Here is a 576,716-nt window from a genome sequence, read left to right as displayed (position 1 = left end):
AGCGCACTTGTACATTTTGAAAATTAAACATTGATAAAAAATGGTGATTAAGCAGCAATGTGCATTTTGGATTATGGTTTGAGTTGTAGAATTTAGATATGTTTGAGTTTTGGTGATTTCTTAGGACGGAAATTAAAATGGAAGTTATCGGTAATTATATTAATGGAGTTCCGATGTTGAAAAATTGTTCGAATACTATGGGACAGAAAATTTGTACACATTGGTATTTTGTGCTAAAAATGAAGATTTGTTTAAAAAAAAAATGACCCGACTTGTTTATTTGAAAAAGTTTTTAGAAAAAAACATTGTATACCAATTGTAATTTGAAAAATATTAAATTTTGAAGCAAAGCAGGAAAGTAAGTTAAAAAATTATTTTAGAAAGAAAGAATGTTAGAAAGATTTTCCAGGTAGTCTATAGCCACACACAACGAAAATTGTTGTAGAATTGCCAATAGTCTCTCAGACATTTCCCTTGTTTTGACTGTTACTCGTGGGTTTAGACTACCTGCGAGTGTTTGTGCTATTCTCATTTCTTGGAAACTTTGCTCCTTCTTCAAAGTTTCCAAAAAAGAGTAGAAGTTTGGATGTGGTTTTCCAATTGTGTGGTTGAAGGAGTTATGCCATCCCTCAATGGCATTGTTTGTTTTTGCTTCTCCCTCTAAACAACTCGTGTAGCAGTTCCACCACTCCACATGGAATCGTGGCTTCCTCCTGCGACCCGATCTGCTTAGGTGTCCAATCCATGTGTCCTCAAAATAATTTAGAATGGGTGCCAATTTTTCTTCGTTACTCGTATAATAAACAGATTCTATAATTGCAGTGTAGTACTCGTCCACACTATCGGGAGGAACAAAACAAAGTGCAGTTAATTTTTTTAGTTCAAATTGTAGTTTGCTATCCCGAGAATATTCTGCAACTAGGGATGTTTTCTGTAATTTACGCCAAAATGCCTGCGAAAAATGAAAAAAACATCCCTGAATTTGGGTATCCGTGTACGTTTTAGTGATCACATTGATCATGCTCAATTCAAAATCAATAATTATTTTTCGAGGACTTGCAGATGTTTTACTTTTAATCACTGATAAAAGTTCAGTGTATGTTGCAGAAGTCTTATCAGGTAGCAAACTATAAACTAAGGGAATTACACTATTGTTAATTTTAGCATGTATAGTGTAAATTTGAGTGAAAGGATGGGGTGTACTTTTAAACGTCCCATCCATCATCCAAATTTCACTACTTTCTAACTTAGCAAGGTTACGTGGGGTACTAAAAATGAGAATTCGTTTCTGAGGGTTTTCGTTGTCATGCAGAAGGAAAGGTTCATCAGAAAAAGAAATAGAAAGATCATGTGGAATTCTAATGTCAGAGAAAGAATGTGGTGTAGATAATTGAATGTTACTTGCCTGCTTTTGTCTCTGAATAATTCTTCTCAAATTAGGAATTATAGGCATGTTACTAGCAACATGACTGGGGACATGCTGTGCAACCTCTCTTAAAATGGATCCTCTAGAATCATTGGAGGTGCTTGCAATAGCTTTCATTTCGTTTATTGTTTCTCTAATCTCTACCTCCATTGCAGAGGCAGAGTGGTTATGTTCTGTGGTTTTCACAACTAAATTATCAACAGTAACCGCTCTGCCACTGCAATGGGTAGTGTAGTATTGCACACACCTCCCATGATTTCTATTTAAACTTATTCTTTCCTTACTATATATGTATCCACCATGGTTTAATAAATTTTTGCCCTTCCTGGATTTAATAAACTTTGCAGCTTCCAGACTAGACATTATCTGAAAAGAGAAGAGAAGAAAAAAAAATTAGCCTGAAAAATTAAATGAAATACCTAAAACATAACATTAACACTATCCTAAACTTTCCCTACTGCTGCACCTTCCTGGAGTTAGAATAGTAAATTGCACCCCAACACCATCCAACACTTTCCCTACTGCTGCACCTTCCTGGAGTTAGAATAGTAAATTATACCCCTACACCATCCAACACTTTCCCTACTGCTGCACCTTCCTGGAGTTAGAATAGTAAATTATACCCCTACACCATCCAACACTTTCCCTACTGCTGCACCTTCCTGGAGTTAGAATAGTAAATTATACCCCTACACCATCCAACACTTTCCCTACTGCTGCACCTTCCTGGAGTTAGAATAGTAAATTGTACCCCTACACCATCCAACACTTTCCCTACTGCTGCATCTTCCTGGAGTTAGAATAGTAAATTGTACCCCTACACCATCCAACACTTTCCCTACTGCTGCATCTTCCTGGAGTTAGAATAGTAAATTATACCCCTACACCATCCAACACTTTCCCTACTGCTGCACCTTCCTGGAGTTAGAATAGTAAATTATACCCCTACACCATCCAACACTTTCCCTACTGCTGCACCTTCCTGGAGTTAGAATAGTAAATTATACCCCTACACCATCCAACACTTTCCCTACTGCTGCATCAACCTGGAGTTAGAATAGTAAATTGCACCCCTACACCATCCAACACTTTCCCTACTGCTGCACCTTCCTGGAGTTGGAATAGTAAATTGCACCCCTACACCATCCAACACTTTCCCTACTGCTGCACCTTCCTGGAGTTAGAATAGTAAATTGTACCCCTACACCATCCAACACTTTCCCTACTGCTACACCTTCCTGGAGTTAGAATAGTAAATTATACCCCTACACCATCCAACACTTTCCCTACTGCTGCACCTTCCTGGAGTTAGAATAGTAAATTATACCCCTACACCATCCAACACTTTCCCTACTGCTGCACCTTCCTGGAGTTGGAATAGTAAATTGCACCCCTACACCATCCAACACTTTCCCTACTGCTGCACCTTCCTGGAGTTAGAATAGTAAATTATACCCCTACACCATCCAACACTTTCCCTACTGCTGCACCTTCCTGGAGTTAGAATAGTAAATTATACCCCTACACCATCCAACACTTTCCCTACTGCTGCATCTTCCTGGAGTTAGAATAGTAAATTATACCCCTACACCATCCAACACTTTCCCTACTGCTGCACCTTCCTGGAGTTAGAATAGTAAATTATACCCCTACACCATCCAACACTTTCCCTACTGCTGCACCAACCTGGAGTTAGAATAGTAAATTGCACCCCTACACCATCCAACACTTTCCCTACTGCTGCACCTTCCTGGAGTTGGAATAGTAAATTGTACCCCTACACCATCCAACACTTTTCCTACTGCTGCACCTTCCTGGAGTTAGAATAGTAAATTATACCCCTACACCATCCAACACTTTCCCTACTGCTGCAGCTTCCTGGAGTTGGAATAGTAAATTGCACCCCTACACCATGCTACATTTTTCCTACTGCTGCACCTTTTAATGTTGCTTAAAAATACCTTGTTTTTTCGAAATTGGTTTTCTTGATGACTCTTCTTAAGTGGGAATGGCGTGTAGGCTGGAGTAGACACTTATTTGTTGATTGGATTTGAAAAAGAAAAACAAATGTCTGGAAAAGTGAAAAAAGGAAAAAAAGAGAAAACTGAACGTTGTAGAGAAATGCGAATTTACAGTAATTTAAAAAAAAAAAAATCATTTGAACTTATAGTACATAACACTTTCCCTACTGCTGCACCTTCCTGGAGTTAGAATAGTAATTGTTACCCCTACACCATCCAACACTTTCCCTACTGCTGCACCTTCCTAGAGTTAGAATAGTAAATTGCACCCCTACACCATCCAACACTTTCCCTACTGCTGCACCTTCTTGGAGTTAGAATAGTAATTGTTACCCCTACACCATCCAACACTTTCCCTACTGCTGCACCTTCCTGGAGTTAGAATAGTAAATTGCACCCCTACACCATCCAACACTTTCCCTACTGCTGCACCTTCCTGGAGTTGGAATAGTAAATTGCACCCCTACACCATCCAACACTTTCCCTACTGCTGCACCTTCCTGGAGTTAGAATAGTAAATTATACCCCTACACCATCCAACACTTTCCCTACTGCTGCACCTTCCTGGAGTTAGAATAGTAAATTATACCCCTACACCATCCAACACTTTCCCTACTGCTGCACCTTCCTGGAGTTAGAATAGTAAATTATACCCCTACACCATCCAACACTTTCCCTACTGCTGCACATTTCTGGAGTTGGAATAGTAAATTGCACCCCTACACCATGCTACATTTTTCCTACTGCTGCACCTTTTAATGTTGGTTAAAAATACCTTGTTTTTTCGAAATTGGTTTTCTTGATGACTCTTCTTAAGTGGGAATGGCGTGTAGGCTGGAGTAGACACTTATTTGTTGATTGGATTTGAAATAGGAAAACAAATGTCTGGAAAAGTGAAAAAAGGAAAAAAAGAAACAAAATTAAAAATAAATTACATTTACCTTCACAATAGTAAAGGTGAGTCGATTACGTGGTGGTGATGCTAAATTAGGTACACCAATTGTTGACCAACTTTAGAGGAGTAATAAGTGCAAAAGGAATGATTAAGAATTTGAACAAAAAATAACACTGATAATGTAAAATACCTTTTTCAGTTGTGGTTTGTTCTCGTGCCTTTTAGGTAATGTTTGCAGCAGGATAAAGTTTTTTTTTGGGTTACAGATGAACTCTGGAAATAAATAAATGTTTAATAAATTAATGCTCCTTAGTCAACGTTGGTTAAAAAAAAAAACAATTTAAAAAAAATATGATATTTGACAAATGAGTATGAGTAACAATTGGTTAAGGAAAACATAATACACATTGAAAGCATTTTTGGAAAAAAAAAATTGGTTATACCGATGCTATCACTCAATTACGGTAATGCTGAACACTCTAGGACTTAGAATAGTAATAGGTTTCCCAGTAACAAGAATCGCTTTTTTAGATGTAGTACCCAACTGAAGTCTTATTAGTAATTGATACTCCTGCAGCATGGTATATTTTCGTTTATGATGTAGTGAGAATGAGGTAAAAAAAAAAATCACCTATGCCATACATCACTTTAGTTAATTTTAAAAATATATTTTAAAAGTAACAAAATTAAAAATAAATTACATTTACCTTCACAATAGTAAAGGTGAGTCGATTACGTGGTGGTGATGCTAAATTAGGTACACCAATTGTTGATTCTCAATATAGTGCAAGTTTCTGTTTTTGGAAAAGAAAATACTTGTTTTAAGTTGGTGTATATTTTTAGTGATAAGAAATTAGAAACAGTACATTTTAAAAGTTATTATTAAGAATTTTATAAATTTATTTTTTTTATTAAGTAAACATATTTTACGCAAAACCAGGGTTTAAAAATATTGTAATGACTTACTAGTAGTTGCTGTCTTAAAATGCTTTTCCGAAGGAATTTCGTGCTCTCTCTGAGGAGGTCGCAGTGGAGGTGACAGAGGGTCAGCTTTTGACGTCTGGTCTCTCTGGTAGTTGATAATCAACTGATTGCAAAATGGTGTCTTCCTGGTATTTATAAGTTTTAGTCAGTGTCACTATTAATTTTTTTAAAAACTGTGTTCGTTGTGTTTTTTTAAATACTTTGTTTTACTGTAGAAAATGATAATTTAAAAATGCTTTTAAAAAAGTATTGTTTTCATTCATTTGCTCCGTTTTGGCATCCATTTTGGAACATGTCTTTTGGTATTGTTTTCATAGAAACTGTTGTAGGACAAGTTTTACAAGTAAGATGGCTAAAATGGCGCCTATGTGTATGTGTCTTATGTTTTACTTTGTTTACTTATTTTCCGATCTAATCATGATAAAAATGTGTATGTACTGTTTTTAAAATTTTCGTTCTTTTTGTTAAACTTTGAAATGTGTGAAAACGGAATTTTATGGGGGATTTTGAGTATTAAGTTTAATACTCGAGTATTAATTTTAATACTCGAGTATTAATTTGGTAATGCATTTCAGTAGATTTACGCACAGTTTTTCTCCACGTTTTAATACACTTCCCCACCCTAAAACCCCTAATTTCCCTGCATCCCGTGCCAGATTTTATTGTACTTTTAATTTAAAAAAAAAAAAATCGCGTTGTAATGGTATGCGTTGTAATAGATTTCGTTGTAACTGCACTTTTCAGTATTTTAATAGGTTTTGCGTTGTAAAAGTCTTCGTTGTAAAGTAATGCGTTGTAGTAGTACTTGCGTTGTAAAAAATGCGTTGTAAAGGTATGCGTTGTAATAGCATGCGTTGTAACGTCATACATCCTCTACAGGGTGCATAGAATCCAAAGTTCACAGGGGGAGATGGTATCCTTTGCTTTGGAAGTCATCAGAGTCCAGACCACAGTGTTGGTCATCATTGGTCAGACTGTGACCAGCAAGTCCATGTGGCAGAGAATGTCATTGGATGAGGTGCTGCTGTTGCGCCAGAGGGCCAGGTGCAAGGCCAGGTGACCTGGGAGATGTGGATGGTCCGCTGACTCTCACGGTCTTTTCCGTGGACCACCCACCTTCCTGGGGGGACCCTCAGATGCAGGCCTTGACAATGTCTGTGATGCCTTGTCGGACGAATCCTCCTCCTCCTCCCTCCCTGTGGCTGGTGGTGGTCTTCGCCTGGTGGCACAGGGAGGGTTGCCCATGTTGTCGGCGATCCGACGGAGTGAACGGCTCATGTCCGTTTGCACCGCCAGGAGCTCAGCCAGTCTTACCTCCATCCGTCCTTGGTGTTGTTGTTGACTGGAATGTTGCTCCGCCTGCAGGTTCTTCATCTCGTCGAGGGTCCCCTTCATCTCTGTGAGGCTCGACACAACCTGGCTGATGCCCCTGGTGTCACACCGGTATGTGTCCAGGATGTGGCGTTTGTGTGACATACCGGTTCCCTCAGCTGGCTGGTCAGGTTCTCGCCTCCACCTGCCTTCACTCCCACCACCCCTGCCCACACGAGCCTGGCCTGCCGTTGTGGGCACATCGGGTCTATGGGACCCCTGAGGGATGGCATTTGCAGGGTTGTCTGCCTCCTCCTGGGTGCCCGGAGAACCTTGTCCCTCCTGGTCAGACTGGCTCTGTTGTTCAGTGCGAGCAGGGTTCCTGGGTGTCTCCTGGGATGTGGCAGGAAAAGGGGTGGGGGTTGGTACAGATGTACCTGATGCAGGTGCTGCAGGGGCTTGGGCACCAGAGGGGCCAGGTTGGTCGGGGTCATCCACGGAGTGGTGAGAGTCGTCGCTGCCAGTGGGATCATCTTCAAGCTGAGCCTGGGACTGTGATTGTCCCCCCCCATTGTTGGGGGGAGGTCGATGACGTTGCCCTGTGTGTGAGAGAGAGACAATGTTAATGCTGTTTCATGCCACATCCATGTTTCATACATATTCCAGTTGTCACAGTTCCTCCAGGCAGTTGGATGTGCCTAGCATTCCTCTCAATGTACACTTGGGGACGGGTATGTTGCGGGGGACAGATTGATATGTTCTCCTGAGTGTTTGACCAGTAGAATTTTGGCTAGGATGCTTATTTGGCTATGGATTGGTCTTGTTGTGTCAAATGTCCATTGTGAGTGTGGGTAAATCCGTTGCCTGCCCCGGGAGTGTGTGCTTGTGTGAGGGGGTGGGTGTGACCGGGCCTGCTGTTGGGTGTATTGTGATTTTTCATTGGGTCTCCCAGGTGATGTGTCTGTCCCCTCATGGTGCATGCTGGCATGACAGTGAGTGTGAGTTCCTGTGCTAGATATCTGAGCTTGTGGAGTTGGTGTTTGAGTTTACAGTGGTCACAGGAGGGCGTTGTGCTGCCTACAGCAGGACCAAGTGTCAGCTACCTTGTCAGTACATTGCCAGTCCATGTGCATTGGGCATGGTGCATGGGTATGTACCTAGGCCATATGGGCTGAGGGCATTGGTGTCTGCTTCTGAGTTGCACAATGTGTTGTGTGAGCCCCACCCTCCCAGCATCCCGGACATCCAGTCTTGGCTTTGTGGTTGGTGTGGCCTGGGACATGGCATTGCCTTTATTTGTGAATGGGGCATGGAGACGTTAGTGGCATGAGCGTGGTTTTTGAGTGTGGTTGTGTGCGGTGAGGGCTGGGGGAAGTTGCGTGCATTTGGTGTATTTGTGGTGTGGATGCCATTCCCCCCATGTTACGTGAGTTGTTTGTGTACTCACCAGGCTCTGCGACTCCTTCGACTCCGTGTACTCCCACCGGCGGAAGCATGGCCATCACCTTCTCCTCCCTGGGATGGTAATGTACAGGTCTGCGGGGCAGCCCACCTCCAGTGATGTTACTCTGAGCGTATTCCTCATTCATTTTCCTCTTGACTGCCCTGCACAGATCATACCCCCTGGCTTGGCATTCATGCCTGGTCCTTCGGATGGGCGCAAAAGCATTCACCTTATCGACGATCCTGTGCCACAGGCTAGTTTTTTGGGCTATGCTGGTCTGTCTGACCAATGTTCCAAACAGCTGTGGCTCGACTCTGATGACTTTGTTGACAAGGAGGTCCAGCTCCGCCCTTGTGAACTTTGGATTCTTGTCTGTGGGCATGGTGTAGGGTGTGGGCGTGGATGGTTGTGGGTGTGTGGGTGTGAATGTGATGGTGTGTGTGTGAATGTGAAGAGGGGGTGTTTGTGAAGGAGGTTGTGTGAAGGTGTGTAAGTTAAGGTGTAGTTAAGGTGTAAGTAAGGTGCAGTTGTTTGTCTGTGGGGTCTGTCAGCAGTGGGTCTGTTGCAAAGGCTCATGGGTTGTGTGTGTGGGCCCTTTTTATTGGTCCATTTGTGGGTGTAGCTGTGTTTGAAATTTTGGTGGGTGTGTTATAAGAGGTGGTTGTGATTTAGGGCCTCTGTTTGCCTGTTTGGATGTGCCAGGTCAGTCAATGAGATGTATTTTGTCATGTAGACGTGTTATGTGGTGTTGTGCGAGTCGAATTGACCCTCCTTGTGCTGTTTTATAGTGTCCTGGTTCTGTACGAGTCTTTTTCGCGTAGGTAAGGTCCATACATACGCGGGTGAGGGTGCTGGGGTACGGTGTTGGGGTACGGTGCATACAGGTACGGGGCTGGGGTACGGGCCTGGGGTGCAGCACATACAGGTGGGGGCTGGGGTACGGTGTTCGGGTACGGTGCATACAGGTGCGGGGCTGGGCTACGGTGTTGGGGTATGGTGCGTACAGGTACGGGGCTGGGGTACGGGGCTGGGGTGCGGCGCGTACATGTGGGGGGCTGGAGTACGGTGTTGGGGTACGGTGCGTACAGGTACGGGGCTGGGGTATGGTGTTGGGGTACGGAGCGTACAGGTGCGGGGCTGGGGTATGGTGTTGGTGTACGGTGCGTACAGGGGCGGGGCTGGGGTACAGTGTTGGTGTACGGTGCATACAGGTACGGGGCTGGGGTAAGGGCCTGGGGTGCAGTGCATACAGGTGGGGGGCTGGGGTACGGTGTTGGGGTACGGTGCGTACAGGTGCGGGGCTGGGGTACGGGGCCTGGGGTACGGGCCTGGGGTATGGTGCGTACAGGTACGGGGCTGGGGTACGGGCCTGGGGTGCGGCGCGTACAGGTGGGGGGCTGGGGTACGGTGTTGGGGTACTGTGCGTACAGGTGCGGGGCTGGGGTACGGGCCTGGGGTACGGTGCATACAGGTACGGGGCTGGGAGACGGGCCTGGGGTGCGGCGTGTACAGGTGGGGGGCTGGGGTACGGTTCGTACTGGTGCGGGGCTGGGAGATGGGCCTGGGGTGCGGCACGTACAGGTGGGGGGCTGGGGTACGGTGTTGGGGTACGGTGCATACAGGTGCGGGGCTGGGGTACGGTCCTGGGGTACGGTGCGTACAGGTACGGGGCTGGGGTACACGCCTGGGATGCGGCGTGTACAGGTGGGGGGCTGGGGTACGGTTCGTACAGGTGCGGGGCTGGGAGATGGGCCTGGGGTGCGGCACGTACAGGTGGGGGGCTGGGGTACGGTGTTGGGGTACGGTGCGTACAGGTGCGGGGCTACGGTGTTGGGGTACGGTGCGTACAGGTACAGGGCTGGGAGACGGGCCTGGGGTGTGGCGCATACAGGTGCGGGGCTGGGGTACGGTCCTGGGGTACGGTGCGGAGGGGGGATACGGTGCTGACATACGGGGGTACGGTGCTGACATATGCGGGGGTAGGGGGGGCTGTACGACTCGTATCCGGGCACAAGTTTACCCGTGTACATGTGTGCTACAGCGTTCGCTCCGTACGGGGCCTTTTACATGTGGTTGTGTATTCGGACGGGCGGTACAGATCGTACTTGCGTGCTCGGACTTCTATTTTACGATTTGCACGTAAAAATGTCCGGCTCCCTATCGTACACTTTTCCCGACGCTATTCGGACGTAAAAATTTCCGGCTCCCTCTCGTACCCTTTTCCCGACGCAATTCGTATGTATTTTTCACGGATGAATCGTACTTCGCAGTTTGTACGGTACTTGTACGATTCGTACGTGAAAATATACGGATACGAGTCGTACGCAAATTTATTTTGCCGTATCGGAATCGGCACTTTAATGTTATAATTTTTTTTTTCTTTTCTTTCACAGATCCAAATTTTAAAATAAGCAATTTTTAACAATTTATATTTGAATGAAAAACAGCAAAAAATGAATACCATTTGTTATTCCTATTACTGTGAAGGTAAGTTTAACTAAGTCTCAATATGCAGAATGAAGAGGCCTGCAAGAAGCTACAAAGTTGAAACACGTTTCTAAGAACACTCTGTTTATGTAGTTTTGAAATTTGACCATAATCAGATATCATGTGACCTGCAAAAAAAGAGATTTGAGGGGTTCATAATATTTCACCTTTTTAATCTGTTGAAGGACCGCAAACATTTCAATCATTCTTCTTTGAACATCTTTGCAGACAAAACTCTGTGCTTACCTTCTATCATTCGCAAGGAAATTTAAAAACGGAAATATTTCACTTTTTGTAACATAGTTATTGTGCGAGAGGAAAAGGCACTCTGTGCACTTTTTATACTCCATGTAAATACAACCTCATCATTTAGACCACTTTGTGTTGAAAGGGTGTTCTATAAGTGTTGTTGTGCATGATTGCAGTCTTATTCACCGGTTAATTATGCATAGTCCACATTCCCAACATGTTTCGAGTTTATCTCTTCTTCCTGGGGCACTGCAGACACAGAGCGCATGGCATCTTCATCTCGTAGTTTAGCAGATATGGTTCACCATGAATTGGGACTCTGAATGAGTTACGTTGCACTATGGGAGATGAAGTATGCTAATCAGTCCTCAAATGGATGCGCGCTGGTGCCCCAGGAAGAAGAGGTAAACTCGAAACATGTTGGGAATGTGGACTATGCATAATTAACCGGTGAATAAGACTGCCTGTACCTTTAAAATAAAGCTTTTGGGGATAGAGCTCACCTGTGTCCGAGTGCAATTTAAAACGTTGGATTCTCCCCACGAGCAGCACATCTTTATATATATATATATATATATATATATATATATATATATATATATAGGCAGTTATAGTTAGGACCTATTTTCCATAGGAAATCCGCAACATTCTATTCTAAGTCTGGTGCCAGTTGACGAATCTTTGCAAAATTTTTGAAACTTTTGGCCAGCTCCGGTCCGCTCCTATCCTGAAATTTTCGGGGTGATTTGTCAAGTGGGGGCCGAGAAAAAAGGGGGATCCCAAAACGCGTTTTTCCCATGCAATTTCCCATAGGACATTTTGACGCAGCTACAGCCCGAACTGCTGAACGGAATTACACCAAATTTGGCAAGGAGGTAGTCCTCAGTTCAGACTCGTGCCTTTTGCTTAAATGGTGTAAATCCGTTTAGTAGTTCCTGAGAAAATTAAAGTTAAAAGTACATATATATCTATGGCCTCTGAGGATCCGCGCACCCTATGCGCACCCTGAGCACACCCTCTGTGAACCGTGAGCGCCCCCTCCTGATCACACGCTGAATGCTAAGTGGCTGTCAAGTGTCTGTCAACATTCGAAACCAGGAACTGTTGGCAGCCATTTTATGCCTTGGTAGAAGCGAGGCTGAGGAAGTAAGGGAAATAAGTTTGTGAAAGATGCAAAGGGGGCAGGGTAGAAATACTCTGACCCTCTAGTGTTGCTTTGGGGGTCCCGGAAGGAACCCCCAGGGCTCCCTTTTTTTTTTTAAACGGCAAAATGTGTGCAGGGTGCGCGGATCCAGCCGTAAAATAAAAAAAAAATGAAGCGCGGGCTTTCGCGCTTCCTTAATAATTAGCCCCAAGGGTGCCAAATCCCGTAGGCAGAATGCATAAAAAATTAAAAGGGGGTGCCAGGGGGGCCCCCCAGCACCGGGGACCGCTACCCCCCGGGGCTATAAAATAAATAGGGTAGGGGGGCTGCGTGGCCCTCCTCCTGGAGCCTTCGCGGGTCCTGGGGACTGCCACCCCCAGGGCCGGCTCCTACAGTGTCCTGGGGTGCCCACTCCAGGACACTGTTGTTTGCAATGAGAGGGCGGGAGTTTCCCGCCCTCTCATAGCAAACTTCGTTTGGATTTTGAAAGAGAGAGCAGGGAAACCTGCTCTCTCTTTCAAAATCCAAACCATAATGCTTTTCCACACGGTGAGCTGCATGTCAGCAGCTCCCCATGTGGAAAAGCAATGCCAGCTCCCGAAGGACGTGGGGAGCCAGCTGGGAGCGTGGGGGTGTTGGCCACCCCCCCAACCCCCCCCACGGTCCCCAACGTGTTTTTATAAGCCCCGGGGGATGGGGTCCCCGGGGATAATAAAAATGAGTGATTGCGTAATTTTTTTTTTTATGGTGAAATTAGGAGTCGCGCATCCTATCGCGTTGGGTGCACGATTTCTCTTGCGTAGGGTGCACGGTTCCTAACACGTTGGGTGCGCGACTCCAAGGAAAAAAACCTGACATTTTTGGGAGATAAACATCAAGCCTAAGAGTTTTGTTCTTGAGTGGCTCTAAAAAGAGCTGTTGTGTTCATTGAGAGTTTTTGGTACTTATAAGTAAGTAACTATACAGAGTCTAAAGTTGTTGAGGAAGACTCTGTTTCCTTCATCAGTAAAGTGGACTCCATCTCTCCTAAACATCTCTTGCATAGGAAAGTGCAGATTTTTATTGTAAATGGACCCCATTCTATAGTCTCGGAGAAAAGCAGAAACAGATTTATTCATATGTTTTCTAGCTTTCTCAATCTATGGACAAAAATGATTGGACCAGTTCCATTTCTGCCTTTGGCATATGTTAGAATACACAAAGGCAGTTTTGGGAAAAAGTTAAATCAATTCTGCAAGGGTGTCCTTCATAAGCATTTCCAGACCTACCCCAGTCAAAGTGCCTAGGTCATTGCCACCACAGTGCACTATTATGAGGTCAGGGTGTTGGAGATGCATAACGGATTTTACCAATGGCATCAATTGGTGCCACTTTAACCCTCTCTGTCCAATCCATTTAATGTATCCATTTGGCAAACCTAGGTCTTTGTGAATGCCTTTGTTTTCTGCATACCTTTGGCTCCAGAAAATATAGCTGTGTCCCAAAATCCACACTCTAAGCATCTTGAAGGGAGGTCTGGATGTACTCAGATGGTCTCTGTAAATGAAATGGCAGTTTGAATAGTAAGAGTTTTCTAAAATGGTGGCTAAGATGCAATTTTTAAAAAAGACAAGAAATCATTGGTTGGTTGACAACCTTCTACACTCAAAACTAGGGTGCATGTTTCTGTTTTTTAAACACATGATTCTTATTGGTTAACAAAAACTGATTGAAAGGAACATTATATAGGATAGGCTGATATGTTGAAAATGTCAAGCACACTTGCTGTTTTGATTAGCAATATTGTGTGCTGAACTTGTGACCTGTGTGCTCAGTTAAGTGTTCCATGACCTGTTTCTATGGTAACAGGCAGAAGGCAGATTGGGGATAGGGTTCAAATATATGTCATTTGGAAAGGGTTGAAATAATTAACCAATAGAAATGTGTGTTAGCTTTTGAATTAATGTGGGAAGGAATGTGATTTGATGTTTACATGTATATGTTTGCAAAATGAGAGGGAAACTTTGCCATTCTTTGGTTTTGCTGACAGGTGCACAGTGCAGAGATTCTGTATAAGAAAATCTGGTGTGTGTCTGACATACTTCTTAATCTACAAAACAAATTGAAAGGTGAGTTATTTAATTGTGAGGGGATGTATGTGGTCTATTTTGAATTTAATCAGACTAATGTATTTCTCCTGCTAAAGTGCAGGAAATATTGTTTTTGTCTGCAATCTTATTGTCAGTGTGTGTGCATGTAGAAACCATTCTGTGATAAGCATTTGTGTTTTTCATGTGTTTACAGACAGATAACTGTGCTGTTTTCATGTTTTGGTAGAATTAGAAACCAGTTATTGTTTATATATTTGCAAAATGAGTTATGTTTCTACACTAAAATGTAGTACTCCTTCTAGATTTAGAAATGTGTTTTGGTACAGTGCAAGGGATAGTGTTGTTTGTTAAAATCACCCAGTGAGTCTGTGTGCATTTAGGAATCATTTTGAGAGAAACATTTTGGTACTAATGTGTAGTAGAAAATGCTCTGCAATGTGTGCAGTCACCTTACATCTTGTAGACTAGCAAATGTGTTTTCTACAAGGGATAGTTGGCTGTCTACAATCACACTGTGAGTCTGTGTGCATTTGTGCAATTATTGTGAGAAAAGCATTTGGTAACATCATGTATTTGCTTGCAGATTACTGCTTTAAAATTTGCTTTGTTGTCAAGTTTGAGTAGCATTAGAGGCCAGTCATTGCTTATGGATTTGCAAAATGAGTCAGGCTTTCACAGTAGTGTGCAGTATTAAAATATGTAGCATGTGTGCAGTCACCTTACCCCTTCCAGAGTAGTGAATGACTTTTGGTAAACTCCTAGAGATAGTGTTGCTTGTCTAGAATCACACTGTGAGTCTATGGGCATTTGGGTAAGCATTGTGAGAGAAGCATTTGTTAACATCGTGTATTTGCTGACAAATAACTGTTTTAAAACCTGTCATGTTGTCAAGTTTTAGTAGCATTAGTAGCCAGTCTTTGCTTATGCATTGATAAAATGAGTCAGGCTTTGACACTAAAGTGCAGTACTGAAATATGTAGATTGTGTGCAGTCCCCTTACCCCTTGTACAGTAGTGAATGAGTTTTGGTAAGCTCCTAGGGATAGTGTTGCTTGTCTAGAAGCACACTGTGAGTCTGTATGCATTTGGGTAGCCTTTGTGAGAGAAGCATTTGGTAACATCATGCATTTGCTGACAGATAACTGTGTTAAAACCTGTCATGTTGTCAAGTTTTAGTAGCATTAGAAGCCAGTTATTGCCTATGCATTCATAAAATGAGTCAGGCTTTGACACTAAAGTGCAGTACTAAAATATGTAGATTGTGTGCAGTTCCCTTACCACTTCCACAGTAGTGAATGAGTTTTGGTGAACTCCTAGGGATAGTGTTGCTTGTCTAGAATCACACTGTGAGTCTGTGTGCATTTGAGTAACCATTGTGAGAGAAGCATTTGGTAACATTGTGTATTTGCTGACAGATAACTGTTCTAAAACCTGTCATGTTGTCAAGTTTTAGTAGCATTAGAAGCCAGTCTTTGCTTATGCATTCATAAAATGAGACTGACTTTGACACTAAAGTGCAGTACTGAAATATGTAGATTGTGTGCAGTTCCCTTACTCCTTCCAGAGTAGTGAATGTGTTGTGGTAAAGTCCAGGGATAGTGTTGCTTGTCTAGAATCACAATGTGAGTCTGTGTGCATTTGGCCAACCATTGTGAGAGAAGCATTTGGTTATATAGTGTATTTGCTGACAGATAACTATTTTAAAACCTGTAGTGTTGTCAAGTTTTTGTAGTATTAGAAGCCAGTTATTGCTTATGCATTTAGAAAATGAGTCAGGCTTTGACACTAAATTGCAGTACTGAAATATGTAGATTGTGTGCAGTCCCCTCACCCCTTCCACAGTAGTGAATGAGTTTTGGTAAACTCCTAGGGATAGTGTTGCTTGTCTAGAATCACACTGTGAGTCCGTGTGCATTTGGGTAACCATTGTGAGAGAAGCATTTGGTAACATCGTGTATTTGGTGACAGATAAGTGTTTTAAAATCTGTTATGTTGTCAAGTTTTAGTAGCATTAGAAGCCAGTTATTGCTTATGCATTGATAAAATGAGTCAGGCTTTGACACTAAAGTGCAGTATTGAAATATCTAGATTGTGTGCAGTCCTCTTACCGCTTCCAGAGTAGTGAATGAGTTTTGGTAAAGTCCACGGGATAGTGTTGCTTGTCTAGAATCACACTGTGAGTCTGTGTGCGTTTGGCCAACCATTGTGAGAGAAGCATTTGGTAACATTGTGTATTTGCTGACAGATAGCTGTTCTAAAACCTGTCATGTTGTCAAGTTTTAGTAGCATTAGAAGCCAGTCTTTGCTTATGCATTCATAAAATGAGACAGACTTTGACACTAAAGTGCAGTACTGAAATATGTAGATTGTGTGCAGTCCCCTTACTCCTTCCAGAGTAGTGAATGTGTTTTGGTAAAGTCCAAGGGATAGTGTTGCTTGTCTAGAATCACAATGTGAGTCTGTGTGCATTTTGCCAACCATTGTGAGAGAAGCATTTGGTATATAGTGTATTTGCTGACAGATAACTCTTTTAAAACCTGTCATGTTGTCAAGTTTTTGTAGTATTAGAAGGCAGTTATTGCTTATGCATTTAGAAAATGAGTCAGGCTTTGACACTAAATTGCAGTACTGAAATATGTAGGCCTGGGCGGTAAATTCCGTTCCGCTCGCGGAATTTGCGTAATTTGCGTAATTTCGCGTTCCGCGGAGAACGCGAAATTGCTCAATAGTCTGCTTTCCGCGATTTCGCGAAATTTTTGCTTGTTCGCGTTCTCAAAATGCGTGTTCGCGAGATATTTCTCCCCGAGCACGCAAACAGCAATTGTGAACAGGAAAAAAGCATCGCGAACAAGCAATTCCGCGTGTTCGCGGAATTTCTGCGTGTTCGCGGAGATTTTTTACCGTTTCGCGGCAATTTGCGTAACGCAATTACGCAAATTCCGCCCACCCCTAGAAATATGTAGATTGTGTGCAGTCCCCTTACCCCTTCCACAGGAGTGAATGAGTTTTGGTAAACTCCTAGGGATAGTGTTGCTTGTCTAGAATCACACTGTGAGTCCGTGTGCATTTGGGTAACCATTGTGAGAGAAGCATTTGGTAACATCGTGTATTTGGTGACAGATAGGTGTTTTAAAATCTGTTATGTTGTCAAGTTTTAGTAGCATTAGAAGCCAGTTATTGCTTATGCATTGATAAAATGAGTCAGGCTTTGACTCTAAAGTGCAGTATTGAAATATCTAGATTGTGTGCAGTCCTCTTACCGCTTCCAGAGTAGTGAATGAGTTTTGGTAAAGTCCACGGGATAGTGTTGCTTGTCTAGAATCACACTGTGAGTCTGTGTGCGTTTGGCCAACCATTGTGAGAGAAGCATTTGGTAACATTGTGTATTTGCTGACAGATAACTGTTTTAAAACCTGTCATGTTATCAAGTTTCAGTAGCATTAGAAGCCAGTCGTTGTTTATGCATTCATAAAAAGAGTCAGGCTTTGACACTAAAGTGCAGTACTGAAATATGTAGATTGTGTGCAGTCCCCCTACACCTTCCAGAGTAGTGAATCTGTTTTGGTAATGTCCAAGGGATAGTGTTGCTTGTCTAGAATCACACTGTGAGTCTGTGTGCATTTGGGAACCACTGTGAGAGAAGCATTTGGGTATTTCATATCATTGCATACACATAACTGCTTAAAAACCTTTCCTGTTCTCAAGTTTTGGTAGAATTAGAAGCCAGTCATTGCTTATGTATTCACCCAGGAACTCTCCTCGCAATACTGTAAACATTCAGTTAATATCCAAGTAGTAATGGAGTGAGGCAGGCCTTAGCATATGGATTGATTCAAATGCCTATCCAGTATGCATGCTGTCCTCTAACCATCTACACACCTTCAATTCCCCAGTCAATATCCATACACTTCCAGGAAACACCCTGTCACTGCCCTTGCACTCCTCTACTGATCCATTCAGCACCATGTAATAATCCATTCACTGTGCGAAAACCCAACCACTTATAAATTCATCCAGGCACTCTCCTTGCAGTACTCTAATTATTCAGTCAGTACCCAAGTACTAATGCAGTGACCAGGCCTTAGCACATGGACTGCTTCAAACCCCTATCCACTATGCAGGCAGTCCTCTAACTATCTACACACTTGTCTTTCATACCTGCAGTTCCCCAGTCAGTATCCATACACTTTCAGCAAACATCCTGTCAGTCCCCTTGCACTCCTCTAGTGACCCATTTAGCACCATGTACTAATCAATTCACTGTGCGAAAACCCAACCACCTATAAATTCATCCAGGGACTCTCCTTGCAGTACTCTAGTTATTCAGTCAGTACTTAAGTACTCATTCACTGAGCCAGGCCTTAGAACATGGACTGCTTTAAACCCCTATCCACTATGCAGGCAGTCCTCTAACCACCTACACCCTTGTCTTTCACAGCTTCAATTCCCCAGTCAGTATTCATATAGTTCCAGCAAACACCCTGTCACTCCCCTTATAGTTCTCCAGTGACTCATTCAGCATCATGTAGTAATCCATTTACTGCGCCAAAACCTAAACACTTTTAAATTCACCCAGAAACGCTCCGTGCAATACTGTATACATTTAATTAATATGCAAATAGTAATGGAGTTAGGCAGGCCTTAGCACATGGATTGATTCATATGCGTATGCACTATGCATGGAGTCCTCTAACCACCTTTCAGATCTTCAATTTCCCAGCAGTATCTATAAACTCTAGTAAACACTCTTTCAGTCCACTTGCACACCTTTAGTGACTCATCTGGCACTATCTACTAATCTATTCACTGCACCAAAACACAAAAACTTAAAAAGATTAACCCAGGCACTCTCCTTGCAGTAGTGCAATGATTCAGTCTGTACTCAGGTAATAATGCAGTGTCTGAGGTCTTAGCTCATGGACTATTTAAGCGTCTATCCACTATGCATGCAGGCCTCTAGTCACCTACACACTTGTCTTTCACTTATTCAATTAACTAGTCAGTATCTATATACTTCAATAAACACCCTGTCACTCATCTTGCACTCCTCCAGTGACTGATCCAGTACCATGTACTAATCTATTCACTGCGCCATAACCGAAAAACTTAAAACTTTCACCCTGGCAGTCTCCTAGCAGTAGTTTAATGATTCAGTCAGTACCCAGGTACTCATGCAGTGAACCATGCATTACCACATGGACTGCTTCAAAGGTCTATCCAGTATGCATGCAGGCTTCTATCCTACTATACACTTGTCTTTAACAGCTTGAATTCCCCAGTCAGTATCCATGTACTTCCAGCAAACACCCTGTCACTCCTCTTGCACTCTTCCAGTGACTTATTCAGCACCATGTAGTAATGCATTCCCTGCGCCAAAATTGAAACACTTATAAATTCACCCAGGCACTCTTCTTGCAATAGTCTAATCATTCAGTCAGTACCCAAGTACTAATGGAGTGAGGCACGCCTTAGTACATGGATTGATTCAAACGCATTTCCACTATGCATGGAGGCCTCTAACTACCAACACAATTGTCTTTCAGACCTTCAATTTCCCAGTCAGTATCTATAAACTCCAATAAACACCCTGTCACTCCACTTGCACACCTCCACTGACTCATTTGGCACTATGTACTAATCTATTCACTGCGTCAAAACCCCAAAACTTAAAAAGATTCACCCAGGCACTCTCCTTGCAGTACTCTAATGATTCAGTCAGTACCCAGGTAGTTTTGCAGTGATCCAGGTGTTACTCCATGGACTGCTTTAAACGTCTATCCACTATGCATGCAGGTCTCTAGCCACCTACACACTTGTCTTTCACACCTTCAATTCCCCAGTCAGTATTCATATAGTTCCAGCAAACACCCTGTCACTCCCTTTATACTTTTCCAGTGACTCATTCAGCACCATGTAGTAATGTATTTACTGCACCAAAAAACAAATACTTATAAATTCATCCAGGCACTCTTCTTGCAATAGTCTAATCATTCAGTCAGTACCCAAGTACTAATGACGTGAGGCAGGCCTTAGCACATGGATTGATTTGAACGCCTATCCACTATGCATGTAGGCCTCTAACCACATACACAATTGTCTTTCACACCTTCAATTCACCAGTCAGTATCCATACACTTCCAACAGACACCCTGTCAATCCCCTTACTCTCTTCTAGTGACTCATCCGGCACCATGTAGTAATCTTTACTGCACAAAAACCCAAACCCTTAAAAGATTCATTCAGGTACTATCCTTGCATTATCCTAATGTTTCAGTCAGTATTCAGGTACTCATGCAGTGAAGCATGCCTTTTGAAAAGGACAGTTTGAAGTAACTATCCACTATGTATATAGTGGTCTAACCACTTTAACACTGGTGCATCAGGCCTACTTTTCCACAGTTACTATGCATACACTCCAGCAACCACACTGTGACTGCTGTTGCAAATCCATAGTGAGTCTTTTAGTAGCATGTAGTGATCTATTCAATGAAGTAAAATTCAAACAACTGTGATTTCACTCAGTGTCTCTCCTTATAGTAGTGTAATCATTCAGTCAGTTAGCATGTAGTCTTTCAGTAAGGCAGGCTTTAGGGCATGAAATTCTTCAAAGTAGTATGCACTATGCATGTAGTGTTTTAACCATCGTCACACTTCTGCTTCAGGGTTATATTTTCTTAGTCAGTATTTATATAAAATGTGTTTGTATGGTAATAGAAAAGTATACATTTTAAAGTTATTAATATACATTTATTGGTGATTATTTTTTACAGATAGTGTTTTTCACCATTAAAATAGAGAAATCATGCCAGAAAAAAAAGAAAAAGAAAAGAGCACAGAAAGGAGAGTTACTTGAAGAAAAATCAACCACAAGTATTGAATGAACAACATAATGTGGCTACAAAAGAAACAAAATTCTGGTAAGATCACAAAGCAATTTATTAAAAATGTTTGTAGGACCAGTCAGAATGTACAGAATGCTGAAACCTCTTAGAATGCTTCAACTAGAATAAATATTCAAAATAATAGGAAAAGCAAAAAAGCAAATGGACAGTCAAAGGAGATGAAGTATGGTAAAAGAAGGCAAAATCAGTATAAGGAAATACACACAAAAATATTTTACAAGAGAGTAGTACATAATTTGCTGAAAGATGTGAAGAAATATAAAAAGAGAGCTCTATTTTATAAAAAGAAGAAGCATATTGAAACCATTGTTGAAAAGGCTTTTGAAGTAAAAAGGAAACTATTCATTTTAGTGTTCGATCACTAGATAAACCAATCCATTTAATGAAGGCCAAAAGTAGGACGAAAAGAGTAATTTTTTTGGGAGAATGGAAACACAGTTCAAGTTCAGAGCCTTTCTTTAATGAAGAGAGTTATTTACAGAGCAATAATTTATTGCATGCAATTGACACCAGTGATCGAGGTTATGAGGTTAGAGATGGTTGTCCAATTGACAAAGAGAAAATGGTTGAAAGAAATGCAGAAGAAGTGATAGCTGATGAAGTTCTAGGGAGACGTCCTAAACACCCTGTGTACACTTGGGATTGCAGTAGTATTTGTAGTGTACGACAAGAATCTATTGATAAATTATGTAGTTTCTTACGAGCATATAGTAAAAAAGTGTTAAACAAAAGATTAAGGTGTTGCAAGGACTAGACCCTTGCAGAGTGAGAAAAAATACTGGTTTGCAAGGTCATTCTATGGCTTGTCTTTCTAGGAAAGTATGTCAAAGTGTTTTTCACCATTTCAGGATGTTGGCAGTACATCATACTCAAATGCGGAAGTTAGTGAGAAGATTGTATTATGCAAAAAGTCCAGCACTAAAGTTAAATGAGTTGAACAGTGCTCTTTTGCGTGGGTCAGTATCAGATGTGAAGAAGGTTTGTGATGATATTGAGTTTTGTTACTTTGGTCCTCAGCAAGAGAGTTGAAGACAATGTAGAACCCGTGATTACAAAAAGTTTTGAAGATCAATGTTTAAGGTAATTTCAGGTGAAAGACCAAATGTTTCTTGTATTTGTTGTTGGCGAAGTCACTATAAAAATCAGACTAGGAGTGTCAATCTGTATTTAAAAAGTGAAACAGAAAATAATGATAAGTGGAAGGAATTTGCAACTTATTTGTTGGTAGAGGATTGTTTTGATTTGGGATCTGTGCAGCGTATTTACAAATATTGTTATAACAAAGTAGATGAGAATAGAAATCCTGCTAGAGCTGTTCATAATAATCTAGAGTTGGTTGCCATTCCTCCAGAGCTGATAGATTTAAATACGTATGAGTCTATTCTCATTCAATGTGTGCACCCGTTTCAGGCTATTGTTCGAATGGAGCCTAAAACAGGTAAATTGCCTCCTTCAGAGTTACAAAGAGGATTGAAAGGAATAGTTGTGTGTTTACCGTTAGATTTAAAGAAAAACGTTGAAACTATTGGTGTAGACCATGCAGAAAATGAACCACTAGTTATTCTAGTTAATGGTGTTCCTACTAAAAATACGAAAATCTGGCAAGAGTTTGTGGATGTTAGAAAAGTGCAAATGGCATCATTGTATCAGATAAAAAATAATGAGTACTATAGAAATGTGTTTGTAGGAGAAGAAGAAATAAATTTAGTAGAAGATAATGAAACATTAAGTGGACAAATCGAAAAAGTGGACATGTCCAGATGTGAAGAAATCTATGAACATCACAGTGTACATCCACTTCATTCCCAAGAGGTGATGGGGAATACGATTGAAATGAAAAAAGCAAGAGGAAGTCCCATGAGTGTATGGGAAGAGAGCTCAGAAGCTCTTTGTTTCCCGCAGTTGTTTCCAACAGGAAAAGGTGGACGATATGATGAACGTACTGTGCAGATTTCTGCATCTGAATATCGGACAACAAGATTATATGCAGAAGATCCAAGATTTCGACAATGTATCCCTTATATGTTTCATCTTCTGTTTGAAAGTGACTTTTCTGGACTTTCATATGCAGTAAATCACATTTTAAAAACTGGAATGCATCTGCAAAATGTAACTGTAAAGGATTTTATGAATAAAGTGCATCAGAGAGATGATCATTTAGAATCTCAGTTGATTAATCTGATGGCATGTCAGCGTGGGACTAATGAATATTGGCACCGTCGTCATGGAGAACTGAAATGTATGCTACGGAACTTAGGAACTCCTACATGGTTCGTTACACTAAGCTGTGCTGAGTATGCTTGGGATGATTTACTTGAATTTCTATGAGAGGCAAATTCCAATATAAAAAATATTGAATACAAGACACCTGGAGAATTGTGCTCTGAAGCTATGATGTCTTTCATCTGCAATAAAAAGAATCCTCCTCTTGGAGAAGTTGTGGATTTCTTTTGGAGAAAGGAGTATCAAGCAAGAGGTGCTCCTCATATACATATGTTGTTATTGATCAAGGACGCCCCCAAATTTAGTACAGATTCAGATGATACTGTTTTGTCTTTCATTGAAGATTATGCCACATGTGCTGTACCCAATAGCAGAGAAGATAAAAACTTAAAACAACAAGTCTTAAGATTCCAAAGCCATAGGTGTGGAAAATACTGTCGACGAAAGTACAAGTCAAAGGATAAGTTCTATACCAAATGTCGTTTTGGATTTCCACGTCCTGTATTATCCAAAGGAAGAGTGAACAGTTTTATGTCAGCTATGCGACATACCATCACAAGAAAGTCTCCGAAAAATACCTACAACTTAAGAAGAAGCGAAGAGTCAAAATACATAAATGACTACAATCCAGTTATTTTATCCATGTGGAACGCTAACATGGATATTCAGTATGTTGCGGACAATTCCATTGCTGTTGCTCGATATGTAATGTCCTACATTCCTAAATCAGAAAAGACGGAATTGAAAGAAATGTGGGAAGAGATTTCTCACGAGAAGACTCTGAGTTAGAAATTATACAGTTTCAGTTTGAAGATGTTATCGCATCGTGAAATTGGAGCATATGAATGCTCAGATCGGTTATCATCTGCAAGTCTATACTCCAAAAGTAGAAGAATCATTTGGGTGAGTCTAAGTCTTTCAGCAATGCGAAATCGGGTACTGAAATCTGTTCAAGAAATTGAATATTTAGCAGAAAAAGAACCAGAAAGTACAGATATTTTGAAAACAAATATGTTGGACACATATTACCCAAACAGAAGTCATCATCTTGAGAACATGTGTCGCTATGAAGTGCTGCATAACTACACTTTTAAACGGAATACTACAGAGAACATCAATGATGGAAAATATGCAGTGATTGGTTCCAAAGGATGTTTGTTGAAACAAAGGAAAGGAAATTTAATTAATCACAGGAAACTGAGTTGCGACACTGCTGATAAAAGGGAATTTTACTATTTAGCCCTTTTGCAAATGTTCAAACCGTGGCGTTCAGAACTGGAATTACTTGGAGATTTTCAGAGCTATGAAGATTCATTTAATGCTTGTAAAGATAGCATACATTGCAGTGCTTTTGCAGATTATGTGAAAATGTTGAATGATGAAATTGATCAAGAAGCTACAATTGCAGCTGAGATTGCTAGAGACAGTTCTCAAGACAATCAAAGTTCTGCTGCACTGAGTCAAGATCCACTAGGACAACCAATTGTTGAAAATGAAGCAGCAATTGCCATGGATGAGGTGGAAACAGCAATGCATCAAGCTCAAGAAGATGTAATGCAGTTAGGAAACTTGGAAGAACAACTAAATGTTGAACAGAAACAAATAAATCAACAAGTGAAATAACAGATTGACCATGGATTACTTCGTGAAAAGAAAGGGTGCTCATGTACATCATTTCAACCTATCTGAATGTATGTGAGTGGTCAAGCTGGAACAGGAAAAAGTTTCTTAATTAAAGTAATTACAAGTTATCTACAGAGAACAACTAAGTCACATTTGTTTTGTGTTGTCACTGCTCCAACTGGGTTGGCAGCACATAACATTAAAGGAATTACTTTACATCGTTTACTAATGCTACCAGTAGAGCATGAGAACAAATTGGAATACCACAAGCTATCTGGAGAAGCTTGTTGTGAAGTTTCAACAGTCCTGAAGAAAATGAAACTTCTCATTATTGATGAGGTAAGTATGGTCTCAAACTTGATGCTTGCCTTTGTGCATTTAAGAATGCAGCAAATTCTTAAAACAGAGTATGACGTTTTATTTGGAGGAAAACACGTCATAGTTTTTGGAGATCTACTGCAACTGACTCTGGTAAAAGGACAACCGGTATTTAAAACACTTGCACATGAAGATACCAGAAAGTCTCTCGGTAGTGTTGGTAACGTGAACATTTGGAAATATTTTGAATACAAAGAACTGACAACAAACATGCGACAGGCAAATGATGCTGAATATGGAAGTATTCTTCAAGATATAAGAATTGGACTTCTGACAGAACATGGCAAACAAGCTTTGCAGAGTGGATTACTTTCCAATTTGTTTCTAAATGAAAATGTAGTTCCTGAGAAAGTGTACATGAAAATTGCAGAAAATAAATCAGTGATCTGCTTAATGCCAACACTGCACGAGTGTTCTATATTTAACGAAGAACTATTGAAACTGGAAAATGAAGAAATTATAAAAATGGAAGCCATCGATAATATAGAGCATGTAGGAATCACTATTATTTTGACAGGAAAATTGAAAACAAAACTGGATTCTTTAGAAAAAAGATATCTAAAACGGCTGGTTTAGAAAAGACTCTATATGCATGTGTAAACTGTAGGGTAATTTTAAGGGGTAATTTGGATGTAGAAAAAGGTTTAGTTACTGGAGCAATGGGTATTATGGTGGATTTGGTTAATTATCAGAAAAAAGAAGGAATTGAATTTTTAAAAATTAAATTTGATCAGATTGAAGAAGTTAAAGAAATTTGTCATTGTTTAGTTTGTTTTTTGCTTGTTAAAGATTTATATGTCCGTAGGAAACAATTTCCATTTTCTCTGGCATACGCCGTGACTATTCATAAATCTCAAGGATTAAGTGTAGACAGTGCATTGGTGAACATTGGATCTACTGTGTTTAAAGAGGGTATGGCATATGTTGCTTTGTCACAAGTCAGAACAAAATCTGGTTTGTTTTTGATTGATTTTGATGACACAAAGGTTACTGCAGATGCAAACTGTGTAAAAGAGTATAATAGGTTAAGAAGGGTGTATGCTCCCAATTTAGGTAAATATGTTGTATTTGAAAAGCGTGTGATTGGTCGAAAAAGAAGGTTTGAGAATATCTGTACTGAAGGTGTAGAGAAGGCAAAAGAACAAGATAATGTTGTGACAGCAAGTAAAAAGAAAAAGGACACTATTGAAGAGATTGTTGGTTATCAGTTGGAAAATAGTTCAGGTGTCAACTGCTATGCTAATGTAGTGGTCAATGTTGTTTTTTATCTTGAAGGTTTGCTAGAACAAATTATGCAGAATCGGGAAAAAAGATTTTGTTCCTTGTTGCATTCTGTTTATGAAAAATTGACAACAGATACAAGTAAAATACAAAGTGTTTCAGTTGTTCATAATCTTTTGGATGTGTGTTCTGGTTCTACACAATTTATGCAAAATATCCAACAAGATGCTCAGGAATTTTTAATGTATATGCTTACTATTTTTGAAAATGAAGGTGTAGAAATAGAAAATATTTTTGACCTTTGTTACAAATGGGAACATCATTGTGAAAATTGCATGTATACATCTAACACTAATGTAGACACTGAAAGATTCTATATTTAACATTACCGGACTGTAAATCAGTGTCTTTCAATAAATTAGTTAAAGGTGCAAATCAAAACATGGAGTGTAGCCAATGTAAATCAGAAATGTTATCCACATTACTTTTTTAAAAATATGGACAATATATAATTTTAATGAGGCAACGTTGTACAGCTGATGGAAGAAAATTGGATACTTTAATAAAGCAATTTGTAGCAACACAACTATCAATATCAGGAAGGAATTTTGTAGCAATTGCAACAATTTTCCATGATGGTCCTTCCACAACATCTGGACATTACACTGCCTATCTAAAATGTGACAAAGGCTGGACACTTTGTAATGATGCCCAGTTGGTTTTCAAACAACGTTTGCCTAGTGAATTACCAAATTCCTACCTAATATTTTTAAAGCCAAAGTTTTAGGAAGATAATTCACTCTCTGAGGAATTTATTATTATAATTTATTAGGATTACCATTGGACAATTTACATAAAAAACAGTGCAAAAATACCATTTGGCGTCAAGTAAAGGTATAGGTTTGAATCATGGACTTTTTCGTACTCATTGACTCGGTGAATATTTTAAAGCGACAACATTTACAGTTTTTATAAATTAAACTTATAAAATGCTGTTAGCAATAAGCATTTCATTTATGTGTGATTTGTATTTTCTGGTATTCTACTGAAAATAGCATGTTGTTTTTTTTTAAACAATCGTTTGGACTGTTTTTTTTTGCCCACTGTTATATGATGAGTATGATTGAAATCACTATTTCTAGTGAAATTCAATATATTCTGAGAACATCAAAAAAGGCAAACAAATTACTTTGTTTAAATTATGCTGTGTTGTTAAAAAGTTATTATTACATGTTATAACACATTTTTCTTTTATTTCGCAGATCCTAATTCTAAAATAAGCAATTTACCCCAATTTACATTACAAAAAACATCTGAAAAAAATGTGTAGCATTTTTTATTTCTATTACTGTGAAGGTAAGTTTAATTAAGTATTAATATCCACAATGGGCAGATCTGCAAGAAGCTACAAAGTTTGAATACGTTTTTCAAAACACCCTGTTTATACCTATGTAGCTTTGCAATCTCCCTGTCATAGGATATCATGTGACCTGCAAAAAAACAGATTTGAGTGGTTCATAATATTTCCCAGTGTACCTATTGAAGGATCGCAATGATTTCAATCATTCTTCTTTGAGCATCTTTGCAGACAAAACTCTGTGTTTACCTCCTATCATTTGCAAGCAATTTTCCAAACAGAAATATGTCACTATTTGTAACATAGTTATAGTGCAAGGCACTCTTTCATATTTACAAAGAGAGGAAAAGGCACTCTAAGTACCTTTTCTTCCCCATGTAAATACAACCTTATCATACACACCACTTTGCGTTGAAAGGGCGTTCTATAAGTGTTGCTGTGCGTGATTGCACAGAATACTCATAGAACAAGACACATCTCCAGATTTATCAGAAATCATAAATCTCTACATGTGTGTGAATGCTTCACCATTCTCCAATTGGTGTAGCAAAGCAAAACAAGGAGAATTGTTTTAATTTCTCCTCATGTTTTATCTTTCAATGCATGCTACAATGCTCAGCATACATTGAAGGAGAAAAATGCCTTTACTGATTGTTTTTGTGCAGGAAGGTGTGTCTTCCTGCAAAAAACCAAACTCCACATGACACAGATAACCTTGTAGCATGGTGCAAGGGTGCCTGTGTCACCACATGGCTGCAGTTTAAGCAGCCGTGCAGAGAGAAGCATAGACTTGCAACATATTTATGGACATATGCTGCATCCCTGTGCTTCAGAAGTACTACAACACACTGCAGCTAAAGAGGTTATCATGTGATGATACAGCACTTCCTTATAGTTCTGCACTTATACATTCACCAAACACTACTAATACATTCTTTCAGCCAATTATACATTACGCATACATCCAACCAAACTTTCACACACGATCATAAAAATATAGCTCTTTTTTTAAACAGAGAAATTAGTTCTGAAAAGAACTTTTTTTTCCTTCTTTTTTGTTTTTTATTTTTTTTGTACTTTTTGGAACAATTTTGCTATTTTTTTTGTTTTTTGGAAAGGAAAAAAAGACAACAGAAGGAACAAAACTTCTGCAAAACAAAATAAACACAAGTTTAGCACTTGTGGTTTTGCTGCGCTCGGCAGATAAGTTCAATTGACTGCTCACCATAACAGAGCAGTTTGTTGCATTTAATGCAACTAATTTTCAGTTTTCCAAATTCTGGACGTATGTCCGGGTGAGTGGTCAATGGTGATGCTGCAGAAGTGCTTGCCACTGCTGGCAGAGGCTGCTCTCGGAGTCTTCCGCATTCCTCCTTGGCCAGGTTCACGGGATGCAGAGTCTTCAGGCGTTTTTTCATACTCGCAGTCCCACAAGAGTTGTTCTTTTTATGGAAAGCACTCTTTGACATACTTTGCATGTCACTTTAGTTGAATTTGTTTTATTTTGTCCTTCTGGGAAGGAAAAAAAATTCCACACCACAGAGGTGTATATTTCTGGGCGTGGAGATTCCACAACAAATCCCTCATCGGAAGAATGGTCTAAATCTGATGGTGGCTGCGGTCCAGAAGCCATTGTCTTCAGATAATGAAAAATTGCAACTGTGGAAATCTTCCCCAAAAAGTTTCTTCTAGTTCTAAGGAGTGAGATGTTCCTCCAAAGAAGCATAATGATGGAAATGGGTGGGGTCCTTCAATAGTTACAATGAGAACTGTAATGAACCAATCAAATCTCTTTTTTTCAGGTCACATGGGGTCCGCGCACCATGCGCATCGGCAGCACGCACCCAACGCGACTTCGCAAAATCACATTAAAAAGTAATTTAAGTTTATTAAAACAAAAGGTATAGTATTTTTATGATTAGCTTAGATAATGTCTTGCTCTAAAATGTGCGTTAAATACTTATATATAGAATTTAAAACATTAAGAAATTTTGCGGAATTTGCGCATCCACCGTGTCAAGCACGTATATGACGTCACGCGGAAGCGCGCGAATGTCGCGTAACATACTTCGTACATGTTGCGTATGGGCTTGGAGTCGCGTACCGGTCACATAGCAATCGCGCACGAAAATACGTACCCAACGCATACCGTATGCGGATCCTACACTACAATTGTAAAATGGCGACTATGTTACGCGCAGGGTACGCGAATCCCCAAAAAATTGTAAAAAAATATTAAAAATATAGTTTAACAAATATTTAAATCATTATAAAAAATAGTCTAACAAAATTTACAAATTTAAAAAAAAAATCATTAAAACCAAATATTTTTTTATTTTTAAAAGATATAATTGAAAAGAAACTTTCAAAAATGGTGAAAAACAATATAAAAAAACATAATTAAAGGAATTGACACACTGAAATATAAAGATTTAGAAATCCTATGAAAATCATTAAACATCATAGCTTTAGAGATAATTTATAGATAGGAATTAGCATTTAAAAAACCTTTGAAATTCAATTAAAAAAACATAGGTTTTAGGTATGTTATAGTTAGGAATTAGCATTTAAAAAACCTTTGAAATTCACTGAAAAAACCATAGGTTTCATGCACGTTATTGTTAGGAATTAGCATTTAAAAAACCTTAGAAATTAACTGAAAAAAACATAGGTTAGCTGGACATTTCCCCCATACAAAACCCCAGAAATTCCCCCGTTATAGTTAGTTCAGCTAACTATAACTCGCGCCACAGCAATGCACATCACTCATGAAATGGTCAGTGACATCACTGATGACATCACTGATGACATCTCAAATGACATCATTAATGATGTCATTCATGTGATCATTTGATGCTTCTTGTCACACCCTAATATAACCTTTGATACATCCACTCTAAATTACATACTGCCACTCTCAAAACCATAGACACTCCAACACCAATAACTACATACCCCCTCACAGAGTCTTAGGTCTAAAGACCCATCCACTCACTCACCTGTACAGTCACTCATACTTATGGTCACTCGGTACAGGACTATCATATGCACTCAAACACCTATATAGACACTCCCACACCGCTACTCATCCATAGAGTTACTCACACACATACTCAGTCATGCAAGTAATGAATCCCACTGCCATTTACTCACCTATACAGTTATACACACACAAGCTCAATTACTCATACAAATACTAGCACATTCTTATGGTCTTATACAATCAATGATACAAGCTCACACTCATCCATACAGCCACTCACACTATCACACACTCTCAGTTATAGTCATTTCTGTATTCCAACATACATATATACTGCCGTTCACATATGTAGTAAATTACACATGTACTACTGAAATACATATTCACACACTAACACAACCATACAGATATTCCCCCATCCATACAGTCCATTACAGACCTAGTGTTGAAACCATGCACCCAGTGAACCACTGGCTGACACATCTATGCACAGAGTCACACACATCCCACCCACACAAACACTCAGGTACCCATACAGATACTCAGACACTCAGACAACCAATCAATAACTTATATAGACATTCATGTACCTATTCACAAAACCATGCATCCGCTTACACACCAACAGACACACGCATACAGTCATACACACAGTTTAGTCATTAACTCATGCATTCAGTAAGATACATTTAATTACTCACTTATAGAGTCAGTCACGCACCTACAAAATCATCCATTCACACACTTATACACTCACTCATTCTTCAATATGCCTTTCCCTATATATAATAAACATATTTAAAATTTATAGAAACACACAGACACTGGATGATGTCATCAGTGATGTCATCAGTGATGTCATTTGAGATGTCATCAGTGATGTCATCAGTGATGTCACTGACCATGTCATGAGTGATGTAATATGTGACATCATCAGCAGTGCATTGCTGGGGCGCGTGTTATAGTTAGCTGAACTAACTATAACGGGGGAATTTCTAGGGTTTTGTATGAGGGAAATGTTCAGCTAACTATAACGCCCCTGAAACCTATGTTTTTTTCAGTGAATATATATATATATATATTATATATATATATATATATAAATATATGTGTGTGTGTGTTATATTCAGCAGTTATAATTCACACAGCTAGTCAGACACCCACTAATACACCCATACAGCTCCTCACAAACCTGTGCAGTCACTCAAACACCAACTCACCCATGGCTACACACAGTCACACAACGACTCACATACATTTTGTTTAAAAAAGGAATCACTCATTAGTAGTACACAAATTATACTAATTTCACTTTTTCAGTACCTTCGTATATACTTTTAACACATAAAAACCTTTGGAAAACACTCACAATAACTGGATAATGTCATCAGGGAAGTCATTTGAGATGTGACTAGTGATGTCACTGACTACGTTACGAGTGATGTAATATGTGAGGTCATAACCAAAACACTGCAGGTACGCAAGTTGTAGTTAGCTCAGGTAACTATAACTGTTGAATTTATATATCCCTCTAACCTTTGGATTCTTCAGTGAATTTCTAAGGTTTTTTAAAATTATATTTCTTAACTATAATTCCCTGTAACCTTTGTTTTTTCCAGTGAATCCTGGGACTCTTAGTTTCTTCCACTCCATAATTAATTCCTTCAGTGGATTTTGCTGAAATAAACTTGGCATTCCAACAAGGTGTCCCCACAGGGGGATACCTTGTAGGAATGATTTAATCCGGCCAGTCCCAGCCGGGGGGATTGCACCGCAACTAAAAGAAATGGTAGGCTGCTTTGTACTGACATTCGCTACTGACATTGCAGGGAGAACAATTTTAAATGAAATCGAACCGGAGTCTTTTGCATGCGTCTCACTTGAGAGCAAGAATTGACATTTATTATTTGTTCATTTCAGCAGAATCCACCGAAGGAATTCATTATGGAGTGGAAGAAACTGTGAGTCCCAGGATTCCCTGTTTGTGATTTGCATCATCTGACTCACCGAAGAGAGATAAAATGTTAATTAGGGACTCAATTTTTTCACTCTTTTCTGCTGTTGAACAAAGCATGAAGCCTGTGAACAAGGAGCAGGCTGTTCCGAAGCGCGTAGGACATGGACTGTTTGTTTGGCAAGAGATGTCCGGTTCCTTCAAGAAAGAATGCTGCCACCACTCGCATAATTCGGCTGATCTCTGAGTGCGTCCCCGCAGGGGGACACCTTGTTGGAATGATTTAATCTGGCCAGTCCCGGCCGGGGGGATCACACTACCTCTAAAAGAAATGGTGGGCTGCTTCGTACTGACATTCGGTACTAAAATTGCTGGGACAACAGTTTTAAATGCAACCGGACCGGAGTGTTTTGCCTGCGGCTCACTTGAGAGCAAGAATTGACATTTATTATTTGTTTATTTCAGCAGAATCCACCAAAGGAATTAATTATTGAGTGGAAGAAACTACGAGTCCCGGGATTCCCTGTTTGTGATTTGCATCATCTGACTCACCGGAGAGAGATAAAATGTTAATTAGTGACTCCGTTTTTTCAATCTTTTCTGCTGTTGAACAAAGCATGAAGCCTGTGAACAAGGAGCAGGCTGTTCCGAAGCGCGTAGGACATGGACTGTTTGTTTGGCAAGAGATGTCCGGTTCCTTCAAGAAAGAATGCTGCCACCACTCGCATAATTCGGCTGATCTCTGAGTGCGTCCCCGCAGGGGGACACCTTGTTGGAAATATTTAATCTGGCCAGTCCCGGCCGGGGGGATCACACTACCTCTAAAAGAAATGGTGGGCTGCTTCGTACTGACATTCGGTACTAAAATTGCTGGGACAACAGTTTTAAATGCAACCGGACCGGAGTGTTTTGCCTGCGGCTCACTTGAGAGCAAGAATTGACATTTATTATTTGTTTATTTCAGCAGAATCCACCAAAGGAATTAATTATTGAGTGGAAGAAACTACGAGTCCCGGGATTCCCTGTTTGTGATTTGCATCATCTAACTCACCGGAGAGAGATAAAATGTTAATTAGGGACTCCGTTTTTTCACTCTTTTCTGCTGTTGAACAAAGCATGAAGCCTGAGAACAAGGATCAGGCTGTTCCAAAACACGTAGGGCATGGACTGTTTGTTTGGCAAGAGATGTCCAGTTCCTACAATAAAGAATGCTGCCACCACTCACCTAATTCGGCTGATCTCTGAGTGTGTTCCCGCATGGGGACACCTTGTTGGAGTGATTTAATCCGGCCTGTCCCGGCCAGGGGGATCACACTGCCGCTAAAAGAAATGGTGGGCTGCTTCGTACTGACAGTCGGTTCTAAAATTACAGGGAGAACAGTTTTAAATGAAATCGGACCGGATTCTTTTGCCTGCGGCTCACTTGAGAGCAAGAATTGACATTTATTATTTGTTTATTTCAGCAGAATCCAACAAAGGAATTAATTATTGAGTGGAAGAAACTACGAGTCCCAGGATTCCCTATTTGTGATTTGCATCATCTGACTCACCGGAGAGAGATAAATTGTTAGTTAGTGACTCAGTTTTTTCACTCTTTTCTGCTGTTCAACAAAGCATGAAGCTTGTGAACAAGGAGCAGGCTGCTCTGAAACGCGTAGGGCATGGACTGTTCGTTTGGCAAGAGATGTCCAGTTCTTTCAATAAAGAACGCTGCCCCCACTCGTTGAATTCAGCTGATCTCTGAGTGACTCCCGTAGGGGGACACCTTGTTGGAATGATTGATATATATATATATATATATATATATATATATATATATATTCACAGAAAAAACCATAGGTTTCAGGCACGTTATAGTTAGGAATTAGCATTTAAAAAACCTCAGAAATTCACTGAAAAAACCATAGGTTTCAGGGGTGTTATAGTTAGCTGGACTTTTCACTTGTACAAAACCATTGAAATTCCCCCGTTATAGTTAGTTCAGCTAACTATAACTCGCGCGCCCGCAATGCACTGCTGATGACGTCACATATTACATCACTCATGACATGGTCAGTGACATCACTCATGACATCACTGATGACATCTCAAATGACATCACTGATGACATCACTGATGACATCATCCAGTGAATGTGTGTTTTTCTGAAAATTAAATATGTTTTATATATGTATATCTCAAGGTCGATGGAAGAATAAATGGGTATATAAGTGTCTAAATGGATGATTTGTTTTTGAAAAATTGATTGTGTAACTGACTGATTAAGTATATCATAGTGAATACATGGCTTAGCGAGTAATGTTTAAATATGTAAATATCTGTATCAGTCTCTCACTTTGTGTATAAGTGGCTGCATGGGTTGGTGAGTAGCTACATGGGTGTCTATATAGGTTATTAGTTGGTTTTTTGAGTATCAGTCTGAGTGTCTGCATGGTTCGGTGGGGGGTATTACGTAGTGCATAGGTGCATGAATGAGTGACTCACTGTTTGAATGTGTTGAACACAGCATGTGTGCAGGACTGTATGGGTGGATGAGTGTGTGTATGGGTGTGTTAGTGAGTGAATGACTGTCTCAATAGTGTCTTTATGAGTAACTACATAGGTTTTAAACTAGTATATGTGACTATTGGTGTATATATGTGAGTATATGTGAGAGTGAGAGATTGAAAGAGTTCCTGTATGAATAAGTATGTGTTTCTATAAGTGATTGTTTAAAAGACTAAGTATGTGTAAGTTTCCGTAGAAGTAAGTATGGTGGTGTGTGTGTATAACTGTATATGCAAGTAAATGTATGTTTGATTCTTTATTAGCATGAGTGACTATGTGTGTGAGTAACTCTATGGATGAGTGGCATTGTGTAACAGGATGTATAGGTGTATGAGTACATATGATGAGTGAGTACATGTATGAGTGACTGTATAGGACTGTTGGTGAATGAGTGGATGTGTATGTGGATCTTAGAATTACTGAAGAGGTTGTTGTAACTGGTATTGGTATGTCCATTGTTTTGAACATTTTAGTCTCTATTTTTGAATGTGTGTATCAAAGGTTATATTAGGGTGAGAGGAGGTCTGCCACTCTATCACAAGGATGATGTCATCAGTGATGTCATTTGAGATGTCATCAGTGATGTCATGAGTGATGTCACTGACCATGTCATGAGTGATGTAATATGTGACGTCATCAGCAGTGCATTGCGGGCGCGCGAGTTATAGTTAGCTGAACTAACTATAACGGGGGAATTTCAATGGTTTTGTACAAGTGAAAAGTCCAGCTAACTATAACACCCCTGAAACCTATGTTTTTTTCAGTGAATTTTTGAGGTTTTTTAAATGCTAATTCCTAACTATAACGTGCCTGAAACCTATGGCTTTTCTGTGAATTTCAAAGGTTTTTTAAATGCTAATTTCTAACTATGCCTACAGAGATAGGACATGTGAAGAAAGAAGAAAAAATGCACAGAAAGAAACAAAAGAAGTGCAGAAAGAAGCAACAGAAGTCCTCAAATACGAAGATAAGTGCAGGAAGAAGGATAACGTGCAGAAAGAACAAAAAGAAGAGCAGAAAGAAGCCTTGTTGCAAAATCATCCTGTACCCTCAACTTTTTCAGACGGATACTGGTGGTAACTGAGTCTGACTAACCAGTCCTAGAGCCAGTGCTATGTTAAAAGACACTTAGAATACAGTGAAAACACCTACATACACTAGGGAACATTATGCGTTGGGGTCCCCCTGTGATTAGCATGACCTCCTCTGTAAGCCCCTAGTGTATAATAGGGCATGGGGATTAAAACTACCTCTTAAAACAGGCCACAGGGCGTTTTTGCACACGTTAACTCAGGCCCCGTCCCCTCCCTTCACCACTGTGTAAACACGCCCTGTGTCCATTTTTAGTTGGGAGATTAGGTTCATTTGAATCCTGAGGGTCCCTAGGGTCCAACTAGCCCACTAGGTCCCTCCAGTAAGTGCCACAGAGCTGCGTTGCAGAGAGGTGTAAAAAGTGGCACGGCCTGGACCACCTCTCTGCAATGCAGCTCAGTGGCGCTTACTGGAAGCACTTGGTGGGCTAGTTAGCCCCCAGGGGCCCTCAGTATTGAAGGGAAATTATATCCCCAATTTAAAACGTGCCATAGTGCGTGTTTGCACACGTCACCTCAGGCCCCGTCCCCTCCCTTCACCACTGTGTAAACGCACCCTGTGGCTGTTCTAAGTTGAGAGATTAAGTCCCCCTGAATCCTAAGGGTCCCTAGGGTCAAACTAGACCACTAGGTACCTCCAGTAAGCGCCACAGAGCTGCGTTGCAGAGAGGTGTAAAAAGGGGCTTGGCCTCAGAACACCTGGCTGCAGCGCAGCTCCCTGGCGCATACTGGAGATGCCTGTTGGGGGCGCGTTTGCAGAGTGCTGCACGGAGGGGGCATGGCCTCCGGCACGATGCCAGTCTTTTATTTATTTTAGTTTTTTAAGAAGGGGGGCTGTTTGGTTCCCCTTCTTATTCTAATTTATTGGCCCTGATGACCCCATCCCCCAGGGCCAGTCTCCTAATTATATTTTTTTGACCCCAATCCCCAGGGCCGGCCACTGTTTTTTATTATTTTTTAAAAATATATATTTATAGACACACCTAGGACATGCTGGACAAACCGTACGTACCTATCACCATGACGATTTGCGTGATATTCATTAAAAGGCGACTATGCATGCAATGAATCCACGTGGAATGTATTTACACCACTAGTGAAGCTCTGACATGTCTGATGCCCTACCGTGCCTAATCCTGGTAGACACCCTTGTCGTTTATTTATACAAACATGGGTAGCTATTGACGGGCACATTTAATACACATGCACACCAAGCCATTCAAAGGGGATTCGACAAAAATTCGACCAAAACTATGCAAGAAACCCCCCTCACGGTTAATAAAACACACATCCACTGCCGGATGTGTAATACTTTTTATTTTACTCTCTGGAAAGGGGACGAACATCACTTGAGAGTCACAGCGTGCTCCTGACAGAGCCCAATGCTGTGTTACACCCACCATTGCCTGCCGAGTGCCACACACCTCTGTGTTGTATTCCACTAGCTAGTGCATATGCTATGACACTCTCTAGCCCATGTGCACTGTAACACCACCCCGTGAATATGTCATGCCACACTTGTCTTCGCACGGGTTATATTGCCCCATCTAACGTGCCTTTCTCGATGCCTATGTTATAACGCACAGTGCTATGCCATACATATTACAATCTGGGATCCATATCTTTGTCACAGTGCATATGCAACGTTACACTCCCCAGCACATATTTTATATTACAACTTTAGAGACTAGTTAGGTTACACAACACTGCCCTGTGCATATTACACTCCAAGGCGCATATCGCATAGCACGCGCTAGTGCCTGTGCTATCTCGCGCTCTCCAATGAATCTGTCATTGCGCACAATGTATTGCATATTATATTTCACGCCCGGTTCATCTTATATCACACTTTTTGGTGCATAGTTTATACCATACACTATATCTAGTTTTCATTTTCAATCGTGCTCTCAGGACTATGTTCTATATAACACTGTGTTCACCTACCCTTTTCACGGGCATTACATTTTGCGATAGGGGGTGGAGGGTCAGGGGGTGTTTCTGCCAAGTGAGCCCGGAGTCACAGTCACAAACGTCCTCTTCTTCCTGAATAAAAGTGAGATTATGCTGCATACTTGTTCATATTTTAAGTAGTTCGCACAGACACAATGTTTTAAAAACAATAAAGTTCCTAATACCCGCCTTCTCTGAACAGTTAGCTTGCTGCCCCATCCCCTTCCTCCCTATCCTCTGTTGTGTGAATCCATGGACTAGCCTCCTCCCTCCTGCCATGCATGGTCTGATGTGCTGCCACTGCCCTCAATTTAGTATGATGTACCAGTCCACTCCTCCTGCCCTCCATTGCCCAATTCTATGCCCCATCATTGACCTCCTGCTTAAACTCTGTGCTTAGCTTGCTGCCCCTATTCTCCTTCCCCCTGCCCTCCAATGTCTTTGTGCATGCCCCTGCTCCATCCTTTTTGCCCACCATGTCCCATTGACCTGCCACTCCTATCTACTCTGAGTGTTCTGTTGAGCTGCCACTCCCCTCCCACCTGCCTAGCATTGTCAGATGACTGTAACCTGTCCCTGCCACCTCCACCCTGCCTGTCCACATGCCATGCCCCTATCCTCTTCCTCCTGTCCTACATGGTCCATTGTACTGCCACACCCTTCTGCCCTACCTGGTCTGTTGTGCTGCAACTGCTCCTCCTGCCTGCCCCGTGTGGTCTGTTGTGAGGTCCCTTCCCCTGAACTTTCTTGTCTGTGCACAGGTCCTGACCCTTCCTTCTATCCTCCATCGTACTTTGTGCATGCCCCTCCACCCTCCTTCTTGCCCATCATATCCATTGTGCTGCCACTAACCCTCCCACTTGCCATGCATGGTCTTCTGTGCTGCCATGGCCCCTCCCACCTTCCCTGTGTGGTCAGTTAGCTGCCCCTGACCCCCTCCCACCTTCCCTCCATTGTCTGTGTGTATGCCATCACAGTCTCACTGTTGCTCTTCATGTGTGTCTTGCTTCTAGTGCGCATCCTGCCTGACCTCCATGGCTATCTTGCTGCTCCTGCCCTGCCCCCTTGCCCCCAGCCCTACTCCCTCCCTCCTGGCTTGTCTGTTCCATTGTAATGCCCCTGATCGGTCCCTCCTGCCCTTTATGGTCTGTTATACTGCAGCTTTCTCTCCTGTCTGTCCATTATGGTCAGCTAGCTACCATTGCCTCTTGACCCTCTGTTCTCTGTTGTCCATGTGCATGGTCCTGTCCCCTCCCTCTTGCTTTCTATGGATTGTTGTGCTGCACTCCCGTCCTGCATGCCCTGTGTGGTGTATTGTGCTGCTGCAAACCCTGATGCCTGCCCTGCAGGGTCAGTTTGGTGCACCTCTCCATGTCCCTCCTGTCCTCTGTTATCCAAGTCCATGTCCCTATCCCATTTCCTTCCATGATCCAATGTACCATACTTGCGAACATTTTGAACTTGGTAAGAGGGAGATTTTGAAAAAAAACTGGGGTATTGATTTTCCCCTTTGAGTTACATTGAAAAAGAGGATATTGTAGACAGGAGACAGATCAAATAAAGCCCATTTGAGCTTAAAAACATTGGACGTTTCCTGGCTGAATCGGGTCTGTTGGCATGTATGGTTGTACTACCATTGCCTCTTCCTTCTGCCCACAATGGTCTATTACATTGCCACAGCCTTGAAGGAGGGTAGATTTTGTATCACAGGGGGCCCCTGGCCCGTTCTGTCCACACCTGAAGTATGAGACCCTTGTCCTTGCCCTGCCAGCTGCATTTGTAGGCCGTATTAAATTGACCAGCGGGTCCTGTGTTGCTATATAATTATCCTGAGACATCCTTACCACTCAGCCAGCATAAAACCCCTGTGTAGGCCCTTCTGTTCAATATGTTGGCCTCTTTGTTAAATTGACCATAGCTCTGCAATTTTAGTGTATAGCAGTCTGAAGGCAGGTCTGCGAGGCCTTCTGATCCAAACTAGTAGCCCCCACCCTACCCGAGTGCTCCGTGCTCGGTATCAAAGTTCAACATCCCCCTGAAGCTGTCGACATACAGTAGGCTGCATCCTGGACTGGTACTTGCTTCCTGGGCAGGTTTCCCACTTTTAAGGAAGTGGCAACCGCAGAGCGTCAAGTTAGGAGAACTGAGGAGATTTTATACATGAATATATTGAATTCCCGTACAATACCCATTATTTTCTGCTTGCTCTATGGAACTTACGATAAGCGATTGGCCTGAGAGACTGACCTTTTCACCCAGTCCATTGTCAGCATTAAGTGGGTAAATGACGAAATGTCTGGTAAAATCTGCAGACGAAGCTTTTGGGTAGCATACGTAGGTAGATGTAGCGTGCAAAGGAGCCCACAAAATGATATAAAAAGGGAGCACCCACAGATATCGACGGACTACCTCACCATCTGTATGTAGGTTAACAGGCAGTGCAGGTTTTCCCCAAGAGCTGGGAGCTCTTGTCTTCCTTTGCTTAAAATGTCTTGCTTTGCTTGAAGTAGCTTATTCTATTTTACCTATATGAAATGTCATGTTATGTTTAACCATTGTTCTCTTTACTTTTGCATTTAAAAGATTTTGGATTGTAATTGCAGGAATGCTTGCTCTAAGAGTAAACGTGAGTGTTCCTAGGTAACATTTTCCTTGGTGTAACTTGTTTCTCATGATGCATTTATAGATGTGTTTTCTCTCTCTCTCTCTCAGTACATTAATTGAGATACAGAGAATATTATGACAGCTGTATGATTATCTGGATTCTGTATTTTGTATTTTATGACTCTATTCTGCGGTTTCTTTGAAGTTGCATCTTCTCATTAAACTGCCATTGTATTCTGCCTCCAATTCCATGTCTCATATGTCTGTTTTCTTCATTTTTGGAGCAAGCGTTCCTAGGCACCCCGGCTCAAATTAAGGTGCCCCTTTTGTCCCTGACTCACTCTCCTGCTCAGTTCTGTGGTGGCTCCCGGGGATCTGGGGACCGCCCCTAGCTTCCTTGACCCGACATAGATCTTCCCTCCAACAGCCTCTCTTGCAAGTCCTGTATTGTTGGTTTGTTGCCCCTGCCCCCCTTTCCACTGCCCTCCATAGTCTGTTGTGCTTCCACGGCCCTTCCTGCCTGCTCAGTGTGGTTAAATTGTTGCCTTTGCACCCTCCTACCTGCCTTCAATTTTCAGAGTCCGTGCCCCTGGCCTCTGCCTCTCAACAGTATCCTAATGAACAACTAGATTGCTAACATTCTATATTTATTACAAAAGTGTGGAACGCCTGACATCATCTTGATGTAATCAAAACTGTAATACCTAGAGCATTTCCTTTAGAAATTACATATATGAGAGGGTCTTATTGGCATCAAAATTATGGTTAGTGCTCTAAAAGACTAAAATAAGGACATATTTTCTGAGTTTTCAAATAGCGACAAAGCACTTTTAAATTATTTGTTATCTTTATGTTTTTTTATCCAGTTGACCACTTGATTAAATGTTGCACTTAGGGGAGAGGATGTGGTGTTACTTCCAGAACTGCAGACTTTGCAACTGGGGAACCAGGTTGAAGTTTCTGCTTCAGCTCGACATTCTGCTCGACATTCTGTGATTCTTGTCTACAACCAAAATGAATTTGTTCTTGTGTGATGTAACCAATGCTCATGTAAAGCACTCCAATACCTGACAAGTCTGCACTATATAACACTGCAAAAACACAAAATAATAAGTGTTTTGCACACTTCTGTCATTGGGCTATATTTGGGCTACATCTGGGTGATTTTGGGCTACATTTGGGCTCTTTTGTCTCCGGTGGCCATCTTGGGAGATTTATTTGTTATGAAGTTTCCTAATTTCCTCATGTACTGCAGTCTCCTCAGTAGGAAATGCTTTCAGTTTTTTACTTTGATTCCATCATGAAGGTATTCAGATATGTCACACATTTGCCATAAATTCTGAATGTTAGCACTCTAGTTGCTCATTAGATCACTGTAGTAAAACTACTGCACCATGGAAGTCTGCTCCTGGTATTAAAAGTGCATGTTTCAGTCTGCATGTCAGAAATTTTTTAATGAAATAGAAGAGGATTTGAGAAGTCACTCAAAATGTGCCCTCATTTTCTTTCTTCAGCATTAATCATAATTTCTATGGCAAAATGAACCTCCTCATTGTGTTCCTTTTTAAATTAAATGTTTTAAGTGTTACCAGTTTATTCCAATCAAGATGGCTTCAGGTGTGCCTTACTTTTGTCATAATGAAGACAGTAAGCGCTCTAGCTGTTTTTAAGAACATTCTGGGACATTCTGTCATTGGGCTATACTTGGGCTACATCTGGGTGATATTTGGGCTACATTTGGGCTCTTTTGTCTCTGGTGGCCATCTTGGGAGACTTATTTGTTATGAAGTTTCCTAATTTCCTCATTTACTGCAGTCTCCTCAGTAGGAAATACTTTCAGTTTTTTACTTTGATTCCATCAAGACGGCATTCAGATGTGTCACACATTTGCCATAAATTCAGAATGTTAGCACTCTTTTTGCTCATTAGATCACTGTAGTAAAGCTACTGCTCACCAGGGAAAACTGCTGCTGGTATTGAAAGTGCATGTTTCAGTCTGCATGTCAGAATTTTTTAATGAAATAGAAGAGGATTTGAGAAGTCACACAAAATGTGCCCTAATTTTTCTTTCTGCAGCACTAATCATACTTTTTATGGAAAAATGAACCCCCTCATTTTGTTCCTTTTTAAATTAAATGTTTTAAGAGTTACCACTTTAATCCAAGCAAGATGGCTTCAGGTGTGCCATACGTTTATCATAAGTAGGACTGTTAGCGCTCTAGTAGTTCTTTGGAACACTCTGGGAAGCTGCAGTAGAACACAAAGGAATCAACTGACAGTCTCTGCCCTTGTTGGATGTACATGTTTTACTGAGAATGTCAGACTTCATTCACACATGACTGAGAAAGATAATGTGAATTTACAGAAAATAAGCTCTCAGTTTAGCCTATAGATCACCTTCCAAACCTCTGTGGTAAAAGCATGAGAAAATATTTTTCTCTCAATCATGATATCCCAGCAGAAGGCTTTTTCACATGGTGAAATCACCTTAGAACACAATTCCTAAAATGAGTATGGTACCATCAACAAATGATTTATAATGTAACTAAAGTCTTAAAACCTTCTAATAACTGCAATGCTTTTTAATGAGGTGCTATCATGTATATTGGTCCCAAGATGGCTGCCAACACTTCTTGGATGAAGTGCTGACAGCCAATCAGATCTCAGGATGAGATGTGTGGTTAGGCTCCGCCCACATATATATATGCTTTTAAATGCTATTTTCTCAGGAAATACTGAACAGATTTACACCAGACCTGCAAAAGGCACTTCCTTGACCTTATGGCTACCTCTCTGCCAAATTTCAAGTAATTCTGTTCAGCCGTTCGGGCTGTAGCTGTGTCTAAAGGTCCTATGGAAAAATGCATGGGGAAAACGCGTTTTGGGACCCCCCTTTTTTCTCGGCCCCTGCTTGACGAATCCCCCTGAGACTTTCAGGGGCGCCAAAGTTATTCCAAATAGAATGTTGCGGATTTCCTATGGAAACAGGGTCCTAACTATAACTACCTACTGGCGACCGCCAGAAGGTAATATATATATATATATATATATATATATATATATATATATATATATATATATATATATATATATATATATATATATATATATATATATATATATATATATATATATATATATATATATATATAATCTACTGGCGGTCACCAGTAGATAGTTATAGTTAGGACCTAGTTTCCATAGGAAAAGCGCTTTTTGTTTTCCCAATAACTTTAGTGCCATAGGACGAATCTTTGTGAAAATCTCAAAACTCGTGGGGCGCTCTGGTCAGCTCCTGTCCTGAAAGTTTCAGGGTGATTCTTCAAGCAGGGGCTGAGAAAAAAGGGGGGTCCCAAAACTTGTTTTCTCCATGTTATTTTCCATAGGAAACTTTAGACATGGCTACAGCTCGAACTGCTGAACGGAATTACACCAAATTTGGCAAAAAGCTAGCCCTTGGTTTAGAAAGAGACCTTTCTGTTAAATGGTGTAAATCTGTTCAGTAGTTCCTGAGAAATTAAAAAAAAAAAGGTCGGAAAATCAATTTTACATAGGAAACTTTAGACACGGCTACAGCTCGAACTGCTGAAGGGACTTACAACAAATTTGGCAAAAAGGTAACCCTTGGTTCAGAAAGAGACCTTTTTTTTAAATGGTGTAAATCCCTTCAGTAGTTGCTGAGAAAATCAAAAAATTAAAGTTTTGATATCTAGAGGCGCAGTGGATCGGCGGACCCTCCCAACCATGAGCTTTATTCTAATTGGCTGTCAACAATCCAAACCAGGAAGTGTTGGCAGCCATCTTGTGACTCGATAGAACCGAGTCATAAGAAAAGAGAAAAACAAACGTGAAAAACAAGAAAAGGTGGCAGGGTAGAAACACCCTATTTCCATAGACCTACTCAGGGGGTCCCACACAGCAAAATCCACGGAGGATCCATGAATCCCGCCGCAAAAATAAAAAAAACGAAGCGCAGGCTCCCGCACTACGTTATTATTTAGCCCCCGGGTGAGCCAAGACCCGGTGGCATGATGAAATGTAATTCAGGGGGCCCAGGGAGACCCCCGCAGCCCCAGGGCCTGCCACCCCCTGGGGCTTTTCTTTAAATATTTGCAGGGGGCCGTGTGCCCCCCCACAGCCCCGGGGACTGCCACCCCCGGGCTTGTTTTTTTAATGTTTGGGGGGCCTCCAAGGCCCCCCCAAGCCCCAGGAACCACCACCCCCAGGGCTTTTAGCAAATATTTGCGGGGGGCACACGGTAAAACCACAGCCCCGGGGACCGCCAGCCCCAAGGGCTTGTTTTAAAAAATATATAAATAAACCTGTGTGAGGGGGCTCGAGCCCCCCATACATCCCAGGGACCGACACCTCCCTGGAGCACTAAAATGCAAATTTGGGGGTCCGTTATGGACCCCCGAGACCCAGGGAGCACCACCTCCCAGGGGCTATGCATTGGATGGGAGGGGGGCCGCATGGCCCCCTCCTGGAGCCTGTGAGGGCCCTGGGGACCGCCACCCCCCAGGTCCGGCTTCTGCAGTGTCCTGGAGTGCCCACCCCTGGGACACTGCTGTTTGTTTTGGCAGGGCGGGAGCCTCACGGCTCCTGCCCTGCCATAGCAAACTGTGTTTTGGATTTTGGAAGAGAGAGCCGGAAACCGGTTCTCTCTCCCAAAATCCAAACCAGATTGCTTTTCCAGACGGGGAGCTGCATGTCAGCAGCTCCCCATGTGGAAAAGCAATGTCGGCTCCCGCAGGAGGCAGGGAGCTGGCTGGGACCGTGGGGGCATTGGGGCTCCCCCCACGGTCCCCAACGAGAGGCCAGGCCCCAGGGGAAGTGGTCCCCGGGGCACGGAGTGGCCCGCGAGGGGGGCCACGCGGCCCCCTCCCCAATGATAATACAAAAAAAAACACGCAAAGGCCGGCCCCGGGGGATGGGGTCCCAGGGGCCAAATATGGCCTCAGGAGGGGGGTCACATGGCCCCTTCCATTTTTGAAAAAAATACAAAATTAGGGGTCAGGCCCTGGGGGATGGGGTCCCAAGGGCACATAAAATAGCAAAGGAAGGGGGGCCACACAGCTCCCCTTCTTAAAACATAAAATTAAAAAAAAGACTGGCATCGCCTAGGCCCCGCCCCCTCCCAGCAACACTATGCAAACGCTCCCTGTGGCGCGTTTTAAGTTGGGGAATTAATTCCCCTTCAATACTGGGGGTCCCTGAGGGCCAACTAGCCCACCAGGTACCTCCAGTAAGTGCCACAGAGCTGCGTTGCACAGAGGTGGTCCTGGCCACACCCCTTTTTACACCTCTCTGCAACGCAGCTCTGTGGCGCTTACTGGAGGTACCTGGTTGGCTAGTTGGACCCCAGGGACCCTCAGGATTCAAGGGGACTTTATCCCCTAACTTAAAGCGTGCCACAGGGCGCGTTTGCACAGTGGTGAAGAGAGGGGGTGGGGCCTGAGGTGACATGTATGCAAACACGCCCTGTGGCGCGTTTTAAGTTGGGGAATTAATTCCCCTTCAATCCTGAGGGCAACTGGGGGCCAACTACCCCACCAGGTACCTCCAGTAAGTGCCACAGGCCTCTGTTGCAGAGAGGTGGTCCAGGGCTGCCCCTTTTTACACCTCTCTGCAACACAGGTCTATGGCCCTTACTGGAGGTACCTGGTGGGCTAGTTGGACCCCAGGGACCCTCAGGATTCAAGGAGACTTAATCCCCCAACTTAAAACGTGCCACGGGGCGCTTTTCCACACTGGTGAAGGGAGGGGGTGGGGTCTGAGGTGACATGTGTGCAAACATGCCCTGTGGCGCGTTTAAAGTTGGGGAATTAATTCCTCTTCAATCTTGAGGGTCCCTGGGGGCCAACTAGCCCACCAGGTACCTCAAGTAAGCGCCACAGGGCTGCGTTGCAGAGAGGTGGTCCAGGCCATGCCCCTTATTACACCTCTCTGCAATGCAGCTCTGTGACGCTTACTGGAGGTACCCGGTGGGCTTGTTGGACCCCAGGGACCCTCAGGTTTCAAGGGGACTTTATCGGCCAACATAAAACGTGCCACGGGGCGTGTTTGCACAGTGGTGAAGGGAGGGGCGGTGTCTGAGGTGACATGTATGCAAACACTCCCTGTGGCACCTTTTATGTTGGGTAACTAATTCCCTTTCAATCCTGAGGGCCCCTGGGGTCCAACTAGCCCACCAGGTGCGTCCAGTAAGCACCACGGAACTGCGTTGCAGAGAGGTGGTCCAGGCCATGCCCCTTTTTACACCTCTCTGCAATGCAACTCTGTGGCGCTTACTGGAGGTACTTAGTGGGCTAGTTGGACCCCAGGGATCCTTAGGATTCAAGGGGACTTAATCCCCCAAGTTAAAACGCTCCACGGGGCACGTTTGCACAGTGCTGAAGGAAGGGGGGGCCTGAGGTGACATGTATGCAAACACGCCCTGTGGCACTTTTTAAGTTGGATAATTAATTCCTCTTCAATCCTGAGGGTCACTGGGGTCCAACTAGCCGACCAGGTACCTCCAATAAGCACCACTGCGCTGCGTTGCAGAGAGGTGGTCCAGGCCATGCCCCTTTTTACACCTCTCTGCTACACAGCTCTGTGGCGCATTCTGGAGGTACGTGGTGGGCTAGTTGTACCGCAGGGACCCTCAGGATTCAAGGGGACTTATTACCCCAACTTACAACACGCCAGGGGGCGCGTTTGCAGAGTGGTGGAGAAAGGGGATATGGCCTTTGTCTACCTCTCACCAATCCCACTGTGTGGGGCTTACTGGAGGTAAAAGGTAGGCTAGTTGGCCCCTATAGGACCCACAGCAGTGAAGGTGACTTCAATCCCCATCCAAGAGCGTGCCAGGGAGCACGTTTGTAGAGAGGTGTGCAAAGTGGGCATGGCCTGGTACGAGTACTTACCAGTGCTGCTGTGTGGGACTGACTGGAGGTAATAGTTTGGGAAGTTGGCCCCCAAGGATGTCCTTGGGGGTCCAACTACCCCTCTTGTTACCTCCAGTAAGACCCACATAGTGGGATTGCTAAGATGTCTTCAGAGGCCAAGGCCCCCTTTCTCTACCACTCTGCAAACGTGCCTTGTGGCAGACAACGGGATGGGGGATGAAGTCCATTTTAGTCCTGAGGGAGTTTGGGGGCTGAGAATCCTCGTGGTACCTCCTGTACGCAGCGGAATTCCTGAGCGTTTGTTGGACGCCCTGCACCCTTTCTCCACCACATTGCAAATATGACTACTAGTTAAAGTAGCATATTTCTGCACCTCTGACTTAGAGGTAGTTTAAATCCCCCTGCCCTATTATGTACTAGGGCCTTACAGAGGATGTCATACTAATCACAGGGGTACTCCAACGCATAGTGTTCCCTAGTATGTGTAGGTGTTTTCACTGTATTCTACGTTTCTTTTACCATAGCACTGGCTCTAGGCCTGGTTAGTCAGAGTCAGTTACCACCAGTACCCGTCTGAAAAAGTTGTGGGCACAGGATGATTTTGCAACAAGGCCTCTTTCTGCTACTCTGTTGTTTCTTTCTGCACATGTCTTGCTTCTTCCTGTACTTTTCTTCCTCATTGTGGACTTCTGTTGCTTCTTTCAGCATTTCTTTTGCTTCTTTCAGTGCGTTTTTTCTTCTTTCTTCACATGTCCTACCTCTGTAGGCATAGTTAGAAACTAGCATTTAGAAAACCTTTGAAATTCACTTAAAAAACCATAGGTTTCAGGCATGTTATAGTTAGAAATTAGCATTTAAACAACGTTTGAAATTCACTGAAAAAAACATAGGATTCAGGCACGTTATAGTTAGAAATTAGCATTTAAAAAACCTTAGAAATTCACTGAAAAAAACTTTCATTTTAGGGAAAGTTATAGTTAGTTGGACATTTCACTCGAACAAAACCAGAGAAATTCCCCCGTTATAGTTAGTTCAGCTAACTATAACTCGCGCCCCAGCAATGCACTGCTGATGACGTCACATATTACATCACTCATGACATGATCAGTGACATCACTGATGACATCTCAAATGACATCACTGATGACATCATCCATGTGATAATTTGATACATCTTCTCACTTCCTAATATAACCTTTGATACAACCACTCTAAATTACAGACTGCCATTCTCAAAACCATAGACACTCCAACACCAATAACTACATACCCACTCACTGATTCTTAGGTTTACACACACATCCACTCACTCACCCATACAGTCACTCATACTTATGGTCACTCAGTAAAGGACTATCATATGCACTCATACACCAATATAGACACTCACACACCGTCACTCATCCATAGAGGTACTTACACACCTAGTCAGTCATGCAAATATTTAATCACACTGCCATTTACTCACCTATACAGTTATACACACACCAGCTCACTTACTCATACAACTACTAGCACATTCTTACACTCTTATACAATCACTGATACAAGCACACACTCATCCATACAGCCACTCTCACAATCACACACTCTCACTTATAGCCATTTATATACTCCAACACACATATATACTGCCTTTCACATATGTAGTTACTCACACATGTACCACTGAGATATACATTCACTCACTCACCCACCCATACAGTCCATCACAGATGCACTCTTGAAACCATGCACCCAGTAAATCATCCACTCACACATCTATGCACAGAGTCACACACACCCCACCCACACAAACACTCAGGCATCCATACAGATACTCAGACAACCAATCAATAACCCATATAGACACTCATGCAGCTATTCACAAACCCATGCAGCTGCTTACACACCAACAGACAGACAGATACAGACATTCACAAAGTTTAGTCACTAACCCTTGTATTCAGTAAGATACGTTTAATCACTCACTTATAGAGTCAGTCACACACCTACTAAATCATCCATTCAGACACTTATACACCCACTCATTCTTCAATACACCTTTCCCTATATATATTAATCATATTTAAACTTTACAGAAACACACAGTCACTGGATGATGTCATCAGTTATGTCATCAGTAATGTCACTGACCATGTCATGAGTGATGTAATATGTGACGTCATCAGCAGTGCATTGCGGGGGCGCGAGCTATAGTTAGCTGAACTAACTATAATGGGGGAATTTCTCTTGTTTTGTACGAGTGAAATGTCCAACTAACTATAACTTTCTCTAAAACCTATGGTTTTTTCTGTGAATTTCTAAGGTTTTTTTAAATGCTAATTTCTAACTATAACGTGCCTGAAACCTATGGTTTTTTCAGTGAATATATATATTTATATATATATAAATATAAATATATATATATATACGCACCACAAAATCGCTTCAGCTCGAGCCACTTCTCGACGACGATATACTGAAGGGAAGTCAGTAAGAGATCAAGAAGTTAGCTTCTTTGTGTAGAACCGATAGAGTCAGATACAAATACCCCAGAAAGTAAGATTAGATTCATTACCACATATTCTAATCAAGCACATGAGGTTAGAGAATGTCTTTTGAAATTCTGGAAAGTCCTCAAAACTGATAAAGATTTAGCATCATCTATTGAACACTATCCCCAGGTGACATATCGTAAGGCTAAATCCCTTAAGGACTCGCTATGTCAAAGCCTTATGACATCCACACCTAAAAAACAGAATCAGATTCAGGGTTTTTACACTTGCCAGAAATGTAAGGCATGTAAATACAGCAAAAATTGCAAAACTGTAACTCTGTCTGAAAAAGCAAAATCTTTCTTGATAAAAAAACATGCCCTGAAATGCCCATGCAACAAGTACTATATAGGCAGTACTATCCACCCCGCCAAAAAAAGAGTACTTGAACACCTAAGGGCTATTACTAAGAATGATAAACAATACCCCATAGCTAGACATTTTAAAGCCGTACACCAACAAAATACTAGCCTACTCTCATTCTGTGTCTTAGACACAGTTCCTATGAGAGAGAGGGGCGGTAATAGAGTCCTTGAACTGAGACGATTAGAATCAAGGATGATAATCGAATATCAGACAACACAACCTCTGGGACATAATTTTGACGAGGAACTGGCAGTACATTTGGGATAAGCTGACGAACTGACTGTGTTATTGATTGCTCTAAAAAAACTGCTATTGATGAAACAGCTTTTCCTCTATTACGTTTCTATTTTTGTGATTTTTTTAAAAACTGTACAATTTTTTGTCAATTTATGACAGAATTTCATATGTATTCTTGCAGATCTCTTTCCACTATGTGAATAATGACCAGTTTAATCGGAGGAACTGAAATTGAAGAAAAAGGATTAACACCTATGGTACACCAGTAATACGGACATTATAGATGACAATTCTCCTATCTTCTTTGTTTGGATGACTATTCTAATTTGTGTATAATAAATCGTGTTGATTTAGCAATCAGGCCCACTCGGGCTATATAAAATGCTTATTAACTTGAATAACGCTTGTCACCTAGCCAAATTTAAACACACTGGTGTTGAAATGTACCCTGGTGTTATATATGTACCTTGGATCCTTATACCTAGACAGTCTAGAGCTGCGACTGTTAGATCGTTCTCTATAGAGATCGAGAATAATAAAGTGTCCTCCGTTTAGTTTTTAAAAAACGACTAAAACGAAAAAAATGCAAAAGTTAAAAGTCCAGCTTTGACGATCTGTTGGTTTATTGAAGCTAAAATATACCAGATTAGATCAAGATAACGCTGAATGTTTTAAAATATTTAAAAAAAAATTGATATACACATACCGAGCACTAAGTTATAACGGGAAAGTCTACTTTCACTGTTTGTTGAAAAGCACATGTCATGTGACTTATGTTATTTAATTGTTTTTTCTTTCACGTTGCCTAGATACACGTGAACAAGGAAAAGTTTGTTTCCGAAACACGTAGAGTGGTTTGCCATAATAAATTCCGCCTTGAAGCAATTGGGAGCCGTGAATCGTTGTATTTCTTGCATATTACAACAACGGAGTGTTTGGATATATATATATATATATATATATTAAATATAATCCCCAATCGAGTTAAATTAAGGAGCCAGCACTCTTCGTCATGGGGGTTCCCTCGTTTATTGTGCAAGTTGCATCGGACCCATGGACAGACGCGTTTTGGCAGTCAAGCTGCCTTTCTCAACCTGAAATGCGCCATAATGGTACTTGTTTTTAAAACATTCATTGACATTGAAGATGCACTACATTTCACAATGATTGGGTTAAAGCAAGCACGTGGGCTAACAACCATTCAAAAATCGGCAAAAATCGCCAAATTGCTCCACAAGCCACAACAGTGTAAATCCTTCAGTTCTAAATCACTCTTAAAGCAATTCACATATTGTGCTGTTCTGCGTTAATGCCCTCTAGTTCATTTCATTGGCAGAAGTTCCCATCATGCTACATTTTGCTTTCAATAAAACCCGGACTGGATTTTTTGCTTGTCCTTGACTCTGAAACACAGCATCTGCTTAATGTCATTTAAAATTCACAACAACGCATTATTTCAAGTTCATTGCAATTATACTTCAAGGATTGTTACCAACTTTGTTGAAAAGGTCATTTTTAAAAAAGCACTCGTTTCGAGGGCATTCTGTTCTTTGTTGCAAGATAGATTCCTTAATTCAGTACCATTGTTCCAAAATATAAGGAGACTCACAGTGGTAACTGCTCGAAGTTTCAAATCCTTGGGTTCAATGAAACCAATTCCGATAAGCAGCAGTACGGACCCACGAGATCGCCGCATTCTTGGTCAGTACCATTTGCGGTGCCCAGCTCCATGAAGGGAAAGGTTATACCAGGGGGGGATACGCCAATGAGCAAAGAAGCTCCAGTCCCCGCCAAGGGAGCATAGGCTCCCAGCGTATGAACCCGCTCCTCCACGTCTGCCTTCTCCTCCTCTTGAAGTATAATTGCAATGAACTTGAAATAATGCGTTGTTGTGAATTTTAAATGACATTAAGCAGATGCTGTGTTTCAGAGTCAAGAACAAGCAAAAAATCCAGTCTGGGTTTTATTGAAAGCAAAATGTAGCATGATGGGAACTTCTGCCAATGAAATGAACTAGAGGGCATTAACGCAGAACAGCACAATATGTGAATTGCTTTAAGAGTGATTTAGAACTGAAGGATTTACACTGTTGTGGCTTGTGGAGCAATTTGGCGATTTTTGCCGATTTTTGAATGGTTGTTAGCCCACGTGCTTGCTTTGTGAAATGTAGTGCATCTTCAATGTCAATGAATGTTTTAAAAACAAGTACCATTATGGCGCATTTCAGGTTGAGAAAGGCAGCTTGACTGCCGAAACGCGTCTGTCCATGGGTCCGATGCAACTTGCACAATAAACGAGGGAACCCCCACGACGAAGAGTGCTGGCTCCTTAATTTAACTCGACTGGGGATTATATTTAATGTTTTCTGAGCGCGAGCGGTAGCGCCACTCCAAAAGCACCACCAGCGATCAGGCAGCACACCAGTGTTTACCGCAAACAGGATTTACATATATATATATATATATATATATATATATATATTTCTTCTCTTGTCCCAGCCGTGCAGGCAAATCACAGCACTCTATGCTGACTTGCTGCTTCACAGTAGTGTGTCGCTGCCGGCAGGACCCTACCGGTTGATATTCCTCACAATTGTTGCAGGATGGTGGCAAAAATTACACACACTTCAGGGGGAATTAGAATCTGCTTAATTTATTAATAAAAACATAAGGAATACAACTCCCAATGCGTTTCGGTCCCCCTGGACCTTGATCACAGGAGGCCTTCAACGTTGTTGTGGTGACAACATTGTGAATGAGTATATGTGAAAAAATGCACATCACATTAAAAGAGATGCAAAACACTAGCTGTTTTAACCAGATGTATAAGATTATGCAGCAAAAAATAAGGTTCTTCAGCAAAGACTTTGACAGCTTGCTGACAAATACAAAACACAATGACTGCAGTCAGAAGTGGCCAATTTAGCTGGTTTTCTTACTCTCTCTGTTCTTGTCCAGGCAATATAGGATGGGTGGAGAAGCATTCCAAAAGAAGGACAGTCCAATGCACAGTGCGTTTGAGAAATGCGACATGCTGATAGTAGCCTCAAGGAAAAGGGACACATACACCCATGGGAACAAGTGTCACTATTAGTGGAAGCTACAGTCTAACATAGATGCTAAACTTTTTCCCTGCCAGGTCACGATCTTGGTTGGGTGGGTACTTGGGAGGAGAGGTTATATATGAGCAGTCCAAGGACACTGCGAGTGGTCATTAAGGAATTCTGGGAAGGGTCTGAAAGAGCTGCATGACTGTGCATGGAATGTGCCGTGGGGTGCGTAGGGTTTGCATAGAAGGTGTAACATAGCTGTATATTGAGGGTGGGGTTCTGCTGGGGAGTGAGTGTGCAGGGCCTGCATATGAAGTTAAAAGATGGAGAATTGCTGTAACTACAGGCTGACTGCACAGGAAGCAAGTGTGCATGAACTGCATAAGACTGGCAATTGCTGTACAGAGGAGCTGCCTCAGCATGACAGGAACCGTTCAGGGGCTGTGTAAAGATATTAAGAGGCATAGAGGGCTGCACAAAGATAGCAAGGGCTATGCAGGGCTACACAGGAGATGGGGAACAGATGTCTAGAGGAGTCGTAAACCAATGATAGAAAGCGTGCTGGGCCTGCATATAAATGTAAAAGGGTGTGATGGGCCTGCATGAAGCTGTGAAGGTGCGTCCCTGAAAGGCATACGGATAAGAAGAGGAGAGCACGGCCAGGCTGAGGAAGTTGCATTGAAGATTTGGCAAGGGATTTATAGTGGGTGCCTTCGTCTGGGTGACAAGTGTGCAGACGCTACATAATGATGTGATGGGGTGTACAGGGGCTCCATAGAGGCTGGGGCACAGCTTTATGCAGATGCTATCAGCAGGAGACAAAGTGTGCAAAGGCCTCCACAAAGCTGCAAAGTGGTGCCCAGGGGCAGCATAAAAATATGAAGTGGGCAATCTACCACCGCTGCAAGAAGATGTGACGGGGCTTACAGAAGCAGCATAAAGATCTGGAGTTGGAGGGCAGAAGCTGTATGGAACTGGATAAAAAGGAGGACTTTTCATGTGCTGTAAAAGATGTGAAGGGATAGTGGTATTAAAAACGGAGGGAGGAAGTGTAAAAGATATGTGTACACTGCATGGAGATTGGGAAGAATTTGTACAGGGGATGACTGGGCATTGGAGGAGGACAGATCCACAAGGAGTGGCTGGCATGCAGCAGGATCTGGATAGGGTGTCAGAGTCCATTCTAATAGAAAGGCAACTCTAGTAATAGCATAGCAGGGATTCCACAGCCCAAAGTGCAAGCAAGGAAATCCCCCCATGCCTGCTGTTGGGGTAATAAATACATTAACTATTTGGATTCAATGGGCCACTGAGGGCTTTAGTACCTGTACCATTACACCTCCTGCACTAATGGCAGCTATACCCCCGAACTCGAGATAGGGACGTCACATGAGGAAGACCTGCCTTGCCTGCCCTGCACCTCTCTCTTCTGCATCGGTACACCTTACCAAGCATTGGGTCATTCATTCCAAAAGGACCATGGGTTTGCTGAATGATCTGCACATCCATTCACAGTGATAATTCCTGAACTTGTATTATAAAAGTGTGTCTTGTGGGTGCTCCTAAGGTGTTACAATACCCACCCAGCAGGGTATACATATACCAGGACTCAAAGAGCCTAGAACAATATGAGATCACAAAAAACCAGGGCACACCAAATCACTATATCTATAATCCAAAATATGTCTCACAATGAGATTGGAGTTTTATATCACTCAAGAAGAATATTTGTTCAATTTGCCGTTAGTCAAATGTCCTTTCAGTTGAAGAAATGGAGAGGAGTCTTGAATCAAGTTCTTTTTTGTGCTTTATTTTCAATTTACAAAAGAATGGAAAGCAGCAGCAGCCGACGTACGTTTCGCCCCCCTGGGCTTTTTCAAGGCTCGAGTTTAAAAACAACTTTTTGATCGAATTTCGCGTTAAATCGATAGCTTCTTTATTGGAGAATTCTGAAAATTTCACGGGTAGAGTGCCATCTCACTTAAACTGAAGTCCCCACAAGAGTGGACACCACTGTACTGTGTCACTCTTAAGTTGAAGGCAACCCGGCTCCCTGGACCTTGGTAAGTCTTTTCTCTGTATCTTCACGTGTTTTCTCTGCTATCAACGATCGGCAGATCCGCGCCTTGGGTCATGGAAAGGCTGCGAGGGAGCATATCGAGCTTGGTATGGCCATGAAAGAGTTATAACAAGAAAGTGAGGATTGCACTATGCATGTAATGACAGGGGGTGTGCCTGGCAAGAGGGAAGATAGGGTAATGCCTGGTGCGGTGGTGTTCCTAACAGTTGGTGGGGGCGGTGCTTTAATTTGGAAGAGTCTGTCTGAGATGTGCTATTTATCTAAATATCCGAGGTGCCAGTCGTCTTTTCCTGTGTTATTTGTTTTATCTCTGGGATGGTGAGATTGTTGTGAATCCTCTACAGGGCCACTGTAGTTTTCCCCAATATTAGCCGAACTGAACACATAGCAAGCTGTTTTTGCTTTGCACATGTTACAGAATAACATGCTTGTTTTTGTGACACAATGTTATTATCGAAATATGCTGCACAAGTTTTGTTATTGACCTTTTCTACTGGCATTCAGTCTGCACATTTCGTGAAATAGCGAACAACATTGCCCCTTGTTTTTCCATGTGATCAGACACTAACACGTAGACATAATAGAGAAATCCAGCTGCTGTTTTTCTGGCAAAACAATTATTTATCATATAAGCTGAAACTTGTCATTTTAAAAACAGAGAGGCGTGAGGCTTGCAGCGAAAAGTTCCTGAAACAAAAGAGAGGTACATCTGAGTTGTAGATCAGCTGATTATGACCGTCAGATATGGGGCCTGGCACTTATCCCAGAGATCTCCAATATATCACTGTGTGTCCATAGTTATGGTAGGTTTAGACAGATTTGTCATTTGCTATGACTCGCCTTATTCATGCTAATCACATTGTTGATGTGTACATGCTATCTAATTGCAGAACAGTTGCTTCATGATAGACCACGATAGTTTCAGTTAATATTGTAAGCTTTCTTTGTGACTCTCTTCTGTTTATTGTGGACACATATGGGTGTGAGAACGAAAGATGATGCTTGTTACCACAACTCTTGAGAGGGTTTAGAGTGTTGTGTTCTGGAGTGTTAACTTACCAGTCAGTATGGGAGGTTAGGAGGGCTGCCAAAGAGTATGAGTTAATCTTGGTTTGGGCCCATAGGTACTGAGGAGGCAAGCTAACTAGGGGCTAGGCGTACAACCATTTCATTTTGGGAGTTGGTAATTGCAATTTTTTGCAATTCTCAAGTTAGAGACTCGCAAAATGAAATTTACTAATGTGTCTCAGACAAATTCAGCGACTCCCGATGGGGTCACAAATGACCTGCCTCATCAATATTTATGAGACAGGTAGCATTTTGAGACCCATTGGAAATGGCCTGAATTCACAGGGATGGTGGCCTGCTGGGGTGAGCAGACCACCATGTCTGTGATTGCTTTTTAAATAAAGCATTTTGTTCTGAAATTCAGCCTGTTTTCCTTAAGGGAAAATGAGTTGCATGTAAAAAAGAAAAATGAAAAGTTTCCTTTTCATTTTTTGAGAGTAGGTAGTGGTCCATGGGACCACTGCCTGCTCTTCAAAAATGTTGTCACCCATAATTCATAAAGGGGAAGGTGGTCCCTTGTGGTAACCACCTCCTTCACGGAGTCACTCATTTATGACTGTTTTGCAAACGCATTCTAGTCATAAAACATTCATTCATGCCACTACCACTCACTATTCGGAATGGACCCTCTTGAAACGCCCCTTCCTAATAGCGACTTGCAAACCCTAATTTACGAGTCAGGACTATGTTACCAACTAGCAAAATAGGATTGGTACATGTTGACAGCTGTTTTAGTAGTTGCAAATGGACAGATTCTTCATTTGCAACCGTAAAAAATTGTTGTACATCTGGCTCCTAAGTCCCTACATACTGAAGTTCTGTGATCCTAGGCATAGTTCTGTTTCTAAGCAGAATCCCTGCAACAAGATAGCAGATTGCAGTGTGTAGAGAGATGTGGGGGCTGTCAGAATTCATGGGCTTTAAACCATGCAATGGGTCTAGGGGAGCATGTGAATCTCTTCAGCTGTGTTGCTATTAGTGCAGAAGGTGAAGTGGCAGAGGGGCCGGGGGCTGCAGGACCACAGAGCACCCAATTAATGTTATCTTTTACTACCCATCTGGGTTCAAAGGGACCTTTTTCCCTTGCTTGCTTTAGGGCCCATGGCACCCTTGCCAGGCCACTGATCCCTGTGACTGATTGTGATAGAAGAGGGGGTGCATGCAGGTCCCAGGTGCAGAGCTCATTCACAGCAGTTGGTGCAGGGCGCGGGCGTTCAGGTCATCTAGAGGGAGAACGGTCAGCGTCTGGTGCTGTGAGCCGAAGGGGCATCCAGCAGGACACCTAGCCGGAAGACAGGATCCCAGTAGCTGGTAGGATTGTGGAGCCCCAGACCAAGCATGTTGCAGCTACCAATCACAGGAGGGTCCCTGGTGAGGAGGAGGCACCCTATGCAAGCATGCTTTGCCCCTGCGAGGTGCTCATTGGCCACTGTTCAGTAGACCCTGGCTCAGTGGTGCTCCAGTGTCCCTGCATCCTGCAGTCTGGCGGTGTTCTTTGGCTGCAGTGCTTGCTGTGTCTCCAGACTCTGAGGTGTGTGCTGTGCTCCATAAGCCATGCTGCTCTCAGTGCCCTGTTGCAGCGGCTCCGCTGGGTGGTGGACTCGCTCCTCATTGGACTCTTATGGTAAATGACACATCTCAGACAACCTCTGCCGAGTCTATGTGCGGGGGAGGATCTCACACTAAATACTTTGGGGCCGATTCACAGAACTGATCTGAGACAAAATCCTAAACTTACTACTTTTGCTATTCACAGAAGGCATTTAGTAGTAGTAAAGTTCGGATTTTGTCTTAAGTTCGGATTTTGTCTTAAGTTAAACTTAAGTCAAACTTAAGTTTAATTTAAGTTTAACTTAAGACAAAATCCTAACTTAAGACAAAATCCTAACTTAAGACAGAATCCTAACTTTACTACTACTAAATGCCTTCTCTGAATACCAAAAGTAGTACATTTAGGATTTTTCTCAGATTAGTTCTGTGAATCGGCCCCTTTGTCACTGTCAGAGGAGATGCAAATATTGAAATTATGTCCCCAGGGATGGGCTCCCCAGGGCATAAGGTATTTAAATATGGCCCAGCCTCCCATTTTGTTTTTGTTTTTCGATCTGGCAAGAGTCTTGCGGGTCGTGGCATTTTTTGCCATTTTGTTTTCTTTTTGACGTTTATGTAATAAAAAGTTTGTTTTTTACTTCCAAAGTAGAATGTTGGACACTGTTTTAATTTAAAACCAGCCTGGTAGGCAGGGCTGGCCTTAAAATGACAGCAGACACCACACTTGAGTGCACTAAATCTACTACGGTCTCTAAACCTAGATGCCCTACCGTATACTAGTGACTTACAGGTAGGTCATCTGAACCAATTGTAATTACACAAATTACCATATACCCTTTAAACAGAGTAGTGTCCTGGGGACTGTTTAGCAGGGCCCAGGGAGCATTCAGTGTCAGTAACCATGAGTATCAGTGAAAAAGTGGGAGAGATCCGGGCAAAAAGTATGACTTTCTCACACGCTCCCTCCAAACGAAAGGTGGTGGGCAACTAACCTACACTCTGGCCGTCCTCATCAGCTAAGTGGAAAAAAACTGGAAAATCCATCTGCATTGGCATGAACAGTCCCAATTCTGTGTTCCACTGTGAAGTCCATCCCCTGTTGGGAAATGGACCACCTCATCTGCATAAGCCATCTCAGAGGACTGTCGTCAGTTGAAAATGGAAGTGAGTACCAAACGGGTATGATCTCAGATATTTACGGGACCAGACCAGTGGCGGCTGGTTATAACGGGCGAAAGGGGCGTCGCCCTCCCTAGCATCCGAGAGAAAAGAGAGAATGTACACGAAGCAGCTTTAAATAAAGTGCTCTCTGAGTTTGCTTCATGTTAACTAACTCTGTAACACAGATTCTATTGCTTACTTGCTTATTTGCTTTAAGAATGAAAATGAAAGTACTGAGGAGCGAGCCGAGAGTGACGTCCTCGTCCACATGTGCTGGCTGGGGCGACGGCTTTCGCTCGCCCTTGAGGCACACACGAGGAGAGAGTGATGTAGCATGGTAGGAGTGGCCGGTAGAAGCGGAATGGTTAACCTGTGTATGGGGCGCTTCTGCTGTGGCCCAGGCATTTTCAGCAGAGTGCCATTGAAATAAATGGTTAGGGGCAGGGCTAGCCTACATCGAGGAAGCGAAGTGGGTGGCAACAACTGAAGGAATCCCTTCATGTTTGTACTGCCGTTTAAACATCCTGATTGGATGTTGGAAGCGGGGGGAGTGGGCTGTGGAGGAGTTCGTCTAGGCAGCTCCGATTTCATTTCAGGGTCGGGATAATCAGAATGCAGCAGGTGTGCGTGCGTCATGTATCGTGTTGGCGCCGGCGGTTTATTTAGGAGGGACACCGGCCAGACGAGATGGAACCTAAGGCACAATCTTTCGAGGTAAGTGAACGACTATAATGTGGAACATAATATACTCTTCCGGTCAAGTGTTCATTGGGCTTTTGTTGTGTCAGCTAAGCTTAAATAAAACGGTCTGTTTTTTTCCCTCCTTATCAGTTCAAGCACAGTTAATTGAAAAAAAAAACGAGATATTTATTTGTGGGGCACCTACAACGCGCTAAACAGAATAATCGTTCCCTTGAGACATTTTGAGAATCGCGTCAAAATGGATCCCCTCCGCATGGTGCTCTTAACATACTAGCTAGCTGTTCGTTTAAGGAGGTACTCGTACTACTCCGGCTTTTGTGTCCTGTGGAGACTAAAATTAAACTGCTCTTATGGTCTCGGAGTAAGTGGAGGACAGGTATAGGGCACATTTAAACTGGAAATAAACCGAGGAAGTGCAGAGGTGCGTTTTATGCAAGTTTAAGAGCTGTATCTTCCCAGCAAGGTGGGGAAATGGGCTTTAACAACTTTCGAATGATGGTTCAGCCGATCCATTCTCCACAGCAGGTGCCTTGACCCCCGCCGCCTCCTCCCCGCGCGATTTTAAGAGAACGTGAAGTTCTTCAAACTGACATTAAAGAATGCATCCAGCAAACGGCATTTAAAGAATGTATTGAGAGCCTCGGTGGTGAGATGAGAGCACCTCGAGTCAGGACAGAGGCGCTTTGTCACAGTTCCGTGTTTGTCTCAGCGCTGAGATTCCAAGTCCACACTGGATCAAGCTTGAGGCGCACTGGAAGAGTGCTTTCAATATCTCAGTACTGGGGGAGTTCTACAGGGTGCAGGTCAGATCAGAGGTGCTTTGTGCGAGCCCTGGGCAGCACAGTCCTCAAATACTGATATATTCCCAGAGCTCCTCCTGCACCCCAGCATTGGTTTACCAGTGCACGCTGCAAAAAAGCAGTGCTTAGTTTGTAAAAAAAAAAAAAAGTGCTAGAACCCTTTCACCACCCGTTGTCATGCCTGCGCTGCCAATGACAATATCAACACAACTACGGACAATCACGCTCCTACAAAGTGTGACAATTTTGACTATTCCAGGTGCCCAACACTATAAGAATAGCTTGGGCGGCAGGTTTAAGTCACTATTAATGTATAATGAATTAATGTACTACTGTTGTGCTCATTTCTGAATTGGACTCACAAAGCCGCCACGTGGCAGACTGTCATAAGTGCTGGTGTGGAAAATTTGGTGCCGGTGCTGAGCACCGGAAACCAACGACTCAAATTAAGCATTGCAAACAAGGATAGAGAAGTTTTGTGAAAGTGCTTTGAAGTCTCTGTACTGGGGTAGTGCTACGCGGTGCAGGTCAGGATGGATGTGCATTGTGTGGGAGCTTTGGGCTCTTCGGTACTCAGATAGTTTTCTTTTTGGGAGATCCTCTATGTTAGGCACAGCACTGGATCACATGTCCGTACTGGAAAGAAGGATAGAGTGGTGTTATGAGAGCCCTGTGGATGTCTCAGGGCTAGGACTGAACGGCAAGCTGCAGGCCGGGATACAGGTGCATTGTACATGTAAATGTTTTAGTACTGGGTACCAGAGCATGATGCAAGTCAGGACAGAGGTGCTGGAGTCTTTTTATTTCCGAATGACAGACCAGGGAGTAGGGACTCTTCTTGAAGCACACTCCGGAGTAGCTCTGCCTCCACACAGGTCCTATAGGGATCAGGGCTTCATTTCTGCCGAGATGTCAGGCGCGCGGGAAGATTCTGCATTAGGCCTTAATTTAGTGTTTTACCACGGGCTGCTGTGCTGACCGCATGACACCAGACAAATGTGAGCAAGGATACAGTCAGTAGAAGCCGAGGCCTGGCCATACACCAGCACCAAATGTATCAGTTTTTCATGCACGCACTCTAGTCTACACATCTCGTCAGAGCAGAGGCCGCAGGGGCCTGCTTTACACCTCTGAAGACCCTAACTATCATCACACAGCACAGAAAAGGAAATTCGTCGTCATTATGAGTTTAAATAATGCTTGACATCTTAGCAAAGATGCCCTCTATCTTTCACATGAATGCCAAACAATTTAAAAATTGATAGAGAACGAAGGACTGTGTAATGTGTGTATGACAAAATTAACTGCGGCACATTAACAACTTATGGGCACAGTTTGCGGCTGGAAATGCTTACGGTATATTACATCAGTCAAAGGCTGTTTTAGAATTTCACGCACAGAGCCTGTCTCAAAGCCTCTGAAATTGGTTCGAAACTGCAGTATTGAAGCCCGTGCTTGGATAAATACACAATACTGCGCGGTGTTAGTTGGAAGGTTAGCAGATTAACTCTACTTGCCTAATCCGAGTGGAAGGTATTCACAAGTAATCTTGCTACGTGGCTAACTGAGGGATGAGGTAATCAAAATGATTCCAAAGGGACGATAGATTATGAAGTGTGCCATTGTTGCCAGTCGTGCTTTACTCAGAGTGTGGATGAAAAACAAAGTCATTTGGTGAAGTTTTTCTCCATAATACACCACCAAATGTTGTAGTTTTCATGGAAGATGTCTAGTCTGAACAGCTCGTAGTCTCAACATTAGGTGGTATATTGCAGCAATTGCTTCGATTCAACCCCCCCGAAGTGTGTAATTCAAAAACAGATGACTGTTTTTTTCAAAACCAAACAGACTGAGTTTAATTTCTTCCTCCCCATTTTATACATCATCTTTTTTGTAAAAGTGAGCAAATTTCTCGTCAAAACTCTTCTCTCCCCCCTCCCCCCATATACCCCTATTATGACAGACGGGGACGCACGCTGCGTTCGATCGCAACATGCTGCTCATCCCAAACTTTTACGCCCCACCACTTTCAAATGTCACCAGCCGCCCCTGGACCAGACCACAGCAAAGGCTTAAGTCTCAATGGCACTCCATCTTTGCTCTCTGTGGCATAGTCGGCTACTAATAAAGGCAACTGGCTGATCCTGGCCCTTCTCATTCACTTTTGCCAACACTGCCCCAATCCCTTATTCTGAAGCATCTGTTTTCACCACAAATTCATTTTTTGTAGTCAGGGGCCAGTAACACTGATGCTGAACACATAGCCTCCTTCAGAGTGTCAAAGGCCTTTTTTACACTTTGTGGTCCAAATAAGCTTTTTGGGCTGCTTTATAGAGGTGAGTTCTATCAGGATAGCCACAGCAGTTCCACCGTTATTGGCAAATCTCCTAGGCCCTGCACTGTGTCTGGGGGTTATTGGAGCCTCCCAATCCAGGATGGTCTGGAGAGGTTGTACATGGACTCTACCAACAAGGTGAACCAAGTACCCCACTGAAGTCTGCCCCATCTGGCACTTGCATGACTTGATAATCAGGCCTACCTGCTGCAGAGCCTGAAGCACTTCCTTCAGATGGACCAGGTGCTCCTCCCAGGTGAAACTGAATACAGCTATATCATCAAGATAAGCTGCACTGAAAGTTACCAACCCAAACAGGACTCTGTTCACCAACTTTTGGAAGGTGGCAGCATCCAGGCGCATCCGGAACCGTTTGTTCGTATTCCGGTTAAGATGTTTGAGGGAAGGGCGAGTATTATCCTCAATTAGCAACAGGTGTGTGGGTATCCTCCAAGGAGTATAAATACATCGGGCCTCATTTATGAAAAGTGACGCATCACTGCGTGAAAACAGTGATGCGCCACTTTTCACTGCGCCCTCCCTGCGACTCCAGTGATGCGTCATATTTACAGTATGACGCATCATGTCGCAAGGAGTCACAGATACGTCAGTATTTCTGACGTATCTGTAGGCGCAAAAGTGACGCATCGCTGGAGTGTGTCACAAAAGTGACGCAACTCCAGCAATGTGTCCTTTCACATGGGGCAAGCCCCATGTGAAAGGGCCTGCGTCAGTCTTACGCCTGCTGTGAGGCAGGCGCAAGAAATTGACGCATTTGCACACTAAAAGTGGCGCAGTGAAATCTCGTAGATTTCACTGCGTCACTTCTACGACCCTTTGTTGCGTCAAAACGCCCCCCTTGCATACATTATACCTGGCGCAGGTATAATGTGGCGCAGGGGTTTACAAAGTGACGCATCTACCTAGATGCGTCACTTTGTAAATATGGCGCAACATGGCGCATGTTTTCTGCCACTGGTGCGTCACAAAAAGTGACGCACCGGCGGCGCAAAAGTGACGCAGGGGCTCATAAATGAGCCCCGATCATGTATTATTTAACACTTCTACCATTTTCGACTAAACACACGCGGGTGCGTGCATATATCCAAGAAAGTGACGAAATCTTGACTTCAGAACTTTCACCCCCCGTTTAATCATATTATTAGCCTAGTGAAGACTTTGTATGCAGGAACTATATTTTTCAACAGAGACAAGGGTACAATTAGAAGCGGACAGTTAATCGCGTTATGTCAATTAGGAGTTACAGCGGTCTCTAAGGGTGATACTTAACTTTAGTTAATATCTTATCTTGGGGCTAATGAGTCAGTTTTTTTATTATTATACAGGTTCTTTTTCTCCCCTGTTTTTCTCCATGCGCCTGTTACTACCCTTTATGACGGTGTCAGGTTGGCGTTTTCTTAGACAAGGCAGTTTCTCCACGTTTTGGCCACATTAGGTGGACTTACGCTAACATGTTGGATGTTTAGAAGCAAATATGCCAGATATTAGTTTTTGGCTTCTGTGTCTTTGCCCTCTAGATCGATCCCAATTTATAATGGAGTTCTGTAAGGCTGAGAACATTGAACTAGCCGTTTCTGAACAACCGTGCCAAAGTTCTGTTGATAATTTGCAGATTACACTTAATGCAGGACGGTCTCTGTTTAAGGTAAAACTCGCCTGTTTTTTATCATTTTTGAACAAATAATATACAGCTAACATATTTTGACTTCAACTATTATATTCCACAGAATTAATAGTTGCAACTTTGGACGGAACCATCAATATACATATTTGAGCCCCAGGAATTAAACGAAGGGCAATTACTTCTAAATACTTATCAAGGTGATATCGTTTTTCTCCTTTTGCTGTTGCTAGCAAAGATAGTTTCGTCCTATAGTAACGGGGGTATCTTCTGTGGTTTACGTGAACATGCTCATTTCTCTATTTCCACAGAAATAAAGTGTGATCATCGACCTATTAACATAGAGGCCCTACGTGGGACATGTGAAAAAGTTATTTCCTGATTTGGAGTCTAAACATAGAGGTACATCTAGGAATTATTATATGACCAGATATAGGGATCAAATATTAGGCATTTGGAAATGGAACATATACTATTTGTGGTATCAGTCTGGCGGCTTTGGAAGTATTTTAGCAGGGCTACATTTTATGCCTGATAAGGGGTGTGCTTCTTCTACATACAATTTCTGATGTAATGTGTAAAAGGGAGGAGAAGAATGTTCCATACATACTTGGAGATTACTATTCCTGTGATTTGTGTTTTTTATAACTGTATTATATGCCTTGCCTATACCTGATAAATATGGGACATAGCATGGAAAGTTTCATTCTCATATAGAATGTCCCATTTTCGAATGATGTACGTTCTATGTAGCATGTTTCTGCTCTATGTTCTCCATGTTCAAGTTAGGTCTAGACACTATCATACATCCCATCTGTTGATATAAAATGAATATCAGTGATATTTAGCTAGAGATTGGATACAATGGACTGATGTTTGTGTTTTTTTACTATACAGGTTTTTACTGGTCTTGTTAAAAAGCCTTTTTAATCAACTCAAGAGAGTCCATCATTTTGTCTTGATAAAGATGGAAATATTTTAAACCCATCGAAACGCGTTGATGCCTTTTTAACCACATAATCCGTGAACACAGGCAATAGAATGCATTGAAAATTATAAAAACACCAAGTTCCACGCCAGAAGTAGTGTTATCTCACGGATATGTTAATTCTAATGACATACTGTGTTTGTCTCTTTTACACTCTCTTTCTTTTAGTATTTATTGTCTATGTTTTTGTGAGTCTATTGTAATTATGTATTGTTTATGTGATTGTTGTTAGATATAATTTCAATTATTGTATTGTTTTCATATTTGAGATTTGGTGAATAAATTTAATTTTGTATATTTTGGTATTTTGATAATTTTATTGTTTTTTATTCACCTGTTGATTATATATGGTCCAATCGTCTCTAGTTTGAGTGAGCGACAAGGGTTAGGTCTTAAGTGCAGCAGTTGGTCAAGCATTTAGACTGATGTAGCTTTATCCAGAGGATTATTTTTTTCCACTAGCAGTATCTTTCAAACCAAAGCAGGACTGTGTGTTAGGACGACAGGATGTCAGAGAGTAGGGAGTGAGTTTCTCTATGACATCAGTGTCTGTCGACCCAATCCTGGCTAATTAACAGGGCATAACCTGAACTCCTAACTGCCTCAGGATAGTAGGAGATTTCAGCAACCTCAAACCAGACTTTCTATTTTCCAAGAGAACCTTGGAAATAAATTCTCCCCTTTTGTTTCTCATTCACTCATGCATGCTCGTAGTAATCATAAGAAAGTCATGAAGAAAGTTTACAATATATTTATTGAAACTAATATAGTCTATTATGAAGCAAATGTGCTGTGATCATTAGGCAGATGTAACTAAACAAACTAATTAGCATTACTAACAGACTGTATAGGACAAGCATTCCAACCCTGGAAAATTATATATCTATAAAAGTTTACTCTTACTATGTGAGCATAAATTTGCGATCTCTGGGATTGGTCTAAGACCCCATACCTGGTGTATGTAGCTAGGTTGTCCACATCATGAGTGTAAACCTAGTTTACGCAGGGAGGAATGTAGTTTCAGAACAATCTTCTCTGACAAAATTCTCCTCTCTGCCCCCAAGGGGTTGGAACACCATTTTTATGATAAAACTATTGTGCTGGAGATGCAGCTATGCAAATGTGTTATGTCTAAACATTAGGAGCTGTGTGAACATGCGCTTTACAAATGCACATGCTATGTTAAATGCAGGGTTTAATAACACCCCGTTATTCTAAATGTGAGAGTATTTCTCTTACAGGATCTTTAGCAACCCGTTTAATTGGGTGTTGTGTTTGCACTTGCAGGTTGGACCATATGGGTATTGCATGATAAGAAGAATCCTCATCCCAGCTGACATGATTGCGGTATAACACCTGTGCTTTTGTAAGAGCCCATTCAGATGTGCAAGCTTGTTTGACTTCATCTGAGACAAGCCCAGAAAAGAATGGTATTATTACATCCTCACCTTGTGGTGGTGTGCTTGCAATCTCTGGGGGCCTGACGACCTCTGCCAAGAGAATGTCATATGATAATGTTACATTTTCCCAGAATATTATATGTATGGTGCACTATATGTCACCCTCAATTTGTATATCCAAATGATATAACCGGAGGGCCTACGCGTTAATCTGTGGTTTCAACCTATAATGATCTCGGCAGCACTGTGGAAGAGAGTCACCGGCCACCTCCTGTTCAGGAGGACAGTTCTCAATGTCAGTGAGATATTTTGCAGTTAGAGCTGCAACTTTCTTTTTCTGAAATTGTGTCTTCAAATCAGAGGAGTGTTATGACTCCTTTTATGTTGTCACATACTCCTCCTCTCTGTGCTCGGAACGCCCTCCTCTATTGTATTGTTTATCCATTGAGGAGACCACAGGAAAATCTCCCATCAATTTCATCCCAAAATCGATGGCAGATGCTACCCCATGTTCATTTTGCATTTGTTTCAACACCTCCGTCAACACTGCCATAGATGGAGTACCATGCATGATGGTATAGATTGCAGCAAAGACTGTGCCCCAAGTGGCGCACACACCTATTTGGGAAACCATTATAAAGGGTAAGTGCACAGATAATATTCTATTTTGATTTTGTAGTCTAGTAAGGGAAAATACAGCTTCATCTGAATAATTCACTGAGCTATCCAAAATGGAATTTAGTTCCATTTTGTGAGAACGTAACACATAATTGCATTAATAATCACAGGGCTTATTTCTTGCACAACAGGCAGATGTGGTTGTCCTTCCAGAGGTGCCCTGCTGGGGCAGCCATCAAGGTGTGCGAAAAATATTGAGTTAAGTATCCATATAGTCTTACTGGACCTTTGTATAATGGCAAAAGCTGGTTGCATTTAGTTTTTATACATTAGGGTATGGCGTGTAGCCAGATAACACCAGCCATGCGGTCCCTTTATTAAAAAGGGGTCCTGTGCAGACATGGTCCAGCGTGTGTACTAGGGCACGTCGGAACAAACTTTGATGTTCCCAAACAGATAGTGGTATTTCTAGAGGTTGATATGCTGTGTATTGAGTGGGGGGTGCAACATCAGTGTATGTATGAAATGTCTGTGTGTTAGAATAACCAGCTGGAAAATTGACCCAAGATTAAATTACTTCCAATGTATAGGCATTGTGGGCTTTAACCTCGAAGGTTACATCACTATAAGCATTGCCAAACTAATGTAAAATCAGAGGTACATCGACAGCTGGTCTGCAATTATCAGTTATAGGTATAGACTGTGACACCACCATTAGTAATGAAGGAAACACTAATATGGGTATCCTTGTAAACCTTCAAGCTTAAACAATCAAAATATACAAATTAGGTACTTCCTAAAATTAGGGTGGAGGATTAATCCCTAACACCACAGACGTCTCTGGTATGGGTGTATTGGGTACTAAGGGCGCACATAAGTACTACTCAGGTGACCCATTAAATAAGAACCTGACCTAAGTGGATAGCGCCAGGTTGTATGGATTCTGATGGTAAAGCAGAAATGTGTGTTAGGACGACAGTCCATAAGAGTGCAGGGGCTGAGATTCTCTATGATATTAGTGGCTGTTGGCCCAAACCTGGCTAGTTCACAGTGCCTCACCTAAACTCCTAACCTTCCCAAAGTAAGAGGTGATTTCAGCAACCTCAAACATGACCCTCTAGTCCTCAAGAGAACCGTGGAAACAGAGCCTCGCCTTTCATTACTCACTCATGCATGCCATTGTAAACATATAAAAGACCCAAAGAAAGTTTACAATACATTTATTGAAACTATCGTAGTCTATTAAGAAGAAAATGGGCTGTGATCATTAGGCAGATGCAACTAAACGAATGTGTTATAAGTGGCTATGCAATGCGAGCAGAGGTAGCAAAACTAAAGGAGAACCAAAGTGGTCCCAAAAGGGAAGTCGCTACACACTTTGATCTGAAAGTTGCTCCTTGACTTAGGTCAATCTGCCAGTAACCTTTGGACATATCAAATGTACTTAGGTACTTTGCAGCCCCCAACCTGATAATGTGCTCATTAGTAGGCCTGGGTGGAGTTTGCGGAGTGAAGTGACCCAAAAACTCTGCGCACTACATGTGGTACTGCAAGCAGCGCAGTGCGGTAGGTCACACATTTCGCGCTGATTTTTAACGCTGGGTGTTTGTTCCACGCTGCAGAATCAGTGTGAATGGCACCATGCACAGCGCAAGAGGGCGTTGCTTTTTTCTGCCGCTCGAGTAGATTTTCCACTCAAGTGGCAGCTTTCTCAACGTTAAAAGATCGTTTCTCAACATGAGCGATCGTGACAATCCACGACCACCCATGCTGAGAAATCTCACTGGTAGCTGGTTTGCCACTGGATTTCCTGCATCGCGCTAGCCATCTTAACATTGATGATGAATGTTGCAAGCAAGGAAAAAACTTTTTGGAACTCCATGTACTCTGTGGAGCATAGAGTCTGGTAAATTCCACAAACTCCACGAATGGAACGAAGTTCACCACCCAGGCCTACTCATCAGCTCTAGGTATGGGGTGAACATCAGTCTTGGTGACGCAATTAAAACCTCTGTAGTTCACTCAAAATCTTAATTCTTTCTCTCCCTTCTTGGGGATTAGGTTTAGGCAGCAGAACTACTGGATTGGCACAATGACTGTCAGAGGGCTCAATTACCCCCACCTCCAGCATCTTGGCGACCTCAGCCTTAATGCTGGCTCTGACCTGGTCAGACACCCCGTACAGCTTTTGTTTTACAGGTAGGTTGTCACCAATGTCAACATTATGGACACACCGGGTGGTGATACTCAGGGTCAAGGAGAACAGTCCAGCAAAATGCTTTAACACTCGTCTGCAGTCTTTTTGCTGCTAGTCTGTCAACTTGGGAGAGACTACAACTCTGACCCATCATACACATTGGTGGAGAGGAGGTCTGGCAAAGGCTCACTCCACTCCTCCCCTCCTTCATTTGTGACTATAAGCATATTCATGTCTGCCCTGTCGTGGTGGGGTTTCAGTCTGTTGACATGCAGGACCCTGTCGGGATTCTTGGGGTTGCCAAGGTCCACCAAATAGGTGACCTCTAGGGGTGGGCGAAATTAGCGAAAGTGCCTTTCGCAAAATATCACGAAACGGCCCAAAATCTCCGCGATCACGCGATATTTCGCGTGATTGCGGAGATTAGTGCTTCCGGTTGGGGTTTAAATTTTGTGACAGGAGCATCGTGCCAGAATGAATCCTGCCCTGCATATTTTCCCAAGAAGATGCCACCGTTTTGTGTTATACCTCTACTCAACTCGAGTACTTTCTACTGGCTAATCAGTAAGTGCTACCTCGTTGGGTAAATGTATCGTGCTTTTCCTACAGTACAGCTGCGTAAAGGGCCAGAAGAGTTGTCTCCAGTGGCAATGTGTGTCTGTAACGTTGCCACGGCGCCGACGGTCCTAGGGTCCCTCGAGTCAGCTGTCCATCATAGTGGGGGAAAGGGCGGGAAGACGTTGCACACCGCTGGTGTGTGTGGCGGGGCTTCCATGCAGTTCACATGCCGCTTGTTTATAAAGGGCCAGAGACCGATCAGAGCAGCAGACGATGAGACAGAACCTCCTGGTGTCAGGAACTACAAGGGGATTGCGCTCGAGAAAGTCATGGCTGCACAGAGCTCCATCAAAGATCACAGCTAATTTTTGACGGTAGATATGGGGAGAAAAGCACACCTGCCCAGCCTCGACCTAGCTACCGAATGTTTTGTGCTGATTAATGCGTTACTGAATTTGAGCTTCAACTCGGGCCCCTGCTTTATTTATATCTGTAAGTGCTTCCTGTTGAGGTTTAATTTTTGTGACAGGTAAGGACTCAAGGCGACAATTTCCATTCCCTCGCGGATTGCGGAAATGTCGAAATTTTCGCGTTCCGCGCGGAACGCGAAAATGTCGAATTGTCGCAATTTCCACGAGCAGAACGGAAATTGTCGCCCACCCCTAGTGACCTCACCATTTTTCCCAAAAGTTGGATAGGTCCCAGTCCATTAGTCCTGGAGGACCCACACCAACTGTCCTGAATGGAATGTTGGCATTGTAGCCTTATGGTCTTTCCAGAGATTAATTAGCTTTTGGCTGGCCTCCAGGTTGCTGCTTGCTCTACTTATGTACGCTGCCATGCAAGACCGCAGGCCTAACACATAGTACAGCACATTCTGTTTGGGTTCCTTGAGAGGCTTCTCCCAAGCTTCTCTCACTAAACACAATGTCCCTGTTACAGAGTGCCCAAACAGTAACTCAAAGTGGCTAAAACCAACCTCTTTCGGTGACACCTCCCTGTAAACAAACTGGAGACATTGGTGGTGAACATCCTTTCTCCTCCTGAGCTTGTCAAATAAGCCAATGATCATGCCGGTTTTCTTAAATGATATGGGGTGGTGAACTTGTAGATATCACCACATTCATCCCACATCTCCTTCAGAGAGGTGGACATAAAGTTAGTTCCCCAGTCTGAGACCACCTCCTTTGGAAAACCAACTCTGGTGAAGACACCAGGTAGGGATTTGGCCACTGTGGGAGCAGTGACTACTCTGAGGGGTATTGCTTCTGGATATCTGTTGACATGGTGCACTACCACCAAGATATGTCTATTCCCTGAGATAGTTGGTGGGTCTAGGTGACCAACAATGTCAATCCACTCCCTCTCAAAGGGAGTCCCACCACTGGCAGTGGTATCAATAAAGCCTTTAGCTTGCCCCCTATCTTACCACTGGCTTGACAGGTGGCACAGGAGCTAAGGAACGTCTTTACTTTGTCAGACATGTTGGGCCAATAGAAATGGTGAGCCAGCTTGTTTAAGGTCTTGGTCTGAGCCAACTGTACTGCCGACGGAATGTCATGGCTCATTGTGAGGTGGAATTCTCTCTACCTCTGGGGAAACCACCACTCTCCTGGTTGCCCCTGGTTTAGTGTCCCATGCCTCAGTATAAAGGACTCCATCCTCCCAGTAGACCCTGTGGAATCCACTCACATTACCCTGCTTTTGCATGGAGGCAGTCTGGCACAGATCCTCGCTGGAGGGTCCACTAGCTCCTTGCAATTCTGCCAAGTCAGACAGATTTTGCCGGGGTGGAGTCCCTACCTTGGAAGCCAGATCCTCCCCCTCAGGGTTGGATTCCTCCTGGTCCTCCTGAGCTGTCTGGGCTGGCTCATCAGCCCTGTGTCCTCTCTTTGGTTTCTAAAAGCTTGGCCCATTGTTTCAGGATCCAAGTGTCCAGCACTCCCTTGATGTGCAGTCAATGACTTAGTCACAGCACATAGCCACTCAGGGAGGTCCAGAATCTGTTCGTGAACTTTCCTTTCCATCCCTGATCATTCAAAAGCTTCAAGATAATTTCCCAGTAGAGACTCTACAGGGGGGGAGGAGACATCTACCTTCTTAAGGCCGTCACACCTCTCCATTCCAAACTCACCATTGCCGTGGGTTGGAGCTTGTCTCTGCTCTCTGCATAGTTAACCTGGTGGTATATACCAGGTAGAATCTGGTTTGGGGAAACCAGTTTGTCAACTACTGTGGTAAGACTAGCACCTGTATCCCTCAAAGCCTCTACCTCTGCCCCTTTGATTTTAGGCCTCTGCTTGTAAGTCTCCATGCTTGGAGGTAAGGCTGCTAGGGCTACAACTTCCACCCCACCCACAGAAACCAAGGTCACCTCTGTATACCCTTTTCCCAACGGTGGGCCAAATTCCACCCCCACACCTGGCAATCCCCTGGACTGCCCACCAATAGCGTGCTTTTTGGAGTAGACAGCATCTCCCCTCTTGTGTCCTGGCGGCATGCAGCCAAAACACTTTCCTGCCGTTGTAGGGTCAAAGAAAGTCCCCTGAGACCCCTTTCCCTTGAAAGTGAAGTGGCTCAGGGACCCCCCTCCTAGTGAAGGTTTCTAGGGACCTTTAGAGGACTCTGTTGGACTCTTTTTTTAAAAAAAATCTGAGTTGCCCAGGGCTTTCCTCTGAGAGGGGATCTGTATTCCTTTCTTCTGATCACCTCCCTGGTTCGTTTTGGTCCCCACGGAGCGAAGCTACTCATCTGCTGTCTCACCCAGTTTCCTGGGACTAGACAACTTAGAGTCAACTAGATACTGATATATCTTCTCTGAGGGACAATTACGCAGTATGTGCTCCTTCATGAACTAATTGTAGAGCCCCTCAGAGGTAATTATATGGTTACCCTGTATCCAGCCCTCCAGTGCCTTCCCAGACATGCCTTTAAAGTCAACCCAGGATAGGGCACTGACCTTCTGGATGCCCCGAAATTTCATTCTATACTGCTGAGGGAAGAGACCAAATCTCCTGATCATGGTTTTGTTCATGTGGAAGTAGGATTCAGCCTCCTTACATTCTAGAGCCTATCTCTCCTAGCTTCAGGAATCAACTCCCACAGGAGTGAACTTCAGTATTGAGAGCTAACCCTCCTAATCTCAAGGGCCTTCTCAAAAGTGGCAGTCACTTGTCAATGCCATCACCTTCCTGATATTTAAAGACATTCCCCTTGGGCTTTCTTGGGTCAAACCCACCTCTGCCTCTTCTACACTGCCACAGTCTCTCTATTCCTCCCTTGCCCACTTCTTTTCAGTCAAGGCCAACTTCGTTGCCTCTAAACTATGTAGGTTAACTGGGCCTCAAGCGCTCGGTCCCTGAGGGACAAACCTACTTCTCCTGTGGTGGAATTCTCTCCTCCCACTAGCTCTAGGCAGGGCCCTGGTGATTGTATTAGTTGGCATGTGTTCGGTTTCCTCATCACTGAGTCTTCTGGAGCCTCCTCAGTCACCAGAGTATGTCTTTCCTAACTGGGACTCTGCCCAGGCTGTATGGGACTTTAGCAGCTTTGACTTCTTAGTATGGGAGGAAGCTGGTAATTCCCTAGCCCTACACAACCCCTTAAGCCCTACTGCAGTAAGTGTGGGTAGGTTAGCCAGTTCAAGCTCCATGATATCCCTAAGTTTTGGGTCACACTAAAAAACTGCTGCAAAAATTGAGGTAGAACAATTTAGAAAAATCAAAAATGAATTAAGCAATATTAGTCCAAATTAAAAATCAAAAACAATTTTTGCAACTAGGTCAATGTTAGAGGATTTTTAATGCCATCACTTTAATCCTGAATAGTGCTACTAAACAGAAGTTCTGGATCCCACCACTGCATACTAAATGTTGGAAGGTGATTTATTAGTATGTGCAGGTAGGTACCTACATCTAAAAATAACACCACAATCAGAAATAACGTCTGGTTAATTCTCAATAAATTAATCCTTTTATTATTATTAAGGGAAGCTTATAAAGCGCTTGGTTACGCCAAAGCGTGTCCCCGCGCTGCAACTGAAGAACTCTGAGCGAGGTGGAGACTAGTGATCCGTTATCTGGAGAACAGGTGTGTTTTTAGGTTCTTGTGGAAGCTGGATTCGGATGGATCCAGACGGAGATGGAGAGGGAGGGAATTCCAGCTTTTCGCTGCCAGATAGCGGAAGGAACGTCCGCCCATACGGGCTCTTTTAACCCTAGGAACCCTAAGTAGGCCCTCATATGAGGAGCGCAGCTCGCGTGCAGGTGTATACCTTGTCACTAAGTTCTGGAGTGGAATAGGAGATTTCTTAGCCAGGATGCGGTGGCATGTACAGAGGGCTTTGAATTCCACTCTGCTTTTTACTGGCAACCAGTGGAGGGTTTTGAGAGCGGCTTTAGTATCTGATCGTTTAGGGATTTTTAGGATGAGACGGGCTGCCGCGTTCTGTATTACCTGGAGGCGATTCATGGCTTTGCAGGTGGTACCTAGGTAAAGTAGGTTGCCATAGTCTAGGCGTGAAGTCACAAGGGCGTGTACCAGTGTTTTCCGTGCTGACATAGGAAGGAGGTCAAGAACCTTCCTTATGGTTTTTAGGACACCAAAACAGACGCCTGCAACTCGGTCTATTTGGGGTCCAAAAGATAGGTCAGCATCGAGCCATACGCCTAGGTTTTTTACTCCCTGGCGGGGTATGGGAGCTTCATCCAGACATGGAGGCCACCACGCCGACGACCAGACAGATGGGTTCCTCCCCACAACGAGCACCTCGGTCTTGTTGCCGTTTAACTTGAGGCAGTTGGTGGACATCCAGGCTGCAAGTTCTTGCATGCAGTTCCTGAAACTGTCCATCGCAAGACCGGGTGCACGTGATAGGGAGATAGCCAGCTGCGTGTCGTCGGCGTAAGACACGATGCTCAATCCGTGACTCACGGCAATTGAAGCCACTGGAGAGACATAGAGATTAAATAAGGTTGGGCTCAAGGACGAACCCTGGGGGACGCCCTGACCCAAACCTATGTCTCTCGAGTAGTGGTCGCCCTGGCGAACCTGGAAGCTTCTCCCTGTCAGGAAGGATTGTAACCATCGGAGTGCAGCTTTGGATATACCTCCGTTGTTCAGACACTGTAGCAAGTTGTCGTGCGCCACAGTGTCGAACGCTGCACTCAGGTCCAATAGGATGAGGGCCATGGTGTGTCCCTCATCTACCCCCTGACGTAGGGTCTCAACTGCAGTAAGCAGTGCGGACTCTGTAGAGTGACGGGGGCGGAATCCGAATTGGGTGTCGTGCAATAGGACAGCCTTTTCCATGAAGTCCATTAGTTGTTTATTGACCGTTTTTTCGGCCACCTTGGCTAGATAGGGCAGGAGTGAAATTGGGCGGAGATTGTCAAGTTTCTCAAAACTGATGGTAGGTTTCTTCCTGAGGGGCAGAACCACTGCCTTTTTCCACTCCCTTGGTACTGTCTTGGTGGTAAAAGATACATCGAGTACATGTCTAATGTATGGTTCTAGTACCCTTAGACTATCCGTCAGGCGTTTGGGTGTGGTAGGGTCTCTCGGAGAGCCCGACTTCACCGACCTGCAGATTTTTAGAAGATCTTCCGTGGGAGGGGTAGTAAAGTTGGTAAGTCTAGGTTTTTCTCCCCACTCCCTTGGGCCGTCAGCAAAGTCAGCCCCGGTTTTGGACTGCATAGGGAATGCTGAGTAGATTTTTGTTATTTTATCTGAGAAAAAATCTGCGATTTTGTCACACAGTTCTGGCGAACAGTCAGCGGGGGCAAGAGCTGGGTTTCCGCTTGAAAGAGTTTTGTAAAGTGAAAACAGCTCTTTCGTCGAGTTACCAGCCTCACTGATCCTATTTGTAAAATATGCTGTTTTTGTCTTTCTGATTAGTCCATGGTAGGTTCGTCTTTCGATTAGATAATTCTCTCTGATTTCTTCAGAGAGAGTCTTGCGCCATTCTCTTTCAGTTCTTTTCAGTGCAGTTTTCTGAACTCTTAGTTCAGCGTTGAACCACGGGGCAGTTTTGTTTATGCGTCCCCCAGATTTGGTTTTTAGCAAAGGGGCTGTGCAGTCTAGTGCCTGATTAATGCGTGTGCAGAGGTTAGCATTGGCTGTGTCAGCATCCTTCCCTCCTGGGCTTCCTCCTTTTGTTAATTCTGCACAAAATTTGGACTGAGAGAATGTAGCCCATTTCCGTTTGAGGTGGTACATAACTGGTGGCTGTGGGGGTCTGCTTCCCGGGATTCGTATTGAAAAAGGGACCAAATAGTGGTCCGACCATGGGACGGGAATTGGGGTCATAGCTTCCGCTTCCCCCCAGTTGACAAATATGGGGTCCAGCAGATGACCCTGTTGATGGGTATGGCCTCTAACAATTTGGGTGAGTTGGAGGGCTTTCAGTGCCTGGCCAAAATTCTTACTGGCGTGATCTGAGGGGTTATCAAGATGAAGATTGAGATCCCCGAGTACCATAAACTTGTCAGTGCACAGTGCGGTTTCCATGATTCCTTCAACCAAACTCTCCTCGAACCTGGCTATGGGGCCCGGGGGTCTGTAAATTAGTAAGCCCTTTAGCGTATAGTTATTATTCACTTTGACAGCGAAGCTCCCTGCTTCACTGTCCAGGATGGGAGAGCTATCTAGCTGGCATCGTAGGTTTTCGCGGGCTATAATTGCGATTCCGCCTCCTCTGCCTGTGGGTCTATCCAGTCTATGTATTGTATACCCTCCTGGAATTGCCTCAAGGGCGAAGGGTGTAGACTCATTATCTAGCCATGTCTCTGTTAGAAACACAAGATCCCATTGGTTCTCAGTATTAGTCCTTGCTCAAATTAATCCTTGCTCAACCCTTGATAGCTTGGCTGATGAGCAGTCAGGATAAAATTTAGGAGGCAGGTGTGTAAAGCATTAATATCGCCAAAACAGTAAATAAGTAAAAGGCACAACACAATAAAAATCCAACACCAATTTATAAAAATAGATAATATGTGTATCTTTAAAATGACAAATATCCAATGTATGGAACCAGATATATGAATTTTTATAGTGTAAAAAAAAGAGGTAATGGCAGCTATCTGGTTGCGCTGAACTGAGAACAAGTCAAAGTCTTAGGCCAACCGTGAAGGAGCATGGGTCTGCTATGATGAGCGGTAGGGCCTGGTCAAGTTTTTACCTTTGCACTCTGTAACTGTTTTGGATATTTTTCTATCGACTTCGAGTGACAGGTTCTTCGATCAGATTTTCAGTTTGACGATGGAGGCTTGCTGCAGGGCAATGGCTTAGTGAATCCTGGAGGTCTTTTTCTTCATCGATGAGGTTGAAGAGCTCTGGAGCTTTCAGCGTAGCAAACCTACATGATCAGGCCAAGTCACGGTTCGACATCACCGGCTTGATTCTCATCGTTGATGCCAGTTTTCTTCTGGGGTTTTTACCAAAAGTTGGCAAAAAGTTCCCAAGCTTTCAGATCTTCCTCTGAAATGCTCTTTAAGGGGCTGGAAGGGTCCACAACACTGCTCAAGGGTCCAGAAGCTCTGATTTGCATCTTGGGGTCCGGCTCCCACAATGCATCTGGTCAATCCAAGAAATGTCCAGGTAAAGCTGGTCAACTGGGCTTGTCCTAGTAGTAAATGTTGCAGGTTTCTTCCAACCCTTTTCTTCCTGTTGCTGTTCAAGGATTCTGTTTCATTATAGGTTAAGGCTGGCAAAATCATCTTGTTGTGAAAGCTTGAGTGTGCAGCAGATGCAGTCTGTTTGAGTGCAGTCCTCTCTTCTGAAGTCCAAGGCTCCATCAGGGATGTCTCCAAGCAGGGATCTGAGGTGCATTGCAGCTCTCCCATATTTGCTCTATATTCTGGGCTAGCAAGAGGCGGGGCACCCCCAACCAGTGGGGTTTAAGCTTTCACCCACTGTTATGACCTCTTCCTGGGAAGATCGGGGAAATCAAAATGGAGTAATTCTCTCGCTGGAGTTCAGGACTTGATAACCCAACCCACAGGTGTGGCTAACTGTTCTCTACACTTTCCTTCCAGTTCCTCTCCTAATCTAATTAGAGGGGCTCCCATCTGGTTGGGGATCAAGGAAGTGGGGGTGGGCCAGGTTCCTGTGCTATCTGTGCTTCTCCCTTTGAAGACCATTTTGGCTTCCTGACCCCCTTCCTGTCCTGCTATCCGCAGGCAGCCACTGTCTTCCTAACAGACCGTTGCTTTGTTTCAGCCCCAGGTCTATTCACACCTAATCAGGGAGCAGCTTGACTCAGGCTGTCAAAGGCTGGCCAATCAGAATAGGTTTCTACAGGGCTACTTTAGCTAACTTTTAAAGTTCTAAAACTACTTTCATGCAATAGCTACAATAAGTCCAACCTTGGGAATTTGTTGAATTTATTGTAATTATTATGTTGATAATTTGAAGTATGGTGCTAGCTGTGAGAAGGTGGGTTTGTATATGCTGTCCACTAATTAAAGTGGGCACCTTGTATCAGTCCACACGACCCTTATGATGTATGAGGTCAAAAATAACCTTATTGAAAGCTATCCTAGTGGTAGCTATGGAGAGCAGCCTTCAGGCTTAATCTTGAAGGAATGTAAAGCAGCTTGTTTTACCAGAATATCACCTCCTAAATGACTAAATGAAAGGAGAACCACACAGTGTTTATATAAAAATATGTATTTATTAATATAACACTCTCTACTAGTCTCTATGTGAGACTAGGGCATAAAGCACACAAAACCGAATCAATAGAACATTTGTAAATAGCACAATTCACAACGGGCTCCAGGGGGAGACTGAACAATATACTAAAAAAAGGGTATAACAACAATGACTTGACTAGACGCAGGGCCTAGAGCACGTAGAATCACTACGACCCCAAGGAACAACCAGAGGAGTGACACAGGGAGCCCACGGAGGACAGGTGCAGTGGGGAAACACAGACTCGTGCTCCATACAACTCTATGGGAAAGTCGCAATGGAAAATTACAAGTTAAGGACACTTCTAAGAGGACTTCGAGCAAACCCTTTGGAATATAGGAGGTTCTAAGGCCAACCCACCAGTGAGTACCAAGTTACCCGTGTTACCTATCCCAGAAGAGCAGGGTGCATAGGTGTCGGAAACCTTCGTTGTTTTAAATGGAGAGCTGCAAAGAAGTACTGCTGCCAGGAAGGCGAAGAGCGTCCGGCGGAATCTAAGCCTGGATTCAAGGTGAGAGGAACCAGAAAACAGAGGGGACAGAGTCTGGGTCACTTCTGGTGTCCAGGGGCTCGGCAGTCCCATGCCCACCGATGTCGGGTGCTTCAGGTGAGAAGAAGGGTTGCTTGTCTCTGCAGCCACGGGGACCAGGAGATGTCTAGGATAACCAGAATCCGGAGGTGAGCTGTCCCACAAAGGATGTCGAGATCTGAGGGGTTGCTGTCTGGCTGGAGCACCAACAAGCCTTGACAACTGCAACCTACACGGTCAGAGGAAACAGTTTACGGTGTGGACCAGCAAGGTCCACGAGACTCTCCAAGCAATGGGGAGTCACGGCACGTCTGGAGCAACCAGGTAAGCCCAAGAATTAGCAAGGTGACACTCGCCAGGCCCCACACTCCAATGGATATGGGATCGCGAGGAGACCTCAAGCACGTCAGCAAAGCACCCGCCCACAGGACAATCGGAGAGTGGGGGCCACAAATCTTTGGTGCAAATACTGCTCGGGTTGGGACTACATGGAGTACAAAGCACAGGCTCAGGAATTGTCACTAAGCATATGCAACTGCAAAAGTATGCGGTGCACAGGGGTTCGGGATGCATGGTCCCCACAAGGGCAACTGGTCTCAGAATTGCTGAGAGGGCAGATCAACCTCAGAACTCACCTTCTGTGTTGCTGAAATCTTCGGAGTCCTCATGAGCTTGGGAGAAGCAAACCAGGTAGTTGAGTTTAGGTGCCTGCTTTTGCAGGGGAGTAACTCATTTACTCCAAGGGAGATTCTTCAGTCATCCAGCATCGTGCAGGCAGTCAAAGTACTTGGTTTCTTCTTAGCAGAATCTTGTCCAGGTAAAATCTAAAGTCCTGTGATCAAGTAACCCACTTTATACTCATGGAAGGGGTTGGAAAGATTCTGTGGACCCTCCTAGGGGCAGGGCAGGACAGAGGGGTGGCTATACCCATGTCCTTTGTCCAGTTTCGTGCCAGAGCAGGAGCCAATGGCTCCCAGAACTGGTTTGACCTGAACTATGCACAGGGACACCAAATGTACAGACTTTCTGGCACTCAGAGAGTGCACCCACCCACCCCCAATGGACTAAATCCTGTCTGGGAGGTGGTTACACCTCCCTGTGGCAGGATGCCTATTGTCATGCCTTCCTCTGCACAAGCTTGGCTCAACAGCAGGAGGGCAGACCTGTGTCTGTGGCTGGCAGCATCCATTTTGTGCTGCCCAGGTCGAGAAAGCCTGTACCGGGTAGACCGGTGACCCACATATATCCCTTCAGACGGGTGGAATCATACCTCCCACACCAGTTACTGGTGTGGAGGTATGATTCCAAGGTGTTTGACACCAAACACGACATGTTTCTAAGCAGCCTTTTTAAAGTTCGCCTTTACTGCGAGGGTATAATGCACTTAAACATATATGTCTGGCTGCATCACAGACAACCCCGGATAATGGTCTCTGAAGGCTGCAGAGGGGCTCTGCTCTTGCAGGAGGACCCTCTCACGTAAAACCCAGCACCCTGCCTTCAGGATTGATATGGCCTGCCATAGGCGTATTTCAGTGTAGTGATTTAGAGAGAGATAGTGAACCTATATCTCAGTAAGTGGTGCAAGCACCATCTTACACAGTCTGCAGTAGCAGGCCTGACGTGTCAATTTGGATGGCCTCTCATGGGTGGCATAATACATGCGTCAGCCCATGGGAGGCCTCTGGGGTACCTATGCCCTGGGTACATGGTGTACCATATACTAGGGACTGATAAGGGTACCTCAGAATCCAATCTGGAGTGTACCTAAAGAACATGTATTGCAATTTAAGGGAGAAAGTAGATAGACTCGGGTCCTGGATAGCAGGATCCAAGTCAGACTAGGCCAAAAACAGTGTGACGTCAGCAAAAAGTGGGGGTAACCATACGAAGCAGATACTACTTTCCTACACTAGCTCATCCCTGTGAAAAGTTAGCCTTTATTAAAGTTTAATAACGCCTTCCCATGTTAGCCCATGTGGCTAGTAGCACTACAGTGGGGAAGCCCGACTTTGGCAGTTTTTCCCTACCTCTGGCATATAAAACATATTTTAGAATGTCTCTGAGTTTTATAACAAGGCACCCTACCCTTGGGGTCCTTGAGGTGACTTACATGTAATAAAAAAGTAGTTTAGACTTTGGAAGTTCTTTTAAGTCGAATTTTGGACACGGGTTTTTTTTATAACCAGCCTACAAGGCAGGGCTGGCTTTAAAATGACAGCAGACACTACAGCAGTGCACACATAAGTGCATTGAATCAACTGGGGTCTCAAAGCCTATATATCCTACCATATTTTAGGGACTTACAGGTAGGTTGTCTGAACCAATTGTAATAACACCAATTACCATGTACCGTTTGAACAGAGTATTGGCCCTGCTCCTGGTTAGCAGGGCCCAGGCACATTCAGAGTCAGAAACAACCAGTATCAGTTTTAAAAAATGTGTGTGATCAGGGCAAAAAGAATGACTTTTTTCACATATAGTGAAAATGAACTGGGGAGGGAAGAATGGGAATGTAACCCTTTAGCCCATTCCACCAGCCGGAAGGACACCTGTTTGTTCCATCTCCCACACTCTAACCCATTTGCAAAAAACATTCTCCGATAGCTGCACTGGGCTCCTGGTCAGATCAGCAAATGGTCAACTTTTAGATATCCATGGTAGTTTGATGGTCAAATAATGTTAACGCCGTTTGTCATCCATCACCAGAAATTCAAAATGATTTTTGTGACTGCAACAAACATTCTTCTATTCTGTACCAGAGACCTCAGAATGTCACAGTGAAAGTTGTGACTCAGGAGGGCTCATCTCCAGTGACTTTCATTTATGCCCATATACTGAGATACTGCTTGATTCTATCCATCGCTCTCACTAACACTTCAGTGAACAGCAATGACCACTTAGATTTGCTGTATGCTGGTCATTGGGTCTGGGGTTATTAGTCAAGTTGTAGCATGAGGCCACAGTGCTTTGACGTGCATCAATGACGCATGCATTCAAATGAAGCAGACACACGTTCATGCACAAACAGCATAAATGCACACTCCAGGTCACTATGTCTGAACACTTCCCCTAACCAGCGAAACCTCCTATAAAGTATTCGAGTCTCTTGCTTGGTTTAGACATACATACATGCATACATCTTGTCCCACAATTCTACTTTCTCGATGGGACCTTTTTATTACATACTTGTTGCAGTTTAGCAACAGATTGACAGCTTATTCTGAAGTAACAAGACCGAACTTCAGCGGTTTAATTGTGTTATTATTTTAAAACCCTTTAACTGTCCCAAAATGTCTTTTCAGCTCTTCCTTTCTTTAGTAACCAATGACCTGTTGCTGATAACATTGCGCAGCACAACCATGCAGTGTGAGTGTTGTGGAAACCAGAACGTGTACATTTTTTAAGGTATTTTTACCACCTACCCGTACAAATGTGTTCACTGCAATCCATGTTAATGTCCTGCTTAAATAATAATGAAATAAAAAATGAAGAGTCACGTGATCAAGCTCTTCTAGATGATCATTCCCAGCACAGGCGGCGAAGATCTTCTTCTAATGTATGTCATTGTAATTATGGAGGAAGGAGATTTTGTTCCTAAAGAGCACTTTTGTAATTAGAATGAAGGATCGCTGACATCCTTGGCCATTCCTGCTTCAGCAGAAAATAAAGAAATATCTTACAGTGGCAATAGCCATCTTAACATTTTGAGGTGCCGGCAGAACGTGCTAGCTGGTGCTGCACAGTGAGGCTGCGGCAACAGACAGGGTCGGCTTTGGCGCTGGTGGCACCCGGTGCGACAATCACTTTTGGTGCCCCATGCCATTCTCTCACTACCACCTGGCAAAAGTGCCCCTCAAATCTCCAAACATAAGATATTGCTAAACATAGCCCCCCCCCCAGGTCATTGCCCACCACCACAGGTCAGCAGCCAGTGCGACTGCACCGGTTGCACTGCCCTAAAGCCAGCCCTGACAACAGTGGCTCATTAGCTGTGGTGCTGGAAGAATTTTAAGGGTGGGGGTGTTATCAATGTTACATCACTGAAATCATAGGCACTGTACAAAATGCAAGCATCACACAAGAAATAAGTGAAGTAAATGAGCCACGTCTATTCAGCATGGTAAGGTTGTGGTATGTAACTGGTGGTGCATTTTAGAGCACACCCTCCCAAATGAAGATCTGAGGCATGATGTGGTAGCACACTGACATTTAGAGACATCTCATTTTTCATTAAATTGACCTCTAAGTTTTCACAGATGTACAGTGTTAGTGATAACAAAAACTCTAACTGTAATGTGTGAAAATCGATTGCAGCAAATATTTATCATTTTTGCATTGCCAGGTAAAGTATCTTGTTTTGATCCCATTAAACGCTGTGTTTCTATCACACTTCGGAATTACAGAAGAAACTGCTTCATTTGTTATGCATTAACAGCTGGTATTTTGAAATATCAGTAGCGTTCCTTTATTGGTACTTAAGTGTTGTTGTGTTTTAGAAAAAAAATGAAATCCTACATCCTTTCCTTGGATAACTGTTGTACCCCAGTAAGACTGTCACATAGCTCATTTCCCAAAAACCCTTCTCTCTGCAATCAGAAAAAGATATGCAAACATCACTCTCCGTGTTAAAAGAATGAGCAACAATTTGTCAGAAAAAAAGACTGTCATTTGACCCTCTATGACGAGATTAAATAACAAAATGTTAAGGAAGCTATATTGCTCTTTCACTTTCTTACCTCCAGGATAGTTATTTTAGGGGTGGTACAGCATCCCCCTCGCCCCTATGCTCCATACACATGCATAGTCAAAGCAAAGGCACTCTCTGACAGGGTAATCCTACAAGTAGCACGTCAGAGTGAAGAGAACAAGTATTCTGAGTTAGCCAGTGCAGTGAACTCTGCTCCGTTCGTGGAGTTTGAGGAGTTTATTGCACTCCACGCTCTGCGGAGCTCACAGAGTTCCGAAAAACTCCCCTCCTCTCAGCAAAGCAGAGATTTTTCCTCGCTCGTGCTTGCCTACGATAAGTTGGCAAGCGCAAGTGACAAAAATCCAACGCAAGTCCACTTCCCTGCAAGATTTCTCAACGCGGGTGGTCGCAGATGATCGCTACCGCTCGCGTTGCGAAAACCTCCATTCGCATTGAGGAAGCTCCCACTCGAGTAGAACTGCTACTCGAGCAGCAGAAAGTTGCAGCACCCTCTTGCACTGCGCGAGATGCCGTTCATGCTGTAAAACACCCAGCACTAAAAATCAATGCAAACGGCGTAAGGTAACCTACTCTGCCGGACACAGAACTCCGCATAGCTGGGTGGAGTTTTTTTGTCTCTTCGGAACGCCGCGAACTCCGACCAGGCATAATCCTGGGTTAGTCAAGAGTTTCTTAAGCCCCAGTGGCAGTGGACTAAAATTGCCCACAATACGCTGAATGTCATTCGGTTCTATCTTTAACATGCAAATGACTTTTGAATCTAAATAACCTCAGATAGCAGGGATTCACCTTATCCGATAGGTGATGACAAAAATGCCAACCAGACTCCGCACCATTGGTATTCTACGGACATTCTTTAATGTTTATTTTAGGATATCATTTTTTTTAAATTGGAGAAAAAGCCTTAAGATTTTGAGTAGATAGTAGATCACAAAATCAATTCACGAGCTTCAGAGTAGGACAAGCAAAAACAAAAACAGGTATTTCATCTGCTAATATGTGAAAAAAAGAAAAGAAGTAAATGACTAAATGGAAACTAATGTTTGACATCAAAATAGAAAAGGCCCCAGGAAAGATCACTAAAGAAAGAGCTGCCAACGGTGTGTATTGTGGATGTAGTTCAGCTTGAGTAACCAGAGCAAAAGATCAAGATACAATAAAATAGCAAATTGTTTGCAGAGTTTGAAATAGTAAGTACTGGCGATGTAAAAAGTGCAGTGAAGTTGAAAATGGCGATTGAAAACTGATATTTCCTATTCGTTTGTGAAAAACTATGATTATATTACTTTGAAATGTTGTGTGTAGGGAAAACAGATTTAGCAAGCCAAGGGATGACTTTAGGAGAGTGTTAGACCTGGCACCATTGGCGTGGGTCACCCTTCCATTTTTGTCTGTGCCTCAATGTGTTTTTGTGTTGGTGTTAGCTGCTCAGGGCACTGTGCCACTGCCATCCAGTGCCACAGTGCAAGTGCTCCCTATGGTAAAATGTATTATGTGAATTGACGTCCACGTTTGGTTTATTTGGTTTACTATCAGTCCCTAGTAGAGTGCACCAGGGGTGCCAAGGGCTTGTATATCCAAATGCTGCTAGTGGGCTTGCAGCACTGGTTGTGCCACCCACAGAAGCAGCGGGGTAAAATGTGTCTAGGATCTGCCACTGCAGAACCTGCGCGCGGTCTGGTACCGTCGCGCTGACTGAGCAAGTGTCCCCACTTACCAGTCTCTAAACCTTCCCTTAACTACATGTTAGTCACCCCTCTGGTAGGCCTAAGCGCAGGGTGCATTGTAGGTATAAGGTAGGACATGCCCTGATGTGTGTGGCATGTCTTAGTAGTGAATTACAGCCATTTTCGTTTTTCACTATTGAAGGCTACCTGCTCTCCATAGGCCAGAATGGGCTGCTGGGATCGCTACACGCTGTGACTCCAGTGGACCCAGAGAGCATGGTAGAAAGTCGTGTTTAGTATGCCTGAACTCGGGATAATAAAGTACATCTTTTAGTAAAGGTTATTTTAATGTCCTGGGTTTGCAAATGCTACTTTTAGAAAGTTAGCCTTTGCGTGCCTAACCATCTCAGTCCGCCTCTGCTGTGTGTGTGTTCTGCCTAGCAACAGTACAGGAGCAGGGCTGGGGGATTCCAGGAGACAGGTTGGCTGCCAGGTGGTGGGTAGAAAGATTACACCAGGATGGGTGGGAGGAGTGCACCCTGACTCTTGAATAGACCTGTGCTCTGCCACCACAAAGCCGGCGCCGCCCCCTGCGGAGCGGCTGATGTCTCTGCCCTGCTGCTGAAAGGAACAAGCCGGGTCACCACAACAGAGTGCTCCAAAACTGGACTGAGCCAGGCCCAGGCCCCCTGGCGCTAAAGAACAAAAGAATCCCTGTATAAAAGTAGGAGCCTGGCTCCTAAGAAATTAGATCCAGATTGAACCACAAAGGAACTCTGCCCGACTAGAAGGACCTGGAAGAAGCTGAAGGAGGAGTAACTTTCCCTGACCCAAGGGACTGGCCTGCAGTAGGTGCCTTGCTGAGGAAGGAGAGGAAAAGACTGAAAGAGACTTTGCACTTTGTTTTCAACTATCTCCAAGGGCTTGAAAGAAGAGCTTGCCCCCTGAACTGAACCCCAGGACCAGTGGGTTCACCGTGTCTCCGCTCGTCTGAGAATTCGAGCCGTGTGCTTTCTCCCGCCGGAGTGCCCTGCGCACCTTCGCATCCCTCCTAGGGCCGTGACACCCAGAAGCCTGGCCGCCTCCACTCGCCGAGAGCCCCGCTCTACCTGAGTCGCTCTGGACCCACGAGTCTGGCCGTCCCGCTTCCCTGTCACCTGCCTGCTACTGGAGCGCGCTTGGTGCCCTTTCGCCCTCCCGCCGGATTTCCAGTGGGGAAGTGAAATCCAGCCTCGGACGGCCGCCCGTACGGCGTAACGTACCCGGCCGCCCCGCTTCACCTCCCAGCCTGAGTCTGACCGTGCCGCCCTCCGCAGTGACCTCCCGCACAGTCCGTGTCGGAGGCCCTGGGCCGCACCTGTCTACCAAGAGCCGCCCGCTGAATTCTTGATCCGGAAGACCCACGAGGTGCAGAACCTGCATCTCTCCTGAAGACTCGTCCAAGCACATCGCACGTTCCCAGGTACAGTGAACTCTCTATCGGACTCGGGGTCCGCAACGTTCTGATTTCCCCGTATCATTGTACTCTGGGTGCACTGCGCATCATCGTGACTGGACCGACTCAACCGAGCCCTGTGAAGCGCTCGTGATCGAATAAGTTACCAAAGACAAGAGCAGTGCCTAATTATCATCTTGTGGCTTCCATTTCGCAACCGTTATTGATGGTCTTGTACATGCCTGCGTAACAAAGAATCTTTTATATAAAGCATCCGTATTTTTGATACAACTTACGCCTGGTGTCCGTTTGTGGGGGATCATTGTGGTTTACTGTGTGTGATCATAAATGCTTAACTGACTAGCGCCCTGAAGTTTAGCCCTGACTGCTCGCGCCACACTACCTATAGGGTGAGCAGGGGTTGTTCTGAAGGGGTAACTCTCTCGCCCTGAATAGAAGAAGGGACCACTGCTTGTCACAAGTACCTACCTGTGCCAACCAGAGGTTCCCCATTCTAACATTGGTGGCAGCGGTGTGGGATTTCGAATTTGCATTTATGATTTACATACAGTGAATTATTGATCACCACGTAGAGCAGACCTATAACGCAGCCACAGATTGATTGACAGTTGTTGCTAAAGAAGAATCTCCACCGTAAGAAACCATGCCTAGCTCAGTCAACGGAGGCGGAGCGTCCTCTGTGTTCTCTGGAGTGGAGGACATCGATTGGGAGCCCGAGGCACTGATGACGTGCTCCAGGGAGGTCCTGAAAGGATATCTCTCCAAGTTCAGAATCAAGCAAAGCGGGCTCACAAACAAGGATCAGTACGTAAAGGCGCTGAGGGCCTGGTACGAGTCAAAGTTCCCAGAGAATGCACCGGAGGAGATCCCCCCAGAAGGTGTTTTTGAGCCTAGCAGAGGCCTGTCGCCCGAGGAGATGGCCGACAGGAGTGCTGCCCGAGCACACGAGGTGGAGATGGCAAAACTGCGAATGGAAATGGAAAGGCAAAAACTGGCCATGGAGCACGAGGTAAAAATGAGGGAGTTGGATCTCAAGGCCAGGAGTTTAGACAACTCACCCTCTGGTGGCAGCAATTCAACCGAGTCAAGGGTGCACATTCCTAAAGATGTAGTCAAAGAATATTATAAGCAGGATGATATTGGGCAGTGGTTTAGGGCCTATGAGGTAGCCATGTCCTCCCACCGGGTCCCTGAGAAGGATTGGGGAGCGGGGTTGTGGGGAAGGTTCCTCAGTGAGGGGCGGGACACACTGCTAGACCTCCCCTCTGATGTCCACACATCCTATCCACACATGAAGGAGGCTCTTATGACAAGGTATGGGTTAACTCCTGAATTGTACAGACAGAGATTTAGGGATTGCACCAAGAAACCTGGTACCACTTACGTAGAATATGTGACCTTTTTTTGCAGAGCGCTGGATGGTTGGGTGAAGGGTAGCAAAGTGAATGATTACCAAGGGCTGTTTGATTTAATTGCATGGGAGCACTTGTCGGATAATTGTTTTCCTGAGCTACGCCAACACCTGATCGATAGCAAGCTGTCCAACCCGAGGAAGCTTGCTGAGGAGGCGGACCGCTGGATCAGCACCAGGGTCCACAAGGGTCCCGTGGGAGGCCCCGCCAAAGGTGTTCAGGGTCCCCAGCAGAAGAGTGGGGGGGACAAGGGTAAACAGCGGGAGTTCTACAGAGGGCCCCAAAGTAATTCCCAAGGGAACCAAGGGAAGGGTTCTCAGTCACCCCCGAAGCAGACCGGGGCCCCGACAGGTAACCCTGTTCAAAGAGGGCCCCTCCGATGTTACAAGTGTAACAACCTGGGGCACATTTCCGTGGATCCCAAGTGCCCCCTGTATGGTAAACCAGCACCCTCTGGTGCTCCACCCCCCAAGCAGGTGAATAGTGTAGCCCTGGGGAGGGAGACAGATGTCCAAGGGGCGGGGGATCCCGTACAGATGACCCTAGTCTCATTAGGAGACAGTAAGATGGTCGCTGAGGCCCAGCTGCCCCCCAATACTCAAAAGTACGGGCAGTGGGTGACCATAAATGGCAAGAGGGTGGGGGCTCTTAGAGATACAGGAGCCAGTGTGACTGCTGTCAAGCAACACCTGGTGTCTCAAGAGCAGGTTGTCCCGCACGCATTCTGCCGTGTTGTCAACGCCGACAACACAGAGAGTCAGTGTCCAATGGCTCAGGTTCCCTTTGAGTGGGGGGGGGTCTCTGGTACTCTGCAAGTGGCTGTGAGAGAGGCCATGCCTGTTGATTGTCTCCTAGGTAACGATTTGGAGAGCTCCCCTTGGGAAAAGGTGGAGAAGACAACTCACCTGCGGATGGTGGGCTTGCCTGATTGGGCGTGCGTGACCACCCGGTCAATGGCAGCCAGTAGGGGTGTTGAAGGAACCCTGGAGCCTGAGGGAGAGGCCCAGGAACCGGCCTTAGAGAGAGGGCGAGGGAGGCACGGGAATCCGGCTCCTGAAGTTCCCACGGCCCAGGAGGAAGCAGACCTTGAGGGGGATGCCCTGGAGCCTACCGGGGAACAGATAGCCGAACTGGGGGACCTGCCTGAGCTGACCCATTGGCAGCAAGAAGGAGGCCCCACCAGGGAGGAGTTCTGCAGGGAGCAGAAAGAGTGCCCCTCTCTAGAGGGTATGCGGCAGCAGGCTGCAGCCCAGGCCAATGGTGATCAGTCCGGAACTCACTTGATCTACTGGGAGAACGACCTCCTATACTCCGAGCCTAAGGTTGCTGAACCTGGGTCAGCCCGTGCGCTGGTGGTACCCCAGAAGTTCAGAGCCTTCCTACTGGGGCTGGCTCACGACGTACCGTTAGCAGGACATTTGGGGCAGGACAAGACCTTTGAAAGGCTTGTCACCCACTTTTATTGGCCCCAAATGCGCAGGAGTTCTGACACTCACTGCAGGACATGCCAGACTTGCCAGGCAAGTGGCAAGAGTGGAAGGAAGCTGAGAGCTCCACTCCAACCTTTCCCTGTGGTCAGTACCCCATTCCAACGGGTGGGGATTGACATTGTGGGGCCACTGGACCCCAAGACAGCCATGGGCAACAGGTTTATCCTGGTCTTGGTGGACCATGCCACCCGGTACCCTGAAGCCATCCCTCTGAGGACAGTGACGGCCCCCGTGGTGGGACGAGCACTGATGGGAATTTTCTCACGAGTAGGATTCCCTCTAGAGGTGGTGTCTGACAGGGGGACCAACTTCATATCGAAATATATGAAGTCCCTTTGGCAAGAGTGTGGTGTAACCTACAAGTTCACCACACCTTACCATCCCCAAGGAAACGGGTTGGTTGAGCGCTTCAACCGAACCCTGAAGGGCATGATTATGGGTCTCGAGGAACCCATGAGGCGTAAGTGGGACGTCCTCTTACCATGCCTTCTCTTTGCGTACCGCGAGGTGCCACAAAAGTCTCTAGGGTTCAGTCCCTTTGAGCTGTTGTACGGCCACCCAGTACGAGGACCTCTTAGTCTGGTCAAGGAAGGCTGGGAGCAATCTCCCAGGAAACCTCCCCAGAATGTATACAGTTACATGCTGGCCTTCCGGAACCAGACTAGGCGATTCAGGCAACTTGCTGAGGCAAACCTGGAAGCCAGCCAGGAGGAAATGAAGCGGTGGTACGACCAGAATGCCACTCTGGTTGAGCTTCAACCTGGCCAAAAAGTGTGGGTCCTGGCCCCTGTGGAGCCTTGTGCACTCCAGGACAGGTGGACAGGACCCTTTGAGATTGTGGAGCGCAAGAGTTCTGTCACCTACTTGGTAAACTTGCGGTCTCCTAGGAACCCCTTAAGGGTCCTACATGTCAATCGACTGAAGCCCCACTTGGAGAGGTCCGAAGTGGGCATGCTCTTGGCCACCGATGATGGGACGGAAGAGGAGTCCGAGCCTCTTCCTGACCTCTTGGTAGCCTCAGAGCGAGACGGGTCAGTGGATGGAGTAAACCTCTCACCCACCCTGACCCCTGAGCAACAGGGTGACTGCCGCCAGCTGCTGGGGCAGTTTCCTGACCTGTTCTCCCTGGTTCCCGGTATCACAAATTGGTGCGTCCATGATGTGGATACGGGAGACAGCTTACCTGTGAAGCACAAGGCCTACCGGGTAACTGACAGGGTCAGAGCCTGCATCAAAGAGGAGGTCTCGAAGATGCTTGCTCTAGGGGTGGTTGAGTCCTCCAGCAGTCCTTGGGCCAGCCCAGTGGTCTTGGTCCCAAAGGCTGCAGCGCCGGGTGCCACGCCCGAACTCCGGTTCTGTGTGGACTACCGAGGACTCAACTCAGTCACGAAGACTGACGCGCACCCCATCCCCAGAGCTGATGAGCTCATCGATCGGTTAGGGGCTGCACGGTACCTCAGCACGTTTGACTTAACGTCTGGGTACTGGCAGATCGCCTTGACTGATGGGGCCAAAGAGAGGTCCGCATTCTCTACGCCAGATGGGCATTACCAGTTCCGGGTGATGCCCTTTGGGATGAAGAATGCCCCTGCCACCTTCCAGAGGTTGGTCAACCAGGTGTTGGCTGGGCTGACCGAGTTCAGCGCCGCCTACCTGGATGACATCGCAGTGTTCAGCGGCACATGGGAAGAACACCTGCAACATCTCTGGGAAGTGTTGATGGCGCTGCGCAAGGCAGGCCTCACGATCAAGGCAAGCAAGTGTCAGATCGGGCAGGGTTCAGTGGTGTACTTGGGACACCCAGTGGGGAGCGGCCAGGTGGCGCCCCTCCAACCCAAAGTTGAAACCATCCTGGCTTGGGAGCCCCCAAAGACCCAGACGGAGGTGAGGGCCTTTTTAGGACTCACCGGGTACTACAGGAGGTTTGTCAAGGGGTATGGCAGCATCGTTGCCCCCTTGACCGAGCTGACTTCGAAGAAGCAGCCCAGAAAAGTGATATGGACTGACACCTGTCAGAAAGCCTTCGACACCCTGAAAACTGCCATGTGCACGGCGCCCGTGCTCTTGGCTCCTGACTTCTCCAAAGAGTTCCTGGTGCAGACGGATGCATCAGAGCATGGTGTAGGGGCTGTTCTCTCACAGATCACTGAGGAGGGATTTGACCAACCCGTAGCCTTTATTAGCAGGAGGCTACTTCCCCGGGAACAAAGGTGGAGTGCGATAGAACGAGAAGCATTTGCTGTGGTCTGGGCGCTGAAGAAGCTAAGACCCTACTTGTTTGGGTCTCACTTCCGGGTTCAGACCGACCACAGGCCCCTCAGATGGTTGATGCAAATGAGGGGTGAGAACCCAAAACTGTTGAGGTGGTCCATCTCCCTACAGGGTATGGACTTTACGGTGGAGCATCGCCCTGGCACAGATCACGCCAATGCTGACGGTCTGTCCAGGTTTTTCCGCCTTAGTGATGCAGAACTCCCTGGGGTAGGGTAGTTCTCCCCACTTTTCAGCTGGAGGGGACACGTGTTAGACCTGGCACCATTGGCGTGGGTCACCCTTCCATTTTTGTCTGTGCCTCAATGTGTTTTTGTGTTGGTGTTAGCTGCTCAGGGCACTGTGCCACTGCCATCCAGTGCCACAGTGCAAGTGCTCCCTATGGTAAAATGTATTATGTGAATTGACGTCCACGTTTGGTTTATTTGGTTTACTATCAGTCCCTAGTAGAGTGCACCAGGGGTGCCAAGGGCTTGTATATCCAAATGCTGCTAGTGGGCTTGCAGCACTGGTTGTGCCACCCACAGAAGCAGCGGGGTAAAATGTGTCTAGGATCTGCCACTGCAGAACCTGCGCGCGGTCTGGTACCGTCGCGCTGACTGAGCAAGTGTCCCCACTTACCAGTCTCTAAACCTTCCCTTAACTACATGTTAGTCACCCCTCTGGTAGGCCTAAGCGCAGGGTGCATTGTAGGTATAAGGTAGGACATGCCCTGATGTGTGTGGCATGTCTTAGTAGTGAATTACAGCCATTTTCGTTTTTCACTATTGAAGGCTACCTGCTCTCCATAGGCCAGAATGGGCTGCTGGGATCGCTACACGCTGTGACTCCAGTGGACCCAGAGAGCATGGTAGAAAGTCGTGTTTAGTATGCCTGAACTCGGGATAATAAAGTACATCTTTTAGTAAAGGTTATTTTAATGTCCTGGGTTTGCAAATGCTACTTTTAGAAAGTTAGCCTTTGCGTGCCTAACCATCTCAGTCCGCCTCTGCTGTGTGTGTGTTCTGCCTAGCAACAGTACAGGAGCAGGGCTGGGGGATTCCAGGAGACAGGTTGGCTGCCAGGTGGTGGGTAGAAAGATTACACCAGGATGGGTGGGAGGAGTGCACCCTGACTCTTGAATAGACCTGTGCTCTGCCACCACAAAGCCGGCGCCGCCCCCTGCGGAGCGGCTGATGTCTCTGCCCTGCTGCTGAAAGGAACAAGCCGGGTCACCACAACAGAGTGCTCCAAAACTGGACTGAGCCAGGCCCAGGCCCCCTGGCGCTAAAGAACAAAAGAATCCCTGTATAAAAGTAGGAGCCTGGCTCCTAAGAAATTAGATCCAGATTGAACCACAAAGGAACTCTGCCCGACTAGAAGGACCTGGAAGAAGCTGAAGGAGGAGTAACTTTCCCTGACCCAAGGGACTGGCCTGCAGTAGGTGCCTTGCTGAGGAAGGAGAGGAAAAGACTGAAAGAGACTTTGCACTTTGTTTTCAACTATCTCCAAGGGCTTGAAAGAAGAGCTTGCCCCCTGAACTGAACCCCAGGACCAGTGGGTTCACCGTGTCTCCGCTCGTCTGAGAATTCGAGCCGTGTGCTTTCTCCCGCCGGAGTGCCCTGCGCACCTTCGCATCCCTCCTAGGGCCGTGACACCCAGAAGCCTGGCCGCCTCCACTCGCCGAGAGCCCCGCTCTACCTGAGTCGCTCTGGACCCACGAGTCTGGCCGTCCCGCTTCCCTGTCACCTGCCTGCTACTGGAGCGCGCTTGGTGCCCTTTCGCCCTCCCGCCGGATTTCCAGTGGGGAAGTGAAATCCAGCCTCGGACGGCCGCCCGTACGGCGTAACGTACCCGGCCGCCCCGCTTCACCTCCCAGCCTGAGTCTGACCGTGCCGCCCTCCGCAGTGACCTCCCGCACAGTCCGTGTCGGAGGCCCTGGGCCGCACCTGTCTACCGAGAGCCGCCCGCTGAATTCTTGATCCGGAAGACCCACGAGGTGCAGAACCTGCATCTCTCCTGAAGACTCGTCCAAGCACATCGCACGTTCCCAGGTACAGTGAACTCTCTATCGGACTCGGGGTCCGCAACGTTCTGATTTCCCCGTATCATTGTACTCTGGGTGCACTGCGCATCATCGTGACTGGACCGACTCAACCGAGCCCTGTGAAGCGCTCGTGATCGAATAAGTTACCAAAGACAAGAGCAGTGCCTAATTATCATCTTGTGGCTTCCATTTCGCAACCGTTATTGATGGTCTTGTACATGCCTGCGTAACAAAGAATCTTTTATATAAAGCATCCGTATTTTTGATACAACTTACGCCTGGTGTCCGTTTGTGGGGGATCATTGTGGTTTACTGTGTGTGATCATAAATGCTTAACTGACTAGCGCCCTGAAGTTTAGCCCTGACTGCTCGCGCCACACTACCTATAGGGTGAGCAGGGGTTGTTCTGAAGGGGTAACTCTCTCGCCCTGAATAGAAGAAGGGACCACTGCTTGTCACAAGTACCTACCTGTGCCAACCAGAGGTTCCCCATTCTAACAGAGAGTAACAGTTTTTTTATTATCCTCAACATTTTAGCAGGATGAGTGAAAACAATTTGAACTGACTTTCAAATGCCCCACAACTTGCCACAATGAGTTTGAAAATATGATTTGCTTTGACTTGACTGCAATGTAATTGTGAAGAGGTTACTCTGGTTGCCCGTCCATATGTTAGCTGATTGCACTTGCGCCTGTATTATGTATGAGGTGCACTACCGAAGTCTGTGCAAAGGCGCCCCACTAACTGGGTGGGCCAGGTGCAGCCTAGGTCAGTGTAACGCCCCTAGAACATCTGCTAATTTGCTTCTGCCCAGAGGGCAGCACATTAGAGAAATGCAGAGTTCTGTTTGAAGCATCCGGTCCGCCTTTCACTTTGCAGTCATACACTGGCCTGCACCAGAGGTTGCTCTGCAGACAGGCACAGAGAGTGACTTAATCTGCCCACAGCGGAGGTGTCTATGGGGTCTGTGGCACCCCCTTTTCCTCTGTCAAGGGTCATCTTAAGGGATGTGCACATACTGTGCGATGCCTTTTTGGGGTGCACAGTCAGCCTGCCTCCAGGCAACTCTATTGCCTCTGCACCAGAAGCTATGATATTTCACGGGCACAGAGGCTAATTGTTTTCTCCAAGCACCAGTGCATAGGAGGGCGCTCCTCCTGTAAGATCAAATTGGTGCAAAATACGGATCAGAGCCATCTGTATTACAGAAGCGACGCACACGCAGCGGTAGTTCTCTCCAGTAATGCAAAGACCCCAGGGTTGCAGAAGGCAGACTCGCATGCAACTTGTGCCCCCAGGACATCTTTTGTAATATGATTTATGAAGTCAATGGCATATTCGTAAAGCAGTGATTTATGAATGCGCGCTGTACCCGTGAATGGAAGCCAAAGGTCCAGTGCTTAGTCCACACATATTACAAAAATGTCCATCAAATTATCCCTGCGACTTTCACCTTTAGCATCACTCCAACACAGTACCCACCTACCCACTGGAGAGGAAGTGTACACCTTCATGAGCTCACACACTTGGCCTCATTTGACCAAATCATTGCTGTTGCACGTGCCCCAGGCAAGACAAATTCCTCTTCCACATCATGACAGTACAGCTCTCGAGGAGTGCCCGCATGTCTTCTTAGTGGCAACATTATTTATACTAAAGACAGCACAGTTTCGAAGTCTAAACCCCTGGGTAGTTAATGCTATTAACATGTTTTAGTCGAATCAGTTATTTCAGCCCTTTCTAGGACTATGTGACTTGTGCTGCAACTTACAGTTTTAAATTATAAATCAGTACTACCGCAGCAATTTAAACGATTTCTCCTCTGATTTTCTGGTAATCATCTTCATACAAGTGCATTTCTTGTGCTCTGTCCTCATTCCCATTGTCTGTTTTCTTGTAGCGTCATTGTTTTTAATTTATGATATTCCTTGATGGGAGGAAATATAAGGGCTCTGCCAGCCTTCTATAGACGGCAAAATCCTATTTGCCCAAGGCTGAGGGCATGTCCCATGGGATTTTCAATATTTTTCATAACAACTTTGTTGTTCACAAAGAATTGTTCAATGGACTAAGTCGAGAACCCCAGGCATTAGATTTTTAGCTCGTTTTGCGAGGCATGCAGTCTTCAGTATAGCGTGAAGCTTCGTAGAAGCTCCGCCCACTCCCCCGCTCATCTTTTTAATTGGCTTAGGTCCTAAACCCTTCCTCCTGATTGGTTTTAAGGCTTGTAAGTCCCTCCTCATGACGACCATGTCGTCATTTGTATCCTTCGATGGCTACTGGCCCCTTTACTCCGAAAACTATTTTGTTCCCGTCCCTCCCCCTCCTCCCGCAGTCCATGACTTCTCGGTCCCCCCTGCCCCCCTCCCACGCACTCCCATTCATGCCTTCTCGCCCACACGCACTCCCCCACCCGCACTCCTATTTCCAATGCAATAGGTCTCGTGTAAATGCGAGTCTTATTGCATTGCAAATGCTTGTCTTTAGTGCTCGGCGCTTGATGATGTTTGCCTCAGTCATTGTAGCGATAAGTGCCTGGGCTGCAACCCTCCCTCCCTTCCTCCCAGCTTAGTGCAATCACAGGGCTTGCTGTGACCCGGCTTCTGGGGAGCCGCACGTAGGCTTCTGAAGCTGCCTCCAGTCCAGGTACGCGCCGGTGGTGTATCCGTCCTGTGGCGTCATCTTGGGGTCCAGGCTTTGGCTGCTGGCAGCCAGGTGATTTCATGCTCTCGGCTTTGCTGTGTGCTCAGGTGACAGTGCTTAGCTTTGGTTTGTTTCTCATTCGTGGTTTAGTTATGAAGACAACAACATGGCCGCCTTCTGCACCCGATGCACGTGCGGGGTGTGAGAAAGAGTTCACTTGGTACTTCTGAGAGTGCACTTGGTACTTCGGAGGAGAACTTTGTGCATGCGTGGGATCTCTTCCATCCTCCATACCTCCCTTCCCCACCACCCTCCTAGAATCTGGAAGCAGACCTGCACTTCCTGCTGTGTCGTATCTGTACGTAGAAGGGGTGGTGAAGCGCTTGCTGTATGGACGCCTGTAAGCCGCTTGCAGTAGCAACGTGTCATCGGTCTACAGTGTAACAACACACTACTAGTAGGGCTGGGCACTTGTAACAGTAACTACGAATATGCACGAGAGTAGAGAGCACTGCTTGACAGACAGCGGACTGCAGCTCTGTCTTGAATCATGCAGGCTTTAACTCAAGGTGCTTTGTAGTCTTACTATGAAGACGGAAAAGAGCTGGCTTAGTGGAGGCCTCCAGCACAAGTGCTTCATGTTGTTTCTTGCTTAGGGCAAGCACCCTGCAGATAGGATGTAGTGTAGCGTCTGCTGTTCACTTGGTGCACCCTTGCTTTGGGTAAGATGTTAATTTCCTGCCGCTCGCTAAGAGCAAGCACCCTCCAGATAGAATGTAGTGTGTGGTGTTAACTTGGTGCATTCTTGCTGTGGTTGATGATTTTCATGTTGAGCTGCTTGCTAAGGTCAAGTACTCTGCATACAGGATGTAGAGTGTGTTGTTCACTTTGTGCGTTCTTGCTGTGGGTGGAGATGTTCATTTTGTGCTGCTCCCTAAGTGCAAGCACCCTGCAGAAAGGGTATAGTTTGTGCTGTTCACTTGGTGCATTCTTACAGAGTGGATATGACCATGTTGAGCTGCTCGCTAAGGTCAAGCACTCTGCAGATAGGGTGTAGAGTGTGTTGTTCACTTGATTAATGGGGTGTAGAGTGTGTTGTTCATATGGTTAATTCCTGCTGTGAGTGGAGATGTTCATTGTGTGCTTCTCACTAAGGTCAAGGACCCTGCAGAAAGGATGTAGTCTGTTCTGTTCACTTGGTGATGGAGGTCTAGGAGATGCGTCACATTGTAAAGCCCTGCGCCACATGTAGGCATGCCTGCGCAGGGGGGGGGCGTTCCGGCGCAGGAACGCCCCCTAAAAGTGGCTGAGTGAAATCTACAAGATTTCACTCAGTCACATTTAGGACGATGCTGCTTCAAAACCCTGCACCTGCCTGAAGGAAGAGTAAGGATTGACGCAGCATTAACAAGATAGGGCTCCCCAGAACATTGCTGGAGCTGCGTCACGCTTGCGACGCAACTCCAGCAATGCACCACTTTTACGGCACAGATGCGTCACGCATCTATGCCGTTTTTGCCCCATGGTGTGCCGCATTGTAAATGCGGCGCATCCATGGTGGTGGAGCTGTGGCGCACAATAACTGGTGCATCCCTGCTGATATGTAGGGATGCGTCAGTTATTGTAAATATGCCCCTTGATGAGCATTTTCTTTTTTTTTTTAAACGTAAGAGAGAAAAGAAGGCCTTAAAGTCGTGACCACAGTAAAAAAGCTGGCAAATAGAACGATGCAATTCAAAGAAATTAAAAAAAAAAAGTCAGCCAGCAGGTTATATGTTAGCTGCTTGGCTTGAATCTATTTTTTCCAGTTCCTTTGCTGCTATTTTCCAGAATATTATGGCGCTACAGGAGAGAGGAATCGAAAGCCCTCCGAGATACCTGATGACCGCAGCTCTACATGTTCTGATCTGTTCATTCCTTAATATCTCCCGAAGAATGGATTTGCGTGTTTTCAGTAAAAAAGGGCATGTACATAAAAGGGCATGTACATGACAACAGAGGCGGCATTCCTTCGATGGCCATGCAAATTTCCCTTTAGGGGTTAAATCCTTTGAGGGGAATGATTCCAGTCGTAGCAACATCAGGTAATGCTTTTTGTGGTAGGAAAGGTGTTCAATCAAATACTGTTGCGGCTTTAGCCTCTGATAGGTCTGTATCACAGCCCAGGCGTGATGTTTTTTTGCAAAAATCATTTTATCAGTTAATAACGAGATCTGCTTGATTGCGGTATTCACCACGTTTTTTAATCCAGAATATGTTACTGGTATTGACCAGACCTCCTCTAGCTGTAATGCCGACAAAGATTCCTGCAGGATTGTCGTGGTCGAGTTAGCTTGTCTTGCTTGACTTTCAAGCTCAACCCAACAACGGTGGGCTAGAGTGTTGTCTTCTGCCTCCCTCATCCTCCAGTAGTACTTCACTAAGGCACCTTGTCTGGCCATGATCTGATTTTTTAGTCCGAATTCTAAACGGATTTGTTCTTGTGAGATGTGTAACAGTATTGAGAACAGTCTTTTGAAGAATGTAGATTGTGCTGTAGTTAAGGTTGTAGCATCTTTAGTATTCAGGATTTCTGAGCCATAGGAGATGGAGGGTAGGAATTTTGAGGTAATCACTTGTAGCAGATGACCGGTGGAGCAACCTATGAGCTTTTTCTTCAGGATTTTGAAGGCGAATAACAATTGTCTTGCTTTTGTGCATCCTTGTTCCACGTGTTGCTTAAAGTTAGGCTTGCAGTCTAGCAAGAAGCCTAGATATTTATAGGAGGCAACGCGGGCCGAGGGTTGTTCGCCCAGTTTCCAGGATAAGGTGTGCCTGTACAATGTTTTATTATGTTTAGAAAAACGCATGACTTTTGTCTTTTGATGGTTAATCGTAAGTTGGTTTAAGGTGGTATAGGCTTCTAGTCCCGTGATCAGTTTCTGCAGGTCAGGTGGTGTTTGTGCTAGCAACACAATGTCATCTGCGTATTGAAGGCACGGTGTCGGTATTTTGCCCAGTTTTGGGGGGTTAGCTGGAATTGACTGAAGGCACTTAACAGACAAGGTGCTAAAACGCAACCTTGTTTTAGCCCATTTGATGTTGGAATCTTACCAGTTATGCTGGACCCGTCTCCTTTCTTGATTTGCATCCACGTGTGAGAATACAGATTGATAATGGCTTCCAGGAGTCTGAGCGGGACCCCCTAGACTGGCATTTTAACCAATAGAGAAGCTCTTGAAACTTTGTTGAAAGCCGCTTTGAGGTCTACAACGCAGGCATACAGAGGCCTTGATTTTGTACAGGCTTGATTGGCTAAAAGAGTGACCGCAGAGATGTTCCTTAGGGTGCCCATTCCCGCCCGAAATCCAGTTTGCGTGGGAGGTATTATGTTTATTTGACTAACCCAAGCCTCTAATTCTACCAGGAGATTAGATGCGTAAATTTACACCTCCACGTTTATCAGCGCAATCAATCTGTAGTTGGAGGGATCCGAACAGGAACCCGACTTATAGATTGGATTAAGGATGCCTCATCTCCAGGACTCAGGGATCAAACTGTCAGCTGTACCTTTGGAAAAAAGAGGAGTCAGAACTTGGGACCAGAATGCGGGGTCATGCCGAAACAAGGCATTTGGTATTCCGTTCGGACCTGGCGCTCCGCCGGATTTTTAATTTTTTATAATTTTTAGCACTTGTGTTTCTGAGAACAACACTAAATCCTTAATGGATTTGTGGTTCTTGATATCAATAACTTTATCTCGACCTCCAGCCTCCTTCCCTGTCGATGATTCGCAGATTGGGGCCGATAGGGGTGCAGTTTCATTATATAGGAGTTCGATGTGAGCTCTCCATGTGGCCTCCAGTATATCCGAATGGTGATGTCGATTCCGGCCATTTTCTAGACTATTTGACTCATTCTCCTGCGTCTTGGTTATCCCCCAAACACTGGGAGTCAATGAAGTTTGCCAAGGGGGCGGGGGGCAGAGGGGCTTCGGGGGTACATGAAAATGTATTTATTGCCTAGTTGTCAAAGGTCGCCCGGTGCTATTAGTTAAAAATGTGCAGATCTCATTAAGATATTAAGCGTACTTTACTCGCATCTATGAGAAAATCGACATTAACTTAAAAAATGCCAGAATACGTGTCAGTTTTCACAGTGTTTTAGACAGTACTGGTTGCTTAGGAATATCCTTGCTGATCAAACAGGTGGGAGTGTGAAGTAGCAGAACAAATCAGTGTGGGAGATCCAAAGATCTTAAAACACTGGCACACATAGTTTAACCCTTAAAAAGACATTTTCAGGAGCTTTCTAAATTGCATTAGACTCGTAGTGAGCTGCAGATTCAGAGGCCAGGTATTTCAATGCACGACGGCCAGATGCGTATATGAGCAGCCTCTAGTCTGGCCTCATAGATCCGCCTAGTAAGAATGATGGCTTGTTTGACTGATCGGAGGAGCCCGAAGGGTTCGTGGAATTAAACTCTACTAAGCACTCACTTACGAACAGTGCAGAGCGTTTAAAAACGCCGATGAAGGTGATCTACTAGATTGTTTGCAGATTAGACGAGCTTCTGTTATTTTGAATAATTTTCAAATGTGTGGATAGATAGTTAATAGTGAATGTCAATAGTCCATAGATAGCTGTCTTTATTTTTTTATATGTTTTTAAATATAGGAGGAGACCTCCAAGTTTCCACACTCTTATGTGGCTTTAAATATCATGCATGAGAGGATATGCCAATTATACAGTAAATGTCTTTACAAAAACATGCTTTTGAACTGCACCTGGGAGTCCAAAGCAGTCTGCCCCGCACGAGGATCACCGCCCCCCCGGAACCTGAGGTAAATACTGAGTGTGCAATAAGTCGATATCCCCATCGATTCAGCGCCGCACAGATATTCCCAACCAGGTGGGATTCCTGAAACAGTAGCATGTCTGGGGTCAGCCTTTTGATATATTGGAGCACTATCGCTCTCGTGAGTTTGTCCCCAAGACCATTGACATTCCAGGACAGTGTGCGGAACAATGTTTCTGCCCCCTCCCCGGCCGCAGGCAATTGAGTACCCAGTGTTTCATTAGAGGTCTGCTGTGTGGTCATTGCGTGAAGTACCTGAGGCGGCCCCACCCGGTGCAAGGGGTTGAGTGGCTTGTGCTGTATGTGCAAATCAATAGTCTTCAGTACCCAGTGAGATCTCTGATATGTTGTGTGTGAATTATAATGTTGCAACAGGAATACTATAATGTAACAAACTATGCTACAACTCGCCCCCTAAGAACAGTAACCCCTCGCCTCCCTGCATGACAGTATTGACATTTTCCGCCTCACCAACTTAGCAGATTGCCTGTCGCCCACTCAACCCTGATTTGGAGGAGTCATGTGCCAGTCTCCTCCTCCGCCCTCCCATTGGTACCAACTGGACAGTCCGTTGCTATAAGGAACTGTATGTGGATTGTGGTATACTTTGTGGTCAGCAGTATTTTCTCTGATGCCATCTCATCCCCTGCCACTGCAGCACTCCCCCATTGCTGACATAGGTTCATTACTATGATGAGGCAGCTACGACGTACCCAGAGTTTGCGAAGCATCATCAGTAGAAGGTCCCTCAGTGGTCCCGGGTGTTTGGGGGGGGGGGGTAACAAGCCCCCCGCCATACCTAAATCACAGCGTCTTGCTTGCTGCTTTTTTCGGTGTCAAGGTTCCCCTCCTCATGATATGGTTTCTGTCTATTCTGGATTTAACCTTGTCACCGTTCTCGCCAGTCTGGGTTGTCTCGGTGTCCCTCTCTTCGTCATCCTTCTAGCCAGTCCCATGCCTCTCCTGGCTCGGTGAAGAACCAGATTTTGCCTTTTGCCTCGACTCTCGCCTCTCCCAAAAGTCCCATGTACCTCACCTGCCCAGATATACAAATGTTTTTGAGACTTATATTCTCAAAAACTACTGATTGGAATTACATCAAATCAGAAAGGGGACGCTTTTATGGGCCAAGATCCAGCTTCCTGCCAAATTTGGTGTAATTAAGTTCAGTAGTTTTTGCAATATGCATTGTTCCATAGACTTGGGCAGCACATGCACTGCTCTGCGTGGCATGCTGTATTTGAGTATGGACTTGAAGCTCCGCCCATATTTTTCATTGGCTTATGTCATTGACCTTTCTAAATGCTGACTTCTGATTTGTTAATAGGCTTGTTGGTCCCTCCTTAATACCACCTTCTCTGCATTTGCAACCTCCCATCAGGACTGGCCCTCTTACTTATGTTGTTACACAGTATGTCTTATTTAGTTGGTACGCAATATTTTGTTTAATGAGTTTCTCCTACTGCAGGCACGACATGCTTTCCTGCAACATTCAGTGCGCAATGCGCGCTTTCCCCTTCAAAGCAGCCTGGGACAATGGCGGCCACTTCTTTGAAATGAAATTTGCCAAGCATTTACAAGAGTTTGAACTGTTGGCACTGTAAGAGACAATGCCTTTTATTTGTCTTAGTTATCAAAACAGATAAATAAAAGGCATTTTCATTTACAAAACCAATAGCTTAAACTCTTGCAAGTGCGAGACCTATTGCATTGCAAATGCTTGTTGCTTATTTGCAGCCACTGCAACTCTCTGGCGCTAAGTAAAATGATGGCCCATCCCTAGTGTGCCTTTGGCCCATTTGACAACATCTCATACTTTGCAACGAGAATCTTATACAATATGCAAAAACAAATGCCCACCTCATCTTTTGCCATCAAGCTGGCTGGCACTCGGCCAAACAAAGCTATCTACTTCCTTGTATATAAAGTAGCGATTAATGGCGCTGCCTACCATTATTTCTCTGACGTCCAAAGCTGAAGCATCCCAGCGCAAAACCTAATTTCTGCTAATCTTAATTTCATATTTTGCCAAAGTTACTCTGTATTAGCTCTAGATGTCCTTGCTTTTTCCTTCTAGGCTACCAACAATAGAAATCTCTGCTGCTACTCATTTGCACATGCCCAGGCTTTCAAAAAAGGTATTGGAACATTGTCTACTTCTACTAAAAGGGCTAGAGTGACTTCTCCCCAAACGTCCCAAATCTCTAAAAATATGTTAAATATTCTGTTGGCACTGCCTCCGTAGATATTGATTTGTAATGTGGGGGCATATTATCAAGGATGGCATTGAAAATTATCGTCGGTTTAGCGACAGAAAACTGCCGCTAAAGCGGCAATAATGGGCTTGATAATATGCCCTGGAGAATTTCCATAGAAGCCCATGTTCTGGTGTGAACATGGGCTTCTATGGGAATTCTCCAGGGCATATTATCAAGCCCATTATTTCCGCTTTAGCGGCAGTTTTCTGCCGCTAAACCAGCGATAATTTTAACGCTGTCCTTGATAATATGCCCTTAAATGTGTGTCTTTACCAATGAAAGTCAATTAACTCTCATATATAATCCTCACTTAAAAGCTTAATATTACTTAACTGTCAACCACACTACCCCTTTTGTTATATGTGTGCTAAAATAGTTAAAAATACCAAACCTTAACGATTTGGATTTGCAAAGATCGGTCCATGAGTTCCCTGGAATGTGTAACACAAGATTATCTGGCACATATGGAAGGGTATTGGGACCCCTATTATTGAGATTTGATATCCTAGTGCAAGAGACCCAATTGAGGGATTCTAAACAGGACGAAAGCCTTTATTTGTAGAAGTCTCTTGTTTCATCATCGTGCCCCTCCTCACTGTGATGACTTGCAAGTTACACACATGGGCTCCTCCTAGAATGCTTCAAGAGGCGAAAAGATGTGTGACCTCATAATGGTGAAATATCTGGAGACCAGGCAAAAGGAGTAAAAAGATGTAGGGAAAAGGTAATTGATTTGTAAGTTTTTATTGACTCCTCCTTCCCAAATGCCTACAATTAGTATACTCATGGAACTGTACAAAGCAGGATCCTAATCAATGTCAAAATGTGACTGCCCCACATTTTTTGACATTTCTAGTCCAGTAAAGGCATCAGGATGTTAAATGTATTTTCCCTCCCTTACACTGTCTCTACTTAGTTATTGTGTATTATGAATCAGTCACGTGGTAAAGGGAGATAGTTTAACCTTGCCTGTCTGACATTGCTCGTACTGGTCATTTGACCTTAAAGAAGATAATTATAAGGCAAATAAATCATTACAGTAGGTACTGGGAAACAGGGCTTGATTCACAAAGGTAAACACATGTGTGTGTAAATTTACCACTTTTAGGTAATGACAAACCTTATGCAGAGTTTTAATACTTACCACTCCCTATACTTATGTGTGCCAAGTCCTTTACACCAAATGCTGAGTCTCCAGCGTCGGAGAACTCTGCACACATAAGTATAAAATAGTTCCCCGAGCAAGGTCCTGATGGGATCCCTTTGGACTTGTATAGTCAAAACATCGATTTATGGACCTCACTTATAACAAACTGTCAGAACCCAGTTCAGAGGGCCACAGGACAAGCAGGGGTTACTGAGCCTAACAGAGGTGGTTGAGGTATTTTACTCCTGATGTCCCAGAACCCACCTTACTATGGGCCTACTTAACTGGGTGGTCAAGCACATCCTTCTACACCTGACTCCCAGTTAGTAATTTTTGCGCACAAAAGTGTGCGATCTCTCCTACCACACTGGGCCCTTCTATGATTAGAGTAAACTCTTCACAATATTCTACTGATTGGTTCTCAGTTTATCTAACCCTGAGGTGAATGTCATCCAATGGATCTTGTTCTGCCTATAGGAGGGGATGAATCCATGGTTTCCTAGACACATCAGTCAGCTGGTCAATGAGGACAAATAATTGGCAGCCACCTTACTAAAAAGGCCCACATTAAATATTTCTAAAATTGCACAGCTTCAAGAGACAACAAATAGGACCTAATAAGAGTCTCAGGCAAGTTAAAGGTTATTAATTATTGTATTAAAGATTCAAAATGCATTGTAAAAAGTAATCTCTTTAGCAAAGCAGTTGCAAATATCACAGCTTTAATTAAAGCATCCAGCATTTGGGAAAGGAAGGTTTAAAATCCACTTACAGAGTAACAAAGTCCTGCAACCAATAAGGCAGAAGGATGGTTCTCCAAGCTAACAGAGTTGATCCTATCTGGCAAGTAGGAATTAACATTTATGAGTCTCTAAGGGTCAGTCTATTTAGCATAAAGCTTAAGAAAAGAGGAAAGTTAAGGTTCAGCAAGAAAGAACTCAGTCCATCAGCTACTGAATGTAGCATCTAACAATAGTCCAAACCCAAAAGATAGTTTAATATCTCAAAATCAGTCAGGGTGAAAGATTGTCAGCATCAGACGAAGTGAGAGCACTAATAAGCAAAATAAATTGAGTGTGTTGCACGGCAAAATGGAACTGAGTGCGCAACGCTCCTTTGAGGTTTCTTCTTTCATAAGTTTATGATACAACGTCCAAGTGATGTGACATCACACCACCATCAAAAGACAATCATGTGTTTAGGATGTGCATTAAGTCACCTAGATAGTTGCAACATCAACATTGCTTGCCATGCTTGTCATAAGAACCGACAAATTCACAAGTCCACACCAGTTATTAATAGGAAAAGGAAACATAATAGCAATACACAGGACAGTAGAAATCATAGTTCTTAGTCTTGCTATTGCAATGGGAACAGTTTTCAGAAAAATATTAGAGCGTGCAATTGTGGTACAGGGAATGCAACAATATACTAAATCACTGAGCGATTGTTAAAATTGGGGAAAAGATCAATACTGAAAACATGTTGCAACAAGAAGCTGTTAAGCTGACTAAACCATTGTCAAATTAAATAAAATCATAATAACCATGAGAAATTACATTTAATATTTACACATTATTATTGCATGACACTACTTATTTTTAGGAATACCTTATTAATGGAAAATGAATTACATTCATATAAGTGCACATTTTCAAAGTTTAGGAGAAAGAAAATTGTTTGGTAATGATTATAAACTATATCATCTCTAGTATTAGTCTGCAAAGTTTCAGGCTCATATCTCATTGTTTACCAGCTATACCACCTATGTTTCTATGCAATGCATTCTCTACAAAATCATTTCAATAACACCAGGCCATTTCATGTATACCATCAAATCTCATCCATTTTTATGTATTAGTGTAAATTTGCATATTTATCTTTATATTAGAACATTGGAACGTTGGGAGCTCCATTGAAGACAATGGAGCGCTCCGGGCTAATACTGGCCGGTATAAGCCCGGAGCTCCAACATTCCAATGATTGTCTTTGTTCACAGCTCTGGCTGTGAACAAAGACTTCAGGGAGCCTGAGGGGATTTCAATCCCCTCGCGCTCCCTGAAGGGCTTTGTTTTGGTAGAACATTCTGCCCTCTAGTGGCAGAATGTTCTAATAGCCTTATAGCCCTTCGTAGCAGGGCTATACCGCTGTTAATGGCCCGCTGCGGTTGTTAAAGTCCCTCGCCTTCGGCTCGGGCCTTTAACGCTGCAGAGGGCCATTAACAGCCGGTATAGCCCGCTACGGCGGGCTATAAGGCTATATTACGTTCAAAAGCACTCTTTTACAGTGCTTCTGCTACTCTTGTCTCTTTCATATGTGTCCCTATCAAATATGTGCAGCGTGAAATTCTCAAATTCATGATCTCAGTTCTGCATCTCTTTATGTGTTATGTTTATACATTTTTGTGCTCTATCAGGCCCCCATCTGATGGCGAATTGCGCCATCTTCTTATCTTATCACATCACATTATGTCACAGATTTATATGTGTCATTTTTAGTCTTTTTCTCCTGCTCTCTTTTAAAGTCTTAACTTCATCATAGAATTTGCATTGTACATCTTCTAACTGAAAATTAGCCCTTTTTCTTTTTACCTCAAAATGTTTAATTCTTTGATATTTGCAAAAATCGATCGATAAAATCAGCAGCATTATGCACAAAACACTCACACTACCAGTCTCAATTTTTACATCACTAATCCACCTTCTAAGTTCCCTAACGATTTGCTAGCATTTGATAACTTTTTACCTATAGTCTCCCAAATACCATCTGCGTTTAAATCTTTCAAATCCCTATTTAAGTAAGTAATATTTTTGATTTACGTTTGTAAGTCTTTGCTTCCGTCTAGTATGTTTGTGCATCAATATTGAATCTTCAGTAAACAGTAGACTCCGCCCTCATTATGCACAAAGCGCTCACTACTACCAGTCTCAATATGTACATTACTAAACGACTCCCTAAGGTCCCTAATGATTTGCTAGCATTTGACAACTTTTTACCTTTAGTATCCCAAATACCATCTGCGTTTAAATCTTTCAAATCCTTATTTAAGTAAGTAATATCTTTGATATACATTTGAAAGTCTTTGCTTCCGTCTAGTATGTATGTGCATCAATGTTGAATCTTCATTAAACAGTGGACTCCACCCTCTTTTGCAAGTATTATCTCAAGAGCAAGTCAATTTTGAATCACAATCAATCTCGGTGATATTATTTCTTCATTTACTACAGACATATCTCCAGACATACTGATAGCTAATTTATCCACTATAGTAGGCAGCTTTCCAATCTTTTGTGAGTTTATCACAACTGATACTGAAGGAATTAGAAATCCAAAAATATCACTTACTATTTCATTTGCACTCACACGTATTTGTATTCTTTTGTCTGTATCTATACATTTTTCTTTAATTCTCTTAACATGATACATTTTTGGGAAAACTATTCCCAAGTTAAAAATCCCATACCATTGTCATGGTGACTTATAATAAGCATTCTTTCCATAAATATAGTACACAACGGGGAAAATATGATCTACACCTTCCTAGTATCTTTCCCAGTTTTCATATATCTCAAATGTCATTCTAAGATTAATTAACCCATTCCCTCCATGACTTTGCTCTCTTCGTGTGACAAACTCCAAGGAACAATTTCAATAAAATCATCATTTTCATTAGTAATTATTTAATTTTGTTGTCTACCTTCTACAGAATTTATGAAATTCAGCTTTCACTAATTTGCATTTTAATTCTTTTCTCAATGCATAAGCCATATAAAAAGATTGAGTTGGTCTGATAATGGAACCCATTGTTTCGATGTTCAAAACTTCAGAATGAGGATTTAAATGTTTCAAAAAAGAAAGTTCAGAAAAGACCCAATCTTGATTAGAATATTAGTATTACAGCTGATCAGTACCATAATATAAACTAGCTGGCATGTTACAAGAAGTTTCATAAGTCAAAGGTAAACTGATATGGTAACCTTTAGCAACTGATGCAGGTATTTGCATACAGACGTAACAATCACCAACATCCATAGTATTCACATATTCACCTAATAATACAGTATACACACAAGAACTAAAATCTATTTCCAAAGTGTTTCATGTAATTAATTGGTGCTAAGATCAGCAATGTTGTTATTTCTTTTCGCAGTGTCAAAGGAATTAACATCTCTATCATTTTTCAAGAAAGCATGGTGTGGCAAATTTAAGAAAATAAACAATAAAACTAATATGAAATGTTGTATATACACATTTGCTTTGGAAAGTGATTTCCCCCTTGGGTCGCATGTTCACTCAAACTTCAGACCTTAAGCCAAGTGAAATTTAAACATGGACAAGCAGCAGTGGTTTGAGCAATTCTCTGCAATCCTCTTGGCCCTAGGCTTCTATGGCTAAGTTTGACATCCAAGCATTTAAGGAAAAACTCTAATATTATGTTCATTGATGAGTAAATTCAGACCTTTGGTTGGTACTTCTAGGTTAAAGTTCAGATTGACAATGCAGTTCATTTCAGGAAGGTGCAGGTGAACTCGTATTGTTGTTACTAGTCCTAAAACCAAAAGTGCCCATGTGCAATTGCATTAATAGCTTACCCAAGCGCAATCTTGCTGTAATATGCTAAAGATCGTCACTCTGAAAATAATCAAAACGGTCACCAGTCATTGCGACCCATGACATCATGAATGCAAAAAGGACCAATAATTATAACAGGGCTTACCCGTCACGGTCAACCAATGGTTCCAAATAAGCCCCATCAGTATTTTAAAAGAAAAGGTCCATCTTTGCTCTAAAACATACAAGAGAACCATCCGTGAGCTGCGGCTACAAACCATAAAACAAAAGAGCAGAATCATGCGTATTGAGCTACACCTCCGAGACTCACCTATGCCGAAAAACTCCAGAAACTTCCGTGTTACACCACGCGTCGGTATCGTACGTGAAGTGCATCCGTCACGTCGTGTGACGGGTCACTGTTTAATCACGCCCGGAGTAGGAAAAATAGAAGAGAGACTCAAAGCGGATGGGTATGGAATCCATCCTCTTATGAAAATATAGGCAGCCAACCGACCATAAGCAACAAATATCTCCTAGTAAACAGAAATCGCGATGCAGTGCACGAGTGTTCAAATGGAAAAAATATTTTTGAGTCTGTGTTGAAATAGATTGGAAACGTATATAAATCAATCGTCAGATAAATGAGACGTGATCTAAAGAGGGTATATTCCTCGTAATAAAAGAATAACAGGTCTGATGATGGGATGTAACCGCGTGATAGATCAAATAAATGTGATAAGGAGTGAGAAAAGCTACGAGTGCAAATCCTGTACAATGAAAATAACTGATAATGAATTATATACTATAACACAGGTGTAAGGTTTAAACAAAACATAATAATTCATAATGATCATTGAGTCCTCCAGGAATCACTGTACCCAAAAACTTAATCCAGTGTGTCTCCCTGCATGCTAAGACAGTGTTCATATCAGTTCCTGGCATCATGTGAATGCGTCCTAAAATTGTAAATCTTAGCTGAGGGATTGTGTGTGCTGCATTTACCCAATGGGCTACTAGGGAAGAAATCATATTTTTGTTGCGAATCCTACTTTTGTGTTCTACTACCCTAGTTTTGATTTTACGACTTGTTCTCCCTACGTACACTAGCCCGCAGGTGCACTTAATGGCATAGATCACCCCCTCGGTGTTGCAATCGGATGTGTGGTGAAGTGTTATCTATTGACCAGTTCGGGGGGTGCGTAAAAAAAATTCCCGGAATTACGTTACCACATTGCCCACAATTATAGCATTTCTTCATGCCTGTATGATTCAAACTTCTGGTGCTGTCACGTTTTTTCAAAAGTTCCCTCAGATTTTTCGGTCTGGTATGTGCAAATAGTGGTGGATCCTGAAATAACCCCACGAAGTCAGCCTCCTGCTCAATGATATCCCACCATTTTCGGATTATGATTTTTATTTGTGATGCTTCAGCAGAATATTTTAACATGAAGACTTCTCGTTTATTGGGATTTTTGCAAGTTGGCAATAACAGATCCTCACGTATTTTTAAGGCAACTTTCTGCTCTGCTTTCAAGAGCATGTCTTCAGGATAACCTCTGTCTTTATATTTCTCCAATTGATCCTTTATGGAAATGTGGCATCTATGACTGTCTGAGGTTATTCTCTTGAGTCTTGTCAATTGGGAAACAGGCAAATGTTTCTTCAAAGAATGTGGTGTGCGTTCGTATAGTGTAGAGCATTGTTGACATCTGTGGTCTTGCTGTAAACTGTTGTTGCTAAACCTGTGATGGATTTATGAATCTCAATATCCAAAAAGTGAATCTTCTCTGATTGAATGTCATGTGTAAATTGTATTCTTGGGTTGCAGAGATTCAATTCTATAATACATTGCTCCAGGAGATTTTTAGAACCTTTCCATACAACCAGTATATCATCAATATACCGTAAGAAAATAGCCGCATTCTTGCGCCATGTAGGATTTTGCAAAATGTATTGGTGTTCAAAGTAAGCCATAAAAGTGTTTGCATATGCTGGGGCTCCAGGAAAGCCCATTGAAGTGCCTGTGATCTGTAAATAATATTCACCGTCCCACGAAAAATAACTGTGATATAATGAAAAATGTAACAATTGCAAAACAAAAATGCTTTTGTCCTTTGTCATAGATGATTGCAATAGTCTCCATTCTGCCGCCTCCAGTCCCTCATCATGGGCTATAGATGTGTAGAGAGCAACTACGTCAATAGTACATGACAGAATGGCTTCCTCAAAATGATGTCTGGCCGCTTCCAATTTCAACAAACAGTCTGTAGTGTCCTTAATGTACGTCTCCCAAGACTGTACTAGAGGTTGTAAATGATAATCCAGATAGTGTCCTACAGCTTCATGGATAGACCCACAACCCGCTACTACGTGCCTAAAAGGTGGGAATAACTTGTCCTTATGCATCTTCGGAAGCATATATATGTGAGGAATCCTTGGTGTCGGATTGAATAAGAATTTTTGGGTGTTCTCATCAATGTTACCATCATCCACTCCTTTTTGTAAGATGCAGCTTAATACTTTCAAGAATTCTTTAGTGGGATCCTGATCCATTTCAATATAGGTATCAGTATTCTTTGCATGTTCATTAACACTGCGTGTGTAATAGTCTGTGTCGAGAACCTCCAGGGCTCTCCCTTTGTCAGCCGGTTGGAATGTAAGTGTTTTGTCCTGCCTTAGTGCCTTCAAAATATGTGATTCCTTATGAGATAGATTAGAACGTTTGGGTTTTTTGTATTGAATGTTTTCCAAATCCTTCTTTACCAGAATCTCAAAAGTATCCAAAGAACTGTTTCTTCTGGCACATTAGAGGTAGACACCGATTTACCATTCAGGATACCTGGGACTTTGCGACTGTGTGCAACATGTATTCAGTTCAGAAGGCCTATGCACTTTACAGTGGTGTTGGTAACCAGGATCTCCTGGTATGTTCTCTTCCAGCGATGTTCCAGGTAAATCTTCTGCACAGGCTTCCCACGATTACTCAGTCACCTGGACAGAGGTCACAGCACTGCTCCTGTTGGGTCAGTACAGCTGCTTCTCCAATCTGCTGAGAAACAGAACGTACCACATCAGAAAGACATTTGAAGAATTCCAGTATAAGGTCATCTGTAATGTTTACCAGAGCATTTGCAGGAACAGGTGGCAACTGCATCACATGTCCCATGATCACTTCATGAGATGACAATCCTGTTCTCATGTCCGGAGTACTCCTTATACTCATCAACACAACAGGCAACTTCAAGATGTCAAAGAACAAACTTTACCCAAGTTGGATTTCAGTGTGCCATCAATCTTTTCCACCAGCCATGAAACTTCAAGTCAATAACTGCAATGAAGCTTCTGCTCAACCTGTAGTGCTGCACAAAACATTTTAAGGACCTCATTGTTGAAATGTTTTCCTCCGTCTGACTCCGGAGTGGTCGAGAATCTGAAAAGTAGAATCAATTTATGCAAAAGCAATTTTGCTGCAGTCAAACTGTCAAATCCGTGAGTAGGATAAACCTTGACCTATTTACAGAAGCTATACACATTAACCAAAACATATCTCAGACTGTTGCAAAGGGGCATCTCAAAGAAGTCCATTTGCATCCTGTTGAAAGGGCCTGCAGACATTTCAATGTGACACATAACAACTTGTGTTTTTCTTCCTGGATTTTGCTGCTAACATTTTATACACCAGTGACACAACGTTTCTGCTGTTACTCTAAATATTGGATTGTACCAAACTTGTTGAAAAAGGAACATCAGTATATCTCTCCCAACAGGTGCAGGACCATGATAGTGGCGTGCTATTGACAATTACAAACTGTCTGGCAACACTGGTCTGCCGTTGACATAAATCCATACATCATAATTTGGGGCAGCCTGCTTGCATCCAACCCTGCTGTTCTGCCTCTGTCACCTCATCCTGCAATTTTCTCACTACTCCCAAGGGTCTAAGGCTAAGAACAGCAAGGAGCAATCTGTGAATTCAGATGTATTTGCCAAGACTTCTTTATTAAATGTGTGTTGCATTCAAGGCACAATAGTGTGCCATTTCGCCAGCGTAGCGATTACCTACTGTGACGTAGTCAGTTCGCTGACAATGTGCAACGAATTTCAAAACTGCAATTTGTGCAGGCAACTGTAGTGACTGCAAAAGGTCTCTTATAAATGGGTGAACCAGAGGATTTCATAAACCCCTGCAAAGACCATGGCTGCCCAAAGTCATGTGTGACTCTAAAGCCATAGGGGCCTATTCACAGAACTAACTTAAGACAAAATCCTAAACTTAGTACCATTCTGGTATTCACAGAATGCACCTAGTACTTCTGGTATTCACAGAATGAACTTACTACTTTTGCTATTCACAGAATGAACTTAGTACTTTTGCTATTCACAGAATGGATTTACGACTCCTAAACTTACGTCCGCACTCGGGCCGGAAATTCCGGCCCGGAGGCGAAGCTTCCGGCCCGGAGGCGGAGCTTCCGGCCCGGAGGCGGGGCTTCCGGGCCGGAGGCGGAGCTTCCGGCCCGGAGGTGGGGATTCCGGCCGATTTAGCTATGGCTGAAATCTCCACCTCTGGGCCGGAAGCTCCGCCTCCGGAAGCTCCGCCTCCGGGCCGGAAGCCCCGCCTCCGGGCCGGAAGCTCCGCCTCCGGGCCGGAATTTCCGGCCCGAGTGCGGACGTAAGTTTAGGAGTCGTAAATCCATTCTGTGAATAGCAACAGTACTAAGTTCATTCTGTGAATAGCAAAAGTAGTAAGTTCATTCTGCATTCTGTGAATACCAGAATGGTACTAAGTTTAGGATTTAGTCTTAAGTTTGTTCTGTGAATCGGGCCCATACTGACTAGCGGTGTAAATTGTAACTCTGAGATGTTCTGAAATGGTGCATCCTCGGGTCAAAGCTATAAGCTATGCCACTCGACAGGAAACACTAATTGCAACCACAATGCTTCTACAATACCTCCAATGGTATATACAGCATAAGCGGCTTTCTTTTGATTTCCATCATTGTCTCTCAAACAGGATCAATCAACAAACAACACATGATCTTATTTAGGCAAAGTTTCATCATAGTTATCAGGACAGGGCTTGATACACAACTCAGTCACATCCAAGCAATCATGCTCAACTTCATCCATCACACTCTCATTTTCTGGCAACGGCATCAAGGTAGCTGGGTTCAATACTATACATCTCTTCAAAGTCACATTCTCTGTTTCTAATAAAATGTGCTCATACTTTGCCAGCTGACTATTGGTCAAATACTGCATTCAGATATGAGTCAACAGTATTTCCACTGAATGGGGTACAAACACTGTCAGGGGATGACCTATAGCAATGTTCTTACACTGCTCAAGACTCACAAATGTAGATGCAACTGCTTTTAGACATCAAGGTCAAGCAGCCAAAACAGGATCAAGAGTTACTGAAAAGTAGGCACCTGGTCTACTGTTGCTTCCATGCATTTGAAACAGCGCAACCTTCTCTCTCACTGGAAGAAAAAGCACTATTTTCAGGCATTTCCAGGGCTAGTGCCTTACAAAGGCATTCCCGCAACTCGGTGAAGGCTGACATACAATTGTCATCCCAGAGTACAGGATCTGACACATCCTTGTGTGTCTACCTCTGTAGAGGCTTGGCTGTTAGAGAACAATTTGGGCTCCATTGGTGGCAATATCCCACCATTCCCAAAAACATTTGCACTTCCTTTTGTGTGAATAAAGGATTCACATTCAAAATTTTTGAGATTATTGACTACAACACTTTCCTCACTACTTTCTCAACATGATGTCCTAAATACAGGAGTTGGTGATACCGTGCATCCATGTTCTGCCAAATAATTAAGTAGGGCAATAGTACCAATCCTGTATTCTTCTTTTGTGGTAGATGCCACTAATAATTCATCGATGTATTAAACCAACACTGAGTGATTCTGCATTACCATAGACTCATGATTCTTTTTAAGGATCTGATGAAAAATTTATGGACTTTCCGTATGCCTTTGTGGGACTCGGCACCATGCCAAAACATAACTGCCGAACTTAAAAGAAAATAAAAACTGATTATTTTCATGCAATGGGATCGAAAAGAATGCTTGGAAAAGATCAATAACTGAATTTTTTTTAGCTTTGCATGGAATTTGAAATAAAATCACAACTGGATTCAGTACAATGGGACAACAAGGAATTGCAGTGGCATTCACCTAGCCCAAATTTTGCACAAAGCGATGCTGGCCATTTGGCTTCTGCAAACCCATAATCGCAGAGTTATATGGACCTCCCATTATTTCTTTCAATAAACCGTGTTCAATCATTGAATCGATTAAGGAGTGATTCCAGCAATTGTTTCTGGAGACAAATTTTAGTGTGGAATTTCTGGAAAATCGGCATTTGGCTTGATCGTAATCTTGACGGGATCAACCCCTCTGATTAATCCAATGTCTTTATCTGTAAAGTCCCAGACTAAGGGTAGTACTGTGCCTCTTAATTCAATGGGCAAATTCTCATTTGTCCAGAGAGGATACATACTGACACCTATCTATGTTGGGCAAGTTTCAAAACTGCCAATATCATTTGTGTGGAACTAGATTCCTGGAGGAGTGCAAAGATTGAACAGTTCAATTTACACAGCAAATCTCATCCAAGTACATTATTTGGACTTTTATCACATAACACAAATCAAAGCCAATCCTCTAAGGATTCTATTTTAACACAGACAGACAGGTTCTGAAATTGAAGTAGACATATTTTTATTTGTCACTCCAACAACTGACAACCCCAAGAGGGGTAGGTTATGGATCTCTACTGTGCTTACCATAGAGAGAGTAGCACCAGTGTCAACAAGGAATGAGATAGTATCCCCATACACATAGGGACCACTCTGTTATACCTCTAGAGCTGCGCCAAGCACACAGTCCACCTTCCCCCTCAGGCACTATTATGCTAACTGGTCCTGATCACTGTCATTCAGATCAAATAAATATTGCTGTGCCATATTTTAGTTCTGGTAAGAATTCTGATTTGCATTGTACCTGTATACTTGAACGTTCAGTTGGGGCATTTGATCTTGCGGCATTTGCATTTGCTGTGAACCATTAGAATTTTGTTTTCTCTGTCCTTGTAACTGCTGAGTCTGGACCATATTGTTCCACTGAGACTGTGCATAATCTATATAGTGCATCTGGCTCCCCTTGTTATTCACAACAGCCTTACACTTGTGTCTCCAATGTCCGAGCTTTCCACAAGCATGACATGGATTTGTATTTTTCAAAAGTCTAACTTTAACACCAGGTTTTGGATTTATAGGACCACCACGTCCTCTACCTTGCTGCACAAAATTCTGCTGCTGGTATCCATTAATGCCCTGCATCATTAGCACCTGATTATAATTTCTGAGTACTTATCCCATGTTCTCAACCCACATCGGGCTGGGGCCAGGCCTGGGCGTAGTTCGCGGAGTTTTGCTATGGAGAACGCCGCGAAGTGACAAAAAAACTCCATGGAGTTCAGCAAGTGGTGGAGTGCAGTGTGAACTGCCATTTGCGCTGATCTTCCTGCCGCGCGGGTGGAAATTCTACCCAAATGGCAGCTCATGCTTGCCAACTTACCATTAGCGAGCAGGGAAAAAAGTCTGTGGCACTACGTGGAGCAGAGTTTTCTGCACTCCGCGAGCTGTGTGGAGTGCAGAAAACTCCGCAAGTTCCAGCAACAAAGCGGAGTTCACCACCCAAACCTAGTTGGCTCCCTTCTGCACCGACTTCATCTGAGAAATCATCAGCTTCTCCTTAAGCTTCTTTCATCTCATGTCTATGTCATCTGAGCAATATTTAGAAAAATACTGAATTTCATCCACTGATTTGCTCTGCCAACAAAGAATCTGTTGCTGAATCCATTTCAGGAATATCTACTCTCAATCCCATAACAAATTTCTCAACAAAATGTCATAAATCTCTTTCTGCATTAGTATCTGTTAGAAATGGGGGCCTCTAGTTGGCAGGTTTGTACCCCGTCCAAGTAGGGACCCTTTCTTCTAGTCAGGATAAGGGAGTTACACTTCTAAAATAAACCCTGCTCATCCTTTGGTAGCTTGGCATGAGCAGCATTGTTTATCTCAGGGGCAATGTGTAAAGTGTTAGCACATAACACACAATTATACATAGAAAACACTACAAAAGGTTACCACACCAGTTTTAGGAAACAATAGCCAATATTTATCCGTGTAAAGCAAAACCAAAATGTAAAAAATCCAACATACTGTAATAAAGATATGGATATTGCAAGAATCAACTTAGACAGCACCTTGAAGTCAGGGGCTATCACTGTGTCGTAAATAGCCCCGGGCGGAGTGTGTGAAGAAATGCCTCCTCCGCGTTCAGCTGAGAACGCGGAGAAGGCACATTTCTGCACACTCCGCAGTGTAGCGGAGTTGGCCAGCCCCAGCCTCCATCCCCCTATAATATTATCAATAAATTATACAACTAATAAGTCAATTTAAACCACTTACCTGAACTGCGGTGTCCCCATGCTGCCCTCCTCCTTTTTGTTGCCCTTTCTGCTAATTCTTGCAAAAACTGCGCATTCACGTATGCGCACGCTTCTCACGAGAAATGCGAACGAGTGGTCGTGCGCGCATGCACAGTTTTTGCAAGAATTAGCAGAAACGGCAACGAAGAGAAGGAGGGCAGCCCAGGGATGCAGCAGTTCAGGTAAGTGGTTTAAATTTGCTTATTAGTAGTATAATCTTTTGTTAATAATAAAGGGGGTGGAGGCGAGTGGCATAGCAGGGTTATGCAGAGTGCCACGAGGGCCACAGAGTTTTATCATACCTCTGTGGCCCTCCGTGTAGCCCCACTATGCCCACTACACCCAGGGTTAGTTGTAAATAACAAATTTAACTATTCAGGCTGACCGCAAGGTTGTGGGCCAGCAACATTGTCTGGGGGACAGTACCTTTGGAAATGCTGAGTGCTGGGGACCTTGCGATGTGCTTTGAAAACGCGCCATCCCCAGCATGAGTAGGATTGGTTCAGGAGGTCGTAAGGCCCTTGAAGTCAGCCACATTGAGGATTCTCTGGGAGGTTGAAGTCAGATGTGCTGGCATTGATTGTGTCGGGGCTGCAATGCGAAGCTGGATGATGCGACATGTGGTGCTCACAGGTCACAGTGCAGGCATATGCTTTGTGACAGCATGCAGCATTGTCAGTGAGGCCAAGGTTCTGGTGTGAAGCGGGGCAATGCGATGTGCAGTGTACACATGTAATGGTGCAGGCAGCGGCATTGTTACTGAGGAGCTGTCGTCGGTAGACCCAATGTTGTGATGTGAAGCAAAGCGATGCTTTTTGTGGTGCCCACGCCTCCTAAAAAAGCCTATTCAATGCACTAACCTATTACTCACCCTATACCTCTATTAATATCTTTAATCTGCATATACCTACTTCCTTTATGCATCTATATACTTTACATGTACTTATGGATCTATATAATTATTACTTTCTTCTAATTCAGCATATCCAATATATCTTCTACCTCAACTATCCGACTCATCTCAAACATCTCTCTACAACTCTTTCCAATGCACTACCCTTTTTACCACCCTATACCTCTATCAATATATCCTTTACATCCACTCTCATTCATCCCAAACCCCATACCACTTTATGATCCCCAAAATAACCCTTTCTAGACTCTCCTCTACTCTACACTTCCTTGCATCATCTGACACCTCTTTTACTATACCGATCCCCCAAAACAAGCCTTTCTAAACTCTACCCTCTGACTCTTCCACTCCACATTCCTTTTCACTCATTCCAAGCCTCCTCCTACTGCTATAACCGTCAAAACAAAACAATTTTTTTTTTCATATTTCACTATGCTAATTTACCAATAATCCTTTATGGGTTCCAGAGTAGCATGCTACTCGCCGAAAAAGCACTTCAACATCTCATGAGGGGTAGCAAGCACTATATAAATGCAAACCTTTTTCCCTCTTCTATCTCTCTGCTACCCTTCTCCATCCAAATAACTGAATAACATATCCACCACTGAAATTACTTTCATATTTCACCATGCTAATTCAACACAAATCCTTTATGGGTTCCGGAGTAGCGTGCTACTCGCCAAAAAAACTCTTCAAGACCCCATCCGGGGTAACAAGCACTATATAAATGCAGACCTTTTCCCTCTTCTATCCCTCCGTTATCCTTCTAAATCCAAATAACTGACTAACCTATCCACCACTCAAATTACTTTAATATTTCCCTTTACTCTTTCAACACTAATCCTATATGGGTTCCGGAGTTGTATGCTACTCGCCAAAGAAGCATTTTAACACCCCATCAGGGGTAACAAGAGCTATATAAATAGAAACCTTTTTCCCTCTTCCATCCCTCCACTATCTTTCTCAATCCAAATAACTGACTAATACCCACCACTTAAATTACTTTCATATTTCACTATGCTAATTCACCACTGATCCTTTATGGATTCCGGAGTAGCGTGCTACTCACCAAAAAAGCACTTCAAGAACCCATCAGGGGTAAAAAGCACTATATAAATGCAAACCTTTTCCCTCTTCTATCCCTCCGCTATCCTTCAGAATCCAAATAACTGACTAACCTATCCACCACTCAAAGTACTTTCATATTTCACTATACTAATTCAACACTAATCCTTTATGGGTTCTGGAGTAGCTTGCTACTCGCTGAAAAAGTGCTTCAACACCCCATCAGGTCTAACAAGCTCTATATAAATGCAAACCTTTTTCCCTCTTCTATACGTTCCCTACCCTTCTCAATCCATATAGCTGACTAAAATATCCATCACTCAAATTACTTTCATATTTCACTATACTAATTCAACAATAATCCTTAATGGGTTCTGGAGTAGCGTGCTACTCACCAAACAAGCACTTCAACTCCCAATCAGGGGTAACAAGCGCTATATAAATGCAAACCTGTTTCCCTCTTCTATCCCTCCTCTGTCCATCTAAATTCCAATAACTGACTAATATCCACCACTCAAATTACTTTTATATTTCACTATACTAATTCACCACTAATCCTTTATGGGTTTCGGAGTAGCATGGTACTCGCCAAAAAAGTGCTTTAAGACCCCTTCAGGGGTGACAAGCGCTATATAATTGCAAACCTTTTTCCCTCATCTATCCCTCCGCTATTCTTCTGAATCCAAATAACTGACTAACCTTTTCACCACTCAAATTATTTTCATATTTCACTATATTAATTCAACACTAATACCTTATGGGTTCCGGAGTAGCATGCTCCTTGCTGGAAAAGGACTTTGATGCCTCATCAGGGGTAATAAGTGCTATATAAATGCAATTACAATACACTGGTTGTGGTGCAAGCTTCGGCTTCCGTTGACGAGCCTGGAGTCGATGGCACTGATGTTAGTGGACCAGGGCAGCGGTGTGGGACAGGGCAATGCTTTGTGTACCTCACAAGTGGTGTCCACAGGTCATGGAGCAGTCAGCGGCATAGAAGTCAGCAGTGTGCATCAGTGAGACCAGGGCTGCGGTGTGAAGTGGGACAATTCTTTGTGTTTGCCATAAGAGGTGTCCACAGGTAACGGTGCATGCAGCGGCATCAGTGATGAAGTCACGTCATCACTGGTGATACCAGGGCGGCGATGTGAAGTGAGACAATATGAAGTGCAGTGCCCACAGGTCACAGTGCAAGCAGCAGCTTGATGATGGCATCCACTGGCAGGGTTGGTGATGCGAGGGTTGAATTGTGAAGCGGGGGGGTGCTCTGGGCAGTGCTTTCAGGTCACAGAGCCAGTTTTTGTTCTTGTGCTGCAGTACAAAACACACAGTTTGTAGTGCTGTTGGCAGATGAACCTGAAGTCTTTGATGTTCCTGAGACATCAAAAAAAGGAGGCAAGCTCTACTTTAAACCCTTGGAGAAACTCACACTATCAGTTGCAGAAAGCTCAGTCCAGTTATTTCACTGCCTAAGATAGAAGCAGCCACTAAAGGCCAACACAGCAAAGTGGTAGTCCCTCCTGACAGCTTCTCCAGCTCTTCTTTTTGGCAGATTCTTTAGTCCATGAGAGTTCTAAAGTTCTGGGGTCAGGGCCCCAATGCTTCTACTAGTTCTGGCCCTTGAAGGAGGCCCATTTCAAAGACAGTCTTTCTCTCCTCACAAGATCCAGTTCTTTCCTGCTCTGTCCTGGACACTCTCCAGGAGGTGGAGACGTCTTTGTGTAGGACAGGTCCAGACCTTTTCATGTGTCAGTGACAACTCCTTCCACTACTCTTAGTCTACAAAGACCCATCAGCCTGGTGATGAGTAGGCCTGGGCAGAGTTCGCGGAGTGGCTAAATAACTATACAGTGTTCCGCTTGTGGACAGAGTTTCCTGGGCTCCCGTCCGTGTTGTCATGTGCAATGTGGCATGTGTCCTTTCATTGCAAATTGTGCGTGAATGGCACTTTGCAGTTCTCATGTACGTCCTCGCTTTGGAACATCATGTGCAAATGGCACCACCCAGTTGTCTCGGGCATCTTGTTTTTCTACTCTCTGTTACAGATCTGGGCCTATTTTCAAAATCCCTCTTCGTTTCTTTAATGCTGCCCATTTAAAACTTTTCAATACCCCTTAATTTTATTTATTATATTATTGTGTGTCTTTGTGTTTGTGTATTTTATGTTTTTGGTAAAATTCTTTTGGTGTATTTTGTGACTTTTTTGGCTTTTATTTATTTTCCCCCTGACTTACTTATTTCTTCTATCCCTTCTATTTCCTTCCTTTCAACCCTACCCAACACTGCTGCGGAGGAGCATCTTCATTGCGGGTGGCATCATCATCTAGGTGTGCAGTCCCAGGGTATCTTTAGCAAGGAGGAGGTTGCAGCACCACCTCCCATTCATGCTAGGAGCTAGGAGGGTGCGCTGGGGCATGTGGCACACCAGCTAGGTTCTACACAGCATCCAATGACTGACCCACCACTGGGCAGATATCTCAGATCATGAACAGGACCTGCTCAACCTGCTAGGTGTCGAGATTCTGGGGCTTGTTGTGTTTGTTTTCTACAATTCTAAAAAATATAAATCAGAATAGTATGCTGCTCACACTCAGAGGTAAGTTGCGTTTAGCTTACGTTGGAATTTTATTGTTATGTCATACAATTTCTAGTTTCTGCTAGGCAAGTGCACAGCGATACCTAATAGTACTCATAATGGGGCTCACTTTCGCTAATTAATTACGAAGCCTTTGCAAACTGTCCTCCTGCCACTATAGTGAGTCAGTGATATCAGTGAGAGAACCTCTGTGACATTCTTTATGTAGCGCGTACAGTTCAAAGCTTTTTCACAGCAATGTTTAGTATGCATCTATGCATTGAAAAAAAGTGAGACTAAGTTGGTCCATCAAGGGGATTGAGAATAGAATCAAAGATCAGACACTGTAATGCATTTGTTTCAAATGTAGTGTTTGTTAAGGAAGTTTGGAATAGAGATTTTCGGATAATTATGAACAACTCAACGATTGTCGATAGGCTCGATACTAGTACTATTGGCCAAGGCGATCTGTTTTATAAAAGTACAATGTGACTGCGTTTGCCTGTCATAATGATTTTATGGCAATTAACTGATTCACTAATCTATTTTTTTTATCTTTGTCAATTCTTACATCAGCACCCAAGAGCAGGAAGAGGGACATTTGAGGAGATGGGCCCAGGAGTAGCTGGTCAGCAGGAGGTCCCAATCACCAGCACTCCTGCTGAGGACTCTGCTCATCCTATTAAGTCTTATTATGTATGATTATTATTTCCCTAATGTTGGGTTTTATGATTGTTGTGGGTTTAGGTTATAATTTTGAAGAATTGGAATGTTTGTGCTGGGTTCCAGAATGGGGGTTGCTGCCTGGAGGTTGGTGAGAAACAAGGTTTCTCTGACACCCTTGCCTGCTTTCTTACTTCCACGTGGGGATGAGGACATGATACAAACCCACTTGTGCAAAGCAAAATTGATTCAATTTTTATTTCATTCTTGTTATCCCTGCATTATCTTTTCTGCCTTATATTACATGGTTTTCTTCTTTGGTTGCTGAATTTGTCTGGTCCATAGTCTCTAGATCACTTATCTTCTGCTTTGCTGGTTATCTTTCCCTCTCTCCTTTCAATCTTGTGGTACTGTGAGAGTAAGACTAAGAATAACACAGTTGGTACTCTACTGTGTACACTGAAGATTCCAGGCCCAAGTAAGCTAGTTTTATAAATAATATTCAGCATGAATGTTTGCAGAGATGGCTTTCTTTTTCCTGTTCATGCTCTCACAGTTTAGTTCACGAGAGAGTGGACATGGTCATGCACCCCACCCCTCCCCAATGTTGTGTACTGTCTTATTCATATGTACAGTATGAATGGGAGAAAGGATAGTTGGAAGAAAGGGTGGGTATTGAATGGATGGATTGGATGGATGGACTGTAAAGTTTGGTGAAAGACTGGATGGGAGAAAGTAAAGCTTAATCATGGTAGCTATGGGTGAAATGAAAATGAAAGGATGAATGAATTGTTGGATTGTTTCGATAAATAATCAAGGCAGCTCTTCTAAATAGGAGCATGCTGCTCACCTACATTGGCTACTTTGTTTATGTAGGGTTATCAAAGCTATGGTTGAAAGTGGAAGGTACTGTTAGTTTTTTATTCTACTTCCTTGACTTGCTCTATTTATTAAGTGAGCCAAATATATGCCACTCATCATTCATCAACCCCCTCCCTGTGCATGGCATTTTGCCACCTAGAACCATAGTGCAGTGTGGTTCAATTTGTGACTGCGGTGTTGGCAATGCGCAATGTGCGTCTGCTTCAGTTAATGAGGAATTTACAATGTTTTCAATGCATTGCAAACTGAACACACTAGGTGCATTGTTACTTTTTTCCCACTCAGTCACCTCTTAGTACTTCACTCCCTTAATTGTTCCTAAGTTCTTCCATACCAGCCTACCAAAAAAAAAGGAACATCCATTATTGGCATGTGCCACATTTAATTTTATAAGCATGTGAAGTGAACTGATTCCAGAATACATTTCATGGCTTCACATAACAGATTTATTTTACACTTATTCAGATTTTTCCATTTCACCTTTCATTGACTAGTACAGTGACAGAATAAGCCAAACATGATGACTCAATGATCAGTGTAGTGTCAGGCCTCCGGAGTATCAAGTAACAACTGTGGGGGCAACACTAACTAAGGCTGGTAGCCCAAAAACGAAAAGACTGACTGAAAAGAATCGTTGGACAGAGTTAATTAGACAACGGAATTCCAAGATGGCCACCGCTGCTGAAGGTGTGACAGCGGTCTAGTCTTTCTCTCCACTGATGTCCAGAGCCCAGGTGAAGCGCGCGCTCCGTGAAGAGAGCGCACTTCACTGAAGTAATTTTCGAGTGCGCAGCAAGAATTAGAGTTCCTGAGTATTTCGTCAGGTGTTCGCCCGGTTACGTTCCGCTTCCCGTCGGGAGTAGGATTGAGTAGAGTTAGATTCTTGAGTATAGTTTTGTGGAGCTACACGGATTAAATTCCGAGAAGACGAACTTCTTGTTTTCAGTCTCCAGTATAGTTTTCAGTATCCAGTCAGCAGCTTGTACGAAGTCATCTCAACTTCACCTATGAACCGAAGAACAGAAGTCCGAAGCTAAGTATAATTAATTATCAAAGGTTGTGAGTAAACCAATGAATTCGAAAGTGTGTATTAGTATTTTATAAGTATACTACCTCAGAAAGTAAGTGAAGTAATAGAAATTAAACATAATATATACCATTCAGACTAATTAGGCAGTGGTAGTGACTAAGATTCATTTTCTAGGTGATGACACAGTGAGGGGGCTTCCCAAAGAAAGAAAGAAGTGATTAAATGCCAAATACATACAGAGGAGAGGCGCAGTACTTGAAAAACTGAGGGTGGGTAAGACAACAGATAATATAGAGAGAGTAGAAAATTAGAGTAGAGTAGGTATTCACGTTGATGTGTTACTTGTTCAAGGTGGTCATAGAAGAAGTCAGCAGAATTGAAGACGAAGTAGACTAGCGAGAGGGAACCCAAGTTTTCAGGACCAGTCTCTTCTTGATTTATTATTTTATCCACTCCCCCTTCCCCCTTGAGGGTAATAGTGGAGTCAAGGTATCAATTCATTGATCTCCGGTTTATCTTTGAGAGGGAGTTGGGAAATAGCGTCTCTGTTCCTGTGCAAGCTCTGAGACAGTTAAGTATTAGATTCTGACAGAGTGAAGTGCCCAAGTGGTATACTTGCACCCGGACAGAGATGACTGAAGGAATTAATTTACAGACCTTGGGACCGGTCTTAGAGACCATTCAGAATGAGTTAGTGGCTGTAAGAGAGGAAAACCAAAACCTTAGACAGGAAGTATTAAACTCAAGAAAGGAGACAGCAGAATTAGCTCTGAGATTGAGACAGCCATTGGTTTCAGGAAGAGACACATTAAATCCATCTGTTGAAGAGCCGAATAGAGTAACCACACAAGTAATCCATTCCTTGTCCCCAGTTATCCCGTTGGCTCCTCCAGAGCGATTTAGTGGGGATCCACAAAAGGCATAGATATTCATTACTCAGTGTTCCTTACACTTCATGTGTCGCCCTTCCATTTTCCCTGATGCGCAATCAAAGGTGGCCTTTATCTTATCGTACTTGAATGGTGATGCGGCGTCCTGGTCCATGCCTTTGGTCTACCGTGAAGATCCTTTATTGCAAAATTATGAAAATTTCAAGCAAGAATTTCTCGGAATATTTGATAGGCGGAGAATCTCCCAAGCAGTTGATAATGAATTACTAGACTTAAGGCAAGGTAACCGAGATCTAGTGGCGTATTTAGCACAGTTTAACAAACTAGTAGTCGAGACTGACTGGCCGGAGAGTAAAAAAGTCACAGTATTCTATAGAGGACTAAGAGATGAACTCAAGGATGTATTGGCACAGATACCAAATCGACCTACGGAAATCTCTTGGTCTTAGAAATAGAATTCTGTCAAGGGGAGAGAAGAGGAGAAAAAAGAAGAGAGTTACGACCAATAATTCCAAGATTTGATCGGGCCCGATCAGACGGAGCTAAAATTGCTGAAGGACCGGTGAGTTCAGAACCCATGCAGATAGGAACTACAAGAGGTCCTTTGATGAAGGAAGAAAAAGAGAAGAGAAGGGCAGGCAATCTATGCATGTACTGCGGTTCCAGTGGACATTTCGTCAGAGGGTGCCCAAAGAAGCCAAAAACTTCTTTAAGACCGAAGGAAAACTCGCAGCACCACCTGTAGCCGGAGTTGGACCGGTGGATGCTAATCAAAAATCAACTCCAGAAGAACATCGGGTGGCAAACACCTTGCAATCATCAGCCCCACATTCAATCTTATCTATGATGCTTAAGTTTCGACAGATAACATTGACAGAGGTATCGGTAATGATAGATTCCGGAGCAACTGGAAATTTTTGCGATTTGAAATTTGCTGCAAAAGTGGGATTACGAGCTATATTGAAATCAAGAAGTGAACCAGTCCGAGCAGTCGACGGAACAAACCTATCCTCCGGGCCTATTGTAAGCCACACAGAACAGGTGCAATTAATTTCCAGTGATGGACACGAAGAAGTCATCCAATTTAACCTAATTGATGCACCCCAATTTCAGCTCATTTTAGGTCTCCCATGGCTCACAGAACACAACCCAACGGTGAATTGGAGTTCTAGAGCGATAGTGATGGATTCCGAGTACTGTAGAAAGAACTGTTATGGAACAAAAGAAAAAACTAGAGCGTGTAATCCAGCTCAAGCCTTGTGTACGACCGGAACATCAGTGAATGTCATAGATTCTCAGGAAATACCCACTGAGTACGAAGATTTTTCTGATGTTTTTAATGAAACGGAAGCAGAGCAATTGCCACCCCATCGGGTGTACGATTGTAAAATAGATCTGGAACCAGGTTCTAATTTAATTTACGTAGTGGGTCGCGACACTGCTCGTCATGCTGCAAATAACCCCAAAGGATTCTGGATAGTGTAGTGGCTACGGTGAGTACGCCTACGCCACGAGTATATAGAAATATAATGCCATCCCTGGACACGTGTTTCGAGGTAATTGCCTCTCGTCAGCAGGGAGCAGGTAGGTATGCGGGGTGCCGATGACTGCCATATATATAGGTAAAGTACCTTCCAAGGCGCGCAGGTGCAGACACCGGGCTCGTCAGCCAAAGTCGCTCGAATGAGCTATTAGTAATTTACGTAGTGGGTCGCGACACTGCTCGTCATGCTGCAAATAACCCCAAAGGATTCTGGATAGTGTAGTGGCTACGGTGAGTACGCCTACGCCACGAGTATATAGAAATATAATGCCATCCCTGGACACGTGTTTCGAGGTAATTGCCTCTCGTCAGCAGGGAGCAGGTAGGTATGCGGGGTGCCGATGACTGCCATATATATAGGTAAAGTACCTTCCAAGGCGCGCAGGTGCAGACACCGGGCTCGTCAGCCAAAGTCGCTCGAATGAGCTATTAGTAATTTACGTAGTGGGTCGCGACACTGCTCGTCATGCTGCAAATAACCCCAAAGGATTCTGGATAGTGTAGTGGCTACGGTGAGTACGCCTACGCCACGAGTATATAGAAATATAATGCCATCCCTGGACACGTGTTTCGAGGTAATTGCCTCTCGTCAGCAGGGAGCAGGTAGGTATGCGGGGTGCCGATGACTGCCATATATATAGGTAAAGTACCTTCCAAGGCGCGCAGGTGCAGACACCGGGCTCGTCAGCCAAAGTCGCTCGAATGAGCTATTAGTAATTTACGTAGTGGGTCGCGACACTGCTCGTCATGCTGCAAATAACCCCAAAGGATTCTGGATAGTGTAGTGGCTACGGTGAGTACGCCTACGCCACGAGTATATAGAAATATAATGCCATCCCTGGACACGTGTTTCGAGGTAATTGCCTCTCGTCAGCAGGGAGCAGGTAGGTATGCGGGGTGCCGATGACTGCCATATATATAGGTAAAGTACCTTCCAAGGCGCGCAGGTGCAGACACCGGGCTCGTCAGCCAAAGTCGCTCGAATGAGCTATTAGTAATTTACGTAGTGGGTCGCGACACTGCTCGTCATGCTGCAAATAACCCCAAAGGATTCTGGATAGTGTAGTGGCTACGGTGAGTACGCCTACGCCACGAGTATATAGAAATATAATGCCATCCCTGGACACGTGTTTCGAGGTAATTGCCTCTCGTCAGCAGGGAGCAGGTAGGTATGCGGGGTGCCGATGACTGCCATATATATAGGTAAAGTACCTTCCAAGGCGCGCAGGTGCAGACACCGGGCTCGTCAGCCAAAGTCGCTCGAATGAGCTATTAGTAATTTACGTAGTGGGTCGCGACACTGCTCGTCATGCTGCAAATAACCCCAAAGGATTCTGGATAGTGTAGTGGCTACGGTGAGTACGCCTACGCCACGAGTATATAGAAATATAATGCCATCCCTGGACACGTGTTTCGAGGTAATTGCCTCTCGTCAGCAGGGAGCAGGTAGGTATGCGGGGTGCCGATGACTGCCATATATATAGGTAAAGTACCTTCCAAGGCGCGCAGGTGCAGACACCGGGCTCGTCAGCCAAAGTCGCTCGAATGAGCTATTAGTAATTTACGTAGTGGGTCGCGACACTGCTCGTCATGCTGCAAATAACCCCAAAGGATTCTGGATAGTGTAGTGGCTACGGTGAGTACGCCTACGCCACGAGTATATAGAAATATAATGCCATCCCTGGACACGTGTTTCGAGGTAATTGCCTCTCATCAGCAGGGAGCAGGTAGGTATGCGGGGTGCCGATGACTGCCATATATATAGGTAAAGTACCTTCCAAGGCGCGCAGGTGCAGACACCGGGCTCGTCAGCCAAAGTCGCTCGAATGAGCTATTAGTAATTTACGTAGTGGGTCGCGACACTGCTCGTCATGCTGCAAATAACCCCAAAGGATTCTGGATAGTGTAGTGGCTACGGTGAGTACGCCTACGCCACGAGTATATAGAAATATAATGCCATCCCTGGACACGTGTTTCGAGGTAATTGCCTCTCGTCAGCAGGGAGCAGGTAGGTATGCGGGGTGCCGATGACTGCCATATATATAGGTAAAGTACCTTCCAAGGCGCGCAGGTGCAGACACCGGGCTCGTCAGCCAAAGTCGCTCGAATGAGCTATTAGTAATTTACGTAGTGGGTCGCGACACTGCTCGTCATGCTGCAAATAACCCCAAAGGATTCTGGATAGTGTAGTGGCTACGGTGAGTACGCCTACGCCACGAGTATATAGAAATATAATGCTATCCCTGGACACGTGTTTCGAGGTAATTGCCTCTCGTCAGCAGGGAGCAGGTAGGTATGCGGGGTGCCGATGACTGCCATATATATAGGTAAAGTACCTTCCAAGGCGCGCAGGTGCAGACACCGGGCTCGTCAGCCAAAGTCGCTCGAATGAGCTATTAGTAATTTACGTAGTGGGTCGCGACACTGCTCGTCATGCTGCAAATAACCCCAAAGGATTCTGGATAGTGTAGTGGCTACGGTGAGTACGCCTACGCCACGAGTATATAGAAATATAATGCCATCCCTGGACACGTGTTTCGAGGTAATTGCCTCTCGTCAGCAGGGAGCAGGTAGGTATGCGGGGTGCCGATGACTGCCATATATATAGGTAAAGTACCTTCCAAGGCGCGCAGGTGCAGACACCGGGCTCGTCAGCCAAAGTCGCTCGAATGAGCTATTAGTAATTTACGTAGTGGGTCGCGACACTGCTCGTCATGCTGCAAATAACCCCAAAGGATTCTGGATAGTGTAGTGGCTACGGTGAGTACGCCTACGCCACGAGTATATAGAAATATAATGCCATCCCTGGACACGTGTTTCGAGGTAATTGCCTCTCGTCAGCAGGGAGCAGGTAGGTATGCGGGGTGCCGATGACTGCCATATATATAGGTAAAGTACCTTCCAAGGCGCGCAGGTGCAGACACCGGGCTCGTCAGCCAAAGTCGCTCGAATGAGCTATTAGTAATTTACGTAGTGGGTCGCGACACTGCTCGTCATGCTGCAAATAACCCCAAAGGATTCTGGATAGTGTAGTGGCTACGGTGAGTACGCCTACGCCACGAGTATATAGAAATATAATGCCATCCCTGGACACGTGTTTCGAGGTAATTGCCTCTCGTCAGCAGGGAGCAGGTAGGTATGCGGGGTGCCGATGACTGCCATATATATAGGTAAAGTACCTTCCAAGGCGCGCAGGTGCAGACACCGGGCTCGTCAGCCAAAGTCGCTCGAATGAGCTATTAGTAATTTACGTAGTGGGTCGCGACACTGCTCGTCATGCTGCAAATAACCCCAAAGGATTCTGGATAGTGTAGTGGCTACGGTGAGTACGCCTACGCCACGAGTATATAGAAATATAATGCCATCCCTGGACACGTGTTTCAAGGTAATTGCCTCTCGTCAGCAGGGAGCAGGTAGGTATGCGGGGTGCCGATGACTGCCATATATATAGGTAAAGTACCTTCCAAGGCGCGCAGGTGCAGACACCGGGCTCGTCAGCCAAAGTCGCTCGAATGAGCTATTAGTAATTTACGTAGTGGGTCGCGACACTGCTCGTCATGCTGCAAATAACCCCAAAGGATTCTGGATAGTGTAGTGGCTACGGTGAGTACGCCTACGCCACGAGTATATAGAAATATAATGCCATCCCTGGACACGTGTTTCGAGGTAATTGCCTCTCGTCAGCAGGGAGCAGGTAGGTATGCGGGGTGCCGATGACTGCCATATATATAGGTAAAGTACCTTCCAAGGCGCGCAGGTGCAGACACCGGGCTCGTCAGCCTAATTTACCTTGCAGTCGAGTCTATGCTCTAACTGAAAAAGAACACCATCATTTGAAGGAATACTTGGACAAATATCTGGCAAATGGTTTTATCCGCCCATCCCAGTCTCCGGTATCTTCTCCCCTCTTCTTTGTGCCTAAGAAGGAAGGAGATCTTAGGACCTGTATCGACTATTGTGCAATAAACAAGATCACCAAGAAAAATCGATACCCGCTTCCTCTTATTTCTGTCCTACTAGATCAGGTGAAAGGAGCGCAGATATATACCAAGTTGGATCTCAGAGGAGCCTATCATCTCGTGAAAATGCGTGAGGGAGATGAGTGTAAGACGGCTTTCAGAACAAGATTTGGACTATTTGAATACCAAGTTATGCCATATGGCTTGTGCAATGCCCCGGCTGCTTTTCAGCACTTCATTAATGATGTTCTCAGTGAATACATCGATCAATGTGTGATAGTATACATTGATGACATATTGATCTATTCGTCTGACACCAGCCAACATCAAGAACAAGTAAGAGGAGTCTTACAAAAGCTCAGGGAAAATAAGTTGTTTGTAAAGCTCGAGAAATGTGTGTTCAATGTTACACAAGTGGAATTTTTGGGTTTCGTCCTATCCCCAACAGGAACAAACATGGATGAGCGAAAAATCAGGGCAATGGCTGATTGAAAATCTCCAGAATGTGTCAAGGAGGTTCAGAGCTTTATCGGATTTGCGAAGTTTTATAGAGAATTCATAAGTGAGTTCTCACGGAAGATACTACCATTGACACGTCTACTTAGAAAGGGGGTTCACTTTGAGTGGACAGAAGAATTGGAAAGAGCCTTTAAATCTTTAAAAAAAGACTTTACCACAGCTCCGATACTCTTGCATGCAGACCCTACAGAGCCTTTCTACGTTGAGACGGATGCCTCCGATTTCGCAGTAGGAGGAGTGTTGTCCCAACGACACAAGATAACTGGCCAATTACACCCAGTTGCCTACAGATCACGAAAATTAACGCCAGCGGAAGTGAATTATGCTATAACGGAAAAAGAGCTACTGGCTATTAAAGATGCATTTAAGGAGTGGCGGCACTATCTCATGGGTGCGCAACATCAAGTAACAGTATTTACAGATCATAGAAGCTTAAAATTTCTGAAGTCAGCCAGGACTCTAACCCCAAGACAACTGCGATGGTCATTGTATTTTGCTGATTACGACTTTGTAATTACTTACCGGCCCGGCGCCCAGAATGGGAAGTCTGACGCTCTATCTAGGATAGGGACGAATGAACAAAAGAATCAAAAAGAAAATCAGACTATAATTCCGAGTACAAAAATAATTGGAGCTACGATCTCTTCAGATCTCAAAGAACAAATAATCAAAATTATGAGCCCCAAAGAAATGCAGAATTGGATAAGAGAAGAACCAGAGAAAGAAATACAACATCAATTACCTTATTATAAAGGAACTTTATACTTGCCTACCAAGGAGTTACAAAATCAAGTAATGGCGGAGTGTCATGATAATCTCTTGGCAGGACATAAAGGAGAAGCAAAAACTGAAGAATTAATTAAAAGACACTATTGGTGGCCACACATGACCAGAGACATTGAAAAGTACGTTAAGATCTGTGAAATTTGTGCTCAGGGAAAATCGGAACGACAAGCACCAAAAGGGCTACTCCAACCCTTACCCACACCACCTTACCCATGGCACACTGTCACACTAGACCTTATAGTAGACTTACCTTTAAGCCAAGGTTACAATACCATCCTAGTAATTGTGGATGCATTTACAAAAATGGCACATTTTCTGGCCTTAAAAAGGGGTTCCCACTGCTAAACAGTTAGCTAACCACTTTAGTACGCAAATAGTAAAGATTCATGGGGTACCCAAGGTGGTTATTTCAGACAGGGGCACACAGTTTGTGTCCAATTTCTGGAAGGCATTTGTGGAAAGTCTAGGAATTGAGGCTAGATACTCGACTAGTTACCATCCTGAAACTGATGGGCAGACAGAGAGGGTGAACCAGGAATTGGAGCAATAATTAAGATTGTTCCTTTTGAAACAAGAAGGTGAATGGTCAGAATATCTATGGGCTGCAGAATTTGCACACAATAATGCCAGAAACGCCTCTACAGGTTATTCCCCGTTTTATATGAATTATGGTAGACATCCAAATTCCACTCTCAGACAGACAGATATTTCAGTTCCAGCAGTAAAGGATTTGGTGACCCATTTAGAACGAGTCCACCAGACTGCTATGCAGAATTTAGAACAAGCCAAAAGAAAATACAAGATTTATGCAGATAAAAAGAGACGAGAGGGCCCTTCCCTAAAGATAGGGGATAGTGTCTGGTTGAGCACAAAGAACCTTAGATTAAAAGGGAACCGAAAGTTCCAGCCCAGGTTTATAGGGCCCTACCAGATAGAGGAAAAAACGACTCCAGTTAACTATAGATTGAGATTACCCACTAAGTTAAAAATTCACCCAGTCTTTCATGTTTCCTTGTTAAAAAAGGCATCACCAGATCTGCAAAGGAATTTAGCACCAAGACCTATGCATTTAGAGTCAGGGGTGGAATTTGAAGTAAAAGAAATCCTAGATTCAAAGTTCGTCAAGAGTAAACTGTACTACTTAGTAGATTGGAAATGTTATGGACCTGAGGAACGATCTTGGGAATTGGAGTCAGATGTTCATGCACCCAGATTAGTGAAATTGTTTCATGAAAGATTCCCTATGAAACCGAGACTGAGAGGACCTCCTTTGTTGAGGGGTACTGTCAGGCCTCCGGAGTATCAAGTAACAACTGTGGGGGCAACACTAACTAAGGCTGGTAGCCCAAAAACGAAAAGACTGACTGAAAAGAATCGTTGGACAGAGTTAATTAGACAACGGAATTCCAGATGGCCGCCGCTGCTGAAGGTGCGACAACGGTCTAGTCTTTCTCTACCCTGATGTCCAGAGCCCAGGTGAAGTGCGCGCTCCGTGAAGAGAGCGCACTTCACTGAAGTAATTTTCGAGTGCGCAGCAAGAATTAGAGTTCCTGAGTATTTCTTCAGGTGTTCGGCCGGTTACGTTCCGCTTCCCGTCGGGAGTAGGATTGAGTAGAGTTAGAATCTTGAGTATAGTTTTGTGGAGCTACACAGATTAAATTCCGAGAAGATGAACTTCTTGTTTTCAGTCTCCAGTATAGTTTTCAGTATCCAGTCAGCAGCTTGTACGAAGTCATCTCAACTTCACCTATGAACCGAAGAACAGAAGTCCGAAGCTAAGTATAATTAATTATCAAAGGTTGTGAGTAAACAAATGAATTTGAAAGTGTGTATTAGTATATTATAAGTATACTTACCAGACTAGAACTAGAAGCAAAACCTAAAGGAAAGGAACAAAAGAGAGTAACTTGACAAGGGCAAGGTGATCATCAAAAAATATACGAAGATAAGGAAAAACTACTTACCGAAGAGCAGGAGCAGGAAGATAACAACACTTACCAGAGAGTAGTAATAGGTACCCAGTAGGAAGATATTAGAATTCTCGAACAATGTATTTGAAGAAAGAAATAATCTCGTAGAACAGTTATGAATTAAAGATTCATGGACAGCCTAGAGTGATGCATCCCCAACACCGAAGCTACCTCAGAAAGTAAGTGAAGTAATAGAAATTAAACATAATATAGACCATTCAGGCTAATTAGGCAGTGGTAGTGACTAAGATTCATTTTCTAGGTGATGACACAGTGAGGGGGCTTCCCAAAGAAAGAAAGAAGTGATTAAATGCCAAATTCATACAGAGGAGAGGCGCAGTACTTGAAAACCTAGGGTGGGTAAGACATTAGATAATATAGAGAGAGTAGAAAATTAGAGTAGAGTAGGTATTCACGTTGATGTGTTACTTGTTCAAGGTTCTCATAGAAAAAGTCTGCAGAATTGAAGACGAAGTAGACGAGCGAGAGGGAACCCAAGTTTTCAGGACCAGTCTCTTCTTGATTTATTATTTTATCCACTCCCCTTTCCCCCTTGAGGGTTACATTGGAGTCAAGGTATCAATTCATTGATCTCCGGTTTATCTTTGAGAGGGAGTTGGGAAATAGCGTCTCTGTTCCTGTGCAAGCTCTGAGACAGTTAAGTATTAGATTCTGACATGTAGTGGCCCCTCTATTCTATTTAAAAACAGCTCCACCTTGCCTGCCTAGTCCCTATACTCTACCCCTGTAGTAGAGTAAGCAAGTTTCCTTCCCATGATTACCGCCTGGTGAATTTAATTTGTTGGAAATAATATGTGGGGATGGATGAGGCCAATGAAGTGCATGATTTGATGTCAAGTTTGGCGTATTGGATACACTGTGACGAACATGCCAAATACACTCTATATAGCCCGTTCCTTTCCCTGTAGTGCAGTCCATCATTTTCCTCATTGTCTACTTACCTCAGACAGTATAATATTTGCATTTCATCTGTTAGGTTTGTGAATTAGTCTCTTATTTATTATTCCTCTGCCTCTTTGGAGTCAGGGTAGAAAGAGAAAGGCATTTAGACCAGAGCAGTGCCAATGGAATTAAAAATAGATAATTGTCAACTACAGCTGCCCTAGCTGCAGACAGTAGCCAAAGAGCCAATACGCTGGCTAGCAATGAGCATGACTCCATTATTTTAGTACAACACACAACTTGTACTCCGTAGTGCATAATGCCATACTAACTAACGAGAGGTAATTTATTTTTCCACTCAAAGTGTCTGTTTATCGTACTTAAAAAGCCTTAAATCAAATCAGTTTTTTTTTATCCAGTGTTTATTCTGCCTTATTATTTTTCTTCCAGACAGTCTGTGCTTTTTATACAAGGCATGTGTGAGCAGAACAAATTTGGCATTGTAGCTCTCCTAACCATAATCACATTACATTCCAAAGGCCCCAGGGGACCAGCAATGTACTGCTACTGTGCCACCCAGCAATTTCTTTGCACACATCATAATTTACAATTTGTCTTTTTGTTTTTCTCAATATAGCTGCTCCTGCTGATTTACCCATAGGACCCACGAGGCAGGAGATAGCGTTCTGTCGGGCCCCAGTGCAGCCAGTCCCCCTCAGCTTCCAGCCTCCCGGCCATCCCATCGCCAGTGCTGCTTCTACTGACATCAACTGCTGCCACCTCCTCCCACACTGACAACCGCCCATTGTCTTCACATCCTGCAGTGGCTGAACAACATCGAGAACCAGCTCACCACGATGGAGCAGAGCCTGGATCAGCTCCGCATCGACATCAGAATGCCCTCTTCTAGCCCTTTAAAAAAATTATATTTTTGGGTGGGAGCGACTTGCGTCTGGGTGGTGAGAGTGGGAAGGAAGTTGGGACTGTGTTTCACTCTCTCTGGACATTTCAAATTTTGGAACATTGGGGTTTGGGTCAGATTGTTTGGGGAGAGAGGTGGGCATATTGTGTGGGTGGAGAGGGTGGGTTTCTTTGTTGAAAAGAATTAAGGGGGATCTACATTTTATAAACGTGTAGGCCTGAAGTACTTTGTTTTACTTTTACTTTGCACTGCTGCCTTCAGTTTTTACACAGCCTGTTTATGTGCCTGTAAGAGAGAGTGTACCACTTAGTTATAGAATTATATCTCTCTGACTATCTTGACTATTAGGGGGAATGCTGCCATGACCTATATTGTCTACATTAACCTGGATAAACGATAGCTGCAGATAGTTATTTACTTACTAAGTTAACTAGTTCCCTTCACTCCATAGATCCCAAATCAATAATTCAATGTCAGGTAATACATCCAAGATAAAAATACAATTGTCCCACAGACCCAAGTTATTCAATTTTTAATATCACAAATATAAATTATTTTTATAAATACATTTTTCCATTAATATACACATATACATCAATTGTAAAAATTACACCACCATGCTTTAAAGAATCAATATTTAGTACATCAAATGTTGAGGACCCCCACCAACATGATGAAAAGCAGATAACATAATATATATAAATCAATTAGTGAAACAAGACAAAAGACATAACACATTTGTCAAAACAGATAAACAATAATAATTATACAAAACAGATGAACAATAAACAATAATAATTATAGCAACAAAAGAAAATACATACAACACCACACCACAATATAATGTATGCTCAGTAAGTTGAATAATCATCACAATTCCATAAGCGAGGTCCCATTTTCAGTTTTACCCAGGTGAGCTCCAACTGTAGGATTAGGCAGAATGATTATCCATCGTAGGACACTAAATGGAAATAAAAAGACTGGTTTAGTGAGTTAAATCAAAGCTTCACAAATAATTGACACTGGAGTACAATATGATGACACAACACAAATTTCTGATAAAATACCAACAAATAGCAATAGTAGTAATTTAGTCAATGGGGAGCTACTAGTAAATCCTTGAGTCCAAAAAAATGGACCCAAAGTCTGGAGTGGACAAGTTTAGGTTAGACGTTTACAGTTACGCATCACAAGGCCTGAATGTTGATGCTGACGACTGATGTTCTTAGTTCTATATCTAAAATATGGATCACTTTTCATGTACAAGTGGGTAAATAGGGCCTGCGTGGGCTATTGTTTAGAATATCCTGTAGTAAGTTGGGTTTTCTTTCACCACATCCGCCCCACCAAGTGCGTGATCCTTTGATAGTTTAAATTAAGCAGCACCTCAATGAATCATTCAGCCCAGGGGAAGAATGTTAGGGATTTTATGAATGGATGGGAAAGGGGAATTGGGGAAAGGTTTGATAAAGACAAACGCTACACAAGGACAACATTCATCTAAGAAATGAGCAGCATGTCATTGGTCATCAATCTGTTGTGGAAGGAAACAAAGGAATGAGAATTAGAGAGTACAGTTAAATGCATTGCAAATAGTCCTTGTACCCCTAATACCCAAGTTATCAGATATCTAAATTGTCTGCCTTCTGGGTTGTGAGTAAACCCACCCTTCCAGTTCTCTAATTATGATTGTTAAATAAAAACAAATATATTTCTTTGCAAAAATAGGCGGCACAGCTGCATTCTCCTCAGGAAGGTTCATCACTCTTGGGTGCCTGTCTGGACTGATCCGGTAGATAAGCAGGAGTGTTGAGTAAGCCTGGGCGTTGAACTAAGCTCCGCTCGCGGAGCTTGCGAAGTTAAGGTAATTTCGCGGTTCGCGTAGAGCGCGAAGTTGCAGAATGCTACGCAATCTACCGCGTAGTGTAGTAGTTTTGCTTCCTCGCGCGCTCAATATTCATTCTTGCGTGCGCGGTAACGTCTTACCGTGATTCTGCGTTCGCCAACTCGCTTTTTTGTCCGTTCGCGTGCGCCACGAGATTTGTAATATGGCCGCCTGAGCCCGCAAGAGTGTGCGAACGCGAACACGTCATTCGGGCGTGCAAGCTGTCTTCCGGCCGCTGTCTTGGTAAGATGGCGATCCCGAACATGCAAAAACTACAATCTGGCAAAGAATATCTCTCGAGCTTCACAAAACCTTCTCTAAAATGATCATTTTGCTCAGAAAAACTCCTCAGATTGTGATTTTGCTGTAGTATTTTGTGTAAGGAATCCTTTAATTTTTTTTTCTCTTTTTTTCAAGAGGAAGGAAGTGCCCCTGAGTCTCCAACTTCCTGTTCCTGTCCAGCAGGCTCCTCCCAGCCACTAACTGAGTCTGAGAGGGAGACACGTCACAAGAGCAGGAATGGGAAAAGGAAGTTTCCAGAAAGCCTTACACTTATGGAGGTTGATGTAGAAGAGCAGGATGATGATGATGATGATGATGAGCCACTCATCACGAACATCACTCCCGGGCCTGAGGAGATGGAGACCAACATACACTATCTAAAATGGCTCGAGGGATGTAGCACGCATACCCCCAACACAGGTAACACCAACACGACCTCCAGCTTCCATATTTACATTAGCAAAGGGCCGGCAGCGTCCTACATCCAGCACAAGCACCACCTCAGCAGAAGTAGGTTGTGGTACTGCACAGAGTCAAATTCAACACACACCCTCCAGTTCATCCGGCATTTGAAGTGGCACCTCCAGCAGGAGACAAAAGTTAAGCTCCCCAGTGTGGGACTTCTTAACGGTTAGCGGAAAGGAGGAGAACATTGCTATATGCTCCATTTGTCATACCTCTGTTAGTCGTGGTAAGCTTGGTGCAAACTATGGTACCGGAGGCCAAATGACCCATCTGAAAAAACACCTCACAATCCAGTGGGAGCAGCACCTTCGTCGCATAAAAACTGGAACCATTGCTGTTGGGGATAAATGAGTAGAAAGTCCGCTCACGGTGAAACAGGAAGAAGAAGAAGAGGGAGACATTATCTGTGGTAGTGGTACACAAAGTAGCCTTGTCCCCAGCACTGCAGTGGCAACCTCTCAGTGGCACAAGAGTAAGAGTCAGCCTGAGACACCAAGGAGTACTGCTTTTAAAAAAAGTGCAACGTTGAGCACCGGAAGGAATACCACGCAGCCTACCATTCTTAGCATATTTACTAGGCCGGAGGGGCAGTACAAACGCAACCACCCAATAGCACGCTTGTAAAAGGCGAAGCTGGCTAAAATGTTATAACTGGGCCTTCTCCCTTTTTCTTTTGTTGAAGGGGTGGGTTTTCTTGAATTTGTGACCACCATCTGCCCAAAATGGAAGGTTCCCAGCCGCTACTATTTCGCAAGAGTTGCTGTTCCAGCTCTACATCACGAAGTGCTGGAATTGCTTGGAAAAGCCTTAAAACAGAGTGCTGTTCCGAGTATCCACCTGACAACAGACATGTGGACCAGTTGCCAAGCCACTGATTACATGTGCATCACTGCACACTGGGTCTCTTTTTCGGGTGTTAAAGATAAGATATCTGAAAGTGTTGTTGACACCACTGAGATTTTTAAAGACACTCGCAAACATGCAACTGTAGCCATGTTTGCTATGGAGAAATCTCATACTGCTGCAAACATTTTGGATGAGTTTAACAGCAAGGTGTTTGAGTGGCTGTGACCAAGAGGGCTTATCATTGGTTTTGTTGCCACGGACAATGGCAGTAATGTAGTTAGGGCCATGCAAGATGGTGGCTATTTCAGGGTCCCGTGTTTGGCACACTGCATTAACATTGTTGTTCAAGACTTTCTGAAAAATGAAAGCAAAGTCAGCAACTTACTGACCACCTGTAGAAGAATATGCACACATTTCAACCATTCTTTTAAAGCCCGGAAGCAGCTGAGGGTCATTCAAAGTGAGCATAAAATGCTAGTCAAAGCACTCATCCAGGAGGTGCCAACACGTTGGAACTCAACTTATTACATGCTTGAGCGTCTTTTTGAGCAGTACATACCACTCAAAGCTTATGTCATGAAAAGGTCAGGAGATCCTACTGTGAAAGGCATGACCATTGAGATGGCCCAATGGGACCTCATTAAATGCCTGACAGAGATGCTACTTCCTTTTGAGGTCTTCACACGTGAAGTCAGCAGGGAGGACTGTATTATGGGCCAAGCTATCCCATTGTTGAACATACTAGAGCAAGAGCTGAAGGAGGTGTTAGAAATGTACGCAGGTGTGGATGACAAAGTCGACTCATATTATTTGGCAGACACCTTATCCGTTCACTTATCTGACAATACACGGATTCAAAATAACATTGTGTCACATCGCCATTACATTACTGCTTCAATTTTGGATCCACGTTACAAATTATTGCTGAGCAGTAATGAAGTAATTCCTTTTTCAGAAGTGGATGTTGCCAAGTACAAAACTTGGATAGCTGAGGAAGCCACTGACTTTGAAAACAAACGGATCTTAATTAGAGGCCCGCCACCCCAGGGCAGAAAAAGTACTACATGGCCCCCAGAGTCAAGTTCCACTTCAGAGGCTGAGAGCAGGGCGTTTGCCTCCCAGCAGTCAACAACACTGCCAGCAATAACATCAACAGCTCCAACAGGATCATCAGCCACATTTTAAAAAACGGCAGGTGATTGGTTTCTATGGAAAGGGTTTTGTACGTCCATTACTGATGCAAAGGCAAAAGAGGCCAAGCAAATCGGAGCACCCCTGAACATTGAGCGTATGGTTCAGGCCTATCTTGATGACACAACAGAGGTCTTCATGGAGAAAAGCCCATTGGTGTATTGGTATGGGAAAAGAAGCCAATGGCCAGTGCACAGCAGGCTGGCGATAAAGTATGTGGCTTGCCCTGTTGCATGTGTCTCTTCAGAGCGTGTTTTCAGTGCTGCTGGTGCCATTGTTACTGTGAAAAGGACCAGTCTCTTGCCCAAAAGCATGGAGAGGTTAACCATGATCAAAATGAATCAGCACTTTATACCACCGGAGTACAAAATACGTGAATCACAGCAGGAAGAGGAGAGCGACTTCGATGACATAAGTAGTGGATTATTACATGACGTACTTCTGTCCAAACCACCAGAGTTTGAGGACGAGCTCCTATTCCCTGACAACTAGGCTTTCAAATTGTTCTTCCTTCCTTTATTTGTGTGTGTATCTGTTTTTCTGGTTCAAATCTAATCACAACAAATCCATCAACAGTCTCCTCTTTTTATTTCCCTATTGGATTTGCACGTCTGTGCATAACTGTCCACTCCACTCCTCAGAGTCCTGCTCCATATTCTTTACTCTCCCTAAATACATTTCAAGCAAGCCAGACATTGGATGGAGATGGAGAATAGTACAATACATTTTGCCTCTAACAGTCCCTCCATAAGAAGTGAAACGTGACTACAGCTATATTCCGTTTTGTTTCCAAGCCGAAAGAAACTCATCACTGACTGTCAGAAGGCTAGGCAGGCATCTGATCTGACAGCCAAAGAGAACAGCAAGACAGGTAATATCCGTTGCAATTTTGTAATATGGAATATATTATAAACTTAATCTGTCACTACAGACTGAGTTGGTGTTGGAGAACACGTACCACACGGTGATGATGCTGAGCATACTACCTTTGCACACAGTCAGTCTGTTGGATCGGAGATAGTTGATAGAAAAACTGTGTTTCATGGACTACCTTAAAAGGTAAACAGTTTCAACAAGAACCACAGCAGACCTAGGCTACTTGTACGTGTAGTGGTGTGGACTGGAGTAGAGTGTAGTGGTATGAGGGACAGTGGCGCATTGATTTAGTCACTTCATTTGGAAAATGCTAGGTTTCTGCAGTGCATATGCCTTTTGTCTGGCTCTGTCAAAAATTTTAAGGTAAATGGGGGTAGGGTGCCTGGCCTGTGCCGTGGTTGGCCTGTTCTGTGGCTGTGCTGGCTCCTGTCCCATTGTTGTTGTAGCTTAATGCTGTAGAGTAGACACTATGTATCCTATCCAAGCCACCTCAGTCTGAAAGTGTTCTCTCAAGAGTCTTGTCTTCTCTTCTTGCACTCCACTGTAATTAAGTTTATTTTTTTTAATTCAGTTATTTTTCAATACCCCTTTTGTTTTTCCATCTACACTTACAGGCCGGCCTTTAACCTGTGCTATAGTGGGAGAAACAACTCACACTTACCTTACCAATCCGCATCAGGCAGGCAGTGGTACCCAAGATTGATGTGCGGAGTGTCCATGGAAGGGAGGACCAAAAGGAATGACGAGAATGATGCAACTCCACATTTGGACCAGGATAATACAGTAACTTTAGTATCATTCATCATTCGTCTTTAAATTTATTTGATTCCTTTTTTCTCTTCAATCATTACGACTGTGTGTTGTGATTTGTTTGGTAATTGATCCCTACAACTATTTTTTCATTTCCTTTGCTCGCTTGAAAAATAAAAGTAAGCCCGGTACAGAATGTAATTTGGTTCGGTCTGAGGGCAGACAGGCAAGGCAAATTTCATATAATAATTTCTGCCCTTGCTGTCTAATTGTGTAGTAGTAGTTAGTAAGTACACCTCATTATCATTAACCATCAAGTTCTCTTCATCAGCATGCATGCATTTCCTTTTTCCCACTTTATAGATTTCTTTGATAATGGATCATGGTCGTCTTCCAAGATTGTGTTTTACTTTTGTTGTGTCCATGCATACTGTCTGTTTTTCTTTGCCAAACCTTTCCCAACCCCCCCCCCCCTTCCCATCCATTCATCAATCCCTAACCCTCTACCCCTGGGCTGTGTGATTTATATTGAGGTGTGATGTGACTACATTAAATGTACACCAACAATTGATCACACGCTTGTTGGGGCAGATGTGGTGAAAGCAACACTAATTGAATTTCAACTAAGGCAGGGCAAGGATCTTCTTCTGCTTGCCCACCGATGCTGTACTTTACTTTGTTCTACTACTCCTCCCAGAGTCTGTCTCAGTCAATTGACTTTCTCTTTCTTTTTCAAATGTTATTGCCAGTGTCTACTACTACCACCACAATAATGGCATCTTCTCCATTCATTTGGGAAACCAACCATGCAGCCATCAGTGTGCCAAACTTTATCATCATCAATCACAGGTAAGATACGTTTGGTGGGAGGTATAATGGACTAGGAGGAGAGACTGACAGTACTAGTATGACAATTAAAAATAACTCAGTGAGGGGTACCGCATCTATCTGTTTGTGTGTTACAAAATCGGCAGATCTTTTAAATCAAACACTGGCTGCGGGCATGCAGCAGCAAGGATACAAAGTAACAAACCATGTGACATAAATTGAATTCGGAAAACAGTAACCCACCACAAAACATTAACATCGTAAATAGGTAAATAATATAAAATGTAATACACCCTATCAAAAATAAACTATCCCACTCTGACCAAACCCACCCCCCTCCCTAACCCCAACCAATGTCCAAAACGAAAGTCAAAGTCCCAAATGTCCGTAAGTGAAACCTCAATGCCCAAAACCCACCCACCAACAAAAGGAATTAAAAAAGGGGCAGATGACAAGGTCCTATAGTCGGCGGGCCTTCAGGTGTTTATTCACCAGGATTTTTACACGCTCCTCTAGGTACTCCTCCAAGCAGGCAATCCGGCGGAGCAGCTGGCGGCGAAATGCCCTGCAGTTTCATGCAGGGTGGGGGGCAGTAGTGGTAGAGATCGAGGCACAGCGGCGGGCAGCTGCCGGACCACGAAGCAGTAAAACTGGAGGCAGGGCCTGACTGGGGCATTGGAGGAGGCTGCAGCTGCAGCCGCCTCCTCCTCCGCTTGAGCCACCAGCCGGCGATATTCATCGCAAATGGCCTCCAGTTTACGGCGCCGGGCCCTGGCTGCCAACTCCTTCATCGTTGGTGTGGAAGGAGTATCTATATCAAGAAAGAAAAAGAACATGTTGTAACCAATACTCTTAGCAAAACAGAAACACTAAATTCACTCAACACATAGTGGCACAGTAAGTATCACTAGCAAGCACAGTACATAACATTTGTGATTTGGTGGTAAGTATCTATACTCCTACTTCCTCGGACTCTAACATTTGTGGGAGTTTCTGACATTATACTCGTACTATGTACTCTGGTACACACCAGTCGTGTTGTTATTATCTCTAGTTTAGTGCAATTACATAACCTTGTTGTAGCCAGCATGCCAGCTCAGTCAGCTAAGCTTGCACCCAAGAGAAACAGATATGAGTCACAAGATGCAGACTCACGTTAGTTTTATTTACTACTACTGTCTGCAGGTGGGGAAGCTCATATTTTTGTATTACGGCCGGTGGCACTGGCCATACTCTGTCTGTTACATGAGGGCAAATGATCAATTTCACTTTCACCCTGCCCTGGGTACTGCAAAAAGGCTGATTATTTATCGGATCCAATTATCATTGCTTATATTATAGATGGAAATACGACATCAGGTCAGTAGCGGTCGGTGGTGGGAGTGCTGCCGGACGGTGACGTGGGAAGGTGTAGGGTGGGGGTAGTAAACTATGGATTACGGACAATCACAGGTAATTAAACAATACATATAAATAAATAAAACAAATTTTGTTGCACGCACTGCATCACATTTGGCGGTGCAGTGCACACAATGAAAATCATTTTATTTATTTTTATGTTTACTTACCTGTATTTGGCCGTAATACATAGTTTACTTGCCACCCACCCTGCCCCTCCCCATGTCACCGCCCGCCAGCACTCCCACCACCGACCGCTACTGCATAGGGTACTTTGCTTTCATTGATTGTGTAACCAACAGATAGGCCACCCTTTGCAGGCTGGCTGACCCAATTGAAAATACATTAACATAGGTAGGGAGTGGTCCTCGGAGTCAGAGGAAGGCGTTTCGGCTTGATGATATATATATATATATATATATATATATATATATATATATATGTAAGATGTGCTTGCAAACTACTGCGAGTCAACTGTATTCTGAAAATACTACTTATATTCCCCTCTGCTTTGCTACTCTGGCGCAGTTTCTTTTACATTTTCTTCAAAGTAAGACTCTCCAGTGACAGTCTCCACCTATGCTGTCTATTGATGATAGTACATCCAGGCATACATCCATTAAAGTAAACGTCTATCCTTCTTTTTTATATATCTCTTAACAAACCTTAGTTGGTTTCACCAACAACCACCCATGCGTCCGCTCCTTCCTTGCTTGCCTTGGCTTTGAGTTTGAACCAAACACCACTGATTCTTGATATCTAGTACTATCCACCCATACTGTGTCGCCCACCCAGGCAGGCATCCTCTTTCACCTTCCACCCATCCTTCAACAACCTATGCATCTGATCTGATTACTATCAGCCAACTATGCATGCTTCCAACATATCCTTCTCTGCCAGTCAGTCATATTATGTATCTTGCCCATCCTTCCACCCTTCTTTCCCTCTTTGTTCAACACATCCATCAAGGTCATCTGATCTGAGTTTGTCTTCTCCATAAAACCTTCACTGCTGATTTGGAGTCAAATAGAAGAGGCCATTGGTTACTCAACTCACGCTGCTAATGCTAAGTAAAGGGTGTCTTCTTCAACCGTTGTACAATGTTCACTACAACTTAATAAGTCGCACAGTACAGTGAAGTAGTGAACACACTTCCATCTAGTAGTAATGTCAATAAGTAATGAATATAACTTACCATCGCCAGCCACTGCTGCTGGCTCCCCCCCTGTCGCTCCTGCAGTTGCCGCCAGTTCTCCCGCCCCCTCCGGAATGGCCGCACCACCATCGCCGCTGGCCCCGCCGGCACTGGTGGTTGTTAGTATGCCTAGAAAAAACATGACACATTTTTAGATGCTTGGAAACCTCCCCCTATTTTATTAGTGTTCACTTGGAACATTGAAAAAAAAGTTAATACAACATACATCAGCACTAGAGTAGTACAGTCAGTAGATAGACACTAGTAGTGATATGGTTCCTAGGGTCATGTAGTCCTACTCTACTCTTTTGAAAGTTAGCCTGAGCCATGTGTATCCCTTTTAGATTCATCATGTCGACTACTACTCTTTTTGCACATATTTAATTATACCGTGCAGCTTATTGACATGTGCAGTAGACGCCTTTGAGGCCACATGACGGTTGCATACAAGTGAAGAGGTCGAAAAACAAGCCACTTTGTTATTGAGTTTGGTTAGTCCGTATTGCTTTGCCATCACATACATGTCACACTTTTTGCTATGACTGAGAAATGCTTGCATTCAGCAGTATACTATCTAACGGCTAACGCACAGCATTTTTCTCATATAATAGGCGGAAGATTCCCTTCTACAAACCAGAGATTTACAGAGCTTATGATGCATGATGTAACCAGTATTTCTACATTCTACGGTGAGGGGTCTTCCAGAATTCAACAGATCTTTTGTCTTGTTCTTGTTGTCATGCACTTGTAAATGTTTACTGTTTTAATCTTATGGTTTTTGCTGGCTTATTGACGATGGCTGTAGTAAATTAAATTTCATATAATGACGTACAGAGCTTGTTACTTGTTTCAAATAAACCTTTTGAACTTACTCATAGACTCTGTGGTATTTGGTGTGGTGGGGTGGACTTACACAAGTGATTGAGCAAAATGGTGTTATGTTCTGGGTTGTCTGTCTCAGTCATCATCATTGTGTATCTTCTTCGTGGGGGGGGGGGTCGGGAGTGGGACCCTAATGTGAGACACTATAGCTAGTCGGTCAGGGGATTGTGGGTTCTTCGGACTGTGGTGTGATCAGTAAGGTCCAACCTCCCATCAACAACATCCTATTTTGTTGTGCATAGTTCTGTATGTGGCTCTGCAGAATCACTACAACAGTAGTAGTATCATGTACTATGCAATCCAAAATACTAGTCAAATATCTGGTTGGGCATTTTGTTTGTGGGAATTGTCAAAGCCTCAACATTGAGAAGAGTAGAAGAGGACAACCCAAAGGACAGGACACAGTGGCTAGAGCTATTGGTCAATCAGAGTTTTATTATTCCAAAGAAAACCTTCAATAAAGAGTGGACAACTGTGCAAGCTTCGCTACAGACAGAATAATAGTAGTAGTAGTAGTACAGAGAGTCAAAGCAGAGGCAGTTGGAAGGAACTTAGTTAGAGGCAGGAATAAACAGAATTTAGAAACAGATAGTCTAGGTCAAAGAAGATTTTGTAAAAAATAGAATTAGAAAGTAGTGGAACCATAATTTAGAGTGCGAAAAAAAAGATGAAGTAAAAGTTAGGGAAATATAACTGTTAATAGAACCACTGGAGGACTTACTGGGGCAGCAGCAGGAGCCTCGGTAGAGGAGCGGTCCTGTGGTTCTCCCGCCGACTCCGACCCCGTCTTCTTGCCCCTGGGTGGTGCTGATGATCATGTAAAATATAATAAAGAAAGAGACAAATATTAAGGAGTGCTGTGAAACAGATAATAATGAATCATTTGGAAAAATAAGTCAAAAAACATTTTAGGAAACAACAATTGCAATAAAATTGACCTATCTAATCAGATGGATCGACTACTGGCTGCTTGCTGGATTCACGGATCGTCTACTTATTTATGAACACTCCAGTGTTCCATAATCATTCTGATTACAAATACTAAGGAAGCCTAGTAAGTACCACCTGACCTACACCACCTATTCCAGACGGGCCAATTGTTCACTAAGTCTGCATTTCCATTGTTTTATAGCCATCAAAAGCATAGATGAGATGGAGGACACATGCATAAATTTGTGCATACATACAACAAATTGTGGGTTGGTTGCATGATTCTGATCTAGTTCTGCTACTGACTGACCATGCTAAGCCTACCACTCACTAAACAGTACAAAAGGTTCTACGGAGGACTGGGGTAAGCAGCACTCAGTGACAGAGGAGGCGTCACGCAGACCGCGTAAAACAATTTTTAACTAATACTAACTAAACCTAGTATCCAATATCCATCCACCACTATTTCACAGTAGGACAATGGAAGGACTAGAGTCTCTCTAGCAAATCGCATTACCTAACTTCAGTTCTCTAAAATAAACAAACAAGTAAGAGTAGCACTGAGTACCTGGGTCCTACAATCACAGAAGATTTTGATTTTTGGAACGTAATTTATCAGCAACGCGTAGCACGCAGCAGTAATCTTGTTATTCGTCAAAAATGTAATTTATACACAATAAGTTACTCACCAAGCCCAACGACCTTGACACCTAGCAGGTCCAACAGGTCCTGCTCCCGGTCCAGGATGTCAGACCACCGGTGGGGCAGCTGATTATGGGTGCGCCGGACCCCTGAGCACCGGAACACTGCCCAGCACACCTTCACCCACTGGCGGAGACACTCCTGGGTAGCGTACCCAGAGCCGGGCCTGCCGCCTGCTGCCAAGGTCAAGGGGAGGTGGCGCTGAATGAAAAAAACAAGGGCGGCCACCTCCACCTCCCCAAAAAGTTGCCAGGCCTGCACCCTCGCAGGACGCATTCTGCCGCAGGACAGGCGGCTCTTGTCCGCAAGTCCCTTGCCCTTTGCGCTAGATGTGCCCTTTGCCATGATTCTGGGGTGGGTGGGAGACGGAAAAGAAAAGTTAGGAGGGGAAAAAAAAAGTTAGGGGGAAGAAGTAAGAAAGAAGTAATAAAAGTAAAAAAACACAGTAAAAGTAGAAATAAAATGCAAAATATAAACTTAGGGAAAGAGAGAGATCGATGATAACTAAAAAAAGTCAGAAAAAATGTTTTAAATACAAAGGATTACAAAGATTAAGGGAGAATAGAAAAGTAGGCCCAGAACCATAGCATAGAGTGAAAAACAAGATGGCCGTGCCCATTCGCGACCGCGTGGGTAAGTTTGCGCAATATTTCTCGCGAACATGCAATAATCGTCGCAAACAAATAAAATGCGCTCCCGAACACGACATGCGCATCGCGAACTCGCTATCTGCTATGGCGACCGCATGGGTAAGTTCGCGAGATATTATCCCCCGAGCATGCAAAGAGCTCCCCGAAAACGCTCACCGCACTCCCGAACAAGAAAAAGGCATCACGAACGGGCGCCCCAAGCAACTAAGCATGCTTGCGAAGCTACGCGTAGCTCACGTAGTGCAAGAACATCTTTGCGTAGCTTCGCGTAGCTTTGCGAAGCGCAACTACGCGAACTACACCCAGGCTTAGTGTTGAGTTCATCTTCTGCCTTTCGTTCATGCAGAAGACTAGAAGGCATGCAGATTACTAAACAGAAACTGTATTTTCGAGTCAAGGAGAAGAACAGTAGGAAAGTAACATTCATGGGACGTATATCAATGAATAGATGGGAAAGGGGAATTTAGGAAAGGTGTGACAAAGACAATCACCACACAAGGACAATATTTATCTGGGCAATGAGAGCACATCATTGTCATCAATCTATTGTGGAAGGAAACAAAGGAATGAGTATGACAGAGTACAGTTAAATGCATTGCGAATAGTCCTTCTTCCCCTGAGACCCAAGTTATCAGATATCTAAATGTTCTGACATGTAGGTTGTAGATAAACCCACCCTTCCAGTTCTCTAAATATGATTGTTAAAAGAAAAATTATACTGTAATGCAAAATTAGGTGGTGCATCTGCATTCTCCTCAATAATGTTCATCACTCTTGGGTGCCTGTCTGGACTGATGCCGGTAGATAAGCAGGAGTGTTGAGTTCATCTTTGGCCTTTCGTGTGTGCAGAAGACTAGAAGGTATGCAGATTGCAAAACAGAAACTGCATTTTTATGTCAAGGGAAAGAACAGAAGGAAGGTAAGCTTCATGAGAAATGTATCAAGAAGACTCAAAGGCCAAGCAAAAAACAAGAAGACTTGGAGTTTTACTTTTGCCACCAGTGCAATACACACACTCTGCAGAATTTCCCAAATCAACGCACCACACGAACAGACAGCAGCATTCCATGAATAAACACACCTCTCTCCAATCTACATAGCTACCTAGAGTACTAGGCCTCAGATTCTTGGTTTACCTTTGAACTGAAGTCAATAACTTCTTGCTTCTAGCTCTAGATGAGGTAATACCACAGCTTCTGCTCTGATTTCTTCCATCCACCTCCTGACTCAAAGTAACTTCATCCGAGACCAGTCATCATGATCCAAGCAAGATAGACATGCAGTGCACTGCTGATCAAGAACAAGTAGAGAAACAGAATTTCAGTATTTTGCATAGATTTTTGTTTGTTAACTGAAGTGATTGTTCCGGTCTCTGAAGAACCAGGAAAAAGGAGAGTACCCTGCAAGTAATTCTGGCTAAGTGAGAAAAGGCCAATCACCTCCAGGGGAAAAAATGATCGCCCATCACTAAGGCCCTAAACATTATCAATCAATCATCTCAAGAAAGTCCCCATATTACAATCACTAAATAGTCAGATGACTCATTGGTTCAATGGTTACTTGTTTCAATCATTTTGGCAGTCTTGTAAATCAAAAGATTGTCTGGGGTGGCCGTACTAGATGATGAGAAAAACGAAGTCTCATAGGAGTGGACCATACAGGTTAATTAATTTTTGCTAAGTAAGTTTGCAAAGGCCAATCACATCCAGGGACAAACTGATCAGGTAGGCCCCAAATTATGCACATTAATCAGTTCAAGAAAGTTCCCGAATTACAGTTCATCGCCCTCTCTCATTGTCAGCCACCACATGATGAACCATCAATCATCATCACTCACACAATCACTCACTCACAATTGCAATAATTGTTGGTACCTCTTTAATATGTAAGGACCGGTACACACATTGGAATTTGGTATTGGTATTCTTGTAATTGTAAATCAGCGATCTTCTGCGACAGACCTGCTAGTGCTAAGTGATGAAGAAAGGGATAGGCACTAGGCATGCGAGGGGAACAGGCGTTGTCTCCAATTTCATGACTGAATTGTGGGGGCCTCTTTAATGCACACTGGTCCAACTGCAATCTGGCAATATATGTGACTAAAAGATTGTAGGCTATATAAATCTGGCTCAAAAATAATAATGTTCCACTAGCTACTCTTTTAATTTTTTTTTCAAAGATAGAAGTTCAATGAGAAATAATTAAAACGTTCTAAGGGGCACTGGCATACTTAGTCTGGAAAGTAGAGTTTGTTCTCAGACTCAGGTGGTTAACCCAAAAGTTGATAAGCTAACACACTTGAATCTGACCAATCAAACTCCTCCTGCGCTGTTTCAGGAGCAGTGTAATTGTGTAGTATGAAATGTTGGTTCATTTTAATGATAGTTAATTTCTCCACATTTTAATGTGAGAGACTGGCCCTTCTCACTGTAACAACCACACTCGCTGCACTGAACACACACTCAGCAGACACACTGGCTACTGGACACGCCAGATCCTTTGAGCCAGCCTGCTGAACTCTGGCCATTGGCACTTCCTCCCATACCAATACATTAATGAATTTGGATTCACATAGACCACTTTTGGATTATCCAGATACTCCAAGAACATCCTGTGAAAGGTCAATAGTGCTGCCACTTACTCATCATGTTTTGCCATCGCTTCTGCACGGGACTTAAGCCCTGCCGATTGAAACCGATACAATGCAGAAGTTGGGTCGAGTCCTTCTGTTGCTGTTGTTGTGGGTGTTCTGGTTGATGGTATTGTTGGCTGCTGTAAGACAAGAGAGTAGAAAAACATTTTTAAAATACCTTCCACTTTGAAAAATAGCTTTGATAACCATCAAAGTAAGCGAAGTAGGTGAGCAGCATGCCCACCTCCAGATGCGCTCTTTTGCGTATTCATCCAAGCAATGCAAATATTCATTCATCCTTTCATTCTTTTATATTCACCCATAGCCATCATGATTTAAGATTTGATTTAAGCTTTACTTTCTCTCATCCCGTCTTTCACGAAAAATTCTAATCCATTTTCCATCCATTCAGTATCTATCCTTTCTTTGAACCATCCTTTCCCATATCCATCCCTTTACCCACTCGCACACCCTATAACCAACCCACGCATCCTTTTACTCCTATACATGTCACCCACCCTTTCATTTAACTTTCTGTTCTTTCCCGTTTCTGTCAAGTGATCATTTTTAGCATTCATTATGTGAACTTTTGCTGATTTGCAGATAAAAGAGGCCATAACTTAACCACTGCTGCAGCTGGATAAATGGAGGTTCATGATCACACATAATGATGATGCCCTTGTAGCTAGTCAGTATAATAGTAACTGCCAATGAGCATGTAATGTGACTTACAACCGCCCGCACCTGCCACCTCTTACCCCTCCAACTGACTCTCGTCCTGCAGCATCACTTGAACCGGTGGCACTGGCAGTCTGTTGGGCTTGGAATTTTTTTTTTTATAGATGCCAGATAGGCCACCCCTTCATTTTTTTAATAAAAAAAAATCAACTGCAATACTTCACTACAGTTCAGTTAGCAACAAATCATTCTGGGCAATTTTTTTGTTGGTTGACAATGTTAAGAAAATTCAGGTAGTGAAGCCAACAAAAACGTTTTGCAATAGATGGGCAGAACTATAGCCTATGATGATCATGATGACTCTGAGTCATTGAAGCACAAGGAAGGCATGGAATAATGCTCAATAAAAGACATTTGGTGATTGTTGGCTAATGCAATGGGACCTCATACCTTCCAGCCATGCTGCACTGTCATGGAAACTGCTGATATACTGTATAAATGAATTACACAGCCCAAATGGGGGGCTCGGGTATAGTCCCAGATCATGGCCACTCTCTTGTTAACTATTAGACTAGGGGCAAGAAAAATAAACACTTCTCAACCCCTTGTGTGCTTATGACGAGCCTAGCTCATCATGAGGCACAGTGGAGCTGTGCTCATGATGAGCTGGGCTCGTCATAACGGTCGTGCTCCGCCCACGCGCGATTGATTCCCCGCCTGTGCAGGAGAATCAATTAGTGGGCGGAGTCGTGACAAGCTCAGCTCGTCATGAGCACAGCTCCACTGTGCCTCATGATGAGCTGGGCTCGTCGTGAGCACAGCACCATCGCCGCTGCCCCCCCTGCGCCGTGGGGGAATTACCCCCACGGCGAAGGGGTTAATAAACATACATGGTGACTATTATTCATAACACTAGCTTTCTTGGAACTGCAATCTTTACAGTAGACAGTAGAGCACTAAAAATCTGCACCACAAGATATATAAGTGTGAGGGAAAGATTACTAATAAAGCAGAAGATGCATGAACGAGGAAATGGTACAGACCGGAAAAAGTCAACTACCACATAAAAACCATGAAATGAGGAGAAAAAAAAAAGATAATGCAGGGCTAACAGGAAGGACACAAAAATTAGATAGGGGAGTAAAACAAAAGGAGATAGTATAAAAAAATAAACAAGACAAAGATTAAAAGTAGCATAGTGGGCAGAGATAAAAGAGCGAATCCACTGTGCTTTGCATGCATGGGTTCATATCCTATCATCATCGCCACATGAAAGGAAGATGGCAGGTAAGGATGTCAGAGCAACTTTATTTCTTACCAGCAACACCAGGCTCCAGGCAGTAACTTCTGTCCTGGAACCCAGCACCAACATTCCCGAGATTCTACCCTACGCCTACAACAATCATAAAACCCAACATTAGGCAAATAATTCTAAATAATAAGACTTACTAGGCTGAGTAGAGCCCTTAGAAGCAGCGCTGGTGGTCGACCACTTCTCCCCAGCTCTTCCCTTATCTGTCTCTACACTGTCCCTCTTCTTGCCCTTGAGTACTGATGTAAGATATGATCAGGATAAAAGAAGTAGATTAGTGGTACAGTTAATCTCCACAAAATAATTATGACAGGCCAACACAGACACATTGTACTTAAGTAAAATGGTTTAACTATAATACCAGTATTGAGTCTATGGACTATCATTGAGTTGGCGATACTAATCCTAAATTCCCTATTACAAATTTGCTTAACAAAAACTACATCTGTAAATAATGCATTGCAGTGAATGATCTTTGATTCTATTCTCATTTCTCAACCTCCTTCATGGACCAACTTATTCTACCTTTGTTGAAATGCATAGATGCATAAAACTACATATCACTGTGAAATAGCTTGGGACTTACAAATATACGTTTGACTGTATGAGCTACATAAAGAAAGTCAAAGAAAAACCAAACTCACTGATATCACTGATTCACTATGGTAACAGATGGTAACAGCAGGACAGAAGAGTCTGCAGCGGTTTCCTAACTAATCAGCCAATGCAAGTTCAGATAAGTACAATTAGGTAGTGCGAAACACCTGACTAGCTGAAACTGGACCACTTAATAATAATATACTTAACTTACAGTAAACGTAACTTACCTCTCAGTGTGAGAAGCATGTCATTTTGATTTTTTGTTTTAGCATTGTAGAACACAAACATAACAAATAATTAATACTCACTGAGCCCCAGAATCTAGACACCAAGCTGATCTTGCGGGTCCTGCTCCCGGTCTAGCATATCCATCCAGCAGTGTGTCAGCAATTAGATGGTGCACTGGACCTGGCAGGTGTGCTGCACACACTGGCACATCCTCTGCCAGTGAAGCCAAAGTTCCAGCAGTAGGTACCAACTGCCAGGCCAGCTGCCAGCATGGAAGGGAGGTGGCGCTGCCTGAAAAAAACTAGTGCTGCCACTGCCTCCTCACTAAAAATAGGCGGGGGCTGCAGACCTTGGTGGTGCCACCGCCAACAGGATAGGGGGCTGCACACATTTTGAGGGGGCATGACAGCACCTATCCCTGGTTTGCCCTGTCTGAAATGGCACTGGGTGTGGGTGGAAACAGAGGAAGGAAGGAAGGAAGGAAGGAAGGAAGGAAGGAAGGAAGGAAGGAAGGAAGGAAGGAAGGAAGGAAGGAAGGAAGGAAGGAAGGAAGGAAGGAAGGAAGGAAGGAAGGAAGGAAGGAAGGAAGGAAGGAAGAAAGGAAGAAAGGAAGGAAATGAAATACAAAAGAAGTAAAGGAAAAATACAAAAGCCACAAAAACAGACAACAACATTGAAAAAAACATAAACTACAAAGACAGAAAAACACACACTAATATAATAAATAAAAATTAAGGGCAGAATAACAAGGAGGGCGGAGGATTGAAAAGATTAACAGCAGATTCAAAAATAGGCCCAGCACCAGTAACAGTGAAAACAAGATGGCCCAGTGGTCCATTCCTGAGTGATTTCCAATGGGGAGATGCACTCTGCATTGCTTTTGACATAAAACACAACAGGATTGGGCATGCCCGGCACCTCTGCTGACTTGCAGCACTCTGCGTAGCACTTTGGACCTCCATGACCATTTTGTAGAGTTCTACCTAGCGCGGCTCCATGAACTCCAACCAGGCCTACTTATGACCTCGCATATTACATCATTCATAACATTATTGATGATATCACAAGTGATGTTGCAAATTACATAATTGTTGACATGCTGATGACATCATTCAAGCTAATGCTCCATAAAAGTCTCTTTAAACCCCTAGTTTGTTTTAGAAAACAAAGTATGTAGTAAGGAGCCCACAAACAAATACAACATCTATTGACTGTATATATTTGTGAGCATGTCTGAAATATATATAGGGCCATATGTAGGAAGCCTAATTGCGATCGCAAATGCTGAAATTCGCAGAATTTCAGCGTTTGCGATTGCATTTTGGGCAGTGTGCTATGTAGCACACAAAAACCCACACGCAAAATAAGGAATAGCAAAATTTGCGATTCCTTATTTTGCGAATGCATTTAAGGAATCCCAAATTGCGATTCCTTAAATGCAATGTAGGAAGCACCCAAGTTGTGCGATTTTGGCTAAAGGAATCGCAAATTATTTGCGATTTCTTTGAAAAATGCACTTTTTTTCATTTTTCAAAGTGCCATGTGGCGCACATACATGCCCTTAGCGCATGTATGTGCACCACATGTGCACACATGTTTATTTCAGGGGTGCAAAAGGGTGTCCTATTGCCACCCTTGCAACCTTGAAACTGCATTCTCAATTTGCGATTCTCTAATTGAGAATCGCAAATTGAGAATGTCTTTCTATTCATTCCTATGGGCCTTCTAGCCCATAGGAATGAATGGCAAGGTATTCCTTACGCCGATGACTCTCAGCTTATAATCTTCATGACTAAACATCCTGAGAACACGGCAGTCAGGTTTCATGCCTGCCTGGAAGAGATTATAGTTTGGATGAATCGTAGCTTCTTAAAAATAAACACCGATAAAACGAAGGTCATCGAATTTGGCCGCGGCCAACCTCGGTGGGATGCTTCATGGTGGCCTACGACAGCCGGGCAATGCCCTACCCCAGCATCTAAGATCGGAAATCTGGGGGTCATCTTTGACTGTAATCTAACCTTCTCGGCTCAAGTGAACAGTCTTACTTCCTCCTGTTTTTTCCTTATTAAAACCTTGAAGAAGATCATTCCTTTTATTAGAAAGGAACAACAGAAACTAGTGTTAGTGGCTCTCCTGCTCTCAAAGCTGGACTACTGTAATGGCTTATTCTTGGGAATTGATAAGACCCAAATGAACAGACTTCAATCATTACAGAATGCTGCTGCGCGGCTGCTTCTGGACATACCCAGAGGTAAACCCACCTCTGAGGCTATCCGTACTTTGCACTGGCTTCCAATGCAGTATCGTGTTGAATTTAAGGCCTTATGCTTGGTCCATAAAGCCTTTTATGGAGGTGGTGCCAGGGCTATGCGGATACTGTTTAGACACTATATCCCGGCTCGACCATTACGATCCGGTACACAGAATCTTCTTTGCCTGGATAGGATCAGGAAGGCAAGATGGGGTGGTAGAGCGTTCTCACACCGGGCGGCTCTATTATGGAATTCGTTGCCTGTAGCCATGCGCCTACAATCCAACAGATTGGTGTTTAGGAGAGCTTTGAAAACTCTGCTATTCTCCAGGACATAGTTGTCATGAGACAGGCTATTGGTCTTACTAGGTTCTTACCTCTCTTAGCGCCAAGACGCCACGGCATACGAGCGCTCTATAAGCATATATCCTAACCTATCCTATCCTAATTTGCGATTCGCAAATAAGGAATAGGTGGGATTCGCAAAATATTTTGCTAATCCTACCTACATTGCATTTTGCGATTCTCTAATTGCGATTCCCTAAAAATCCCAATTTCAGAATCGCAAAAATGTCTTACCTACATATGGCCCCTAGAGTAGTACTAGCTACAAGTCAGATTCACTATGGTCAGAGTTACATTGTGCACAGTTTCACTAACAGTAAGAGCGAGCAGTATTTTATTTAAATATGGTAGACACAGTGCACAAATAGTGTTCATTTAAGATATATGTTACAACTAAATTGTGGCTCATAGCCAAGCCCAGTTGCCAAATTAGGTGAAAAAATTATTAGTTACCCGTACAGTACATTATTCATCTGTAGATTTCTGTGCACATGCTGATGTTAAAATAGGTGTCATGTAGTGTCATCAACAATTTCTATATAAACTAGAGATTGATAATTTGCAGATATTTATTTCCAGAAGTTCAGTAAAAAATCAAAGACATTATACATAGTTGAAGAATGTATAATGACTCACAAATGGTTCAAGTCTTTGTATGACTGTAAGAATCATCTTAATGGTGCACACCATTCTGCTTATTTCAGGAAGTTGTATAATATTGTTTGTAAACTACAGCAGGTTTATGCAGAGATGTTAAGCAGATGGCTTAAAATTCTATGTCAGATGGGGTATTTAACCCCTTCAGCGCTGCGCGGATTCCCCCGCGGTGCTGAAGGGTTCTAGCGCGGGCGGGGCCATGACGGAACGGTTCCGTCATGAGCACAGCTCAACCGATGCTCATGACGGAACCGTTCCATCATGAGCATCGAAGGGGTTAACAGGTACATTGTAATAGGGGTAATAATAGAAATACAATATAGCATGTATTTGTAAAGCGCATGGCTGCATCCAAAAGAGGCGTCCTGGCTCTAGCGTCTTAAAAGTAAAAGAAGGAGATTGATCAAGACCCAATGGAAGAGGTCTAAATATCAAACAGATAGGTCTTCGGAAGTTTCTGGAAGACTGATTTGGAGGGTGCGAAGTGTAGAGTGGAAGGCAAAATGTTCCAGAGTTGGGCATGTAAGAAGTAAAAGGAACGACCATCTCTTCTTGCCTTGCAAACCCTTGGAACATGTAGAAGGTTTTCTCCATTGAAATGAGTACACTAGCCTGATGGTAGGGATGCAATCTTTATCTTAGATAGCAGGGGCATTTTGCTAGCACACTCTGTAGGTGAATATTAGGGCTTTAAATTTGATAATGCAGCTAACAATGGGCAGCCAATGAAAACTGTGCAAGCTAAGATTTACAGAATAGTGAACCAAATCTACGGATTGAGCTGGATACAGCATTCTGAATAATCTGGAGATGGTGAAGCAAATAGGAAAGGCTGTTTGCATAATCAAGATTTGTGGTTCCCAGAGCCTGAATGACTGATTTACGGTGTTCCTCAGGAATAAAGTGAATCATCTTCCTGACCAATTTCAGTGTGAGGAAACAGTTGGAAGACATAGCTATAACCTGAGGTTCAAAGAATAGATTGGAGTAAAAATTGACTCCAAGATTTCTTACCACAGAGGAAGGAGTGGGGGGAACCTAGCTCAGAAGGCCACCAGTTGTAGTCATCTGGGTGACTATCAGTGCCAACAAAAGAGTATCTCTGCTTCGTCAGAGTTCAGTTTGAGGCTGCTCACCTTCATCCGTTGGCTAACAGCCCTCAGACATCCCTTGAACACTGTCAATTCACCCACCTCCTTTGCCTGGAATGAGGGCATCAACTGTGTGTCATCTGCCCAATGCCTCTACCAAATCAGCCAAAGGGGCCAAGTAGGTATTAAAAAGAGTCAGACTTAAAGCGGAACCCTGAGGTACCCCACCCACATGCAAGTAGTTTGGCTGAGGATGTGAGGGGGAGAAAGATCATTTGGGATCTGCCCTTCAGACAGGACTTGAGCCAGGCGTAGGCTGTGCCTTGGATGCCAACATCCAAAAATCTATCTAAGAGAATGGAGTGGAAGACTATAACGAAGGCTGCTGACAAGTCAAGAAGGACCACCATCGCAACCGCACACTGATCGAGATTGACCTCAGCTGCAAGTAAACTGAGAGAAGGGGCATGGAAAACTGGCCAGCCTCTGACAAGAATTGATGTATGAAGTCTGCTCTGTGCTACTGCGAGCCCCAGAGACAGTGCACCATGTGACCTGACCTGATCGTGACCCTAGCTCATACCCCTGCACTCCACTCAGCTCAGCAGCTCCAGTGACGACCATGCATTGGATTTTTGATTATGTATATCTGTGAATGGGTGATAACACCTTAGGTTAGTATAGAATGGCGTAAAATGGTAATAGCCATTCAACAGGCTTGAGGGAAGATTGTGACATGTCAGACAGTGGGAGGAGGATGGCTCAAATAGTATTTTTATGGGTATGATTTTAGATCTTGCACCAATTGCTCCCTGCACCACTTTAATTTGCACAGTTTACTGAAAATGGACCTGTCCAAATTCCTTAGGTAATTTCTGTGAAAATGTTGGCATGCATTTTGCATTAACATGTTGACAAGCCCAGCCCCTTGGACCTTTATACAACCCTTCCAATTGCGACCAAAGTGTCTATACTGGAGTAAAACTTAATTTTCCTGAGTTACATCTCATCACTTAGACAGTGTTTGCCTAACAAATGCAATCTGTGATAAAGTTAGGATTCACTATGTTCATATGAAAGGAGTTTTCCTTCAGCTGTTTTTGGTGCATCATACTGTGTGTGAGGTGCACCCCCAATCTGTATCTCTCCAGACTATCCTTTTTATGTCTCGTATATATAGAAAGGAATATGGCATTATGCACTTGTTAGTGCTATGCAAAGGGGAAAGCAGCGGCACATGCAAATATTAGTGAATAGAGAGGATGGGCAAAGGCTGTATGCAAGCGATAATTTACACAGAGAACACAGAAGAGCTTCTAGTACGTTAATGTCATACAGCGGAGCACAAAAGGCCTTATGTCTTATGCAGTGATTGAAGAAGGGTGTGTTCACATGTTAGTGCACACAATGGATGAGAACATAGCCTAAAGAAATTGTTGGTGCACACAGAGGAAAAGGAAGTGCTCATGTGCATAGTACTACCATACAGAGGAAGTAAAAGGGGTGACACAAACATAACTGCACACCTAAATCCTAATTATGAGATAGACACTGTCTAATGCAATAATTATATCACATCTGCTAAAACCTGAGTTGTTTTATATTCATCTGGTGCCATTATGAGCTTTTGGGCATTAACATTGAGATTGTGGTACATACTGCAACAAAATCCTCATCTTCCATTAGATACTGGACTTTTTTGTCCCAATACATACTGCCCTATTTGGCCTGCTGATATTTATCACAGATCCCATAATTGTGATATGTGCGGTAATATGAGTTACCACAAAGGACCGCTTGTAATGAGGGCCCTAGGAGAAAGATGTGAGGAAGTGAAGTGCCACATAGAGGCACACACTATGTAACACAATCCATCTCTTGGCGCAGTTTGTAAAGATGCATGTCTGGGGAAGAATCGCAAGGAATAGGGACCTTTTGAGACACTCATAAAATACAAAAGGATTTTAGATCAGAAATCTATTTGGAAGGGGCTAGTAAATAGACACATGTGCATAGGCTAGCTAAGCTCCACCAAGTCATGGTTAATAATTGGAAGGTACCACAACACTGGATTGCAAGACAAAATATCAACCACAAATATATTGTGGTTCAAAAATATCATAGCCAGAATATCAACTAACAACAGGGTGATGTTGAATCTGTCTGTTTAACTTGTCACATCTGCAGGTGCTTCAAAGACAGAGGTCAAATGTCTAACTCTGTTTTCTGACAAATTGCTGCAAGATTGGTGTTTACTTTTCTTTCTCTGACTGCACAGTGAGAGGAGTTTTTAAAGTGCCTGCATTTCTGTGGCTGGAGTGTGGCAACCCATACATAGTAGTGACGGAGGCTAGAGACAGGTCTATTCTTAACATTTCAATTGTAAGTGTAATTATAATTGCTCTTATTTAGTGCTTACTTACCCTTACCGGGCGTCAAATCGCTTTTTCGGTTAGTAGCACGCTACTCCGGAATCCAAAAAGGATTAGTGGTGAATTAGTATATTGAAATATGAAAGTAATTTGAGTGGTGGACATGTTAGTCAGTTATTTGGATTCAGAAGGATAGCGAAGGGATAGAAGAGGGAAAAAGGTTTACATTTATATAACACTTCTTATGGGGTGTTGAAGTGCTTTTTTGGCAAGTAGCACGCTACTCCAGAAACCATAAAGATTTAGTGGATAATTAGTCAAGTGAAATATGATAGTAATTAAAGTGGTGGATATTAGTCAGTTATTTTGATTGAGGAGAATAGCAGAGAGATAGAAGAGGGAAAAACGTTTACCCGCTACCATGGCGGTCGGAGTGATTTTCTGACCACCATGCTAATAGACCTCATAGTCTCTCATTAGAAATTCAGGGCCTCATTTATTAAAAGTGACGCATCACTGCGTGAAAACAGTGATGCGTCACTTTTCACTGCGCCCACCCTGCGACTCCAATGATGCGTCATATTTACAGTATGACGCATCATGTCGCAAGGAGTCACAGATACGTCAGTATTTCTGATGTATCTGAAGGCGCAAAAGTGACGCATTGCTGAAGTGTGTCACAAAAGTGACGCAACTCCAGCAATGTGTCCTTTTACATGGGGCAAGCCCCATGTGAAAGGGCCTGCGTCAGTCTTACGCCTGCTGTGAGGCAGGCGTAAGATATTGACGCATTTGCACCCTAGAAGTGGCGCAGTGAAATCTCGTAGATTTCACTGCGTCACTTCTACGATGCTTACTTACGTGGGAACGCCCACCCTGCATACATTATACCTGACGCAGGTATAATGTAGCGCAGGGGTTTACAAAGTGACGCATCTAGGTAGATGCGTCACTTTGTAAATATGGCGCATCATGGCGCATGTTTTACGCCACTGGTGCGTCACAAAAAGTGACGCACCGGTGGCGCAAAAGTGACGCAGGGGCTCATAAATGAGCCCCTCAGTTTTTGGCCCGACTCCTTATTATGTGTTTGTGAACCTTGGTATTTGACTCGCACACACCCCTGCATATACAGAAGCAGATCTGGCAGTCATGCTTTCTCCTCCCTCCTAAAGCCAGAAATGATCTGCCCCTGTGCATCAGAGCCACCGCCTCAGTTCTTGAATTCCACTAGAAAGTGAAGACCTGACTCTTGATCTAGCACCTACTCTGGCCTAAATATTTCCTGCTTCAGCACCAGGATACCCTTCTGGGATAACATAACATAACATGGATATATGATATCGTGCATAGGCCTCTTGCTACATGGCTTGTTTGGTGAACCTCGAGCAAGCATTGGGCTCTTGGTTTCTTGTTGTCAGGGGGATGGTCAGATGAGTTGTTAGTCTAAAAGGCAGGGTCCTGTTCTGTTACTATCTTTTGATCTCAGCTTGGATAAACAATTAGCTTGCAAACAGTGCAGAGTAAATAGAATTGCTCTACTCTGCATAATAAATAGCAGTCTAACTTATCAGAAAAGGATACAGAGAAGCATACTGTGTTGACTGACAAGTGGGTGGATATAAACCAGTGGAAAGTCAGTCATGTTTGATGTGGGGGTGAGAGAGGGTGACCAATGGCTTTTTGGAAGTGATTTAATTGCCCTTGGTTTAGCACTACATGGTTTCACTAATACCAACCGTGTTCTGTATGAGAGTTTTTGATGGGATGCTCTGCCTCTGAAAATGCTACTTAAAATCCAACTCTGCATAGTAAGAGGGTGAGTATCAAATAAATGGATGGGTGTGATTTGGGGATGTGTGACGAGTAGTATTTAATCATTAAATTATGTTTTTTCTTCACATATTGGAAACCGTACTCATGAGAACACTTTGATGGTGTCTGTGATGAAGGTGAAGAAGATGAACAATCACGTCACGCTGGAAAGACTGTTGGATGCTGCCAAAGAAACATCATTCAGGTAAGTCGGTGACTAGAAGGTATACCAAATCTGTGGACCTCCTGGGAAGCATCTTGGTATACGCTCTAGGAATCCGGATCTAATTTTTACTCTTTCAACAAGAGGAGCATAGGGGCAGGTTATAGACATAGTCTTGTTTTCCCTCCTAGGTGGACTAGGAACTTCAACAATATTCAACTACACTTTTAGCTTAGGGACAGCTTGTAGGTGTATGGCAGCTTGCCCTGAGCTAATGCCCTCACTGAGGTGTTTTTGCTGCCAGCAGAGCTTCAGCACCACTTTGTACAGTTGGTTCAAGGCAACCTGCGTTTCATTTTCTATCTCCTCGATCTGCCATGAATGTTTAGTACAGGGACAGATTGTAGGCACACACTCTCTCTTTTTTCCCTCTAGGTGGATCGGGTCTTCAACAACCGTCAAGTACACATGTTTAGCCTAGGGACAGCTTGCAGGTTTGTGGCAGCTTGCCTTGTGCCAATGCCCTCACTGAGGTGCTTTTGGTGGCAGGAGACCCACAGCACCACTTTGTACAGTTGGTTCAAGGCAACCTCCTTCTCCTTTGGATTCTCCTGGCTGTACCAACAATGTTTAGTAAAGGGTCAGATTATAGGCACACTCTCTCTCTTTTTTCCCTCTAGGTGGATCGGGTCTTCAACAACCGTCAAGAACACATGTTTAGCCTAGGGACAGCTTGCAGGTTTATGGCAGCTTGCCTTGTGCCAATGCCCTCACTGAGGTGCTTTTGGTGGCAGGGGACCCACAGCACCACTTTGTACAGTTGGTTCAAGGCAACCTCCTTCTCCTTTGGTTTCTCCTGGCTGTACCAACAATGTTTAGTAAAGGGTCAGATTATAGGCACACTCTCTCTCTTTTTTCCCTCTAGGTGGATCGGGTCTTCAACAACCGTCAAGTACACATGTTTAGCCTAGGGACAGCTTGCAGGTTTATGGAAGCTTGCCATGTGCCAATGCCCTCACTGAGGTGCTTTTGGTGGCAGGAGACCCACAGCACCACTTTGTACAGTTGGTTCAAGGCAATCTGCGTCTCCTTTGGTTTCTCCTGGCTGTACCAACAATGTTTAGTAAAGGGTCAGATTATAGGCACACTCTCTCTCTTTTTTCCCTCTAGGTGGATCGGGTCTTCAACAACCGTCAAGTACACATGTTTAGCCTAGGGACAGCTTGCAGGTTTATGGCAGCTTGCCTTGTGCCAATGCCCTCACTGAGGTGCTTTTGGTGGCAGGAGACCCACAGCACCACTTTGTACAGTTGGTTCAAGGCAAACTCGCTCCTGTTTTGTCACTCCTGGCTTTGCCAAGAATGTTATTTTTTTAACATATTTTTATAGAAATGTTACAACATATATTCCAATCATAGCGGTTGTGCAGCACTCACTCACCCAGACTCAGCAATGCACACACAATGAAGGACACCACACCAAGCTGTTTGGTAAAACAAGATCTTTTATCTATTTCACGTCATGGCAAATCAATTCATTTCAGGAATAATGCAGATAATCTCACGACAGCAGTAAATTCATTCAAGTAACTAAAACAGGTGATCGCAGGGCAACAATTAATTCATTCCAACAACTAAAGTAGTGAATCTCAGGGCAACAGTCTGTTGCAGGGATTCTGCTCATGCGCAGAACAATGCGCAGGAAACCAGGACCTCAGTGAATTGTGGTGTACCAAAAACTCACCTCAGACCCCAGAAACCCTTATCCGACCAGCATCAGTGTCCCATTCGTTATCCGTATTATCACAGCGGTCCCAATGTATAGACAACCCAGAACAAGCGACTTAGAGTACTCTCAGGAATGGTGGGAATCAGAAATACCTGTTCGTTATTATTCTCATATCAGTCCACAACAAGAGTAAACAGAGACACGGTAAAGTTTAAAGAGTTTATTTTATAAACCTCGTGTCCTCAGATGCAGTACTTTGGCTAACATAAGCAGGCAAACGATTAAAATCAAAACCATCAGCATAGTTACAATACCAAGAAAATAAAGGGAGAAATCATAATATAAATGACAGTGGATTACAACCACCTTCCCTTCACTAGTAAACTAGTATTATTAGACTAATAGACGGTCTCTTGGCTTAAATGGGGAACCCCATACCGTAAAGATCAGCTTTGTTGGATCACATCACAGGATCAGGTGTGCTCTTCTCCTGGGAAAGCTCTTCATGCAGCCTGCAATATTAAAAGCACTCGACTTTCAGGTATTCACAGCTGCGTGCATGTTATGGCTAAATAGTGGGCCGATCAACCTGAACTCAAAAACATGCATTGTCTAGCGACCCTGACTGTTTCTTTACACAATGTTCAGACCAAGGTCGCAGCTCACGGCTAGGGATGTGAACAACAGACAGTTCTCATGTGAAGAAAAGGCGAGCAAGCAGTTTTCAAATAATAACAAGTAACTGCAGTGTCTTGTGCAAAAGCAGCAAAAGTGGCAAGATGGCTTTCTAGCATCTAACGTGGTTATGCTAACTTAGCAATGTATGTATGTAAATTGCAGCCCTCACTACAAGTCAGTTCATTCACATCAATGGGTCAGCGAATCTCAAGATGACAGGTAATTCATTTCTGCACAAAACAGGCGTAAATTCCTCTCTAAAACTTCAGGCCCATAACAACAAGGTTCTCGGTAACCAGGGGCATCATAGGTACAACATTTCGGTGTTCACATTAATTAGGATTGCGCTGGGTTGGTAGGGACATTCCAGGCAACATTTCCTGTGTAGGAGCACTCTGCGAAGGGCATAGATCAAGGGCTAATCCATGTGGTAAGACTAGCACAGTCTTAGGCCCAGTCCAGCTCTACCGCTCCACAAGGAAGGTTCAGGTGGGCCCCGTTGCAGCACCCTGAGTCAATCTGTGTCAATCTTAAATCGTTTGGTGTTCATGTTGTTAGTTTGAAAAAAAGCACAGGTGAAAAAATTAGCACCCTCCCTCACAAGCCTTAGTTGTGTAACTTCTGTGAGGTAAAAATCATTAACCAACACTTCCTACACCCAAAAAATTGGTGAGGACTATGGTTAATTTAAAAAACAAACCACACAGATAAACAATCCAAACCCTCCTTCACACTGCCCAATTTTTAGTAATAATAATTAAAAAATTAAACCTAACACACCCTATATATTCACAAAAAAGAATCTGTAGCATTGAAATACAAAACAATTGTAGATCAGTAATTCTCTCACAAGCTCCTAAAAACCCAACCACTCTCCAGCACAACCAAATCCCTGTCAGAGAAATTTCTGTCAGCGAGGGGGCTAATGTATCTTTTTGGCTGCTCATGGCAGAGTATGCTGACAGAGAAGAAGGACAAGCAGACACAGTGCACCTTTCAGTGGAAAGAGTCGGACATTTTGTAATAACTGTTTGAGGTAATTTAGAAAAGCATTGCAGCAATATATATTTTTCACAAACTGAAAAAGATAGCCTAAAACAAATTTGATATTACCGACATGACTTATTTTTCTTCGGCTAATTCTTCTTATAGTGAAATAGGTATTTACATATATTTTCACTGTTAGTTTTGAATAGCTGATACTACTTTTAATACTGGTGACTGAATTAGATTGTAATGTTAACCTCTACTGTAATGATGGCCTTATTTCCATTTCCTGGTAGTTAATCGCTTCGAATCTCTCCATTGTATCCACCTTTGCCCTTGCTGACAAGCACTTGAACATGATTAAAAAGGGCTACAACTACATGTGACACTGCCATTCTCCCATGGCATTCCTTATTTCATGCTGTCTTGTTACTTTCTTGTTTTTAATTGGCCATAAACTAACAATGGTCCGCAGCATTACACTTGCATTCAAGCAGCAGAGCATGATTGAACAAGACTCTGGGCACATTGGTGTTTTTAGGCATAGGTGAATGGCGCATTGAAAAGGTGTCATTCTCAATCACACATTGTGTCCTTTTGTGGGTTTTGAAAGTCCTAGAAAAAAATAAAGATGGCTTTAAGTTCTGTGTTTAACTTTTCACATTTGAAGGTGCTTCACAGACAGAGGTCAAAAATCTGCCTATGTCTTCTGACAAATTGCTGCAGCATTGATGTTTACTTTTCTTTCTCTGACTGCAAAGTGAGAAGAGTTTTTATAGTGAATTATGTGAAAGAGTGTAGGAAGTTGGCTCTGTATATGATATTGCCACTAGGTGGTAATACCGTGCACAGCGTCCAGGGGTTCCCCAAAAGTGTACATGGGTCAATGTAAAACCCAAAACGCTCTATTAGTGGTACTGTGGGCAAGGAGCCTTAGGTCTAACACAGAGGAGTGTTGGACATTTATTGCTCGAAAATGATCAATAATAGGCACATGACTCAAAAAGGAGATCCACAGCAATTTAGAAACATATACTTTGTATTTTATTTTAAGATTTAGATCTTCACAATCAGATGTGTTAAATAAAAATACTTTTCACTTTCAAAAGTCGACAATTATAATATTTTCACAACAGTTCAGTGTTATCCTATGGGGAAAACAATATTGTGGTTAAACAGGTAAGTACCACACTTACAGTTAAAGTTTTTGAGGCCAAATGTCAGCATGGGCAAAGGGTCAGGTGAGTACCAAACCTGCACCTCCAGTACACAGGGGCAGCTGGGTGCAGAGGTCAAAGTTGGAGTTCGGCCCAGTGTGTTTCAATGGAAACTGGGGTGCCTGGAGCCACACTACTTACAGGTAAGTATATCGGTTTCAGGAGGCTAACGTTGGGGGGTAGCAATGGGAAAGGGGACAAAGCAGCACCAAACATACACCCTCAGCAGCACAGGGGAGCAGAGTGCAGGGCACCACTTCAGCGTTAGGCACCTATTGCTTCTCAGTGGAGTTTCTTCTTTTGACAAACCAGCTGCAGGCATCGTTACGGAGATTGCAAGAGGGAGACCAATGACAGTAGAGGTAAGTAGAGGTGTAGGGGGCGTAGGGGCAGGAAAGATCCATCCATAATGGATTAATGACCTTGAAAGACTTCGAATAGTGGAATTAGAGGTCAACAGTCTACAGATATGAGCCCCCAACACCAATTAAACCAATGAAAATGGAAGCATTTTTCAAAACAATTGCAATGCAACACTAGTAACAAATGATCCATGGGTAGTGCAATAACAACCTTCAAACACCTAAACAAGTATAATTAGAGGTCAAAGGTCAAAAAGCAGAACCTCCTGCAACACAGTATCTAAATAGGAATTAGTACTTGTCATGATAATTCCAATAATGACTCACTTGAAACAAATGATCTAACTGTATTGGATTAATGACCATGAAACACTTAGAACAGTGAAAATAGAGGTCAAAGGTCAAACCACATGATCCCCCATACCAATTTAAGCAAATGTATGTCCTTATCATGACAATTCAAACACTGCAATACTTGCCAAAAATAATCTAGTATTAATGGAATAAACAACTTGAAACACTCACAATAGGTGCAAATAGAGGTCAAAGGTCAAATACTATGACCTCTCCAACAATTTGAACAAATATATTTTTGCTGAAATTGATCCAAGGGTAACAGAATAAAAACTAAAAAAAGTTACAAGAAAATGTGTATTTAGGGGTCAAAGGTCACGGTTTTTTAACCTCTTAATAAAATTGACTAGTTGAACCTTGAGATCAGACAATGACTTTTCAAATGATAGCTCACTTTGCATAAACAATATCAGGGTTACAAAGATACATCCTTTGCACACTTCCAGGAGCTACCATTTGGGGTCAAAAGTCAAGGACTGTGACCTTCAAGAGACTATGCATAAAATCATCTGCCACCTATTCACAAAATAGGCATCACTGCTTTGCATAAAAGTCAGAAAATACATTTTGAGATGTTAAACACATGTCCAATAACAAAATTGAGACCATTATATGAAAAACAACAACAGACGAAACAGCATGTCGGCCATTTTGTAGTACGTAAAGTGCTGTCCAAAGCAGGAAAAATATGAATTTTCATGTCTTTACTAACCAACATCTCTGAAACATCAATTTTACTACTGTGCACCAATTTGACTAGGCTTATAACTTTAGATTCTGCACAATAATAGAAACACATGAAAAATGTATGTGCCTTATATGTATGTCATAGTAAGATAGATAGCCCTAAAAAACACAAAAACATAAAATAAATTCAAAACCTGCCGTTTTACCTGGTGAGCTAACAGAATAATAAATATTTATGTGTATCTGCATTTGGAAAACACCATTTTTTTTATTACCCTACCAACGCGGTCATTTACACTTATCATTTTCACTGTCACCTGTCGGCCATCTTGAATTGTGTCATGTGACTTCAGGCTGTTTTATAAATGTATGTTTTAGGTATAAATTTATAGTACTAGAAGTACTGAAACCAAAAATATATAGTTTACCAACATTATAATGGTAATTACAGAAACCACAGAATGTTAGAGCAAAGCATTACAAAAAGTCATAAAATGGCTTGGCACTGAAGGATTTTCAATGGGCACTAATAGGGTTAATGAATACAGTGACCTCAAAGAGAGCGAATTCCGTGTTGTAGCCAGCATGAAAGTTTGACTGAGTGTTATGGAGATTGCTTTTTTTGCAAAAATGAGAGAGTGGTCGGTTGACCCACGTCTCCAACATTTTACAGCAGCAGGGAGACAGACCTGAAGTTGCTATGCACCTTGGGGTCTGCATTAGCTTTCTTCAGCACAGGTAGAAGCATGGCCTGCTTCCAACTCAGTAGCACTATCCCTGTCTCCAGCAATAGGTTCATCATCTTATTAAAGATGGGGGATATCTTTGCTGACAGTTTGAGGATATCTGGGGGCCAAGGATCAATTGGAGACCCAGAATTGCAGCTGGCCAGTAGAGTGGCCGAGTCCTCGAGATAGAGGGGAGCAAAATTGGTTAGCAATGGTCATGGATAGATATCTCTGTCCAAAACAGGGATTGGAGCATATTGTGCGGGAATTGTGGTGAAAGAATCAGGTTGTGTAACGTAATTTTTTTTATTGTTTGATTTATAAAAATTATTACAATGGTGAAAATACAATAATAAGACATATATAAAAAAATTAATACAGCTCTTAGTCCATTATGTGCATCACGTTTGAATAGCAAGTAATTAGAGGTTGTGCTATTTAACGATAAAAAAAATTTGAGACCTAATCGGTACCCATTAAAGGTTTCATAATCTCTCTAAATTCATGCTACATGGGTAAGGACTGCATTTGGGCAAAGCCCATTTAGTTTAATCACTGTTAAAATGGATTTATTTATTTATTTATATAGCGCACTAATGCCCTAAGGTGCCTAGGCGCCATAATAATTCATTTAGTTTTAATATCTTACTAAAAAGAAAAGATAATAAACTAATCTTTACTGGAAACCTACTAACAGTTCCACTAGCAACGCAGTTCAGTGTGTAAATGTCTGAACCACAGTGAAGAGTAATGGAAAATTCTAAAACCACACGGGGCACAGAACCATAAAAGTCTAGTGATATCACAATGCCTGGCTCTGCCGCTATCGGAGGGTGTAGTAAAGTGAGCAGAATATTATCTAAATTGGCTTAGAGCAGCCCTGTCCTAATGGACCATTGTTAACTCACTGGGTCTCACAGTGAATCAGCCTTTTTGCCGCTTTTATAACAAACTTGGTGAACCGGATGTTATCCAGTGAATTATCAGGCTTCATGGATGTAAGAATGGCTTGTTGACAGGAATAGACGCCAAGTTTGTTCCACTCGCCCCATAACAGAGTCTTCTGATCATTAAGAAATGCAAGGCAGAAACATACCATGTGCTCTATTGATTCCTTATTGCTTCTGCACCCCCTACACATTGTGTTGTCATTTGTGAGGCACCAGCCTGGTAAATGGTGCAGAAAAGGCCATTCTCCCATTCTGAGGGCCAGAAATCTTTTTTTCCAAAACACCGCATATGTAAATTACAGGTATGGCGCTGCTCTCCCTGGCTTAAACCATGATATAACTGTCCAGGCGTGCTTGTGTTGTGCCAATTGTGCTCTTTCTGAGTGGAAAGACCAGGTATGGACATTCCTTTTAATATATGGTTGAGAGTCTGCTGGGATGGATTGGTGCTCCAGTTTTCTTCTGCTTCCAGAAGTTGTAAAGAACCTTCTAAATAACGTTGGTGTGGTTGTCCCAGCTGACTGGTTGATATTTCCTGCTACAAAATAGCCGCCAGGCTTGCTTCTTTAGATGTGTGTAGCTTGTTGCACAGCTTGATAAATGCTCCGGCCCCACCTGCTCTATGATCTTTGAGACCAAACTCAAGTCATATCTGGGCAGGGGATGAGGTTTTCGGTAGGCTTAGAACTTGCTTAAAGATTCTTGGGGCATATAACCAAGGGCCTTTTTGCCGCTAAAGCGCAATTTTGTTAATCGCCCTATCAGCAAGCTGTCGCTAACAGCAGTTAGCGACAGCTTTCTGACGAAAGCGACCGGTTTGGGTGCCGCTTTGCATGTCAGCGATATTCATCGCTAATGACATGCAAAGTGAGCGTTCCCAACATCAAAGTGACTGAAAACAGTTGGTAACTCACATTCCCCCTATTACCAAGTCCCACACAGCAACACAATAACTCGCGCTAACCGCGAATATCACCTGAAAGTTACACCTGCTAAAATCCCTACTTAGGCATGCATATAATGGGAAGTGGATTATGGGGTTATGGCCACATGGCCGTATCAGCAAGCATTTCGCCGTATTGCCAGGATGTTCGCTGGTTTTTCAGCGATGTCTGGCTGTTTTTCACGCTATCACTGGAAAATTTAACGCCATAGCGCTATTCGTTGCTAATACAACGTTAGCGTGGCTAAATATTCCAGCGCTAGCCGGCGATAAAACTATTCGCGCTAAGTGCGCTCTGCGAAGTTTATCACAGTTTTTTGGTAATATGGCCCCTTGTTGTTATTATATTCACTAGGCTGTTATTTGTTCCCAGCGTTACCTCCTGGCCATAGGAAAGGTAGTTAAAGATTTTCGCCTTCATAACAGTCATTGAAAGAATCAGGCTCATCTCTGTGTTTTTAGTAAACGTACCCCTTCTGTCCACGTGGACCCCTAAGTATATATATGCGTCTGATCTTTCAATACTTTTACAGTTATGATTCCAACCGCCACTTTGATGTTTTCTTGAACCATAGGTGATAACACTTGCTTTTGATAGAGTTAATTCCAACTCATTTTTAGTGGTATAAAAGAACAACCGGTCAAGTAGTCTCTGTAGGCCGACCCTGGTATGGCTGAGCAGGACATCAAGTTATTTTGTGTGGCACTAGATGACAGAAAAGAGTTCACAACTATAGAGAGTTTGCAGGGTTTATTGTTGGCAATGAAAGATGAAAGAAATTTTTTACCCAACTTGCGTACTGCACTACAGAAATGATTTAGCGCTGGTTGTAAGATTTCCACAACCTGCGTTCAAGATGCTTTCAGTGTAATGTGTCTTTCTTTAAAGCAGCAGTAAATCAAGGTGCTGATGGAGTTGATCTCCTTTGGGATACTGCTTTTAAAAGTTGATCTGGTCCAGAGCCTAGGAAAGCCAGATTTTTACTGTGGTCAGGTCAGGGCATATTGCCCCTGAAAGTTCGAGTTGGGTTGCCTGTAATGCCCCGGAGAACAGCGATTCAGAAACTTGCCTCTAAAAATGTTCTCACAATAGAGCTGCTGTTTCTTAGGAAAGGCCCTGACCATTATAAAAGGCACTGGGAAGTGATCTGACCTGTTGTCTAAGGATTGGATCCATCTGAACATTCAAGGAATGAGAGAAAATTAGGTCAAATATGTGACTGGCCTTATAGGTTTGCCCCACTACATGTTGAGTTAGGTCAAATCCATCTGTGTGTAGGTTAAAGTCACCTAGCAGCAGGAAGTTGGAGCGAAGTGTGGAAAATTTATCAATCAAGTATGTTAGCAGGTTAAGTGATTCAAACAGTTGGGGTATGTAAACCAGTAGCGCTGTGATTTTGAAGGCGGGATTAGGCTAATTTAAAAAGAAAGAACCTCAATGGCACCCATATTTTGAAGTTTGGATTTTCAGCACTGGTAGGAGTTTCTATACACTATTACACACACCCACCTTGTTTAACCATTCTGATTATGTGTTGGATTCAGAAACCAACTGTGATGGAAAGAGTGCTATCCGGAGCAGAAGAATCTGAGAGACAAGTTTGTGTCAGGAAAAGAAGATCACATTTATTTCCTGAAAGTAGTTTGCTAATTCCAAAGCAATGTTTGGAGAGGGACCTGCAACTGGTTAGGATGGCTGTGAGTGGGGTTCCCTTCCTGACCTATGCTGGGAGAGATATTCTCTGCCAGGCTTGATTTATAATCAGGCACAAGTGACTCAGTTGAGAAATTTAAAACAAATCCATTGGACAGACAGACCTTTTGGCAGCAGTGCTCAGTAGAGCACCTCAGTGAAATGTTTTGCTGCTCCTTCTGCAAGTACAATTCCTGCTTTGAATGTGAAGTAACTTTGCCATTTTTAATACTACAAGAAATTGTAAAAGGGAACAGGGATTGGGAGCAACTAAAAACTTTTATTCCTTTCAAATTTTGGCTTTGTGCAATTTTGTGGGCATGCATTTAAGTTGTACTTGATTCCAGCAGAGAGGAGGCATTTTTGACAGGTCGCGCTATAGTGGTTGGAATTGTGGGCTCCTTAACAGATAAAAAGTGGATATGCCATGGACACGTAGTGGCTCCTCCTGCATATAACATCCTATTTTGAATGTCTAGAAACTCTGTCACTTTTGGAAACCCTGCCATTTTTTTAATACTCTCAATCAATCAAAAGTGTGACTGCTCACCTGTAAGGGTCTCAAGTCCCAAGTCGCTGGGGGAAGAGCTGCAGGTCTGTCGCGACTCTGTGGTTCAGCCAAAGGCCAGGTCTTGAGGTCCTTTCTGAGTTGAGTCCTGAGGTGGAGAGGCAGGGTGTTCCAGGTCTTTGCTGCAAGCTAGGAGAAGCATTTTCCTATGGCTGTGATCTTGTGGATATGTGGGATGGTAGCCCTGGCTATTTGTTTGGAGTGGAGGTCTCTGGTGGGTATGTGGAATGCAAGGCGGATGGTTGAGGTACGCAGAGCCTGCATCATGTAGGGCTTTGTAGGAGTGTGTGAGGAGCTTGAAGGTGAATCTTTTGTTGACTGGGAGCCAGTGGAGGTCTCTTAGGTGGATGGTGATGTGGTTGAGGCAGGGGATGTTGAGGATAAGTCTGGTGGAAGGATTCTGGATGTTCTGAAGTTTCTTGAGGAGTTTCTGGGTGATGCCGTAGTACAGTGTGTTGCCACAGTCTATTCTGCAACTGACAAGCATGAGTTCCCGTCTTTCTGCTCTCAATGGGGATGCATTTGAACATCTTTCTGAGCAGGTGTAGCATCTGGAAACACAATGATGAGACAGTGTTGATATGGCAGCTCATGGTGAATGAGGAGTCCAGGATGATACTGAGGATCCTCTTGTAGTCTGTGGGTGTGGTGGAGGTTCCCTGTGCTGCGGGCCACCAGGAGTCATCACAGGCTGAGGGGATGGAGCCCATGATCAGTACTTCGGTCTTTTCTGGGTTGAGCATGAGGCAGCTGTTCTTCATCCAGATGGTGACAGCCTTCATCCCGTTGTGAAAGTTGTTTTTGCCAACTGTTTGTTTGTTGATGAGGGAGAGAACCAGCTGGGTGTTGTTTGCATAGGAGACAATGGAGAGTCTGTGATTCCTGAAAATGGCTGTGAGTGGCACTATGTCGATGTTGTAATGTGTGTGGCTCAGCGAGGAGCTAAGAGGCACTCCACAGCCGATCTCTGTCCGCAGCTGATCTCTGTGGGGTCCTAGAAGAATGGAGGTAGTCTGACTCTAAATGTTCGGCCAGTGAGGAAGGAATTGATTATTCCAGGGCTTTCTCATGGATGCCGGCATTGTGGGGTGTTGTGCATAGGGTGTGGTGAGAGATGGTATCGAAGGGGGCAGAGAGGTCCTTGAAAATGAGGGCTGTCATTTTGCCTTGGTCGAAGAAGGTGTGGACGTCCTCTGTGGTGGCGAGGAGGGCACTCTCGGTGCTGTGGTTGCTTCGGAAGCCAGATTGGGAGAGGTCCAGGATGTGGTTTGCTTCAGTGAATTTGGAAAGTTTGGCATTGATGGCTTACTCGATGACCTGGGCTGGGAAGGGGAGAAAAAGATGGGTCGGAAGTTTTTGAGATCTGTTGGGTTGACAGAGGGTTTCTTCAGTAAGGGGTTGATCTCTGCATGTTTCAAGTCTTCCGAGAATGTTGAGCAGTTGTTGGTGCAGCAGAGTTAGAGGGCGATGATGATGCCTGCTCTGTTGAAGATGTGATGCGGGCAGGGGTCCTAGGGTGTCCCTGAAGAGGATACATGATCTTGAGGGTATCATCCTCTGTGAGGGGGGTTCAGCTGAGTAGGGTCTGTTTGGATCCAGAGTTGTAGGGTGTGGTGATTGCAGGTATGATGGGAGGGTCATGAGTATTGCAGCTGTCAGAGCTGTTATATACCTCCCTGATCTGGTGGTGGAAGTTAATGCAGAGGTTGTTGCAGAGGTCTTGGGAGGGTGAGATCATACACTTTACTGCAGTCTTTGAGGTCTTGGGGGATAGAGTAGTCCAAGATAAACTGCTCCACAAAGCCTGAAAAGTTGGGATTTATGATATTTTTTAAATACCAAGACCTTCGGAGAGTCAACGAGACCTCTCATCAAGGATGTCGGTTTTCAAGAGGCATTCATTGGAAACTGCTTCAGCCTTGCATACTGGAAGAGTTTGCGCTTCATAAAAAAGGTAGAAATCTTGACCAGGTAAAGGCACAAAAACGTTCTACCTTATGAGAGGACATTAATGACGATAAAATTTGCATTTTCCTACTTAGATCTTACTCCTCCAAAACCAAGGGCTGAAGTGCGAGACCTTGTCTGACAGCAATCCAACTTCAAGATGACTTCACCAGATGCAGTTTGCAACCATGCTCCACTAGAGGATTTTGATGTCCATTTCAGAAACATAGTTACAAGATGACAATTTTAATCAATACAACCTGCTTGGGGCACGTCTCCTCTGCTCCATCATGATCAGTCTGAAATCACATCCAAGGCCTGGCCAGCCTGATTGGCGATTTACTTTTTGTTGGTGCTTTTTGCTCTTAAAATACATTCCATGGGATGCTCTGAGGGAGATGATTCTGATTTATTAAAAATGTGTTTCTAATGTTATGAACTTTTTCACATTTAAAGAAAAACATTTCTCCTTGCAAAACTGCATACTTTTGTTCTTGAATGAACTAGGCCCTATCTAGGCCTAACATCCATCTTTAATCTAAATGCAGCCAGAATGTGAATGTGCATTCATTTCACTTCCCTTTGCATGTAACAAAATGTGCACCATGCAATACTCTGTGTTGACATGCTGTTATTGAAGAACTGTGGGAAAAACATTCTAAATAGACCTTTTATAGCACGGGCTGTCTGTACCACCGTAGACCTATTTAGAATGTGTAATTGTCATTGGTTAGATTTGTTCTTGTATTTCCAATGGCATTAGGTCAGAAGAAGTTGTATTATTGTTCATTTAGGGGGCAGATGACGCTTTATTACACTTTGTTTTCAGATTTGTCAAACTGTATAATGATTTGATCACCTTATGCTGATAATGCGATTTTCAAGATGTCGGGGCATATTAACATGAAACGGCGTTATAATTATCGCTGCTTTAGCGGCAGAAAACTGCAGCTAAAGCAGCGATAAGGGGCTTGATAATATGCCCTTTTGAATTCCCAAAGAAGCCCATGTTCTGGTGTCAACATGGGCTTCTATGGGAATTCTCTGCGGTATATTATCAAGCCCATTATTGCTGCTTTAGAGGCAGTTTTCTGCCGCTAAAGCGGCGATAATTTTAACGCAGTGCTTGATAATATGCCCCGTAGTTTGTTATATAAGACCCATAATTTAGAGTTGAGCCAAGGTTCTGATTTGTCCTGACTTAGTGAATGACCCAGTCTATCTCATGCTTAGGACTTAGAAAATATTCCGAATCGTGACTTCATGTCAGACTCTTTGCTGCATCTGATTGAGCCTTATGCTAATTCCCCATTTTGGATTTGCATGCATTTTGAATTACTATTGTATTTGCCTTCTGTATCGCACCTGGGTTTATTTAAAAAATCCTTTGTGTTTTTTCACTTAAATGTTCTTCCGTATCCTTGAGAATTAAAGCATATTCAATTTAATACGCAGATTTTACTTACTGGCAATCTGTTATCTATTGGGACACTTTGTCTCGAGTGTTCTTGAGGCTAACACTGTCTCCCATCCTGTGTAGGCACTTTATCTTGGATTAGTTTACAAGATATTATCAATAGTTTTGGTGGAGAATATGTTAATCATAGGTATTGATTATCTAACAGCTAGAGTTGGCATCCTTCCTCTCTTGAAAGCCTGTCCACACTTTTGGTTTATATGGTCTACTGCAATTGGATTACCTGTAGTGTTCCAATTTTCCTGTATGCACTGGTTCAAAGCAGGGGAATGTGAGTATCAATAGGGCTGATTCATTTTGATCATTTGTGGTTTGTCCCTGTGCATTATGGTACTTATAGTTTGGTATTTTGAAGCTAGATGGGTGAAGTACATTTTTGGCTGTTGTTGTTAATAGTGTTTATAATTTCAGTAATTAAACATGTTTTAAAATATTGAATTGGTATGATTTGTGTTGAGTTTTCTTTGATTTGGTAAACAGCTTTGCTGAAATCCAACTCAAGACATATACATTATTATTATTATTGAAGTTGTCTGTAAATTGGTTGTGCGTTGTGAAGCTCCATATACACACCAAGGTAGGCACTTTCCTGAATTACTAAACCCCTGGTAAATGTTTAGTTGAATGTGTTTTAACCTTGATTGGTGTTTGCTCTTCCTTAAGTGAACAGGTGTAAACACCCTGATCAAAGGGTAAATTGCCTCTGCATTGTGTGATTATTAGTGCCGAGTGGTGCTATTCTCTTCTTAAAAGGAATTGTTTTGTTCTTTAATTTGTGTATGGTTGTGCAGTATCGCCAGAATTTTGTCATAGTGAGTCACGGTCATTGGCTGTCATCACATTGATCAGTGCTGTAATTAGCTAATTATTGCTGATGACTGCACTGTGATAGGTTGACTATTGTGATCTATAGTGGCATTACCTAGTAGTGTCAAACTGTGATTGGTCAGCTTTTGTAGTGACCTCACTGTAAGTGGTTGATTATCTTTCATTATTCCACATGTTTTTAATAATTCAGATTGAACAAAAATGAGTACTGCCCTGAAAAAGTTTAAGGTCTCTGTTATGGAAGGAAAAGATTCCTCCAGAGAACTATCCTGCATGTGAAATGATGTTCAATTCAGGTCTTTATACATGCATGTGGTAAAAAGAATGGGATAGGATCACCTCTGATGACAAAAACATGCAATTTCCTATAGAGGGTACTTTTAATGTGAGAAAGCTTGATTATTTGAGGTGAATGATTAAGAGTGAAAACCACAACCCAGACTCATACAGTTTGAGACATTACATTAATTGAATCGTCTTCCAATTGAGAAAAAAACAAAAGAAAATGAATAGGCAGGTTAAAAATGTTGTGAGCCTTTGGTTAGACTCAGACCAGGGGGCTCAGAGAATAGGCTATGATAATGGGTGTAGGTGTGTTTCAAGCAATTCTCAAAGATCCAGACAGGAAACAAAATTGATGATAACAAGACTGAAATTAAAAAGGAAAAAAGAAGAAAGATGTACAGAGCAATTTTGAAAAGTAGGATAACTTTTTAGAAGCTTTATTAGATTCAAGACCTTCTCCATATATTTTGCAAACACCCCGACCACCTCAATATATGGGAGCAGGAGAATAAAGTATGGGTACACTCACACTGACAATGTGTACTGCACTGCCCAAAAATGAAGCTGGCACTAGTAGGAATATTACTGATCAAACTGAAAATTAAGCAGCTGTATCTGCTCCTATAATTGGTACTATTATGACTACACTACAACAAAACGTATTGGTAGGGAAAGCAATAAATGATCTTCAATTAAAGAAGGAATTTGTGGAATTCTTATAGGAATTTTGAGTGGGGAAACAGCTAGGTGTGCTTGTGATGCCCATTCCATGAAGATTTGGCAGAAGGTTATGATATCAAACTATATATGCAAAGGAATGGCACATAAAATATAGAATGGATCTGGTTGATGAAGAAGTGAAAGAAATGGATTTAGCAACAATACATGCGTATATTAGACAATTAATAAACAGCATTAAAATTGGCCAAATTTAAAAACCTATAGGGAGAAATAGAGTAAGAAAGGAGATTGAACAATAAAGAAGAAATAGACAGAAAAAGAAGCAATAGTGTTGTAGTGAGATGGAATTGTTTGTGATGGATTACCTTTGTGAGAAGTGCATATAAGTGATTATGTGAATGTGCCTTGGCAAGGATCTGATCTCCTTGCATTTATGACAAACTGTTGAAGCTCAGGGAAGATCCAGATACATGATATCCAGTTTACTAACATAATATCAAAACCATAAATATTTTGCTACAAATATATTGTTTCAATTATATCGATCACAAAAATAGGGTTTTTGCTATATATGTATATATATATATATATATATATATATATATACCACCAATCCCGCCTTATGGATAAAAACGGGTCTGACACATGCTTGGGTTGCACTACAGAGATTTAATGCCACCATACAGCACTGTTTTAATATAGCGATGTCCTCTCTCACAGCTCATGGCAGACACGTTTCGGCGGATGCCTTTATCAATGCCGGTTGTGTGCTGGAAAGTTAAAAATAAAAGACTTTTGCGGGCAGTTCGTTTAAAAAGCCAGGTGAGTAATCCCATTGGACCATAGATGTAACCACAGAAAGAGGACTAGGAAAGTTCCATAAGTAAGTACTTTTCCCCTCTCTGAGTCTAAGGTTCCTCGAGTGCGCCGATCACGCTTAGGGAGCAGTAGACACTAGAACCGCGAGCCAGGTACAGTAAGCCGCTCGTGCATAAATTTGTGCACTGACTTAGTCAGCCCTCAAGTGCCCTGCTCCTTTTACGTTTCGCGATCTATGGCGGGTTTCATCGCCGAAGTGCAACTCATCAACAGTCCATCTGTTGCTCTTTCCCCAGTGTCTACACCAATATCCAGGCTGGGGCGGCGCCACATTGTGCAGTTCATACACAGAGTCCACTGGGTTGCCGGCGATATGCGGAGCACCAAACCAAGAGGCGTGTCAGTATGCGGAGCCGACCTCCGCCACAGATACACCACCAATCCCGCTTTATGGATAAAAACGGGTCTGACACATGCTTGGGTTGCACTCCAGAGATTTAATGCCACCATACAGCACTGTTTTAATATTGCAATGTCCTCTCTCACAGCTCCTGGCAGATGTGTTTCGGCAGATGCCTTTATCAATGCCGGTTGTGTGCTGGAAAGTTAAAAATAAAAGACTTTCGCGGGCAGTTCGTTTAAAAAGCCAGGTGAGTAATCCCATTGGACCATAGATGTAACCACAGAAAGAGGACTAGGAAAGTTCCATAAGTAAGTACTTTTCCCCTCTCTGAGTCCAAGGTTCCTCCAGTGCGCCGATCACGCTTAGGGAGCAGTAGACGCTAGAACCGCGAGCCAGGTACAGTAACCCGCTCGTGCATACATTTGTGCACTGACTTAGTCAGCCCTCAAGCGCCCTGCTTCTTTTACGTTGCGCGATCTATGGCGGGTTTCATCGCCGAAGTGCAACTCATCAACAGTCCATTTGTTGCTCTTTCCCCAGTGCCTACACCAATATCCAGGCTGGGGGGGCGCCGCATTGTGCAGTTCATACACAGAGTCCACTGGGTTGCCGGCGATATGCGGAGCACCAAACCAATAGGCGTGTCAGTATGCGGAGCCGACCTCCGCCACAGATACACCACCAATCCCGCTTTATGGATAAAAACGGGTCTGACACATGCTTGGGTTGCACTCCAGAGATTTAATGCCACCAGACAGCACTGTTTTAATATCGCGATGTCCTCTCTCACAGCTCCTGGCAGACGTGTTTCGGCGGATGCCTTTATCAATGCCGGTTGTGTGCTGGAAAGTTAAAAATAAAAGACTTTCGCGGGCAGTTCGTTTCAAAAGCCAGGTGAGTAATCCCTTTGGACCATAGATGTAAGCATAGAAAGAGGACTAGGAAAGTTCCATAAGTAAGTACTTTTCCCCTCTCTGAGTCCAAGGTTCCTCCAGTGCGCCGATCACGCTTAGGGAGCAGTAGACACTAGAACCGCGAGCCAGGTACAGTAACCCGCTCGTGCATTCATTTGTGCACTGACTTAGTCAGCCCTCAAGCGCCCTGCTCCTTTTACGTTGCGCAATCTATGGCGGGTTTCATCGCCGAAGTGCAACTCATCAACAGTCCATATATATATATATATATATATATATATATATATATATATATATATATATATATATATATATATATATATATATATATATATATATATATATATATATATATATATATATTACCTACTGGCAGTCGCCAGTAGGTAGTTATAGTTAGGACCTATTAGCCATAGGAAATTTGCAACATGATATTTGGAATAACTTTGGCACCGGTTGACAAATCTTCGTGAAATTTTCAAAACTGGTGGGGTGCTCCGGTCCGCTCCTATCCTGAAAGTCTAGGGGTGATTCGTCAAGCAGGTGCCGAGAAAAAAGGGGGGTCCCAAAACATGTTTTCTCCATTAAATTTTACATAGGAACCTTTAATCGCAGCTACAGCCCAAACTGCTGAACGGAATTACATCAAACTTGGCAAAAAGGTAGCCCTTGGCTCACACTCGTGCCTTTTGGTTAAATGGTGTAAATCCGTTCAGTAGTTCCTGAGAAAATCAAAAGTAAAATCATATATATATCTGGGCGGAGCCTAACCACACATCTCATTGTGAGATCTGATTGGCTTTCAGGACTTCATCTAAGAAGTGTTGGCAGCCATCTTGGGACCAATATACATGATAGCACCTCATTAAAAAGCATTGCAGTTAATAGAAGGTTTTAAGACTTTATTTACATTATTAATCATTTGTTGATCGTACCATACTCATTTTAGGAATTGTGGTGTGTTCTAAGGTGATTTTACCATGTGAAAAAAGCCTTCTGCTGGGATATCATGAATCATGTTTGAGAGAAATCTATTTTCTCATGTTTTTCCCACAGAGGTTTGAAAGGTGATCTATAAGCTAAACTGAGAGCATATTTTCTGTAAATTCACATCATCTTTCTCAGTCATGTGGGAATCAAGTCTGACATTCTCAGTAAAACATGTACATCCAACAAGGGCAGAGACTGTCAGCTGATTACTTTGTGTTCTACTGTAGCTTCCCAGAGTGTTCTAAAGAACAACTAGAGAGCTAACAGTCCTACTTATGACAAACGTATGGCACACCTGAAGCCATCTTGATTGGAATAAAGTGGTAACTCTTAAAACATTTAATTTAAAAAGGAACAAAATGAGGGGGTTCATTTTGCCATAGAAAGAATGATTTGTGCTGCAGAAAGAAAAATTAGAGCACATTTTCAGTGACTTTTCAAATCTTCTTCTATTTCATTAAACAATTCTGACATGCAGACTGAAACATGCTACCAGCAGCAGACTTCCCTGGTGAGCAGTAGCTTTACTACAGTGATCTAATGAGCAACTAGAGTGCTAACATTCTGAATTTATGGCAAATGTGTGACACATCTGAATGACTTCTTGATGGAATCAAAGTAAAAAACTGAAAGTATTCCTACTGAGGAGACTGTAGTAAATGAGGAAATTAGGAAACTTCATAACAAATAAGTCTCCCAAGATGGCCACCAGAGACAAAAGAGCCCAAATGTAGCACAAATATCCCCCATATATAGCCCAAGTATAGCCCAATGACAGAATGTCCCAGAGTGTTCTAAATACCAACTAGAGCGCTAACAGTATTACTTATGACAAAAGTATGGCACACCTAAAGCCATCTTGATTGGAATAAAGTGATGATAACACTTAAAACAGTTATTTTGCAAAGGAATAAAATGAGGGGGTTCATTTTGCCATAGAAATTATGATTAGAGCTGTATCAAGAAAAATTAAGGCACATTTTGACTCCTCAAATCCTCTTCTATTTCATTAAACAAATCTGACATGCAGACAGGAACAAGCACTTTGAATACCAGCAGCAGACTTCCCTGGTGAGCAGTAGCGCTACTACAGTGATCTAATGAGCAACTAGAGGGCTAACATTCTGAATTTATGGCAAATGTGTGACACATCTGAATGCCTTCTTGATGGAATCAAAGTAAAAAACTGAAAGTATTCCTACTGAGGAGACTGTAGTAAATGAGGAAATTAGGAAACTTCATAACAAATAAGTCTCCCAAGATGGCCACCAGAGACAAAAGAGCCCAAATGTAGCACAAATATCCCCCATATGTAGCCCAAGTATAGCCCAATGACAGAATGTCCCAGAGTGTTCTAAAGAACAACTAGAGCGCTAACAGTCTTACTGATGACAAAAGTATGGCACACATGAACCATCTTGATTGGAATAAAGTGATAACACTTAAAACATTTAATTTGCAAAGGAATGAAATGAGGGGGTTCATTTTGCCATAGGAATTATGATTAGAGCTGTATCAAGAAAAATTAGGGCACATTTTGACTTCTCAAATCCTCTTCTATTTCATTAAAAAATTCTGACATGCAGACTGAAACAAGCACTTTGAATACCAGCAGCAGACTTCCCTGGTGAGCAGTAGCTTTACTACAGTGATCTAATGAGCAACTAGAGTGCTAACATTCAGAATTTATGGCAAATGTGTGACACATCTGAATGCCTTCTTGATGGAACCAAAGTAAACAAGCATTGAAAATGCAATAGGTCTCGCCCTCATTTAAGTTAAAACAATTCTGTTTGTAATTAGGTGGCTTTTAGCTTTGCTTTTATTAATGTTTTTCAAACTTTCATGTACATAACATGCATATGTATGCATATATGTATATGTATATATGCATTTATATTTGTATTTATATAGATATTCAGACTATATATATGTTTATATATGTATGTATATATACACATAAATATATATATATATACAGAGAGTAGAGAGTGAGTAGCAGAGAGTAGTAGAGAGTAGTAGAGAGTAGCAGAGAGTGAGTAGTAGAGAGTAGTAGAGTGAGTAGTAGAGAATGAGTAGTAGAGAGTGAGTAGTTGTTGGAGGGATGACCACCGGGGAGTCGGGGAGACTACTCCGGGGCACCTTCCTACCGCAAAGTTATAGCCGAGCGCCGCTGAGAAGCCCCCTAGGGGAGGTCCTTCTCCTATGATCGCACTAGGCCCAGTAATACCACCACACAGGACTCTGTATCAGTTGCTTAGCTAGGTTCTTTATCAATAGTAGTACGTTCAATATTTACAGTGGGATCGAGGGATCCAGTAAGAGTCTCACTGTCTTTGGCGGGATAGGGTAGCGGGACAGTCTTGGTACCAGCCAGGTACGGGAAGGCTCTGCGCCAGACCTTGAGTGCTGGTCTCAGAGCGGCTCGGACGGGGAGAGCCGCGACGGCGTCTGCAGGGCTCGGGTGGTAGTTCCGCTTGGGTCGAGCCGCGACACAGTCAGCAGGGCTCCAGTGGTAGGTCCGCTTCGGTCGAGCCGCGACGAGGTCAGCTGGGCTCGGGTGGTAAGTTTCAACAAGGTCGGGCCGCGACAGCGTCAGCAGGGCCCCAACGGTTCATGAAGGTCTTTAAGCACGGTGGAGCCGCGACGTCATCAGCAGGGCTCAGAGTGTGGGTTGTGGGATGAGTCTTCTTCCGTAGGGTCAGCCGCGATCCGATCAGCAGGGCTCTTGACTCCAGGATACAACTGTTGTCTTGTTGCCGGGTCGCCCCAGATATAGGACGGGAGCCCTTTGATGTCCGGACCCTTGCGCCCGGGGGGGGCGGAGAGGCCGGGTAGGGAGCGGCCAGACGCCCAGCAGGAGAGGCGCCAGACCCCAGAGAGCTGTGGGGCGATCGCACCTAGGTGTGGAAGGACGGTTGGGGGTCCCATCGATACTGCCCTCCGCCGGGAGTGGGAAGGGTTCACGTGGTATTCCCCGGGCCAGGGGTTGGCGCCTCGGTGTCGGGCCTCGCTGGGACCGAGGCCGGGTGGAGCGGGGTCATGTAGGTGGTCACGTGGAGTGACGTATAATCCAAAATGGAGGAGCCCCGAGGTGCATGGGACCTCGTGCGGCTTAGCGAGGGGGAACAGGACCACGCCACAAGGCCGGCTCCAACACGCGTCCCCCCCAGCTGAAGGCAGGGAGAGTCACCCATCTCCTTGGGGGTTCTCCTCGCCGAGGCGGAAGAATCTGGACAGGCCGTCAGCATTGGCGTGGTCGTTGCCGGGCCGGTGCTCCACGGTGAAGTCCATCCCTTGCAGCGAGATGGACCATCGCAACAGCTTGGGGTTCTCGCCCCGCATTTGCATTAGCCACCGCAAGGGCCGGTGTTCAGTTTGGACTCTGAAGTGGGTGCCGAAAAGGAAGGGCCGGAGCTTCTTGAGAGCCCATACCACAGCGAAGGCTTCCCGCTCGATGGTGCTCCACCTCTGTTCTCGTGGCAGCAGTCGGCGGCTGATAAAGGCCACAGGTCGGTCGAGGCCCTCGGCGTCCATCTGGGAGAGGACCGCCCCGACCCCGTACTCTGATGCATCGGTCTGCACCGCAAATTCCTCGCTGTAGTCAGGGGCCTGTAGCACAGGGGCAGCACACATGGCCGCCTTGAGGGCTTCAAAAGCGGTCTGACAGCGGGGCGTCCAGTGCACCTCCTTGGGCTGTTTCTTGGAAGTGAGCTCCGTAAGGGGGCCCACAATGCTGCCATAATCCTTGATGAATCATCGGTAGTAGCCTGTGAGGCCTAAGAAGGCCCGGACAGCGGTTTGGGTTGCTGGGAGCTCCCACGCCTGGATGGCATCGACCTTTAACCGGAGGGGCGCCACCTGGCCACCCCCCACCTGGTGGCCCAGATAGGTCACAGATCCTTGACCGATCTGGCATTTGCTGGCCTTAATGGTGAGCCCGGCTCTTTGGAGAGCGGCCCGGACTTCTCCGAGGTGTCCGAGGTGCGCGGCCCAGTGGTCGCTGAAGACTGCAATGTCGTCGAGGTAGGCCGCGCTGAAGGCTTCTAGCCCGGCCAGGACCTTGTTCACCAGCCTCTGAAAGGTCGCTGGGGCATTCTTCATACCGAAGGGCATTACCCGAAAGTGGTAGTGCCCATCGGGGGTGGAAAAGGCGGATCGTTCCTGCGCGCTGGGAGTGAGCTTGATCTGCCAGTACCCAGCGGTGAGGTCAAAGGTGCTTAGGTAGCGGGCGGCCCCTAAGCGATCGATCAGCTCGTCTGCCCGGGGCAAGGGGTGGGCATCAGTCTTGGTGACTGCGTTCAAGCCCTGGTAATCTACACAAAATCTGAGTTCCGGGGCAGTGCCGGGGGCGGCGGCCTTCGGCACCAAGACCACCGGGCTGGCCCACGGGCTGTCTGAGGGCTCGATGACTCCGAGGGCGAGCATCTTGGAGACCTCGGTCTGTATGCAGGCTCGGACTCGGTCAGGTACTCTGTAGGCGCGGTGTCGCACAGGGGGGCTGTCCCCAGTATCCACGTCGTGGACGAACCAGGGGGTCACCCCGGGCGTGGGAGAGAAGAGGGCAGCGAAGGGTTGCAGCAGCTTCTGGCAGTCATGGCGCTGTTCTGGTGTCAGGGTGGCGGAGAGGCGGACGCCCTCCAAGGAGCCGTCTTGGCCCGAGGACCCCAGGAGGTCTGGTAGGGGCTCGGAGTCGCTTTCGCCCCCCTCGTCGGTAGCCAGCAGCAGGCTTAGTTCAGTTCGGGCAAAGTGGGGCTTGAGCCTGTTGGCGTGCAGGACCCGGAGGGGGTTCCTCGGGGACTCCATGTCGACCAGGTACGTGATGGGGCTCTTCCTCTCAACTACCTTGAAGGGCCCGGTCCACTTGTCCTGCAGGGCGCAGGGGTCCACGGGTGACATGACCCAGACTTGCTGGCCCGGCTCGAACTCGATGGTGGAGGCATTTTCGTCATACCAGCGTTTCATGTCTTCTTGGCTGGCTTCGAGGTTGGCTTCTGCCATGGCCCGGAACTTCTGAGTCTAGTTCCGCAGGGTCAGGAGGTACCGGTAGACGTCGGGGGGGGGCATCTTGGACGTGCGCCTCCCAGCCCTCCTTGACCAGGCTGAGGGGCCCTCGGACGGGGTGCCCATACAATAGTTCGAAGAGGCTGAAGCCCAGGGATTTCTGTGGTACCTCTCGATAGGCGAACAGGAGGCAGGGCAGCAGGACATCCCATCTCCTCCTCAGGGGCTCTTCCAGGCCCTTGATCATCCCCTTCAGGGTTCTGTTGAACCGCTCGACCAGTCTGTTCCCCTGGGGGTGGTAAGGGGTGGTGAATTTGTAGGTGACCCCACATTGTTGCCAGAGGGATCTCATGTACTTTGAAATAAAGTTTGTACCCCTGTCGCTCACCACTTCTCGGGGGAACCCCACCCTGGAGAAGATGCCCATCAGGGCCCGGCCCACCACTGGAGCTGTCACGGTGCGGAGTGGGATGGCCTCGGGTATCGGGTGGCGTGGACGACCAGTACCAGGATGAAGCGGTGTCCCAGGGCGGTTCGGGGGTCGAGGGGCCCCACGATGTCGATCCTCACTCGTTCGAACGGGGTGTGGATGGCTGGAAATGGTTGGAGGGGGGCTTTAACTCGACCCCCAGTCTTCCCGCTAGCCTGGCAGGTCAGGCAGGACCGGCAGTGATGGTCCACGTCTCTCTTCATTCGGGGCCAATAGAAATGGGTCACTAGGCGGCTGTAAGTTTTGTCCCGCCCGAGGTGTCCGGCGAGGGGCACGTCATGCGCCAGGTTCAGGAGGAACTCTCGGAATCGGAGGGGGACCACCAACACCCGGCCGGCCCCCAGTTCAGCGACTTTCTGCTCGCTATACAATAAGTCATTGTCCCAATAGATCCAGTGGGTTGCCGTGGGGTCCCCCGCGGCCTGGGCGGCCGCTTGCTATCGGGCCCCCTCGAGGGACGGGCAGGCCTTCTGCTCTTGCTGGAATTGTTCGCGGGTGGGGCCCCCGTTGTGGCGCCACTGGGCCATCTCGGGGATCTCGCTGAGGGAGGCGGCCTCGTCGGAAGAAAGTTCAGATGGCCCGGCCTCATCGTCAGGTTCCTCTGTGCCGGAGGAGGGTGGTAGTTCAGATTCCGTCGGCTTGGACGGGAGCCCTTTGATGTCCGGACCCTTGCACCCGGGGGGGCGGAGAGGCTGGGTAGGGAGCGGCCAGACGCCCAGCAGGAGAGGCGCCAGGCCCCAGAGAGCTGTGGGGCGATCGCACCTAGGTGTGGAAGGACGGTTGGGGGTTCCATCGATACTGCCCTCCGCCGGGAGTGGGAAGGGTTCACGTGGTATCCCCCGGGCCAGGGGTTGGCGCCTCGGTGTCGGGCCTCGCTGGGACCGAGGCCGGGTGGAGCGGGGTCACGTAGGTGGTCACGTGGAGTGACGTATAATCCAAAATGGAGGAGCCCCGAGGTGCATGGGACCTCGTGCGGCTTAGCGAGGGGGAACAGGACCACGCCACGAGGCCGGCTCCAACAGTAGTAGAGAGTGAGTAGTAGAGAGTAGTAGAAAGTAGTAGAGAGTGAGTAGCAGACAGTAGTAGAGAGTGAGTAGTAGAGAGTAGAGAGTGAGTAGTAGAGAGTGAGTAGCAGAGAGAGAGTAGTAGAGAGTAGTATAGAGTGAGAAGTAGAGTTAATAGAGTAGTAGAGTGAGAGTAGTAGAGAGTGAGTAGTAGAGAGTGAGTAGTAGAGTGAGTAGTAGCATGAGTAGTAGAGAGTAGTAGAGAGTAGTAGAGAGAGAGTAGTAGAGAGTTAGTAGTAGAGAATAGTAGAGAGTGAGTAGTAAAGAGTGAGTAGTAGAGAGAGAGAGTAGCAGGAAGTAGTAGAGTAGTAGAGAGTAGTGGAGTAATAGAGAGTGAGTAGCAGAGAGTAGTGGAGTAGTAGAGAGTGAGTAGTAGAGAGTAGTAGAGAGTGAGTAGTAGAGTGAGTAGTAGGGAGTAGTAGAGAGTGAGTAGTAGAGTGAGTAGTATTGAGTAGTAGAGAGCGAGTAGTAGAGAGCAAGTAGTAGAGAGCAAGTAGTAGAGAGTGAGTAGTAGAGAGTAGTAGAGAGAGTAGTAGAGAGTAGTAGAGTAGTAGAGAGTAAGTAGCATAGTGAGTAGTAGAGAGTAGTAGAGAGTGAGTAGTAGAGAGTGAGTAGTGGTGAGTCAGTAGTAGAGAGTAGTAGAGAGTGAGTAGTAGAGAGTAGTAGAGTCAGTAGTAGTGAGTGAGTAGTAGAGAGAGAGAGACTCGTAGAGAGTGAGTAGTAGAGAGTGAGTAGTGGAGAGTGAGCAGTAGAGAGTAGAAGAGAGTGAGTAGAAGAGAGAGAGTAGTAGAGAGAGAGAGAGAGTAGTAGAGAGTGAGTAGTAGAGAGTGAGTGGTAGAGAGTAGTAGAGAGTAGTAGAGTGAGTAGTAGAGAGTAGTAGAGAGTGAGTAGTAGAGAGAGTAGTAGAGAGTAGTAGAGTAGTAGAGAGTGAGTAGTAGAGAGTGAGTAGTAGAGAGAGTAGTAGAGCAGAGTAAAGAAGTAGAGACTGAGTAGTAGAGAGAGAGAGTAGTAGAGAGCGAGTAGTAGAGAGTAGTAGAGAGTGAGTAGTAGAGAGTGAGTAGTAGAGAGTAGTAGAGTGTGGGTAATAGAGAGTGAGTAGTAGAGAGTAGTAGAAAGTAATAAAGAGTGAGTAGTAGAGAGTAGTAGAGAGGGAGTAGTAGAGAGTAATTAGTAGAGAGTGAGTAGCAGAGAGAGAGTAGTAGAGAGTAGTAGAGAGTGAGAAGGAGAGTAGTAGAGGGTGAGTAGTAGAGAGTGCGCAGTAGAGAGTAGTAGAGAGTGAGTAGAAGAGAGAGAGTAGTAGAGAGTGAGTAGTAGAGAGAAGTAGAGTCAGTAGTAGTGAGTGAGTAGTAGAGAGAGAGAGACTCGTAGAGAGTGAGTAGTAGAGAGTGAGTAGTGGAGAGTGAGCAGTAGAGAGTAGTAGAGAGTGAGTAGAAGAGAGAGAGTAGTAGAGAGAGAGAGAGAGTAGTAGAGAGTGAGTAGTGGAGAGTGAGCAGTAGAGAGTAGTAGAGAGTGAGTAGAAGAGAGAGAGTAGTAGAGAGTGAGTAGTAGAGAGTAGTAGAGTGAGTAGTAGAGAGTAGTAGAGAGGGAGTAGTAGAGAGAGTAGTAGAGAGAAGTAGAGTAGTAGAGAGTGAGCAATAGAGAGTGAGTAGTAGAGAGAGTAGTAGAGCTGAGTAAAGTAGTAGAGACTGAGTAGTAGAGAGAGAGCAGTAGAGAGCGAGTAGTAGAGAGTGAGTAGTGGAGAGCAGTAGAGAGTGAGTAGTAGAGAGTGAGTAGTAGAGAGTGGGTAATAGAGAATGAGTAGTAGAGAGTAGTAGAAAGTAGTAAAGAGTGAGTAGTAGAGAGTTATAGAGAGCGAGTAGTAGAGAGTGAGTAGCAGAGAGAGAGTAGTAGAGACTAGTAGAGAGTGAGAAGGAGAGTTAGTAGAGAGTAGTAGAGAGAGAGTAGTAGAGAGTGAGTAGTAGAGAGTGAGTAGTAGAGAGTGAGTAGTAGAGTGAGTAGTAGCATGAGTAGTAGAGAGTAGTAGAGAGTAGTAGAGAGAGAGTAGTAGAGAGTGAGTAGTAGAGAGTAGTAGAGAGTGAGTAGTAGAGAGAGAGTAGTAGAGAGTTAGTAGTAGAGAGTAGTAGAGAGTGAGTAGTAAAGAGTGAGTAGTAGAGAGAGAGTAGCAGGAAGTAGTAGAGTAGTAGAGAGTGAGTAGTAGAGAGTAGTGGAGTAGTAGAGAGTGAGTAGTAGAGAGTAGTAGAAAGTGAGTAGTAGAGTGAGTAGTAGAGAGTAGTAGAGAGTGAGTAGTAGAGTGAGTAGTAGGGAGTAGTAGAGAGTGAGTAGTAGAGTGAGTAGTATTGAGTAGTAGAGAGCGAGTAGTAGAGAGAAAGTAGTAGAGAGTGTGTAGTAGAGAGTGAGTAGTAGAGAGTAATAGAGAGTGAGTAGTAAAGAGAGTAGTAGAGAGTAGTAGAGAAGTAGAGAGTGAGTAGCATAGTGAGTAGTAGAGAGTAGTAGAGAGTGAGTAGTAGAGAGTGAGTAGTGGCGAGTCAGTAGTAGAGAGTAGTAGAGAGTGAGTAGTAGAGAGTAGTAGAGTGAGTAGTAGAGAGTGAGTAGTAGAGAGAAAGAGTAGTAGAGAGTGAGTTGTAGAGAGTGAGTGGTAGAGAGTAGTAGAGAGTAGTAGAGTGAGTAGTAGAGAGTAGTAGAGAGTGAGTAGTAGAGCGTAGTAGAGAGTGAGTAGTAGAGAGTGAGTAGTAGAGAGTGAGTAGTAGAGAGAGTAGTAGAGCGGAGTAAAGTAGTAGAGACTGAGTAGAAGAGAGACAGTAGTAGAGAGCGAGTAGCAGAGAGTAGTAGAGAGTGAGTAGTAGAGAGTGAGTAGTAGAGAGTAGTAGGGTGTGGGTAATAGAGAGTGAGTAGTAGAGAGTAGTAGAAAGTAGTAAAGAGTGAATAGTAGAGAGTATTAGAGAGTGAGTAGTAGAGAGTAGTAGAGAGTGATTAGTAGAGAGTGAGTAGCAGAGAGAGAGTAGTAGAGAGTAGTAGAGAGAGAGAAGGAGAGTAGTAGAGAGAGAGAGTAGTAGAGAGAGTAGTAGAGAGTAGTAGAGTAGTAGAGAGTGAGTAGCATAGTGAGTTGTAGAGAGTAGTAGAGAGTGCACAGTAGAGAGTAGTAGAGAGTGAGTAGAAGAGAGAGAATAGTAGAGAGTGAGTAGTAGAGAGAAGTAGAGTGAGTAGTAGAGAGTGAGTAGTAGAGAGAGAGAGTCGTAGAGAGTGAGTAGTAGAGAGTGAGTAGTAGAGAGTGAGCAGTAGAGAGTAGAAGAGAGTGAGTAGAAGAGAGAGAGTAGTAGAGAGTGAGCAGTAGAGAGTAGTAGAGTGAGTAGTAGAGAGTGAGTAGTAGAGAGGGAGAGAGTCGTAGAGAGTGAGTAGTAGAGAGTGAGTGGTAGAGAGTAGTAGAGTGAGTAGTAGGGAGTAGTAGAGAGGGAGTAGTAGAGAGAGTAGTAGAGAGAAGTAGAGTAGTAGAGAGTGAGCAATAGAGAGTGAGTAGTAGAGAGAGTAGTAGAGCTGAGTAAAGTAGTAGAGACTGAGTAGTAGAGAGAGAGTAGTAGAGAGCAAGTAGTAGAGAGTGGGTAGTGGAGAGTAGTAGAAAGTAAGTAGTAGAGAGTGAGTAGTAGAGAGTGGGTAATAGAGAATGAGTAGTAGAGAGTAGTAGAAAGTAGTAAAGAGTGAGTAGTAGAGAGTTATAGAGAGTGAGTAGTAGAGAGTGAGTAGCAGAGAGAGAGTAGTAGAGAGTAGTAGAGAGAGAGAAGGAGAGTTAGTAGAGAGTAGTAGAGAGAGAGTAGTAGAGAGTGAGTAGTAGAGAATGAGTATAGAGTGAGTAGTAGCATGAGTAGTAGAGAGTAGTAGAGAGTAGTAGGGAGAGAGTAGTAGAGAGTGAGTAGCAGAGAGTAGTAGAGAGTGAATAGTAGAGAGAGAGTAACAGAGAGTTAGTAGTAGAGAGTAGTAGAGAGTGAGTAGTAAAGAGTGAGTAGTAGAGAGAGAGTAGCAGGAAGTAGTAGAGTAGTAGAGAGTGAGTAGTAGAGAGAAGTGGAGTAGTAGAGAGTGAGTAGTAGAGAGTAGTAGAGAGTGAGTAGTAGAGTGAGTAGTAGGGAGTAGTAGAGAGTGAGTAGTAGAGTGAGTAGTAGAGAGTAGTAGAGAGCGAGTAGTAGAGAACAAGGAGTATAGAGTGTGTAGTAGAGAGTGAGTAGTAGAGAGTAATAGAGAGTGAGTAGTAGAGAGAGTACTAGAGAGTAGTATAGTAGTAGAGAGTGAGTAGCAGAGTGAGTAGTAGAGAGTAGTAGAGAGTGAGTAGTAGAGAGTGAGTAGTGGAGAGTGAGTAGTAGAGAGTGAGTAGTAGAGAGTAGGAGAGTGAGTAGTAGAGAGTGAGTAGAAGAGAGAGAGAGAAGTAGAGAGTGAGTAGTAGAGTAGTAGAGAGTTGTAGAGAGTGAGTAGTAGAGAGAGTAGTAGAGAGTAGTAGAGTAGTAGAGAGTGAGTAGTAGAGAGTGAGTAGTAGAGAGAGTAGTAGAGAGTAGTAGAGTAGTAGTGACTGAGTAGTAGAGAGAGAGTAGTAGAGAGCGAGTAGTAGAGAGTGAGTAGTGGAGAGTGATTAGTAGAGAGTAGCAGAGAGCGAGTAGTAGAGAGCGAGTAGTAGAGAGTGAGTAGTAGAGAGTGAATAGTAAAGAGTGAGTAGTAGAGAGAGAGTAGTAGAGAATGAGTAGTAGAGAGTAGTAGAGTGAGTAGTAGAGAGAGAGTAGTAGAGAGTAGTAGAGAGTGAGTAGTAGAGTAGTAGAGAGTGAGTAGTAGAGAGTAGAACAGTGAGTAGTAGAGAGTGAGTAGTAGAGAGTGAGTAGTAGAGAGTAGTAGAGAGTAGTAGAGAGTAGTTGAGTGTGAGTAGTAGAGAGTAGTAGAGAGTGAGTAGTAGAGAGTGAGTAGTAGAGAGTAGTAGAGTGTGGGTAATAGAGAGTGAGTAGTAGAGAGTAGTAGAAAGTAGTAAAGAGTGAATAGTAGAGAGTAGTAGAGAGTGAGTAGTAGAGAGTAGTAGAGAGTGATTAGTAGAGAGTGAGTAGCAGAGAGAGAGTAGTAGAGTGTAGTAGAGAGAGAGAAGGAGAGTAGTAGAGAGAGAGTAGTAGAGAGAGTAGTAGAGAGTAGTAGAGTAGTAGAGAGTGAGTAGCATAGTGAGTTGTAGAGAGTAGTAGAGAGTGAGTAGTAGAGAGTGCGCAGTAGAGAGTAGTAGAGAGTGAGTAGAAGAGAGAGAATAGTAGAGAGTGTGTAGTAGAGAGACGTAGAGTGAGTAGTAGAGAGTGAGTAGTAGAGAGAGAGAGAGTCGTAGAGAGTGAGTAGTAGAGAGTGAGTAGTAGAGAGTGAGCAGTAGAGAGTAGAAGAGAGTGAGTAGAAGAGAGAGAGTAGTAGAGAGTGATTAGTAGAGAGTAGTAGAGTAAGTAGTAGAGAGTGAGTAGTAGAGAGGGAGAGAGTCGTAGAGAGTGAGTAGTAGAGAATGAGTGGTAGAGAGTAGTAGAGTGAGTAGTAGAGATTAGTAGAGAGTGAGTAGTAGAGAGAGTAGTAGAGAGAAGTAGAGTAGTAGAGAGTGAGCAATAGAGAGTGAGTAGTAGAGAGTAGTAGAGCTGAGTAAAGTAGTAGAGACTGAGTAGTAGAGAGAGTAGTAGAGAGCGAGTAGTAGAGAGTGGGTAGTGGAGAGTAGTAGAGAGTGAGTAGTAGAGAGTGAGTAGTAGAGAGTGGGTAATAGAGAATGAGTAGTAGAGAGTAGTAGAAAGTAGAAAAGAGTGAGTAGTAGAGAGTTATAGAGAGTGAGTAGTAGAGAGTGAGTAGCAGAGAGAGAGAGTAGTAGAGAGTAGTAGAGAGTGAGAAGGAGAGTTAGTAGAGAGTAGTAGAGAGAGAGTAGTAGAAAGTGAGTAGTAGAGAGTAGTAGAGTGAGTAGTAGAGAGTGAGTAGTAGAGAGGGAGAGAGTCGTAGAGAGTGAGTAGTAGAGAGTGAGTGGTAGAGAGTAGTAGAGTGAGTAGTACAGAGTAGTAGAGAGTGAGTAGTAGAGAGAGTAGTAGAGAGAAGTAGAGTAGTAGAGAGTGAGCAATAGAGAGTGAGTAGTAGAGAGAGTAGTAGAGCTGAGTAAAGTAGTAGAGACTGAGTAGTAGAGAGAGTAGTAGAGAGCGAGTAGTAGAGAGTGGGTAGTGGAGAGTAGTAGAGAGTGATTAGTAGAGAGTGAGTAGTAGAGAGTGGGTAATAGAGAATGAGTAGTAGAGAGTAGTAGAAAGTAGTAAAGAGTGAGTAGTAGAGAGTTATAGAGAGTGAGTAGTAGAGAGTGAGTAGCAGAGAGAGAGTAGTAGAGAGAAGTAGAGAGTGAGAGTTAGTAGAGAGTAGTAGAGAGAGAGTAGTAGAAAGTGAGTAGTAGAGAGTAGTAGAGTGAGTAGTAGAGAGTGAGTAGTAGAGAGGGAGAGAGTCGTAGAGAGTGAGTAGTAGAGAGTGAGTGGTAGAGAGTAGTAGAGTGAGTAGTAGAGAGTAGTAGAGAGTGAGTAGTAGAGAGAGTAGTAGAGAGAAGTCGAGTAGTAGAGAGTGAGCAATAGAGAGTGAGTAGTAGAGAGTGAGTAGTAGAGAGTGAGCAGTAGAGAGTAGAAGAGAGCGAGTAGAAGAGAGAGAGTAGTAGAGAGTGAGTAGTAGAGAGTAGTAGATTAAGTAGTAGAGAGTGAGTAGTAGAGAGGGAGAGAGTCGTAGAGAGTGAGTAGTAGAGAGTGAGTGGTAGAGAGTAGTAGAGTGAGTAGTAGAGATTAGTAGAGAGTGAGTAGTAGAGAGAGTAGTAGAGAGAAGTAGAGTAGTAGAGAGTGAGCAATAGAGAGTGAGTAGTAGAGAGAGTAGTAGAGCTGAGTAAAGTAGTAGAGACCGAGTAGTAGAGAGAGTAGTAGAGAGCGAGTAGTAGAGAGTGGGTAGTGGAGAGTAGTAGAGAGTGAGTAGCAGAGAGTGAGTAGTAGAGAGTGGGTAATAGAGAATGAGTAGTAGAGAGTTGTAGAAAGTAGTAAAGAGTGAGTAGTAGAGAGTTATAGAGAGTGAGTAGTAGAGAGTGAGTAGCAGAGAGAGAGTAGTAGAGAGTGAGAAGGAGAGTTAGTAGAGAGTAGTAGAGAGAGAGTAGTAGAAAGTGAGTAGTAGAGAGTAGTAGAGTGAGTAGTAGAGAGTGAGTAGTAGAGAGGGAGAGAGTCGTAGAGAGTGAGTAGTAGAGAGTGAGTGGTAGAGAGTAGTAGAGTGAGTAGTAGAGATTAGTAGAGAGTGAGTAGTAGAGAGAGTAGTAGAGAGAAGTAGAGTAGTAGAGAGTGAGCAATAGAGAGTGAGTAGTAGAGAGAGTAGTAGAGCTGAGTAAAGTAGTAGAGACTGAGTAGTAGAGAGAGAGTAGTAGAGAGCAAGTAGTAGAGAGTGGGTAGTGGAGAGTAGTAGAGAGTGAGTAGTAGAGAGTGAGTAGTAGAGAGTGGGTAATAGAGAATGAGTAGTAGAGAGTAGTAGAAAGTAGTAAAGAGTGAGTAGTAGAGAGTTATAGAGAGTGAGTAGTAGAGAGTGAGTAGCAGAGAGAGAGTAGTAGAGAGTAGTAGAGAGTGAGAAGGAGAGTTAGTAGAGAGTAGTAGAGAGAGAGTAGTAGAGAGTGAGTAGTAGAGAGTGAGTAGTAGAGTGAGTAGTAGCATGAGTAGTAGAGAGTAGTAGAGAGTCGTAGAGAGAGAGTAGTAGAGAGTGAGTAGTAGAGAGAGAGTAGTAGAGAGTTAGTAGTAGAGAGTAGCAGAGAGTGAGTAGTAAAGAGTGAGTAGTAGAGAGAGAGTAGCAGGAAGTAGTAGAGTAGTAGAGAGTGAGTAGTAGAGAGAAGTGGAGTAGTAGAGAGTGAGTAGTAGAGAGTAGTAGAGAGTGAGTAGTAGAGTGAGTAGTAGGGAGTAGTAGAGAGTGAGTAGTAGAGTGAGTAGTAGAGAGTAGTAGAACACGAGTAGTAGAGAACAAGTAGTAGAGAGTGTGTAGTAGAGAGTGAGTAGTAGAGAGTAGTAGAGAGTGAGTAGTAGAGAGAGTAGTAGAGAGTAGTATAGTAGTAGAGAGCGAGTAGCAGAGTGAGTAGTAGAGAGTAGTAGAGAGTGAGTAGTAGAGAGTGAGTAGTGGAGAGTGAGTAGTAGAGAGTGAGTAGTAGAGAGTAGTAGAGTGACTAGTAGAGAGTGAGTAGAAGAGAGAGAGAAGTAGAGAGTGAGTAGTAGAGTAGTAGAGAGTGAGTGGTAGAGAGTAGTAGAGAGTGGTAGAGTGAGTAGTAGAGAGTTATAGAGAGTGAGTAGTATAGAGAGTAGTAGAGAGTAGTAGAGTAGTAGAGCGTGAGTAGTAGAGAGTGAGTAGTAGAGAGAGTAGTAGAGAGTAGTAGAGTAGTAGTGACTGAGTAGTAGAGAGAGAGTAGTAGAGAGCGAGTAGTAGAGAGTGAGTAGTGGAGAGTGATTAGTAGAGAGTAGCAGAGAGCGAGTAGTAGAGAGCGAGTAGTAGAGAGTGAGTAGTAGAGAGTGAATAGTAAAGAGTGAGTAGTAGAGAGAGAGTAGTGGAGAATGAGTAGTAGAGAGTAGTAGAGTGAGTAGTAGAGAGAGAGTAGTAGAGAGTAGTAGAGAGTGAGTAGTAGAGTAGTAGAGAGTGAGTAGTAGAGAGTAGTAGAGAGTAGAACAGTGAGTAGTGGAGAGTGAGTAGTAGAGAGTGAGTAGTAGAGAGTAGTAGAGAGTAGTAGAGAGTAGTTGAGTGTGAGTAGTAGAGAGTAGTAGAGAGTGAGTAGTGGAGAGTGAGTAGTAGAGTGTAGTAGAGTGTGGGTAATAGAGAGTGAGTAGTAGAGAGTAGTAGAAAGTAGTAAAGAGTGAATAGTAGAGAGTAGTAGAGAGTGAGTAGTAGAGAGTAGTAGAGAGTGATTAGTAGAGAGTGAGTAGCAGAGAGAGAGTAGTAGAGAGTAGTAGAGAGTAGTAGAGAGAGAGAAGGAGAGTAGTAGAGAGAGAGTAGTAGAGAGAGTAGTAGAGAGTAGTAGAGTAGTAGAGAGTGAGTAGCATAATGAGTTGTAGAGAGTAGTAGAGAGTGAGTAGTAGAGAGTGCGCAGTAGAGAGTAGTAGAGAGTGAGTAGAAGGGAGAGAATAGTAGAGAGTGAGTAGTAGAGAGAAGTAGAGTGAGTAGTAGAGAGTGAGTAGTAGAGAGAGAGAGAGTCGTAGAGAGCGAGTAGTAGAGAGTGAGTAGTAGATAGTGAGCAGTAGAGAGTAGAAGAGAGTGAGTAGAAGAGAGAGAGTAGTAGAGAGTGAGTAGTAGAGAGTAGTAGAGTGAGTAGTAGAGAGTGAGTAGTAGAGAGGGAGAGAGTCGTAGAGAGTGAGTAGTAGAGAGTGAGTGGTAGAGAGTAGTAGAGTGAGTAGTAGAGAGTAGTAGAGAGTGAGTAGTAGAGAGAGTAGTAGAGAGAAGTAGAGTAGTAGAGAGTGAGCAATAGAGAGTGAGTAGTAGAGAGAGTAGTAGAGCTGAGTAAAGTAGTAGAGACTGAGTAGTAGAGAGAGAGTAGTAGAGAGCGAGTAGTAGAGAGTTGGTAGTGGTGCGTAGTAGAGAGTGAGTAGTAGAGAGTGGGTAATAGAGAATGAGTAGTAGAGAGTAGTAGAAAGTAGTAAAGAGTGAGTAGTAGAGAGTTATAGAGAGTGAGTGGTAGAGAGTGAGTAGCAGAGAGAGAGTAGTAGAGAGTAGTAGAGAGTGAGAAGGAGAGTTAGTAGAGAGTAGTAGAGAGAGAGTAGTAGAGAGTGAGTAGTAGAGAGTAGTAGAGAGTGAATAGTAGAGAGAGAGTAGTAGGGACTTAGTAGTAGAGAGTAGTAGAGAGTGAGTAGTAAAGAGTGAGTAGTAGAGAGAGAGTAGCAGGAAGTAGTAGAGTAGTAGAGAGTGAGTAGTAGAGAGAAGTGGAGTAGTAGAGAGTGAGTAGTAGAGAGTAGTAGAGATTGAGTAGTAGAGTGAGTAGTAGGGAGTAGTAGAGAGTGAGTAGTAGAGTGAGTAGTAGAGAGTAGTAGAGAGCGAGTTGTAGAGAACAAGGAGTAGAGAGTGTGTAGTAGAGAGTGAGTAGTAGAGAGTAGTAGAGAGTGAGTAGTAGAGAGAGTAGTAGAGAGTAGAGAGTGAGTAGCAGAGTGAGTAGTAGAGAGTAGTAGAGAGTGAGTAGTAGAGAGTGAGTAGTGGAGAGTGAGTAGTAGAGAGTGAGTAGTAGAGAGTAGTAGAGTGAGTAGTAGAGAGTGAGTAGAAGAGAGAGAGAGAGTAGTAGAGAGTGAGTAGTAGAGTAGTAGAGAGTTGTAGAGAGTGAGTAGTAGAGAGAGTAGTAGAGAGTAGTAGAGTAGTAGAGAGTGAGTAGTAGAGAGTGAGTAGTAGAGAGAATAGTAGAGAGTAGTAGAGTAGTAGTGACTGAGTAGTAGAGAGAGAGTAGTAGAGAGCGAGTAGTAGAGAGTGAGTAGTGGAGAGTGATTAGTAGAGAGTAGCAGAGAGCGAGTAGTAGAGAGCGAGTAGTAGAGAGTGAGTAGTAGAGAGTGAATAGTAAAGAGTGAGTAGTAGAGAGAGAGTAATAGAGAATGAGTAGTAGAGAGTAGTAGAGTGAGTAGTAGAGAGAGAGTAGTAGAGAGAAGTAGAGAGTGAGTAGTAGAGTAGTAGAGAGTGAGTAGTAGAGAGTAGTAGAGAGTAGAACAGTGAGTAGTAGAGAGTGAGTAGTAGAGAGTGAGTATTAGAGAGTAGTAGAGAGTAGTAGAGAGTAGTCGAGTGTGAGTAGTAGAGAATAGTAGAGAGTGAGTAGTAGAGAGTGAGTAGTAGAGAGTAGTAGAGTGTGGGTAATAGAGAGTGAGTAGTAGAGAGTAGTAGAAAGTAGTAAAGAGTGAATAGTAGAGAGTAGTAGAGAGTGAGTAGTAGAGAGTAGTAGAGAGTGATTAGTAGAGAGTGAGTAGCAGAGAGAGAGTACTAGAGAGTAGTAGAGAGTAGTAGAGAGAGAGAAGGAGAGTAGTAGAGAGAGTAGTAGAGAGAGTAGTACAGAGTAGTAGAGTAGTAGAGAGTGAGTAGCATAGTGAGTTGTAGAGAGTAGTAGAGAGTGAGTAGTAGAGAGTGCGCAGTAGAGAGTAGTAGAGAGTGAGTAGAAGAGAGAGAATAGTAGAGAGTGAGTAGTAGAGAGACGTAGAGTGAGTAGTAGAGAGTGAGTAGTAGAGAGAGAGAGAGTCGTAGGGAGTGAGTAGTAGAGAGTGAGTAGTAGAGAGTGAGCAGTAGAGAGTAGAAGAGAGTGAGTAGAAGAGAGAGAGTAGTAGAGAGTGAGTAGTAGAGAGTAGTAGAGTGAGTAGTAGAGAGTGAGTAGTAGAGAGGGAGAGAGTCGTAGAGAGTGAGTAGTAGAGAGTGAGTGGTAGAGAGTAGTAGAGTGAGTAGTAGAGAGTAGTAGAGAGTGAGTAGTAGAGAGAGTAGTAGAGAGAAGTAGAGTAGTAGAGAGTGAGCAATAGAGAGTGAGTAGTAGAGAGAGTAGTAGAGCTGAGTAAAGTAGTAGAGACTGAGTAGTAGAGAGAGAGTAGTAGAGAGCGAGTAGTAGAGAGTGGGTAGTGGTGAGTAGTAGAGAGTGAGTAGTAGAGTGAGTAGTAGAGAGTAGTAGAACGCGAGTAGTAGAGAACAAGTAGTAGAGAGTGTGTAGTAGAGAGTGAGTAGTAGAGAGTAGTAGAGAGTGAGTAGTAGAGAGAGTAGTAGAGAGTAGTATAGTAGTAGAGAGCGAGTAGCAGAGTGAGTAGTAGAGAGTAGTAGAGAGTGAGTAGTAGAGAGTGAGTAGTGGAGAGTGAGTAGTAGAGAGTGAGTAGTAGAGAGTAGTTGAGTGACTAGTAGAGAGTGAGTAGAAGAGAGAGAGAGAAGTAGAGAGTGAGTAGTAGAGTAGTAGAGAGTGAGTGGTAGAGAGTAGTAGAGAGTGGTAGAGTGAGTAGTAGAGAGTTATAGAGAGTGAGTAGTAGAGAGAGTAGTAGAGAGTAGTAGAGTAGTAGAGCGTGAGTAGTAGAGAGTGAGTAGTAGAGAGAGTAGTAGAGAGTAGTAGAGTAGTAGTGACTGAGTAGTAGAGAGAGAGTAGTAGAGAGCGAGTAGTAGAGAGTGAGTAGTGGAGAGTGATTAGTAGAGAGTAGCAGAGAGCGAGTAGTAGAGAGCGAGTAGTAGAGAGTGAGTAGTAGAGAGTGAATAGTAAAGAGTGAGTAGTAGAGAGAGAGTAGTGGAGAATGAGTAGTAGAGAGTAGTAGAGTGAGTAGTAGAGAGAGAGTAGTAGAGAGTAGTAGAGAGTGAGTAGTAGAGTAGTAGAGAGTGAGTAGTAGAGAGTAGTAGAGAGTAGAACAGTGAGTAGTGGAGAGTGAGTAGTAGAGAGTGAGTAGTAGAGAGTAGTAGAGAGTAGTAGAGAGTAGTTGAGTGTGAGTAGTAGAGAGTAGTAGAGAGTGAGTAGTGGAGAGTGAGTAGTAGAGTGTAGTAGAGTGTGGGTAATAGAGAGTGAGTAGTAGAGAGTAGTAGAAAGTAGTAAAGAGTGAATAGTAGAGAGTAGTAGAGAGTGAGTAGTAGAGAGTAGTAGAGAGTGATTAGTAGAGAGTGAGTAGCAGAGAGAGAGTAGTAGAGAGTAGTAGAGAGTAGTAGAGAGAGAGAAGGAGAGTAGTAGAGAGAGAGTAGTAGAGAGAGTAGTATAGAGTAGTAGAGAGTGAGTAGCATAGTGAGTTGTAGAGAGTAGTAGAGAGTGAGTAGTAGAGAGTGCGCAGTAGAGAGTAGTAGAGAGTGAGTAGAAGGGAGAGAATAGTAGAGAGTGAGTAGTAGAGAGAAGTAGAGTGAGTAGTAGAGAGTGAGAAGTAGAGAGAGAGAGAGTCGTAGAGAGTGAGTAGTAGAGAGTGAGTAGTAGATAGTGAGCAGTAGAGAGTAGAAGAGAGTGAGTAGAAGAGAGAGAGTAGTAGAGAGTGAGTAGTAGAGAGTAGTAGAGTGAGTAGTAGAGAGTGAGTAGTAGAGAGGGAGAGAGTCGTAGAGAGTGAGTAGTAGAGAGTGAGTGGTAGAGAGTAGTAGAGTGAGTAGTAGAGAGTAGTAGAGAGTGAGTAGTAGAGAGAGTAGTAGAGAGAAGTAGAGTAGTAGAGAGTGAGCAATAGAGAGTGAGTAGTAGAGAGAGTAGTAGAGCTGAGTAAAGTAGTAGAGACTGAGTAGTAGAGAGAGAGTAGTAGAGAGCGAGTAGTAGAGAGTGGGTAGTGGTGAGTAGTAGAGAGTGAGTAGTAGAGAGTGGGTAATAGAGAATGAGTAGTAGAGAGTAGTAGAAAGTAGTAAAGAGTGAGTAGTAGAGAGTTATAGAGAGTGAGTGGTAGAGAGTGAGTAGCAGAGAGAGAGTAGTAGAGAGTAGTAGAGAGTGAGAAGGAGAGTTAGTAGAGAGTAGTAGAGAGAGAGTAGTAGAGAGTGAGTAGTAGAGAGTAGTAGAGAGTGAATAGTAGAGAGAGAGTAGTAGGGACTTAGTAGTAGAGAGTAGTAGAGAGTGAGTAGTAAAGAGTGAGTAGTAGAGAGAGAGTAGCAGGAAGTAGTAGAGTAGTAGAGAGTGAGTAGTAGAGAGAAGTGGAGTAGTAGAGAGTGAGTAGTAGAGAGTAGTAGAGATTGAGTAGTAGAGTGAGTAGTAGGGAGTAGTAGAGAGTGAGTAGTAGAGTGAGTAGTAGAGAGTAGTAGAGAGCGAGTTGTAGAGAACAAGGAGTAGAGAGTGTGTAGTAGAGAGTGAGTAGTAGAGAGTAGTAGAGAGTGAGTAGTAGAGAGAGTAGTAGAGAGTAATATAGTAGTAGAGAGTGAGTAGCAGAGTGAGTAGTAGAGAGTAGTAGAGAGTGAGTAGTAGAGAGTGAGTAGTGGAGAGTGAGTAGTAGAGAGTGAGTAGTAGAGAGTAGTAGAGTGAGTAGTAGAGAGTGAGTAGAAGAGAGAGAGAGAGTAGTAGAGAGTGAGTAGTAGAGTAGTAGAGAGTTGTAGAGAGTGAGTAGTAGAGAGAGTAGTAGAGAGTAGTAGAGTAGTAGAGAGTGAGTAGTAGAGAGTGAGTAGTAGAGAGAATAGTAGAGAGTAGTAGAGTAGTAGTGACTGAGTAGTAGAGAGAGAGTAGTAGAGAGCGAGTAGTAGAGAGTGAGTAGTGGAGAGTGATTAGTAGAGAGTAGCAGAGAGCGAGTAGTAGAGAGCGAGTAGTAGAGAGTGAGTAGTAGAGAGTGAATAGTAAAGAGTGAGTAGTAGAGAGAGAGTAATAGAGAATGAGTAGTAGAGAGTAGTAGAGTGAGTAGTAGAGAGAGAGTAGTAGAGAGAAGTAGAGAGTGAGTAGTAGAGTAGTAGAGAGTGAGTAGTAGAGAGTAGTAGAGAGTAGAACAGTGAGTAGTAGAGAGTGAGTAGTAGAGAGTGAGTATTAGAGAGTAGTAGAGAGTAGTAGAGAGTAGTCGAGTGTGAGTAGTAGAGAATAGTAGAGAGTGAGTAGTAGAGAGTGAGTAGTAGAGAGTAGTAGAGTGTGGGTAATAGAGAGTGAGTAGTAGAGAGTAGTAGAAAGTAGTAAAGAGTGAATAGTAGAGAGTAGTAGAGAGTGAGTAGTAGAGAGTAGTAGAGAGTGATTAGTAGAGAGTGAGTAGCAGAGAGAGAGTAGTAGAGAGTAGTAGAGAGTAGTAGAGAGAGAGAAGGAGAGTAGTAGAGAGAGAGTAGTAGAGAGAGTAGTAGAGAGTAGTAGAGTAGTAGAGAGTGAGTAGCATAATGAGTTGTAGAGAGTAGTAGAGAGTGAGTAGTAGAGAGTGCGCAGTAGAGAGTAGTAGAGAGTGAGTAGAAGAGAGAGAATAGTAGAGAGTGAGTAGTAGAGAGACGTAGAGTGAGTAGTAGAGAGTGAGTAGTAGAGAGAGAGAGAGTCGTAGGGAGTGAGTAGTAGAGAGTGAGTAGTAGAGAGTGAGCAGTAGAGAGTAGAAGAGAGTGAGTAGAAGAGAGAGAGTAGTAGAGAGTGAGTAGTAGAGAGTAGTAGAGTGAGTAGTAGAGAGTGAGTAGTAGAGAGGGAGAGAGTCGTAGAGAGTGAGTAGTAGAGAGTGAGTGGTAGAGAGTAGTAGAGTGAGTGTTAGAGATTAGTAGAGAGTGAGTAGTAGAGAGAGTAGTAGAGAGAAGTAGAGTAGTAGAAAGTGAGCAATAGAGAGTGAGTAGTAGAGAGAGTAGTAGAGCTGAGTAAAGTAGTAGAGACTGAGTAGTAGAGAGAGTAGTAGAGAGCGAGTAGTAGAGAGTGGGTAGTGGAGAGTAGTAGAGAGTGAGTAGTAGAGAGTGAGTAGTAGAGAGTGGCTAATAGAGAATGAGTAGTAGAGAGTAGTAGAAAGTAGTAAAGAGTGAGTAGTAGAGAGTTATAGAGAGTGAGTAGTAGAGAGTGAGTAGTAGAGAGAATAGTAGAGAGTAGTAGAGTAGTAGTGACTGAGTAGTAGAGAGAGAGTAGTAGAGAGCGAGTAGTAGAGAGTGAGTAGTGGAGAGTGATTAGTAGAGAGTAGCAGAGAGCGAGTAGTAGAGAGCGAGTAGTAGAGAGTGAGTAGTAGAGAGTGAATAGTAAAGAGTGAGTAGTAGAGAGAGAGTAATAGAGAATGAGTAGTAGAGAGTAGTAGAGTGAGTAGTAGAGAGAGAGTAGTAGAGAGAAGTAGAGAGTGAGTAGTAGAGTAGTAGAGAGTGAGTAGTAGAGAGTAGTAGAGAGTAGAACAGTGAGTAGTAGAGAGTGAGTAGTAGAGAGTGAGTATTAGAGAGTAGTAGAGAGTAGTAGAGAGTAGTCGAGTGTGAGTAGTAGAGAATAGTAGAGAGTGAGTAGTAGAGAGTGAGTAGTAGAGAGTAGTAGAGTGTGGGTAATAGAGAGTGTGTAGTAGAGAGTAGTAGAAAGTAGTAAAGAGTGAATAGTAGAGAGTAGTAGAGAGTGAGTAGTAGAGAGTAGTAGAGAGTGATTAGTAGAGAGTGAGTAGCAGAGAGAGAGTACTAGAGAGTAGTAGAGAGTAGTAGAGAGAGAGAAGGAGAGTAGTAGAGAGAGAGTAGTAGAGAGAGTAGTACAGAGTAGTAGAGTAGTAGAGAGTGAGTAGCATAGTGAGTTGTAGAGAGTAGTAGAGAGTGAGTAGTAGAGAGTGCGCAGTAGAGAGTAGTAGAGAGTGAGTAGAAGAGAGAGAATAGTAGAGAGTGAGTAGTAGAGAGACGTAGAGTGAGTAGTAGAGAGTGAGTAGTAGAGAGAGAGAGAGTCGTAGGGAGTGAGTAGTAGAGAGTGAGTAGTAGAGAGTGAGCAGTAGAGAGTAGAAGAGAGTGAGTAGAAGAGAGAGAGTAGTAGAGAGTGAGTAGTAGAGAGTAGTAGAGTGAGTAGTAGAGAGTGAGTAGTAGAGAGGGAGAGAGTCGTAGAGAGTGAGTAGTAGAGAGTGAGTGGTAGAGAGTAGTAGAGTGAGTGTTAGAGATTAGTAGAGAGTGAGTAGTAGAGAGAGTAGTAGAGAGAAGTAGAGTAGTAGAGAGTGAGCAATAGAGAGTGAGTAGTAGAGAGAGTAGTAGAGCTGAGTAAAGTAGTAGAGACTGAGTAGTAGAGAGAGTAGTAGAGAGCGAGTAGTAGAGAGTGGGTAGTGGAGAGTAGTAGAGAGTGAGTAGTAGAGAGTGAGTAGTAGAGAGTGGCTAATAGAGAATGAGTAGTAGAGAGTAGTAGAAAGTAGTAAAGAGTGAGTAGTAGAGAGTTATAGAGAGTGAGTAGTATAGAGTGAGTAGCAGAGAGAGAGTAGTAGAGAGTAGTAGAGATTGAGAAGGAGAGTTAGTATATAGTAGTAGAGAGAGAGTAGTAGAAAGTGAGTAGTAGAGAGTAGTAGAGTGAGTAGTAGAGAGTGAGTAGTAGAGAGGGAGAGAGTCGTAGAGAGTGAGTAGTAGAGAGTGAGTGGTAGAGAGTAGTAGAGTGAGTAGTAGAGAGTAGTAGAGAGTGAGTAGTAGGGAGAGTAGTAGAGAGAAGTAGAGTAGTAGAGAGTGAGCAATAGAGAGTGAGTAGTAGAGAGAGTAGTAGAGAGCGAGTAGTAGAGAGTGGGTAGTGGAGAGTAGTAGAGAGTGAGTAGTAGAGAGTGAGTAGTAGAGAGTGGGTAATAGAGAATGAGTAGTAGAGAGTAGTAGAAAGTAGTAAAGAGTGAGTAGTAGAGAGTTATAGAGAGTGAGTAGTAGAGAGTGAGTAGCAGAGAGAGAGTAGTAGAGAGTAGTAGAGAGTGAGAAGGAGAGTTAGTAGAGAGTAGTAGAGAGAGAGTAGTAGAGAGTGAGTAGTAGAGAGTGAGTAGTAGAGTGAGTAGTAGCATGAGTAGTAGAGAGTAGTAGAGAGAGAGTAGTAGAGAGTGAGTAGTAGAGAGTAGTAGAGAGTGAGTAGTAGAGAGAGAGTAGTAGAGAGTTAGTAGTAGAGAGTAGTAGAGAGTGAGTAGTAAAGAGTGAGTAGTAGAGAGAGAGTAGCAGGAAGTAGTAAGTAGTAGAGAGTGAGTAGTAGAGAGAAGTGGAGTAGTAGAGAGTGAGTAGTAGAGAGTAGTAGAGAGTGAGTAGTAGAGTGAGTAGTAGGGAGTAGTAGAGAGTGAGTAGCGGAGTGAGTAGTAGAGAGTAGTAGAGAGCGAGTAGTAGAGAACAAGGAGTAGAGAGTGTGTAGTAGAGAGTGAGTAGTAGAGAGTAGTAGAGAGTGAGTAGTAGAGAGAGTAGTAGAGAGTAGTATAGTAGTAGAGAGTGAGTAGCAGAGTGAGTAGTAGAGAGTAGTAGAGAGTGAGTAGTAGAGAGTGAGTAGTGGAGAGTGAGTAGTAGAGAGTGAGTAGTAGAGAGTAGTAGAGTGAGTAGTAGAGAGTGAGTAGAAGAGAGAGAGAGAAGTAGAGAGTGAGTAGTAGAGTAGTAGAGAGTGAGTGGTAGAGAGTAGTAGAGAGTGGTAGAGTGAGTAGTAGAGAGTTGTAGAGAGTGAGTAGTAGAGAGAGTAGTAGAGAGTAGTAGAGTAGTAGAGCGTGAGTAGTAGAGAGTGAGTAGTAGAGAGAGTAGTAGAGAGTAGTAGAGTAGTAGTGACTGAGTAGTAGAGAGAGAGTAGTAGAGAGCGAGTAGTAGAGAGTGAGTAGTGGAGAGTGATTAGTAGAGAGTAGCAGAGAGTGAGTAGTAGAGAGCGAGTAGTAGAGAGTGAGTAGTAGAGAGTGAATAGTAAAGAGTGAGTAGTAGAGAGAGAGTAGTGGAGAATGAGTAGTAGAGAGTAGTAGAGTGAGTAGTAGAGAGAGAGTAGTAGAGAGTAGTAGAGAGTGAGTAGTAGAGTAGTAGAGAGTGAGTAGTAGAGAGTAGTAGAGAGTAGAACAGTGAGTAGTAGAGAGTAGTAGAGAGTGAGTAGTAGAGAGTAGTAGAAAGTAGTAGAGAGTAGTTGAGTGTGAGTAGTAGAGAGTAGTAGAGAGTGAGTAGTGGAGAGTGAGTAGTAGAGAGTAGTAGAGTGTGGGTAATAGAGAGTGAGTAGTAGAGAGTAGTAGAAAGTAGTAAAGAGTGAATAGTAGAGAGTAGTAGAGAGTGAGTAGTAGAGAGTGATAGTAGAGAGTGAGTAGCAGAGAGAGAGTAGTAGAGAGTAGTAGAGAGTAGTAGAGAGAGAGAAGGAGAGTAGTAGAGAGAGAGATATAGAGAGAGTAGTAGAGAGTAGTAGAGTAGTAGAGAGTGAGTAGCATAGTGAGTTGAGAGAGTAGTAGAGAGTGAGTAGTAGAGAGTGCGCAGTAGAGAGTAGTAGAGAGTGAGTAGAAGAGAGAGAATAGTAGAGAGTGAGTAGTAGAGAGAAGTAGAGTGAGTAGTAGAGAGTGAGTAGTAGAGAGAGAGAGAGTCATAGAGAGTGAGTAGTAGAGAGGTGAGTTGTAGAGAGTGAGCAGTAGAGAGTAGAAGAGAGTGAGTAGAAGAGAGAGAGTAGTAGAGAGTGAGTGGTAGAGAGTGAGTAGTAGAGAGGGAGAGAGTCGTAGAGAGTGAGTAGTAGAGAGTGAGTGGTAGAGAGTAGTAGAGTGAGTAGTAGAGAGTACTAGAGAGTGAGTATTAGAGAGAGTAGTGGAGAGAAGTAGAGTAGTAGAGAGTGAGCAATAGAGAGTGAGTAGTAGAGAGAGTAGTAGAGCTGAGTAAAGTAGTAGAGACTGAGTAGTAGAGAGAGAGTAGTAGAGAGCGAGTAGTAGAGAGTGGGTAGTGGAGAGTAGTAGAGAGTGAGTAGTAGAGAGTCGGTAATAGAGAATGAGTAGTAGAGAGTAGTAGAAAGTAGTAAAGAGTGAGTAGTAGAGAGTTATAGAGAGTGAGTAGTAGAGAGTGAGTAGCAGAGAGAGAGTAGTAGAGAGTAGTAGAGAGTGAGAAGGAGAGTTAGTAGGAGTTGTAGAGAGAGAGTAGTAGAGAGTGAGTAGTAGAGAGTGAGTAGTAGAGTGAGTAGTAGCATGAGTAGTAGAGAGTAGTAGAGAGTAGTAGAGAGAGAGTAGTAGAGAGTGAGTAGTAGAGAGTAGTAGAGAGAGAGTAGTAGAGAGAGAGTAGTAGAGAGTTAGTAGGAGATAGTAAGTGAGTAGTAAAGAGTGAGTAGTAGAGAGAGAGTAGCAGGAAGTAGTAGAGTAGTAGAGAGTGAGTAGTAGAGAGAAGTGGAGTAGTAGAGAGTGAGTAGTAGAGAGTAGGAGAGAATGAGTAGTAGAATGAGTAGTAGGGAGTAGTAGAGAGTGAGTAGTAGAGTGAGTAGTAGAGAGTAGTAGAGAACGAGTAGTAAAGAACAAGGAGTAGAGAGTGTGTAGTAGAGAGTGAGTAGTAGAGAGTAGTAGAGAGTGAGTAGTAGAGAGAGTAGTAGAGAGAGTATAGTAGTAGAGAGTGAGTAGCAGAGTGAGTAGTAGAGAGTAGTAGAGAGTGAGTAGTAGAGAGTGAGTAGTGGAGAGTGAGTAGTAGAGAGTGAGTAGTAGAGACTAGTAGAGTGAGTAGTAGAGAGTGAGTAGAAGAGAGAGAGAGTAGTAGAGAGTGGTAGAGTGAGTAGTAGAGAGTTGTAGAGAGTGAGTAGTAGTAGAGAGTAGTAGAGTAGTAGAGAGTGAGTAGTGGAGAGTGAGTAGTAGAGAGAGTAGTAGAGAGTAGTAGAGTAGTAGTGACTGAGTAGTAGAGAGAGAGTAGTAGAGAGCGAGTAGTAGAGAGTGAGTAGTGGAGAGTAGTAGAAAGTAGTAAAGAGTGAATAGTAGAGAGTATTAGAGAGTGAGTAGTAGAGAGTAGTAGAGAGTGATTAGTAGAGAGTGAGTAGCAGAGAGAGAGTAGTAGAGAGTAGTAGAGAGAGAGAAGGAGAGTAGTAGAGAGAGAGAGTAGTAGAGAGAGTAGTAGAGAGTAGTAGAGTAGTAGAGAGTGAGTAGCATAGTGAGTTGTAGAGAGTAGTAGAGAGTGCACAGTAGAGAGTAGTAGAGAGTGAGTAGAAGAGAGAGAATAGTAGAGAGTGAGTAGTAGAGAGAAGTAGAGTGAGTAGTAGAGAGTGAGTAGTAGAGAGAGAGAGTCGTAGAGAGTGAGTAGTAGAGAGTGAGTAGTAGAGAGTGAGCAGTAGAGAGTAGAAGAGAGTGAGTAGAAGAGAGAGAGTAGTAGAGAGTGAGCAGTAGAGAGTAGTAGAGTGAGTAGTAGAGAGTGAGTAGTAGAGAGGGAGAGAGTCGTAGAGAGTGAGTAGTAGAGAGTGAGTGGTAGAGAGTAGTAGAGTGAGTAGTAGGGAGTAGTAGAGAGGGAGTAGTAGAGAGAGTAGTAGAGAGAAGTAGAGTAGTAGAGAGTGAGCAATAGAGAGTGAGTAGTAGAGAGAGTAGTAGAGCTGAGTAAAGTAGTAGAGACTGAGTAGTAGAGAGAGAGTAGTAGAGAGCAAGTAGTAGAGAGTGGGTAGTGGAGAGTAGTAGAAAGTAAGTAGTAGAGAGTGAGTAGTAGAGAGTGGGTAATAGAGAATGAGTAGTAGAGAGTAGTAGAAAGTAGTAAAGAGTGAGTAGTAGAGAGTTATAGAGAGTGAGTAGTAGAGAGTGAGTAGCAGAGAGAGAGTAGTAGAGAGTAGTAGAGAGAGAGAAGGAGAGTTAGTAGAGAGTAGTAGAGAGAGAGTAGTAGAGAGTGAGTAGTAGAGAATGAGTATAGAGTGAGTAGTAGCATGAGTAGTAGAGAGTAGTAGAGAGTAGTAGGGAGAGAGTAGTAGAGAGTGAGTAGCAGAGAGTAGTAGAGAGTGAATAGTAGAGAGAGAGTAACAGAGAGTTAGTAGTAGAGAGTAGTAGAGAGTGAGTAGTAAAGAGTGAGTAGTAGAGAGAGAGTAGCAGGAAGTAGTAGAGTAGTAGAGAGTGAGTAGTAGAGAGAAGTGGAGTAGTAGAGAGTGAGTAGTAGAGAGTAGTAGAGAGTGAGTAGTAGAGTGAGTAGTAGGGAGTAGTAGAGAGTGAGTAGTAGAGTGAGTAGTAGAGAGTAGTAGAGAGCGAGTAGTAGAGAACAAGGAGTATAGAGTGTGTAGTAGAGAGTGAGTAGTAGAGAGTAATAGAGAGTGAGTAGTAGAGAGAGTACTAGAGAGTAGTATAGTAGTAGAGAGTGAGTAGCAGAGTGAGTAGTAGAGAGTAGTAGAGAGTGAGTAGTAGAGAGTGAGTAGTGGAGAGTGAGTAGTAGAGAGTGAGTAGTAGAGAGTAGGAGAGTGAGTAGTAGAGAGTGAGTAGAAGAGAGAGAGAGAAGTAGAGAGTGAGTAGTAGAGTAGTAGAGAGTTGTAGAGAGTGAGTAGTAGAGAGAGTAGTAGAGAGTAGTAGAGTAGTAGAGAGTGAGTAGTAGAGAGTGAGTAGTAGAGAGAGTAGTAGAGAGTAGTAGAGTAGTAGTGACTGAGTAGTAGAGAGAGAGTAGTAGAGAGCGAGTAGTAGAGAGTGAGTAGTGGAGAGTGATTAGTAGAGAGTAGCAGAGAGCGAGTAGTAGAGAGCGAGTAGTAGAGAGTGAGTAGTAGAGAGTGAATAGTAAAGAGTGAGTAGTAGAGAGAGAGTAGTAGAGAATGAGTAGTAGAGAGTAGTAGAGTGAGTAGTAGAGAGAGAGTAGTAGAGAGTAGTAGAGAGTGAGTAGTAGAGTAGTAGAGAGTGAGTAGTAGAGAGTAGAACAGTGAGTAGTAGAGAGTGAGTAGTAGAGAGTGAGTAGTAGAGAGTAGTAGAGAGTAGTAGAGAGTAGTTGAGTGTGAGTAGTAGAGAGTAGTAGAGAGTGAGTAGTAGAGAGTGAGTAGTAGAGAGTAGTAGAGTGTGGGTAATAGAGAGTGAGTAGTAGAGAGTAGTAGAAAGTAGTAAAGAGTGAATAGTAGAGAGTAGTAGAGAGTGAGTAGTAGAGAGTAGTAGAGAGTGATTAGTAGAGAGTGAGAAGCAGAGAGAGAGTAGTAGAGTGTAGTAGAGAGAGAGAAGGAGAGTAGTAGAGAGAGAGTAGTAGAGAGAGTAGTAGAGAGTAGTAGAGTAGTAGAGAGTGAGTAGCATAGTGAGTTGTAGAGAGTAGTAGAGAGTGAGTAGTAGAGAGTGCGCAGTAGAGAGTAGTAGAGAGTGAGTAGAAGAGAGAGAATAGTAGAGAGTGTGTAGTAGAGAGACGTAGAGTGAGTAGTAGAGAGTGAGTAGTAGAGAGAGAGAGAGTCGTAGAGAGTGAGTAGTAGAGAGTGAGTAGTAGAGAGTGAGCAGTAGAGAGTAGAAGAGAGTGAGTAGAAGAGAGAGAGTAGTAGAGAGTGATTAGTAGAGAGTAGTAGAGTAAGTAGTAGAGAGTGAGTAGTAGAGAGGGAGAGAGTCGTAGAGAGTGAGTAGTAGAGAATGAGTGGTAGAGAGTAGTAGAGTGAGTAGTAGAGATTAGTAGAGAGTGAGTAGTAGAGAGAGTAGTAGAGAGAAGTAGAGTAGTAGAGAGTGAGCAATAGAGAGTGAGTAGTAGAGAGTAGTAGAGCTGAGTAAAGTAGTAGAGACTGAGTAGTAGAGAGAGTAGTAGAGAGCGAGTAGTAGAGAGTGGGTAGTGGAGAGTAGTAGAGAGTGAGTAGTAGAGAGTGAGTAGTAGAGAGTGGGTAATAGAGAATGAGTAGTAGAGAGTAGTAGAAAGTAGAAAAGAGTGAGTAGTAGAGAGTTATAGAGAGTGAGTAGTAGAGAGTGAGTAGCAGAGAGAGAGAGTAGTAGAGAGTAGTAGAGAGTGAGAAGGAGAGTTAGTAGAGAGTAGTAGAGAGAGAGTAGTAGAAAGTGAGTAGTAGAGAGTAGTAGAGTGAGTAGTAGAGAGTGAGTAGTAGAGAGGGAGAGAGTCGTAGAGAGTGAGTAGTAGAGAGTGAGTGGTAGAGAGTAGTAGAGTGAGTAGTACAGAGTAGTAGAGAGTGAGTAGTAGAGAGAGTAGTAGAGAGAAGTAGAGTAGTAGAGAGTGAGCAATAGAGAGTGAGTAGTAGAGAGAGTAGTAGAGCTGAGTAAAGTAGTAGAGACTGAGTAGTAGAGAGAGTAGTAGAGAGCGAGTAGTAGAGAGTGGGTAGTGGAGAGTAGTAGAGAGTGAGTAGTAGAGAGTGAGTAGTAGAGAGTGGGTAATAGAGAATGAGTAGTAGAGAGTAGTAGAAAGTAGTAAAGAGTGAGTAGTAGAGAGTTATAGAGAGTGAGTAGTAGAGAGTGAGTAGCAGAGAGAGAGTAGTAGAGAGAAGTAGAGAGTGAGAGTTAGTAGAGAGTAGTAGAGAGAGAGTAGTAGAAAGTGAGTAGTAGAGAGTAGTAGAGTGAGTAGTAGAGAGTGAGTAGTAGAGAGGGAGAGAGTCGTAGAGAGTGAGTAGTAGAGAGTGAGTGGTAGAGAGTAGTAGAGTGAGTAGTAGAGAGTAGTAGAGAGTGAGTAGTAGAGAGAGTAGTAGAGAGAAGTCGAGTAGTAGAGAGTGAGCAATAGAGAGTGAGTAGTAGAGAGTGAGTAGTAGAGAGTGAGCAGTAGAGAGTAGAAGAGAGCGAGTAGAAGAGAGAGAGTAGTAGAGAGTGAGTAGTAGAGAGTAGTAGATTAAGTAGTAGAGAGTGAGTAGTAGAGAGGGAGAGAGTCGTAGAGAGTGAGTAGTAGAGAGTGAGTGGTAGAGAGTAGTAGAGTGAGTAGTAGAGATTAGTAGAGAGTGAGTAGTAGAGAGAGTAGTAGAGAGAAGTAGAGTAGTAGAGAGTGAGCAATAGAGAGTGAGTAGTAGAGAGAGTAGTAGAGCTGAGTAAAGTAGTAGAGACCGAGTAGTAGAGAGAGTAGTAGAGAGCGAGTAGTAGAGAGTGGGTAGTGGAGAGTAGTAGAGAGTGAGTAGCAGAGAGTGAGTAGTAGAGAGTGGGTAATAGAGAATGAGTAGTAGAGAGTTGTAGAAAGTAGTAAAGAGTGAGTAGTAGAGAGTTATAGAGAGTGAGTAGTAGAGAGTGAGTAGCAGAGAGAGAGTAGTAGAGAGTGAGAAGGAGAGTTAGCAGAGAGTAGTAGAGAGAGAGTAGTAGAAAGTGAGTAGTAGAGAGTAGTAGAGTGAGTAGTAGAGAGTGAGTAGTAGAGAGGGAGAGAGTCGTAGAGAGTGAGTAGTAGAGAGTGAGTGGTAGAGAGTAGTAGAGTGAGTAGTAGAGATTAGTAGAGAGTGAGTAGTAGAGAGAGTAGTAGAGAGAAGTAGAGTAGTAGAGAGTGAGCAATAGAGAGTGAGTAGTAGAGAGAGTAGTAGAGCTGAGTAAAGTAGTAGAGACTGAGTAGTAGAGAGAGAGTAGTAGAGAGCAAGTAGTAGAGAGTGGGTAGTGGAGAGTAGTAGAGAGTGAGTAGTAGAGAGTGAGTAGTAGAGAGTGGGTAATAGAGAATGAGTAGTAGAGAGTAGTAGAAAGTAGTAAAGAGTGAGTAGTAGAGAGTTATAGAGAGTGAGTAGTAGAGAGTGAGTAGCAGAGAGAGAGTAGTAGAGAGTAGTAGAGAGTGAGAAGGAGAGTTAGTAGAGAGTAGTAGAGAGAGAGTAGTAGAGAGTGAGTAGTAGAGAGTGAGTAGTAGAGTGAGTAGTAGCATGAGTAGTAGAGAGTAGTAGAGAGTCGTAGAGAGAGAGTAGTAGAGAGTGAGTAGTAGAGAGAGAGTAGTAGAGAGTTAGTAGTAGAGAGTAGCAGAGAGTGAGTAGTAAAGAGTGAGTAGTAGAGAGAGAGTAGCAGGAAGTAGTAGAGTAGTAGAGAGTGAGTAGTAGAGAGAAGTGGAGTAGTAGAGAGTGAGTAGTAGAGAGTAGTAGAGAGTGAGTAGTAAAGTGAGTAGTAGGGAGTAGTAGAGAGTGAGTAGTAGAGTGAGTAGTAGAGAGTAGTAGAACACGAGTAGTAGAGAACAAGTAGTAGAGAGTGTGTAGTAGAGAGTGAGTAGTAGAGAGTAGTAGAGAGTGAGTAGTAGAGAGAGTAGTAGAGAGTAGTATAGTAGTAGAGAGCGAGTAGCAGAGTGAGTAGTAGAGAGTAGTAGAGAGTGAGTAGTAGAGAGTGAGTAGTGGAGAGTGAGTAGTAGAGAGTGAGTAGTAGAGAGTAGTAGAGTGACTAGTAGAGAGTGAGTAGAAGAGAGAGAGAAGTAGAGAGTGAGTAGTAGAGTAGTAGAGAGTGAGTGGTAGAGAGTAGTAGAGAGTGGTAGAGTGAGTAGTAGAGAGTTATAGAGAGTGAGTAGTATAGAGAGTAGTAGAGAGTAGTAGAGTAGTAGAGCGTGAGTAGTAGAGAGTGAGTAGTAGAGAGAGTAGTAGAGAGTAGTAGAGTAGTAGTGACTGAGTAGTAGAGAGAGAGTAGTAGAGAGCGAGTAGTAGAGAGTGAGTAGTGGAGAGTGATTAGTAGAGAGTAGCAGAGAGCGAGTAGTAGAGAGCGAGTAGTAGAGAGTGAGTAGTAGAGAGTGAATAGTAAAGAGTGAGTAGTAGAGAGAGAGTAGTGGAGAATGAGTAGTAGAGAGTAGTAGAGTGAGTAGTAGAGAGAGAGTAGTAGAGAGTAGTAGAGAGTGAGTAGTAGAGTAGTAGAGAGTGAGTAGTAGAGAGTAGTAGAGAGTAGAACAGTGAGTAGTGGAGAGTGAGTAGTAGAGAGTGAGTAGTAGAGAGTAGTAGAGAGTAGTAGAGAGTAGTTGAGTGTGAGTAGTAGAGAGTAGTAGAGAGTGAGTAGTGGAGAGTGAGTAGTAGAGTGTAGTAGAGTGTGGGTAATAGAGAGTGAGTAGTAGAGAGTAGTAGAAAGTAGTAAAGAGTGAATAGTAGAGAGTAGTAGAGAGTGAGTAGTAGAGAGTAGTAGAGAGTGATTAGTAGAGAGTGAGTAGCAGAGAGAGAGTAGTAGAGAGTAGTAGAGAGTAGTAGAGAGAGAGAAGGAGAGTAGTAGAGAGAGAGTAGTAGAGAGAGTAGTAGAGAGTAGTAGAGTAGTAGAGAGTGAGTAGCATAATGAGTTGTAGAGAGTAGTAGAGAGTGAGTAGTAGAGAGTGCGCAGTAGAGAGTAGTAGAGAGTGAGTAGAAGGGAGAGAATAGTAGAGAGTGAGTAGTAGAGAGAAGTAGAGTGAGTAGTAGAGAGTGAGTAGTAGAGAGAGAGAGAGTCGTAGAGAGCGAGTAGTAGAGAGTGAGTAGTAGATAGTGAGCAGTAGAGAGTAGAAGAGAGTGAGTAGAAGAGAGAGAGTAGTAGAGAGTGAGTAGTAGAGAGTAGTAGAGTGAGTAGTAGAGAGTGAGTAGTAGAGAGGGAGAGAGTCGTAGAGAGTGAGTAGTAGAGAGTGAGTGGTAGAGAGTAGTAGAGTGAGTAGTAGAGAGTAGTAGAGAGTGAGTAGTAGAGAGAGTAGTAGAGAGAAGTAGAGTAGTAGAGAGTGAGCAATAGAGAGTGAGTAGTAGAGAGAGTAGTAGAGCTGAGTAAAGTAGTAGAGACTGAGTAGTAGAGAGAGAGTAGTAGAGAGCGAGTAGTAGAGAGTTGGTAGTGGTGCGTAGTAGAGAGTGAGTAGTAGAGAGTGGGTAATAGAGAATGAGTAGTAGAGAGTAGTAGAAAGTAGTAAAGAGTGAGTAGTAGAGAGTTATAGAGAGTGAGTGGTAGAGAGTGAGTAGCAGAGAGAGAGTAGTAGAGAGTAGTAGAGAGTGAGAAGGAGAGTTAGTAGAGAGTAGTAGAGAGAGAGTAGTAGAGAGTGAGTAGTAGAGAGTAGTAGAGAGTGAATAGTAGAGAGAGAGTAGTAGGGACTTAGTAGTAGAGAGTAGTAGAGAGTGAGTAGTAAAGAGTGAGTAGTAGAGAGAGAGTAGCAGGAAGTAGTAGAGTAGTAGAGAGTGAGTAGTAGAGAGAAGTGGAGTAGTAGAGAGTGAGTAGTAGAGAGTAGTAGAGATTGAGTAGTAGAGTGAGTAGTAGGGAGTAGGAGAGAGTGAGTAGTAGAGTGAGTAGTAGAGAGTAGTAGAGAGCGAGTTGTAGAGAACAAGGAGTAGAGAGTGTGTAGTAGAGAGTGAGTAGTAGAGAGTAGTAGAGAGTGAGTAGTAGAGAGAGTAGTAGAGAGTAGAGAGTGAGTAGCAGAGTGAGTAGTAGAGAGTAGTAGAGAGTGAGTAGTAGAGAGTGAGTAGTGGAGAGTGAGTAGTAGAGAGTGAGTAGTAGAGAGTAGTAGAGTGAGTAGTAGAGAGTGAGTAGAAGAGAGAGAGAGAGTAGTAGAGAGTGAGTAGTAGAGTAGTAGAGAGTTGTAGAGAGTGAGTAGTAGAGAGAGTAGTAGAGAGTAGTAGAGTAGTAGAGAGTGAGTAGTAGAGAGTGAGTAGTAGAGAGAATAGTAGAGAGTAGTAGAGTAGTAGTGACTGAGTAGTAGAGAGAGAGTAGTAGAGAGCGAGTAGTAGAGAGTGAGTAGTGGAGAGTGATTAGTAGAGAGTAGCAGAGAGCGAGTAGTAGAGAGCGAGTAGTAGAGAGTGAGTAGTAGAGAGTGAATAGTAAAGAGTGAGTAGTAGAGAGAGAGTAATAGAGAATGAGTAGTAGAGAGTAGTAGAGTGAGTAGTAGAGAGAGAGTAGTAGAGAGAAGTAGAGAGTGAGTAGTAGAGTAGTAGAGAGTGAGTAGTAGAGAGTAGTAGAGAGTAGAACAGTGAGTAGTAGAGAGTGAGTAGTAGAGAGTGAGTATTAGAGAGTAGTAGAGAGTAGTAGAGAGTAGTCGAGTGTGAGTAGTAGAGAATAGTAGAGAGTGAGTAGTAGAGAGTGAGTAGTAGAGAGTAGTAGAGTGTGGGTAATAGAGAGTGAGTAGTAGAGAGTAGTAGAAAGTAGTAAAGAGTGAATAGTAGAGAGTAGTAGAGAGTGAGTAGTAGAGAGTAGTAGAGAGTGATTAGTAGAGAGTGAGTAGCAGAGAGAGAGTACTAGAGAGTAGTAGAGAGTAGTAGAGAGAGAGAAGGAGAGTAGTAGAGAGAGTAGTAGAGAGAGTAGTACAGAGTAGTAGAGTAGTAGAGAGTGAGTAGCATAGTGAGTTGTAGAGAGTAGTAGAGAGTGAGTAGTAGAGAGTGCGCAGTAGAGAGTAGTAGAGAGTGAGTAGAAGAGAGAGAATAGTAGAGAGTGAGTAGTAGAGAGACGTAGAGTGAGTAGTAGAGAGTGAGTAGTAGAGAGAGAGAGAGTCGTAGGGAGTGAGTAGTAGAGAGTGAGTAGTAGAGAGTGAGCAGTAGAGAGTAGAAGAGAGTGAGTAGAAGAGAGAGAGTAGTAGAGAGTGAGTAGTAGAGAGTAGTAGAGTGAGTAGTAGAGAGTGAGTAGTAGAGAGGGAGAGAGTCGTAGAGAGTGAGTAGTAGAGAGTGAGTGGTAGAGAGTAGTAGAGTGAGTAGTAGAGAGTAGTAGAGAGTGAGTAGTAGAGAGAGTAGTAGAGAGAAGTAGAGTAGTAGAGAGTGAGCAATAGAGAGTGAGTAGTAGAGAGAGTAGTAGAGCTGAGTAAAGTAGTAGAGACTGAGTAGTAGAGAGAGAGTAGTAGAGAGCGAGTAGTAGAGAGTGGGTAGTGGTGAGTAGTAGAGAGTGAGTAGTAGAGTGAGTAGTAGAGAGTAGTAGAACGCGAGTAGTAGAGAACAAGTAGTAGAGAGTGTGTAGTAGAGAGTGAGTAGTAGAGAGTAGTAGAGAGTGAGTAGTAGAGAGAGTAGTAGAGAGTAGTATAGTAGTAGAGAGCGAGTAGCAGAGTGAGTAGTAGAGAGTAGTAGAGAGTGAGTAGTAGAGAGTGAGTAGTGGAGAGTGAGTAGTAGAGAGTGAGTAGTAGAGAGTAGTAGAGTGACTAGTAGAGAGTGAGTAGAAGAGAGAGAGAGAAGTAGAGAGTGAGTAGTAGAGTAGTAGAGAGTGAGTGGTAGAGAGTAGTAGAGAGTGGTAGAGTGAGTAGTAGAGAGTTATAGAGAGTGAGTAGTTGAGAGAGTAGTAGAGAGTAGTAGAGTAGTAGAGCGTGAGTAGTAGAGAGTGAGTAGTAGAGAGAGTAGTAGAGAGTAGTAGAGTAGTAGTGACTGAGTAGTAGAGAGAGAGTAGTAGAGAGCGAGTAGTAGAGAGTGAGTAGTGGAGAGTGATTAGTAGAGAGTAGCAGAGAGCGAGTAGTAGAGAGCGAGTAGTAGAGAGTGAGTAGTAGAGAGTGAATAGTAAAGAGTGAGTAGTAGAGAGAGAGTAGTGGAGAATGAGTAGTAGAGAGTAGTAGAGTGAGTAGTAGAGAGAGAGTAGTAGAGAGTAGTAGAGAGTGAGTAGTAGAGTAGTAGAGAGTGAGTAGTAGAGAGTAGTAGAGAGTAGAACAGTGAGTAGTGGAGAGTGAGTAGTAGAGAGTGAGTAGTAGAGAGTAGTAGAGAGTAGTAGAGAGTAGTTGAGTGTGAGTAGTAGAGAGTAGTAGAGAGTGAGTAGTGGAGAGTGAGTAGTAGAGTGTAGTAGAGTGTGGGTAATAGAGAGTGAGTAGTAGAGAGTAGTAGAAAGTAGTAAAGAGTGAATAGTAGAGAGTAGTAGAGAGTGAGTAGTAGAGAGTAGTAGAGAGTGATTAGTAGAGAGTGAGTAGCAGAGAGAGAGTAGTAGAGAGTAGTAGAGAGTAGTAGAGAGAGAGAAGGAGAGTAGTAGAGAGAGAGTAGTAGAGAGAGTAGTATAGAGTAGTAGAGAGTGAGTAGCATAGTGAGTTGTAGAGAGTAGTAGAGAGTGAGTAGTAGAGAGTGCGCAGTAGAGAGTAGTAGAGAGTGAGTAGAAGGGAGAGAATAGTAGAGAGTGAGTAGTAGAGAGAAGTAGAGTGAGTAGTAGAGAGTGAGAAGTAGAGAGAGAGAGAGTCGTAGAGAGTGAGTAGTAGAGAGTGAGTAGTAGATAGTGAGCAGTAGAGAGTAGAAGAGAGTGAGTAGAAGAGAGAGAGTAGTAGAGAGTGAGTAGTAGAGAGTAGTAGAGTGAGTAGTAGAGAGTGAGTAGTAGAGAGGGAGAGAGTCGTAGAGAGTGAGTAGTAGAGAGTGAGTGGTAGAGAGTAGTAGAGTGAGTAGTAGAGAGTAGTAGAGAGTGAGTAGTAGAGAGAGTAGTAGAGAGAAGTAGAGTAGTAGAGAGTGAGCAATAGAGAGTGAGTAGTAGAGAGAGTAGTAGAGCTGAGTAAAGTAGTAGAGACTGAGTAGTAGAGAGAGAGTAGTAGAGAGCGAGTAGTAGAGAGTGGGTAGTGGTGAGTAGTAGAGAGTGAGTAGTAGAGAGTGGGTAATAGAGAATGAGTAGTAGAGAGTAGTAGAAAGTAGTAAAGAGTGAGTAGTAGAGAGTTATAGAGAGTGAGTGGTAGAGAGTGAGTAGCAGAGAGAGAGTAGTAGAGAGTAGTAGAGAGTGAGAAGGAGAGTTAGTAGAGAGTAGTAGAGAGAGAGTAGTAGAGAGTGAGTAGTAGAGAGTAGTAGAGAGTGAATAGTAGAGAGAGAGTAGTAGGGACTTAGTAGTAGAGAGTAGTAGAGAGTGAGTAGTAAAGAGTGAGTAGTAGAGAGAGAGTAGCAGGAAGTAGTAGAGTAGTAGAGAGTGAGTAGTAGAGAGAAGTGGAGTAGTAGAGAGTGAGTAGTAGAGAGTAGTAGAGATTGAGTAGTAGAGTGAGTAGTAGGGAGTAGTAGAGAGTGAGTAGTAGAGTGAGTAGTAGAGAGTAGTAGAGAGCGAGTTGTAGAGAACAAGGAGTAGAGAGTGTGTAGTAGAGAGTGAGTAGTAGAGAGTAGTAGAGAGTGAGTAGTAGAGAGAGTAGTAGAGAGTAATATAGTAGTAGAGAGTGAGTAGCAGAGTGAGTAGTAGAGAGTAGTAGAGAGTGAGTAGTAGAGAGTGAGTAGTGGAGAGTGAGTAGTAGAGAGTGAGTAGTAGAGAGTAGTAGAGTGAGTAGTAGAGAGTGAGTAGAAGAGAGAGAGAGAGTAGTAGAGAGTGAGTAGTAGAGTAGTAGAGAGTTGTAGAGAGTGAGTAGTAGAGAGAGTAGTAGAGAGTAGTAGAGTAGTAGAGAGTGAGTAGTAGAGAGTGAGTAGTAGAGAGAATAGTAGAGAGTAGTAGAGTAGTAGTGACTGAGTAGTAGAGAGAGAGTAGTAGAGAGCGAGTAGTAGAGAGTGAGTAGTGGAGAGTGATTAGTAGAGAGTAGCAGAGAGCGAGTAGTAGAGAGCGAGTAGTAGAGAGTGAGTAGTAGAGAGTGAATAGTAAAGAGTGAGTAGTAGAGAGAGAGTAATAGAGAATGAGTAGTAGAGAGTAGTAGAGTGAGTAGTAGAGAGAGAGTAGTAGAGAGAAGTAGAGAGTGAGTAGTAGAGTAGTAGAGAGTGAGTAGTAGAGAGTAGTAGAGAGTAGAACAGTGAGTAGTAGAGAGTGAGTAGTAGAGAGTGAGTATTAGAGAGTAGTAGAGAGTAGTAGAGAGTAGTCGAGTGTGAGTAGTAGAGAATAGTAGAGAGTGAGTAGTAGAGAGTGAGTAGTAGAGAGTAGTAGAGTGTGGGTAATAGAGAGTGAGTAGTAGAGAGTAGTAGAAAGTAGTAAAGAGTGAATAGTAGAGAGTAGTAGAGAGTGAGTAGTAGAGAGTAGTAGAGAGTGATTAGTAGAGAGTGAGTAGCAGAGAGAGAGTAGTAGAGAGTAGTAGAGAGTAGTAGAGAGAGAGAAGGAGAGTAGTAGAGAGAGAGTAGTAGAGAGAGTAGTAGAGAGTAGTAGAGTAGTAGAGAGTGAGTAGCATAATGAGTTGTAGAGAGTAGTAGAGAGTGAGTAGTAGAGAGTGCGCAGTAGAGAGTAGTAGAGAGTGAGTAGAAGAGAGAGAATAGTAGAGAGTGAGTAGTAGAGAGACGTAGAGTGAGTAGTAGAGAGTGAGTAGTAGAGAGAGAGAGAGTCGTAGGGAGTGAGTAGTAGAGAGTGAGTAGTAGAGAGTGAGCAGTAGAGAGTAGAAGAGAGTGAGTAGAAGAGAGAGAGTAGTAGAGAGTGAGTAGTAGAGAGTAGTAGAGTGAGTAGTAGAGAGTGAGTAGTAGAGAGGGAGAGAGTCGTAGAGAGTGAGTAGTAGAGAGTGAGTGGTAGAGAGTAGTAGAGTGAGTGTTAGAGATTAGTAGAGAGTGAGTAGTAGAGAGAGTAGTAGAGAGAAGTAGAGTAGTAGAAAGTGAGCAATAGAGAGTGAGTAGTAGAGAGAGTAGTAGAGCTGAGTAAAGTAGTAGAGACTGAGTAGTAGAGAGAGTAGTAGAGAGCGAGTAGTAGAGAGTGGGTAGTGGAGAGTAGTAGAGAGTGAGTAGTAGAGAGTGAGTAGTAGAGAGTGGCTAATAGAGAATGAGTAGTAGAGAGTAGTAGAAAGTAGTAAAGAGTGAGTAGTAGAGAGTTATAGAGAGTGAGTAGTAGAGAGTGAGTAGTAGAGAGAATAGTAGAGAGTAGTAGAGTAGTAGTGACTGAGTAGTAGAGAGAGAGTAGTAGAGAGCGAGTAGTAGAGAGTGAGTAGTGGAGAGTGATTAGTAGAGAGTAGCAGAGAGCGAGTAGTAGAGAGCGAGTAGTAGAGAGTGAGTAGTAGAGAGTGAATAGTAAAGAGTGAGTAGTAGAGAGAGAGTAATAGAGAATGAGTAGTAGAGAGTAGTAGAGTGAGTAGTAGAGAGAGAGTAGTAGAGAGAAGTAGAGAGTGAGTAGTAGAGTAGTAGAGAGTGAGTAGTAGAGAGTAGTAGAGAGTAGAACAGTGAGTAGTAGAGAGTGAGTAGTAGAGAGTGAGTATTAGAGAGTAGTAGAGAGTAGTAGAGAGTAGTCGAGTGTGAGTAGTAGAGAATAGTAGAGAGTGAGTAGTAGAGAGTGAGTAGTAGAGAGTAGTAGAGTGTGGGTAATAGAGAGTGTGTAGTAGAGAGTAGTAGAAAGTAGTAAAGAGTGAATAGTAGAGAGTAGTAGAGAGTGAGTAGTAGAGAGTAGTAGAGAGTGATTAGTAGAGAGTGAGTAGCAGAGAGAGAGTACTAGAGAGTAGTAGAGAGTAGTAGAGAGAGAGAAGGAGAGTAGTAGAGAGAGAGTAGTAGAGAGAGTAGTACAGAGTAGTAGAGTAGTAGAGAGTGAGTAGCATAGTGAGTTGTAGAGAGTAGTAGAGAGTGAGTAGTAGAGAGTGCGCAGTAGAGAGTAGTAGAGAGTGAGTAGAAGAGAGAGAATAGTAGAGAGTGAGTAGTAGAGAGACGTAGAGTGAGTAGTAGAGAGTGAGTAGTAGAGAGAGAGAGAGTCGTAGGGAGTGAGTAGTAGAGAGTGAGTAGTAGAGAGTGAGCAGTAGAGAGTAGAAGAGAGTGAGTAGAAGAGAGAGAGTAGTAGAGAGTGAGTAGTAGAGAGTAGTAGAGTGAGTAGTAGAGAGTGAGTAGTAGAGAGGGAGAGAGTCGTAGAGAGTGAGTAGTAGAGAGTGAGTGGTAGAGAGTAGTAGAGTGAGTGTTAGAGATTAGTAGAGAGTGAGTAGTAGAGAGAGTAGTAGAGAGAAGTAGAGTAGTAGAGAGTGAGCAATAGAGAGTGAGTAGTAGAGAGAGTAGTAGAGCTGAGTAAAATAGTAGAGACTGAGTAGTAGAGAGAGTAGTAGAGAGCGAGTAGTAGAGAGTGGGTAGTGGAGAGTAGTAGAGAGTGAGTAGTAGAGAGTGAGTAGTAGAGAGTGGCTAATAGAGAATGAGTAGTAGAGAGTAGTAGAAAGTAGTAAAGAGTGAGTAGTAGAGAGTTATAGAGAGTGAGTAGTATAGAGTGAGTAGCAGAGAGAGAGTAGTAGAGAGTAGTAGAGATTGAGAAGGAGAGTTAGTATATAGTAGTAGAGAGAGAGTAGTAGAAAGTGAGTAGTAGAGAGTAGTAGAGTGAGTAGTAGAGAGTGAGTAGTAGAGAGGGAGAGAGTCGTAGAGAGTGAGTAGTAGAGAGTGAGTGGTAGAGAGTAGTAGAGTGAGTAGTAGAGAGTAGTAGAGAGTGAGTAGTAGGGAGAGTAGTAGAGAGAAGTAGAGTAGTAGAGAGTGAGCAATAGAGAGTGAGTAGTAGAGAGAGTAGTAGAGAGCGAGTAGTAGAGAGTGGGTAGTGGAGAGTAGTAGAGAGTGAGTAGTAGAGAGTGAGTAGTAGAGAGTGGGTAATAGAGAATGAGTAGTAGAGAGTAGTAGAAAGTAGTAAAGAGTGAGTAGTAGAGAGTTATAGAGAGTGAGTAGTAGAGAGTGAGTAGCAGAGAGAGAGTAGTAGAGAGTAGTAGAGAGTGAGAAGGAGAGTTAGTAGAGAGTAGTAGAGAGAGAGTAGTAGAGAGTGAGTAGTAGAGAGTGAGTAGTAGAGTGAGTAGTAGCATGAGTAGTAGAGAGTAGTAGAGAGAGAGTAGTAGAGAGTGAGTAGTAGAGAGTAGTAGAGAGTGAGTAGTAGAGAGAGAGTAGTAGAGAGTTAGTAGTAGAGAGTAGTAGAGAGTGAGTAGTAAAGAGTGAGTAGTAGAGAGAGAGTAGCAGGAAGTAGTAAGTAGTAGAGAGTGAGTAGTAGAGAGAAGTGGAGTAGTAGAGAGTGAGTAGTAGAGAGTAGTAGAGAGTGAGTAGTAGAGTGAGTAGTAGGGAGTAGTAGAGAGTGAGTAGCGGAGTGAGTAGTAGAGAGTAGTAGAGAGCGAGTAGTAGAGAACAAGGAGTAGAGAGTGTGTAGTAGAGAGTGAGTAGTAGAGAGTAGTAGAGAGTGAGTAGTAGAGAGAGTAGTAGAGAGTAGTATAGTAGTAGAGAGTGAGTAGCAGAGTGAGTAGTAGAGAGTAGTAGAGAGTGAGTAGTAGAGAGTGAGTAGTGGAGAGTGAGTAGTAGAGAGTGAGTAGTAGAGAGTAGTAGAGTGAGTAGTAGAGAGTGAGTAGAAGAGAGAGAGAGAAGTAGAGAGTGAGTAGTAGAGTAGTAGAGAGTGAGTGGTAGAGAGTAGTAGAGAGTGGTAGAGTGAGTAGTAGAGAGTTGTAGAGAGTGAGTAGTAGAGAGAGTAGTAGAGAGTAGTAGAGTAGTAGAGCGTGAGTAGTAGAGAGTGAGTAGTAGAGAGAGTAGTAGAGAGTAGTAGAGTAGTAGTGACTGAGTAGTAGAGAGAGAGTAGTAGAGAGCGAGTAGTAGAGAGTGAGTAGTGGAGAGTGATTAGTAGAGAGTAGCAGAGAGTGAGTAGTAGAGAGCGAGTAGTAGAGAGTGAGTAGTAGAGAGTGAATAGTAAAGAGTGAGTAGTAGAGAGAGAGTAGTGGAGAATGAGTAGTAGAGAGTAGTAGAGTGAGTAGTGGAGAGAGAGTAGTAGAGAGTAGTAGAGAGTGAGTAGTAGAGTAGTAGAGAGTGAGTAGTAGAGAGTAGTAGAGAGTAGAACAGTGAGTAGTAGAGAGTAGTAGAGAGTGAGTAGTAGAGAGTAGTAGAAAGTAGTAGAGAGTAGTTGAGTGTGAGTAGTAGAGAGTAGTAGAGAGTGAGTAGTGGAGAGTGAGTAGTAGAGAGTAGTAGAGTGTGGGTAATAGAGAGTGAGTAGTAGAGAGTAGTAGAAAGTAGTAAAGAGTGAATAGTAGAGAGTAGTAGAGAGTGAGTAGTAGAGAGTGATTAGTAGAGAGTGAGTAGCAGAGAGAGAGTAGTAGAGAGTAGTAGAGAGTAGTAGAGAGAGAGAAGGAGAGTAGTAGAGAGAGAGTAGTAGAGAGAGTAGTAGAGAGTAGTAGAGTAGTAGAGAGTGAGTAGCATAGTGAGTTGTAGAGAGTAGTAGAGAGTGAGTAGTAGAGAGTGCGCAGTAGAGAGTAGTAGAGAGTGAGTAGAAGAGAGAGAATAGTAGAGAGTGAGTAGTAGAGAGAAGTAGAGTGAGTAGTAGAGAGTGAGTAGTAGAGAGAGAGAGAGTCATAGAGAGTGAGTAGTAGAGAGTGAGTTGTAGAGAGTGAGCAGTAGAGAGTAGAAGAGAGTGAGTAGAAGAGAGAGAGTAGTAGAGAGTGAGTGGTAGAGAGTGAGTAGTAGAGAGGGAGAGAGTCGTAGAGAGTGAGTAGTAGAGAGTGAGTGGTAGAGAGTAGTAGAGTGAGTAGTAGAGAGTACTAGAGAGTGAGTATTAGAGAGAGTAGTGGAGAGAAGTAGAGTAGTAGAGAGTGAGCAATAGAGAGTGAGTAGTAGAGAGAGTAGTAGAGCTGAGTAAAGTAGTAGAGACTGAGTAGTAGAGAGAGAGTAGTAGAGAGCGAGTAGTAGAGAGTGGGTAGTGGAGAGTAGTAGAGAGTGAGTAGTAGAGAGTCGGTAATAGAGAATGAGTAGTAGAGAGTAGTAGAAAGTAGTAAAGAGTGAGTAGTAGAGAGTTATAGAGAGTGAGTAGTAGAGAGTGAGTAGCAGAGAGAGAGTAGTAGAGAGTAGTAGAGAGTGAGAAGGAGAGTTAGTAGAGAGTTGTAGAGAGAGAGTAGTAGAGAGTGAGTAGTAGAGAGTGAGTAGTAGAGTGAGTAGTAGCATGAGTAGTAGAGAGTAGTAGAGAGTAGTAGAGAGAGAGTAGTAGAGAGTGAGTAGTAGAGAGTAGTAGAGAGTGAGTAGTAGAGAGAGAGTAGTAGAGAGTTAGTAGTAGAGAGTAGTAGAGAGTGAGTAGTAAAGAGTGAGTAGTAGAGAGAGAGTAGCAGGAAGTAGTAGAGTAGTAGAGAGTGAGTAGTAGAGAGAAGTGGAGTAGTAGAGAGTGAGTAGTAGAGAGTAGGAGAGAATGAGTAGTAGAATGAGTAGTAGGGAGTAGTAGAGAGTGAGTAGTAGAGTGAGTAGTAGAGAGTAGTAGAGAACGAGTAGTAAAGAACAAGGAGTAGAGAGTGTGTAGTAGAGAGTGAGTAGTAGAGAGTAGTAGAGAGTGAGTAGTAGAGAGAGTAGTAGAGAGTAGTATAGTAGTAGAGAGTGAGTAGCAGAGTGAGTAGTAGAGAGTAGTAGAGAGTGAGTAGTAGAGAGTGAGTAGTGGAGAGTGAGTAGTAGAGAGTGAGTAGTAGAGACTAGTAGAGTGAGTAGTAGAGAGTGAGTAGAAGAGAGAGAGAGTAGTAGAGAGTGGTAGAGTGAGTAGTAGAGAGTTGTAGAGAGTGAGTAGTAGTAGAGAGTAGTAGAGTAGTAGAGAGTGAGTAGTGGAGAGTGAGTAGTAGAGAGAGTAGTAGAGAGTAGTAGAGTAGTAGTGACTGAGTAGTAGAGAGAGAGTAGTAGAGAGCGAGTAGTAGAGAGTGAGTAGTGGAGAGTGATTAGTAGAGAGTAGCAGAGAGCGAGTAGTAGAGAGCGAGTAGTAGAGAGTGAGTAGTAGAGAGTGAATAGTAAAGAGTGAGTAGTAGAGAGAGAGTAGTAGAGTAGTAGAGAGTGAGTAGTAGAGAGTAGTAGAGAGTAGAACAGTGAGTAGTAGAGAGTAGTAGAGAGTGAGTAGTAGAGAGTGAGTAGTAGAGAGTAGTAGAGAGTAGTAGAGTGTGAGTAGTAGAGAGTGAGTAGTAGAGAGTAGTACCGAGTGAGTAGTAGAGAGTGAGTAGTTTAATTTAAAAGGAACACAATGAGGGGGTTCATTTTGCCATAGAATTTATGATTAGTGCTGAAAACAGAAAAATTAGAGCACGTTTTGAGTGACTTCTCAAATCCTCTTCTATTTCATTAAAAATTCTGACATGCAGACTGAAACATGCACTTTCAATACCAACAGCAGACTTCCCTGGTGAGCAGTACCGAATTTATGGCAAATGTGTGACACATCTAAATGCCTTCTGATAGAATCAAAGAAAAAAATGAAAGTATTTCCTACTGAGGAGATTGTCATAAATGAGGAAATTAGGAAACTTCATAAAAAATAAGTCTCCCAATATGGCCACCATAGACAAAAGAGCCCAAATTTAGCACAAATATCACCCAGATGTAGCCCAATTATAGCCCAATGACAGAATGTCCCAAAGTGTTCTAAAGAACAACTAGAGCGCTAACAGTCTTACTTATGACAAAAGTATGGCACACCTGAAGCCATCTTGATTGGAATAAAGTGGTAACACTTAAAACATTTAATTTGTAAAGGAACAAAATGAGGGGGTTCATTTTGCCTTAGAAATTATGATTATTGCTGCAGAAAGAAAAATGAGGGCACATTTTGACTTCTCAAATCCTCTTCTATTTTATTAAAAAAATTCTGACATACAGACTGAAACATGCACTTTGAATACCAGCAGCAGACTTCCCTGGTGAGCAGTAGCTTTACTACAGTGATCTAATGAGCAACTAGAGTGCTACCATTCAGAATTTATGGCAAATGTGTGACACATCTAAATACCTTCTTGATGGAACCAAAGTAAACAAGCATTGAAAATGTAATAGGTCTCGCCCTCGTGTAAGTTAAAGCAATTCTGTTTGTAATTAGGTGGCTTTTTAGCTATGCTTGTATTAGTGCTTTTCAAACTTTCATGTACAGAACATGCATGTGATCAAGGTCCTTGAGGGATCGAAACGCGTCATGCTGGTCGTGCAAGCTGTGGCTGAATAAACCTTAAACAGCAATACGAACTTTGTGGTCTGCACTCTGTTCTTTGGCAGGAAGAACGATAGCTGCTTACGGAGATAAAGCAACATATGTATATGTATATGTATATGTAAGTACCACTCCAAAGCGCTTCTCGGCACCATGAACAGAGAGACGGACACCTTCTTCTTTGTGGAAAACTGCAGCCGCAGTATCGTATTTATTTAAATCATAGAATCAGTGCAAATGAAACGGGAAGACGCGTTTCGGCCAACTGTGTGGCCTTGCTCACATGATTGCGTTGCAAATAAGTAACGTATTCATACACAACAGAAAGAAAGGGGAGGTAACATAGCTTTCATTGCTATTGGTTAACATCCAACTGCACAATCATAAACATAGAAAAAATACATAAATACCTCATAAATCAAGAGGTGGTCATTGGCTTGGGAAAAAAACCTTTACAACGCAACTTTTACAATGCTATGCTATTACAACGCATTTTTTATAACGCAAAAGCTTTTACAACGCATGCATTTACAACGCATGCTGTTATATGGTAAGTACTTTTACAACGCATATACCATTACAACGCATACAATGCAAAAGCTTTTACAACGCATGCATTTACAACGCATGCTGTTATATGGTAAGTACTTTTACAACGCATATACCATTACAACGCATACAATGCAAAAGCTTTTACAACGCATGCATTTACAACGCATGCTGTTATATGGTAAGTACTTTTACAACGCATATACTATTACAACGCTTTTTTTTTAAAGAAAATTGTGTTTCTATAAAAAAATAATTAATATTGTATTATTTAAAATAAATACTATATTTGATAAATATGAAAGAGTAATTGTTGAGTATAAATTATTTATTAATTTAGAAAAAATAAAAAATGTGAGCAGTTTAACAAATTATTAATACTTGAGTATTTTTAAATTATCAAAGAGTAGTTTTTAATTTGAATTAAATAAATATAAATTTAATAATAAATGATTTGTATTATGAGAAATTAATACTTGAGTTTTTATTTTTTTATTTTAATATGTTAAAAATCTAAAAATTATAAATGATGATTATATTAATGATTGAATTTTTTTTGTTAACAATTAGTATTATGAAAGATTAATACTTGAGTATTTTTAACCTTCTTATATAAAGTGTAATGATTGAAAAAAAACTTTATTAAAAAAGTTAGAGTACTTTTGGAGTATTATAATATAAAATAAGAGAAATGTTAAAAAAAAATAAAGATAAAAATTTAAAAATATTTATTACATTAATAGAGTAATAAGAAATGTATTTAAAAAAAAATTAAACCAAAAGAAAATAGAGCAAAGAAAATAGAACTTACTTTAAAAAAAATTCCCACGCTTTTGCATTGAAGTCTATGAGCTTATTTGTCCTTCATTTATGTTGGCAGCTTCAGAATATACAACCCGCGGAACAAGAAAAGAAGGAGTAGAAAGAGAAGAATGCGCAAGTTTGGAAGGAAAAAGAAAATAGAGTCGAGGTAAGGAACACATTTAGTAAATTTACATTTAAAAAATTACATTTTACATGATTAAATTACAATTTTAAAAAATAATAACAGTGAACAAATAATGTTTAATAAATATTTCTTTATTGGAACAAACTTAAAAAATAATCATACATTTTTATTGATTTTTGGAAAATAATGTACATTATTTAGAAAACTTATAAATAATTTATTAACATTTATAAACATTTATTTACACATTATTTAAATAAAGTAGTCCGTAATAAACATTGATGCGCGCGATGACGTCATGACGTGAGCGTCGTCGTAATTTGCCATTTTGAAGAGCATCGGAGGAGGAAGCAGCAGGAAGCTGATCTGCGGCCAGGTAGGAAACAGTTTTCACTTTTAATTATAGATTAAACCTTTAATAGTGATACATATATAGTAAGAAAAGAATAAGGAGAGGTTGCGGAAAAACTAATTGATGTTGTAAATGTTTTAAGTCATGTCCACATTTATGTCATTAATGTATGCCTATGTCGGGTCGCGCAAAGGAATTGGTTCATTACAAAAATGTATGTAACTGTAAAAATATTTTTAGTTACTGTTCACAAAGTTTATTTTTTAACTTTGGAACCAAAAATACAGATTTAGATCTTCATTTGAAAGTGAAAAATAATGGCGTATTCGTAAATTTTGGAAAAAAGTGATTGTTTACAAATTGGTGTTTATGCAGCAATGTGCATTTTGGATAATGGCTTGACTTGTACAATTTTGAGTAGTTTGATTTTTGGTGAATTTTTAGGTCGATAATTAATAAAGAAGTTTTCTAAAATTAATCTACTGGCGTTTGGTTTTTGAAAAATTGGTCCAATACTATGGAACAGTAGATTTGATCACATTGGTAGTTTTGCTATAAATGAAGATTTGGGAAAAAAAAAAAAAAGAGACCCGACTTTTAATTTTGAAAAAAGTTTTTGAAAAACATTGTATGCCAATTGTAATTGAAAAATATTTAAATTTGAAGCAAAGCAAGAAAGTAAGTAGAAAACTAATTTTAAAAAGAAAGAATGTTAGAAAAAGATATAGAAAGATCATGTGGAATTCTAATGTCAGAGAAAGAATGTGGTGTAGATAATTGAATGTTACTTGCCTGCTTTTGTCTTTGAATAATTCTTCTCAAATTAGGAATTATAGGCATGTTACTAGCAACATGACTGGGGACATGCTGTGCAACCTCTCTTAAAATGGATCCTGTAGAATCATTGGAGGTGCTTGCAATAGCTTTCATTTCGTTAACAGTTTCTCTAATTTCTACCTCCATTGCAGAGGCAGAGTGGTTATGTTCTGTTGTTTTCACAACTAAATTATCAAGAGTAACCGCTCTGCCGCTGCAATGGGTAGTGTAGTATTGCACACACCTCCAATGATTTCTAGGAAAACAGAGGTGCCGATCACGATCCGGCAAAAAATGTCCCCGTGCGACTCGTATCGGGTCTTTTTACCGTACGAATCGTACAAGTTCCGTACGAACTGGCAATCACGATTCGCATGGTAAAAAGACCATACGAACCGCACTGGGAATCATTTCCCACACGTCCTCGGGTCGGAAAATGTGTCCGACACGTCCTCGGACGATTTACCGTACAAACGTGAAAAGCCAAGTCCGACCGAGGAATCACGATCCATCCCGTGCGTCCGAGCGTACAACCGTATGGAAAAAAACACCGTCCGCACCGAACTCCTATGGCAACCATGGAGACATGTGCCCGCATACGCGCCCAACACTCCCCCCAGCCCCCGTACCTCCGACACGTACCCACCATGTATGTATACCCCCACCCGACTAGGTACACCCCAGTACGTTCCAGTCGTACCCCCACCCCAGTACGTGTCATATCCCTCGTCTACCGACACCCCAGTACGTTCGAGTCGTACCCCCACCCCAGTACGTGTCGTACCACCGTCAAGCCAAACCCCAGTACGTTCCAGTCGTACCCCCACCCCAGTACGTGTCGTACCCCCCGTGTACCCCCACCCCAGTACGTTCGAGTCGTACCCCCACCCCAGTACGTGTCGTACCACCGTCAATGTACACCCCCCACCCCAGTACGTGTCATAGCCCCGTCTACCTACACCCCAGTACATTCCAGTCGTACCCCCACCCCAGTACGTGTCGTACCACCGTCAAGCCAAACCCCAGTACGTTCCAGTCGTACCCCCACCCCAGTACGTGTCGTATCCCTCGTCTACCGACACCCCAGTACGTTCGAGTCGTACCCCCACCCCAGTACGTGTCGTACCACCGTCAAGCCAAACCCCAGTACGTTCCAGTCGTACCCCCACCCCAGTACGTGTCGTACCACCGTCAATGTACACCCCCCACCCCAGTACGTGTCATAGCCCCGTCTACCTACACCCCAGTACGTTCCAGTCGTACCCCCACCCCAGTACGTGTCATATCCCTCGTCTACCGACACCCCAGTACGTTCGAGTCGTACCCCCACCCCAGTACGTGTCGTACCACCGTCAATGTACACCCCCCCACCCCAGTACGTGTCATAGCCCCGTCTACCTACACCCCAGTACGTTCCAGTCGTACCCCCACCCCAGTACGTGTCGTACCACCGTCAAGCCAAACCCCAGTACGTTCCAGTCGTACCCCCACCCCAGTACGTGTCGTATCCCTCGTCTACCGACACCCCAGTACGTTCGAGTCGTACCCCCACCCCAGTACGTGTCGTACCACCGTCAAGCCAAACCCCAGTACGTTCCAGTCGTACCCCCACCCCAGTACGTGTCGTACCACCGTCAATGTACACCCCCCACCCCAGTACGTGTCATAGCCCCGTCTACCTACACCCCAGTACGTTCCAGTCGTACCCCCACCCCAGTACGTGTCATATCCCTCGTCTACCGACACCCCAGTACGTTCGAGTCGTACCCCCACCCCAGTACGTGTCGTACCACCGTCAATGTACACCCCCCCACCCCAGTACGTGTCGTACCACCGTCTATGTACACCCCAGTAGGTTCCAGTCGTACCCCCACCCCAGTACGTGTCGTACCACCGTCAAGCCAAACCCCAGTACGTTCCAGTCGTACCCCCACCCCAGTACGTGTCGTATCCCTCGTCTACCGACACCCCAGTACGTTCGAGTCGTACCCCCACCCCAGTACGTGTCGTACCACCGTCAATGTACACCCCCCACCCCAGTACGTGTCATAGCCCCGTCTACCTACACCCCAGTACGTTCCAGTCGTACCCCCACCCCAGTACGTGTCATATCCCTCGTCTACCGACACCCCAGTACGTTCGAGTCGTACCCCCACCCCAGTACGTGTCGTACCACCGTCAATGTACACCCCCCCACCCCAGTACGTGTCGTACCACCGTCTATGTACACCCCAGTAGGTTCCGGTCCTACCCCCAACACAACCTCCTAAGTACGGAGCGCACCCCAGGCCCCAACATCACCACCGCATGTACGACTCGTACCAAGTCACATACAAGGACAGCACCGTACAACCAAATGGCCCATGTACACACCGTACACATGCTCAAAACGCACGTACACAACCAGGACAAAACAAAACTACACAAGAATACACCATTCGAAAGGCACAAAGCCACGAAACATGGCCAACAACCACTAACATACCACAATCACTGACCTGCAACTGCCAAAAACAAACAGAGGCCCAATACACCACCACTCCTTATAACACACCCACCCAAACTTCAAACACTGCCACACCCACCCATGGACCAATAAAAAGGGCCCACACACACAAACCATGAGCCTTTGCAACAGACTCACTGCTGCCAGACACCACAGAACCAGACTACAAGCTACACCACACCTTACACTTGCACACCTTTACACAACCACCCTCACAAACACCCTCTCATCACATTCACACACACACACAACCATCCACAACCCCCCCCCAACATCCACACACCACCCGCACCCACACCATCCCCACCCACACCCCTCACCATGCCCACTACCAAGAATCCAAAGTTCAGTCACCGAGAGTTGGAGGTCCTTGTGGATCAAATCCTCAGAGTCGAGCCACAGATCTTTGGAACATTGGTCAGAAACACCAGCCAGGCTGCCAAAACAGCCATGTGGCAGACCATCATCGATGCTGTGAATGCCGTTGCGGACACCAGGAGGACCAGGCAGGATTGCCAGAACAGGTGGTACGATCTGCGGAGGAGGGTCAGAGCCAAGAGGCAGGAGGAACTCGACCATGCCAACGCCACCGGAGGAGGGCCCTCCCGCAGACCCGTACAGTACCATCCCTGGGAGGAGAGGGTGATGGCCATACTGCCGGTGGAGGCAGTTGAAGGATTAGAAGGACTCCGAGACCCGGGTGAGTACACAAACAACGCACCTCACATGGGGGGAACTGCAACCACAACCAAAACTACTAATAGGCACGCAACTACCACAAGCCATCGCATGACTCAACCACACTCCATGAGCAGGCACATGCCACTGCTGACACCATGCCCCATGCACCCAGCTGGACAATGTCAAGTCACAGGCCACAGAAGACAACAACACATGACACGGTAACCCGGATGGCGGGAGGCTGGGCACCAACAATCACATAGTGCGACTCCAAAGCAGACAACAATGCCCTCTGCCCATATGGCCTAGGTCACAGCCAGACAAACAGTGTGTCCCAACACAGGAATGACTTGCCAGCAAATGGCGGACGCCTTGCATCAACACATGGGGGTGAAGGCACTGGTAGGCACATGACGGCAGGTAATGAACAGCCAACATTGTGAAAGAGTGGCAGCACACACCACCACAGCAGCAGCGCACAGACACACATCACACCAAATGGGTGCCTGGAGATCAGAAACAAACTCACATCAACAAGCCAAGGGCCACTCAAAGATCTGCTAACAGTCTGTGCCCATGAAGCTGGGCCGAGGTGACAGAGGGGGACACACAGAGGGAGGGAGAGGGGGACAGAGAAGGAGGGAGAGGGGGACAGAGAGGGAGGGAGAGGGGGACAGAGAGGGAGGGAGACGGACAGAGGGAGGAGGCTGACACACAGAGGGAGGGAGAGGGGGACAGAGAAGGAGGGAGAGGGGGACAGAGAGGGAGGGAGACGGACAGAGGGAGGAGGCTGACACACAGAGGGAGGGAGAGGGGGACAGAGAAGGAGGGAGAGGGGGACAGAGAGGGAGGGAGACGGACAGAGGGAGGAGGCTGACACACAGAGGAGGGAGAGGGGGACAGAGAAGGAGGGAGAGGGGGACAGAGAGGGAGGGAGACGGACAGAGGGAGGAGGCTGACACACAGAGGGAGGGAGAGGGGGACAGAGAAGGAGGGAGACACAGGGAGAGCAAATTAGTCCTTTGGTGTGTGGGAATGTCTGCTCGTAAGCAGGTGGACCGCGTGCATGTAGACATGGGTGGCCAGTGCAAGAACCCCCCCTCTTCATCTGGGCCAAACGCAGGGCCATGTCACAACCTGTACACGAGCACAAGGATAGCTACCTGCATCGTATAAGTGTGTGGATCCACTCCATGTGCACATGTACAGTGGTACAAGGAAGGCGCAAATGCATGGCTCGCCACACCTGCCCACTCCCCTGCTGACTGCAGTCACACTTGACGCAGCAAGTAAGACTGTGCCACACATAGTTAAAGGGGCCAAAGTGGTGCCCAAGGGACACACCCATGCACAAGTGCACTGTGAGTGGAATGCAAGACAGATCCTAATTCCAAGAGGAAATGTGCCAACTCTGAAACGGATGAAACATGGATGTTGCATGGACCAAATTTAACATTGTCTCTCTCACACACAGGTCGACGTCGTGCTGCACCCCCCAACACTGGGGGGGAACACTCACAGGACCCGGATCTGCAGGAGACCGATCCCACCGGCAGCGACCACTCTCACCACTCTGCGGACGACCTCGACCGACCTGGCCCCTCTGGTGTCCAACCACCTGCAGCACCTGCGTCAGGTACAACCGTGCCAACCACCACCCCCACTCCTGCCACATCCCAGGAGACACCCAGGATCCCTGCCCCAACACCACAATGCAGCCAGGCTCGCCAGGAGGGACACGGTGTCCCGGGCACCCAGGAGGAGGCAGGCGACAACGCAAATGCCACCCCTCAGGGGTCCCGGGGACCCAATGTGCCCACAAGTGCAGGCCAGGCGCAAGTGGGCAGGGGTGGTGGGAGTGGAGGACGGCGGAGGCACGAGCCTGACCAGTTGGCTGGGGATCCGGTATTTTCACATGTCCGTAACATCCTGGACTCATACCGGCAGGACACCACGGGCATGGCCCAGGTTGTGTCCGTCCTCGAGGGGATCAAGGTCCAGCAGGCCCAGCAACATGCGGAGCTAATAGCCTGTCTACAGCTACACCAACGGAGGATGGAGGACAGACAGGCTGAGCAAGTGACGGCGTCCCAGGGGATTCACGCTGAACTCCGTCGGATGGCCGACACCATGGCCGACCCTCCCTGTGCCAGAAGGCGGAGAACATCACCACCCACAGGGAGGGATCATGAGGAGGAGGAGGAAACATCCGACGGAGCACCCCAGACGTCGTCACGGCCTGCTGCTGAGGTTCCCCGCAGGAAGCCGGGTCGTCCACGGAAAGGACCGTGAGGGTGGCTGCTACATCACCATCTCCCAGGACACCTGGCCTGGCACCTGGCCCACTGGAGCAACAGCATCACAGCATCAAGAGACATTCTCTGCCACATGGCCCTGCTGGTCACTGGCTGACCAATGTTGCCAAAGACTGTGGCATGGACTCTGACGATTTCCAATGGCAAGGACACCAACTCCCCTACTGAACTTTGGATTCCCTAATCCCGGAAAGCCCCCCACTTTGTCCCCCCCCCCCCCCTAATAAATCACACTATTAAGAGTAGATGCCTGCTGGTAGCATTATTACCTAACATGTGTCTTGTACAGTCTAAACATGCCTGAGTCATCTGTTCACTTCAACCATCCACACCCTGGGGCCTGAGTCTGGCACAGGACACATGGGTCACAGTTTATTAGGCAAGACAGACATGGAGCACCATACACACCCGTGATGTGCAGAACCAGCTGAGGGGGTGGCCGAACAACCGTGCTGACAGACACATTGAGTACAGCAACAGTCATGCGCAGAGGTCAGGGAACCTGGCCCGTGTCCTGGGGGGCACCCAGGTACGTGTAGACAGGTGGCAGAACCATGTCCTGCAAGCTTGAGTCCGGTGGATGCAGAGAATGGGGGCCTGGACAACGTTGGATGCATGGGGATGGCACATGTCACACTACCCACACAGTCATGGACATCATGCCCAATACACAGTCTCAGCACACACACACAGCTTGCATCTTGCCACTCGACGCATTGACACATAGCCACAATCAGGGGATACCATGCAAGACATGCTGGATGCACCGTGCCAACACACCAGCATTGACTGAGAAGAGGCACCTTGGAGGCATAGGGACACCTTTATTAGTCATGTATTCGGGATTGCAGAGGCAACTTGAAGTACACAGGAACACTTCATGTGGAGTAACATGTGGGTCCAACACTGGCACCCCCCTTCTGCAGCACAAATGCGTGATAGCCATGGTACTGGCACACAAGCGTCGGCCAACAGCTAAATACCCACAGCTGCACACGGAGAGCCTAACATACACCACAGATCCGCTGATGTGGAAGTCCCACGCCATGTCAAGCAATTGTTAACCGTATGTGTCCGAGGGCAGTGTCACACACATTGATGGCATCATCACAATCCACTATCCCATCACTGATGACTGACAACCAGGCAGCACATCTATTCTGGTGTACCCAGCTGCATGTCGTGTCCCATGGGGATGCCCCATGTCTGCAGAGGAACCAAACCCCGACCGGGGCAGTGTGCACACATCGTGAACAACTGCCACACCCAATACACCCCTGATGCATCCCTTACCCCATGGAGACTTCCAAACGTGTCCGTGCCTGTAACGCTGACTCAGCCCACGATGCCATGTCCATGAGGAATAGCAGTGCCACAACAATGCAACCAGCAGATGGCATGCGCAGGTACCTGTGGAAGAGAGACACACAAGAAGTCAGCCACAAAAAGCACAGCCACTTGCATGTGCATGTACTCGACACATGTTAGGATGACAACATGCTAGGTCACAATTATGAGTGGGGAAATACTGCCATCACTGCCACCATCACACCAGTGACACACCCACACACACCTCTGACTCACGTGCCATACATGCAGGTGGAGACACACATCACAACGCATGCCACACGGGGACCAAGGCGTGCACACTCAAGACACTGGTACTCACCACTAAGCAAAGAAGTCGCGTATGAGCCGAGTCCGGATGTCCTCTTGCGGCTCCACATCCTCCACATCACTAGCCCCATTGCCAAGGCCTTCGTCCTCCACGGGTGGATGGTCCTCGTCATGTTGATTCAGGATGAGTGGCACAGCTCTTTCAACTGCCATGTTGTGCAGCATGCAGCAGACCATGAAGATCTTGCAAACCTTCGCCGGGGCATATGGGAGTGCGCCGCCGGTCTTGTGGAGGCACCGGAATCGGCTCTTCAGCATGCCAAACGTCCTCTCTATCACACGCCTTGTCCGGCCATGGGCGGTGTTGTAGCGGAGCTGGGCCGGCGTGATGGGGTTGCGGAGAGGTGTCAGCAGCCAAGGCATGTTGGGATAGCCAGCGTCCCCTACATGGAAAGCACATGGATATCGTTAGAACTGGCGAAGCGGTCGTGCTGGTAGGCTATACAGAATACAGGACAGACAGACTGTACCCACCAACAACACATGCCCGTTCGTTGCGCAGCTGCATCATCATATCAGGCATCCCGCTACGCCTCATGATGTAGGCATCGTGTGCTGATCCTGGAAAACGAGCACAGACATGTGAAATCACCATGTTGGACAGACACACCACAAGGGCATTGATGGAGTGGTAGTGCTTCCGATTCCGGTACGCCACCTCCCGTGCGTGTGGTGGTACCAAACCTACATGTGTCCCATCTATGGACCCAATGACATGGGGCATCCCTCCCAGGGCATAGAATCCACGCTTGACCTCTGTCATCTGTTCAGGGGTTGGGAACTTGATGAAGTCATCCAGGTGAATCAACATGGCCTCCAAGAAATCATGCAGCACACCGCTGAACATGCTCTGGGACATGCCACCAACATGAGCTATGGTATTTTGGAAGGTACCCGTGGCTAGAAAATGTAGGGCAGCCATTACCTTCAGCTGGGGTGTCAGTGCCGTAGGATACCTGTGCTGCGGTTGCAGGTGTGGTGCCAGTCTCGCTGTCAGCTCCAGAATCAACCGTTGGGGGAAGCGGTAGAGCCGGATCCTGTCATTCTCCTGCATGGCAGCCAAGTCTGGAATTATTCGGGCAACAGGCGGCGCTCTGCAGTAATTTGGAAGTGACAAGGAAGAGTGAGTGCACTACGACAACAACTCATGTCTACTGAGCACATGTAAATCTGGCAATACACACATGCTACATAGGGAGTCACATATGTGCTACATGCCCAGGACACGTATGGATGCAAGGTGACACTCCTTCCAAGACCCAGCTACACACGGAGATTGAGAACCTCCCCATGCCACGCCATGGGAATAGCTGTGTCCCAGTGCAAGTGAACAGCCCGACGCAAGACAGAAGTGACATACACCCACACATCAGCAGAAGTAGGATGCCGATTGTAGAGACTGGTAGCGGAACACCGGCGCCACAGGTCACATGACATTACACTAGGCCTGCCCACACACCTTGCCATGAAGGTGCACATGTCATGACTCACCACACATTCCTTGTGAGGATGCTGACATGGCCTTGTCACGCTACTCCGTGTCCCATGCATACATGTGCACCTCACATCCGATACCACATGTGGCATGGTGTGCGGAACAGTGTGCAATGACAATCTACACACAGACACATGTTGGTTGCTGCAACGGCTGCAGCTTTTGAGGGTGCTACAACATCAACCTGATGTAAATCCCGGACACATAAATGACATAGTCACATTGTGCACTGTGGGTAGTGACAAGTCAGGTGTCATGACCCCTGTACCGGGCATCATGGGACACTTCCGTGTGTTGGTGTCCGTGCCATGCCAGTGACGCTCACCCCAAGTGCGCAGTACGACATGCACACATGTCAAAGGAGTCAAGGGCATGCCTGGCACACATTGCACCCTCACACAGTACACCTGTACACATCTCATCATACATCTGGTGCCTCCTCCACTCAGGAGGCATGTTCCACATCACAGCCTGTCACACCTGTGCCCCACACATGTAGTAATGCACAGACGATGCCTTGATGTCCATTCCTGGACAAGTATGTCCATCCATGGACAAGTATGTCCGCCCTATTCCTACCTGTGTGTCGACTATCACCACAGTGATGTGTACAAACCGGCGTACTGCTGCTAAGAGGGCCTGTGTATGTTCCCCAATCACTGTGGGAGTGCTGCCGTATGTGTACCCATCGTGATGGCGAGCGTACAGGCATTTGTACGGTCCGTACCACAACGAGTACGCATACGCGTGCAGAACCATAGTGAGAGGGATGTACACTCGCATGTACGCTCACTATCACTATGGGTCTGCACGCGTATGCGTACACGTAGTGGTACGGACCGTACACTCGCATGTACGCTCACTATCACTATGGGTCTGCACGCGTATGCGTACACGTAGTGGTACGGACCGTACACTCGCATGTACGCTCACTATCACTATGGGTCTGCACGCGTATGCGTACACGTAGTGGTACGGACCGTACACTCGCATGTACGCTCACTATCACTATGGGTCTGCACGCGTATGCGTACACGTAGTGGTACGGACCGTACACTCGCATGTACGCTCACTATCACTACGGGTACACAGACCCATAGTGATAGTGAGCGTACAGGCATTTGTACGGTCCGTACCACTACGTGTACGCATACGCGTGCAGACCCATAGTGATTTTGAATGTAGGCATGCATGTACGGGCCGTTGCCATGCATTTGGGGTGCCCTAGGGCCCGGAAACGCACCGTACCTGTGTGTGATTCTCCTAATTACATAGGGGACAAGTATTAAGGCCTACATGCATGCTGGTTGTCATGGCGACCAGGTTCAAATTTCGATTTTGTTCTGGAAGGTGCACAGCAGAAGTCAGTTGGAATTCTTCTACTTTGTTGCAATGTGTTTGTGGGGCTGACATCATGCAGGAGGATGTAACCGATAGAGAACCCACAGACTGCTAGGTTTGAAGGGATTGGTGGAAACATAGGATGCAAATGTGAGTGACCAATCACTCTGTACTCCTGTGCATGAGACTGGGCAGAAGGCCACATATAAGGCAGCCAGGTCCCATGAGGGATTACTTGCCTGCACATCTTTGCATTTGTCGACCAAGCTGCTGCTACTGATTCCCTGGAACCATGTCAAGGGCTGTGGAGAGGACACAGCCATTCACCCTGGAGGAGAACATGGCTCTGCTGGATGTGATCCTCCCACAGTACCCCATGCTGTATGGGCGACCAGGGTATCAGGTGAGTGCATAGGCCACTGCCACAGACTGTCCCTATGTTGTGACTGTGTCTTCAGGCATTGTGTCCCGGTGTGACACACATGCCATGTACTGTCGGGGGGGTACGAGGGGGGGGGGGGGCCTGATGTCTCCCAGCAGTGCCCTGAGACAGGAGGGGTGGGTGCAGAGTCCTCCCAGCAGTGCCCTGAGACAGGAGGGGTGGGTGCAGAGTCCTCCCAGCAGTGCCCTGAGACAGGAGGGGTGGGTGCAGAGTCCTCCCAGCAGTGCCCTGAGACAGGAGGTGTGTGTGCAGAGTCCTCCCAGCAGTGCCCTGAGACAGGAGGTGTGGGTGTGATGCACAGTGTGAGCCTTGATCATTGATTGTGACATTGCCATCATTCCACCTGAGTACCCACTATGGCACGTACTGCCTTTTCCCTCACCAGAGGATGATGTCCCTATGACAGAGGTGCAATGCGTTGGCTGCATTACATGCCATGTAGTAACCAGCTATTATGTTCACATATGTCCCTCTGTGACATGTGGCTGGTGTATTGATGTGGTGTCACTTGTTCTTCCTCACAGGTAGGCGCCACTGCCAAGGAGCAGATCTGGCTGACCGCCGTCAGTGCCGTGAGGCGTGTGGATGGTCGGAGGCGGAGCCTGTCCCAGGTGAGGAAACGCTGGCAGGATATCCGGTGCTGGACGCGGAGGATTGCACGGCTCCTGCTGGGGGACTCACCTGAGAGCCACAAGAACCGCGGCCGCCGCCGTCTGACCCACCTCCACAGGCGTGTGCTGCCGGTGGTCTTTCCAGACCTGGAGAGGCGCTTACAGGCGATGCAGCAGCCGGAAGGGGGTAGGTACATGTGCGTTTGTTGTGTGTCACCGGCATTTGTGAGGGCACAGTGGCATTAATTCACTGGCAGGGTTTAAAGGTGCTGTGCCCATCCAGTTTGCCCCAGTGTAGCGCTGCGCCCCTGCCACCCTTCCCCTCCTTGCAATGTGTTCCCTGGTCTGTGTGTAGTCACTCCTTCACAAGGTAATGTAGGCTGGCGCTTTGTCCACGAGAACAATGACTGTAGCATCATGGGTGGTGGTGGTGGGTAACAGGTTGTGGGACCTTGCCTGTGAACTGTCAAGTTCACTGCATGTGGGTTCCATGTCAGTTGGCACTGATGCTGGCTCCAGACATGGGAGTTGGTCTCTCATGTGTCATGCCTTACAGCGCGCATGTCCTATGTAGTGGCCTGTGACATGATGTGCATGAGTGTGCGCTACGCATAGTGCAGGGATGGTGACGTGTGTAGCAGTCATTCCCATTCAGTAGCATGTAGTTGCGTGCCCAATACTGTCCCCTGGGGCACCTTATCCTCAGTGTTGTTTGTGTCATCATCAACGTGGACACTCTCACTGTCTACAGCGTAGGTTGTGCTCTGTGCCATTGTCCCCTGTCACCATGTATATAGACGTGCTATTATGTACAGGTGTCCACTGTGCAGCCTGACCTGATTGTCCTTCTTCATACTCACAGTTGCCAGTGCCTGTGTGTCTTGTTATACTCATCTGAGGATGGGCACTGGTACCTCATTATTTGTACAGGCGCACCTTTGCTGTTTTGCGTCCAATCTTGCCTTTTGCCTGCCACTGTGTTTATCACCCAGACTATGAGATGTTGGTGCCACCTGTGTCTCAGCAATTAGCATCGTGTGGGGGTTGCTTGGGGCGGACAATGCCTATGTGTCAAATCCTGATTCCTAATTGCTGGGTCTGGACAGTGTGTGATGTTACTGGACACACACGCAAGGTGCAGTGACCGAGTTATGTTGGGCATGTTTGCAGCATTACCTATGCAGCATGTGTCTCAAGTTCATGGATATTGTCCCTGGTCATAGGTATTTTCACATACGCTGTGTGGTGCAGAGGCAGTGCAGGATTGTCCCCAGGGCCTGGGTGCTATGTCAGACTCCGTTTCCTGTCATCAGCTATTGTCTCATGCTCTCCATGGTATTTCAGTGGCATGGTGGCTCAACCAACTGTGTTTCATGCCCTACATCGGTACCTTGTTTTGCAGATGTTAGGGATCTGCCTCTTCAGGCTATGCAATGTTGACTATGTAGATTGGACTCATGTGACAGATGTGTACAGGTGTCTGATTAATTTCTGTCTCTCCACCCTGCCCACAGCATCGTCGGGGGACACAGAGGGAGACATGGACACGGACCAGGCGGAGGGACCGAGCACCAGTGGCAGCCGTGACATCGGGGCTGGCACATCGAGTGGGACAGGGGCGGAGGATAGTGTGGCCGAGGACCTGTCGACTGGCACATCAGACTACGAAGCTGACAGGTCCGAGGAGGATGTCTCAGAGTTGGCGGAGGCTGCACCAGCAGCTGACAGTGGAACAACACCTGCCACCGCCCCCTCAGTTCCCACCAACCGCCTCCCACTTGCTCGTGTCCCTTCCCAGCGTGCCCGGTCACCGCATGTCTCCTTCCTGCCAGGCACCGCACCCCCTGCCCCTGTCTCCACTGCTGCCGCCAATGCTGAGTCTATGGACATCCAGCGGCAAATGCAGGTTGGTCAGGCTGCGATCCTGAATGTCCTCCATTCCCACGGGAAAACCCTCAGCAACATCGAGGCATTCTTGGAGGGCATTCATTCTTTGCAGGCTGACCAACGCAACTTGCTGAGGTCCCTAGACTTCACACTGACTGCAGCAGTGGGTCTCCTGCAGCGCGACCTCCCCCCACCTACCCCTGCCCCATCCACACTTCCCACTTCCATGCCTGTCCCACGTACACCCAGACGTCGGCATGCACCCACCACAACAGACACAGGCACCACACCAGCAGGGAAGGTCCACCGCACTCCTCCTGACACGCACACACAGGGTGAGATAGGCACACCCACTGGGTCGGGGGGCAAACGTGTGACACGCAGCCAGAGTGGGAGTCCGCATTCCACACAATCCACTCCCTCCAAATCCCCTCCCCTCAGCTCTCCTGGCCACATCTCCCCCAAGGACTCCTTCATGGCCGCTCTGTCCCTGAGCCCCACAGTTCCGCCACCACGCAAGCGGTCAAGGAAGTCCTCGGTCAGGGTGGTTGAGTCTCCCCCCCTGTCTCCACCCTCCCCCGGTGGCGCTGCAACCCATCCCTCTGACCCCCCCCCCTCCTTGGGGCCTGAGGTCACTTCGGGTGCAGGGGAGTCCCTGGAGGACCTTGCTAAGGTGTGTAGTGCCATCCTGGCCTCCGCCTTTGGCCATGACACACCCCCTGTGGTTGAGTCCTCCATCCCTGCACCCACAACGCCGCCCCTTTGCCCTGATGTCCCTGCGGTGCCTGTTGCTTCCCCCCCCCCTGATGCCCTCACCAGTATGGAAGACGATGGCATTTGACTGTGCAGGCAAGGTAGGGGACACACATCCCACTGTGTCCCCCATGCAGCTGGGAATCATTGACTGCCCTATGGCCTTTGTTGACTTTGAACTGCCTTTGATCCACGGACATTGTGCTCATGCTGAATAAAGCTTATTTTTTTTTTCATCATCACACTCCTGCTATGGTGGTATTGGTGTTGGTGGGGCTGCTACATTGTTTTGGGTGGTGTTTAAGGCTTTGGGTGTGTGGGATTTGTAGTAGTGTTCTGCTCTTTGGGGCCACCCTAGGATCTGTGTGCCATCACAAGGTGTTGGCTAACTTCCTTAGGTCATGTCAGCAGTTACTGCATGGTTCAATTGTCCCAGGGTGTATTCCTTCCTCTGTGTACCCAGATTTCTTCCCTGCAGGGTGTTCCCAATGTTTAGCGCAGAGCTGTGTGTACATGAGCTGTGTGTGTGACGGAGGCCTTCTACTTTGGCCATGCATGCATGGCCATGTCTCCACCTGCAACAATCGTGGCATCCTTGGTGATCACTGTACTTGTGTGTGGAGTCAGTTGACATGAGTTCATGGGGACATGTTCCCTTGTAGGCAGTATGGATGTGGGTAATTGTGGCATCACACACATGTGTTACACCCCTCCTGGGTGTGGACACTGCTGGGAGGACTCTGCACACACCCCTCCTGGGTCTGGACACTGCTGGGAGGTCTCAGCACCCACCCCTCCTGGGTCTGGACACTGCTGGGAGGACTCTGCACCCACCCCTCCTGTCTCAGGGCACTGCTGGGAGGTCTCTGCACCCACCCCTCCTGTCTCTGGGCACTGCTGGGAGGTCTCTGCACCCACCCCTCCTGGGTCTGGACACTGCTGGGAGGACTCTGCACACACCCCTCCTGTCTCTGGGCACTGCTGGGAGGACTCACCACCCACCCCTCCTGTCTCTGGACACTGCTGGGAGGTCTCTGCACCCACCCCTCCTGGGTCTGGACACTGCTGGGAGGTCTCAGCACCCACCCCTCCTGGGTCTGGACACTGCTGGGAGGACTCTGCACACACCCCTCCTGTCTCTGGGCACTGCTGGGAGGACTCTGCACACACACCTCCAATTTCTGGATATGTACGCTTGGGACATACACGGTGTGGGTGCGCTCCATGCATTCGAGGTGAGGGTTCGAGTCGTACTTACACTGGTGTGGTGGTGGTACGGTCCGTGAGTCCAGGAGTCGTACTTACACTGGTGGGGGTGGGGGTACGGTCCGTACGTCCGCGGGTGAGGGTTCGAGTCGTACTTACACTGTTGGCATGGGGGGTACGCTCCATGCATATAGGGTGTGGCTACGGGTCGTACTTACACTGTTGGGGTGGGGGTACGCTCCTTGCATACGCGAGTGAGGGTTCGAGTCGTACTTACACTGTTGGGGTGGGGGTACGCTCCTTGCATACGCGGGTGGGGGTACGGGTCGTACTTACACTGTTGGGGTGGGGGTACGCTCCTTGCATACGCGGGTGGGGGTACGGGTCGTACTTACACTGGTGGGGGTGGGGGTACGGTCCGTACGTCCGCGGGTGAGGGTTCGAGTCGTACTTACACTGTTGGCATGGGGGGTACGCTCCATGCATATAGGGTGTGGCTACGGGTCGTACTTACACTGTTGGGGTGGGGGTATGGTCCCTGAGTCCGCTGTTGGGGGTCGGAGTCCTACTTACACTGGTGGGGGTACGGTCCGTGAGTCCAGGAGTCGTACTTACACTGGGGGGGTTGGGGGACCGGTCCGTACGTCCGCGGGTGAGGGTTCGAGTCGTACTTACACTGTTGGGGTGGGGGTACGCTCCTTGCATACGCGGGTGGGGGTACGGGTCGTACTTACACTGTTGGGGTGGGGGTATGGTCCCTGAGTCCGCTGTTGGGGGTCGGAGTCCTACTTACACTGGTGGGGGTACGGTCCATAGGTCCGCGGGTGAGGGTTCGAGTCGTACTACACTGTTGGCATGGGGGGTACGCTCCATGCATATAGGGTGTGGCTACGGGTCGTACTTACACTGTTGGGGTGGGGGTACGCTCCTTGCATACGCGAGTGAGGGTTCGAGTCGTACTTACACTGTTGGGGTGGGGGTACGCTCCTTGCATACGCGGGTGGGGGTACGGGTCGTACTTACACTGTTGGGGTGGGGGTACGCTCCTTGCATACGCGGGTGGGGGTACGGGTCGTACTTACACTGGTGGGGGTGGGGGTACGGTCCGTACGTCCGCGGGTGAGGGTTCGAGTCGTACTTACACTGTTGGCATGGGGGGTACGCTCCATGCATATAGGGTGTGGCTACGGGTCGTACTTACACTGTTGGGGTGGGGGTATGGTCCCTGAGTCCGCTGTTGGGGGTCGGAGTCCTACTTACACTGGTGGGGGTACGGTCCGTGAGTCCAGGAGTCGTACTTACACTGGGGGGGGTGGGGGTACGGTCCGTACGTCCGCGGGTGAGGGTTCGAGTCGTACTTACACTGTTGGGGTGGGGGTACGCTCCTTGCATACGCGGGTGGGGGTACGGGTCGTACTTACACTGTTGGGGTGGGGGTATGGTCCCTGAGTCCGCTGTTGGGGGTCGGAGTCCTACTTACACTGGTGGGGGTACGGTCCATAGGTCCGCGGGTGAGGGTTCGAGTCGTACTACACTGTGGGCATGGGGGGTACGCTCCATGCATATAGGGTGGGGGTAGGGTCCATACATATCCATCCCCACGCTATGTGATGCTTGTGCGGGCCGTACCCAGGCCTTTGCCACGTGGGTACGATCCGTCCCGCCATTGTTGGGGTGACGTGTGTGTGGGCGTGGTATGACTCGTACCCACGCTCTTCAGGCGTGGGTACGGGACGTACCTGTCTGGTTGTGTTGTCGGTTCGCGTGGTGACGGCCTTCCGTTGTGGCGGTAGCTGGCTTATCAGGACACGCCCCCACCCCCTCGTGGTGCCCAGGGCATGGGAGTCAGGTATGTCCAGGCCATGTGTGACTTATGTGGTTGTTTAGTGGCCTGCCCTGGTCGTGCCACCCCCACCCCACCCCACTTTCCCCCCTCCCTTAGTTATTCTTACCTTCTGCGGCGTCTGCGTCGGTGCCTGTAGAGCAGGTGGACTGCTATGAGGGCAGGGATGACTCGTAGGTTCGGGTCCATGTCTGTCCGTCGCGTACTGGTACTCCTTGCTCGCGTCGTCCTGTCGCGTACGGGTCCTCCTTGATCGCGTCGTCCTGTCGGGTACGGGTCCTCCTTGGTCGCGTGGTCCTGTGTCCGTCGCGTACTGGTCCTCCTTGTTCGCGTCGTCGTCTGTCCGTCGCGTACTGGTGGTCCTTGTTCGCGTCGTCCTGATTTCCCGGCAGTTTTTGGCTGCCGCAGAATCTTCACCGTGCGGGGTGACGTCGGTGCGAATCGTGATTCCTGGTTCGTGAATGGCTGGCTGCGTGCGTCCAGAGGTCAGGTCTGCGCTTTCCCGGATCACATTGGTAGTTGTTTTTTTGTTCGGTCGGGCTTTTTTACGAATCGTACGGAAAAGGTGTTTCCGTACGAATCGTAATTCCTTGTTTGTATATTTACACGACCGGGTACGCGTCGGGCGGAGATTGTGCTCCGTCCGACGATTCGTACCCGGTTTTTGCCGGATCGTGATCGGCACCTTATTCTTTCCTTACTATATATGTATCCTCCATGGTTTAATAAATTAATACATTTTTTCCCTTCCTGGATTTAATGTACTTCGCAGCTTCAAGACTAGACATTATCTGAACAGAGAAGAGAAGAAAAACAAATTAGGATGTAAAAGTAAATGCCATACCTCAAATGTTACCCTTACACCTTCCAACACTTTCCCTACTGCTGCACCTTCCTGGAGTTAGAATAGTAAATTATAACCCTTACACCTTCCAACACTTTCCCTACTGCAGCACCTTCCTGGAGTTAGAATAGTAAATTGCACCCCTACACCATCCAACACTTTCCCTACTGCTGCACCTTCCTGGAGTTGGTATAGTAAATTATAACCCTACACCATCCAACACTTTCCCTACTGCAGCACCTTCCTGGAGTTATAATAGTAAATTGCACCCCTACACCATCCAACACTTTCCCTACTGCTGCACCTTCCTGGAGTTAGAATAGTAAATTGCACCCCTACACCATCCAACACTTTCCCTACTGCAGCACCTTCCTGGAGTTGGAATAGTAAATTGCACCCCTACACCATTCAATACTTTCCCTACTGCTGCACCTTCCTGGAGTTAGAATAGTACATTGCACCCCTATACCATCCAACACTTTCCCTACTGCAGCACCTTCCTGGAGTTAGAATAGTAAATTGGACCCCTACACCATCCAACACTTTCCCTATTGCTGCTGCTTCCTGGAGTAAGAAAAAAAACTTCTTCCAACTGCAACTCTTATTTTATACATTTTGGGATTATATTAACAATAAGAAGTAAATGGTTTGTCTAACATATTGATTGTTTAAATACAATGCTGTTTAAAAATACCTTGTTTTTTTGGAATTGGTTTCCTTGTTGAGGCTTCTGAAGTGGAATTGGCCTGCTGGCTGGAGTTCTCACTTATGTGATGGACTGAATCGTAGAACAAAGTAACAAACAATTGTCTGGAAAAATGAAAAGAGAGAAAATGAAATAACTGGACGTTGTTGACAAATGCAAATTTTGAATAACTTTTGAAAATTATGACATTGAATATAACTAATAGTACATAACACTTTCCCTACTACTGCACCTTCCTGGAGTTAGAATAGAAAATTTTACCCCTACACCATCCAACACTTTCCCTACTGCTGCACCTATCTGGAGTTAGAATAGTAAATTATAACCCTACACCATCCAACACTTTCCCTACTGCTGTTGCTTCCTCGAGTTAGAATAGTAAATTATACCCCTACACCATCCAACACTTTCCCTACTGCTGCACCTTCCTGGAGTTAGAATAGTAAATTGCACCCCTACATCATCCAACACTTTCCCTACTGCAGCACCTTCCTGGAGTTAGAATAGTAAATTGCACCCCTACACCATCCAACACTTTCCCTACTGCTGCACCTTCCTGGAGTTGGAATAGTAAATTGCACCCCTACACCATTTAATACTTTCCCTACTGCTGCACCTTCATGGAGTTAGAATAGTAAACTGCACCCCTACACCATCCAACACTTTCCCTACTGCAGCACCTTCCTGGAGTTAGAATAGTAAATTGGACCCCTACACCATCCAACACTTTCCCTATTGCTGCTGCTTCCTGGAGTAAGAAAAAAAACTTCTTCCAACTGCAACTCTTATTTAATATATTTTGGGATTATATTAACAATAAGAAGTAAATGGTTTGTCTAACATATTGATGGTTTAAATACAATGCTGTTTTAAAAGACCTTGTTTTTTTGGAATTGGTTTCCTTGTTGAGGCTTCTAAAGTGGAATTGGCCTGCTGGCTGGAGTTCTCACTTATGTGATGGACAGAATCGTAGAACAAAGTAACAAACAATTGTCTGGAAAAATGAAAAGAGAGAAAATGAAATAACTGAACGTTGTTGACAAATGCAAATTTTGAATAACTTTTGAAAATTATGACATTGAATATAAAACTAATAGTACATAACACTTTCCCTACTACTGCACCTTCCTGGAGTTAGAATAGAAAATTTTACCCCTACACCATCCAACACTTTCCCTACTGCTGCACCTTCCTGGAGTTAGAATAGTAAATTGTACCCCTACACTATCCAACACTTTCCCTACTGCTGCACCTTCCTGGAGTTGGAATAGTAAATTATAACCCTACACCATCCAACACTTTCCCTACTGCTGTTGCTTCCTGGAGTTAGAATATTAAATTGCACCCCTACACCATTCAATACTTTCCCTACTGCTGCACCTTCCTGGAGTTAGAATAGTAAATTGCACCCCTACATCATCCAACACTTTCCCTACTGCAGCACCTTCCTGGAGTTAGAATAGTAAATTGGACCCCTACACCATCCAACACTTTCCCTACTGCTGCACCTTCCTGGAGTTGGAATAGTAAATTGTACCCCTACACTATCCAACACTTACCCTACTTCTGCACTTTACTGGAGTAACAATAACAAAAGGAATGACTATTCCATTGTGGAATTTATAACACTGAAAATTTAAAATACCTTTTTCTGTTGCTGATTGTTTTCTGGGCTTCTTGGTACTGCTGGCTGCAGGATTAAGTTTTTTTTTTAAATTGATTTAATGCTAAAAGTTGCAACGGAATTACTGTGGAAATGAAAAAAAAAAAAAATTAATGTTACTTTGGCTACGTTGGTTAAAAAAAAAAAAAAAAAAATGATTGTAAATCTGATATTTTATTTCACTCTACATCACATAACATACTTTTCATGGTGCTGCATGACAAATGAGTATGAGTAACAATTGGTAAAGCAAAACATAATACACTTTCAATGCATTATAAAATAAGAGTAATACTGGATACCCCTACACCATAATTTCGTTTACGATGCAGTGTGAATGTGTTAATAATTAATATAATCCCCTTTACCATACAACACTTTTGCTAATGCTAAAAATATATTTTTTAAATAATACAATTACAATTAAAAAACATTTACCTTCTCAATATTAAAGGTGAGTCGATAACGTTGAGGTGATGGAAAATTAGGTACAAGAATTCTTGTTTTTGGAAAAATAACAAGTTTCTGTTTTTGGAAAAGAAAGTAGATGATTTAAGTTGGTATATATTTTTAGTGATAAAAAATTAGAAACAGTTCATTTTATGAGTTAATATAAAATTTTTATAAACATATTTTGTATGGAAAGAAAACATGATTTACGCTAAAGCAAGGTGTTAAAATATTTTAGTGACTTACTAGTAGTTGCAAACTATCAATGCTTTTCCAAACGAATTCAGTGCTCTCTCAGTGGAGGTCGCAGTGGAGGTGTCAGAGGGTCAGGTTTTGACGTCTGGTCTCTCTGGTAGTTGATAATCAACTGATTGCAAAATGGTGTCTTCCTGGTATTTATAAGTTTTAGTCAGTGTCACTATTAATATTTTTAAAAACTGCGTTCGTTGTGTTTTTTAGTATACTTTAATATTCTGTGGAAAATGATAATTTAAAAAAGCATTTAAAAATGTATTGTTTTCATTCATTTGCTCCGTTTTGGCATCCATTTTGGAACATGTCTTTTACTATTGTTTTCATAGAAAGTGTTGTAGGACAAGTTTTACAAGTGAGATGGATAAAATGGCACCTATGTGTATGTGTCTTCTGTTTTACTCTGTTTACTTATTTTCCGATATATTCATGATAAAAATGTTTATGAACTGTTGTATAATTTTTCGTTATTTGTGTTAAACTGTGAAATGTGTGAAAAGGGATTTTTGGGGGAAATGGGAGTATTAATTTTAATACTCGAGTATTAATTTTAATACTCGAGTATTAATTTTGTAATGCATTTCAGTCAATTTACGTACAGTTTTTCTCCACATTTTAATACACTTCCCCACCCTAAAACCCCTAATTTCCCTGCATCCCGTGCCAGATTTTATTGTACTTTTTATTAAAAAAATATTTTTTTCGCGTTGTAATGGTATGCGTTGTAATGGTTTTCGTTGTAACAGCACTTTTAAGTATTGTAATAGGTATAGCGTTGTAAAAGTATTCGTTGTAAAGTAATGCGTTGTAGTAGTGTTTGCGTTGTAAAAAATGCGTTGTAATGGTAGGCGTTGTAATAGCATGCGTTGTAACGTCATACATCCCATTGGCTTATTACGTAAACAGTAATGTTAACTAGAAAGCGAATTTATGTGTTAACATAAACATAACATCTATGAATTCATGAATAATCTATATATTTCGGTTATTATGGTCGGAAGAACAAAAAAAGTGCCTTAGACGATTGAAAGAACTGTAGAGCCATAGGGTTCATTTTAGAAAAATACATCCTAAGACAATGCTCGAAGGCTATCACTGGGAATGCATAACAAAAACTACCACATTGTCAATTAACAGTGTGCATTTGTGTGTTTTGTTATCTAATGTGATACTCGTATTTTATAGAAGGTACAAATACTTGGAGGCAACAGGTAGTAATCCACGACCATTGAATAAAATTAATCTGTGTAATTCATAGGTAGCTCCCTAATAGCCAAACACAACAAAATATGTGTGTAAAATTGGTGGTCTAGTCTATGTTGTGTGATGCGTAGGGATACCAAACAAAATTTAATAATACTGGCCATTTGAAGTGCAAAGTGTTAAATTAAATCCTAAGTCATAGATAGGGCATGTATTAATAAAAATCCCCTAACTTGGTAATGTGAACCGTGAATAGGTATTAATTTGGTAATTACTGAGAAAAAGTGAGTTGATTAATCTACAGCAAAAGAGCCCTAAAAATGTAGTCACTTTGTTAAAGTTGTTTGAATAAATACAAAAAGGAACAAACAACGAATACCAGGTGTGAACCCAGAGGATCAAACAAACCACAAAAACATTGTACTCGCTACAGTTACAGGACATTGCCCACAGACGAACTACATCAAAATATAATGAACAGTAACAGTAAATGTTTTCAGTTGAGACAGAACAATTATAAATAGTAGAACAGATCTTCACATAAATTCAAACCTCTCGGAGCCTTAGAATCTAGTTCCATTATATATTTTGTTTCCAATTGCCTGAGTTGTTTTTCACAGTTACCCCCCCGTTTGTTTAGTGGGACATTGTCTATCACAAAGTATTGCAAGACATTGAGATTGTTACCATGTTCTGTTTTTATATGACGGGCCACCGGGTAGGAAGGGTCGGAGTTAACTATGGCTCGTAAGTGCTGCAAAATGCACACATAAACCTGTAACTTAGTGCTGCCGACGTAGCGAAGGCCGCAAACACATTGCAGAATGTACACCGCATGATCTGTCCGGCATGTAAAGTGTCCTCTGATATTGATGGATTCATCAGAAAATGGAGTGCAATAGGATTTGGTATTAATACCAAATTTGCATGCCCTGCATGTGCTGCATTTAAAAAAAACCTTTTTGGGGGATAACCAAATGCTCTTAGGGTCTAGTTCCGGACTACTTTTAACCAGATCACTTCTCATGGAATGTGCCCTGCGGTAGGTGAAATTAGGCTGTGTGGGCAAAGTTTGTGAAAGCACCATGTCAGTTAAGACAATAGGCCATTGGGTTTTGATAATGGAGCGAATAGTGTTGGCCTGTCTACTGTAGGTTGAAACAAAACGACAGATTGTTTTGTCTTGATTGACATTGCGGGTGTTATTGCAATTGTCAATAGGGGGATCCGAGATGTTAGTGTTAGGACTAGGTGTGGTAACTAGTAGAGTTTGTCTATCTTTACTGTTTGCCTTGCTAAGGGCTTTTTGTAGTTTATTAGCTTGATACCCTCTCTGTAGAAACCTGATTTTTGCTGCTTCCTGAGCTATAAGAAGTTGTTCTTCATTACTACAGGCTCTACGTATTCTCAAGAATTCCCCGTAGGGGAGACTGGATATAGTGTGCTGCGGGTGAAAGCTAGTAGCGTGAAGCAGGGTGTTGCCTGCTGTTGGCTTCCTGTATAGGCAAGTCTGAATGGTGTTATTTTGAATGTAGACAGAAACATCCAAAAAATTGATAGATGTTGAATCTATATGGGAGGTGAAGTTAAGGTTTAACTTGTTACAGTTAATAGCTCTTACAAAATCTTCAGCTTGTTGTGCTGTGCCGTCCCAAATGATGAATATATCATCTATGTATCTCCACATTGTGATGATATGTTGATCACACAGATCCCTGTGTTCGCCCATGAGGACAGTCATCAGTGATGTCATTTGAGATGTCATCAGTGATGTCATCAGTGATGTCACTGACCATGTCATGAGTGATGTAATATGTGACGTCATCAGCAGTGCATTGCGGGAGCGCGAGTTATAGTTAGCTGAACTAACTATAACGGGGGAATTTCTAGGGTTTTGTACGAGGGAATTGTCCAGCTAACTATAACGCCCCTAAAACCTATGGTTTTTTCAGTGAATTTCTAAGGTTTTGTAAATGCTAATTCCTATCTATAACTTATCTCTAAAGATATCATGTTTAATGATTTTCATTGGATTTCTATATTTTTCAATTTCAGTGTGTCAATTTCATTAATTATGTTTTTTTGAAATGCTATTTTATCACCATTTTTTTTTACTTATAGTTTCAATTAATTTTTTTAAAAATGAAAAATATTATTTGTTTTTATTGGTTTTTTTAAAAATATTTTTTTATATTTTTAAAACTATTTTTAAACTATATTTTCAAAACTTTATGTTTTATTTTTTTTTCCATTTTTTTGGGATTCGCACACCCTATGCGCACCGTTCTCGATCCCTACGTGGAAGCATCCGCGCACAGTATGCGTTGGGTACGTGTTTGCAATGCGACCGGTACGCGACTCCAATCCTATACGCGACACGTATGATGTACGTAAAGCGACGCGTGCGCGCTTCCGCGATGCGTCATATGCGTGTATGACGCGATGGGTGCGCGGATCCGGCGAAGTATTTAACATTTAAAAAAACATATATATATGTATTTCATGTGAATATTAATTGAAGACAAACTCTAAACTAGTCTTAAAAGTAATATATTTTTACATCTAATCCTATATTTCTTTCAAATTGAATTTCGCGGATGCGCGCTGGGTGCGTGATGCGTAAGCGCAGGGTGCGCGGATCCCATGTGATGTGCAAAAAAAGAGATTTGATTGGTTCATTACACTTCCTATTCTAACTATTGAAAGACCCCACCCATTTCAATCATTCTTCTTTGAACTTCTTTGGAGGAACATTTCACACCTTAGAACTAGAAGAAACTTTTTGGGGAAGATTTCCACAGCTGCAATTTTTCTGAAGACAATGGCTTCTGCACAGCAGCCACCATCAGAATCAGACCATTCGTCCGATGAGGAATTTGTTGTGGAACCTCCACGCATAGAAAGATACACCTCTGTGGTGTGAAAATGTTTTACCTTCCCAGAAGGACAAAATAAAACTAATTCAGCTAAAGTGACATGTAAAATATGTCAAAGAGTGCTTTCCAGAGTAAATCCATCAAAAAAATACTCTTGTGGGACTGCGAGTATGTTAAAACACCTGAAGACTCTGCATCCCGTGAATCTGGCCAAGCAGGAATGCAGAAGACTCCGACAGCAGCCTCAGCCAGCAGTGGCAAGCACTTCTGCAGCATCACCATCTAGCACTCACCCGGACATACGTCCAGAATTTGGAAAACTAAAAATTAGTTGCATTAAATGCAACAAACTACTATGTTACGGCGAGCAGTCAATTGAACTAATCTGCCGAGCGCAGCAAAAGTGCTAAACTTGTGTTTATTTTTTTTTTGCAGAAGTTGACTGTTTTGTTCCTCCTGTTGACTTTTTTTCCTTTTGAAAAAAACAAAACAATAACAAAATTGTTCCAAAAAGTAAAAAAAAATTAAAAAACAAAAAAGAAAAAAAAAGTTCTTCTAAGAACTAACTTTCCTGGTTCAAAAAAAGATCTATATTTGTTTGTTTGCCTGTGAAAGTTTAGATGAATGTATGTGTAGTACGTAATTGACTGAACAAATGCATTAGTAGCGTATGGTGAATGTATGAGTGAAGAACTATGAGGAAGTGCTGCAGCATCACACAGTAACCTCATTAACTACAGTGAGCTGTAGTACTTCCGAAGAACAGGGATGCAATATATGTACATAAATATGTTGCAAATCTATGCTTCTCTCTGCACGGCTGCTTAAACTGCAGCCATGTGGTGACACAGGCACCCTTGCACCATAGTGCAAGTATATCTGTGCCATGTGCTGTTTGTTTTTGTGCAGGAAGACACACCTTCCTGCACCAAAACAGCCAGTAAAGGCATTTTTCTCCTTCAATGTATGCTGAGCATTTTAGCATGCATTGAAGATGTAAAAATGTGGAGAAATGAAAACAATTCTTCTTGTTGTGCTTTCCTACACCAATTTTAGAATGGTGCAGCATTCACACACAAATCGAGATTTATGATTTCTGACAAATCTAGACATGTGTCTATGAGTATTCAGTGCAATCATGCACAACAACACTTATAGAACACCCTTTCAACGCAACGCAAACTGGTGTGCATAATGAGGTTGTATTTACATGGAGTATAAAAAGTGCACAGAGTGCCTTTTCCTCTCTTTGTAAATATGAAAGAGTGTCTTGCGCACTAACTATGTTACAAAAAGTGACATATTTCCAGTTAAAAAATTCCATGCGAATGATAGAAGGTAAGCACAGAGTTTTGTCTGCAAAGATGTTCAAAGAAGAATGATTGAAATAATTGCGGTCCTTCAATAGCTACAATGGGAAATATTATGAACCCCTCAAATCTCTTTTTTTGCAGATCACATGATATCTGATTATGGTCAGATTTCAAAACGACATAGGTATAAACAGAATGTTTTTAGAAACGTGTTTCAACTTTGTAGCTTCTTGCAGACCTCCTCATTCTGCATATTGAGACTTAGTTAAACTTACCTTCACAGTAATAGGAATAAAAAATGGTATACATTTTATTCAGATTTTCATTGCAATCTAAATTCATATAAATTGCTTATTTTTAAATTTGGATCTGTGAAAGAAAAGGAAAAACAAATTATAACATGTAATAATACATTTTTTTACAACACAGCATAATTTCCACAAAGTAATTTGTTTGCCTTTTTTGCTGTTCTCAGAATATATTGAATTTCACTAAAAATAGTGATTTCAATCGTACTCATCACTTAACAGCGGGCAAAAAAAAAACAATCAGAAAGATTGTTAAAAAAACAACAACATGCTATTCTCAGCAAAATACCACAAGATACAAATCACAGATATATAAAATGCTTACGGCTAACAAAATTATATAAGTTTAACTTACAAAAACTGTAAATGTTGTCGCTTTAAAATATTCCCCGAATCTAAGGATGAATTTTTGGAGGAGGCACCACGCCCACAACGTTTTTCTTCAGTGCTGTGGACATTTTTGAATTTTCCCGAGGGGCAAACAAAGATCAATGCCACCTTGGTCACGTGCAAGATTTGCAAAAGAGTTCTGTTGCGTGGGGATCCTAACAAGAAATACTCGTACGGCATGGCAAGTATGATGAAACACCAAAGGACCCTTCATCCAAACAATCTTGCACGAGAAGAGTGCAAACGGATGAGAAACACTCCTATTCTGTATCTGTAAAAAAGAATCACAAATAAATGTATTTTAATAACTTTCAAATTTATACTATTCCATTACTGTACAAACACATTTTATATAAAAACTGACTAAGAAACTATAACCCTGAACCACAAGTGTGATGATGGTTAAAGCACTACATGCATAGTGCATACTACTTTGAAGTAGTTCCTGCCCTAAAGCCTACCTCACTAAAAGACTACATGCGAACTGACTGAATAATTACACTACTATAAGGAGACACACTGGGTGAGTAACAGGGTGTTTGCTAGAAGTGTATGAATACTGACTGGGGAATTGAAGGTGTGAAAGACAACTGTATAGGTGGTTAGAGGCCTGCATGCATAGTGAATAGGCATTTGAAGCAGTCTATGTGCTAAGGCCTGGCTCACTGCATGAGTACTTGGGAACTGACGGAATGATTAGAGTACAGCAAAGAGAGTGCCTGGGTGAATTTATAAGTGGTTGGCTTTTGACACAGTGAATGGATTAGTACTTGGTACTGAATGGGTGCAAAGGGAGTGACAGGATGTTTGCTGGACTGTGTGGATACTGACTAGCGAATTGAAGATGTCAAAGACAAGTGTATAGTATGTTAGAAGACTGCATGCATACTGCATAGACATTTGAAGCAGTCTATGTGGTAATGTATGGTTCACAACATGAGTACTTGGAAACTGACTAAATCATCAGACTACTGCTAGGACAGTGCCTGGGTAAAACTTTTAAATTTTCAGTTATGGCACAGTGAAGAGAATAGTACATGGTACTGCACTTTAGTGTCAAACCCTGACTCATTTTATCAATGCATGAGCAAAGAATAGCTTCTAAAGCTACTAAAACTTGACAACACGACCGGTTTTAAAACAGTTATCTGTCAGCAAATACACGATGTTACCAAATGCTTCTATCACAATCCTTACCCAAATGCACACAGACTCACAGTGTGATTTTAGACAAGCAACACTATCCTAGGAGTTTACCAAAACTCATTCACTAGTCTAGAAGAGGTAAGGGTACTGCACAGAATCTACATATTTAAGTACAGCACATTAGTGTTAAAGCATGACTCATTTAATCAACGCATAAGCAAAGACTGGCTTCTAATGCTACCAAAACTTGACAACATGACAGGTTTTAAAAGAGTTATCTACCAGAAAATACACGATGTTACCAAATGCTTCTCTCACAGTGGTTCCCAAATGCACACAGACTCACAGTGTGATTCTAGACAACAACCACTATAACTAGGAGTTTACCAAAAATCATTCACTACTGTGGAAGTGATAAGGGAACTGCACACAATCTACATATTTCAGGACTGCACTTTTGTGTCAAAGCCTGACTCATTTAATCAAAGCATAAGCAAAAACTGGCTTCTAATGCTACTAAAACTTGTCAAGAAGACAGGTTTTAAAACAATTATCTGTCAGCAAATACACGATGTTACCAAATACTTCTCTCACAGTGATTCCCAAATGCACACAGACTCACAGTGGGATTCTAGACAAGCAACACTATCCCTAGCAGATTACCAAAACTCATTCACTACTGTGCAAGGGGTAAGGAGACTACACACAATCTACATATTAAAGTACAGCACATTAGTGTCAAAGCATGAATCATTTTATCAATGCATAAGCAAAGACTGGCTTCTAATGCTACTAAAACTTGACAACATGACAGGTTTTAAAACATTTATCTGTCACCAAATACACAATGTTACCAAATGCTTCTGTCACAGTGGTTCCCAAATGCACACAGACTCACAGTGTTATTCTAGACAAGCAACACTATCCCTAGCAGCTTACCAAAACACATTTCTTCATCTAGAAGGAGTACTATATTTTAGTATAGAAACATAACTCATTTCACAAATTCATAAACAATGACTGGTTTCTAATACTACCAAAATATCAAAACAGCACAGTTATCTGTCTGCAAACACATGAAAAACACAAATGCTTATCACAGAATAGCCTCTACATGCACACATACTGTCAATAAAATTGTAGAGAAAAAAAGTACTCCCTTCACTTTAGCAGGAGAAATACATTAGTCTGATTAAAATCAAGATAGTCTACATACATCACCTCACAATTAAATAACTCACCTTTCAAGTTGTTTTGTAGATTGAGAAGTATATCAGTCACACGCCAGATTTTCTTTTACAGAATCTCTGCACTGTGCACCTCTCAGCAAAAACAAAGAATGGAAAAGTTTCCCTTTCATTTTCCACACATAAACATGAAAACATCAAATCACAATCCTTCACACATAAATTCAAAAGCAAACACACATTTCTATTGGTTAAACATTTCAACCCTTTCCAAATGAAATACATTTCAACTCTTCCCCCAATCGTCCTTCTGCCTATTACCATAGAAACAGGTCATGGAGCACTGCACTCAGCACACAGGTCACAACTTCAGCACACAATGTTGCTAAACAAGACAGCAAGTGTGCTTGACTTTTCAACATATCATCTTATCATATATAATGTTCCTTACAATCAGTTTTTGTTAACCAATAAGAATCATGCCTTTAAAAAACCGAAATATACACCCTACCTCTCCGTGTAGAAAGTTGTCAAACAACCAATGATTTTTTCTCTTTTTTCAAATTTTTTTTCCTTGGATCCGCGCACCCAACGCGAGAGAATCCGTGCACCCAACACGATAGGATGCGCGCACCGTGCGCGCATTTCGCCGTTTTTTTTTTTTTAAAGGGGCCACAGGGGGTCCTTCTGGGACCCCCTAAGCACCTCTAGAGAGTCAGAATATTTCCATTCTGCCCCCTTTAAATGTTTTACACACTTATTCCCCTTGCTTCTTCAGCCTCGCTTCTACCGAGGCAGAAAATGGCCGCCAACAGTTCCTGGTTTCGAATGTAGACAGACACTCGACAGCCAATTAGCATTCAGTGCGCGATCGGGAGGGTGCGCGCTCGGTTCGAGGAGGGTGCCCTTACGGTGCGGGTAGGGTGCGTGGATCCTCCACGGCCATAGATATATATGTACTTTTTTTTTTTTTTGAAATTTTTATTAGAAACCGTTGGTACACAGTAAAATACAGACAAGGGCCTACAACCACCAGGGCCGGCCGCTATAGAGCCCGAGGGCCCGCAGTGCAACGCCACATCTTCAAATGGACCAGAAGCTAGGCTCCCGGCAGTCCGTGAGCCCATGCAACAGGCCGTGGCCATAGGCCAATAGCAAGCGGAATAAACAGTTTAATTTTTTATCAAATATAAAACACACTCAAGGCAATGAGAGTCCGAAGTAACAGCGTGCTCTTCCCAGGACGGGGGACAATGTACAGTGTCCAAAGCAGTTCGTGTCAGGAAGCGGTACAGGGGGGCAACGGGAGAACAAAGCATGGAACACACTTCACACCATCCCGCAGAATGCGCCGTCAGGGGGACAAAGCAATATCGATCTCTAAGGGCAGAGGCGGGGTGCAGATACGTCCTCGATATAAATTCCATGGACCCCATACCTTAGTCCACTTCCCTGGTTTGCTTCTCGCCACATACACCGTCTTTTCCCTGAACATACACCAGTCCATATTCTCCTTCCATACCTCGATCGTGGGCAGCCTCCGGGAGCCCCACAGCTGTGCAATGTTACGCTTAGCCACCATATACCCCAAGGTCACCCACTGCGTCTGTGCCGCATTGCAATCATTCGGTTCCCAGACATTCAACAGGCACCTCCTAGCCTCTGGCAACAGAGCAACGTGCGTGACCTCCACCATTACAGTATGGATACCGTTCCAAAATCGCACCACCTCCAAACACTCCCATAAGATATGGAGAAAGGTACCCGACAGACCACATCCACGCTTACACAATCCATCCATCGAGTAACCAATGCGCAGCAAACCGGGCCCCGTGACATATACTCTATGAAGGATTTTCAGCTGTACGAATCGTAAGCGGGCCGGGATCGCCACCTCTTTCGGGGAGGCCACCACCGATACCCAGTCCTCATCGTCCAGTTCCAAACCATCGCCCGTCCATGCCTCCCGCAGACGGAGCAGTAAGTCCGCGCGATCATTAATGAGTTTCTTATATATCAGAGAAATAGTGCTGTCGGGCACGTAGCCATCCAACACTCTATCCTCCAGTGGGGAGTACTCGGGGATAGCAGCGACGTCCGGAAAAGCCGAACGCAGCGCATGGTAGACTTGAGCATACCGGAAGTACTCTCTATCGTTTAATTTAAATTCAGTTTTAAGCATTTCAAACGTTTTGAAAGACCCCTTCGCCCAAAGATCACCCACCTTACATATACCAATCATAACCCATTTCTCAAAGCCTTTCGATTTCCACAAACAGCCCAACCGCGCAGAGGCATACAACGGCATCGCCCGAGTCAAGCGATCTCTCCACCCCATCGCAGCATTCGCCACATGCCACACACGCACCGCAACCTGCGTGGGTCCTGTCAACCGTGAGTCCGGGGTCACCGAGTACAGCGCTCTATTATAGTCCCCACCCGGGAGCAAAAATGTATCCATTTCGAAGGCCGGATTCAAAGCAGGACCGTATATTCCGTGATTTACCGACGCCAACTGGGACGCCCAATAGTATCGTTTAATATCGGGGAGGGCGACCCCCCCCATCGTACCAAGGGAGCGTCAACTTGGCGAGAGCAATCCGCGGCCGCCCGTCCCAAAACAATTGACGCTGAAGACCCTCCACCTCCCGGAAATAACGGGCTGGCACGACATCCAGCGTGTTTTGCAAGGCGTACAAGAAGCGAGGTAGTGACATCATTTTGAACAATGCCGCACGTCCGAGTGGCGAGAGCGGGAGTCGCCGCCACCTCGCGACGTCGGCCTTCAATCGCTGGAGGGAAGGGAGAAGGTTTCGTTCATGGCGGACCGCGGGATCCAGTGAAATAAAGATTCCCAAATATTTAAACCCCAGGGTAGCAATCTGGATAGGGCAATCCCGTGGCAGGAGGGGGGCCTCGCCCGAGAGGATGTAAACACACGACTTGGCCCAGTTAATGACCAGGCCAGAGTTGCGACCAAAAGAATTCAGCACGTCCACCAATACAATTTGCGACTGTCGAGGAGAGGTGAGATACAGGAGGATGTCGTCCGAGTAGAGAGAGAGACACGATCTTCAAACTCCGGCGTCCATCTAATGCCTCGCAATGACGGCTCCCAATGCAACCAGGCGGCGAGAGGCTCCAAAGAAAGTGCAAAGAGAAGGGGCGATAATGGACATCCCTGCCGCGTACCTCTCCCCAGTGCGCAGGGAGCCGATACCCTCCCATTCAACACCACCTGAGCCAGAGGGTCCGCATATAATAATTTTACCCAACCAATAAACCCAGGGCCAAACCCAAATTTCGCCAACACGGCCCAAATATATGGCCACTCCAAAGTGTCGAACGCCATAGTAGCATCTAAAGATGCCAAGATGGCCGGCTCACGTATAAATTCCGCTCTAGCAAGCACGCCGTGCAACCGCCTCAGGTTTAGAGCGGTATTCCGATGAGGTATGAAACCGGACTGATCCTGATGAATCAAGTCGCCCACGACCCGAACCAGTCGATTAGCCAATACCTTGGCCAGAATTTTAGGTTCTGCGTTCAACAGCGAAATGGGCCTATAGGAAGCGCAGCGATCTCGCGGTTTCCCCTCTTTATGTATCACAACTATGGTGGCGAGGCGCTGGTCGGGGGGGAGGAAGCCCGCCGTACGTGCCGCGAAAAACATGTCCCGAAGATGCGGCGCTGTCTTATCGGGACGCAACTTATATAGCTCTATGGGAAGACCATTAGGACCCACAGCTTTACCCGAGGCAATCGAGCGAATGGCCAGAGCAATCTCATCCGACGACAACTTCGCCTCCATCAATACTGCATCCGCCTCCGACAGGGTCGGCAATGCTATGTCTCTAAGCAACAGATGGGAATCCTCCTCCGAACGCACAGAAACCGGAGAGTATATCCCACGGAAATGAGCCGCGAAGCAGTCAACGATTTCGACCGGGTCAGTCACACGCACTCCATCAAGTCTCTCCATAACGGGCACCACCCTGCTCGCTCTCTCCTTCTTATCCAACCAAGCAATCAGCTTTCCGGCCTTATCCCCCGCATCATACAGTCATCCTTGCTGCTCTCTACTCATCTCTCTAGCGGCTTCCGTGACCAGTGCTCTATAATCTGATTGTTTGAGGCTGAAAACATGCACTTTCTCATCAGTAACTCCCCTCTCCAAGTCCTCCTCAATTTCAGCTATTTCGGTTTCCAGGCGAACCACCTCTGCTCTCCCGCACCTCTTAGCATGGTAGATAAGGGAAAAGGCCTGCCCCCTGACCACCACCTTATAAGCCTCCCATAGGGAGACGGCTGATGGCACCGACCCCACATTATCATTGAAGTAGTGATCAATTGACTTGACCAGTTCCGCGCGGATCTTAGGGTTACGTAGGTACCAGGGGCTAATGGGTGCCACTCTCCCCTCCGCCTCAGGGACAACCTTCAGTTGCAACCATATAGGGGAATGATCAGAAATACCTCGGGCTAAATGACGCACCTCCCCAATCATCCCGGCTTGGATCGCCGGCATAAGCATGTAATCAAGTCTCGAGAGACTCCCATGGGCCCCTGAGTGAAAGGTATATTGCGCCTGACCCGGGTGCATCAATCTCCAGCAGTCTACAAGTCCCAAAGTGTCCAAGAAGCCACCCAACCAGGCCTGAGCCCTAGGGAGATCCCTGGGGGGGGTGACGGTCCACCAACCCGGAGACAACGGCATTAAAGTCACCCCCCAACACCAGAACCCCCCCAGGGAGTCCCAGGACCAAACGCCCCAGATCAGCAAATGTAGACGTCTGTAACCCCGGTGGCACATACACAGCGACGAGCGAGATAGTCCTACCCTCCCATCGCCCCACCAGTGCCACATAGCGCCCCCTATCATCGTGAAGCACCTCATCAACCTCCAATGGGAGAGAGGCCCTAACCAAAATGCCCACTCCCCTAGAGCCAGAAGTGAAACCAGAGTGAGCGGCAAGGCGATAGCCCCTCCTATTTAAGGCATAGAAGGAGTTCCCAATCACGTGTGTCTCCTGCAGAAAGACAATGTCAGGCGAAATCCGCTTCAAAAACTGCAGCACCACCCCGCGCTTGATCCTGTCCCCAAGTCCATTCACATTCCATGAAAGGATTCTCAATCCCCTACCCCCCATCCCACTCCCCTGCATGATACCCACATCCCGGAAAGCACAACCCAGATAAGTCAGCAAAGAACTTCACATTGCCTTGTGAAACAAACAAACAATCCCCAACAACCCCCCTCCCCCACAATCCCAAAACAACAACTCCCCCCGCCCTGCACCCCTGCTTGAGCCCGAACAGCCCCCCCAACTCGCAGTGTGCCTGTCGCCCTAACGTATACCACAAAAAGAACCCCAGAAGGAGGAAAGGACCCCTATAAGCTCCCCACAACCCCGGGGCATTTGAAGGGCAAATTGTGCAAATCTAGGGTCCAATTGCGCCAAGGTACAAAACGTCACCAGTTCAGTCCATCACCAGGAACCAAGTTCTAGTCCTGCTTCATCAAATCCCGTCCGCTCTCCTCCATCCGACTGTCTCGATCTTGTCCCCGAGGCAGGGCATCCAACCAGTCTCCAGCCGCCTCCGGCCGGTCGAAGACGTGGGAACGACCCTGGAACTCAACCCGCAGCCTCGCCGGGAACAACATCGCATATTTCAGCTCCATGTCCCTCAAGCGCCGTTTGACACCCAAAAATCCCATGCGTTGTTTCTGGACCGCTTGCGTGAAGTCCGGATAAAAGCTGACATTGGAGTTCTCAAACTTCAGCGGCCCGGCAACCCTCGAAGCCTGAAGGATAGCATCCCTCTCCCGAAAGTTAAAGAGTCGGGCGATTATAGGCCGCGGGGGAGCACCCACCTTGGGCGCACCACCCGGAATCCTGTGGGCCCGCTCCACCGCAAAGAACTTGCTCAGTCCCTTGGGCGCGAGATGATTGGTCACCAGATCCTCAACAAACAGATCCGCAGCAGATTCCTCTGATCTTTCCGGCACTCCAATGATACGGACATTGTTCCGTCTAGCCCTGCTTTCAGAGTCCTCAAGCCGACGGTCCGTCAGATCACTGGCTAGCCGCAGCCTACGGACCTCCGTCTGCAGGGCGGCCACGTCCACAGTTAGACTCGATGCCGCTTGACTCAAGGAGTCGACCCGCTCGTTAGTTTTGGACAGGTCTGCCCTGACCAAATTCACATCAATCAGGACCGCGTCCAGTTTTTGAGCCAAGGTATCAAACTGCTGACCCACAGCGGTCTTCATCTCCTCAATGGCGCCCATGATGTCCTGCAGGGTCAATTTCGACGATGGGACGGAGACCTCCTTAGACCTCTCAGGCGATTTATGCGAGCCACCAGGGGATCCCTTTGCCTGCGCATATCGATCCATGTTATTGACCTGAGTATAGGCACCCCTCTGGGTTGACTTGGGTTTCGACTTGTCTCCGTCTAGTCTCCCCGTCATCGTCCGGAGGCCACCAAGGCCGGCACCCGCTCACACCAGGAAAAGGGGGGACAAGTGGCTAATCCAGTTGAGCACAGCCGTCGCCGACAGTCGGTCCACGTGTAATCCGAGAGTCACGCCAGACACTTCGCCGTCCGCACCCCTCTGAGACACCAGAGTCTCTCGGCCGATATCAGTAAGCAATCTTGAAAACGAAAGTGAAAGTGCAGGGTCCGTGGCAGGCCAAGCCCTGCCAGCCGCTGTTGTTCACTTCGTACCTGGGCACTTCACCAGCTCGAGATCAGGGCCAAGGCAAGCGCAGGCCGCAAACTTCGGAGTACAGCCATTCCGGGTCCCGGTGTCCGATCTGAATTTGGAAAACGGGTGGCACCTCAGCGCGAGTTCATCTGCAATAGCCCGTCGAGTAAACCAGGATTAAGTCAGTATAGACGTGGGAGGTTGCGGAGGCCCTCGGGAGCCGTAAGCCTACGCGGCCATCTTGGTTGCGCGCTAGGCTCCTCCCAATATATATATATGTACTTTTAACTCTAATTTTCTCAGGCACTACTGAACAAATTCACACCATTTATGCAGAAGGCACGAGTCTGAACTGAGGACTACCTCTTTGCCAAATTTGGTGTCATTCCGTTTAGAGGTTCGGGCTGTAGCTGCGACAACAGATCCTATGGAAAATTGCATGGGGAAAACGTGTTTTGGGACCCCCCTTTTTTCTCGGCCCCCGCTTGATGGAGCGCCGCAAAACTTTCAGGGTAGGAGCAGAGCGGACCTGGTTTTGAAAATTTCGCGAGGATTCATCAACCGGCGCCAGACTTATTGGGAATAGAATGTTGAGGATTTCCTATGGAAAATAGGTCCTAACTATAACTATCTACTGGTGAACGCCAGTAGATAATATACACATACATAAATATAAATGCATATATATGCATATATATGTGCATATGTGTGCATGTAGAGAGAAGTAGAGGTGTAGAGGTAGAGGTAGAGAGGTAGAGAGGGAGAGGAAGAGAGGTAGAGAGGTAGAGAGTAGTAGAGAGAGATGTAGAGAGAGGTAGAGAGGTAAAGAGTAGAGAGTGAATAATAGAGAGTAGAGAGTGAGTAGTACAGAGTAGTAGAGAGTAATAGAGAGAGTAGCAGAGAGTGAGTAGTAGAGAGTAGTAGAATGAGTAGTAGAGAGTAGTAGAGAGTGAGTAGTAGAGAGTGAATAGTAGAGAGTAGTAGAGAGTGAGCAGTAGAGAGAGTAGTTGATAGTAGTTGAGAGTAGTAGAGACGGAGTACTAGAGCGTAGTAGAGAGTGAGTAGTAGAGAGTGAGTAGCAGAGCGAGAGTAGTAGAGAGTAGTAGAGAGTGAGTAGTAGAGTGAGTACTAGAGAGTAGTAGAGAGAGAGTAGTAGAGACTGGGTAGTAGAGAGTGAGTAGTAGAGAGTGAGTAATAGAGAGTGAGTAGTAGAGTGAGTAGTAGAGTGAGTAGTAGAGAGTGACTAGTAGAGAATAGTAGAGAGTAGTAGAGAGAGAGTAGTAGAGAGTGAGTAGTAGAGAGTGAGTAGTAGAGAGTAGCAGAGAGTGAGTAGTAGAGAGAGAGTAGTAGAGAGTAGTGGAGTAGTAGAGAGTGAGTAGTAGAGAGTAGTAGAGAGTGAGTAGCAGAGTGAGTAGTAGAGAGTAGTAGAGAGTGAGTAGTAGAGTGAGTAGTAGAGAGTAGTAGAGAGCGAGTAGTAGAGAGCAAGTAGTAGAGAGTGAGTAGTAGAGAGTAGTAGAGAGTAGTAGAGAGAGTCTTAGAGAGTGAGAAGTAGAGAGCGTAATAGAGAGTAGTAGAGAGTGAGTAGTAGAGTGAGTCCTAGAGAGTAGTTGAGAGCAAAAAGTAGAGAGTGAGTAGTGGAGAGTGAGCATTAGAAAGTAGTAGAGATCGAGTAATAGAGAGTGAGTAGTAGAGAGTGAGTAGTAGAGAGTAGTAGGGAGAGAATAGTAGAAAGTGAGTAGTAGAGAGTAGTAGAGAGTGAGTAGTAGAGAGTAGTAGATAGTGAGTAGTAGAGAGAGTAGTAGAAAGTGAGTAGTAGAGAGTAGTAGAGAGTGAGTAGTAGAGAAGTAGAGAGTGAGTGGTACAGAGTAGTAGAGAGTAGTAGAGTGAGTAGTAGAGAGTAGTAGATAGTGAGTAGTAGAGAGAGTAGTAGAGTAGTAGAGAGTGAGTAGTAGAGAGTGAGTAGTAGAGAGAGTAGTAGAGAGTAGTAGAGTAGTAGAGAGTGAGTAGTAGAGAGCGAGTAGTAGAGAGTAAGTAGTGGAGAGTGAGTAGTAGAGAGTAGTAGAGAGCGAGTGGTAGAGAGTGAGTAGTAGAGCATGAGTAGTAAAGAGTGAGTAGTAGAGAGTGAATAGTAGAGAGTGAGTAGTAGAGAGTGAGTAGTAGAGAGTGAGTAGTAGAGAGTAGTAGAGAGTGAGTAGTAGAGAGTGAGTAGTAGGGAGTAGCAGAGAGTGAGTAGTAGAGAGAGTAGTAGAGAGTAGTAGAGTAGTAGAGAGTGAGTAGTAGAGAGTGAGTAGTAGAGAGTAAGTAGTGGAGAGTGAGTAGTAGAGAGTAGTAGAGAGCGAGTGGTAGAGAGTGAGTAGTAGAGCGTGAGTTGTAAAGAGTGAGTAGTAGAGAGTGAATAGTAGAGAGTGAGTAGTAGAGAGAGAGTAGTAGAGAGTGAGTAGTAGAGAGTAGTAGAGTGAGTAGTAGAGAGTGAGTAGTAGAGAGAGAGTAGTTGAGAGTAGTAGAGACTGAGTAGTAGGCTTAGGCACATTCTTGTGATTTTGTGTTTGTTCTCTTAGTCGGTAAAAGCCTACCCAACTAGGAGAGCTGACATCATGACAGTAGCCAAACTATTGAGGCGGGAATTGATCCTTAGATTTGTTTTGCCAATTTCTTTTTAATCAGATAGGAGTACCCACTCCAAGAGCAAGGTGACGAAGTTGTGATTCACAGTCTTACAAACTGAGCTGAAATTCCACTGTAGTTGCAGACCAGATGCATCAGGAGTTGATGAGTGAAAGTGTGTGCCTTGACGTCCTTGAAATTGACGGATGCTCTTCCACTTGTCCTTCTGAGCCTTGGGAACATACTAGATAAGGTCTCTCCCTCAAAGTTCTTATTAGGAGTGCCAGGAGTGTCCCTTGCATCCCGCCAGCTGCACTTGTATCTGTTAGTAAAATATCAGATTACTGCAGAATTCTGTCTGAGGTTGTATGTTCTATCAGTGTCATTAGGTGAATCTGGCAACACATTCAGCAAAGGAATAACCATGCATCACCCTATCTGGGGACTGGGTATGGTGTAGAAGCAGGTGCATAAGTCTTGTCCGAAGCTGAGATGGAAAGGCCACTATCAGGTTATGCCTGTCATGAACACTGCTAAAAAATGCGGAAGCTTGCCACAGTGGATGCACATGAAGAGAGCAAAGACTGCAGATGAAGAAGTGGTGACAACAACCACTGATTCACAGTGCCCAGCTTAAGTTTGCTGTTTGGATCCATAAGGGGATGAAGATCAAAATCAAAATCAAGTAGATCAAGATCAAAATCTAGAATAGCAACGCCATCAGACAGAAGCTCAAACTTGATATTGAGAAAATCTGAATAAAAAAGTAAAGCTGAAAATGTTAGTTTCTAGATACCCCCACCAAGAAAAACAGTTTGTTGTGGAAGAAAAAAATCAAACGGTTACAGCCAGAACTGACAACTAAATGGCAAGTGAAGGCACAATGGTTGTAATAAATGAGCCAAAAATGTGAACATGCATCAAGAGGATATAAGGCCTGAGACTGTAAAAAGTAGAAATGGATTGCATACGAAGGTCCAGAGACCAGAGCCAATCAGAGAACAGCCAGAAAAAGAAGAACAAGACTCTGAGCAGCCAGAAATAAAAAAATCAACCAGAATGAAAATGCCATACGGAATAGATATTGCTCCTGAAAGCTCTTATTTTCCAAACAAAGAATCAAAAGATGATGATGTGGAAGTCTGGCAATTTATTTCTGTAGAAGAACCACATTCAACTATTGAATATAAATAGAAAGGAGAGAGTTTTCCATTGTATTGATTGAACAAGAATTGTGTTCACAATACGTCTTAGCTATTGGCTGCCTTATTTTGTACCTTAGGTATCCTGATGTAGAATAAGGGGCTTCTCTGTACTCGGTACATATATGCTGGGAAGAACTAAACTAAAAAAAAAACAATGAGGTTTCCTGATTTTGTACTCTTAAAACTAGTGTTACATTTTTTATTCAGATTTTTGTTTAGGTTTTTGATAGAAGGAGTATGGCAACTAGTAAAATTATCGCTACTTCTAATAGTTTTGATAATAATATTTCTAATTGGCTAACTGTTGTGTTTGGTCTCATCAGTTGGATAAGATTCTTCTACAAGTCATAATAAAGAGTTAAGCACAGCATACAGGTAAAACAGATACAATGTTAACACATAGTTAAATGTTTTTAGGCAACATGTTTTTACTTGAATTGATTGTCAGAATACGTAAATATAATGAGACATCACAAGTGTTGCATTTTTACATTCCTTCCAACTTTCCTGTCAGTTGGTGTACTCTATTTGCATCTTTCTATGTCTTATTCTATGTCATGCAGTATTTTTGTTATTTTTTCAGGATTATGATTTCCTAGCACCTTGTCTAATGGAGTACAATGTCTCATTGTAACCTCTTCCTAAAACTGTAAATAAGATGAATGAAAAGAGTGATATGGATCTTAACCTCTTGAGTGCCCATGACGAGATGGTCTCGTCATGTGCCGCGGTTGCGCTGTGCCCATGACGAGACTATCTCGTCATGAACCCCGCCCGCTAATGAAAGGGCCGGCACAGGGCGGGGAAAGGGCGGGGCACTCAAAGGGTTAAAAGAGCAAAACTTATTTGTGTACAGGTATTGATGGATGTTTTGGGAGTTTTGATCCTGCCTACTGATGTGGCTTTGAATGAGGTAAAAATTAGGGATCACCTGACAACTAACACTACTGGAGAAATAAGTTTAACAAATGAAGAACTTATAACTAGGAAGATGGAGTCGTTCATGTGTTGTGTGTTCAACAATGTTGCGTCATCATCGCTGAAAATAGCAAGCTTAATAATGACTACATTGGCAACATTACTGTTATTTCATATGAGTCAAAGGTTCTTGAAGAAAATGGGCTCCTGGAATCAGTTAGTGTGAGTTCAGGTTCCTGTGTGTTACTATGCTAGGACTGAACTAGACCTAACTTCCATCTTGAATCTAAATGTAGTCGTGATGTGTGTCTGCTTTCATTTCTCCTCATAGCGCATGTAACAAAATGTGCATTACGGAATACTAGTGTGGTGAAGACTGACCCCAAGCCCTGGCAAAATTGCCGTAAGGGACTTTGGCAATAAAACATTTTGCCCTTCCCTGAAATGAAGTGGTTTGCAACATTGTGTGTTTTTTAATTGGAGTAGGTCCACGGCATCGATTAAAGTTGGCAGTGTCGCCAGTGGATCCTACCTCATTTTTAGCTCGGAGAAGCAGAAAAATGTCTTCTTTTTTTGCTTTTCACTATGGGGTCATAGTGGGATAGCACATGGCTACGTGTACGGTGCGTTCTTATACACATCACTAGGTTTTCCTTTTTTAACACTTTTGTTCACCCATTTCATTTTGGTCTTGAAAGATACCAATGATAATAAAGACGTGAGTATACTGGTGAGTACGTACCAGCAGGTCCTTTGGTGGTGCTTACGTGAGGTACTTTCAGACCTTTACACATTTTCTCCAATGGGCACTTGCAGAAGGGGATTCAAGTAGGGGTGTCAGACACACTTTTCTTAAAATTGGGACAGTAAAACCCGATTTTGAGTAGCATTTTTTAAAGCTATTTCATTAGTACGGCAGCTGAGTACTTCGGTTGAGGGTTTTTGAATATAGTAGTCCGCTATTAGAGCAGGTTCTTGTTATATTCCAAAGAAGGTCATACCTTGGACCTACTTTTTTCCTCTGTCAATAACATCACTAATATTTAATCCTGTCCTGTTTTGTATCTGACTAGGTGGCATTCAATTGTCTCTGCAGTTTGCCACACCTATTCAGACCAGTAGAATTTCTTCAGACTGCTCACAGCCTCAGCATGATTTCGCTAAAATCTGACTCCACACGTTGACTCTTTGATTATCACAGCTCCCGCTATAACTGATAACTTCAGTTGCTTCACTAACTGGCTCTCATTAGACTTTGACAATTTTGTGGCTAATCACAAAGAGCACTTATGCTTGTGAGTATTTTACATATGTACTTTACTCCTGCTCTTTTGAGGACCTTTACTACTTTTGACTATTCGCAGAGTATGAGTGTAAAGTTAATCCAAAAAAGTGTAGACTTACACATCTCCACCCCTTGAAAAAGGTAGTGGAGGCAAATTTACAAGTGCAAGTTACTACTGTCAAAAAGGAACACTAAGATGTCCAGCACCACAAAATAATAGTTTTACTAATTTATTGTAATAAATAACTTTTTTTTAAGAATAAATTCTATATTTTACAAAAGGGGGAAGCCCACCTCAACTGTGAAGTTTACCTATGGTAAAGTGTAGGAAAAAGTAAAACAATGTATTTAACTAAACAAAAAATATATTTTTTTTTACATTAATGTAAATTAATTTTATATTTTTATTTTAAATTTAGAACTAAATAAATGATTATACAGTACTAATAACTTAGGGAGTCATTACAAACTTAGGGGGTCATAACGAAAGCAGTTGGACTACCACTGACAGGACATCGGTGGTGGTCCCACCGCTGAGAGACCTTTGGTCTGACCACTGCATTATGATGCATGCAGTTGGACCATCAGCTGTAAAGGGACAGACCGATACCTCCAACAGGATCTAAGATCCCATTGGGGTGGTGGTCGTAAGCGTATCCCTTGAATGGCAGCAGTGCCAGTGCAGGCCCCACCATCAGGATTATGATGTCCATTTCACACAGCCTTTTCATGGTGGGTGGACCGCCATGAAAAGGATATCGGAAATAGATTTGGGAGCCCAAACCATGGCTCCTGTCCCCTGTAGGCCACTATAAAGTGGCCCTAGGGGCACAGGTTATGTCCCACACACATCCATGCACCGCATGCCATTCACCACATGGTGCATTGATGTTCACAAAGTGCTCTTTGACACTGAGGTAGTGCTGCTGCCTTTTTTTCGTCCCACAGCAGAATCCTCAGTTTTAAAGTGCACTTTTACACCACCAGCAGGGTGGTATTAATGTAATTGAGTGGTCGGACCAACGATTTGTTGTCGGGCGGTCTCATGACTGCAGTGATATCGGTCGGCAGTCCGACTGACTGTTTTCCAAATAAGGTCCTGCATTTGGAATTTAATCTTCAAATATTTCAAATACATTACACTAAATCAAAACAAACTTTCAACTACTTAATACATACACAATGTCGGCCCAATTACAATATGACTGCCTCTGTGCTGGCAGTTGGAAAGTTCTCATTTACACTGCAGCTTGTGCTGCAGCCCAAGATCAAAGATGGTGTCATTTACTTCTGTTTTGGGTCCTTTATATTCTCTAGTAACTTTAGAAGTAGAAGCGAAGTTTGTGAGTAGCAATAGGCTCACTCTTTGCTTGCTGGGTGCATGTGCCTCCCTAAATCCTTCTCTAACCCCCCTAAACTGGCCCTACTTAGTAGTAAGATTGCCTACCTTTTAAGGGTCACTACCCCTGCACACATTTACTACAAAGTAGTAAACTTAGATGTGTGAGGATCTCCCCACAGAAAAGATAGGAGAGGTGGAGATTTTCACTCATAGGTGTGTGAAAAGCATTTTGTAGTTCTTTAGTAGGACTATTTTATAACTGCTAAATGTGCTACAAATTGCAGGTTGCGAGCAGGGCCCAATATCTTTTGTTAATTAAAGTGTATCCCATCAAGCCAAGCAATCTGTCACCTGGAGTAACTAATTACTTGTGGAAACTAAGGAGGCGGGCAAGTGTTTGTAATGAATATGGCATCAGGGTACTCAGCAATAGAGAAGTGCTCCTATAATGCTGCTTTAGGACAAAAAAAAGGGACATTGCACCTGCTAGAACCCAACATAATGCATCACACACTGCCAAAGCTATTATCCCCTCTCAGGAATATTTAAAATCATGCAACAGTTTATTTTCTTTGACAATGCTCTGAAATTCACCTCTCCTTCTCTGGAAATGTTTCCGTTTTTTTGTATGAGTTTGGGTCATTGTTTTTAGACCACACATATTATCCAGTACAATCAGTCAAAGCTGGCTCCACAAACTATTTTTTCCCTGCTAGAATCTTCAGTCAGAGTGTCACTTGTGTGGCTCCTCAGATGCAGTCTTAAATTAGTTTCCTCTGTTCTGTCTACAAAGAATCCAGATGTTCTTCTGCCTTATACCACTCATCAGCAACCCCTTTGAAATTTGGAGTTCCTCATTAGTAGCACTCTAACATCTATGTTGCCCCTCTTGCAAAACTCATCCACTTTTCTGGGTTGTCATCCATGTTTTAATGCGGATGGCACAAAGTTGATTATCAGACTGAATGGAAGCTATGAAACAGACAGCTGAAATGTTCTGATTTGCTTAGCTAAAGTGACATAGTGAGTGAATAATTATCAAAGGTTGAATGTAGATAAGACAGAGGGGAATAAGATGGGAGAAACCTTGTCCTGCTGGTTACTCAATTGATAGCCAAATTCCTTAGGATATTGCCCTACTCTTTCTCCAACTGCACTAAACCTCAGGATACATTTCAATGATAAACTATATTTTAAGCCCAGGTTGCTAAAGTCACGTGTGCGGGCTCTTTCCATCTATAGAAGTTCCTTCAATCCCTTCCAGTTCATTCCCAAATCAAAATCATCATATCTGTAGTTGGCTCTTGCTTTGATTATGCAAATACACTGTATTTAGGCCTGCCTACATCACCCCCTAATTTTTTGCAGCTGGTTCAGAAAGATGAAGCAAAGCTGCTTCTTCAGCTTCCTCACTCAGCCCCAATTTCAAATCTTTAAAATAGTTCAATTGGCTCTCCTTCTATAAAAACTCAATGTTTAAAAATCTATCTCACTTTTTCAGTGTTTCACCACAACAGCATTTTTCGCTTACAACTGTTCTCCCACTATATTCCTCTCTGTTCTTTTTGATCTGCTCAGTCATCTTTGCTCTGTATAACTAGGATAAAAGGTCTCATAATGGAGGCTGGGCCTTTTCAAGTACTGCTGGATGGCAGACCATGGACCAACACACACACACCTAACACCCACACCAGGAACCTCGAAATAATCATCAATAGCAAACTGACATGACTGGTTAAGTCAGCACAATCTCTGCACCTGCATTCACACCTTGAACATGCTAAGGAAGATCTTTGAATGGCTCCCAAGCAACACTAAAACAATTTTCACTCAGCCCATAGACATCAACAGGTTGGACCACGGAAACACCCTCTATGTCGGAATCACCAATCAACATACAAGAAGACTACAAAAAATCCAGTACTTGACAGCCAGATTCATCCTCCAACTCCCACATAGAACTCACATCACACCATATTTAGGGACCTGTAGATACACAAATGCACTTATTTCAAATGCCACACACATAAATTCAAGGCACTACACTACATATTAGGCACCACCCACCTGAACAGTTGAATCTCCTTCCAACCCCTCAGACACCTCTGCTCTGCAGGACTCCTGCTAGCACATATACATAACCATATCAGGAGAACGGGTGTTCTTTTGCATCACTCCTAGAGTATAAACAGCCTCCTAGTCTACATCCGAGCTTCCTCTACTCTTCCTGAATTCCGCATGATGATGCAGACATGGTTTTTCAATCATACCATAGGCAGGGTTAGGGACACACACTCGGATATCATTGCGGGTGATCATGAACTTCACAGATTCAGATAACATAACACAACATAACATAACACAACATAACATAACATAACATAACAGGTAAAGCAGTTTTTCTCAGGATTTCTCTTCCACACAAGCTATGCAATGTTCCTATATTTAGGATGGCCTTAAAAACGTGGCTTCTCTAGCTTTAACTGTTCACAATTTCTGGCATTTGCTCACATTATGAAAAACAGAAAATAAAGGTAGACTAACATTGCGAAAAGGGCTGTTTATCAAGTTTGCCCACACCAATTGCATGGAGTTCTTCATGCTGTTTGAGCAGATGAAGCAGCCAATGTTTGATATCCCTTGCGCCTTACAAAATTCTGCAGTTTCATCACCACCCTCTATGCCCCATGTAAGCATTACACTGCATCCAAGAGCATGCTTCGAGCAATGCAAGAGTGTTCTTTTCTCCTCTAAACATGTGAAGCCTTAAAAGATCTTGATACTTCTCTCAGCACCGAATCAGCGCAAATCTAGGCACAAATGTAAACGCTTAAGTGAAACTGCCCATTTCAAATGTGGATTTTGGGGACCTTGAGGACCTAGTGACTCTGGGGAAGTGGCTCCAATTTGAGTCATCTGGACACAAAACTGATTCAGAAGGCTGTGCTCTTTGATTCTTGATTTTCCAGACTGGCTTGATTATTGCACACGGGCATGGTCAGCAGTAGCAGCAGGGCAGGGTTTCAACCTTAATCCTAGCCTTGAGAGAATGACAAACAGACAACTCTGTGTTCAGGAAGCACCACAGCAAATCCAACACAGGAGTCAGTGTACCTCATCCAAGGGCTGGATTGCACCTATAGTTTATATTTCCAGTTTCTGGCTGGTGGCCAGTCAAAGGGTGCTTGGACCCCATGGACTCTCCTAACATCAGGGGACTTCATCCCCCATTGCTACTTGTGCCAGGAGGTGCTGCTGCAGACTGGGCCCAGAAAGAGGCGAGGCATCCTTCTGACATGCATTTTTAATTTAATTTTTTTAAGAGTTATATCTAGCGCGAACTAGACCCGAGACATCAGGTATCAGAGCGCTTTACATGAGCACCAGTTTTGTTATAGAAGGGCACCTTTATTTTTTTTAGATAGGCACAGGAGATAAAGTGGCTTATGTATCAAAGGATACATTTGAGCTATTTTTAGAGAATCACTATTTGAGAATCGCAAAACGCTATGTATGTAGGATTTGCAAATAATTTTGCGAATCCTACATATTCCTTAATTGCGAATCGCAAATTGGGATTCGCAACTAAGGAATACCTCCCCATTCATTCCTATGGGCCTAGAGGCCCATAGGAATGAATGGGAAGACATTCTCAATTTGTGATTCTCAATTAGAGAATCGCAAATTGAGAATGCAATTTCAAGGGTGCCAGAGTGTCAAAAGGACACCCTGTTGCACCCCTGAAATGTGCATGTGTGCACATGTGGCACACATACATGCCCTAAGGGCATGTATGTGCGCCACATGACACTTTGAAAAATGCAAAAAAGTGAATTTTTCAAAGAAATCGCAAATTACCACCAACTTGAAGTTGGTGGTAATTTGCGATTTCTTAAGGAGAAATTTCACAACTTGGGTGCTTTTTACATTGCATTTAAGGAATCGCAGTTTGTGATTCCTTAAATGCTTTCGCAAAATAAGGAATTGCTAATTTTGCGGTTCCCTATTTTGCGAGGGTCTTTTGGGATGATACATCCAAAAAGGCTTTTTCCCGTTCGCTCAGAATCGGCCTGTTTGCGAACGGGAAATGGGCTTCATACATATGCCCCTAAGTGATTTGCCCAGAATCACAGGATGTTGAGCGTCGTTGCTGAGAATCGAACCTGGTTCCCCAGCTTCGAGGTCCACATACTGCAATCTTGCTGCACTTCGACAAGCCAGAGCAAACACAATATGAACAAAAACCTCTTCTCAAAAAATAGTCAAGCTACGGGGAAAATCTCCACAATCAATATACAACAACAACCATGTACCACAGAAATGGATTTATAATTCACAGTTTTATTAATCAAAAAGTGTAAGCATTATTTATATGTCATTATTTTTATATTCATATTTTTTTCTTTTTTATACATTTGCAAACACAAAATTTTGTCATGTGTTAATTGGCTAGAAAGGGGAATCAAAATTCAAGTGGCGCTTCTTTCTGCTCCAATTGTCATCCTTTGTGGCGACATCTCTATTTTATGTGTATATATTAGGAATGTATCATTATATGTTTTTATAAGTGACTCTTTGTTGCATAGAATGTTTTGTATTGTCTGTGTGTTTTGTTATGTAATATGCAATTTGTGCTCACTCTAAATGGTGAGTTTGTGTCTCACACTTGAATTTTGATTCCCCTTTCTAGCCAATTAACACATGACAAAATTTTGTGTTTGCAAATGTATAAAAAAGAAAAAAATATGAATATAAAAATAATGACACATAAATAATGCTTAAACTTTTTGATTAATAAAACTGTGAATTATAAATCCATTTCTGTGGTACATGGTTGTTGTTGTATATTGATTGTGGAGATTTTCCCCGTAGCTTGACTATTTTTTGAGAAGAGGTTTTTGTTCATATTGTGTTTCCCTTCCCTGCTTCCCTCTTCTCATATTCGTACATCAGGGACCCTCTTGTTGTTTAACAAGCCAGAGCAAAACCTAGGCCAAGGGCAGGCCCATTCTTCACTCGTCAGCACCAGGATGAGGTGGGACGGGTACACCTTATTAACATATTCTGCCCTATACACTTTTAGTTAATTTTGAAGGTCTACCCTAAATTGACTACCGTAAGATCTTCCGGGATTTTTTTATGACCACACAATGGGTAAAAGGAAAGTCAGAGGCAGCCATCAAGGGATGGCAACGATTGCAATAAAGGCAGCAAACCATTGTACTATTGTTGACATTGACAATCTTTTCGAAGAGGTTAAATCACTACTGAATGAGAGTAATATACCAAACTTTGCTGAGCTTGGTTCTAAGGCCGTAGTTAAAAAAAACTATTACATCTACCAGCATGAGGAAACAGCTAATAGTTCCACCAGAGACACAACCCAAAAAGGCTGTTTATTCTTCTAACACAAAGAGTGCTGGATGTGGGACCAGTTTACAAGGTATGTATTTGCAAAGGACTGATTCAGAAATATGAGGAAATCCACCAGGAATAACTATAGATTGTGTGTAGCAATCAACATAGTCCACTACTTTCCCTGGGAAATTATAAAGGTAATGCAGATAATCCTGTTATACAAGAGTCTCAGTCTATAGTAACCACTACTTTGTGCACAAAATTTTAATTGTCACATGGCGGTAAGACAACTTGAGGACATAATTATTCAGCTGAGGCAACATCTTCCCCAAATAAAGGTACAAATAGGATTCTTAGTAAGGCATGTGGGTGCATTACAACTATAAGTAAATGGGAATAAAGATGACTATCTGTAAGAGAACGGGGGGAAGAAGTTATGAATACTGGATGCTAGTATTGACATGACCGAAAATAGAAATCTACATTCGCAATTAGTCCAGCAAGGGTTGGACTAAGGGAATCTCTATGACCAGAGGACCTTACCACTACATAAAGGTATACGGATAGGAAATAGTAGAGTCCAATCAAGAATGCTTACATAGGGTTTCCAAAGCCTCCAAATAACCAGTCAGCCCGTAATTTCCATTTCGAGGCTTTGCCATGAGAAGAAGTGCCCAACACTACATAGGTTCAACATAAGCTATGGGTAGGTACATAGGAATACTGCTGCAGGAGGGGATTACATGCGTGGGATATTGGAAACCCGAAAGATGCTTCGCGACCTGGCCCTAAGAGCTCACAGGGGAATATGGGTAGCAAATTATTCATGGTTAATGTTCCCAAAGTACCGAGTGAATCACAAGAACATAATGAGCCCTTGACCACAAAAGTTATACATTGGATTAGGTACACCAGGCAACGTCTTTCCATCATTACATCTGATATTTTAGCTGGGAACCATTGCTATTACAATGATGAGTGTGAATATATATATAACCCTTGAATTATCTCATTCCAATCCTGGGATTGGTCTGGTGGACTTGGATCAGCACACCCTATCTCTTAATCAGTCAAAGATCCAATTCAAATTGAAACTACCTAAAACAAGCTGTAAGCAAAGTGTCATGACTAATTTCGTCCTGAGTTATTTGGTGCAAATAAAACATTGGGCCTTACTAGACCCGAGTTGAACCTGGAGGGTGGGTATGACAGAGCAAGGGATTGTCACCCCTTAACTTAAGAACTAGTCTGGAAGCAGTAATTTTAAGGTTTTCATCTGAGCCTACAGAGTCACCTACTAATTTAACTGAGGCTAGAACTGTGGGGAGGCAATCCCTTGAATCAAGCATCTAGAGTCAATGAGACTCCCACAAAGTTACAAATTCTTCCGTGGAATGTAACAGGACTAAGGTCCAAACTAAATAGTGCGGAATGTGGGAAATTTATAAACGCGTTCCCCATTTATCTTTTTCAGGAAACATAGGCAACCACAGCAATCTTAGCTCAGGCTTTAGCTGCATGTTTTGAGCCCCTGAAAATCATGGTAAATGTAACAGAGCAAAAAGAATGAGGAGAGAGGCATCCCCAGGTTGTGTTATACTCATCATGTGAAAAACACAAAGTTAGCAATGCAGGTTGCATTCTTTACAGTAAAGTATAACTTACGTGCCCATTATGGTAGCACTCCTTCTGACAAAGGTGCACATTATACGTTCATAAGGACACTCGCCAGATCCAGAATTCATTACATTTTTGTAGATGTATCCCTGTGGCCGCACCTAACAGATATGAATTATAGAAAGGCTACATAGTGATCATACGCCTTAGTCCAGGATTTAGTGCAAACACCTATTCTCTTGTGGCCCAAGTTAACCAAAGAAAGATAAAATGCCCTATGATAGAAGGCAAAAAAGGTATACTATTGCAGATCTATTACCATACAATGCATACATTGTTCTATACCCATACAATGCATACATTGTTGGATACCAACATAGATGATAAAGAGGACAAAGCTATTGTAGGTAGTTTGATACAACTAACAGATAACATTAAAAAGTTCTCCTTCACAGAGGGTAAGGTCTTGAGAAAGTGAAGAACAATTTCATGAGATCAATATTAGCCCGGTCATGGAATGCCCCGCTAACTCCAATCTGTTTAGATTTGGTTCTAAAGAATAAAGTGCATGTGGCAGAATTTAGACCACTTGCCTAATGGCTGAGGATTTGGACCAGCAGCCAGCCGTGGTCTGTGCAGGTAACAGCAGTGGGGCCGTGGGGCCGTGTAAGATGGAATTCCGAGGGACGATGCCGAGGGAAAATTAATTATTTATTTAATTTTCCCTCTGCATTATCCCTCGGAATCTTCCTTGCTCGCCCCCACTGCCCCACCCCTGTTAGCTTAATGGACCGCCGCTGCCAGCAGCTCTCCTCTCCCTCAGAGCCAATCGTTCAATGAAGTAAGAACTTTAGATTTAAGGGGGAGTATAACCTTGTTTAAACATATTAAAGCCTGGGTACTTAGACTGGGGATGTTCTACTACTGGACCAACCCTCAGCTAATAAATAAACATACCCTGGCATTATTAAAGAACAGGTACTGGACCTATGTCGATGAAAAATGGTTATGCAGCAAGAATATTGGGGTGTTAACTGTGATGTTCTTAGATTTCAAAGAAATGTTGTTGTTTGAAATATTTCTGAACCAAATGGAGCCTCTCTAATCCTTATACCTTGAGTTTAGATATGGCATTCTTCCCATTAATATTTTTTGTAGCAGATGGAATGCGAGTCAGATTCAATCTTCTGGCCCATCTTGCTCGGTTGGTGATGAGACAGAGGAACACTTTTTATTGTTTTGCCCTGCCTATAATCTACTCAGGAAGTCATGGATTATCCCAATATGTTTTATGTTTTATGACATCTAAAGGAACACTCAGGATTGTGAAGAGTGATAAGTCATTACAACTGCAAATTGTTGTACAGGCCTTTAGCAATGTGTTGTAATATGTCAATGAATTGATACTAGTTGAATGTTCATGGCTGTGGTAAAATGCAATAACGGGGCTGATGGTCCTTAATGCACATGCACTTTTTAGATATGCAGCTATTTATTTGAGTACTATATCAAACGAGTGTGTTATTATTACAAGTGTGGTGCTTATGTGTTTGTGCACAATTCTCAGATAATTTGGAACCAGTTGTGGACTATAGGAAGTTAGTGAATTGTGCTGCTAGTTTAAATACAGCACTATGACTGAATACACGCAGCACTTTTCCTAATATCCGGGTCAGCTAATTAATAATAGAATTGTAGGCATATTTACTCTTTTATTTTCAATCTTATATGAAGTTTTAGACAAATGTTATCTACAGTATTATGCAGGGAATATATGTATAATAGGTCAGATTTCTGTGTCATAAAGAGCTCTGTATTTTCAAACTGAGATGTATATTCTATGGCCACATCAGGTAGGGTATGTCATCTATTGTGATTCTACTGTTTGTATGTATTGTGTATGTTCTTATGATTTATATAACCCGAACAAATAATAACACTAATAAGCATGTATGTTCCCTTCAGGTGGGTCATGGAGATACAGGATGGAAGGCAAGAATCAAAAGTGAATATGGGCTTGTCCTCCGTGGACGGCAGCCGTCTCCTCATCCTGTGCTTACAATTTACAACAAAAGAAACTCATGATCAGCTAATGATAACTGCACCGAGATGAACTGCAGGAAGCTACAAACATTCTCTGCTCCAAGCATACCTCAAAGTTTGCAATCAGTGTCTCAAAAGCTACACATACACGTAATGTTCTTAAACATTCACATTCAATATACACATGAAGCATTGCATTTTGTCAGACGTCACTGGACTTAATTTACAAAAGCAGGCCAGTAGACATCTTCCGGTGGTGGATGGGAGCCATGAAAACCCACTATACTACTTTCTACATAGATAACTTTGTCATCCGGGGCAGGATATAAACTCAAAACCCTTAGGTTGTCTAATTGAGAAAATGGTGTTAGGCATAGTAGAGAAGGAAGTCTGTATAACGTAATCAACGTGAATTACAAATTTCAACAGACAATCATGTGTAAATCTGTAAATTTCAAGTAGGAGTAAATGCACAATCAGAAGCTTATGTCAACATCACCATGTTCTCTCTTCCTTCTGTGACTGAGACAAATTGAGCTTTGCTAAAAGAACACTCCCACTACTTTTATGTATCCACACATTCATTTAAAACCGTTTCGAATACTCGAAGAAAAGCCTCTTTATCTACAAAACCAACATTTAAAGTGGGAGGTCTGAATTCAAAATCTCTCCTTTGATTTTACTTTTTTTATTTCAATGTTCAGCATTCTACAGCAGCGCGTGACCCAAGAGTTCTGTAGAGCACAAGAGAATTGAACATTTCTCTTATCTCCCCCAGAGCTGAGTTAGCAGTAGAAAATTACTACACTTGAGCAATTTATTAGAGAATCAGATAATTATGCTCGGTGAAATTAAATGTACTTGAGACTTTCATTAGGGATTCATGGGTTGTTATTTTTTTAATTTAACAATGCACGTCAGAAGAACAGAAATGATTGAATTGCGCATATATTATTCTGAAACAAAGGTTTCCATCTTTTAGAGAGAATGTGAGAAAGTAGTGAGTCTCAGTGATTTAAAAATGTTTGTTCTCTTGAATATCAATTGAAAATGAAGCACAATGTGGTACAGAGGTTCTATTAAAAAGTGTAACATTTATAAGTTCACGATCTCAGGTGTAAAAATTTTTATGGAAAGCATGTAAACACAAAAAATACATGCAATAAACAAAGAGAATCTAGTACAGCACATGGCAAATATGCGCTGGACCACTTTGATGTGTACGCTTTAATTGCAAAATGAATTCCGAGGCAAACGTTTTTATTTATGATAGAACACTTCAGACAGTCTTTGTGCACTATGTGCCTCATGTATGAGGAATTGGCGTAGGCGCAGCGTGGCATGTATTCTTGCTGCACTGCTCTACTCCTATGTGAAATGGCAGGAATGAATTGTATTTTTGAAATACAGGGGCACATTCTCAAGGACACATCGCTGATTTAGCGGCACTTTTCCACCACGAAAGTGGCGATAGATTTATCGCCCCTTTCACAAGCCTGTGATAACAGCCGACATCGTCAGTTTACCTATGATAGTTGCTTCTAAAATCATCGCCAAGGGTGACAGCGACAACTAACGCTAATCATATGCAGAGTAGGTGTTCCCGTCCAAAAATTCACGATAACACAACTTTGCGATATTCTCAACGACCAACCAGATCGGCGATGTGGGCCGAAAACAGGCGATAAGGTATGTTAGCAGTAGGGACTTAAGACCTGCTTTTTTCTGGTCTTAAGTAGGATGAAAACCTGCAGTAGAAAGGGAGCCCAGCCCAGAGCCACATCTGAAGACCAACAAATGCAATGGAGCACTAATCATATAGCTCGAAGACCCAAGAGAGCCACAACACCCACCGCCACCACCCTCAGGACCACCCCCACCCTCAGGACCCCCAACCACGGACTACCACGAGGAAGCGCAGAACAAGACATCAGACCATCCGAAAATGCACCAGCCTTAGAGACTTAATGCCAGAGGATGTCATTGCCCAATACAGGCTCAAAAGGACAACCATACTCTACATACTGACCTACATTGCCCACAGGCTGACAATACCAACACAGCGGACAACCAGCATACCTCAGCAGACAAAGCTGCTGGCTGTGATGCACCTGTTGGCCTCTGGTACCTTCCAACCAACAACTGCCTGAGTCGGAGGAGTCTCACAGCCAGCCCTATCAAAGTTCCCTACACCTGTCTTGGATGCCATCATCATTAGCTTGATACCCCAGCACCTTCCCTTCCCACACACTGTTGAGGAACAGCTGGAGACCAAGCAAGGCTTCTACGCCATAGCTGACTTCCTGCACATGTTGGGGGCAATTGACTGCACACATGTCCTACTTGTGCCCCCTGCCGACACTGCACACAATTACCGCAACATAAAGCACAGGCATTCCATCTATTTGCAGGCAATAGTGGACGACCGGAAACTGTTCACCAATGTTGTTGCCAACTTACCAGGCAGTGTGCATGATTCCTACATCTTCCGAAAGTCCATCATCAACCAGCGCTTTCAGGATGGCACCTATGGAAATGGTCTGCTCATTGGTAAGTACCAATGGAACAAACCGCACACCTCAACTCCACAATCATACAACACAAAACTGTGGGAATGCACATGCAACAAAATCACATACAACATGCCAAACAACATGCCCACCCACCAGACACGACAACACAAGTAACTGTGGTAACAGGGGCCAGACATGTAGACAACCCCTCCACAAAAGCATAGCCCTCTGCCACACAATTGCAGAATGTGGGGAAAGGTGGGAACCACGTACGTGCGAAGGAGGAAAGTGACCCATGAATAAGAATGCACACAATGCCAAGTGTGGCAGTGATGTGCTGGACAGTCTGGAGTATGCAGAGTACAGGCATGTCCATGTGGACATATACTGCTGGTGTTTATACTGTTGTGAACAGTGGATGCAACCATGTTACCTCAGGCAGTGGGGAAGACCTTGGAAATGTAGCTATGTCGCCCCCCTGTAAGTTTAAGCGTAGTGAGCTGGACCAGCATACGTCAGTCCAGTGTAGGAGTGTGAATAAATAGCCCAGGGCTCTGGGCGTTGTTCACTTCTGGGATGGCCACCAAAGTAACTATTGCGCGTGTCTCTGTGTCTGCCATATCCTGAACATAGGCCTACACACACATGGCTGACCAACTCCAATGGACAAATCTACACCGGGGAAGAGGTGGCTACGTCACACACCACCTGGCGCACACTTCTTCATCACCTGCAGGGTAGTGTCTGCCAGGGCAGCGCCCCTTACCCTGCCACGAGGCCGCCGCCGTTACCGGTGGTGCTTGCATGATCCTGTGCGCCTGCTGCACCCCAGCCCACTGGTCCCCAGACCCATCTGGTGCCCAGCGGTGATTGCCTGCGCCTGCGCATCCAGGCCTCACTGCTCACCTGCCAACACCGGCATGTCTCTGTGAGGGCCCAACACGTGCAGGTGCAATCTTCGAGCCTGAGGCCCGCAAGCTTGGCAGCCTCCTCAGCCGATCGCTGGCTTCCGTGCACCAGGCCCCCAGCGGCACCGCACAGCAACGTTCTGCGTGTGCTGACTGCTCCCTTTGGCCTACACTGCAGTCTAGCAGTTCTCAGACTAATCTATTCCAGTCCGCCCCAACAGGCCTAATGCATCATCGCGGGCTGCACACCTGCTCAGCTCTTCAGGTGGGCCTAACTCAGTGCGCCAAGAGTCATTGTCTTGGACCGTACCCAGCGCCAGAACCCCTGGACCCCGAACCCCCCGCAGCATGAGACTGCACTACAACGGAAACACCCTCCACGCACTCAACACCGACGAGACCACCCCTGCTACCAGGCCACCCCGAAACGCACCAAGGGGACTTTCACCTGCCGGAACTGCAGATTCACTAGCATCCAACCCTCCACACCACCAGCCAGAGAATCCAACCACCTCCACTGCATCCTCCTCAACACCTGCTCCGCTTGCAAGCACGCCATCGAACTCTGGGACCTCCTAGACTCCACCGCCCCGACGTCGCCTTCCTGACGGAGACCTGGCTGATCGCCACCTCAGCGCCTGACATTGCCATAGCCATCCCACAGGGCTACAAGATCTCCCGCAGAGACCGCACCAACGGAGTGGGAGGAGGAATCGCCATCATCCACAAAGATTCCATCAAAATCTCAACGAACACCGCCGAGCACATGCACTTCCAGATCCACACCGACCCCAACACCACCCTCGGAGGAACTCTCATCTACAGACCTCCTGGCCCCGCCCACAGTTCAGTGACACCATCGCCGACCTCATCAGCACCCACGCCCTCGCTTCCACAGACTACATCCTCCTCGGGGACCTGAACTTCCACCTCGAGAACAACAACGACGCCAACTCCACCGCCCTGATCGACAACCTCACCAACCTCGGACTCAAACAGCTCGTAACGACACCTACTCACGCCGCTGGACACACGCTCGACCCCATCTTCTCCGCAAGCCCCCACGTCTCCTTCAACCACACCACCAAACCACACTGGACCGACCACAGATGCGTCCACTTCACCTTCAGAAAACCCACCACACACCACCGCACCGAACAGCTACCACGCCGCCGCTGGGGCAAGATCACCGAAGACCAACTGACTACCGCCCTCGCCCTGAGACCACCCACCGACCCCACCGACCCAGACACCGCCGTGACCAACCTCGCTCAGTGGATCAACGACTGCGCCAACACCCTCGCCCCCCTCAATAACTCTACAACCAACCACACCAACAAGAAAGCCGCCTGTTTCACCGAGGACCTCCGGGTCTCCAAGCACACCTGTCAGAAGCTGGAGAAGAAATGGCTCCACGACCGAACGCCAGACAACAACACAGCCCTCAAGAGCGCAACCCGCAGACACCACCAACTCATCAGGACCACCAAGAAGACCGCCTTTAAGGACCGCCTAGACAACAACGCACACAACACCAAAGAGCTCTTCAACATCGTGAAAGAACTCTCCAACCCCAGCTCCAACTCCAACGACATTCCACCATCTCAAGACCTGTGCGACTCCCTGGCCACCTTCTTCCACCGCAAAATCACCGACATCCATGACAGCTTCAACTCCGACCCCCCGCACCCACCACCGAGCCCACCACCCCTGCGACTACCACTCGCACCAGTCGCCTGACCGTCTGGTCCAGCGTCAGCAACGAAGACACCATCAAAACCATGAACTCCATCCACTCCGGATCCCCATCGGACCCCTGCCCTCACCACTTCTTCAACAAAGCCAGCACAACCATCGCACCCCACCTCCGGAAAACAATCAACTGCTCCTTCGAGACAGCAACCTTCCCAGAAAGCTGGAAGCACGCCGAGATCAACGCCCTTCTGAAGAAGCCCAAGGCGGACCCCAAGGACCTCAAGAATTTCCGGCCCATCTCCCTGCTCCCTTTCCCGGAAAAAGTGACTGAGAAGATTGTCAACAAACAGCTGACCCGCTCCCTCGAAGCTAACAACATCCTGGATCCGGGTTTCGCAGCAACCACAGCACGAGACCGCCCTCATCGCCGCCACTGACAACATCCAGACCCTGATGGACAAAGGAGAAACAGCCGCCCTCATCCTCCTGGACCTATCAGCAGCCTTTGACACAGTCTGCCACCGCACCCTATCAGCACGCCTCCATGACGCCAGCATCCAAGAGAAGGCCCTGGCCTGGACCACATCCTTCCTCTCCGGCAGAACCCAGAGCATCCCCCTCCCACCCTTCCGCTCCAAGACCACCGAAATCATCTGCGGCATCCCACAGGGATCCTCCCTCAGCCCGATGCTGTTCAATATCTAAATGGCCACTCTCGCCCACGTCGCACGACAACACAACCTCAACATCATCTCCTACGCCTATGACACCCAGCTGATCATATCCCTCACCAAAGACCCCAACACCGCCAAAGCTAACCTCCACATAGGAATGAAGGCCATAGCCGACTGGATGAAGGACAGCAGACTGAAGCTGAACTCAGACAAGACGGAGGTCCTAATCCTCGGACCCACCCCATCAGCCTGGGACGACTCTTGGTGGCCCACATCGCTAGGCACAGCCCCAGAACCCACGGACCATGCACGCAACCTGGGGGTCATCCTCCACTCCACTCTCTCCATGACCAGGCAAGTCAACGCCGTCTCCGCGTCCTGCTTCAACACCCACCGTATGCTCCACAGGATCTTCAAGTGGATCCCCCTCGACACGAGAAAAACCATCACCCAGGCCCTCATCACCAACAGACTTGACTACGGGAACGCCCTCTACTCAGGAACTACAAACAAGCTTCTGAGACGACTCCAACGCATCCAGAACGCCTCGGCCCGACTCGACGTCCCCCGCCGCAGCCATATCACACTCCACCTGAGAGGCCTGCACTGACTCCCCGTCAACAAAAGGATCACCTTCAAGCTCCTCATCCACGCACACAAAGCACTGCACAACACCGGACCCACCTACCTCAACAACCGACCCGAAGCCTCCGCTCAGCCAACCTCGCCCTCACCACAGTCCCCCGCATCCAGAAAACCACCGCCGCCGGCAGATCCTTCTCCTACCTCAGCGCCAGGACCTGGAACACTCTCCCCACCATCCTACGACAGACCAAGGACCTGCTGGCCTTCAGAAGACTCCTCAAGACCTGGCTCTTCGACCAGTAGCACCCCCCCCCTCCCCAGCACCTTGAGACCATCTCGGGTATGTAGCATGCTTTACAAATGCATGATTGATTGATTGATTGATTGTCCAGCCTCCAGGCCACGGCATCATCGCAGGCTACACACCCGCTCAGCTCTTCAGGTGGGCCTAACTCAGTGCACCGCCTAGCTTCCAGGCCACGGCATCATCGCAGTCTGCACACCCGCTCAGCTCTTCAAGTGGGCCTCACACAGTGCACCACAGGTCATCGCCATGTGGCGCTAGGCCCGTGCTCGACGCAAAGCCTCAGATTCCACTACCTCAGTGCACTGCAAGTCATCGTCCCGTGGGGCTACCCCACAAGTCCACCTCCAGCAGCCAACAGCATGTCCTCGATAACACCACTGGAGCCCTTCACAGTCACGGTGCCACCCCGTCCCAGGCAGGCCACTGGTAAGCCTGGGTGGAACGTCTGGAGATGTACACGGAAGCGCATGACTCCCCAGTGCCGCGGCAGTGAACCACGCGTAGGCGTGTGAGGAGTATGAAGAAATGACTCAGGGCGTAGCTCAGTTCTGGGCCCAGGAGATGGTTCAGTTCCGGGCTGGCTGCAAACATTACTATGGCGTGTGACTCTGTCTTAGTGTCAGCACCACCCAGCCCTTAATCAACAATGTTGCAATGTAGCATGCACCCGGAGGGAGGGCTCGCCCAAATGGATAAATAAAAGGGGTCTTGGCTCATACATGCCAACTGTTGTGTGTGTATCTTCATTGCAGAAGCATAAGCCAAAGGCCTAGCCTCAATCGCAGTGTGAGTTCAGCCAGGCCTAAACTCTACATCTGTGTGCGCCCTATCCTTACCATAGGTCTACACACACGTGGCTGCCCACCTTCAACGGTCCACATCACAGTGTTGTTGTCAGGCTTGCAGCCATGCACAGACAGGCATGACAATGGTGTGCCGTAGGAGTACAACCAAGCAGCGCACAAAAGTAAATAGGCTTGGGGGAGCGAGGAGCAGCTGTCAGGCCACATAATACACATTGATCCCGCACATTTGCCAGAAGCAATACATGGAAAACATGAATCCCAAAGTCGCACAAATTACATGCCACACAACTTGTGAGTCTGCCAACACAGCATGCAGAACCACCAATTTACACCAATCTCACTTACCTCTCACAGGTAATCAAGGATATGCACGTGGATGCTGACACCCCTCTGAGCCCCGAGCAGCCCGTCCCGGAGGCAGTACAATGTGGCACAAAAACGCACCAGGGGCATTGTTGAGCGCACATTTGTCGTGTTAAAGTCACGTTTCAGGTACCTGGACAAATAGTGGGCAAGATGATCATTGCATGTTGTGTATTGCACAACATATGTGTACTGTTGGACCCGGCCTCGTGGCGTGGTCCTTAACCCCATGGATTGTGCCCGTTCCCCGCCCCGGCCTTCACGGGCCACCCGTCTGAACTGCACCAAGGCCCTTCACCCGGAGCTGCACGCGGTCGTATACTCCTCGTGGCTCCGCCATCTTGTTGGCATCCACGTCACACTGCACCAGCCAGCGCAACCCGGCCTCGACCCCAGCGAAGCCCCGACATCGAGGCACCACGAACTGGCCAGGGGGTGTCGCAGGAACCATTCATCGCCCCCGGCGGAGGACAGTATCGATGGGACCCCCAACTGTCCTCCCCTCTCGAGGTGTGATCGCCCTGCAACTCCCTTGGGCCTGGCGCCTCTCCTGCTGGGCGTCTGGCCACCTCCACCCGGCCACTCCGCCCTCCCGGGCGCGTAGGTCCGGACATCAAAGGGCTCCAGACCTATATCTGGGGCGACCCCACCACAGATCGGCAGTTGTATCCCGGAATCGAGAGCCCTGCTGATTGAATTGCGGCTGACCCTACGGAGAAGAACTCTTGTCAGAACCATCACGAGCCCTGCTGACTGCGTCGCGGCTCCTTCTTGTGAACAATCTGAACCACCTGGAACATCGGAGCCCTGCTGACGCCGTCGCGGCCCAACCTCGCTGAAACCTTCCTCGGAGCCCTGCTGACGACGTCGCGGCTCGAGCTAAGCCAAAGACCATCTTGAGAGCCCTGCTGATTGAATCGCAGCTCTCCACGAACTGCACGCCAGAGCCCTGCTGACGCCGTCGCGGCTCGACCCCTCCGAGAGCGGAGGTCCTCCAGCATGAGGATAAGAACTGGGCCCCAGGTAACCTCGTACCGCATCCCCGCTAAAGACTGTCCCACTACCCCTACCCTTCCGAAGAGACATTGAGACTTTTGGTGGATCCCTCGATCCCTTTGTGTAAATATTGAACTCGTAACCTTTATTGCTGATAAAGAATTGCTTGTCGTAAAGACAACCTCCTTGAGTCCTGTGTGGTGGTGTTACTGTGCTAGTACGTGATAGGAGAAGGATCTCTCAGGAGACTTCTCGGCAGCGCTCGGCTACTTCGTACAGTGTGAGGGCCCCCCCTTGGTGGTCTCGCCGACTCCTCGGGGTCCACCTTCCAACATTTGGTGGCCAGCGACGGGATCCGAGCCGAACGCAATACGTACCAGCCAGTACCCACTAGCTACCCATCCAAACAAACAGCGTCATGAGCAGCCAGGAAAACAACGCGGCAATGGAGTTCCAGCCCGAACGGCTGGAGGAATATACGCACAAAGAATTAAAACAGTTCTGCAAGGACAAAGGCATTGCAACCACCGGCCTAGGTACCAAAGAAGAGATGCAGAAGGCTCTAAGGGCATGGTGGGAGGCCGGGGCCGGCCCCTCCCAGGAAGAAGGTCCCCTGCCCCTGACTGAGACCACATCAACCGCACTGACTCCGGCAACCGGAGGAAGAAAGAGCCTAGAAACCGGCCTCTCCGAAGATGAAATACGAGAGTGGGAGAAGGACCAGAGCCACGAGCTAGAGCTCGCACGACTGCGGCTGGACGGCGAACTCCAGCTGGCCGAAAAGAAACTGGCCCTAGAGCAGCTACGGCTTCAAGAGGAGATCGAGGAGAAGAGACGACACCGGGAGTTGGAAGAGAAGAAACTGACTCTTGAGCACGAGCGCAGTCTCAAGGAGCTCGAGATCAAGGCCAAGAACGGGGGGACCAACACCACCAGTACTAGAGACACTCTACCGCCTTCCGAGACAAAGGTACATATCCCGAAAGAGGTCGTCAAGGAGTATTACAAGAATGACGATATCCAACAATGGTTCAAGGCCTACGAGGTGGCCATGACCTCTCATCGGGTGCCCCGAAAAGATTGGGGCGCGGGCCTGTGGGGGCGGTTCCTGAGTGAGGGTCGAGACACGCTGCTCCAACTGCCGGAGGAGGTGATGACCTCCTACGATCACATGAAGGAGGCCTTGCTCACCCGCTACGGGCTAACCGCGGAAATGTACCGCCAGCGGTTCAGAGACTGCAAGAAAATCCCGGGCACCACATGGGTGGAATATGTGGACTTTTTCAGCCGGGCCCTAGAAGGGTGGATCAAGGGGAGCAAAGTAACCACCTACGGGCAGTTGGTCGACCTCATTGTGTGGGAGCACCTCTCCAACAATTGCTTTGTGGAACTAAGACAGCACCTCCTCGACAGCAAAATGACCGACCCACGAAAACTCGCCGTCGAGGCCGATCGATGGGTCAACTCCCGGGTCCCCCGGAACTCAATGGGGGAGTACCAGAGGAACCCCACCGGACCCCCCCCACCAGCGCGGTGGAGGGGGAGGGCCGAACAGGAACCGAGACCCTCCCGCCGGGGCCCCCAGGAGCCCCCCTCGAGGGCCACCGCAGCAACAACTCTCTCCGAGCCCGAAGGGGGGCGCCCCCGGCCAGGCCCGGACCACGACCACCAGTGACCTGTTACGGCTGCCAACAAACCGGACACTATGCCAGCGATCTGGTCTGCCCCCTGAACCGAAGAAACGGGGCCGGCGGGCCCCCGCCCCGACAGCTGGCGGCCGCCGCCCTGGGAGAAGGAGAAGAGGAAGAGGAGACCCTCGACCGAGGAAGCACTGAGTGGGAGCCGGCAGCCATGTCCCTGGTCTGCCTGGGTAGCCGAGAAATGGTACCCTGCACCCCCATCCCAAGCAACACCCAGAAGTACCGGCAGCAGGTCACGGTGAATGGACAACGGGCCGAAGCCCTTCGTGACACAGGCACCAGTATCACCGCTGTCCGCTGCCACCTGGTGACCCCTGAACAGATTCTACCGAATGTCCTGTGCCCCGTACGGACGGCCGACAACAGTGAAAGCCTGTGCCAGATGGCCCTGGTCCCCTTCGAGTGGGGAGGAGTGACGGGCCTGCTGAAGGTGACGGTGTGCGACGACGCCCCTGTCGACTGTCTCCTGGGAAACGACTTGGAGAGTTCCCCCTGGGCTCAAGTGGAGCGGCGAGAGCACCTCCGCATGTTGGGACTGGCTGACTGGGCCTGCGCCATCACCCGGTCCATGACCGCCCGGGCCCCCCGCTCTTCCTCGACCTCCGGGGCCGCCCAAGCCGAGGGGCTCACACCCCCTCCCACCAGCAGCGAGGAGGAGGCGGACACCGACCCTGGACCCAGCGAATCCTCCCCCGAAGAGATGGCGTCCCCGAGCGCCCTACCAGAACTGGCACAATGGCGACATGAAGGGGGCCCCACCCGAGAGCAGTTCCAGCAAGAACAGCAGTCCTGTCCCTCTCTCGAAGGGGTCCGACAACAGGCGACCGCGCAAGCCGACGGTGACCAGACCGGCACCCACTGGGTCTACTGGGCCGAGGGCCTGTTGTACAGTGAACAGAAAGTGGCAGAACTCGGGGCCAGCCGCGTGTTGGTGGTCCCCCTCCGCTTCCGGGAGTTCCTTCTCAACCTGGCACATGATGTGCCCCTCGCCGGACACTTGGGGCAAGACAAAACGTACAGTCGTCTGGTGACCCACTTCTACTGGCCCCGGATGCGGAGAGACGTGGACAACCACTGCCGGTCCTGCCAGACCTGCCAGGCCAGCGGGAAGACGGGGGGTCGGGTCAAGGCCCCCCTCCAGCCCTTTCCAGCCGTCAGCACCCCGTTCGAACGGGTCGGAATCGACATCGTGGGGCCCCTGGACCCCCAAACCGCCCTGGGCCACCGCTTCATCCTGGTCCTCGTGGACCACGCCACCAGGTACCCGGAGGCGGTCCCGCTAAGAACTATAACGGCCCCTGTGGTAGGCCGGGCCTTGATGGGGATCTTCTCCCGAGTGGGATTCCCCCGCGAAGTGGTGAGCGACCGCGGCACGAACTTTATCTCCAGGTACATGCGGTCCCTGTGGCAGCAGTGCGGGGTCACATACAAGTTCACCCTCAGGGGAACGGACTGGTTGAGCGGTTCAACCGAACATTAAAAGGGATGATCCAGGGCCTGGAAGAGCCCCTCAGGCGGAGATGGGATGTTCTGCTGCCGTGCCTCCTGTTTGCCTATCGGGAGGTCCCGCAGAAATCCCTGGGGTTCAGCCTGTTCGAGCTGTTGTATGGACACCCGGTCCGCGGACCGCTCAGCCTGGTCAAGGAGGGTTGGGAGATGAAGCCCCAAGGCGCCCCTCCTGACGTCTACCGATACCTCCTGACTCTCCGGAACCAGACCTGCAAGTTCCGAGCCATGGCCGAAGCCAACCTCGAGGCCAGCCAGGAGGACATGAAGCGGTGGTACGATCGGTACTCCTCTACCATAGAATTCGAGCCCGGACAGTAGGTATGGGTCATGGCCCCGGTCGAACCCGGCGCCCTCCAGGACAAGTGGACCGGGCCCTTCAAGGTAGTGGAGAAGAAAAGTCCCGTCACTTACCTGGTCGACCTGGAGTCCCCCCGGAACCCCCTCCGGGTCTTGCATGCGAACAGGCTAAAACCCCACTTTGCCCGGACCGAACTGAGCCTGCTGCTGGCGACCGATGAGGGGGGCGAGGACGACTCCGAACCCCTGCCAGACCTCTTGCAGTCCAACATTCATGACGGATCGATCGAAGGGGTCCAACTCGCCTCTTCCCTGACTACGGAACAGCGCAACGACTGCCAGCGACTGCTGCGGGACTACGCAGCCCTCTTCTCCCTCACCCCGGGGGTGACCCACTGGTGCGTCCACGACGTCGACACCGGGGAGAGCCCCCCCGTACGACACAGAGCCTACCGGGTGCCTGACCGAGTGCGGGCCTGCATCCAGGCCGAAGTAACGAAGATGCTGGCCCTGGGGGTCATCGAACCCTCCGACAGCCCGTGGGCCAGCCCTGTCGTCCTGGTACCCAAGGCCGCAGCTCCCGGCCACCCCCCAGAGTTGCGATTCTGCGTGGACTACCGAGCCCTGAATGCAGTAACCAAGACAGACGCCCACCCGATACCCCGGGCCGACGAACTCATCGACCGCCTAGGGGCCGCTCGCTACTTGAGCACGCTGGACCTCACCGCCGGGTACTGGCGAATCCAGCTCACCCCCGGCGCCCAAGAAAGATCCGCCTTTTCGACCCCGGATGGGCATTACCACTTTCGGGTGATGCCCTTCGGAATGAAGAACGCCCCGGCCACCTTCCAAAGACTGGTGAACAAGGTTTTGGCCGGGCTTGAGGCCTTCAGCGCGGCCTACCTAGATGACATTGCCGTGTACAGCAACCACTGGGCCGAGCACCTCCTTCACCTGAAAGCCATCCTGGCCGCCCTCCAGCGGGCCGGACTCACAATCAAGGCCAGCAAATGTCAAGTCGGCCACGGATCCGTGACCTACCTGGGCCATCAAGTGGGGAGCGGGCAGGTGGCCCCCCTCCAAGCGAAGATAGATGCCATCCAGACCTGGGAACCCCCCACTACCCAGACCGCTGTCCGGGCCTTCCTGGGCCTCACCGGATACTACCGGCGGTTTATCCGGGACTATGGGGGCATTGTTGGCCCCCTCACAGAGTTAACGTCCAAAAAGCAGCCCAAGAAGGTACACTGGACACCCCGCTGCCAAACAGCCTTCGACACCTTAAAGACAGCCATGTGTACTGCTCCGGTGCTGCAAGCCCCGGACTACCAGAAGGAGTTCGTAGTACAGACGGACGCCTCCGAGTATGGGATCGGGGCCGTCCTGTCCCAAGCCGACGAAAAGGGGCTCGACCGACCAGTGGCCTTCATCAGCCGACGACTACTGCCCCGAGAGCAACGCTGGAGCACCATTGAGCGCGAGGCCTTCGCTGTGGTGTGGGCCCTCAAGAAGCTCCGGCCCTACCTCTTTGGTACCCACTTCCGGGTCCAGACCGACCACCGCCCCCTGCGGTGCTTAATGCAAATGCGGGGCGAGAACCCCAAGCTGCTGCGGTGGTCCATCTCGCTACAAGGGATGGACTTTGACGTCGAACACCGGCCCGGCAATGACCACGCCAACGCCGATGGCCTGTCCCGCTTCTTCCGCCTTGACGAGGAGAATCCCCAAGGAGATGGGTGACTCTCCATGCCTTCGGCTGGGGGGGACGCCTGTTGGACCCGGCCTCGTGGCGTGGTCCTTAACCCCATGGATTGTGCCCGTTCCCCGCCCCGGCCTTCACGGGCCACCCGTCTGAACTGCACCAAGGCCCTTCACCCGGAGCTGCACGCGGTCGCATACTCCTCGTGGCTCCGCCATCTTGTTGGCATCCACGTCACACTGCACCAGCCAGCGCAACCCGGCCTCGACCCCAGCGAAGCCCCGACATCGAGGCACCACGAACTGGCCAGGGGGTGCCGCAGGAACCATTCATCGCCCCCGGCGGAGGACAGTATCGATGGGACCCCCAACTGTCCTCCCCTCTCGAGGTGTGATCGCCCTGCAACTCCCTTGGGCCTGGCGCATCTCCTGCTGGGCGTCTGGCCACCTCCACCCGGCCACTCCGCCCTCCCGGGCGCGTAGGTCCGGACATCAAAGGGCTCCAGACCTATATCTGGGGCGACCCCACCACAGATCGGCAGTTGTATCCCGGAATCGAGAGCCCTGCTGATTGAATTGCGGCTGACCCTACGGAGAAGAACTCTTGTCAGAACCATCACGAGCCCTGCTGACTGCGTCGCGGCTCCTTCTTGTGAACAATCTGAACCACCTGGAACATCGGAGCCCTGCTGACGCCGTCGCGGCCCAACCTCGCTGAAACCTTCCTCGGAGCCCTGCTGACGACGTCGCGGCTCGAGCTAAGCCAAAGACCATCTTGAGAGCCCTGCTGATTGAATCGCGGCTCTCCACGAACTGCACGCCAGAGCCCTGCTGACGCCGTCGCGGCTCGACCCCTCCGAGAGCGGAGGTCCTCCAGCTTGAGGATAAGAACTGGGCCCCAGGTACCCTCGTACCGCATCCCCGCTAAAGACTGTCCCGCTACCCCTACCCTTCCAAAGAGACATTGAGACTTTTGGTGGATCCCTCGATCCCTTCGTCTAAATATTGAACTCGTAACCTTTATTGCTGATAAAGAATTGCTTGTCGTAAAGACAACCTCCTTGAGTCCTGTGTGGTGGTGTTACTGTGCTAGTACGTGATAGGAGAAGGATCTCTCAGGAGACTTCTCGGCAGCGCTCGGCTACTTCGTACAGTGTGAGGGCCCCCCCTTGGTGGTCTCGCCGACTCCTCGGGGTCCGCCTTCCAACATGTACGCACCAATGCCCCATGGATCCAAGTCGCAGATGCACCGGACGATGATGAGGAAGATGAGGCAGGTGGTCCACACCCGCTGCAGCTGCAGCAGGAATTGCCTGAAGGAACACAATCATTAACAATGTCTTCGTCACATTGTGACTGTCCTTAGCAATCATGGAACAGTACAATATGAACACATGAACAGCATGTGCAAATAAATTCATTGAAACACACATTCCCAGTGTGCATGTCAGTCCTCTGCATTAGCACATCACTCTGACAAGTGTAAGTGCAACATTAAGTGCTAACAATCTCACAAACAGCAAATATATGGTGGGTATGTCACCTCTGTACAGAGAGGCTGTTTAGGGTGTCACATATTCGAAATGCCATTTCAGGGAGTCAAATGTAGTGCGTAATCCCACTCATCAGCACATCACATGTGTACAAAAACATGAAATGAAGGCTGTAATTGGTGTTCAAAAAAAGACAACAGAGTGTCATATGGGGTCAGATATGAGATTTTGGGTGTCATTTGGGGTCAAATATGAACCACCCTGATGCGGAGATGCACCCTGTGGCTCAAGTCCCACAACATGAGCAACATGGACGTAAGGGGGATGACGTCAGGGGTTGTTTGTGCATGTGGAGGTCTCAGAGTGTGACCTGCTCCTTTACGGATGTGATCCACACTCATCCACCTCAGTGTTGTGGTGTGCACCAAGTCATGATAATTGGACTGCAGCCATGCTAATCGTCATGCAGTGTCACTTGCATTGTCAGTGTGGCTCATGGACCTGCAGCTTTGCTGGGTTCAGTACATGTGCATTGGTTTGTAGTGAGATTAGTAATGTGTGGGGAGGGCCCCCTCTGGGCATGTTGTTGACGGGGGCCTACTTGCGGTTTCTATGTGTGCTGCAGTATGCCAAGGAGATCAGGGACATGATCCAGAGTCATTGTGGGTGTGCGCTGTGCTATACTTAATTTAGCGTGTGTGCCATTGTGCTCATCTCCCCGCGTCCCCCCAGTCCCTGGTCGTTACTCACCCTGTTGCTGTTGGGTCAGGTCATGTTGATCAGTGTCCGGTCCCCCAACTCCTGCCACCGTCTCCCCACTGATGACTGTGGACACCATTTCCTCCATCTCATCCAGCTCCTGCTGTGGCACTGAACTCCCACCTGCAGTCTGCATTGCTGCTTTCCAGTTGTTAGCGAGTTTCAGCTTGGTTTTGCACTTCACATCATTCCAGTGCTTCTTGGCACTTCACTCCGACTGCATTCACCTTGGCCAAGATGGACAGCCATATTGCGTTTTTAGTTGCCAATGACCAGTGGAGGTGATGAACAGTTGTTGGTGGTGTTCTATCACCTCCGTAATCAGGTTCTTGTTTTCCTGCGGACTGAATCGCGAGTTCCTCTTCTCATTCTCCTTGCCCTTCTCCTTCCCCGAGGTCTCTGGCTGGTTCTCCGGGGGGTTTGTGGGGTTCTGGTTGGCCTCTGTAGTTGCTCCAGCTTCCTCCATGGTGCTTCTCAGTTGTTTGGGTTTTGTTTTTTTTTGTTTGTTTTTTGTCAACTTTTATGGTGAATTTTCCCGCCTGACGTGGGAATAGCAAGCCTGGCACTGCTTATCGCTGATATTTTTATTGCTGTTGGGCCCATCACAACTTTTTTCACGTTTGGGTATCCTTTTTTATCGGCGTCCCAGTAATTTAAACGCGGACATTTGACATGTTATCGGGTAACTATCGCCTGTTGCCGGCGTGTTGAGAATACGCTGTTAACACAGCATTAGTTTCCCGTGATAGACGATGTTATGTAAAGTTGCGGTAACTTAGGTTGGCGATAATTATCGCCCGTTCTTGAGAATATCCCCCACAGTGCATTCATGAGCTTTCCTCCTGTGCTGCTGCACAATTTTCTGCCTAGCGCCAATGCAGGCACCCTTGCACCAAGGGTTCCTTCGTTGCGGATGGGATTGTTTTTGTGCAGGAAGGGGCCCGACAAGCGTTTTTCTCTTTCTATGTGTGCTGCATGCAGTACACATAGCAAGAGACAAGAATGCGGAGGACTAAAAATATTTCATCTCTTTATTCCAGCTCTGGAGAGGAGTAAGGTTTTGGCGCTGCCCCAGGTTTATGTGATTGAGTAAATCTGGGACAGTGTCAAAATCCATGGGTATTGCATGGAAAACCCCTTCACAAAGCCCATTAAATGCCTCCTTGACTAAGAGTAAGGCAAGGCAGCTACTTGGGCTGCTGCGTCTTGCTCCATATCCATGAGGCCGTGCAAAGCCACAAAGAGTAGCTTTGCATCGCCTCATAGATATGATTGAGAAGCTTGCGCCGCCAGAGCATCAAAAAATGTACTGCTCAGGTGTTCTGGTTCTTTCAACATGTTTCGCTCCTTATGTGAAATTTACCATTTTCCATTTAAATATAGGGTCTTGTTTACAACTTTTTGGTGTAGGGCAGTGGCGCAAGTCCCCTTGCAGCACTGCCCTGCATCAAAAGGAAATGGCAGGAATGCACCCTTTTAATGAAATATGGCGCATTCCTGTCCTCTCTGCCTGCGCTGGCACACAAATTGGTGCCTAGCACCAGTGCAAGCACCCTTGCACCATGGTGCAAGGGTGTCTGCGTTATTGGGACAAATGGTTTAGTGCAGTAAGGGACAAAAACAATCAATGGAGGCATTTTCCTCTTTCTATGAGAGCTGCAGAATGCAACACACATAGAAAGATGAAAGAAACAAGCGAAATAAAGATTTGCGCCTTCCCTGAGGAGGGGTACAGGATTGACGCATTCTCAGGTTTACAGATCTTTGCAAATCTTGAAATGTGGCAAAACCAATCGGGGTCGGGTGGAAAAAGCCAGAGCAACGGTGCAGAGACAGAATATCGAATCAAAAACATCCACTTGCACAAATGTCGAGTTGAAAATATCGTGGGTGAGAAATATCAACATACAGATTCTTGTGGTCAAGAATATCGATTTTTAGGTAAGTAATAATCAATGTTAAAAATGTCGAAGTGTTTAATACCATTTGCAAAAATATAGTTGTTAAAAATATTGTTTATTTATTAATGTTGTGTATTTTCGTATTTATTTTGTATGTATGTTTTGTATGTTTTTTTATAAGAATGTTTTGTATTTTTAATATATGTAATGCATTTTTAGTAGATATTCATTTTTTTTATCTGAATTTTGCGTTGTTATGTCCGTAGCAGGTTGTGGGTTTATATGGGAATACGGTGGGAAGTAATTTAATTATATCACATTTAGTGATTATTTTAAATGTATTCATATTTGCTTACTTGAGATGCTATAGTGTTAAATGTGTAAAGTAATTTATTATTAATTCATTAATACTTGGTTGGTAATTAATTTCAATTATTTAATTGGTAATTAATTATAGAATTGTGTAATTAATTTCAGGTGTGTGTTGTGGTGTTCATAGGTGTTAAGGGTAGGAATTAATTATTATATAGTTGTTAATTAATGGTATTATTTTAAATGTATTTTGGGTAGTTTTTTAATTTTTTATCTGTTGTTTTTACTTTTAAATGGGTAAAGGGTGGGTATTAAATACATTTTATTTTTTGTTATTAGTTGTTAATAGTAATAGTTTTTAATTTATAAATACGTTTTTATTGAGTTTTAATATTTTAGAGTTTAATTTAGGTGTGTGTTGTGGATATCATTGTGTTAAAATGTCTATAATCAATTAATGTTTATTAACTTTTTTTATTAATAATATTTTTTTCAAATCATTATGTTAATTTTGTGGAAAAATGTATTAGAAACGTTGAAGTGTTTTGTTATTGGTGTGGTATTATGGGGAGGAAATACAAGAAATACATTTATGTATTGATTAATTTGTTTGTAAAAATTTTCTAGTTTAACAGAATTTTATTTTATACATTTATTTATTATTTATATTTTGTATTATTTATAGGTTTTTTATGTATAATTATTATAATATTAAAAAAAATATATATTTAATTTGTCATTTCTAAATACCATTTATTTGTTCGCGACTTTTGTATAATTTTGAATGTGTTTTTATTTTTGATTTATCTGTTTGACTTTAAATGGTAATTTTTGTCTCTTCGCTATCCAACACTTTCCCTACTGTTGCACTCTTTGGAGTGGGAAAAGTAAGTTTTACTCCTCCACTATCCAATACTTTCCCTACTGCTGCATTCTTCGGAGTGGAAATAGTAATTTTTTCCCCTCGTTATCCAACTCTTTCCATACTGTTGCAGTCACTGGAGTGGGAATAGTAATTTTTACCTCGCCACTATCCAATACTTTCCCTACTGTTGCATTAACTGAAGTGGGAATTGTAATTTTGTTCCCTCCGCTATCCAATACTTTCCCTACTTTGCTCTCACTGGAGTGGGAATAGTAATTTTTACCCCTCCTCTAGCCAACACTTTCCCTACTGTTGCACTCACTGGAGTGGGGATAGTAATGTTTACCTCTCCTCTAGCCAATAATTTCCCTACTGTTGTATTCTTTGGAGTGGGAATAGTACTGTTTTCCCCTGTGCAATTCAACACTTTCGCTACTGTTTCTCTCACTAGAGTAAAAATAGTATTTTTTTCCTTTCACTATCCAACACTTTCCCTACTGTTGCTCTCACTGGAGTGGGAATAGCAATTTTTATCCCTCCGCTATCCAACACTCTCCCTACTGTTGCACTGTATGGAGTGGGAATAGTAGTTTTTACCCTTCCGCTATCCAGCACTTTCCCTACTATTGCACTCTTTGGAGTGGGAATAGTAATTTTTACTCATCCGCTATCCAATACTTTCCCTATTGTTGCACTCTTTGGAGTGGGAATAGTAATATTTACTCCTTTGCTATCAAATACTTTCCCTACTGTTGCATTCCTTGTTGTGGGAATAGTAATTTCTTCCCCTCTGCTATCCAACACTTTCCGTACTGTTGCTCTCACTGGAGTGGGAATAGCAATTTTTATCCCTCTGCTATCCAACACTCTCCCTACTGTTGCACTGTATGGAGTGGGAATAGTATTTTTTACCCTTCCGCTATCCAACACTTTCCCCACTGTTGCAGTCTTTGAAGTGGGACTAGTAATTTTTCCTCTCCCTTCCAACTCTTTCCCTACTGTTGCTCTCACTGGAGTGGGAACAGTAATTTTTACCCCTCCGCTATCCAACACTTTCCCTACTTTTGCCCTCTTTGGAGTGGGAATAGTAATTTTTACTCATCCGCTATCCAATACTTTCCCTACTGTTGCACTCTTTGGAGTGGGAATAGTAATTTTTACTCCTTTGCTATCAAATACTTTCCCTACTGTTGCATTCTTTGTTGTGGGAATAGTAGTTTCTTCCCTTCTGTTATCCAACTCTTTACCTACTGTTGCTCTCACTGACATGTGAATAGTAATTGTTATCCCTCCGCTATCCAACACGTTCTTTACTGTTGCACTCACTGGAGTTGGAACAGTAAATTTAATTATTTTGCTATCCAACACTTTTCCTACTGTTGCACTGATTGTATTGGGAAATTTAAGTTTAAGTATTGTCTACTAGTTTGTATTAAATTATTGTTTAATTTTATTGATATTTTATTTTCATATAATTTTACAGTTTTAAAATTATTATTTTAAGGTAAATATATATCTGTATAAATTATTATGTTTGTGTGTTTATTTTTTTGAAGTAACCCCTTACATGCTCATGAAGGAATGGTACCGTCATGAGCACAAGTTCAAGTGTGCTCGTGACGGAACCATTCTGTCATAAGCACACTTTCATAAAATCCCTCTGCTGTTTACCCATTTTTTTTCTTTGGGAGGTGGGAAACAGCTTCCCCAATCTACCAAAGAATGGTTAGGGGTTTTATTGCAATGACAACAGTGCACATTGCACGCTGTCGTCATTACAATGCAAACAAAACTGTTCACAGTTTCGGTGCTTCTGGGGCTAAGTCCCTAAGCACCGAAAAACATGGGAGAGGTATCCTACTATGCAAAAGGGATTTTTTTTTTGATACATAGGGGTGGGGGATGCCCAGAATGCAAATGCCAATGCCCCCACCCTCAAAAAGTTATCACAGTCTTACTGCCCCCCGGGAGGCAGATGGGGGCAGGATCCCACCAAGCACCAGGAGTATATTTTTTCAAAATTCAGGCATGGTGGCTGCCAGGAATGGCTATGCCAATGCCCCCACCACCCCAAAAAAGATGCCACAGTCGTTCTGACCCTCCAGGAGGCAGAAGGAGACAGTAGCCCCTGATCTGCCCCCCGGGAGAGCAGAGAGCCCCCTAGGCGCCAGCGAGTATGTTGGCTTTTTTATACATAGGGGCGGGGGCTGCCCAGAATGGGCATCCCAATGTTGCCACCCACCCACAAAAATAGCCACAGTCTTTCTGCCCCCCCCTCTAGGGCATATCAGGGCAATAGCCCCCAAATTCCCCCCTCCTCAGGGGGGCAGAAATCCCACTAGGCATAGACTTTTTTTCAGAATGTGCATTCCTATGGATTTTGGGTCCTCTCACATCTGGCACCCAAGAAAACCTAGCAAACTTATACATTTTTGGAAACTAGACACCCAGTGGAATCCAGGAGTGATGAAAGCTCTCACTCAGTTCAGATAACCTAGAATCCCTTGCAAACCTCAAACTTTGTAAAAAAACTAATTTTCCTCACATTTCCGTGATGGAAAGTTCCGGAATCTGTGCAAACTTCCATCCACCCTGCATTCCCCAAAGTCTCCTGATAAAAATGACACCTCACTTGTGTGGGTAGGCCTAGTGCACGCGACAGGAAACGGCCCAAACCCCAACGTGGACACACCGCATTTTTACAGTGAAAACTGATCCTTTTTTTGCAAAGCTCCTAGCTGTAGATTTTGAACCATAGCGCTGCCGGCACCTAGGGAAACCTGGTAAACCTATACATTTTTTTAAAGTAGATATCCAGGGGAATTCAGGATGTGGTGAGTTGTCTGGCTCTCACCAGGATCTGTTACCAAGAATCCCTTGCAAACCTCAAACGTTGTTAAAAAAACAAATTTTCCACGTATTTCTGTGATGGACAGTTCTGGCATTTGCGTGGATCCACAAAATTCCACCCATGCTGCATTCCCCAATTTTTTGGGAGAAAAATGATTCCTTAATTTTGTGGGTAGGCCTAGTGCCAGCGACAGGAAATGGACCAAAACGCAACGTGGACACGCCATATTTTTACAGTGAAAACTGACCCATTCTTGGCAAAGTCCCTAGCTGTAGATTTTGAACCCTAGCTTGGCCGGCACCTAGGGAAACCTATCAAACCTATACATTTTTTAATACTAGTCACTCAGGGGAATCCAGGATGGGGTAACTTGTCTGGCTCTTGCCAGGTTCTGTTACCCAGAATTCCTTGCAAACCTCAAACTTTGATGAAAAAATCTAATTATTCTCAAATTTCTGTGTGGGAAAGTTGTGGGATCACTGGGCTGACACACAGTTCCTACCACCCAGCTTTTCCCCAGGTCTCCCTATAAAAATGGCACCTCACTCTTGTGGGTGGTTCAAGTACCTGCGACAAGCAGGGGCCCAAAACCTATTTTGGAGACATCAACATTACCTATCACAAAACAACCTGTTTTGCAAGGAGGGTCACCTGGGTTTTTGGCCCCGGGCTTGGCGGCCATCTTGGAAACTATAAAACCCACACATTTCTGAAAACTAGACACCCAGGGGCGTCCAGTGAGGTGTGGCTTGTGTGGCCCCACCAACGTTTTTCTACCCAGAATCTCCTTCAAAACTCAAATTTTGAGTAAAAATTTAATTATTCTAAAACTTCTGTGTGGGAAAGTTCAAGAATCTAAAATGTATTTTATTTATTTAGATATTTTGAAAGTTTTATATAGCGCGAACATGCCCACCGAGTGTATCAGAGTGCTTTACAGATTATGCGGCAAGAAGGGTACAAGTAAACAAAACAGGATCGACAAAGCAAAAAATTCACAGTCTAATAATGTTCGACATTCTCGTGAGCCAGGTAGCAGGGCCAAAGTCAACAGCTATGGTCCCAGAAAAAAGTGGAGAACTCAGACTGAGGCAGAAATTTCTTCATCAGTAACCCTTCGACTTCATAAGTTTTGGGCCCTTGCCTGTTGAGGGTACTTGACCCACCCACACGAATGTGTGGATCCACGCAGATTCCAGAACTTTTCATAACAGAAATGTGAGGAATTATTTATTTTTTTTACAAAGTTTGAGGTTTGCAAGGGATTCACCCCATCCTAGTTTTCCTTGGATGTAGTTTTAAAAAATGTATAGGTTTGCTAGGTATCCCTAGGTGCCAGCAGAGCTAGGGTTCAAAATCTACAGCTAGGCACTTTGCAAAAAAAGGGTCACTATTCACTGTAAATGTGAAGTGTGTCCACATTCTGTTTCCTGTCGCGGGCACTCGGCCTACCCACACAAGTGAGGTACCATTTTTATCAGGAGACCTAGGGTAACACAAAATTGTAGAGCAACTGTTATTACCTATTGACTTTTGATTCATGTCTGCCTTCCAAATGAAAGACAATGTGTAAAAAGGAAGTCACTTTGAAAAATGTCCTAGAATTCTCATGGTAGTATGGGTACTCCCAATTTCAGAAATGTACAAATAGCTACTGTTTCTAAACTCTATACTTTGTTCCAATTTCAGAAATACATAGGAGTCTTTCATCCTGATTTTTCACTATATAAATTTCCCAAATTAATTGCTACATACCCGGTACATAATAAAAAACCATTGCAAGATGCTGCTCAGTTATTGGCTCTGGGTTCGTCGGGTTCTTGGTGAACCTACAATTCCTATGTATCCCCACAACCAGAAAGGTCCAGCGGATGTAACAGTATATTGCTTTTAAACATCTGTCACAATTAGAAGAAGTTACAGGTGAAAACGTTGGCACAAATGGCTGTTTCTTTCAACTCATTTTCAATTTTTCCTATTTTCAATTGTTGGTTTCTATAAAGAAACCTTGAAGGATCTACACAAATGACCCCTTGCTGAATTCAAAATTGTGTCTACTTTTCTAAAATGTTTAGCTTTCCTGGATACATTCTTGCTTTCATACCCATTTCTACCATCAACTGGAAGAAGGTTGAAAGCACACAAAATAGCAACAATAGCTATGTCCCAGTAAAATGCCAAAATTGTGTAAACATTTTTGGTTTTCTGACAAAAGTCTAACATTGTGATTTCAGCCCCATAAACCCTTTGTTGATGCCATTTGCAGGGCAAAAAACAGGCGCTTCCTTTTGCAGTACTTTTTTCCAATTTTAAACCTATATATATATATATATATATATATTCAATGAAAAAACCACAGGTTTCAGGCATGTTATAGTTAGGAATTAGCATTTAAAAAACCTTAGAAATTCACTGGGAAAACCATAGGTTTCAGGGGCGTTATAGTTAGCTGGACTTTTCACTCGTACAAAACCATTGAAATTCCCCCGTTATAGTTAGTTCAGCTAACTATAACTCGCGCGCCCGCAATGCACTGCTGATGACATCACATATTACATCACTCATGACATGATCAGTGACATCACTCATGACATCACTGATGACATCACTCATGACATCACTGATGACATCATCCAGTGAATGTGTGTTTTTCTGAAAATTACATATGTTTTATATATATATATCTCAAGGTCGATGGAAGAATAAATGGGTATATAAGTGTCTAAATGGATGATTTGTTTTTTAAAAATTGATTGTATAACTGACTGATTAAGTGTATCTTAGTGAATACATGGCTTAGTGAGTAATGTTTAAATATGTAAATATCTGTATCAGTCTCTCACTTTGTGTTTACGTGGCTGCATGGTGAATGAGTGGATGTGTATGTGGATCTTAGAATTACTGAATAGGTTGTTGTAACTGATATTGGTATGTCCATTGTTTTGAAAATTTTAGTTTCTATTTTTGAATGTGTGTATCAAAGGTTATATTAGGGGGAGAGGAGGTCTGCCACTCTATCACAAGGATGATGTCATCAGTGATGTCATTTGAGATGTCATCAGTGATGTCATGAATGATGTCACTGATCGTGTCATGAGTGATGTAATATGTGACATCATCAGCAGTGCATTGCAGGCGCGGGAGTTATAGTTAGCTGAACTAACTATAACGGGGGAATTTCAATGGTTTTGTACAAGTGAAAAGTCCAGCTAACTATAACGCCCCTGAAACCTATGGTTTTTTCAGTGAATTTCTAAGGTTTTTTAAATGCTAATTCCTAACTATAACATGCCTGAAACCTATGGTTTTTTCAGTGAATTTCAAAGGTTTTTTAAATGCTAATTTCTAACTATGCCTACAGAGATAGGACAAGTGAAGAAAGAAGAAAAAACGCACAGAAAGAAAAAAAAGAAATGCAGAAAGAAGTAACAGAAGTCCTCAAAGATGAAGAAAAGTGCAGGAAGAAGGATAACGTGCAGAAAGAACAAACAGAAGAGCAGAAAGCAGCCTTGTTGCAAAATCATCCTGTACCCTCAATTTTTTCAGACGGATACTGGTGGTAACTGAGTCTGACTAACCAGTCCTAGAGCCAGTGCTATGTTAAAAGACACTCAGAATACAGTGAAAACACCTACATACACTAGGGAACACTATGCGTTGGGGTCCCCCTGTGATCAGCATGATCACAGGGGGACCCCTGTTATCTAGGGGCTGTTAGCCCCTAGTATATAATAGGGCAGTGGATTAAAACTACCTCTTAAAACGCGCCACAGGGCGTGTTTGCACACGTCACCTCAGGCCCCGTCCCCTCACTTCCCCACTGTGTAAACACGCCCTGTGGCCGTTTTAAGTTGGGAGATTAAGTCCACTTGAATCCTGAGGGTCCCGAGGGTCCAACTAGACCACTAGGTACCTCCAGTAAGCGCCACAGAGCTGCGTTGCAGAGAGATGTAAAAAGGGGCATGGCCTAGACCACCTCTCTGCAGCGCAGTGGCGCTTACTGGAAGCACCTGGTGGGCTAGTTGGCCCCCAGGGTCCCTCAGGATTGAAGGGGAATTATTTCCCCAACTTAAAACGCGCCATAGGGCGTGTTTGCACACGTCACCTCAGGCCCCGTCCCCTCCCTTCCCAACTGTGTAAACACGCCCTGTGGCCATTTTTTAAGTTGGGAGATTAAGTCCCCTTGAATCCTGAGGATCCCTAGGGGCAAAATAGCCCACTAGGTACGTCCAGTAAGCGCCATTGCAGAGAGGTGTAAAAAGGGACACGGCCTGCACCACCTCTCTGCAACGCAGAGCAGTGGCGCTTACTGGCAGCACCTGGTGGGCTAGTTGGCACCCAGGGTCCCTCAGGATTGAAAGGGAATTATTTCCCCAACTGAAAATGCGCCACTCTAAGTTGAGAGATTAAGTCCCCTTGAATCCTAAGGGTCCCTAGGGTCAAACTAGCCCACTAGGTACCTCCAGTAAGCGCCACAGAGGTGCGTTGCATAGAGGTGTAAAAAGGGGCGTGGCCTCAGAACACCTGTCTGCAACGCAGCTCCCTGGTGCATACTGGAGATACCTGTTGGGCTAGTTGGCCCTCAGGGACCCTCAGTATTGAAGGGGAATTAATTCCCCAACTTACAAATGGCCAGGGGACGCGTTTGCAGAGTGCTGCAAGGAGGGGGCGTGGACTCCGGCACGATGCCGGTCTTTTAATTATTTTATTTTTTATGAAGGAGGGCTGTGTGGCCCCCCTTCTTTTTCTAATTTACTGGCCCTGGGGACCCCATCCCCCAGGGCCTGCACCCTAATTTTTTTTGTTGAAAAAAATTAATTTGGCCCTCTCAAGGACCCCAACCCCCGGGTCATGAACTTTTTTAAAAAAAAAATCTTTAGGAGGGGGCTGCGTTGCCCCCCTCCTCAGGCCACTTATGGCCCCAGGGACCCCATCCCCCGGGGCCGGCCTTTGTTTTTTATTATTTTTAAAAAATATATATTTATAGAAACACCTAGGACATGCTGGACAAACCGTATGTACCTATCACCATGACGATTTGCGTGATATTCATTAAAAGGCGACTATGCATAGAATGAATCCACATGGAATGTATTTACACCGCTAGTGAAGCTCTGACGTGTCTGACGCCCTACCGTGCCTAATCTCGGCACCCCCGCCGGTGGGTACTCTCCAAGTAGACACCCTTGTCGTTTATTTATACAAACATGGGTAGCTATTGACAGGCACATTTAATATACACGCACACTAAGCCATTCAAAGGGGAATCGACAATAATTCAACCAAACTATGCAAGAAATCCCCCTCACGGTTAATAAAACACACATCCACCGCCGGATGTTTAATACTTTTTATTTTACTCTCTGGAAAGGAGACGAACCTCACTTGAGAGTCACAGCGTGCTCCTGGCTGAGCCCAATGCTATGTTACACCCACCAGTGCCCGCCGAGTGCCTCACACCTCTGTGTTGTATTCCACCAGCTAATGCGTATGCTATGACACTCTCTAGCCCATGTGCACTGTAACACCACCCCGTGAATATGTCATGCCACACTTGCCTTCGCACAGGTTATATTGCCCCATGTAACGTGCCTTCCTCGATGCCTATGTTATAAGGCACAGCGCTATGCCATACATATTACAATCTGGGATCCATATCTTTGTCACAGTGCATATGCAACGTTACACTCCCCAGCACATATTTTATATTACAACTTTAGAGACTAGTTAGGTTACACATCACTGCCCTGTGCATATTACACTCCAAGGCGCATATCGCATAGCTCGCGCTAGTGCCTGTGCTATCTCGCGCTCTCCAATGAATCTGTCATTGCGCACAATGTATTGCATATTATATTTCACGCCCCGGTTCATCTTATATCACACTTTTTGGTGCATAGTTTATACCATATGCTATATCTAGTTTTCATTTTCAATCGTGCTCTCAGGACTATGTTCTATATAACACTGCGTCCACCTACCCTTTTCACTGGCATTACATTTTGCGATGGGGGTGGAGGGTCAGGGGGTGTTTCTGCCAAGTGAGCCCGGAGTCACAGTCACAAACGTCCTCTTCTTCCTGAATAAAAGTGAGATTATGCTGCATACTTGTTCATATTTTAAGTAGTTTGCACAGACACACACTTTAAAAACAATAAAGTTCCTAAACCCACCTTCTCTGAACAGTTAGCTTGCTGCCCCATCCACCTCCTCCCTATCCTCTGTTGTCTGAATCCATGGACTAGCCTCCTCCCTCCTGCCATGCATGGTCTGATGTGCTGCTGCTGGAGCGGGTTATGCCAAATTTTTGTATACCCATCCCATTTTGCATGTCGTTTTATTAATTAGATTAATTAATTAATCATAATCGTACTAATGGTTTGGAGTGATGTGGAAATAACTAATCAACCTTATTAATGACCGAAATACACGTGGGATTTGCATCTGCATGGCCTAATTAATGACGTGAACTAAATTTCGTAGGCATATTAATGATAGATAATTAGAACATTGCATGATATATGTCGCTTTGGTTATGAAATTGTGATTCGTGCTTTATTTAGTAAGTGTAAACCGCATTGAGTGTTGCTTTTGGCAAGATAAATACACACACATATGGGTATTAGCGGGGGAATAACATTTAATTAGTCATTTCTATGTATTAATTACGTTTTTGTGATTCTTTGCTTAAGTTGACTATTCTGGCCTATCAAATGATGGCTGCTTTTGGTGCCTAACCCAGCCGCCGACGCTGAACCAGGCTTGGGTGAAGTGCGCCTGCGCTAAAAGATGAGCAACAATGCCCCTGTCTTGACCCCAGGCAAGCTGTACTTATCAAGGCCACTGGGAAAGGTGCCAGCGCTACAGACAAAAGGCTTTATTAAAGAACCGGAACCAGCAAGTATGCTGACAACATGGACTAAACCTTATGGGAACAGAGAGGTTGACCCCTGATCAGCCAATCAGAACAGTTTAAAACTCAATATTGTTACATTTTGCTATTAAAATTATTATAAAACCTATAGAATAGAGAGGTTGGAGGGTCTCTCCTTCGATTTCCTGATGATATGCTGACGAAGAGGACGGTTACACTGCAGGACAGCTGTTAGCCTGAATCTTTGACGGACTGAATTAATGCCCAAAATCCTGATGAACTTAACCTGCTAAATTTATGGGCATAGATTTGCGAGATTGCCAGATTTGACATAGAGGACGACTTTAGCCAGAATAGGTAAATATGAATGGCAACTTGATCAAATGAATGATTTAATCTGCAATATTAATATAAATTTTGATTTGATCATCTACAGAAATGAGTTGGGTTGTTTATTCATTGAAATGTGTTAATGAAAAGGTTAATTAGAGTATTAGAAATTCACTTAAATCTACAACTAACAGATCCATTCCAGTCATGAAAGGAATACCAAATGTAGAATCTAGGGCCTAATGAGTAAAAGAAGGGCTTGTAGGTTTGTTGCTCATTAGGGTAAAGTGGTATCTTCCTCCCTCATTATCGAGCACTTGGAAGGATAACCGTCTCTCGTTTGGACTGATGGTGAGTGTGTGTTGGTGTTATGGGCCCCACCAGCGAATGTATGGATAGTGTGCGTGTGTGAGATCTTTTGGTCCGCAACGGTAGGGAGGGATTTTGCACTCCGTGCTGGAGCACTACCACTGCCCTCCATTTAGCATGATGTACCAGTCCACTCCTCCTGCCCTCCATTGCCCAATTCTATGGCCCATCATTGACCTCCTGATTAGCCTCTGTGCTTAGCTTGCTGCCCCTATTCTCCTTCCCCCTGCCCTCCGATGTCTTTGTGCATGCCCCTGCTCCATCCTTATTGCCCAACATGTTCCATGGACCTGCCACTCCTGTCTACTCTGAGTGTTCTGTTGAGCTGCCACTCCCCTCCCACCTGCCTAGCATTGTCAGATGACTGTAACCTGTCCCTGCCACCTCCACCCTGCCTGTCCACATGCCATGCCTCTATCCCCTTCCTCCTGTCCTCCATGGTCCATTTTACTGCCACACCCTTCTGCCCTCCCTGATCTGTTGTGCTGCAACTGCTTCACCTGCCTGCCCGCGCGGTCTGTTGTGAGGCCCCTTCCCCTGAACTCTCTTGTCTGTGCCCAGGTCCTGACCCTCCCTTCTATCCTCCATGGTCTTTTGTGCATGCCCCTGCACCCTCCTTCTTGCCCATCATAGCCATTGTGCTGCCACTAACCCTCCTGCTTGCCATGCATGGTCTTCTGTGCTGCCATGGCCCCTCCCACCTTCCCTGTGTGGTCAGATAGCTGCCCCTGACCCCCTCCCACCTTCCCTCCATGGTCTGTGTGTATGCCATCATAGTCTCATTGTTGCTCTCCATGGTGTGTTTTGTTTCTAGTGCCCAACCTGCCTGACTTCCATGGTCATCTTGCTGCTCCTGCCTTGCCCCCTTGCCCCCAGCCCTCTGTTTCCATGTGCAGACCCCTATTCCATCCCTCCTGGCTTGTCTGTTCCATTGTAATGCCCCTGATCCGTCCCTCCTGCCCTTTATGGTCTGTTATGCTACAGCTCTCTCTCCTGTCTGCCCATTATGGTCAGCTAGCTACCATTGTCTCTTTCCCCTCTATTCTCTGTTGTCCATGTGCATGGTCCTGTCCCCTCTTAATTGCTTTCTATGGATTTTTGTGCTGCACTCCTGTCCCGCATGCGCTGTGTGGTGTATTGTGCTGCTGCAAACCCTGATGCCTGCCCTGTAGGATCAGTTTGGTGCACCTCTCCATGTCCCTCCTTTCCTCTGTTATCCGAGTCCATGTCCCTAAGCCAATTCCTCCTGCCTACCATAATCCAATGTACCATACTTGCGAACATTTTGAACTTGGTAAGAGGGAGATTTTGAAAAAAAACTGGGGTATTGAATTTCCCCTTTGAGTTACATTGAAAAAGAGGAGATTGTAGACAGGAGAGAGATCAAATAAAGCCCATTTGAGCTTAAAAACATTGGACGTGTCCTGGCTGAAACGGGTCTGTTGGCATGTATAGTTGTACTACCACTGCCTCTTCCTTCTGCCCACAATGGTGTATTATATTGCCACAGCCTCTCTTGCCAGTCCTGTATTGTTGGTTTGCTGCCCCTGCCCCCCTTTCCACTGCCCTCCATAGTCTGTTGTGCTGCCACTGCCCTTCCTGCCTGCCCAGTGTGGTCAAATTGTTGCATCTGCACTCTCCTACCTGCCTTCAATTTTCAGAGTCCGTGCCCCTGGCCTCTGCCTCTCAACAGTATCCCAATGAACAACTAGATTGCTAACATTCTATATTTATTACAAAAGTGTGGAACGCCTGAGGTCATCTTGATGTAATCAAAACTGTAATACCTAGAGTATTTCCTTTAGAAATTACATATATGAGAGGGTCTTCTTTGCATCAAAATTATGGTTAGTGCTCTAAAAAACTAAAATGAGGACATATTTTCTGAGTTTTCAAATAGCGACAAAGAACTTTTACATTATTTGTATTCTTTATGTTTTTTTATCCAGTTGACCACTTGATTAAATGTTGCACCTAGGGGAGAGGATGTGGTGTTACTTCCAGAGCTGCAGACTTTGCAACTGGGGAACCAGGTTGGAGTTTCTGCTTCAGCTCAACATTCTGTGATTCTGGTCAAATCACTTAATCTCCCCATGTCTACAACCAAAATGAATTTGGTCTTGTGTGATGTAACCAATGCTCATGTAAAGCACTCCAATACCTGACAAGTCTGCACTATATAAAACTGCAAATACTCAAAAAATAAGTGTTTTGCACACTTCTGTCATTGGGCTACATATGGGCTACATCTGGGTGATATGTGTGCTGCATTTGGGCTCTTTTGTCTCTGGTGGCGATCTTGGGAAATTTATTTGTTATGAAGTTTCCTAATTTCCTCATTTACTGCAGTCTCCTCAGTAGGAAATGCTTCCAGTTTTTTACTTTGATTCCATCAAGAAGGTATTCAGATATGTCACACATTTGCCATAAATTCTGAATGTTAGCACTCTAGTTGCTCATTAACCCCTTCGGTGCTCATGACGGAACGGTTCCGTCATGACCCACGGTTGAGCTGTGCTCATGACGGAACCATTCCGTCATGACCACGCCCGCGCAAGATTCCGTCAGCACAGCGGCGGAATCTGCGCAGCATCGAAGGGGTTAAATCACTGTAGTAAAGCTACTGCTCACCATGGAAGTCTGCTGCTGGTATTAAAAGTGCATGTTTCAGTCTGCATATCAGAAGTTTTTAATGAAATAGAAGAGGATTTGAGAAGTCACTCAAAATGTGCCCTAATTTTTCTTTCTTCAGCACTCATCATAATTTCTATGGCAAAATAAACCCCCTCATTGTGTTCCTTTTTAAATTAAATGTTTTAAGTGTTATCAGTTTTTTCCAATCAAGATGGCTTCAGGTGTGCCATACTTTTGTCATAAGTAAGACAGTAAGCGCTCTAGTTGTTCTTAAGAACACTCTGGGACATTCTGTCATTGGGCTATACTTGGGCTACATTTGGGTGATATTTGGGCTACATTTGGGCTCTTTTGTCTCTGGTGGCCATCTTGGGAGATTTATTTGTTATGAAGTTTCCTCATTTCCTCATTTACTGCAGTCTCCTCAGTGGGAATACTTTCAGTTTTTTATTTTGGTTCAATCAAGAAGGCATTCAGATGTGTCACACATTTGCCATAAATTCAGAATGTTAGCACTCTGGTTGCTCATTAGATCACTGTAGTAAAACTACTGCTCACCAGGGAAGTCTGCTGCTGGTATTCAAAGTGCATGTTTCAGTCTGCATGTCAGAATTTTTTTATGAAATAGAAGAGGATTTGAGAAGTCAAAATGTGCCCTAATTTTTCTTTCTGCAGAACTAATCACAATTTCTATGGCAAAATGAACCCCCTCATTTTGTTCCTTTGTAAATTAAATGTTTTATGTTTTACCACTTTATTCCAATCAAGATGGCTTCAGGTGTGCCATACTTTTGTCATAAGTAAGACTGTTAGCGCTCTAGTTGTTCGTTAGAACACTCTGGGACATTCTGTCATTGGGCTATACTTGGGCTACGTCTGGGTGATATTTGGGCTCTTTTGTCTCTGGTGGCCATCTTGGGAGATTTATTTGTTATGAAGTTTCCTAATTTCCTGCAGTCTCCTCAGTAGGAAATACTTTCAGTTTTTTACTTTGGTTCCATCAAGAAGGCATTCAGATGTGTCACACATTTGCTATAAATTCTGAATGTTAGCACTCTAGTTGCTCATTAGATCACTGTAGTAAAGCTACTGCTCACCAGGGAAGTCTGCTGCTGGTATTCAAAGTGCATGTTTCAGTCTGCATGTAAGAATTGTTTTATGAAATAGAAGAGGATTTGAGAAGTCAAAATGTGCCCTAATTTTTCTTTCTACAGCACTAATCATAATTTCTATGGCAAAATGAACCCACTCATTTTGTTCCTTTGTAAATTAAATGTTTTAAGTGTTACCACTTTATTCCAATCAAGATGGCTTCAGGTGTGCCATACTTTTGTCATAAGTAAGACTGTTAGCGCTCTAGTTGTTCGTTAGAACACTCTGGGACATTCTGTCATTGGGCTATACTTGGGCTACATCTGGGTGATATTTGGGCTACATTTGGGCGCTTTTGTCTCTGGTGGCCATTTTGGGAGACTTATTTGTTATGATGTTTCCTAATTTCCTCATTTACTACAGTCTCCTCAGTTGGAAATACTTTCAGTTTTTTACTTTGATTCCATCAGGAAGGCATTCAGATGTGTCACACTTTTGCCATAAATTCAGAATGTTAGCACTCTAGTTGCTTATTAGATCACTGTAGTAAAGCTACTGCTCACCAGGGAAGTCTGCTGCTGGTATTGAAAGTGCATTTTTCAGTCTGCATGTCAGAATTTTTTAATGAAATAGAAGAGGATTTGAGAAGTCACTCAAAATGTGCCCTAATTTTTCTTTCTGCAGCACTAATCTTACTTTCTATGGCAAAATGAACCCCCTCATTTTGTTCCTTTTTAAATTAAATGTTTTAAGAATTACCACTTTATGCCAACCAAGATGGCTTCAGGTGTGCTATACGTTTGTCATAAGTAGGACTGTTAGCGCTGTAGTTGTTCTTTAGAACACTCTGGGAAGCTGCAGTAGAACATAAAGGAATCAACTGACAGTCTCTGCCCTTGTTGGATGTACATGTTTTACTGAGAATGTCAGACTTCATTCTCACATGACTGAGAAAGATAATGTGAATTTACAGAAAATATGCTCTCAGTTTAACTTATAGATCACATTCCAAACCTCTGTGGGAAAAGCATGAGAAAATAGTTTTCTCTCAAACATGATTCATGATATCACAGCAGAAGGCTTTTTCACATGGTAAAATCACCTTAGAACACACCACATTCCTAAAATGAGTATGGTACCATCAACAAATGATTTATAATGTAACTAAAGTATTAAAACCTTCTATTACCTGCAATGCTTTTTAATGAGGTGCTATCATGTATATTGGTCCCAAGATGGCAGCCAACACTTCTTGGATGAAGTGCTGACAGCCAATCAGATCTCACGATGAGATGTGTGGTTAGGCTCCGCCCAGATATATATGTGATTTTACTTTTGATTTTCTCAGGAACTACTGAACGGATTTACACCATATATGCAAAAGGCACATGCCTGACCTGAGGACTACCTCTTTGCCAAATTTCAAGTAAATCTGTCCAGCCGTTCGGGCTGTACCTTCGACTAAAGGTCCTATGGGAAAATGCATGAGGAAAACGCGTTTTGGGACCCCCCTTTTTTCTCGGCCCCCGTTTGACGAATCACCCCGAGACTTTCAGGTTGGGAGCTGAGCGGAGCGCCCCATTAGTTATGAAAATTTCACGAAGATAAGTCAACCGGCGCCAAAGTTATTCAAAATAGAATTTTCAGATTTCCTATGGGAACTCGGTCCTAACTATAACTATCTACTGGCGACCGCTAGTAGATAATATATACATATATATATTCACTTAAAAAACCATAGGTTTCACACATGTTATAGTTAGCTGTACATTTCACTCGTAAAAAACCAATGAAATTCCACGTTATAGTTAGATCAGGTAACTATAACTTGCGCGACCGCAATCCACAATGTGTAATTTCAGATGTCATCATTGATGTCATGAGTGATGTCACTGACCATGTCATGAGTGATGTACTATGTGACGTCATCAGCAGTTTATTGTGGGCGCGCAAGTTATAGTTACCTGATCTAACTATAACGTGGAATTTCAATGGTTTTTCACGCATGAAATGTCCAGCTAACTATAACATGTGTGAAACCTATGGTTTTTTAAGTGAATTTGCAAGGTTTTGTAAATGATAATTCCTAACTATAACGTGTGTGAAACCTATGGTTTTTTCAGTGAATATATATATATATATATATATATATATATATATATATATATATATATATATATTCACTTAAAAAACCATAGGTTTCACACATGTTATAGTTAGCTGGACATTTCACTCGTGAAAAACCATTGAAATTCCCCCGTTATAGTTAGTGCAGGCAACTATAACTCACGCGACCGCAATCCTCTGCTGATGACGTCAGATATTACATCACTGTATTTAGACACTTATTTACCCATGTATTCTTCCATTAATTTTTAGCTATACATATATTACAAATATTTTTTTTTCAGAAAGACACATATGTCATCAGTGATGTAATATCTGACGTCATCAGCAGAGGATTGCGGTCGCGTGAGTTATAGTTGCCTGCACTAACTATAACGGGGGAATTTCAATGGTTTTTCATGAGTGAAATGTCCAGCTAACTATAACATGTGTGAAACCTATGGTTTTTTAAGTGAATTTGCAAGGTTTTTTAAATGCTAATTCCTAACTATAACGTGTGTGAAACCTATGGTTTTTTCAGTGAATTTGTACGTTTTTTAAATACTAAGTTATGTATTTGTATTTTTTTTTAACGTTTTTTCACCGTGCGCGTACCATACGCGCATGGTGCGCTTGGTGCGCTTCGCGCACCAAGTGCCCACGATGCGTTGTTCGTGCCGTGCGCGTACGGTGCGCGCACCTGGCAATTTTTTGCAAAAATATATATTTTTTTTTTTACCCTTGGGGGTCCTTCAGTGACCCCCTGACAAAGGCTAGGGGGTCAGGACCTGTCCATCCTGCCCCCTTCTCATGTTTTCCCCCTTTGTTTTTCATTGCCTCATACTGCGAGAGAGAAAATGGCGGCCAACACTTCCTGATTTCGACCGATTCGAATGTTTACTGACATCTAACAACCAATCAGAATTGCGCTCGCGCACGTCACCGTGCGCTTACGGTATGCTTACCGTACGCGCACAGTGCGCGCTTATAGATATATATATGCTTTTAACTGCAATTTTATCCGGAACTAATGAACAGATTTACACAAGACCTGCAAAAGGCACATCCCTGAACTGAGGACTACCTCTCTGCCAAATTTCAAGTAATTCTCTTCAGCCGTTCGGGCTGTAGCTTGGACTAAAGGTCCTATGGAAAAATGCATGGGGAAAATGCGTTTTGAGACCCCCCCTTTTTCTCAGCCCCCGCTTAACGAATCCCCCCGAGACTTTCAGGGAAGGAGCGGAGCGCCCCACCTATTTTGAAAATTTCGCGAGGATTCTTCAATCGGCGCCAAAGTTATTCCAAATAGAATGTTGTGGATTTCCTATGGAAACACGGTCCTAAATATAACTATCTACTGGCGACCGCCAGTAGATAATATATATATATATATATATATATATATATATATATATATATATATATATATATATATATATATATATATATATATATATATATATATATATATATATATATATATATATATATATATATATATATATATATATATATATATATATATATATATATATATATATATATATATATATATATATATATATATATATATATATATATATATATATATATATATATATATATATATATATATATATATATATATATATACATATAGCAGTATTTTGCCTAATTTCTGGGTCCCCTCCAGGGGAATCCACAAATCCTTGGTACCTTTAGAATCCTTATGATGTTGGAAGAAAAGTACACAAATTTGGCTAGGATACCTTATGTGGTCAACAAGTTACAGGGTCCTAAGCGGGAACTACCCAAATAGCCAAAAAAGGCTTAGCACAGGGGGGAAAAGTCCAAACAGCGAAGGGGTTACTTTTATATGTTATATTTTGTTAATATGTATATTAAATGTAATTTATTTTGTTAAAATATTATTAATATTTAATATATAGTTGTATTTCATATATATATTTAAATCAATATTTTTTTACATCTATTTTTTTTGCTGTTCCTGAGAGTTGCATATTTTAGAAGGCACGGGAAAAAGCACACAGGAAAAAAATAATTTGTTCAGCTGGATGTTATTTGTCAACATTTGAAGCTATTTTATATCTGGTTTCCTTATCTATTATCTGAAATGTAATGAGTGAACATACAGCATATCAACAGTCCTGTGTGTTATGTATTTCAGTAGTCAAGGCCACAAAACATAAATATATGTCTGTCACTGGTATTTACATTCATCGTCAAAAAGGTTTTGGCAATGTTTTATTTCATGCGATGTGTAAAATTTTTCATTATTCCAAGTGACATTTGCAAAGCAGCATCTATCATGTGATATGGAACATGCTAGTGTGAACACTACTGTGAATGTTCCAGAACGGATGCATGCCTGAATATCTTCTACAAAAATCGCCAAATACCTTCTACGAAAAATGGCATATACATAATATCGACTATCACAATATCATGCAATAACATGTAAGTGTATATACATATTTCAGGTCTTCGTCAAGAAAGTGACAAACAAAATCTTTTAAAATCTGTATATACAGTATAATCAAGGCAGCTGCTACAGGTGAAACGAGTTACGGCAAGTTTGATGTCATCAGTGATGTCACTGACCATGTCATGAGTGATGTAATATGTGATATCATCAGCAGTGCATTGCGGGCGTGCGAGTTATAGTTAGCTCAACTAACTATAACAGGTGAATTTCTCTGGTTTTATATGAGTCAAATGTCCAACTAACTATAACGTCCCTGAAACCTATGGTTTTTTCTGTGAATTTCTAAGGTTTTATAAATGCTAATTCCTAACTATAACATCTGTAAAACCTATGGTTTTTTCAGTGAATGTCTAAGGTTTTTTAAATGCTAATTCCTAACTATACCATCTGTAAAACCCATGGTTTTTTCAGTAAATTTCGAAGGTTTTTTAAATGCTAATTTTTAAGTATAACGTCTCTTAAACCTATGGTTTTTTCAATGAATTTCAAAGGTTTTTTAAATATCGAACTACTATTGTGTATTTGTCATTAATACTATTTTTTCTAACTTTTCAGCTACAGAAAATAAACAGCAAAAGTACTATGTAAAGTAATACATTTCACAAATTACAATGAGATTTTAAATAATACAAAACAATTTAACATTCAGATAACAATGTTTCTCCCTTTTTTTGCTGTCATCAGCTACTACTTAACTTCACTATTCACAGTGATGCCAATGTAGTTTCATCATAAACAGCAGGGGAAAAAAACAATGAACTACATTGTTAAAAAAAAAAAAAAACATAATTCTCTCAAATATAATACAAAATCAACACAAATAACACATACAATAGTACTTCAAATTTTCAAAGCTTACCTTTACTTCGTAGATTGTCTGCAAATTTGCCCACTACGCCAGATAATGTATCAAAAATTTCGCTTTGAAAGCATCCAGTATCAATTCCTTCAAGATCTTACGTAGTTTCTCTGCACAATGTTTCCAATACACCACATAATGTATAAAAAAATTCGCTTTGAAGGCATCCAGTATGAATTCCTTAAAGATCTTACGTAGTTTCTCTGCACAATTTTCCCAATACACCAGATAATGTATCAAAAATTTTGCTTTGAAAGCATCCAGTATGAATTCCTTAAAAATCTTACATAGTTTCTCTGCACATTTTCCCAATACGCCAGATAATGTATCAAAAATTTTGCTTTGAAAGCATCCAGCATGAATTCCTTAAAGATCTGTACACCTTCCCATTAAAACCGAATGTTGTATTTAAAATCTTTGTTTCAGAAAAATTAAGTATAAGTTAGGTAATTCATAAGGTAATCTCGGTTTCATTTCCAAGTGTGTATCATTACTAAGGATGGGCGACAATTTCCGTTCCGCTCGCGGAAATTGCGACATTTTGGCATTTTCGCGTTCCGCGCGGAACGTGAAAATATCGAAACTTCCGCGATCTGCCGCGGAACGGAAATATGCAGGGCAGGATTCATTCTGGCACGATGCTCCTGTCACTCAACCTCAACAGGAAGAACTTACAGATATAAATAAAGCAGATGCCCGAGCTGAAGCTCAAATTCTGGAATGCATTAATCTGCCACAAAATTCGTGAGCATGGTGGTGGCTAAGCAAATGTCAGTTCTCCCGATTTCCACTCTGAAATGTTAGCTGTAATACTTGACGGTGGTGTTTGCATCCTTCATTTTCTCTAGCGCAATCCTCGTGTAGAATTCGTGAGCGTGGTTAAGCAGATGTCAGTTCTCCCATTTCCACCCTGAAATGTTAGCTGTAATACTTGCCGGTGTGGTTTGCATCCTTCATTTTCTCGAGCGCAATCCTCGTGTAGGGTTCGTGAGCGTGGTTAAGCAGATGTCAGTTCTCCCCATTTCCACCCTGAAATGTTAGCTGTAATCCTTGCCGGTGGTGTTTGCATCCTTCATTTTCCCGAGCGCAATCTTCGTGTAGAATTCATGAGCATGGTTAAGCAGATGTCAGTTCTCCCCATTTCCACCCTGAAATGTTAGCTATAATCCTTGTCGGTGGTGTTTGCATCCTTCATGTTCTCGAGCGCAATCCTCATGTAGAATTCGTGAGCGTGGTTAAGCAGATGTTAGTTCTCCCCATTTCCACCCTGAAATGTTAGCTGTAATCCTTGCCGGTGGTGTTTGCATCCTTCATTTTCTCGAGCGCACTCCTCATGTAGAATTCGTAAGCATGGTTAAGCAGATGTCAGTTCTCCCCATTTCCACCCTGAAATGTTAGCTGTAATCCTTGCTGGTGGTCTTTGCATCCTTGATTTACTCGAGCGCAATCCTCGTGTACTTCCTGTGACAAGACGGTTCCTTCTCCTTGTTTGCGTCAGAGACCCTGCTCTGATCCTTCATAATAAAGAGGCATGTGAACTGGCCTAGAAGCACTGACCGTTTGGCCCCACACACACTAGCGGTGTGCAACGTCTTCCCGCCCTTTCCCCACTATGATGGACAGTCCACTCAAGGGACCCCAGCGCCCATTGGCGCGGTGGCAAAGTTACAGGCACACATGGTCACTAGAGACAACTCTTCTGGCCTTTTATGCAGCTGTAGTGTAGGAAACGGACTATGCATTTATCCAACAAGGTAGCACTTACTGATTAGCCAGTAGACAGTACTCCAGTTGAGTAGAGGTATTGCACAAAACGGTGGCATCTTCTTGGATAAACATGCAGAGAAGGATTCATTCTGGCACGATGCTCCTGTCACAAAAATTAGGAAGCACTTACAGATATAAATAAAGTAGGTGCCCGAGTTGAAGCTCAAATTCAGTAACGCATTAATCAGCCCAAAATCTAGGCCTGGGCGAAGCACTACGCTACGCTCGCGTAGTTTGCGAAGTTCGCGCTACTTCGCACTACGCGAACTGCACGTAGCACAGTGCGAACATGCGTAGCGTAGTGTTGCGTAGTGCTGCGGTCATTTTTTGCTTGCTCGCGGTCCTCAACGTCAAGTTGGCGACCGCGAGCAAGCAAAATGACATCCTGGCGAGACTTTTTCCTTGTTCGCGATCGCGAGCATGGAAAATAAACCTCCCGGCGAGATTCCCAACGCGAGAAGGTCAGGTTTCTCATTGCGAGGGGTCGCGTATGCTCGCGACCGCTCGCGATGAGAAACTACCAGTTCGCGTTGAGAAAGCTGCAGCTCGAGGAAAAATCTACTCGAGCAGCAGAAAACTACAGCTCGCACTGTGCAAGATGCCATTTTCAATGATTGCACAGTGCCGGTTGCTTGTCCGCACTGTGCAATCATTGAAAACAACATCTTGCACAGTGCGAACATGTTACTTCGCAGTTCGCGAAGTGCTACGCGTAGCTCGCGTAGTGCGAACTTCACTTTGCGTAGCTTCGCGAAGTGCTACTTCGCGAACTACGCCCACCCTTACCAAAATCTCCGCGAGCACGTGAAATTTCGCGTGTTCGCGGAGATTTTTTGCCGTTTCGCGAAATTTTGCGAAAGGCAATGTTGCAAATTCCGCCCACCCTGAATCATTACAGTGACTCCAACCATTATTACACTTTAAATAAACTGTATAATGTCCACTTGTAGTAGTACTTCCAGCATGGAAAACAATAGCAACTGTTGCAAAAGTTCTTCCAGAAATAGATACTTGATTAGCAACAAAAAATGTAATTTTGGTTTCCACTTTTCTTCCATTTGGTCAACAGTGTTGCAGCATTTCATGATCAGCTTCTTTTACCAATTTGGAACATGGTACAGATTTGCACTCAGGTATTGTTAAATATAAAAATCGTTCTCTGTCAACTATAGTCCTTGAAAATAATAAACACTCTTCACATTTATGTTCCCATTAGTAACTGAGTCCAAATAAACTCTCAATCTGAATTCCTTCATCTTCTAGTACTCCAAGCATAACCATCAGAAATTCTTGTGCATCTTGCTGTAACATTAGCACTGAACGTTAAAGATCCAGTACATGTATCCAACAGTTGGCAAATACCAGAAACAGAATGAATATTTCTTCTATCAGTTCTCAATTCTTGAAATAAAGTGTAGAGTGCAGAACATAAAGTTTTTTCCTGACTTTCCATAATTTCACCACAAACATCTTCAAGATAAAATATAACATTTATAATGACATTACCATAGCAGTTGACACCAGAAGCATTTTCTAATTTGTATCCAACAACATCATTACTTGTTTGTATTTTCTGCGTCTTTTCATCTTTTCTTTTCTGTTGATTTTCTTTCTACTTTTCGACCATAGTTAACTCTTCAACATATTTGCGTTTTGCACACACAACACATTTCTCATAAATAGGATATTCACCTAAATGGGGAGAATAAAGCATTCTCAAACGATGATATTCTCTTACACAATTAACATCAGCACTAACCTTGTTCTCATCAAAAGCAATTAAATACAAACCAGACAACGTTCTAATTCGAGATAATGCAACATACACCATTCCCTCTTTAAACACATTGGGCCCGATTCACAGAATTAACTTAAGACAAAATCCTAAACTTACTACTTTTGGTATTCACAGAATGCACTTACTACTTTTGGTATTCACAGAATGCACTTACTACTTTTGGTATTCACAGAATGGATTTACGACTACTAACTTTACGTCCGCACTTGGGCTGGAAATTCCGGCTCAGAGGCGGAGCTTCCAGCCCGGAGGCGGGGCTTCTGGGTCGCAGGCGGAGCTTCCGGCCCGGAGGTGGAGATTTTGGCCATGGCTAAATCTCTGCCACTGGCCGGAATTCCCACCTCCGGGCCGGAAGCTCCGCTGTGCGGACGTAAAGTTAGTAGTCGTAAATCCATTCTGTGAATACCAAAAGTAGTAAGTGCATTCTGTGAATACCAAAAGTAGTAAGTGCATTCTGTGAATACTAAAAGTAGTAAGTTTAGGATTTTGTCTTAAGTTAATTCTGTGAATCGGGCCCTATTTTTTCCAACATTTACCAAAGCATTATCTACACTTAAACCTTGTGATTTTTGAATAGTTATTGCATATGCTAAACAGAAGGGAAACTGTTTCCTACGAACATACAAGTCTTTTGCAAGCAAAAAACGTGCGGTAGAACATGCAATCTGTCTTACCTCTGCAATCTGATCAAATTTAACTTTCAAAAATTCAATTCCATTTCTATTTTGATATTTCACAAAATCAACAACTTTCCCCATTGCTCCATTCACTAAACCTTCTTCTACATTCAGATTACGCTTCAAAATTACCCGACAGTTTAAACATACGTCTACATTTTTTTCTAAGCCAGCAGTTTTTGATACAGACTTTTTCAAAGAATCCAATTTAGTCTGTAGTTTTTCTGAAAGAACAATTGTTATTCCTTGATGCTCTCTTTTATCAATAGCTTCAATGTGAACTATTTCTTGATTTTCCATTTTCATAAACTCTCTATTAAATGTATAACACTCTTCCACTGTAGGCATTAAGCAAACTATAGACTTTTTTTCTTTCATTTTCTTGTACATTACTTCTGCTGGTGTGTTTTCATTTGTAAACAAGTTCTTTAGTAGACGACTTTGAAAAGCTTGTTTACCATGTTTGCTTAGAACACCAATTCTTACATCTTTTAGAATATTTGCATAATCTTCATCTCTTGCTTGTCGCATATTCTGAGTGAGTTCTTTATATTCAAAATGTAACCACAGATTCACATTTCCAATACGTCCCAAAGATTTCTTAGTGTTTTCATGTAGAAGAGTTTTAAACACCGGTTCTCCTTTTACAGGGGTTGGTTGTAGCAGATCTCCAAATACAATTAAATGTTTTCCCCCATAGAGAACGTCATAATCTGTTTTTAATACCTGTTGCATTCTTAAGCGTACAAAAGCAAGCATTAAGTTTGAGACCATGCTCACCTCATCAATAATTAAATGTTTCATTTTCTTCAGCACTCTTGACACTTCATAAGAAGCTTCTGCGGACAACTTCTGATATTCTAATTTATTATCATGCTCCACTGGTAACATCAATAATCTATGCAAAGTAATTCTTTTAACATTGTGTGCAGCTAATCCAGTTGGAACTGTTACCACACAACATAAATGTGAACCAGTAGTTTTTTAAGATAACTGATCAAAACTTGAATTAAAAAACTTTCCCAGCTTGACCACTGAAGTACATCAGAAGAGGTTTAAAAGATGAACACAGACATTCTTTTTTTTCATGTAACAAACCATGTTCTATCCGTTCTCTAACTTGCACATATATTTCTTTCTGTTCAACATTTACTTGTTCTTCTAACTTTTCCAATGTTATATTCTCCTCGTGGGCTTGTTGGATCGCAATTTCGACTTTATGCATAGCAATCGCTTCTTCATTATCCAGCAGTGGTTTTCCAAGAGGATCTTGACTACATGGACCACTACTTTGACTATCTTGAGAACTTTCATGAGCTATTTCAGCTATAATAGTCTTTTCCTGTTCAACCTCATCATTCAACATTTTTAAATATGTGGGGAAAATTGGACATTGGATGCTATCTTTACAAGCATTAAAAGAATCTTCGTAGCAGTCAAACTCTCCAAGTAATTCACTTTCGCTACGCCATGGTTTAAACAGCTGCAGAAGTGCTAAATAGTAAAATTCTAGCTTATCTGGAGTTTCAAAACTAAGGGGCATATCATCAAGGGCAATATTGCCACTTTAGTGGCACTTTTTGCTGCTAAAGCGGCGATATTGTTATCGCCCTATCAGCATGGACACGCTAACGCGTGTTTCCATGCCTCAACGCCCTTTCCCTTAACGGCCAGCTCTGCATCTCTAATGAGATGCAAAGTGGCCGTTACTGGGCGTACCCCAGATGGCCTACCTTGCAAATATCGCTGATGTTTACATCGCAATATTAGCAAGGCAGCCCACATGATTTTAGCAGACGTTAGATTTTGGCGAAAACTGGAGTTTTCGCCAAAATCTAACGTCTGCTAAAATCCTGACTTAGCCACCCCTAACCTAGGGGGTGGATTATGCTGATACGACCCTGTGGGTCGTATCAGCAAGGTTATCTCCGTTTTGCAGGGAACATCGCTGGAAAACCAGCGATGTTCCCTGCAAAAGGGAGATAACCACACTATCTCTGGAATTTTTATCGCCCTGGGGAAACGCGTTGTTAATTACGTGCTACCAGGGCGATAAATTCCAGAGATAGCCTGCGATAATAATATTATCGCTAAGCACGGCCAGCGATAATTATCGCTGGCCGTTGATAATATGCCCCTATGTTTCTTGTGGTTTATAAGATTACCCTTTTCATGTTTTACTAAAAAAACATGACATCCAACTACTGCAAACTTTCCTTTTTTTAAATTCTCTTTAACATTTCTTTTGAAGCTGTAATGTTGAAGTACTTCATACAGACATAGCTGTTCCAGATGTTGACTCCTTTTCGGATAGTATGTGTCCAACATATTAGTTTTAAGAATGTCTGTACTTTCTGGCTCATTTGCTGTTAATTGTTCAATTTCTTCCAATGATTTCAACACTCTATTTCATTTGCAGGAAAGACCTAAACTTACCCAAATGATTCCTTGTGACTTTGAATATAAACTTGAAGAACAGAAGCGGTCTGAACATTCATACAATCCAATTTCTCAGTGGGAAAGCACTTTCAAACTAAAGCTGTACAATTTTTTTCTAAGACTATTCTCTTGTGCAATTTCTTCCCACATTTGTTTCATCTCTGTTTTTCCAGATTTTTTTATGTACGATGTAACATAACGTGAAACAGCAATTGAGTTATCCGCAACATACTGAATGTCCATGTTTGCATTCGACATTTTTAAAATGACTGGATTGTAGTCATTGATATACTTTGACACTTCTGTTCTTTTTAAGTTGTAAGCATTCTTTGGAGATTTCTGAGTTATTGTGTGCCTCACAGAAGAAAAAAAAAGAATTGACTCTTCCTTTACAGATGACTGGACGGGGAAAACCAAACCGACATTAGGGTGCCGATTCCGATCCGGTAAAAATATTTCCCGTACGACTCGTATCCTTATTTTTTTACGTACGAGTCGTACAAGTCCCGTACAAACGGCGAAGTACGATTCGTACTGTCAAATTACATACGAATTGCCTCGGGAAAAGTCTACGAGACGTCCCCGGACAGATTTACGTATGAGTCGTAAAACTAAAGTCCGAGCGCACAAGTCCGATCCGTACCGGCGTTCCAAATCCCCAAGCGTATGGAAAACGTCCCGTACAGAGCGAACTTTGTATGACCACTACCCCGGTACACTTGGGCACGGGGTACGAGTCGTACAGACCCCCCACCCTACCCGCACATGTATGCGCCGTACCCCAGCACCCGCGTATGTACACGCTGGACCCCCCACCTCAGCACCCGTGCCTGTACGCGCCATTCCCCAGCACCCGCGTATGTATGGGTCATACCCCCACCCCAGCACCCGCGCATGTATGCACCGTACCCCCCACCCCAGCACCCGCATATGTTCACGCCGTACCCCCCACCCCAGCACCCGCAAATGTACATGCCGTACCCCCCACCCCAGCACCCACGCATGTACACGCCGTACCCCAGCACCTGTGTATGGTCGCGCCGTACCCCCCACCCCAGCACACGCGTATGTAAGCACCGTACCCCCCACCCCAGCCCCGTACTCGGACACACCGTACCCCAACACCGTACCCCAGCATCCCCCCATGTACGCGCCGTACTCCAGCACACGCGTATGTAAGCGCCATACCCCCCACCCCAGCCCCGTACTCAGACGCACCGTACCCCAACTCCGTAACCCAGCATCCCCCCATGTACGCGCCGTACCCCAGCACACGCGTATGTAAGTGCCGTACACCCCACCACAGCACCCGCATATGTACGCCCCGTACACCCCACCCCAGCCCTGTACTTGGACGCACCGTACCCCAACACCGTACCCCAGCATCGCGTATGTACGAGTCGTACAACACCATTGCACATGTGAACACTGAACAACAACATAGCCATGGACGCACCTTACCTACGCGAAGAAGACTCGTACTGAACCAGGACACTGTAAAACAGCACAAGGACCGTCAATTCGACTCGCACAACACCACAAAACACGTCTACAGGACAAAAAAACCACTAAAAGACTGACCTGGCACATCCAAACAGTCAAACAGAGGACCAAAATCACAACCACCTCTTATAACACACCCACCAAAATTTCAAACACAGCCACACCCACAAATGGACCAATAAAAAGGGCCCACAAACACAAACCATGAGCCTTTGCAACAGACTCACTGCTGACAGACATCACATACAAACAACTGCACCCATACACCTTAACTCACACACTTTCACACAACCTCCTTCACACAGACCCCCTCTACACATACACACACACCTACACATTCACACCCACACACCCACAACCATCCACACCCACATCCCACACCATGCCCACAGACAAGAATCCAAAGTTCACAATGGAGGAGCTGGACATCCTTGTCAACAAAATCATCAGAGTCGAGCCACAGTTGTTTGGAACATTGGTCAGACAGACCAGCATATCCCAAAAAACTAGCCTGTGGCAGAGGATCGTCGATCGGGTGAATGCTGTTGCACCCATCAGAAGGACCAGGAATGAATGTCAAGCCAGGTGGTACGATCTGCGCAGGGCAGTCAAGCGCAAAATGAACGAGGAATATGCCCAGAGTAACATCACAGGAGGTGGGCTGCCCCGCATATCGGTACATTACCATCCCTGGGAGGAGAAGGTGATGGCCCTGCTTCCGCCGGTGGGAGTACACGGAGTTGAAGGAGTCCGAGAGCCTGGAGAGTACACAAACAACTCACGTAACATGGGGGGAATGGCATCCACACCCCAACTACAACAAATGCACTCACCTACCCCCAAGCCCTCACCTGACACAACCACACTCTAAACAACGCTCAGGCCACTAACATGAGTATGCCCCAGTTACAAAGCAAGGCCATGCCATGTCCCAGCCTACACAAACCACAAACCCAAGACAGGATGTCTGGGATGCTGGGAGGGTGGGGATCACTTAACATATAGTACAACTCAGAAACAGACACCAATGCCCTCAGCCCATATGGCCCAGGCACATACCCATGCACCATGTGCAATGCACAGGGGAGACATCAGAAGGCAAGTAGGTCTTGGGTCAGTCGTTGGTGGGTTGGGAGGGTATTCAAGCTGCTTGCGGCGAGGTAGGAGAAGGATCTGCTGCAGGTGGGCATACTTTGGAGCTTGCGGGTGGGGGTGTAGAAGCTGAGTCTGATGTGCAAGTAGGCATGTCCATGGGTGTGGAGTGCCTTGTGTGCATGGCTGAGGAGCCTTCAGGTGATCCTCTTGTCGATGTGGACCCAGTGCAGGTCTCTCAGGAGGGGGATGATGTGGCTGTGGCGGGGGGCATTGACGATCACTTGTGCCGAGGCATTGCAGAAGCGCAGTAGCCGCCGTTGGTGTGTGGATGGGAGTCCTGCATAGAGTGCAGTGGCGTAGTCCAGTCAGCTGCTGACAAGGGCCTGTGTCACTGTTCTACTTGTTTAAGTCGGGATCCACCAGTAGATCCGGCGGAGCAGGCGTAGGGTGTCGTAGCAGGAGGAGGAGATGCCGTTGACCTGCTTGGACATGGAGAGGGAGGATGCGAGGATCAATCCTAGGTTGAGTGCGTGTTTGGTGGGTGTTAGTGATGTCCCCAGAGCGATTGGCCACCAGGAGTCATCCCAGGCTGAGGGTGTGGGTCCCAGGATGAGGACCTCTGTCTGTCCGAGTTCAGTTTCAGATGGCCACTCCACATCCAGTCGTCTATGGCCCACAGACCCTCGTGGATTTTTGTCTTGGCAGTGTGAGGGTCCTTGGTGAGGGAGAGGATGAGCTGGGTGTCGTCACACAAGCACACACCCCTGGGGCAGCCAAGGGAGTCACACACTCTCACAATGGACATGTGACACAGCAAGATCAAGCCTCAGCCAAAAAAGCATCCAAGGCCAAATGCGACATGTCAAAGACCCTGGATAACCTTTCAATCGGTCCCCTGCAACATACCCATCCACAAGTGAACATTGATGTGAATGCTAGGCACATACAACTACCTGGAGGAACTGTTGCAACCTGAACATGTATGAAACATGGATGTCGCATGAAAATGCATTAACATTGTCTCCCTCTCACACACAGGGCAACGTCATGGATCTCCCCCCAACACTGGGGGGGGGGACAATCACAGGCCCAGGAAGATGATCCCACCAGCAGCGATGACTCTCAGCACTCTGTGGATGACCCCAACCAACCTGGACCCTCTGGTGCCCCAGCCCCTGCAGCACCTGCGTCAGGTACATCTGTGCCAACCACCACCCCCATTCTTGCCACATTATAGGAGACACTCAGGAGCCCTGCCCGCACAGAACAACTGAGCCAGTCTGACCTGGAGGGACAAGGTTCTCCGGCCACCCAGGAGGAGGCAGACAACCCTGCAAATGCCATCCCTCAGGGGTCCGGTAGACCCGATGTGCCCACAACGGCAGGCCAGGCTCGTGTGGGCAGGGGTGGTGGGAGTGGAGGCAGGCGGAGACACGAACCTGACCAGCCAGCTGAGGGAACCGGTATGTCACACATACGCCACATCTTGGAGACATACTGGCGAGACACCAGGGGCATCAGCCAGGTAGTGGGGACCCTCAACGAGATTAAGAACCAGCAGGCCGAGCAACACGCCAGTCAACAACAACACCACCAAGGACGGATGGAGGCAAGACTGGCTGAGCTCCTGGCGGTGCAAACGGACATACGCCGTTCACTCCGTTGGATCGCCGACAACATGGGCAACTCTCCCTGTGCCACCAGGCGAAGACCAGCATCAGCCACAGGGAGGGAGGAGGAGGAGGATTCATCCTACGGAGTGTCCCAAGCATCGTCAAGGCCTGCATCTGAGGGTCCCCCGAGGAAGGTGGGTCGTCTACGGAAAAGACCGTGAGAGGCAGCGGACCATCCATATCTCCCAGGTCACCTGGCCTGGCACCTGGCCCTCTGGCACATTAGGCAGCACTGGTATCTCGGTGTTTCTGCCTTTATTTTCAATTTCAATAAAGTTGCATAGACTTTCAATTAGTAACGTTCGTTTATTTCATCATTACGTTTATCTTCATCTTTTTTAAAGATGCATGGATTTAAACAAGTGCCACGATCTTACAAATCCCCAAAAACACAAAAAACTCAAAATAACCATAGCAGTGCACGCACTAAACTCATTGGATATATTCACCATTCTGAACCAAAGTACGGAGTACGCCATTGAGAACCATGGCATATGAACAGATAACGAACCTAACGGACATCAGAGCAGATACGTTCGCTTTCACAGAGGATGCAGCAAACAAGATCTACGCTCTTATACAGGAAGATACCACCGAATCTACATCAACGAGAACAAAAGAACAAAACATACGCCAACTACTTTATCTCTCGAGAAAAGCAATCCACCAGAGACTACACGCAAGCACCATGATCGAGTATCATAAAGCCCAAAGAATCCCCAGAGGACTCAGAATACCACTAAAACCATCATTATGCAAAAATATTCAACCGTTCAAGGACCGCTGGTTCGCGATCCTGAACAAATGTTCTTTAGACTTAATCCTCCTAATCATAGAAGAGTTATCCAATATATTAGAAGAACTCACCAAAGAAATAGAAATGGTAAAAACTGAAGTACAAGCCAACTTACCCACAGAAGACTGGAATAAAATACTAGAAGACATCAACATTCAACTATCAAAACATACTCAAGAAATAAATGAAAGGAAAATCCGAAAATATAGAAGAGACACTATAGATTATAAGTTAGGAGAAGTTTACACCTGGGCGGACATATACGCCAAAAGGAGACAAAACAAACCTTACAATGCAAACACCGATACATCCTCATCAGAAAGTGATGTTTCAAACCTATCGAAAAAAAACACAGAACAAACCATTCCAACGACCACACAGCACGAAACATCTGCATCCTTCTCTTTTTTAGAGGCAGGTATCATCAACGGGGAAGACCCAGGAAGAGCCAAAGAACTAGAAAAAACAAAAGAATTACCTCAAACACGCATGACCACATCCAAACAGAACAAACAGAGGAAGGGGGGACCAAAAACGTCTTAGTAATCAACATTTCAGATTATCAGCTAACCAACATTGAATCCAAAGTATTACAAAAGGGAACTTCTTTTGTTCCCACGTCACACACCAACAGTTTGGAAATGGAAATAAGTTTCTTCAAACTTATGAGAAAATTGTGCCTTAGACATTATTTCGAGAACGTAGTAGAACACACAGCTTCCACCACTGAAGACCCCCTTAAAGGATTGAAGACAAAAAGCACCTACATGGCACCAATCAGCCACAAAAGTCTAGACACATTTGAATCTCTTGTGAAACAAGATCTCCAGAAATTCAACTTTCAGAAACGACAAAAATTCAAGAACCTCACACAAAAAGAATGGGGGATTTTAAAAGCACTAGCCAACAAAACCAACATCACCTGCCAAAAAGCAGACAAGGGCGGAGCACTGGTAATTCTCAACACCAGCTTCTATGAAGAACAAGTGGACGCTCAACTATCAGATGAAGAAACCTACATGAAATTGGATTTCAACCCCACTGAACAAATCCTAGAAGTTCTCACCAACATAGTCCAGAAAGCAACAGACATGGGTACAATCAATGAAAAAGTAAAGAAATACTTGATTCAAACAAACCCCAAAAGTCCCACCATCTATATGGTACCAAACATACATAAACATCTGACCAAACCACCATTTTGACCAATAGTATCTACAAGAAACTGTCTTCACGAACCAGTAGGGAAATACCTGGACTAATACTTGCAACATAGCGTCATCAAACTACCTACTTACATCAAAGACACTACAGATTTCCTAATCAAATTTCATGAGATCACCAAAGACATAAATCAACCTATGATAATGTGCACAGTAGATGTTAAATCTCTCTACACATCCATACCTCACCAACTTGGAATAGAAGCAATAGAACAAGCCCTCTTACAAAGCGAGTACAACCAGGATCTACAAATTTTCCTTATGGAACTGCTGGTATTCACATTACGACACAGCTACTTTAAATGGAAAACAGACTGGTATTTACAAAAGACCGGCACTTCAATGGGAAACTGTGCTGCCCCAACGTACGCCAATATCTTCATGGGAAACTATGAAGAAAAATACATCTTAATGAACCCAGAATGGCAAACTCATCTGAAAATGTTTGTACGTTTTATAGATGATATATTCATCCTATGGCAGGGATCCACAACAATGCTCATGAAACTACTAGAAGAACTCAACCAAATAGATCAAAGAAGACAATTCACCTCCGAGATCCAAGAACGCATCATCAACTTCCTGGACGTCACAATCATACAAACCAATGAAGGTTTCCAAACAGATCTTCACAGGAAAACCACTGACAAAACAACACGCTGTCATATGACAGCTTCCATCTCAACACCTTAAAAAACCACTTGCCCTTCACCCAAATCTTAAGAGTAAAAAAAATCGTATCTGATCCTGACACCAGGACAACTTGCATAAAAGAAATTCTAAACCGCTTCAAAACAAGGGGATACCCAGAACATATTCGGCATTAAGCAGAAATGAGAAGCAACACTATCAGCAGAACCAAAGCACTATCACCAAGAGAAAAAACTACACAAAATCGAATGACTGTGGTGTCTAAATACTCCACAATGAGCAAAAGCTTAAAAAATACCATCAGAAGACATTGGCCAATATTGCGTTTAGAACCAGACTTCAACAAAATCTTTGAAAACGAACCCATCTTCCCATACTCCAGAGCCAAAAACCTGGGAGAGATCATAAAAAACCCCACCAATCTAGACCAACACACCCGATACAGAGGAACTATAGCATGCTGGACCTGCAATAACTGTAACAACATCATACCTGGCTCATATATCACACATCCCATGAAAGGACATACCATCAAGTTAAAAGTAACAGCCACATGTGACACTACCAACACCATATATTCGTTAAAATGCCCCTGCGGCAAGATCTACGTGGGACTGACAGAAAGAAAAATTAAAACACGTATAAACGAACATAAAAGCAACATCAGAACCCGGAATTCAAAATCCACAGTGGCAAACCATTTTCTTGAAGCCGGACACAACATTATCCAACTTAAATTCAATGTCTTAGAAATAGTCACCAAAGCTGAAGGTAAAGACAACCACAAAGCATTATTACAACGTGTTAACTACTGGATACGCACATTGAACTCAATGAAACCACACGGGATGAATGACCGGATGGAATTTACGTGTTATCTCTAATTGATTGCTCTTTTCAACATGTCAAATGATTTTTAAGATGTCAAATGATTTACATTAAGTGATAACATTTATTGTAGCCATTGGATTCACATATTATTGTTTCTAACATCAAGCTCACACATTCAGTTTCACTTAAACGTAGTCTTTTTTTACTATCCATCGCACGTAACTAGTCCTACTTTGATTTCCACATACACTCGCACACTTAATATGGCACACCCACCCTCACGTCTTTACACTCAACGGAGCACCGAGCACGTCAAAACACCGAACTCGCTAGGAAGTTTTGAACACCGTCCACATCTTTAGTAAGTAATCACGTCCTACGGGATCATTTTCTCCTTTTCTGTTCAGCTTTCTCCTTCACCCTAGGCATAACGCGACTTTCATAGAACCCCCATTACTTTTATATGCATGAACCAATCAAGCACACACACCCTAAGACGCACGCCTTCAACTGAAACGCGAACTATTTAACACATTCACGCTCACCATGTTTCTTTTCGAGTCACGTTAACAATCACATGTATAACGAGCATCACAATCACCAACTGCTAAGCTGCACTAACCACCACAGGTGTGAAACACCATCTGTAGTTTATAGATTTGAGATCACGAGACAATTCGGTGACATCAAGACTGTACATATATTGTTTTTTTCTCCAGATAAACCCCTGACGAAGGCTAAAAATGCCGAAATGCATTGGGATTTGTAAGATCGTGGCACTTGTTAAAATCCATGCATCTTTAAAAAAGATGAAGATAAACGTCGTGATGAAATAAACAAACGTTACTAATTGAAAGTCTATGCAACTTTATTGAAATTGAAAATAAAGGCATAAACACTGAGATACCAGTGCCCCGGGGGACACACCCTAGTTCCAAAGGGTTTGCTACCAAAAATAACCAATACATGCACTCCTTTTTCAGAAAAGTGACACCCAGGCGCACGGAACAACCTTCAAGTAAAAAACACAAAAAACTCAAAATAACCACAGCAGTGCACGCACTATACTCATTGGATACATTAGGCAGCACCTCATCCAATGACATTCTCTGCCACATGGACTTGCTGGTCACAGTCTGACCAATGATGACCAACACTGTGGTCTGGACTCAGATGACTTCAACTGTCAAGGATGCCATCTCCCCCTGTGAACTTTGGATTCCATGCACACTGTATAGCACATATTTGTCCACACTAAACAGGCCCCCCACTGAGAATAAATCTCTTTATCTACAATTACATGTTGCATTCATGTTGCATGAGTACACAACCTACGTGTGGGGAAATGTCAAACTATGCATGAGTGTTGAACTAACTCCAGCCATCCATACCCTGGAATCTGAGTCTGGGACAGGACACACATGGGTCACAATGTATCATACTATACAGACATGGAGCACAATACTCACCCGTGATGGCCTCAAGATGCTGAGGGGGGCATGCATTACTGTGCGGACAGACCAATTTGGAAGAGTATCCTGAAGGCATAGAGGTCATGGCTCATGTGGATGTTGCCGGGGAGGGAGTAGTAGGTATGTCTTGCCAGGTGGGAGAACTATGTCCAGCATGCTGGAGTACGGTGGATGTGAAGAATGGTGGCCAGGGCAAGGTTGGATGCACGGAGTTGGCACAACGGGGTCTCGGATGACGGACGGCCAAGGTTGGTGTGGGGTCTGGGGTTGTGTCCTGCCTCCTGAGTGTGGGTGAGGAGTCTGAAGGTCATCCTGCAGCACACAGTGATACATTGCAGCTATCTCTTGTGGATGGTGATGTGGCTGGGGCGCATGATGTTGAAGCTGAGGTGTGCACATGCAGCCTGGATGTGGACTGATTTCCCGGGTGTTAGGATGTACTTGCTCCGTAGAGGGCGGGCAGTAGTTGACACGGCTGGTGTTGTGCTCCTGGGGCATGGTCTGTCTTTCCCTGGAGTGGATCTATCTGTGGATCATGTGCATCATGCAGAGGGTGTTGCACCGTGAGGTACAGATGCTGGTGATTAGCATGGTAATGTGAGTGACAATTCCATGATGCACACCATCTTGTGTGCGTGGCCACTGGGTGCATGTGCAGGGCTCTTGCGGGTGGGACACACGCAGTTGACCCACCTGTAAGGGGACAATCCTCAGATGATTACCTCAGTCCTGTACAAGTTCAGCCTCAGGTGGCTGATGTTCAGCCATCCATCAATGGACCTCATGCCTTCTTTAATGTTGGAACTGACAATGGCTGCGTCTTTGGTGAGGGTGAGGCGCACCTGGCTGTCAATGGCATACGATCTGATGAAGAGGTGCTGTGTGCATGTGATGCCGGTGAGGGGGACCTGGACACATTGAGGATTGACACGCTGAGAGATGATACCTGGGCCATGTTCCAGATTATGCCACTATACCACATGCTGAAAGCATGAGTCCCACTCCCATGGCCTTGCTGGTGTACGGAGCCGGTGGGGAGTAGGAGGGACATTACCTCGTTGCTGTGACAGGGCCTGGAAGGCGGGGCAGCGCTGTGTAGGCAGTTGGAGTTGCACAATCATCATGCAAAGGTGTTGTGTGTGCGTCTAGGGTATGGCTGAGAGCAGGCGGTAGCTCCTTGGATGGACAATGCTTGGAGGGTGGCTGCAACATCAGACTGTAGTGTGATGTGGGTCATGTAAGGACATGAGGTTTGTGCAATGTGCATGTTGCATGTGCTGACAGTTCAACCTTTGGCACCGCGTGGCCGCAACAGTGGCACAGACAAGCTGATGCCTGACAAATTAATGGGTGGAGGGAGGAAGGAAGGAGCATCTTTGAGGTGTGTGTGTTGCCGAATCTGTAAACTCTCTGTGCCCTCGCTGCAGGGGCTGCAGCAGCAGGCGGCATGACATGGAAATGATGCCACTAGTTGCACACAAAGATAAGGATGTCAGAAAGGACTACTGCAACAGGCGTATGTAAAGGAGGAGTGTCCGGTTTCCCATGGCACACCCAGAGACAATGGATGCACAATCACCAAAGATGACTGACACCGGATCATTAAACTGAAGGACGAGCTGCACACAGGATACACACCCTCAGCAGGTGATGACGGTCTGTTGTGGCAACCAACATGCCCAAATACATACACAACCATGGACATCATGCACAATGGATATTCTAATCCCTGAAGAACTGCACACATGTTGCTAAACTACACATAGACTCATACGCCCAATCTTTGACAACTATGCCAGAGATGCTGCATGCAAAGGGGCAAGAGACCAGCATTGACAGAGATGAGGCACCTTGGAGGGTGAGGTACACCTTTATTACTCAGGTTCACACCTAGGGAAATGCATCAATAGGAACAAACTCACAGGTCATTTGGCAGAACATGTGGGACCTACACTGGACACCCCCTTCACAACACAGATGCTGTAAATCCATTGAACTGGCACACAAGTGAAGTGTGTGAGCCAAAAAACCCCTGCTGCACACAGAGGGGCTTCAATTCCCCATTTATCCTCTAATGGGGATGTCCCACACTATGTCCACCCGTAGCATCCCATATGTTTCAGAGGGAAGTTGTACACACATTGATGCCATCATCAGAATCCACTGTCCCATCAAAGATGACTGCTACTAAGGGTGACTATCAATACATGGGAGTCATGCAACATGTCATGTGCCCCATGGTGAGTCGGCAAGTATGTATAGTAACACAACATGCACAGGAGCAGTGCCCACACATTACAAACACCTACCAACACCAAAATGCCGTGCAACAATCCTTAACCAAATAGACTTTTCACCATGTCCGTGCATGGGACGCTGATTCAGCACACTTTGCAATACTCATGAGGAATAGCGGGAGCCGAACGATGACACGAGCAGACAGCATGCCAAACAACCTGGGGATGACAGACACACAAGAAGTCAGGAAAGAGATTGTCATCCGCATGCATGGTAATTTACTCTACAGGAATAAGTCTGTCACCATGCTATATTACAATTGAGTGTCTAAGCTAAAATGTGTGGAAGGACATCATCACTCGAGTGACACATCTGAATACACATCTAAGTCACTTAGCATACAGTCAGCTGGACACACACATTGCAACACATGCCACACAAGGCTCCAGCCGTGCACACTCAGACCCATGGACTCACCATTATGAGAAGAAGTTGCGTATGAGCTGACTCCGGATGTCGTCCTCCTCCTCCTCCTCATCGTCACTTGCCTCGTGACCAAGCCCTTCATTCTGCACGGGTGTTCCTGCTCATCCGGATCCATGATGAGTGGCACAGCGTTCTCCACTGCCATGTTGTGCAGCATGCAGCACACGAGGAAGATCTTGCAGGCCTTCACCGGTGCATATGGGAGGGACCCCACTGTCTTGTGAAGGCACCGGAATCTGCTCTTCAGGAGGCCAAACGTCCTCTCAATCACTCGCCTGGTCTGCCCATGTGCGTTGTTGTAACGGTGATCTGCAGCTGTTCTGGGGTTGCGGAGGGGTGTCATCAGCCATGGCATGTTGGGATAGGCAGATTCCCCTACATGGAAACATCATGTAAAGAAGTGGGTCAGGAGATGCCTTAAGATAGTAAAATAGCGCAAAACAGAGGACGAACAGAGCATACCCACCAACAAGACATGCTCGTTCGTTGTGCAGCCCCAGCATCATTTCTGGCACCCTGCTACGCCTCATGATGTAGGCATCGTGTGCTGACCCTGGAAAACGTGTACAGACATGGGAAATCAGCATGTTAGCAAGACACACCACAAGGGCATTTATAGAGTGGTAATGTTTACGGTTGTGATAGGCCACCTCCTGTGCCTGTGGTGGTACCAAAGCCACATGTGTCCCATCAATAGACCCTATGACATGGGGCATCCCTCCCAGGGCATAGAACTCACCCTTGACACCTGTCAACTGCTCATGAGTTGGAAAATGGATGAATTCATCCAGGTGCTCCAACATGGCTTCTAAACAATCATGCAGGACACGGCTGAACATGGTCTGTGACATGCCACCCACATCAGCTATGGTGAATTGAAACGTACCGGTGGCAAAAAAATGTAGGGCTGCCATCACCTTCATCTTGGGGGTCAGCGCAGTAGGATACCTGTGTCGCGGTTGGAGGTGTTGTTCAAGCTTTGCGGTCAAGTTCTCAATCAACTGTTGTGAGAAGCGGTAACGTCTTATGCAGTCACGTTCCCTCATGGCAGCCAAGTCTGGCATTGGTCGGGGGAGAGGCGGTGCCCTTCAGATAATTGGAAGGAAGAACGAAGAGTGAGTACCTAACAACATCAATGTCAATGAACTGAGCACATGTTCAACTGCTACTACACATCTGCTAAATACAGAGTCAGGTCTGTGCTATACATCCAGGACACATATGCCAGCCAGGTGATACTCCTACGACAAGCCAGCTACACCCGTTGATAGTCACGTTCTACATGACATGGCCCAAAACTAGCTGTGGGCCAGTGTAAGTGAACAGCCAGAGACATCACAGGAGTGACATACATCCACATATCTGCATTTGAAGGATGTCATCTCATACAGACTGCTGGCATCAATCTAGACGCACAGGTCACATGTCATTGGAAATGTACAGATCATACACATAGCGATGAAGGGGTACACGTGAAAACACAGACATGGATACGCCGCAGATATGTCCTCATGTCATAAAATCATCTTTGAAGCATCCAGACACACGTAACGTGTGAAACCACATGTGGCACGGTGTGCGTATATGTGTGCCATGCCCATCTACACACAGACACATGTTGGATGCAGCAGCAGCAGATGCAATTGACGGAAAAACACCAGCAAGCTCATGGGAACACATTACACACACAGGACATGTTCACATCGGGGCACGCTGTTACTTAGATGTCAGGTGTTAGTGTCCCTGTCCCTTGCATCAGGTGCGCCTCCTATCACCTGTGTAAGCTGTGAAGTGCACCGTACACACGCTCTGAGGGCGTGTGAACGGTCCGTATCATCACATTGTTGTTCCCGCCGGAGTACGGGTGTGTGTACGGACCGTACACACGTACGTGTACGACCAGTGTGTACACATACGTGGACTACCAGTGTGTACACGTACGTGTACGACCAGTGTGTACACGTACGTGGACTACCAGTGTGTACACATACGTGGACTACCAGTGTGTACACGTACATGTCCTACCAGTGTGTACACGTTGGTGTACACACTGGTCGTACACGTACGTGTACACACTGGTAGTCTACGTACGTGTACACACTGGTCGTACACATACGTGGACTACCAGTGTGTACACGTACGTGGACTACCAGTGTGTACACGTACGTGTACGACCAGTGTGTACACATATGTGTACGGCCAGTGTGTACACGTACGTGGACTACCAGTGTGTACACGTTGGTGTACACACTGGTCCTACACGTACGTGTACACACTGGGAGTCCACGTACGTGTACACACTGGTCGTACACGTACATGACAAACGCAATGTGCAACTGTTGCGGTAGGAGTACATGTGAAACGCACCGTACCTGTGTGTGGATAGCTAAATTACATAGGGACACATGAGGGACAAGTATTAGGGTCTAAATGCCTGCTGGTTGTCATGGATACCGATTTTCAATCATGTGGCCTGGAATAGGCAGTTGGCAATTAAATACAATGTTGCAAAGTGGTTGTTGACTTCACATCATGCTCAAATTTTGAACCATGCAAAGGCCCTCACTGGGGTATGTTTAAAGGGATTGGAGGAAACGTAGGATGCAAATGAGACTGACCAATCACTCTGTACTCCTGAAAATGAAACATCCCAGCAAGGCAGATATAAGTCAGCCAGAACCCATGAGAGGGCACTTGCCTGCACTACCTTACACTTGCCACCACTGCTGCTGCTGCTTGTGATTCCTCTGGCACCATGCCAGGGACTGTGGAGAGGGCCCAGCCTTTCAGCCATGAGGCAAATGAGGCATTTCTTGATGTAATCCTCCCACAGTACCCCAGCCTGTATGGGAGACCAGGGGAGCAGGTGAGTGCTGACTGCACTAGCTTTTACTGTGCCCCTTTTTTGTGACTGTCACTTCAGGCATTGTGTCCAGGTGTGACAGACATGCAATGTTGTTTAGCGTGGGTCCCACGGGGGGAATGGTTTATGTCTCACATGCAGAGCATGATGTAGTTCCTGTGTGCACTCCTCACTTGCATTGTGCTTACTGTGACATTCACTGCATAGTGCATGGCACATTCAGCCTGCCCAATCCTTATGCCGATTTTTGTCCTATTGTCCAGAAGTGATTCCCTGGCCCCCCCCGGTGTGACATGCGACTGTACCCACAGATGTGTGTGAGTTGAGTGGAGCTGTGGTGAGAGTGTCCAAATGATGTGTATGCCCCCTGGACATTGATGTGTGTGAATGTTCCTTGTCATGTGGGTGAGTGTCTATATGGAGTGTTGCACCCCAGCTGCATGGAGGAGGCAACAGCTCCACCCATCTGATGTGAGAAGTAAGCCGTGCAGAGTGTCTGACTTGCTGAGCTAGCACCACACCTGTGACACCCCACAGGCAAGTGGCGCATGTGCAGAGTGAGGTTTGTATCCGCTGTTGCCAATGGGAGGTGATTGATCTGTGCCTGTGTGTGTCTGTGTACTCTGCTGAGGTTGCGTCAGTGGCCTGGGGCATGTGACTGCTTGGAGGTGCTGTCCATCAGCCTGGTGTTGCATGTGATGCACAGCGTGTGCCATGATCATGGAGTGTGTTGCACCCCTCATGCCACCTGTGTACTTTCAATGCCATGTAGTGCATTGGGGCTTCCACATAGGCTAATGTCCCTATGAGAAAGGTGCAATTGGTTGCCAGCATAATATGCCCTGTTCTACATATCAAAGATGTTCAAATGTGTGTCTCTGTGACATGGAGCAGGTGTAGTGATGTTGTCTCACTTTGTCATCCTCACAGGTAACCGCCTACGCCAAGGGGGAGATATGGAAGCAGGCCATCAGGGCAGTGAGATCTGTGGAGGGTCGCCGTCGACGCCTCGCCCAGGTGAGGAAACGCTGGCAGGACATCCGGTGCTGGACCCGGAGGATCGCCCAGTGGCAGCTCAAAGACTTACCTCCACACAAGCATGGTGGAGGCCGACGACTGACCCAACAGATGAAGCGTGTCCTGGCGGTGGTCTTCCCTGACTTGGATAGGCGGTTACAGGAGTTGCAGCAGCAGGAAGGGGGTAGGTACATGTGTGTTTGTTGTGTGTCACCAGCTTTTGGAAGTGCTCCGTTGCCTGGATACACAGTGAGGGTTAATTTGTGCAGTGCATATCCTGTTCCCCAAAGTCAAACGGTGCTGTTCCTCCTCCCTTCCCCTAAATTACATGTGTTCCCTGGTCTGTGTGTAATCACTATTGCACATGGTCATCTAGGCTGCCAGTTAATCCAAGTGCACATTGCTTTCTGCATCATGTGGGGGGGGGTCTGAGACATGTGTTGTTACTTTGCCTGTGCCCTGTCCTGTACAGTCATTTGGGTGTCCATGTTAGTTGGCACTGATGCTGAGTCTCAACATAGGAGTGTGAGTTTTCAAATGAACAGACTTGCAGCATGCATTAACAATGTTGAGGCCTCAGAAATGATGTGCATGAGTGGGAGATATGCATAGTGCAGGGACGGTAGCTCAGGTTACAGTCAGATAATTCCAGGGCAATGGAGCAGTGTTCCCACTACAGTCCCCTAAGACACCCTTGCCTCGGAATCATGTGTGTCATCCAACACTGTGCCCATTCTCTGTGTGTTCAGCATAGTTTGGCCTCTGTGGCATAGTCCCCTGCCCTCATTTGTATTTATCTGAAGTGTGCTACATGTGCCCATTGTACAGGCTGACCCCATTTTGCTTGTGCATCCTCACACTGGGCAGTGCCTGTGTGTCTATGTACAACTATCCACCTACTAATGAAATGAGCAATAGAATTTTTGCATATGAAAATATGGTATTAAATGAAGTCAACACTCTATTATCGACTTATAAACATACTATACCGAACACAAGTAGATCTGAGAAAGCCGCACTTTTGACCCTTAAGAACAACAAGGATATTGTGATCAAGTCCGCAGATAAGGGTGGTGCCACAGTGGTACAGGACACCAGTACATACAAGTCGGAAATCATGAGGCAACTGCAAGATGGCGTTAGTTATTCTATGTTGAGATCCGACCCTACAAAAGATTTGGCTGATGAAATACATCGAATCACCTTTGAGGCATTTGATCTGGGTTTCCTGTGTAAATTGGAATTTGACTATCTAAATCAGAAATGCCCATGACTACCCACCATTTACACCTTACCTAAGATTCACAAAAACATGCTCCATCCACCTGGACGCCCCATTGTGTCTGGATGTGGTTCATTACTGGAACCACTCTGCAAGTACATAGATTTCTTTTTGAAACCGATTGCTGAAAAGACTGAAACGTACTTGAGGGACACCATGCAAGTCATCACCCTGGTGGGCCATAGACCATTTGACCCAAATGAACAATTACTTGTCACTTGTGACATTGTGTCATTATATACAAGTATTCCCCAAGAACCAGCATTGGGAGTCATGCGTGAAGTCCTGAACTTACGACCTGCTCCGATGAGGGTGCCGACGGAGTTCATTTTGGCGCTCCTCACCATTGCCATGAAGAAGAATTTCTTCTATTTTCAAGGCAACTACTACATGCAGACGAAGGGTGTGGCGATGGGGGCTGCCTTCGCTCCGGATCTAGCCATCCTCTATATGGATAGTTTTGAAAAGCTATACGTTCTGAATAACAATCCCTTCCATCAACATATCGATCTATGGAAACGATATATTGATGGCATTTTACTTGTTTGGAATGGGGACGCAATACAACTCAAGTTGTTCCATGAGTGGCTGAACCAATGTGATCTAGACATCCAGTTCACTATCCAGTCTGATGCCCACGAGATACCTTTTCTTGATTTAAAGATTTTCAGTGAAGATAACAAACTATTCACCACCCTATACAGGAAACCAGCTGAACAAAACTCGCTCTTAAGATACAGTAGTTACCATCCACGCGGCCTGCGAGACAACCTTCCAATAGCACAATTTCTAAGGATCCACAGGAATTGTACCAAGCGCACAGACTACTTGTCGGAATCTGAGGATCTCAGTACCAGATTGATCTCAAGGGGCTATCCCAAACGGTTATTATTATTATTATTATTATTATTTATTTTTATAGAGCGCGTAGTCACCCGTAAGTATCCCAGCGCTAAGATCAGTACAACTGGGGGGTCAGCGGGGACAGGGAGGGAGACAGGTTAAGGGAAGAGGTGGGTTTTCAATTGCTTCCTGAACCGTAGGAAGTTGGGTTCAGTTCTCAGGTGGTGAGGTAGGGGATTCCAGAGGCGTGCGGTATGGACCGAGAAGCGTCTTCCTCCTGTTCGGGCCTTCTTCACTCTGGGAGTGACGATAAGATGTTCCTGGTCCGAGCGGAGGGCTCTAGGAGCTTTGTAAGGTTTGATGAATTTTTCCAGGCTTGGGGGGCCATTGTTTTGAAGCAGTCTATGTGCCAGGCAGAGGGCCTTGAACTGCACACGTTCTCTCACCGGAAGCCAATGGAGACGCTTCAGAGCTGGTTTGGCCGAGGCTCTGGCAGGGGTGTTAGTGAGGATCCGGGCAGCTGCATTTTGGACCCTTTGTAGTTTGTTCAGGGTTACCTCTGGGGCCCCTAAGTAGATGGAATTACTAAAGTCAAGCCTGGAGAGTATCAGGCCTTGAATCAACAGTTTCTGGGATCTGTGGGGGAGAAGGGGCAGGATCTTTCGAATTGACGTGAGCAGCCCAAAGCACGTCCCGGCTACCTTTTTTGCTTGTGTTGCGAATGAGAGGTCCTTATCAAGCCAAACACCCAGGCTTTTTACCTCTGGTTTGGAGTCTGGGAGCGGGCCTAGGCAGGGTGGCCAGATGTTTTGTAGTGGAGAGGGTCCCTTCTGACCAAGGAGGAGAATGTCAGTCTTTGAACCGTTAAGTTTCAGAGACGATCGGTTCATCCATCCTTGTATCTGTGTCAGACAGTTGTAAAGGTCCACAGGTTGTTGTCTGGGGTGTGATAGGGACACCACTAACTGTGTATCGTCAGCATAGCTGACGATGCTCACTCCGAACGGAGTAACAACCTCCTCCAATGGGGACATGTAGATGTTAAATAATGTGGGGCTCAGGGAAGAGCCCTGAGGCACGCCACATTGGAGGGGAGTGTCGGAGGAGCGGGTGTTATTCTCCCAGATTTGAAAGGAGCGTTGACTCAGGAAGGACGATAGCCAGGACAGAGCAGTTCCTTCAACACCTACACTCCTGAGTCGTTGGATATGGAGCTGGTGATTGACGGTGTCGAAGGCCGCACTCAGGTCGAGGAGGATCACTGCCACTGATCCTCCTTCGTCTAAGAGTGCTCTGGCTTCCTCCACTGCCATGAGGAGGGCGATGTCGGTGCCCTGCCCGGGGCGGAATCCCGTCTGCGAACTTTTTAGGCGGTTGTTATTCTCCAGAAATTGTGAGAGTTTTCTGTTCACGAGCTTTTCCGCGATTTTGCTAGTTCCCGGGAGGAGGGAGATTGGTCTATAGTTTGCTAGGTCGGCAGAGTTAAGGGAGGGTTTTTTTTTAAAAGTGCCTTGACGACTGCCGCCTTCCAGCTGGGGGGGACGACTCCTTGTTGGAGGGAGGTGTTAATAAGGTGGGTGAGGGGGGGAGCGATCGTGGGTACTACCTTTTTGAGAATACGTAAGGGGGCAGGATCCCTGGGAGACCCGTTTTTGATGATATTCAGCGTATCTTCAACCTCTTCTGCCGTCACTTGTCCCCAGGAAGTAAGACATGGGGTGGTAGGACAGTTGTTGGCTTCTTTTTCCTCACTTGAACTTGTGGATGGAATGGAGTCGAGGATTTTTTGGATTTTCTCCATGAAGAAATACGCTAACTTGTAGCACTTTTCCTCATCAGCTTTGGGGCCTGGGGGGTCTCTCGGTCTCGGGTCCGGGATTTTGAGGAGTTCGTTTAAGATGGTGAAAGATTCCTTACTGGAACTAACGGAGTGTTCTATTCTTTCTTGGAAGAATAGACTTTTGGTGTTACGGAGGGCGGTTTTATAGTTTTGTAATGCGGTATGATAGGCTTCGTTCTTTTCGTTAGATTTATCCTTTCTCCAGGAGAGTTCTGTTCTCTTGCATTCCTGTCGAAGGGATTTGAGTGCCGGAGTGTACCAGGGGGCAGGAGTCACTCTTTTCATATGTTTAAAGGTGGTGGTATTGGGGAGGAGTTTATCCAGTGAGGATGTGAGCCAGAGGTTAAACTGTTCGTCGGCCGTGACCGGGTCCGTGGAGAGGACAGGTGTGGAATCTGAGAGCAAGCTAGCCCATTCCACCGGTTCAAGCTTGTGCCAACGTCGGTCTGTCACTCGGATTTTGGGGGGTAGGGGGAGTGCAATGGTAAGGAGCCAGGAAAAGGGAACGAGGAAGTGATCTGACCAAGGGAGAGGAATGGGGGGACCCGAAGTGATATACCTGATGTTGGTCAGGACGGGGTCCAGAAGGTGACCCTTATCATGGGTGGGTTCGTTGTTGATCAGTCGGATGTTAAGAGACCTAAGGTCCTGAAGGAGATCCGAAGCTGAAGAGTCTGTGGGGTCATTAAGGTGAAGGTTGAGATCACCCACGACGAGAAAGTTCGAGGCGGAAAAGGTGATTGTGACGCCGTGTCAATGAGGGCGTGAAGGAAATTCCCTAGTGTCCCCGGAGGGCGGTAGAGCAGCAGTCCTAAGAGGGAGTGTGCCGGGGAAATTTGAAGGGCAAAGTGGCAGCTTTCGCAATCTTCAATGTTGGCATTGCTAATCCTACAGGCAAGATGTTCTCTGTGGATAATTGCCAGCCCTCCTCCTCTCCCTTTAGGTCTATGTAAGGTTTGAATGAGATAGCCTGGGGGTAGGGCATTAACAATATCAGAGTCCGTACTGGCAGAGAGCCAGGTTTCTGTGAGAAACAGAGCGACCAGGCCATGATCCTGTATCAGCAATTTGATTTCGTGTGCATGCTTAGGGAGGGAGCGGCAGTTAAGGAGGCCCATCTGTAGTCCCGGCTTTCCCGAGCCGTATTCGGCTGGGTTACATCGTGCGCAATTGACAAAGGTTTTACCTTCGGCATGGACATAGTGGCAGTCCTGAGTTTTTTCCTGGTGAAGGGCCCGGAGCATGTCACTTGTGTACACCAGGCGATCCTGCAGCAAATCCGGCAGAGTTCCTGGGCCTGGGTCCGGCTGGGCCCGGACGGGCCCAGACGGGCTTGCCTTAGGCACGCCTTCGGCGCGCTGACGGCGCGCCCGCTGCGCCCGTCCGCTGCGCGTCCGGGTGCTGAGCATAGTTTTATGCAAAAAGAGGACGTGGGGGGCGTGGCCTGGAGAAGTGGGCGTGGCCTGTGAACAGGCTCGCTCGCTGATGGCGGTGCTTGCGATTCCCTACCCCGTGGCAGCGTTCAGATCGGCTGCACAGGTAATTAGGTACAGGATGAATGCCCCAACCAGCCTAGCAGGTGAGGGAGAGGTGCGCAAATTCTTAAAAGACAATTACACAAGTTTTAAAAGATACAATTTCAAGCAGAGCTCCCGGCTGTGCCTCAGGAGTACAGATTCTGGGAAGGGCTGGGCGTCGGCGCTTTATATAATCAGGGGTGGGCGTGGCCTGGAGAAGTGGGCGTGCCCTGTGAACAGGCTCGCTCGCTGATGGCGGTGCTTGCGATTCCCTACCCCGTGGCAGCGTTCAGATCGGCTGCACGGGTAATTAGGTACAGGATGAATGCCCCAACCAGCCTAGCAGGTGAGGGAGAGGTGCGCAAATTCTTAAAAGACAATTACACAATTTTTAAAAGATACAATTTCAAGCAGAGCTCCCGGCTGTGCCTCAGGAGTACAGATTCTGGTTGGTCAAGAGAGCTCAGAAAAGGGCCTGGTTCAACCCAAGAGAAACCTTACTAGTAGCAAAAGATCATGATGACTCTGTTTCCAAAAGAATGATTTGTGTTACAACTTTCTCTACGAGGAGTAACGCTATTAAGAAGATTATAAACAATCATTGGAATTTGGTCTCAACCAAGATTGATCAACCCAACCTACCCATGCATTCTTTTAAAAAGGCCATTAGCATTAAGGATCACGTAGTGCATTCCTATCTGGAGGACCCATCGGAACCAACCATTCAGTCACTTTGGAATCTACCTCCCATCAAAGGACACTACAAATGTGGATCCTGTAAAGCATGCTCAACAACCATACAAACCAAAGAATTCATCTATAAACACCATACAATTACGTTGCATGCCCATACAAATTGCAATTCCACTAATGTGATCTATGGGATCATTTGTCCTTGTGGCTATCTCTATATTGGCCAAACACAGCAGAAGATTAAAGCGAGGGTACTGCAACATCAAAGCAGGATCAGATGCCGTGTTGCAGGAGCACCCCTGGTCGAACACTATAATCAATCGGGGCATAGCCCTGATCAAATGCAATGGCTTGTCATTGAAAAAACTGAGTTGGGCCCACGAGGAGGCAACATAACTTCGATCCTTACTGTGAGGGAATCTAAGTTAATGATCCGTTTGGACACGATTAATAATGGCCTGAATGAACTCGACCCCAGCAATGCCCAATTGGCCTGTCTTAACAGATAGGGTGTTATGGCGATTACACTTTTGCCCTTTGACACTTGTATTACAGCACTATTGTCTATTTCAACCAATTATGCAATCTAGCCTGTCCTAGCTAACAGGGCGGGTTGGGGATCCCATTTTCTGCCTTTGAAACGTGTGTCACTGCACTACTAACATTTTTAACCAATTATGTGTTTATGCCATCTGTATGTACTTTTTTGGTGGATCATTGGTTGATTATTATTTCAATGGCGACTAATGCACTATATTGCTAAACAACGGCCTTGGGTTATGCACAGTGTTAGCTGCCTGACGTTCATGTGACCGTTTGATTTGATACCTATATATGTGTTTTTAAACTAGTCTGATATTACCTATAAGTGATGTAGGGATGCTGTGATCTCTTCATCTGGATCACTTGTAATTTTGTAATTTGGAGGTTTCTGTTTTACAAAGAATTGGGAAAGCATATTTTTCCTCTTGATTTTACAAGCGTTTCGACCTCTTATACCCTTTCTAAATTATGGTCCAAGGTCTCTGCTGTATTTAACAAATTTATTTTCGCTTTGGCATTGATTTCAATTCTCCCTTTGCATACACCCCTTGGATGTCTTTCTTTCATTACACTCTCCCTGGCAGCATCTAGCGGCTGCTCCGCTCGGGACGCCCTGTGGCGGCCGGCGTTCTCGTGTTATAAAGAAGCGGCGGATGCGGCACATTTTTCCTTTCACTCTGGGAAGAAACAAACCCCTTGTGTGATTGATGGTAAGCCCATTCCCTCCCGCCGTTCCACTTATGGGTATTCCCTGCCTAGAACTGCCCGTTTCAAGTGTTTAGTTGATGTCGCCATGATTAGCTCTTGCCACTGTATATATTTGCTCTGCACTAGAGGATAACTTAATTTCTGGTAGTCAGGCCATTTTTCTCTACCCTGCGGGGCATCTACTTGAGGGGTTTCTTAGTCCTTCGAAGTATTACGCCCGTTAATATATCGCAGCACGTTTTACATCGTAACTCTGTATGGCAATGATTTGATAGACTTCTCCCTGTTATTGTTAAACTTTCCCCATGATGATGTCTCGATGGAACCCTCGGGTCCATTTTTGTTTGTTTCACTTTCCTTTGAGGCATGTAATTTGATCATCCATTTTTTGGTGTTAAGCCTTAGCAGTGCCTCTCCATATTTTGGCCTATGATATTGTTTTGTACTACATACAATGTGTAGCCTATTTCCGAATGGGCGGGTTAGTCATATTTGCTTTTAGGTTCTGGTTCTTTGTCCTGTACGCTATAATTCCCCAGTAGTATTGTTTTTGTAAATAATTTCCTTCACATCCTTTACCTTTCTCTTTACCCTTAGAGGTTAGAATTCACTGTGATTCATTTCATGTTTCCAACCGGTGGTACCTCCACGGCCAGCGACGCTGCTTTAAATTGATCCTTCCAGAATTATCTTCATTAAGTGAGTTGCTTTAATTGGCTCTTTAATTTTGATTAAATGTCTAAATGTCTGAATCACCCTTACCATGACACCTTAATATTTCAGGTGCCTTTTACTTCCACCGCACTTGGAGCCTTTCAGCCCCTTTGTCTTCGACGTCCAGCCACTACCTATTAGGCTCTAATCCTTCTTAAAGGGTAATTATGGTGAATTATCCCTGTGAGTCCTAATTAATGTTGTTTTAGGACCTGAGCTATTTTAATATTTAATTTTCATTCTTCAGGTGCCCCCCCCCCCTCCCCACCGTCACCTTGTCCTGAAGAAGACCCCGTCAGTAAGGACCAAATCAACCTACCTGGGTGTAAGGGGTCGAAACGTCGACATATAACTGATACCACTACCTTCAATAGTGTATTTTGCACTGTGTTTGTTCCAACGTACATGGTTGATCCAACGATTGGAGATCCAATGAATGCATTTCTGTTTAATTATGTGGCATAGAATAGTATGCCGAACAATCCATTTGTGACACTGTCAAAGATTTGAAGTCACTTGCCCCCCCCCCCTTTTCTCACGCATATCACTCCCCCCCCCCTCTTCCTCCGGGCACCTTTGTTGTGTTGTATTTTGCATAATTATTGTAGATATGTTTCTAAAAAAAATGACACTTTTGCGGAGTGTGATTAAATAACACTCAGGCATCACTTTATTGTTTTTCAATTTTTTGATGTTCCTTTTTTGACTTTGCTCCATAAATATATATGCTCTGGGACCATCCTTCTATACTGCTCTGCACCCAGGTCCCAGTGATCCTTGGGTTTAACGACTCCACATGACAGGCAGTGGGTCAGATGTGTTGGCAACTGTGTCATCATGGTACGGATGGCCATGTGACAGGTGGCATGATTCAAGTTTTCAGTCAATAAGTATTGTACCTTGGCACTCACTACACTTGTCAACATGTCTCCATTTTTCCTATGCTTCTTTTTGCTAGTTGGTTGTGAAGGACAATAATGTGCCTGCATGACAGATGTCTCCCAGGGAAGTGCAAAAGAAAGTACTTTTACACTTTCCGTGGACTCGCAGGCACATTTCACTGGAAGGCACAGTTTGATTACCACTTGTTTTCTGAATATACATATCCGTGTTCACACAGTGTGTTTGCATGTGTGTAAGTCCTTGGTTGTTGCTGATACGAACTTATGACCCCCCGGTCCCTTTTTATAGTTGCATTACGAACTTATGAGTGTCAAGTCATCCAGACCACCGTGGTGCCATGTATATGTACTTACTGATACCCCATTTCTTATTTACAGTGGCTTTTTAGAATTTGTCTGCCAGCTCATACAATGACTGTGTAAATGTATTTTTGTGTGCACATCATTGTGTGACTTCTGTCATACAGGCAGATATTTCTTCTGTTCACAAAGGTGCACATTCACACATTCTAAACATGTACATTGTGTAAAGTGTTGTGAGTCCCAAGGGATTGCAATGTTTTTGGCTATGGTTTCCTAAGTACTCACAGGTCTCAGAGGGTGGGGACACCTTCAGTATTGAGGTGTGTTATTTGGCCTGGGGTGCACCAATACTGTTTTGTTCACTAACCTTTGCTCGCTAAAGAATGTTGTTAAGTTGTGCACCAGGGATATATCCAAAACTAACTGCCCCCAGGGAGCAAATTCTACTCTTGCTGTTCCATCCTCATCTGGCATACCTCCCGCCCCTGTTCCAACTACTACAGGTATCAGTTTAGGCATGGACTTATCCATGCCAACTTCAAATACTCAACAATCATCACGGCGGGTGGGAATGCTACAAAATAGCCAGCCCTTGAGGCGGGAGGGTCGGCTAAGTAAAGTACCCCTGGGTACTAACATCACGAATCTAGGTAGCCCGAGCACGACTCCTGACATATTTCCTCCAGGTAACGCTTCCAGGCCACCCTCGACCCAATTACACCTACCACGAGAATCCTTTCCCTATGTTGTGGTATTAACGGGCGTTCCTGAACTCCCTACTAACAAAAATGAATCTTTTGAGCAACTAAAAAATAAAGTAAGTCATTGGCTCAATATTCATAGACCAATCCCGAACGAACTGAATGGTCGGATTCTTTTTGCTAGAAGGGTACAATGGATAGGTTCTCAACCTAAAAATATCCAGGGAGATTGTATCATCGTCAATTTCAAAGATTCACGCCTCTCTAGGTTTATTACGGAATACACACCTTACGGACCTAGTTCTGGAATAGAGGTCCATGACCTAAACTATTTCTACACTTCAGGTATTTGCCACTGACAATTTCATAGTATGAAAACTTCCTTACCTTCTATGACATCGGGGGCAAATGATAGTACACCCATAGACGTCCAGGCAGTCATTTCCCTGGCCCTGTCAGGATCACATCCAACACCCAGGGCCCTACTGTCGCCTCCACCTAGGCTGGGAGAGAGGGCAAATGTACTCAGCCGGTTCACTGAGCACCATGTTACACGGCCTGGCAATAACTCTGGCTCTCTTTTGTCTTGGAACCTGGCTGGTATTAAGACTAAATTTGACACACCTGAATGGGTCAGCTTCATTAACAACTATGATGTCTGCCTATTTCAGGAAACATGGTCCTTTGAGGCTCGGTTCATGCCGGGATATCTAAATTTTTATGTTCCGGCAACTAAAGGCCCGAAAGGCCGCCCTTCTGGTGGACTAATTATATGGGCTCGCCAGGATTTATTCTCACGCGTTGATGTGATTGACACTGGGTCCCTGGATATCCAATTAGTGAGACTAACTTTCGATCCCAAGGGCACCCTGGACATATATAACATCTATCTCCGGGGAACGAAAGGGAAAAAGTCAAGCGAGTTGGACATTCTAACTACACTCATAGAATCTAAATCGTGTAATAGGGATTTGATTGTAGCTGGGGACTTCAATGTTACTTTCGAACCCCTCCTAGATCCTGACTCCGAATGGGGCTTTGACCCCGACGAGGACCGACACTGGGGTATCCCAGTGCTTTCGCTACCTCCCATCAAAAGGTGGTCTACGGTAGCAGTTCAGGTTAACGCACTTTGCCTTGAAAGCGGCCTTCGGGCATTGAACGGAAGAACAAAAGGAGACAAGCTGGGAGCATCCACCTTTGATAACGGCCGTTCAGCTAGTAGGATTGACTACGTCCTTTGTTGTTTGAGGCTGTGGTGCCATCCTATAGATATGGTGGTGGAGCAAAGACTAGAGAGTGACCATAACCCCATTTGTGTTTCTCACAGCTGGTGGGGCAAACCCTGCTCACTGATCAAGGAACTAACTCTGGTTCCCTCGGTATGTGTGCCAACAAATGACATGCGGAGGCTCAAATGGACCTCAGTAAAGTCTAATGACTCAGTAATAGCTCGCATTAATATCAATCTTTCTGTAATTAATGCGAATCTTGAGGATATCTTGAAAAGTAAAGACCAAAATGCGCAAGCGATAAGAATACACGAGTCATTTTTTGAGGGTTTACGTGCCTTTTTCTTCAAGCAAATAAGAAAGGGTACCAAGCCACCGTTCAAGCAACTAAGGTGGTATGACAAACAATGTAAAAGTGCAAGATGTACTTTGGCTCAAGCCCTCTCCAGTGGGAGTACACCACTTATTCAATCAGCTAGATCTGCTTATAAGAAAAGCCTCGCCCAAGCAAAAAGAAATTGGGATGAATTGTTCTGGCTGGATCTGAAGGAGGCCTGCTACGCCCGGGACACTAGATTGTTCTGGAACGTGCTAAAGTGGGGCAGAGGAGGCTCACCTGAAAACCCCTCAAATCACGTCACACAAGAAGATTGGTTGGGCTATTTCAAACCCCAATATGCTCGTGACCCTCATTATACAACCTCGGGCTCAATTCCATATGTTTTTTATTCGCCCGGGCCTTTTAGCCCCAAGGACGTTTTAGCCGCCCTGTCTTGCGTAGCCGCAGGGCGGGCCCCCGGCTTGGATGGTGTACCTTCCGATCTTTTCCTTGAGAACAAAGCCCCCTGGAGCAAGTACATTACCCTTATTGCGAACGCTGTGGCTGAAGGCGCTCCAGTACCTAAATCCTGGGGGGGGTGCTATTATAATCCCAATATACAAAAAGGGTGATAAAAGCCTCCCAGGGAATTACAGGCCCATCAGCCTAATTGACACAATTCAAAAAGTCATTGGGAGGATGGTACTGAATGAGGTACTTATTTGGATCGAAGCAAATAAGATCCTTTCTAGTCTTCAAGCGGGCTTTCGCAAATCCACCAGCACCGTGGACCAGGTGTTTCGCTTTAAGCAATTGCTCTGGAAGGTTGTGGAACTAGGCAAAGGCAGTCTCTACGTCACTTTTGTGGACTTAAGAGCTGCCTTTGACCTTGTCCCCAGAGAGCAGCTCTGGAGGGTTCTAGAAAAGCTCGGCCTACCCCTGGAACTCCTGACCCTAATCAGAAGACTGCATGAGCCTAATTTTGCAAAAATACAATGGGGTGGTCCGGGGGAAACAACCACCGAGTTTCCCGTTGAGCGGGGTGTGCGTCAAGGATGTGCCATGGCCCCAAAACTTTTTTCTTTGTACATTAACGGAGTAGTTGATTATCCAGGCTAACACTGATGCTCCAAAATTGGCAGGTGCCCCCATACCAATACTAATGTTTGCCGACGACACTCTTATAGTGTCTAAAACCCCGAGCGGCATGCAAAGGGCTCTGTCAATTTTTGAAAACTTTTGCAAAGATCACGGCTTGGAGGTTAACGTGTCAAAGACCAAGCTTATGACTTTCAACCCACACACAAGCTACAGAGCCGGTAAGCTTATAATGAACGGCCAAATTCTGGAGGAGGTAACAAACTTCACATATCTGGGCATTCAAGTGTCCCATAATAACCGGTGGAACAGACATTTGGAACTGTCCACGTTGAAACTCACCCAGATTACGGGAACGCTGGTCAAAGAGTATAAAAAATCCCTCACCAAACCTGTCAAACCAGTGTTACAAGTTTATGAGGCAAAGGCCCTAAACTCAGTCCTGTATGGAGCAGAGCTTTGGGGTTTTGACACATTAACATCCCTCACTGCCGTTGAAAACAAATTTTTTCGTTCTATTATAGGCTTACCACAAAGTACGCCAATGGTCCCATTGCGTTATGATCTAGGCAGAAAGGCCATCAAAGTGTGGCCAATCTCCGCCCAGTATTATACTGGAGGAGACTATGGACCACACCGGAGCTCCGATCTTACGCAATGGGTATCATGGACGTAATTCAGGTCGATAAGTTTCATAAAATTAAGTGGTTAAGGAACCTCCGAGAATCCCTAAAAGCTTTGGGGTTGGAAGGCTTATGGAACGACCCAGTTGTCGCTGAGTTTCCTGCCATAAAGCTATTGAAAACATTTTATTGGGAACAGGTAAATCACAGGGTGTGGGGTGCTTCCACTTCCCCCGCGATGACCAGCCGTTTTTTAGAGGCAAAGGTCACACCCCTTCTAGAACCTTTTTGGGATTTGATTACATCACCAAATGATAGGAAACTCTATTTCCAACTTAGAGCAGGCTCCCTCCCACTTAGGGCTCTAACTTGTGGGTGGTATGGTGGAAGCACATGTATCTGCCCTGTTTGTGGTGCCAAAGAAGAAACCATTGGCCATTTCTTGTTTGTCTGCCCTGCATACGCTGCTCCCAGACGTCATTGGCTCTCTCTTCTATGTAAACTACTGGGCACAAGGAGTTCTGTTGTAGCTATCAGAATCCTACATACAAGCACCCTTCCAGTTCATTCAATAGGCCTAGCCAAATACCTGGGGTGGGCATGGTCTCTTAGACTAAAAGCCCTTCGTTGCACTGAGAAGGCATCTAGGTAGGCCCCTAAATTTCCCTATCATTTGTTTGTCACCCCCGTTCTAATTACTGTTTTTACCATTGATGTGTATGGTTCATCATTTCGTCTGCTTCATTGTTTAATACTTCTCTTATCTACAATTTTTATCTATTTATTGGAAAGATTTTATGTAATTTAGAGATTGTGACATTTTATAATAGTGTTATTGTTTGTGTCTTGTATGAATTATTCTTTTTAATTCGAATAAAGACTATGATGATGATGATGGTTTCGTTCACAGTGAACAAGAGGTGGCATGGAGTCATATTCTTGCTGTGCTCAACTGTCCCCAGACACTAGCTTCTCAGTATAATTCGATATCAAGTTATTTGCTGTTGTGTCTTGATCTCCATTGTTTCCAAGTGTCATGGTGGGTCAACCAACTGGGGAGTGCAGGGTTACATATGCTCGGACTATTCTAGATGTTACTCATGATGCATTTCCTGATATACACTGTGACATTTTTATTGGGACTCATGTGTCTGTTGTATACAGGTGACTGATTTTTTTCTGTCTCTTCCCCTTGCCCACAGCATCATCGGAGGACACTGAGGGAGACACCTGCACGGACGTGGAGGAGGGATCCAGCACCGCTGCCACCACTGCTGCGGAGTCTGTGGGAGCAAGTGGCACGGAGGGCGAGGGAAGTCAGGCGGAGGACCTGTCTAGTGACAACACTGACTACGACGCAGACGGGTCCGATGCTGAACTCCTCCAGGGGGCGGAGGCTGCTACGACACCTGGCAGCAGCCCTACATCTGTCACCGCCCCCTCCATTCCCATCACCGCCCTCCCAGTTGCTCCGGTCCCTTCTGTCCATGCTAGGCAACACCGTGTCTCCTTCGTGCCAGGCATCGCACCCTCTGCCCCTGTCCCCCCTGATGCCCTCACTGCAGAGTCTGTGGACATTCTGCGGCAGTTGCAGGTTGGACAGACATCGCTGCTGAATGTCCTCCATGGCCACACCCGAATGATGACACAGATGGTGTCATACATGGAGGGCATGTCATCAGCGATGTCTGACCAACGGATGTTGCTGAGGTCCATGGACTCTTCACTGACGGCAGTAGTGAGTCTCCTGCAGCGCTTTGTCCCCCCCTACCCCTGCACCATCCACACTTCCCACTCCCATACCTGTCCCATGCACACACAGACATTCACAAGCACGCACCCCACCAGACACAGGCAGCACACCACCACGTAAGGGCAAGCGCACTCCTCCTGGCACGCACACTCAGGGGGAGGAGGGCACACCCACTGGGTCTGGGGAACACAGGCATACAAGCAGCCACAGTCCGAGGCTGCATGGCGCACTAACCAGTCCCTCCAAAGGCACTCCCCTTGGCTCCCCTACCACACATCCAGAGAAAGAGGCCTACTTGGCTGTGCTGGGCCTCAGCCCCTCTGTCTCTCCAGCCCGCAAACGGGAATGGCACTCCACGGGTAGGGGAGTTGAGTCCCCCCCTGTCCCACCCTCCCCCAGTAGCGCTGCACCCCATCACTCCGACCCCCCCTCCTTTGAGGCTGTGTTGTCTTCGGGTGAAGGGGAGACGCTTGACGACCTGGCAGCAGTGTGCAGAGCCGAGCTGATCTCCACCTTTGGTGCTGCCCCACCCCCTGTGGTGGAGGCGTCCGTCCCTGCACCCACCACACCTACCCTTACACCTCCTGTCCCTGCGGTGCCTGGTCCTTCCCCACATGATGCCCCCCCCCCCCCGAGTCGAGGAACCTGAGGGTTCTAATGTGCAGGCAAGCTAGGGGAGACGCGTGGCCATGTGTCCCCCCCAAGGACTTCAGATCTGGACTGGCCATGTGCCTTTGTTAATAGTGTCGTTAACTACTTTTTCATTTAATGCTGAATAAAGCATTTTCTTTTCAGTTTGAACTCATTTGCATTTCAGGTTTTGATGTGGGTGCTGATGGTCCCGGAGTTGGGGTGGTGGTAATGTGTTATGTGTCAGGAAAAAGTTGTAGTTTGATGCTAATGGGCTGGACCATGGTATCTGCGTGCCATCAAAATGTCTCTGCAAAGTATATTTTGGTCGTGTGTGCTATTTGTGTTTGGAGACATTGTCCCAAGGACTGTTCCTTCCTCTGTAGCACCTGACATCTACCCTGCAGGGAGTTGCACTTTTGTTGTGCTGACCTTTGTCTACATTTCCTTTGTTGGTGACGGATCCCTTCAACTATGGCCATGCCTGCTCAGCAATGTCTCCGGCTGCATCGTCTGTGCCATCCTTGCTAGTCACTGTACTTGTGTATTGAGTATGTTGTCATGCCTTAATGGCGACAATCAGCATATTCCACACTATGCATGTGTGTTATCCCAGCCTAGCACACATTTGGTACTTGTTCTGCAGGGTATTTGAGCACCTGACTGACAATTGTGGGCATTGTATCTGTGGGAAGTCCACCCTATTCCTTCCATGAGAGGCAACATCTTGGTGGCTGTACCGGCACCTGTACATTCCTATCAGTCCTGGGATGTGCGTGACAGTGTGTGTTCCCTTTAGCTCTCTTAGTGTAGTGGCCATTGACATGAGTATACAGTCTTGTGGCATGATCTCTGTGTGTGTATTGTGCTGCACCTGCCAGGGGTGGGTATGCATGTGTCATTTGTCCTCACACCCACATGTGTTGTGTCATGCAGTGGGGGAAGGACATCAATTCTCATGGGAGTGGGAAACTGCTGTCAGTGATGTGTTATTATGGCACTATCAACATAGTCGAAAATTAGGGATGCGTACACACACCCATGACTCTGTCCACTGCTGGGAGTGATAGGCACCCACCCCCATGTCTCTGTCCACTGCTGGTATTCCTCTGCACCCACCCCTCACATGTCTGTGTCCCCTGCTGGTATTCCTCTGTACCCACCCCTCACATGTCTCTGTCCACTGCTGGGAGTCCTCTGCACCTACCCCTCACATGTCTCTGTCCACTGCTGGGAGTCCTCTGCACCCACCCCTCACATGTCTCTGTCCACTGCTGGGAGTCCTCTGCACCCACCCCTCACATGTCTCTGTCCACTGCTGGGAGTCCTCTGCACCCACCCCTCACAGGCCTCTGTCCACTGCTGGGAGTGATAGGCACCCGCCCCTCACATGTCTCTGTCCACTGCTGGGAGTCCTCTGCACCCACCCCTCACATGTCTCTGTCCACTGCTGGGAGTCCTCTGCTCCCACCCCTCACATGTCTCTGTCCACTGCTGGGAGTCCTCTGCACCCACCCCTCACATGTCTTTGTCCACTGCTGGTGTTCCTCTGCACCCACCCCACACATTTTTCTGTCCACTGCTGGGAGTGATAGGCAACCACCCCTCACATGTCTCTGTCGACTGCTGGGAGTCCTCTGCACCCACCACTCACATGTCTCTGTCCACTGCTGGGAGTCCTCTGCACCCACCCCTCACATGTCTCTGTCCACTGCTGGGAGTCCTCTGCACCCACCCCTCACATGTCTTTGTCCACTGCTGGTATTCCTCTGCAACCGCCCCTCACATTTCTCTGTCCACTGCTGGGAGTGATAGGCAACCACCCCTCACATGTCTCTGTTCACTGCTGGTATTCCTCTGCACCCACCCCTCACATGTCTCTGTCCACTGCTGGGAGTCCTCTGCACCCACCCCTAACATGTCTCTGTCCACTGCTGGGAGTCCTCTGCACCCACCCCTCACATGTCTCTGTCCACTGCTGGGAGTCCTCTGCACCCACCCCTCACATGTCTCTGTCCATTGCTGGTATTCCTCTGCACCCACCCCTCACATGTCTCTGTCCACTGCTGGGAGTCCTCTGCACCCACCCTCACATGTCTCTGTCCACTGCTGGGAGTGATAGGCACCCGCCCCTCACATGTCTCTGTCCACTGCTGGGAGTCCTCTGCACCCACCCCTCACATGTCTCTGTCCACTGCTGGAAGTCCTCTGCACCCACCTCTCACATGTCTCTGTCCACTGCTGGGAGTCCTCTGCACCCACCCCTCACATGTCTCTGTCCACAGCTAGTATTCCTCTGTACCCACCCCTCACATTTCTCTGTCCACTGCTGGGAGTGATAGGCACCCACCCCTCACATGTCTCTTTTCACTGCTGGTATTCCTCTGCACCCACCCCTCACATGTCTCTGTCCACTGCTGGGAGTCCTCTGCACCCACCCCTCACATGTCTCTGTCCACTGCTGGGAGTCCTCTGCACCCACCCCTCACATGTCTCTGTCCACTGCTGGGAGTCCTCTGCACCGACCCCTCACATGTCTCTGTCCACTGCTGGTATTCCTCTGCACCCACCCCTCACATGTCTCTGTCCACTGCTGGGAGTCCTCTGCACCAACCCCTCACATGTCTCTGTCCACTGCTGGGAGTCCTCTGCACCCACCCCTCACATGTCTCTGTCAACTGCTGGGAGTGATAGGCACCCACCCCTCACATGTCTCTGTCCACTGCTGGTATTCCTCTGCACACACCCCTCACATGTCTCTGTCCACTGCTGGGAGTCCTCTGCACCCACCCCTCACATGTCTCTGTCCACTGCTGGTATTCCTCTGCACCCACCACTCACATGTCTCTGTCCACTGCTGGGAGTCCTCTGCACCCACCCCTCACATGTCTCTGTCCACTGCTGGGAGTGATAGGCACCCACCCTTCATATGTCTGTCCACTGCTGGGAGTCATAAACAACCTGAGTTATCAGGTAAAAGAACCTAGCTTCAGATACTTAGGGTGTCAGAAATTAATTTAGTTCTGAAAATCACCAGAAAAGGAAGAAATTTTATTTTCTTGAGTCCCCTCACTCACCAGGGTTTCCCCACGGTGACATGCTTCATCATTGGGGTCCTCCCAGTCCTCTACGGACTGAGGTGTGTTGCGACTTGTGGATTACGTAGGAGCACTGTAGTACCAATAATGTGTAGTGCAGGAAAAGTGTCGTGGAGTGGGGTATAGTGAGTATTAAAATAATTAACTAGTGGGCCAAATAATTGTATTCTTGCTCCTAGCTAAAAAGATTAAAAACGGGGTAATATGCTAAAGGCCCTAGATATAATGAGATAGGTGTACCTAGCATATAGTCAACCAGTTTCGAGCTTCCCCCAGCTCTTCCTCAGGACTACACAGGGACCAGCCCTGTGCAAAAACCACTCCTAGTCGACCTCATTAGGGTGCAAAGAATGTGAGATGCTGCAACTAATAAGCATGCGTTAGAAAATACATACGTTTGATAAATGTAGGTAGTATATTTTAGGAAACAACAATGTGCCCCATGGTCTCGGAGGGGGTGTGGATATCTCGTACACTTGTACGTGGACAAACACACTCTTGTTCACCTGTAGGGGAAATCCTTCGCGGACCGCATACTCTGTCCACTGCTGGGAGTCCTCTGCACCCACCCCTATATCTCTGTCCACTGCTGGTAGTGATGGGCACCCACCCCTCACATGTCTCGGCCCACTGCTGGGAGTGATAGGCACCCACCCCCATGTCTCTGTCCACTACTGGGAGTCCTCTGCACAAACCCCTCACATATCTCTGGCCACTGCTAGTAGTCCTCTGCACCCACCCCTATATCTCTGTCCACTGCTGGTAGTGATATGCACCCACCCCTCACATGTCTATGTCCACTGCTGGGACTCCTTGGCACACACCCACCCACCCACCCGCACCCTTGGTGCTGTACACTGCTGTCCTGGCCATGTACACACCCCAATATACTGGTTATATGCTGCACCAGGCCCTAAGCCAACATTTGTGGCATGTGTACGCCTTGTATCACTAATGTGGAGAGGTGTGGCTCTGTGCAGACCCATAAGCAGAGAATCGGCCAGGGACCAGGGTTCAATTCCCGGCAGGGTTGTGGACCAGGGTCAAAACGGACTCGATAATTCTCGCCTCGGTACCTACTCTAATCAGGAACACACTCGGCAACTCTGGGCATTAAGCTTGCCTCATCTCTTCAACGGCCCCCCACAGACGCCGGGGATGCCTGGTTTCACCTTGGAGATACCCAGAAAGGAACCATCTCACAGGGATAGCCAGGACGGGTTCCCCAGCGGTCTACAGCGCCGGGATGCCCCTTTGCTGGGGTAGCTGTGCGCTTTACAAGTCTACAACATTAACATTAATGTACTGGGGCCCTAGAGGTACGGGTGATGCGGTCCGTACCCCCGCTCTGAGGGCGTGGGTACGGCCCGTACCACCATTGTAGTGGTGATGTAGGGGTACGTGTGGTATGGCCCATGCCCACGCACTCAGGGCGTGGGTACGGCCCGTATCACCATTGGAGTGGTGATGTAGGTGTACGCGTCGTACCCACGCACTCAGAGCATGGGTACGGCCCGTACCACAATAGGAGTGGTGATGTAGGGGTACGCGTGGTACGGGCCGTACCCACGCTCTGAGTGCGTGGTTACGGCCCGTACCACCATTGGAGGGGTGATGTAGGTGTGCGCTCCGTATTGCCATATTTTCCGACTCTTTGTGGGTACACCATTTACTAAAATAATTACTGCCTCATCTTCATCTTTTTCTCCAGCAATAGTTTCAATGTTTTTCTCAAAATCCAAAGGTAAGTACATCACTCTTCCTTTCAGCCCTCTTTGCAAGTCTGCTGGTGGCTTTTTACCTGTTTTAGGCTCCATCCGAATTATAGTTTGAAAAGGATGAACAGATTGAATAAGAACCAACTCATATGTATTCAATTTGGCCAGCTCCTGCGGAATAGCTACTAACTCCAACTTATTATGCACTGCTCTAGCAGGCATTTTGTTCTCTTCTAATTTGTTGTAACACTATTTACATATATGTTGATTACTACCTAACTCAAATCGACCTTCAACAAACAAGTAAGTTGCAAATTCTTTCCACTTGCCATTGTTCTCCTTTTCACTTTTCAAATACAAATCAACATTCCTACTTTGACTTTTATAATGAGTATAATTTGAGCTCTTTTCAATTCTCCTTTATTAACATGTTTAATTTCTTCCTAAAATCATGTCTCTGACTGGGGTTTCTACATCTGCAAAAATTGACTTTGAGCTGTCCAACCTGGAGGTTTACACTGTGCCCCAGCTCAAGGATTTCTGCTAGTGGGTTGGGCTTCCTGCTAAGTATTACCCCAGGAATGAGGAACTGCAAAAAACACTGAGGGTCTGGGCAGAAGTCTGTGCTGCTTTTTAATGCAGCCTCAGAGGAGAATGAGAACCTAGATGAAGAGGAAGAATTGGACCAAGACTCACAGGAGAGTCTGGAACTGCTATCTGTAGAGGAGGCGAGACATCCTACCGTGACTAGTAATTCCACCCCTGCCAGGGAGCAGTGTGTCATCTAGCTGTGAGACAAGAAGGTAGAGAGCAAATTAAAATTGGAGCTTGCCAAGTTGAAGTTGGAGAAGGAAAAAGAGCAAAGAAAGGTGGAGAAGGAGCAAGCTCTTGCCAAGCTAGAGAAAGAACAAGCTCTAGAGGAGAGGAAGATGGCCCATGAGCTAAGCCTTAGAGAGATGGACATTAGAGCCATGCAAGTGGAGCCCATATGCAGTGCTGGCGGCATACCTGCAGTATCTGCTGTAAAAAAGGAATGTTCACATCCCCAAGGATTTGGTACCCAGTTTGGTTGTGGGGGATGACATTGACAAGTGGTTCTCCACCTATGAGGTGGCTCTAAGGGTGCACAAGGTTCCTAAGGAATTCTGATGGGTAGCTTGTCAAGATACATGCCCACGGTTGGGAGGGACACACTCTTGACTCTAGAGGTAGAGGATCAAACCTAGTACACCCCCATGAAGGCCATTCTAGTCAGTAACTTTGGGCTGACCACTTAGAGGTATAGATAAAGGTTCTGGGGCAGCTACAAAATCTCTTCACAATCATGGGTGAACTGCATTAGGGGCAGCAAGGTTGATAATTATTCTGGGATGTATAACTTGATTTTGAAGGAGCACATGCTGGATATTTGTTTTCCAGAGCTGCGCCAACACCTGGGTGATAGCAAGCCTATTGACCTCAGGAAGCTTGCAGAGTAGGAGGACGTCTGTATCAGCACCAGAGTGTCCAAGAAGGCATCCAGGGGGACTCACAAAGGGGTGGCCAGGGTTCCAATTAGAAGGAGGACAAGGAGAAGGGGTTCTCTCAAGGCTCTCAAAATAATTCACAGGGAAAAGGGTCACATTCCAAATCTGGGCACCAGAAAAAGAGTCAGCAAAGATGCCCAAATGCTATGAGTGCTTTGAGTATGTGCATTTCAAAGAGGATCCCAAGTGTCCAAAATAGCACAGCCTCCCACTGAAGGTAAGACACCAGGGGTGGCAAGTATAATGCATTGGGAAGAGTTTGTCCCAGTAAGTATGGTAGAATTCAGTAAGGTTACCCTAGAGTCTCTGGGTGACATTGAGATGGTTCCTAAAACCCATGTTTCCTCAATTACTGCAAAGTATAGGCAATGGGTTACCATCAATGGGCAAGGTGTTTGAGGCTCTGAGGAACACACGTACCAGCATGACGATGGTAAGGAGTCAGATGGTAGCACCAGAGCAAGTTATACCCAATACATTGCTCCAGGCCCTTGTTCCATTTGAGTTGGGGACTCCTCAGGGCTTCTGAAAGTTACCGTGAGCCGTGCCATGCCTGTGGAGTGTTTGTTACGGAATGACATTGAGCACCCTACGTGTAAGGAAAAGGTGCCCAAGGCACCCCTGGGAATGTTACGGTTGCCTGAGTGGACATGTGATACCACCAAGTCCATGGTTGCCCAGGAAGGGAATGAAGGAGTTCAGGAACCTGAAATAGGGGTCCAGACAGCTGTCAAAATAGAAAAGAGCAAGGAGCGTGGAAAACCAGCTGCTAAATGCCTCCTAGCTGAGGTGAATAGGGTGCCAGAAGAGGCTGTCCCGGCGCCCACCGAGGAGGACATTGCCTCTCTTGGTGACCTGCCTACACTTGCTGGATGGCAAGTATAGTAGGGACCCACCAAGGAGTAGTTCTGTAAGGCACAGAAGGAGTGTTCAACCCTGGGTGCATGTGGCAGCAGGCCAAAGCCCAGGCAGCAGGTGATGCCTCTGGTAATCACCACATTTACTGGGAGGGGAACATCCTGTATATTGAGCCTAAAGCACATGTGCATGGGGCAACAATGACACTGGTCATTCCCCAATGCTAAAAGGCCTTCCTAATGGTGCTGGCTCTTGGGATTACCATGGCAGGACATCTGAGGCAGCACAAGATCTTTGCCAGGCTTGCCCCCCACTTTAATTGGTCCCAGATGAAGATTTCATCAGATACACTCTGTAGGATTTGCTTGCCCTGCCTTGCTAGCAGGAAAAGAGGGCAGAGGCTGAAAATCCCCTTTAATTCATTGAATTTAATTGGCACCAACTTTGAAAGGGTGGGCATTGACACTGTAGGGTCAATGGGTCCCTACACCACCTCTGGCAAGAGATTTATCCTGGTACTGGTGGACCATGGCACAGAATACCAAGAGGCCCTACACTTGAGGACTGCAACTGTACCTGAAGTGTCTATGGCCCTAATAGGGATTTTGTACCAGAGTGGGTTTCCCCAAGGAGATTATGATGGCCTGAGAGCCTCCCAAAACCCAAACTGATGTGAGAGCTTTCTTAGGCCTCACATGGTATTAAAGGAAGTTTCAAGGTATGTGGCACCATTGTCTCCCCCATGACAGAGCTGACTGTGAAGAAGCAGCCCAAAAATGTGATTTGGACAGAGGCATGCCAAAAATCATTGGACTGCCTAAAGCTGGCCATGTGCACAGTCCCTGTGTTCAAGACCCCTGACTTTTCCAGGGAATGTATTGTTCAAACAGATGCCTCAGAACACAGCATAGGGAAAGTACTTTCACAACTTAATGAAGAGGCCCTGGACCAACATGTAGCTGTCATCTGTAGGAGGTTACTTCCCAGGCAACATTGGCAGAGTGCTATTGAAAGGCAACGCTGTTGGTCTCTGTTTCCTTGATCTATGCATTCAGCTGATCGAGCCTGAAACACCCATCGCCTGGCACATGACGTCAGACGCGGACTTTTGAGGAGTCACGGGGGAAAAGTCTTTACTCCGTCCAGCCCATAGCCCTACTTTCCTTGACAGCGTTGTGGGCTTTGAGCCCCTGGCACCCCTCCCACCAGTGGGGGGAGATCGTGGACAGCCAGGGGCATATAGGGAGCACCAACCATGACACTGCATCTGCAATGAAGCGGTAAGGCTAGGCCTGCGGTATTACTCGTTCTGAGGAGGAAGCAGCTGGCATCAGGCCGGTACAGTTTGCCTTGGCAAGGAATCCGCCTCCGGCTTCCCGCAACCAGAGTTCAAAATGCTGTGCTAGTACCTGCTCTAGTTTTGGTGCCAGTTCCTCCCTCACTTCCTCCCTGCCACTTGGTCTGCCAATAAGGGAGGGATGTTCTAACCAGCATGCCTACCTGTCTGCTAGTTAGGGCATTCTGATAGGCAAGGGCACAGTGCAAGAGCGCTTGCTGGTGTCAAATTAACTATATCTGGAGCAGCAATTGATCCTGAATAAGGCTATGTGGCATATAGGCGTTCCTTACACATGCCTGGTCTGACAAAGGGCATTTAGCTGAGTAGCTACATCCAGTAGAACCTTTGCTGTACCTGGCATGCCTGACACAATATAAGAGTGGTCAGCAGGAAGGTGCCAAGAAGGCTCGGGCGTGCTCGTGCCTCCTTCCTATAATAGGGTAATAATCATACGGAGGAGTGGTGGTGCAAAGACTTGTGATGAATGACCTCCGGAAATTAGAAGCCTTATGGATTTGTAAATTGCGAACAGTAGAGTTTGGGCTCAACATCGACAAGGAGATGTATGTATTTTTGAGGGATTGAGTATTTATTGTAACTAACTATATCCCTTGCATTAGTTACGATATCTTTCCTATACAAACTGATACGATCATAATTGGGATTTAACATGCTGTCCAATTTGTATTTAATATATGATATTGCAATGACGGGAAAGTTCCCTTACACTATTTGCATGTTTGATCTAATAGAGATATCTGGTCAAATGTCTTTGAGATTATACATTTTGCTCATAATCTGTGTTTTTTTGGTCGAATGCCTGTATCCAGGGAAAAACTATATTATGTCAGATGGTGTTGCCCTACTGAAAATTACCGCTGTTCTGCGATATAACTGCTTCCTAAATGTGATTTTTTCAAGACTTTATGATACAATGTATAACTAGATCTAATTAATGTAGTTCTTCTCGCTTCTATTTCAACCTGGGGGCTACTTTGGTGTTTCTGCCTTTCTAAACTCCTTATTCTGGTGGCGTTTTTCTATGGGTGTTCTAAAGGTTCCCATTTCGACTTTATTACATTCCACAAGTCTATTAAAGAATACTCCATACTACTATAATGGATATTACATACTGGTCCCTTGTCTGGATCCCACAACTTAATTTTTTATGTCTTGATCCTGATTAATATATGACTGAGTAAATTTGGCACTTTTGTTTTGGTTTACATCAATTTGGCGGTATTAATAATTGCCATAGGACACACTATATGTGCAATATAGAGGTGTGTCACATTTTCTTAAGTGGAAACACATATGGGTCTTTCATTTACGTAAGACCGTCCTTTCTCCGTAATACAGGTCAGTTTATGGTACCCAGTATTGTACTCACTATTATTTCTAACACGGGTCATTTAATGCCAACTGGCATTTTGCTCGCGATGAATATATTAGGAAACTACAACAATGGCTGTCATGCTACTGTTGACAAGCGTATTACGTAAACACACTTGTTAATGTTTTCTCACGCTCTACGCGCACCAGTAGATATGCGGCGTGTTTCTATGGCAGCTGCTTACACTTCGAGAACGAATGCTGGAATTTGACCCGGACAGGGTAAGTTCTTTCTTAACACTGTATGATTTAAATACGATGAGCCATGTATAGATTGTTTAGTAATATATATCGCTTTATTACAGGTTTGGACCGATGTTCGTATAAACTTAAAAGCTTGATATCTTGATTCTTGATGTGTTTACCATGACTATTCCTTCAGCTGCCTGACTTCATTTCTACGTAAGTTTCGCGGATATTTGCACATATGACCAGGAGCAAATCCAGGTCTCTACTTGATGGCTCATGGCGTTATTTGTATATTATTATTCTTTTCGTTTTTACATAGAGCATAAATTAGGGAAAACATACCTCGGTCGCGTATTTCTTGATATATCAGGCTCATTTTTGGTGTGTTCCTTACATTTCTGCACTTCCTTTTCTTTCTTGGATTGTAGTTGGCTACTTTACATTTTTTAACACAGCCTCTTTTGAATATTGGCCCCGTTGTACCAATGACCTCTTTATGTGTTCAATCTATTTTAGAGGATTTCACTATTTTAAGACCGTTGTTGTTTTATAACTAGCGATTTTTTGATCTGTAAGAGACACATGCGGAAGACATATTTTCTTACAATTTGCATATGTCTTCACTCCTAGTGACCATTTGGTTTCTCTGTGTCGCCCGGACGTATTAAGAAATCTATATATAACTTCTGACCACTCACATTGGAAAAAACCTGATTGCTCGCTATTACTTTCACGACATACAAGTACCATTTTAAGGTAACTGCAATGAACATTTCTCTCTTTTTCTCTTTTGTTTCCTTTTTCTTTTCCCTTCTTTTCTCTCTTCCCTTCCCAGTTATATTCAACTTAAAATACAATTGGGTGTTTCAAAAGGTATTTAGATTTATTTATTTCTTCTATTTCTCACACCATGGTGGTGGCATGTTTGTGATATGAAATCTCATCTTTATCTCTTTACACATTCCTTCTTTTACACACGGATTCGCACATTTCAACTTGGGTCTTTTGTGTTCTTTAGACACTTTACTGATACGTTTATCAGATTTTGGTTCATCACTTGGCTAAGAATGGAATGTTTAATCTTAGTTAATTGTCAAGCTTATTCCCCTTTGTTTTTGACGATAAGCAACTTGTTACACTATTTTCAAAACAGCCTTGAGAAAGTCGTTTTACGATGAAACACGTGTTGGCTGTGTAATTGCAACACCTACGTGGCTGTATATCTGCAACATCTACGTGTCAAAACTTTGGAAACTGTCAAAATTACATAACACCCACTATTTCTGATTTCTGTATTAAACATCTTACTGGTTGTTGTTTGCCAGTTTGAACGTTTTTTGTGCTGTGCTCTGTAATCCAAATTTCATTGAGAGATGTGTTTGGAGGAATTGGTTTTTCCTCCCCATATTGAGTAGCATTGTGGATGGCACGGTGCTTAATATTGAGCACGCAAACTGACATTTTGTGACTTACATTTGCAAACTTTGCAGAGGTGATGACCATTGTTCTTTTGAAACCACTGCCATCATTTCTGTATATTATGCCTGACACAATATAAGAGTGGTCAGTAGGAAGCTGCCAAGAAGGCTCTGGCGTGCTTGTCCCTCACTCCTAGAATAGGGTAATAATCCTACGGAGGAGTGGTGGTGCAAAGACGTGTGATGAATGACCATTAATATCAAATAAAGAAACTAAGGCATTAGAATAAGGGTCAATTCCTATCCTCAAAGAAGCCAAAAAAGCGGTTGCCAGCCATGAAGATTACCATGGAGTTCATCGCTTGAACAGAATAGACAATTGAGTGACCAGAATGAGACGACTTAAGGATAATAGGGTCATGCGATCAGGTTGGAAAAGTACCCCATTCCTCCCCATAGCAAAAAATGAAACTTCAATCATTGATAAATTTAAAAAAAAGGTTATGGCAAAATTAGCAAGGTAGAACCAGCCATCAACCCTACCCATGGTTCGGATGTTTGAAAAATCAATGAAAACCCTGCATAAGTTTGAGTTTCTGAAAGATCTGGCAGGAGGAATGGTAATGCTGCAAGAAGATTCATGTAACCTTCCAGCACCAATTACACCAGCTAGTGTGGCAAATTCATTGCACCTGTAGCAATACAACACAGCAGCATGGATCAGTCCGAAGGTGGACTTACAAGTAAGTTGGCAGAAAATAAGGTCACTGAATGGGAACACATAACAAAGTTGGAGATGCAATCACTAGAGCCAATCTCACCACTGCCTCCAAATGTCTTAAACTTATCTCACAAATTCACAGGAAACTATCAAAGTCAAATGCTTTCATCATGGGCACCACTACCACTCGAAGTGACAGTAAATAGTATTAAAAATCATACAACTGCCAGGAAACCAACATATTGTACTCCCCAAACAAACCAAACAAATGAAAATTGCCAAATGGCAGGTGGGAACTTTGAGCTTTAACAAGTAGGCCCTAGTGGTGCTCTGAATCCGCTGCAATTTAATTCAGAAGCTCAAACCAATATGTTAAAGGACAAGTTGTATTGTGGTAGTCCTACTCAGGAGATGTTGAACCAAGAGCAAACGGATTAAACTCTATCAAGACAATCTCCATCTTTGGAATACACTGTACCAAAACAGCTACTCAATTACTAGCTCACAGTCTATATAAGCTAAAATATAAATAGAAGAGAAACCAGGGCCTTTACATTTGAACAAATATCCAATACAACATAACTCTGACTGTTTGCAAGATGTTGGTTCTCCGACAGCAACAAATTTTGAATCTGGAGCTTCATGTGAAATCTTTTTTAGAACTTCGTTATTAACACTAGAAGCCCTGATGTATCGATCAAATAAAATGGATGTTCAAATTGACCACCTTAATGTCATGGCAAAATCCATCACGAGAATTGATTAGAAACTGGCCTCTTTAAACAATGTAATAACACGAGTGCAAACACAAGCAAAAATATCATATATAGCTTGTACTTGTGCACTATTGATGAACATAATTAGTCACAATCCCCAAAGTCTTGACTACTTTAATTGAAGACATAAAAGGGAATCTGCAATACCCAAGCTGTGATAAGAGATCCAGGATGCAACTAACGGAGGAAACAGGACAATTAGATAAAGTAAGGAGTACGAACAGCACTATCCACTCTCAAAACCAAATTACTGATCCATTTCGTGAAAAGGTGGGAGTGTCTGAAGATATTCAACTAATCTCTCAACTTTGTATGATGATGACAAAACAGAGGAAAAAACAACACAACGCAAGAAATAAGATAAAAAACAGCATAGTAGAATTCTCATCTCAAAAAGAAATAACTACAAGGGGGGATAATATAATGAGGCTCAATGATGAACAAGGGAAAACTCAGACTCAGGCCTGCATGTGATTAGTAAAAAGAAAAAAGCACTATTCTATTTTCAACATAAATTCAGGGAAAATCATCTCTTTTGAGGAATTTGAATTAACAACAGACCCTACAGAACAACAAACCTAGGACTCCCTTAAAAGCTCAAACACCACTGTACAACACCAAAAAGAAGAGGCCAAATCAGCTGGAAATTGTTTGGGAAAAGCCTGCAAAACCTTTTGTCTGATAAAGACAGTAAATCAACAACACACACGAAAGTTCCTTTGAATCGAGGCACTTCCACACAAACAGAGATACTAGGTTGATCAAAATATCAGCAAAATGACGATGCCTGGCTCCATGAAGTACCCGATGGAAACAAAATAGCTCAATGCACAGGAAAACAATGTGCCAACCGTTGCCTATACACAGAAATAGAAAAGATAGGACCAATTCTCATGCAGAAACCTGCCATAGAACAGAGTTGTTAGATCTGTTCCGGTTGAATGCATCACCAAAAAAAGTTGATATAATTCCAGAATCAGGTGATAACATTACAACCTATGATTGTGATAAAGGAAGGAGTCAAACAATCTTTAAATCTGACTATCAGTCTAGGGAAAAGCACAGTATTTTGAACAATGGGAATATCCAAAAACGTTTAACAGCAATTCCATCAGTTTAAAAAATAAAAACAGAAGATATTGAATCAATTGAATTCTTACCCAACAAAGATAATAATCAAGAACTTACACTGGTGACCTGGAGTTTTACTCAACTAGCTGGACAAATACTTCTAGAAAATAATTTTTTTCTAAACTGGGGAATAAAATTCAGCAGGCTCAGTGAATTCTTAATCCAAGTATGCTCAATTTTCCAGAGAAACTTGATAACCCATGGAACAAAGCTGATAATAGTCAAGTATACTCAATTCTGAAAAATCTTATTGGTACAACAACTGTCTTATCACCAAGCTTGTACTAAGCTTCAGGTACAGAGGGGTCTTCAACTTAACCAAGCTGGTTGACAGCAGCCTTACACAGTGGATTTTGGACCTGACAGGAAAAAATACAGTGTACCTAGCAACAATTACTCATTTACCAAAGGAAACGATAAAGCTATGTTCATGTAGTGCAAATGGCTTACAAGCTAAGATTCAAAATGATTATTTGACTACCACCATCAGAAGTTTTCAAATTGTGTTGCTTAAATAAACATGGGCAACTCAATCATTCATGTTGTTTAGATTCACTGGGTACCTTGCTCCAGCCACTAAAACTGAGACCTGTAGGTGCCCAAGCAGGGGCTTAGCAATGTTCATAGCAATTGACCTAAAGATGGAAAGTGAACACATAGACATAAATGATAATAACATTTTAATAGTAAAGTTACAAAATAGATGTAAAAGTTTTACAAATCTTCTTTGTTATTTATTGTTTATATACACCCCAACTCAAGCCAGAAAATCAATATCTAGTAATCTCATAAATATTGTATTACAACAATTACAAGAGGCAAAACAACCAGTAATTATAATTTCAGGAGACTTTAGCATGAATCTGCTGTGTTCATTTACTCGAGACAATTCTATACTACAACATGCTCATCTATGGGTTATCTCCAAACAGTCAACAACCCCAAAGAGTAGTTGGTTGAGAGAGACATTAGGAAGGAATCTATTCTTGTGCAAGTATCTCAGAGTAGAAAACTTTAAAGTTCCCATTTACTCCAATCTTCAAACGAGCGGGATACAGAAGGTAAGCCTCACAACCTATGTTTTGAAATGGGGTAATGAGCTGCCTCATCCTCCACCTTCTTTCCACAGTGGTGTGGCAAAAGTCAGGACGTGCAAAGAACTCTACGCCGTTGTATTTGCATTTAGCTTGGGGCTTTGCTTTGTTAATTATCTCTTCTCGCAGAAGAAAATTCTACTCTGAGATACTTGCACAAGAATATCTTAACTTTCTGCAAGATCAACGGAAAACAAGGCATAAGGAGAATGTTGAGAATAATGATCATGCAGTAGCTCTTAGGGATATTCCCCAAAAGAAACGAAGATAAATATAATATGGAAAATAGAGACTGTGTAAAGTAATTTTTGGGGACGAAAGCTACATATGAGGACTTATTTAAAATAATAGAGGAAACTGTTTGCTCAAGGTTTATGAAAAATTTATTTGATGTTTTACTCCTCTTTATCGGATGGTTTTCTTGAGTTGTAGCTTTTTCTGCTTCAATAAGTAAAGATTGGTATTAATATAAGAAGAATTGGGGTAGAGGTTGAGCACGAATAGGGGTGGTATTTGTTGGACATACACTGAGCACAGTAAGATGAAGGGAAAGTTAGGGGGGTTTACGGGTTTGACATCCAGGAGGCAAAAGTCGGCCAGACATAGGTCCGTTGGACCTATTTGCCTGTAGGGGGGGTGGGACTCTGAGGGTGGGCAGTCTGGGGTGGGGTTGGGGATGGGCAGGGAAATGGACAGGGCACAAAGGTACAAGACACTTAAGAGGATTTGACAAAAGTAATTTGTATCAACTGTATGATATGGGTAGTGACACTGAAGATGTGGAAGACAATATTGAAATTAACAGGGAAGTCTATTTATGCAGTGTGCTAGGCCTAGTATTGTATATCGTTTCTAGAACATTAAATAAAAGCAAGCAGATAGGGTCTGAAGAGAAAAAAAAAAAAAATGAAAAATGTCTATTAGATTAGTGACATGGAATGTATGCGGCCTAAATGATGTAACGAAAAGGCAGAAGATAGGAATACGGCTACGGCAAATGAATGTAGATTTTGTGTTTCTTCAGGAGACACATATAATGAGTACCCATGAGATATATCTTAATCAGCTGGGGTTTCAATTAATAGTTGCTTCTAAACAAGGAGTTAAACAGAGAGGGGTAGCGATTCTATCGAGGGATAAAAATGTAGTAACAAGGAGAAAGTTAAGAGATAATTGGGGGAGATGGGCGATGGTTGAGGTACTATTAGGGGGGGTGTGGACAACATTAGTTGCAGGATATGGTTCTACACAGGACGATCCAGAAATTCTGCAATTTTTGGATTCTGAGTTGGCAGACTGGGCCCCTCGAGTTATTATAGGTGGAGACTTAAATATTGACGGAGCGGAGGGTCTAGGATCAGGCTCAATAAGACAGTATAAGGGGAGGAAAAAAAAGGTCTACAAGGCCCTTACTGATCTTTTAGAAAATAATACATTGCGAGATGTCTGGGGGTCAATCAGATCGAAACAACTCGGTTATACATATTATTCAGCACCGCATCAGATATGCGTTAGGCTGGATTACTTCCTGGTTTCCAATGATTTAATTAGTATAATTGATAGACTTCCTCGGATACTTAGTGACCACAATCCCCTAATCCTAATGATAAAGCAGAGTGGGGGAACAACAATAAGAATGGAGTGGACATTCGAAAGGGGATTGCTTTTAGATGATGACTATATAAAACATATGTCTAAATGGATTACTGAATTCTTTGAATATAATAGAGGAACTGCTGCAGTTGGCATAGTATGGGATGCCTTTAAGGCAGGAGCACGCGGTGAAACGTGTAGTTATAGCGCCTTCAAGAGGAAAACAGAAAGACTGCGATATAAGGAGAAAGAGGGAAAAGTACTGGAGGCAGAAGAACAACTTAATAATTGTGTAATAAGGGGAGAGCCGACTGAACAATTCGTAATAGAATTACTGAAGGTGAAAAGTGAGGCAGAGGAAGAATTTGCTAATAGAGCAGCAAAGCAATATACAATCAGAAGGGAGAGATGTTACGAGTTCAGTGAGAAAATAGGGCGAGTCCTTGCTATACGAACCAGACAGATAGCGGCGGCAGGGACGATTAAGGAAATAAAGGATGAAAAGGGACAACTACATTCAGATCCAGAAGAAATTCGGGAGGTCTTTAGGAAGTTTTACCAATCTTTATATGATGAGAAAGATCCCAGTAGTATCGATAGAATAAATGAATATCTCCAGAACATTGAGGTAAAAACTATATCCCCTGAAGATGCAGAGGAATTAGAGACCGTATTGGGCGAAACTGAGATTAAAGAAGCAATGACTGCTCTACCCTCGGGGAAGGCTGCTGGACCTGATCAGCTACCGATCGAGTTTTATAAAACTTTCTGGGGATGTTTAGGTAATAATTTAACTCAAATGTTTCAAGCTGCACAAAGTGGGGTATCCATTCCCAAATCCTGGAGCGGGGCAGATATAGTATTAATTTTAAAAAAAGAAAAGCCCCCGAATGAACCAGGGTCGTACCGCCCAATAACATTGATGAATAATGACACCAAAATTTATTCAAAGGCACTGGCTGCGAGATTTGCAAGAATTATAAGTAACCTGGTTAGTGATAACCAACATGGGTTTATTCCTGGTAGAGGGACAACTCACCATATTAGAAAAGTTGTAACTTTATTTGATGTGGCGGAAGTAGCAGGAGACCCGATGGCAGTTATGCTTTTGGATGCGGAAAAAGCATTTGATCGGGTCTCCTGGCAGTATTTGTGGCAGACCCTAGCTAGAGTTGGGATTAGAGGAGGCTATTTGAATGCAATTCAGACTCTATATATGGATCGAGGTGCAGCATTAAGGATAAACGGGGGTATAACTGGTCAATTTAAAATCAAGAGAGGAACTCGCCAGGGATGTCCTTTCTCTCCCTTGCTATTTGCCATCTATATGGATCCCTTAATACGGAAGATAGAATCAGCACCAGAGATCACCCCAGTCAATACAGTTCTCGGGCCATGCAAGATATTAGCCTATGCTGACGACGTTGCGGTGATAACACCTTGCCCAACGGAAGCAACTACATTTGTAGAGGCCGAGGCCTTAAGATTTGGACAAGTCTCAGGGTACTCATTGAACGCGTCTAAAACCCAGATTATTAAAAACTCTTTTACACCTTGTGAAGATAGAAGAGTAGTGCCGGCAGGGAAATACCTCGGAATTAATATTATGTCTAATTTAGATAGTTTGGTGGATAATAATATTGCCCCAGTAATCGAAAAGGCAAGAAAAGATTTGGATCGTTATGAGAACTTACATTTATCATTAGTTGGGCGAGTTAATATTATTAAAATGCTGATCTTACCCAAACTGTTGTATCTTTTAAGGGCAATCCCTCTTCTAATTGAAAATAAGTGGTTTAAAATTTGCGAAAGTATGGTAAATCGTTTTATTTGGGCTAGAGGTAAAACCCGGAGGGCATTGAGGTATATGTCCCTTCCCAGGGAGAGAGGGGGGTGGTCACTGCCGGATCTAAAGGTATATTATTGGGCTGCAGCAATACAAGGAATGGCTGGATTAATTGAGGGGGCTGAGATGGATGGATGGGATAAGACAGGCTCGCTGGCTATATATGGTTTAGCTCTGGGTACAAATGCTGAAAATATTTTTTTAAGATTTACTGATGGAAGTTACTTTAAAAGAACACGTTTCAAGATAATTATGGCGGCCTACAGCATATGGAAAGGATTTTCCAAAAAAGTTGGAATAGGGAAATATAGTGTATATACTAGATTCAAAAATAATCCCTCATTACCTAGGGCTGTGTTCTCAGGAATGGTATATGAGGAATGGGAGAGTCAAGGTATAAGAATGATTGGTGATATGTGGGATGATAATGGCATCTTACAATTTATAGATTTGAAAAACAAGTATATGTTAAACACAAATCATTTCTTTAAATACCTTCAAATAAGGAGTTGTATATTAAATAAAAAAGGGGGAGCTCTAGGCTTTGGGAGGAGTATAATGATGGATCTCATACAAAAAGGTAATGACTGTACTATAAAAAGATTTTATTTAGAAATGACAAAGTTAAAAAAGGATGATCTTGACAAATGGATAATTAAATGGTCCTCAGATTTAGATATAGCTAGAGAAAGAGATATTTTCTCTGAATCACTTGAGATGGGATGTAAATTACTATGCTCAGCGTCTCTTCAGGCCCAGCACTACAAGAGCCTGTATCACCTGTATTATACGCCATGGAAAATTGCTCAATGGGGGGCTGTGTCGGGCATCTCGTGTTTTAGATGTGGCAGTATGGAGGCCAATTTGTTACATATTTTCTCTACTTGTCCACACTTGGATAAGATAAAACAAGATATCGGGAATTTTTTCCGGAATGCCTTAGACACAACAATAGAGTTGGACTCAGCAACTATTTTGTTGGGAATATCCCCCAACGGACAAATTAATTGTAAATATTTTCTGTTTGTAGCAATGTCGATTTTTAGACTGCTTGTGGCCTCAACTTGGTTAGATCCAAATCCTCCTACGTATCATCAATGGCTAGGAAAAACTTTGTCAATACAAAAATTGGAAACAGCTATTTACTCTAGGAAAGGGAGAAAGGGTAAAAAGCTGGGTATACAAATCTGGGGTCCTTTGATTCAATGGAAGGCTGGAACTGAATAAGGTATTTTGAGGAATGTATGTATTATGGAATGTTAACATATATTATTTGTATCCGTATATATTATGATAGGATCTGTATGTAGTATGTATATTGTAATATTTCACTTTCCATTTTTCTTTTGAATATGTAGTTGAGTATGTGGCTGCCTTATGAAACTTATTGTGCCTTGTCCATGTAATGGGGGAGGGGGGGGGAAATAAAATGTGGGGAAAAAATTTATCAATAAAAATATAAAAAAAAAAAAAAAAGGAAGGAATCTAGTTAAAGATCTAGAATCCCTTGGTCTAAGGATCTTAACTGGAAAGCATCAACAAGTTGTATTTCCGGCATGGACATACTAAGAATAAGGTCTGAAATCCAGGACTGATTACACCATAATATCATTATCTTTATTGAAAAGAATATCGTCCTTTCAGATTACAAAAAGTGATCTTTGACAACAAATCATGGAGAGTAAGATCCAATGTTCAAGGCATCAATAGATAAAGCCTCCTTCCTGGGGAGTTAATAACTGTAAACTATAGGAGGCTGTGCTGCTGGGAAAGATCTAAAGTCTCAATTAGGTAAACAGCCCTATTATTGGTCTAGCATTGTTGTTCAGTGGATCCCACACCATAACAGCGCAATGGGCACTTTTTACAGAGACATTAATGGCCTCCTAAGCAACGAAAAATAACCATAACACTCGGCAATCTAACATTAACGCTCAAACTTTAAGCAGGTTTAGAGCATCAACCACAAGTCATTTTCAGAAAAGGTATCATAACAGAATATTGAGACAAACAAAGAAGTGGGATAGGCATCATCCTGTCCCCACACAGAGGGCTGCCTACCCCCCTGTAGTGAGGCGGTAGCCAGGGCTGGGAAGGAAGGATCTCTGTGCACTTCAAAACCCTTCTTTGAGGTCACCTCCACTTCAGAGGCACAACTGGGTATAAGTACTGGGTCTCTGACCCCACCAAATCAGACTGTACTGGACCAGTAGATAAAGTCTGCCAGGAGGAAGGACTGTTTATCTGCCACAAGGACTACAACTCTGCTGGACTGCTGTTCAGGAAGAATTGCTACCATGCTATGCTGCTCTGCTGCCTGCTACCCTCTGCCCTGCTGAGGAACAACTAGAGTCTTGCTTGAACCCAAAGTGATCGCCAAGGGCATGCTGGCTTTCATCCTGTTCTAAGACTCAGGGATATCAAAGTCTTACCCCTTCCTCCTGTGCCAGGTCGATTGGAAGTAGTTCCAGGTGCTTGCTCCAGTAGAACAGACTCATCCGCTGCCGTGTGAAGCAGAATCGATGCCTCTCCGCTACTGCGGGGGCAGAACCAGTGCATCACACTTGGAACCAGTGCATTGCCATTGGAACCAATGCATCACCACCAGATGATCAACGAATCCTCTCAACTGTGTGTAGAAAAATGGAACATCAGCTTCAAAACCAATGCAGCTTAGACCTGGCGCTTCATCTTTGGAATTGGTGCACCGCCATTGGTGCGTGGAGAAAATTGACCCATCCCCTAGACAGCGGGATCAATGCTGACATATCGCTCGGATACACCCCACATCTTGCTGTTGCGACCAGGATCGAGGCACTTTTTCAGTGGGCTTTGGGTGGCTCCTGTAATCGTCCCACTCTCCTTTGCCACTTTCCTAAACTCTTGGCTTTTCTCTGGTCCAGCACGACCAGATTACCCCCATAGGTACTTACTGCTTCTACTCACACATTTATTCTTTAATATTTCCTATCTTGACTTCTCCTTCTTGGATGTTTGTTATTTTGTTCTTGTTTTATTTATAAAATCACAAACTATTTTTCTAAACTGGTGTGGAGTCTCTTTGTGGTGTTTTTCACTCTGCTGCTGTATGAAGTGTTGCCCAAATACTTTACACATTGCCTTTTAAGTTAAACCTGCCTGCTCTGTGCAAAGTTACCAGAGGTTGAGCAAAGGTTAATTTGTAGAGTGTATCTGACTTACCCTGACTAGAATTGTGGTTCCAACCAGAAACACAATTTTTAACAAATTTCAAAAATGCTTACTCCTTTTAAAAATTCCAGAAGATGTGTTCTACAGTAACCTGTTATTCAAAGAAGAAGAATTAAAGAAGTTGTTAATAGCCATTTTAAACAATTTAAAATCTATGCCAAAATTAAGGGTCAAACATTTTTTTTAGTTGTCAGAAAGAGTTAAATACAATCAATTAAATTGCATTAAAGGATACTAATTAGGATGGCTGCATGGGATATAATGTTTTTAATTACACAACAGTGTGGTCGTATTGATTGTTTCTATTAATTCACACTACAGTGAGAAATTAACTAATTGAATGATGAACTGGTATTTAACTACTGAATTATTATTGTTACTCATTGCAAATGTTGACATAACATTGTTTTGTTTTCCCATTTTTTGTGGTGTCTGTTTCCTTTTCGTTTTATGATTCTTCTTGCTATTTCTATAACTGCAATACTTTGATTAAATGCAAATATTGATATATTGTATATAACAGTTATCTTAAGGTGCAAATATGCTTACTCTTGAATTAGTACACTAATTTTGAGAAGTGAAACAATGAGTAGATAGATTAGAAAGACAAAAGGGGGGTGATCATTCAGGTCATATGATTGAGGAAGCATGTGTAGATCCAACATCAGTCTGTCATTTAGCTCCACCTAATGACTCTGTAACAATTACTCAATTTGAAGACCTGATGACAACATTATTGTCCCCGATTGTAGAGAGAGTAAAAGGGTTGGGAGAGAGGTTGGATAGATTTGAACAGGCAACCTTGGATAAATTCTTCTCTCTGAAAACCCTTATCAAACTGCACTCGAAGATCGGGGAGGATGGACAGGGAGGGGATAGTTGCACCCGGATGTTCTCTGCATCCACACAGGCCACACCTACCGCCTCTAATACAGCAAACACTGTAAATATGTTGGCTGTGGCTAATGTACCTGCTGCACAGGATGTGGATACCTCAGGCAGTACTAGTCATTCAGGCCTAGCACAACCGAGTGCACCTAAGCCTCTTAAAGTCCCGGTAAAGAAGCCTATCCGGGCTGAGCTGCCGGGTAGGAAGGGACCTCTTAAATATAAGGGAACCTCGAATGGGATTGCCAAAGGCAATGGTCTCGATCAAGCCCACTCGACCAGAACTTGTACTAACCTCCCCAGAGAAACCCAGCCAGAAGAATCTTCCCCCAAAGCGGCTCCAACTATTCCACCGGTAAATTTCGAGTGCCACCCGTATGTCGCCATACTTACTAACGTACCCACTTTGAAGGATGATCATTAAGAATCCGACCAGGCTTTAAAAAATAAAACCATGCACTGGTTAAAGACCAATAGACCTCTTCCTAGGGGTCTAGATGGGTTGATCCTAGGAGTGAGAAGGGTAGGGTGAGTAGGATATGGTCGCAAGCACCTAGAAGGAGATTGTGTGGTGGTAAACTTCAAAGACAAGAGGGTTGCTCAAACTATTTGCAATCAAAAGTATGTAATTGGGGGGGCAAGCATTGGTGTAGTAGATTTAACCTATTTTTACCCTAGGACTGCAGCAAATAATAATGGTGTACATTCTGGCGGGGGTTGGAGCAATAACCCTATTTATCCTGAGAATCCTGTCATCACTCAATTATTCCAACCGGCAGTCTGGCCCGGGTCTTATGGGGGGCCGTCGGGATATTGAACCGACACTTGCCATAGGGTGGCCTTCAGGGACCAAAGCCCAGGTGATGTTCCTGTGCCAAACGAGTCGGGTGATAGCAATGTCTTTCTTCCCTCTCAGTTAGACGAAGCCACTACCCTACCTCAGGACATTAACTCGCTTGCAGGAAGACTAAGTGGGGGCAGTAGATTAAGTCTTATAGATCTGACTGAGGGGGCACCTAACACCAAGCCTCGCAGGGAGCCGGTTGTGGCGGATCCAGACTTTAAGATTTTTAGCTGGAACGTCGCGGGTATCTCAAGGAAGCTGGGACTACCAGACTGGAACGTGCTTGTGGAGGGTTACTCCATTTGCATTTTTCAAGAAACATGGTGCAGGGAGCCCTGCCACAAGGTAGGATATTCAACATATTTTGTTCCCGCTGTCCCCCCTGTTTCAGGGAAGGGACGCCCTTCGGGCGGTCTCCTCATATTGGTTGATGTCGCTCTCGATTGCCAGGTGGTTCAGCACCCCACCAACTCTCCCGATCTCCTCAATATTACTGTAAAGGGTGCACGGGGTGGCCTCCTCCTGGACATCTTTAATATCAACGCCAGAGGCACAAAGGGTGGCATACCATCGGCCACAATATCTCTATTAGAAGGTCTGCTCAGGCAGCATCCCAATAAATCTCGCATCTTGGTGGCAGGAGACCTGAATTGAACGTTCGAGCCTTTGGACCTGGACGATACATTGGGAAGTGGTGAGGAGGACTCCAGGAGAGGGATTCCTGCCCTAGTGCTGCCTCCCATCAAGAGGTGGACCCAAGTGGCGGTACAGATTAATTCCCTCACCATGGAATTTGACCTTAGGGCAGTTAATGGGAGGTCCAAGTCTGACCTAGTGGGTGCTCATACTTATAATAGACCGAATCATACGTCTAGAATAGATTATATTCTTCTTGACGTAACTCTATGGAGCATCCTGAAGGATATGGAGATCATACTGACAACTGAGAGTGATCTTAATCTCCTCTCACTCGCTCTCTTTCCCCAGTGGTTAACTGATAAGGGGGATTATCATCTGATATAGCTCCAAACCCCCACAAAGTTTTCCCATCCAATTGTGGTAGACGGCTGAAGTGGGCTAAGCTTATTATGTCCGAAGAGAAAGTGGCAGATATAGGGGCACTTCTGGCTGCAGCACAGTGCAAATTGGAGTCGCTGACCCGATCGCCTGAGGAGATCACGCTGACCTTCTGCGACTTAACTAGGGCGCTGAGCAACCTATTTATTCTCCCTAGCATGGCTCCTCGTGCTAACAACAGGAAGATGCTGCCCAAAACGCAGGGTTGGTTTACAAAAAAATGCAGAGTCAAGAAAAAAGCGCTGGTAGGGGCTGTCAAATTTAAATCCCAGCTTGCCATTAGGCTCGCAAGGAAAGATTACTCCCAGACTTTAAAGGCAGCAAAAAGAGAGGAGGAGGAGAAGTTCTGGGCGGACCTCTTGGCTGCAAGCTTGGACAGGAACACTAGGGGATTTTGGAGTTTGTTAAGATCCAGGGAAAGGCCTGTTGGCACATTGCTGACATGTAATATCCCAGCTCAGAATTGGTTTAGCCACTTCTTGTCCCTTTATACCCCTGCCGAGGGGGTCCTTAATGACTCCTTTGCTCTGCTGGTCGAGGCAAGGGACACTGAGGTCGATGCCTTTACTGACAGAGAAGTGGAGGTCGTAATCAAGTCCCTGGTCCCCCTAAAAGCTGCTGGGCCTGACGTGATACCCGGCGACTTGTTACGTACCATTCCCAAGCAATGGGGGAAGTTGGTTTCCACTCTATTGAATGCTATTATGGGGGGAGCATCTGTACCTGAATCCTGGAAAGGGGCGGAGGTTGTCCCGATATTCAAGAAGGGATGTCGGGACAACCCCGCTAACTATAGGCCCATAAGCCTTATTGATTCATCCCAAAAGGTGGCAGGGAAGGTAATTCTGGGGAGGATCCTCCAATGGGTGGATGATAATAAGATTCTGTCAGATTTCCAGGCTGGTTTTCGCTCTGGAACCGGGACCATAGAGCAAGCCGTCAGACTGGCGCTCCTGCATTGGAGGGTGGTGGTGCTGGGCAAGGGCAGTCTTTATCTGGCCTTTATCGACCTCAGGACTGCCTTTGACCTGGTACCTAGGGAGGAACTGTGGAGGGTCTTGCAGGGTTTGGGGGTGCCTTCTTATATCCTATCACTCCTGATAAAACTACACACAGGCAATTATGCACAGGTGCGGTGGGGTAAGAATGGGGAGAAAACCGACAGAATTCCAGTGAGTAGGGGCGTCCGCCAGGGATGTGTGTTAGCTCCCACCCTATTCTCTCTCTATGTGAATGGTGTGGTTGAGTATCTGCTACAAGAACCTGCTGATGCACCCTCCCTGACGGGCACTCAGATCCCCACACTGCTCTTTACAGATGACACCCTCCTCATTGCAAAGACCCCCCAGGGCCTCCAAAAACTTCTTAACCGCTTCCAGGAGTTTTGTTCCCTTAGGGGATTGGTGATCAATGTTGACAAGACCAAAAATTTGATCATGAATCCTCCTGGGAAACTGGGGCGCCCCCCGGTCTTGAACTCTGCTCACCTGGAGAGGGTGTCAGAGTTTGACTACCTGGGAATCCGCCTTAGCGACTCTATGAGTTGGACTCCGCACATCCACAAGATGCTCCTTAACCACAAAAGGGTGGGTGGTGTGTTGCTTAGGGAACATCGTTCTTCCACAAAACAATTTATTGCCCCAGTTGTGGAGATTTATAAAGCTAGAAGGGTTAGTGCTACCTTGTATGGGGCGGAGCTGTGGGGTACAGGCAATCTCGATGTACTTGCAAAATCGGAGAGCAAATTTTTGAAAGATCTGATGGTTCTCCCTTTGAGCACACCCACAGTTCTAGTGTTGCTGGATGTAGGCTGCAGATCAATTGCGGACCAAGCTCGACTTCGTCCCTTGCTCCTGTGGGCCCGCTTGTGGAGGGTGCCCGAATTAGCCTCCTATGCGGAGGGACTGTCCGAGGTGATGTCAATGGGGGACTGGCATAGGATTAAATGGTTGAGGGACGTTAAACATCTTTTGGGGGAGCTGGGCTTAGGTGAAGCTTGGGTTACTCGATCTGCCCCTCCTAAAGCCACTTTAAAGAAATTGTATTGGATTGGGTTTCGTTTAAACTCACTGTCGATCCACGCCTATGTAAGTCAACTGTAGCCTTTTTGAGGATTAAAGACGTGGTAGCTTACGAACCCTATCTCGACATGATTTCCATTCCTTTTGATAGGGCTTTATATTTTAAATTTAGAGTAGGGATTCTACCTGTTGGTGACCTGATATCCCGGTGGAAATTGTCCCCCCAGTCCTCCCCCTTTTGTGCCCTCTGTTCCACGCGGGTCGAGACGGTGGCACATATTATTTTTGAATGCCCTGACTATTGCTCTCCCAGGAGGCGCTGGCTCACACCACTTTGTAGACAGTTGGGAACTCGCTATCACACTGTGGCCCTACGTATTTTATTGTCCGACACATCCACTTTGGTGGCTTGTGCTGTGTCTAAATTCTTAAAGTGGACCTGGTTGATTCGTGCAAAAAGGCTTTCCGTATCAATTTAATCCTGGTTTTAACTGTATTAATTGTATTTATTAAGTTATTGTTTTATACCTTCTTTTTCTTCTGGGAATGTGTTTTATTTGTTGTTTTTCTTAACTGTTGAACTGCTTTTAGGATATTTTATGTATCAAAATAAAGCCTATCAATCAATCAGAAAGACATGTTGGCAGGCTAGAACAGCCATTAATATACAACTATAGTGAGTTATCCTTCTCTTTACTCTAAATATGTAATTTTGGAAACTGATGATTGTAAGCTAAAACTATCCCCAAACATCTTAACAAATGACATATCACTTGAAACCAAATATTTCAAAGTTTTTGATACCTCATTTAGTTGTTTTGTCTTAGAATAATTGGGGTATGTGAGGGTGTGCCATACTCCCAAGGAAAGACTACCAAATTTGCCAGTCTTTGCTTTAAGTAACTAATTCTATGTAGCAAGAATCATGTGCAAGCTCCAGCTCCATGGATGTGCTAGCTTTGGGAAGTAAAGAGGCACCAACCTTGTGCCAAAGGATGCCCCAACCCTGCCTCTCTACAGATGAGAACTTGCAACATGTCACTTAAGCTTAGTAGAAAATTATATATTAGGCTCTCCCCTATGCAGATGCATATGACTACCAATAAAATTAAATGATCTGTAAAATTTCATACATCATTACTGGCGGTTCAAATTACATGGAGATTAAGCAAAAGAAGTCCAAAACAATGATTCAGGGAAAACCACATTGGAACCCACACTGGTGACATATGGGCAAAGGTACAAGAATACAAGTACCTGGGTATGCAGTCAGGGCTCTATCATACAACACTTGGAGCTTAGACGCCTGAAAGCAATTGTTATGATTGCCGCTTTCAATCACATCAAAGCAGTCACAGGGTCCTCCACATTCCTACCACTTCAGAAAATAATTCAGGCTAAACCAGTCCCTACTATTACCTGTGGAAGGGAAGCTTTAAGGGAGAGAGATGCAACTCACCTGGACAACGTCATCACAAAACTCTTTAAGTATGTCTTTTTCTTGCTGATATACTCATCTCCAGCTCAGCTGTGCCTCAAAATCGGCCTAGTCAATCGATTGATGGCAAGGCAGGGAGCTTTCATCAAACTCCGTTAAAAAATAGCAGGAGAGGTGTGGTGCAGTGGCCGGAGCCACTGATTTGAGATCACAGGGCTCACAGTTTGATCCCTAGCACTGGCGGCAGCTCAGCTGAACATCATGTGACTCTGGGCAATAGCTTGATTAATCTCTCTTTCAGCCCCCAGAGCATTGAAACCCTTAAGGGTGATAAGTTTGTACTTTACAAAAAGGAATTACTATTACAATTTTAAGCCAGCAGTGAGACCCTAAACCATCACCTACGGCCAGAAATCAGAGGTAGAGAGCACTCTCTGGCTAGAGATTACCTTTCTTGCTGACTGGTTTCACTAGGTCTAACAGAACAATGGGAGACCTTTTCCACCTTCTCTACCTACTACCAAGTCAAGATCACGGTCAATAAGCATGTTAAAACGCCCTCGTTGCTAGCAGACAAAGAGCCATTATCACACGGACTGCATGCTTGGGTCACAATGGCATCCTACAAGCTAACACCTCAGCCATACCAGGACATTATCAGAGCCCAGTTCAAAACATCATTCCTGAGGTTTTGTGTAGGCTGCCTGCCATCACTCCCACATCTACCTCCATGAAAGCGAACCAGCTCAATGGAGCTGTTGTCTTTGCGGAAACGTTCCTGAGTCTTTGGTCCATTAAATCTGCAACTGTGAAGCCAATACAAAATACTTAAGATCTAAGACCAGCTTGGAACCAGAGGGGGGAAATACCACTGCAGGCCTGGGATACTAGCTTGCTTTAAGGCAATGGAATAATAAAATTTCTGATTAGACTTGACCAGAGGATGAATAGGTCATCTGATGCTATATAACTGCTGCAGCCAACCATGGTCCCTGAACAACCTCTCTCATGCAATCTGTGCTACAGAGTTATTTTATTACAAACAATCAGCCTGGGACTGAGGCTGTATTCCTAAGTAATCAAAAACCGGTAGCCTCTCCAGTTGGATGCCATTCATATATGAATTGAGACCGGATGAACTAGCTGGATTGAAGACCATGAGTTTTGCCTTCTATATATAAATCTCCAGCCCCCTATTTCTACAAAAAGTTCCAGAGCCATCAACAATCCACTGAATACCCATCGGAGACTTAAAAAGCAGAAAAGTGTCATTGACAAACATCATTGCCGTCACTTTTCTGTGCGCTAACTTCAGAGCATCCATGTCTACATCAACCAATGCGTTGATGTATAAGCAGAACAAAGTAGGGGCTAGCACACAAACTTGCCTGACGCCTCTATTAACTGGGATTAGTGCAATGAGTTCCTCACACTTCCCATATCTAATTTGGGCGTAGTTCTCTTCATGTAACCTCTTTAACATGTTGAAAAGATAGTGTGGAACTCCAAGAAAACTTAGAACCACCAAAAGTACATCCCTCTGGGTTACATGATGGACAGAAGATGGGGACCATTTTTATACGAAGGAAAAATCTCAGCTTCAGCCCATGTTGTGGCGATTTCCATCCCTTGCATTATGGTGTTAAATAGCACCCATAAATATAATCCCCAGATTTTTGGCTCAGTCTGAAAAAGGTCCCTTGGTACCTTGTCCAAACCTGGGCTTTGCAGGGGGCTATTTTGCTTATGGCACTGGTTACTTCAGTCAAGGTCAGCACTGAGTCCTGTATGTAAGAGTTTTGTGGTGGCTTCAACACTAGTGCCACGGTGTTGACCACAGCATCCTGCAGAGAATATAGGCCCTGGAAATGTTCTTTACAGCTATCACCAACTATATTAGGCTATAAGGCCTGCTTCCCATCTCTACAGCCTGTACTAATTATAGTTCAAAAGGCTTTCATGTCTTTGGCTGATAAAGCCTGTTGCAGGGAAGGCCATTGATCCATTTCCTACGTTTTTTTGCAAGGGTGATGTAGTCATTATAGGACACCCTATTTTTTTGTATTTGGATTCTATTCTTGGTTTTTATAGTCTCTATCAGAGACCACTTGGCCTCCCGACAGCTGCTATCAAACCAGGACTGCTTTGTATTTACCTCTACCTCCTTGGAGCCTGTCGGCCAAAATATATCCACCAGATTGGCTGACAATGCCTCGTTTATCTCGGCAACTTCAGTTAAAGAGTTTGCTGTGCCATCAGCAGTTGAAATCTTTTCTATCTCAATAAACTCGAAATAATGATTTCGTACAGGGAAGCCAATCTTCCAGGGGATCACTCAATCGCCGTCCATCCTATTTTCCTCCTATCATTGGCTAGTAATAGTCTACCATCAGCTTGGATGTTGGGGTCTGTATTTTCCCTATGACAGGCAGCTCCAACTCAACAGTCAGAGCGTTGGGGTTGCTGTTGTGTCAGGGCAAGACAGTAAAATCAACAACCTTAGCCCATATCCTGGTTTCTATCAGGATGTAATCTAAAATGGAGGAGTGGCCAACCCTATTGAAAGTTTGCTTCCCAGGAGAGTCGGATTTGGTTCAGCCATTACAAGCTCTTAGAGAGTGGTTTAGAGTGTATGATTTAATCTGTAGAGCCAGCGGAGTCCATGCCTTAATTTGGTAGATATTCAGATCTGAAATTGTCCACAACAGATCTTCTTCAGAAGGTGGGGTTCGGTTAAAGTCAATCAGGGGGCTTGAATTGGCAGTAAAAATCACCCCCTATGACCACCTGAGCATTTTAGGTAAGGGTGGGAATAAAGTGACCTAATTGGTCAACGGTCAAAGACTCTTGACTGGGTCTCACAGGTTTAGAGTAGACATTAACCAGTGCTACTTTGATATTTGGTGTAAAAGTAAGGAATGTGCATTGAATGTCATCAGAAGAGGATGTTGTAGGGATTCTGCGTATGCACAGAACTATGCGCAGGAAACCAGAACCTTAGAGAATTGTGGTGTACCAGAAACTCCCCTCAGAACTAAGAACCCTTTATCCGACTAGCTTAGTGTCACATTCGTTATCCGAGATTTAGCTCGGCGGTCCCAATGTATAGACAACCCAGAACATGCGACTTAGTTATTCTCAGGAATGGTGGGAACCCGAAATACCCGTTTGCACATATATATCAGTTCACAACAGAATAACTAAGACACAGTAAAGTTTAAAGAATTTATTCATAAACCTCGAGTCCTGTTATACAGTACTTTGGCTAACATAAGCAGACAAATGGTTAAGATCATTACCATTAGCATTGTTACAATTTCATAGAAAATGAAAGGAGCGATCATTATTAATAATGACAGTGGAAAACAACCACCCTCCTTTCTCTAGTAACTAATAAAATATTATTAGACAATTAGAAGGTCTCATAGGCTTGCATAGGGGACCCCATACCGTATAGATCAGCTTAGGTGTATCACATCACAGGATCAGCTCAGTGTTCTCTGCAACAGCTCTTCTATCGAATGCCCTCACAATATGCTGCGCTGTAATATTAAAGCCCACGACTTTCTGGTATTTGCAGCTGCGTGCATGTTATGACTAAACAGTGGTATGATCACCCTGAACACAATCAGCCGGCACCGTCTAGTGTCCTAGAACAGTTCTTTACTCGATGTACAGACCAAGGGCACTAGCAACTGTTAAGGATGTATAAATAACATTCACTTGAGACAAAAGCGAGTCTGCATTTCTCAAATTAATAACATGTAACAACAGTGTCGGGTGCAAAGGCAGCAAAAGCAACAAGATGGCTTTCCAACAGCTAACATGATTTAGCTAACTTAGCACTGTAAATAGGGAGTGGCCTAAAACCACGTGACATCCCCCTTTGATCGAACCACTGTACAACCAGGGGAGAATATTTTTGCAGAACGCAGAGTTCAAGATCAACGATGCAGACTAAAGTGCTTGAAATGTGAGTTCAGAAAAAGACAGGGAAAAAAAAAATTTCCAAGAAAAGATAGAGAAAAAATGTAAAAACACAATCCATCGTCCGTAAAGGCCAACGATCGTTTGTGAGAAGACACGAAAAAAAAATTCACTCCATTGAATTCGCCATCAGGCAGTCAATTTAGGAAAGTATAAGCAGCATATGCAGCCGCAGCTTCCAGTAGAAAATCATTGGAGTCGTCCGCAAAGTTGGCTGTCATCCAATTCAGCAAAGAAAAAGAACACACGTGTTCCACAGGGAAATGAGCATCAAGCACTCCACGTGGACAAGAAGCAGGCATCTCGATGTAACTTTGTGCTAGGAAGTCAACTGCTGCTTTCTCGATATCCCATAATCCAAGGACTCCATGCGCCGCACCCAAGGCCATAAACCCCACTCCAGAACAGTCAAACTCATGAACCACTAAGGGATACATCAGTCGATCATAATCCAGGTCAGGTGACACCAAGTTTGACAGACACATATCCAGAGCCCATTGGAACGGACATTCGAGACAGTGAAAGACAGGCTGTACACAAGTGAAAAACGGGAAACGGAAGGACAATCCATAAGCGACACTCAAGGTAGCCAGTGGTAAAGTCCCATAGGATTCCCACATCCGGCTACGCAGATGGAACAGACTGAATCCATGGTCGAGTAGCGCAAGTCGTGCATCCATAGCGTAGAGCGCAGACCAACAGGAGTATGCCAGCAATTAATGCGAGAATCAGAGGAAACCCTCCGAAAACCCCAGAAAAAATAGAATGGAAAATAGTCGGTATTATACCAAAGATAGACTGGAAAGACGTCACAAGGCCAGAGCCTACAAGTTTAAAAAAATGGACCAGACCAGTCGTAGAAGAAGCATTGAAGATAGTGTGTATTAATGTGCCAAAATGTAGGGGGAGGTCAGTATTCAACAGAGCTTGAACTTCCGTGCGAGTGTTCGCCACATGAAGGAGAAATGTTTCACGTGACGAAGTCAACGCAACCTCCTTTTGAGACAAAAGAGCCCTTATTCTGCTCATCCTATTGAACTCTGCTTTCAAGGTCGGAATCGTCGGCCAGATGGATATATCCAGTCGGCCTTGCGGGGGTGGGAAAAGCACGTTATTACAGCAAACTACCCTTCGTGAAACTGAAACAATATAGGGAATTCCAGCTAACATCCCACAGCAAGCCTCACTATTTAAAAGCAGATAACTACCATTTGCAAGCAGCGTAAATGACGGCGTTATAACTGGCACAGGAATGCCCTTCAATAAGCAAGCTAAATTAGGGGCATTCATATTACACGATCCATGTAATTGGATATGTCTACACACTACTGAATGATCAGGAGCAGTCGTACACTCCTCACCCTTCAAATAAACTTCTTTGCCGTCTCTCTCACATCGATATGTAAATGGGAGAGACCAGACTTCATGCAAGAATGCAGAACCCAGTCTTTCATATCTGCCTAAGGCATAATGTTTCATGCACGAACTAAACCTATACATAGAAATTGGTAGAGTTACCATTCCATGTATAAGCCACACAGCATAATCAGACTCAGCTACAGAAAAAGGCAATGGTTCTAACTTTTCTATATGTAGTAGTGAATACGTAGCATCTTTCATGGACATGAATTGCTGCTTTGCTGTCAGATTAAATGGGTGGAATAAAGAAGAAATATTCATATAATCCCAAGGTACTTTCCCCGCCTTTAACGTCTGCAAAGTCCAGGCAAATTGCATAATCGAACGTAATTGATTTTGACCATGATACAACACAGACACATCGTCCTGGACAATATTTACAACAGATGAAATAATGTTATCCAATGTATATATTCTCGAAGATAAGGTATTAATACTATTATCTATTACTGCCAACACTTTTTCCAAATTGGCCTGGTCAATAGCACGGAGCCTGGAAGCAGCCTCAATCTGTGACAACTTCCAAACCTCGTTGTAAACAGCATACACCCATATTTTGGATCTTCCCAAAGCAGGACCTTTAACAAAATCATTCAAATCAATTTTGTCATGCAAACGTTACAAGTGAAATTTAACTGAATCTAAAGTGGAATGTTGCAACCATGACTGACACAATTTACCCACAGAGTAAGTAGTGACAGTGTGTGAGGACAAAAACCGAGGGTCTACTCTATCCTGTATGTACCCGGGAATCAACCCGAAAAATCTACGTTGACAGGTATCTGAACTTTTCTGCCATACCAACCAACCTTTAGGGTCCAATGCACTAATATTAAAGGTGGAATTGGAAATAAAAGATTGCAACATAGTAAGGGACAGATCTGTGTGATTCTCCCAACCAGGATAAGCACCCAGATCCGGGATTGAGGGGGAATTTAATTTTTTAGAAATAGCCAATCCAAAACAGGTCGTCTGAAAAATTGTGGAATTTAAAAATAACATGTGGTTTGGGATGAGGCAGGCACGATGTAAAGCTTCTGTGCCTTGTACTTGCCAAGACTTAGTCCCCCAAACCGATTTGAGATCAATAGCATCTTTACAAACGTCATACCCTCCAATTGCCAAATCGTCCATGAAGGACTTAGAAAACAACAATTTAGTGTGGGTCAAACGCACCTTTGAAATAGGTTCGTCTCTAAGCTTAAAATAAAAAGATGCATTATTGGATACACTGAAATCCGAAAAATATGAAAATTTTTCGACCAATGTTTTTGAACTACCAATCTTTGGGGCAGGGCAATGTTCCCACTGAGTAAAGTTGACTAAACTACGAAATGTGTTAGCCCTATGAAGAAAATGAGTACCATAATGTTGATAACAAAACTGCTCTGCATAGTTTTCAGTATTCAAATACAAATCCTCAGCATCAAATGCGGCATAGTATTTCAAATCAGAAAACAGTGTCTCTATAGTTTTTACATCCCAATCATCAGACCGAATGTTCTGTTTAACCACATCACCCATAGAAACACGATACACAGATGGTACATTAACCACTTCCGTGGGCCCATGAATTTGAAATTTAACTGCATCCCATGCTATTCAATCACGGACAGGCCAGGCGGTGATATTCACAAAAGTCTGGTCCCTCTTCATGATGTGCGACGATGAATGTGGGGCCAAAGCTCCATTAATTAATCTAATTGTAGAACGTTCATTCAGGTAGTGTCCATTTATAAGCCTAAAAAACACCACCACAAAACCAATGGACATGAACAAAAAAATGCAAATGAGCACCAGCCAAATGTAAATCCAGGGGGGAACCAAAAATTGTCTCTTGAACCAGGCAAAAATTTTTGAAAATTTGGAAGGGGCAGTGGAAGTCAATGATTCAGTTCCAAAGGAAGAATTCGACTGGATAATGTCAGTTGATTGCAAAAGGGGCAAAGGAACATCAGCAGGATAAGAATACTCAGCATCATCAGGCAAAGCACCATCCGCAGGTGAAACAGCAGAATCAGAAAGTACTTGCATTTCAATGGCAACCTCAGGCACTACGTCAGATGGTGGCACCACAACAGCACTGTGCATCATTGAAGGGCAAGAAACTGAAGGTGTCAGACTATGGAGTATCGGCCACCCTGTGTAGCTTGACATTGTCAACTGAAATGTACCTGTTGTCTCTGTGACCAGGAAGTGGAGGCAAAACAATTGTGCGGGTACCCTCAACTCCAAGCACCGGCACTGGTGCACGATAAGAGGGGCCAAACTCCTTCTTCTTCTCCACCTTCTCACGGACCAGATCACCAACTCGGGGTAGCCAGCCGACTACCGGAATCTGAAGTCCAGCCTCGGTCGCAGAGGATATGTGCTCTTTTGCTAGAGTGTCTCTTGTTTCTTGAAGATTCTGTAAGACAGTACAGTGGTCATCTAAGTCAAAAGGCGCGGCCGCCGCCGCCATGTCGAGACCCTCAAGGTCAGGGACAAACATTCGAACTCCGAAGAGCATCATGTACGGGGTCCTCCCACCCAGAGACCTTCTAGGGAGATTATTAAGTGCACGTTGGACGTCATACAAATGGGCTAGCCAGTTTTTGCCAGTACCTAACACCCTGGCTGTCAATGATTGCTTTAGGTCACGGTTCATTCGTTCCACAACACTATTGCCCTCAGGCCGGTATGGAGACGAAAATTTGACTTGGACCCCCAAACTTCTCATAGCTTCTTTGTAAGCCTTAGAGGCGAACGCAGGGCCCTGATCAGAGTGAAGGGTTCCACATGCAAAACTCCCTATAAAGACACGCAATGCTTTGATGACAGTCCGGGCGTCAGCACTCCTGTGTGGCCACACCCAAAGAAAACGTGTGCACGAATCTCCTGCAACCAAGATATACTTGTACGCAGTGTCAGAGGAAAAAGGACCGCAGTGATCTAAATAAACACACGCTAGTGGTTGATTAGATATATGCAGCTGCGTTTGTGGTGGTCGCGCCACCGTAGATGGCTTTATTTGTTGGCAAATACCACAATTGAGGACATAAGTCCGCGTATGTTTGTACAAACCGTACCACCAATAACGCTGTTGCAACAGTGACACAGTTGCGGACACTCCGGCGTGCGCTGACGCAACACCCTCATGCGCAGCTTGTACCAATGCGGGCCTGCAGTCCGAATTGGGAATAACTCTATCCCCAACATCATTAATCCTCACTAACAGGACGTTATCAGGACTTAAGTGATAATGGTATCGAGAAGGGAAACCTCTAGGGAAGTTTGTCCCAGTCTCTGATGCAGCTATAGCTGCCAAGATGTCATCATCGATCTTACTTTTGGATCTTGTAACCGCTGCTACTAAGTATGTTGCCACTGCTGTTTTAGCTGCCTCGTCAGCCAAACTGTTACCGACAGCATGGACGCCAACTCGTTGGTGACCAAGAGTGTGAATAACACTCACAAGGGGTAGACTGCTTTTTAGTTCAGCCACCCTAGCCCAAAGCGTTTTATGCTTCACTGTGCTACCTTTTGAATCACGAAAACCATTCGTGATCCAAAACATCAGATTGTCGTTGTAAGATTGAACACAATAGTAAGAATCACTCACTATAAGAGTTGTGACTCTGTAATCAGCAAACTCCAGTGCAAGCACCAGAGCTCTAAGCTCCGCCAATTGTGCGGTACAATCACCCAAAGTCTGCGTATGCACCGCATCCTGAACGAATTCTCCATTCACGAAAGTACCAACCACAATTGCGCAAGCCGCTGAATAAGCGTGCCTTGATCCAGTTGCGGGCTGCGCGGACCCATCAGTGTATATGACACAATGGAACTCCTCCAAAGGGCGCAATGTAAGTGGAGCCGGATGAACTAATTCATACTCCAAACTCTCCTGAGTCTGTAGCCCTGCGTCAAAGATGTATTCGACGTCAGGCGAGGCTAAGGAGGTTGCCCATTGTATCCACCTTGGATGCAAAGCTTTAGAATTCGGCACACTTGCTTTAGTGACTGCCTCTAGGGCAGGAAATGGTGTCACCACCATCATGCGTTTCCCCTGCGATAGCGCTCGTTCTTTCAGGATTGCCATCTGAACCGCTGTCAAAACTTTTTCGACAGTGGAGAAACGCATTTCAGCCGAAGTATATAAATGAGATTTGTAAGCAATGGGGACAGTGTCGCCTTCATTGTATGTTAAGTATGTGAACCCCTCCACACCCGGTACAATTCTTATGACCAGGTTTGTGTGGTTATCACGAGTTTGTAAATATTTCGCAGTAAGAAGGTCAGACTGCAAAGAGTGTAATGCAGCCGAATGTTCTGGCAGCCAGCAAGATTTGGTAAAAGTTGGTTGCACCAAGGCATATAATGTCTTGATACGCTGGGCATATTCAGGAATGTAGGTACAAACGAAATTCAGAAAGCCCAGCAATGATTGTAGCTGTTTCAGTGTCGTAGGGATACGAAGGCGTGCGCATTTCTCAAGGAACTGCGGAGCCAAGCCTCGGCCCTCATTGTTGAGTTCGTACCCCAGGAATAAAACTGTGTACTCGGCAATGTGGGACTTCTTAAAGTTAAACTTGTAACCAAAGTCCGCAAACATAGTAATTATGTTGTCCACGCGAGCAAGGTGTGGAAGCAACTCGTCGTCTGTTAAGTAGATGTCATCAACGTACGAGTACGCCTCCGGGTCTACCATCTCTAAGAGAGAGACCACACGGGCAGCAAAAACCCCAGGACTATTTTTATAGCCCATTGGAAGCCTTTTGAACACTTTTTGTTTACCACCCGAAGTAAAAGCGGTCCACTCATAACTATGAGGGGATATGTTATGGCAATAAAAACCATTGGATAAGTCGAGTGTGGTTTTGAACCTTTTTCTCACAAGACTATCTACGAGCGCTGAACTATGGGTATTTTGCACCACACAATTCCGGCAGTGCGAGTTTAAGTGCCGGTAATCCAAAACTAGGCGGTACGATCCGTCAGGCTTCGTTACAGTGAATAAAGGATTATTCATGGATGACACACACGTTTCAATTACTCCCTGATATTCCAATTGTTCAAGGATAGCCGCGACGTGAGACCTAGCCTCACGACGCATAGGGTATTGGGGTTGAGGCTGGGGGTCGGACCGCAATGGAAATTCATGGAGGTTAGAACTTTTATCCCACCCCACCTGATTACGATACAACGCAGGTGCAAGCACCCGCGCCCACTCCTCGGCCAACTTCTTAGACTCCTCCTTGGGCACTACATGTCCAAAAGAAGGAAGAATGACTTCTTCCCCCCTTGGAGCGTTTAGAACGAAAGCCGGGGGCCAATCCTTCTCTGCCAATAGGATATCATAGGTGGTTGTTAGATTATCCCAAAATACCGCGTTAATTTTGCGTTGTATGTCACCCTCAATATTGAGGACTACGTCAAATAATCTCTCAGGGGGGGCTACGCGAGTATCAGCAGTTTCTACTGTTACATAGATTTTAGTTGCTGTCGCCTCCAGAAATGGACGCAGTGCTCCCCGCACTACTGTAACTTCCGCCGCGCTGTCTAGCAGCGTCAGCGCCCATTTCATGCTGTGTCCGCACCATCTGAGGCATACTTCGCTGAGATAGCAGCAACTTTCTTTTTCTGAAACGGAGGACGCGGACGTGCAGAATCCTCCTGCTTGCCTTTTACGTCCGCCTGTCGGGGCTGGTCACGTCCTTGAGCACTCCGGCCTCTCCCACGGTCTCCGCCACCAAAGTGTGAAGCCGCTGATTCCTGTGAAGAACGAGGAGAGCGCTGGTCAGGAACCTGAAACCTATCAGGTGACTTAATACGAGAACGATCACGCAAATCATAAGTGCGTTCAACATATGCCTGAACTGGGGACGCTGGACGAGTCCCCTGTTTCTGTTGCTGTTTTTCTTGTTTCTTAGCTCGCCAATTTTGTTTTGGAAAGTTGGGTTTATCGTCTTTTGTAGACGAACTCACTTTAGTGTGCTGTACTACATCAGGAATTTTGATGACGGGTTTCACGCCTAGGGCACTACGTCCAACCATCCTATAGGCTTTTGCAATAACTTTTGCAAACTCCCTCGGCTTATCCTCATCCGCAATTAGTTCCATCATGTTTCCCACTTGAAACTGCATGGCATCTCCTTTGAGATTTCCCATAATCATGGAACATACCACATCAAAGCTGTCGATAAGCCGCATTCCCAATTCAATAGCTGCTTCCGCACCATGGTCCTCCTGGACTTTCTTGATAACGGAAGGTAGTACCGACATAGACGTAGTGCCGAAGCACTTCGAATAGGTCGCGGCAAAGACCTTGCCCCAATTTTCACAATCGACAATGTCTGGGACTAGTTCTTTCGGCAAAGTAATAGTGAGTATCCTGTGTTTATCCACAGGACTAGTGTTAGGAAACACGGCTTCTAGTTGATCTAATTTTTCTGCAAGCCAATAAGGATACTCATCCTTATTCTGGGGACGCTTGCCAACAACCGCGTTTACCATTACAGGACTGATCACAACCGCATGATGGTGATCAGCCCCGTGTCCCGCAACTGCAGGTGCCCCCACCTGTACAGTGCGCGACACATACTGCACTAACGCCCTATGGACCGTAATCAGGGTAGTGTGTAGTATACATAAGCTATCCACTCCTACCGTCAGGTAGCGTGGATGAGGTGTATGTCCGGCCAGCACCGGCCAAGTAGCTCCTTCAATAGACAAAGGATCCAATCTCGCCGGGGTGACCGTGTGGGGGAGGGCGCCATTAAACCAAATAGTGTGCTGCCAGGTAGAAATAGGAATTTCTAAAGCCATATATGGGGTATAATGTAGAGGCACCGGCGTGGCAGTGTATTTGTGGAACGTTTTATCGACATCTTCCACAGCCTCAAAGGTAACCCAAGAGTAAAAGCACTCATAAGGGTAAGTGGCACTTGCACTTACGACAAACACCACTGCCATCCCGTCATCAGGCCCCCCATACGTCCTCAAATGAGCACGTAGAGACACCCTACTATGAGCGGGAATTTCTACCGCCATTAGGACTAAAAAGAAGATACAATGAGATCTTTAGTAGCACTTGGGCTTAGATTAGTGTAACCTTTTTTATTATCAAGCTTGAAAGAGCCTATAGCCTAAAACCTAGGTAGGTTAAACCGTCACTCCCGTTATCCGGAAACCAGAGTGAGGGCATTGTGGACTAATAAAAAGCACTACTAAGGCATCTCAGATATTAAGACCAAACGTTAGGTGCGCCATGTTGTAGGGATTCTGCGTATGCACAGAACTATGCGCAGGAAACCAGAACCTTAGAGAATTGTGGTGTACCAGAAACTCCCCTCAGAACTAAGAACCCCTTATCCGACTAACTTAGTGTCACATTCGTTATCCGAGATTTAGCTCGGCGGTCCCAATGTATAGACAACCCAGAACATGCGACTTAGTTATTCTCAGGAATGGTGGGAACCCGAAATACCCGTTTGCACATATATATCAGTCCACAACAGAATAACTAAGACACAGTAAAGTTTAAAGAATTTATTCATAAACCTCGAGTCCTGTTATACAGTACTTTGGCTAACATAAGCAGACAAATGGTTAAGATCATTACCATTAGCATTGTTACAATTCCATAGAAAATGAAAGGAGCGATCATTATTAATAATGACAGTGGAAAACAACCACCCTCCTTTCTCTAGTAACTAATAAAATATTATTAGACTATTAGAAGGTCTCATAGGCTTGCATAGGGGGCCCCATACCGTATAGATCAGCTTAGGTGTATCACATCACAGGATCAGCTCAGTGTTCTCTGCAACAGCTCTTCTATCGAATGCCCTCACAATATGCTGCGCTGTAATATTAAAGCCCACGACTTTCTGGTATTTGCAGCTGCGTGCATGTTATGACTAAACAGTGGTACGATCACCCTGAACACAATCAGCCGGCACCGTCTAGTGTCCTAGAACAGTTCTTTACTCGATGTACAGACCAAGGGCACTAGCAACTGTTAAGGATGTATAAATAACATTCACTTGAGACAAAAGCGAGTCTGCATTTCTCAAATTAATAACATGTAACAACAGTGTCGGGTGCAAAGGCAGCAAAAGCAACAAGATGGCTTTCCAACAGCTAACATGATTTAGCTAACTTAGCACTGTAAATAGGGAGTGGCCTAAAACCACGTGACAAGGACTCCAGCTGTTTGGCCGTAAAGCCCAAGTGGAAGCCTACCCATATGCATAAACCCCAGAGGGCCTACCCTTTTGCCTTGAGATGGCAGCTGTTCTATGTGCCGCAAACCCCATATGTGACACCTCTTCCATTGCTCAAGTTTCCTCAAACATACAAATATCAAAGAGATCTAAAAAAAAACCCAGTCAGGGCAACTAAATTTGCTTTTGAGACCCGTGACATTCCAGGATAATATCCTCAGTTTGGTAACTAAATTTTGTCTTACTGGAGTGCCAGCAAAGATGTCTTTATTGGGTAGTTGTTCTTCCCTGGTGTAATTATTAGGGCACTTCACCATCTGTCTGATAGGAGCGCAAGCCAGAGTCACCTTATTAAAATCAGGAATTGGGGATTCTGATGTTTCTAGTAATTTTGGTTGGGCATAGGAATCAGAGAAACCGGGAAGAGCACTTGTGGAGTTATCACTGGAATTCAACCTCGTAGCCCTTGGCCCTTCCTTTGTAGGTAACTTATCCCGCTCCCTTGAAGTCTTATCTACTTGCACCTTTTCATGTTCCGTCCCTGCCCTAGATATATTGCCCATATTGGGGCGCACGCTGTGCAGTATATCCCTCTCCATTTGGTCCCTTTGGTAGATAGGAGCCTGATCAAACTTGGTTTTTTTGGTGAGTCAATCTACCTCTTCCAAGATACAGTATTCTCCTGTGCACACATACAATTCAAAATGCGTAGATGCAACTTAAACACCAGTAATATATATAGAGTTCTTAATTAATGCTGAATGTTCTTTATTCTTATAAAAGACGCAACCAGCCGACACGTGTTTCGTCGGGGAAGAATGTCCCCATGACTCTTCAGGGCTGGGAATGATACAAACACACAGTATAAGTACACAACATGGGGTGACTGTTGTCCGTGAATACGCACCCTTTCCATAAACCATGAGAGGGTCACACCAACATGCGTGGAAACCCAAGACGGAAAAAGGCCTTAAACGGGTGTACAAAGTTGACAATATATGTTTTATATGAAAACACAGTAAAATTCATCAAGATACCGGGGCTCCCATGTGTAAGGGAGAGCCCCGCGTGCTTCCACCATTGAGGAGTACTGTTGGGGGGGCCCGAGGCACATTGCCGGTGCCTGCCCCCGCTGCCTGTGAGAAGTCCCAGGAGAGGGCCCGGGTGAAGAAGTGCAGCCGACCAGAGAAGTGGTGACGCGGGGCTCCCATGCCTGAGGGAGAGCACCGCGGTGCCGGCAGAAGGGAGAAGTCCCTTGTCCCAGGAAGGGGCCCAGGTGAACAGGAGAAGCGTGAGGAGAGAAGCCAGACCGGAGTCCTAGCCCCAGAGCCGGTGAGTGAGGGCTCAAGGGGGCGGGGTGGTGCAGGTTGAAGCACAGATCCTGAGCGGTCCCGCCAGAGAGTGGCCGCTCCACCGTTGTTGCCATGTGTGCTTAGAGGGTCCAGAGGGGCCTGTCTTGCGTACGTGACAGTGCCTATTCTCCATGAGCAGACCCGCCGTTGCGGGCCGCTCCAACGTTTTGCATAATTATTTACCGGGCCATAGGGGCCCGTGTTCTTTCCCCATGTTGTACCCCACGGAGTGAGTGAGTGATGGGTAGATTTATTTTCAGAGCCAGATGGCTCCAACACTCCACAGATTTGTTTTAGAGCCCAGATGGCTCCAACCAAGGGGACACATAATTGTTTACAGGGACTGAGGGGCCCGTATCCTTTCCCCAGTGCTTGGGGACATGCTTCTTTCTAGAGCAGATGGCTCCAATGTGGGGCACATTTGTTTAAGGGCCACTGAGAGCCCATGCCTCATTTGCATTTGATTATTTACAGCTGCGCAACAATTAGTGCCGGCTGCACCGTTTAGGCGCACTGTTCTTTGGGGGCATGCCCTGTGAAGTTAGGAGTGAGAAGCACTCCTTTGCCCCACAGTTTCCCAGCTGCCCAGCAAGTAGTGGGCAGCTGCTACGTTTAGGTCTGTGCAGATTGCGCACCCTTGACTTTTGCTGCTCTGGCAGCGCGCCCTGACGTTTGGACAGAGGGCATTTGAGCCCCTTAGCGATGGCCAGTTGGCCGGGGGACTCTTAGGTTTGTAGGGCACCAGGCCCTAATGTGATGTGGTGCTAGAAAATGTGATGTATGTAGTATGATTACGCACCCTGTGGTATACCTCTGAATGTGTTTTATGATTATGAGGTTGGTACGCCTATTATGGTTCATGCTAGTGAGATTTATTTCCTAATGTAGCTATACTTAGGAGGTCAGGGTCTAATGCGTTTAGACTTGTGAGAGGATGGCCTAATGTGTTTATGATGGTGAGGTTGGCGCAGAATGTAATTTGTGCCTGATGTGATACTGTGCACAATGTAGTTTATGTTACAGGCTGATGCTAAGTACAGTAGTTACCAGTTGTGTCTGGTTGTGTCCTATGATTATGATATGTTCTGCATTTACTAAGTTCACTTTTTGATGGTTCTGACAGTGGTCCAGGTGGCCCTGTCATGTGTTAATAATCCCTTGTGAATATGACCTAGTGCCAGGTGGCACCATGTATAATATGTGCTTACTATTCTAATGTGTTATGATAATACAAAGGCTATTTTTGATAAAACCTTGTGTGGAATTCCTTTTGTAGTGTGCCTGGGATGTTGTTGATGTGTGCGTGCGCAAATGCTTTACACATTGCGTTCGGGATAAGCCTGACTGCTCGTGTCAAGCTACCAAGGGGGTGAGCAGGGGTTATCTTTGGTGTGTAACTTCCTTGCCCTGACTAGAGTAGTGGTTTCTGCCTGGCGTTGGCACAAGCCTTAGCCAACCAGAAATCCCATTTCTAACACCCCTGTATTGCTTCACAGATCGTTCTGGCTTCGACCTGGACCACTAAAAGTACATTAGGTCTTTCAGGGTAATTACATCAACAGTATTAGTCTGGCAGAAATAGTCAATTCCTCTAGCTCTGGCCAAGACTGGTCTTTCATCATCTTTTCCAACCCTTTTACCACAGGTGATGACCATCTTTTCCAGGTGGGCTACCAGGGGGCGAACTCATCCCTCACAATGGTTCTGATCTGATCCCTTAAATCCTCCATCAGAGAAGCCACCCAAGGTAGAAATGACAAACCTATTTGTGAGCTACATCCAACGTCTAAGACATGATCAATCAGTGGCTCCGACCTGATTGGTGTCCCATCATTAGACTTTTTACGTTTTACCCCTATCCTTGTTGTATGTTTTGGCTTGGTGATCTTGAGTGGGCCTTCACACTCGCCCCCCTGGTCTGGTTACTGTTCACATTTCCATGCCAACAGCTTGTAGGGGCAACATGGGAGTAATTTCCAGTTACTATCTTTGAGTGTGGACAGGGCTGAGCCATGCAGGAAACATTGTAAATCTGGGGTCACGGGCAACTGTCTTTCTGTGAGTTTTGTCTCAGTAGCCACCACACCTATTGCCCGCTGCAGCATCCCATCGATTGAAGTTTGTGGTAAGGGTGGGGGCAGTATCTGGTGCTTCGCTTGCTGTTTCTCAAGATTCGGTCGCTTCCCTATTCTTACTCTTCAATTGCAGAGGGTTTGATAAGGCCCTCCTATGGTGACCACTAAAAAGACAGACCACAAGGGATAGAATGCAAAGTAACAATTAAATAAAAATTAAAAGTAAGTGGCCACTTACTGTCCGGCGTTGTCGACTTTTCAGACGGATACTGCCAGGTAAAAATCTTGGCATGGCCTTGTGTGTGTTAATTAGCGACTGTAAGTAGAATGGGCCCGTAGTGTTAACCCTGTTATAACTGTCATAAAACTAGTATATTGAAGATAAAAGGACATTCAAATAGCAAGACCAAGGGGTGGGGGACCCAGCCCAGCCTCTCCCGGACTCTGATTGGCTAAGGCAGGCTCGTCTTGGCATGGTTTTCATCTGGGCTCAGTCCCGGGCGTGACCTGTACGCGCCCCACGCATCGGCCACCCTTTTGCCTGTAATATAGGGGCATCTTGGCGCAGAATGGCAGCTGCGGCGTCACTGGCTCCTAGTGGTGCTGGGGCGTATAGTCCTGCCCATCCTCGTGCTGCGCCCCTTGCCAGTAATATAGGCACCTCCTGGCGTGGAATGGCAGATGCGGCGTCACTGGCCCCTGGTGGTGCGGGGGCGTGTGCCCTGCACCTCCTCGTGCTGCTAAACGAGCTGTATTCTATTTTACTGACAAATCGGTCACATTAGGCATTTTAATATTTTAATATTTTGTACAATGTTTTTTCATCATTGTCACTAACTTAAGCATTAGCTTCCTATTTGCCATGTAAAGGTTTTATGTAAGCACTGAGTGCTATATTTTTAATTAACAGTGCACTTAATAAAATAAACTTGAAACTTTTACTGTCATTTCCAATCAACCACTGATTGTTCACGTGTCCTTGAAAAGTGCTAAGTGCATAAGCAGTGATTTTTCAATGCCGAACGAAACGATATCAGATAATTTCCACGTTGCTTTACTTGCTCGGCGGTGCCGCCATTATGAGGTGTCAGAGTACACGATTGTAATAGAGAAGAGAATAATACTGTGTGTAGAACTTCGGAGGGAACAAGAAACCATGAGAGATACTGCACGAACATCTTTTTTTTTTTTACAAAGTCGTTTTCTCATTCGGAGACTGACACGTTCCCTTCACACCATTTATTAAGTTGTTGGAAGTGCACACAGAGGTGCCCTGCAGGCTATTGTTCAGTTTCGAACTTTATTTATTGGACCTGCTGTAGCCTTTCCCGGTGAGAAATCTCTTCAGCTGGTTTGTGAAACATTGAATGAAGGATGATTGTCCATTTAAATTCCCGGAAACGCCCTGATGTAAATGCAGGAAGTAGAATACAGACTCTTGGAATTGTCAGGACCGGCTCATTCCAGTATACTGTTATATGAAATTCAATATTGAATTGTAAAGGAATAAAAGTGGCATTTTTAAGTGTCTAATGCTGATTATATGATACTCGGGAAACTTTAGAAACAGATCGTGCCATTGTATGCATGTGGCGTTCTAAAACCACAAATTATAAAACTATTTAGAGGGGCAGAAAGTTTCTGGCCAGAGAGCAATAGTTTGATATGACCAGCCCCTGAATTTGTCCAAGATGCGGCAGTTGATAGCCTCCCAAACTGATTTTGGCCACTTATTTGGGTGCTTTGTGCTTATTTTTCATCATTGCTTTTTGACTCAGCCAAGAGAAAACAAGCATTGGAAAAGCCAATATGTCTGGCATTTCAGAACTATTGACTTTGCTAATAGTTTCTAGCCATGTGGCAACCCGTCACCAATGCAGTGCAGCACGGTTAGAGAATAAAAAAAAACATAAGCCTTTGACAAGTCAAAAGCCTTTTCTTTGTAATTACTGATCCAAAGTGGGGAGAAAGCAGCAAGGGTGATAGAAGCAAGATGGGAAGCAGGGGAGGAAGCAACACAAAGTGGAGTACAGTGAACGGAACTCACACAGAGGGAAAGAAGCATGGAGAGGGAGGAAAGCAAACAGACGAGAGAGAGGGCTATGTGGAGCTTGGGAGAGAAGTACGTGGAGTTACTGATTCATGGGAAAGACCGGGGAGAAGAGAAAGAGAAACACAAGTGTGGCTATGGGGGAACTACCAGACGCGGCCCGCGCAGGTAAGAGCAGTGGGGCAGTGGAGCCGGCGGGGGAGGGGATTTCAACGGACGATGATGAGCAGGCACGCAACACCCATTGGACTCAAAGGGCTTCAGCACCCCCCCGTCGTGTGTGGCAGCCCGGGATGAGACAGCTTCCCGGGCACACACACAGCCGCACCCGAGCACTTCACAGGTCTTTAAAAGACCACTTGCGTGTTAATGAGGCCTTGCTGTTGTTTCACCCCTTCTAAGAGCCCCTGCAGCTCCACTCTTCCTGTTGCTTAAAGATTCAGCCCCCCCCCCGGAATTTTTTCTTAGCCCCCCCCCCCCGAAATGTGGCTCTAGTTGCGCCTCTGATGGTGAGGGAAAATTAAATAAAAATGTATTATTCCCTCGTCATCGTCCGTCGAAATCCCCCCCCCAACCGCCCCCACCATCGCACGTCTCTTACCTGCACAGGATGCAAGTAGGAAATACACATGGGAGGAGCTGCAAAATATATGCACTTTCTTGGAGTACTTGAAAATAAAGAAAAAAAGAAGCTCCCCAAAAGTAAGCAGTTGAGGGATAAAAATATTCAATGCTGCAAGGGAGAGACAAACGCACAAAAGGGAAGTAAAAGTCCATCCAAGTTAACAAATAAGAAACAAGCAAATGACAATGAAAATAAAGCCAACCAATGGTAAGCAATAGGGAGACTCTTAGCGCACTCGAAGCTGACCATAGATCTCCCAGCAGACAGCACATACACTGTCTAGTAGCTGAGTCCTAAAAAATGGGCTGGCGTAGCATGGCACTGGATAAAGTTTGGCGAGCCCTTTTCTCTGCAACCATAAGCATTTTTTGAAAAGCTTCTTGTGTAGAAATAGGCAGATTCAGGAACAACATAATCAAAAATATAGGGTTAATTCAGGATGGGGAAAGGACAAAACATGTATAAAGGGTCAGTTGGTGCAATTTCATTTCTGCAGATGCTGTTAAAAAGCCACCAAAGCCCTACTTGTTTAACCCTTTCAATGGTCATAGGGATATAGGTTCACTGTCATAATGTTCTAACAAAGACTTTATCTAAAGTGATAGGTTCGCAATGTGCTCTATAGAAATTTGTGAAAGCCAAATCAGAAAACAATGAGAGTGATATTCATGAACCAGAACTCCCAGTTCCCTTACTAGTATCTCATTTGTGCCTAGAGCTGCATCTGAAAGCACTATACAAGAAACACCTCAAACATAAAGGAGAGCCTTATAGCACAACTTTCTTTACTAATCAGGTTGTGCTCATGTATAAATCCAAAGGTGGCTCATTATAAAAGGATGTATTAACAACTGGTCTATTAACATGAGTGCCCTACTTTTACATCAAATATCACTGGCTTAAAAATGAAGCACAAACTCACCCAAAAGTGAACGGAACAGACGGAGTTAGGGTTAATGCACATCTTTTGGAAGCTGCCACATGTTGGGGGGGGCAATATCCACAGGGAATCACACAGCGGAAGCTGCTTTGGGGGGCACTACCCACAGGGACTCACACAGCGGAAGCTGCTTTGGGGGGCAATACCCACAGGGACTCACACAGCATGTCGAAGCACCGGCATCCTTCTCTAGTTAACAGAGAGCGCAGGTTGACATAACCACATGTCAAGCACAAAGACCTGGAGAGTGTACCTTTTAATTTTCAGACTTGCCTTCTGTCACTGTTGTGGCTTCCAGCGGATCAGGATGCTTCAGGACTGCTGATATGCTAATAGTTTGACTTCAGCACACGTTTTGCTTATGGAGTGGCATTGCTTTAATAAAACTTTAGAACTATTACAAAATGAACATAAACCACTACAGGTCCAGAAAGCAATTGAGCAGAGTGGTGGAAAAGAGCAGGCCAGCATTGCTCCCAAACCTCTGATTGTTATATGAGAACAGGAAGTCCAGAATCAGGAGGGGAGGGGATTGAAGCAGCCATGCTGGATTGGTCAACATCAAACTCTAACTTATTAGGGAAGTGGCCATGTCGGAAAATAATGTGCATTTGAGAACAAACAGATGAATGAAGACCATTATTTGTTGTGCTGATGCACCTCCTGCCAGAAACCACAAATCCATCATGAGGAAGAGGGATCAACATGATTAACAGCCATTGGTGAGCAGGCAAGCGGTCTGAGCAAATACAATGCGGATATAACCAGGACCATGTCCAAAGATTTGGTAGCACAGAGGAATGAAAGGGTGCCAAGCAAGCCATTCGTTATGCAGAGGCATTAGTAAGCAGAGAGCGAGTTCTTGGTTGCTTTGGGAAGTGGGTAAGGGAAAAGTGAGTTCTTGGTTCTGCTGAAGCATTAGTGTAGAATGAGATTTTCCTTTTGAAAAAGTGCCACCAAGTACACAGCGAGTCCCTAATTCTGCTGAATTGTCAATGATCACAATACCAGTTCCTGGTTCTGCAGAAGGGTTAGTACATGCAATGTGCATTCGCAGAGTGACTTCTTGGTCATGGTGAATCTTAAGAGCAGAGCGTGTTCTTTGTTCTGCTGAAGTGTGAATTATCACAGAGCGAGTTCTTGGGTGTGCTGAAATGCGAGTAATCTTAGAGAGAGTTCTTGGTTTTGTGACTGCAACAGAACAGAGTACATTTTTGCTTACCACTAAGTGCAGAGCAAGTTCCTGGTTCTGCCGAAGCATGAGTGAATGCATTGAAAGTTCTTAGGTTTGTCAAAGGGTGAGATTCTGCTGAGGGAGTTCTCGGTTCCGCAGAAGCACGAGAAAGTGCAGATCAAGTTCTTGTTTCTGCATAAGCATGAGAAAATGCAGCGTGAGGTCCTCTTTATAAAAATACTACTAAGTGCAGAGTCAGATCTTGGCTCTGCAGTAGCATGAGTAAATACAAAGCAGCTTCTTAGCTATGCAGATGCATGGGTAAGTGGTTAACAAGTGTTTGGTTCTGCAAAAGCGTGGCTAAGCATAGAGTGAGTTCTTGGTTCAGCAGAGGCATGAGTTAATGCAGTGCAGGTTCTTGGTTTCATTGAAGTGTGATTACACACAGAGCGAGTTCTTGGTTGCCTGCAGGTGTAACGAAGCACAGAGTGAGATCTCTTTTTTGCAGAAGTATGAGTAAATAAAGGGAGTGAATTCTTGGTTGTGTTCAAGCGTAACTGCAGAGCGAGTTCTTGGTTCTGTTGAAGCATTAGTGAACATAGAGCGAGTTCTTGGTTCTGTTGAAGCATTAGTGAACATAGAGCGAGTTCTTGGTTCTGTTGAAGCATTAGTGAACATAGAGCGAGTTCTTGGTTCTGTTGAAGCATTAGTGAACATAGAGCGAGTTCTTGGTTCTGTTGAAGCAGTAGTGAACATAGAGCGAGTTCTTGGTTGCGCTGAAGTGTGGGGAAGCTCAGAGCAAGTTCTTGGTTCTCCAAAATGCATGAGCAGAGATTGAGTTTTTGCTTAACATAAGTGCACTGCGATTTCCTGAATCTGATGAAGCATGAGTAAATGCAGTGCAAGTGCTTAAGTTTGTTATGGTGTGAGTAAGCAATGAGTGAGTTCTTAGTTCTGTAGAAGCATGGGTAAGTGCAGAGCATGTTCTTGGTTCTGCATAAGCATGAATAAATACAGAGTGAATTCTTGTTTATAAAAGTGCCTCTATGCGCAGGGTTAGCTCTTGGTTCTGCAGTAGCATGTGTAGGTTCTTAGTTATGCAGCTGCTTGAGTAAGCGCATAGGAAGTTCTTGGTTCTTCAGAAACATAATTTATTGCAGAGCGGGTTCTTGGTTGCATAGACGTAGGAATACGTGCAGCACACGTTCTTGGCTACCGAGATGTGTGACTAAGCACAGAGTGAGTTCTTGGTTTTGCAGAAGCATGAGTAAATGAAGGGATTAAGTATTGGTCCTGCAGAAGTGTGAGTAACTGCAGAGCGAGTTCTTGATTCTGCGGACGTGTGAGGGGATGCATAAAGAGTTCTTGGTTGTGCTCAAGCGTGAGTAAACACAGAGTCAGTTCTTGATTTGTTCGAGGTGTGATCACATGCAGAGTGAGTTCTTGGTTCTCCTGAATTGTGAGTGAATGCAAAGCGAGTTCTTGGTTGCCTCAAGATGTGATTCAGCTCAGTGTCATGTGAGTTCTTGGTTCTGCAGAGTTGTGTGTTCTTGCCCTGCTGAGATGGGAATTCCATGGACTGAGTTTTCGATTCTTCTGAACTGTAAGTGAATGCAAAAGAAGTTCTTGCTGATTCTCAAGCGCGAGTAAGCACGGAGCGAGTTCTTGCTTGCCTCAGTGTGACTAAGTGCAGAGTGATTTCTTGGTTCTGCAGAAATGTGAGTAAATGGAGGGTACACAGTGCATTGAAGCGTGAGCAAACGCAGAGTATATTTTTGCTTGTGTAAGAGTGTAATAAGTGCAAAGCAAATTCATTTTTCGCCTAGCACACTCTACTGAAACGTTTATCCTTGCCGTATTAGACACTTTGCGAACCAATGCAGACAAAGGCATTCATCAGGCTCACATCCTTCTCGATCTGTCGGCTGCGTTCGACACGGTGGACCATCACATCCTCATGTCCCGGGTCGAACAAGCAGGCATACAAGGATCTGCGTATAATTGGATCAAATCATTCCTCGGAGACAGAACGCAGGCAGTGCGTCTGGGCACCTTCACTGCCCCCAGGATGGTCTCCCCCTGTGGGGTCCCTCAGGGATCGTCCCTTTCCCCTCTTTTGTTCAATCTTTACCTCAGACCCCTCATCAGCTCTCTTAAACACATGAAGGTTACGACCTTCAACTACGCAGACGATCTTCAACGTGTCTTCACGCTGGACGGACCAAACTCAGCCTCCGAATTCCAGGCTACCATGCTCCACATCCAGCGCTGGATGAATTCTAATCATCCTAAACTAAATCCCGGCAAAACTGAATTAATCTTGCCGGGTACCAGCGCGATCTTGTGGGGCCCCCATTTCTGGCCTACTGACCTTGGACCACCCCCCACGCCTTCCCCTTCGGTGAAAAGCCTTGGTGTGATACTGAACTCCGATCTTTCGCTCAGAGGTCAGGTGGGATCCGTGGTTTCCTCATGCGTCTTCCAGCTTAGAAAAATTAGGAAAGTTGCTCACCTACTTACCCCTTCGGCCCTCATTCAGGCAGTCATAGCTCTAGTGCTATCGCGCCTTGACTTCTCCAACTCCATTTACTTTGGCTTGCCTATGTTTCTGCTCAAACGTCTTCAAATGGTACAGAACCAGGCAGCCAGACTAATACTTGGGCAACCTAAATGGCACTTGGCCAGCCCTCTGCTGGCCAAACTACACTGGCTCCCATTTGCACAATGTGCAGCTTTTAAAACCGGGTGCCTACTCTTTAAGGCTCTGCACTGCAGGAGCCCTAAATTTCTCAGTAGCCGTATTGTGAAATACACCCCTCGTCGCAACTTACGGTCTGGCAACCTCATGTTGCTTGCCACTCTGACTATCAAGCTCAAACGCCAGGGGGGGAGTAAATTCTCGTACCTTGCACCTGGCTTTTGGAACTCGCTGCCCCTGGACATCAGAACACAGGATAACCTAATGGGTTTCAGAAAAGCCCTTAAAACACAGCTGTTTGTGTCCTCATACAATTAGTCTACCCGCCGCGTCACTTTGTTACAATTAGCGCCATGAAACCTTCTGGTGTACGTGCGCTTTATACATTTTTCTGACATAACATAACATGTTTCTGTTAAATTGTGAGCAAGCATAGAAAAAAATCCCTGGTTGTGTAGAATAGTGGAAGATCAAAGAGTAAGTCACAGAGAAAACAGTTATTTTTAGAGCTACGTCATGGGCAGTGGCCATTGTGAAGAAGACTGGCTATTCTCAAATGTCGAGTGCCTTCATGTGATTTGAGACCCATGTGACATACACTTTCGGCCTCTTCTGGGCACCATGTGTGGCAACCAAAATCACCACTAGTGGTCTGTTATTGAAAAAGTTCCTAGGTGTCACTTTCCCTTGATACTCTTTCCCGTCTGCAGTTCAGAGGATGGTGCTGCACTCGTCACTATATCTTGGCACAAAACAATGCATCTATCATCATTCGCTGTCATTGGGAGCCCCCATCCTCGTGAATGCAGGCTCTTCCCACAAAAGGGAGCCACTGTCTCTGCTCACATCACACAAATCCTTTCTCATCAAGGAGACTTTTAAAGGAGCAACATGTGTTAGAATATGAAATACAGGCTCCAACCAGACCTTTTAATGCATCATGGCCTATAGTAATGGCATGCCCTACGCATGTTTTACTTGCCTGCTAAGACAGGGCAGAGGTTCAATGCACTTGATGAAGAGAATGGGTGAAGGTGTGTGCATGCACGTGTCTTGAGCAAATTCTTCCTTAGGCCAGCCCTATCCACTGGCTGCTCTGTTACGATGCTCGGTGAGTCAATGCACCTGCTACTGAGCAGTACGTGTTCTGAGAACAAAGATGAAATCAAGCATAAATGTTTTGCAAACATCTCTTTTGCCACCAGGACTACAGAAAAACTTCCGCAAAACTCTCAGATTATGTATTTTTGAGGAAGTTGTTCTTTCCTCATTGGTGGATCTGGGAAGGTCTCCCTCATTGGTGTCAGGGTCGTTTTCTTTGTGCGAAAGAGGTGTTTTCAATCTCTCCTCACAAGGGTGTCACATGAGTAGTTTACGTTAACGTAATTTCTAAAGAATGTGCAGTAGGTTCCTGTGCAGGGTGGGACAGACGTCACAAGCTCCTACCACTCAATCAAAGAATATGCTGATTTATGCGGCAAATATATGTGTACTTGGAGCGGGGCAAGAGTGTCTCCCCTGCTAAAGTAGAGAGGAGCATTTACAGTGAGGTGAGGAAGAGGGCTAGTTGGTTTTTGTTTACGATTCTGGGAAGGGTAGCGTTAAGGGGTAGTAAGAGATTGGTAAGGCTCAAGGATTAGTACAGCGGTTGCAGTGGCACTGGCGCCCAGATCTTGAGGGGTATTAACAAAAAAAACCTGATTAATGCTGTGTTTTATCATTCAAACAGCAGCCCGGGCCCCATTTTCTTCCTTGCACTAGGGTTCATGACACAATGGCTATATTACTGCACTGGCCAAACAATACAAAAGAAAAGACACAATCAAAATATGCTATGAGGCAGGTGTTAGACTGAGGTCCCAATTACAATAAACAATGATAACTAAAGGGCAAATGCCATCTTTAAAAGTTGGAGTGACTAGTATCCCTGTGGGTAACACTACCCTCATACCCCACAGGGTATAGGGTGGCACACTTCTACCACTTTTACCAGTTGTAGGAGCATAAACAACACCAGTGGCATTAGCATGACCGTTTTCCACCTGATCGTTAACTCCAAACACCGATCTCAGTGCTTAATTTGAGCCTCTGGTTGCAGGCGGAATACACCAGCACTCATTTTGGGGACTAGCACTTATTTTTCCTCCACAGATTTTGATCCAGAGCAAGAGAGAGAAAAACATAACTAGGGTAAGTAGGAGGAGCAGAAAGTCAGAAACACAATGACAAATGGAGAAAGTATGGATGGAAAACGCTTTGGTATTGGGCACCTCGACCTTCGATAGCACTGGCGGAGGACTTCTGAGCAAAACTTTAGGCCCTGGCACTATTCTTTTACAATGTAATCACTGAGATGCCGACATGTAATTAATATCGATATACACTGCAGTCAGTATTTTTGGCTTTTGTCTTTGCATTCGCTTCCTGCATCCCAAAGCCAGATTCAGTTTGAATTTTAAATTATGTTTTTCTTTAGAGCAAAATAGATCTCTTTCACAACCTATGGTCTCTGTGCCATAACAAGTGCACCCGGCAACTTCAGCAGCTAATTCAAAGAACAACATTTATGAGAGCCCTATGTCACTTTTGCACCATGTAAAGTGGTGAATGCGTGACGCAGGGCTCTCATAAACGAAGCCATGCAAAGTCACCTTGCGTGGCTTTGTGTGGCTTTTTAAATCACGAGTAAGACAACGCAGGGCTAATCACTGCTTTGCCTTACTCTGCACCTGAGAGGCATTCCATTGGCATTGCAGTGGCTTTTCCCACACAATGCCCATTGAATTTGATGCTACCTCAAATTTACAAAGTGATGTTCCTGGGAAAGCATTAAATCCATACGCCTCCCGAGGTGAGGCGTAACGAGTAGAAATATTTTAATTCCGCCTCTTTTGTTTTTTCTTTCCATGTCTACTGCATTAAAATGCCCCTTTGAGGATTGTTTTGTGCACAAAGGTAGCCCTTCCTGCACAAAAACAATCCTGCCTGCAACAGCGTTGGCACATGTTTAACAAAATGATACCAGCACAGGCAGAAAGGACAGGAATGTACTGCATTACTTAAATACGGTGCACTCCTGCCCTTTCACTATGGCGTAGAGCAGCGCAGCAACGTGCCTTGCTGCACTGCCCTACGCCAAAATGCAATAAATGAGGTCCTTGGGGCCATATTATCAAGACAGGCGATAAAATTATCGCTGCTTTAGCGGCAGAAAACTGCCGCTAAAACGGCGATAATGGGCTTGATAATATGCTCTATGGAATTCCAATTGAAGCCCATGTTAGAGGTGAAGGACATCTAAACTGAGCTTCAATTGGAATTCCATAGAGCATATTATCAAGCCCTTTATCGCCGTTTTAGCTGCAGTTTTCTGCCGCTAAAGCGGCGATAATTTTATCGCCTGGCTTGATAATATGCCCCTTAGTAACTATTAGTACCACTATTAAAGAAGAATGATTCTTTGTAGAATGCTTCATGGTGTGTTCAGGTTTTCTCACAAAATTGCAGCACTGAATTTTCAGAGATAACATGGTCGATACTGCAAGACACAGCGTGGGTTAGCGGATCGAAAGATTTACCTTTAAAGTTTAGAATGCATAATCAACTTTTGGATGGAAAAGGCATGTTTTATACATTCCATGATACGCTCTGTAGGAAGTCATTCATCAAAGTTAGGGGGGAAAAATGACCCTACGCTACATATTGATGAATAACATTGCCTGAAGGAGTCATTCACATTCAGAATGGGATTTCTCATTTTATAAGCCAAACCGGACACCCTTGACATCTCCCTATTTCAGCTCTGCTCATAAATATTGGATATTCTGTCTGGGACTGTGAATGCATTGTGAATGCGAAGGCCTTGTCTGCGCCTTTCCCTTCGCCATGATTGAAGCCGCTAATTGGTAAAACAGGATTGTGTCCAGCAGGACGACTGTGATGCATGTCACAAGAAACACCTGCTAGCTTTAGTCCACAGGACCCTTTTTAGTTCCAGTTAATTTTCAATTCTGAAAGGAGTTAGATGTCTGCTTTCTCTATAACTCACTCCTCCAAAATATCCATAATATAGGTATATTTACTGAGAACTTTTGCAGCCTCTTGACATAAAAATATATATTTTTCCTTCTGAAAGGTTATTTTCAAATACTTTACCGTAAATCCTACTCTCAAAAGGCCTATTTGTGCACCTACGCCTGATGAATTTTTACAACCAGTCCCATTCACACTTCTAACTACAGTTTGCAAACACACAAAACATTTACAGCATCCCTATATGGATTTGCTCACACCTAAATTTATGAAAATAGGGCATCATTTTTAGTGTCAGTTAATCTTTGCTTGGGGCAGGTAGGTGGCATTGATGGGCATATTTACGAAGAAGTGACAGAGCGCTCTGCCACTTCAGAAACGCAGGGCTGCACCATATATCCAGCAAAATGGTGCAGTCCTGCATTTAAACCTGCGCTGGCGCTACATGTAGTGCCTAGCCCCAACAAAGGCACCCTTGCACCAGAGTGCAAGGGTGTCTGCGTTGAGTGGAAGATTGAGGTGGTCTCCCTTCCTGCACATAAACAATCTTTAAATTACGTTTTGTAACTTTTATGTGTGCTGCTTAATGCAAAATTGCATTTTTTTGATTGTTAATGTCCAAGAAGGGACACCTTCCGGCACAAAAACATTCAATGGCAATTTGCTATTTCTATTTGTGCTGCACAATGCAGCACACATGGATACTGCAAAAATGAGGAGAAATAAAGAAGTTCTGCTTGTTTCGCCTGTTTAGGACCAGGTTTTCTCTGGTCTTAATTTTGGCACTGCCTCCTGTTTGCACCACCCTTATAAATAGGAGGCAGCGTCAAAATCAATGGGTGTTACGGCAGGACGCCCACCACAACACCCACTGCCCTCCCTGTTAAAGCTTAGTGTAGCATGAAAGGGTACGTTATTTAGAAGGCAGTGTTAAGCCATGTTAAGGGGATTAGCGGCAGCAAAGTCACAACTTTGTGGGCATTCAAATGAATTTTTCTAGGTCATTTACATCTCTGCAAATGGTTGCAGATTTCTCTCTGTTAAGGACACGGGTAAATCTGAAGAGAGGAGAGGGGAGACAAAGTGGGGGAGAGGAAGAAGAGGAGGGAAGGGGGAGGGGAGAGAAGAAGAGGAGAGGAGAGGGGAGGGGAGTGGAGGGTAAAGGAGGGGAGGGAGTGGAGAGCAGAGGAAAGGAGAGGTGAGGTGAGGTGAGGTGAGGTGGCCTTTGAAAAACTGATGGGGTTGATGGAAGGCCAATCTGCATTGGGAATATATTTTCACCATGGTGAATAAAGAAAGTTTAAAACCACAGATTCACTTGCACATGCATGAATGTTCTCTTGCACTATCTACACATGCAATAATGGTAACACTTTCCAGTAACTTTGAGTTCACAAAGAATGCCAGATTTACCCCTGGAGAGTTTTAACTGTTGCAGTTTCCCTGGATGATTCCTGTGATGCTAGGTGAAATCTATGACAGTTGGAAATTTGCTCCAACTGTATGTGTAAGCTGACCAGAGTTATGTTCTCCCAGTGTTCTGTGAATTGAGCCCAAGATTTCTCAATATCTTGGGAAAGGCGTTATCAAGATTAGCACAAAAAGCACCCTGGGTAAGGAAGCATGGTAAAAAAAATTCATACATTTGTTCAGTTAAATGGATCATAGTTTGTCACTGTTAGACCTGGAATTTCTTGGCGTGATTACCCCTGACTTTTTGCCTCCACCTCTATTTTTGATGTTGTGATGGATTTTGTTTTACTGGCTTAGATGCTCTGGGCATTTTTGCCACTGCTGATCAGTATCAAAGTGCAAGTGCTCCCTGTGTAAAGTGTAATGGTAATTGGTTGTCCCTGATTGGTATGTTTGCCTTACTAGTAAAGTCCCTAGTAAAGTGCACTATGTGTGCCAGGGCTGGTAATGCAAATGCTACTAGTGGGCCTGCAGCACTAATTGTGCCATCCACACAAGTAGCCCTAAAGAGAGAACTCAGACCTGCCACTGCAGTGCCTGTGCGCAGTTTGTTAAACTGCCTTGTTGTCTTGACAAGTGCACCCACTTGCCAGGCCTTGCCCTTCCCTTTTTATGCACATCAGACACCCCTATGGTAGGTCCAAGGTACTCCCCTGGGCAGGGTGCAGTGTATGTGAAAGGTAGAACATGTACTGAGGTGTGTACCATGTCCTAACAGTGAAATACTATCCATTTCGTTTTTCACTTTTGAAAGGCGATATTGCACATAGGACAGAATGGGGAGGCTGTGTAATATGTTTCCAGCCTATCTTCCCATAGGCTTAAGATGGAGAGGTGAAGTGTGCCTGAACTCACAATATAATAACACATCTTTTTGTGAAGGTGTTTTTTGCATTTTGTGTTTAGAAACCGCTCTTTTAGAAGTGGGTGGGTTTTTGTGCTCTAACATGTCTGTGTGTCTCTGCCTGGTTGTGGGTTGACTGTCTGGTTTTGAATGTGATAGGCTCTGGTGAATGTCTTGACACAGGGGAGGAGGTGAGACAGCAACAGGCTGACCTGCATTTGGAGTGTAGGAGGGAGGAGTAGCCCCTGGAGGTGAAGAGGCCTGGGCTGCTGCCATAAAACAATGGCTCCATCTCCTGCTGAGTGATTAAGGATCCAGACCCCCACTATCAATGGAAGAAGGTGTCACTGGCAGGGAGACACTCAGAACTGGTTTGGACAGAGGTCAGCGCCCCCCTGAACACAAAGACTTCAAAAACATTGAGGGGTATAACTAGGAGAGCTGAAACCCCTGACTGTTGGAATGGAATGGAATGGAACTGATCAAGACTGAAAAGGATTGAAACTACTTAGTGGCCAAGAGGAACCTCTGCCAAGGAAGAAACAGCTGAAGAGACTGAAGGAAAGGACTGACCCTTACTGTGTGTTCCGGGGCTGGCCTGCAGTTTGCTGATTTAACCAATGAGAGGATAAAGGGACATTGCTGTGTGCAGTGTCCCCCTGCATGAAAGGACTTTGCTGTGTGCTATATCCTGAAGTAACTTATCCCCAAGGGCCTGAGGAGAGCTGGCTCCCTGTTGTGGAAACTCAGGAACACAAACGTTTTCAGGTGTGTCTCAGCAACGCTGTGTGCGTGTGCTTTTGCAGCCTGAGACCCTTATAAGAATCGCCCTGTGATCGTGGGCACCTGGAAGCCAAGTGAGTCTCAGCGACGCTGTGTGCGTGTAATTTGTGTAGCCTGAGACCTTCGTGAGGATTGTCCTGTGATCGTGTGCACCCGGAATCCAAGTGAGTCTCAGAAACGCTGTGTGCATGTGCTTTGTGCAGCCTGAGACCTTCGTGAGGTTTTCTGTGACCGTGCACACCCAGAATCCAAGTGAGTCTCAGTGACGGTGTGTGTGTGTGCTTTGTGCAGCCTGAGATCTTCGTGAGGATTGCCCTGTGATCGTGTGCACCCAGAACTCAAGTGAGTCTCAGCGATGCTATGTGCATGTGCAGCCTGAGATCTTCGTAATTGCCATCGGCCCGGACCGGCATCCCCAGAGGAGCTGTGCTGCCAGGTCGAACCTGCCTTTGCCAAGGAGGGACATCAAACCAACCCCATCTGGGGGGGGCGAGTTTCACTGCCCAAAATCAACAAAGTCGCATCAGAGGCCCAAGTCGCAAGGAGAGGAGAGTGAGGTCGCACCCCCAGGTAATGCTCAGTGAGCATGCGTGTGTCACCATCTGGGGCAGGGTGCGGGCTCCGAGAGAAACGCTCTGACTTAGAAGCAAGGTTCCCTATTTGGCCTAAGGTACCCACCTCAGCCAAGTAGAGACTCCCAGTTCTAAAATTGGTGGTCAGCGGTTTGGGATTTGAACGTGTATTTGCAAATTCACTCACAGTGATTGGTGTAAATCGCTAGTTAGCGCAGACCACGACGTAACCACATATTGTGTTTTGATTTTTGGTTCTATTTTTTATCGACCTTTAAGCCACACATCATGTCTCAGAGGATTCAAGTTGCCAGTGAGGTGGCAGAATTAGAGTTCGACAGTGAGGCATTGCTTACCTACGAAGTTGATCAATTGAGGCAATTCTGCAGAGCGAGATTTGTATGCAGAAGTCCAGGGAAAACATGGCTTGGCAGTTCGGGCTAGACTGTTCCCATGAGGCGCAGGGTCAAGACTCATATGCATATAGTTGTGTCTGAACTGGGGTGGCAAAGTGAGCTAAAGAATGATGATGGATTCAACCCAGATCTGTGACTGGAGGTGAGTGTTTGAAAAGTTTCAGCACTCCGCCCATCATCTCCTTGTGTTTTCTTTGCTCACCCTAAGTTGGCAGGGTATGCCCAGACATGGGTCCCTTGCTCACTTTGCCACTGCATTCAAGCTACCCTGGCTGAAGAGGGCTGTTAGCCCAAAACCTGTCCTAGGATGCTTGTTTCCGGTCCAGGGAAGACATAACTTGGCAGTTCAGACTGGACTGTTCCCATGAGGCACAGGGTCAAGACTGATTTGCATGTAGCTGTGTCTGAACTGGGGTGGCAATGTGAGCTAAAGAATGATGATGGATTCAACCCAGATCTGAAACTGGGGGTGAGTGTTTGAAAAGTTTCAGCACTCTGTCCATCATCTCCTTGTGTTTGCTTTGTTCACCCTAATTTGGCAGGGTATGTCCAGACGTGGGTCGCTTGCTCACTTTGCCACTGGATTCAAGCTAGCCTGGCTGAAGAGGGCTGTTAGCCCGAAACCGGTCCCAGGATGAGTGTTTCCAGTCCAGGTAAGACATGTTTTGGCAGTTCGGGCTGGACTGTTCCCATGAGGCACAGGGTCAAGACTGATTTGCATATAGTTGTGTCTGAACTGGGGTGGCAAAGTGAGCTAAAGAATGATGATGGATTCAACCCAGATCTGTGACTGGGGTGAGTGCTTGAAAAGTTTCAGCACTCCTTCCATCATTTCCTTGTGTTTGCTATACTGCTGGAAACTACCACACCTTGAGCACTTGGGATTATAGTTGTCTGAGTGACTTTACTGCGTTCAGCACATGAGTTTGAGCAGCATTGTTCACTGGCTTGGTATGTGTAGGTCCTCATTGTTTGACCACGAGGTTCGATATTAATCTTACGCATCACGGGGGCACCTTTGAGTAACACATGTTTGTGTGATTACAATTACAGACATTTCCATGTGAACGGTGATTACCTTGCCTGTGCCGTATCTGTGGTTTGTAGTACTCAGAGTCATGAGGTATGTACACTTGTTTTAAGGAACAGATGACTCGGGGGAGCTGGACTCACGCGCTTGGGATTTGATTGTGTTCACCTTTGGTATATCTGCTCTGTATTCTGCATGGTATGAGGGCTTTAGTCTCTTCACTTTTTGACACAATACACGTCTGGCTGATGCTGCCCCTTTATATCCCTTTGAATTCTTCCTTTATTATTCTTTCAAAAAGGAATGTTCTTAGCATGTTTGATTCTAGTACATTCATGAGTTGCACTATCACAACATTCTTGATGTTCACCTCAAAGGATGAACTGGCTGTTATTTCGCAATTGTTGTTTCGAAGAATGAAATGTCTTGTATTCCGATTGACATTATGATCTGTTCATAGCTTCCCCTAACGGATGGCTATTGTGTATGCCCGAAATGCATTGGGACTTGTGCAATTCTTGGAAGAAGCTTTGGAATATAATTTGAAGTCATTTGGAATGAATTTCCTGTGAAGCATCTGCATCCACCTAATGCATTTTGAATGAATCAATCCTAGAATTCCTTGAAAGATTCTTTTGTAGATGGACTTTTGCATATTATAATGTTGCTTTTGATTTAAGTTGTTTGAGTACATTGTTTAAAACCGTGCACTGTTGTAAAATAATTTGATATTCACTCTCAGAGGGGCCAGTAGTAGTGCACCTTGTGTCTAGGACTCAGGCCCTAGTGTCTTTCTTCACTTTTACCAAGTTGGCATTTCCATGCATTAGCCAGTTGGTACCTGCAGCCTGTCTCTGTGGCACATGACTGGGTGTAGTTGACAATTGGGCTTTATGCATTCCACTTAGACAGCCGCACACGTTCCGGAGGCGTTTGAGGCGACGGGCAGGACGCGGCCATTCGGCTCGAGCTAGCTTGCCTATTGAACACCATGCTACACTACTCGGGTTCGGAACTTCGGTCTTGGCGGTACATAAATGGTTTCTGCCGGTCGGTTTTCCCTGCTCGCCACAAGGGCAAGCATTGCTGCCCTGAGTGTGGCTGGCGCCCGCAGAAATATTTTGGCGATGCGCCACTGAAGGCGGCGTTTTGCACTAAACATCTGGGCCTACTGCTCAACACTCGATCTCTGGGCCGGCACGCTTTGGATGTTTTTGATTTGCTAGAGTCAGAAAAACCCCTGTTCCTAATGCTCACCGAGACGTGGCTCGGCGTGGCGTCCAACCCAGATATTGCCACTGCTATCCCGCCCGAGTATAACATCTTCAGGCAGGATAGGCCGAAGGGGCGTGGAGGTGGCGTGGCATTAATAGTCAACAAAATGGTCACCTGCACCATCATTCCATCGGATGCGATCAAGGATTGCGAATCCCTTGCCTTTGCCCTTGTCCTTTCACCGCACCAATCGATTAAGGGTCTCCTAGTCTATCGGCCGCCAGGGCCCTTGGGCTCTTTTTTTGAAGAGTTCCAGTCGGTGACCTCTTCTTTGTTACTTACATCAGAACATTGCATTGTCGCCGGGGACTTCAACGTCCATATGGACGTGGAAACGGATCCCGATGCGATGAAAATGTTGGAGGTCACAGCCCCTATGGGCCTGGTTCCCTATCATGTCGGGCCGACCCATGAGAAGGGACATACCCTGGATTTGACCTTCTCTACGATCCCTATAGAGATGTTGGCCCCCACCCAGGTGCTTTGGTCTGACCACAGGCTGGTGAGATTTTATCTCTCAGATGCTGGGAAGCCTGCCGGTGTCCCCCGGCAGTCTTCAGTGGGATTCAGGCCACTCCACCGGATTACTCCGGAACTGTTGGCACAGTCCTGCGCCGATCACCCCTGTGCCTTAACCGGGAACTTAGAGGAGGATGTGGAGCGTTTGCAGGTCTGGCTCTCAGAGAGGCTCAATGAGCTTGCTCCTCTGAGACCCCTCCGCAAACCCGAAAAAGGTGCCTCTGCCCCTTGGTTTACGGAAGCATTGGCGGCCTCGCGTCGGCAATGCAAGGTAGCGGAAAGAGCTTGGCGCGTGAAATACGACGCGACGGCGAAACTCACCTACAGGTCTCTGGCGAAAGCGTACCATCGGAACATCCTCGCGGAGAAGAAGGCTTATTTTGCTAGAAAAATTGAAGCCGCTTCCAACTCCTGTAAGGAGCTTTTCGCCATTGTGCGGGAGTTTACAGCCTCTCGCGCAGCGCCTGCCCAGACCCCCCCTCCTGCGCCTTGGGTCAGGGCGATTGCGGACTTTTTCACCTCTAAGATCCAGCGGATCCAGGATTCCTTCCTTGTGTTGGATCCTGAGGTACCAGGTCGGGTGGAGAATGTCGCTGCTACCCGACTGAGCGCCGGTGTGGCCTTGGCAGTTTTCCCTCCTCTCTCGCTGTCAGCTTCATTTGACCTGATGGGGGGACTAAAGTCAGGTTCCCCTCGGGATGCCTGCCCCGCAAAATTCCTGGCTAAAATGGCAGCTGTCATTAATCCACTCGTGAACCCCCTGTTGAACTGTTCTCTTGCACAGGGTGTGGTTCCCCAGTCCTGGAAGCAGGCAATGATTATCCCCCTGCTTAAAAAGCCTGGTCTGGATGTGGAGGTGTTAGCGAATTATAGACCTATCTCGCTCCTGCCGGCTTTGGCGAAGGTCATTGAAAAGCACGTGCATAGGGTGCTTGCCGATTACTTGGAGGCCCACGACCTACTGCACCCTACCCAGTCGGGTTTTCGCGCCAATCTTAGCACCGAAACAGCCCTCTTGGAAGTCTCGGAGGCGATAAAGGAGGTGCTGGATTCGGGTGGGAGAGCGATGCTGGTGATGTTAGACCTGTCGGCGGCCTTTGACACCGTCCCCCATGAGGGTCTGCTTGCTAGACTCTCAGAGATTGGTCTTTGTGGGACGGTGCTCCAGTGGTTTCGATCTTTCCTGGCAGGTCGTCGACAATCGGTCTGGGCTTCTGCTTGCTCCGCCGAGATGTCGCCATTGGGTGTCGGAGTTCCTCAGGGCTCTGTCCTGAGCCCGACTCTATTTAATATCTTCATGACCCCTCTGGCGGCCCTGGCGGAGTCTTTCGGGGCCCAGATCGTTTCTTACGCCGATGACACCCAGCTCCTCTTCACCTGTGAGAGGGGTGCGGACTTCGATGGAGGTAGGATCCAGGGTTGCCTTGAGGCTGTGTTTCAGTGGTTCCATCATAACAGCCTCAAGTGCAACTCGGATAAATCCGAGGTCCTCTTCTTTGGGTGCAGCTCGGACCCGGACTGGAAAGTGTGGTGGCCTGAGAACATGTTTCCACCAGCAAGTTCGTCCCAGGTAGCGAAAAACCTTGGGATTAAGATCGACAATGGCCTCACACTACGTTCGCAGGTAATCGGTCTCACAGGGACCTGCTTCGGCTTACTCCGGATGCTTCGCAAGTTCCTTCCTTTGCTATCGGAGGAACATAGGAAGATCACGGTGCAGGCGATGATAGGCTCGAGAATAGATTATTCCAACGTTCTCTATCTCGGCCTGCCAGAATACCTGCTTCAACGACTACAGGTCGTTCAGAATTCGGCAGCACGTGCTATTTTTGGACTACCTCGCCGTGCCAGAGCCTCGGGCCTTTTGGAAGCTCTGCATTGGCTTCCTGTCCGGAAGCGGATAGTTTTTAAATCTCTCACCCTGGCACACAAAGCCTTGTACAGATCTGGAGCAAAATACCTCCAGGAAAGGTTGTCCTTTTACCGTCCGGCCAGATCGCTCAGGTCTGAAGCCTTGTTTTTTGCTGTAGTGCCCCGCGCGAAGAGAGCTCGCATCGGTGGCCGCTCCTTTAAATGTTTAGCGCCTCAGCTGTGGAATAAATTGCCTGTGTCCCTGCGTAGCACCCCAAACTTGTTGGCCTTTAGGAAGGGGCTTAAAACTTGGCTTTTCACTTCTTAGTTTCAGGTCCTATCAGGTTTCCTCTTTTTATGTTTCTGTTCATTTTCCCTGTTGTGTTTCTGCGATTAGTGTGCAATCCAAAGCGTCGGGACACTCTTTCGAGTAGCCGTACGCTATACAAAAAACCTGCATAACATAACATAACATAACTATGGGGAGCTTAGGCATGACTGGATGGACAGAGACCTACGAGCTATCACAAGCCCACTAAAAATCGTGTTCTTCATGGCTTTTCCCCTTCTGATTTACCCACCCTTGACTAGAAACTTCAGCGCATTTGTGTTCTTAACTCATATTTATTCATGGGTTGAAATACGTTTGTTCTACTGTTTGTGTCCACAAACCACTTCACTAACCTATGGTGTGTGTTCCTTCTCTGCTTGGTACCTCAGCGCTCTGCACTTCGCTCACACCTACAACAAACGCCCATGCCCGCCACATTCGCTAGCTTGTACCAATGGTGTGTACACCACAACCGCACCCCCTGATTGCACACTCAGGAGAGCCCTGCTCTCCGAAGTTTGATTCCCAGCTGCGATATGCAAGCTTTCATGTAGCCCAATGGATGTTAAGCTAGATAGAGTCACATGAGAGAAGCACCAATTGAGCCAGCAGAGCAGTGCTGCAAAATGTATGTGCAATTCTGCATTATAAGAGTAATGTAGAATTACTAAATTCCTCCAATTTCGCTGGAGGAATTAAAAATACCTCCACCCCTAACTTCCTCCCCTGCCAATAAACGTGTTATAAGACCAGACTTAGAGCCTTATTAACAGTTTGGTGGTCCCGTATCACCGGTGGTGGTCTGAGCACGGTTAGCTCTGAGATTTGTCCGCCGTATTACGAGTTGGGCTGATAGGCTTTGCGATGACCGTCGCTGGACTGCCGAGACCGCCAACAGGCCACCCACTTCCGCGTTCATGGTTGGGAAAAGGCAGTACAGTGGAGCTGCATCGCCATCCATATTACGAGTTGCCTGATCCACAAGCAGACTGTGGCGGTCAGACCGCTTTCTTAAAGGTGGCAGTTACAAAGGATTTGGGGTGCGTACTCACCCCTTTCTTCTACTTACAGGCAGATTCCATCATGGATCCCTTTTTCCAGGTCCCTCTTCACATCAGGATCTTCACTCTGCTAATTACAACCCTGTTTGCGGTGATCTTCAGGTAAGTTGCAAACCATACACTCATTGCCAGGACTGCCCACATATGGGCTGAACCCTAGTAATGGGCATATGGTATTTTGCCTCATAAATCATGCATATGTGTACATCTGACACATCTGCAGTCGAAATGGAAACACATGCATGGAAATATTTGTATGAACCACGGCTGCAAAATCCCTGCCTTCACACTGTCAGCCCAGTGGTTAACTGTAATACAATCAATGTCTGTTGATCTGGTGAGCAGACGTTCAACTGTGGGATTGGAATGCATCATGCACACTGAAAAACACCTTGAATTTGATTCTGGCATCCACTGGGAGAAAATGGGGTGTTTCAGGGGCAAGCTTGATGTAATCGAATTTACACAGGTTGAGGCACATCCTGGCTGCCTAGTTCTTGAGTCTCCTGGAAGTGTGGCAATTAGATTTCTTGCGAGACAATAGTAGATACTATTGCAGCAGTTGAAGTGTGGCAGGAAAAGGCCTCTCATTAACTCAACTCTGGTCAATATGTAGAAGTGGATGTGCTCTTTATTACAGGATTAACTTGGTACCCTACTGTATGTGATGTTGACAGAGTGTTTTCAAAGACAGAAGACCAAAGTGTAATGACTTTGAATCTGCGATACTTATTACTTGGATCTCAGCCTTTACACCCAGGAAGCTCTCCTTCATACAGTGAAACGCATGGTCCAAACCTGTGAAATATTTACCTAGAAAATCTAGTCAATGTCTAAAGAAGAAGTGGCTTTTTGTATCATCAGCATATATTTGAAAGTTACCCTGGTGTTGCAGAAGGCTGAGCAATAGTGGGCATATATAGAAACTAAAAGAAGATGTGATGAACATTTACCTGCACTCACAACAATAGTGAGACATTCAGAGGGTTTCAAAGGTGTATCTCTGAATTGCATTGCACCATGCATTGATATTTTTTGTACCTTGGGAAACCTAGCAAACCTGTAAATTCTTTAATACTGGACCAATGGTAAAATCCAGGTGGAGTGACTTCTGTTACTCCCACTAGGTTTTCTTACCCAGAAACATTTGCAAGCCCCAAACTTTAGCTACAAAATACACATTTTCCACACATTTCTGTGAGGAAAACGTCTGCACTCTGTAGGGAGCCACAAGTATCCTACTACCCAGCATTCCCCCAAGTGGCCAGATAAAAATGGTACCTCACATGTGTGGGCACGGCTAGTGCCTGCAACAGGTAAGGCTTCAAAACACAACATGGAGAGATCACATTTGTCAACGGAAAGCTGTCACTTTTTTGCAATGCTGCTATCTGTGGAGTTTGGGCCCTAACTTAGCTGGCACCTAAGAAAACATAGCAAACCTGTACATTTTGTAAAACTAGATACCCAGGGAAATCCAGGGTGGGGTGAATGGTGCGTTTCTCATCAGGTATTCTTACCTAGTAACCTTTGCAAACTTCAAACTGTGACTAAAAACAACCATTTTACTCAAATTTCAGTGGGGGCAACATCTGGAATCCGTGTGAAGCCCCAAATGTCCTACCATCCAGTATTCCCCCAAGTGTCCAGAAAAAATGGTGCCTCACTTGGGTGGGTAGTGCTAGTGCCCGCAACAAGAAAAGGCCTCAAAATACAACATGGACACACCAATTTTCAACTGACCTTTTTTTGCAATGCAGCTGGCTGTGAATGTTGGGCCCTAGCTCAGCCGGCAACTACAGAAAGCTAGTAAACCTGTACATTTTCAAAAACTAAACACCTGGGGAAATTCAGGGTGGGGTGGTTTGTGTGGCTCCCAAAAGGTTTTCTTACCCAGAAGCCCTTGCAAACCTCAAACTTTCCCCAAAAAAGCACACGTTCTCCTCACATTTCTGTGATGGAAAGTTCTGGTGAGCCACACATTTCCTCCCACCTACCATTTCTCCAAGTCTCTTGATAAAAATGGTACCTCTTTTGTGTGTCTAGCCGCAACAGGAAAGGCACCAAAACACAATGTGGAGACATCAACATTTACTGTCACAAAACATATCTGGTTTGATAATTGGGGTAATAACGTTTTTTGGCCTAGGATTGACGGCCTCCAAGGGACACCTACAAACCATACATTTCTGAAAACCAAACACAAAGGGGAGTCCAGGGTTGTATGCCTCACATTGATCCCATAAAGTTTTCTTACCCACAATAACCAGCACACTTCACACTTAGCCTAAACGTTCACATTTACCTTGCATTTCTGTGAGGTAAACTTCCAGAATCAGCAGGAATCCACAAAATTCCTATCGCCCAACATTATCCCACTACTACCTCACTTATGTGGCTGGGCCTAGTGCTTGCGACATGGGTGTTTGAGTGGGTATGTGATTGTCTGTGTGAATGTGTAAGTGGGTGTGTGAGTAGGTGTGCATATGGCTCTGTGGGTATGTGAGGGGTATTGTGGGTCACTGATTGGGTGTGTGAGCCCTGAATGGGTGTGTGAGTAGGTATGTGAGTGTATAGGTGCTTTTTTGAGTGTGTGAATCAGTGTGTGAGTGTGAGTGGGTGTGTGAGTGGTCTCTTGGTCTGTGAGTGGGGGTGTGAGTGGTTGTATGGCTGTGTGAGTGACTGTGTGAGTGTTTAAGTGGGTATGTGAGTGTGAAAGTTAGTTTGTGACTGGGTATATTTTTTTTTTTAAATTGAGGTCTGGATCTGCAGATCAACAAAAATGCCTGAGGATCCAGGAGGTTCTGGGTGGGTCTGCGGATCCTCGCATGGTAAAAACATTTTTTAGCTATTTTTCACCCTCGAGTGGTCCTTCACATACCCCTCTGTCAGTCCCATGGGGTCAGGCTACCTTTAACCTGACCGCTTGAATCACATTTTATTTTTGCAGCTGGGATCTGAATCCTGATCCTGATAAATAAAATGATGGCCACAAATTTCCTTTCAGGTTGCCAATCATGGCATTGCTGTTGATGTGTGGATCCACAAATGTGCCTGGATTCACACAGAATCCGCAGCAGATCCATGTCTCTTGATATACAAACATATTTTACTTTAATAACTCCAAAACTACTGAACAGTTTTATACCACAGTACAAAAAACACTCTTTCAGGACTATGATCTAGCTTTCTGTCAAATTTGATGTAATTCTGTTCAGCAGTTCAGGCTGTAGTTGTGTATAAATCCATATGGGAAATTACATCATCGGAAAAATACATTTTGGAAAAACCCCTCTTTCTCGGCCCCCACTTGATGGATCACCCCAAAACTTTACAGACCGTATCTGACTTGACTGGTAAACAAGTTTTGAAACTTTTGTGAAGATTTGTCAAATGGCGCAAAAGTTATTAGCAAAACCAAAAAACCTTTTCCTATGGAAACTAGGTCCTAACTATAACTACTTACTGGTGAAGGTAATTCACCATGCACTGCGAAATACCCCACATATTACATCACTCATGACATCTTCTATGACATCATTGATGATATCACTGCAACATTCGCTGTAAAATTGTTGATGAGAAAACTGTGCAGGGCAGAGGTGCGAGGAAACTGCCTATGCCATGCATAGCAGATTTGCATTTTCTGCATGGTCACCCGAACTCCCCGTGTCCGTACGACTGCACACAGATAACGATGCAGGATCGTTGCATTGTTCACTAACGGATTTTTTAACTTGAAGGATGAAATAGAGAGGAAGGATATTATTCAGGACTGCCTCCTGCCTCTTACTTGAGCTTTGAAGGGACTGGATTCCCTTAAGGTCTTCCAGTTTCACTAGGTTTCTATCAACAGGGCAGTTGGAGATTCCTGTGATACTCGTGGGACAGGGAGACATAGGAATATTCCCCTCCTTGAATCAAGAAATGATTTTATTGTGGATTATACTCTTCTTTGGAAGCCTTTAAGTGCAGAATAGGATTCAAATTTTGGGAGTTATTAACTCTTTTCCTGAAGAAGGTGGTGGTTGAATACTAGTACCCACCAAAACGCGTCGATGCTCTGATGAGAAAGCCTTCCCTAGATCTTTAGGGACAACTGTTATATGAGACAAATGATAAGAAAATAAGTCATCCCAATATATAACAATTGATTCATGTCAGGCTGGTATGGTGATTTCAAGACTAGGAATAACTTTACTGCTTATTCTCCCAATTCATATTAATGTTTTAATACTGTGTACTATTTACTTTTTGATTTTGCTATTTTTTGGACAATGAATTGATGTGCATGATTGTTTATTGCCTCTTTTTAACAATAATTTTGAAAATAATTCAGTTTTTTTGTATATGTGATGTCACATTTTTTAACATATGAAAAATAAATGTGTACTGTCCAATTGACCCTTGCTGATTTCCTGGTATCTGTGGGATTTACGTTGTTTATATTTTGGTGATAAAAGGTTCTTATTTTTTGGTATGAATGTGATGGAATTGTAGTTACCCAAAGGGGACTATTTTTGTGACTCAGGACTATTTGGCACCCTACTCCTTTGTTGTAATAGGGTCCCTCTCTTTTTTCTTGAGATACATTATGGACTACCCATTTTTGTACATTTTTGTACCTTCCCCTCTCCCCCAGTAGTCCACCAGGTCACTTCCCAGGCAGGGCTATCCCCTGATTTCACACACGTCCCTGTGGTGTACCCCTAAGGACCTTCCTAGTCAGTTGATGGAGACTACCCTATATGGACATTTTGGACGTTTCAGTGGGCATCCAGTAAACACAGAGCCACTCAATTCCATCCACATCCTGGCATTCAATGTATCTCTATGATCATAAAATGCAAATTTGTATTATTTTATAGTAAAATACAATAAATTTTTATTAAATATCAATAATTATACATGTATAGAACTAATTAAGTGTAATTACCTATTAATAAAAAAACTACGTACATATTTAAATATGTTAGGCAAAATACAAATATTTTATTTTTAGATATTTTTTAAACATGTTAAATTTAATTTAACACTATTTCCTGTAGGGTTTTATTTTAATGACCCAATTCACAAAGGTAAATTTAGATCAAAAGTCTAACTTAAAACAAAAGTCTTACTTTACTACTTTTCCGTATTCACAAAGGTAGGATACTTCTAGTAATTATTCTACTAATAATTTTACTAGTAGTAATTACTGCTAGTAACTTTACTGCTAGTAACGTTGCTTCTAATAGGTGTACGAGTTATAACATTACTAGTAGTAACTTACCTTTGTGAATACCTATGCATGTTAAAATTGAAGATATAGGCCTGGAAAAAGGTGTTTAGAGAGTGTAAGCACTTTACCACTGATTAGCAGGAGTGAGGTTGCAGAGTCCTATTGCCAGAAAAAAATAGTTCAACAAAAGAAGGCAAAAATTGTCAGGGGAATACCAAATAAAAGATGACATTTCCAGTAGTAGACGTACCTCTGGTACTAGTGACGAGACAACCCATGGAGCTGTCAGGCCATTCATGAGGTGCTAAACAAGCTTCTAAGTTTGCCTCACTTGAAAAGAGCACTATTTTCTTCTCACAAGAAAGTTATAGTTGCAGAAGTCTGGGGCTAAGAAACAGACTTGAAGTCACAAAAGTGTTCTATAAGTTATGACTGTATCGCTGGTGTTCTTCAGGCTATTTAACCGTAATTCCACCTGGGGAATTTCACAAGACAATTGCTACAACTCTAAACAAATGCTTTGATGTTAGGCCATTCCTGTGGTGGACTCAGTGAAGTTTCACCCAATCTGCCCCTCAGGAAAGCAGAAAGCCCACTGACACTAAGGCCCCGATTACGAGTGTTGCTGTCTACGGACCACCAGACTCACTGGGGCATAGCAGTAGCAGTCCCCCAACTGCCCCTTTAGGAGTCAGGTAGTCGGATCGCCAAAGCTCTGCCACAGCCACCAGGAACCACTGTTCCCTGGCGGTGGTTCCTGGTGGTGGTTCCTGGTTCTGGTCCTGCCTAGCATATTAGGATTTTCCTCTCCTCCAGTGTTTTTAGGTGGTTCCTCCTCCATGAAAGCCCTGGCATAGAGGAAACAAAGGGAGCCCTGCAGGGCCCACCTGTGCCTCTGTGCCCTGTGACTACACACTGGGGGGCCCAGCAGCCCCCCCCCTTGTTCATACACATCAGTTCCGCCATGGCATGGACTTTTCAGTCAATGCCATGCCGGAGCTGTCTTAGGCTTTCCATTGTTGTGCCCATTCTTTGAGGCAACACCAAAAAAGCCTGCCAGACAGGAGGAAACTCTTAATCTGGTGGGTGCCCAGACAATGGCTTATGCAGTGTGGTGGCTGGGCCGCCACAGTGCTGCACAGCCAAAGTCGTAATTAGGCCTTAAGAGAAAACGTTTGAAAATAAGAAAAGAGTGAGGTAGCCAATGCTAGATTTGGACGGTGCTTTGGGCCAGCACAGGCCCAACAGTCTTATTGGATTCTGGGACTAGATTTGGAGAGTTTACCTCAAGTCAGGCCCCCATGGGGCAGGAAGCCCACTAAACACAGGGCAATACATTCTAAATTAAGAAAGATAGTCATCCCACCCAGGCTTTGGTCGATGGTCCCACCCCAGCAATAGTCTTTCTGCCCATTCTGGGGGCAAATAGGGGGGTTTACCCGTATCTGGCCGCCTGGGAGCAGAAAGCCCACATGTCACCAAGGACAAAAATTAAAAAAAGGAAGATGTAGGGGTTGCCCAAACAGGCATAGGGCCAGGTACCTACCCCAGAATGGGTGCAATAAACTTTATACCCACATCCCCTTGGGGAGAACTGGGTGAGTATACACACAATCTACCCCTCCAGAGGACAGAAAGCCCACTAGATACCAAGAAAGAAAATGTCTGAAAAGTGGTTTTTGTGGTGTAAACTTTTAACTATGTGATAGAGGATGGTGGAAAGAATTGAAACATAAGATACGAGTAGAATAAGAACAATGATAAAGGTGCCACTAATTACACAAAAGAAGAGAATATACAAATGTGCAATAGTGGTAGCTGATTTGTTGAGGGAAATAAAAGACAGTTGTTAAAGAGTAAAGGATGACAGAAACGCGAAACCTACTGAAGTTGTATTGGATACCAAGTATTGCTCCTCCCAACACCTTAGACTTATTGCGTTTTTCATGACATTTCAGCATCCTTTTGGTTAGTTCAGAATGCCAAATGGGTGTCAACATTTTTAACACTTGATTTTTTTCTGATGTCATAAACTACAAGGCGTCTGTATGGGTAAAATTGCTAGCTCGTGATTATAAACGTCAGAGGTGCCCTTGACACATTTTGTATAAGTGCATCAATCACCACGTACAAATTGGCCGGGCTCTGTGCGTCATTGACAACTGTCTTTCCGAGTTGGGCACAGAACATTGCCTGTTTGGGTGCATGGTTATCATCTCGAGAACTGCAATTTCAGAATGAGCTGTCTGACTCTATTTCATTTTGAGAACTAATATTCTTCGTTTCAAGGAAGAGGTTTCTTTACTTTCAGATTTATTTTCATTTAAAAGTAAGCCAATAATTAAGTGTTTAAACTGAAAAAATACTATTGTAGGCACGTATGCCTAATGTGCCTTTTATATTTTTATTTTCAAATTCGTAATGCACATACAGTAAACACCCTATGAGTAAATGAAAACCCTAAAAGGCCGTTTGTTTGTAATAGATTGTAAAATGAAGGAAGGCCAACAGCAAGGAGACAGAAAAACCTGTGCCAATACCGAGCATTTTAATAATGATTCTTGATACATATTAGCACATTTGTAAAACGTGAAAATCTCATTGGCTGGAGAATGGTTAATATTTAACTCAGAATCACTTCAGCTATGCATATTTAAACTTACACCAAAAAGACTATGAATGAATGAATATTTGTTCCTGTATTTAATTTTAGGTGTGTGTGAAATTTGCATAATGTGTTATCGTGCAATTACTCACATTTTGGGAACCTTATGCATAATTGATAAACGCTTCTGATGAGATTAGGACCATCATGGATCAGGGGGGGGCAGCGGTCCTGGTGCTCCTCGACCTGTCCGCCGCCTTCGACACGGTCGACCATTCCATCTTGGTCGACCGTGTCGCATCCATGGGGGTAACCCATCTTGCAAAGAACCTCATCGCTTCGTTTCTTGCCAACCGAACTCAAACGGTTAAGATGGGTAATTTTTACTCACCCACTTTTGTTCTTCCTTGCGGGGTTCCTCAGGGATCCTCGCTAAGTCCCACTTTATTTAATATATATGTGGCAGATTTGGCGAAGGTTATAAAAACTCATAAGCTGCGGTTAACCACTTATGCCGACGACACCCAATTGGTGCTGTCTATTCAAAAAGACGGTCCTGCAGTCGCCGCCCAATTTCAGGAAGGGATGTTGGCCATTAGCTCATGGATGGCGGATAATAGTTTAAAATTGAATTCGGACAAGACCGAGGTGCTGACCTTTGGTAGGCTCTCCCCTGAGTGGTCTGCGATTTGGTGGCCCAGTGATATGGGTCCCCCTCCCACTCCTGTAACCAAGGTCAGGAATCTCGGTATCATGTTCGATGACAAACTGTCTTTCAAGTATCATGCCAACGCTGTGGCGGCATCTTCCTTTTATATGCTTAGAAAGATTAAGAAGTTGCTGCCATACCTTCCTTCAATGGCGGGAAAAACTTTAATTACTACACTTGTCTTTTCAAAAATGGATTATAGTAATGGCCTTTTTCTTAACGCTCGGGAGCAAGTTCTAGCTAAGCTGCAATCTGTACAGAATGCGGCAGCTAGATTAATGCTTAATGTTCCATTCCGTCACCCCACATCTGCGGCTATTCATCAGTTGCACTCGCTGAGAGTAAAGAGTCGGATAAAATTTAAGGCTCTATGTATCGCTTATAAAGCCATTCATGATTCGGGACCTAAGTTCCTGAAGGATGCTTTTCGGATTTATGCTCCCAATAGAACTTTACGATCAGCCTCTACTCATCTTCTCCCAGTGCCACGCACTAGAACCTCCACATGGGGAGACAGACGTTTTTTGGTAGCTACTCCTAAGCTGTGGAACTCCCTTCCCTTTGCTATAAAAACTGCCCCTACCTTTATCATGTTTCGTAAACTCCTGAAGACTTGGTTATTTAACCAATAGCTTCTTCATATGTCTTTGTCAGGAGGATGTTCTGTATGCGCCGAGACACCTTAGGGTAGTCGTGCGCAATAAAAGTTGAGAAAACATAAACATAAACATAATTATACGAAACGCAAACATGTCATTTAGCACCCCATTTTAGCATGAACTGTGTAGTCACGTCCAGCATAATTGAAATTTCACCCAGGCCATCTAATTATTAGAGCACTCACGCCTTAGAGAAGTACAAATCAAAAAATATGGAACTCGAAAACAGGATAAAATAGAGAAGTTTGAAGCAGCCAATAGGAAATTTGAGATGCTGGTAGAAAACTACTACTCAGTAACACAATTGGAAAAAAATGAATGAAGGTATGAATCGGATTGGAAAATCAGGGAGTCTAAAAAAGATAAAGATCAGAAATGAACAAAGAGGGAAGGGGGTGGAGTCAGTACGATTTGTAAATCAGGGTTAAGTGGGCTAGAATGTACACGTGGTTGAAAGGCATGTGAAAAGGCAAAGGACCGGATGTATACTTTGTTGGACATATTAGGTATAATCGCCATAGCTGAGTTATTTAGAAATCAGCTCGGCAGACACCTCTTGCATTTACAGAAACCGCCATCACGATGGTTCATGTAAAGGCATTAAAAGTCTTCTACACAGCTCTGTCAAACTTCAAATATGTTTGGTATTTTTAAAGATTTAAAAATATATATATAGATTACCCCACTCACCACTGGATATTTCCCATGGTGTGGCGTTCAGTTCACAGTTTTCAATGCCCATTACCACCAGGTTTTATCTAGCGGTGATGACAAGTGAAAACTGACCATGTGTTCTCCCAATCTAAATGGGGCAGGCAAACATATGTCCAAACCTCAGACAGCCCGTACTTCTTCGGGCCATCAAAGGTGTATGTAGGCTGCAAAGAGGACATAGTGTCCCCTATCTTCCTATTGAAATTCTACCTGACTCTGAATTAGCTTTGGCGCCTTTGCAACAGACTATCCTCTCTGCCAAAATCTAAATCAAGCTCATAGAGTTTAAAATCATGTGCCATCATATGTGGGATAAGTTAATAAGATCAATTAGATGGAAAGAAAATAAAAAATTAAAGAACAAGTGATGGAAGAATACACAATCAAATTAACAGGTCCTGGAAATTACGATGTATGCCCATAAGTTGGAAATATCAAGACCAATGACATCTCTAGATGGGTCAAGATGTAGTCCATGCCCTAGTTCTATTTGTCCCACCCTCTGTTTGTACCCCACCACAACAGCTGCTAAATGTACCAAGAGGTTACACTGAAAAAAACAAATACTCCACCTTGCCCACACATTCATTTTTGCTTTCATTCCAAAGCAGTGTTGTTTGCTTCAAATTTGACTGTGTATATATGTTAAATGTATATAAAATAGAAATATATGCACACATACACACAAAGGGTATAATTTTGATGCCAGACAGTTGGACACCGGCCGTCATTTCAGCGGTCAGGAGACCGTCTACATGCATGTGGGCAATCCAACCACTTTATTAGGATGCAACAGATGGGCCGGTGGTTGGCAACATGGAGGGGGCATCCTGCGGCCCTGGGAAAGAGCCGCAGCACATGCCGTTGCTGTGAAGGCACATCCTACATGTCTGTGCACCATGTGCCTTGCACCATATTTGGCATGGCATATGGTGCTCATAGGCGAGTGAGGCCACTACATGTGCCCCCATTGCCACTTTACAGTGGCCCTCAATGGATGGGAGCCATGTTTGGGGCCCCCAATATCCCTTTCCGACAGCCTTTACATGTCAGTGTTCCCACCATGAAAAAGCTGTGGGAAAGGGACATTGTAATCCCGACAGCAGTGCCATCCATCGCAAGCCCGCCATTATCAGATGCTGCTCCAAACGCCGCCTCATCATGTGAGGATTTTGTCGTTGGTCGGACCACCACCTGTCAGTGTGCACTCCGACCGCCATCAAAATGAGGCCCTATGTCACATGTAAACATTTTAAGCAAAAAAAGGTTAATTGACTTTTGCTTCTTAGTGAAAGCTTCACCCGGATACACCAGGCATGTGCCAATAAAAAATGGGGGTTCCCAAAACATTGATTTCGTATGTATTTACCAACAGGAAAATTTGCTATGCTATACATAAGAATATTACTGAATAGAATAACATCACCTTTAGCAGAAAGTTACAACTTCATTAAGTAAGTGTGGTTTTGATATTTGGTGTAAATCGTTCTGCAGTTTTCTAGAAATTTGCATTTAAAGAGATGTTCAAGGTTTTCATAAAGGGTTTAATTTTCTAGAATAGCTAATGATATCTAGACCGTTAGGTACATCAGGAGTCTCATAGGACTCCCAGGATTCCAACATTTAAAAATAACTTTAAAAATAGTTGAGTCCTATTGGCGTACAGAGCCTTTTCTCCTCTTGGCAAATGGTAAGTGGGACCACACAGAAGAACTTCATACTCTGATTGGGCAACGGAAAAAAAAATACATATATCGGGGCAGAGTATGGACACCCTGACCCACCATGCACTTGTGGCGGCCCCAACAGACAGAGCAGCCTGCCAGTGGTTACATGATTTTTAAATTCAGGCCGAGACAGGATAAGCATGCCTACACTTACAAATACCCAACAATTACATGATAATTCAGCTTAGACAGTCTAAAACTGGTGGGGAATTGTTGGGTAAACTATGTTACCTCGACTACTTACCTGCCTAATGAGGATCCTCAAAGCATTCATAGTAGTTGAACTAACCAGAGGACTATCACTATTCACACATTGGAGGCCTTATTAGATACAGTTCCCCAGGGTCACAAAGGACATATGCACCCATTTCCTGGATCCTGGCACTGTACACTGTGGTACTGAATAAGGGGTCACAGCTTGTTTGGCCCCTTCCGTAACATTGTAAGTGCAGATTCACATATTGAGCCCAAACTATCATTTATTTGGTTGGGAAAGTGATTCAATTTTAATAACTTTGCCTCCGTGCACACATCATTTTATGGATGTGACCACAGGTCAAAAAGGCCACTAAAGGGTGCACTGACGGTGTACCACAAAGAGGTAGTGCGCAGTCAGTGTGTCTCGAGGAGTGACCCCTACAAAGAGGGTATGTAGTCCTGTAGACCCCCCACATGTCCCCTGGCAGATGAGAACTATCCTTCACTGTATCTGCCTGGAGGGGATGTTCTACTCCCCCCATAGAAGTGCATGACTGGCACCACTGGCACTGTGAAAGACAGAGTGCCTACTTCAAACAGGCTCTCTGCCATTTACTAATGTGCCATACCAAAACAGCCACATGTTCACATCCGCTCTGGAGACATTGCATAAACTGTAATAGGGCACACTGTCCATCTTTTCACTGCAACACAAACAGGAACAGCAGACCATGACTATAAAATAGCACCAGGATGGCTCTTAAGTGAGCAGGTTCCAGTCCTGCAAAAGGATGATATATTATAATAATATTAGCATTTGGAGAGTGCAACAGCTACCTCAAGCGGAGGTGTCCTGGTGCTTCACGGTCACAACAGGTGAGGTCAACAGAGGTGCTAACTTTGACTGAAAAGCCAAGTCTTCCTGAACTCACGTTCGGACTTGATCAAGCACATATGGGAAGGCAGGGAGTTCCACAGTCTGGCTGTCCCCACTGTGAAGGTCCTACCTCCTAATTGGGATTTAACATAGTGAGGCACACAGAGCAGGTGCTGAGAGTTTGATCTCAGAGTTCATTTTTGTTGATATGGGCAAAGCCTATGCCTGAGAGGGGAACAACCTTTACAACGCAACTATTACAACGCACTACACTTACAACGCAATTTTTACAACGCAACATCCACTACAACGCATTCCATTACATCGCATGACACTACAACGCATTTTTAAAAACTACCTTTACAACGCATTCCATTACATCGCATACTACCTTTACAACGCATACCATTACAACACATAATATTACATTAAAACCCCTACACTATCCAACATTTACCCTACTGTTGCACCCCCTCGAGTTAGAATAGTAATTTTTACCCCTATACTATCCAACACTTACCCTACTGTTGCACCCCCTGGAGTAAGAATAGTAATTTTTACCCCTATACTATCCAACACTTACCCTACTGTTGCACCCCCTGAAGTAAGAATAGTAATTTTTACCCCTATACTATCCAACACTTACCCTACTGTTGCACCCCCTGGAGTCAGAATAGTAATTTTTACCCCTATACTATCCAACACTTACCCTACTGTTGCACCCCCTGGAGTAAGAATAGTAATTTTTACCCCTATACTATCCAACACTTACCCTACTGTTGCACCCCCTGGAGTAAGAATAGTAATTTTTACCCCTATACTATCCAACACTTACCCTACTGTTGCACCCCCTGGAGTAAGAATAGTAATTTTTACCCCTATACTATCCAACACTTACCCTACTGTTGCACCCCCTGGAGGAAGAATAGTAATTTTTACCCCTATACTATCCAACACTTACCCTACTGTTGCATCCCCTGGAGTAAGAATAGTCATTTTTACCCCTATACTATCCAACACTTACCCTACTGTTGCACCCCCTGGAGTAAGAATAGTATTTTTTACCCCTATACTATCCAACACTTACCCTACTGTTGCACCCCCTGGAGTAAGAATAGTAATTTTTGCCCCTATACTATCCAACAGTTACCCTACTGTTGCACCCCCTGGAGTAAGAATAGTAATTTTTACCCCTATACTATCCAATACTTACCTTAAATGCAATGTAATATTATGCGTTGTAATGGTATGCGTTGTAAAGGTAGTATGCGATGTAATGGAATGCGTTGTAAAGGTAGTTTTTAAAAATGCGTTGTAGTGTCATGCGATGTAGTGGAATGCGTTGTAGTGGATGTTGTGTTGTAAAAAATGCGTTGTAAGTGCATGCGTTGTAAAAGTGTGCGTTGTAACGACATACATCCGCCTGAGATATCCCGGGCCACTCTCTTGCAAAGCACGAAAGGCCAGGGTCAGGGACTTGAACTCTATCCCTTTAGCCACAGGTAGCCAATGAAGTTTTCTGATGTGGGGGAGATGTGGTGACTGAAGGGGACATGGCTGCTGCATTCTGAACCATCTGCAATCTATTGATCAGATAGTGAAGCAGCCCCAATTAGAAACAATTTGCATAGTCCAGCCGAGAAGTCACTGTAACATGAACTACGATCCTTCGACTGTCCTCCGGCAACAGATGCAAGAATTTCCTTAAACCTTTCAGCTTCCCAAAGCATGAGGCTGATACATGACGGACTTGAGCAAAGAAAGAGAGGTCAGTTTCCCATTTGACACACAGGTTTTTAGCTGTGTTTGCTGGTAGAGATGGCGATCCCATTTCAACTGGCCACCAAACTCCAGCGGGGGAAAGAGATGACTGGCCGAACAACAAGTCCTCTGTCTTGTCGGCATTTAGTTTTAAGCTGTTATTTTTCATCCAGCTTGAAATGTCCCTCAGACACCCCTTAAATCTGGCAAAAAAATCAAGAGAGTGATTCTTAAAAGAGAACACCAGCTGGGTGTTGTCCGCATAGTAGACTGCCTTCCCTTCCCAAGAAGAAATGAGAGTGAAAAATGGCACCAGATAGGTGTTGAAGAGCAATAGACTCACGGCCGAGCCCTGAGCCACCATTTACCAAAGTGGCTTAGGTTCTGATTGATGAGGTTGGAGAAAGACCCTTTGAGAGCGGTCTTTAAGGTAAGACTGAATCCATGAGAGTACCACCCCCGCAAGCCTAGCTGTTTGAGTCTGGCCAGTAGGATTGGGTGCACAACCTTGTCAAATGCTGCAGACAGATCTAAAAGGACCAGCATCGCTGATGCTCCTGTATCTGCAGTCATTCTTACTGAATCAGCCACCTCCACAAGAGCAGTCTCAGTGCTAAATCCCAGCCAGAATATGGATTGAGTGTCATGCAAGATGTCGTGAGCTCATGTGAAATTGGTGAGTTGGTGCTGCACCAGTTTATCCAGCATCTGTGTAGATGCTGGCAGTAGTGAGATCAGGCGGTAGTTGCTGAGCTACTGAAGCTAGGTAGCTGGGATTCCAAAGCTTTTAGGAGTTATGTGAGGGTGAATTGATGCGGTTCGGCAGGCCTGGGGCGAAATAGATCTAAATTTTTTTAAATATTTGAAAGAATCTATGCAGACCTAATGTGTTTAGGATTCATCTTAGGGGCGATGATTTGCTCATCTTAGGTGTGAAACAGTTACTGACTGACATGAGGAGGAACCTAAAATGCTGAGTTCCATAGACATCATGTAGTCTGAAGTCAAACCCAAATTCGAGTGGAGGAGGTCAGGAAATCATGAGGCAGCAGAGAAGGTAAGAACAACACTTAATGCAGTAATGATTAAGCTTTGCAAAAGCATGGCCTAGAACATCACATTTTATGTGCTAACTAACCTGGCAGTGCTAGGCTATTACGCTAAAGACAAAGTCCAGCTATTAGGGGTTGCCAAGGATATGATTTTTTCTGAACAATACAGGAGCATTAGAACCAGGATCGTTGTGTGGTAAGGTACAGGGCAAAAATGTTCTGTTACTAGTGAGCATTGAGATGCCTAATGGCAGGGCCACTGATAAAAAGGAAGAAACTAAGGACTGACTGCAGTGCTCTCATTGTATTTGTCATCTGGGTATGACTGGAAAAAGCCAGTAAATGCAAATGGTAGCAAGTTAAACCTTGAATCTGCTGTGCTCACATTGGGAAAACTAATTGTGATCAATTTGCAACTTATGTTTAACTATCACTTTGATGCTTGAGGCCAGTTTGCAGTTGATAGTGAATCATAGTTCTATTGTAATAAATGGTGGTTTAATGTCTCCAGCAAATTACTTGCATTCTCCAAAGGAGGGAGGTCGGTTGTAGGACCAGATGGGAGAGAGTGACTATGATGGCCAGGTTAGAGCATAGCCCCTGCCAACGCACCTGACTCTAAATGGGAAGTGCCTTAATCCACCACAGTGCCAGGAATAGCCTCCTGTCACGTTTTAAATGGTCATAGAATGCCTAAAGGCAGGATCACCAGGGTTCGAAGTGACTAAGGGGTTACTGTAGTAAAGATATGGCACTTGAAGGTGGGGATGGCTATAAATGGTCACTGAAATATTAGCAAATAGTAGCAAGTTAACCCTTGATTCAACAGGACTCAACCTAGAAAACCAATAATGATCAGTTTGCAACTTGTATTTAAATTGAGCTTTTAGGCTTCCTGCAGGCGTGCATTTGATTGTGATTTCCGGTTTTATGTTTATAAACTGTGATGCAATATGTTCAACCAATGACTACGTGTTGTCCATGAGAGTGCGGTCAGAAGGGGGACCAAAGGACAGAGAGTGACTTGAATGGTGGGTTACAAACTTATCAATTGAGGACACCACTCATTAACAGGATGTTGGACATGGCCCTTTCTTTAGGGACATCCCCAGACTTTTTGCTTTTAACTCCTCCATTTTTGCTGAATTTATTTTTGTGGGCTAATAGGACTCTACACACTTTACCACTGCTAACCAGTGCTAACGTGCCTTTGTTCTCTCCTTATAACATGGAAGATTGGCTTATTACCAATTGACATATTTTATTAACTTGTAAGTCCCCAGTAAAGGGGACCTGCCTGTGCCCCAGGCCAGTACAGTAAATAAATGGTACTAGTGGGTCTGCAGCACTGCTTGTGCCACCACTTAAGAAGCCCTTTAAACCTGTCTTAGGGCTGCCATTGCAGCCTGTGTGTCCAGTTTGTAAACTGCCATGTTGAACTCACAAAATAAATCTTTTGCCAGGCCCAAACCTTCCTTTTTAATACAGATAAGTCACCTCCAAGTTAAACCCTGGACAGCACCAAGGGCAAGGTGCAGTGTATTTCAAAAAGTTGAACATGTACATCTGAGCTTTACATGTCCTGGAAGTGGGCTAGACTAGTGCCACTTCCAATAAAAGAACTAAATCCAGGGTGGAAAGCCTTTGAAAAGTATAATCGGCTGCAGAATCTGCAATTTTAAAACAGAATCATTACTACATCTGACGTGCTGCTGTCCGGGTCTGTTACAATCTCGTCTGAAGCTATAAAATCCAATATGGCTACGCAAAGGTGTTCGACAGTAAAATACGCTGTTTTGGCTCTATTTTCCTCCAATGTACTGACTGACCAGGCTAGACTTGGGAAATTTGTGGAAGAAGTGCGCTCCAGACTTGTTAACATATAAGATCACGCCAACTGCGAGAAAACAGTCTCACAGGGAACAGACAATGACTCACTTCACTCATAAAGCCTTCATATATTATTCAATTAGTTAATTTGAGTGGTTCTCTTTTTTAACTTTTTAATATTCCTCTTGCGCTATTTATGAGATGAAGGTGTTTATAATTTAAAAAATATATAAAATGTTTGGTTTTTAAATCATTCTATCATATTGCAAATGGTTTTAAGTAATTGTGCAATTAAATAAAATCTATCTATCTATCTACACACTTTACCACTGCTAACCAGTGCTAACATGCCTTTGTTCTCTCCTTATAACATGGAAGATTGGCTTATACCCAATTGACATATTTTATTAACTTGCAAGTCCCCAGTAAAGGGGACCTGCCTGTGCCCCAGGCCAGTACAGTAAATAAATGGTACTAGTGGGTCTGCAGCACTGCTTGTGCCACCACTTAAGAAGCCCTTTAAACCTGTCTTAGGGCTGCCATTGCAGCCTGTGTGTCAAGTTTGTAAACTACCATGTTGACCTCGCAAAATAAATCTTTTGCCAGGCCCAAACCTTCCTTTTTAATACACATAGGTCACCTCTAAGTTAAACCCTGGACAGCACCAAGGGCAAGGTGCAGTGTATTTCAAAAAGTTGAACATGTACATCTGAGCTTTACATGTCCTGGAAGGTGGGCTAGACTAGTGCCACTTCCAATAAAAGAACTAAATCCAGGGTGGAAACCCTTTGAAAAGTATAATCGGCTGCAGAATCTGCAATTTTAAAACAGAATCATTACTACATCTGATGTGCTGCTGTCCGGGTCTGTTGCAATCTCGTCTGAAGCTATAAAATCCAATATGGCTACGCAAAGGTGTTCGGACAGTAAAAGACGCTGTTTTGGCTCTATTTTCCTCCACTGTACTGACTGACCAGGCTAGACTTGGGAAATTTGTGGAAGAAGTGTGCTCCAGACTTGTTAACATATAAGATCACGCCAACTGCGAGAAAACAGTCTCACAGGGAACAGACAATGACTCACTTCACTCATAAATCCTTCATATATTATTCAATCAGTTAATTTGAGTGGTTCTCTTTTTTAACTTTTTAATATTCCTCTTGCGCTATTTATGAGATGAAGGTGTTTATAATTTTAAAAAAATATAAAATGTTTGGTTTTTAAATCATTCTATCATATTGCAAATGGTTTTAAGTAACTGTGCAATTAAATAAAATCTATCTATCTATCTACACACTTTACCACTGCTAACCAGTGCTAACATGCCTTTGTTCTCTCCTCATAACATGGAAGATTGGCTTATACCCAATTGACATATTTTATTAACTTGCAAGTCCCCAGTAAAGGGGACCTGCTTGTGCCCCAGGCCAGTACAGTAAATAAATGGTACTAGTGGGTCTGCAGCACTGCTTGTGCCACCACTTAAGAAGCCCTTTAAACCTGTCTTAGGGCTGCCATTGCAGCCTGTGTGTCAAGTTTGTAAACTACCATGTTGACCTCGCAAAATAAATCTTTTGCCAGCCCAAACCTTCCTTTTTAATACACATAAGTCACCTCTAAGTTAAACCCTGGACAGCACCAAGGGCAAGGTGCAGTGTATTTCAAAAAGTTGAACATGTACATCTGAGCTTTACATATCCTGGAAGTGAAAAACTCTTAAATTCATTATTCACTACTACAAGGCCTACCTCTCCTTTGGGATAACATTGAAATTACCGTATTACATTTTAGAAGTGTAATTTCCAAATCAGAACAGGTAACCGCTTCATAGTTGGTGTTTCTAGAATTTAAATTTAAAATCCTTACTTATGGTGAAGTCAGAGTTCAGAGTTCAAGTTACAATTTTGAAAATGCCGCTTTTATAAAGTTGGTATCTTCCTGCGTTAGCCATTTTGTGCCTATAGCCTGTCTCTGGCTCACATGACTGGCTCTGGGTGTCAGTTGGGCATTATGTAGTCCTCGTAGACAGCCACACTCAATTGGGAGCTTAGGTGTGACTGGATGGACCCTCACTGGCAGGATGAGAGGGAGAAACTAGGCCAAGCTGCACTTGGACTTCAGTAGGCTGTGTCGTCCTGTCTCTACACCAAGGGTTGCATACCATGTAGGTAGTCGGGAGCCAGGTTCTGGAAAGCAGGACACCTGTGCACTTCAAAGTCATGCCTTTAGGAGATTCTTTTCACTTCAGAGGCACAATTGGGTATAAATACTGGACCTCAGTCATAATCACATCAATACACTTCTGGACCTGTGGATAGTCCACCAGGGAGAAAGGCAGAAGGACTGCTGTACAGTTGAAAGGACTGTTACTCTGCTGCTCTGAATCAACCGCTGCCTTGCTGTGTTGACCTGCTGCCTGCTGCCCTCAAGCCTGGGTGAGTAGGAATAACCAACATAGTCAAAGTGACTCCTAGGGCTAGTTGGCTGACCTCCTGATCTGAAGCTTCAGGAACATGTGAAACCTTGGAAGTGGGCCATTGGTGTTTTGCAAGTCTTTGTGCATCCAGCTGAACAAACACATCCCATGTGCTGCACAGTGCAAACTCGAGCTGAACCGACACATCGCAGCTTCTGCGTAGATTGGACCTATCACTAACAACCACACCACATTGCTTTGGAACAGCTGCATATTCCCCGCTTTATGACACATCATTGGTGCAGGCCCTCACATCCCTCATCGATGGCAGCTTTGATGACAATACTTGACTCAGCATCACAGGCTCGTAATTCTTTGAAACCAATGCACCAACTTTGCGCCACATCCTTGACACTTCGCATCTCAAGCCCTATTGACTGGACCCTTGATGATGACATAGGCCCGCCCATCATATCCCCTCCGTATCTCAGAACCGAAGAATCACTTTTGCTGCTCAGGCATCTTCGACACAGATCCCTGAAATGCTTGCAAACCAAGATTTTGGGTACTTTGTTCAGCACACCCAACTGGGTCTCTGTACCTGAATCACACTCCATCATGGTCAGCCTCATCTTGTGAATTCTGTCCCGGTCCGGTGAGATCAGATTTCCACAGCTGTTTTTTTGTGCTTTTTGGTGCTATTTTCTCTATCATCTTTAAAATGAATATCTCCTATTCTACTAATTGGAGTTTTGTCATTTTGGTCTTGTTTTATTTATTAAAGAAAGTTCTATCTTTCTAACGTGTCATGGGGTCCTTCTTGGTGGTATTTGTGAAGTGTTGCACAAATACTTCACACACTGTCTCTAACTTAAGCCTTACTGCTCAATGCCAAGCTACCAGAGGGATGAGCACAGGTTGATTAGGGGTTAGCTTGTCACTGACCATGACAGGGAATGTGGTTTCAGTTGACCAGGGCTCACACCCCAGTCACCCAAAAATACAATTTGTCACACAGGATAACTCTAGCTTGACCATAGTTCTTTTCCTTAAATTCAATAGTCACCTGTTTCTATCTCTTATCTGTTTGTATTCTCTGCCTGCTCACAAAGGCATGTTCTATAAACAGGTTACCACAAACCAAAGTCCCAGTAGAACTGTACTGGGTCGCTCAAATTTTTCAGCTATTAATATTTGTGACTAGACTATTAGACTCATAGGTTAATGAGTAAATGCAGTGCGTGAATTAAGCCGTTCTATGATCCCATGAGCTGGCATGCAGTCATGTACAGACTCATGGGAGATGTTTAGACATAGTCTTAGCCTTGTGGTTCACTCACCACTGACTAAGGTACAGTGACAAAGGCTCCTCCTAGCCCTCTCACTGGGCTCATATGGGCATGGTTTAGGAAAGAACTACATGAGATGCCATGTTTGATAATGGTTGAGGGAGGGCACTGATCCACCTGGCCCACACCCCACTCTGTTTACACTGTTGAGCGTTAGTTGAGTGATGTTTATAGTGTCGTGCTGACCTGGTGCATGCCTCCGTAGGTTAGGAGAGCATGTAGTGTTGGGGATGAGGGTGGTTCCTCTTTTCTAGTTTTCCATATGGGGAAGTGCTCAGATCCTATGTCATAAGTGCCCACAATGTCTTGGAATGACATGAGGGTGCAATCTTGGTAAGTATCCCCCTGTTGATCAATCCCTGCCTCCCTCCATGGTTCTGGGTCATGTCTCCGCACCTCATGCCATGCACAAATCTGCGCCAGCACAGTTGAGGCACTGTCATCTAACATGTTTCCCTTTATTGGTGACTTTCCAGGTCTGTCAACTATGTGTAGATAAACATACCTCCTACATCTCCACAGATTGCTGCGCTCTCCGGCATGCAGTACATTGGCAATTGCAGCTGTGCCTTTGAAAAATACAGTTCATAGTGGGCACACCAAATCCACCCTCAAGACCTACCCACCATCAGCCTGAGCTCCATATCAGTTCCAAAAGGAGGTCATCGAGTTCATAAAAGAAGCATCTAGTGAGAATAATCGGGAGTTGCTGCAAAGAAGTTGAGTAGGTGGGATGGCACCAACATTTTAGAGACCGCAATAAAGCCCAGTGGGGAGAGGGGCAGCGATCGCCAGAAGGGCAGGGACCTGCAGATTGATGCTAGTGCTCTGCCTATGTTGTCTTCCTTGATGTCCCTGTCTGGGGAAACATCGTTTACAACGCGGGGATTACATCGCGATGCCATTACATCGCGGTTTTTACAACGCAAGTTGTTACAACGATTCGCGCTAGATGGCGCTCTAGGACAAGATATAGTATAATTTACTATCCAACACCTTCCCTACTGTACGTAGACTGGAGTTGGAATAGTAAAGTATACTACTCCTAAGTCCAGCGCCCTCCAAAGCAAGTCGTTGTAACGACTTGCGTTGTCAAAACCGCAATGTAATGTACCGCGATGTAAATGTATGCGTTGTAACGTCATACATCCCCCTGTCTGTGTGGTATATCTGGACGCCTAGGTATTTGAAGGTGTTATAGCATCATTTAAATCGGAGTCCCAATGAAGCGATCCTGTTTGGTTCTGGTATTGGTACTAGAGGGAACAAGCTTGATATGGGCCAATTTACCTTGAGCCCAGAGATGGTACCAAATTGGTCTAGTAAGAACGACAGCTTTTGCAATGAGGCACCCACTTTCCAAAAGAAAACCAGTCTTTAGAGTGTCATGCTTTTGCAGTTTCCTAGGGTCCCCACTAACCGTGATGACGCAAACCTGTTATGACTGGCATTTAGCAGGCCATCTCTTCCCTGCCACTCTGCTGCATGTATTGGGTTTCAAATTAATTTGTGTAAAACTCAGAAACACAGTTCATATAAATTCTCTCAAGGTGGTGGATAGCATTAAGTGATCCTGGGGCAGAGTAAGAAATTCACCCACTTCCTTCACTAGAGCAAGTGCTAACTCAGCAAGAACTCTGTATTTTCTAGTTTAGAGGTTGTTTCTTTTTTTATGTGTCCTCATTTTGCCAACTCTCTTGCTGGGACTCCTCTTATCTCTCTATGCCCAAATGTGCAGGCCATACAAGAGAGGAAAGGAAATACCCCACAAAAAAAGTGCTGTTTCGACTTGCATCTCCTATTCACACGGGGGCCATGGAGGAAATACTGGAGAGGCCAGGACCGACAGCATATATGGCTTAATCATTGTACCCACTTGTCTTCTCTCTCCACTCTACCAATAGAGTCCAGTTCTTATCTCTACTTCTTGGATCACAAGCCATAGCTGATTCACTTGTATAGATGACATTCTTTAAACACTCAGTAAAAGATGGAGAGCTTTCAGATTTCCACAGCCTACAGATCTCACGTCTCGCCGACACCATCACATAGAATATGAACTAATAACTAGACGCATTGACCTGATCTTCTTTTTGAGTGAGTCTGAAAATTATCAAGTGAAGACTTACCTTGATCTGTTTACCAAGTATTTCTCCCAGGAAATTACAAACCGAGATCCAATAGGGCTTAATGTTTGGACACTCCATAAACAAGTGCAGGTCATCTGCTGCTGTAAGCACACATCTTGGGCAATTATAGGTGTTACCTGTAACCTTTGACAGCTACGATGGAGACCAATGGAGACCAATAGTGGGCAGTAAATAAATGATTATGCTAAAGAGATGCAGGTTTTATCACTGTTCGCAACATACCAAATGAGTCAAACCACAATTTCTTTATATCTTCATCGCCAAACTCTTTACCTCATAAGTTTGTAATTTCAGTTTCTATGTTATCGTCTGTCTCCAGGAAGACCCAGTACCAAAAGGCGATTTCCTTTTTCCACTTGTCGTTCTCATCACCTGGTCCAACTTTGAATCCTCCTCCTCCTGTGTCCAATCTTGTGTTGCCCACCCGGAGCATAGTTGATAATATTTAAATCTTGTCAATCTTCCCATGGTAAGGTTACTAAGTACTTCCCAGCTCACTAAGCTAGAATCCTTTCTAAGGTCTGCCCAGTAACATATGCCCCCTGCTTTTAAGGGCTGACTAAGTTGGTCTCTCAAGCATTCTGGGTTGCCCGGCGATTCCCAAATCGGTGCCGGTGATGAATAATATGCAATTCCCAATCTTTTCCGTATGTACCTCCAGGTTCTTAAAGCGGACCTTAAGATCTTCAACCTCACCTTTTTTTTAAACTTTGGGTCAACATATTTAAAAAGAAAATAGTGCTTACCTTGGCAGACATCCCCTCGCATAGCTTCAAACAATAAGCCCATTGAAGTAAGAACTGACGCAGGAGGTAAGTGACACTTTCTTTATTTGAACAAATGAACCTCTGCACCTTCAGCTTGCCAGAATGAAGCGCAGTCTTGACTGAAGTGCTCCAGTGTCAACATTCCACAAGTGCCTTCACCTGAGAGTTCCAAGGTGGAACCAATGTGACAGGAGAGGGAGGGGTGAAGGGGACTGTATCAACAGGGTGAGATATAACACATCTCCCTCCCAAAAAGGAAAGTAAGCAGGAGGAGAGGAAGGAGGAGAAGAAAGGAAGGGATGAGTACAACAGAGGAGGAGGAAGAGAATGTGGTGAGAGATAGACGGTAGGAGTCCAAGAAGGAGAGAAAGGGTTGAAAGAGCAGGAGACTGGCAGAAAAGAGAGAGAAAGGAAACTAAACGACCCAGGGAAAGAAAAAAACAAAGGAGGTACACTTGAACAACCAAAGGCAAGATGTATGAACAATATAAGGCTAAAACTTACAATAACACAAGCAAATTTGACTGTTTAAAACTAGATAGCCATAGATTGATTGATACAAGGAAAATTATATTGCCCAGGCAGCAGATTTACTCTATTGTCAAAATTAACTGGAAGTGAACAAAATAAATGATGATTCTGTACAATTTTCTATTGCAATTTTTTATTATCTGTTTTTTAAGGCAATTTGTTTAACTCTTTTTAATTGTAACCTGCTCCAGTGGTAATAACTATTGTAGGATATTTATCTCTTTGTCACATACTTTACTAGATTTTAGCTGTATTCCAGAATAATCATGTATACATCTGTAAAATGCTTTTATGACAAAGTGTCGATTAAGCTTTTTGGATTGGATTGGATATATGAACAATGCTCTTACGCAGAAGACCAAAAAAACATGAGATACAGAATAGACCTTAAAACATCACACCATTTTATAATCTTTGTGCCAGCCAGGAGAGTTTCTGGATCTTTCCCCTCTTCTCCATGCACCCCCTCCAAATGGATGCCCTTTGCACAGGAATCGCTAACCTCACTGGTATCTGACCTGTCCGGGCATATGGCGACCCAATCAATGCTCCACATGTTCCCATTTTCAAGAATAACAACATTCTTCTTCACCTCTTTGAATTTCTCAGTAGTATAGAATTTGTCACCTTTAATACCTACACCATAAGGTTTTCTGATCCAAACCCATTGCCCTTGCTTAAGTGACTTGTTCTTGGTACCCCATTTCTTGTCATACAGCTCTTTGTATTTTTTTTGTTTAGTTACTTCCCTCTTCCTGAACTCTTCTGGGTTGACCACAACCTCCTTGTTCTGGGACAACCAGTTGGGAGACAACTTAGAGCCAGCCTTCCTCCCCCTCAAGAGTTCAGAAGGGGAATAGCCTGTGGCAAGATTGGGTGTGGTATGGTATGACCATAGCATGTCTCTAACAGCTGCTTTGATTGGCTTACGCGAAGTAACTGCTAATTGAATACACTCTTTTAACATCCTATTTGCTCTCTCCACCTTCCCATTTTCCTTGGGACAATATAAAGGAGTGCGTATGTGAGAAATAGACATGTCAGTAAGAAACTCCTTAACTTCGTCTGATACAAACTGTACACCATTATCTTTGACTATGGTGGAGGGAATACCCTCCTTAGAAAACACATCACTTAAAAACCCAATGAGAGACTTTGTGTTGATCTTATTCACAAACTTGTGTGTGATCCAGTTTGAATGATAGTCAATGAGAATCACAAGGTACCACTCCTGAAGCCCCATCGCATGTATAGGACCTGCGATGTCAAGCCCCAGCTTGTCCCAGGGAACCCTGGGGACTTCAACAGGGATAAGAGGAATGCGCCTTGTAACTTTGGATTTGTCACTCAGGCTGCATGCATTACAGTCACGCACTTTCTCTTCCATCAACTGATCCATATAGGGGAACCAATACTCAGACCTTAACCTTGCCTTGCTGAGACTTCTCCCCAAGTGCCCTTCATGAGAAAGGTCTATTATGTCCACCAGGAGGAACCATCTTTCCTGACTTGAGCAGAAAATTCCCCCTTCCAGACAAGTCATCTCTTACGTTCCAAAAGGGCTGAACCTCCTCAGGTAGTGCTTTGCATTTGCTGGGAAACTGCTTGATTACGTAATTTTTGACTTTCTTAATAAGATCATCTTGCTCCAAATGCAGGTCCCATTGGTCTTGTGCTACAGCTTCAAACTCAATAGGGGCCCTTGATAAAAAGTCAGCAACATTGTTCTGTGGATCAGGTATATAAACCATTGTGTAATTAAATCCTTGAAGGCCCAATACCCATTTAGCAATGCGAGGGGTCATGTTCTCCATGTTTTTTTTAGTGAACAAAGACAGCAACGGTTTGTGATCAGTACAAAGATCGAATGGCAAAACCCAAACATAAAACTTGAAGTGATGTATTGCCCAAAAAACGGCCAATGCCTCCTTTTCCACAGTGAATAATTGGACTCGGCTCCCGTAAGAGCTCTGGAGGCAAAGGCCACCACCTTCACCTTGTTGTCAAACCTTTGGGCAAGAGTTACCCCTATACCGCTACTGCTAGCATCCGTGGATATTATAGTGTCTCTTTCCACATTGAAATTGCCTATGTATGGGACAGAAATAATTGCTTCTTTTATACTCTTAACTGCTTCATCTTGTTCCCTTCCCCAGGCATATGTAGAATTCTTCTGTAGTAGATCCCTCAGAGGTTGAGACAAGATGGAAAAGTTCTTGATGTATTTGGCCATATACTCTGCCAAACCTAAAAATCACAGAATTGCCTCCTTGCAAGTGGGAGTAGGAGCTCTTCTCACAGCTTCAACCAAGTCAATTTTAGGCTTAATGCCCTCCTCCCAAATTGTGTGCCACAGATAGTCAGTGATGCCTGTACTTATTGCTATAAAAGGTAACATCTCTAACCACCCCCATCTTACTACGCCAGATATCCACCAGATTTAATTCCCTTATCATGCACTTCAATCTGGCAAGTGCTTTTGGAGGACTAATATATTTTGCCTGTTATGTTTGGTCTAATTCCTTATTTAGGACTAAATTGTAATCTCCTCCCAATTTTATTGGGGCCTCATTTGGCCCATAATAAACTGCATACACTATAGGCATGTCCTGGATCAATATGGTGGCCACTAACACTCTCCCTGAGAAGTCAGACTCATACTTAACCACCCTTATTGCGAAATTACTTCTTATAAGAAGGGCCACTCCTCTAGTACTCCCCCTCTGATAGGAACAAACTACCTCCTGAACCCATCGTAACTTACTAAAACACTGTCTACACTCCTGTTTTTCCAGATGAGTCTCTTGCAAAAGTATAATTTGTGCCTCACTGTCTTTTAAAAATTATTTTACCCGGGACGCCTTTTTCCTACTTCTCTGCCCATTAACATTCCATGTTAAGTGGTTAATTACTTTCGGCCTATCCATATTCAGCTCTTTTTTCGTTACAGCATTTCATCCCCTCTAGTATGGGGCCCAACTTAAGTTTACCCTTCTCCCCTTCAGAGAATAACATTATGAGGACTACATTTTTTTCTTTTTCCTTATGCTCCCCACACCCAGTGCCCCCCACTCCCCTGGTAAACCCCCTTTTTACTCCCTTGGCAATGCAATCCATCCTTCGTAACCCATCCATCCCACAGAGAGAAAGAAAACAAAGAAAGAAAAACAGCCTAATACTTCATATTCGATTTATGTGCGCTGTCTATATCTTCACTAACAGCACCCACATTACTTATACTTATACCATAATCCTGAAATTCATCCCTCATCTGTACTAAGAAGGTATCAACTTCCTCCAGATTGCTAATGTTATACATCTTGTTTCGCCACATTATCTTTAACATTGCTGGGAAGTTCATTTAAACCTGGGCAGTTCATTCATTCTAGTTCCCAGCTCCCACTACCTCTGAGACATTCTTTTTCCTAGATCTGATCTTATTTGGTAGCTGAAGGCTTCGTGCTTTAGAAAACCCTCCTTCAAAGCACGCCCCAACACCAACTCCTTTCCAGCATATGTAAGGAAATTCATAAGGATTTTCCTGGGCACTTTCCAAGCTGGATTTAGCTTACATGAGTCCCTGTGAACTCTCTGACTCTCTTCTCTAGCTCAATGTCCGGTCTATCTTTCAAAATTCCTTCTCGCAACAAATTGCATACAAAAGCCTTGATATCCCCTTTCTCAGACCCTTCCGGTACTTTAAGGACTCTCAAATTGTTGCGTCTGGCCTGCGTCTCCAGCCTCTCCATATCTTCTTGCAGGGTTCTGTTCTGTAGTTTTAATTTCTCTATATCCTTAGTATTCTCCACCATAGCCTCTGACAGGGCCTTCACCTCTCCTTCCAAAATCCCAGTTCGCTGTGCAATGTCATCCAATTTTCCTTCCAAAATCCCACATTTATCTTGGATCCTTTTCTGATTGGTCTCGGATATCTCAAATTTTATAAGGATATCCTGTCTCAGGCTCAGAAACATCTTTTCTACCTGACTCTCCACTCCTCCTGTGGCTTGCAGAATATCCAAAATTCACCGCTACAGAAGGCTACCATTACCTTGAGGCAAATTTATGCTAGGGGTAGGGGTGGGACTAGCGTTTACCTCCACACTCAGGCTTTAACTCTGTCCATCACTGTTTTGTGTACCCCCTGCCAATGGAGAGAATTGATTTTCCAAATGTAGGGGTACTGACTTAATCTGCGGGGTAACCTTATTCCCACCTACCTGAGATGACGCAATCTGTTCCATTATTTTAAAATATGAACTGAGAGACGGAGGGGGTTTTATAGGGGCACGTATTTCTTTAGGGCCTTTAAGTTTCCCTCCAGACTTTACCACCGTTCTTGTAGGGGAGACTGGGACCACCTACTTTACAGCCTGCTCTCTGGTTCTCCCACCTCTGCCCCTGCCTTTAGCCTCAGGGAGTGACCATAACTGATATCTACTCCTAATTTGAGTGATTTGTGCCTCATTACTCACAGATGTATTAGCTGTAGAGCTCCCCTCATTATCCTGTATGTTCAACCCACTCTGCAGGCTGGCACTTACTTCTATATTTGAAATTGCGCTCTCTCCTCCCGCCTTTCACCTTTTATTGACAGAGTGCAATACCTTAGAGGGAGAATCCTTTTCCATCGGCTTCAGAGACCCCTGTCCCTGCGCTTGTAGTCGGTTTCTCCTCAAAATCCAACTCCTTACCCCTCTTAGCGGGCCCTCAGCTTGCATACTCCAACCAAAGTCCTGCTCCTACTCACCGCCGCAGCTCACATGGCATCTCCACGCTCTCTCTTTGTTCCAGGAACTCCAGCAACAGACGTCAGCCTGCTGCCATGTTTCCCCCGGAGATCCCAGTTTAGAGGTTATTTCTGATGTTGAGAGCATATGCTTATACTTTTCATTGCACATAAATATTGGTTTAGGAAGTAAAAAAAAAAAGAATTTGGCCCTGCCTCCCATGTCTCATGTGGTGGGCCCTGGAAGTAATATTTAGGCCTTGGGGAATATTATGAGAAGAATGAATTTGCGCCGCCACCCAGGTCGCATGCCCTGGGCACTGGAGACATAGTAAAACTAACAATATTTGTTCACTTCTCCCCACCCAAGGCTCTCCAGCCCCCCATCACCTTACCCCAACCAAGGCACTAGTGCCCCTTCCACCCCACAACCACCTGCCTAAAAGCATAAGAGTACTGTGACAGACCTGCACCTTTAGTGACGATAGACTTCAGTTTGCAAAGGGGAAGCAGGAAAAGTGCTCTACATTTGCCCGTCTCCTCTAGACCTGAGTGCTGCAGACAGGGCCCTCTGAGAAGCGCTGACCGAAAGATGAAAATGTATTACAGAAGCATTAAATGTATAGTCAATCACAGTGAAATACCGCCTCATGGTATATGCATGATGCTGATGGCAGATGTTAATAGTGTCTTCATACCCAGGTGGCTAGGAGCATAAGATGTGTCTAGACAGTGGTTTACACAATACCTGTGCAATCAACTTTCAGCCTTTGGTCTGTGCCATATATGGACCTAGATTGAGACATTCCATACTTGGAAAGTATGGCAGCAACTTGCTGTGGAAATTACTAATGATATTTCATTGTGTAAGCTAAAACAACCGGTTCATTGACTAAATATCGAGGGACATAATATAGAATGCCCAAAATATCGACTCCAAAATATAGAAGTACAGAATATAGAATCCCTATCTACAAACAGGTAAGTACTAAAATATCGATTCCAAAATATAGAGGGGTCGATTCCGATCCTGGATTTTTTTTCCCGTACGACTCGTATGCGTATTTTTTTACGTACGAATCGTACAAGTCCAGTATAAACGGCGAAGTACGATTCGTACGTGAAAAATACATACAAATTGCCTCGGGAAAAGTCTACGAGACGTCCCCGGACAGTTTTACATACAAATCGTAAAACTGAAGTCCGAACGCGCAAGTACGATCCGTACCGCCCGTCCGAACACACAAGCGCAAGTAAAAGGCTCCGTATGGAGCGAACTTTGTACGAGCCCTACCCCGAGTACACTTGTGCCCGGGGTTCGAGTCGTACGGCCCCCCCAGCCTCCCACCCCCGCATACATCCGCACCGTACCCCCCACCCCCGTATGTACGGACCGTACCCCCCACCCCATATGTTCGCACCGTACCTCAGGCGTACCCCCACCTGTGTATGTCCGCACCGTACCCCAGACATACCCCAATCCTCACGTATGTACGGTCCGTACATATGCGAGGATTGTGGTACACCTGGGGTACGGTGCGGACATACGCGGGTGGGGGTTACGCCTGGGGTACGGTGCGGACATATGCGGGTGGGGGGTATGCCTGGGGTACGGTGCAGACATACGCGGGTGGGGGGTACGCCTGGGGTACGGTGCAGACATACGCGGGTGGTGGGGGGTAAGGTCTGTACATACGGGGGTGGTGGGGGGTACGGTCCGTACATATGCAATGTTGGGGTACGCACCGTACATGATGACACATACGATGTGGGTGATGTCGTGTAGCGGGCCCCCTTTTCCTCGTGCATCGCAGCGTACTTAGCTTTTCCGGCACTTTTTGGCTCCCGTAAAAATATAGCCGTGCGGAGTGCTGTAGGTACGAATCGTACTTGCTGGTCCGTAAAACGCTGCCTGACTCCGTGCGGACGTCGCGTACGCACTGTCCAGGATCGGAATTGTATGTATTTTTTAGCCGTACGGTGTTTTTTACGATTCGTACGGAAATGGTATTTCTGTACGAATCATACTTGCTGGTTTGTACGGCGGAATTCCCGGGTACGAGTCGTACGGAGAAAACGCTCCATACGACCATTTGTACCCGGGTTTTACAAGATCGGAATCGGCACCAGAATGTTTAAAATATAGTTAGCTAAAATATCGAATGTTTTAAATGTATTAAAAATTATATTAAAGTAATTAAATATTAAAAACAATTAAATAAAACATACTTAAAATAATTTTAAAAAGCTTAAAATGTAAAAATATTAAATGTAATGTAAAAAAATGTAGAGATTTTGTTGGATAGTGAGAGCGTAAAAATTACTATTCCCACTCCAGTGAGTGCAACAGTAGGGAAAACCTTGGATAGCGTAGGGGTAAAAATTACCATTCTCACTCCAAGGAGTGCAACAGTAGGGAAAGCGTTGGATAGTGGGAGGGTAAAAATTACTATTCCCGCTCCAGAGAGTGCAACAGTAGGGAAAGCGTTGGATAGCTGTAAGGTAAAAATTACTATTCCCACTCCAGTGAGGGCAACAGTAGGGAAAGCGTTGGATACCGTAGGGGTAAATATTATTATTTCCACTCCAGTGAGTGCAACAGTAGGGAAAACATTGGATAGCATAGGGGTAAAAACTACTACCGGAGGACGACGGCGGGACAACAGGTACAAGGCAGGCATTGACCAGAAAGACTGGTCATCCCCTTACCGCTTCCCTCCAGGAAGCCTTGGCTAATAACCCAAAGCATATGCATGAGAAGGGAATCCCCCTCTCACACATAGAAAAACGCCTTAGTGAGTGTATCACATAGTCTGTACCACAACACTATGTCTGTTTTATTTTCACCACACCCTTTTAAAAACGGTCCTGAGGAAAGCCAGAATACTCTAAGGCACTGGCTGAAACATGTCGACCATCTGAAGGACGCAGGGGGCAGTAACTCTCCACCCTTACACGTCCTGTAGCCTTACTTTTAACCGCTGGTGTCGGCCCAGTTATTAAAATTTAATTTACCCTTGGGTACTGGGACCACCACAAAGCCGTTTTAAATCACAATTCACCCAACCTCACTGCACTCTCAGCAATATACCAGCTCCGCTGTAATCAGGCGTCGTAGCACACCCGGGACATACTAGGTGTCACTGGGTGGGCCCGATGATGAAGCATGCCACCAACTAGGTTGGTGGGTGAGGGCTTCATGAATACACCTACAAGGTGTCTGTGACAGAACTACTTTGAGTACTGCATCACTTTGGTCAACTTAAGCTAGTCTTCTTTGTTTAATCACATATAAAGCCCTCGGGGACATGGACTAGCTTTCTAGTCGTCTCTCTCCCTCTTGTTACACGCATAAAAATTTCTATTCCCACTCCAAAGAGTGCAACAGTAGGGAAAGCGTTGGATAGCGGGAGGGTAAAAATTTCTATTCCCACTCCAGTAAATGCAACAGTAGGGAAAGTGTTGCATAGTGGGAGGGTAAAAATTACTATTCCCACTCCAGTGAGTGCAATAGTAGGGAAATCGGTGGATAGCGGGAGGGTAAAAATTACTATTCCCACTCCAGAAAGTGCAACAGTAGGGAAAGCGTTGGATAGCGGGAGGGTAAAAATTACTATTCCCACTCCAGTTAGTGCAACAGTAGGGAAAGCGTTGGATAGCGGAAGGGTAAAAATTACTATTCCCACTCCAGAGAGTGCAACAGTAGTGTGGTAAATAAAATATTACCTGGACTGAATTTCATACTGAATCTTAAACAAAATAGCTCAGAATAATAAGAGGCAGAATCCGTGGTATAAGAGGTTTCTGAATGGGCTTTATTCCAAAATGGCCGACTCGAGTGGCGGCCTTCAGGTTCCGTCACCACGAGGGTTCAGGAAGTGAAGTACGATATTTTATTGACAGGAAATTGCTTTTATAGAACATACATTACAATGAAACAAATGTAGAAGGCGTAACAATTGATAAGAGAAACGATACTGTGAATACGTAACCGAAACTAGGCGTAATAAGGAGTAAAAAGAAACATGATTGGTTATGATGTCATGCATAGGTGGATCTATAAGATAATACTTGGCAGAGATGCGCGCGCAGCAGCATGACGTGTAATTGACGTGCAACTAGGGGGTGAAGGGGACTTGACATTTAGCTCTACATGTGGAGACGAAAAGTCTGGGGGGTCAAGTCAACCTAATCCCAAATCATATCTAACATCCTATGTTTAAAGAACTATGTTATCCACAAGGAAGGACTCTCGGACAGAATCTATTCTATACTGACTGTGTGTGCGTGCACAAGCGTCTAAGTGTCTATATGAGATGCAAGAGGCAGAAAACTTTCCATGGCAACTGGGCTATGAATTACTTGCATGAGGACAGAGAGGCCGGGCCCCTTGCTCGGTAGCTTGAAGAAATGTTTACCTAAACTACTAGACAGGAATGCATCGGCTGAAGAGCAAAGTAGATAATTCGAAGGTGAAATACAGCTTCTTGGCAGGCAGGCAAAACTGGCCGAGGCAGGCACCGTTAGCTGCACAGGAAATAGGACAAAGTTCATGGATACAGATGCGAGCTCAAGCTGAAGCTTGTCAGAGGCAGAGAGCAGGGAAAGGCTTTGAGGACAGAATCGGGCCTACTTGCCTGAACTGTAAAGATGGAGTAACTTAGCCATACAAAGTCGGTGGCCTTTCATACTTAGGAATCGAATATCCAGCCCATTAATGGCGGACCTGACAGAGGACGTGTTGATGGTGGACGCACATGTGTTTGCGTCTTCGAAACTGGAACTGGAGGGAACATACATGTGCTTGTAACATGCATATAGAACCGTTGGGGTCCAAGATAGGGGACATAACTGATCAGGAAAATCCACATTTCCACATTCCCTCCTTGTCCCCTACTTGCCCGTCAAGAAACATCAATCTTCATTAATCCATCGATTTGCTCATGGAGCATCATTTCTTCTTCTTTCTTCTTCCGGGATTTTGAACGAAAACCTTGATGTGGAATACACGATGTGGCACACAGACCACAAATCGCTGGTCCACATTGCAGACATAAGCAGCAACTGAATAGTATAAGAAGGCCAATACCTAGGAAGGATAGAACTCTCCATCCCCAGGCTGATATCACACTCCAAAACCACCCGGACCACGTCCAAGTGCCTGGATTCTCGTGTATCTGGCTCACAATCTTATGAAGGCGTGTTATAGCTTTATATACAGATGGCAAATTTTCTGGTATGAATACGCAGCAGCTGGATCCGATGACCCTACAAGCTCCGCCCCTATCGGCCAGGATGACGTCAAGGACAAGACGATTTTGAAGAACAACAATTCTCATCACAGATTGTTCCTCTGTCAGATTGCCTAGGGCGGCTATAGTTTCATTCACTACAGCTTCAAGAGTCTTGGTTAGTCTACGTATCAGCTTGCTATTTGAAATTGTACCTATATAGGGAAAGATACCTTTATTGAAATCTACATACTTGTCCCATGCCGTCTCAGTATAATCGACAACTGGGAGATCTCTTCGCTCTCTATGGTGTACTAAATGAACATTTCGATAATAATCAGGAGGAGCTAAGAAAACAGGTGGCAAAAGGAATGCTATGTAACAGGTACCATCCCAGGCTGGTGGTAGACCCATATATGCAGTCTGACCACATATGAAGTAAGAGTGGCGTGAAGCTCTAAATGAAGATTTGCCTTCATCACTAAATTCTACTGTAGTAGTGCATTTGCTATGGCCCATATGTATGGAACCAACTTTTCTTATACATAATTCACCCTTAACTGGAAATACTGACATGGTGGGCAAAATTAGCTCAACTTCGGATTCGACATTCAGAATCATGAGATTAGGTGTAAAATTACCTAATTTATACACTTCATTTTCTAGATCAGTTCCTGTTCTACTGGGGTGACCCTCCTTATCAGGGTAACAGACTTTGAATAGAACTATGTTCAGATTTTCCCATATCCAATGGTGTTGATAGACTGCTGTATCTGAGTCTATAGAATTGATTAAACTGAACCATGCTCCACAGGAACCATTATGTGTGAACGGATGTGGAAAGAAAGGCAGAACTCCTTTGTTATTCTGATAGGGAGGGAGTCGGCCACACACCCAACAATTAGTGGCATTACTAGTCTGATGGGAATGATGTAACATACTAATGAAAGTGTTATTACGCAGCGCAAGTCTATAGGACAACTCATGTGGGGGTAGGTCACTAAAAGAATGTTCATCAGTTATATTGAAAACACGTTTAGAAACAGGATAATATATATGCAACAATATACTTGCAGTAATTATTATAAAACTCAAGAAAAACAAAATTAATAAAGTCACAATACAGTGGCTACGCAGTAATTTACAGTAAGCATGTCGTTTCAACATTGTTCTCGATTGTTCATGATTCAGACCTAAGGGATACATGTCGGGACAGATTCAACCGCTTCACCTTGGAGAGGACTTAAACAATCAAATCGTCCGACGGCTTGGGTCTGGATCTGAGTTTCAGTTTGTAAAGTTCTTTGCTACTGGCCTCAGCCAAAGGTAGCTTTGAGTCAATGGGGGAAGACACACGGGAAGGACTGTTTATATCCGAAGGAAGTCCATGAAATTTCTTGATGTGGCTTGAATGGACCCAACCCTTCCTGCCTTCGATCTTCACGGCTGTCCTTGTCGTCAGCAGGACTAGCTTGGGTGTCTTCCACCTGGGCTCCAGCTGAGTCTTTCGGTCGAAGTTTCTCACAAGTACGTAATCGCCAGGGATTACGTCATGGGGTTTCACCTCAGTGTTGTCAGGAAAGGCTGCGGCTACCTGTGAACGACAAGATTGTAGTGCAGACATCAAGGAAGCCAGGTAATCTGTCAGCATATTACAGTCAACATCAGTTATTTTACGGGGTATAGGCGTCCCCCACATATTCGGTGGTCTGCCAAAGATCACCTCATAAGGGGATAGCCCTGTTCGAGAGTGTGCTACCATTCTCATGTAAAATAGTGCAACTGGTAAGGCTACTATCCAGTCAACACCTTTTTCCTGACATATTTTAGACAATCTGATTTTCAAAATTTGATTATGTCGTTCCACGAGACCTGCTGCCTCGGGGTGTCGGACACAATGAAATTTCCACTGATATCCTAGCAGAAGCGAAACATGTTTCATCAATTCGGATGAGAAAGTCTGGCCGTTATCTGAATATACAACACGTGGTAAACCATACCGTGGGAAGAATTCTCGAACTAGCTGCTTAGCAGTAGTCGGGGCAGTGTAATCTGAGACTGGGTATGCTTCAGTCCACCGGGAAAGAGCACAGACAACTACGAGAACATATTTGAATCCTCGACATCGTTCCATCTGGATGTAATCCATCTGGAGGACTTCGAAAGGATGATCAGGAGGCTGAAATCCACCCTGCTCTACGGGAACACTTTTTCCTGGGTTAAACAAATTTTCTGTCTTGACCTAATAATTCACTATGTACATAAGGTCCTTCTTGATCTACTGGGATCTCAATAAGGGGTAAGTCAACTTCCCTCTCTAGGCTAGTTCATGTGTAACGTTGATATTCAGGATATTCATACTGTGCGGTCTGGTACAGTTGTCGTGTAGTTGTTTGTGTGGCAGCAGCAGGCAACGGTGGTGCAGCTGGCACAAACTGTATGGGCTGTGGTGAGGCTGGCATAGACTGTTGCTGAGCTGGCATGGACTGTCCATGCTGTGTAGCTCCTTGTTCATTCTGATCCTGTCTGACTAGTCGTGGTCTTTCTTTTGCAATACCTATAGCTATATTACGCTTCAGGACTTGACAATCGTGTACATAATGGCCTAGTTGTTTACAGTATATGCAGGTTCCCTTTACAGGAACTGCAGAATCTCCGGAATGTGTCACACCCTTTTTGTGACCATCCGCCGGTACTGTCTGGGAAACTAGCATTTTCATTTTAGTATCCTTCATACGTCTTTGTTCGTGTTCTTGTTCATCCCTAATTCTATTGTGATGATACTGTAACATTTGTAGCATTTGTGACGGAGTGTTACTTTGCCAGGTACTCTCGAATTTCAATATTCTATTCTTCACTGGAGGCAATGCATTTTCCACTAATTTTGTCACAAATAAATGTGGATATGATTCACTACTTGCTTTTATGCCACTATTTATACCAAAGCATTTTTCAAATCGGGCATAATAATCACTTGTGTCTTCATCATGCTTTTGTTTACAGGCTGAGATTGCACCCCAATCTTCCTTTTTCGTAGTTAATAAACGTGGCAGTACCTGTACTAGTAAACCTGGTAATGCTTTAACTTTATCCCCGAGTCCTGAACCTGCAGTTCGGGCCTTTTCTTCTGCTTCTAATGCTGTCCAGTCTATCTTTTGGTCTCCCACTTCCCACTCTTTTTCTTTCAGTTTTTCATAAATGCCAGCAGGCATTAGCACCTTTAATATCGTCATAATATCAGGATAGGTGTACTCTCCCATCAGTAACATGTCTTTAATTTCTCGGTGAAAACCCGCTGGGTCTTTGTCATGACTGGGTACTACTTTCTTCATTTCTAACAATTCGATTTTTGTTATGGGTGTGTATACAAATACACGGTGAAACTGATTGTCTTCGCCCTTTATTGGGTGCACTTCTCGTAAGGGATTCTGTCTATCCATGTAATACGGTGTTCCTTCTTTGTTGGGGATCGAGAAAGGATCTGGGCTTACAAAAAGAACGTACTGTTTACGTGACATTAGTATTTCTTTAATTAACTTGTTACTAGAACCTCTCCATCTATTCGCAAGTAGTTCAGTTAATATATCAGGTAAGGGACCAGGATCAGCATGTTGGCTCTTATATAATATAAGAAGTTGCTGAATCATATAGATTCCAGCTAAACGTTGTTCATCTGGGCTGAGGTTTAAAAACGTGTGTGCGACTGTCACATCACCATATTTTCCAGGACTGTCAATCCAATGAACAGCTGACCTAGCTAATTCTTGCTCGTCCATAGAATCGAGGAGGTGGTAACCCCTTCGTTCTCGGAGTATTTTATCTGCGGCTTGGAACAAACGTTCAGGAGACTTCAGATTTATTATAGGCGTCGGATACGTTCTGCTATTGTTTGGACATACAGAGTGTATTGGATCAGAAAAACATCTAGTATTATTACATGTTCTTCCTCTACCTACATAGGCTATGGTGTCTGGCTGTCTTACAGAATCCCCTGATTCGGACGCTTCATCTTGCTCGAACTCGTCTGTTTCCAATCTTTCTTCATGTATACGTTCTACTTCTTTCCTAATTTTTCGGCACATGGCTACTATACTTCCTTGTTTATCATGTTTTCCGTCTGATATATTCTGACTCCATTTAGTAAGAGTTTGCATTATTTCCGGGTCTACCCCCGGTCGGTCTTGATTTCTGATCACACAATTTACAAGAAAACGTAACAATTCTCCCTGTATCTCTACTTTCTGATATTCCATAGCTCTGTTAATGCATTCAGGATCTTTCCCTGTTTGAACAAAATGATATATGCTATCTAGATGCATAGCCATTCCTGGCAGCTTTCCTAAAAACGATGCAGCTCGTCTAACACGTAACGATGCTAGGACCATTTCGTCCTCTTTACCGGGCACCGGATCATATCTACAATCTATCATAAGATCCTTAAGCATACGGGTATTTATAAGTTTGGGCGTACGTGCATGTACTGATTCTTGGAAAGAAAATTTACTCACTCGGGGTGGCGTGGAATGAATGCTAGTAGCACCCCCAGTAGCCCCCTCTAGGGTACCGGACGTGAAAGGATTCGTTGAACGTGCTACAGCCACTACAGGTGTGGACACAGCTGTAGAATCGGTACGGGGACAAACGCGGAAACAGATGTGCTTGCCGTAGCTTGTGTCGTGACTTGTGTCGGAGCTTGCTGTGGCACAGAGACAGATACCTGATCTTGACGTTGAACCCCCCCAGCAGACGGTCTATGTGGTGTGGGGTTAGCATACTCTGGAGCTGCGTCATCTAGATAGGAGGAAAGAAAAATATCTTCTGCGGTTCTGGGATGTCCTTTAGGATGTACTTTTATCGGAAACAATGGGGGTGGCAAGTCTTTTGGTATGGCCGTAGTAGCTTTAGGCAATCCTTCGGCCAGAAGGGGATACATTCCTTTTATAAGGGCATTTCTTTGTCTCTCTGTTTGTTCTGCTTGTACTCATGTACCTTCTTCAATCAACAGATTCTCTCGAACCTTATTTGCACTTACTTTACTTCTCTCTTCCTGTCTTAGCGCTTTTTCGGTGCGCCTATGCGATTCTTTACGCCATAACTCAACAGCGTCTTTCTGTGACTGTCTAGCTTTCCTCTTCCACAACTCTTCTTCTACTTTCATGATACATTCTGCATCCCAGGTCCCAGCGACGGGCCATCTCTGACTTTCTGGTAACTCTTTGGTGTAATCCACCCATAGATCAAGGAATAAGATGGCATCTAGGCCATGCTTGTGATACATAAAGTGCCCTGGAGTGTCCCTAGGAGGAATAGGAACTGCCTCTTCAAGCACCCCTTTTCTAGTAGTGATCTGTCTTAACTTCGAAAAGAGCGGCATATTGACAACTGATCTGATACTTAATCTTGAACACACTTAATACGGAAAACACAATAATGAACAATGAACAATGAACAATGAACAATCATTCATACCACAATATGCAGGACATTTTTAAAACATTTAAACATTAAACATTAAACATTTTAACCTTAAAAAAAAATGACCAACAATGATGATAGTCTGCATAACTAATCACCAAGCAGAATTCTTGGCAATAACTAGATACTTCGGAATACTTGATATACTGCTAAACAGTACATATACACTGCTAAACAGTGCAGACCGGATTTGTGTACCCAAATCCGTCTTGACCGGCACAACCTATGTGCACGTCAGCACGCCTCCCCCGTGATGGTACTCACCGGGTAGCTCAAAACGAAAGGCCTCGGAGAATGGACTGAACTCGACTGTGGACATCGGACCCTCTGGACATCGGGACTTCGAAAACCTGGTGGGCCTCTGTATACCTCGGATCTTGCTCTCTCAGCTAGGCTCTGGTCGGGATACTTCGCACTTCTCACCGCCTCGTCTGGGTTGATCGCAGCCTCAGTCGCCCCCGCTTGACCGGAGGGAGCTACAGGAAATCCTGCTGGTACGCGTTATGGTCCGTCCAGCTGTGGCAGGAGACCGGGCCTGCAACGCACCGCCGGCGCGTGAGATGAGAAAGGGTCCCTATTCGGGCGCCAATTATGTGGTAAATAAAATATTACCTGGACTGAATTTCATACTGAATCTTAAACAAAATAGCTCAGAATAATAAGAGGCAGAATCCGTGGTATAAGAGGTTTCTGAATGGGCTTTATTCCAAAATGGCCGACTCGAGTGGCGGCCTTCAGGTTCCGTCACCACGAGGGTTCAGGAAGTGAAGTACGATATTTTATTGACAGGAAATTGCTTTTATAGAACATACATTACAATGAAACAAATGTAGAAGGCGTAACAATTGATAAGAGAAACGATACTGTGAATACGTAACCGAAACTAGGCGTAATAAGGAGTAAAAAGAAACATGATTGGTTATGATGTCATGCATAGGTGGATCTATAAGATAATACTTGGCAGAGATGCGCGCGCAGCAGCATGACGTGTAATTGACGTGCAACTAGGGGGTGAAGGGGACTTGACATTTAGCTCTACATGTGGAGACGAAAAGTCTGGGGGGTCAAGTCAACCTAATCCCAAATCATATCTAACATCCTATGTTTAAAGAACTATGTTATCCACAAGGAAGGACTCTCGGACAGAATCTATTCTATACTGACTGTGTGTGCGTGCACAAGCGTCTAAGTGTCTATATGAGATGCAAGAGGCAGAAAACTTTCCATGGCAACTGGGCTATGAATTACTTGCATGAGGACAGAGAGGCCGGGCCCCTTGCTCGGTAGCTTGAAGAAATGTTTACCTAAACTACTAGACAGGAATGCATCGGCTGAAGAGCAAAGTAGATAATTCGAAGGTGAAATACAGCTTCTTGGCAGGCAGGCAAAACTGGCCGAGGCAGGCACCGTTAGCTGCACAGGAAATAGGACAAAGTTCATGGATACAGATGCGAGCTCAAGCTGAAGCTTGTCAGAGGCAGAGAGCAGGGAAAGGCTTTGAGGACAGAATCGGGCCTACTTGCCTGAACTGTAAAGATGGAGTAACTTAGCCATACAAAGTCGGTGGCCTTTCATACTTAGGAATCGAATATCCAGCCCATTAATGGCGGACCTGACAGAGGACGTGTTGATGGTGGACGCACAGTAGGGAAAATGTTGGATAGCAAAAATTACTATTCCCACTCCAGTGAGTGCAAATGTAGGGAAAGCGTTGGATAGCGGAAGGGTAAAAATTACTATCCCACTCCAGAGAGTGCAACAGTAGGGAAAGCGTTGGATAGCGGGAGGGTAAAAATTACTATTCCCACTCCAAAGAGTGCAACAGTAGGGAGAGCGTTGGATAGTGGGAGGGTAAAAATTACTATTCCCGCTCCAGAGAGTGCAACAGTAGGGAAAGCGTTGGATAGCGGGAAGGTAAAAATTACTATTCCCACTCCAGTGAGTGCAACAGTAGGGAAAGCGTTGGATAGCGTGGGGGTAAAAATGACTATTCCCACTCCAGTGAGTGCAACAGTAGGGAAAACATTGGATAGCGTAGGGGTAAACATTACTATTCCCACTCCAAAGAGTGCAACAGTAGGGAAAGCGTTGGATAGCTGGAGGGTAAAATTTCCATTCCCACTCCAAAGAGTGCAACAATAGGTAAAGCGTTGAATAGCGGGAAGGTAAATATTACTATTCCCACTCCAGTGAGAGCATCAGTAGGGAAAGTTTTGGATAGCGTAGAGGTAAAAATTACTATTCCCACTCCAGTGAGTGCAACAGTAGGGAAAACGTTGGATAGCGTAGGGGTAAAATTTACTATTCCCACTCCAAAGAGTGCAAACAGTAGGGAAAGCGTTGGATAGCGGGAGGGTAAAAATTGCTATTCCCACTCCAGTGAGTGCAACAGTAGGGAAAGTGTTGGATAGTGGGAGGGTAAAAATTACTATTCCCACTCCAGTGAGTGCAACAGTAGGGAAAGCGTTGGATAGCGGGAGGGTAAAAATTACTATTCCCACTCCAGAGAGTGCAACAGTTGGGAAAGCGTTGGATAGCGGGAGGGTAAAAATTACTATTCCCACCACAGTTAGTGCAACAGTAGGGAAAGCGTTGGATAGCGGAAGGGTAAAAATTACTATTCCCACTCCAGTGAGTGCAACAGTAGGGAAAGCGTTGGATAGCGGGAGGGTAAAAATTACTATTCCCACTCCAGAGAGTGCAACAGTTGGGAAAGCGTTGGATAGCGGGAGGGTAAAAATTACTATTCCCACCACAGTTAGTGCAACAGTAGGGAAAGCGTTGGATAGCGGAAGGGTAAAAATTACTATTCCCACTCCAGAGAGTGCAACAGTAGGTAAAGCGTTGGATAGCGGAAGGGTAAAAATTACTATTCCCACTTCTGAGAGTGCAACAGTAGGGAAAGTAATGATTTAATATTAAAATAGGATTAAATTAATTCTCAATACCAATAAAAAAATTAATTAAAAATAATAACCAATTAATAAAAATTAATTCCCATTGAAAAATAATTGATTACCAATTATTTACCATTTAATAATTAATTAAGTATCAATACATATAAATAAAAATTTATGTTTACTTTATTACAATTAAATTACTTCCCACCCAATTCCCCTATAAACCCTCAACCCACTTCCAATAATAAAAAATACAATTAACATTATCAATTAATCAATTCATAAAAATTAATTAGCAATTAATAAAAATTAATTCGCAATTAACAAAAATGAATTTCCAATTAATAATTAATTATTAATTAACTATCAATACACATAAAATTAATATTTACTTTATTACAATTAAATTACTTCCCACCCAATTCCCTGATAAACCCACAACCCGCTCCTAATAATAAAAAATATAATTAACATAATTATCAATTATTCAATTAAAAAAATTAATTCGCAATTATTAAAAATTATTACCAATTAATAATTACTTATCAATAAATTAATTATCAATACATATAAATAAAAACTAATATTTAATTTACTATAATTAAATTACTTCCCACCCTATTCCCCAATAAACCCACAACCTGCTACGGAACTAAATTAAGCAAACATTTAATTACATAACATTAATTACTTAAAAAAAATTAAACATACATTACAAAAATAATACATAATTTTAACACATATACTACCATACATACCACTAAAAAAAAATCGGTACTATGCTAATCTATATTTTAATTTCGATATTATGGAAATCGATATTTTATACCCCAATTTCAATATTCTGTCCTATCTATATTTTGGTAATTCGATATGCTGTGCCATCTATATTTTGGTGTCGATATTCTGTCCTGTCAATATTTTGGATTCTATATTTTGGTCGTTCACCAAAATGACCAACCATGGGGCATATTACTTGTTCTGCATGTATTGTTCAAGCCTTATAGTATCAAGAGAGGGGACAGGGGGTTTGTTTAAGGAGGTCCAGTGTACAAACCCCAGGAGACTATCTGTGAAGAAGGGTACAAAGTTCCTCATGTACAGTAAAAAAGAGATAAGGAAGGCGGTGGAAGGAAGGACTCAACCAACCGCTAGTTACCAGAAAGGTATCAAAGGGAACCGGGGGAATTCCCTTGGTGGAACTAGAGCTCTCACACACCCAGCGAGCTGGGTGTCATGCTTCTTCATATGAGCACTGCCCCTCGTCAAGTCGGCGCTGCAATCCTTGACGGGCTCCCGAAACCAGGGCTCTTTATCGGGGATCTTTTGTTCCTGCCGATAGGTACATGGGGGTGAGGGGTCTAGTATGTATGGATGTAGCAGAGAGTGAGGTAAAAAGGGTCAGTTAGTCCTAATCACTATTTTATTCGCAAGGTAAACTACCCAATTTAAAATCGTGTAGAGAGGCTAGGTACTAGAAATAATGTATCTAGACGTATAGCTCTGCTCTAGGAGATCAACATGTTTTATGCCGTGTATGTCAGGAGGATCTGGGCAATTCTTCAGGATCAAAAAACTGTCTACACTACGTGGTGGAGTGAGATCTACATACCACGTCCTTAGGTCTGTAACCTGTTGGAAAAGGCAACAATAAAACAAAAATGAATAAACCAATCTCTTATTACTGTTCATTTTGTGTCAAACAATGGTGTCGTCAGGATCACCGTGCGCAAATAAGGTCAAATTGTATTCTATCTGGTGAAGTATCTCATAGAGCCGTGAGGGTGTGATAGGGAAGGGGTTATGGTGGTAAAAATTCTTCTACAGATAATTATCTGGCGAGAATTAATGGAAAAACACAAGGACACACTCACCTAATAGTGCTACTAGATTTGCTAGCAACAGTACTGGCGGCTATTAAAAGGACACCGGTTGGGTCCTGTAAGAGAGTGTATAAAAAGGAGCCAGAACTACAATCAATTAGATTCCACTTCTGCCAGTTGATAGGAAGTACCTCAATACAGTTTAAAATAAGAGTTTCATAAGGGTACTGGGAGCGAGTTACAGCCATTGCAGAGCAATACCCACTCGAACACGAGAGTCTGCCGGATCCGGCGCCCAGGCGAAGGGTGTGTCAGCCAGGGTGCACGGTAGCCGGTGTGGTCGGTAGGGAAGATTGGAATGCATGGGAGGCCTCAGTCACCAGCTGGCAGGTACTGCTTAAAGAGTTACGAACAGTCATGGAGACGTGTACTCACCAGCGTGTATTCGCGCTATGCTGGAAGACCTACCCAAACAGCCAGGAACCGGGGTGGTGAGGAAGGGAGATCAGTGCGGCAAGATATACTCTGCGAGGACGCCAATTACAGTGTTACAAGAGCGTTGTGACGTCTATGCTCCAAGCCAAGGACTCACGTAGTGATGTATCCAGTTGCTAGGCAACTAGGTGTAAACAATTGTGTGTGATTGGCTATCACGCCGTAGGTAAAGTCACGTGGTGAGGAAGGGAGATCAGTGCGGCAAGATATAGTCTGCGAAGACGCCAATTACAGTGGTACGAGAGCGTCGTTACGTCTATGCTCCTGGGCAAGAAGTCACGTAGTGACGTATCCAGTTGCTAAGCAACTAGGTCTAAACAATTAAGTGTGATTGGCTATCACGCCGTAGTTTACATCACGTGGTGATGTATCCCGTTACTAGACAACTAGATGTACACAATTGTGTAGGATTGGCTATTACGTCATTTGGGGGTGAATCCTCATTGGGGAACCAGCGGATAGCGTATAATGGTGTCTGAGTGCTAAAATACGTAGTATAACCGGTACGTGATGTATGAGAGTGGCACAATTATCTGGGTAACACCGTGATAAACCATACTCACTATCTTAATATCTCAATGCGATCGGCATGGTTGTGCCGGATTGTGTACTAGTGTTGTTCGGTATATGTCAGTTATGTTACGTAATGTATAAATTCAGACGGATATTTGTTCAGTACCAATAAGTGTCGAACAGAAGTTGACAAGAGTCATAGACACATACGTAAGGTATAAGGAGTCTGATACTGGTATACATCAAAGGCCCTCTTGAGTGTTGAAACAACTAAGGTTCAAAACAGTCCAGGTCACACTAGAAAGAGGGGGTCCAATCTAGGGGTCGTGGTGGTAATTTTTAACCCATCATAACCCACTAGGATCAGTCATCAGAACGAGTTGTCATGACAGAAGGAGACTAGGATTGCAAGTGTCACTACCTGAGGGATTTCAGTTCAGGAATTAAAACCAGGTTACGGTAGGCTGCTCCACAGGATGTCATCATTAAGACCCTCAGTGTGACATGATAATCTATGTACCCATCTCTGTTCAATCCTGAACAGAGAGGATTTGGAAATCTGTACATGGGATTCCAATATGACCCAGTGTAGTGAATCGGGAGAGTGTTGCGCCTCCGTGAAATGTCTGTACAGTCTAGTGGTGGTGCGTTGACAGCGTATATTGCTCCGATGTTCAATAATACGGGTTTTAACTGGTCGCATTGTCATGCCTATATATTGTAGACCACATGGGCAGACAATCAAATAGATACATTGCTTAGAGTTACAATTAGTATGTTTTTGAATACTCCATTTGAAATTAGGTCGTAACATGACTTCCTTGGTTGATGTAGTAAGTTTACAGACAGCACACAAGCCGCAGGGAAAATGTCCTTTAACAGGCGGTAATCCCCATAGGGTAGTTTGTGATGGATTGATATGTTTTCTCGGTCTGGTGTGGATGAGGATGTCTTTCAGGCTACTAGTCCTAGTGTAAGCAAACCTAGGTTTAGGTATCTGTAGATCGCCTGTATTGAGTATACCCTAGTGTTTTAGAATAATTTTCTTAGTAGGGGCAGAGTTAGGTGTAAAGGAGGTGACACATGTAATAACATCATCAGGTGGTTTGTGGTGCACTTCTAATAAGGACTCTCTAGGGCTGTTGAGAGCTCTCTTCATTGAGTCCTTAATCACTTTGGCCGGATAACCTCTAGTCTTGAGGTTTGTGGCTAGGGAAGTAGCTTCTACTTTGTAATCTGCAGTAGATGTACAATTACGCCTGATGCGTAGGAATTGACCCACAGGAAGATTGTCTTTTAGGGCTTTAGGGTGATGGCTTTGATATAGGAGGAGGCTGTTGCGGTCTGTTGGTTTTTTGTATAGACCTGTCGAGAGCTGTCCCTCCGATAGCCTGATGTTCAAATCAAGGAATGCAACTGTGGTGTCTGAGACGGTGTGAGAGAATCTCAAAAATTGATTTTGCTGATTGATCCACTGTATAAAGGTGTTACAAGTATCAATCGGGCCCTGCCAAAAGATCAAAATGTCGTCAATAAACCGTTTCCAAAGTATTAGATGTTGGCGAAATGGGTTATGGTCAGTGTTGATAACTTCTTTCTCAAAAGTTGCCATATACAGACATGCCAAGCTGGGAGCAAAGGTACTCCCCATCGACGTACCCTGGCATTGATGGTATAATTGCCCTCTGTATTCAAAGAAATTTTCAGTCAATGCTAAGGATGCACAGTCCATTATAAACGTGACTGGGGTAGGAGATGTCCATTCCAGAGAGTTCAAGGCCGCTTCTACTACTACCAGGGTATCTCCCTGGGGAATATTAGTGTAGAGGGCCTCTACATCAAGAGTGATAAGTAAATCAATGCGGTTGGGGTCCTCTATGAAATCAATCATTCTGAGGACATCGGTGGTGTCTCTGATGAAAGATGGTATGTCCCTAACCAACGGTTGCAGGAAGTGGTCGACGAACTTAGACAGGGGTTCGAGTATTGAACCAATCCCGAGACTATGGGACGGCCAGGGACCGGAATTATACCTTTGTGTACTTTAGGTAAGGTATAAAAATAGGGGGTCCTGGGTTCTGTGGCTTGTAGGAATGCCGCTACTTTTTTATTTATCCACCCGTTGGATAATGCCTCATGTACTAGTATGGATATGGTATTGGCGAGGCGGGGTGTAGGGTCAATAGTGATGGGAGCATAATATTGGTCGTTGTTAAGTTGTCGTTTACACTCCACATCATAATCATCACTGGATTGGATGACGGTTGCCGCACCCTTGTCAGCTTGTTTGATGATTATGGACTCATCTCCTGCGAGGACATTCGCAATTTGTGTCTCGATCTTAGACAAATTATGAAAGGGGGTAGGGGAGGGTTAGGCCTGGGCGAAGCACTACGCTACGCTCGCGTAGTTTGCGACGTTCGCGCTACTTCGCACTACGCGAACTGCACGTAGCACAGTGCGAACACGCGTAGCGTAGTGTTGCGTAGTGCTGCGGTCATTTTTTGCTTGCTCGCGGTCCTCAACGTCAAGTTGGCGACCGCGGGCAAGCAAAATGACATCCTGGCGAGACTTTTTCCTTGTTCGCGATCGCGAGCATGGAAAATAAACCTCCCGGCGAGATTCCCAACGCGAGAAGGTCAGGTTTCTCATTGCGAGGGGTCGCGTATGCTCGCGACCGCTCGCGATGAGAAACTACCAGTTCGCGTTGAGAAAGCTGCAGCTCGAGGAAAAATCTACTCGAGCAGCAGAAAACTACAGCTCGCACTGTGCAAGATGCCATTTTCAATGATTGCACAGTGCCGGTTGCTTGTCCGCACTGTGCAATCATTGAAAACAACATCTTGCACAGTGCGAACATGTTACTTCGCAGTTCGCGAAGTGCTACGCGTAGCTCGCGTAGTGCGAACTTCACTTTGCGTAGCTTCGCGAAGTGCTACTTCGCGAACTACGCCGACCCTTAGGGAGGTTAACAGAGCTAGATCCTTCAGTACCGCCTTTTCAAAGGTAAGAATCTCGACTGGGACCATCGCATTCTGAGGTGTAAAAGTAGAAGGATTGATCAATCCTGAGTCATCTTCTTGGATGCGTGGGTTGTCCAGGAAGTATGCCCGTAGTCTTATTTTACGGAATAGTTTCTGGACCTCACAAATGTCCCTGAACTTATCAACTTTGGGGGTGGGTACAAAACCCAAACCCTTCTGTAGTATTGATACTTCAGAGTCAGAGAGGTTACGTTGTGATTGATTCACTACTAGTTTTTCTTGTTCAGAGTTTTGCTCCTCGTGTCCATGCCTCTCGTGGGGAGGTCCTGCCAATGGACCTGTTTCTGCGAACCTCTTCTGTTGCGATCTCTTCCTCTGCCCCAACCTCTGTCTAAAAAAGGGGGGCCGTGGTTAAAGACCCGGACACTTTTCCGTACGAATCGTAAAAATACAGTCCGACCATACAAGTACAATCCGGACCGGCTTTCCGATTTACGAATCGTACGGAAAACGTCCCGTACACGGGGAATGACTTTACCCGCTACGAAGCGAACTTTGTACGACTCCTATCCCGGAAAAAGTTGTTCCCGGTGTGCGAGTCGTACAGGGGTATGAGTCGTACAGGCACCCCCATGCATATGTACGCACCTTACAACAACATCGCATATGTATGCACCGTACATACGCAATGTTGGTGTACGCACCGTACATACGCAATGTTGTTGTACGCACCGTACATACGCAATGTTGGTGTACGCACCGTACATACGCAATGTTGGGGTACGCACCGTACATACGCAATGTTGGGGTATGCACCGTACATACACAGCGCATGGGGGTGTATGCCTGTACGACTCGTACCCCTATACGAGTCGCATCCCTGGGAACGTGTCGGAGTACAACTCGTACCGTTATGAAAACCTGAACTGCAGACTTGAAACTGATATGTATTTAAAATATTCAGAGATTACAATCATGATTTCAATAAGAGCAACCTGTACGTTTATTATGCTTTACTAACTTTGGTTTAGTATTATGAAGATTATTGCAGGTATGTTTGTTTTCTTTGGTTTAATCTTGACAAGTTTGCTTGTATTCTGAAGTTAGGACTCATGTTCTACATGTGCCAACTGTTTTCGTTGCATTGCGCTCCTCAGATACACGTGCCAACTGTTCTTCGCTTTATTGTATGCATTAGACTTCAGCGCTACACGTGTTAACGGAAAGCGCTCCATGTGTATGGTAATTACAGGCACACCCTGGGCACGTTGATCAAGAGTCTTCACGCACGCTCCCCACTTCAGTATTTAAACCCCCGCCCGCTTGCCTTCATTGCTTCGCTTCCTGCTGGCAACACTTACCAGACTCCGTCTCGGCTCCAGGCTTCTTCCTTTGACTCCCCTGACAGCAACGCTTCCTGATTTCCCGAGGGTGTCCACAAGAAAGGGTCCGGCTGGATCTTCTTCCGGTTCAGTGGCACTCAGTTCCTGATTCCACGCACATCGCCTCCCGCCTCCGGTAACCTGGTAACAAAGAAAGAAACGTAATAAGCTCGGCGCCTAGCAACCCAACAAAACTCTCGGGTAAAAACTAAAAGGCGAGGTAAGAGAATTCTTTAATTCTACCTTTCAAGGCAAAAAGACTGCGCGTTTTAAGACAGAAGAATTCTTAAAACAGAACGAAGGTATTTAAAGAGCATTCAGAATCGGACTGTACTTTCAGTATTTTGACCTATTTCACGAGCAGTGAGGTCATGTCTAGCACTTCAGTGTGAACAATATAGCACGAACAGAGGTGATAAGATTTTGGTGCCAAGTGAACAATATTTGTGTTATTGAACTGAACAATACTTGCGCAATGTAAATGGACAATATTCGCGCTTTGAGATTTGTGTTACAGAACTGAACAATGCGTGCGCAATATGAATGGACAATGTTTGCGCTTTGAAAATCGCTTTGTTTTCTATGTTAGATTTTATTTCCTTGTAAACTAATCTAGGTGAGATAATTAACGTGGAATTAGTATACAGTTCTTATACAATTGTTAAAAAAAGGGTGCTGTCAAAAAGAAAGAACCAAGAAAAGACCTACTACTGTAAAAGAGAGAATATGCTGAAACGTTCGAATGGTATGAGGAACACATGGGGTTTTTTTTGTTTTTTTTTAAAAAGCATTTTTACTTAAGGTTGTGTGTAATAATAATGACTATATGTACCCCTTATGTTGAATAGATAACAGGAACCAGCGACAGCGCTAGTGGAACATTATCATAGAAAGTCAGCACCCATCCCCTTCCTGTCCCAGAAGAAGTTCCGAAAAAGGTTAAGACGCGATCCAGTGTTTTTTATCTTCTTCTTCTTCGCTCTCTCTTCCAATTCCCCCCTCCCCCTCGGGGGTCCAGCTGGGTTGCAAGTTTCATTACCTTGTTGCCTCAGTGGGCTTCAGAGGGAGTTGGGAACAAGCAGCTCAACGAAGGAACAAATCGGAGTACAGGTGGGTGACTTCGTAACACGTGCTGCGGAGAACGTCGCGTATGACCGAGTCGGACACACAAAAAAACAGAAGCAAATACAACTAAACGAGTTGTACTGAACCACGGACACCGTAAAACAGCACAAGGAGTGTCCATTTGACTCGAACAACACCACAAAACACGTCTACAGTGCACAAAACATGGAAATGACTGACCTGGCCACAACCAAACAGGCAAACAGAGGGGCAAACTCACAAACACCCCTTATAACACACCCACCAAAAATTCAAACTGAGGCTCACCCAAAAATGGACCAATAAAAAGGGCCCACACACACAAACCATGAGCCTTTGCAACAGACTCACTGCAGCTACAGAGCACACACCAACAACTGCACCCATCCACCTTAACATATACACCTTCACACAACCTCCTTCACACATACCCCCTCTTCACATTCTGACCCACACCTTCACATTCAGACCCACAACCATCCACACCCTCACCCCACACCATGCCCACAGACAAGAATCCAAAGTTCACAAGGGAGGAGCTGGAGATCCTTGTCAATGAAGTCATCAGAGTCAAGCCACAGCTGTTTGGAACATTGATCAGACAGACCAGCATAGGCGAAAAATCACACCTGTGGCAGAGGATCGTCGATAGGGTGAATGCTGTTGTACCCATCAAAAGGACCAGGACTGAATGCCAAGCCAGGTGGTACGATCTGCGGAGGTCAGTCAAGCGAAAAATGAATGACGACTACGCCCAGAGCAACATCACTGGAGGTGGTGGGCCCCGCAGACCAGTACATTTCCATCCCTGGGAGGAGACGGTGATGGCCCTGCTTCCGCCGGTGGGAGTACATGGACTTCAAGGACTTCCAGAGCCTGGTGACTACACAAACAACTTATGTAACATGGGGGTAATGGCATCCACACCCCAACTACACAAAATGCACGCAACTACCCCCAAGCCCTCACCGGCCAGAACCACAGTCAAAAACAACGCTGATACCACTAACATGTGTATGCCCCATTGAGAAAGCAAGGCCATGCTATGTCCCATGCTACACAAAGCACTAACCCAAGAATGGATGTCCGGTATGCTGGGAGGGTGGTTGAACGCATTGTTGAACTCCAAATCAGACACAATTGCCCTCATCTCATGTGGCCCAGGTACATACTCATGCACCATGCGCAATGCGCAGGGACTGGGAAAGTACTGACAAGATAGCTGACACTTGGCCCTGGTGTAGGCAGCACAAGGCCCTCCTGTGACCAGTGCAAACACAAACACCAAGACAACAATGTCAGATATCTAGGACAGGAACTCCCACTCACTGTCATGGCAGCATGCTCCATGGGGGGACAGCTACATCACCTGGGAGCCCCAGTGCCAAATCACACTACACCCACCAGCAGGCCCTGTCACACACACCCACCCCTTACACAAGCAGACACCCCGGAACAGGCAATGGATTTACCCACTGTCACAATAGACATGTAACACAACAAGACCAATACATAGGTGAAGAAGCATCCAAGCCAAAAATCTACATGTCAAAGACTCAGGAGAACATATCAATCTGTCCCCCTCAACATACCCATCCACAAGTGAACATTGAGGAGAATGCTAGGCACATACAACTACCTGGAGGAACAGTGCCAACTTGAATGTGTATGAAACATGTATGTTGCATGAAACAGCATTAACATTGTCGGTCTCTCACACACAGGGCAACGTGATGAATCTCCCCCCAACAATGGGGGTGAAGAATCACAGTCCCAGGCTCGGGAGGAACCTGATCCCACCGGCAGCGACACCTCTCAACACTCCGCGGATGACCCCGACCGACCTGGACCCTCTGGTGTCCAAGCCCCTGCAGCACCTGGTTCAGGAACATCTGTGCCAACCACCACCCCCATTCCTGCCACATCCCAGGAGACACCGAGGAGCCATACCCGCAGTGAACAACCGAGCCAGTCTGACCAGGAGGGACAAGGTGCGCCGGGCACCCAGGAGGAGGCAGACAACACCGCCACTGCCATCCCTCAGGGGTCCCGTAGACCCGATGTGCCCGCAACAGCAGCCCAGGCTCGTGTTGGCAGGCGTGGTGGGAGTGTAGGCAGGCGGAGGCGAGAACCTGACCAGCCAGCTGAAGGGACCGGTATGTCACACATACACAACATCATGGACGCATACCGCGTGACACCAGGGTGTTCAGCCAGTTAGTGGGGACCCTCACAGAGATAAAGGGGACCATCACAGAGATGAAGAACCAGCAGGCTGAACAACATGCCAGTCAACAAGAACACCAAGGACGGATGGAGGCAAGACTGGTTGAGCTCCTGGCGGTGCAAAGGGACATAAGCCATTCACTCCGTCGGATCACCGACAACATGGGCAACCCTCCCTGTGCCACCAGGCGAAGACCACCACCAGCCACAGGGAGGGAGGAGGAGGAGGATTCGTCCGATGGAGCGTCCCAAGCATCGTCAAGGCCTGCATCTGAGGGTCCCCCGAGGAAGGTGGGTCGTGAGAGGCAGCGGCCCATCCACATCTCCCAGGTCACCTGGCCTGGCACCTGGCCTTCATGTGCGACAGCATCACCTCATTGACTGACATTATCTGCCACATGGACTTGCTGGTCACAGTCTCATCAATGATGCCAAACACTGTGGTTTGGACTCTTCTGACTTCAAATGCCAAGGATCCCATCTCCCCCTGTGAACTTTGGATTCTATGGTCCCTGTATCGCACCTTTCTCTTTGCACAAATCCCACCCCAGACCTATAATACAAAAAATAATAATTGAAATTTGATGTTGCAGTCATTTAGCATGAGTCCACAGCATACGTGTGTGGATATGTCAAAGTATGCCTGAGTGTGGAACTAACTCCAGCCATCCATACTCTGGGATCTGAGTCCGGTCGAGGACACACATGGGTCACAATGTATCATCAAATACAGACATGGAGCCCAATACTCACCCGTGAGGGTCTCAAGCTGCTGAGGGGGGCTTGCAATACTGCTCGGACAGACCAATTTGGAAGAGTATCATGAAGGCATAGAGGTCATGGGTCATGTGGAGGTGCCTGGGGAGGGAGTCCCAGGTCTGTTTGGCGAGGTGGGAGAACTATCTCCTGCACGAAGTTGTTCTGTGGATGTGATGAATGATGGCCAGGGCAAGGTTGGCTGCACGGAGTTGGGCCAACGGGGAGTTGGATGGCAGACGTCCAAGGTCGGTTTTGGGATTGTGGACTGCCTACTGAGTGTGGTTGAGGAGTCTGAAGGTGATCCTGCAGCAGACAGTGAGCCATTGTAGCTATCTCAGGTTGACGGTGATGTGGCTGGGGCAGGGGATGTTGAAGATGAGGTGTGCGGATGCACCCTGTATGTGGACAAGTTCTCCTGTAGTTTTGCTGTTGTTCCTCCGTAGAGGGCGGTGCTGTAGTTGACCCGGCTGGTGTCGTGGACCTGGGGGACGGTCTGTCTTGCCTTGGAGTGGATCTATCTGTGGATCATTTGCAGCATGCGGAGGGTGTTGCAGCATGAGGTACAGATGGTGTTGAGTTGCATGGTAATTGTGAGCGATGAGTCCATGATGAACACCAGCTTGCATGCGTGGCCACTGGGTGCTGGTGCGGTGCCCAGGCCGGTGGGACACAAGGAGTTGACCCAGCCGTAAGAGGACAATCCTCAAATGATGAACTCAGTCCTGTCCAAGTCCAGCCTCAGGTGGCTGATGTTCAGCCATTCGTCAACGGATCTCATGCCTTCTTGAAGGTTGGATCTGGCAATGGCTGGGTCTTTGGTGAGGGTGAGGAGCAGCTGGGTGTCAATGGCATACGAGATGATGATGAGGTCGTGTGCGCATGTGATGGTGGAGAGGGGGATCATGGAGACATTGAAGATCGTCACACTGAGAGATGAGCCCTGGGGCATGGGCCAGATGACCCCAGTGTACTACATGCTGAAGGGTGGAGGCTGACTCCCTGGGCCTTGCTGGTGAGCTACTTGTTGATTTAATCCTGGGCCCTCCTCTGGATACCAGTGTTGGAGATGGGTGAGCTGATAGTGTGGTAGCACATGGTGTAGAATGCCATTGAGAGGTGAAGGGGGATAGTCTCACCATTGTTGAGCAGGGCAAAGTTGTCGTTGGTGGAGGCAATTATGATGTTTGCAGTGGTGTGATTACTGTGGAAGATGGTCTGGTGCCGGTTGCCTGGAGCTGTTTGCATGGAGGAAGTTTGTCAGTTGCTCGTTGAGTGTCTTCCTGATGACATTTGCTGGGTAGGGAAGCAGGGTGATGTTCCAGGAGATCCTGCGGTACTGGTGTCCATTGTTTAAGAAGGGCCTGGGTCTCTGCATGCCTCCAGCTCCCATGGAATGTGGCAAACTCAAAGGAGACATTCATGATGTGCTGGACGTGGGCTTCAAGGATGGGAATGATGTGGTTGATATGTTGTGTGGGAAGGGGCCTGATGGAGAGCCAGAGTGGATGGTGCACATGAGCCAGGTGGTGTATTTGCTGCTGACGGGAGTCCAGAACCTGAGGGGGGTTTGTCCCGCGGATAATAGTGCTGTCTGCCTCTGTGTTGCAAGGCTGTCATGTATGTCCATGAGCTTACAGTGGTAGAAAGTTGCAAGGGATTTGATCTGCCTTGCAAGGGTGGGGTGTCTTTTGGATGGAGTGCTGCTGTCAGTTCTCTCACAATGCTGATGAGCTCCTTGATGCTGTGTGTTTTGGTGCCTCGGCCCTATCTGAAGCATCTCCACTTGTCCTTGCTGATGATATGGTGATGGCTGTGTGTGGCGTTTTCCAGGGCTGTAAGGTAACTGATGGTTCTTTGTGTTGCAAGGTTTGCACAAGAGTCTGGCTAGATCTGTATGAGACCAGTAGGTCTGCCTTATCCCAGGTGGCTTAACTGTTGTAGTGATTCACAGGAAAGGCCGTCAATGTGGCAAGATTGTTGGATCAGTTGCTGATCCAGTGTGTGAGGTTGCAGGGTGTGGCGGTGGTGTTGGTTCGAGTGTCCCACACAGCTTGTCTGTGGTGACTTACATCAAACATCTTTGGGGGATCGGTAGTGGGATGTGGGGCAGTGTGTTGCTTGTCGGAGACGTGGATGCAAATGTTGATGGACCAATGATGGATGGTGGTGTGGTTTTCCTCCAGCAAGAAGTTACTGGCCCCAGCCACATGTAGCCTGTGGAGGTGAGGGCGTGCATGCAGATGTACCTGTTGATGGCTTAGCGGAATTGTGGATGTAGGCCTGGAGATCTGTAGATGAGTGTTACTCTGAGGGTTGCCAGGGGGTTGGTGCGAAACCTGATTTGTGCCTCTGAGGGTGTACTTGTGAATAAATTGCAATTCATCCTCCGGGATTGTTGGTGCCGTCCCTGCGGGTGATCTTGTATCCGTCTGAGATGGCAATGAAGAAGTTGTGTGCTGAGGATGCTTTTATCTAGGTTACTGTCATGAAGGTGATGTGTGGGGCTGTTGTGTTGAGGAGGTAACACAGTCCAATGGCGTGCTGGTGGACGGAGTGGGTGTGGAGTAGGAGGCACATGACCTGGTTGTTCTGACAGGGTCTGGTAGGTGGGGCAGCGCTGTGTAGGCAGTTGGAGTTGCACACTCAGCATGCGAAGGTGTCGTGTGTGCGCTTAGGGGTTGCCTGATAGCAAGCGGTTGATTGTCTGGAGGACATTGCTTGGAGGGTGGCTGCAGCATGAGCCTGTTGTGTGACGTGGGTCATGCAAGGACCAGAGGGTCGTGCACTTTGCACGTTGCAGGCGCAGACGGTCCTGCCTTTGGCACGGCGTTGCCGCAACAGTGGCACAGACAAGCTGCTGGCTGCATTGAGAATGGGTGGAGGGGGGAAGGGAGGAGCATTTTGGAGGCATGTGGGTTGCAGAATCAGGGCACTCGGTGGGGCGGTGCCGCAGGTGAGGCAGCAGCAGGCGGAAGGGGTGAGAAACTAGGCAAAAAGTAGCACACAAAGACAAGGAGGTCAGAAAGGCACAGTGCAACAGATGTATGTAAAGAAAGAAGTGTCAGGTTACTCATGGGTCACTCCGAGAAAATGTATGAACAATCACCACAAATAACGACCACAGGATCAGGCAACAAAATGTGGAGCTGCGCACAGGAGACACACCGTCAGCAGGCGTTGCCGTCCCGTTGTGGGGAGCAACCTACACAAATACATACACAACCAGGTACTTCATGCACAATAGAGATTATTAGCCATGAAGAACTGCAGGCATGTTGCTGAAGTACACATACACTCATATGCTCAATCTTTGACAATTATGCCATAGATGGCGCATGCAAACTGGCAAGAGATCTGCAGTGACAGAGATGAGGAACTTTGGATTGTGGTGAACACCTTTATTACACAAACTCACACAAAGGGAAATGCATCCATATGAACAGATTCACAGGTCAGTTGACCTAACATGTGGGACATACGTTGGACCCCCCCTTCACAACACGGATGTTGTAAATCCCAATGAACTGGCACACAAGTTAAGGGGATGAGCCAAACACATCCTGCTGCAAACGGAGAGGCTGCAATTCCCCATAGAGCCTGTTGTTGTGATGTCCCACACTATGTCCACCCGTAGCATCCGCAATGTTTCGGAGGCAAGGTTTACACACATTGATGCCTTCATCAGACTCCACACTCCACTACAGATGACTGTCAAGAAGGGTGACTATCATGTCATGGGAGTGATGCTACATGTTATATGCTCCATGGTGAGAAGACATGTATGCATGGTACCACAACATGCACAGAAGCAGTTCCCACACATTCCCAACCCGTACCACCACCAAAAAGCCTTGCTGCAATCCTTACCCAAACTGACATTTCCACATGTTCGTGCATGGAACGCTGATTCAGCACACGTTGCAATCCTCATGAGGAATAGCAGGAGGACAAAGATGACACAAACAGACAACAGGCGCAAAAACCTGGGAATGACAGACACACAAGAAGTCACCTAAAACAATTCTCGCCGCACACATGGTCAGTTACGAAACATGAGCAATGTTGGACACATGCAAATTTCAAAGAAATTCTCTCTGCAAAACTGTGTGGCATGACATCATCACTCGAGTGACACATCAGAACACACATCAAAGTCACTTTGTATTCAGTCAGCTGGACACACACATTGCAACACATGCCACTCAATGCTACAAGCTTGCACACTCATACCCAGTGACTCACCATTATGAGAAGAAGTTGCGTATCAGCTGACTCCGGATATCATCTTCCTCCTCCTCCTCATCACTTGCCTCGTGACCAAGCCCTTGATCCTCCACGGGTGGATGTTCCTGCTCATCCGGATCCAGGATGAGTGGCACTGCCTTCTCAACTGCCATGTTGTGCAGCATGCAGCACACGATGAAGATTTTGCAGACCTTCTCCGGTGCATATGGGAGGGACCCGCCGGTTTTGTCAAGGCACCGGAATTAGCTCTTCAGGAGGCCAAACGTCCTCTCAATCACTCGCCTGGTCTGCCCGTGTGCATTGTTGTACCGGTGATCTGCAGCTGTTCTTGGGTTGCGGAGAGGTGTCAGTAGCCATGGCATGTTGGGATATCCAGAGTCCCCTATACGGAAACATCATGTAAATAAGTGGGTCAGGAGATGCCGTAAGAGCCAAAGATACCGCAACACACAGGAGAAACAGAGTATACCCACCAACAAGACATGCTCGTTCGTTGGGCATCCGCAGCATCATTTGTGGCACCCTGCTACGCCTCATGATGTAAGCATCATGTGCTGATCCTGGAAAACGTGCACAGACATGGGAAATCAGCATATTAGCAAGACACACCACAATGGCATTTATTGAGTGGTAATGTTTTCGGTTGCGATAGGCTTGCTCCTGTGCCTGTGGTGGTACCAAAGCCACATCCCTCCCAGGGCATAGAAATCACCCTTGACATCTGTCATCTCCTCAGGAGTAGGAAATTTGATGAATTCATCAAGGTGCTTCAACATGGCTGCCAAAACATCACGCAGGACACGGCTGAACATTGTCTGTGACATCCCACCAACATCAGCTATGGTCAATTGAAACGTACCTGTGGCAAAAAAATGTAGGGCTGCCATCACCTTCATCTTGGGGGTCAGTGCAGTAGGATACCTGTGTCGCAGTTGGAGGTGTGGTGCCAGCTTGTTAGTCAAGTCTTCAATCAACTGTCGAGTGAATCTGTAACGTCGGATGCAGGCACATTCCCTCATGGCAGCCAAGTCTGGAATTGGTCTTGGGACAGGCAGTGCCCTGCAGGACATTGTTAGGAATAATGAAGATTGAGAGTCTGCCAACATCAAAGTCAATGAACATAGCACATGCTAAACTGCTACTAAACATCAGGGAACTATGGAGTCTGGTGTGTGCAATACATCCAGGACACATATGCCAGCTTGCTGGCACTCCTACTGTGGAAATATGGATTTCTATGATCAGTTATGTCCCCTATCTTGGACCCCAACGGTTTCATATACATGCTACAAGTACATGTATGTTCCCTCCAGTTCCAGTTATGAAGACGCAAATACATGTGCGTCCACCGTCAACATGTCCTCTTTCAGATCCGCCATGAATGGGCCGGATATTCGATTCCTAAGTACGAAAGGCCACCAACTTTGTATGGCTCAGTTACTCCATTTTTGCAGTTCAGGCGAGTAGGCCCTGATTCTGCCATCAAGCCTTTCCCTGCTTTCTACCTCTGACAGCTCCAGTCTGAGCTCGCATCTGTATCCATGAACTTTGTCCTACTCCCTGTGCGGCTAACGGTGCCTGACTCGGCCGGTCTGCCTGCCTGCCAAAAACTGTATTCCACCTTCAAGTTATCTGCTTCGTTCCTCAGCCGATGCATTCCTGTCTAGTAGTTTAAGTAAACATTTCTTCCAGCTACTGAGCAAAGGGCCCGGCTTCTCTGTCTTCATGCAAGTAATTCATAGCCCTGTTACCATGGAAGATTTCTGCTCCTTGCCTCTCATATAGACACTTAGACGCTTGTGCACGCACACACAGTCAGTATAGAATAGATTTTGTCCAAGAGTCCTTCCTTTGTGGATAACATAGTTCTTTAAACATAGGATGTTAGATATGATTTGGGATTAGGTTGACTTGACCCCCCAGACTTCTTGTCTCCACATGTAGAGCTAAATGTCAAGTCCCCTTCACCCCCTTGTTGCACGTCACTCACACGTCATGCTGCTGCGCGCGCATCTCTGCCAAGTATTTCTGCTGACATTGCGAAATTATTTCATAGATCCACCCATTTGTGACATCACAACCAATGACGTTTCTTTGTTACGCCCAATTACGCCCCTTTCAGTTGCGCATGTAGGGTTTTATATATACTATCAATTGTTACGCCTCCTGCATCTGTTTCATTGTAATGTCTATTCTATAAAAGTGATTACTTGTCAATAATGTATTGTACTTCACTTCCTGAACCTCCGTGGTGATGGAACTTGGAGTCCACAATTCGAATTGTCCATTGGAATAAAGCCCATTCCGAACCTCTTATACCACGGATTCTGCCTCTTATTTTACTGAGCTATTTTTATTAACTTTCTGTATCAAATTAAGTCCCGGTAATTAAATTATTTACCACATGATTGGCGCCCGAACAGGGACACTTTCTCATCTCACGCGCCGGTGGTGCGTTGCAGGCCCGGTCTCCTGCCACAGCTGGACGGACAACAACGCGTACCAGCAGGATTTCCTGTATCTCCCTCCGGTCAAGCGGGGGCGACTGAGGCTGCGATCAACACCCAGACGAGGCGGTGAGAAGTGCGAAGTATCCCGACCAGAGCCTAGCTGAGAGAGCAAGATCCGAGGTACACAGAGGCCCACCAAGTTCCGAAGTTCCGAAGTTCCGAGGTTCCGATGTTCCGAAGTTCCGAAGTTTTTCGAGTCGAGTCCAGTCCGGTCCAGTTCAGTTCAGTTCCGTTCCGAGGCCTTCCGTTCCGAGCTACCCGGTGAGTACCATTGCTGGGGAGGCGTTCTGACGTGCACATAGGTTGTGCCGGTCAAGACGGGTTTGGGTACACAAATCCGGTCTGCACTGTTTCAGCAGTGTATCTGTACTGTTTAGCAGTATATCAAGTATGCAGAAGCATCTAGTTATTGCCGAGTATTATGCTTAGTGACTAGTTTCTTAGATCATCATCATCATTGTTGTTCATTTAAATGTTAAATGTTAGATGTGTTAATACGTCCTGCATATTGTGGTATGAATGACTGTTCATCATTGTGTTTATTGTATTAAGTGTGTTCAAGATTAAGTTTCAGATCAGTTGTCAATATGCCGCTCTTTTCGAAATTAAGACAGATCACAACTAGAAAAGGGGTACTCGAAGAAGCTGTTCCTATTCCTCCTAGGGACACTCCAGGGCACTTCATGTATCATAAACATGGCCTAGACGCCATATTATTCCTTGATTTATGGGTAGATTACACCAAGGATCTACCAGAAAGTCAGAGGTGGCCCGCAGCTGGGACCTGGGATGCAGAGTGCATCATGAAAGTAGAGGAAGAGTTATGGAAAAGGAAAGCTAGACAGTCGCAGAAAGACGCCGTTGAGTTATGGCGTAAAGAATCCCATAGACGTACAGAAAAAGCACTCAGACAGGAAGAGAAAAGTAAGGAAAATTCAAATAAAGTTCGAGAAAATCTGTTAATTGAAGAAGGTACACGAGTAAAATCAGAACAAGTAGATAGACAAAGAAATGCCCTTATGAATGGTATGTATCCCCTTCTGGCCGAAGGATTACCTAAGGCTACTCCAGACATACCAAAAGACTTGCCACCCCCATTGTTTCCAATAAAAGCACATCCAAAGGGGCATCCCAGAACCGCAGAAGATGTTTTCCTTTCCTCATATTTAGATGACGCAGCTCCCGAGTATGCTAACCCCGCACCACATAGACCGTCTGCTGGGGGGGTTCAACGTCAAGACCCTGTGTCTGTACCTTTGCAACAACAAACTCCGACACAAGTTCCGGCAAGCACATCTGTTTCTATATCTGTTCCCACAGCCGTTTCTACAGCTGTGCCCACACCTATAGTTGCTGTATCACGATCAACGAATCCTTTCGCGCCCAGTACCCCAGATGGGGCTACCGGAGGTGCGACCAACGATTTTTCTACGCCACCCAGAATAAATAAGCTTACCTTTCAAGAATCAGCACATCCACGTACGCCCAAGCTTATAAATACCCGCACGCTTAAGGAACTTCTAGTAGATTGTAGATATGACCTTGTGCCCGGCAAAGAGGACGAAATGATCCTGGCATCATTGCGTATCAGACGAGCTGCGATGTATTTAGGGAAGCTACCAGGAATGACTATGCATCTAGATAATATATATCATTTTGTCCAAACAGGGCGAGATTCTGAATGTATTAACAGAGCTATGGAATACCAGAAAGTGGAGATACAGGGGGAACTGCTACGTTTCCTCATAAATTGTGTGATCAGAAATCAAGACCGACCGGGGGTAAATCCGGAAGTAATGCAAATTCTTACGAGATGGAGCCAGAATATATCAGAGGGGAAACATGATAGGCAATCATGTATAGTAGCCATGTGCCGAAAGATCCGTAAAGAAATAGAACGAATACATGAAGAGAGATTGGCGGTAGACCAGTTTGAGCAAAACGAAGAGGGAGAATTAGAATTACCCACAAGACAGTCAGAAACTATAGCCTATGTAGGTAGAGGAAGATCTTGTAATAATACTCGATGTTTTACTGATCCGATACGTCCGATATGTCCAGATAATAACAGGACTTATCCAACACCTATAATAAATATAAGGTCTCCCGAACATTCGTTCCAAGCCGCTGACAAATTACTCCGAGAACGAAGGGGTTACCACCTACTCGATTCTATGGATGAACAAGAATTAGCCAGGTCAGCCGTGCACTGGATTGACAGTCCCGGAAAATATGGTGATGATACAGTCGCACACACGTTTTTGAATCTCACCCCAGATGAACAGCGTTTAGCTGGAATTTATATGATTCAACAACTCCTTATATTATATAAGAACCAACATTCCGATCCTGGTCCCTTACCTGATATATTAACTGAATTACTCACGAATAGATGGAGAGGTTCAGGTACTAAGTTAATTAGAGAAATACTAGAATCCAGAAAGCAGTACATTCTTTTTGTATGCCCAGAACATGTCTCACTGCCCATCAAGGAAAGAACGCCGTATTACATGGATAGACAGAATCCCTTACGAGAAGTGCACCCAATAAAAGGCGAGGACAATGAGTTTAAACGTGTATTTGTATATACGCCGATATCTAAAATAGAATTGTTAGAAATGAAGAAAGTGGTACCAAGTCATGACAAAGACCCAGCGGGTTTCCACCGAGAAATTAAAGACATGTTACTCATGGGAGAGTATACCTATCCCGACATCATGACCATATTAAAGGTATTAATGCCCGCTGGCATTTATGAAAAACTTAAGGAAAAAGAGTGGGAAGTGGGAGACCAAAAGATAGACTGGACAGCATTAGAAGCAGAAGAAAAGGCCCGAACTGCAGGAGCAGGGCTTGGGGATAAAATTAAAGCACTACCAGGTTTACTAGTACAGGTACTGCCACGTTTATTAACTACGAAAAAGGAAGATTGGGGTGCAATCTCAGCCTGTAAACAAAAACAAGATGAAGACACCAGTGATTTCTATGCCCGATTCGAAAAATGTTTTGGTATAAATAGTGGCATAAAAGCAAGTAGTGAGTCATATCCACATCTGTTTGTGACAAAATTAGTTGAAAATTCCTTGCCCCAAGTGAAGAATAGAGTATTGAAATTCGAGAGTACCTGGCAAGGTAACACCCCATCACAAATGTTACAAATGTTACAGTATCATCACAATAGAATTAGAGAGGAACAAGAACATGAACAAAGACGTATGAAAGACACGAAAATGAAAATGCTAGTCTCCCAGACAGTTCCAACTGACGGTCACAAAAAGGGTGTGACACAGTCCGGAGATTCAGCAGTTCCTGTAAAAGGGACATGCAACTATTGTAAACAGCCAGGTCATTACGTACACGATTGTCCAGTCCTGAAACGTAATATCGCCATAGGTATTGCAAAGGAAAGACCACGGCCACCTAGACAGGATCAGAATGAACAAGGAGCCCCGCAGCATGCACAGTCCATGCCAGCTCCGCAACAGTCCATGCCAGCTCCGCAACAGTCTATACAGTTTGTGCCAGCTGCACCAGCGCTGCCTGTTGCTGCCACACAAACCACGACACGACAAATGTACCAGACCGCACAGTATGAATATCCTGAGTATCAACGATACGCATGAACTAGCCTAGAGAGGGAAGTTGACTTACCCCTTATCGAGGTCCCTGTAGATCAAGAAGGACCTTATGTGCACAGTGAATTATTAGGCCAAGATAGAAAATTTTTACTTGATACAGGGGCAAGTCGAACAACGATAAAACGTAGTGAAGTTCCAGGGGCACCCCTCTCAGGCTCACAGAATATTTCCCTTGGTTTTTCAGGAAAACCTATTGTTAATGAAGTATCACAGCCTCTTCCACTTACGATTGGACCCTTGACACGAATTACAGATTTATTGCTTACTAAATCATGCCCAGAAAACTTGTTAGGTATAAAAACATTGAAAGCTCTAGGAGCGATAATATGTTGTTCTCCGGAAGGAGTAAGATTGTTTTTACGAGATTTCAAAGGTCACTATGTATCCCGAGACATGGATCACCGACTGCAGACTTTACCCACACATTTATGGGCACAAGGCCCTACTGATGTTGGTTGCATGAACATTACACCATATCGCGTCACACTAAAGGCAGGAGTGGTACTACCACGAATGCGACAATACAAGTTACCACCAGATGCTGTAGTGGCTTTACTGCAAATCATTGACGAGCTTATTGCCCAAGGAGTGGTTGTGGAAACCGACTCCAATGTATGTAATTCCCCGATAATTCCGATTCTTAAACGAACTGATCCAAAAGCCCCACCAGTATATCGATTGGTTATTGATCTGCGCGAATTAAACAAATGCATTGTGCCACAATTCCCTGTGGTCCCCGATATCTCGTCATTACTGACAGCCATTGATTCAAAAGCAACATTCTTTACTGTAATTGATCTCAAGAATGCCTTTTTCAGTGTCCCAATAGATCCGGAAAGCCAATACTTGTTCGGATTTAGTTTAAATGGACGAAGTTTTAAATTCACACGCGCACCTCAAGGATTTACAGAAAGCCCTAGCCTCTATAGCCAAGCACTGAAACGAGAACTTGACAGTATACACATGCCAGTCAACACTGCACTGCTTCAATATGTCGATGATCTGCTGATCACCGCCCGAAGCGAACCTGAATGTGAAAAAGCATCACTGACGGTTTTACAATTTCTAGCCGAAAAGGGGCACAAGGTGTCCCCTTCTAAGCTGCAATTCTGTGTCCAGCGAGTTGTTTATCTTGGACACTCGCTGTCCAAGGAGGGAAGGCAGCTTACACCCGACCGCATTCAGTTAATTGCTAACATGCCAATACCCAAGACACAAAAGGAGGTGCGGGCTTTCATAGGCCTCACTTCATATTGTAGGCAGTGGATCCCTCAATATGCATTTTTAGCAAAACCACTCATTCAGTTGACAACACAGGAGGCGGCCACATCGACTGCCCTCCTTTGGACTCAGGAACACACACTAGCTTTTGAAAGCTTAAAGAAAGCTTTATGTCAAGCACCTGTTTTAGCAACACCATGTTACAGGAAACATTTTACACTCTTTGTTACAGAACGAGAAGGTACTGCCTTGTCAGTACTTACTCAGGAGCAAGCAGGATCACGCAAACCATGTGCCTATTTCTCTAGTACATTAGATCCCGTAGCTCAGGCTTTGCCTGCGTGCCTGAAATCAGTGGCAGCAACAGCTTTAGCAATCAGACAAAGCGATGCCATAGTGTTAGGACATCCATTGACAGTACAAGTACCGCATGCAGTAGAGGTTCTTGTGAACCGAACACAAACACAACACTTGACCATAGCAAGACTTACAGGGTACGAATTAACATTGTTTCAGCCACATATAGAAATCAGACGCTGTAATACATTGAATCCTGCCACACTTTTACCTGTAATCGGAACAGACCCACTAGCTCATGATTGTATTGAAGTTATTACAATCACGACGAAACCCAGACAAGACTTGACAGATGTCCCATTGTTAGATCCAGACCTGACGTTGTATGTAGACGGTTCATGTATGAGAACAAGTACAGGAGATTTAGTGGCCGCGTATGCAGTCACAACAGATACTGAAGTCATTGAAACAAACTGTATAAATACCTTGTCAGCTCAAGCAGCAGAGCTTACTGCTCTGACACAAGCCTGTGTCCAAGCCACAAATAAGAAAGTCAACATATACACAGATTCACGTTATGCATTCGGAGTTGTACATGACTTCGGCGTGCTGTGGCGAGAGAGAGGTTATTTAACTTCTCATGGTGCCCACATTCAGCACGGATCCCTCATTCATGCTCTGTTAGACGCTATACATCTACCCACTGCAATATCGATTATGAAATGCAAAGCTCATACGAAAGTTACTGATGTCATTTCTCAAGGCAATGATTTAGCTGACAGAACAGCTAAACAGACTGCTCAAACTCACACATCTGACATGACAAAGACAATAGTCCCGACACCAACACATTGTATGACGATTAAGGATCCCGCTCTTGATGTAATTGACATACAGACACATGCTACACCAGACGAGATAAAGAAATGGACTGAAGTAGGAGGGATCCAAACGGACCAGGGATGGATGACGAAGGAGAAATCTGTATGGTTTCTTCCTGACTCTATGGTCCAAGTTCTCATAAATACAATACATAGTCCAGCGCATCTAGGAGAGAAAGCTATGCTAGACAGCATTCAACACATTTGGTTCAACAAACATTTACGAGCAGCAGCTAAGCAAAAAGTCCGTACCTGTATGATATGTTGTCAGTTTAACCCAGGTAAAAGCATCCCCGTAGAACAGGGTGGATTTCAGCCTCCTGATCACCCTTTTGAAGTCCTCCAGATGGATTATATCCAGATGGAACGATGTCGAGGATTCAAATATGTTCTCGTAGTTGTCTGCGCTCTTTCCCGTTGGACCGAAGCGTACCCAGTCTCAGATTACACTGCCCCGACTACTGCCAAGCAGCTAGTTCGAGAGTTCTTCCCACGGTACGGTTTACCACGTGTTGTCTATTCAGATAACGGCCAGCCGTTCTCATCCGAACTGATGAAACATGTTTCACTTTTGCTAGGATATCAGTGGAAGTTTCATTGTGTCCGACACCCCGAGGCAGCAGGTCTCGTGGAACGACATAATCAAACTCTGAAAATCAGATTGTCCAAAATATGTAGAGAGAAAGGTGTCGATTGGGTAGTAGCTTTACCAGTTGCACTCTTTTACATGAGAATGGTAGCACACTCTCGAACAGGGCTATCCCCTTATGAGGTGATCTTTGGAAGACCACCGAATATGTGGGGGACGCCTATACCCCGTAAAATAACTGATGTTGACTGTAATATGCTGACAGATTACCTGGCTTCCTTGATGTCTGCACTACAATCTTGTCGTTCACAGGTAGCTGCAGCTTTTCCCGACAACACTGAGGTGAAACCCCATGACGTAGTTCCCGGGGACCTAGTGCTGGTGAGAAACTTTGACCGGAAGACCCAGCTGGATCCTAGGTGGAAGTCGCCGCAACTAGTCTTGCTTACCACAAGGACAGCCGTGAAGATCGAAGGCCGGAAAGGCTGGGTGCATTCAAGTCATATCAAGAAATTTCATGGACTACCATTGGATGTAAATACCACACCTCGTGTGTCTTCACCTATTGACTCAAAGCTCCCTTTGGTTGAACCAAGTAACCAGGAACTATATAAATTAAAACTGCGGTCTAAAAAGTCAGACAATTTGATTGTTTAAGTCCTCTCCAAGGTGAAGCGGTTGAATTTGTCTCTGACATGTATCCCTTAGACCTGAATAGAGAAAAAACCCGAAAAATGTTGAAACGACATGCGTACTGTAAATCACTGCGTAGTCATTGTACAGTGACGTTATTAATTTTGTTTTTCTTAAGTCTTATAATAATCACTGCAAGTATATTGTTGCACATATATCATCCTATTTCTAAACATGTCTACAATGTTACTGCTGAACATTCTTTTAGTGAACTACCCCCACATGAATTGTCCTATAGATTTGCGCTGCGCAATAACACTTTCATTAGTATGTTACATCATTCCCATCAGACTAGTAATGCTACCAATTGTTGGATATGTGGCCGACTCCCTCCCTATCAGAATTATAAGGGAGTTCTGCCCCTCTTCCCATATCCGTTTACACACAATGGCTCCTGTGGAGCATGGTTTAGTTTAATCAATTCTGTAGATTCAAACACAGCAGTTTATCAAGACAATTGGGTATGGGGAAATCTGAACCTAGTTTTACTCAAAGTCTGCTACCCTGACAAGGAGGGTCGTCCCAAAAGAACAGGAACTGATCTAGAAAATGAAGTATATGGATTAGGTAATTTTACACTTAATCTCATGATTCTGAATGTTGAATCCGAAGCTGCACCAATTTTGCCTGCCATGTCAGTGTTCCCAGCTAAGGGTGAATTGTGTATAAGAAAGAATGGTTCCATACATATGGGCCATAGTAGATGCACTACTGTAATAGAATTCAGTGATCAAGGCAAGTCTTAATTTAGAGCTTCTCGCCATTCCTACTTCATATGTGGTCAGACTGCATATATACGTCTGCCTCTAGATTGGGATGGTACCTGTTACATTGCATTCCTTTTGCCACCTGTTTTCCTAGCTCCTCCTGATTATCATAGAAATATTCATTTAGTACACAATAGAGAATGGAGAGATCTCCCAATTGTCGATTACACTGAGACGGCATGGGAAAAGTATGTAGATTTTAATAAAGGCCTCTTTCCCTATATAGGTACAGTTACCAATAGTAAGCTAATACGTAGATTAACTAGGACTCTTGAAGCCGTAGTGAATGAAACTATTTCCGCCTTAGGCAACTTGACAGAGGAGCAGTCTGCGATGAGGATTGTTGTTCTTCAAAATCGTCTTGTCCTTGACGTCATCCTGGCCGATAGGGGCGGAGCTTATAGGGTCATCGGATCAAGCTGCTGCGTATTCATACCAGAAAATTCGCCATCTGTATATAAAGCTATAACCCGCCTTCATAAGATTGTGAGCCAGATACACCAGAATCCAGGCACTTGGACTTGGTCCGGGTGGTTTTGGAGCGTGTTATCAGCCTGGGGATGGAGAGTTCTATCCTTCCTAGGTATTGGCCTTCTTATACTATTCAGTTGCTGCTTATGCCTGCAATGTGGACCAGCGATTTGTGGTCTGTGCGCCACATCGTGTATTCCACATCAAGGTTTTCATTCAAGATCCCGAAAGAAGAAGGAAGAACAAATGATGCTATATGAACAGATCAATGGATTACTGAAGATTGATATCTCTTAAAGGGCAAGTAGGGGACAAGGAGGGAATGTGGAAATATGGATTTCTATGATCAGTTATGTCCCCTATCTTGGACCCCAACGGTTTCATATACATGCTACAAGTACATGTATGTTCCCTCCAGTTCCAGTTATGAAGACGCAAATACATGTGCGTCCACCGTCAACATGTCCTCTTTCAGATCCGCCATGAATGGGCCGGATATTCGATTCCTAAGTACGAAAGGCCACCGACTTTGTATGGCTCAGTTACTCCATTTTTGCAGTTCAGGCGAGTAGGCCCTGATTCTGCCATCAAGCCTTTCCCTGCTTTCTACCTCTGACAGCTCCAGTCTGAGCTCGCATCTGTATCCATGAACTTTGTCCTACTCCCTGTGCGGCTAACGGTGCCTGACTCGACCGGTCTGCCTGCCTGCCAAAAACTGTATTCCACCTTCAAGTTATCTGCTTCGTTCCTCAGCCGATGCATTCCTGTCTAGTAGTTTAAGTAAACATTTCTTCCAGCTACTGAGCAAAGGGCCCGGCTTCTCTGTCTTCATGCAAGTAATTCATAGCCCTGTTACCATGGAAGATTTCTGCTCCTTGCCTCTCATATAGACACTTAGACGCTTTTGCACGCACACACAGTCAGTATAGAATAGATTTTGTCCAAGAGTCCTTCCTTTGTGGATAACATAGTTCTTTAAACATAGGATGTTAGATATGATTTGGGATTAGGTTGACTTGACCCCCCAGACTTCTTGTCTCCACATGTAGAGCTAAATGTCAAGTCCCCTTCACCCCCTAGTTGCACGTCACTCACACGTCATGCTGCTGCGCGCGCATCTCTGCCAAGTATTTCTGCTGACATTGCGAAATTATTTCATAGATCCACCCATTTGTGACATCACAACCAATGACGTTTCTTTGTTACGCCCAATTACGCCCCTTTCAGTTGCGCATGTAGGGTTTTATCTATACTATCAATTGTTACGCCTCCTGCATCTGTTTCATTGTAATGTCTATTCTATAAAAGTGATTACTTGTCAATAATGTATTGTACTTCACTTCCTGAACCTCCGTGGTGATGGAACTTGGAGTCCACAATTCGAATTGTCCATTGGAATAAAGCCCATTCCGAACCTCTTATACCACGGATTCTGCCTCTTATTTTACTGAGCTATTTTTATTAACTTTCTGTATCAAATTAAGTCCCGGTAATTAAATTATTTACCACACTACGAAAAGCCCGATACACCTGTTGATTGTCAAGTCTACATGACATGCCCTGAAATGAGCTGGGGGCAAGTCTGAGTGAACAGCCAGAGATATCACCGGAGTGACACACATCCACATAGCTGCATTGGAAGGATGTCATCTCATCCAGACAGCTGACTGCAAGGCACACACACAGGTCACATGGAATGTCAAATGTACATATCAAACACATTGAGATGAAGGGGTACACGTGACAACAAAAAAACACAGCCATTGAGACGACGCAGACATGTATGTCTGGGAAAATATGATGTCCGATGCACACAGACCCTACAGCCATGGGAATCCACATGTGGCATGGTGTGTGTAGATGTGTGCCATGCCCATCTCCACACAGACCCGTGTTGGATGCACCAACAGCAGATGCAGTTGACGGAACACTAACAGCAAGCTCATGGGAACACATGACACACACCTGACATAGTCACATAGGGGCACGCTGATCGTGACATGTCAGTTGATAGAGTGTCCCTGTCCCTGGCATCAGGAGACAGGTGTGAGTGGTGATGACTGTGCCATCCCACTGCTGCTGTGCATGACACAGTTGGACTACAGACACACATGTGGCAAGTGGCAAGTTGATGTGTACCACATAGTGCCCCATCACAGATGACTTGTGTACACAGGTCATCACACATCAATTGTGCAACTAGATGAGATGACCTGTGCAATATCACTGGCTGACAGACCTAGGGCCTGCACATAAAAGTATGCAATGACACGTAGTTGATGGACATCCCTGTGCGACTCGTAGCCCTCCATTCCTGGCGTGTGTACGCCTCGTATCACCATTGTAAGCGTGTGAAACGCACCGTACCCCCGCATTCATTGCGTGTGTACCCCCGTATCACTATTGTACTGGTGCAGTACGGGTATGTGTGAAACGTACCGTACCCACGCATTCATTGCGTGTGTACACCCGTATCACTATTGTACTTTTGTCATAGGGGTACGTGTGAAACGCACCGTACCCATGCATTCATTGCGTGTGTACGCCTCGTATCACTATTGTACTGGTGCCGTACTTGTACGTGTGAAACGCACCATACCCCCGCATTCATTGCGTGTGTATGCCCCGTATCACTATTGTACTGGTGCCTTACCTGTACGTGTGAAACGCACCGTACCCCCGCATTCATTGCGTGTGTACGCCCCGTATCATTATTGTACTGGTGCCGTACCTGTACGTGTGAAACGCAGTGTACACGTCCACTTCCGTTGTTGCGGTATGCAGGGGTTGCTGGACATGCCCCCCAAGTGACCAGACCCTGGTGGTAATGTATGGGCTCCATATTATAGGTTTGGCTTTGGGTATGGGGTATGTTTCCTGTCCCTCACCCCCACCCTGGCCCCTGCGTGTTGTTCTCACCTTCTGCAGCATGTGCATCGGTTTCGGTGCACCAGGTCGTAGGCTAAGAGGACCAGGATGACACGTATGATGGGGTTCATGGCGTGTACGTCGCGTACCGGGGCTCCGTTTGTAGGACTCTGCTTTTACGGCTGTTTTTGGCTCCTGTAAGAAAAGAGCCGTACGGAGTGCCATAGGGACGAATCGTACTTGCTGGGCCGGAAACCGCTGCTTAAATACGTCCGGATGTCGCGTACAGGCTGTTCCGGATCCGATTCGTTGGTTTTTTTCTTTTGTATGATTCGTACGGAAATAGGCTTTCTGTACGAATCGTAATTCCTAGGTTGTAAGGAAAGTTTACCGGGTACGAGTCGTACGGAGAAAACGCTCCGTACAACGACTCGTACAGCCTTTTTCCAGGATTGGAATCGGCCCCTTTGTATTTTATCAGAAACGAATTCCGCAATTTGTTTGCAGCGTAGAAGGATGTCCACCAGAGCAATGGGGGGCGGAGGAGGAGTTAGAAGTGATTTTGCGATCCGAAAGATTTTGTGTGGGCAATTAGCCGCCAAAGTGAATTCTCTTCGTAGTCGAGAGCTTTGGCAGCTTTTATTTCCATTTTATAAATCTTTATAGCATCTCTATATTTGGTTTTGTTAGTTACTGAGGGAATTTTTCTCCAGTTTCTTTCCAGCTTTTTGCTGGACTGTCTGAGCTCCCGTAGTTTAGGTGTATACCAGGCGTTTAGATTGGCTCCAGCTTTATTGTAGATCAGTTTCTTAGGAAGAATAACATCAAGAAACCCTGTTAACCAGCTATCTAAATCATCATTTGCTGTGGCTAGATTAGTTTTAAGGTTGGGCCTGGTATCTTCCAGGGAAGTCACCCAAGATATTATAGGCAGTTTTGACCAAACCCATTCTTGTTTGCTAGTTCTCACTGCTGGAGTGATCTCCTCCTGTGTTATCCATAGAAATAGAATTAGATAATGGTCCGACCAGGGCACCGGCGAAGGGTCCTTGACCAGAAGATTAGGAATATTTGAAAAAATGGGGTCGAGAAGATGGCTTTTACAATGGGTAAGACCGCTCACTGACTGAATAAGTTGAAGCGTCTACAACCCCTTTACTATTTTCAATATGGGAAGAAGTAAGGAATCATCAACATGAAGATTAAAATCCCCCAATAAGGTGAAAGTAGGAAGGGAGCTAGCTAGATTGCCTACAATATTGGGAAGGTCCTTGCAAAAGTTACCTGAAGGGCCTGGAGGACGATAAACCAGGATCCCTGAGAAGGTCATAACATGGGAGATACCTACATTAAAAAAAGATGCTTTCACAATCAGGTAAGGGGTTTAAAACGGTGCGGCAATTAAATTTGTCCTTATAGATAATGGCGAGTCCACCACCTCTCCCTGAATCCCGGTCCAGTCTTTGTATGGCATGGTATGTCTCGTTGGCAGGGTTTGGACAATTACTGGGTCAGCATCCTTGTTTAGCCAAGTTTCTGTTAGAAAAAGGACATCGGGGCTCTCTTCTTCGAATAAGAGGTAGATTTCCAGTGAGTGTTTGGACATTAAACAACAGTTTACTAGAAACATTTTAATAACTTCCTTAGTAGACCGGTCTGAGGGGGGGCTTAAGCACGGAGCACAGTTTGAAGTGACAGGTGCGACAGTGCTTAGTAAGGCTATCAAGTGGCATGGAGTGTGTGCACTCACTTTTAAGCATTCCTTTATAAGAGTTGAGCTCCTCCCTGGTGTAGACATGCTTTGCTCTCTGAAAACCGGCAGGGGTTCTGGATCTGGATCCCACTAACTCCAGTGACAGTTGCAGGGGACCAATTTTTATCCAATGATGATACTGATACTGATAAATGTTTTTATAGAGTAATAGGCAGAGTACACTTTTTTCATAATATAGGCCCCACAGAGTATATACATGACAAACTTGAAAGTTGTTTTTATCATTCATTATGCTATCCTTAGTAAATGACTTTGCACACAGTATTGATTACACGTGTCTCTGTCTTAAAATTTCCACTGTGTCTGTATTGACTTAATTTTATGTAGGATGAGATTTGTGCTGGTTCACCGACTTCATTCAGAAAAAGAAAAACCTGTTTCTTGTCATGAGATTCAAGTTTGGGCCTTTTAGGGCCACCAAAAGTTAAGTCCCTCTAGAAAAACTCCTGCATCAACTGCTATTTTTTGATACTAGGTGAAGTAGGAGAAATTCATATTCAGGTAAGAAATAAGAAGTAGGGAGTGGTTAGTTTCAGTGTAGCAAGCAGCATAATAGGGTGTAACATCTATTCTATCAGTAGTAATTAATCCTTCGTGGTGACTGCAGAGGAGGTACAAAGCTCTTACTGGTGGGAGGAGGCTCAAGTGACATCAAGTAATAAAGAGTGATGCAAAGGTTGGGCATTGTCAATTTTTCCATATTGGCTGGCAGTTGAGCCCTGGTCAGCCCACCACTTCAACCCATTAAATAAGATAGCCTAAACTCAGAACCAAAACCATAGTAAGGTTGATGACCTACATGGTTGGGTTTGGGCTGAAATAGGATAAGGATTGAATATCATAATACATGCAGCAATGAGTCACCGAGAAAGGACTAGTGGTGAGCATAACTTGTGTAATTTGCTTCCAGGACATTACAGCGGAATTACATACAAGTTTGGCCGAATTGCACAAGCAGAGTAACACAGCATTTACCTCTCCTTTTGTTAGTGCAAAATGTGCCCTCAGAATTGGCATTTTATACTAAGAAAATAGCGCTAAATGTGACACAGCACAAACTGCACCAGCGAGAAGCCACTCATGCTCTGTTCTTGTGCTTTTACGATGAGCTCTTTTGCCTCACATTACCCTAAATTACACAAGCAAACAAATCTCACTGTTTTACTCTTGAGACTCAAAATCACCCAAATTACTATGATTACTCTGAAATCATTTGAACTGCCACTTGCCCTGAGAGCTACTTAGTCCTGTCTTCTCTGACACTGGCCATCCTCCTGATCCCTATCCATGTTCTCCAGTCACGCTCCTAAAATGCGACATATTTAGTAATGTCATTACCAATCGCAATAGACTGGCAAAAATAAAAAAAAATATTTAAGATGTTTTAATTATTTTTTATCCAATGTATTAGTATAACAAATTAATTACAACAATTTATAAATCATAAAGTCAAAATGGTCCAATAAAAAGTTTTTTTAAATTGAGGGAACAGCTAGGGAATGATTAGGAAAACAAAACAAACAAGAAGATGAAGGGAAGAAGAAAAATAAAAGAGAATTAGGGAGAGCGTTCTTGCTAGTGCTACCACAGTATAATATAAGCATTGGGAAAGCCAATTGGTCTGACCTTATCAAGTTGCCACAATGGTTATTATTATTTTTTTTTTTACTGCAAGCACATGCCACAAAAAGACAAAAGAAAAAAAGAGAAAACATGCCTCCTACTAAGTGTAGCTACCTTGTGCTTGCAATTACAATTTGAAAGAAAATGATCTCCCTGTTGTGAAGAATCGCACTACACAAGGCATGATCAATTAAGATAATTTATTGACAGGAAAGAAAGACAGCTTAACAATCACCAGGATAGCCACTGACCAGCCAATCAACCGTCTCCCAGAGTATCCTCCCGTCGCCCCATTCTACATTCTTATTAGGAACACTACACACCTTCCCCTTTTTAAAGAAAAAATTATAATAAATAATCCTAATACAACTAATACAAATATAATATAAAGCAAAAGTAATACAAAAAACTGCTTTAATACTGAACAAAATCCTTCAATTTCACGAACACTTTCTTTACTCATGTACTTTTTTGCACCCCCCACATATTGACCATCCTTCATTGTACAATCATCAAGCTGATTCCCATGATTTCCCATACTGCTACCCTGAATAGTACCTTGCATCCTAAGCAACTAACACCTACCAACATTACTTGGTACTCTTAAACCATCACTCATACCACTGGGGCCTACAACACCTTTACTAGCATCATCAGACTTACTCCTCCATCACCATGTCAAAATCATCATACACACCAACACTCGTGTCTCCATCAACCACATCTGTCAATCCATTTATTTTCACCAAACCATCTTTACCTACAGAAATACGTTTAAAATTCCATATTTTGCCTCCCTCTACTCTAACAGCTTTACTAAAAATTTCAACCACTTTCACAGGATCAGATCATTTGGACAACCTCCTGTTGAATTCACGAACCTGTTTTACCTGAACCATACCACCGATCTTTAACCTTAACCTCACTGTGGGTACCTTGGAACTACTTCCCATAATTTTTTCCAGATAACTCTCCACACGATCCCTCACTTGAGAACCCAGTTTCTGGCACAGAATCACTCAGCTACCATGATCACAGTCACACTGAACGGAGAAGAACACCAAATCCAGATCCAACTGAAGGAAATTGTTAAACTAATAAAATCAATGAAGCCCAGCGGGGTGCCAGGCCCAAATCGGCTCTCTTCCAATCTGATACAGAGGGCTGGGCAGCGCTACTTACTCCATTATTTAACAGTGCATACACCCTTGGTAAAACACCTGAAAACTGGAGGGGCTCAATACTCTGCCCGATCTCCAAGAAAGGAGACTGTTTAAACCCAAGCAACTATCGTCTAATAGCTTTGTTAGATCTGAAAGCCAAAGCATATGCACGTATCCTTCCAAGAAAAACTGGAAAATTGGGCAGATTAAATGAGTTACTTCCCTTCTTTCAGGCAGGCTTTTGAGGTGGAGCTGCAACGACTGACAAGACATAATCGCTCTATCGGCCCTTCATCACCAAGCCACCCAGCTGGACTAACCTCCACTCTTTTGCTGCTTTGTTGACCTAACAGCAGCCTTTGACAAGGTCGACAGACAACTGCTTTGGAAGAAACTAGCAAATTTGGGCATTCCATCTTTACTTCTTACAGCCATAATGTCCCTAAACTCGGAAACCTGGATGCAGGTGAAAACAGGCCACACATCTCTCTCAGCCAAAATCTATACAGCAGGAGGTCTGAAACAAGGCTGCACGCTGGCTCCCCTCCTTTTGAATCTGTACACCGCAGACCTGGGAAAATCTCTCGTCAATAGCAGCATGGCCCCCCCAACTAGGCAATTGATCTCTACTCATTCTTCAGTACGCAGATGACATAGTCATCATGGATCACACTAAAGTGGGCCTTCAACGAGCCATGACCAGCTTACATGATTACAGCATATTGAATTACCTTACTATCAACTCAGAAAAGACCAAGGTTATAATAATAGGCAGGCAAAAACACACAAAAAATTACATGTACCATTGGCCCCAGGACAATCAATTCAGTGCAAAAATATAAGTACTTGGGAGTCTGGTTTACAGAAACCGCAAGACCCTCTGCCCATAAAAAGGAACAGACCAACAAATCGACTGCCATAACATACTGTCTGATAAAACTGAACAACAAGTCAAAAAGTCCCTCAGCTGTGGGCATCAGAAAGGTCACTCTAGCTTCTCTTCTCCCAGCACTCTCGTACGGACACCAAACGTTTCCTGGAGCATGTACAGAAATTTTAGAGCAGGTGTAATGTGTGGCCTATAAAAAAATCTTCCCACTCCCAAAACACCTTTCTAGGGCGAGACTTAGGCTGGAGCTCGGGCTGGTCAAACAATCATTAACTCTTAAGGCCGACTTTCTTAAAATATTATATACGAATTCTAAAATCTCCGAGGGAATTCTTAAAGAGCTGCCTCAGAGACATATTCGAAAAAACTGGCTCGCCATTGCACAAACAGCTCACGAGAGCCATGGCCTCCATTGAAATAAACAAACCAGCACTTGCTCTTCCCTGCATCTCATACGCCACCTGGAAATCGCAAATCAATAAACAAGTCCAACTAGTGTCGTTCCAGCAAGGCCAGGCCACATTAAAAACCATATCTTTCCTTACCCCGCTGAACGACTCATACTTAGTAAACAAACCTCAGCCCTACCTTACCGTTCCCCTCAACCCTAAAACCAGGAGAGCGATTATGTGCATGCGATTGCTGGCACTTCCAATTACGGATTTGGGCAGGGCCTGGGCAAACCAAAACACTGAAGGAGCATGTCGACTGTGTGAGAACAAATGTGAATCATGGCTACACCTCCTGTGCTGTTGCCTGACCTTAGCCACAGAAAGGAGGAATATTTTGAGAGAACTATGCCTGAGAGGAAAAGTAACTACCTGCCATGAGGCCGCCGCAGTATGTTTCGCACAAAAAGAACCTCACATCCGGGCCCGCTGTGGCAGATTTGTACAATTGATCAGAGGTGCTATGTACCCCGGAACTACCCCCCACCGCGGCCCTCATAAGGTCCAAACGCTGATACTGGACTATTTCAAAACCCCTGGACCACGAAAGAACACTCCCCAATTCAGTGGACAAGCACAATCACTCCATAAGAGGAAGAACATCAGCGTGCGGAATAGTTACAAAGTAAGTCCAGCAGACTTGAGGAGCCAGACAGCTGATACTTTCACAGTGGACCAGACAAAGAATAATGGCCAACAGCAAACAAGTGAAGAAGCACAGACTCAACTATTGCACCTTACCAGAGTTTTTAACTTCTAGGAATTGTGTCTTTTTTATTTTAATGTTTTCTTTTAATGTTTTCACTGTAATGCAATGGATTTAATTAACTTATGCAAATAAATACATTCATTCTTTCATTCTTTCATTCACTAGCTCCTTTACTTTAGCAAAATCCATTTCTGTGTCATACGAATTTCTCACCTTCAACCACCACGCCATATGTTAAGATCCTGGCTTTCTGCCTCGTAACATCTCAAACAGGAACAACCCTGTGACTGAATTAGGTGACATTCTATATGTCAATAAAGTAACCCTTAAAGCTTTTCTCCACTGTGAACTACTCTTCATGACCAACTGAATCGACTCTTTAACTACCCTATTAAAGCACATTCTACATGTCAACTAAGTAGCCCTTAAAGATTTCATCTACTGTGAAACCACTCTTCATGGCCAATTGAATCGACTCTTTAACTACACTATTAGAGCGTTCCACCTGACCATTAGCCTGGGGGTGATAATTAGACACTCTTTTGTGTTGAACATCACACCTTCTTGAAAATGTGTCCATTTCCTTGCTTACAAATTGTGGGCCATTATCAGATGCAAATTCCTCTGGTAGCCCTTCACAAACAAAAAATGTCATCCAGAAATTCAATGAGCTGCAAAGATATAACCTGAAATAATCCTGAAATAATTAACTGCCACTATGGCATACACATCCTTACCAGGTGACATTTCAAATGGCCCCAATATGTCAATCTGTAATCTCTTCCAAGAACCTTGAGCATATTCAATTGGACTCACAACAGCCAACGGCTTAGCAGACTTGTCACTTTTTGCACAGGGACCACACTTTCTTGCCTACATATCAACCATACCATCTACACCAAGCCGCCAGTAGAATTCACTTTTTCTTTGTAGTGGAAATTGCCATATGCTTAACAGCCACCAGGATAGCAGCCGGCCAGATAATCAACCGTCTCACAGAGAATTCTCCCGTCACCCCCATTCTACATTCTTATTAGGAACATTACACTCACTAATGCTGCTGTTTTACTTGTAATCTGTTTTAAAATACCAAGACTTTTAGGTGTGTTATGCATTTGTTCACTAATATTTCTAAAGGAGACAAGAATAAATAGCCACCTAACCAGAGAATTAAATCTCAGGCAGCTGGAAAATTAGAGTATCACATAATGACATTATGACTGCAATTTAATAAAAGGCATTTGAGAAAGTGCATATTTTTGCATGATCACCCATATTTTGTGTGGACTGATTCTGCTGTTTTTTTTTACTTTGGCACACTGCTAACCAGACCCAGGACCTGTGCTCTGACCCCTAAAACATGTTGAAATTTGCTTACACCGAATTGGCCTATTACACTTTCCTATAAGCCCATAGCATATGATGTTCCAAAATACATCCATGACAAGGAAAGCTAAATGTCACTTATGGACTACAGCACTACTGTGCCTTAAACTAGATTGAAATGACAATCATCACTCCATAATTACTATTGTAGCCTGGATGCTAAAGTTTTAAAACTGAAGTGCAATCTGTTAAAATGACTGTTTATGACAGGAGAAAACCAAAATATTAAATAATCCAATTCAGATACCACTTAAACTTCGATCGTCTGGGCACTCTGGACTTCGCTGGACTTCGCTCTGGGCTTCAAGGCTGCAATGGGGAAGAATCCTGCTGCTCCTGATCTCTTCCCCCTGCTCGGCTGCTTCAACGTCTGTACCTGTGCTCCATACAGGAAACCTTGCAAGGCCTCTGGGCATCCAAGACATGCAAAGGAATATCCCTTGAAGTGAAGGAGTCACTTCCCTGCATCTGCAGGCACCGCAACTAAGCTGACCGGTCTGAAAGGCTCAGCAACACAGGTGGTAGTTCCTCACATCCCCTGAGGCCTGCCATGTCCACCCCCTGTGCACCTCATCAACTTGCCATTGCATAGGCTTGTTGGCTTTCTTCCATCAAGATCTTTTGGCTCCAAGTAGCCGCAACCTCAAGCATCTCCATTGACAAGAATCTTCAATCACACCACATTGCTTGCACAGTGGGTCTGCTTCTTTGATAGCTGCTTGAGGTCCTCTTGCGACTATAGTGCCTCAGGCCTGTGGGTCCTGTCAAGGGTCACATTTGAAATCTTTTGAGCTCCCCTGATTGCATGGGGCCTGCCCTGACTCCCTTCCTTGTGGTGAGTCTCCTGGACCTTGCTGGTCCCGACATTGCACCTTCATCACTTCTTCATGGGTTGCAGTTGCCAAGGCTTGTTGGTGCTCTGACTGGACATTGACCCCTCAACTCTCGACATCCAACGTGGGACAGCTCGTGTATGGCTCCTGGTCTTCTAAAGCATCCCCTGGTCCACACAGCTGCAGTTATAAGGTCACCGTCAGCTATCTTTCAACACCCGACCTCAGTGGGCATTCGTCTTCCGTGTCTCCTAGACACTCCTGAGTGGCGTAGACTCTGTCTACCCTGCTTGCAGGTTCTTCACATCTTGAATCCACCTTTGGGCTCCAACTGACACTTTCACCTTCTCCAGCAGCAGCATCTTTCTGAAGTCTTTCATTGAGTTTGACAACTGTTTCTGATGCCACTTCACAGCTATGCACCCGGCTTCCCTGGAAGAGGTATCCTGGTTGCTATGGTATCCACGGGTGGGGTGAGTGCCCAACCTTTTGTCTTCCACAGGGATTTTTTAAGGGTCCACTGGAAAGGGTCCTCTTTCTTTAAAATTGCAACATAGATTTACACATTGAGTTGCACATATAACGTAGTTGTGCTCCTACACTGCACACAACCTATGTGGGGCTCCTAGATACTCACCTTGGGTGGTTCCTTGGGTACCCGGCACTTCTACGTCCTCTGACTACTGTCTTGACTCTAGTCATAGTTTGCACATCACTATCTTAGTATATGGTTTGGTCTCCCCCTGGGGGCCACTGTGTATTCTGTGCTTTTTACCTGTTTCTATTGCTAAGTATTGTGTGCATTGTGTATATCTCCGACTAGGAGATATCTGTATGTGTTAGTGAGTGTTTTATACTAAATACATAATTTTATAAATGCATTGTGTGGTTCTTTTTTCACTTAAAGCATACCTACAAGATTATGTTCTAGTAAAACAAGCTGCTTTACACTCCTTATGGACTAAGCCTGAAGGCTGTTCTCTACAGCTACCACTTAGAGAGCTTTCTAAGGTTGTCTAAGACCACTAAAATCACCGTTAGGGTTGTCCGGATCAGTGCAAGGTTTCCACTTGCATAAGTGTACATCATATACTGAGCCAGCTTCTCACAATGGCAATCTGGATTTCTTCTAGTTTTACCATAAGTGGATAGTGACTCATTTGACGAAGGTAGATTGCACTAGTCCTTGCATGAAATATTTGCACAGCTTGCATGAAAAGGTGGTACCTATACGTTTTGGTTTTCAGTAATTAATCTTGGATATGCACAACATTATATTTCACATTTGAAGTTACTCTGGGAGTGATGATTTAGAAGGTATGTTGCACATCCATATTTTTCATATAGGCGAAGAAGAAGAAGAATCATGTTTTGAAATATCCTTTTTTATTTGTTCTGTGTTTCCTTCAATTACTTTTTGATTGACTATTTATTTTCTAATTAGAGTGTGGCTTTCTTTCCTGCAAATTATTTTGAAAAGGTTGTGTACTTTATTTTCTTTACAGTCTGAGTATTCCAAACTGGGAGAAAGGCTTTCACTTCCGTCCTTTCTTGGCATGTATCCTTAACCATATTCTTTGTGTCTTTGGGTATAACACTCTTGCTTGTATACATTTCTATACATTCAGATCTTTTTCTTTTAAATTTCTAACAGCACCTTTAGAGAAAACAAGAGCGCTCTATGTAAAATAAGGTTTTCCATTACTTTCTGCTTCAAGACAATTCTTCAAATTGGAAAAACGTTGGCTAAACAAGAATCTGTTGACCATATTTTTTTCAGTATTGATCTACTCGCCTCTGGAATTGAAGCATTAGACTATGTTGGATATTGCCCATTGTCAATATAGTTTGTGATTTGGCATTTTAAATAATTTTTTGGTTGCTCGATTCTTAATTCCCATCCTTTTTTCCGGTTTTGGAGATGGTTCTGTTTGTTGTGTAAAACGTATCTACAAATAGGTCTTTGTTTGAATAGTGCCATGGAATTACTCTCTGGACTGATGAAGGACATTGTACAGCTGCCAAACACCTGTTGGCCCTTTGTTTTGAAAAAAAGAACTTAATTTGTGGAAACGTTATTTGAATAAAATAACTAGATTAATTGATGAATTGAAGCTCCCAGCGTGATATCTACTAGGAAAAGAAGATACCTTAAAAAAAAAATACAAAAGAGGACGTCAGTCATTTTATTACCACCTATGGTAACAACAATGGAAAATTGAGTACGATTCTAAATCCACATAGGAAACTACTCACTGCCGAGTATCTCACCTGTAAATGGTTCTCTCCTCATCCTAGTCTTACTTTCCATAGGAGAGATAACATTAGGATTATAATCAGCCATATTCTCCTAGGATGAGGACCACTACCAACTGGTTATGTAGTATTAAAAATGGCTCTTACAAATGTGGAACATTGTAAAATGTGCAAATGCGCTTTGGAAGGCAAGAAAACATTTCAATGCAATTCCAGCCCTGAATACAGAATTGAAGAGTGTGTGAATTACAGCTCTAAATGCATTTTTTGTGTACTGATTTGTGCATGTGGCAGCATTTATGTGGGTAGCACCACAAGGGTATTCAATGAAAGGATTAGTGAACACTTTAGGGCTGTGAAGAATAAGGGATGCCAAATAACCAATTGCTACACATTGCCTTACCTGTCCAGCATAAGGCAATTTCGCTAGATTTAAATTCCACTGTATAAGCAGATACCAATTGATCCCAGAGTTGTCAACAGGGAATTTAAGCTACAACAAATGGAAGCTCTTTGGAACTTGAAAACCAGTAGAAATGGGCCTGAATATAGACCATGTACTGCAGTATGTCTTAGGCGACTAACTGATGATATTTACCTAATTGTACTAGCTTCCACAAGTGAAACACGTGAATGGGACATTTTACTCTAAATAATTGGCTGAACCATGTATTAGTGTAGTAAGAAACGTGAACGAGTGACACTTGTATATGAGTATTCGATCTGACAAGTGTATTTCATTGTCTCTCTGCGTTATTTATATTTTGTTTTGTTACACTATATGATAAACTGTTTATTTACTTGATGTATAATTGCCATTTCTGATGTGGTACGCCAGCAGATCACCTACTCTAACATATCAGATTGCCAGATAGGTTCTTTCTGCCTTATTCTATATCTCTTTTTAATATTCTGACTGTATCTATGTATGTAACTATTCAGTAAATCATATTAGTGAATCTATGGATAGCTACACCATGAAGATACTGTTTCTCCCTCATTTACCACATCAATTCAGTAACCAGGATTGACTTACATGAAGAAATATATATCCCACTGATTGGGCCTTAGAAAATTCGGTTTGCACATCTAAGACCCAAGACGCTGTTGGATATTTATCTGAAGGCTGCTGTTAGTGAGCGACTTACCTATTTAGTGAGTATAACACATATTTCTTCATTGATACGTGAAATCCCATGAAATTATTAATCCAAGGCACATAGCACAGTAATGTTGTGTAATGTATTTCAGAAAGTTGGAACACCACTCTAAAATGGCTGTCATATATCTGCCTTAGTATCAATGGAAGAAAATGCTTACTCCTTACACTTTTAAACCTATTTCAGCTGGCATCCTAACATCTCAGTGCTGAATGCGAATATTGCTCACACATAGAGGCATTCCTAGGCTACATAGAGTGTAAGTATATTCCTTAAGGACATTGCTCATTTGTCATTTAATTGTAAAGTGTATTACATGTCTCAGCTCCACATATAATATCAACTTTATAATTTTTGTTTTTTAGTTCAAGAGTGTAAACATGCACTATATACTAGTCTTCCACGTTTATACTGACTCTAGTGTTTACCATATCTATGTACCGCGATTCAAGTTGAATTGGGGACTAGGTGGACTAATTACTAATATTGTTAATACTGTTATCAATATTCACAGCTTATTGACTGCACCTATTGGGTAGAGAAAAACCACATGACAGTTTCCGAAATGGCCTAAGAACGAGACAATTTATCTAGTGCATCACTATCCCTTGATTTCGGGCTACCTCCTTCTGCAATATGGATGGCAGGTTTCTCATTACACTGGATTCAAAAACACTTTTGCTAAACCATGATTTTATAGATTCTTGAGGCCTATTTGACTAGATCATTTGACCTTTTCTTCGCTTCACTCATTTTGTCACAGCAAATTAAGTTTTCTCAGCCTGATTGGTGCTATCTTCGAATTACTCACAGTAATAAATAATAAATAATGTTATATTAATTTAAAGGTGGTGCATACATTATATATTTAAGTTATAAAATACCTTTAGAATGTATCATGTTTGTGTATTTTAGATTTGGTTTCCATAGAAACAATATGAAGTTTAATTAAGTATACCAATTTTGTAGCCGTTGTTTTTTTTCATTGAATATAACTTTTTTTTTACATGTTGAAAATCATAGAGTTTAGTGTTATCAAGTGGAGTGTCATTAAGTGGAGTGTGGTACCGTAAATTGGAGGAGAGTGTAGTACAGTGTACTGTCATAGAGTGGAGTAGAGTAGAGTGGAGTGTGATACAGTGGAGTGTTGTACAGTGGAATAGCATTCAGTGGAGTATTGTAAAGGGGAGTGGCGAACAGTGGAGTAGAGTAAACTGGTAGACTGGAGTGGAGTGGAGTTGATTGTCGTACAGTATAGTGGAATGGAGTAGAGTCGGGTGGCTTAGGGCATAGTGGAGTAAAGTGTTTTATAGTACAGTGGCTTGTTGCATAGAACAGTGACGTGGAGTGCACTAGAGTGAACAGGCATTGTGTAGAGTTGAGTAAAGTGTTATAAACTGGAATAACATCTTATACAGTACAGTGCTGTAGTGTGTGGTAGAGGGCTGGAAAGTGTCGTAGAGTGGAGTAAAGTGATGTACAGTAGAGTGTAGGGGCATAGAGTGGAGGACTGGGTAGTATAATGTAAAGTAGGCGCATGGACTCAAGTACAATTTATAGTGGCACAGAATGTATTGGAGTTTGTTAGAATGAATGTGCATTGCATAGAGTGGATTAAAGTGTGGTAGAGTGGAGTACTATAGAGTGTAGTGTAGTACAGTGTCATAGAGTGGGATAAAGTATTTTGGAGTAGAGTGGAGTCTAGTGGAGTAGCATAGAGTGAAGTAGAATGTTGTAGAGTAGAGTGGCGTGGAGTGGAGTACAGAGGAATGGCATAGCATACAGTGGAGTGGGATGAGGTGGATCGGAGTGTACTGGTGTGTCTTTTGGACAACATAAACGTCAGGATTGTGGCTTACTGATTCTGTGCACACCCTCTGGGTATTTTGGCTGAAATCCCTACTAACCCACAGCACACCATCTGCACCCCTACCCTTACAGGGTAACAAATGTGTGTGCAACTTCAGAACATGACAAATCATGGTAACAGATCTAGAACCTTTGTGCTTGGCCTTTCATGCATACCCAAATAAATACACAAGAAATACTCAAGGCGTTTTAATATTTATAGAAGCATTGTGATTCTTGTATAAAATACGTGTGCTACTATGCTCATTAGAATTAAATAGATTAGCGTTATAAAAATAGTGAAAAAGATGCATATTTCCACCATTGTGCTAAGACAGTGAGTAGATGCAGGCATATAAGTACTGTGTATAGTTGTCTTGCTTTCGCCTCTCAGAGAATACAGCACCCACACGATGGCTCAACACTCGGCGAAGCTAACGACTTTAACACAGCACCTTTAGAAAAGGGTTTTATTTTACAAAAGGCAAGGACTCCCTCTTTCTAGAATGAGGCTTGGGTTTTGATTTTACACAATGCTCTCTAATAGAAAGGCTTTCCCAGATGCCAAATGTACAAAATTAAAATGCAATAAGAGATATATATACATATATGTTTATATGCAAGCAATGATATAAACAAGCAGCAAAGAATATGAGATAAGACTCAAGCAAATATACTGGGACGTCCTGCAAGAGATCAGAAAGATATATATATATACATCAAATGATTACTTTGGATGTGCACCTCAACTCACTCACACATCACAAAGAAACACCTCAAATGATAAATGCCACTGGCAAAACATCACAAGGGCAATGATCAAAACTCAACCCTTCAAATGACCACAGCCACTCGAACACGAATCACATTGGCACTAATCAAAACTCAATACTCCACCTGGTGCAAACACTGCATCTCAGCCCACTCTTGACTGGGGAAGTTAACCAGCCGTGGTTGAGAGCCTCAGCAACCAGGGTTCCACGCTCCGAAGTAGATGCGTCCATCCCCGTTCGGCTTCCAAACTCCTGGTTTCTAAGTCAACAACCGTCAGCTTTAAAATCTCAAAATACACTAGAAAGTTCGGGAGAGATCTCCCCCAGCGCCAGAGGAATCTTACCAGAACTGGCCAGGTTCCAAGCAAGAATTCCCATGCCAGGAAGGAGTTCCCACATCCCCTTCTCCAAATCTTGCATGTTCTAGCCTTTATCTTGGCGAAGCTCACAAAGCCTTCCGGGTACATTAAACAATCTCTCAGAAAAACAATCCTTGAACGTGATTAACCCAAACAACTTGCAAGCGCTGCTGTGCATGCAGAAAAAGCTGAAGCAAGGCAGAGTCAGAATTCAGGATGACATGAGGCCATGTAGCCAATAGCAAGAACTTCATAATTCTCATCAATGTACAACACAATGCACAATTGTGCACTACTGCTTATAGATTCACATACATCATCTCTCAATGTCCTATAGCATCACATACTTCATCTCTCAATGTACAACAACGAACACATGTGTGCATCACTGCCTACAACACTGCACTCCGAGACCAAAAAGTACATTCCACAGCTCTCCCTCTCGCTCCCTCTCACACTTTCAAATGCACATTCCACACATTCGGTTTTGGCAAGGCTGTTCTACTCCATGACAGCTCCCACTGAAAGACTGCACCATTACAAGAAATACACTTTTTAAGAGAAGCAAGGCATATGAAGGACGTTGTACATTCAGGCTAGGATAAAATAACACACCAAAGTCAGTTAAAATAATGATAGTCAAAGGTCATCACAGGATGTCAGACCACAAGAGTGCCTCTAGCATTACAATAGTATACTCCTACCTACCGCTTCCTAACCTGGTCTCGTCCAGGGTGGGTGATCTGCAAAATCCCTGTCCAGGCGGTCTAACTCACCATTAGCTGCGGGTAAGTGTCATCAGGCTGTCCGTCTTAGAGTAGAGCTGGACATCCCTCATGCTGGGAGGCAGGAATCAGTTGAGCTGGAATTCTGGAATGTGTTGACCTCGCAGTGTCAGCTCAGTGCTCTTCTCCCCAAAGCAAGGGATTGGTTCTTCATTTATATGAACAGAACCCATGTGGCCATGTTGCCACCCCTGTCAGGCCACAATTGTTTATTCTAGTTGGATAGCATTGTTTACAACCGGACAATAATATAAATAACGTTTGCGTAGTGAACTTTATATCTTGTACTGAATGTTCAAGTTGTTATGATAGTGTGCCTACGTAGTGGAAATGTAAGCAATGCAGATTCAGAGATACATGGTTATGCATACAAATGTATGTCAAAATTCACCCTATTTAAAATAGAAGCCACCTTAAGAAATGTGAGCCTGTCAATGGGGTTGTTTCTAATTGGTCCTATCGTGGCCATGTGACACCCACTCCTTGGACGTGAGTCGATGAAAGCTATCCCTAGACAAATGCTAAAATACAAAGGTCAAGAAGTATAAAAACCCTACTAAAATCTTAAAAAGCATTCGTGGTTTTATCATAGCAAAGAGCATAGTGAAAGCAATTTTAAAATAATTAAAAAATATCAAAAGCTGTATTTAAATAAAATGTCTAAAAGCAATTTTGGAACTAAAAAGAAAGCCAAATTAAAAAATGTCCCATGACTCAAAGTGTTTGAATGATGGGATAACTCCAAAGACTATCTGGAAGGTATTAACCCAGCCAGATTCTATTTTCTAAAAAAGGTGTGGTACTCCTGAGGTACTAGACATGTTAAAAATGCGGTGCACCAGTTCCCAAAAATGTAGTGGGAAACTAGTGCAAAGTAGCGACTGTATCTCAGACTTGAAGATCAAACGTCTCCTTTGCAGATGTTAAGGCCACATCCGACTGGAACAATAAGGCTTTCAGTCGGCTCAAAGCATCAAAGTGCACATTCAAAACTTTATTGAATGCCAAAGCATGGCCTCTCTAACTGTGCGGGCAGGTGGAAACAGTACCTGTGTGCAACAAGTCACAACTAGAGAAACCGTCACCAGATAGGCGATGCCCAGTTTCATGCATCAGCAGCTCTAATCGTTCAACTTAAAAAAACTCCCATGCAAGAGCAATCTGAAAGCTGGATGTATCACAGCAGCTGGGGAACCCTTCGGATAGCAGGACAATTTGCCATGGACGCATTACAAGCACTATGAAGCAAAACTTTCCTACACACTAAGGAATGACCTAAAGTATTCTCTCAGTCAGTTCGCCTATGAAAGACTTCAGTCTCGCCATTCCTATAGCGATATTTAAATGGTAAGATCCATGACTCATACACAAATCCAAACTGTATTGGAAATGTAATGTCTAAATTATTCAGTCCCCGGAAGGTATTTCTGCAACAGTAAATCATAATTTTTCCAACTTCTCTATGTGTAACATAGTGTATGTTGCGTCCTTTCTTGCCATGATAGTTTGCTGTTTTGTAAGATTGTAACGAAAAAAACAAGGCTTTTTTTTTCTTAAATTTATCCTCATTTCACCATAGTTTCTGCAAAGTCAGGTCATTTTAAAGGTTACTATTTGGCCCTCGGCCTGCTACATTTTTCGCTGGCCTTCACCACACAAATCAAGTCATCTGCCCTGTTACTGGTGGCATCTCAGTGTAATCATAAGACCCCTCATTCGATCGATGCTTTGGCCAACATACCAATCCACCTTTAAAAGCCAGGCCAGATCTTATTCTAATTGGCCCCATCAGGTTTACTCTCAGTATACATATGGAAAATTTCAAGTTACAGCTTTGAGCCAATCTGCCACCCTAGGTGGTGATAAATCAGTCCAACACTTGCAGATCTCCCTCCTGGCAAGAAGAATAAGGTAAAACAGGAGGAACTTCTGCTGATTACAAGGGGCAATTTCCACTCCCATTAGGATCAACACAAGGCTTAACTTAATATTTACTCCTAAAATATTATTAACCGCATTCTAGACATCCTGCCAAAAAGCCTTTATGTCTGAACACGTGAATACAATATGTTGGTCGTCAGCTCATAAAAGACTATACCTACTACATCTGGGAGTTGACTCCTGTACAAACTTTGCTATCTTTTGATCAACAAAAGCACTGATAAACTGACAGCACTGATAGACATTAGTCCACAGACTGATAGTCTGTGGACTAATGTCTGGTGTAACCAATTGTGATTGCAGTGTTTGAGCAGTACTCACAGGATTTACTGTCATTGTTCGCGTGAAAAACTGTGTTAGACTTCTATAAATTCTGACTAGACAATTATGTTGTCTTCGCAATTGTGGTGCTGTCATATTGGCTTCATTTGGGTGTGGTGTGGAATCAGCTGCGACTGGCCATGTTGCTTCTTCATTGCTAAGGGGACCAAGTCTAGGTTCTTTTGTAGAGTGTGGTAGGGCACTTTTAAACCAGTTTTGATGTTCTTGATATGTTAATGGTTTTTCTAAAGCTTTGTAATCTATATAGTTATTTGGAACGTCAGTTGCAGTGTAAGTGTGAAATAATCTTGATTGATCATTTGCTGCTGGAAATTTAACCCATGATTAGAATACCTCTGTCCTAAATGCTTTGTGTGCCTCAACCACGAAGGTAACATCCCCACCCACAAGTGCAATATAAAGTTGTAGCAGCTTCTGAGTAACTGCATGTTTGTAGGTCTCAGATATGTTTAATGCTGTCGGGTCAGCCATAAGAATGTCTTTTAAATTCAGAGAGGGTATTCCTATTGAGAGACTCTTTGAAAGGTTCAAGTTTGAACAACCTTCAGCCAATACATAAGGTTAACCTACTCAGGTGAGGAGGATCGTTTCCTAACACCAAGGATGTGTCCTGTTAATAGGTGAGTAGGGATCTTTGGGTATACAAACTTTAACCACTCAAGCCATTAAAAAAGAGCCCAACCTGAAATGTTGGCTTGTGCCATGTCGTACAGCTTGTACCTCACTAGTAAACCTGTGCGTTTGTTGGACACCATCTGCATCCCTGAACTTAGAGGATAATAAACGTGTGTGCAACCTCATAACATAACCACTCTGATCCCCCAAAGAAATCATGGCAACAGATCTAGAACCCTTTCTCTTGGCCTCTCATGCATACCCAAAGAAATACACAAGAAATACTCAGCAAGGCATTTCAATATTTATTGAAGCATTGTGATTGTTGTATAAAATACTTGCACTGTGATTATCAATAGAATGAAACAGATTAGCATGATTAGGGTTACAAGAATAGTGAAAAAGATTAAAATGTCGACCATTTTGCTAAGACAGTGAGTGTATGCAGCATATATGTACTGTGTATAGAGTACTGTTGCCTAGAGCTCCCTAACTTGATCTTGCCTAGGGTGAGTGATCTGCCAAATCCCTGCTTGGGGGTCTAACTCCCCATTACCTGCGGGTACTTGTCATCAGGCTGTCCGTTTTTGGGGTGGCATAGAGGGGGCAGCATAGAGTGGAGTGGGGTAGAGTGGAATGGCATACAGTGGAATAGCATGCAGTGGAGTGGCTTACAGGGGAGTGGCATAGAGTGTAATGGCATACAGTGGAATAGCGTATGTTAGAGTAGCAAATACTGAAATAGCAGACAGTGGAGCAGTGTAGAGTGGAGTGATGTCCAGTCGAGTCGCATACACTGGAGTGGCATGGAGTAGAATGGCATAGACTGCAATAGTGTAGAGTGGAGGGGCGTAGAGTGGTTTGGAGTGCATTGCACTGTCAAAGAGTAGAGTGGGTTACAGTGGAGTGGTGAACAATAGTACAGCATACAGTCGAGTGGCGTACAGTGACGTGGGATAAAGTGGAGTGGCATAGAGGCAAAACAGCATAGAGATGAGTGGAGTAGAGTGTAGCTGTGTACAGTGGAATAATGTACAGTGGTGTGGCATAGAATGGAGTGTAGTACAGTGGAGTGGTGTACTGTGGAATTGGGTACATTGAACTGTAGAGTGGAATATTGTGGAGTGGCATACAGTAGAATAGCTTACAGAGGGGTAGAAAAGACTAGAGTGGCATAGAGTGGAATGTGGTAAGGTGTAATAGCATGCAGTGGAGTAGCATAGAGTGGAGTGGTGTAGAGTGGAGTGGCAAACAGTGGATTGATATACAGCGTACTGGCATACAGTAGAATAGCACAGAGTGGAGTGGCATAGAGTGGAACGATGTAAAGTTGAATATCGTATAGTGGAGAGGCATACAGTGAAGTGGCATAGATTGGAGTAGCATAGAGTGGAATAGTATAGAGTTAAATGACATAGAGTGGAGTTGCGTGGAGTGGAATAGCGTATAGTGGAGTGGTGGAGAGTGGAGTGGCATTGAGTGGAATAGTGTAAAGTGGAGAACATAGAGTGGAGTTGTGTACAATAGAATAGAGAAGAGTAGCGTACACTAGAGTAGCATACAGTGGAGTGGCTTTGAGCAGATTGGCGTACATTAGAATAGCGTATTACAGAATGGAATACAGTGGAGTGGCATAGAGTGGAAGAGCATTGAGTGGAATGGTGTACAGTGGAGTTACATACAGTGTACTAGGGTTCAGTTGATTGGCATACAGTGGAGTGGCACAGACTAGAGTGGCATACAGTGTAGTGGCATACACTAGAATAGTGTACAGTGGAGTGGAGTGGTGTAGACTCCATTGGTGGAGTGAAGTGTGGTAGAGTGGAGTGGCATACACTGGAACAGCATAGTTTGGAGTGGCATATAGTGGAGTGGTGTTGAGTGGAGTGGTGTAGAGTTGAATGGGGTAGAATGTAGTGGCATAAATAGTGTAAAGAGGAGAACATAGAGTGGAGTTGTGTACAGTAGAATAGAGATGAGTAGCATACAGTGGAGTAGCATACAGTAGAGTGGTGTACACTGGAGTGGCAGTTGAGCAGATTGGCGTACAGTAGCATAGCATATAGTAGAATGGCAAACAGTGGTGTGGCATAGAGTGGAGAGGCATAGAGTGGAATAGCATAGAATGGAATGGTGCACAGTGGGATTGCATACAGTGTAGTAGCGTTAAGTTGATTGGCATACAATGGAGTGGCACAGACTAGAGTGGCATACAGTCTAGTAGCATACAGTGAAATAGTATACAGTGGAGTGGTGTAGACTCCATTGGTCTAGAGTGAAGTGTGGTAGAGTAGAGTGGCATACAGGGGAATAGCATAGTGTGGAGTGGCATAGAGTGGAGTGGCATTGAGTGGAGTGGTGTAGAGCGAAGTGAGGTAAAGTGTAGAGTGTACATTGGAATAGCATAGAGTGGAGCGGTGTAGACCAGGAAGTCATACAGCGGAGTGACATACAGTTGAATAATGTACACCGGAGCGGAGTAGAGTGGAATGGCGTAGAGTGGAGTGGTGAAGAGTGAAGTTAGGTACAGTGTAGCGTGTACAGTGGAATAGCATAGAGTGGAGTGGCATAGGCTAGAAAGTCATACATTGGAGTGGGGTAGAGTGGAGTAGCATAGAGTGAAGTGTGGGAAGAGTGAGATGTGTAGAGTGCAATAGCATAGAATGAAGTGGCATGCAGTGGAGTAGCCAAGACTGTAGTGGCATAGAGTGGAGTTGTGTACAGTGTAGTTGTGCAGAGTGGGGAGGTATAGAGTGGAATATTATAGTGTGGTGTGTTGTAGAGTGAACCGGGGTAGAGTGCAGTGGAAGAGACTATATTGGAATAAAGTGTGATAGCGTACAGTGGAGTGGCATAGAGTAGAGTAGTATAGAGAGCAATAACTCAGAGGACAGTGCAGTATGGTGGAGTGGGATAGAGTGGAGTGTCATACAGTGGCATAGTGCACATTGGAGCAGTGGTGAGGGTAGTAACATTACATGTAGTGATGTACAGAATAGTGATGCAGAGTGGAGTGCCATATAGTAAAACAGACTACAGCGGAGTGGTGTAGAGTAGATTGTTGTGTATCAGAGTGGTGTGGAGTGGAGTGACGTAGCGTTAGGTGGCGGAGTGGAATAGAGTGTGGTGCTGTAGAGTGGAATACTGTTCATTGCAGTGGTTTACACTGAAGTGGAGTGTCATAGAGTGGAATAGCATAGTGTGTAGTGTCAGAGTTGAGTTCCCTACAGTGGAATAGCATACAGTGGAGTAGCATTGAGTGGAGGGGCGTACAGTGGAGTGCCATAGACAGGAGCGTTGTAGAGGTCAGTGATGTAGAGTGGAGTGGCATAGAGTGTAATAGTGCAGAGTGGTGTGGTATAGAGTGGAGTTGCATAGAATGGAGTTGCATAGCATGGAGTGTGGTAATTGACAGACGTAGCATGAAAGTGGGTGAATGGCTCTAGATGTAATGTGGCAGGAATATAGATTATGAGGTGTAAATGGTAATTTTTGATAATATGTCTAAATTAGTGTAAGTAATGTTAAAGTTATGAGTGTTAAAATGCTTAGTTAGATACTAAGTTGCAGCAAACAGTGGCATGTTTTTGGTATACCATTGTGGATGAGAAGGAAGTATGTTATTAGCTAATGGCAGAGTTTTCCAAATGTAAATTGCAACCATGTCATTTTCAGCAAATTTTTGGGTGAGTTCTGAATGTCGCTGCATTCAGGGTTAGGGCCTAAGATAAAAGCAAGTAGTAGGTTTTATTGATGGCCCTACCTATTACCACTTTATTAAAGTGGTGATAGGTAGAGAATTGTATTTATTAATTCTAAATATTAATTATTATTATGTTGAGCTGCATTATTTTTTAATTTTTGTAATTTGTGCAGCAATTTTTAGGTCTTAATGCAATACTTCGTAGACTTTTTTGTTAAGAATTAACTATTTAAACTGCAGTACACTATATTTGTAAAATACATTGTGTAGTCCAATGGATTTTATATTTTTTTAACATATTTATTTTTCTTTTCATTTATTTTATGTACCACAGTGCCTCCTAGGAATTACTCCAGTACTCCGCACAGTTTTTCTAAAATATACAGAAAGTTATGAATAATTTTCCCTTCTTATTACTAGTTTAACAAAGTGCTAAAGGGGAGAGAAATTACAAAACCTAATACTTATCTATATCTAAGGGCACAATGCAGAACACAGCCAAATTGTACTGAAAACAACCTGGCTGCCTTTAATTTTTGCCGATCACCTAATGCCTTGTCATCGCTTTCTACCACAGCAATTTCACGAAATACTGTGAAAATTTGCAAATTTGCCACAACAACAGATATCACTGATTTTAAATGCCTTATAACTTAAAAAAAATACTTACCCTACTTACCTCAAGTGCCCAAAGTGATCATCTGCACACCATAATGTATAATCCTGCCAAATCCTATGTAAATCCATTTAGACATTTTCGTGCTAACACTTCATGCAACAACCTCTTCAATGTCATCAATTTGTCAGCTGGCAATCAGGACACCAAGGCCTGGAAATCCAATATTGTAACTAGTAAAAGAAGGGTTGTGCCCGGACCCCCTGTTGTCTCCTCCTATAGAGGCAATCTCAGGTCATCTGCCACTTGCTGCATAACTGCCAACAACTTTATACATTCCCCATAACCACCTACTCCGAACAAAAACAAAAAGTCATCAATATAGTGAAACACTTACTCAAAGCCATATCTTGTTCTTTCAACAAGACCAGAAATGTAAGAAGCATTTAAAAGCTCCCCTTCCAAACTGATCCCCAACATTGAAAAATCTTCAAAGTGAACTGGCAGTTAGTGGAATGCTGACTGTATGTCAGTCTTTCCAATCTCTAGTCCCTTCCCACAGCACCTGCCCTTCATCCCAGGCCTGCCCAACCCTCCCTAAGAATCTTAGCATTACTTCTGCCAATGTAGTCATTGATAAACTCTCCCTCTGGTTATGAGTGGTGGATAACACGAAAATGCCCAGCTACCTTCTTTGGGGTTGTTAAACCTGTCAGCCTTAGGGTGGTCCTACCTCAAACCTTTTTTCTACTTACCAGCAATTATTTTCTGAAATTCATTTTTGTTGGCCTTAGGACTCTGTGCACTATACTATTGTTAACTAGTGGTAAAGAGCATGTGCACATTACTGTAAATATGGTTTGATTGGCATAAGCCTAATTAGCATATTTAATTTACTTATCAGTCACTTGTAGACCGGTATACCATATACCCAGGGCCTGTAAATTAAATGCCTGCAGCACTTATTGCGCCACCACTTAAGCAGCACCTTACAGCATGTCCCAGGCTTGTCATTGCAGCCTGGGTGCAGTTATAAACTGCCATGTTTTCTTGGCATTTAAAACCCCTTGCCAACGCTTACATTTCCCTTTTATTACCTATAAGTCACCCCAAAGTAGGCTCTAGGGCAGGGTGCTGTGAAATTAGAAGGTTGGACATGTAATATAAAGTTGTTCAGGTTCTGGAAGTGAAAACTCCTAAATTCATTTTTCACTACTGTGAGGCCTACCCCTCCCATAGGATAACTTTGGAGATTCCTTATTATGTCTCATAATCTGTAATTCGTAATTGGGAGCATGTAGATATGCCATGTATGGTACCTATGAAATTGTAATGATAAGCAATCTTTAATAGTAAAGTTGCATTTTTAATAACAATTTTGAAAATGCCGCTTTTTCGAAAGTTGCCTTGTGCCTGCCCTAAGCCCTTTGTGCAGCCTGTCTTGGGTCACATGGCTGGGTGCAGCTGACAGTTAGACTTTGGAAATTCCTCCCAGACACCCTGAGTATATAGGGATTAGGCATGCTTCGATGGGCCATCTGCTGGCATGATGGGGAGCAGCCCTGAGCACAGCCCCATTTACAACTAAATAGCCTGTTTGTTGCCTTCACATTAAGGGCCTAAAGTCCCTATATTGTCAATGCATTCAACGTATAGCCAGGGCAGGGGAGTCAGGAAATTCCATGCACTTCAAAGAACCTTCCCAGAAGCTTCTCCCACCTTTCAGAAGAAGGGCACCAGGGTTTTTAAATCAAACCTTTCGTCTCTCTCCTCAGTTCATTACTGTACCTGGGGAAGACATCCCAGAGGACTGCCTGCTGCTGTGACCAGCTGTGTACTCTACCAGACTACTGCTCTACTTGGAAGGACTGTTTTGCTACCTGGACCCTGTCCTGATCCCTGTGAGGCCTGCCCTGCATGTTCACCTGCATCCAGTACTAACAGAAGTGGCTTCAAGGGCTAGTAGGCTGGCCTACTGTCCAGAGCCGCAGGCACATGAGAGGCTTCCACCATATTGAACCCACACCTGAACCCAGCCTGAGTGAGCCTGAACCCCCAGCTGGTGTCCCATCAGTTCTGGACCCTTGGCTGTGGTGTTAAAGCTGCCCACATGGCTCAAAACTAAAACTCAGAATTTAGACAAATTTTTGCCCAAATATTGCTCTGAGATGCAAGAGGATACTGGGACCCATCTGCTCGCCTATCCGCCTGAGGTGCATCACTGGTCAGATTGATTTTGTGGTTTCTCTCGCTATGTTCATCTCCACAGCAGCTCGTGGGACTCTCTTCAGCCACAGCCCACTGCCTCGTACCGCTGGAGATTTTCAAATTCCATTTCAGCGACTAAGTCTGAACTTATAAATCTTCAACGCGGCCTCAACCCAAAGCCATCTAATAAAGCTCCCTCCTCAGACCTTCCCACAGCCTTGCCCATTGAACTTTACCTTCTCAGAAAAAAATTGCCAGAATGTAGACGCAGACCGGGCCCAATCCACTTTTTCTATCTGAAGCACACTAAATTAAGGTTAGCCATATTTTTTTAATTTGCCCCAGTCTCATGCAACTAGATGTCTGCAGTTGGCACTTTGAACATTTCAGCACTAGTTTTCACTAAAAACATAAAAAACTCATAACTCTGGTTCTACTGAATGTGATTTTGTCATTTTTGTTTGAAATAATATAATAAAATGTACTCTATTTTTCTAAATTGGTTTGGGATTTTTTCTTTTGTTGCGTTTTCATTTTATTACTGTTTGAGAGCTGCATAAATACTTTATACATTACCTTTAGGTTACGCCTCACTGCTTTTGTGCCCAGCTACCAGAGGGTCAAGGACAGATTAGTTTAGTGACTGTTTGTGGTTCACCCTGACAGGGATTGTAGGTGTTGCTTGAAAAGGCCTCACATTTCCCTCAACCAACAAACCAATTTCTCACAGTGTGTAATTTGAAGATAGGGGGTTCAGCAGGTGTTAATTTTGTGACTTTTTTGTAGTTCATCCAGCAAAGGGATCATGGCAGTTGCTTGAACAGGGCACACACCTGAGTCAACCAACAATCCAATTTCTCACAGGGATTGCATTTAGGGGTTATTCTGTAATGTTCTCCATGGGTAAGATGAGGAAAAGGCCTGACAATCCACTAACCCTGAGCTCTTAGAACAATCTTTCCTGTACTAGCTCTTTTTCCCTTCAGTAGATTTTCAGTGGGCAGCTCATTGACCTTCACAGGCCAAGGATGTAGCATGTGGAAATACTTATGGGAAGCCCACACCAATGTCCTTGCTGCCACCGTGTTGAGGTACATTTGGAGTACAGAGCTATCTCCTCCCACCTAATTGGAGTACTGACCTTTTTCCCCAACCCCTGTAGTCCATCTCTACCTTTCCCCCAGTGGGACCTTGCCATGCAGATCAGTGTAAAAGAGGGTATTCCTCTGCATTCTGAAAAATAGTGCCTATACATGCGCACTTGTTGTAATTCCTACAAGCTCCCCTCTTGCTGGCTTTGCTTGTGCCCTACCCTTCCGGGGGTGCGTTTCACCTCAAAGGGGGTATGTGTCACAAATAAAACACTGATCATGTGGACTGTGTGTAGCGGTCTGGTTGCAGTCATGTATCTGGAACCATGACTCATTGGCCACTCATTTCCAGGAATTTTTGGGATCCAACCCCGTCATATCCCTAAATCATATCTCAGCCATGCTAGGCCCACAAAACATATGTGAGTCATCTTGATCGTGCCCAAGAATTTACTAGGGCCACTTGGTGTTCAGGATACTTCTCACATATGATGGTGTCATAAATGGTAAACCCTGCTATTTATGAGTTGATAGTGAGTACTCTAGGTATCCCCATCTCCCTATGTTTGGCCTGGATCTCTCTTTGCTACACATCTCTTTTTGAAGGAGATTGAATCAACATGTTCACTGGTCCATTTCTTGTCCTTGTGCTTAGCAATGGCTCCCCAGTAGCATATCTCTCCCCATATATGTTAACTTCACTTTTGCCTCCTGTTTGCCTTTGTTTTTAATGTTGCCTCCTCCACCTTGTTTCATTTTAGGCACGCCTCCTTATAACATATCCTTTCTAGTCCCAGTCATCACTTCTGGTTCTCTCACACCATAACTGGCACCATCCCTGGTCTCCCCCACCACTCATGGAGTTCTCCCACCTGTGTCACCATATTGTATGTCAGGCTCTCTTTTCCCCTTCTCCCGCTCTTGTAGTCCAAACATTATTCACGACTTTGCCATCATTTACCTTACAACCACTCCATTGCCATCACAAAACTTTCACTTCCTCCTCATCTCCTGTAATATCTCTCTAGCCCGTTGCCAGGCTAAACACTATTCACCACCATACTCACTTCAGGACTTCAAAATTCCATTATTTGAGACTTCTATCCACCTTGGCTTTTTCACACTTGCACTTATTTTCTCTTCATGCTGATCAGGGATAACTGTCTTTTCACCTTTTCAGGTTATGACCCATAGCATCTGGGGCTGTATTTGCCTGCTCATTCTCTTCGTCCATCCATGTACGCCATGGTCGTTCCTGCACTATCTGCTAACCCCCTTCCGGTCTCATGGTTACTGATGCCAGTTTCCTTTTGTGTCCCTCTGTTGGTGTTCATTTGATTAAGTGATTTGCCCAGAATCAGATGATGTATAGTCAAGCTCTGAGGCTGAGATTTGAAATTCGGCCCTAAGTAGCATAGTCAGCAACTCCAAATCATATTCACGAATCATAAAATATTGTAAATAGTATTGCTACACAAGACATCCATGCCTGTTAGCACCTGCAAAAACCTGGTACTGACCATAAACATTTAAGTAAAGAAAAAACAGTATTTTTGCATGATACTACCCCTTAAGGCAACTTTCATAGGTCTATGTAATTTTCAATTCAGGAAATCTGAAAGTTATGACAAATACAGAAATGCAACTTTACCTGCAAAAATCTAGTGGATTTTCAGAGTGTGCAACACCTCAAAAATGGGGAATCAGTAACATGACAAAACACATTAAACAATAGCACACAATCCAAATTGTCTAGGATAAGTAAATTGGCCCCAACATTGCTATGAGAACATGCATTAATGGTACAGGAGCTGTGCACAATCACAAATAATGGTGTCATCACCACAATCTGATCCAACTGCATGTGTAACCATATCGCAAATCCAGCCTAATGTGTGTATCAAATGATCTCATCACCATGTCTACCTTGCTCCTTGCATCATGCCTTAGTTACCTGATATCATCAAATGGGATGTCCACATGGGATGCATAGTTGCCCAGCCACACAAGGCCCTGTAATCCACTATCGCTCATGTTTCCCAGACACACTACATGTAGGGCAGCTGGGCCCCTGCTACAGAGAAGTCGCTGTATCTTGTGAGTAACACCAGTGACATGACATGGAAGTGCACATTCCACAATTGTTACACTTCACAAGTGACACTTATTCTTCTGTCTATTGCCAGATGACGCAGTTGACAGACTCAAAAGAGCAGCCTAGTGATGTGTCACACATTGTACAGAAGAGTATCGCATAGGCAAAGTGGCCCCCTTTGGTTTTATTTAGCAGGACAAATGTCCATTGTCCATGAGTCTGCCTAGGAATATCCCCTATCTAGATTATCTTATGTGAGCCCAACGTTAAAAAACTAAATCTCAATGACATCAGAAGATTTGAAGTACTTGAGGTATAGAAAAATTACAGTTTATAAAGAGTTCTTGCTCATGTCCACAAGGGAAGTGGATTCACTGTACATTTCATGTTTTTCTAGCACAAATACTGATGTAGCAGTGAGTAGTGACACACATATACGTCTCAGCATACCACTCAGTGATGTAAATCACCAGCCACATAATGAGCCTACACAGATGCACAGGTGCATCCCTTCTGACTGAATACACACTTCACAATGGCATGCAATGGAACATTGCAAGTAAGTACTGGAAATTTTACAACCATGTGTGTCATCGCCTCCACATTTTACCTGGGTAATGATGTCCATTAATGTCAATGGGTATGTGTGACTTACCCACCCATGTATAAACACTACAGTATTTTGTAATCCTTACTCTGTATACCTATCACTGTCTGCAATTGTCACAAAAACATTGGCCAACATATAAAATAATTTAGGATAATGTCAGAACAACTTGTAGACCCTCATTATCATGTATAAAGGAGTTGTACATGTGACAGTAGAACACATAAATGTAGACATGCCAGCATGTAGGCAACAAAATATATGCCACCAGTAATGTTCGCCAGCTCATGTTACTCTACATTCCCCTCTTACTAAGGGGATTCAGTGCTCAGTCTCTGCATCCAGAGTGCATTGTGACACATGCAAAAAACTTTGATTCCTCCATGTAGCAGAGTTTGCCCTCACTATTAGTGAAGATGTGAGCGGGGCGCCTCCAGCACACTCCCATACCTAAATGCTGCAGCGCTGCATTAAAAGGGGCCAGTAACATAAACAACACGCTGATATTGGCCATGTAGACTGTACTTGCTTGGGAGGGACCATTTGAAACATGAACAAAAGGATCAAACTGACTGCCGCTGACAGAAACACTGTGGGTTCCGGCTTGCTGTGGTGTCGGGTGCCCCATTCCCCATTTTGTTATTGGGAGATGTGAATATCATCCTCCTCCGAGTCTGAGGTGGCACCCTGTTTAATGCGGGTGGACCACTGGCTGTCGCGGGCAGGCCTGTGTCAGCCATGGCTGGCCAGCTATTTGCGAAAACAAGCTGGGTCCTCCTGCAACCTCCCCTAACAGTGGTGGAGAGGGCTGAAAGCCTCTAAATTTGAAGGCGTGTCAATTTAAAACTTGCACTACACTTGGCTTTATACGCATAAAGAAACATGCACAAAACGGCAACGTCGCTGTGCGAATACATTGGGTTGAGCTGCGTGTCAGACAGGTAGCCCACATTCACTCTGGAGGAATCGTGCAATGCCTTGTGTCTCTTCGGTAGTCACTGGGCTGAAGAAGCGATGCATACGGTGGGTTTCGTACCCTTTGGCATTCTAGGCCAATCCCACAGACAGTGGCCAGAGGAAGATGCTTCAACCATGAAGAACTTGTACAAAGTAGCATGTGACATAGACTGCATGCATAGTGGAGAGGGGGAGTGTGTAGACATGCATTATTTCAAGTAGTGACCTCTTCGCGCTTTCTGTGTTTTTGTTCTCCTAACAGTTTAAGTTAAATTTAACATTTGTACACACAATAAGCTAGTTTACTGACGGCCATTCAGCTCCTCAGGATTCCACGTAGTTCAACTCCACAAGCTCCACCCATCCTAGATTCACATGATGAGCTACAGAAAAGCCATTGCTGCTTAATTTAAATCTCCTCTTCATACAACCCTACATCCAGATCATGGCTATACTCATTACAACAGACCCCTGACATCACATACCCATAGACCTCACCACATGTGCTGTGAAAAGTGTTTCAACTTAAGTCAGCACACCAATGTGTCCTCCTGAAGGCTACACTTGTATTGCAGCCATGGACAGACACCTGTAGAGTCAGGACAAATTACTTCTATCTCACTGGCTAAAACATTACTACTAACATTGCACTGAGTACATGCGGTCTCTCAAAAAACAAGAGGGCTGCCATGCATGTAAATGATAATTTTAAGTCTATGGATCATTTTACATGTTGATTTCTGATGTGAAGCTCAGACTACGTCTGCATGTGTCTGTGTGGCAAGTCCTGACATCACGAAACACACCATGTGTCATATGTTGCAGGGTGTGTATGGGACGACAGCAAAATTGCATTGTATATACGGCACAATTGCAAATTTTCACACAGCTGATGATGCACTTGGGAACAACACTGCAAATGGAATAAACCTTTAGATGTGACAATATATTTCTCAATAACAATGTTCATGGTTGAATCACGCTTATGACAGGTGAAATCCAAGGCAAGTGGGAGTAAAGGGCCTGTGCATGGCAATGACACACAGTGACAAATTGGGCCCATGGACAGTAGTCTTTGGTGTGGGACTCTCGTATTGCACCATACCCAATCTAGTATCATTAGGTGCATTAATGCCAACTCATGTGCCTGTTACACTATTTCAGGCCACATCTGACGGTATGCAGGTCTACAGGGGGAGCACTTTGTGCATCTACTACATTGGGTAGTATACCTTGCCCCAGCCTGGGCCATGTAGCATGTAAGGCACATATCAATGTCAGTGTTTGATCTCAGCATGCTGACCACACTGTTCACACATGACCATTACATGACCAAACATACTACCTAACAGTACATCTAGTGGCCATCCAATATGTCACATTAGCGTAGTAGGTCATTGTGAAGGGGTCTATGAGGTCTAGGTACCGGACTGAAAACAGGTTGGTAATGCCTCATGTGCTGAGCACTTGGTGGGACTGCACAGTTAGATTACATGTCCTATAAAGACTCACTCACATGACACATACTCAAATATAGAAGTAAAGCCATACATTTTGTTCCTGAAATCTGCCATTACTTGATAAGCAAAGTCAGCATTGTAACACAATATGTACATACATGCATGGATATGTGCATACAACTGGTTTATGATTCAGGAGTGTATGCACATCACCTTGAATCTGTTACGTTATGTTATTTAGTTTTCTAACGCGCGCAGCTACTCCAAGGAGTGTCCCGGCGCAAGCACAGAGGGACTGAGATGCTCGTCCATACTAAACAAAGAGATGAGTTTTTAACAATTTTTTAAAAGCCACAGGATCTTCAATGTTGCGAAGCGCAAATGGAAGAACATTCCAGGCCTGAGCCTCCATAACGGCGAGGGAACAACCACCAAGCCTGTGCCGATAAAAACGGGGAACCTTTGCCAGGAGAAGAGCGGAGGAGCGTAGCAATCTCCCTGGAACATAAAAAGAGAAACGTTTCTGCAAATAAGTTGGCCCAAGGCCATGCAGAGCACAATGGGCGATGGTAATAGATTTAAATTTCACCCGGGCTGCCATGGGAAGCCAGTGAAGAGAGTAAAGATAATCTCACACACTGCTTCTTAAGGGGATCTCTAACAAGAGCTGAACCGCCGCATTTTGCCAACAGTTGGAGTTTATTAAGGGAGTATGCCGGAATCCCCACATAAAGAGCATTAGCAAAATCCAGGCGGCAAAGAATGAGCGCGCGGACAACTGTCTCTTTCGCTGCCTGTGGGAGAAGTGGAATAAATCTTCTCAAAATTTTGAGGAGGCCAAAGCAACACCCTGAAAGTCTCTTGGGTGGCGAAAGATAAATTATCCTCAAACCAAACTCCTAGATTCTTAGCAGTACTACTGCTAGAGGACGATGGCGGGAACTCAGACGGCCAGATCAGATCTCTAAAACCAGGGGGAAAATTGCCATACAAGAGTATCCCCGACTTGTCTTCATTACATTTTAATTGGGCGCCCGCAAACCACTTAAATACCGAAGACAGGCAGAATTGAACTGAAGCCATGGATTCCTCATCCTTTTTCCAGGTGAAAAGTAACTGGGTGTCGTCAGCATAGGCGATCACCTTAGCCCCCAAAGCCTCAGCCAACACGACTAGAGGAGTAAGATAGATATTAAACAAGAGGGGGCACATGTACCATACCTGTTAGAGTCTTACGTTGTGGTCACCACATCATAATTATAAAACATTGAATCTGATCTACAATGTGCATCATAGGCTTGACTAGGATAATACATAAGGAGTATAAATTGTATCAGCAGTACTCACTTGCTCCTTTGGTGAGCAATAGAACTGGCAGTACATGGAAAGGACCCTGTCTACTAGCATTTGGAGCTCCTCTGGAGTGAAGGGAGGGGACCTCTACACTGTACGGGGGGCATGGCAGCTCCCAGAGGTGGCAAAAGTAGCTGGAGATGAGAGGTGTAGTAAGCAGCAGGGTCTGGAGGCAAGTGTTTTGTTCCCTAAACGACAACCTTTAAGTACACCACACAGGTGGTCTTCTATGTAGATAGCCACGTGCATTGGACCGCGTCGGTCACATTTTACAATGTTTGCCAATGGCTGTGACCGTGGTGGTAGAAGATGCCTGCTGCATTGTTCAAATCAGCAGGCAGATGGCAATTGGGCAGGTCCCATTGCCGAACTTAGGCATCCAGTTAGGCGTTCACCTCTGTCGGCGAACACACATGTTAGATCGCGATGGTCGCATTTTAGAAAGCTAACCGATGGCTGTGACTAATGTGGTAGACTCCGCCTACTGCGTGGGTCGAATCAGCTGGCAGTCGGCTGTCCTGCATTTTTCATTGGAGAGTCTAGGCATCCACCTCGTCAGTGTTGTAATCTATATGACAAAACTGTTTTCTATTTATATATTTAACAATATATGCATGTAGGAGCCACTCACATGATGTATGACACCGTTTCCCTGCCTATAGCTCTGCTCACATATCTATGTTGAATATGACTTTGCATCTACACACATTTACTGCGGGGCTGTGCACTACAGTAGAAACTGTACTAGTAAAGTGTGCAATACAGACTCCACTACATGACAGAGTTCACCATACCTAGGAATGTTGTGTACTACTAACATATGCATTAATGTATTTTCACATCACTTTTGGTTGTTTCTTGGTAAATGTTAGTGTGGGCAATGTAACCAGTATACATATGTGTTTCTACTCCACACATAGGTTCCTTGTCAGAAGGAGATGACACCAGCCTCCAGTATACCGGCCATTCCCAAACCTCCTAACTATGGAAGAAAGGGATGTAATCCTGAGGTTCTGACTTAATAGGCAGACAATACAAGATTTATGTGACCAGTTGGAACCTCATTTACATCCTTGTTGACACTATCCCATAGCACAGGCGCCAATGTTGAAAGTCATGGCAGCATTACATTTCTTTGCCACGGGTTCTTTTCAGTACACTATAGTCATATCTGGAGAAATGTCACAGCCTATGTTTAGAGGCGTACTGCGTGATGTACTTGCAGCGATGGTGAGACACATGGATAGCTAAATTGAGTTCCCCAGGCATGAAGATTTGGCCAATGTGAATGGAGACTTCTATTGATTTGGACACTATCCACATGTGATAGGATCAATAGATGGCACACATATCACCTTGGTGGCACCACACACCAATGAACAGGTCTACAGAAACTGGAAGCACTTTCATTCTATCATAGTTCAAGTGGTTTGTTTAGCAGATTTACACATCTGACACATCTGCACCAGATTCCCCGGTTCTGCCCATGCCTTCTTCATAATGCGGAACAGCAACATACCCCAGCTGATACCACAAGTATGTTTGGAGAGGGTCTGGCTTGTCGGTGAGTATGATGTGCCCAACCTTTGAGTGTGTGATGTCAGGTCACATGATCAGAAAGTGTCTGACAATTTTTTGCACTTCTGTCTGTCTTTCATTTAGGAGGTACAGCATATCCCAACTGCTCATGGTTGTTGACTCCGCTAAGAAATCCAATAACACCAATGGGACCCTATTTCAAGGAGGCCCATGGAAGAACATTGCAGCCTGTGGAGCTGGCTTTTGAGCTCCTGAAGGTCAGATTCAGATGTCTTGATCAGACTGTGGGAGCCTTCCTCTACTCACCCGGGAAGGTGTGTCAGATCACTGTCATCTGCTGTATGCTCCACGACCTCGCACTGTGACGGAACATCCCTCTTATAGTAGAGGATGGAGACCAGCAAGAGCCATTGGCCGAGGATCCTGAAATGGCAATTGATGATGATAGTGGTGCAGAGGAAGGAGTTGACATGCATCAATTGGTCATCAACAACTTCTTCTCATGAGTGTAAGTATGATGTGCGCTGTCATTACTTAGCCTGTTACAGTTACTGCAGTTGTGATGATGTGTGGAGCTTGTCGCTGGCTACCAGTTTTGTATGTACAGCTGTTGAAAAATCTGTGCAAAGTATGTTTCTGGAGAGAGATCTTGACACATGTTCGCATAATAGTTATTGATTGGTGTAGGTTACATTTAGACATCTACTGCATACTCCAGATGTGCACTGTGTTTGGTGTCATATGTATGGCTTTGTTGCTAATTTCTTTGTATTGGTCTTTTGCAGGAACCTTTACCAAGTCATCCTCAATAAGGTATTTCAAAGTTGTGACATCAGAAAATATGTGGTGCTGTTACAAATTATGAAGTGGACATGTATTGTTCCTGGAGATGTCTAGCACAGACTTTGGGTGTATTACTCCAGCACCAAGTCTGCTTGTGCTGTGCTGGGATGGAATTTGCAATGCATTCATTGGAATTGTTTCATGTCGTGTGGTGGTCCTTTTGTCATATGTGTGCCATCATAAGCTCCAACACAATGTTGTTGTTGGGCCAAATCATGCTAGTCCCCCTTCACATTGACTAATTCCTCAATGTGTATGAACTGAATGTAGCTGTTGTTGTGTCTCATCATTGTGAGCCACAGTTCATGTGGCACACTACTGACATTTGTGTGTTACATTCCAACAAAGGCAGCTACATAGAATTGGAAAAGACCTGTGCGGACAAAACTGTTCTGTATATTTTGGATTTAAAATAACATTAGTGAAGGTAAAAGTGTATAGTATTCAGCGTATGAAACCATTATAGTAGTAGCCACATTGTCTCTAGTCCAAAGTCCATCAGACTCCACCCATTGGAAATGGGAATATGTACATGGAGAGTCAACAAAGTGAAGGTGTGGCACACAAAGTGGGATATCAGGTGCAACACCTTTTCCTGGCAGTGGGTGGTGCCCTTCGACCCGAACCGCCTGGATTTTCCAAGGATGTCCCGGCTCCCCGATGGATGGGGGTATCCACTGATACAGGGTTAGGAGTGTCTGACAAATCTTCTTCTGTCAGGGCGTCCTTTTCTGTGGCTGCCGGAGATGTTGAAGGGTGGGATGTTGTTGTACCATGGGAATGGGTAGTTGGAGAAAAAGCCCTGCAGAGTCTAGTGTTTATCACCCTCAGCATTCCAATCAGCTTAACAGTGTTTTCATTGTGTGTTTCAAGCTGCTGATCTGTGTTCTCTGTAGCTGCTTCATCTCTTGGGGGTCATCTACTACCTGGCCAATCATTCCTTGGTTGTCCTAATAGGTGCCCAAGAGCCTCTCAAGGTTGGCTTTAGCGTCATTAGTAGCAGTGGCCTCACTTAGCCATCCCACTGGTACCCTCCCACCACTCCTACCTCCATGGGCCTGTGCCCTTGACACAGCCTGCACCCTCCAACTGCCTCCTATGTCCTCAGTGAAAGGGTTGTTAATTCTCAACTCTTGAGGTTGGAGTAGGAGGCATGAGATGGTGCTGGCTGTGTTGGGAGCACTGGTTGTTGGGGCAGAGGTCAGGACAGATGTTGCAGCTGGGTTGAGAGATATGGTTGTGGGCATGGTGAAACTCACAGTTTCTATCTGCCCAGGCCCACTAGATGGGCCAAGTCGGTCCTCCACATCCACTTCTCCAGGAGATCCAGCATCACTAAAGGCTTGATCATGTGTGGAGATGGAGTCAGGGCGGTGTCTTGAATCTGGGCAGATGTTGCACCAGATCCACATGTTCCGAGAAATAGTACATGTTATTGTTGTAAGGTTGTTTTGTACATCCACATCATCATTGACACAGTGAGTTTGAACCTGTGAAGAACATAAGGGGTGTAGGTTAACATTGAGAGCTCTCCCCTTTATGATTGTGTCATTTCTAGACATTGGAAGACATCCTTTACATGAGGTTGTACTTGCTGGATAGTTTACTGTGCAGATGTGCTTCTTGTAGAAATGAGGGACTGACATTCCTTCTCCAAATGACTTTCAAAGAACAGTGTGTAGGACCAACATGTGTCTCTGTGAAATGCAATTCCTAGTTGTGTACAGTACAGGCATACAAACAACTTGGTTGTTGCGCATGTGTGCTGTGCATTATCATTGGGTCACCAGTCTAATCACATCAGCTGTTTCAGCATGACATGTTTATGAGATATGATGTCCACACTTGATATGCTGTCAATCAGGGCCTTCTTCATTTCATGTATGGAGACCAGGGGAGGTATAGGCTCAGTAGGCATACATGTGTCTGAGTGTATTGAGTGATCAGCCCAGATGACCTGTTAAACAAATGGGACATAGCTCGAAAATGAGTATGGGCAGAGAGCACTAGTCCATCTTATTGGGTGTTCAAACAACAGGGCCTCATGGTAGATGTAGTAACTCCAGTCTCTAAGACTTGAGCAAATCCTACCTCCATGTGAGCTGAAGTTCAGCTGCAAGAGGGCTGACAAATGAGTATGCGCAAACAGAAGTAGTACATCTTGTTTAGTAGGCAAACAAGTGGCCTCATGGGAGTTGTAGTGACTCCAGTCTCCCATGCCCCAGGCTTGAGCAATGGCTACCTGCATGTAAGCTGAAGTTCAGTTGCAACATGGCTGACAAGTGGATATGAAGAAAGGACACTGGGGGCATCTTGTTGGATGCTGAAACAACAGGGCCTCATGGCAGATGTAGTGACTCATGTCTCCCATCCCCCAGACTTGAGCAATGACTACCTGTATGTGAGCTGAGGTTAGGCTGTAAGATGGCTGACTAGTGAGCATTGGCAAACAGCAGTTGTACATCTTGTTTAGTGGGCAAACAACAGAGCCTCATGGGAGCTGTAGTGACGTTCAGCTACAAGATGGCTGACAAGTGAGTATGGGCAAACAGCAGTAGTGCATCGTGTTGGGTGTTCAAACAAGAGTGCCTCATGGGAGTTGTAGTGACACCAGTCCCCCATCCCCCAGACTTTAGCAATGGCTACCTGCATATGAGCTGTAGTTCAGCTGGAAGATGGCTGACCAGTGAGTATGGGCAAACAATAGTAGTACATCTTGTTTAGTGGGCAAACAACAGGGCCTCATGGGAGTTGTAGTGACTTGAGTCTCTCATCCCCCAGACATGAGCAATAGTTACCTGCAGATGAGCTGAAATTGACCTGCAAGATGGCTGGCATGTGAGTATGGGCAAACAGCAGTAGTACATCTTGTTGGGTGGTCAAACAACAGCACCTCATGGAAGTTGTAGTGACTCCAGTCTCCAATCCCCAGACTTGAGCAAGAGCTACCTGCATGTGAGCTGAAGTTCAGCTGCACGATGGCTGAAATGTGAGTATGGACAAAAAGCACAGTACACCTTGTTTAGTGGGCAAACAACAGGGCCTTGTGGTAGTTGTAGTGACTCCAGGCTTTCATCTCCCAGACTTGAGCAATGGCTGACAAGTGGGTATGGAGGTAGGACACCTGGGCATTTTGTTGGGTATTTAAACAACAGGCCCTAATGCATGTTTGTACAGCAGATGGACATTATTATGGCAAGAGCTGTGATGTGTGCTTTTAAACATAGATATGTTGAGACAGTTGTTAAGGTGTTGCATACCAGACTCCAATCCTCCAGGTATTCCGGTCAAGCCGTCTGTATGCATGATGGCAAGCACCTTCTCCTCCAATGGTGTGAGTTCCAATGGTGATCCGGGAGAAGCAGCGTCAGTCTTAAGTTCTGCAAGGAGGTTCCTGGAGGCCAGTTTCTTGACCCTCATTTTCAGATCGTGCCTCCTCTTCATGATGTCCTCCTTTGTGCGAACGGTGGTAAGGCATTCACCTTGTTAACTATCCGGTTCCACATTTCATTTCTATAATTGAGAGAAGTTTGTTGGACTTGGGATCCAAAGATTTGTGGCTCTACTCTAATCATTTCCTCCACCATCACTGCCAACCTGGTGTCTGGAATATGGGGATTTTTGGAAGGTGACATTGTGAAAAAAATACAAAGAGTGTGTGACAGTGAAGGTAACAATCTTTGTGATCAGACCAAGGAATGACAAAATAATAAGTGCATAAAACGTGTGTGAAGAGTTTGATAGAATTGTGTTATCAGTGGTGTCTTCTCTAAAAATTATATGATGTATCTCTCTATACTGTAGAGTAGTGGCAAAGGATCATGGTCTGGGATGAGGTGTGAATTGTACTTTGAATTGGAGGTGTGTCCAATTTAGCAATGGCCATCAGCTGTGTTTTTTTAAAATCATCCTATGGAGACACATTGTGACCACCGTGGTCCATGCGCACTTAACCATGCCACGTGATCTGTGAATGCCTTACACCATGCCGGATAATTAGCAAGTGCTGCAATCCATGCCCAGTTCTTTCCAACCGCTGCACTCCATGCTCAGTACTTTCTGACCACTGCGCTTCATGCTGATGGCTTTTTGACAGCCGTAGACTCTAGACATGAGATATGGACTAGGGGGTTGGAAGCACGGGGCATCAAGCAATTCTTGGTGCACATCTTATTATAGTACAACCCTAATGTTGGCCCTTAGTGCTTAAAAGAGAGATCAAACAAGTGAAAACTGTGTACTTATGATTTAGTTGCCATTTTTGCTGCTTCACTCTTCTCTGCAGTTACAAACCGAACAATACAAATAGTGGCATTTTTTTTCTAGTTGCTTACGAGTAGATTGACAGTCATATTTTTAAAAAAAATAATAGTGTACTTTTTCTCAATTTTCACTTTCCTGCACAGTGAGTACATTATGAATGGTAGATTTACTTAAAACTTTGACACAAAAAGTTTTAAAAGAGAAAAATAATAACTGCAAATTAGAGAAACCCTTTGCAGACTGATGAAAAGCATCGAATGTGATTGTGCCTTTTATCAGATTTAAAAATATAATCCCTTTAGAGATAAAAAGTGATAATAACATAATGCCTCCTCTTTACAATGCAGTGCAGTGCTTTCAGCCACTCAATAATGGCAAATGTGTTGCTCTTGTTAAGTAGGGCACACTATATTTGCAGATTCATAATTAGTATTGAATATTTTTGTTGAAAGTTCTAAGTCAAATATTTTCTGTGCTGAACATTATATTTTTCTAATAAGAAGATTATTTTTCCTTCGTTGCTGACTCATTGTAAGCATTGTAAGCCTTTTGCTGTGTTCTCTTCTATGTACAAGGACATTGTCATGCCTTAAAGTTAAGTATTTAAGAATCTATGTGGCTGTCTAAAGAAAGCCTAAAAATGTATGCAAATATATGTAACGTTGCTTGAGTTCCCCCTGATAAAATATGGGGCGGTTTGCTTAGGTTTGTTACAGTATGCATACTCTAATGGAAAAAAATCATCTTCAATTGTTTATTCAAGTCCAACGTCACACAAAGAAGCTTGCATGTCCCATTGGGTAAATGTACGAGAGCAAACAATCTAATTAAAAAAGAGTGTGCACTTTTGTATAGATTTACGCATACAAAATATTATCTGACGGTGGTTTAATGTTATCCATGCACAAATGGCTAGAGGAGGGCATTAGACATTCAAGGTTGGGGATGTCCAGGAAAGTTTGGAAACAACCAAAAAAGGAATGCATCTGTGAATGTTCACTATCTTGTCAATAATTATTCCTCCTCTGTAAGAAGCAGTAGCATTAAAAGGAGTGAATTCGTTTTTAGGATAAGAAGTGAAGAGAAAATCTTCAAAATTGTTCATGGATGGAGGAGTTTTCAGCAGGGAATATATTATGCTGGGGGAAGATAACAAAAATGAAAGATCGACTGCACTCCTTCAAGACACACAATATGTGGAATTAAGCATGTTGAAGGCATTCTTGCACATATGGTTACAATTTCAACTTACAAATTCTGAAACTCCTGGAAATCTGTCAAGGCCCCGTGTTTCCAGATGGAAAGGTTTTTGAATTCTATGAATTTAATTAGTGTAGCCCACTAGAAACTGACACTAGAAATTGGCGTGAAGAAATGTCAAACGTGGTTCAAACAGGATCTAACTATTCAGTGGATATTTATCATACCTCCTAGGGACACACGGTTAAGGATCTTGATTCAGCCTAATGACAACAGTTAATGGCTTTATGTAAGAAATCGGGTCACTGGTTGAGGTGGTGAAACCCTCCTCAAACAGTACCAAAGTTCTTGTCAGGCTGAAGTCACACACAAACCCGAAATTAACCTGTGCTTATCCCTCTGGTTGCATAGCACAGAGCAGTCAGGCGTAATTTAGAGGTAATGTGTTAAGTATTTATGCAGAACTTCGAACAGTAATAAGGTGAAAACATACCAGGAGAAAAATCCCACACCAATTTTGAAAAAGAGAGCAAAATTTAATAAATACATCAAGACCAATATTACAAAGATTCAATCAGTAGACCTGGAAATATGCAAGTTTAAAGATTTAAGTGAAATTAGTGTCAAAGAGCCCAAAGCTTCACTTGTGCGTATCTGGTCATTTGAGACCAGGAGAAAGTCACAAATTCAGGCCAACCATGACGGGAATGCAGGACTAATACAGGGAGCAGGCTAGTTCCACTAAACATTTGCCTTTAAAGTCCAGCGCTCCAGTTCCTGTTTGCGTTGGAGGGGCTGTGAGGAGCAGGGAAGTTTACCAGACAGTTGTTGATGTAGTACGAAGATTAGGCCTGGTGTCGCGGATGGTCATGAACGATCTGGCTAGTGCTTAATGATGGCACTTCCTGCAAGTGGTCAATGCTGTAGCGCAGAGGGTCAGGCTGACGGAATTCTCTTTGGCGGGCTGTGCCAGTGAAAATGTTTCAGTGCTAATAGACACGTTTGCAGTTGTGAGGAGCCCAACAAACATCGCCTCAGTGTCTTTGAGGTCTCACCAAGGATCCAGGACCTGTGGGTCACCATGGGGGGTCAGGGTCTGGCTCCAGCTGGATGTGGGCGCTGGTGAAGGTGGTTGGGAGTGTGTTATACCCACGTACCACTGAACAGGAGCCCAGCAGACTAGCCCTTGGAATCACTCTGAGGGTCTTGGGTTCAGGCAAAGGTTCAAATCCCTCTGACTAATGCAGGAGGGCAGCAGGGTATCAATCTAGCAAAGCAGCAGTCCAGCAGGGATGTAGTTTAGCAGGGCAGCAGTCCAGCCAAGTGGCAGTCCTTCAGCAGCAGAGCAGTCCTTCTTCCTGATAGAGTTTCCACAGGTCCAGAAGTGTACTGAGGAGTTTGTGTCTGAGGTCTAATATTTATACAAGGTGCCTTGTTTGAAGTAGGAGAAGCTTCTAGAGATTTCTCCTTGAAGTGCACAGGGCTCCAGCCTCCCCTGCCCTGGATAAAGACTAACTGCAAGGGGTATGCAGCTCTTTGTGTGGTGGCAGAACAAAGCTTATTCAAGTTCAAGTAGGGCTGTGCCCAGCTCCACCCTCCCATCCTGCCAGTGATGGCCCATTAAAGCACAAACATGATCTCTATTGCGTGTGGCTGTCTAGAAGTAGTAGTAAATTGCTATAGTAGGAAAAAGCATTTTAAAAGTTTTAATACAAAATCCGACTTCACCATAAAAGAGAATGTTTCATTATAATTTCAAAGACACCAAACATGAACGCCTTACCTGTTCCCGTTTGGAAGTTACAGCTTATTAAATGTAAAAAGGTAACTCCATTGTCATCCTATGGAAGTGGTATGCATTCCAGTACTGAAAAATGTATGAAAATGTTTTCACTGCCAGGACATGTAAAACTTAAAATTACATGTTGTACATTTTGTACTTTTCAAATATTCTGATCCCTGCCATCCGGGATATTCAGGGTCTACCCTAGGGTGACTTGTATGTATGAAAAAGGAAAGTTTGACCCTAGCAAAAGGTTTATCTTGCCAAATCATAATGGCAGTTTAAAAACTCCAGACACAGGATGCAATGGCAGGCCTGAGGCATGTTTGAGAGGGCTACCTAAGTGCATATGTGAGTGGCACAGTAACTGCTGAAGGTCCATGGTAGCATTCAAGTTAGAGGTCATGGATCTACATATTACATATTACTGCTTTAGTTGGGACAAGTGAATTAAATTTGCCCATTGGGTATAAGCCAATTCTCAATTCTACCATGTTTTAAAGAGAGAGCACAGTATATAAACAGAGTTGCCCCCAGACAAAGTGCACTCATCAGAACAAGCAAATTTATGGACTGGAGTCTTTCTTGGTAAGTTCATTAAAACAAACAAAGCAGTTTCCATGCCTGATACGTTTCAGAAAAATCATTCCCTTTCTCAAAGTCGGCACGCAGACAGCAACAGTCCAACCACAGATACATTCCCAATCAGTGATATTTATACTCCTCAGGTGAGCACACGCCACTGCCATGAATGCTGGGATCAGTAGTTCTCATCTCTCATCTCACCCATGTGGGCTTGTCACTGTCCTGCGTGACAGTTCTTCTGCCAATGCAGTTGCCCCCAATAGTCGTCCCCAGTAGTAACTTCTCGCTGATCTGCATATTTATAGCCCAAATGAGCATGCTGCGGCCCGCTTTCATCTCACAGTGGTGCACTTCATGGCCGGGCTAGCCACAATACAAAAATAAACAGAGTTGCCGCCAGATGAAGTGCACTCGTCAGAACAACAAATGTATTGACTGGAGGCTTTTTTGGTAAGTTCCTTAAAACAAACAAAGCAGTTTCCATGCCTGACGCATTTTGGGAAAATTATTCCCTTTCTCAAAGGCGGCACACATACAGCAACAGTCCAACCACTGATACAGTCCCAATCAGTGATATTTATACTCCTCAGGTGAACACACGCCAGTGCCATGAATGCTGGGATCGGTAGTTCTCAACTCTCATCTCACACATGTGAGCTTGTCACTGTCCTACGTGCCAGTTATTCTGCCAATGCAGGTGCCACCAATAGTCATTCCTAGTAGTAACTTCTCATTTTCCCATTTCTGTGTGGGATTGTGTTGTTGGGACAAATTTCCTACCAACCAGATTACCCTCATTCTCCCGAGTAAAATGGTAACTCACTTGTGTTGGTAGGCCAGGTGCCTCTGACAAGGAAGGGCAAAACATGTATAGGGATTCTGGGCATATCACAGTGAGTTGATAAGCATGATTTATTTTTATACCCTTTTAGGTTGACTCTGCTTTGGGCATCTACACCAGCGAGGTATCATTCTACTCCGGAGACTGATAGTAATGCTGGGTGGTAGGAAATTTGTGCAGGCATGGTGATCCCACGCAGAAATGTGAGGAAAAGTGATTTTTTTAGCCACATTTGAGGTTTGCAGGGGATTCTGGGTAAGAAAACCTTAGGCCCCCTGGTTTCTAATTTTCAGAAATGTCTGGGTTTGGTATGTTTTCCTAGATGGCCGCCGATCCCGGGAACACACATGCAGACACCCCCTTGCAAAACCAGGTTGCATTGTGAATGATAATTTTGATGTTCACATAGTATGTTTTTTGGCATTTCTTGTTGCAGGCACTAGGCCCACCCACACAAGTGAGGTGCAATTTTTATTGGGAGACTTGGGGGAATGCTGTGTGGGTGGAAGTTTAACGCTACCCACATAATCCAGAACTTTCCATTACAGAAATGTGGGAAAAAATATGTTTATTTAGCCACATTTTGAGGATTGCAAGGGATTTTTGGAAACAGAACCTGGTGAGAGCCACATAGTCACCCCATGCTGGATTCCACTGGGTGTGTAGTTCTACAAAATGTACAGGGTTGCTATGTTTCCCTAGGTGCTGGCTGAGCTAGGGCCCACAATCCACAGCTGGGAGCATTGTTAAAAAATGGTCCGTTTTCTGTGGAAAATGTTGTGTGCCCACATTGCGTTCTGAGCCATTTCCTGTTGCGACCACTAGGCCTACACACTCAAGTGAGGTACCATTTTATCGAAAGACTTGTGGAAAAGGTGAGTGGAAGGACGTTTGTGGATCCCCTCAGATTCCAGAGCTTTCCATCACATACATTTGAGGAAATGTTTTTTAGACATGTTTTGAGGATTGCAAAGGATTCTGGGTTAACAGAACCTGGTGAGAGCCCCACTAGTCACGCCATCCTGGATTCCCCTGGGTGTCTAGTTTTCATAAATGTACAGGTTTGCTAGGTTTCCATTAGTGCCAGCTGAACTACGGCCCAAAATAAACAGCTAGGCACATTGCAAAAAAAGAGTCAGTTTTCAGTGGATAAATGCGGTGTGGCCACCTTGCATTTAGGCCGTTTCCTGAAGCGGGCACTAAGACCCACTCATAGTAATGAGGCACCATTTTTATCAGGTGCCTTCCAGGAATGCTTTGTGGATGGAAGCATGTGGCTCCCCACGGATTCCAGAACTTTCCATCACAGAAATATGAGGAAAATGTGTTTTTCAGACAACTTTTGAGGTTTGCAAGAGATTCTGTGTAACAGAACCTGGTGAAAGCCACAAAAGTCACCCTATCCTGGATTACACTGGGTGTTTAGATTTCATAAATGTACAGGTTTGCTAGGTTTCCAGAGGGTCTGGCTGAACTACTGCCCGAAATCGCCAGGCACATTGCAAAAAAGGATTCAATTTCCGTAGAAAAATGTGGTGTCCATGTTGTGTTTTGGGCCGTTTTCTGTCGCTGGCACTAAACCTACTCATACAGGTGAGGTACCAATTTTATCGGCGATATAGAGGAATGCTCGGTGGGTGGAAGTTTGTGGCTCCCCATTGATTTCAGAACTTTCCATCACAGAAATGTGAGGATAATGTGTTTTTTAGACCCATTTTGAGGGGTACAAGGGATTCTGGGTAAAAGAACCTTAGGAGAGCCACACCAATCACTCCATCTTGGATTCTCATGGGTGTCTAGTTTTCAAAAGTGTACAGGCTTGCTTGGTTTCCTGCGGTGCCGGCTGAGCTAAGGCCCAAAATCCACAGCTAGGCACATTGTAAAAAAAAGCTTCAGTTCTGCGTGGAAAAATGTGATGTGTCTAAGTTACGTTTTGGGCAGTTTCCTGTCGCGGGCACTAGGCCTACCCACACAAGTTAGATACCATTTTTATCAGGAGATTAGGGGAATGCTGCATGTGTGGCAGATTGCTGATACCCACAGATTCTAACTTTCCATCAGAGAAATGTGAGTAAAACATGTTTTTTCAGACACATTTTGAGGCTTGCAATAGATTCTGTGTAAAAGAAACTGGTGAAAGTCACACATATCAGCCAATACCGCATTCCCCTGAATGTCTAGATTTTAAAAATATACAGGTTTGCTAGGTTTCCCTACAGGCTCGATGAGCTAGGGCTCAAAATCCACAGCTAGTCACATTTCTAGAAAAGGGTCAGTTTTAAGTGAAAAAGTGTGATGTATCCACATTGTGTTTTGGCTGTTTCCTGCCACAGGCACTAGTACCACCCACACAAGTGAGGTACCAGTTTTATTGAGAGACTTGGGTGAATGCTGGGTGGATGGAAGTTTGTGGCTCCCCACAGATGCCAGAACTTTGCATCACAGAAATATGATGAATATGTTTTTTAAACAAATGTTGGGGTTTGCAAGGGATTCTACGAAAAAGAACCTGGTGAGTTGCTCCATTCTGGAATCCCCTGGGTGTCTATTTTTAAAATAATTTACAGATTTTCTAGGTTTCCCAAAATCCACAGGTAGGCACATTGAAAAAAAAAGGTCAGTTTTTAGTGGAAAAATGTGATGTGTCCACGTGGCATTTTGGGCCGTTACCTGTCACGGGCAATAGGCTTCCCCAAACAAGTGAGGTACCATTTTCGTCAAGAGACTTGTGGGAATGGTGGGTGGAAGGAAGTGTGTGGCTCCCTCCAAATTCAAGAGCTTTCCATTACAGAATTTGTGAGGAAAATATGTTTTTTAGACAAATCCTGAGGTTTGCAAGGTATTCTGGGTAACAAAATCTGGTAAAGCCGCACAAAATGCCCAATCCTGGATTCCCCTGGGTGTCTAGTTTTTAAAAATGTACAGGTTTGCTAGAATTCCCTAGGTGGAAGGAAGTTTGTGTCTCCCTTCAAATTCCAGAGATTTCCATCACAAAAATGTGAGGGAAAGTTGTTTTTTGGTTTAAAAGAACCCAGTGAGAGCCACACAAGTCACCCCAATATGGGTTCCCCTGGGTGTCTACTTTTTAAAAAAACAGGTTTTTCTAGGTTTCCCTATGTGCAGGATGAGCTAAGGCCCAACAATCACAGCTAGGCACATTGCGAAAAAAGTGTCCGTTTTGAGTGGAAAAATGTGATGTGCATGTTGTGTTTTGGGCCGTTTTGTGTGGGGGCACTAGAAATACCCACAGAAGTGAGGTACCATTTTTATTGGGAGACTTCGTGAATTGCTGTGTTGGGGTACGTTTGTGGCTCAACACAGATCCTGGAAATTTCCATCACAGAAATGTGTTTTTTAGGCATATTTTAAGATAGGCAATGAATTCTGGGTAACAAAACCTGGTGAGAGACAAACACATCACCCCAAGTCTTGGATTTCCCTTAGTGCCTAGTCTTAAAAAATGTGCAGGTTTGCTAGCTTTCCTTAAGTGCCGGCTGAGCAAGGGCCCAGAATCCACAGCTAGGGACATTGCAAAATAAGTGTCAGTTTTTAGTGGAAAAATGTGATGTGTCCACATTGTGTTTTTGTCTGTTTCCTGTTGCTGGCCCTAAGACTACCTACAGTAGTGAGGTACCATTTTTATTGGGAGTCTTATGGGGAACTCAGAATAGTAGAACAAGTGTTTTTACCAATTGTTCTTTTATTAACTTCGACCTTCCTGTAAGATAGTGTGTAAAAAAGAAGTCATTTTGAAAAATGCCGTCTAACTCACATGCTAGTATGGGTACCCACAAATTTAGAGATGTACAAATAACCACTGCTTCTAAACTCCATAGCTTGTTCCCATTTCAGAAATTCATAGGTTTCCCTGATAGCAATGGTTCACTTTATATTTTACCAAATGAATTGCTGTATACCTGGTACATAATAAAAAAACATTGCCCGTCACAGCTCAGTTATTGGTGAACCTTCAAGCCCTATATATCGCCACAATTAGAAGGTTCCAGCAGATGTAACAGTATATTACTTAAAAAAATCTTCCATAGTTAGAAGAAGTTACAGGTGAAAACATAGGCAAAAAGGGCTGTTTTTTCCAACTCAATTTCAATATTTAATGATTTCAACTGTTACTCTCTATAGGAAAACCTTGAAGGATCTATACAAATGACCCCTTGCTAAATTCTGAATTTAGTCTACATTTAAGAAATGTATAGCTTTCCAGGATCCATTATTAGTTTCACACCCATTTCTACCACTAACTGGAAGGAGGCTGAAAGCACAAAAAATAAGAAAAATAGGCTATGCCCCAGTAAAATGCCAAAACGGTGTAGAAAATGTTGGTTTTCTAACAAACGTCTGCCTGTTCCTGAAAGTTGGGAAGATGGTGATTTTAGCGCCACAAACTCTTTATTGATATCATTTGCAGGGAACTAAAGAGATGCTTTATTTGCAGCACCATTTTCCCATTTTTCCCCAAAAACCAAAATGTTGCTGTATTTAGACTAATTTCTTGGTCCCCCCAAGGGAATTCACAAACCCTAGGTATCTTCAGAATCCTACGGATTCTGGAAAAAAACAGGATGACATTTTGGCATGGATACCTTATGTGGATAAAATGTTATGGGGGCCTAAGCACGAACTACCCCAAATAACTTCACATGAGAGAAAGGAAAGGCCTAGCAGCGAAGGAGTGAAAGGTGAGTCCCAGGGGTCTCACTCAAGGAAGCAGGTCACATGGGCCTCAGGACAATACAAGCACAACAGTTGGGCCGTGTGCAGAGCCTTTTTTGACATTGCTATCCCCAACCTTGTGCCTGATGCCTCTTACTTTAAACTGTAAGCCCACTGGGTTCCCTAACAACCAGGTTCTCAGTGCCACATTTCTTTCCCAAAGCTGTACCACGATTGGTGCAACTTAGCCACCCCTGTAAGTCCCTAGTAAATGGTACCCCTGGTACCTAAGAATTGGTATGGAAGAGGATATACTAGGGCTGCAGCAAAAATTGTGCCACCCTAGGGACACCTCACCAAGACCATGCACATTGCTATTGCAGGCTGTGTGTCTTGGTGCAGAAAAAAACAAAGAGTCAACATGGCACATAGACCTGTGTGCCATGCCCTCATACACTGCATGAGGTATGGGTAAGCCATCCCTAATTAAGGCCTTAGAGCCCTTGGGCAGGGTGCTCTTTCTCCCATATGTGGATCTATCTGCATGATCAGATATGACCCTATAATATCAAGTTCAATCTAGCATATCGTAAGTGCACAGGGAAACAATAGATAGACATAGATACTTGTCATTATGAGTATCCTAGCTCCATGGTGGCTTCACTGCACCCTAAGATGTTTGGTATCAACTGTCTTGTCTTAATAAATCCTAACTGATGCCAGTGTTGGATGTAATAATAAAAGCACAAATGAACCAATTTAGATGGTCCCCTGAATACCTACCAAGCACTGGTGTGGTCTCTGACTAGTCATAGCCAGCCTGCCACCGCCAGGATTTTTTTTGACCTCATGGCATGAGGGTCAGTGCTCTCAGATGCCTGGAACAAAGCCTACTATGGATGGAGGTGCTTCACCCCACCCTCAGGACAGGATGGCCTTCCGAGGCGGGAAACTTCAAAGGCAAAGTCACTGATCTGCTGCTCCCTGGTGACTTCAATGCAGCACCCAAGCAAGAAGAGATACATCTGCTCCAAAGTATCAGTTCTGTCACTCCACCAAGTGGGAGGACACCAGGATCTACCGGAGTTGCACCCGGAGTACAGGACCCCTTACACTGAAGACCAACAAAAAGGTTTTCTATCTGGACTATAATAACAAAGGATGCAGACACCCATTGAGGGACTTTGATACCCCTGATACATTCTCAGTGAGTTGCCCAGCTTTCCCAGAATCGCATCTGCAACCTGCCTGTCCTGGACTGCGATGACCATCTTGACAACGCTTGGCTGCCTTATATGCTCTGCATCCAGCCTGCCTAGCCTGGGTAGTGAACAACCAGCTGTGCTCCCGAGGCCCTTGTGATATGCTCCCTTGACTGGGACCACTCTGACTTACCTTTAAGTCCTCCTATGCAGTGTGTTTTCAGATCGCCTCCTTCTTCGTAGCATGCCTGCTACCAGCATTCACAACACCCTGCTCCCAGCTAAATCTGGGTTGCCCCCAAACTTCTGCTGCTGGATCATTGGGCCTGGTCTTACTACTTACCCAAATCCAGAAAGTGAACCTCAAGAATCCACTGTGTGAGTTTCTTTGCTTTTTCTTATTTTCTCCAATTGAGTTCTGATATTCATAATTGCTCACCGCAGTGATTTCTTTTGGGAAATTTAAAGATTCCTAACTTAAAAAGTACTTACCTTAGAACAAAGTTCTTGGTCTGAAAAATTATTTAAAGTTCAATGTTATTTTTACAAACTGGTCTCAGACTTATTCTTGAGTGTGTGTCTCATGTATTGCCTCTGTGAGAGAAAAAGTGCTTAGCACTACCCTCTGATCAGCCTCACTGCTCACCCACACTACCACAAATAGAGTATTAGTACAATCTACTTTTACCTCTGTATACCAAATTTATCAATAGGGACCCACTGGACTCTCTGCACAGTATACTTTATTTTAATACACTATAGAGAGAGGCAGCGTCCTACAGTGAGTGTGTAACAGGCTTTCAGGATTAGTGAGTGTGTGTGTTAGTAGGTGTATGGGTGAGTGAGTGAGTATGTGAGTGACTGTATAGGTGTGGAACTGGGTTTGTGAGTGGCTGTATAGGTGAGTGGGTGACTGTGTTAGTAGCTGTATGGGTGAGTGAATGGGTGTGTCAGTGACTGTATGGTTGAGTGAGTGGGTGTTTTAGTAACTGAAGGGGTGAGTGAGTGGGTGTGTTACTGACTGTGTGAGTGAGTGAGTGTATGTGTCAGTGAATGTATGGGTGAGTGATAGAGTGAGAGAATAAATCACTGTGTGACAGGCTGTATAGTTGAGTGAGTACTTGTGTTAGTAGTTGTATGGCTGAGTGTGTGGGTGAGTCAGTGACTATATTGGTATGTGATTTGGTATGTGAGTTGCTATAGAGATGAGTTAGTGGCTGTGTTAGTAGTGGTATGGGTGAGTGAGTGGATATGTTAGTGACTGTATGGCTGGTTGAGAGTGTATATCTATAACTGGGTGGGTGAGTGGGTGAGTCAGTAGCTGTATGGGTCTGTGAGTGGGTGTGTGAGCACCTGTATTGGTGAGTCAGTACATGTGTAAGTATCTGTATGGGTGAGTGGATATTTGTGGGAGTGACTGTATGGGTGAGTGAGTAGGTATCTGGATGAGTGTATGGGTGAGTGTGTGCATGTGTTAGTATATGTATGGGTGATTGAAGTGGGTGTGTCATGGGTGTATGATCAAGTGAATGGGTGTGTGAGATGCTGTATGGGTGAGTTAGTATGTATGTTAGTAGCTGTTCAGATAAGTGAGTGGGTATGTGAGTGCCTTCAAGAGTGAGTAAATGAATGTGTCAGTGCCTGTATGAGATACTGAGTTGGTGTGTTACTAGCTGTGTGGGTGGCTGACTGGGTATTGTGTTAATAGCTGTATAGGTGTGTGAATTGATCTATGAGTGACTGTTTGGGTGAGTGAGTGTATGAGTGAGTGTGTGTCTGAATAGATTTAGGGGTAGGTGAGTGCATGTGTTATCAGGTGTATGGGTAAGTGAGTGTAGAGGTGAGTGAATGGGTGTCTGAGTTGCTATATAAGAGAGTGAGTGCATATGTTAATAGCTGTATGGGTAAGTGAGTGGGAATGTCTATGTGTGTATGGGTGAGGGAATGAGTATATCAGTGCTTGAATGAGAGAATGGGAGTGGGTGTCACTAGCTGTATGGATGAGTGACTGACTGTGTTAGTAGCTGATAGTAACTGAGTGGGTGTATGAGTGACTGTTTGGGTGAGTGAGTGGATTTGTTTGTAGCTGTATGGGTAAGTAATTGGGTGTGTCAGTGGTTACATGGGAGAGTAACAGGGTGTGTTAGTGATTGTGTAGGTGACTGAGTGGATAATGAGTGACTGTATTGGTTAGTGAGTGCATGAGTTAGGGCCTGAATGAGTAAGTGAATGGGTGTGTGAGTATCTCTAAGGGTAAGTGAGTGCATGTGTTAGTACATGTGTTGGTGAGTGACTGGAAATCCTAATGAAGGATATCTTTGCTCAATTAATAGTACTTTTTCCTCAGACTGCCTTGGTATTCTGCAAGATATGCAAAAGGCATAAATGAAAGTTGTCAAACGAATTCTGTCCACAGATAGACAAAGCTTAGAAATATGTCAATAAAACTGTTTCTGCATACCTCCATGTGCTCTATTTATAACAACAACTTGCGCTTTGACATAGAGGATATATATAGAAGCAATAGAGTTAACTTTACTGAGGAAGGCAACAGGGTGCAACACTGCATCTTGCTTTATGTGTAGTTATCATCTACATACAATAACCACAAAAGGCTCTTCTTACAGCCACCTTATTTCCCAGAGACTGGTTTATTTTCGTTTCAAATATTTTTTTTTCAAATTTGTAAATATGTCATGAACACTCAAAACAAAATCAGACATTCAATAGCACATTTCAAATTCTATATAAGTGACTCTGTACATCTGTGAGTGGGTGTAATAGTGTTTGAGTGGGCCTGTGAATGGGTATGTGAGTGTGTGAGGGGGTCTGTGAATAGGTACGTGAGTGTCTGAGTGGGTATGTGAGTGTTTTCAAAAGTCTCTGAGTAGCTCAGTGAGTATGTGTGAGTACCTGTGTGGCGTTTCTGAGTGAGTACATGAGTGTCTGAGTGGGTTTGTGAGTGGATGTGTGAGTCTTTGACTGGGTTAATGAGGCAGTACGTGAGTTTATGAGTTGGTCTTTGACTGGATTCATAATTGTCTGTGTGGGTCTTTGAGTAGGTGTAAGAGTGTCTGAGTGGGTCTGTGAGTGGGTATGTGAGTATGTGAGTGAGTCTGTGACTGGTTACGTTATTGTCTGAGTGGGTCTGTTAGAATGTTCAAAAGTCTCTGAGTAGATCAGTGAGTGTATGTGAGTATCTGACTGGGTTTATGAGTGAGTAAATGGGTGTTTGAATGGGTTTGTGAGTAGATGTGTGAGTCTCTGAGTGGGTTTATGAGTGGGGGCATGAGTCTATGAGTGGTTCTGTGAGTTGATACATAAGTGTCTGTCTTGGTCTCTGAGTAGGTGTATGAGTATTTGAGTGAGTCTGTGAGTGGGGGTATGGAATCATTTAGAGGGTCTGTGAATGAATGCATGAGTCTTGAGTGGGTCTGTGTGTGGGTACATGAGTCTCTGAGTAGATCTATGGGTGTCTGAGACGGTGTCTGAATTGGTACATGTGTCTCTGAGTAGGTCTGAAAGTGGGAAAGAGCATTGGGGCCCGGTGCAGATAAACTTCAACAAACAATGAAAAGGGAAAATTCAATACATCATGAATTTACCCTTGTCTGTTGAAATCTCCCCACTGGGCATCAACGCCAGAGGGATCTTACCTGCACAAGCGGTGGCTGGTTGTAAGAGTCCATGATTTGGTCTGTTAGTGGGTGCATGAGTCTCTGAGTGGGTCTCTGAGTAGATGTGTGAGTTTATGAGTAGGTCTATGAGTGGATACATAAGTATCTGTGTGGGTCTGTGAGTGGGTACATGAGTCTCTGAGTGAGTCTGTGAGTGGGTGCATGATTGTCTGACTGGGTCTCTGAGTGGATACATGAATGAGTGAATGGGCCTGTGAGTGGGTGCATGAGTCTCTGAGTGGATATGTATGAATATGTGCATGAGTGCCTGAGTGTGTCTGTGACTGGGTGCAGGTGTCTGTGAGTGGTACATGAGTCTCAGAGAGGGTCGGTCAGTGGGTTTGTTGGTGTCTGAGTGGGTGCATGCCTGCCTGAGTGGGTCTGTGATTGGCTGCATGAATGCCTGAATGGGTCTGTGAGTATATGCTTGAGTTTCTGAGTAGATCTATGAGTGGGCGTATGAGTGTCTGAATACATGTGTGAGTGGGCCTATGAGTGTCTGAGTGGGTCTGTGAGTGGTTGAATGAGTCTCTGACTGGGCCTGTCATTGGGTGCATGAGTCGGAATGCATCAGTGAGTGAGTGCCTGAATGTCTGAATGGGTCTGTGAGTAGGTGCATGAGTCTCTGAGTAGCTCTATGGGTGGGTGCATGAGTATCTGATTGGGTCTGCGAGTGGGTGCATGGGTCTCTGAGTAGGTGTGTGAGTCTCTGAGTAAACTTTGAGTGGGTGTGTGAGTCTATGAGTAGGTCTGTGAGTAGACTCATAAATGTGTGTGTGGGTCTCTAAGTAGGTCCTTGAGTCTCTGAGTGAGTCTTTGAGTGGGGTTGAAAGTATGTCTGTGAATGGGAAGGAAATAATTAATTTTCCCTCATCATCATCTGTCGAACCCCCCCACCGGGCCTCACTTCCCCACCGCTCTTACCTGCACGGCTGTGGCTGGGTGCAAGAGTCCATGGTTTGGTTTGTGAGTGGGTGTATGAGTCTTTGAGTGGGTCTGTGAGTGGGTGCATGAGTCTCTGAGTATATATATATATCTATATATCCTCCAAAACTGGTTCCTGTTGGCCGGTTTATGCAGCGCTCGTTGTGGGTGCGTTCCCCTGCGGTTGAACCACACCGCTCCTTAATTTGCACACAATCTTCCTAGCCAGGAAGAAAAACGGGCCGCACTTCCAAAGTAACAATTAACGCAGTTATTTATTTCTTTACATTAGGGCTTAGCAGAGCTTGATCAACGCGTTTCGATGCCTCCTGACACCTTGCTCACGATCAACTTGCTCACTGACTGAATCTCGTTAAAAAGCATTCATGTTGCTGTGATGTCATTTCCTGTCTTGTTACTGGCCCTTTGCCTTATGGTCAATGTAGTTGTCAGCGATTTCTTTGAAGAGAATGATTTCATTTCCACATTCCATTCCACCTTGACCACACATTGATCTTGCAATTGTTCGATTAAATGTTTTTCCGGGATACAGATTGGCCTTTGCGCTTACAATTCCTTAATTGCGGCATCCATTATGCAATGTTTTTTTAATGGTTTTTTCTTTGATAATTATTTGAAATGTCATTTTTAAGTTTGTCAATAAAGTTACTTCTTCTTCTTTTTGCATTTTCTCCTTTGCTGTTCCTTTGATGTTGTCCTCTATTGCATCATAGTCGTTTTTTCCTTCCTTTTTTTTTCTTCTTATTTTTTTCAAGCCGTATTTCCTTCATTGTATCCCACATTATTCATGTTTTGCTGTTGATGTTTTATAGATGAATATATAGCTCCTCTGATTGATTCAGGCCATGGAGACTAAGAGTTCTCAGGTTTCTGATGTAGCGCGATTCCTTCTGGCGCAAAGACTTCTCCCGATCTCCCCCGCGTTCTCTTTTTGGAATTGTCTCTATTCCAAAAAATCTTAATTTCTTCCAATCTCCTTGGTGAAACTGCTCCATATGTTTTGATACCGCATTGGTTCGATCTTTGTGGATGGTTGCCCTCACATGCTCCATTATTCTTTTCTTTAGTTCACAAATGGTACTTCCCACGTACCTGAGTGGGCATGGGCATTCCATCACATATACTGTGTATTGCGTCTTACAGGTGATTAATTGACGAATTTCCCAGACTTTGTTGTTGGCCAATTTCACTTCTTTGATTGGTTTGGCTATTTGGCACATCTTGCATGAATGGCATTTTACAAACCCTTTTGTTTTCAACCATGTATCTTCCTTTTTTTTGGCTCTGAAATGACTGTGAATCAAATGGTCCTTCAGGTTTTTTGCTCTTCTATAAGTCACCGTGGGATGGCTACCCACTATGTCTTTGACTGTGCTATCCAATTGCAAAATCTTCCAATTTTTTCTCCGAATTTTTGTGATTTGGTTACTTTCTTGTGCAGAATCCATGATCATCCGTATTGGTTCCGTTTTCTCACTGTCGTTTATTTGTTTCACCGCCAGGCAATCCTCTTGAGTTCTTTCATTAGTTCTTTTCCAGCATTTGGTTATTATTCCTGGTTTATATTGCCTCCTCATGAAACGTTTTGCTGTTCTTTCACTATGAATCTGCCATTCTGTTTCCTCACTGCAGATCCTGCGGATCCTTAGAAATTCTCCGTATGGGATGCTGGAAATTAGGGAACTCTGATGAAAGCTGGTCGCTGCCAGGGTGGCATTTGTTGCTGTTGTTTTTCTATGTAGCGTCGTATGGATCTCATTGTTCTTGATATAAATTTCCGTATCCAGGAAAATGACTCTTTCCTTACTTATTGTATAAGTAAATTTCAAATCTTTTGTGCAGTTGTTAATCACATTGAAATATTCCTGGAATTCCGTCGCTGTGCCATCCCAGATTATTAACAAATCGTCAATGTATCTTTTCCAACTGATAATTTTGTTTACTGCTTGATCGTTCATTGTGTTCCACGCATGTTCCTGTTCCCACCATCCCATTGCTAGGCAGGCATAACTGGGACTGAAGGAAAATCCCATGGCGGTCCCGCTGTTTTGACGGAATATTTCTTCACCAAACACAAAGATGTTTTGATTGAGGCAAATGGATATCATTTCCAACAGCATCTTGTTGTGGTTGCTGTAAGTGATGTTTCTGTCCTGAAGGAAGAAGTTGCATGCTTTCATGCCCATGTCATTCCATATATTGGTATACAGGGCTATGACATCCATCGTTACTAATTGGTACGATGCCTGCCATGGTGTATTTTGTAACGATCTCAGAAGATCCGTAGTTTCTTGTATGTATGAGCTTAATTGCGTCACATATGGCCTCAAAAAATGATCTATGAAATTCGCCAAAGGCTCCAACAAAGATCCCTTTGCTGATAATATTGGTCTTCCAGGAGGTTTCCTCTGATCTTTATGCAACTTGGGCAGGAAGTAAATTGTTGATGTTATTGGATGTGTCACCGTAAGGAATTTTCTCTCCTCTTCATCAATTAAGCCACTTAGTACCCATTCCGAAAGTTTCTCATCCACCATTTCTTTAATTGCTATGGTAGGATTATTTGTTAGTTTTTCATAGTATTGGGTTTCTCTTAGTTGGCGGTGTGCCTCTGTGATATATGCCGCTCGTTCCCATATTATTATATTGCCGCCCTTATCGGCCATTTTGATCTCGATTTGGTCATCCGTTGATAACGTTTTCAGGGCTTCTCTTTCTTCTTTCGTTAGGTTGTCATCATATTTGGAATGTTTTAATTTGTACAGGTCTTGAATTACTGCCTCTTGGAATAGATCAATTTTATTTCCATGAACTAGTTGGGGATAAAATTTCGATTTGGGCTTCTTTCCACTGAGGCCTCTCCCTGTTTGTCTGCAAGCTTCTTCCAGGGGCATCTCTTCACTCTCTGTAGTGTCCAAATTTATTAGGGTTAAGAACCCATCTGAATCTTTCGCTTGAAGGCCTCCAGTTGTTTCTACTCGTGTAGTTTGATTCTGTTGTTTGTATGTCGCTTCTTTGAATACTTTGGCAAGTTTGATTTTTCTAATGTATAGATAAAGATCTATCCGTATTTGTGTCAGATCTATTCAGCTTTTTGGGCAAAAGTTAATGCCCCTCTTTAGTAAACATGTCTCTGTTTCATTTATGGATCTTCTGGACAGATTTACTATTTGCAATTCATCGTTTATCGTTTCTGTCTCTGGCGCATGCTCCTTGTCTCCGTGCCAATTTTTTCCGCACCACAGCTTGCATCTTTTTCCTCTTCTCTGCGGTTTCTTTCCGGCCATTGCCGACCTCTTCCTCTTCCTCTTTGTTGCTGTTGCTGCATGGGGCGATTTTGTTCCCGCTGTCTTTGCTGCAGAACGAGGCGCATGTCCCCTAAAAAAGACATTTTCACTGTGTCACGCATTAATGTAGATTCCCCTTCATTTGAGTCCGCAGAGGCTAATGAGGAGACGTTACTCGATAAACTGCTGCTGCTGTTCCAAGAGATTTGTTCTTTTAGCCCATCAAACTTTCTTGCAAAAGTAAATATTCGGCCTTCCGCGTAGACATTTGAATCTCGTATAAATTTGGAATGTTTCCTTTCCCTTACTGTGTCCTCATGTCTTTCAATTTGAATCTCCAACTCATCCTTGAATTTATTCATTTCAGTTGTTAGCTTCAATTGCGATATTTCTTTTTCTGTTTCTTGAAGTTGTGATTTGATCTTTTCTAGACCTATCTTGACCAAAATTTCAATTAAACCCAATGACGATTTTAATATGAACTCTCCCCATTCCTGCAATAGTTCATTCGTTGTGTCTTGGTTATTGGGCATACGCATAATTCTAAGACCCCTGGGTACACGTTGTACCTCCAGATATTTTTTAAGGGTAATAAGTTCCCATGCTTTATTGATTTCCTTACGGCTTTGTTTTTCCCACTGTCTTAATTTGCTTTTAACATCCGTTTTCGCAGTTGTGGAGGTAGTACTTGTCTCTTTAATTCCTTGGCCTTTATCAAACATGTCACTCAAGAGTTCATTTCTCTTTGCTTCCCTTCGTTCCATGCTACTGCTGTAGTTAGCCCTATTCGAGTTTTTAATGATCCTTTTCAGTCTTTGCGTTATGTGCTTTGACCGGTATTCCTTTGCGCAATTAATCCAATAGCTTTTCACCTGCTCGTTCCCTCATTGACACAATGTTGCGGTTTAACTGCTGTAATTGCTAGGCTCCCCGGAACTTAACTGGTCAACACGCTCATGCGGCAAATGTATTCAATAAATACTTTTGTAGACGTCCGCTTACCGTGATTTCAAGCGGCGTGTAGCTTTTCAGAACTTCGTCGTTTTATGACAGCGTTCACTGCAACCGGACTGAATATGTCCTCCAAAACTGGTTCCTATTGGCCGGTTTATGCAGTGCTCGTTGTGGGTGCGTTCCCCTGCGGTTGAACCACACCGCTCCTTAATTTGCACACAATCTTCCTAGCCAGGAAGAAAAACGGGCCGCACTCCCAAAGTAACAATTAACGCAGTTATTTATTTCTTTACATTAGGGCTTAGCAGAGCTTGATCAACGCGTTTCGATGCCTCCTGACACCTTGCTCACGATCAACTTGCTCACTGACTGAATCTCGTTAAAAAGCATTCAAGTTGCTGTGATGTCATTTCCTGTCTTGTTACTGGCCCTTTGCCTTATGGTCAATGTAGTTGTCAGCGATTTCTTTGAAGAGAATGATTTCATTTCCACATTCCATTCCACCTTGACCATACATTGATCTTGCAATTGTTCGATTAAATGTTTTTCCGGGATACAGATTGGTCTTTGCGCTTACAATTCCTTAATTGCGGCATCCATTATGCAATGTTATTTTAATGGTTTTTTCTTTGATAATTATTTGAAATGTCATTTTTAAGTTTGTCAATAAAGTTACTTCTTCTTCTTTTTGCATTTTCTCCTTTGCTGTTCCTTTGATGTTGTCCTCTATTGCACCATAGTCGTTTTTTTCATTCTTATTTTTTTTCTTCTTATTTTTTCAAGCCGTATTTCCTTCATTGTATCCCACATTATTCATGTTTTGCTGTTGATGTTTTATAGATGAATGTATAGCTCCTCTGATTGATTCAGGCCGTGGGGACTAAGAGTTCTCAGGTTTATGATGTAGCGCGATTCCTTCTGGCGCAAACACTTCTCCCGATCTCCCCCGCGTTCTCTTTTTGGAATTGTCTCTATTCCAAAAAATCTTAATTTCTTCCAATCTCCTTGGTGAAACTGCTCCATATGTTTTGATACCGCATTGTTTCGATCTTTGTGGATGGTTGCCCTCACATGCTCCATTATTCTTTTCTTTTGTTCACAAATGGTACTTCCCACGTACCTGAGTGGGTATGGGCATTCCATCACATATACTGTGTATTGCGTCTTACAGGTGATTAATTGACGAATTTCCCAGACTTTGTTGTTGGCCAATTTCACTTCTTTGATTGGTTTGGCTATTTGGCACATCTTGCATGAATGGCATTTTACAAACCCTTTTGTTTTCAACCATGTATCTTCCTTTTTTTTGGCTCTGAAATGACTGTGAATCAAATGGTCCTTCAGGTTTTTTGCTCTTCTATAAGTCACCGTGGGATGGCTACCCACTATGTCTTTGACTGTGCTATCCAATTGCAAAATCTTCCAATTTTTTCTCCGAATTTTTGTGATTTGGTTACTTTCTTGTGCATAATCCATGATCATCCGTATTGGTTCCATTTTCTCACTGTCGTTTATTTGTTTCACCGCCAGGCAATCCTCTCGAGTTCTTTCATTAGTTCTTTTCCAGCATTTGGTTATTATTTCTGGTTTATATTGCCTCCTCATGAAACGTTTTGCTGTTCTTTCACTATGAATCTGCCATTCTGTTTCCTCACTGCAGATCCTGCGGATCCTTAGAAATTCTCCGTATGGGATGCTGGAAATTAGGGAACTTTGATGAAAGCTGGTCGCTTCCAGGGTGGCATTTGTTGCTGTTGTTTTTCTATGTAGCGTCGTATGAATCTCATTGTTCTTGATATAAATTTCAGTATCCAGGAAAATGACTCTTTCCTTACTTATTGTATAAGTAAATTTCAAATCTTTTGTGCAGTTGTTAATCTCATTGAAATATTCCTGGATTTCCGTCGCTGTGCCATCCCAGATTATTAACAAATCGTCAATGTATCTTTTCCAATTGACGATTTTGTTTACTGCTTGATCGTTCATTGTGTTCCACGCATGTTCCTGTTCCCACCATCCCATTGCTAGGCAGGCATAACTGGGACTGAAGGAAAATCCCATGGTGGTCCCGCTGTTTTGACGGAATATTTCTTCATCAAACACAAAGATGTTTTGATTGAGGCAAATGGATATCATTTCCAACAGCATCTTGTTGTGGTTGCTGTAAGTGATGTTTCTGTCCTGAAGGAAGAAGTTGCATGCATTCATGCCCATGTCATTCCCTATATTGGTATACAGGGCTATGACATCCATCGTTACTAATTGGTACGATGCCTGCCATGGTGTATTTTGTAACGATCACAGAAGATCCGTAGTGTTCCCTAATTTCCAGTGAATGTGTGTTTTTCTGAAAATTAAATATGTTTTATATATGTATATCTCAAGGTCGATGGAAGAATAAATGGGTATATTACTGTCTAAATGGATGAATTGTTTTTGAAAAATTGATTGTATTACTGACTGATTAAGTGTATCTTAGTGAATACATGGCTTAGTGAGTAATGTTTAAATATGTAAATATCTGTATCAGTCTCTCACTTTGTGTATAAGTGGCTGCATGGGTTGGTGTGTAGCTACATGAGTGTCTAAATAGGTTATTAGTAGATTTTTTGAGTATCAGTATGAGTGTGAGTGTCTGGTTCGGTGAGGGGTATTACGTAGTGCATAGGTGCATGAATGAGTGACTCATTGTTTGTATGTGTTGAAGACAGCATGTGTGCAGGACTGTATGGGTGGATGAGTGTATGTATGGGTGTGTTAGTGAGTGAATGACTGTCTCAATAGTGTCTTTATGAGTAACTACATATGTTTTAAACTAGTATATGTGACTATTGGTGTATATATGTGAGTATATGTGAGAGTGAGAGATTGAAAGAGTTCCTGTATGAATAAGTATGTGTTTCTATAAGTGATTGTTTAAAAGACTAAGTATGTGTAAGTTTCTGTAGAAGTAAGTGTGGTGGTGTGTGTATAACTGTATATGCAAGTAAATGTATGTTTGATTCTTTATTAGCATGACTGACTATGTGTGTGAGTACCTCTATGGATGAGTGGCATTGTGTAACAGGATGTATACGTGTATGAGTACATATGATGAGTGAGTACATGTATGAGTGACTGTATAGGACTGTTGGTGAATGAGTGGATGTGTATTTGGATCTTAGAATTACTGTATAGGTTGTTGTAACTGGTATTGGTATGTCCATTGTTTTTAAAATTTTAATTTCTATTTTTGATTGTGTGTATCAAAGGTTATATTAGGGGAAGAGGAGGTCTGCCACTCTATCACAAGGATGATGTCATCAGTGATGTCATCAGTGATGTCATTTGAGATGTCATCAGTGATGTCATGAGTGATGTCACTGACCATGTCATGAGTGATGTAATATGTGACGTCATCAGCAGTGCATTGCGGGCGCGCGAGTTATAGTTAGCTGAACTAACTATAACGGGGCAATTTCAATGGTTTTTTACGAGTAAAATGTCCAGTTAACTATAACATGTGTGAAACCTATGGTTTTTTTCACTGAATTTCTAAGGTTTTTTAAATGCTAATTCCTAACTATAACGTGTGTGAAACCTATGGTTTTTTCACTAAATTTCTAAGGTTTTTTAAATGCTAAGTCCTAACTATAACGTGTGTGAAACCCATGGTTTTTTCAGTGAATTTGCAAGGTTTTTTAAATGCTAATTTTTTTTTTTTCTTCTATTTTTTCTAACATATTTTTATTTTAATTTTCTTACCTTTTATAAAGACTATGATTAAATTTTTAAAATTCTTTAATTTTTTTTTTAATATAATTTTTTAAATAAACATGTATAATTTATTAGCAGTACTTTTTGTCTATTTTTTCATTTTTTTTTAGTACGCGTACCGTAAGTTCATGGTAAGCGTACGGTTTAGGCAACGTCCGTAATTTATCTACGCTGCTTGCGTATAGTTACGCAATTTACGTAGCCGCGCGTACTCCGCGTGGGACGCGTGCGCGCTTACGCCACACGCGCACGTTACGCGGAAGTGTCGGGTAGTGACTGTTATGCGCATGCGCGCAAGCGCGTGTCTTTTTTACGCGCATGCGCACTTTTGCCGTAAGCGCACCGTAAGCATACCGTAAGCGTACGGTAGGTCATGTGATCATGAAACACAACTTTTGATTGGTTGAAACTACTTTCAGTTCTAGAACTCTCCTACACCACACCCAATCCTCTCATTTCTGCTTGTGATCCCTTAGGAGAAGGAGCTGGGTTGTCTTTGGGATACGATGGCAGAACAGCAGAGCTCTTCTGAGAGTGAGGCTAGCACTAGCAGCACTGTCTTGAGGCAGAGAGCGAGGAAACAAAAGACCTCTTATGTATGGGATTATTTTACTTTTCCTGAAGGCCAGCAAAAGGTGAATGCACCCTTAGTAACTTGCAAGCTGTGTAAGCGTGTACTTTCTAGAGGTAATCCTGACAGGAAGTATTCCTTTGGGAATCACACCATGAAGAGACACCTCCAGGATGTACACAGAAGTAGGCCTGGGCAAAATTTTCGTTCCGTTCGCGGAATTTGCGATAATTTGGCATTTCCGCGTTCCGCGGAGAGCGCGGAAATGTCAAAATTTCCGCATTCCGCAGCTTTGCGATAATTTGGTTCTTGCTCGCGCTGTAAAATAATACATTCTCGCGCGCGCGCGATCGCCTTACCTGAATCCCCGCGTTCGCTGACAAGTTTTCCCGATCCGGTCGCGTTCTCCATGAGATGTTGTATTGTTTTAGCCATTTGCGCTGTCTCGCGACAGTTCGCGTCCGCAGTGACGTCATGCGTCGCGCGATCACGTCTTTTTTCTCGCGATCATGCACCGCGAGACAACTGAAAACAAGATGGCCGCGCCCGCAAGCAACCACATGGGTAAGTTGGCGACCCGCAACCATGCAGAAAATCTCGCGAACATGCCGGAAAAAAACTTCCGCATCTTCGCGATATTTCCGCTTGTTTGCGGAGATTTTTAACATTTTCGCGATAATTTTCGGAAGTCGCTTCCGCAAATTCCGCCCACCCCTACACAGAAGGACACATGGTCATCTTTTTGGAGGTAACTCTTCAGAAAGACAAGCAAATACATCCACAGCAGCTCAGCCTGGACCATCATCTGCAGAGCTCACTCCTTCTTCTGCAGGTCAGGTGAGCCCTTCATCTGTGGGGGGAGAATCTCCTTTTGCTGGCCCTCTGGAAATGAACCCTCGATTTCGGAGGGTTGATATTCGATGTGCCTCGTGTCGTGATCTAATTTGTCATAGGGAGACCAGTGTTTCCCTAGTAAACAACAAAATAGATCAGCACACTTGTCACAGAGACTAATTTTCCCATTCTTTCTTTCCTCTCTCCCTGCATGAACACAACGGCTCTTGTAAGAGCCAACCTTATCTTTCATCTTTTTTTTATTGATGTTTTTAAAAACTTTTTTTTTTTACCGTACGCGTACGGTGCGCGTACTTTTTTTTTATTTTTAAAAAAAAACACTAAAAATCAATTATCACATTACAAGGTCCTTGAGAGACTACAATTATTATTATTGACTTACCATACTCACTCAAAAAACATATTTATTCATTTGTTTTTTAAAAAAATAGTTTTAAAAATGGTTGTAGTTTTCGAAATTTTTCTATATCAATCTGAAAAAAAAGAAAAAAGTATTAATATTTTTAAAACATTTTATAATACAGTACACATATTTACATTTTTTTCCAAAAAATATTTTTGCCTTATTTTTGCTGTTTTCAGAATATATTGCATTTCACTATAAATTGTGAAAGCAATTGCATTCATCATTTTACAGCGGGCAAAAAAAATAACAAAGATTGTATTAAAAAAGCCCACAATCTCTTTTTGCATAAACATAACATTCTTTAAAATACCGTCTGATATGTTTGTTTCAGAAGTATAAAAATCACTTTTACAGACTGACACATTATGAAACCACTTTTTTGATTTTCTTAAATGCACATGTCCAAACTTCTTTTTCAGACCACCTCCATGTGTAACCTGGGTGGCTGCCTACACTCCAGCAAGGGCAACCAGCCTTAGTGATGCTGAATGTATTTGCATTACAGACTGAAACCTGAAAACCCCACTCGCTTGTAAATACTGTGCATGATTATACATGGCAAGCACATGGGTGTGTGCTAAGAGTCTGCTTCTTCCCCCAAAAAATCGCTCCCCCTTTCCATCTAATGCAACTGTGAAATCACCAGAGCAATACGCAATAAATCTCTGCCTATAATTCCTCTTTGCACACAGAGTCATGTTTTCACATTAGTCCCAAAACGAAATTTCTTTGCCAATTTGAAAGCACACTTACTGCTCTTTTTTTTTCGGGCAAGTGAAAATCACTTTTACAGACTGACACATTATGAAACCACTTTTTTTGATTTTCTTAAATGCACATGTCCAAACTTCTTTTTCAGACCACCTCCATGTGTAACCTGGGTGGCTGCCTACACTCCAGCAAGGGCAACCAGCCTTAGTGATGCTGAATGTATTTGCATTACTGAGTCCAACCTCAAACCCTTAAACTATTCTTTTTTTTTCCAGTACACCTTAATTTATTGTGAAAACATACTCCATATTATTTTACATGTTCCTCACATTTAAATTTCTCCCAAAACAGAAAATGATAAACGCAACTACAACAAAAAGAATTTCCATTTCTATTATTCATTTCTTAAGTTACCACATACATCCCCTCTCAAACTCTAAACTCACCTTTAAAATTAGTTAGTTGTGAAAGAAATGTGGCACTCAAACAGCAGATTATCAGAGCCAGGATCTCTGTTGTGTTCACCTCTCTCCTCTCAGCAGAACCAGATAATGGCAAACTTTCCCTCTATTTTTCCACACATATACATGTAAGTTTCAAATCTCAGTGCTTCCCCCTTTTTTTCAAATGTAATCACACATTTCTATTGGTTGAAAACCAACCCTTTTCCAAAAGTACCCTTTCCCCAACTTGACTTCTGCCTAGTACCCTTCCCCCAACTTGACTTCTGCCTGCTACCATAGCAACAGCTCATGGAACACTGCTGTGTAGAGTTAGGTCAGAAGTTCGCCACACAATGTTTCAATTCCACAGAGCAAGAGTGCTTGACTTTTCAAACCTAACAGCAAATCCATAGTACTGTTCTTTGGTTACACATTTTTTTGTACCAATACAAAACATGCTTCTATTAATTTACACATACAGCCTAGTTTTTATTCTAGAATGGTATGAAACAGCCAATCAGTTCTTTTTGTTTTGAAAAAAATATGTATGCCTCCATTTCCAAACTGTCTTTCTTTTCATATTGCCATTCTACTGAAAGACACCTCCTGAGTGCATCCAGTTCTCCTTTGAAGATGTTCACAGTGTGGATTGTAGGACACAGCTATGTCTTCTGGAGTGAAAAGTTTGCAGAGAAAACAGATATGGTGAGAGACCTTGCTTTGCCAAATGTAGACATTAAATGGATTGGTCAGAGAGGGTTAAAGTGGCACCAATTGATGCCATTGGTGAAATCCTTCATGCAAATCCAACACCCTGACCTCATAATAGTGCACTGTGGTGGCAATGACCTAGGCACTTTGACTGGGGTAGGTCTGGAAATGCTTATGAAGGACACCTTTGCACAACTGTTTTCACTTTTCCCTAAAACTGCCTTTGTGTTTTCCAACATATGCCAAAGGCAAAAATGGAACTGGTCCAATCATTTCTGTCCGCAGATTGACAAAGCAAGAAAGCACGTCAACAAATCTGTTTCTGCTTTCCTCCGTGACTATGGTATGGGTGCCATTTACCACAACAACTTGCGTTATGACATGCAAGACATTTATAGAGGAGATGGTGTGCACTTCAATGATGAAGGGAACAGAGTCTTCCTTTTGAACCTTAGACTCTGCATCGGTACTTACTTGTAGGTACCACTAAAAAAATGACTTCATAAACACAACAGCTCTTTTTAGAGCTCCCTAATATCTTAACTCTTAATTCTTCATTTCATTTATTCATTTTTATTTTTTTTAACCGTACGCTTACCGTACGCGTACCCCGTGATTTTTTAAAAAATCAATAAATGTTTTTTTTGTACTTTTCTGTCCTTCTTTGACCCCCTTACAAATGTTAGGGGGTCTGTAACTCTCCTCATTGCCCCCTTTTCTTGTTTTCACTCTTTTTTTTCAGAGTGAAATACACAAAATGGCGGCCGCCGCTTCCTGGTTTCGGCCGATTCGAATGTTTACTAAGATCTAACAGCCAATCAGAATCGCGCTCGCGCACGCCACCGTACGCGTACGGTAAGCGTACCGTAAGCATACCGTAAGCTGGCTCAGATATATATATTGACTTAAAGGCTATTTTCTCGGAATCTACTGAACAGATTTACACCAAACCTACAAAAGGCACTTCCTTGACCTGAGGACTACCTCTCTGCCAAATTTCCAGTAATTCTGTTCAGCCATTCGGGCTGTAGCTCGTTCTAAAGGTCCTATGGAAAAATGCATGGGAAAAATGCGTTTTGGGACCCCCCTTTTATCTCAGCCCCCGCTTGACGGATCCCCCCGAGACTTTCAGGGTAGGAGCGGAGCGTAGCGCCCCACCTATTTTGAGAAATTCGCGAAGATTCGTCGACCGGCGCCAAAGTTATTCAAAATAGAATGTTGCGGATTTCCTATGGAAACGTGGTCCTAACTATAACTACCTACTGGCGACCGCCAGTAGGTAATATATATATATATATATATATATATATATATATATATATATATATATATATATATATATATATATATATATATATATATATATATATATATATATATATATGTATATATATTAGTGGGTGTGTGAGTAAATGAGTAGGTCTATGAGTGGGTACATGACTGTCTGAGTGAGTCTGTGAGTGGGTGCATGAATGTCTGAATGGGTCTGTGATTGGGAGTATGAGTCTCTGAGTGGATCTATGAGTGGGTATGTGATTTACTGGGTCTCTGAGTAGATGCATGAATGTCTCATTAGGCCTGTAAGTGGGTGCATGAGTCTCTGAGTGTATATATATATGTTAATAGGTGAATGAGTACTTGAGTGTGTCTGTGAGTGGGTGCAGGTATCTGTGAGTGGTACATGAGTCTCAGAATAGGTCTGTCAGTGGGTGTGTTGATATCTGAGTGGGTGCATGACTGCCTGAGTGGGTCTGTGATTGGCTGCATTATTGTCTGAATGGGTCTGTGAGTCTATGTATGCGTTTCTGAGTGGCTCTATGAGAGGGTGCGTGAGTGTCTGAGTAGATATGTGAGTGGGTGCATGAGTGTCCGAGTGGGTCTCTGAGTGGGTGTTTGAGTCTCTGAGTGGGTCTGTGAGTGGGTGAATTAGTCTCTGACTGGGCCTGTCAATGGGTACATGAGTCTGAATGTATCTATGAGTGGGTGCCTGAATGTCTGAATGGGACTGTGAGTAGGTGCATGAGTCTCTGAGTGGCTCTATGAGTGGGTGCATGAGTATCAGATTGGGTCTGTGAATGGGTGCATGGGTTCTGAGTAAGTACATGAGTCTCTAAATGAACTATGAGTGGCTGTGCGATTCTATGAGTAGGTCTGTGAGTGGACTCATAAGTGTCTGTGTGGGTCTCTGAGTAGGTCCATGAGTGTCTGAGTGAGTCTGTGAGTGAGTTTTAAAGTATGTTTGTGAGTGGATGCTGGAGTCTCTGAGTGGGTCTGTTAGTGAGTGGGTGTATAAGTCTCTGACTAAATATATATGAGTAAGAATATGAGTACCTGAGTGTGTCTGTGAGTGGGGAGAGGTATCTGTGAGTAGATGCATGAGTCTCAGAGTGGGTCTGTCAGTGGGTGGGTGTGTCTGAGTGAGTGCATGACTGTCTGAGTGGGTCTGTGAGTGTTTGCACAAATGTCTGAGTGGGTCTGTGAGTATGTCCATGAGTCTTTTAGTAGATCTATGAGTGGGTGCATGAGTGAACGGATGTGTGAGTGGGTGCATGAGTGTCTGAGTTGGTCTGTTAGTGTCAGCATGAGTCTCTAAGTGGATCTATGAGTTGGTTTGTGAGTGTCTGAGTGGGTGTTTGGTTGGGTCTGTGGGTGGGTGCAGTGGTCTCTGAGGGTGAACACCCTAAATATCGATTCAGAAATATCGACTGCCCAGAATATCGAATTTAAAATATAGAGTGGACAGAATTTCAAATTATCAAAATATAGATAGGTCAGAATACCGAAATTGGGGTACGAAATATTGATTTCCATAATATAGCATTTAAAAATATAGAATTCCATAATATCAAATTTTAAAATATAGATTACCATAATATCGAATTTAAAAATATAAAATAGAATTTTTTTTAGTGTTATGTATGGTAGTATATGTGTTAAAATTATGTATTATTTTTGTAATGTATGTTTAATTCTTTTAAACTAATGAATGTTATGTAATTTAAATTTTGCGTAATTTAATTCCGTAGCGGGTTGTGGGTTTATAGGGGAATAGGGTGGGAAGTAATTTAAATATGGTTAATTAAATATTTATTATATTTATCTGTTTTGATAATTAATTGATTGATGATTAATTATTAATTGGTAATTAATTTTTAATAATTGGTAATTAATTTATATTAATTGATTAATTGATAATTATGTTAATTGTATTTTTTATTATTAGGAGTGGGTTGTGGGTTTGTAGGGGAATTTGGAGGGAAGTAATTTAATTGTAATAAAGTAAATATTTTTTTTTTATTTATGTGTATTGATAATTAATTGATAAATAATTATTAATTGGTAATGAATTGTTATTAATTGGTAATTAATGTTTTTCAATGGGAATTAATTGTTATTAATTGGTAATTATTTTTAATTTACTTTTTATTGGTATTGATAATTAATGTAATCTCATTTTAAAATTAAATCATTACTTTCCCTACTTTTGCACTCTCAGGAGTGGGAATAGTATGTTTTACCCTCCCGCTATCCAACTCTTTCCCTACTGTTGCACTCACTGGAGTGGTAATAGTAATTTTTACCCTACTGCTATCCAACGCTTTCCCTACTGTTACACTCTTTGGAGTGGGAATAGTAAGTTTTTACCCCTACACTATCCAGCGTTTTCCCTACTGTTGCATTCACTGGAGTGGGAATAATAATTTTTACCCCTACGCTATCCAACGCTTTCCCTACTGTTGCACTCACTGGAGTGGGAATAGTAATTTTTCCATTCCCGCTATCCAACGCTTTCCCTACTGTTGCACTCTGTGGAGTGGGAATAGTAAATTTTATCCTCCCGCTATCCAACGCTTTCCCTACTGTTGCACTCTTTGGAGTGGGAATGGTAATTGTTACCCCTACGCTATCCAACGTTTTCCCTACTGTTGCACTCACTGGAGTGGGAATAGTAATTTTTACCCCTACGCTATCCAACGCGTTCCCTACTGTTGCACTCACTGGAGTGGGAATAGTAATTTTTACGCTCTCACTATCCAACAAAATCTCTACTTTTTTTTCATTACTTTTATTATGTTTACATTTTAAGCTTTTTTATATTATATTATGTATGTTTTATGTAATTGATTTTAATATTTAATTAATTTTATATTATTTTTAATACATTTAAAAAAATCGTTATTTTAGCTAACTATATTTTAACATTCTATATTTTGGAATCGATATTTTAGTACTTACCTGTTTGTAGATAGGGAGTCGATATTCTGTCCTTCTATATTTTGGCGTAGATATTTTTGGCATTCTATAATATGTCCCTCGATATTTAGTCACTGAACCGTCTCTGGGTGCATGGGTCTCCAATTGTGTCTTTGAGTAGGAGCATGCAATTGAGTAGGTCTGCAATTGGGCACATGATTCTCTGAATGGGTCTATGAGTGGGTTCATGAGTTTTTAGGTGGGTCTGTGAGTGAGTGCATGAGGCCCTGAGTAGGTCTATGAGTAGGTGGATGGGTCTCTGAGTGGGTCTGTGAATAGGTACATGAGTCTCTGAGTGGGTCTATGAGTGGATGCATGAATCTTGAGTGGGAGTGGGTTTGTGATTGTCTGAGTGGGTCTGTGAGTGGGTGCATGAATGTATGAGTAGATCTATGAGTAGGTGCAGGAATCTATGAGTGGGCTATGTGAGTGGGTGCATGAGTCTGAATGGGGCCATCAGTTGGTATGTGATTGTATGAGTGGGTCAGTGAGTGGGTGCTTGACTGAGTAGATCTGAGAATGGATGCATGAGTTTGTGAGTGGGTTTGTGAGTGGGTATGTGAGTATCTGAGTGGGTGTCTGAGTTGGTGAGTAAATTCCTGAATAGGTCTGTGAGTGAGTGAATAAATCTCTGAGTGGAACTATGAGGGGGTACTTGAGTATCTGCTGAGTAGATTTGTGAGTGAATGTCTGTGTGAGTATGTGAGTTGGTGCCTGGTTCTCTGAGTAGGTCTGTGAGTGGGTACACAAGTCTCTGAGTGAATCTATGAGTGTGTGCCTGAGTGTCTGAGTAGATGTGTAAGTAGGTACGTGAGTGTTGGAGTGGGTACTTTAGTCTCTGAATAGATCTGTGAGTGGGTGCATGAGCCTCTGAGTGGGTCTGTCAGTTGGTGCATGAGTCTCTGAATATATCTGTAAGTGGGCGCCTGAATGTCTGAAAGGGTCTGTGAGTAGATGCATGAGTCTCAGAGTAGATCTATGGGTAGGTTCATGAGTGTCTGAGTGGGTCAGTGAGTGTGTGTGTGAGGAACTGATTGGGTCTGTGAGTAGGTGCATGGTTCTCTGGGTATGTGCATGAGTCTCTGAGTAGATCTATGTGTGGGTGTATGATTGTCTGAGTGGGTATGTGATTGAGTGCATGGGTCTCTGAATAGGTCTCTGAGTAGATGTTTGAGTCTATGGGTGAGTCTGAGAGTAGATACCTAAGTGTCTGTGTGGGTCTTTGAGTAGGTTCATGAGTCTCTGAGTGAGTCTGTGAGGGGGTGTCAATGTGTGTCTGTGAGTAGGTAAGTGTCTGTATGAGTCTGTGAGTAGGTGCTGGAGTCTCTGAGAGGGTCTGTGTGTGAGTGCATGAGTCTATGAATGGGTCTGTGAGTAGGTGCATGAGTCTCTGAGTGGGTCTATGAGTGGGCACATGAGTCACTGAATGGGTCTGTATCTCTGAGTATATGGGTGAATGTTTGAATGGGTCTGTGAATGGGGCATGAGTCTTTGATTGGACATATATGAGTGGGTGTGAGTACCTGAGTGTGTCTGTGAGTGGGTGCAAGTACCTGTAAGTTGGTGCATGAGTCTCAGAGTAGGTCTGTCAGTGGGAATGTTAGTGTAGGTGTGGGTGCATGACTGTATGATTAAGTAAGTGAGCAGTTGTATGAATCTCTGAGTGAGTCTATGAGTGTTTGAATGAGTCTCTGAGAGGATCTATGAGTGCATGCATGAGTGTCTGAGCGGATGTGAGAATATGGGTGCATGACTGTCTGAGTGGGTCTGTGAAAGAGTGCCTGAGTCTCTGAGTGGGTCTGTGAGTGGGTGTATGGGTCTCTGAGTGGGTATGTCAGTGGGTGCACATGTCTCTGAGTACATCTGTGAGTAGGTGCCTGAATGTCTGAATGGGTCTGTGAGTAGGTACATGAGTCTCTGAGTACATCTATGAGTGAGATTGTGAGTGTCTGAGATAGTCTTTGAGTGGGTACATGAGTCTGAATGGGTCTACAAGTGGGCACATGATTCTCTTCATGGGTCTGTGAGTGGGTGCATGAGTATATAAGTGAGTCTGTGAGTAGGTAGGTGGGGCTCTGAGCGGGTCTCTGAGTGGGTGCATGGGTCTCTGAGTGGGTCTCTGAGTGGAAACATGAGTCTCTGAGTGGGTCTGTGAGTGGATGCTTGACCGTCCAAATGGATCTGGAGGTAGGTGCATGAGTCTGTTAGTGGGTCAGTAAGTGAGTACATGAGTATCTGAGTGGGTTTCTGAGTTGTTGAGTGAATGTCTGAGTGGGTCTGTGAGTGAGTGAATAAATCTCTGTATGGACCTATGAGTGGGTACGTGAGTGTCTGCTGGTTAGATCTGTGAAAGGGTGTGTGAGTGTCCGAGTGGGTATATGAGTGGTTGCCTGGGTCTCTGAGTATGTCTGTGAGTGGGTACATGAGTCTCTGAGTGGGTCTGTGAGTGGATGCATGAGTTTCTGAGTAGGTCTGTGAGTTGGTACATGAGTCTATGAGTGGGTGTATGAGTGTCCGAATGGATCTGTGAGAGGGTGTACCAGTGTCTGAGTGGGTGCATGAGCTCACACACTCATGCACCCACTCATAGACCCACTCATGCATGGTCCTGGGTAACATTGTAACAAATTTGCAAATATAGCTGTAAAAATACATCTCCTTTTTCTAGACCCCGCTTGTTGGATACCCTGACATGTTTCATATACAATAAGACCTTACGGCACACTTCTTTTGGAAAATGTTGTGAAGATTCATCAACCAATGTCAAAGATATAGGTAAGTCAAAAACCTATTGAAACTAGTTCCTAACTATAACTATCTACTTGTGACTGCCAGTAGGTAGTTATAGTTAGGTCATAGTTAGGTCATAGTTTCTAAAGGAAAAGTGTTTTTTATTTTACTAATAACTTTGTCACAGTTTGACATATCTACACAACATTTTCAAAACTGGTACCCATCTGAGTTCAGCTGCTGTGTTGAAAGTTCTGGGGTGATCTGTCCTTGCAATTTCCCATAGGGAATTTAGACACAACTATAGCCCAAAACACGGAAAAGAATTACACCAAATTTGGCAGAGAACTAGATCTTAGTCCAGAAAGCATGCTTGTTGTGATTTGATGTAAGTTTGTTAAGTAGTTTTGGAGACATAAAGAAAAAACAAATTTGTATGTCTAGAGGTACGAACCCTCCACAAATCCTAACGATCTCGTGCAGAGACCTGATTGGCTGCCAACATTTCAATCAGGAGGTGCTGTCAGCCATCTTGGGACTCGGACTTAGCTGAGTCCAAAACAAATAACTGTAACAAAATGAGAAGGGGGCAGAGTAGGAATACTCTGACCACCTAGGCCTGGTTCTAGAGTCTCCCAAGGACCCAGGTTGGGCCAAAAAGTATTATTTCTTTTGTTTTTGCAGTAAAAATCACAATGGATTTGCCAATTCACAAAAAATAAAAAATAAGAACAGTCTCCTGTGCTTTTTTAAACATAGGCTTCTGGAAGGGGTAGGTCTCAGGGGCTCTCTTTTCTAATTAAGTATGCACATGCCCAAAATCATCTGCACAGTCTGTCCGTTTGGCCTGCCATATTTTCCTCAGCAATATGCAATGGTCTTCCTGCATTTTCCCATGTTGATGGAAAGCTTACCAAAAGGCCTCCGAGCGTGTTTCCTAGAGTTTTTGGTGATGCGTTCTTGATGCAAAGGAATTTTGAGAACATCTCCACCAAACAAACAAGCCTTTACTTCCTATAGTTAGCAGGAAGTGCCCTTGTTTTGTGGAGACTCCCCTCTTTGTACTCTCGTCTGTTCTCTAGATGAGGATCCATGTTATCACTATTTGTGGCTCAAGATGCTCAAGAAACAAACACATTGTTGAGATTACATATACACAAGGTCAGTGGAGACATGTCCTCGCAACCCATCACACAGCTGTAGTGTAGAATATGTACTAGCTATTCCCCCAAAGAGGTGGCACTTACTAATTCACTAGTAGAAAATACTCTAGTTGGGTAGACATTTTGTGGTAAACTGTGGACTCTATTTGGATAAAGGGGCATGTAAGGGTATGTTCTGGCTTTATCTCTCATGCAGCTACTGACACACCCACACAGACACTCAAACAATCCCTCACACATCCATTCAGCCACTCTCAGATACACTTACAGACCCACACAGCCAATCTGGTATTGCTTCATGCTTGACCTCTTGTGGGGGGCTGGCTCTCAATTTAGTGTACTAAACCAAAGTACACTGTGCAGATAGTCTAGTGCACGGGTACTCATAGTATTGCCCGCTTGCCACCAGTGGCCCGGCAAGCCTTCCTTGGCGGCCCGCGTACCTTGCAGACATTGTAACGGTGTTTTATTTTTTTTATTTTTTAAAGAGTGTCAGCGAACATCGCCGGTTGTAGCAGCGCGGACTCCGAGAGACTCTGCTCTATAGGGGCAAGCGATTCCAGCCACAGTCAGAGTGTAGATTCCGGGGCGCTAAGAAGAGGTGAAATACAACAAGCCTCATTAACTAGTAAATGGCCTTTTAAAGACCTGTGAAGCACTCGGGTGTGGCTGTGTGTCAGCCCGGGAAGCTGTCTCAGCCCGGGCTGCCACATGTGGGGTGAGGTGACAGAGGGTGACAGTGGGCAGGGAGTGAGAGCCAGGTAAGGTGACAGAGGGTTGCAGGGAGTGAGAGCCGGGTGAAGTGACTGAGGGTGACAGAGGGCAGTAGGGAGTGAGAGCCGGGTGAGGGGTGCGTTAAGAGCCCGTGATGTGATGTTTCCCTCCATCCCGTAGTCAGAGTTGAGCCAAGGCCAAGGTGCTCAGGCCTTGTCTCCGCTCTAGCAGCACAGCGCACAAATGCTCACCGCCAGGTTGGCGCTATATATAATTGATGCATGCATACCACCACAGACCGGTGACTGGTGCCAAAGGGGGGATTTGATCTGAGAGCTCAGGGTGAGAGTCAGAATTAAAGTCTGTGACAGATGTGACCCCAGGCCCAATGGTGGGACACAACTCCCTCAAAGCAGCAAATTCAGAGAGAAAACGAGCTGGCTTTTACATTACACAGGAAGAGGGGGGTTGTCTCTGGGCTGGTGATGGGGACGTGTAGAAACAATACGTGTGCACTATCCGAGGCACAGAGACAGATAGAGACAGAAACAGGCAGAGATAGAGACAGTGACAGACAGAGACAGGGACAGATTTACAGTTAGAGACAGATAGACACAGAGACAGATAGAGGCAGAGATAGATAGAGACATATAGATGCAGAGCCAGATAGAGGCAGGGACAGATAGAGGCAGAGACAGACAGAGATAGAGACAGAGACAGACAGAGATAGAGACAGAGAGGGAGACAGAGGGAGGGAGACAGGGACAGAGACAGGGACAGACAGAGACAGATAGAGGCAGAGACAGGGACAAACAGATAGAGGCAGAGACAGAGAGGCAGAGAGACATAGAGAGGGAGCCGGAGAGGGAGACAGTGGGAGACAGAGGCAGAGAGAGGGATAGAGAGGGAGGGAGAGGGAGGGAGACAGAGGGAGAGAGACAGAGGGTGACAGAGGGAGGGAGACAGAGAGAGGGAGACAAAGAGA

Source organism: Triturus cristatus, chromosome 8 (genome assembly GCF_964204655.1).
Source record: "Triturus cristatus chromosome 8, aTriCri1.1, whole genome shotgun sequence".
Lineage (NCBI taxonomy): Eukaryota > Metazoa > Chordata > Amphibia > Caudata > Salamandridae > Triturus > Triturus cristatus.
Note: the sequence above shows the minus strand (reverse complement) of the source record.